The following is a 576,716-nucleotide window of genomic DNA, read 5'->3' as shown; positions in this document are numbered from 1 at the left end:
ATGAAAAGTAACATGGGAACAGTATTTGAGACTCTAATGCTTCTGGTATACAACCTCCTGTGCTTCTAGCTCTCTTGTCCCGTTAGCCCCGTATGCCTAGTTTTTGACCACATCAGATCTTCAGTCTTGACCTTTCTCCCAGCCTATCACTCCCTGCCTTGAATTCTTACAAAATAAATAGGCGTTTGTTACATGTTTAAAAATAAAAGGTGGAAACGTACTGTAATTAGTCATTTCTTTTATGTGTCTGTCTCTGTTTCATTCATCTCTTTATTCCTAGTCCCTAGCAGAGGACCTGATACAGAAAAGTTACTCATTATGTATTGGTTGAATTAATAAGGAAGCAAGGAAAAAAGAGGCAGAGGTGTTTCTATGAAAGTTCTTGACAAAACATAAATGAAATCTTGCCCAAATCAGTTAAGTATTCATAATTGATATTCATATGATAACAATGTATTCATTGAAAAGTAGGCTCTGTTTGTAGTTATAACTCAAGCCATCTAGTCAGGATATCCTCTTCCCATCTTTTAGCAACAAGTCCACAAGCCATTCCAGAGTAAAAGGACTTCTGACTATGGTTGGCATGGGCTCACGCTGGCTTAAGCTTTTGGGATTGGCTCTTGAAACTGTTGAATTTTACCCATTTTAAGGAACATAGGCCAATAGAGTAATCCAAAATAAAAGTAATTTCTGAGAATATGTACATATAGAAGAATGAAATAGTAGAAAATTTGGAAAGAGGCCCAAACAGGATAATAACAAAACAATATAATTCTCTCAGTTATACTGAATAAATAACAAGTCTGTGGAGTATGTTCATTACTAGACATTTGTGAATGAAGTAATGTTAACATAAAAAGGAGACCACAAACTAATTTACACACATTATACCAAGTATATGTACAAATATAAATGTGTTTTGAAGACAGGAAGAGAATTGAGAATGATAGTTTTATTTTCCTTCAAAGATCAGAGATTTTTTTTTTAGAAGGAGGGAAAAAGAAATATAAAACATCAGCAGGTTATCAAGCTGCACCTCATTAAGAAAAAAACATTGTCTTCATGCTTCCCTTCACTAAAGCCTCTGCCTTCTAATATATTTGGTCATGCTGACAGGAAAGGTATTCAGGCAGGAGCTTGGGGAGAAATCTATCTCAGAAGCTTTTCTCAGTGTAAACAGGGAAAGGCAATGACGATTGTGCCCTTGATACTAAAGGGCAAAGCCTTGCGCAGCACACTCACCAAGTTTAAACTACCATATTGATGGCTTTACAGAGCAATTTCCTCATGAAGAGACATATACTACAATCAGACCAGTCCTTAGCTTCTCTATTTGAGCATCTGCTCCAACACATGAACATCTATATGCGACCATTTTTCACTTGCTCTTTGTATCAGATGAGGACAGAGACTGGCCATCACAGCTAGGGCAAACCAAGTACTTACCCCAACATCATCATCGCTCTGTATCAATTGTGAGTGTCCAAACAGGCGTCTCTTCAGTATGGGCTCAACAAGGGTAAGATATACCATGTACAGAAGTAGAAGGCCCAAAATGGAGAGATAAATTATAATGGTAACCTGAAGGAAATTGAAAATAAGTTACATCTCTATTCAAGCCAAGAAATCAGAATTTTGTGTAATAATGACACCACAGTGAAGACTGATTTTTCAGCAAAGCATATAGGATTCTTATACAAACCAGATTCCAACATAAACAAACTCAACTCTTCACCAAAGTATTATTTAAATAGAACGAGGAAAGTAAGCATGTTGTCTTTGAGATCTTTTTGCAAGTTTTCAAAACTCCGTCTTCACCTACTGATAATCATCTGTCAAAGCTGCTAGCACACAGTTTGCTTTTTTCACCTGAAGATGGTATCCTAGATTCAGCAGCACTGTGTTAAGACAACTTAAAGGAACCCTTACAAAAAATGTAATTCAGATGAATTTCAACAGAATACTCTTTTAGATCAATTTAGATATACAAAAATACACTTCAGGTCAGTGATTTCCCTGAGATCTTAATTTGTATGCTGTCAAAAAGTACAGCCTCTGGAATAGCTATAATTAAAGATAGACAGTGCCAAATGTTAGCAAGAATGTGGAAAACATGAACCCTCATACATTGCTGGTGGGAATGTAAAATGGTACAACCACTTTGGAAAACATTCCAGCAGTCTCTTAAAAGTTAAAATAAACTTATCTCTCTAAGGAATCTACCTGAGAGGAAAACATATGTTCACACAAAGACATGTGCACAGATATTTATGACAGCATTATTCATAATAATCAAAATGTGGAAATAACTCAAATGTCTATCAACTAATGAATGGATAATGAAAGTGTGGTATATTCATATACTAAAATGCTATTCAGTAATAAAAAGGAATTAAATACTGATAACGTGCTAGAACATGGATAAACCTTAAAAACATACTAAGTGAAAGAAACCAGCCACAGAAGACCACATATTGTATGACTCTATTCATATGAAATATCCAGATCTGTAGAGACAAAAAGCAGAATAGTGATTGTCAAGGGCTAAGGTGTGGGAATAAGATTAACTGTAAATAGGCATGAGGGATCTTTTTGGGGTGATGGGAATGTTGTAACACTAAATCTAAAAATTTTTTTTAATTGTTTTAAATTTCCCAAAATTTATTCAATTATACACTTACAGTGAGTGACTTTCAGGGTCACTCATGTAATTACACATCAAAAATTTAGTTGAAAAATAAAAATGTACAGTGAGGATTTCTCTACCGGGTAGCATCCTGCTGGAACAGAAACTCTCCCACAGAAATCTTTGTAATTGTTACACTGACCACCCCAGATTCTTCATAAAGTCTTTTCTCAGGGAAAATGAATAGGAAGTTCCATGTAAAAAATTGGGGAGGAGAACTGTTAACCACCATAATAAAGTAATTTAATTCATTAGAGGTCCAAATGGTGAGGAGAGTGATCTATATTCTATTTCCTATAAGAAATAAAGAAAGGAAATCTTAGAATCCAGAAGTGTTATTTCTAGAACAAAGTAGCCTATTTATACAATTTTTTCCCTAAGGGTTGAGAAGGCAGGAAGAAGAGGGCCTAGTCATGCTGTGCTTTTACTAGCTTCTGGCAAACATGGCCCACAAAAAAGCCAGGATATGTTTTGGGATATACATGTAGGGCATTTTTGTGCCATTTCATATCACACCTATGTAACGTGTCCTAATAAACCCACAAAGTATCTCAGTGAGGTAGGCAGAGAACAGGCCCACTGTTCTCTGGGGTTGATATTGAGGGTGAGGAAGGAAAAGTGTTCGCGGGTGGTGAGGAGGGGAGAGAAGAACAGTACTTGAGTGACTAAAATAGAATCCAGATGTCCAAAATTTTCTTACTTGTCTAGATACCATGAAGAACTATTTCAGAAGCAAAAAAGATGAATTTTTTTTTTTTTTTTTTTACCTTGATCGTAACAGAGCTTCTTTCCTCGTACTTGCATTCACAGCGTAGACAGTATGCTTCTACATCAGGCCCACGCACAGGCATGGGATCCACAACATGAAGGCAATCGCTGAAAAAACAAAGATAAAAATACTGCATCAGGCTACCTGGATGTTCTACTTGTACTGATCAAAACTTTCCTGAAATCCAGAATAATCACTGACCTTACCCAATTACAGAATTTAAGGAACAACTAATAAGGGAAGTGAAATCATTTGCTTTCTCAATATTAGCAATTTAGTGAGATTTAACAGTCTAAGAATCATAAAGACATATATCAAGTAGCTATTTTCAAAAGTGCTGCTTGTTGGAGCGCCTGGGTGGCTCAGTTGAGCATCCGACTTTGGCTCAGGTCGTGATCTCGTGGTCTGTGGGTTTGAGCCCCGCATCGGGCTCTGTGCTGACAGCTCGGAGCCTGGAGCCTGCTTCAGATTCTTGTCTCCCTCTCTCTCTGCCCCTCCCCCGCTCATGCTTTGTCTCTCTCTCTCTCTCAAAAATAAATAAACATTAAAAAAAGAAGTTAAAAAAAAAGTGCTGCTGTTAACAGTTAAAAATCCCAAAAGGCATTGAAAATTACTTAGCATATCAAGTTATATTTAGACTTGTACAGTTACCAAGAAAAACTGCTTTAAATGATTTAAAGTATCTTGGGGCATTGTTCAAATATGAGATATCTCTTTTATGAATGAATTTAGTCTTAACTGCCACAGTGTGGTATCTGAATGGCTAATCACACTTAACAGTTGGTAAATTCTGAAACTCTGAACACTCAAAGGCACAGTAAAAAACAATTACTTTTCTTAATGAGCAAAGTTCTATTGAAAAAGCATGGGAAAATAGGCTTAGGACAACAAAAATATTTAAAAGTGCAAACTGATTACCCAGAAGAAGTATATAAAAAATAATAAAAGGCTGAATATTTTTGTTGTTGGATATTCTTTATTTTCCCCCCATTTTCCAGGCCACTTGTGAAAAAAGAAATTCTATCAAAAAAATCTTTTCCCAGAAATCTGTGAATTCTAGGAAATACTTATATTATTACTCTTCCCAGCTATTAAGAGCCTACTACTCTGTTCACCTTCAGCAAAAGTAAGCAAGGGGCACCTGGGTGGCTCAACTGATTAAGTATCCGACTTCCACTCAGGTCATGGTGGCTTGTGAGTTCAAGCCCCACGTCGTGCTCTCTGATGACAGCTCAGAGCCCGGAGCCTGCTTCAGATTCTAGGTCTCCCTCTCTCTCTGCCCCTCCCCCGCTTGTGCTCTGTCTCTCGCTCTCAAAAATAAATAAACATTAAAAAACTTTTTTTTAAAAAGTAGGCAAAAGTTTCCTGTCCTGCCAGCTGCTGGGCAATTTTCTTTTGTCATCTCTTCTTTAGGCACTTCTGACTGCCTAAAGAACTCTACAATAGCATCCTGTCTCACCCCACCCATCTTTCTTGGGGGCACACAATTCTCTAGGCTACAGCTTTTCCTTTGCTGTACTTTTTTATGTGTCCCATTCTCTTAAGCCATGGCATAAGAGAGAAAACCCAAAATGGCATAAATGATAAAAATTCCATCAGTTATCCCTAACAGGTTATTTAATTTTAACAAAGGTACTAATGAAAAAGAAGCCTCAACTGGTAGTATGGTAAGGTACCACAACTCACATCATACAAATTTGTGTTATCTGTTCCAAACATATATAAGAACAGGAATGTATCCAGCTGGGTGCAGGCATAAAATGGGCAGAGGAAGCCAAATCCCATTCAGGGGAATCTATCTCAGAATCCTAGCCCAACACTTTCATAGAACCCAGGACTCCTACCACCTAGGTCAGCTCCCCTGTATTTCTCTAAACCTTAGGAAAATAAGACTTATCTCCTAGTTTCCTATTTCAGCTTCGGAAGCCTTCATAACAATACCCAGGAATTACTTGAGAATCTAAATGTTGAGTATTGAGTGTTTCTTTTTAAGTACTGATGTAGTTTAATAACAAGGAGATATTGAGCATTGTGCAAAAGTTGTGCGGGGTGGGAAAGGAAGCAGGAAGGTTGGTTCTGGGTGGCTGGTCATTATAAACACAGAACCCAGGTAAAGAACGCAACCACTCTGGGAACGAGGCAACACCTCCCCCTAGTGCCAAAAGGAGGACTTACATCATATCCCAAACACAAACCAGAGAACTCAAACTTTTCTTAAGTTAGACAGTGTAAGTCAATAAAGAATTAATGCCAACAATGGATGAAATGGAAGCCACAAGGTAAAACTATACCTAGGACCAAATAGTTATTGGAGGCTTTGTAAAGCCATAACATCTTGGTTAATCATAACCTGCCTACCCTTTTAAAGCCAGTTAATAACTGAGAACATATCCTCAGTAAAAGGCTGAGCTGCAGGAAGGAAGCAAGGGAGAGAGGGAAGAAAAATCAGAAACAAGCTTTGTTCTCAGTTGTTTATTTTCAAAGCCCCCTATTTTGACCAATACCCAAAGATGAATGGCATATGGTTCTGTCTGAACCTGGAATTATGAAGTCAGTGAAAAGATTAGTGCTAAACACTTGAACAGTGAGTTTACTTGCCCCTCCAATAACAGGAATCATATTCTATTAATAATAATAGATTAACCTAAATGTGTTTAATGTATTTGGAAAATTTATAGGAATAACGTAATTTATTTGAGCTTTCTTATATCATAAAAGTAACTTGATGGTATACAAATCTATAAGAATATAGCTAAATCACTTTGTAATATGAGACATTTATTTATTTACTTTTGAGAGATAGCATGTGAAAGGCCATGAGTAGGAGAGGGGCAGAGAGAGAGAGAGAGAGAGAGAGAGAGAGAGAGAGAGAGAGAGAGAGAGAGAGAGGGGTAGGAGAATCCCAAGCAGGATCTGCACTGTCAGCATAGAGCCCAACATGAGGCTCAAACTCACAAACCATGACATCATGACCTACGCCAATACCTAGAGTCAGATGCTTAACCGACTGAGCCACCCAGGCGCCCCCCTAATATGAGACAATTTAAAGTGGAGCATGGAAGTTCACAAGCAATTTTCAAGAACACACTTATCAAATATCAGACTGAACCTAAATGCGTATCATGGGAAGAACAGACAACAGTATCAGAAAAAATACACATGCTCAAAGGCTACCTTTTCTTTTTCAAAATCAATTTGGAATATTGTAACCAAATGAACTTAATTTTTGCTTTCAAAAATTTTGCTGTATATTTAGTTGTGAAATCAGGTATGTGTGAAAAGTTCCTAGCATAAAGAGCTATTTTTCTTGTAAGCCTATCCCAGCAATATCCTACCATGGTTACAAACCATAAAATATCACAATTTCATGAGAAGGAGCCCATCCATCCTGCTACAAAACAACTGCTTCCCAATCATTTTATGCCATATGTGGAAAACTTATCATTTGTCAGGTCCATAAATAGAGGGGGATACTGGTGACCAGTGAGGCAAGATCGCTGTCATCATAGGCCTGCTTGATTACTCCAAGGGCTGAGGGAGTTCTTGACACACCTTAAACCATGGCATACCGACTGGGAAACTATGCTATACACGGCTCCTTCCCATTCCGTCCTGAGCCTTTTGACACTTCTAAACATAGTCTCCTATGTAGTTGGCAATATATCATCAAAACCTACAAGGTGTGAAAATTATAACCCAGATAAATGAGGCTTTCTTACCTTCCACTGAAAACCAAGAGGGAGGACTAAGATAGCCAGAAGGTAGCTATGGGCAGGTAGGTGCCACAAACTCAACTCCATCCCTTATAAAATGCTCCCTACTTGGGGTTTTGTGTTTTGGCCATATTCCTTTAAGTTTACATCAAGCACGCAGAGCCTTACTCTCACTTTTTCAAATGGAAGTGGAATTTGACACTTACAATTAAAAAGAAATACAGGTGACCCTTGAACAACAAGGGTTTGAACTGCATGGGTCCACTGTACACAAATTTCTTTCAGTAGACACAGTAAATGTATTTTCTTTTTCTTATGACTGTCTTAATATTTTCTTTTTATAGCTTACTTTATTGTAAGCGTAAAGCACAAAATACATATAACATACAAAGTACGTGTTAATTAACTATGTTACTGGTGAGCCTTCTGGTCAACAGTAGGCTATCAGTAGTTAAGTTTTGGGGGATATTTTTGACTGTACCAGGGTCGGCACACCTAAGCCCTACATTGTTCAAAGATCAGCAGTACCTAAAAAGGAAACAATACATTGGATAAACAGTCTGGGCTAACAATGACACCCATAGAAAGAAATTTGACAGGTAATTCAGTAATCTAGAATACTTACCAATCTTTTTGGGATATGTTCTTATTATAAATATGCCCAGAATTATCTTTATAGGGAGGACAGATACATTTACATCGGACATCCTCGAAGTTCTGTAACCAAAATGGAAACTTAGTATAGCTTGTTGACATGTTAGCATCGATATTTTTTAAAAAACTGTACCATATACATTTTACTAAGCATCCCCTGTCAAATATTCTAAAACCATTAATTCTGAGAAATAAAACTTTTAAAAAGTCAGGTTCTTTTTGGTAATGCTAATGAATCTTTATATATTACATAAAATTATTTTGAAATAATACCTGTACATGATCTGTGGTTTATTACTTACAATTTACAGGTCATACGACAGTCAAACTGTGCTAATGTTATCACCCTCTGCCTGCTAGTAAAAAGACACAGCAGACAGCTGTGCCTGCAAATAAGAATCCAATTACAAAAGGATGGGGAAGAATCCAACTAAATGTTACTTATAAAACAAGTCACAATTCTTTTATCCACCATTCTTCCACCCTCTGGTAAAATGGCATTGATATGGATAAAAGGGGTTGTACCAGAGCTCTATACAAGGTATGAAGTTTTAGAGGCACTCAGCTACAATTTAGAAAGGAAGTACACAAGGGAAGTAGCTGAGTCTAGCTGAGATCAGTTTGGTCTACCCTTCCCAGGAAACTTTGCTTCCAATTCTGGTAGACAGAGAGTATAACTACTGATAAGCAAGTTGCAAGAGGTGGAGAAAGAGGTGACTAAATATAGGAGTACAGGGAGTAGGAGAAGCTTCATTAGCAAAAGGGAATTTATCTGAGAAGGCAGCGGCTCATTAGTCCCCAGAGGACAAGGCCCAGTGTTGCTATATATGTGATGCTATGTGTGGCAGAACTGTTGACAATGCATTCATTCATTCAGCAACCACTTAGTGAGCATCTGTTCAGTACCAGAACTTGTGCTCAAGGAAGTAGATTCAGATTCCTGCCAGTTATTAGGACACACCCTAGTAATGGAGACTGACAAACAAATACATGATTATAATACTTAAAGTGACACAGGAGATATGCAGAGGATGCCAGCAGTGTTCTGAAAGTCAGGAGAAGCTGCTGTCCCTGTTTCTGGTGGGAGGTAAGGAAGATTTCAAAAAGAACTCCCAGTTAAAAACCCCCTGATATGTCTGCATGTAACCCGTCTTTCCCAGCCCCTATATTTAAAGACATTATAGATTAAAGCTCCTGTTTTTAAAAAATGCAAATGTCATTGTTTCCCCATGACATTAATGTGAACTCCTTCTGTTTTCTCCAAGAAGGAGCTAGCTCATCAAGGAGGAAACACAAGTGTGTATGGGGCCAGAGCACGTCTGCAGGGTGGGGGCAGGAAGGGGATTAAAGAGCAGCATGAGGAGGCTAGAAGGACCAAGAACTGGAGCAGGGGAGAAGGCCACAACTTCACCTCTCCTGCAGTTTGGATCCTCCCTTCTCCCCTAAATTATCAGGGAAAGAGAAGGCAAACAAGGGGCCAAGAGATCCTAGAGAGACTTAGGTTAGGTTACTAGGCTGGTGAGAGAGACTCTGTGTAGGTCCTATTGGGAAGGAAGGCTGCCAGGAAAGGCAAGTTCTTACACTGGGGAGGGAATCGTTCAGGGATGAGTTGAAACGAGTCAGTTCCTAAGAGGGAAGATTTCCGTGACATGGGGGCTTCCTATCACTTTGGCTTAGGGAATGGAGAGGGAGGGCGAGGAAGAGGGTTGCCTGTGAGGCAGGTAGAGGGCGGCGGTAGACTGTCTGGAGCTTAATTAAGGGTGGAAAGTTAAAGGCTCTTAGAGTTGGAAAGGCTGTAAAGTTTCAGGTGGGAGCTGTAGGGGCTGGGAAGGGAAGTGTCTAGGAGCTAGAGGAGTTGCCTCTCCAGGCTGTGCGCACTGTCAGGGCTGGGTGGAGCTGGGGCCGCAGGCGGGGTATCAGGCGGGAAAGAGGAGAGTAGTGTCGGGGCTAGGGGTGGGAGTGGGGGCAGTGACTGTCAGACTGTCAGGACCAGAGGTCGAGAGTGCTATCAGGCAATAGGGTGTTGGGTGGGGGGTTTGCTAGGGCTGTGAAGCCAGGGGTCGGGCTGGCAGGGCTGGGAGAGGAGTGGGGTGGGGAGCAGGTTGACAGACTCAGTTTCCGCAAGGCCAGGGGCAGGGGAGGAGCTCCAGTCTGGAGCGCAGGCTGGGCAGACTCACCTTGGCGGCGTCTGACAGCTGCACCAGCAGCAGCACTGAGAGCGCCAGGCAGGAAAGGCTGAGCAAGGAGCCAAGCCGTAGAAAGCCTCCCCACAGAGTCGCCATCGCTGCCAGGCCCAGCAGTTCCCACAGCCCGGAGCCCGCCCCCCGAGACCTGCTCCCGGCTGGGGCTCAGTCTCGGGCTCCGGCTCCTGCTCCTCCGCCCGCACTTCCGTCTGGGCTTTGGCGTCACGGCCGCGCCGGGTCAGCTACAAAATGCTTCCGCCCCGGAAGCGGTTCCCGGTGCTAAGGGTCCAGAGGCTGCGCCGTGCCGACGCCTGTCCCGCGTACACTCGGACCGCGAAAATGAAAGGGGAGCCTTCGGGGGCGCAGCCTTGGCCTGGCAGAACCTTGAGGCGCGAAGCTGCCTTTCTCGGATGCAGTAGCAGTGGGGGCTGTGGACCGCCAGTGCTCTGTAAAGTCCGCTCGCCCAGGGAGACCCCCAGTAAGCCCAGGAGCTGAGATGGGAACCTCCAGCGACCCCTGCGAGGCCGGAGCCGTTCGTTGTCGGACACTAGGCTGCAGTGAGCCCAAGCCCCAGGGATTGCTTGAGAGGGCGGCCCATCCCGCAGGCGCAGGGGGGCGGGTGGCAGGCGTGGAAACGGAGCTATGGGACTGACTGGCCGAGCCATCCTTTCCCGGGAAGCCTAACCCCCTCAACCAGGGGTTTGGGGTCCTATCTGGCACTTTGGGTACCAACCTGCCGCCCGTGCGCCTCTCGAACGCCGCTCCCCGCAGGGTTTTTAAGTCTCTGCTTTCGTGGGTCTGGCTTCTGCTTAGGTCTCCCCACTTGCCTCCCGCTGGGGCTGACCGTCCTAGGCTCACCCTGATGCCGGAACTGGGCCACAGCGACGCGGCGTGGGCCAGGCCAGGGCAGGCTCCGCAGGGTGTGGAGTTGGAGAAAGAACCACCCTAGTGGCCTCCTCTGCCCAGGACTCCAGAAGGTGGGGGATCCCGGTGCTGCAATCCTATTCAGGGCGACTGGCCCCTAAGTCAGAGTTGGGGGAGCGCTGACCGGTCTTTCCAGTGTAGGTCATCCTCTATAGGTAATTTAGAACCCTGGAGATGGCACAGTGTCTCCAATTAAAATATTTTTCACTTAGTGGAGAGTGGAGCTGGATAATGGAAAGGATACAGGGTTCATCACCACTACTACAGATTTGCTGAATGACTAGGCAAAACACTTACCTTTTCTGAGCCTCTGGTTCTTGGTTCAGTATGAAATTGAACTTTTATCTGTGGATTTCAAATTGTCCCATGGGATACCCATGTTTCTTTCTTTAAACAAAACTTACAGGTTTTTCTGGTTTGCAGAAATGTTTTAATAGAATTTTTTCGGTATTTTTCTCCCATGTGATTATTGTTGATGCTAGAATGTAACACAAGGTGTCTGATGTTGCCCCCCAAATATTTAACCCCTTTCGATCCCAAATGGCACCTAGTCCCAACCAGAATCAGAGGGGTAGGACTAGATGACCTTCCATCAAAGTCCCTCCAGGCTGCCCTGTGAAGATACTGTCACATTAGTGAAATATCAAGTCTTTGTTTTGGGTGGTCTGTTGGCCAGAGAACAACCTGGAGACACCTGAGGTCAGATGTGCCTGTGAAGCATTGTAGATCTGTGATTGCTAAAAGCAAGTTTGGGATCAATTTAGGGTTAATTGTCTAGGTCTGGCATTTAAAGGGAGTACTCTGGCTAAAACCTCATAGGGCTTTTCTTCAAAATTGTTCTCCCTTCACTGGGAGTACAAAGGCTTAAAATAAATATATAGTAATGCCTCTGATAGGCCTCATCTGTTTAATGGAGAAATACCAAGTACACTCATGGAAGCAGAATTTTAAGGTTACACTGTCCAATACATAGTCACTAGTCACATGTGGTAATTGAGCACTTGAAATGTGACTAGTCTGAATTGAGTGTAGAATAGACATTGGATTTCAAAGACTTAATACAAAAAAAAAAAAAAACCCCAAAATATCAATATTTTTATATTAAGGTTGAAATATTTCAGATACATTGGATTAAATAAAATGTTATTAAAATAATTTCATTTGTTTCTTTTTACTTCTTAAATGTAGCTAGTAGAGAATTTAATATTTATGTTAGGTATCACTGTTGTAGAATATGGAATATGGCTACCATGAGTGAAGAGTGACTGTAAGATGGTTGCCTGGCTGGAGGCTGAATGAAGACTCAGGCTTGGGTAAAGAGAAAGGTGACTGGGAGGAATTGGCACAGCTGGAGCCAAGGGTTTAGGGGAGGTAGATCTCCGCCAAAAAAAAAAAAAAAAAAAAGGAAAGAAAGTAATTTTAGGTGATGCAGAAGGAGTAGAGAGGTTAGTTCCTCTTGTTCTGCCCTGCTCACACCTAGATAACACTTTCCCCTTAGGTCAGGGGTCTTCTAAGCTAGAGAGACTTACCTGACTTAAGTGCACTCCCTTCTGTGTTTGTGCAAATACCTCATAACTTACCCCATTATGGTAAAACTATGTTTTCACATCTGCCTCTATATTCCCAGCCTCCACTCAAATATTGTGAGCTCTTTGAGGACAGGGACTTTGCCTATTATCTTTGTACCTGGAGACTGGGATAGTGTAAAAACCAATAAATGTTTGTGGGGATCCAGAAAAGGGAAAGGGTTAACAGGAGACGTTCCTCTGGTCTGTGTCAAACAAGCAGGTACCTACTTGAATCCCTACTTGATTCCTTTCTGACCATTAGAAGGTGATGCTGAGCCCAAAGAACTATGGATGGGATCTGGGGCACCATAGTAGGCAGGAGAGGGGAGATTTCTGACATAGGATCTTCCTAGACCTTCAGGCCACATCAGAGTTCTTTTTATAGGAAAGACTGGCCTTAGTACCCAATCTTTCCCCTTAGTCAGAATCCACTCTTCCCCTCCTTTTTTCTTGCTTCCCTGTGACTAGGTTTCCCAACTTCATTCTTTTTTAAGGAGTGACATAGATCCAGGGGCACTTTCCCACTTGGCCTGGGCCCTCTCACTTCTTTTTGAGGGCTGAAAATTTCCCTGGTGGGGGGATTTAAATGTGGAAGTTAGAAGGTTAGGAAGCACAGAAGCAACAACCCAGGACAAGTGTATCTGGGACCAAGGTTTTGCCACCTCTGTCTGTAGCCTCCTCACCTCCTTTCCCCTCCAGTGATCAAACAGCTCTCTGGATGCCGCTTTCTTATTTCTCCACCCTACCCGATCTACTCAACACTTTCCCAGGCCATGCCAGTCCAGAACAAATGGAGTCATGCACAACATCAGTGATGATGGTTTCCTTGGATTGTGCCTGTAGTGGTTATGGCAGGACAGGACACACACACACACACAAGTTCTTCCAGTTATTTCTGAGCATACCCAGGAATGTCTTATATGAGCCCTCTTCTTTACCACGTGCGTGACCAGGATACTTCCTCCTACTTGACCTCCTTTAATGAGATTTTCTGCCCTCTGCTGCCTGTAAAACTGTGTTAAGTGTGCCATGCCACATCACTTGCTGGTCCCCACCATGATAACAATATATGGGGCCAGAATATTCTCCCTGTTTGTAGAAATGCTGGTGCAACTATTGCTGATAAGTTACTGGAGTCCCTAAAATAACAAAACAATACAAGGTTTAGTACCAAAGCTGGGAGAATTTTAAGAGTTTCTTTCAGAAGACTGCTAAATCTGTATTGTTGGTCTCCCAGTGTTCTAAGGGAACACTTAAGGATAACAGTCCCTCCTCTCTAAACCATTATGATTTTCAAATAAATGAAATCTACATTTGTGTTTATTTTTACCAATATAGTATATTTTAAAAAATCAAATAGGATTTCACAGCAGACTCTGCCCCAGCCCTCTACACTCTCAATTTCAGCTCCTCAGAGACAACCCCCTTTTTTTTTTTTACCTTTTAGCTATCTCTTGGGATTTATGTCCATATATATATATATTTTTTTTTTTAAATGTTTATTTATTATTGAGAGATAGAGCAAGACAGAGCATGAGCATGGGAGGGGCAGAGAGAGGAGGACACACAGAATCTGAAGCAGGCTCCAGGCTCTGAGCTGTCAGCACAGAGCCTGACGCGGGGCTCAAACCCACCAACTGCAAGATCATGACCTGAGCCGAAGTCGGACACTCAACCAACTGAGCCATCCAGGCAGCCCTCTCCATACATATTTTTTAATGTCTATTCATTTATTTTGAGAGACAGAGTGTGTGAGCAGGGGAGAGGCAGAGAGAACAGGAGAGAGAATACCAAGCAGGATCCGCACTATCAGTGCAGAGCCAGCCATGGGACTGATCTCACAAACCAAGAGTTCACGATCTGAGCTGAAACCAAGAGTTGGATGCTTAACCAACTGAGCCACCCAAGTGCCCCTCTCCATATTTCTTAACATGCTTATACTACTAGTTCTTGATTTTTCAGTTTGGTCTATTATTTTACCTCTTGCTATAGGAAATAGACTATGCATTTATACTTTAATGCCCTCTCATAAACACATATTTCTCTATCCTTCAATGTATTTAATAACACCTTAGGTAAATAACCATTCATTATATTATGACTACGTATTATTCATAGTTGACCCCATTAGCATAATACTAAATTTTGGCTTTTTGACTGAAATTAGCCATTGCCTCTTTTTCCATGCTTTCTTAAGCAGCTAGCACTCAAGTATCTATAATTAATTTATCTGAAAGTCTTCTCTCAATACATTCAAATAAATCAGGGAGGCTATCAGTTTGTTTTTTAAACTGGAGACAACCCTCTAAGAATCCATCATCCTCCCTCACTCTGGACCAGTTGTTCTCTAAGCCTATTGCACAGCTTTTGTCCTAGGATAATTTATCATTTCTTCCCTTTTCTACTTTTTTTTTCCTGAAATATTTACATATTCCAAATCTTCTTTTGAATTTTTACATTTCAGTTATCCTGCCTTATATTTACTAGAGTACTTTCTTGTCCACCCTTCCCTCCACCCTTTAAATAGCATTCTCTTCCATCTGGGGGATACAATATCTTATTTATCTGAGAATATTTCTAATGTTTTATTTCTTGAATTGTCTGCATTGAGTTTTTCAGTCTTTGTTTCTATCTTTTGTGTGAGAAGCTTTTCTTAATGTCTAGAAATCCTTGGCTAAGAGTGCAGTCTTAGAAAGCTGATTGGAAGCTCAGTGTACATGGACAGGGCTTGTAATTAGGACACCCTGCAGTATTCAAAATTCTGATTGCAAACCCATTAGTGGTTTGTAAAATAAATGTAATCAGTTGCAACCAATCCCATCCCCTTGCTGCCCCAAATGACAGAAAAGAATGGAAAATATATCAGAGTATATCACATATAAAAAAGTTATTTTATGGAACTTTTATGTACACACCATATGTACATTTCAAGTACTGGGTCAATCCCATAAAATGGGATATCTTACTGTGGATGTTTTTTAAAGAAATTTGAAAAATTAACATTTGGTGTGCTCAAGGAGATCTCCAAATAACAAGATAGGTAAGTCTTTTCTCTTGGAAGGAGAGATAAGTTTCTCTGAAGAAAAATTCTCTAAACTTCTGCTTGCTGGTCTGGGAGTGTGTGTTCATTCATTCAAGTATTTGCTGAATACTTACATGCTAAACACTGTTCCAGTTCTGGGTATACATCAGTGTATAAAACAGAAAAACTCCCTATCTTCTTGAAACTAAGCTTCTAGAGGGGGAGACGGACAATAAACAAAAGTGGTAAATTATATAGTAGTTAGGTGTTGTGCTATGGTAACAGTAACAGAAGAGAAAGCTGAATATATGTATACAGATGCAAGTGAGAGGGTAGTTAGAGGCTACATAAGGTAGGGGTAGTAAGTGTTGCTGATTATTTTATGAATGAAGTAGAAAGCAAGGTCATCATCTGAGAGTGAGAATGGGAAAAGAGGTGTTAGAGACTTGAGAAGAAGAGAAGGTATGAAATAACTTAGGACATAGCCCAGCAAACCACAGCCTATGGCCAAGTCTTGTTTTTGTACAACCTGCAATCTAAGAATAATTTTCATACTTTTAAATGGTTGGGGGAAGAGGGGTGCCTGGGTGGCTTGGTCGGTTAAGCGTCAGGTCAGCTCAGGTCATGATCTCACAGTCCATGAGTTCGAGCCCCGCATCGGGCTCTGTGCTGACAGCTCAGAGCCTGGAGCCTGTTTCGGATTCTGTGTCTCCCTCTCTCTCTGCTCCTCCCCTGTTCATGCTCTGTCTCTCTCGGTCTCAAAAATAAATAAACGTTTAAAAAAATTAAAATAAATGGAGGAAGAAATCTAAAGATGAATACTACATTGTGACACATACAGATTATATAAAATTCAAATTCAACTCATTTACATACTGCCATTCTGCTACAATGGCAGAGTAGATTAGTTATTAAAAAGACTGTATGCCCTGCAAAGCATAAAATACTTATTATCTGGTCCTTTATATAAATAGTTTGCAGATCTCTGATCTAGGAGAATGGGAAGGGGAATGACTAAGGAAATAGGATTGTTGGGCAGAAGTAAGGACCTGAGAGTTATGGACATGAATTTAAAGTGAGGCCAGTCACGGGGCGCCTGGGTGGCTCAGTTGGTTAAGCGTCTGACTTCGGCTCAGGTCATGATCTGATGGTTTGTGGGTTTGAGTCCCGCATCAGGTTCTGTGCTGACAGCTCAGAGCCTGGAGCCTGTTTCCGGTTCTGTGTCTCCCTTTCTCTCTGTCTGTCTGTCTCTCTCTCAAAAATAAATAAACATTAAAAAATTATTTAAAAGAAATAAAGTGAGACCAGTCACAGTCTTCAACAAAGGAGGCAAGAATGTGCAATGGGAAGAAGATAGTCTCTTTAACAAATGGTGCTGGAAAACTAGATAGCTACATGCAAAAGAATGAAACTGGACCACTCTTACACCATACACAAAAATAAACTCAAAATGGATTAAGGACATGAATATCAGACCTGAAACCATAAAAATCATAGAAGAGAGAACAGAAGCAGTAATCGGCTGTAGTTAGATATGTTTCCTGAACAAGGGAAACAAAAGCAAAAACAAACTATTGACTACATCAAGAAGCTTCTTTTTTTTTTCTTTTTAGAGAGAGAAAGGGAGGGATCAAGTGAGGGAGAGGACAGAGGGAGAAAGAATCTCAAGCAGGCTCCACACTCAGCATGGAGCCTGATGTGGGACTCAATCCCATGAGTATCAGATCATGACCTGAGCCAAAACCAAGAGTCAGACACTCAACCAACTGAGCCACCTAGGCACCCTAAAAATAAAAAGCTCCTGTACAGAAAAAGAAACAACAAAACTAAAAGACAACTTACTGAATGGGAGAAGATATTTGCAAATGACATATTCAATAAAGGGCTATTATCCAAAATATACAAAGAACTTCTACAACTCAACAGCAATAAAACAAATAATCCAATTAAAAATTGGGCAGAAGACATGAACAGACATTTCTCCAAAGAAGACATACAGAATAGCCAACAGACACATGAAAAGATGCTCAACATCACTTATCATTAGGGAATGCAAATCAAAACCACAGTGAGGTATCACCCCACACCTGTCAGTATGGCTAAAATAAAAAACTCAAGAAACAACAAGTGTTGGCAAGGATATGGAGAAAAAGGAATCCTTGTACACTATTGGTGGGAATGCAAACTGGTGCAGCCACTGTGGAAAACAGTCCGCAGCTTCCTCAAAAAACTAAAAATGGAACTATCCTATGATCCAGTAATTGTACTATTGGGTATTCATCCAAAGAATACAAAAACATGAATTAGAGTGGATATATGTACCCCTATGTCTATTGCAGTATTATTTACAATACCCAAACTATGAAGCAGCCCAGTGTCCACTGACTGATGATAAAGAAGATGCAGTATACACGCACACACAGGAATATTATTCAGCCATAAAAAGGAATGAAATCTTGCCATTTGCAACAACATGGATGGATCTAGCAAGTATAAATGCTAAGCAAAATAAGCCAGTCAGAGAAAGACAAATACCATATGATTTCACTCATATGTGGAATTTAAGAAACAAAACAAATGAACAAAGGGGCGGGGGGAAGACAAACCAAAAAACAGACTTTTACCAGAGGGGAGACTAGTGGTGGGATGGGTGAAATAGGTGAAGAGGATTAAGAGTACACTTATCTTGATGAGCACTGAGTAAATATATGGAACTGCTGAATCACTACATTGTACACCCAAAACTAATATAACACTGTATGTTAACTACACTGGAATTAAAAACTAAAAGTGAGACCAGTCAGCATGGTTGCTGCACATGTGCAGGCACAGAGTAAGCAAAGAGCTGGTTTTAACTAACATTGTAGTTTTGTGAAGTGAGTGTGAGAAAAAGAGGGTATACAGAGTTAAAAGTATATGCAAGTGAATCATTGTAATGACTGGCCCTAGGACCCAAATTGGTTAATGATGGCAAGAGAGGAACTCAGAGAGAGAGAGTAGGGACAGTGAAAGGTGGTAGCCAAAGGAGTGTTGGAATCAAGTTACTAGGACATGGCTGGAAGATAGAATGTGGTGGTCAAACGATGAGATACATGAGCCTGACATGGAGGAGTTAGTGTTTGGAAATAACATCAAAGGTATGAACATGGGAATGAATGGCAGGGAATAGGAGAGGATAAAATCGATGGAACACTGTTATTCAAGGAACCAATATGTCAGGGTGTTGAAAGGATCATCCATGTATATAATTAAATCACCAAGAATTAAAACAGAGTAGTGTTGGGGGGAGTGAAATAAGCCAAGAGCTAAACTTTTTGAGAAATGATACTGAATGACCCAGGGACTAGTAGATTTTGTAGATGACAGCAATAATGAAATAAGAGATATAATTTGATGGCATGAGACTCAAAGCTGGGGAGTTTTAAAGGAAGACAAAGGGAGAAATATCTGGAAGCAGTGATAAGGAACAAGGAGCACATCTACTCCAACTCTAGATCAATAATAGGAATGTGGGAGGAAAAAACCACCTTGAAAGGGCTGCAGTGAAAGCACTGTCTTAAGAGCAAGGGACAGAAGTGTCTGATGCTTCAGAATGCTCAACTTAAAATCTCCATTTTCAGTGGGATGTCTTCTCCCACCTCCCAGTTGTTCTTGGTGACTCCAACTAATTCAGCTTCTCCAGGGGACAAAGGAATGAACAAACAAATGAATAACAGGTGAGGATCTCAGCTCTAACTTACTTTATAGCCTAAGTAATCATTGTGTTTTTAGCCCTCTACCCCTGCCACTTGATATTCAGATGACTGATGTCTCTAATTCCTCACTCAGTCTTTTCTGTGGTTCTGTGGCACACATGTGCTTGATTATTATTATTATTATTATTATTATTATTATTATTATCCCCCACACCTAGCCCCCACTCCCCACACTAGATTTCTGCTTACTCTAGACTGCTCCAACAATTGTTGCTTGTCTTTTACTTTCCATATTCAAAGATTTTGTTGACATTGTTTGGGTGCTATTATCTTTTCTCCCACGTTCTTTGTCCTCATTGATTTATGTCATTTAATATTTTTTACCATTATTTTTTTAAATGTTTGTTTGAGAAAGAGAACGACCAAGCACAAGCAGGGGAGGGGCAGAGAGAGAAGGAGAGTGAGAATCCCAAACAGACTCCATGTAGTCAGCACAGAGCCTGACAAAGGGCTGATCTTACAAACTGTGAGATCATGACCTGAGCCAAAATCAAAAGTCAGACACTTAACCAACTAAACCACCCAAGCACCCGTACTGTTATTTTAGTGGAGTTTTGGGAGGAAGCTGTATTTTCAGTCCACCATTTTTAATAAGATGTTGCTAACAAGAATTTTGTTAAGGGGTCAGACATGTCTGACTGGTTCACTCTTCCCAGGATGCTCCTCAGTCCCTCAAATACATAGGCTCTGACTGGCCCACCATCCAGGCTTTTGGTATATACAGACAGATCTGAACACCAGTGGTGGAATCAACTTATGCTGGCATTCCCACTTTGGTTTTGCTTCCTTTTAACTGTCACTCTTTTCAATTCCTGCCCTTCCCCTCACCCCCTACCTGCTGATACTGAGCCCTACTATTTCTGAAATTCTACACTCCAATGAGCATCCCCAGCTGGCCTTACTCTCTGGCTACCCTTCCTCAGAGCTTAGAACTGGCCCCTTTCACACACACCTACGGTCTAATTGGTCTTTATGAAACCTGTTAACTTTAATATACTTTCTATTCCCCACTGGTTCATATATGCCACAAACTATTATGAACTCAGTCAGTCATGTAACAGACAGTTTCTGTAGAACTTTCAAAAAAGAGTAATTGCTTCTTCATATGATCAGCCCCAGTACCAATAAAATTCTCATCTCCTTACCCATTTTTAAAATAAGTAAGATGAGAACCACTTTAGCAGCTCCCCCAATTACAAGGTCATCTAGTGTATCCAAGGAATCAAGAATCCTAAGACATTCCACATTAGTTTGCCACATGATGAAAGAAAGGTTATTAAATGCCTGTTATCTAGGCTCACAGTACAGAAGATAATATTTTCCCCTCCCTTTCCCTTCCAAGTTTCTCCCCTGGCAAACACAAGTATCTCCACTTGATCAAACATATTCCCCTTTCCCAACCTATTTCTCCTCTTCTAGACAACAGGCATGGTTTGAGTATGTCAATATCAAAGTATGTGAGTTCCCTGGAGAGTTAAGTTTTCTATATTAATTACAAATTTGGAGGCTACTATGGTTCTAGTAAAAGCAATGCTAAGACTGAATTCCCCTCTCTGATTTTTATGGCTGGGATTTGCTGGTTAGAGGCATAGGTCTAGGAAAGAAGGTGATAAAGGTGCTGGAGAGAAAGAACAAGGCTTGTAGTCATCAGGTTGTTAAAACCTTTGGACCAATCACTTAATAAAATTAGATAAAGGCCCATTGTTCTCTATTCTGGTCAGGCATCTGGCAGCCCCAGTCTTCCAGAATATACCATGACCCATGAATAAAAACATCTTTGAGAAAACAGTTGTCACAATGCCCATATGCTTGACACCATGTGAGAAACAGCTGCCAGTAGTTCATTTGCCAGACAAATGAGCACAAAATAAGTAGCATATTATAGCTCAGGATGCACTAATAATGGAAGGAAGAAGTGGAAGCCAACAGGGGAGTCCAAGCTATAATACACAGTTTCTCTCTGCTTTCTGATTCCATATGATCAGTAACCTGCAGCCCTTCAAATCTGGGTAAAAAGATCATAATTTAAGTCCAAATTAATGAGTCTGTTTGTAGTGATGGCAGTGAGTCGACAAGAGACCATATTTGATTCACAATCCCATTTAATAAAGATATCCTAGAATCAAAGAATTTTGGCATCAGAAATTACGTTGGAGGTCTCTTTATCCAACCTTCTACGCAATACAGAAATCTTTCACAATATTGCTAGAAAATGATCATCCCACCTTTCACTTCCAGTGAAAGAAAATTTAGAGACAGTTCATTTAATTGTGCCAAACAGTTGTATCTTGATACCACTCTGAGCCTTAGCTTTCCCTTCTGCAAAACTGTGAAAAATACTACCTTCTTTGCAGGAGTTAGCATAGTCCCTGGTTTATAGTAGATGCTTCCCTCCAACTGAACCAGGATCTGTATGCCTCCCTGAAACCCCCACCTACTGGAAATGATTGCCTTCTGGTTCCAGAAGGAACACTTTCCACGACAGCTCTGAAGCCGGTAATCATGTTGTCATTGCCCTGTTCTAGATGTTCCACAAATTGTGCACATGTTCCTATCTTACAAATGACATCTCCTACACAGAGTCCTTAATAATTCTACACTCCTTAATTAAAACACCAACATCATCCTCATGTAAACCTGTTAATCCAAGATTTCCCCCACTGTGCAAGAGCAATAGATTTTTTTTTTTTAATGAAAGTCAGGATCTATTTTTTTTAACTCTTTAAAACTTATTTTTCTTTATTTCATTCTATTAAGATAATCTTGAATCTTGAATCTGTCATCCATTGAATAAGAGTAACATTGGGTAAATCTTTTTAATTTTTAAAATTTAGAGTAAATGGACAAAAATAAGAGAAAACCTTTTGAGGTGGTATCATCTGAGTAGTAGTGGAACCATAATTCTAGATTGTGATAACCACTGTCATAGTTAAAAAATGTTTCTTGCTGATTCTTTAATCATACTGTTTAAATATTAAAATATTAATGCTTAAAAGTTTCTATCATCTGTAAAATGCATTTATTTGAAATGTCATTTAGATAATGGCTTTAACTTAACATATATTAAGGCTCATTCAATAATATTTCCCCTTCCCAAACCTGTGCTATTTACTTTAACTAAATAATATTTCCCTTTCTGGAAGAAATTATTCTCTTATACACTGCTGACCCACCATGAAAGATTATTCTCACATGCAGTTAAATCTTTAAGGGACGACTATATGACAACCACTTTACATTTGATACTGTGTAGCAAATACTATTAATAAATATGGTTTAAAAATTACAAAACCAAGCTCATAGAGGGTCACTAATTTTCCCAAGGACATACAGCCAGTAAGAGACTGCCAAAGGACCAGTAGCAATGGAAAAATGAGGACCTCAAAGCCTTGTGTTCAGAAGACCCTATGAGAGAAACACTGATGCAATTAGGCTGTGCCTGGGCTCCCTCACCTTCCAGGGGCCCTGACACAGAGACTCTGTCAGACACACAGAGGGGAAGATTTCACTTTATTGTTACATCAATCTCACAAATAAACCCAACACAGCCATAAACACTGAGCAGGTAAAGTGCCAATGTAGAGGCTTGGCAACAGAAGGAGGGAAGAATCCAGTTCATCTCCTCCATGTCTCCAGCCTGGAAGGATGCTTCTATTACACAAGAGTCAGGGCAGCTGACACAATAAGCATTCCATTCTACAGACACTTTGAGCTAAGGAATAGAAAATCTTACCAGATGGGGTCTGTGCAGGGCAAGGAAATAGAAAAGTCAGAAAACATTTGTTCCTCAAATAACTCAGGCATAGATATACCAAATAACAAAACCAATATTTTTCAAACTTCTTGTACTTGAGATGGAGATCTAATAAGGAATGAGGGGGGTACTAGTTCTGCAGGGTTAATGCTTTCTACTGCCTGTCTTGAGAACTCTGACCTGGGTAGACACTTTCTTCTCACATCCTGAATCAGAGGTGCCAGAGAGAATTTTTTAGGGAATTCTGGGGCGAATAACTTTACCTTTTTACCTTGCCAGCTCCCAAAAAGTAGATCAGGTGCTCCCTCATGAATACCAGAGAGATATGGGCTACCAGAATAATAAACTTGGCAGCATTTAAAGATTAATGAAGTTCAAGACTTCCCATAATTGTCTTTAGACATTTTTAGGTACCTCTATAAAGCTTGAGGTTTAAAGCACAATTATTTGGTTAGTGAATTCAAATGATCTGACTGCATTGAATGAGATTATGATATCCTAAACTCAGATCATCCCAATTGTTTCTATTCCAAAATTGGAAAATCATTAATTTTCAGAGGCTAGAAAGATCACTAAAGGCCATCTGATCATTCCTGTGACACCACATAATCCTCAACTCAATTTGTCAGAATCAGTCACATGTTTCTAACACCTAAGAAATTCTGGCCTCACTTGGTCCACCAGAAATCCAAATAAGGATAAACCAGGTGAAGGAACTTACAATATGCCTGTAGAGTAGCCAAGAGTCAAGGCTTGGAGTGGAATTTTCAACCTGGGAAGGAAGGGGTGAAGTATTTCAACTCAGCCTTAGGGTAAAGAGCAGGCCAAAGTGATGCCATGATAGGTAGGGCAAGAGAGTGGAGAGGCCTCAGTGGAAAGGCACAGGTCTCCCTCACCCCAGGAAAAAATGTGGCAAATTTGGAGGGGGCACTGAAGGCTGGTAAACTGGGATCACCCCTGCTGAAGTTCAGGCATGGCCTCCTCTGCTGTGGCTGTGCTTAGTTTTCCATCTTGCTTCCGCTATAGAGGCTGATAAGAAGGGGAGCCTTGGGGTGACCTAGGCTGTACTATGGCTGCCTAGCTGTTCAAGTGGGAGTCACCAAGTTCCTAGTCTTTAGGGAGCTTCTGTAAGCCTAAAAACATTCACAGTTCCAAAAAGTTGTCTGGTAGAGGCAGTAGCTGAACACTAGATGAGATTATAGGTGGGACCTGGCAAAGTTCAACATGGGATCTGTTAAATGCGCTGGAAACTACTTCCATGAAGCAAGGATAAAGTTGGGAATCTCTTAAAAAGATATAGCTGAGTATTTTTCTGACTTCTCCAAGTACTTTTATGACCAAATTGAAGGGGAGATTCCATTATAGGTATCTGTGTGCCTAAGCTGACACCCCAACAAAAAAGCTTCAAGATACCCCTGTGACCTCCAATGTTTTGAGGAGAGGCAGGGGACATTGGACAGTCAGAAAAACTTGTTCTTAACACTGCCAGCTCCTACCCTGCCTCTTTCCTTAAAATAGAGCAAAGCTGAAGAGCTTCCCAACCCTCAGTTTCCTGCCTGGAAGTTTCATTCCTGACCACCACCCCAGAAAGGTTTCCATAGGTAGGAGTTTCCACCAACTTATTCTACCTAGTATTTCCTTCTATTCTGGACCTCTTCAGGTTTTTTGCATCTCCTTTCCCTATTCATGATACCAGCTACTTGAGTCCATGGCAGACAAATAATAGACTGGGCAGAAATAATGACTGGATCTTGGAGGTATCAATGTCTAATAGTGATCCCCTGATTATTTAACATAGCCTTCAATTCCATCTCAGAAAGTGATTAATGTTCTTCTGTCTGTGGCTCCTTTCCCCCTTCTCCCCTCTAAGAAGTTCACAGTGAGAGATCATCTCATTCATCTTTGTACCCTCAGCTTTTAGGCACCAAAATAAGGCCCTATATGTGACAACTGGGTGCAGAGACTTTTAGTAGACTTAGCACACAGGAGGGAGGGCTACTCAGATCCTCCTGGCATCCATCCCCAAAGCAGATTCTTCCCCTACCCTGCCTTTTTACAACCCCCCACCTCTTCATTCTCCTCTCAAGGCCTGAAGACAAAAGTAGCAGAATGGGAGAATGAACATAGTCTTGGCTTGTCAAATCTGAGTCTCTAGGTTCCTCTGCCACTGACTTAGTATAAGAGCTTAGACAATTCACTTGCCTCTCTGGACCTTTAAATAAAAGGGTTTAACTAGATGATCTCTCTTGGCCCTTTCAGATGAATTTATACTTGAGAAATCAACGAATGAATTAGAAGAAATTCTAATTCTGAGACCTAGGTATCCTGCACCTCATTGAAACAGCTGAAAGGAGATAAAGGTCAGGTTCCTGTTTATTATACATTTTAGCTATAGGAAAAGAAGCAAGTGTATCTATAGAGAAATAGAACCTGACAGCCCCTATACCTGACTAATAAAAGCAAATTCCTGGAAGAAGCAGAGAAGTAGGCCACAAGTGAGACCTGGCAGTGTCAAAAGGTCTATAAATTAAGTGATCAGAGGAGTAAAAAACAATGGCTATAACCAGATAAGATCTCTAAGCACAGACTAAAGTCTAGAGAGGTCTGGGTGGGAAGGAGCCCCTGGAGCTTCTATCAGAGGAAAGGACTTGGTCCACAGCAAGTTGCTACAGCATTTGGTTCAAACCCAGGTTTCTCAATCTGTCAACCTGGTATGTATGCATACGTGCAGACATGCTGCAGTCTGTAGTTATGCTTCTGAAGTGCTGAAATGAGAAAGAAATAGAAGAAATGATACCAAATTCAAAGAAGTTAGGTTGAAGGCAAGTACAATTTTAGTTTAAAAGCTACTTAATTCCCCCACCAGTATCATTACTACTCATTCCAGAATATGGGCTAGAGAGTTTTATGGGATGGTGAACTCTAGGGGTTAGGGGTGAATGTACTTATGGCAAGACTGAAGAACAAACACAACCCAATATCCTATATGAGAACCCTCCACCTAATGACAAGTGGATTTTACTTGACCTGACTCATTTGGGCACTTACTTGTCTTCATTCAAGGAAACTGTCTCCACAAAAGGGATTTCTTCCTTGTCTGTCTTCCCCATGATCAGTCGGTGCTTATCCAAATTTATTATGCACTGAAAACAAAGGAGAATCACTGGGCACTGTCAATAATCCTACTGTCAGTGCAAAAGGATCCCCCCACCCCCCACCCTCCCCACCCAGAGAGTAAGTATCAAAGGGAAAATAAAATCAATCCTACCTTAAGGGATCGGAGAGTCTGGAGACCAAGGGACAAGTTTTTCTCATTGTCCTCTAAAAAAAAAAGTAAGATTCAACTATTGCCATTCTGGTTTAGAAGTCAGCCTTATCACTATTGGGTTCCATCTAATCATCCATCCATCCATCCAATAAACATCTGTTGAGCATTTATTATATTAAATAATTTTCCCAGATCATTACAGTTAAAAGATGATAGAGCCAAGATTCAAACCTAGGTCTTTAAAACTCTAAAAGCCATTTACCCAAGGGATACAGGAGTATCTGTATACTGATGCATAGGGGCACTTGTACCCCAATGTTTATAGCAGCACTCTCAACAATAGCCAAATTATGGAAAGAGCCTAAATGTCCATCAACTGATGAATGGATAAAGAAATTATGGTTTATATACACAATGGAGTACTACATGGCAATGAGAAAGAACAAAATATGGCCCTTTGTAGCAACGTGGATGGAATTGGAGAGTGTGATGCTAAGTGAAATAAGCCCTACAGAGAAAGACAGATACCATATGGTTTCACTCTTATGTGGATCCTGAGAAACTTAACAGAAACCCATGGGGGAGGGGAAGGAAAAAAAAAAAGAGGTTAGAGTGGGAGAGAGCCAAAGCATAAGAGACTGTTAAAAACTGAGAACAAACTGAGGGTTGATGGGAGGTGGGAGGGAGGGGAGGGTGGGTGATGGGTATTGAGGAGGGCACCTTTTGGGATGAGCACTGGGTGTTGTGTGAAAACCAATTTGACAATAAATTTCATATATTGAAAAAAAAAACTCTAAAAGCCAAAGGCCTTTAGACAAAACTCAGGATTTACAGTAGTGTAGAGGAGACTACATAAGGGAAAGTACAAGAGGTAGTAGAAAGTGATTTATGGCAAAGGAGTAAGAGGATCTTGCCTTCTACCTCCAATAGCTCAGGGAAAGCTTTCAGGAACCATCTTCACTGGCACACAAAAATGTCTATTTTCTTACCCTTAAATTTTTTGTATCCTGAATTACACACTCCTTTTTCTTAGTGATTCTCAACATGTCTTGAATGTAGCTCAGAGCCCATCTGGTACTTTGGAGAGTAAAAATTGGGACAAGTCTATAGTACAGAAAAAGTGGAAACCTGGGATTTTGAAGAAGTCAGTTATTTACAGGCATGAGACCTCACAAGCGTTTGGTGGAAGAAGGGAGAGGGTTTACAAAAGGGGTCCATAGGTCCCACTTTCAATTCTACTCACCAACCACAGCTGCTGTACAGTCCAGACGGAGGGAACCCAGTGTGATCACCAGGTGCTCAATCTGGCCCACTACTTTCAGATGCCGGGGTAGAGAAAGTTTCTCTCCTTCATGCTTATGAGATCTGACATGCTCCTTGAGTCTGCATCAGAGAGGGAACTATCAGAATCCCGTTGGCAGAGGTTTTTGATAAAATCTGGCAATTTCTACCTTCTGGCCCCCAGGTGTAATTTTCCAGGCTTTCCTGGGTTTAATTTACCAAAAAAAAAAAAAAAAAGTGCTAGAAAGCCTATACTTCTTGTTTCAGAATTTTGTCCTACCTATGCCAGGGGATACAAAAACTGAAAGATTTAGCTGCTGTTCTCAAAAAGCTATGTCACTATCTGCATTGGTGTAAATGAAAGTTGATACACTCAGAAAATCCGATTCTGCATCCTAAAATCCCCACTTATATGCAAGGCAACTTAGTTAACAGCTAACTGCCCTCAGAGAGGGCAGTTTATCCTCATCAGTCTTAGGATATAAGGTTAGTGGATGCTGGTACTTATTTGGTAATCACATTGATATTGATATCAGCAAGGAATATCATGGAGAAATTCATAATTAATTTAACTTGTCTCTGCAGGGGAGAAAGGAAAGGAACAGCACCCAGGTTTTACACAGTTATATAAGCTGATTGGAACAGCTAGCACCCAAGCTATTATGGGTTGGTGGATAAAAACTTAATTATGGACTTTCTGTGCCAATACTTCTGCATTACTCCATTTCCTCTCTTTTGGTGTTATAGCTCATCCAAAAGAAAAATAACTGCAGTTTTACAGATGGTTATTAATTCTGCTGGAACCATGGCAGACTGGTGCCTAATTATGCATCAGGACATTATTAGCCTTTCTGGAACCATCATGTTGCACTGTATTTCACCTCTTCACCACATAAAAAAGCTCAGGATTCTTCCCACAGGAGCACTTGTGCCCTGGGCTCCTCCCACCAGCCTAAATATCAGTGTACAAATCCCACAGAACCAGCTTCAAAGAGTTACAGTGGTGGTGAGGGTGAGGACAGGGTAGAAACAAGAAGGAACAGATCAGGTGGCAGAGGTCACTAACTATACAAACCAAGCTTTGTTCCAGTCCCACCTAAGAATATGAACATCTTGAAAGCAGCCTAGAATGGACCATTTTATCTACACTAGTGATTGTTTCAATAAAGATATTTGAGCTGGGAATGATTTGCTGTACTGAGGGCTAGAAAAGTAGAAAATGACATTGGATTGATTCTTCCAATTCTGGGCTAGACCTTAGGGCCCCCCTGCTACTTAGGAGGAAAGAGAAGGAAGAAGGAAAGAAATAAAAGTACCCATTGACTGAAAAGGAGGAAAGATACAAAATGACTTTCTCTGACCAGAAGAGGAAGAACCCAATTCTAGCTGTTAAATAACCAAAGACATCAATATATGAAGTATCTGCTTCACACCCAATCCCCAGCTGGAGAAGCAGTAAGATTTGATTTTACATGTTCTTTACAGAGAGGAAAGGCACTAAGAAACAGCTAGCTAATCACACCTACGATGGTTCAGGCCCAGCAGCAATAGCCATCCTATTCTAAGTTCTATCGTCTTGGGACAGGCAGTATGGCTTCCAGAAGTACGCTGAGTAAGCTAAGATAAAGCGCATCCCTGCTTTTACTCATCTGGGATATACCAACAGGACAGCTTCTTCTAATCTGTTGTCCTGGCAGGGCACATATCAGAATCAGGCCATGGCAAACAATGAACCAAGGATCTCACACTCTCTCATTATAGACCCTCAAAGTCTTTGCTCAGAAATTAATAGGTGGGAGTTGATGGAAAACCTGAGGCTTTCCTGGCTCACTGATTTCTCCCACGTGCCTGGGAATCTACCATGCCCCCTCTACTAAGGACTAATTCCAGCTGACTAGTTGAACTCTGCACACTTCTCTTGGAGCCTTGGTAGAGACCCTCACCATCTCTAACCTCAAAATAGATTCAGGAAAAGAGTGCATTAGCATCTGATTCCCACCCAGTACAAGTGGCTACTTACCCCAGTCTATCCACACAGGCTGAAGAGATGAGATTATATTGACAGCCTGTGTCAACCAAGGCTTTCACATCCTTTCCAGCACACTGTGGAGAGGAAACATACTGTTCAGCAGGAGCTAGAGAAGCAAAAGGGAAGGGAGCAAGCAGATGTCATATGAAAGACAGGGCTGGAGAGCATCTCACCATTATGGGCTGGTAATGTCTCATCTTTATCCATGGCAGAATCTCCTTTAGGAGCTTTTTTCCTGCTGAATCTAGAGCTGACAGAGGATCCCAAAGAATTTTGTGTGTTTATAGTTCTATACACCAAGTAGCTCTTAATTTTAAGTGTGTGTGTGGTGGTGTGTGTGTGTGTGTGTGTGTGTGTGTGTGTGTGTGTGTATTACGCATTCTTGCAAATATGATGAAAGCTTTGGTCCTTTTTCCCATAAAGATATACATGCATAAAAATGCAGCATATGCTTCCTGTAAAACTCACTTATGGTGAGTCCATGATAAGACCCATACTCTATAGTTTGGAGGAGAGGGCCCCACTATGGGGATCACAATGGGCCCAAATCCTATTCCAGAAAACCCTGGAAAAACTACTCTCAGAATATTACCTGGCAAGAAACCAAAATCATGTCATCATCATCAGACTTCTTTAGTCCCTCAGACTTAGCCTGATTCAGTTTGTTGGTCTTGGAGGCCCAAGGAACACGGCTGCTTCGAAGTTTAGACAGGTTGGTTTCCATGAGGCGCCTCTGCAGAATGTTATGAGGTTGCTTGAGGAATAGAAAGCAGAGGCATCTTAGTGACAGGTCATTTCCCCCCTTTCCCATTGTCCCCCAGGTCCCACAGAAGTAATGAAGGAACCTCACATAACTGCGCTCTACCTTTGCTTCTTATTTATTCTTCCTTCAAGTAGACTCTTCATTGGTTTTATCAGAGCAGGTACTATGAATCAATTTGCAGTAGGCCACCCTGAATGAATTAAAGAGCAAGGTGGGACATTGGAAAATGTGGATAGGGCCAGTGAATATTCTATGGCTAAAGAGAACTGAGGAACCCTTGTGATTTGGAAGGCCTACTGCCTTCCCTTCCCTTACAAGGGCTAAAGTGACCTTAGTCTATGTGGAAGAAATGTATCCTCCCAGGTAATTTACAGATGAGGCAGCTCATTCTCACAGACCAGAGAAACCTACCCAGTACTGGTTGTCAGAAGCTCTGCTCACTTCTATTTCTTTTAAAAAAATTTTTTTAATGTTTATTTATTTTTGAGAGACAGAGAGCCAGTGGGGGAGGGGCAGAGAGAGGGGGAGACACAGAATTTGAAGCAGGCTCCAGGCTCCGAGCTGTCAGCCCAGAGCCCAAAATGGGGCTCAAACCCACAAATGTGAGATCATGAGCTGAGCTGAAGTCAGACGCTCAACTGACTGAGCCACCCAGATGTCCCTGCCCACTTTTATTTCAAGTCTCACTCCCTTACAGTCTCATCTTTTGGACCCAGTCTTCATATGCCTTCGTGACCTGACTGTCCTGTGGGCTAGGCAACTCATGGGGTGGTTGGGGCAGGAAGAGAGGAATCCATACCTGCTGAGCAACCCTCTCAGGAGACACTTTGGAACCTGGCAGAACACATATGACTAATCTTTACTGACATCCTCTGGATCTCAAGAAACATAAGGCAACTCTTGTCAGATGCTTGTTATCCACTCTCTCTCTCTCCAATGGGCCAAAAAGTGGGAGTGTAAAAGGGGAAGAGACTGACCAAGAAACAGGAGACTTAATAAGACCTTATATCTATGCCAGGATACCTAATATCAGGAGGCAGAATGAGGAATGTGAATTCAAGTCTGCTCTTTGACAGAAATTGTTTGGAGAGTTCATAGGGCAGCCATATCCATGCTCTGCTCTTTCTACACAAAGTGGCCTGTAGAAAATATAGGTTACCTCTTGATAAGAACTCATTTGACCTGAGTAATTTCTATACACAAGAATCTTATCCTCAGTTTACAATAATATTTAAAATCTCTCAGAGGAAAGAGTCTAACTCCAAGTTTCTATATAACACATACCAGGTGCCTCTCCAATTTTAGGGCGAAAAGGATCACTCTTAGAAGCCTAGAGCCTAGAATTTTCCCAAGAAAGGGGTTAAAACTGGATAAGGTCTTAATTATCTACCACCTTACAATTTCTGAGGAAGAATGGAGTCAGAGCCATGACTCACTGTAACCCTGGTGAGGTGAAGAAATGGATTCCCAAAATACACAGACTCTTGGCAAAACAGATTCTAAATTAGTATCCTTGGGAAAAGGAGAGAGAGAGAGAGAGAGAGAGAGAGACAGAGAGAGAGAGAGGCACTTAAAAAGAAAATGAGAGCTTCTTAACTTGATAAGGAGCTAGAGGAAGTGCTAACTCTGTCAGATTTCCTGATGTGACACTGGAAAACGCTTTGCTCCTCAAAAGAAACAGAAATTCTTCATTCTTATCTCTCTCACTAATAAGCCTGGATTCCTAGCTCAAGTCATATTAAAGCAGGGTGTTTGCTTCGATCAAGTCCATGCTCAGCAGAACCAACTCAGATAAACTACCTTTGTAGAACTGAACACTAGAAGGGATTCAAAGGCCATTTAACGAAAGCCCTGCTCACTGAAAGTTTGGGGCTTTCCTTCTACATCAGTCTTGCTGAACATGGCTTTACCTCACTACTCCTAATCTTGCAAAGGAGTCTAATCATTACTGGACAGATGAGGAAAATTCTGAAATTATTTTCCTTGAAGTCATTGCTCTTCTGAATTTTCCTCCTTCCATATAGAATCCTTCCTCCACAGGTTATAAAACATACTCAAAGTGCTCATATATTGGGGAGAAAACTCCACATAACCTCAGACCCTCAATTCAACATCCTCCTCTAATCACACCCTTGTCTTGAATAGTCTATTTTTTTTAAGTTTAATTATTTATTTTAAGAGAGAGAGAGAGAGAGAGAGAGAGAGAGAATCTCAAGCAGATTCTGCACTGTCAGCATGGAGCCCAACACAGGGCTTGATCCCACGAACCATGAGATCATGACTTGAGCTGAAATGAAGATGTGGAAGCTTAACTGACTGAGCCACCCAGGCGCCCCACTGAACAGTCCATTTTTAAAGAATCCCCAAATCACTATGTCTATTTCCTGATATCCTATATTTTCTTCACTGAGATTACTTCTGATCCCTCAACACCAATAATAATCTCCTAATTTCCAAATCTGGTAGATATTTTTCAGCCTTCGTTTTTCCTTGAGTTCTCTGGGGCATTTGACCCTGCTGACAATTTATGTGTTCTTTTCTTTAGTAACCAAAAAAGGTTCAAACACAATACATGCTCAGTGAAAAAATTCAAATATCACTGAAATATATAAAATCAAAAGGGAGTGTCCCTCAACTCAACCATTCCTCAGTCCTACTCTCTACAAATAACCACCATTAAATTTAGAAGTATATCCTTCCAAACATTTTAGTACATATACAAACACATACAAAAATAAGATCATACTATAACACTGTTCTAACATTTTCTACTTTTGTTTAATATTTGAAAGACATTTTTCTATGTCATACATATAATTCTCTTTGTTCAATTTCATAACTAAAAGTATTCATAATATAGTTTAGAAGTTGAAAATTCACAGCCAATAAACCCACATGAACCTCAGAAATAGTTTTCTGTGGTCATTTTATTATGCCTACAGGTTTTAAATGACATGCAACTGCATATTTACCTGTGCTCCCAACCAAAATTGCACTAAAATAATAGTCAAGGAATAAGAAAGGCCTAAACCTATAAGAACAAAAAGAACAATATACAGGAAACAACAATAACAAGAAGAGACAAAAAGAGACAAGATTGTGGAATCTGAGAAGCAAACAGAAAAGTGGTAACTGACCTACACTAAAGAAAGCTTCACACCATTCCACTCCATACAATGCTAGAGTGGCAAAGACTGCCAGTTGTTCATCAAAATCCATGTTCTCTTGTGCAGTACAACTTCCTTGTAGTTAGGCATGGCCATATGACTGACTTCTAGCCAACGGAATGTGAGGAGAAGCGACATGTACCACTTTAGACCTGATCCATAAAAATATCCTGTGCACATTCCTCCATTCTGTTTCTCTTCTGACTGGTTGGAATGGAAATGATCCTTAAGATAACCTTCTTAGAGGTCACATTCAAAAAAAAATTTTTAATGTGTATTTGAGAGAGAGAGAGAGACAGACAGACAGAACATGAGCAGTGGAGGGGCAGAGAGAGAGGGAGACACAGAATCTGAAGCAGGCTCCAGGCTCTGAGCTGTCAGCACAGAGGCCGATGCAGGGCTCAAACCCATGAGCAAGATCATGACCTGAGCTGAGTCAGACACTCAACTGACTGAGCCACCCAGGCAACCTTTAGAGGTGACATGTTAAAGACAGAAGAGCCACTGTCAGTCTAGGTCCCTAAATGACTATATGGAAGAAGACTGTCTTGCTGACCTTTCTACTAGTACTGTTACTTAAGAAAAAATAAACTATTATGTTTGAGCTATTATATTTTTGGGGTCTAGCTGTAAAAGCAGTTTTCCTACTCAAACTAAAACTCTGAAAAGGCTGAGGAGTTAGAGGTATTAGAACCTCTACAGTTAGAGGGTTGGAAATAGATCAGTATAAAGGCTTCATAAAACTCCCACTTGACCCAGACAAATGGGAAGTATGCCAAAAGTTTATTCTTTTTTAAATAGTAAATCAAAAAAACTCTGGTTAATAGTTTATCTAGGCTTAGAAATTATGTACTGTCAGATTTCTAGAACAGCTAAGGGTGAGGATGGAGTACCATACTAAGCCAGAGCTGAAGGACATGGATTTAAAGATTGAAAAAATCCACGTAGAGCCTCATCTAATAAGAGAAGAAAGGCCCACGACAAAATTTCACATCACTATGAATTTTTGGAATATTATGGGTGACACAGACTGCAAAATCTTCCAAAGAGAAAAAGATGATCCAAATACAAAGGATTTGGAACCAAAATGGCATAGGGACAACTAGAGAAGCTAAAAGACAATGGAATAATACTTTTTAAAAATTTGACAGTGCATAGTTTCCTAACCTAGCCAAACTATCAGTCAAAACTCAGGAAAGATATTTCCCATGAATCTTTAAGAAACTACTGAAGGACATGCTCCACCAAAGTGAGGGAAACCAATGAACAAAGAAAAAAATCATATGGTCCAAGAACAAAGGATCCAACAGAGAAGAGAGGCAAAGGATATTCTGAAAATGATGCTGAAGGAAAAGTCTAGGATATAGGATATATAACAGGCCTTGAGAGCAACCAGTCCAAAATGAAATTAGAGGATGGAGGGCTCCAGGAAGGATGTCTCCAAGAAAAAAGTGATGGACCTGGTATATCATCTACAGTTTTAAGGTACTTGGAGATTTAAATTTTACATAAAAAATAAGTTGGCAACTATTAATTTTGAGAAACGCAAATATTTGTATGAGAAAGGAAATACAGTACATTATTTGACCCAGCTGTGAATAATATGAACAGTTCCAGTTTCTTATTTACTAAGCAGTAAATGCTGATTGGACCCAAAACAGTTATTTAACAGAATATTAGTATATTAGGAGAGAGAACATAATAAAGAGGTGTAAGAGAATTAAACCCTTACCTATTATGGTAGAAAATCAATAGATGATGATAAAATCAATTAAGTCAAGAAATAATAATATCACCATTGACCTAGATATATAGAGATCCCTACACAAGGAATAGTCTAAATTTTTAAATGTATCTTTTATAAAAACAAACATTACATGAAACAGTATACCCCATATAGTAGGAAAATGTTCAGCCACAAGAAAAGCCAAATTACAATGTCTTAAATGGAAGTGTATTTTTTCTCATATAACAAGAAGTCTGGAGGTAGACAGATGTTGGCAATAATTCAGCAGTTTAACAATTTTGGGGCTACTGTCTCTGTACTCTTGGATATCCCCTCATGGTCATATAAATATTCCTCAAGGAGTGAGGAAGGATGAAGGGACAATGTGCCATCTATCCCTTTCATTAGGAAAGCAAAAGTTTTCCCAGAAGTTCCCTCAGTATTTTCCCTATATCTTCTTGATCAGAATTCACATGCCCAGTCTTAACTGCAAAGGGAGTTGGGAGAGAATTCAGCTTTTCTAATCTCTATAGAGGAGACATGCAGGTAGAAAAGGTCTGAGAATGGGTGATGATTTAGCTATCCAACAGTATCAGCCCAATCATGCAAAAACCAAAGTGTGTGTGCATGTGTGTATGCACAGGCACCAACAATGTAACTTAGGCAGGTAACCACCTTGGCACCTGTTCTCTTACATCTGCCCTATTTTCTGCATTTTAAAACAGCATATCCTCTGCAGACATTTGAGTTTGTGGTTCAAATATACCTCAATTTAACTATTTAACTACTGATGGACATTTAGATTGTTTCTACATGTCTGCCATTAGAAACAATGCTGCAACAAAACACAGCCACTCCATTTTTCCTGACACACTCCATTAGCTTCTAAAACCACCTTTCTGTCTCTATGTGGCATCTGTCTCTTTTACTGGTTCCCTTACTTCTGCTCGTTTCTTAAATCACTAATCTGTCTTTGGTCCTTTCTTCACTCTACATATTCTTTCAGGGCAACCTTATCTACTTTCATTGCATAAATTACTACCTTTATGATGATGACGCTGTCTCATGCCCAGATCTCACTTCTGAGTTTTAGACTCATAGATCCAACTGCCACTTTGAACTTTCTACTTACACATTCCACAGGCACTTTCAAACTTAACTTGTCACACTGATCTTTCCCACAAAACCTGAACTTTCTCCCTTATTCCCTATCTCGGTGAGTGAAACTCTGCTACCTCTTTAACACCTTATATTTCCCTCTCCATTTCTACTGTTATTGCTAAATCCAAGAAATATCCTAAAAGACTAGTTTCATGGTCTCCTTAACCTACAGAGGTTTTCTGGCCAGGTATATCAAACACAAAATCTTCAATTTAACATTAAAGATCTTCCAGTACCATTCATCCTCCTTCCCAAACTTATCTTTATTCCTCCAGGAAGACTTTCTACTTTCAGCAAAATGATCAGTTGTCATATATTATCTTGGGTCAATCACTAATCTTGGTAGGCATTACTTTTCTCAAGCCTTGCTTTCTTCATCAGTAATAAAATAAGTTTGTTTGAGCTTCCAAGTCCTGTTCAGTTTTAACATTCTGGATCTCTCCCTTTCCACCAACTTGGTAAAATGGCACCACCATACACCCATCTACTTTTGATTCTTTCCTTTCCCTAAACTTCCATCCCAAAGTACCATTGTTGCTTTCTCTAAAACATATCTGGAATTAATCTACTCCTCCCCATCTTTACTACCTCCAATCTAATCCAAGCCATCATCATTTTTTTTGTCTTTTATACTTGCAGAAAACCTTCAAAGCTTGTTAGACCTTAAAAATGCAATGTAACTTTAATTGACCTCATCCTCTAAGTTTTATTTTAAACAATGCAATTTTTAAATATTGAGGTATAATTACATTATACATGCATTGTATTAGTTATAGGTATATGACATGATTTCATATTTGTATATACTGCAAAATGATCACCACAATAAGTCTAGTTAATGCTCATCACCATACATAGTTATAATGTTTTCCCTTTTTTCCTTAAAATGAGGACTTTCAATATCTACCCTGTTAGCAACTTTCAAATATGCAGTACGCTAGTATTAACTATAGTCATCATGCTGGACATGATATCCCCATGACTTATTTTTTTATAGCTGGAAGTCTGTACCATTTGACCACTTTCATCCATTTCGCTCCCCTGCCCTCCAGGAAGCACCAATCTGTTCTCTGTATCTATGACCTTGGTTGTTTTGTTTGTTTGTTGTGTTTTTTAGATTCCACTTATAAGTGAGATCATATGGTATTTGTATTTCTCTGACTTACTTCACTTAGCATGACCCTCACAGTCATCTATGTTGTCACAAATGGTTAAGATTTAATACTTTTTTATGGTTGAATATTATATATATACTATATTTTCTTTGTCCATTCATCCACAGATGGACACCTAGGTTGCTTCTATATGTTGGTTCATCACTTCTTATCTGAACTGCCAAAAAACTCCTAACTTATCTTCTGCCTCTTCTTTCATCCTTTTCCAGTTCATTCTCTACATAGCAACCAGGGTGAGTTTTTAAAAATATAAGTTGGATAATACATTCCCTTACTCCAAACCCTTCAATAGCTTCCTATTGTTCTTTGAATAAAATTCAAACTTCTTACCATGGTCTATGTGGTTCTGCATCATCTGGTTCTTGTCCATTGCTCCAACCTCCATCTACATACCATATACATGCCACACTCCCTTTATTCATCCATACTTCCTTGTTCAAAAACTCTTCCCCATTCCAATGCCTTTGCACCTGTTATTCCCTCTGTCTGCAATGTTCTCCCACTAACACTTCAAATAGTTAACTTGTTCTCATTTTTCAAGTCTCAGCTCAAATGTCATTTCATCAAAGATGCCCCCCCCAACTATACTATTTAAAGTGGGTACCCCACCTCTTCAGTTATTAACATATCCTACTCTTTCTTTCATAGTAATTATAAATCCACAATTATTTTGCTTATTTACTTGTTTACTATTTCACTTCCCCACTAGGTTGTTAATTCCACAAGAGCAGGGACCATAAATGTCTTGATCACAGCTATACCCCTAGTTCTTGATATAGTACTGAATAAACAAATCTCTACTCTTCACTTCTTCAAAAAGCCTTTCTTGATTAACATCATCTAGATCTTTCTTTCAGAATCCCTCAATACTTACACATTACATAGTTCGTAATTTCCTTTCCCACTCCTTGACTATTGCTTAGGAAATTTACTTAGGTGGTTTATTTTTATGTTTATTGAAAAATTGGCTTTCCAAGAACTGTATTCTAGTTTCCTGAAGTCCTTCAAGACACACATTAGTAATTAGTTAGAAAGGTGCTACAGGCACTCTGGTGACCTTTGGACATAATTCTCCAGTCATCCTACTGACATGGATCTTGCTTTATGCTTTACCTCAACAAGGTACTACTAATCTAAGCAGTCCCTGGTTCTCTCCTGTTCCTGAAATGTGGCTGCTAAACCCTAACCAGGGTTTAGGCATCTAAACCTTAGCAGCAAGCTCAAATGTGCTGCCTTCACTATTATCAGGAGCTTCTGAAGGAAATGCACTCTGTGGGCAGTGTTGTATTCTGGGTAGAAATAGCTGAGGTTCCTCAATCTGGCACCCAATCTGCTTAAATATCTCTTCTTCTAATCAGGCTATAGAGTGGGAAGAAAAGTGAGGTGAGAGGAAGTAGATTATACTGCAGAATGCCACAAAATCATGTTTTGAGCAAGAACTTCTAAGGCCACTTTCTTAATCCCTTTACCTATACTGCACTGAAGCCAGACAGAATCAAACTAATGGAATTTTGTGGTCCACAGAATAGACCAGACCAGACAATATGGTTGAAATTACATAAGTCTCTCCCATTTGTAGCTTTTATTCCCAGAAGAGAGACCCAAGGTTTCTAGCTAGCAATAGAACCACAACTAGAACCACTTTGAAAGTGGGGTCAGCAAATACAGTCCATAAGCCAAATCCAGCCTGATACCTATTTTTGTAAATAAAGGTTTATTGAAACACAGCCAACCCCACTCATTTACTGTCTATGGATGCTTTTGCACTACAATAGCATTGTTGAGTAGTTGAGACAGAGACTGGACTAAAAAGCTGAAAACAGTTACTATCTGGTCCTTTATAGAAAAAGTTTGCCAACCCTTGCTTAGAATAGTATTTAAAATATATGCTTTATAGAATTAGACCTATAAATACAGAGAACAAACTGATGGTTGCCAGAGGGAAGGGGGTGGGAGAGGTGAGCAAAATGGGTGAAGGGGAGTGGGAGATACAGGCTTCCAGTTATACAATGAATATGTCATGGGAACAAAAGGCACAGCATAGGCAATATAGTCAATGATACTGTAATAGCATTGTATAGTGATGGATGATAGTTACACTTGTGGTGAGAATAGCATAACCTATAGAGAAGTTGAATCACTATGTTGTACACCTGAAATTAGCATAACGTTGTGTGTCAACTATATTTAAAAAATTAAAATTAGGGGCGCCTGCGTGGCTCAGTCAGTTAAATATCTGACTTCGGCCTAGGTCATGATCTCACGGTTTGTGAGTTCGAGCCCCATGTCAGTCTCTGTGCTGACAGCTTAGAGTCTGGAGCCTGCTTTGGATTCTGTGTCTCCCTCTCTCTCTGCCCCTCCCCCACTCATGCTCTGTCTCTCTGTCTCGCTCTAAAATAAACATTTAAAAAAAATTTTTTTAATAAAATAAAAATAAATTAAATTAATAAAGTGTTGAGAGAAAACTCCCACTAACCTCAAAATCTGTACCTGTCAAATTATCCTTCAAAAGTGAAGAAGTGGGGAGCCTGGGTGGCTCAGTCAGTTAAGTATCCGACTCTTGATTTCGGCTCAGGTCATGGTTTCGCAATTCTTGAGTTGGAGCCCCACATCAGGCTCTGCGCTGACAGTGCACTGCTTGGGATTCTCTCTCTCCCTCTTTCTCTGCCCCTCCCTGCTCTTGCTCACCTGTGCATTCTCTCTCTCTCTCTCTCTCAAAATAAACAAACAAACAAAAGTGAAAAAGAAATAAAGGGTATCTCAGAAAAGCAAAAATTAAGGGAATTTGTTGCCAGTGATGTGACTTGCAAGAAATATTAGAGTTTTTTAGAGAGAAGGAAAATGACATGTCAGAAGCTTGGATCTATATAAAGATAGGAAGAGTACTGTAAAAGCAATAAGTGAAACTAAAATAAGGCCTTTCCTTTTTTTTATTCTTTTTTTTTTTAATTTTTTTTTTAACATTTATTTATTTTTGAGATAGAGAGAGACAGAGCATGAACGGGGGAGGGGCAGAGAGAGAGGGAGACACAGAATCGGAAGCAGGCTCCAGGCTCTGGGCCATCAGCCCAGAGCCCAACGCGGGGCTTGAACCCACGGACCGCAAGATCGTGGCCTGAGCTGAAGTCGGACGCTCAACCGACTGAGCCACCCAGGCGCCCCTCCTTTTTTTTATTCTTAATTAAGGTAACAAATAACAGTTTTTTTCAAAATTATAATAGCAACAATATATTTTATTACATATGATTTTATACAATGCTTTTATATAGTAGATGCTGATATACTCTTATGTATATGAAATTATGAAATGAAATTAATACTGGCAATGACACAAGAGATGGGAAAAGGAATTAGGATTATCTTGTTATTATAAAATGTTGGGGAAGGTCATGGAAAAGATATGATCACTGGGTTGACCCATAAGCTGGCACTGTACCATCCAAGGCTCTTACCCCCACCCCTGTCCTTGGAATGTGAATTCCACTTGCCCTTCCCACTCCCAGAGGCTGCTCCAAGAACATAGACAGTGTTGAGGTAGAGATGTGTTGAGAACACCTTCATGGTATGTGTAAGTGAACCTAATCAAGGCCTCCCAATAAACTTTTAAGATTTGGTGGGCAGGTGCAAGAGTCTTCTTGTCTTACTGATGCCCAAGACAAGCCTCATATGTAAGTTCTTTTTGCTTATTAAACCTGCCACCTACCAAAAAAATAAAAAATAAAAAAAAATAATAAAATACATACCTTGGAGTCAGACAAAGTTGAGTTCAAGTTAGTAAGCACTTTGTAGTGCATTGGTGAGGATTAAATGAGATGATCCATATGAACATTTAACACCACATCAGGTATAGAGTAAGCACTCAAATGTTAGTAAGTATATATATATGTATATACATATTTAAAATCCTCATGCTCAGCTTAAAATTGAAACTGGTTACCATTCTTTTTTTTTCCCTAAAAGGGCATGAAATTATCCTACTCCATTTAGTCCTCATTTAAAATTTGTGGATAAACATGGACTCCTGATTGACTCTCATTTCAAGCTGAATATACAGATCTATCAGGCCTTGGAAATCTAAAAGAGCACTAGTATCTGTGCCTTCTCTTCTTTGTTTACTCATTGCATATATAACATGTGACCCATTCTATCCCCATGGGAACATAAACAAGTTGTCTGTGGGTTTACATTTATTCAACAACTCATGGGGACTGGAGCGCCTGGGTGGCTCAGTTGGTTGAACATTCAACTCTTGATTTTGGCTCAGGTCATGATCCCAGGGTCACGGGTTTGAGCCCCACATCAGGCTCTGCACTGAGCACGGAGCCTGCTTAAGAGTCTCTTTTTCTCCCTCTGCCTCTCTCCCCTGCTCTTGCTCTCTTCTTCTCTAAAATAAACAACAACAACAACAACTATAACAACAACAACAAATGGGGCTCTGTCTAAGGTAGGCCATTATGTTGCTCCAGACCTTCTGTGTAGCTCACGGACATGTTATTTCAAAGAGAAGATCCCTATTCCTGATTGTTATCTGCTTTGTGGATTAGTCTGAGCAGTTTCTCAGGTGCCCATGGCAGGCTGCATTTTTGTTAGGAAGGATTCACACAGGCAGGGACTGGACCAGATAAACTGTAAAGTTCTTGCTCTGAGGTTCTATAGGGCACACTCTGGCAGCCTCCTCTCCATAACATCTTGTAGTCAGTTGACTCACTATGAAATGATGACATTGTAATCAGATGTTGATCTCCATTACTATTGCCACACTGAGCCAAAGTAATCACTTCTTCTACTGAACTCCTCTAGTGCTTATAGACTATAACACCTTGGCAACAAGCATAGGCTTCCTGATGGTGTTATCTGTCTTCTCATGGAGCTGTCTACTCAACAACTACACCTGATTCCTGATTAACTAAGAGATAACCCAAACTTAACTCATTCAAAAATCAAATTCCTGATTCCTAATCCATATCCCTAATCTACTCTTCCTGTAGTCTTAGCCATTTCAGTAAATGGCAACTTTATTCTTCCAACTGCTAGATCAAAAACCTTAAGGTCATTCTTGACTACTTTCTTTCAGATCTCTAATCCAATCTATCAACTAAACTTGTCAGTTCTACCTTCAAGAACCTGATCTTTCCTTGTCCCCTTCACTGCTTTCTCACTGCTCTGAGCCACCTTCATCTTTCGCCTGGATTACTAGATAACAAAACTCCTCATCAGTCACCCTGCTTCTACTCTTGCCCATCATCAGCCTAATCTACACAGTAGTCTGAGAAATCTTTTTATAAAATAAGTCATGTCATGTCACCCCTCTGTACAAAGTCTTCTACTGGTTTCCCATATCGGATTAAAAGCCAAATAAATCTACAATGACCTATAAGGTCCTGAGTAGTTTGGCCTCCCACTGTTTCTCTGATGTTATCTCCTATCACCCTCCCACTTACTCATTTTGCTCTGACCGCAATGACTTTCTTATAGTTTTTCAGTCACATCAAGCATACTGACACTTCAGGCCTCTGTACTTTCTATTCCTTCTGCCTAAAACATTCCTTCCCAAGATATTTTGCTCTCTGATTTCCTTCAATATCTTCTACAATGTAATCTTATCGGAGAGGCCTTACCTGACCACCTTGTATAAAGTACAAGATTCCACTCCACCCTACCCTGGCCATTGTACTCTCTATTCCCCTTACCCTGGTTTATTTTCTCCATAGCATTTATTGCTACTTGATATATTACACATTTATTTGTTTTAAATTAATTTATCCTGTCCTTCCCCTGATTTATAAACTTCTTGTAGAAAGAAACTGCTATCTTCTTTGTGGTCCGAGCACCTAGTACTGTGTCCTGAACACAGCAAGTGTTCAAACAATGTTTGCTATAATTGGATACAATCATAGCTCTGACTCTTCAGTTTGCACCAGATCCTGGTGTTATACTGGTATTTCATGCTTCTCTTCTAAGGCTCCAAAAGTTCTCTGATTCAAAATATATACCAGTAGGGATGTCTTATGGCATTCTGTGATCAGGTAGATCAAATGATCAGAGTGTAGGACTAGTGATTTCATGGTCAGGTGGCTTTGCTGTGTTCTACCATCCTTACTGCAGCCTTCATTCCTAATTCTAGTGAGTTTTTCTAAAGCATTTGGCTATAAGTAGATTCAATCATAGATGGGAAAGAAAAACTCTTTCTATTGCTGGAAAACTAAAGATATAACCTAATGGTCAATAATATTATCATGTAGGAAAGACAGCTATTTGGCAGCATTGTTTTTAAAAATTAAAAAGTCCTGGAGCACCTGGGTGGCTCAGTCGGTTAAGCATCCAACTCTTGATTTTGGCTCAGGTCATGATCTCATCACCATGAGATCGAGCACTGCATTGGGATTTGCAATGTCAGTGCAAAACCTGCTTGGGATTCTCTCTTTCTCTCTGCCCCTCCCCAACACACACTTGCACTCTAGATCTCTCTCTCTCTCCCTCTCTCTCAAAATTAAACAAACACTTTTTAAAAAATAAAAAGTCCTTACCTCAATGAAAAGAACATTTATGAAACTGGTAACTAAGACAAAAGAAATTACAAGAGGCAAAATTCCAAGAGTAAAAATTTTTTTCTCCAACTTCATCAACTTAAAAAAAAAATAAATCAGGGGCGCCTGGGTGGCTCAGTCGGTTAAGCGTCCGACTTCAGCTCAGGTCACGATCTTGCGGTCCACGAGTTCGAGCCCCGTGTCGGGCTCTGGGCTGGCGGCTCAGAGCCTGGAGCCTGCTTCCGATTCTGTGTCTCCCTCTCTCTCGGCCCCTCCCCCGTTCATGCTGTGTCTCTCTCTGTCTCAAAAATATATAAACGTAAAAAAAAAATTTTTTTTAAATATAAATCAAATAAAATATTACTCATTCATATCTTTGATTTTGGTTCTTAATCTAATACAGAAAAAAAATCACAAAATGAAAGGATAAACAAAATAAGGTAACCAGACATAAGAAGTAAGATTATATCACAGCAGACTTTGCCACAGCCAACTACACATAAACAGGAATAGGACAAAGGCACTTCCCTGGGTCCAAGAGAACAAGACCACATTTTATTGCCTACAGGTGCTCTTTGCCAATCCAAAAAAAAAAGTTGGCAGGCTGGTATCAAATAGTGAATACTTCAGAAACAGCATGTTAAAAGGTAGATAATTCATAAAACCCAACAGTATAATTCTAATATGGGTCACTAGGGTGAGGAAAACAAACCACAATCTCCTCACTGGCACAAACCCAAGTCAATTCAAACTAAGTTGTCCTGGGGCACCTGGTTGTTCAGTCAGTTAAGTGTCTGACTTTGACTCAGGTCATGATCTCACTGTCTGTGAGTTCAAGCCCTGCCTCAAGCTCTGTGCTGACAGCTCAGAGCCTGGAGCCTGTTTCAGATTTTGTGTCTCCTTCTCTTTCTGCCCCTCCCCTACTTGCAGACGCTCTCTCTGTCTCTCTCTTAAAAATAAACATTAAGGGGCGTCTGGGTGGCTCAGTCGGTTGGGCGGCCGACTTCAGCTCGGGTCATGATCTTGCGGTCCGTGAGTTCAAGCCCGGCATCAGGCTCTGTGCTGACAGCTCAGAGCCTGGAGCTTGTTTCAGATTCTGTGTCTCCCTCTCTCTGACCCTCCCCCGTTCATGCTCTGTCTCTCTCTGTCTCAAAAATAAATAAATGTTAAAAAAATTAAAAAAAATAAACATTAAAAATTAAAAAAAAAGAAATCTCAAACTAAGTTGTCCTCTCTTTATTTCTGTACCATCAACAACAACAAAAACCTAATTTTTTCTTTCCCCCATCTCCCTCTTTTTCTCGTTCCTCTTCTATTGGGTTTGTACCACAGACCTATCAATTAGTTTTGGCTCAAATTTTCACTTCGGTGAAAGAAAATTCAGTCATTGTCTACACTACCAGACATAGGCATAAAGTGAAGTGATAGGGTACTTCTAAGGTTATTTCTTAGATTGTACTGAGGCAGCAACATCAGTTTCAAGAGAGCTTAATCATGCTACCTCACCCTAGTACTCATAGCTTTTCTTTCCCTACCCCAATCTGCCTTGGTTTCTGTGACCTGTTCTAGCTCTTCTGTGTAATCATTTTCACATTAAGAGTGTGAGAACAGTGAGAGAGGGATATCAAATCCATGGCAATGGATTTCTCTCTTTTTCAGAGAAAAAGTGTGAATCCTAACTCAAGGTCTCACAGTAAACTGCTGTGCATCATATCTGTGGCAATAACTTGCTTCTTGAGGATGCGTCCTCCTTCCAACTGACTGCCTATGTTTTATGCTATCAGCTCCTGTGTGACTCCAGTGACACAGACTGGAGTCAGAAAAGCAGACAGAATTCTTCCTACACAGGATGAAGTAATACAAGGAATGCTAAGCAGAAGGATAGAGTGGTAGTTCCTCAGGGCTAGGGAACTCCGACAGCCCAGGACAACCAAATGTCAATCATTTCTTATATCCAGCATAAGGGGAAGAAAAACATTCCACATTTTACTTCTTTTCTTAAATACTTCCCTCTTTATTGGTTCCTGAAGCTTTTAGGAACTAGGATTAATTTGGGCTAAAGGTAAGATTTAGACCTGGTTTGCTACATGAATCTAGACCACTTTAAAGTGAAAGAAGGGAAGACAGAGAGTTATCTTTTTTCTAGGAATGCATTTCAGTCACTCATGATTCTGAGTGAGTGTGAATTAGGTTGACTATCCTGTAACATACCTTGGAAAAATCAAAGAAAAATAACTGGATAGCCTTTCCCTGCTCAAAAATAACTAAAATTATTCTCTATCATAATGGGGGAGGGCAAATCTGATATTGGAATCTGTGTGTCATTAGTCATGGTTAAAAAAAAAAAAAAAGGAAGTGGATTCAGAAGCTCTACCTTCCATACTATCTAGGGCTTGCAATGGCAATTTCAGTGAACCAGGCTGACACCTTTCTTTCTCTGCCAAATACCATACCAAATTAATGCCAAATTAAATATTCCAAAATCTCAAAAAATACTGAAAAAATTATACAGACCACCTACCTCATTTAAAAGACATTTAATTATTGCCCAGATAATACCGTGATTGTGAAATTCAAGAAAACAAGTAAACTACAAGAAAACTCCAGATAAAACTGCAAACCTAAACATATATTTGGCCCAGTTCCACTACAGTGACTGAAGGATGAGAGTCAAGCACAGTCCTTTAAACTAGCAATCCTGAACCATCCACCCCCCTCCTAGAGAGGACAGCATGGTCTTTGAACCCAGACCTCCTGTCCTGGAGTTTCTCCTCCTTAAGGCAAAGAACGACCCTGCTAGAAAAAACGCCTGCGCCAGCTCCAGCTCCACACGTTAGCTGGCCAGTGAGATGGAGCAGCCTGGCTGCCTGTATCCACTCTTTGGAGGTAGATGCAGATGAGAATGATGAAGAGATGTCTGGGCTTCAAGAAACCTTCACATTCGACCCTTTTTCTCTCTCCCTCCTCAGAAGAAGGTCAAGGTAGATAAGCCCAAAATCAAACGGAGAAGTAGATTTGGCAAAGGGGGAAATGGATGTAACAAAATCATCTGGGTATGGTGACTGCCAAGAAACCCCCTTCCCACTTCTTCCTCTCCTTCCCACACCCATTAAGGAGTCACCTCTGTCTGGGTCACTGGACTGGCCAAGCAGCCCGGCCAAGCGAGGCTCAAGCCCCATGCAATCGAATTCTGAACTACGAATGAGAATAACGGGAAGGAAAGGCGACCAGAGGGCCAGAAGGCAGGGCAGGGTCTCCTACTCTAGAGAGAGGCACGAAGCGGAAGGCAGCGCGAGCTGGAAAAGAAAGCTACGACGGAATCCCGACAGAAAGCGAAGCAGGGAGATGCTGGATGGACAGGAATCCGAGCCAGCGAGAGCGAGACAGCGGACAGCGGCGGGCGGAGGCGGGGGCGGGGGCCGGGCGGGTGACTCAGTGAAAGCGGCCAAGGGCGGGCCCGGGGAGACCGCACGGCGCGACGGTGACCGGTCGCCGCGTGCGGGCATCCCCAGGTGGCGCGGCTGCGGGGGGCTCACCGTGTCCTTGGACGAGCCCAGCTTCTTGAGGCCGTCCAAGGGCAGCAGGTCGGCGGAGTCCTTATGAATGAACTGCACGGCTTGCTTCATCCGGCGCTGCTGCCGCAGCGACGCGGCCTCCCGCATGTCCGTTTCCTTGCGGCCGCCCTCGCTGAGGAGCCCTGAGTAAAACATCGCTGAGGCGCCCGCGGCCCGGCGTCCGCGTCGCTCTCGTCTCCCCAGCAGCCCTCAGCCTCGAGCTCCTCCAGCGCCGCGAGAGGCGCGCGCCGAGAGTTTTATAGCCGAGCGTGACGTCACGGGGAGCAGCCAGTGCGCGCGCGAGGGGCGGGGCCAGCGGAGCGCCCCCTCCCTGCTCACGGTTCCCCAGCGTTCGCTGGCCGCTGCGGGTCTCTAAGGCACCGCGTTGAAGGGAAGGACCGGGGACAAGGGGTGACGCTGGCTGAACTGACTCAGAGCGCCGAGGCTCTACCACGGCCGCTTTATCCCACCGCCCTCTCCTGTTTCGGGTGCCCCGCATCCCCTGGACCGGGATAGGGTGTGGGGGCCCCTTGGTGGAGCAGCCTCTCCCACCCCAACCGCTGTAGCCCCCGACTGCCGCTCACCTGGCCACGCCGTGGCGGACCCCGGGATCACCGCCAGCTGAGCCATGCCCCAAGTCCCTCCGTCCGCGCCGCTGCTCGGCTTTGCAAATTCCCAACTCCGCGCCCCCTCCAGGAACCCCAACGTCCACAGCGCACTTCAGAGTTGGGATGGCTCAGGATTTCTGCAACTTCAGGTCGGTCCCCACCCACCAGGCCACGTGACTGGGGAGGGGGCAGCCCCTGCAGGCTGGCTGGAGCCGGCTTCCGGGGACACCTCCCCCACCCCCCACTCCACCTCCTGGCACCCTCTGTCCATGTACCCGCATCCGCACTTGCGAGCCGGGGGGCGCAGGGCTGGCTGGAAACCTGAGAGCCAGCCTAGGGCTGAGGTGTGGCAATGGCTCCCGCCTCCGCGCTACTGCACAGGAGTGCATGGTGCCCCACACCTGCTCTTCGGAATACCGGGGAGAAAAGCACCCCTAGAGCTCACCGTCGGGAGGGTCTTTCACTCTCCAGCATGCTTCCGAGAGCAATCGGAACTCGGTGTTCTTTGTGAGTCCTTGATACTCTCAAGCCATTCTAAAGAGCCTTTCAGGCATCTGGCTTCTGGCTTCTACCTTGCGACTTAAGACAAACCACACTTCCACCCTGGAAACCACTGCCACTACCTTCTCCCACCTTGTCTGACAGGAGCAGATACGAAGCAGAAAGATCAGCTCTAGGAAGAGAACCAACAAAAGTAACAATAACGACATTAACTGAGCTTTTACTGTGTGTCAGGTGCTGGCATAAATACTTAAAATGCGGTATTTCATGAAATCCTGGTAACAGCTTATGAGATAGTATTACCTATTATTTCCATTTTACAAGCAAATGCCGGAGACCTCCTAACTGCTCTCCTGAATGTTCTTTGATTCTCTTCTAATCCATTGTTCTTTGCTGCCAGAGTAAACCTTTCAAACTACAAGTGTGTTAATCTCACCTCTCTGTTTAAAGCACCACAAAAAACTGTCTATTGCTCTTAAGACCCACATTCTTGCATGGTCTGTCCCCACTTGGGTCTCCAATCTGCATTTCTTCTGCCTCCTGAGCCTTCTTCCCATTCCTTGGAGGAGCCATTCTCCTTGCCACATGGCCTACCCTTGAATATCCTGTTCTCTCTGCATGGAATGTCTCTTCTACCCTGTTCAGCAAACAGACCTCAGCTCCATTATCATTTCTTTAGGAAAGCCTTCTCTCAATTCCCAGAGTGGGTGAATTTTCCCTAATTATATGCTCTACATCTCTCCTGGACTTTTCTTGTGTGTGTATGTGGTAGTAGTGGGCATCTTATTGGTTGTTTGATTAATATTTATCTTCTTTACTAACTAAGCTCTAAGAAAGGCAACTGAGTCTATTTTTTTGCTTACCATTAAATCCCTAGCACAGCACATACAAGGTGCTCAATAAATACTAGTGTAAGTCAATAAATACTAGTGTCAGTATGGCAAGAAGTTAAGGTCTTGCCCAAGGAAGGCAAGTGGCACAGCTGGGAAAGACTGTCTGCCCCCAGAACATGTGCTGGACTTCCCAGACCTGGAAGGACTGGGTTTCAACTCATGAACCTGCTTCTTACCTTCCATTCCTGTCTTCAACACTTGTCCTAGATTCACAGCTCACAGCCTGCTTGTGGGAAAAGAAATCCAGAAGTCCGGAAGGCTACTCACCTGGCTTCAAGAAAGCCCCTGCCCCCTAGCCCCATTCATCAAGGGCAGGATCTCTTGGAGGGAGAGGCAAAAAGGAGGTGGGATTGCAGCTCACCTTCCAGTCCTTTGGTATGCTTCCAGCAGTGAACAACAGTGGCTGCCCTGGCCCCTTCTGTCCTGTTGCCTGGATTCCTGCCTGGTCACTCCTCCAGGCATGAATCACCCAGGGAACAGTGAAAGACAGCCTTGCCTTGTCTCTCTAGGACAGGTACCTCTGATTGGGCAATGCATCAAGGCAGGTCCAACAGTGAGGGCCCCTGGGGCTTAAGCTGGGACAGCTACTTTCCTCTGGGAGGAAGCCAGGCAGGCAGATTCCAGCTACCACTCCTTAGGCAACTAACTCAGTCTTGCAGCCCTTTTGCTGAGGATGGCCCAGTGGAAGTAAGGGGCTCCTTTTATAGCAAGATTCCCTGCTCCCCCTCTGGGAACACCAGGAAGCTGAATGTCTCTGATTGAACTGGAATTTGTCCATATCAAGTGTTGCTGAAAACTAAACAGGACTTTGGCTGGAGCTAGGGATCTTTTTATGAATGCAGAGCTCTTTGCTGTAATGGGATTTGTGTTCTGCAATTGGATCTGGGGCCAAACCACAATTGGTCCCCTTATCTCTTAGAGATCATCCTCAGCCAGACTGATAGCATCACTTCACTTAAGCATGGGTCAGTGTAGTGAGGCTAGCCTGCACATACACTATGAGTTTCTGCAAATTGCAGCCTGGCTGCTCTGTTTGAGGAGTATCATCCCTGGTAAGTTTATCCAGTTTTCCCAAATGACTATGAGAAAGTCACTTCCTGCCTCTAAGCCTCAGTTTCCTTATCTGTAAGATTGCATATAAAATTAACCTTTGTGAACTCTGGAGGGCTTTACCGACAGAAAAGATCATTAATTCTCCATATAGCCAACCTTCCCTGCCCTATTGGCCCGTCTTGGAAGAAGTATAATGTAATTCTTAAAAACAACTAGGCTTGAGGGGCACCTGGGTGGCTCAGTCGGTTGAGCGTCCTACTTTAGCTCAGGTCATGATCGTATACAGTTCGTGGGTTCAAGCCCCGCATTGGGCTTTGTGCTGACAGCTTGGAGCCTGGAGCCTGTTTTGGATTCTGTATCTCCCTCTCTCTCTCTTTGCCCCTCCCCTGCTCATGCTCTATCTTTCTCACTCTCAAAAATAAATAAACATTACAAAAAATTTTAAAAACAACTAGGCTTGAATCCCTGCTCTGCCACTTACCAGCTATATGACTAGTAAGTTACTTCACCACTGTGTTTTAGTTCCTCATCTAGAAAGCAATGCCAGTAACATCTCTGTCTCAGGGCTGCTGTGAGGATTAAATAAAATAATACACATAACACATTTTGGCACAGAGTAAAGGCTCAGCAGAAGGTAGCTACCATAGTTGTCACTTGAGACAGACTCAGGAAAACCCATAGGTTGCTAAGTCTCAGAGTGGGCTCTGACCTATGCCTGCTCCAAGCCTTTCTATAAAGCTCCAGGCAATGCAATTTGGACCTACGCATCTTATACCTTCTCTGGAGCCAAGGCCTCCTGAGGCAGGGGCTGGCCAGCTCTCTTCCTGTCCATGGTGCCTCTGAATTTACCATTCATATGGTTCTGTACTAAAGTTCCCTGCATCTTGCCTTGGCTATTGTAGAGGATTAGTCCTTGAAAAGTGTATTAGACAAATTGATGCTGTTTCAATCAGGATTTTATTTGTGTTGTTCTTATTATAAGTGACAGAAGCTTATGAGTTCAGAAGCTTCTGAAAATTTCTTAAACAAAAGTGTAAACCTTTGGGTCCTCTTATTTAAAAGTGCAGGGACTCAAATAGCCAAAGTAATTTTGAAGAAGAAGACCAAAGCAGGAGGCATCACAATCCCAGACTTTAGCCTCTACTACAAAGCTGTCATCATCAAGACAGCATGGTATTGGTACAAAAACAGACACATAGACCAATGGAATAGAATAGAAACCCCAGAACTAGACCCACAAACGTATGGCCAACTAATCTTTGACAAAGCAGGAAAGAACATCCAATGGAAAAAAGACAGTCTCTTTAACAAATGGTGCTGGGAGAACTGGACAGCAACATGCAGAAGGTTGAAACTAGACCACTTTCTCACACCATTCACAAAAATAAATTCAAAATGGATAAAGGACCTGAATGTGAGACAGGAAACCATCAAAACCCTAGAGGAGAAAGCAGGAAAAGACCTCTCTGACCTCAGCCGTAGCAATCTCTTACTCAACACATCCCCAAAGGCAAGGAATTAAAAGCAAAAATGAATTACTGGGACCTTATGAAGATAAAACACTTCTGCACAGCAAAGGAAACAACCAACAAAACTAAAAGGCAACCAACGGAATGGGAAAAGATATTTGCAAATGACATATCGGACAAAGGGCTAGTATCCAAAATCTATAAAGAGCTCACCAAACTCCACACCCGAAAAACAAATAACGCAGTGAAGAAATGGGCAGAAAACATGAATAGACACTTCTCTAAAGAAGACATCCAGATGGCCAACAGGCACATGAAAAGATGTTCAACGTTGCTCCTTATCAGGGAAATACAAATCAAAACCACACTCAGATATCACCTCACGCCAGTCAGAGTGGCCAAAATGAACAAATCAGGAGACTATAGATGCTGGAGAGGATGTGGAGAAACGGGAACCCTCTTGCACTGTTGGTGGGAATGCAAATTGGTGCAGCCCCTCTGGAAAGCAGTGTGGAGGTTCCTCAGAAAATTAAAAATAGACCTACCCTATGACCCAGCAATAGCACTGCTAGGAATTTACCCAAGGGATACAGGAGTACTGATGCATAGGGGCACCTGTACCCCAATGTTTATAGCAGCACTCTCAACAATAGCCAAATTATGGAAAGAGCCTAAATGTCCATCAACTGATGAATGGATAAAGAAATTGTGGTTTATATACACAATGGAATACTACGTGGCAATGAGAAAGAATGAAATATGGCCTTTTGTAGCAACGTGGATGGAACTGGAGAGTGTGATGCTAAGTGAAATAAGCCATACAGAGAAAGACAAATACCATATGTTTTCACTCTTATGTGGATCCTGAGAAACTTAACAGAAACCCATGGCGGAGGGGAAGGAAAAAAAAAAAGAGGTTAGAGTAGGAGAGAGCCAAAGCATAAGAGACTCTTAAAAACTGAGAACAAACTGAGGGTTGATGGGGGGTGGGAGGGAGGGGAGGGTGGGTGATGGGTATTGAGGAGGGCACCTTTTGGGATGAGCACTGGGTGTTGTATGGAAACCAATTTGACAATAAACTTCATATATTAAAAAAAAAAATAAATAAATAAAAGTGCAGGGACTTCAGGCATGGCTGGATCCAAGGGCTCAAATGACATTACCACTCTAGGCACTGAGGTGATGCCACCATAGGTAGGCTCTCCCTGTCTTGTGACTCTCAGCAGCTCCCAGTTTATAATCTGTTCTCCCAGCACTCCTCCTTTGAGTCTTCAGCTAATAGGAAGACCTTTGAGAATGGGGTATAGAAAGAGTGCTGGGGCCAGGAGACCAGAAAAGTAAATGAGAAGAGTAGAGGAGAAAGTGGAGATTTCTAAAGAGTTTTTATCCCCCTCTTTCCCACCAATGCATATTTTGCTCTGACTTTGCCCTTGGGCACCCCTGGAAGTAATGGCCACTGCCCAGAACCCCCTTTGCTCACCACCCCCATCCTTATAGCTGCAGAGTCTGCTTTCTCCTCTGGCGCCCTCCACCCCACCCCAACTCCCTCTGTCAGGAAGATTCTTCAAACACCTGTCCACTGCAGGTACCATATGTGTGCCAGGATCTCTGGCTACACAGAACCCATGACTTGGCACACAGCCCCAAAGATTATGTCTACTTTGGCAGGTTAAAGCAAAGATGAGATATTTCTGTCTTCTTCCTTCGGAGTGATTCCCAGCATCACCGTAGCCTCATAGAAACAGGGCTGATGGCAGCCCTGCTGGTGTTTTCCAAAGTTGGCTAGGTCTTTTGGATTCATTCCTGTTAGCAATGATTTTGTTTCATTTCCTGGGATAAGGACAGGCTGTGACCTCAAATCAGACAGCAAAGAGGAGAGAAGGAGGGGGAAAAAAATCTCAGTATCTGAAGCAAGAATTTCTGGGGGAAAGAGGGGAATCTAGGCTTGGCTCCAAATCTGGCTCTGCCTCCTGCTCACTGTGGAACCTTGGCCAAATTACTGCAGCTCTCTGAGCCTCAGTTTACCCATCTGGCAGGGCTCTGTGTGGTTTAAATAAAATAACATGTAAAGCACAGGGCCCAGCACAAAGTGAGCCCTCAATAAATATGAGTCCTCTTTCCCTCTCATTCCCCTCTCCAGGACTGCAGAGAACTTGGAGAAAGATCAGCCCTCAAGAGGCCAGTAGAGAGCTCTTCAGTCTGGAAACAGACCTCTGAAGATGGCAAGCCTCTCAGAATGCAGCCTAGGCCTGACCTGCCTGCTCCCAGCCGAGGGCAAGAAAGCTGCAGGGCAGCTCACTCTGGTTACCTCCGCCTGCCTCAGGCACACAGAGGCTCTACTGCTTTCCCCACGGTAGCTAAAAAAATTCCTTGGGTGTGACAGCAAGAGGCCAGTGGCCCTTGCTGAGCAAGTCCAAGGCCAAATGGGGCAAATAGTATAGGAGACACAAAGCGCCCTATGGAACATGTATAGGCACTTGGGTGTGCAGACATCTACACACCACACACACATACTCATACAATATTTACTCTGACCTATTTTCACACAGCTCTGCACGGCCCATAGAGAAAAGTCATTTGTGGTTATTTGTAAATGATTTCAAACTTACAAAAAGTTGCAAAAATAAAAACAGTCTAAAGAACAGCTCTATATCCTTTAACCAGATTATTAACATTTTACTCCATTTGCTGTATCATTTGCTTTTCCCCAACATACATAACACACTTTTTTTCTGAACCATTTGAGTATGAGTTACCTATATTATCACCCTTTACCACTAATATTTCATTGTGTATTTTCTAAGAATAGGGATTTTTCTCTTATGTAACCACAGTATAGATATAAACTTCTTGAATTTACATGGATATAACATTTTTATCTAACCTACTGTTCATATTCCAGTTTTCCATTGATCCAATAATGTTCTTTGTGACATATTCCTCCAATATAGGACCCAGGCTAGGGTCAGGTATTGTATTTGGTTGCTGTGTTTCTTTAGCCTCCTTTTGTCTGGAATAGTTCCAAAGCTTTGTCTTTTATGACATTGACATTTTTGAAGAATTCAGTCTTCCATATTATACAAAAAAAATATTTTATAGAGATATAACCTTTTGAGGAACAGACTTTTCCAAAGTGGCTACACTATTTTACATCCCTACCAGCAGTGTATGAGAATTCCAATGTCTCCACATCCTCAACAACACTTGTTATTATCTGACCCTTTAATTGTAGCTATCTTAGTGGGTGTGAGATGGTGTCTTATTGTGGTTTTGATTTGCATTCCCCTAATGGCTGATGATGGCAAACATCTTTTCATGTGCTTATTGGCCATTTATTTATCTTCTTTAGAAAAATACCTGTTCAGATCCTTTGCTCATTTTTGTTATTTGCCTTTTTATGATTGAGCTGTAAGAGTTCTTTATATATTCTGGCTACAAGACCTTTGTTAGATATATGATTTGTAAACATTTTTCCCCATTCTATGAGTTGCCTTTTCACTTTCTTGATGGTATTTTTTTAAATGCAAAAGTTTTAAATTTCATTGGTGTACAAGTTGTTTTTCAACTCCTCTCCCTTTTTAAAAATAGAGTATTCTTCATTTTGTTTGTATCTGAAATTTCTTTGTATTGACATTGAGGCTTTGCATTCTTGGCCTGAGTACTGTATAGGTGATGGTATGTTCTTTCAGGGGATGTGGAGCCATGTGATGTCCTTATGCCTTTTACTGGAGATGATAATTCTGAACATCTGATCAAGGTATTGCCTGATTTCTCTTCTGTATAATTACTAGATTTTTTTTGTCCCCCACTCATGACTTTTTAAAAGACGAAATTCTCTCTTTTCCAGGTTGTCTATACTCCATCAGCACATTTGAGTTCGGTGCTCTCCCAGGCACGTGCTGCATGGTGGTCACACCCACGTTGGCCAGGCCTGTGTCCTCATGTCTCATCAGGGACTTTGTCCTGCTGATCGTGAGGGCTCATACAGATTCCTCACTCTTTCTTTTTGGGCCCCGAGTTCACATCCTGGCCTAGTGAGTCTCTTTGTAGGCTTGATTTGCCTACAACCCTGATTACTGCCTCTCTGGAGTTAGAAGTTGGACTTTGCCATGTTGGTAACATCAAATTCGAGATAGACATTTCTGGAGAATGTGTTATCCTGGACTCAGCAAGAGGTACTGACGTCCTCACATATCAGGGGCTGAAGACTAGAAGTAAGGAAAGATGAAGGATAGACAGGCCTCTGTGCGGTGTGCTGTTCCTGACGTGAGAGCAGTCTGAGGAGATTGGACAAGTCCATTTCACTTTCCCTGCTCAGGAAGATAAGGGTTTTCAGAGGTCTTGTGTGAGAACCGAAGTCAGGCATTCTGGCCTTTCTTTCCTGCTTCAAGCTCTAATTCTGTTCCTAGAACGCATCCCACTACAAAGCCTGTGACTAAAGGACTTTGTGTTTCAGTGAGATGGGAGAAACCAGCACAGTGTGAACCCATTTAAAAATAGATTTGGGATTTAGGCTGACCCATGGGGTGGTTGGAAGGCCCAGCACACCCTCCAGTAGGTGACCAATGGCGGACACCTCCCGCCATCGCATCTCCTGCGGTGGGCACATCTGCTGGCCAGAGATTTGCTTGTGGACTCACCTGAGTCCTCTTTCCCATGATGCTGACATGGCTGGAGCTCCAGGGCCCTGGCTCCCCTGACTACTCACTGAGCTAAGTTAAGTGTCTCCTGGCTCTGGGAGGTGCTCTGAGCTCTGATTGCTACACCCCATCCTCTTTCCTATTATTGTTTCCTGCCTTGTCTTCTGAATGTTCAAATAAACCCAGCAGATGTTAAAAAAAAAAAAAAAGTATCTTGGATTTAACTTCTCAAGTCTTCAGAAGTGGGAAATAATGGTGATGATAATAGTTAACATTTACTGAGCCCTTCCTACATTCCAGGCAGTATTCCAAGAGTTTTCCATGAGGAACTCATTTAATTCTCACAACAACCCTATCCAGTCAGTGTACATACCATATGAGGAAACTGAGGCACAGAGAAGTAAAGTGACTTGTGCAAGGTCACACAACTATTAAGTGGCAGAGCTGGGATACCAATCCAGGTACTGCAGAGGACATAATAGGAGTCCTGGAGGAAATGAGCATTAGGAAACACTCTTAGAGAAACCTTTCACTAAGATAAACAGAGAGAATGCATTCATAAAGAGAACATTGGGAATTCTGGGAGGGGGGATATTGGATGACTGATGCTGCTTGAGTCACATCAGTTCCTTACTGGAAGTCCTCAGTAAGGGTTTACCAGGCCTCTGATACCTGCATCCACATCACCTAAAATTCCTGCTTGGGTACCTTTGTGTCTGCTGAAAGCTTCCTTCTTCAAGCCAGGTCACCTGGATCTAATATTGGTATTCTGGACACACATTCTTGCTTTGTCACCATTACCATCCTGCTATATCATCCAGTTTTATATGATGGACAGATATCATGCACATGCAGCTGCATTGGCAGTGTGTGAAAATGACCAGTTTGTGGTCACACAGTGAGTTACCCACAAGGCTGCGGAGGGCTGAGCACAGAAGACCTGGCCAGGGTTTACCACAAGCTCACACTCTTGATGAGGGTTTACCACAAGCCACACTGTCTTGATGTTACACATTGCTGGGCTCTGTCCTCCCTGGGGCATTAGTTTCATTTCCTGCTCAGCAGCTATTAATTTTTCTTTAATCACAAAGTGTGTATAATAAGGCAAAGCCAGGGGCACCTGGGTGGCTCAGTTGGTTTAGTATCTGACTTCCGCTCAGGTCATGATCTCCTGGTTCGTGGGTTCAAGCCCCACATTGGGCTCTGTGCTGACAGCTTGGAGCCTGGAGCCTGCTTTGGATTCTGTGTGTCTTTCTCTCTCTGCCCCTCCCCTGCTCATGCTCTGCCTCTCTCTCTCTCTCTCTCTCTCTCTCAAGAATAAACACTTTTTTAATTAAAAAAAAAAAATAAGGCAAAGCCAGCACCAAAGCCCATTTGAGGTAGGTTTGTATTTCTGCTTTTTGCACTGTGTAGGGAAAAGACAGAAAACTCCAAACTGTGCTTCAAAGTTATCCTTCAGTCCTAGTGTAGACTATAGGATCAGAGGACAGTCCAAGGTCAGGGGTATGGTAGCTCCCGGAACTACATGTGCTAAAAGATTTCACAAGATTACAATATGGGGATTCTCCCCCCTCATTCTTTCAACTCCTTTTCCCTCCTGTCTCAGCAGTATATATCCAACCTAGCATGGTGCCTAGACCATAACAATGAATGAATGAATGAATGAATGAATGAGGGGTGTGTGTGTGTGTGTGTGTGTGTGTGTTTGGACGTGATTCAGAGCACTGTTGACAGTTTGAAAAGACCCAACTCAATGATTTCCCACCTGGTCATTAGTCATTAGGCCAGGCAGAGAGAAGGAAAAGATCTAAACAGATACATTCTGAGGGCTGTATTAAACAACATGCAATCAGTCACAGCCCTGGTCCACAACATCTCACTGGTAACATTTTGCCTTGAATTGTGGCCATTTAAACTCCAAAGCAGGGGGGTGAATGAGACACTGATCTATTCCATTTTACAACCACTAGGTGGTGCCTGCTCTAGAAATTACAAAATGGCTTGTTCACAACTTGGAGCTCTGGTCAGCCTGGCATGAGATGAAATGACAAGTGCTTGCTGGGTGTGTAGGGGAACTTGCCAGGGCCAGCACTGCCATGGTAGGCTTCAGGAGCGAGTGCCCTGGGAGAGGCTTGGATTCATGACTCCAACGATGAGCTCACCCTATCTAAAATAGCAACTCCCTCTCACCACCTATTCATCTTCTACCATTTTACCCTTCTTTATTTCCTTTAAAAAGTTACCACACTTGACTTTGCTATTTATATTTATTTATTTTCTGTCTCTCTCCATTAGAATATAAACACAAAAGCAATGACTTTATTTTGCTCACTACAGCACACCAGCTCCTACAGTACTTAGTGCTTAGTAAGTGTGCAAGAAATATGTTGGATAAATGAATAAATGAGTGAACACATAACAAATAATTATTAGTAACTCATATCTGTAGTAGCATTCCCCTAATGAGATACTCTGAAAACCAAATAATGCTAAGTTACTGTCATTATTTGCAGTAGGTGAATTTGTGACCTTTTATTCAGCTTTTAAAGCAGCCTCCCTGAGAATTAGAGTGGTTTCACTTTCTAAATCTATAATTCTATTTTGATCCTACTGTGTTCTCTGGAAAGTGATCCCCGCTGAGTAGTTAGGTCTTTGTGACTGTCTATCACAGGAACAGCCTTGCTGGGCCATCAGGTCCTTGAGGATGGTCTCCTGCAAGCCAATCAGGACTACCTGAAGGGAGAAGGAAGCAGGGAACCACACATACTCAGGAAACCCAAGCTGGGTTCACAGTCCCCTGGAGTAGAAGATGCCACAGAAAGGAAGCCTCACCAAGGCTTCTCACTTCCTATGGATGGGCCCCTAGTGGCCACACGTAGGGCCTGGATTCCGAGGATGGCTTGCCAAGCAAGGAGGCCATAGATAACAAACCTCCCTGAACTTGGTGAGGAAACTGCTTTACTCCTCATCTAATCCATTTGCCTCCCAAATACCGGCTAAGAGTGATATAGGCTTGGGTAAGGCTCTCAGGACTCACCCTGCTGTGTGAAAGGAAGCAGAGATGCTGACAGCCCTAGGAGGAGGCATCCCTTCTGCACTGAAGAGAGGATAGAGGCTGGGCTTGGTGTGGGTGCACTTCCCCAGCACACGGGCCCACCCACTAAAGCAGCCTGCAGCAACAGCCCTGATGCTCTCCCCACAAAGATCTGCCTGAGGGCAAGTGAGTCCTTGCTTTGTGCTGTGCAGCCACAATCCCAGATTACCACATGACAATTTTAAAATCACCTGCAAACCTAAATCCAGTGAATGCCTACAGACAACACATTTAACAGCTCAGAGAATGATTCAGAGGAAGCAATTTTCCACAGTGAAGATAATCATCTGGTAGTGTGAAAAGGCAAACACTCTTTTATTAGCACTGGAAACTCAAGGGAAACGTTGCTAAATCCACAAATGCAGCACTTAAGTAAATGGTTCAAGAACAATATCCACAGCTGGAAGGAAGGTCTTGTACAGATTTCACTTCCACTCAGTGTCCTCCCACAGAAAGAGCTCTCTTGGAGGGCAGGGGAAACAGCTCTGACCTCTTCCTGTTTACTTAACAAGCAGTTCCTCCAAGTCTTGGTCCTGTGCCCACACAGGGAATTCCAGAATTCAGAGCTCCCTGGTCTTTATGTACATACTTTTCCCAGGTGACCACTACCTCATGTCTCATGATGATGTTAAAATTCTGTGATGTTAAAATTCATATTCCAGCACTGACCTCTCCTGGGGCTTCACAGAATCAATTGCCTACCTGAACTCTTGAGTGTGGATTCCTAAACAGGTACCTTATACTTGAAATGGCCCAAACTGAGCTCTCCTTTTCCAGTATTTTATTACTGCATAATAAATCACCCCAAAACCTAGTGACGGAAAAAAACAATAACCATTGATTTTGCTCATGAGTCTGCAATTTTGGTATGGCTTGATGGGAACTGCTCTGTGAAGTACTAGCTAGGGCAGCTGGACATGGGGCTGGAGAATTCACTCCCACATGGCTCACTCACATAGTTTTACTTGCTGTCACCTGGGAGCTCAGCTGGGCTATGGGTGGGGGGCCGTGGTTCCTCTCTGCATGGCTGCTCCACAGGCTGTGGTGACTGAGTTCTCGGTGTGAGCAAAAGAAGTGGAAATTGCCAGTGTCTGAAGTCCTGGGCCCGGGAACTGGTAAAATGTTATTTCTGCCACACTAAACTGGGGAAGCAGTCACAGAGCTCCAAGTTAAGGGGAGGGTCAAAAGACCACCAACTTTCCATGGAAGGAGCATCAAAGAAGTTGTGGACATGTTTTAAAACGGTCACATGTCCCAGACTCTCTCTTCCTGTGGTCTCCTCCAGCTACCAGTTGCTCAGGCAAGTAGGAGGCCTCTTCAGTTGCTGCCTTTCCCTTCCTCTCCATCCAATCCTCATGCGAATTCTTGACTCTGCCCCAAAACATGTCCAGAAACTATTCTCACATCTCCACTTCTACAACCTTAACCCAGACAAACTCATCTCCTACCTGGATGACTGCCTGGCTGGTTGCAATAGTTTGTTAATGGCTCTCTGCTTCCATGCCTTTTTCTGAAATCTATTCATATAGTAACCAGAACGATCTTTTACAAAAATAAATCAGGTCATCCCACTCCTCTGCTTAAACCCCTCTAAAAGCTTCACAACATATTCAGAATTAAACCCGAACCCCTCATTCTGGATTCCAAAGCTTGATGTGCTCTGGCTCCTGTCCAGTCCCCTGGCCTCACTTCATCCCATTTGCTTCCTCACTGGACTGTGACCCCCACACACGCTGGCTTCTGCCTGCCAGCCTTTGCACTTGGTTTCCCTCTCTCTGGAGTACTCTTTGCCCTGACTGTTTCTGTCCCAAGACTGGTTCCTTCTGGCTATTTTCAGTTTGAAATGTCATTTCCCCAGAAAGGACATCCATAATCCATAATTCTAAAGTAGTGACACAGTCATGTGTCACATTAACCTACAACATAACATTTAATGCTAGCTGATACTTTTTTGTGGTGATTTGTTTAGTCATTGACTATCTCCTCCCTCTAAAATGTAAGTCCCATGAGGGCAAGGACCCTGTCTGCCTTGTGACTGGGTATCCCTAGGGCCTAGAACAGTACCTGGCACAGAGCAGAGGTTCAATAAATATTGATTGACTTAGTAGGTAGCAACAGTAGCCCCAGGCAGCCAGCCCACCACAACATCTCTCAGGGTGGTTGACGGGGATAGAGAAGAAGCTTAGGGAGGAACTTAGTTGCTCATGCTTGTACCAGGAGCACAGCTCTCGTGTGGGTTCTCAGCCCACAGTGCATTTCCATCCCTAGTCTTCCTGTGACCTCAGCAATACAGCATCACACAGTCATGAACATAGAGTTACTAACGTGCTTAGGACAGGATGGCACAGTTCAGCTCACCCCTCCTCCACATGGATCGGGTCACTGACTCAGGTTATATTACATTTGAATTTTCATCTTATGATGAGACTCAGAAATGTAGATGAAGTCCTTGTATGACAAACTCCAAGTGCTTATTTTGATGATGATTGTAAAAAAATGAAAATATTCACATTTTTGAAAAGAAATTTGGAAATGGGTATTTAGGACCCATGCAAATAAGGAAGAAAATTTGGATTAGGGTATTTTTTTTAATCAATGTTGTAAGTAGGTTAAAAAAACAACAACTGAGGTGAAAAGAGAGCTTCCCAATAGGCTCTGTTTTCTTTAAAAATATTTGCTAACCATTTTTTAGTACTTTGGTGTACAGAGTTAGTTTGTTACTGAAGTAACAAAACACTATAGGTGTGTGTAGTTCAGCCCATTCATTAGGGAAATGGCAGCTTGTTTGATAGGATTCTTTTTTTCTTCACTGTAATGAGATTTTTGCCTATGGATTTAAATTTTTACAAATTAAGTAATGTTGAAAATTCAAGATTCTGCAGAAGAAAATGATTGTGAGCCGCCACTGTGCCAACCAAATGTGATTCTGCAGTACCTGGAGACGGGGATTTGTGCAGCTGCTCCTGGCGGTGGTGTGGTGACTAAGAGAACGAGCCCACCCTTAGTGGTGTCGCTCACATCCTCAGAGCTGCAGCAGTGCCCGACCTTGAAGAGTGGGCAAGGAAGGCAAACATAACCGTCTGGCTGCACAGTGGCCCACGTGGCCCTCAGACACCTGTGGAGGCAAGCCCACTGAGAAGTAGCACCCTTGGCAGTAGTGACTCAGGATCTGTGAAATCTCCTTTTCATAACAGTGGGTGATTCTCATCCGCCAAGGAGATCACATCCGGCCTGAACTCTCCAGGCCCTGATGCAGGGCCCAGCGGAGCATCTGAAGGCACAGCTGAAGGTGCTAAAACCAGCACTGTGCATTCGCTGCAGAGTGGAAGCTGGCAACTAGGAAGGCCATCGTCCACAGATCCACATTATTACATCTGTGGAAGTGTTTAGCTTTTATCTTTTTATTTCTAATTCTTTCTGCTTAAGTATTCTTAAATGATCACTGCTCAGAACCCAGGGTCCTGGGATCAAACTCTGGTCATACAGGCTGGAGAAGGCTATGGGGAAACAGAATCCTCCTGGGTCTCAGGTGGGTGCATGATGCCTGAAGGGCTCTCCCACCCTCCCTTCCTTCTTTCCTGCTCTGCCTGGTCACAGCATGGGTGCAGAGGGCTCCCTTAGGGAGGACTGGGAAGGAGGAAGCTGAAGTTTCAGGTAAGGCAGCCCCTTCTGTGAACTCCTTTCCACCACGGCCCCCTTGAGGAGGAGTGAGAACCAGGAAGGACAGGTGAGTCTCATCTGAGCTGACTAACGTCCAGCTCAGCCAGCCCTTGATGTCCCCAAGACATCCACCCACCGCAGTGAAAGATGGTAGGACTCACTGCCATTCATAACCCATGTCCACAATGCTGGGAAAGAAAAACCAAGTTCAATTTACCAAAATATCTGTATTATCTATAAAAATTGAACTCTAATGAGTCACTGCTACTGGAGGCAGCGATATCCGACTATGTTGGCTGCATAGGCAGATGGCTGCGTCCCAGCAGCCCACAGGCAGATCGTGGCACTGAGTGGCACGTGGCCCGGCTCATTTGTAAGGCCTCAAGAACCTGGACACTTTGGAACGTAGCAATCGGATGAAAGATCTTGGGAACATCTCTCGGGATTCCTGGGCTGTGTACTTGAAATAGTTCTGGGGGTGGGCCAGGACATCAAACAGAGCTTTGATCAGCTTCTTATCCTAAAAAGAACACAAGTTTTGTTACTGGGCCAAAATACTTAAACATTCCAACATTTTGCCAATGGAACTATAATGTCCCAGTGTTGGACAGTAGGTTGCTGAGCTGAGAAACACTTAGTGAAAATTGTTTCCTCTGATTTTTATCTCTTTTCCAGTATTTATTTTCCCAAAGTATCTACAAAAAACATGGGTTACTTTTGTAAAGGAAAGGGTAATATATAAAAAATGGTTTTCTTTTTCTAAACCAGATGAGATGCAACACTGGAATCTGGGGAATATTTACAGGGTTGGTGAGATGGCAAGTGTCTGATAAGTACTTATAAGCATCTAAAATTTGGTGGACTTTAGGCTTGAAGGATAAACAAGGAGTCAATGATATTCAGTTATTTGGAGAGTGAACATGGAACCATGATTTGCCACTGGCCTGGATTTAGAGTAAGCAAGTTTCCCACTGTTCCTCCACGCATTTCCAAATTAAAAAAAATAATAATAATACAGTTTCACTTGACAACACCGAAGAAAGCCATCTGAATATTTGTTTTAATTAAGTCTGGTGAAGATATAAAACTGACCTCAGCCCAGAGCAGGCTTGGTGTCTGAAAGGTGGCAACATGGAGCAAAAGGAAAACCTTCCTCCAGTGGTGCCTGGGAGCTCCATGGGTGACTGCAGCATCCCCCTTCACTATGTACCTACCTTAAGTATTTCCTGATGGTTCTCAGATGCATAGAGCCTGCCATCTCGAACTATATCTTCAATGAGCTCCTGATAGTCCTCTGTTGGAATAAAGGACATGATTGACATTCATGGGATTTAGTTATTTCCAAACTCACTCTTTCTTTCATTTTTAAATAAGGTTCTGGGAAATGCCTCTTCTGCAGCTGCTATCAGAACAGTGACCGCTGTGATACTGAGAAGGTGATCAGAAGAGAACTTCCACAGACTCCCACATCCTCTCACCTACCAGCCTCTGCACCCACCTCTTCTGTTCCATCTTCCCTTGGATGAACCCTCTGTGCATCCAGTCAACACCCTTCCTCCACTTTTTCCACTGGCTCCATCTTCTCTCACCAAGTCAAGGGCATTGTTCCAGCACTTCTGCCCTTTCTTTCCTACATGATGACATTTTCTCTCTCTATTGGGCCTTCCCCATCAGCATGTAAACATGTTATTATGTCTGCAATCCCAAAAAAGTCCCCGCCTTGACCTCATTTCTCCCTCAGCTTCCATCCTACATTTTTGCCCTCTTTATTGCAAAACTACTCAAAAGAATTGTCAACACTCACTGTCTCTAGTCACCCCTCCTCCTCGATCCACTTCTTCACTCAGCTTCCGGGATACCATGCTTTCAGGTTTTCCTCCTACCTCACTGGTCACTTTGTCTGAAGTTCCTTTGCTGTTCTTCCTCCTCTCCCTGATCTCTTACTATGGGAGGGTTGCAGGGCTCAGAGCTTGGTTCTCATCTCTTCCATCTATACTTGCTCTCTGGTGAGTTCACCAGCCTCAGGGCTTTTCTCTTCTCTACTTTTCTCCCTTCTGTCCTCCCTTTTTTCTCTCTGCCCTTGTATTATGTAAAACAATCAAGCTTCTTAGTACCAAGCAAGACTCTTCTTTCCTTTTTTCGTCTTTTTTTTTTTTTTTTTGGAGGGGATGGGGAGAATTTCATTGGTTAAAGAGGGAAGAAAGCTATGTTCATTTTCTTATTAGTTAATTTTTGGTGTTGATGTACATAGTAAATGCAGTGCACACAACGTAAGCTGTCTCCAAATCTAAATCCCCACCTTTCAAAGTCTAGCCTACTTCCTAGTCATAATTCAAACCAAGCACATGCAAAACACAATCTTTTCCAAATTCCAGGCTGAAAAGAATGCCTCTTTGTATGCATATCATGTACAAACAAAACCAAACAAATCATAAGAACATCACTGGAACTATGTGGAAAGAGTGCTTGAAAAAGTTTCTCCTAGTCAAGTGGTGATTAATGAACATTTATTAACTATTGTATGGTTCTCATGATTACTAATTTAATATAGGTTCAACCTCACTGGTGCTCTATTCATGTGGTATCTTCCTTCTTATTCTTCTACTTTAGTGAATATCAAATATGAGTAAGAGTACATGTTTATCTTGAATTCCTTTGTTGCAGAGTCTCTTCCTCAGAGAACTAGCTCCTCTTGATGATTGGTGTTCACCACTAGGAGGACCAGTTGCTGTGCCATGTCCTAGTGTAAGAGAGAACTGAAGCACTATTTGCCACCACACCAAATGCTCCCAGACTGCTGTCTTTTTTAAATGTTTACTTATTTATTTTGAGAGAGAGCGTACAAGCTGGGGAGGGGCAGAGAGAGAGGGAGACAGAGTATCCGAAGCAGGCTCTGCGCTGTCAGCACAGAACCTGATGCAGGGCCCGAACTCATGAACCATGAGATCGTTACCTGAGCCACCCAGGCACCCCAGACTGCTGTCTTTTAAAAACATTCCCTCCACTATCAAGAACTACCATGTTTTATCCCTTGCTACAACTGTCATGAGAAAAGCAGTCAAGAGTCATAGGTAAGAACTCAGGCCCTGGAGTCCCAAAGATCTCTGCCACTTTGTCCTCCTGACCTCAGGCCAGTTAGTCTAAGTTAATCTCTAAGCCTGAGTGGTCTTGTCCATAGAATCAGGAAAGAATCGTGTCTATGGCAATTATGAGGGCTGTGCGGTGTCAAAGGCACTCAGCACATGCCTGGTACTCAGTACACGTACTCAGCGCAAGTTAGCTGGGACTACAGTTCTCCCCGTCCTCCAGTGGTCAGTAAGCCACTCTGTAGCAGCCTCACTTGCCCCTTCTAAATGTGATTTCTATTCTTCCGGGCTTGGAAACCAGCTATCAAGCTTGTCTGAAATATATGTTCAAAAAAAAAAAAAAAAGATGAAATAAGCTCTGAGTAAAGACCTAAAAGGCTTCTATATTACTAACACAGAAATTTTCAACTAGTATCTGCTGTGACATGTGTAAGACACACTCTCATGGGCCTCAGCAGCTTTATGTGTAATTTCCCTGGTTCAAGCTACAACTCTTTATTTGAGAAAATGAAAAAAAAAAAAAAAAAGGTGTTTTCATGTATCACAAAGGTAGAGTTGAGAACAGCCAAGCAAAAAGATGTGAGCTTTAGTGATATTTATTCTGGAGTCTCCGTGTCTTTTTTGGTTCTTTCACTGATTCCAGATTGGGGGTAGGGGGGCTGTTGGTTGTTTGCTTTCAGGTAGATGAGGTGTTCTGTCTCTCTCAGCAGAGCCACATGGGAGGTATTTGTGTCCACCTAGGGCTCTGATCCTAAGAGCCCTTATCAGGAGGGATTTGGCATGGTTTCAGGCACAGAGTTGATAATCCTGGATTTGGAACATGTTATAAATGTGAAATGCTTTTATAAAATCCATAGAATACTATCTGTCCAAAACATCTACTGTCAACACTTGTGTAAAAACCTTCAATGGCTCATGGCTCCCTGTAAGATTAGGTCCACCCTTCTGAGTTTAGCACTCCAGGCCCTTCACCACCCAACTCCACACGCTTCTAATCTTATCTCTCACTGCTAAGCTCCATGCACCCTACCGACTGACCAAATCAGGCCATTAATCAGTCCCCATACATGCCAGGTACTCTATCCTTTGGCCTAGATCATTCTCTCTAACTAATGTTCTTCCCATTAAAAAAAACACAAAACAAAACAAAACACACACACACACACACACACACACACACACACACACAACTCATATGTTCTTTCAAGGCCCAAATCTCTTGAGATTTTGCTGTATTCTTTCCAGTGCATTTTGTATTTTAAGTAAATGTTTATCAACCAAGTCCCAGACCCAGGTAGGCCCCCAGGGCTCACAGGAGGCACCCCTTCACCTAACAAGAAGCAAATGAAACCAGAGAAGTCATCTGATTTGCCCAAAATTACACAGCAAATTAGTAGCAGAGACAGGACCAGAACTTGGGTCTTTCTCCCCTGCTCCTCAGGATTCCATGTAATGAAAGTCACAGTCATAATTAGCTAGTATTTACTGAGTATTTACTATGTGCCTGGCACTGCACCAAGTCCTTTGTGGATTATCACATTTAACTGCCATGTTAGATCTAATGATTATCCTCATTTACACATTAAGAACATGAGACTTAGAGATGGTAAGTAACATACACAAAGTCACTGAAGAGATTAGGTCGAGGCTGGCCCATATGCTTCCCCACCAAGCCATGCTCACTTTTACTTATTTTCTAAAACATCTTTTCATCCCTGTAGTCAGTGTCCCCAAATGCTTGTTTAAAATTTGACACATGTGAGTCAGCAGTGTCCTTTCTCCTTATTCCACCTGCCTTTCTGAGCACATGTGCTTGTCAGCAATCTACCAGCTGGCCCAGAAGTTGGTTCTCCTGAAAGCAGAGAAGCTCCTTGGGCGTGATGCAGCCCAAGCTTCACAGCGCTTACCGTCGTATGTCACATACGGGACCTGGAACCCTCTGGCGCTGTTCCCTTCATTGGACTTAAACTGAATCCACAGCTTCTTTGACCTGGAGGTGAAGGCGATGGGGCGTTCATAGGTCTGACAGGTTTCATATGTTGTCACAGAATTCGATGAAGCTGCCAAGGGAAGTTAGAGAGGGCAGGGTTCAGGACTCATCCTGAGCAGCAGACAATAAACACTCATCGTTTCAAATGAAAACACCGTAAAACAAGTTATGCTCCAGAGCTCTTTGGGCTCAGCTCATAAGAGCCAAAGTCCCGGGAATTGACTGGACTCCACTGGTGATTGCAAGCCCCCAGAGAAGGCTAACTGAAACGCCCATGGCTAGGCAAACAGCAGCAGCCCAGGCTGCGGTGCTCACTGCAGGGGCTAAGGAGAGGCCGTCTAATTCCAGAGCTACCTGCTGTCATCCAGCAATAACCACCCCCAATCCCCGCATGCTTCCAGAGACTAGGTGGTGCACTATGCACTTCATGGACTTTATCTCACTTAATCCTCTGAAAGTCACAGGAAGTCGGTGCCGTTGTTAACTCATTTACAGAGTTTAAGCATTTGCCCAGGGTCACAGAGCCAGTGTGTGAATAGGTCAGGATTCAAACCCACACCTGACTTCAGACACTGTAACCACTAATAAGAGTGGCAAACACAGTGGCTCCATGTGTCATTATTATTCTAAGTGCTTTATGTACATGAAGTCATTTACTCCTCATGATAACCCTATGAGGTAGCAACTATTATCATCCCCATTTTAGCAGATGAGAAAAAGGAGTTGCAGAAAGAATCAGAATGTATGTCCAAGATCACGGAACTAACAAAAGGTGAAGCTGGGTTCAGGTCTACGCAGTCTGGCTGCTGAGCTCACTCACTACACTGCCTTGAAGTTGTGTTGCTGGCAGTGTCCCTTAATGGGCACTGGGTCATGCATCAGGATAGGAGGAGGGTCCCTCCTGGCTGGACTATGACTTTAGCCTCGGTCAGTCCCAAAGCCACGAGTGGCTTCCCACAGTGAGACAACGGTCTGGGGCCTGGCTTCCATGAGCTTCATTGGCTCTGTGTGATGTTGTGGAAGAGGGTCCCCGGCAAGCCCGGGGAGGGGGAGACTGACCTGCAGAATCACTACCTCTGGGATTCAGCAAGAGGCCTCAAGGTGGGTTTGTCTAAATTTTGTTTCTTGGCAAACACTATAAACTCATGTCCCATCTCTGTTCTAATACAGAGGTGACACTAGCCTTGCTGCTCACATTTAAAGCTGGGGAGCATGCCAGCAGGCTTCCACGCTAGCCTTAGAGGGGAGGGGAGAGAGGGGACGCACAGGTTTTCCGCATCACCAGGTAGTCTCCACAGTCATCTTCTATGGGCAGGAAGATCTCAGGGACCACAATCAAGATTCGGCGCTTGGGCGGCGGGTTGATGGTCCATGTACACTCCGTGTTGGCTGGGTAATTGCCTGGGTAGTTTGGGGATTCAATGTATCCGGTGAAATCTCCCAGCTCCCCTCCACATCTTCTGTCTGGAAGAGGAAATGCCATGAGTTATGAAGGCACAGCATTTTCATCATTCTGTCATGGCCACCAGCAGCTCAACTGAGGAGAACCACTGCATCCTCTTGCCATTGAGGAATGGCACCATCCCAGGAATTAATGTGTCCTGTAATGCCTACGGTCGCCTGTGGGAGCCTAACTACACTAACTCCCCACACAGAGCTCACCCCACTGAGTTCCCCTCTGAGTTACCATTTTCTCTTTAACTTGAAGGTGCTCAAGATCAGAGGAAGGCATTCATGAAACAAAGGATGAATTTGGTTTTCAATATTTTGCTTACAAAGTCTAGGTGCCAGGGGAACCCATGACATAGAATTTCTAGGTCTTTAAAAATAGGGAGAACAGAGCTGACTGCTAACTAGAGGATATGTGACCCTTTCCTAGAGACCTTAATGAATTTATGATAGCCATATTCTTTCTCTTTTCTTTCTGGTCAAGACCACATTTTATTTTTGGTGCAGAAGAAAATTCCAATTAGGTCTCAGTCAATATGGGGCTTGCTGGATACTGACCTCTGGGAGCAAAGATCAGGAGCACTCGCGTGTGCACACACACACACACACACACCCCTCAGCCATTGAATCTCCATTCATCCAATAAATGTTAGCAAAAGCTCTGGGAGTTCAGAAATGAGAAAGACACAGTCCTTGCCCTCAAGGGGCTTATTGTATAAAACTGTCAGGTGAACCTGTGCGGGAGAGGATGTTGAAGGCACTATTTTTTTCCTCTCTAATTGTAACTGGCAATTATTTTTTTTAATGTTTATTTATTTTTGAGAGAGAAAGTGTGAGTGGGGGAGGGGCAGAGAGAGAAGGAGACAGAAGATCCTAAAGCAGGTTCCATGCTGTAGGCAGAGAGACCGATGTGGGACTTGGATCCATGAACCATGAGATCATGACCTGAGCCAAAGTTGGACACTCAACCAACTGAGCCACCCAGGTGCCCTGTAACTGTGAATTATTATTCCCACTAAAAAAATTTCTTCTTGGAAGGGGGTGGAGTGGGGAGAGCCATGGAGTTGAGAAGGACTCAACTTCAAGTCTGAAGGACAGCCTGAAGATCCATGCCATGTGGCTCCTAAGGGCCAATGAAGGGTTGGGGATGGGAGGACAAGGAAACAGATTTCATCTGGGTACAGGGAAGAATTTTCCAACACTGTGAACTTCAATCCCAAACTCCTCCAGTTTGGGAAGGCCTCCTTGCTCCCCTACACCACTGTGTTAATGACAATGAGTCAGCTGAGATTCACTTCTGACCTTTAGTAGAGAATTTTACATAATGGTTAAAAACCAACCAACCAGCTAAATATACAAGTCCTTGAATGATCTGCTCCCCATTCCTACAGGACACAAATAAAATTCCTTTGTGTGGCATTCAAGGCTTCCCTTCCTGCTCTGCCTCAGATTCCACTCAGACATTCCATGATCCAGGTCCAGGGGGTCTCTTAAAAAGCCTTTCATTTTTCCGAGTGTGTGTTTCCTTCCAGCTGTGGTCTTGGGTATAAAGCTCTTTCTCCTGCGTTCCCCCCACCCTCTCCATCAAAACCTTCTCATGCCTTCCAGAAGCCTTCCCTCATCTCTCTAGGCAGAGTTAATTGCTCTTTCCTCTTCAATCCTACAACCTGTGCTGCCTGCAGGGCAAGGGACTTATTCTGCTTGGAGGGTCTCGCATATGACAGGTCCTCAAACAATGTTTGCTGAACTGAAACTCTGTGGGAGGAAATTTCAGCAAGCATAGCCTGTCAATGTGCCCAGAGAAGTAGCCAGGATCAACACAAGTAAGTACCTGAGAGCCAAGCCTGGCTCTCCTTCGGTGCTGACCTGCAGTGCCTGAGCTGGGTTAACCGTGTCCTCATGGTTCTCAAGGCACCTGGGACCGCTGCACCAACCCCCCTAGTCCCAGGTGGACCCAGGCACCTCCCTCTTGGTCAAGACTGTGAAAGCCTTAGAGAGACCTACCTTTACATTGAGTTATGTTTGTGGAGCCATCAAAGTCAGTGGTAGTATTTCCTGGGCAAGAAACACAATTATTTTTTCCAAATTCAGGTTGATATGTTCCTGCTGGGCAACGAATACATCGGTGAGTGGTGGTGTTGTAGAAATGTCCAGGTGAACATTGAACTGTGGGGTCGGGGGAGGGTGGAGAAAATGAAAAAAAAATTGTGTTTTCATCAACAGTCACATAAAAGTTTTCACAGTTGGTGAAATAAATTTGTATGCCCAAATGAAGTACTGCTTTCCTACTAATCTGGGGCTAATCAACACTTAATTCCCTAAATAGCCAGCTTGGGTGGGACCTGTGACTCACAACACTGAGCAAAATACAAAGGGAACAAAGTATGGGTGTATCTTCACAGAGTTTACAGTCCATGCAGAGTCAGGCATAAATGAGCACAGCCTGAGTTCTCATGCAAAGCACGCTTGTGAGCTGTGAGAGTGCTTAACTGATGCCAGGTCCTGGGAGAGGTGGCAGTGGGTCTCTGGGGAAGGGCAGGACCTATATGGGAGGGGGGCCAGGGGAGGGCGCTGAGAGGTAGGAAGGCTGGAAAGAAGGAGCCAAGAACCTGTTGCATAAAACCTGTTCACCTCACCCAGACCAGTCAGCCCTGTCTGAAGGGGGCCAGGTGGCTGGGGGAGACCACATCTAGGGAGTTCCCATGCTCCTTGTATATCCTGCAGGAGTGGATGGTGCTGGGACCTGACCTCTCAGCTACTGGGACACCACACAAGGCACCTCTGGGCTGGGCTTGATAGGAGCTTTACCAGACGCCCACGGTTCTCAAAAGGGAAATTCAGCTCTGGAAAAAAGCAAGCTGCGAAGTCCTCACCTCTGGTTTCACAGTCCTGGAAGGAAGTGGCTCCCAGATGTTTGGTAGGGAGGCCTCCTCCACAGGGGAAGCAGGAAGTACGGCCAGCCTCAGGCTGGAATGTGCCCAGGGCACAGAGCTGACAGGGTGCAAAACCATCTGCAGAATATTCACCGGGTTGGCACAGACCTGGGGAAACCAATGACCCTAAGTGAGCAAGGCCCCCTGGGCAGACCCTTTCCCATCTCTCTGTAGATGAGCTCAGAACTTGGTGAGACCTATTGCCCTATGCTGACCTGAGCTCCCACCTCTGTGAGAGGAGCCCTCTCCTGCCCTGCCACTGACCCTGAGTAGGTGGCATGTGAGTGCTTGATGTTTACACACAGAGCTACAAAGCATGGTGCCAAGATGGAGACCAAGGAGCCAAGTGTTAACTGCTTCCAAAGTTGGGATGAGGCCTGCATTTGCTTAAGGCTTAGGACTACACAGTGCCCAGATAACCCCTGCAGTGCAGGAGCCCCCAGAGAGGGTTCTCTGCTCTGGAATCAATCTGGTAATCTGTCCCAGAAGTACACTCTTACCCAGCTGCTACATCCTAGTGATATAAAGACTCTTCTGGTCATGAAAGAAAGAGTCTCCCTGTTTTATCAATTATATACACTAAGTTACATCTTACACTAGAGTGTGCCCTGGACTTCCCCTACTAAATCCAACCAATCGAATCCACATTGATAGAGGGACCCAGTGGGTCTTTAAGCACCAGAGGGACTTTAAGCACCTTACTTTATTATTTTTTAAGTTTATGGCAAGAAGCACAGCCATAAACCAAAGGATTTCTAAAAGCACATGTTCCTTAGGAATTAGCTTGTCATTGCCAAGGTATTATGAAAATCTGTTGACTCTTGTACTGCTGATCTCTCCCTTATTAATTTTCACAGTCTTCTTTCTACCTACAAGTTCTAGATATAATGACATTTAATGAACACACACCCAGGGGAAGAGTCTGGAATCTGTCAGACCTATGTTCTGATGCCAGATCCTCCACTCTTTGGCTGTGTGACCTTCAGTGAGTTACCTGACCCTCATAAAGTTGTTGTAGTGATACAACAAGCAGAGGACTAATTCATGTAATATACTTTGCCTATGCCTGGCATAGGTAAGTACTCAATACATGTTAGCAATTATTATTATTATAATTACTACTAACATTATTATTATAAATATATCTTAATAAGGTCACATACAAGTATAAATAGATGCTCCAAAGTGCTTCCTTATCAACCCACAGTTGGTCCTAGGATTTCATAACAGGCCAAAGATATGGTAGGAGTCACGCAGTTAGTCTGAGGCTCTGATTTTTAAACCCTTTGAAAGATCCCACAGTTGAGTCGGGAGTCATGTAGGTGGGAACTAAAGCTGGCTCTGGGAGTCACTGGGAGGAGAGGCAGGGGCCACCTGCTCTCCACCACAGACATCACCTACAAACTACCGTGTCAGATCACACCTTCTATGTGAGCCCACAGAGCGTCAATACAGCTGGCCACTTAATCAAAAATCAAATATCAAATTATTTTATTAATAAAATAAATGGGAAATAAGCCCACAAAAATCTAAATCAACCTGGCTCTAGAGTTAACATAAGAGACATGAAAAACTCTTCACAGAGTTTTAACAAAGTCACCAAATGGTTACTCCTTAAAAATCAATACAGTATGAATTTGAGACCAAAACTGGACAAACAGTGAGAACCACTTTCTCCACTGTAACAGTACACACTGAGAGATCATTCAGGTGTCAAGGTATATTTATTTACAGTGAGTAAAGTGTGCATTAGCAACGCTTACACCTTCTTTTCTGACAATGCCTTCTATCAACTTTTCATTTATTTGTCCAAGTGAGCATCACCCCAGCATGTGTTGGGCACCAAGGTAGGCACTCGAGCCAAAGATAAACCCAATGTGGTCCCTGCCCATAGGAAGCCCATGGTGCAGTATGCATTGTCTGCACTGAAACGTTACTTCCATCTAAGCAATATTGGAGACCGGAGGAATAAGAAGGAGCAGATGGAACCCTTACCTCCACATTCAGATATATTCCAAGCTTCTGGAGTCTTCAGGGCTCCTGGATTTTCTGGTCTTGGGCACGGTTCACATGTGATTTGTCCTTCCTCATTTTGGAAGGTTCCATTTGGACATAAAATGCAGCGTTCTTGTGCTCCATCATAATATGTCCCAGCCCTGCAACTGACTAGCCAAAGTGGGAAATGATCTGGTCAGTGAGGGGACAGAGGCCAAGGAAGGAAGAGTGCTAGAGATAACAGTAAACAGATGGCATTGACCCCACACTCCTTCATACAAACCCCTGAATACAGAATGTGTGCCACCTTTGGGTTTTCTGTGCACACCCCTCTGCCATGATCTCTATGGCCCACTGTTAGAGGTGTTTACAGGTTTTTTCTCCATAGACCATGAACTCCTTGGAAGCAGGGATCACAGTGGTCTTAATTACCTTTGAGCACAAGCACTTGATGACTTTTGCTGTTTCACAGAGCTGTCAGAAGGATTATAAAGTGAAAATCATTCACTGAACATAGGCCTAGCGCTAAAGGAATAGAAACGAGGGTGCTATTAATTCTGGCTGATGGCATCCCTGAAGGCTTCCTAGAGGCCACATCTGTGTGCGACATTAAAGGATGAATAGGATCTCCCCAGGAAGAAAAGGGGGCAGGTCATAAAAGGTCATGCTTGACATATAGGAAGAGAGGGAAGAAAGGAAGCTTAGGATAGATTTTAAAAATTCTTGAATGCCAGGCATTTGGATTTTATTATTCAGGTAGAGGAACCATTGAAACATTCACTCTCTGGTGGCTGTGAGGAGGGTGATCTCAAAAGTCTTACCAATAAGCTCTCCAACATAGCACGCTTCATGTTTGTAATCAAATTAATATATTATAAAGAGGAAACCATGGTAAATGTCTCCTGAAAGACTAAACTACAAGGAAATTAATAAACTATGCTTCTGACTTTATTTCTGGTATTAGTAGTTATTAAATATAGATTTATATCTTATTTTAGAATATAAATATAAAATAAACATGCTTAATTGGGTTCTTTAATATCATATTCAAACATCATCACAACCATCAAAATAGCCTTTCTAATGGCTAACATTTACTAAGTACTTAATATCTCCTGTTAACCATGCCCAAATCTTTACGTACATTATCTCGTATCCCCCAAAACAACCCTATAGGGGTGCCTGGCTGGCTCAGTCAGTAAAGCATGTGACTTTTGATCTCAGGGTCATGAGTTTAAGCTCCATTTTGGGCATGGAGCCTACTTAAAAACAAACAAACAAACAAACAAACAAACAAACACAATCCTTAGGATCTAACAACCCTAAGGAGTTAGGTACTATTTTTAACTACATTTTACAGAAATAGAGACTTAAGGACGTGAAATAATTTGGCCAAGCTCCCACAGCTAGTCTGTGAAATACACCTACAGTGAGATTAAGAATCTTGGATTTAAGGGGAAGAAAGTTCTCTAACAAAAGTGCAGAATCATAATTCAAGACTTTCCCAAGGATTCTCTATGTGGCATTAGGGGAGCTTGACTAGAATAAACATATTCTCTCTCTCTTTTTTTTTAATTTATTTATTTATTTTGAGGGATGATGGTGGAAAGAGAGCACAAGGGAGGAGCAGAGAGAGAAGGAAAGAGAGAGAATCCCAAGCAGCCTCTTTGCGGTCAGCACAGAGCCCAATTCAGGGCTCGAAACCACAAACCATGAGATCATGACCTGAGCTGAAACCAAGACTCAGCCATTTAACCAACCGAGCCACCCAGGCCCCCCTCTCTTTTTTAATGTTGACTTATTTTTGTGAGAGACAGAAGGGGAGAGAGAGGGAGAGACAGAGAGTGCACACACAAATGAGCATGAGTGGGAGGAGGTGCAGAGAGAGAGGGAGACAGAGAATCTGAAGCAGACTCCACGCTGTCAGTGCAAAGCCCAGTATGGGGCTTGAACCTATCAACCATGAGATCATGACCTGAGGTGAAGTTGGATGCTCAACCGACTGAGCTACCTAGGCACCTCAACACATTCTCTTTTCTACTGAAGCTGCTAAGAAATAGAAAACAAAATGTCACATGATAAAATTAGCTATCATATCTCTTCAATGTCTGTGAGGAGGAATATCTGTTTTCATGCAATTTTCATTTATACTTTTAGGGTTAAACATGGCAAGGCTCTCTATTACCATTAATAAAAATGTCTTTTCATTATTCACTTCAAAATCTAAAAAAGAAAAAAAAAACCCAAACAAGGTTTTTTCTAAATCATAATAAGCCAAAATACAACATATTTCAAATATTATTTCTACAATGAAATTTCATCAATCAATAAAATATACTCTAAATTCAAATTTTTAATACTTTTTTATATTGTTTGGATTGCCTTTTATAACATTCATAGTATCATTTTATTTAATTTTATCATATTTTTTTAAAAATTGAAAGTGAACCAAGCTCTCTTGCTTTCCTGGTAAATGTTATAATGAGTCTAATGTACAGATATGCGGCCGACAGAGTCTATAATTCCAGACCTAATTCTCGAATAGGAGAACCACTGGATAGTGGCTTCCATAATGACTCTGGTTTCAGTTCATCTCCCATGAAAAGTGGTGCTGGATTATGTACTAGGAATTCCTGACTTCTTATCCTGTGTCCCTCCTGACTGACCTAGGATGGGCCTACAGCAGGCCAGTAAGTGAGAGAGTAATTCCTTCATGGCTCTACCAAGTCAACTGTCATGAAGTCTGGCAGAAAGTAAATAAAACCCTGGCTGTCTGTCCGGATTCCCTCCAACCAAGTCATTTCCATTTCTGTAACATGCATGTGCCTAGAGGGATAGTACCAAACGGCGGCAATGATTTCAAAGCCCCAAGAATCATAACTTTGAGTCAGATCAGCACAGTCTGTTCCATCATAGTTGCCCTGGTGGAAAACGGATCCCTTCCATGGATGAACAGGAATGGCTCTTGTTCTCACTGGAATGAGTAACTGGATGGGCTCCTGCTGCTCTGGGTTTCCACTCTTCCTCAGAACAATTTAAACCCCCCAAAGCCTTTTCAAGATTACATTTTGAGAAGCCTCACAATGTCCCACATCTGTTGCAATTTTCCAACTGAGCAAAGGGCTGAGAAATGGCCCCTTGGGCTGCCCTGCAGAAAAGAGGGCACTGGTTCTTTTTTCTCCCAGTGAAAGGCCTGCTTCACACAAACAAACTCATATTGTCACTCACAGTTTCCATTTTCCTTCCAGAAAGACCTACAGAAATAATTCCTGCCAAGCACCTTCCAAATTAATTTGTTTCTTTCACAAGGGAAAAATGAGCTAAACAGTAAAAAGTGATGCTGAATGTCATGAAGAGATGCCTGAAAACAGCTTTTTGCAAATGTGCTGAAGATCTGGCCTAAAGAGGCCTCAATCACACGTTCCAGTTGGTTCTCTTTTCTCCTCCAGCAGCCAGCTTGTTTTGCTGCCCCAGACAAAGGAGTCAATTGCCCCCAGAACACTTCACGATCACAGCAAAGCTTTTGTGTGTCTTCAGTGACCATTAAAATCCCATTCTCAAATCCCACACAGCTGTTTTCTCCCTCTATTAAAAAAAAAAAAATACAAGAAAGCTTTTCTGATGCAAAAAGGAGAGACCAGCAGGGACCAGGATTAATGGCGACAAAGAGACCTGAAGCTCACCCTCTTTTCAACACTATGGCCTTTGAGTATTTCAGGCTATGGACAAACACTATGGTCTCTCTGTGGTGAAGATGGTGAACCTAATAAAAGAGGTCACTCTCTAGCATCTGACTTGTTTTCTTACGAGGCACGCCTTGACTTCTGAAGGAAAGCCACAAGCTGCCCACGCCGGCCGATTCCCAGGGTGTTCTGGAGCTGCTGCTTTGTCACAGCTCAGAGGCTAAGACAATGCTGTGGCCTTGGGATTCTGGTTTGAAGTTCTTTTAAAGGAGCTGTTCAGAATAACAGGAAAGAGCACCCCTTCGGGCTGAGAGGCTGAGCTGCCACACCCATCCAGGTTTCTGGTGTGTGCTCAGGTTTGCTGTTTGAAAACGTTCTTAGAGTTGGGGCAGAGAGATGAGTGCAGCTGACACCTTCCTGAGGGGGCGGGGGGGGGGGGGTTCCCCAAGGCATGCTGTGTTCTCTTCCTGCCTAGTTAACTGGGGCTGAGATGTCACTTCCTTCAGAGGGCCTCTTTTGCCCTGGATTTAAATATTTCCCCAAAGATTTGCCCTTTGCCCTCTTTTGTTTTAATGTTGGTGGCTATCCTTGGGATTTCATCTGTTGTCCCTGTGAAAATTCATTACTTCAGTTAAATGCTTAGCATTAATGATGTGCTAAGCACTGTTCTAAACAGAACTGGAGATATAGCAGAGAAGACAGATAAGGTCCTGCCCTCAAGGGGCTCTCATTCTAGTGGAGAATAGGGACAATAAGTAAGCAAATAAATAAATATATAGTAGAATGCTACCTAGAGGTAAGCATGAATGGAGGAAAGTGCAACAGGGTAAGAAGGTAGGAGAGTGGTGGAGTGGGGGTTGTATATATGTTGTCTTAAAGAGCATCCAGGCTTTCCTCTCTGAACAGAGACCAGACTGAAATGAGGGAAATGGCCTTGTGATGGGATTGCCTAATGGAAAAAAAAAAAAAATACCCCAGTGTAGCAGGAACACAGTGAAAGGGTCAGGGTGATAGGAGAGGAATTCTAAAAAGCAAGCAAGGGCCAGATTACATAGGTTCTTGAAGGTCACGGTAAGAAAATTAGATCTTACACAAGGTATATTGGAGGCTTCGCATAGGGGAGCCACATGATCTGACTTATTTTTTAACAGATCGTATGGCTGCTATGTGGAGAACACACTGAGTCAGGCAAGGGTAGGAAAACGAGTCAGAGCCTGTCACAATAGACTGGGCCCAGGATGATAGTGACTTGGAATAGAGCGGTAATGATGGAGGAAGACAAAACTATGTAGATCCAGGATATAATCTGAAAGCAGATATGATAGGATTTGCTAATGGATTGGATGAGAAGCATGAAAGAATGAGAGAGGTCAAGAAGACTGTGAGGTTTTCAATTTGAGCAATGAGGTAAATAGAAGTGCTATTTGCTGAGATGAGGGAGAAGCAGGTTTTACTTGGGAGGGAGGGAGGGAGTAGGATAAAATGTTTTGTGGAGTTTAAGATGTCTGTTGGCCATGCAAGTATTGATATTGAGAAGGCATTGGTTTTACTATTGGTCTCCAAGGTAGCATATTACACCTCGGGGTTTACAAAATGATCCACTGGGTGCAGACAAAGCATTTTCCCATCTATGCCTATTAATTTTTACCTAAAAAAAAAAAAATAAGAAATAAAGAAAGGTTCACTGGTTTAGTGTAGGGTATAAGATTGGTCCCACAGTCTGTCCACATCTCCATGAGTCAGAGACACATGGGAAGTAACAAGGTCTCCAAGGAAAGGGAAAAACAGGCATCCACAGCTCTGAAGGTGGGAAGGTACTGACTGCTTTGCTTCTTTTCAAAGTATTGAGAATTACAGTTTGCCTAGTTGAATAGATCTTTTGATTATATTATCCAGTTTCAGCCAAGCTAACTGGCACAAAATAGAGAGCAGCTTCATACAATCATACAGAAACCCTGGACTGAGCAGGTATGGGTAAACAGCAGGGAAGAGCCAGGTGGACATGCCTTTCACTACCGAACTAGTTCTCTGTCAAACATCAAGAGATGGAAACAGTAATGATTTCATCAGACCTGACAAGAGTTGAGCCAAAACACTGGCAACTCACAAAAAGACTATTTGAAAGATGGCTTTATAACCACTACTGTTAGCAATGAACCTTTCCAAATTATAAATATGGTACCTTAAGATGCTGGCCAGTTATTTTTAAATTTTGTTTACTTAATCTGTAACTCATTCTTCTATCTTTTATGATAGGCATAATATGTTAGCCAATAGTATAAGTATGTGACTTTTACACAAACATTCATAAATTCAAAAATATTTCACTGTGTGTGTGTGTGTGGGGGGGGGGTGAAGACCATTGAACACACCTGAGATAAAGAAGTCCATAATTCAAAAGAGAGGTTAGAGCTGGAGAGGGCAGTTTGGCAGTCACCAGCACATGGTGGTATTTAAAGATCTGGCAGCGAATGAGGTCATGTAGGAGAGTGTGAAGATACAAGATGGGGGACAGAGGACTGAGCCTTGGAATATCTGATGTTTAGAGATCAAAAATTAGGGGAGAAGCAACATGTAAAATAAAAAGGGAGCAGCCATTGAGGTGGGAGGAGAGCCAGAAGAGTGTGGTGTCTGAAACTCAGGAGAAGAGAGTGCTTCCAGGAGGAGGGAGTGGAAATAAGTACCTGGATGAGAGTTGGCAACTGGAATTGGTAACATAAAAGTGGTTCAAAAAGCGTCATAGTGCTTTTCTTGGGAAAAGCAGTTTCAGTAGAGGGGTTGGGAACAAAAACCAGACTGACTAGAGTTGAGGAGAAAATGGGAGGGGAGGACGCAAAGACAGCAAGTTTAGATAACTCTTTCAAGGCGTTTGGCTCTCTGGGGGTGGGGGGGGGTGGTCAAAGAAATGAGGTAGTATTTGGAGAGAGGCATGAAGTCAAAGGAGGGTTTGTTTGGTTTTTCCGACAAGAGATAGGTTTGTGTGCTGTTGGAAATGATCTAGCAGAGAGGAAGAATTCTGAGACGAGGGGTCACTGGGGACAATAACAGAAGCAATGTTTTTGAGAAGGTGAAAGCAAATGGGCTCCAGAGCCCAACTGGAGAAGCTGACCTTGGCAGGAGCATGGGCTATTCATCCATTTTTACAGGAAGTGGGTCAGAGTATGTGTGAACAGATGCAGGACAGGAGGGCTGGTCTATACATGATAAGATAAAGTTATTTTCCTAGCCTCCCAGAAGCTCATGGACATCACTGCCTGGAAGTCTTGCTGCAACTCAAATTTAACTTGCTCAAAGGGAATGCTTCTCTTCCCCTCCCTGCCCAGTCCTTCCTACCCCTCTGGCTTTGCTCTTTATAAATGGCATCTCTACTCCCCCAGGCACCAAGACTCCAACCCTTGCAATCCCACACGCAGTTATTATTCCAGACCTATTTCCTCCCTGCCCCATCAGTCAGCTGCAGCATTCTGCGGCTGTGTCCCTTTTGTCCATCTGCTAATCCTCACCTCTGTGGCAGTAGGGTCCTTTGATCCTCACCATCTCCTATCTAGAGATGAATAACCTCCCAACTACTTCCCTTGCCTTCTGTTCCTCCCTGCTTCAGCCCTGTCACAGCATAAAGTCATGCTAAAGTACTTCTCGGACTGCTTCCCTCCCTGACTCCAAAACCTCCTTGACTTGACTCCCAGCACTCCTCTTAGCATCTTTGATTCAGAACTCAGCCTTTAGTCTCCTTTTCTGAGTTTTCTTTCTTTCTCATGCTCTCTCAAGAGCCTATTTTTTTCTGCTTTTCTTATAAATCTTTTCTGATTATTTCTTCCCCAGTGATCACATCCATCCAGCCACTCAACCAACCCACAGGCTTTTTCTTCGTGCCTCCTTGCATATGCAACGGGGCTGGGTGAGATTAAGGACCTATGGGAATGAAATGAAGGATCAAGGCCAAGTCAGAAACCTCTGAGCTCACACTGACTTTTCCTCTTCTCAATCCCTAATCCAATTTATTACCAAATGTTACTCACATTTCCTGCTAAGTATTTCTAGAATCCATCGCTTCTTTTCTACTCCATCTAGTGCCTTCATGTTCTCAACATCTCTCATGCAAAGCATTCAAAGCCTCCCAAGTTGGGTTTTCTGCCTCTGATCCTGACTCTCAATGCAGTAAAAGAAATCTTTCTAAAATACAAGTATGACCTGGACATTCCCTGATTACAAGCACTCTAATGGTACCTTGTCACCTAGATATAAAGTCAAGGCTCCTTAGCAACATATTCAAGGTCTCTCATGACCTGCATGCTTTTCCCACTAGCCTAGCTACCCACCACATCCTACCTTGTGCTCTTGGTTTGGTAATACTGAGGTGTCAACCACCCCCAGGGGCACATCTTGCTCAGTCTCATTCCCCAGCGCTACTCCTCTGCCAGAATACTCCTCCCCATTTACACGTCCTCCGTGCCTCCTTTAAAACTCAGTGAAGGCTTCTCTTTGGGGAAGGCTTCTCTAACTCTTCCCTGGGAGGGCTAAGGGTGACTTGAGGGATTGTGTCTTATTTATCCAGGCCTCCTCAGCACCCACTGCAGAGCTGGCCCATTGTGGGTTCTCTATATGAGTGCTATAAGAGTTAGAGAATCACACGACACAGGCTGTACCCGGAAATGAGAGCATTCACACTGAGAGAGGAACACAGGCTCTTGAGACAGATCTGGATTTGAACCCTGGCTCTGCCACATTGGCAAAACTCCTTACCTCCCTATGTCTTAGTTTCCTTATCTGTAAAAAAGGCATGATGCAAATAGACTTGCAATGAGGACTGAAGGACATAATATATGTAAAGTGCTTAGCACAGTGCCAAACACATTGTAAGTGCTCAATAAATGTCAACATTTTGCCAAATTCTGTTTTTTAAACTCTTTTAATGAAAAGAATTTCCTACTACTTGTTGGGATGAGCACTGGGTGTTTGTATGTAAGCGATGAACCATGGGAATCTACCCCAAAAACAAAGAGCACACTTTACACACTGTACGTTAGCCAATTTGACAACAAATTATATTAAATAAATAAATAAATAAAAAATAAAAGAATTTCCTACCAAGTCTGTGTGATAAGTATTGGTCTAATATTGGTCCATATTGCTAATATAAGCTTTATAATTTCCATGATTTAAAACAGATAAGAAAATTTCTGCGTGTTCAATTCCAAATAATTTCTCAATTCTGAAATAATTAATAAGAAAATGTCTGGCTCATTCCTGCCTCAGGCCATTTGCACTTGGTGATCCCTCCTCAGCCAGAACTTCCATTGCCCCCATCAGAGCTTTACAAGGCCAGCTCCTTCTCATTTAGGTCTTAGATCAAATGTCACCTGCTCTGAAAGCCTTCTTGAACAACTGTGGAGAGTAATCCCTCCTCCCTTCTGTCCTCTGTATTATTATCTTCATAGCATTTTTAACTTCTGAAATTATTTTTTTCTTTACTTTTTTATTGTCCATGTCCTTCTGTTAGAATGTGAACTTCATAACAGCAAGCTCCTCACCCATTATGTTCACTGCTTCATCCTAAGTTCAGAGTGGTATCTCAATAAATATTGCTTGAATTAATTTTTCTCAATTGCTGCAGAGGAAAGTTACTGCTGTTGAAAGTTGAATTAAACCTTCTCAGTTTCTCTCAAGAACTCAGGCACAAAATTATTCCCAGTTTTCCAGTTGCCTGGATTGTGTCTTCTAAAAATTTCAGCAAGTTTTCAGAATAATCAAATATAAAAATATATATTTTGGCAAGTGTATTCCTTAAATAATTCATCCTTTATAAAAGGATAAATGGCTATGAAAGAAAAATAGAAATCCATGTCATCTTTATTTTTTCTTTAGGTATAAAGGGCTTTGTGAATTTTATGGAGCTTAAGGAATTTGTTCCTCAGAGAATGTAATCACTATTTTTTTTTGACATCAAGCTAGAATTGATAACAGATGGTACAAAGGTCACCTGCAACAGACTGTCCCCAAAGTTCTTAAATGCCAAATGAATGAGACCTTTCTATGCAAACATAAGTACAATAAATAAAGTGTGTTATGGGTCAGAAGTGATTATGTTCTTTGATGTAACTTAGGACTTTAACACTTATTTTTTAAGTGATATTGGAAAAGCAACAATTTGGTGGAAAAATAGGCAAAGAATGCAGATATTCCCAGAAGAAGAAATCCAAATGGCCACAGACGTATGATAGCATACTCAGTTTCACTAATAATCTAAGAAAAACAAGTTAAACTTGGTAGAAGTAGACTTCTATGACATTTCAAACCTACAGGCCACGTGCACAAAAAAGGATATTCACTGCAGCATTTTTTGTTGTTAAAAAAATTAGGAACAACTTAATTAAATGTTCACCAATGTGGGTATGGTTAATAAATACTAGTATCTTAGAACAAATACAGACTAGGAAGCTTTAAAAGAAATAAACTTAGCTCCTTTATTAGCATGGAAGGATGTTCATGATCTACTCTTTTTAGAAACAACCCAGCACTATTCAAATTGTATTGATACATTTTTTTAAAAATGTTTTTTTCATACATCAGCCTATAGCTGCCAGTTATCCTTTTAAGACATGAGTCAGAAACCCTGTTACTCCTCTGCTTAAAACTTTTTGCTGACTTTGTTTCTCACTCAGAGTCAGAGTCAGAGCCCTCACCCAGATTTCCATCCCCACCTGGTCTGGCCCTTGGCTACTGCTCTGACATCCTCCCTTTACCCTCCCTCCCCCACCTATCTTCCTGGCCTGCTTTCCCTTACCTTGGGGTTTCAGTACTTGCTGTTTCCTTGATCTGGGACTCTTCCCCCAGATATTCCCATAGGTTGCTTCTTCCATCTCTAACATCTCTGTCCAAATGACACTTTGCAACAACCACAGTCCCTGACCATAGTCTACATTAGGGGAGAGTATGTTCCTCCTCAGCCCTCCCCCTTCCCTGCCACTTTCTATTCCACTTCCCTGCTTACCCTTCATACCCTTATCACCATCCACTACACCACATAATTCCTTCTTTATTGGTTTGTGGTCTGTCTTCCTCTTCCAGAATTGTAAATGCTAGGAAGGCTAAGATTTTTGCCTTTTTGTGTCATTACTGGATTCCCAGCTCCTAGAATAGTACCTGACACACAGTAGGTGCTCAATAAATATTTACTAAATAAATAAAATTTCATTTTTATATGTATATAACAACAGATATAGAAAAATACATAGCAACCTGTTGACAGGAATTCTTTCCCAAGAGTAGGATTAGGAGAGCTTTTACCCTTACTGTATACATTTCTGTACCACTTGAAACGTACACTAATTTGGTAATGGAAAACTAAATAAAAAATATTTTAAAGGAAAAATGTAATGGTTCCATCTGTCCTCCCAGTGACTCAAAATGTTTTTGGGATCTCCTTTCTGCTGACATTGAAAGTAATTTCCAAAAAGAACTATCCTAGGCATGTCTCCACTGTATATACCATCCAGAGTTCAGAAAATACCAGTAAGCTTGGGATTTATGATGTTCAAATAGTCCAGGAATATAAGGAACATACGACAAGCTCCCCCGTCCCCCCTCACTCACTCCCTGCCCCTTTGCCCATGGCATGTGTCTTCTGGGTTTAAAAAAAAAAAAAAAAAAACACCTTTCTAATTAACATATGCAGCCCCTTCTTATACACACTTTCTCCCTTCACCAAGGAAGAAATTTCACTGATAACTCTTTGTGCTGTTTTCTCTACATGGTAAAATCTTCAACACTGCTGTCAGGGTGAACCTGATTTGGTTCCATGTGGGCTACAAAATTCATCCATTGCTAGAGGGAGCTCTTGAGACAAGACACATTGCCTCTCAACAACAAATTCAACCTAACTTAGCATGACAAGCATCTCAGGACACATTAATACACACAACAGCGACATAAACCCCATACCAAGTGTCTTTCACAAGTTGTCATGGTCATGAGGCCTCTGTTTAAGTAACTCTTGATCCTCGTTCTTGAGCCTTTTCCATTGGAGCACAGCCATGGTAGTATTAGTAATACTTTAGTTTTTCCTGATTTCTTCACTGGCCACAAAGCTCCCTGGCAAGCCCGTAAGGCCTCTCTCTACCAGGATAGCAAATGGGGAAAGGGGATGCAATTTAGCTCTCAGAGGTCAGCAGGAAGACTGGTCTGCCTGTCCCTGACAGTTTCTGCAACTCACTCCGTAAAGTAGGGCAGCAACAGCCAACTCTCATCACCATTTTGGTATGGAAACAAACTTCTAGAATTTTAAATGAGAACAAACCAACCAGCTGGGTTGTTTCTTAATTTTTTTTTCTTTTTAAAAGAGTTAGCTAGAATCAAACTCAAGACTATTTGAAAACCAGACCCTGGTGGACAATTATACTTGATTTTATACTTGATTTTTACTTCGTTTTGAGAAAGCAACAGAGTTGGGGTTATTGCCCACAACTCTTCTGAATGAGTGCCCTGGGCTCAGCTTTGCTTCTTGAAAAACACTGGCTTATTACTCCTTAGCACAAGCCTCATTTCTAGGGTTTTGCGATTCTAATGCCACTTGAGAAAGGACAGCAATTTTTCTGGAGGGGTCTGGTTATCAAAATGCACCTTACTTGAGACCAGACCACAGGCTTGGAGTCAGACCATCAGTGTGATCTAGAGCCAAAGAACCTGGCCTTCTGAGCTCCAGATTGTTCCTCTGTTCAATGGAGATAATAAGACCTACCTGGTAAGATGACTGGGTTAAAGGAGATACTACAGATACCGCGCTTAACGTCGTACTTGTGTCAGATGAAAACTCAGTAAATCATTACCATGATTATTATAATGTGAGACTATAAAGTGATTACCTATAAAGCTAGACTCTCACATTATTGCCCAAAACAGCTCCTCTCCACCAACAAATCTCAAGACCGACCACCCTTAAACCTCCTGCCTAGAACTTCATCAGAGGAATAGAATTGGCGTAGTTCAAATGCCGGGACTCAAACTTAATTCTGAAACACTCACACAGACACACCCATATATGGAACTGACACTACTAGGAGCCTTGGGCTGAAGCTCAGGGATCTCATTAGGCTGCCAAGTGCCCCCCCTTCCAGCCTTGCCTCTGCACAAAACTATGGTCAGGAGATTGTTCATTGCCAACACTGTTCACTGCCAACATTAGTCGAGCCAGAGGGAGACAATGGGGAACTGACAGTGGAGCGTGCAGAAGGCTCAAGGGTGCCTTACACCTATAGTCCTGCCTCTTGCCCGGGACCACAAGGCTCTGAAGATCATCATCGCTCAGACCCTTTAAGGTCAGCACTCCCTCTTGTCATCAACCCTACCTCTTCCTTTCCATCCTTCAATCCAGCATTTATTAAGTGCCCACCAACAAGCCAGACACTGTGCCAAGTGCTGGGGAGCTCCTGGTCCAGCAGGTACATCAGACACCAACATATAGATCCCAAGTAAGAGTGGTGTCTAGGGTGTTCTCTGGAGTGAGTCCAGAGAGGGAGAATAGGCCACACTTTGGGTTACCCTGAGTCTTCATGGAGATCCAAACAATTCCTTTAGCGAGAAGGTCCTGGCCAGCAGGTCACTCACCACATTGGTGTCCTGCATGGCCCTGGCCCACTCTGCAGGACTCTACTCGGTGTTCAGATGTTCTGGGAGACTTTTTTGCCACTTCAAGGTCCATGCCCGAGAGCTGGAGGTGAAACTGCTCCCTGTGGGCAGCCTTCCGGAGTGCGCGGATGGCTTTCCGGAGCCGCTTCTCAGTTCGCTTTACGATGCAGCTCAGGTCACAGGAAGCTACGGGAATGAGAGGGACAGCAGTGGGGAAGGAGGTCAGGCTGCAGGATATGAGGATGTCCAGACACCCGCTGCAGGACCCACCAACACCCGCTGTTCCCTGTGGACAGAGTGGGGGGACACCTGGGGCTGGGCACCTAGCAGGCTGGGCAGCATTTGATTCCAACAGAAATTTGTTGACCAAAACCGAAGCTTTGAGTTTTTATGGAGCAGGTTAAATCATGAGGTTCCAAACCAATTCAGTCTAGTTTGGGAGTGAAAAAATCAAAAAACAAAAAACAGGAGATACTTCAGTGGTTGCAGTACTTTTTTCCCCCAAGAATGATGAAAAGTGAAAGGCAAAAGAGTCAGGAGCAAGCTGTGAGCAGCCTGACACCAAAGACTGTGTTCAAACCAACCTGTCACCTCCTTTTGGTTAGTTTCAAGTTCAAACTCAACAGTGATAAACATTTCCTTAGTGGCGCTTGGTCGGCCAGGGGCTCCTGGGACTTGCTTGCCAGAGCTGCATGTAAGGTTTGCGTAGCGGAAGCTCTCTTTTACTGAGCTGTGCTTCTCTGTATGAAGAAACAAAATTATCGGAAGCCAGATCCTGGCAAAGCACTCAGTTGAACATTCGCTAGAGCTCAGTAAACATTTCATTAAAACAACTCTCAAGGGACTAAGTGATTAACTCCAGATGCCAAGACGTTGCAGCTAGGAGCACGATGACATTTTAAATTCAAAGAGCCAATATTGCCTCCTATATAACTTAACAATTTAGCCCTTGAAAATTATCTGCATGGGTGAATGCTAGATGTTTCTGACTGACCAGCCACATTTGTGGAAGACAGGACACCAGGGTCGCCTTGCATTCCTAACTGACAGTCTGCTAAGGTGTGCTCGTGTTCTCACAGTTGGTTTCCTTAGAGCTGGACTGTGATGTACCAAGCAGGGGCTGAGGCTTCAAATAGGGAACGAGCATAAAAGTAGAAAGAAAACCAACTCCTGCTTTCAGGCAAACTGACCTTGGAGTAATTCTAACCTGAAGGGGAAGCTGGAAAGCACATTAACAGTGAGGTCTCATTTTGAAATAACCAGGAGCAATATACGGCACAAAGCATCTAGAGAACCAAACAATATCATGAAGGCATCTAGGGTGGGAGGGAAAGTGTTGTGTAAGGCAAGGCTCTGCACATCCTTATTCCAGACTCTGGCCATCTCTCCTCCTCCCCTCCCATGGCTTCCAGTGTATATTTTAACTAATGGCTGTTAACCCAAACCACATTATCATCCACACAACTGATTTGTCTGATTTTTAAAGTTTTAATGTTTATTTATTTTTGAGAGTGAGAGAGAGAGAGACAGAGCACAAGTGGGGGAGGGGCAGGGAGAGAGGGAGACAGAATCCAAAGCAGGCTCCAGACTCCGAGCCCAACATGGGGCTCGAACTCACCAACCGTGAGTGACCTGAGCTGAAGTCGGAGGCTTAACTGACTGAGCCACCCAGGTGCCCCTGATTTATCTATATTTTAAACTCTTACTTTACTCAACTGATGTATCATCTGTATCATATTTTTCTTCAACACTACAAGGATGTTCAAAGCAATGGGTGATCAGGAGCCAAAGGAAGGAGGAGGCAGATTAATTCTCCCTCACACCTAAATTTCCCCTAAAAATCCATCTTACCTTTTCAAAAGGCTAACTTCAAATCTCAAACTAAACAGTCATTTTGAATATTTTTCTCCTTCAATTTTCCCAAGTCTATATTTTAAACTTTTTATTTTGAAATAAGTTTAGATTTACAGATAAATTGCTCAGATAGAACTGAGAGTTCCCGTATACACTTGGTTGTTTCCCCTAATGCTAACATCTTACATTAACATGTATATTTATCAACACTAAGAAATTAACATAATATAATACCATTAAAGAAACTAAAGACCAAGTCTCTTTTAAAATAATGCTTTTTCCCTCTGATCTAAAAGTATAAATGCTCACTGTGGAGAATTTGGAAAATGCAAAAAAAAAAAATTAAAAATTAAAATCTCCTGCATCCTCCCACCTAGTTATTACTACTACTGATGAAATGGTGAGTTTCCCTTCTTTTCCATCTAGTCACACTTTTTCTTACATAGTTTGGGTTGTTTAGATACACAAAATCTTACTCTCCCCTTCTCCATCTTAGCATTTTATTACAAGAACATTTTCCTATGTCATTAAACATTCTTTGGAAACACATAATTAATAGCTGCATAATATCCCATCAAATGGGGGCACCTAGGTGGCTCAGTCGGTTAATTGACTGATCTCAGTTTCAGCTCAGGTTATGATCTCATGGTTCATGAGATCGAGCCCCGTGCTGTCAGCATAGAGCCTGCTTGGGATTCTCTCTCTCCCTCTCTCTCTGCCCCTCCCCTGCTCGCATGCACGCATGCACACCTGCACTCTCTCTCAAAAGTAAACAAATAAACTTAAAAAAAAAATCCCATCAAATGGAGGTACCAAAATTAATCTCAATTAGTTTCTTAAAAAAAAACTGGCAAAAGTGACTACAGTGAGCTTTGTTCATTTGTATGATTTATTAGAGGTAAACTAAGGAAAGAAGCATCCCTAATCCATGAATCCTGATTTTTTTTTTAATCTCTAAAATTATTCTATGAAATAATACTGGAAATGTGAGCTGCGGAAGGAGTGTTGCGTTCTGTTCTCTAAAAGGTCAGTTCTACTTGGATGGTGTTTGTTCTGCTGAAGTTAATGGAGTCACTGCCTCCAAAGACTGGATCCAGCAGGAAAGCTGGATATTACATCTTAGTTCATCAAAGATTATCCTGAGCCAAACCTCTTTCATTTCTTTGGCTTATATTCCAAGTGACTCTAAGATCTAGAAAATTTAACCCAATATGATCACAAATTGACAATGCATCTTAAAGTCCTTATTGATTCCTGTGAACTCATATGTTACCCCAGAGCTTTACCATCTGTACCTGGCAAAGGAAACCCTGAAGTATAACTCCAGAACTATACAGAGGTGCTAGGTTAGCTCCTCTTCCTCCTGCGAAGAGAGTCCTTGCAGATTCTGGACTGTTCAATCCCATCTGAAGGGCTCGGCTTGTTACAGGCCCTTTTCCCAACATGCAGGCAAGCTCCCTGCACCAGCCATCTGATTCCATACCTGGTAGTGCTGGCCGCAGACCCTCGGGAAACCGCTCAGCCTTTTTCAAACTACACTTGCCTTCATTTAGTTTAAAGGTTACACTTGTCCTGATGGTGGCGACATCTTCAGAAAGAAACAAGTGAGAGATGTTATCTTCAGAGACAAAGGAATGGAAATACCTGGTGGGTAGTGGCAAGCTATCCGTAGGCTATACACTGCACACCCTGAGCTCCTCTCTTACCCTGAGACCACAAAAGATTTGGATCATGGAGTGCCCGTTACCCTGAGGCTGCGGACACCAGGAGCCTCCTAAGAGTTACACTTATCCCTTCATCTGAAGTGAATCCTGTGTTCGAATATAATAAAGAGAGAACCTAAAACAACCTGAACGCTGAGATGAACCATGAAGTCACTTTTATGCCTTCCCAAGAAAGAAGACCAGAATCTCCTAGTTCAAATTTAAACAAGACTGCTGATGGAAATGGTGAAGGGCAGATTCTCCTGGATAAGTCTTTCCTGGGAGGACAAGGTTGAGGGAGCAGACAGGGATGGCACTCACTAAATGTGGCTAGGATGTTCAGGGTCTGGGGAAAGTGACAGTCCCACTTTTAGGGCCTCTTGTGCAAAATTCTGCTCTCCCTCCCACAATCAGTCTTAATCATATGTCAAGTTCTAGAACCAAAGACCAGGATTCATGCTTTAGCTCTTTGACTTATGATGAGAACTTAAGCAAGTTACTAAAGCTCCCTAAGCCTCAGTTTCCTCATTTGTAAAACAGACAAAATTGGGGTACTTACATGAGGATTATGTAATCCTTATGAGGATTAAATGAGATAATAAAAAAATAAAGTTTATCCTACTGTCTGGCACAAAGTAAGAACTGAATGACTATTAACTATTTGCTTGCCCATCCTGGGGGTGGCCTAAATTTCCAAGTGCCCATCACTGAGGGATTTGGTGAAACAGACCATGATATCTGTTCTGACTGGGTCCAAATGTTAGGCAAGAGAGGCAGTGAAGGATGATGCTTACGACTCTAGATCTAGACTTCTGGTTAAAATCCTGGCTCCACTATTTCCTATCTGAGTCACATTGGGTATATCATTTCACCTCTCTGAACCTCAGTTTCTTCATCTGGTTAATGAGGATAATAGCAAAATTGCGCCGAGGGTTGCAGTGTGGATTAGATCAGATAATACATGTAATACAGAGGCTGGTATGTTTTAACTGCTCAATAAATATATTCGAGTATTCTTACCAGCTAGCTCTGCTCATGTATGTAATACAGACATCAGGAACTATTTGCTCATTCAGATATTCTCATGACATAATCATAGAGATATCTAAATCAAGGAGGACAAGGCTACTTAAAAGCTTTAAATTTCATTCTTTGTCTTTTGACAAACGAGAAAGTGTTCAGGCCTTTTTCTCTGGAGAGAATCCTTGCGCCCCATCATGCCCATGCCTATCTCTACCAACTCCATGTGCTCCAGGCACACATTGCTTTCTGGGCCTTTCAGGTGCTCTGGGGTACAGGGAGTTTGGGAGACCCGAATCTCCAGATCTCAGAGTTCTGTGCACCTCTGCCCAAGATGACAACCCACCAGGGCTGAACACAGAGCATCCTAGCACACGGTGGACAGTCAGTAAGTATTTGTTACACAGTGAGTCAGTTTTCAGGCACAAAGGCTGTGGGCAAGAACATCCTGTAACGCACTCACAGCAATGAGGAGATTAAGAGAAAAGAAAATAAAGCCAGCGCCCAGAACTGCACCTCAAGAATGAAGCCCATTTAACACAGCGAACCCCAGAGAGAACACGCAGATTTGGTAATTACCCCCGAAAGCAGAGTCATTGGATTTTTGCTGTTTGCTCCTGAGAGAAGAGGAAGAGCCGCAGGTGACAGAGTAGGCCTCTTGCAGTCCTGACAGACAGAATGTGGGTTGTCAACATGAAAGCAAGGTTACGGTCTCTCCTGGTAGCAGCTAAAATCACCCCCCACCTCCCATTCCACGTGGACCACTAGACAAATGCTCAGCATATGGGTGTCAAGGCATGGGCCTCTGGTGGTCAAGGGGCAGCTGGTCAAACACCTGGAAATCCTTTGAGGGTGTTTAACACCTAAAGGCCAGGAAGGCCTGGTTCTGGCATGAGGACTTGCCCCAGGGACTGAGACCCACTCACCTGAAGAGAGGTGAATGCCAGAGTGACATCTGAGGAAGCATCTGTCTCCTCCACCACTCCTACCGCAATGCAGGGACACATGGGGTGATACACTAGTGGGCAGGACCCCCTTCACTTCTAGACAGGACAAAAAGCAGACACTTATAGAAAGAGAAGGACACTTCCAGGCATGATAAAGGCAGCTGAGTTCCAGACATCCAAGGCCCCAAGAAAAGAAGGTGGAACTGATACCCAGCACAGAACACAAGACACAGGGTGCCATGTCCCTCCAAGGTAAGGAAGCCACTTGTGTGCTATTTTTTTCCATGCAGAAAAACAACCAGAAAAACAGAAGTGCTCCAACCTACACAGAAGCACAGAAGGAAACACCAAAGAGCCTGTAAAGTATCTCCTGTTTTTGAACTATTTAAAGAATGGCTGCTGCCACTGAGGGGAGAAGAATCAGTGAAGGGATGGTCAAGTGCACTCCGGGCCCAGTTGGACATGGGAGAGAGCTGCCAGTGGCAGTGTGAGCCCGCTGACTGTGAGCCTCGGTACCCCTTACCCACACAGTCTTTTTTATTCCAGTGGAGCTTGTATGCAGAGTGGCATCGGCATTCATAGCTGCCCACAGTGTTCACACAGACCTGCTGACAGCCTCCATTGTTGACGCTGCACTCGTTGGTGTCTGTGGAACAAAACACTCTCCTGTCACAGCAGCCCATGGATGACCGGGCTGGTGCTGTCCCTCCCTTGAGGAAGTCACATGGTTGAACTCACTAAGCAAAGGGAAGGTGCTAACTGCCTTCAGGATGTGCACCTGGCACCAGCAGACCCCACTCCCCACTCAGTGGATTTCCTGGCATAGGCCTCGCCAGGATGGTCTCAAGTTCCGTTCTTGACCAAACATTTCCCCCATTCAGGATACTCAGAAGGGCGGCACACTCTACTTTCAGATGTCCAAGCTCAAGCACTGCATAGCCCATCCTCCTGGGCTACATACCAAGGGAGATAGAATTAGGATTCTTCACTTGACAGTTCATATTCAGTAGGTGGAATATAGAAAAGGAAAATGACTTGCACTAATTCCCATCAACCTGAGACTGAGTCTAGGTTGGAAGGTGGTCCATCAAAAACCCAGACACACATCCATATTCAGGGAATATTTTCTTGAATATATTCTTGGTGGACTGGAAAAGTACATTTTTAGCCATGCCAAGGATGTATCGAAAAGAAGAGAGACAATACTATCTATACCAAATCCCACTACGCTCCATTCTTATTATGTATAGAACACAAGGATTGGGCAGGAAGTATTTAGGCCAGTAGTTCCCAAATATTCGGATACTCAGTAATACCTTTAAGAAGCCCAAGTCATTCAGAATTGTGGGGGGAGTCATTTGATGTCAAATCTTATTTATGCCATAATCTACACGAGAATAAGGACAAATGACATCAGAACATGCTGCTACATGGGCACAGCACAGAGAGATCAAGTCGACGGTCCCACTCCCAGCTCAAAGACCTGTCCAAAGACTAGCTCCAAGCTTTAAAAAGGCTTTTCAGCTAGCTCCTGTGCACAGCAAAGCTGTGGAATTGGTTGGTGCCCTCTCTGAGGACTGTGACTTTCCTATCCACTGGGAAGTTCCAACAGACAGGATATCAGCTCCTGAGAGACCCTTCCACTGAATACAACTATGTCAATAAAGTCAACAAAGAATTCACAGTTGATTAGCTCACTTCTTCTCTCTGCTCCATTTCACACTCAACACGTTAAAGGGATCAGTGTGATAGATTTCCCTTAGCAGATGTTTCCCTTGAGTTGATGAAGTCACTACGACTATACAGGGACTAAAACATCCCATTCACTCCCCAATATAGGAAAATTGACCCTGATCTGGAGAAACCTTGGGAGCTAGGCCTCCCCTGCAGGCCCAGGTTCACCTGACTCTAGAGGGACATTCTGCTCACCTCCACAGTGGGTGAAGCCATAGAGGGTGTACCCTCTGTTGCAAGCACATGCGAATGTGCCAGGGTGGTTGATGCAGCTGTGGTCACAGGTCCTATCCAAAGAGCATTCATCCACATCTGTAATTGTCAAAGGGAGAGGGGAGCTGAAACCAACTCTGAGGGATGAGTGGAAAGAGCATTTGTAATTCCACCTATTGACTGACAACAAAAACAACATAAACAGAATTTTAAAAGTATCAGTTCTCTTGCTCACTTGTGTTTAGACAATGTTGGGCAGCCTACAATAAGTATACTCACAACCAGAATCCTTATTTCCAAATTCTGTTGCAAACTGCACTCGTGTTTAGGCTCAGTTGGTCTTTCTCACATGCCTATTTGCAGAGCTGAGTAATTTAAAATATTTAAATGAAGCTAAATGAGACAGCATACCTTAAAAGGGTTTGTAAACTATAAGGTGCAACCCATACATTATTGTTGTTATGTTACTATTGGTAAAACAGCAGTACTAATTATATAAGCTCTAGCAAATTGAAAGGAGAAAACAGCTGGGTTGGAGATAAATCTGGTTCCTGTCTTTCCAGAATTAGTCTTCTGGCCCCAGGAGTCCAATTTATCCTCGGTTTTAATGTCCTCTGCACTAAAAGAATGCATGAACACAAACATCCTCAGTGAGTTTCTATTGCAGACACGAAAATTTGGTGTTTAAGCTCCAAACTGGATCCTCTTGGCCAATCCCTTGGCTTTGTTCTTCTGCCATGGTTCAGCCCCACAAGGCCCCTCCTGTCGTGGTTCAATGTGGAGGCATTGCTGGCTTCAGCTGAGGTCCTGGAAACTAGCCTCAGGAGGCTGCCTTTGTCGATTTAATCATCTCTTCTTCCCTGGTCTGGTCTTCACATCTTTCCTGTAGACTAGAATTTCAGTGCTTCATTTCCTCAACTCTTTGGAGGGTTTTTTTTTAAATAGAGTTACGACTTGTGTCTCCAAATGGATAAACCAGGACCAGTACAGAACTCAGTGGAAGCCAATTAGCCCAGAGCTAGATCTCTTTTTCAACACCAAATGTGCCACAAGAAACTATGTTAATAAAAACCAAACATTTGGAAGGAACTGGAGGAATGAAAAGATGAAATTAGAAAGGGCAAATTCTTACAAAATCTCTTCATCATTTGCTTTTCCCAGAAATCTTGGCAATTTCCTCAGTAAATTTGTTCTGTGAAAATATTTGTTCTGATCAGTGAAAAGTAGGAAAAAAGTCCATTTCTTCCCTAGTAATTGATGTCACTCTCTGAATTCTGTGATTAACATCAACCAGTTGTTGGGAATGTGGACTTGTTCAGTAGCTGGCTTTGGCTGCGCATGATGGGCTGTTGCTTTGCCAAAAATAATGAGATCACTTTTCTAATTCCTTTTTAATGTGTTTACACAGCTTAAACAGTATTTCTTGCCCTATACATTAGGAAACATTATGTGCAACATCAAATTTGCTTTCCAAGTCAAATAGAAGAAAGCCATGCAATACTCATCTAGAATGATCTTGCTGAATTTAAAGGGGGCTATACTTGAACTGCCTGACAAATTATGTATTAGGAGGAAAAAAAAAAAAAACAAGAGAGAAACCTAATTCATACCATAAGGCTAAAAGAAGGTAATGTTCCATTTTTATTACCTAAAGTGAAATCAGATATTATTTTCTGATTTTAGTTTAATTCTGGGATTTCTAACAAAATAAGTTAGGCTGTTCTTATTTCCAGAAATGGAACAAGAATACATGACAGCACATCTTTCCTGAAAGCTGCTTCCTATATATCCATAGGGCATAAAAGGTGCTCATCTGAAACTAGATATGATGTTTCTCACCCAACAAAGCTTACTCCCATCGGTAAGAGTTATTAATATCAACAACTGCTCCCCAAAGATGCTCCCTTACCACACCTCTTGTGTGGGAGGAAAGCATGTAAGAGGGGGTCTGCAATCCTGCCCGAGGACCCACCAGCCTTGCCTCCACTCAATTCCCCTTCCCTCTCCACCGTTCCTCTCCCCAAGCACCAAAGGCTGGTCATTAAAACAAGGGCTATAAGGAAGAGATCAACTGGTACATGACCTTGATTATGGGTTGACCCCAACTTTTCGCTAGGAAAAGGTAAGGTATGTTAACTCAATCTATATACTTTTTCCACCAAGTTTTATTACAAAATCCTCAAAATTAAAGGAAATTTTTAGAAAAGAAAAATTCCTCATAATCTCAACACCCTAATGCAACCCTGTTTACACTCTGTGATCCATTCCATTTCTAGCAGCCAGCTCTGCTGTAATCACACCAGATGGATTCTTTAAGGTGTTCTCTAATCGTTAATACTTGTGAGCTACATTGGTGTTTTTACTCTACCAACAGATGAAATAAGTGAAGCATGGACTGGAGGTTGGATTAATGACTCCATCAAGAAGCCCAATGAGCCAGTCTCTGCCAAAGTGGGGTTTCGTCTTCTCTGCTCCAACCAGCGGGCATTGCACAGCACAGCTATGTTTCAGCACATACCTTGGCAAGACTTCTCATCTGTTAATAACTTAAATCCCTTTCTGCAGCTGCAGTCAAAACTGCCCACGGTGTTTTTGCAGAAATGATCGCAACCTCCATTGCGGGTCTGGCACTCATCAATATCTGTAACAGGTAAGCATCGGCAAATCAGAGAGCGATACTTGCCTGGTTTTCCACAAATCCCTGAAGTGCTATTGTGTGCGTGCTTCATTACTCTCTGAAACAAAAACAGACCCATAAAAGCATTTAAGGATGTTTGCTGATGTTTTTAATCTTACACATGTTTTCTAGTCTGGCTTAACTGATTTGGAAAGACAAGTGTCTTGTCCCCTTGAGAACTCTGACTTGTGCTACCCTGGACTAGCATTAAGGACACATATTATGGGAAAGAATGGTGATGTCCTATTATAGTTTCATTCTTGCCCTGCTCTCTCAAGATAAGATGGCTCCCTTGGGCATACTTTCCATTCCAGTTTAATGCTTCAATTTATAAGGAATTAGAACATTTGCTTTGGCAAATTACACAACAATCAAGTAGTCTCAATGCTTTTAAATGATTCCTGATACTCAAATTAATCTTATCTTCTCTCAGTTTCATCTGGTAACTGGTTGTCTACTTTTTATTATGTTAAAGAACTAAGCCTTTGTACTCTTGCCCATGAAATGCTAGCAGGTCACTGAGGTATCTATTCATTAGTAAAAGCTAATTTTATAGTTATTCATTATGTTCTCTGGATAATAATCTTGGCTGTATTTATAAATAGTCTCTAGATTGTTATTTATAAGATGTTGATATTATCACCTGCAAATGAATGTTTTCTTGAGCTTCTGCCTTTTTCTAATAAGGCCCTACCTGAAATGTGTCATCTGATGCTTGCTGAAGCTGACCTTCTCAATAGTTAGTGTAATTAAGTTGGTTCTAATTAAGCTTACTCAATTATAACCTTCCACTAGTCCAGGGAAGAAAAGCTTCGATCAATATGAATCATAAGCAAATCCGGAATCACTCAGGAGATATGGAGGGGAAGAGCTTCCTTCATCCCCATACATTAGCAGCATGGAGAGGCACAGGCTACCTTTACAAGTCTTCCCATCCAACTGGAGGGTGAATCCAACGGGACAACTGCAATGAACACCTGTTGAAGTATCCTTACAGGTGCGATCACAGCCTCCATTGTTGACAGCACACGTTTCTGACAAGGAGGTAAGAAAAAGACAGTTAGCTTGCTAAAGAAATGCTGATACAGCTGGGAGGAAAGGATATCGCTGCAGTATTAATAACTGGCAAAGTTCATGAAATCCAAGAAGCATGGTGGGGTACTCACAGTTGTATCCCAAGTCTCTACCACCTGCAGGTGAGCTAAAGAGACAGCAGGTGCAGCTCCTCTCTCCCATCTAAATAAGTGACATCTCCCAAAGAAGCTTGATACAAGGCTAACAATGTCTCTCTCGCCAACTTGCTGAGCCTTCCCAATCCCCCACTGGCAGATTTGAAGCCACTAAAATTTCCTATTGATCCACAGCCAGTGACCTGCTAAGCGTGGCTACATCTGGCAAGCTAGATGTGAATGCAGAACAGGGCAAAGGGGGATGTCCCTTCCTCGATCCTGAACCCTCTCCCTTCAATATAAGTAATAGGAGAAGCAAGAGAGGGCAAGCTTCCCCTACCCCAACTATTCCCTTGCTGCAGAAGGGAAGTCATTGGACTTCATCCCTGCAACTGCCAATTAACTCAGATTAGAAGTTTACCTTTCACTGAAAGGAGAAAGACCTGTCAGAAGTACATGAAAAAATCAGCCAAAGTTTTTAAGTCACAACTAAAGAGATGGGGAACAACAAGCAAATGTCCTTCTAGTTTCACTTACTGCTTTTACTTCCATAGCTACCTCACTGTAGAGCCTTGGGGGGAGAAGCTTAGTTCTAATTAAATAGGACAGTAGAATAGGTATATCTGTTTCCTCTCAAAACCTAACATGAGAGTAAATAGATTTTTTTCAAGTATAAATCCTTGGGGCACCAGGCTGGCTCAGCTGGTTAAGCATCCAACTCTCAATATCAGCTTGAGTTGTGATCTTGCGGTGGTGAGATCAAGCCCTGCAAAGAGCCTGGTGTTGGGCTCTGCACTGTCAGTGAGAAGCCTGCTTGGAATTCTCCCTGTCTCTGTCTCTGTCTCTGTCTCTGTCTCTCTCTCTCTCTCACACACACACACACATACACACAACAAACAAAAAATAATAAAGTATAAATCCTTAAAAACTGGTGTAAAAGAGTATGGAGATTCCTCTAAAAGTTAAAAATAGAACTCCCCTACAATCCAGTAACCACACTACTGGATATTTACCCACACTAATTCAATGGGACACATACACCCCATGTTTCTGGCAGCATTATTTACAATAGCCAAATTATGGAAACAGCCCAAGTGTCCATCAGTTGATGAATGAATGAATAAAGAAAACATGATACACACACACACACACACACACACACACACACACACACACTGGAATATTATTCAGCCATAAAAAAGAATTAAATCCTGCCATTTGCAACAACACAGATGGAGTTACAATACTCTATACTCCGAAAACACTTAAATTTTTTTTTTATGCTAAGCTAAATAAGTCAGAGAAAGACAAATACCATATGAGTTCACTCATATGTGGAATTTAAGAAAGAAAACAAATGAGCAAAGGACAAAAAGAGACAAACCAAAAAACAGATTCCTAACTACAGAGAACAATGGATGGTAACCAGAGGAGAGGTAGGTGGGTGGATACGTGAAACAGGTGTTGGGGATTAAGGAGTGCACTTGTGATGGGCACCAGGTGTTGTATGGAAGTGCCGAGTCACTATATTGTACACCTGAAACTAATATTACACTGTATGTTAACTAGACTGAAATTAAAAATTTTTTAAAGTACAAATCCTTAAGGACAAAGAAAATGGAAGCCAAGACAATATAAACATCCTGGAAGTGGCATATCAGTGGAGGAGCAGTAATGGGCACAGCAGAAAGATAAACCCTAGTGGTCTGCAGAGGGGGTGCCAACAGGTGGTAAGCTCATATGAGCCACAGAACCCCAGAAAGGCCTGGGAATTGGAGATACGAAGTTACTCTAGAGGCGGAGGTGAGGAAGGAGCTAAAAATAGGAAGATTGATTATAAGTCTGTGAAAGAAACAGATAAACCCTCAGATCCCCTCCTAAATTTCACAGCCAGGTGACTCCCCCTTCCCTATTCGGGCTATAACAGAGAAATTTATCCTCTGGAGAAGTGGGACCAGAGAAGTACTGGGCTCCAGGGAACCAGGAATAGCAGAGAGGGAGGAAGAGACACTGTTAGGTAAAAATCTATACCCTGAAAAGAGAGATCTCAAAGTCTTACCACCACCACCATCATCCCAGCTCTGGGAACACTGACAGGCAAGACTATGCTTGGCAGGAGATTGAACTGGCCTGCCCAAGTGAAAAGACGTATAGATATTAGCATTTGAAGATCTCCAGATGAAATGGCTAAGTCACTGCCTAGTCATCCAAGTATAAAGCCTACCAACTGATAGAATATCCAATTGGCTTTTTAGTATTTCACTATTAAATATGAAAACTCAACCTAGAATCACCAGACAGTTCAAGAAGGCCTTTAAAATTAAACAAATGCACCAAATCAAACAAACAAGGAAGAGGGAACTTGGAAGAAACAAAGCTAATACAGGGGGAAAAAAATAAAAGTTTTAAAAATCTTGTAATTAATTTCCTCAGAGAGATAAGAAAAGCATTCACGAAACATGAATATGTACCTACAACAAAAGACCAAAGTAAAATTCTTGAAAAATTACAGTATGAAAACAGAAATTTAAAAAGAAATCCTGGAGAGGATTAGAAGAAAAAAATGGAAAATCTCCTAGAAATAGAACAAAAATTTAAGAAAAGAGAAGAAAATTAGAGGAGTTAAACAGCCAACTAACACAAGTTCCAGAGAGAAAGAACAGAGAATATGGAGTGAAGAAAATTATCAAAGAAAAAATATAAGGAACTGTCTCAGAACTAAAGGACTCAAATATCCATATTGAAAAGGCCAACTGAGTGGCCTTCAGCATAACAGGTGGGAAAAGTCCCATAGTGAGGGTCATTATTGTGAAATTTCACATCAACAGGGACAAGGATAAGACCCTGAAAACATCCAGACAGAAGCTTTCATAGATTCCATTCAAAGGATCAAAAATAAAAATGACTTTAGATTTCTTAAAACAACACTGAATGCCTGAAAAAAATAGAGCACTCACTACTCACAACTCGGAATTCTATACTGAGCTAAATTCTCAATAAAAGGAGAGTAGAAAGGCATTCTCAGGCGTGGAAGGCTTTTAAAAACCTATACCTACCCATGTAAACTAACAAAAGAGAAGACATGAGGTCTACTGACACAGGAGCATGGTGAAGGGCATTCCCAGGCTGGTGCTAATGGGAAGGCCCAGAGGAGAAGTGTACAGCCAGCCTGAAGAATCAGGCCCCTCTATGGCAGGGAAGCCTCATAAGACACTTTAAAAACATTTTTTTAATGTTTATTTATTTATTTTGAGCGGGGAAGGGGCAGAGACAGAGGGAGAGAGAGAATCCCAAACAGGCTCCGCTCCATCAGCACAGAGCCCAACGTGGGGCTCAATCTCACAAACCGCGAGATCAGGACCTGAGCTGAAATCAAGAGTCAGAAGCTTAACTGTTTGAGCCACTCAGGCGCCCCCGGAAGATACTTTTTAAGAAGGAAATGGAGGTGTTGTATGGAAACCAATTTGACAATAAATTTCATATACTGAAAAAAATAAAATAAAATAAAAAGAAGAAAATGGAATTGATAAGACAATTGTTGTATTTGAACACATTGAAAGGGTTTTAGAACTCTGCCTGAAATTTGCAAAAGAACTGCTAAGAGGTACTTAGAAAACTAAGCAGAGAAAATAATAATCATAGCACATTACATGGTTCAGGTGAATCATATTTAGATATTCATAATCACAATGATGTAAATACATAATATTGATTTAAATAGTGATAAAACCACATTAAGGGTATGGGAGAGGGAGTGTATGCATTAGGGGAGAGGGCAGAAGAGAGCTAAAACTTGTTGTGTCCTGGAATAGGAAGTCAAAGTAAATATCTAAAACTGACACAACAAGAAATAAGTGTATAATGTCACAATATTCGTGGGAAAAAGAGAAATAACTATATATACTTTTCAGAAATATGGTGGAGGGCAAGTTAGAAGAAGAAACAACTAGAAGAAATGAAAATTGTTGCCTTTGTCAAATGGGATGAGGGAAAGGGAAGTTTTGAGGCAAGGAAATGATGTATTTCATTACATGCCTAATAGCACTGATTAAAGTTTTTAAGGTTTTTTATACTACTCGTATGCAGTATTTTAATTCAACGCAATTAAATATAATTTTAATAGGGTAGAAAAGAGCTCAGAAATGTCACCTGCCTGGTGGCCAATGTCTGCTCAATATATTACCTGTTAAATATAGAAGCTATCAAAAAACTGGTTTTGTTTAGGTCAAGCCAAGCTTTCTCCAGAATAATAATGTGCCAGAGGATCTGATTGCCACCCACACAGCCACTGCCTCTACTTCTGTTCCCGTCTCCAGCTCTGCTGGCAGACCTTCTTATATCCCACAGCCAAGTGCCACTCTTCTCCATTCATCTCTTTTGCCATTACCATGGGCTGAAGTCAGAGAGAAGATGACTCGGCTGACAAAAACCCAGACAAATCACCATGCTAAGCTAGGGGCTGCCTGCCCAAAGTGCCTCCCTGGTCAGTCAGTTACTCAGAAGGACAGGAACTGACATTCACTGACCACCCACTAAGTCCCAGGCATTGGACTATGGCCACTTTTGCATATTATTATCATAACTGAGCTTCCTGATAACCCTAAGAGGTAGGTTTTATTATATCCATTTCAAAGAAAGACCAGGAGACCGAGGCGCAGGGGGATTTGCCCGAGTCTCACAGCCAGTTGGGGGCAGCGCTAGGAGGCTAACTTGCTTGTTCTGATTGCTGGGCCGGTGCCCTTCCCACAATTCTAGAGTCCTTGGATGGTGACTAAGTAACAGCAGTGGGTGAAGAACAGACACAATGTGGCTTGACAGGAGCTGCTGACCCAGGTCCAGCTGGTCTGGGGGTGTAGGGGCCCTGATGTAATAAGTTAGGCCCAGGTTCAGGCCTGATGTAATAAGTTAAGAAGGGAAAGGGACAGGACAGTGGCCAAGGAAGAGGTTGCAGTGCCTACCCATGAGCAGCCGCCGTTTCACCCGTTTATCACTGTCCACCACTGATGTGGCATTGCTCTCTGTCACCTCCAGGGCAGCGTCCTCTTGCTCTATAAGAGACGCAAAACAGCACAGTTCTCAGACTGAATGAATCAGATTATTCATCCCCTGCACAACCCCTTCTGCCGAAACCCCAGACACGAGAACAATGTAAGATGTGCCACTCTGTTCCCTCAATAAAAACGTGTTGTAAAGAGGCTCTGCGGGAAACACAGTATGTTGAATGGCTGCAGAGCCTTAGTAAACATTAAATATGGAAAAGATTTTTGAAGCATATTGCAGTGACCAAAGAGACACTAGGGAATGTAAGCTTCAGATTCACTCCAGTACCCTCAGTCCAGGACAAAAAGAACCTGGGGCCTGGGAACCTCTAAAATGGAGCTAGCAAAGGACGGACCATGAAGTACAGGATAGCATCCCAACAGAAATAGGCAACAGGGGCTTCTGCTGACCATAAGGGCCACTGTGTCATCACAAATGGCTAGCTTTAATTTCATGTCGCCCTGGACCTTTAGGATGTATTGTCCCAGTCTCCAGAGTACCATCTTCAGGAGCCCCCCTAGTCTAGGAGAAGAGAAAGGGCTTTCCATGGTGGCACAGGGAGAGAGGGGACACCCTCCCAGGACTAGACTACTCCCACCACCACATGTAAAGCATCACAGAACCCATCTGGAGGCAAATGCTCTGGAAATACCCTGAATCTGGTGCTAAACACCATTAACAGTTAGGTTCAGTTTTGGGGTTAGGGGTGGGCAGGCTGGGGCAGACCCTCACCAAGTGTAGGGGTCACTCACCGAGGCAGCTCCTTCCATCTGTGTGCATCTTGTACCCTGGGTGGCAGCTGCACTCCGGGCCTTCGGTGGTGTCCTCGCAGGAGTGCTGGCACCCACCATTCCCATGGTTACAGGTCACTAAGAGGAAACCCAAGCAACACACTGAGCACTGACTTTTCCACAACCAGGGATGGGTTTGCTTCAGAAGATCTCTGCTTGTCATTCAGCAAGCTTTGAACACCTAGTGTGTGCTAGGCACTGCACATAAAAGAAGTAACCCTGACTCAGAGCCAGACGCTGTCTACGTAAACAGATAGTCACAGTATGAATTCAAGAAATGCTGGGGCACCTGGGTGGCTCAGTAGGTTAAGCATCTTGACTCTTGATTTCAGCTCAGGTCACAATCTCGCAGTTCGTGAGTTCGAGACCCACATCGGGGTCTCCATTGTCAGTGCAGAGCCCACTGGAGATTCTCTCTCTTTCCCTTTCTCTCTGCCCCTCCCCTGCTCTCTCTTTCTCTCTCTCAAAATAAATAAATAAACTTAAAAAAAAAACATTAAAAAAAAGAAATGCTGAATGACAGATTTGAGCAGTTATACAGGAAAATGGCAACAGGAAGGTAAGAGAGATTATCACTATTCCAGGGGAATTATGCCAAAAGATTCTAGACTACTGCTTTGTTCTATCAGGAGAAGTTTTGCATATTAATACAGCTATACTGGTGCTTTAGAAAATGTTCTAGCACTTTACTCTGGAAGAAACAGATAATACTTATTTGTACAAATACGTTAGAATCTCTCTCATCAGATTCTATCTAGATTAGTTAGAAGGGAGGGAATGTAGAGGAAATGATGACTGCACATATTTAATGCAACATTAACCAACGATTACGAAGACTGTATGAACTCACTGATGATAAGCCAAAAAAAAAGCCAACTCAAAATGATCTATCATCAAACTGAACTGTGGTTACCTCTGGCAAGAGAAATGGGAAAGGGAAGGTTATAGATTTTCTTTACACACTTAGGGCTGTTGAAATTCTTACATAAGCATTTCTAATGTTTCCAATGTGAAAGAAAGAAATACATATTTGTGACGTGAGAAAGAAACTGTTCTGTGGTCACAGTGGTGTAAAAATTGCGTATGTCTGAGAACAACTAAATGGGAATATGGAAAAAGTGAAGGGACATGAGGGAAGAGCAAAAAACAAAACAAAACAAAAAAACGGTGAAACAGCTGGTTATGTGGTGGAATTCTTCTGTTTTTCTTTTTGTTCTTTCCTCAAATGTGATTATAATAATATTTGAGGAAGTGACATCTCAAGAATATTTTAAAATTTAAATTCCAGGTATTCTACTAGCCCCTGAAAAACTGAACTGCCAAAGAGTCGCACTCCACAGGTGAGTCTCCTCTAGAGACGTGGGTCCTCCTTGTGAAGGCACCTAGTGGAGCCACTTGGTTCAGCCCACTAGAAGCTTGCAGGGACAGCCTCACTTTTAGGAGTCCTAAGAGTCTGTCAGAATCTATTTCTGGTGGTGGCACCAGCCCTGGTTTGGCAGGTTTCAGAGCTGCACTCTGCTTTGTGATGGAGACAATGGAGAAAAGTCTCTCACCAGAGAAACTACCTCCTCATCTCTTAACCACTCAGGTCGACTCACTGTAAACAACCATCCCCCGCAAACTGCAGGGGAATTATAGAAAGTCCATGGCTTTGGGAAGAGTTGCTAAAGGAAAACCATCCGTGTCTCCTCTGGCATAGATAGTGGTTTAGGAACACCTTTAATGGCAGGTTGTTTCCTATTACCAGTGGAGTTTCATTATTGTGTTTCATCGTTGTATGGCAGCTGTGTCCAGACTGGGTACACCATTGATCCATCCATTCATAAATAAATATGTAGTGAGCACATCCTGTGGTAGGCACCAGGGGAAGACTAAGAGGCAAAAATAAGACAAGGTCCCTGACTGTGGGGGCTCACAGCTGGGGAGACAGACACATAAATACACAATTCAAGCCTGGTGTCGTGTGCTATAATTGAGGAATCAACAGTGCTGTGGGAGCCAAAATACAAAATGGCTGCCCAGTCTGTCAGGGCTTCTGGGGAAGTCTAGCAAAGTGCTAAAGAGCCTTCGAGCTAGATCGACACCCAAATCCTAATTGGCCATGTGCTCCCTGTGTGACCTTGTTGCTTTACCTTCTCCATAATTTTCTCAACTAAAAATGAGGATAATAATACTTAGCTCATAGGGTGGTGATATTAAGAATTCAATGGAATTGGTACATCTTTGGACAAGACTTTGCACACAGTAAATGTTCCCCAAAAGTAGCTATTATCCTTATCATTATTAGGCGTTAGGCAGAATATTAAAAATTGAGTGAGAATTCACCAAGCCAGGTGAGGAGGAGGGCTTGGAGAAGGCTTGGAGGCATGAAAGAACATGGGCTGTTCTCCAGCAGGCAAATAGGTCGGTGTTTGGGAAAAGGAGGTGGATGTGGCTTGTACAAGAAGCAGGACCAGGTAGCAAAGAGCTGTGATTGCCAGATGACAACATTTGGTTTCATTCTGTGGGAACAGGGAGACTGGCCCCCAACATTCACAGTCCTCACTCCCAAATTTTATTTCCTTCTGATTGGTTCCCTTAAAAAGTATAATTTCCTTTCCCTATCAGAGACTACCCTTGTGCAGCAAACTTAGTCCTCAGTGAAGGTCAGTATCTTAAGATGGCTGCCTTTCCTGATGTGATTGCTCCACCATGAGGTGGCATTTCTGATCCTGGGCTGCTGAAGACAACCTGTGGAGTAGGATGGTTCCCAGCACAGGCGTGTGCCAGTCTGTACTTACGGATGCAGTCTCTCTGATTCTTGGCCAGCTCAAAACCTGGCCTGCACTCACAGGCGACGCTGCCCTTCGGGGCCTCCTTGCAGATGTGACCACAGCCGTGATTCTGATTCATGCAGCTCAGACCCTCTGCAAAACAGCAGCATGCAGCCAGTGAGCAGGCTGTAGGCACAGTCCTGAGCCCCAGGGGCACTGCAAAAGGCTGGGGAGAGGGGGGACCTGCCTGCCTGGGTCTCCATCGGCCCCACATTTTAAACAAACATGTCATCCAAATCCAGTCAGGTCAATTAACAGAGACATAAAAAATTTTTATCTCACCCAAGAGATACAAAGTCTGAAGTCTCCTAGAGGTAGGAGCCTTCCTAGTACACTGAAAAGAAAGCACAAGAGCTCTCTGGGGGGTGTGGAACCACAGCCTGCAGACCCTGGGAACTGCTACCTAGACTCTCACCTCTGCTAGGTTGTTACCCATGCTGACCAAGGATACAAAGAGGGGACAATCTCTCTAAGGAAATCTGCAGAGACGAAGATTCCCAACTTGTTCACATACTCTTGAAGATGATTTTCTGAAAATGTCAACTCCCCTCTCTACCCCAACCAAATCCACACTTTGGAGGGGACTCTGACTACTAGCTTCTGGCATCAGCATGTGAACACCAGCCCAGGGGCCTCTCTTCTGTGACCACTCTCACCTAGTCCCTGGGCCCTCCCTCAGCAGGTTCAGAGCATAGCAACAACACAACAGAGAGAACAGAAAGAGACCTCACACATGTGCTGTAAAATCCTTTCCAGGTATACTATCATTTCCATTAGGTCCAATCTTGTGGTAACAGAGCTGGGAAGAAGATTCTTTTCCTGGCTAGTTTAATATGCATTTAAATGATGGGGTCATAACATAGTGTATATCTTTGTGGTTTGCCAGAATCCTGCCTCTTCTCAAAACCAATTCTTTGAGACCCTGCTACCTGCCAGAACTCTGGAGGAACTCTCATCACACCCAAGAGTATTCTCAAAACCTCTGCTCAGTTTGTACTGCATTATTATATTAAATACATGCCCATGTGATGCTTCTTTGCCTCTGTACAATAAGTGTCTTTGAGAGTAGGTTTTTTTGTTTTCAACCAACAAGACACTCTCTAACACTAGAAGTAGAAATTTAAAAAAAGTTTTTAACGTTTATTTATTATTGAGAGTCAGAGAGAGACCGAACATGAGCATGGGAGGGGAAGAGACAGGGGGAGACACAGAATCTGAAGCAGGCTCCAGGCCATCAGCACAGAGCCTGACACGGGACTTGAACTCACAAACTGCGAGATCATGACCTGAGCCGAAGTCAGATGCTTAACTGACTGAGCCACCCAGGCACCCCAAAGTAGCACTGTTTTAAACATGAGTACAAAAAGTTTTCATTCAACTTCTCTAGGATCCTACACTGTTCTGTATTGTCCCCCTAAAATCTTTTGACTTAATTAGAATCAGTTGGTCCTAATTAAGTCAAAAGTCACTTCTCGCTAATTCTCGCCATAGAGTCGTTGATCTATGCTTAACTGGAATAGCTGATTTAATACAAACAGATGTCATTCCTATTCCAAAAGACAGCGTAACTGTTAATACATCCCATATTCTCTTAAAGCCATTTTGTTTTTTATCTGACAGTTACAAGCTGTTTGAACTCCAGCACTCAGTCTGCTGGAAGTTGCTGAGATTCATTCACCCATGCCAAGGCTGCTGTCAGTTAACACAGAATGGGGCTTGTACTAGATCAGAGCAAAGCTCTCTCTTAGTTCTGGCTGGTGATTTTTGGAAATGTTATTTGCTCCCAATACTGAGACAGCACAGGAGGTGAGAGCTGTCTCCAGAAGCAGCGCCCTGTCCTCCTAGGAAGGCCCAGCAAGAATTACATTTGCTCGTGGATCAACAGAGCATTTGGAATGACAGGCACCAGGAGTACCAGGGCTAAACATAACAGTGCCCAAGAAAAGGAAGCAGGAATACCTGCAAAGTACGCTCCCCAAACAGGTCAGCTGCTGCTTCTCTTCACTCTGTTTTCAAGTCTAAGACATTTGCAAAGTGACCTTTACCACCTCAGAGGAGCAATTCACTTACACAAGAAATATTTCATAAGAATTGACTGTAAAAAGAAAGAAAGAAAGAAAGAAAGAAAGAAAGAAAGAAAGAAAGAAAGAAAGAAAGAAAGGATTGACTGTGTCAGATGCCATGGGGATACACAAAAAGTTGCCCCCCATGTCCTATCATATCAAGCCAGACCTAAACTTACCAGGAGGTAATAGAGGTTAAAATGACTCTGGAAATGCTGGGGACTTTTCAAAAGGTGCCCCCCAAGCTGTTCATAGTATCCTGACACACACAAAAAAATGCCACTGCTAGGGGAAGCAGATGGGTCTGGTCCCAACTGGGAGGCCCAGCCAAGATTCTGGCTCCGCCCAGAAACTGGGCTGGCAGTCATGTTTAGGGTTGTTTAGTTTACCGGGAGTGAAATAGCTCACAAAAACATTAGAAATAGCCTATTGCGGTGGTCCCCAGCTCAGAGTCTCCCTGAAGAATATTTCTGGAAACTGAATTAATATATGCCTTGTGAACAGAGCAAGAAATGTTCTACCAAAGACAGACACAGGCCCTGTTGAGAGCACAGCCCCTTCCTCACTACCCTGACACCTTCCCCCTACTCTGCAAGGGCAGCGATGCAAGCATCGAAAAATATTCTCAGACCAGACAAAACAAAAGAGGAATGCTCATTTTGAGAGCCTGAGCACCCATGAATGGGGACAAAGGCCAGCCGGGTCAGTATGTCTCTCTCCAGCCTACCCCCATTACATGGGTGAAAACACACAGTCTCTTTATCAGAGCTTTGGGGTCTCTAAGAAGAATAATTTTAAAAAATCAATAGCTTAAGCTTTCCCTCAGAATCATCTATTATGATCCCCTAAATTGAAGAACATTTAGTAAATAATTATTAAAAGTAACCACAACACTAGAAAATACTAGCTTGTAATGTCACCTTCTTTTAACCAATTTTGGAGTATCAACAATGGGTTTTAAAGTCCATTTTAGTAACAGGTTCTAAGGGTTTCATGTGCACATCAAGAAGGAAATCCTAAAGGAACACTGTTTACAGACTGATCTATTTGAAGAGTTAAAACCCTAGGATGGACAGGGTCTCAGTTACAGACTGCTATAATCTGTTGGCTTACACTGCCCTGAATTCACCAAGCAATCAGGTTGAAACACCACGGAAAATCACAGAGAGCACACTTAGACCACAACTCAAATTCTTGGATTTTGGCTTTAGCTCCAGACAAATAAGTTCATTTTAAATACTCTTCAGGGAATCCAAGAATGTCTGAATTGTTAAAAATTTAGAAAACACAGATTGCAAAAAGGGACTGCTTTTGTATTTACTTCTGTTATGAAGAGCCTGTGTCTGTAATCAGTCTGGAGGTCTCGCCAGAGGGGAGAAAGGGGCTGAGCTACTGCTTTGGAAGTGCAAGAGTAAGAGATAATCTTAATCACCGTGAACTGCTTTGTGACTGGGTAGGATCCATACTGTGTTCAAGCAATGGCGTGACCTACAGGTCCCCACCCCATTCCCCACCACCTGTAGGGAAAGCCGAGTGACTTCCCAGGAAGCAGCTTTGAGCAACCAAAGAGGAGGTGCCCAGAGATCCAGATCGCTTTTAACTGCTGGAGTCTTAATCCTGCCTATTCCCAGATGTGGGGCTCACAGAAAAGTCCAGAGCACCTACCAGGAGCTTTAAACCCAACTGTTCCTCTATCAAGTGCCATGCCTGCATGAGATAAGAGATCTGCTGGATTAGAACCAGTATTTGTCCATCCCACCCAAACCCTGAGAACTAGCAGGCTCAGGATGATAAGACCCCTCAAACCCACTGGCCCATGACCATTCTTCTTACTACCCAAACAGGCTTCCTAAGTCAGGTACAAGGAAGGAGCCATCATTCTTGGAAAATGAGGCAGAAATCATCCTCCAAAAAGACACCCTTGGAAAGTCACAAGAACCATGATTTAACAATAAATCTACAAATGTGTGATGAAATAGTAGAAGAACTTGAAATCACCTCATTCTTAAGTTATGAGAATGAACAAGCAGCACCACATGCCAAAAGGAGTTAATAGTCTAATGTTTAGAGCATTTCCCTCAAAAACAGACTCAGGCAACCCCAGGAGAAATACAGCCACCAAAATGTGGTTCTTTGGCTTAAGAAAGTGCAGAGAATTAAAAACATGTCATTCAGTTAAAAGTGGCTGACTGGCCACGTGTTCCTAATGCCTCTCCCTCCTAAGAATCCACTGAACTAATAGAGGAATTAAAAAAAAGTATAGGCCCAAAGCAAAGAGAACAAAAGGGAGGCCATCAGAAGAGTTGTCTACAAATTTATGAAGGAATCATAAGCAGCCACACAGGAAAACCACAGCATAGAAAGCCCACTTGTAGGGAGGGGGTCCTAGAACGCCAGAGGCTCAGGGTTCAAAAATGGGAAACACAGGGAAGGCCAGTTCTGGGTCTGCAAGTCCTTATAAAAAGGCTCCAGCCCCTCCCTGCCCACCCAGAGCTCAGAGCAGGCTCGCACTTGGGGCTGTGGTTTGCAGCACCGTTTTGAAAAACTTGGCAGATTGTCCATTACATTCTTCCTGAGACACCTAGTCATGTTTGAAATGTTCTCTATTTAAAGATTAGAATCAGGAATGTGAGAGTTTAAAGAGCTCTCAGAGCTGACCCAGCCCAACCCACTTATTTTGCCAGGTGAGGAAGTGGAAGCTAAAACAGCTTGCCCAGGGTTCACCCAGTAGCAGGGTCTAGATTCATCCACAAGCCTCCAGAATGTCTATACTCTGTACTTCCCCTCTAAACTCACTCGGGGTGAGGGGTTTCCTTGCCCCCTGCACCCTTCCCCCCCAGGCCCACAGCAGAGCAGAGGCACCTTCGGAGCGGTGAATGCATGTATGCTGATTGTCACTCAGGAAAAATCCCTCCTTGCAGCGGCACTCGTAGCTCCCCATGACGTTGACACAGGTGTGCTGGCAGCCGCCATTGTTCTCCAGGCACTCGTCCACATCTGGAGGGAGAGGAGGATTAGCCTTTGCTTTTGTGACTGTTTCAAATGCCCACCCCTCCCAGCATCTCAGGACACCCGCTAAGCAGAGATGAGGTCCCTCTTCCTTCCCTGCATCACAGAAACTCTCAGAATTGACGTTAGCAGGGACCCAAGACCACAAAGTTCTGGGGCTCACTTAAGCAGGCCCTCCACATGAATACAAGATAATATATTCAGTAAATATTTATTGAACACCTTCTCTTTCCAAAGTATGGTGCTAGAGGGGACAGTAAAACACAGATAAGTAGGATCAAATTCTTTTGCTCTAGGAGCATGGCCTTCAGCAAAGGGAAAGAGACAAACGTACAAGTAATTGTGAGATACAGTAAAAGGTGGTACAAGGGAAAAAGAGGCCACCTGGTTGTGGGGTATCAGGTTGGGTTTTATGGAAAAGCTGATGGAAGATGGGCCCTACAGGATGTCTTCAGTTCTAAATCAGGAGAAGGGACTCTGGACAAAAGAAAGAGTATGAGCATAGCACAAATGCTGGGGAGCATGGAGCATGTTCAGATAAGGGTGAGTCATTTGTTTGGCTGGAGCATGGGTACATGCAGGGAAGTTATAGGAGATAAAGCTGGGAATAGATTGGGTCACTCTGTGGAGGACCTTGAATACCTGTCTCTTAATCTAAGAGGCAGTTGGAACCACTGTAGCAAGGGTGGCATGGCCAGACCCTGGAGTTAGGAAGAATAAGGTGATAGCCAAGGGTAGGACACAAGGAAGGAGAAGAATCAAAAGCCTGGCTTCACATGTAAACCTGAAATAGCCTCAGCTGGTGCTAGTCGGGGACAGGGCCTGGGGCCTGGCTGAGGGGATGCCTAGGAAGGAAAAAACAGAAGCACTGTGGGCAAGGTGCCTGCAGGGTGGAAAGCCACATGGGCATCGGGTAGGGTGGCCAAGAAACATGGTGAAGACCAGAGCTGGGTAGGGAAATTGGGATGGGGATGTGGTTGACCCCCACCACGGTAGGGAGGTGCTATATGTGAGATGCTGACATTCAGGCCCTGGTCCAGTAGCAGAGGGAAACCTGAGTCTGGTGTTGTAAAGACACCTCTGAAAGTCATTTACTTGTGGTGGCCTTATAAAGTGGTGGATGTAGATAAGAAAGCCCCAGGCAGGAGTGTGGGAAGGGACAGAAGGGTTGCAGAGAGCACATAGCCAGAGGTAGAATTCGGGAGAATACCAGCAGCAGGAGGTAGGTGAGACAGCAGAAGCCCCAGAAGAGAAGCCATCAGAAAGACAGAAAGGGGGTGAATCTTCCTCTATCTGTCTTTCTGTGCCCCCCAGGATGGAGTTAGGGGACTTTCCTTCCACTGTGTCATAAATTACTCTGTGCATGGCTCTACCAATACACTTACCATAGTGTATTCTCAAAATCTTCTTTTTTTTGATTTGTACCTTTGACCCCTCAAAATATTTTACCTATCCATCTCCACTAGACTGTGAACTCCGTGAGGACAGAGACCTTTGTTTTATTTAGCATAGCCCTGGAACTTCAGGTGCACATTAATTGTTCAATGCATGAACAAAAAAGCAGGAGAGCACAGCATCACTAGAGCCAAATAAGAGGAAACTTCCAGAAAAATCTCAGACATGACAAAGACTCAAGGAGAAGGCTGATATAAAAGCAATTTATTTCTCTAGCCTGATTTCCCATGTGCCTATCATTAGCTTCTGGGCACATCCATAACAAGAAAATTCACATTTAAATATCTGTTATCTGGTTTCAAGCTTCTGATCTTACAGTCATGCATCCTCCCACACTACCAGGCAGATGCCTTTCTAAACTGATGGGACCCGAGCCATCCCCTTAAGCCTAACAAACTTGCCCTTCTCTATGCCAAAGGGTGAAGGGAGCACATTCCAAAGGATGAGCTACTCTGGAACACACCTGGCCAAGGTGTTCCATGGTGAGGACTCATGGTGGGCTGGAGAGATCTGTTTCCCTGAACACCAAATCCTGGATTGGTTTTGAGTAAAGGTGTGCTCCCCTCTGAGCCATCACCCACCGACCGTCCATTTAACCCACTATTCCTTTCTCCAAAGCAATTAGAAATGTGCCATTGAGTGACACACTCTGACTGAATTAATACAAAAGTGTGTGTGTTCACATGCACAAAGAGGTATCACTAGCCTGGCGAGTTTCTCTAGACTGCAAAACAGTGGTTCTCCACCCTGGCTGCATGTTAGCATCCAGATGCTTGGACCCCACCTCCTGAGACACTGACATAACTAGTCTTGGATGAGACTTAGGCAGTGGTGTTGTTTTAAACTTCTCCAGTGATTCTCACGTGCAGCCAGAGTTGAGAACCATGGCCCCCACACTGAATAGCTACAATGCACTCCCAGACACTCAAAAAATGGAAACCGAATTCAGGCAGGTGAGCTATGTGGAAAAGCTACATTTCATTTTTCAAACTCAATGGCATTCAGGATCTTGGAGAAGTCTGGGTTTGGTGCCAGATGTAAGTAGTATTTGTACTGTGTATATTCTGGTATATTGTAGCTAGTATGTGGTAAGGGGCTGAGGAGAGGCAAGGGGTCATCCCAGAGAACACAGGAAAGTGCTGCTCCTGAAAAGTTCTGGCTCTGAGCTTCCTTGTCACAAAATGCTTCAACCCTTTCAAGTCTAAATGGCAGAGAAATCTCTGTATCTGCTGGTCCTGCTCTTCTAACTATATCACTTTATTTCTCATGGCTTCCTTTAAAGAATCGTTTGCCCCTTTGGATACACTCAGTGGATACTCAGGATCTTTCTGTCAGGAAAATCCTTGCTACCAAGTCCACAAAGAGACCCCAAAGAGGGGGAATGGAGAGAGGCTGCTGAAATATCTGTGTTAGCAGACAAGGCAAGGAAAAGACTCCTGGGCTGAGGATTTCTGAACTGGCCTTTCCTCAAAACCACCTGACCCAACGCTGGCCCAGGTGCTTAAACTCTGCATAGTTTGGCCTGTTGCTCTTAAGAATCTTACACATTCCCCCAAGCACAACTTGGGGTTTAGGCAAAACTGTAATGACTAGATCTGCCATTAGATATAAATTCCCAAAATGCCACTTTTGGCAAACCAAAAGGACATGTGAGATTTACCCCAGATAATGGTAAAAAAACAAAGCCAAACCCTCCAAACATACTGCATGCTTCCCAAAATATTACACACTGAAAGTGACTTCATATTTTGTTCAGTTTTTAATTAATCTCAATTGATTATTGTTGTCATGATGGTCTCTCTAGTGTCTTTTTGAGGCCTGGCTGCCCTAGACAGTCTGCAAAGGGGTTAGTGAGCCCCCAGCCCTCAATCAAATCTTCCTGACAGCTACAGGCTTTGAAGGCCAAGTGGTCTGACCCAAAGACTGACCTCTCACACAGAGCACAAATAGGAAGGGACAAAATCTATTTCAGGATGGGGTTCCAGGTGACAGTGAAGCGGGATAAACATCATACAAGGATTGATTCCCAGAATCAAAAGACTTTGGAAAGACTTTCCTTCTCTACCACTCAAAAAACAAGTTCTGTCTGTACTTATCTATGCTGATCTCAAAGCATTTAATCAAGTGGCCATTCCCCCTGTACTATAAGGGAGCATCTCAGTAGCTGTCCACTCTGTGTCAGGACCTGGTTCAAGTTACTCCTTGGTCGGCCAAGCAGATATCAGCAGGTTAACTGCATAAAAGGTCATCAGCATCAAAGGACCCTGATGCCATCTGTGTCCCATGATGTCCTCCTGCACATCTGATAACACCAGCCTTAAAATGCAAACAGACCATGAATACCTTTCTGCCAAGTGTGCTACATCCTCTAAGACTATTCCACACCCAGTCCCATCCAGTTGCTTGCTATTTCTGAATTCTGTTTATTCCTGGCATAAGCAACGAATGTAAACAATGCTCTTTGCAGTCCGTAACTCAGGAACTAAAACTCCGACAGATGTTTCTGTTTTGTGGGATAATAGGATGATGTTAATGGAAGGTTTCTGTTTGAACTCCTTTGCCTTTCAAGAAAAAAGGAGGTGGGGTTACCTGGCTGAAATCCAATCACATATTTAGAATTTTCAGAATAAGTAGTTTTACCTAATTCTAGAATAGAGATACTTACAGCATTAAATCAAAGATCTTACAGGTGACAAGTCAATGCTAGAAGGTCAATACGTAGTAACAATGATGTTGTCCATATCCTTAGACTAATGGAGAATTTACATTATGAATGATTACATATAAACCAAAGCACTTTACCTGGTTTTCTCTCAGGGACTATGATTTTGAGGGGGGCAGAAAACACAAGTCTCTGATCCCCTTTTTGTTTTAATGAGTATGTTTTCATCAAAGGAAAGAAAAGGGTGGGGTGCCGGAGGGTAGGTAGAGTAGAATTGCGATTTCCAACTGTTTTCCTTACCAAGACAATTATGACCATCATGAGCCAACATGAAGCCATCAAAACAAGTACAGCGATAATTGCCTGGAATATTCAAACAGTCATGGACACAGCCTCCGTTGAATTCATTTTCACATTCATCAATGTCTGAGGAATAAAACAGAAGTAAGCCAGACAGGTGGCATCTCTTTAGTATGGAGATATAATGTATTTACCTTCCAACCAGCCATCCCACTTCTAGGACTCTATCCTCAAGATACATCTCCAACAACAGGAAAATAAATATGCACAAGGTAATTCACTGCAGTACTGTTTGTAATCACAAAATACTAGAAACAACCAAAATGCCCATACATAGGAGAGAGTATTTGAAGAACTACGGTACATTTATTCGATCCAATACTGTGCAGCTGTTAAAAATTAATTAATTAAAAAAATAAAGAATGAGAAAGATTTCTATGAACTGATTTAGGGTGATTTCTAGGATATACTACTAAGTTAAAAAATCAAAATGTGGGAGAGTACCCGTAGTTTATTATCAGGGAAAAAAAATAAGGGAATATGAAAAAACATACACATGAAATTCCAGCATGTTTTTTGACAGAACTTGACAAGCTTATCCAATTTATATAGAAATGCAAAAGACTCAGAAGAACCAAAACAATTTTGAAGAAGGAGAACAGATTTGGAGGACTTTCACTTACCAAAAATCTATAGTTATCAAGACAGTGTGATACAGGCATAAAGAAAAACAGATCAATGGAACAGAATAGAGTCCAGAAATAAACCATTATATTTATGGTCACTTGATTTTAGATAAGAGTGCTTTAGCACTCTTGTCTAATTTGTTGGGACAAATGATCGTCTTGTCCAATTTGTTGGGAGAAATGATAGTCTTTTCAACAAATGGTGCTTAGACAATATCCATCAGCAAAAGATGAATTTGGACCCTTACCTCATATCTCCACAAAAATCAACTCAAAATGGATCAGAGACCCAAATATAAGAGCTTAAACTATAAAACTTTAAAGAGAAAACATAAAACTTTTATGAGAAAATCTTGAGACCTTGGATTAGGTAAAGATTTCTTAGATACAACACCAAACACACAATTCATAAATTTTAAAATTAATAAGTTGGACTTTATCAAAATTTACAACTTTCATACTTATGAAAATAAAGACAAGCCACAGTTTGGTGGAAAATATTTGCAAATCACATACGTTATAAAGGACTTACAAAGGACTCTTACAACAAAGAAGACAAACAATCCAATTTTCGAATGGGCAAAGATTTGAATAGACATGTCACCCAAAGATGATATACAAATGGGTAAAAAAGCATATGAAAAGACGGCCGACATCATTAATTATTAGGGGAATTCAAATTAAAACTGCAGTGAGATACCATTTCACACTCACAGGAACAGTTATGATAAAAAAAAGACAGACAATAGGGGAGGCTGGGTGGCTCAGTCAGTTAAACAAGTGACTGACTTCGGCTCAGGTCAGGATCTCACAGTTCATGAGTTTGAGCCCTGCATGGATCGGGCCCTGTGCTGTCAGTGCCAAGCCCACTTCAGATCCTTCTCTGGCCTGCCTCCACTTGGGCTCTCTCTCTCTCTCTCTCTTTCAAAAATAAATAAATAGTTATTTTTTAAAAAGACAGACAATAGGATGTGGAGAAATGGGAACCGTTATATACTGCTGATGTCAATGTAAGATGGCACCACTTTGGACACAGTATAGCCGTTTCTTAAAAGGTTAAACATAAATTTACCATGTGTGATCTAGAAAGTTCACTCCTAGGTATATATTCAAGAGAAATGAAAAATTATGTCCATAACAAAGACTTTGCAGGTAAATGTTCATAGCAACATAGCCCAAAAGTAGAAACAAGCCAAATGTCCATCAACCAGTGAATGGATAAACAAAATATAGTATGTCCATACAACAGAATGCTAGTTAACAATTAAAAAATAAAATAAAATGCCAGTACAGGCTACAACATGGATGAACCTCAAAAACATGCTGGGTGAGGGGCGTCTAGGTAGCTCAGTCGGTTAAGCAGCCAACTTCGGCTCAGGTCGTGATCTTGTGGTTCACAAGTTCGAGCCCCACGTTGGGCTCTGTGCTGACAGCTTGGAGCCTGGAGCCTGCTTCAGATTCCGTGTTTCTGTCTCTCTCTGCCCCTCCCCTACTCACGCTCTGTCTCTCTCTCTCAAAAATAAATTAAAAAATAACATTTAAAAAAAATTTTTTTTTAAGAAACCAAAACCAAAAGACCACATGTTGTATGATTCTATTTATATGAAATATCCAGAAAGGCCAATCTATAGAGACAGAAAGTAGACTAGAGGCTGCCTGGAGCTGGGGCTGGGAATAAGGATTAACTGTACCTGGGCATAAGGGATCTTACTGAGACAAGGGAAATGTTTGAAAAGTGGATTATGTGATGGCTGCACAACTCAGCTAATTTACTCAAAATCATTGATTTTTATACTTATTTAGAATTGGTGTCTTTTATGGTATACAAATTAGAATTCACTAAAGTAGTTAAAAGGAAAATTACACATTTGCTGCAAAAGAAATGTAGGAGGCAGGAGAATAAATCAGAAACTAAAAAAGATTGGTAATCAATCCATGGTATGTGGGAAAAGGATGAAAAGAAGGAATGAGGGGCACCTGGGTGGCTCAGTCGGTTTAAGCATTAGACTCTTGATTTTGGTTCAGGTCACAATCTCACAATTTGTGAGATTGAGCCCCACGTCTGGCTCTGCCCCGACAGTCCCTCCCCTGCTCTCTCTCTGCCCTTCTCCTGCTCACATGCATGGTCTCTTTCTCTGTCTTTCAAAATAAATAAATAAATAAACATTAAAAAAGAGAGAGAGAGGAGGAATGAGGAACAGAGGAACAAGAATAGGGAGAAGGAGTAATACTTCTCTGAGTGTGCCTTTTAATTTAATTTTATTTTATTTTATTCTATTTTATGTTTAAAGTTTATTTAAACTTTAAATAGAGAGAAAGAGAGAGAGAGAGAGAGAGAGAGAGAGAGAGAGAGAGAGAGAGAGAGAGAGAGAGAGAATCTCAAGCAGACTACACACTGTCAGCACAGAGCCCAATGTGGGGCTTAATGACACAAACTGTGAGATCATGACCTGAACCAAGACCAAGAGTCAGACGCTTAACCGACTGAGCCACCCAGGCGCCCCTGAGTATGCTTTTTTATATAGTTTTGACTCTCAGCACCATAGTGATACATGGATGAATACATACATATATACATAAGTAAATACATATCTTCTTATGTACATACATATATAAACTAGTATACAGAGGTGGGGGAAGAACACATAAAAAATAGGATACAAACAGAAACAAATGAACTCAACTGTATTACAAATGAATAACAACCACACTGAAAGAAATGTAGAAAAAAAAAGTACTAACCAAGTGACTTTGAAAACCAATATATTAACTGAATGTTGTAAGGCTAAAAATAAAGATAGCTACAAACAGATACTGTACTCTCGTAAATCTGTTTTACTTGCAAGGCTATAGATTAATAGTGTTGTAAATTATTTATGTGTATACTTGGATTCAACAAACAAGTAACTATCTTGCAGATAATGAGAGCCACCTTTCTCACTGTTGGAAAAAGAAGTTATGAATAACCAAAGAGGGAGATTCAATGAATCTTGTGGCATTGTTTTGGAATCCAAAGCATCATCAGTGTAAGTCATTGTTTTTAATATATATACAAATGGATAAATATAAGCAATAAATATAGATAAATGTGTATATGTGGGTTAGAATACATACATATGTTTCCTAGTTCTGTCCAGTGAGATAGCCTAGGAGCAGTGACATCCCAGTAACAGTAAGAACACCAAGCATTCAGATCTTGGTTGCTATATACCATTTTCCAATAAAAGAAACCAGGGCTCCTTAAAGAAGTGGTTGGTTCCAGGGCTGGGATGGGAAAATACAAGATGAGTCTGTGGTATCTTATGGTACCAGAAAACAAAGAACTGTCCCCAAAAAGGATGGGGGCAGGTCAAAAGGACACAGGAAACAATGTGAAGGAGCTCTCAATGGCTAAAGCTGAAACAATTTGAGCCCAAAATAAATAACTATACATATAATTAAATATCTACCAGTCCATACTGGCATAAATACATAAATCAATGCATAAATAAATGGGGGAGAAGCAACAAGTCTTCCTTACAGAAGAATCTCAGTTAATAGATGTATATGGAATGAGGGAAATACAAAATTACCAATTATTACATCATAGTAATAATTGTTGCAGACAAGATCCACAGTTGGATGCCAAAATCAGTGGGCAAAGACTTGAGAAGAGGGGCTCCTGGGTGGCTCAGTTGGCTAAGCTCAGCTCAGATCATGATCTCATGGTTTGTAGGTTGGGGCCCTGCATCAGGTTCTGCTCTGACAGCTCAGAGCTTGGAGCCTACTTCAGATTCTGTGTCTCCCTCTCACTCTGCCCCTCCCCTGCTTGCTCTCTGTCTCTCTGTCTCTCAAAAATAAACATTTTTTTAAAAAGATTTAAAAAAAAAAGACTTGAGAAGTAACAGAATATTAGCACAGGATGAATGTATCTACCTTAAGATGTGTGTTATTGCAAAAAGAAAAAATAGTAATTTTGCAACAGAGAAACCCAGGATGCACCATCTTTTTTTTTTTTTTAATAATTTATTGCCAAGTTAGCTAATACACAGTGTATACAGTGTGCTCTTGGCTTCAGGAGCAGATTCCCATGCAGATGGGAGCTTCAGGCTTCAGGAGCAGATTCATCACTTACATACGGCACCCAGTGCTCATCCCAACAAGTGCTCTCCTCAATGCCTATCACCCATTTTCCCTGCCCTCCCCACCCATCAACCCTCAGTTTGTTCTCTGTATTTAAGAGTCTCTTATGGTTTGCCTCCATCTCTGTTTGTAACTTTTTTTCCCCTCAGGATGCACCATCTTAACCAGGTGATCAAGGTTAATATCACCAGTAGGGGGACATATTAACATTATGTGTCTCCTCCCCATGTAATACAGTAAAAAGTATATAATAGCACTTCCATAGTAGACTTGACAAAAGCTTCTTTTACTTTTTACTTTTACTTTGTGTATTACTACAAATGCATAACCTTAATTTTATTGTGAGGAAACACAGGACATTCACTTATTGTGTCAATTCCTACCATATCAATTCTTATAATGAAAAAACATAACTTCATATGTATTCAAAAGTATTACAGGCATTTAAAAGATCAAATCCCTCTAGGGGCTCCTGGGTTGCTCAGTTGGTTAAGCATCAGACTCTTGATTTCTGCTCAGGTCGCGATCTCATGGTTTGTGAGACTGAGCCCTGAGAGAGTCCTGAGATCAAGCCCTTCAAACAGTCCCTGGTAGGGTGCAGTGCTGACAGCAGGGAGCTTGCTTGGGATTCTTTCTCCCTCTCTCTCTTTCCCTCCCCGACTCATGGCATGCTCTCTCACTCTCTCTTTCAAAATAAATAAATAAACTTAAAAATAAATAAGTAAAAGATACTATTTCATACATTTTCTGTATTGTTTGACTTTTATACCAATAATATATATTATCATTTTAGAGCCAATTTAAATATATAAAAGCAACAATTCCAGTCAATCATTTTAGTTATTTTAAGCTAAATAGTAGGCTTTTCAGCTATAAACTGTCAGCAATTCAATTCCATGTGTCATACGTCAAGCCCAACAGCTAAGAATAAGGAAATTCCTGCCACTTGTCATTCAACATCACTTACTAAATATGTATTCTAACTCAAAGAAACCATAGCACAGTTTCTGCCCATCTCCACCCCCAGAGAGTATACAGTGACTGGAAAACCAGTGAAAGAGTGAACATTTTTTCCCCCAAGCAGGGTACCAACATGTGTGAATTCCAGTACTGTAAATAGAATATTTAATACAGTGAGAGTGTGGTATGGAGGAACCTGCAGAGAGATGTCTCAGGGAGAGGTAGTCTTTCGGTGAGAGATGGCTGCCTATCTCTGGGAAAACACAAACTTGAAGAAACACAAGGGCTTTAAGGATAGACTACCAACCCCATTTGCTACGAACCTGACCAGGAGCACGTCTCCTCTGATAGGAGAGGCAAGTTTTGCTCCTCATGCACAAAGTATAAATATCAGGATTTATCACCAAAGAAGGACATCAGGAAGCTGAGTGAATACAGGAGATATGGGTCCAGGGACAGAGATAGGGTAAACATCTGACTTTCTTTCACTTTTCTTTTAACTGTGTTATTATGGCCACAAGCCCCCCTCTCAATTCCCCAGGGGCCTCAGGGTCTCACATCTGAGCGATAGGAATGTCAGAGCTCCCCTGAAGAGCCCTGCCAGTTCCAACATGCCATGATTTCCATCCCCAGGAATAGCCTCCTCCTTTCAGTACCCAGTCTCTGGCTAGTTCTGAATTCCAGAATTCATGACACTGGCCCAGAACACAGGATGACAGAGATCAGACTTTAGGCTCAAAGATCTGGAACTCCAAGGGCTCAAGGTATCCCTCTGCCTACATCTTTCCAGGGTGAACATGCAGCTTCAAATAAGGCTGGTGCTTGGTGTACCTCTAAAGTTTGGGAGGTCACAACGCCAGCCTGAAGCCAAGAACAAGATGGAGCCTCCAGAGCCAGCAGTGGAGGGAAAGACTCCTGCACTCAGACTCCTGGGCGAGGGTGTAAACTGCCCCAGGGAGGCGCAGGATCAGCCCTTCCCTGGCAGGCACGGCTCTCCTGATTGGGGCTTTCTGCTCCCAAACTGATAGGCACCAAAAATACTAAAGCACCTCTTTTCTTTTTCACAAGCCAGACAAAAGGACATTTCGGAACCACATAAAACTGTATGATCAGCTCTAGGAAAGACCTGATGTTCCTAGTGCTTTAAGGGTCTGAAATGGATTTTGGGGGTGGGTGGTATGACCTGGGGGGACAGAGGAGCAGCACTTTTACCAACATGAGTGGTCATTACAAGTGCTGAGGAGGTAGGGAGCTTCACCTGCTGGCCCACTCACCACAGGTACCCCAGTCACTTACCCTCACACTGCCTGCCATCCCCTCGGTAGCCAGGCTTGCAGGAGCACTTGTAGGAGGTGAGTGTATTCTGACAGAGGGCATTGGTGTGGCAGTCATCCAGCCCTTGGGCACACTCGTCCACATCTGCAAAAGAGCATAGCAAGCACTTGGTATGGTGTCCCAAGCCCTCTGTGATCTGGCCTTGGTCCTCTGGTAGCTTCACCTCCCACCAGAAACCCCCCTTCACTCCTCATCAGCTAAACTCTTTGGGAACCCTGGGATGAACCATACCACTTCCAGGCTCCTTTCCCAGGCACAGCCTGTTCCCTTTGACTAGACTACACCACCCCCCACACACACACTCTTTCACTCACCTTCTCCAAGAAGCCTACCATGATCCCCCAGTGTAGGTGGGTGTCCTCCACGACCTGCTCCCATATTTATCTCCTTTCATAACACATATCACACAGAATTGTCACTCTCTGTTTTCCTGCCTGTCCTCCCCTCTAAATGGTGTCTTGATTACAGACTGAGTGGGTGTCCCTGATGCCAAGCACAGTGCCTGGCACATGAGTAGGCAATAACAAATGCCTGTTGAAGGAAAGACCAGGTTGGCAACAAAACAAAACAAAACACTGTGAAAACCAGGCAGTGTCAGCTTTCTCAGGGTTTGGGGGATGGGGGAGTAGCTTGCCCTGGGCTCTGACCACACCATCCCCAGCCCTCAGATGGAGGTGCAAAGTGGGAATGGTTCCCACACCCCATCAACCAGCTGCTCACCCTCTCAACCTGGAAACCGGCCTTGGTGGAAGTATTTCCTGGGTTGATACCACTCCAGGATGTTAATTAAAAACAAAAGTTTTGAAAATATTACGAGTCCTGTTAATGCAGAACGTCCAGAGTACTTTTCTCTGGCAGCAGAAAACAAAACAAAACGAAACAAAACAAAAAACCCAGGTTTGTTGCGGCTTACGGGGTATTCCCGGATGGATCCTCAACCGGCAGAAAACTCTCCGGAGCCAACCCTGAAGCCGGCCGAACTTCCCGGCCCCAGAAGAAAAGCAGGAGCAAAGCTGCCGAGACCTCACGGACGTACCCCGCCCGGGGCCCTCCGTTTCCCCATCTACACAATGAGGAGCCGGACCCCGGTGACTCTGGTGCCCTCCGTCTTTCTCAGCGGGTGAGAGACTGACTACCAGGCGCTCTCCAGGGACCCCGGGCGGCGGGACCGGGCTGGGAACTGTCATTAGCCCCGTGTCCGAGGCCGGGCCGCAGCACTCAGGCCCTGGGCCTCTAGCCCAAGCGGTGGTGGTTCCGTGGCCTGGCCCGCGGGTGAGGCCCCAGGGGAGCGGGGGCCACGCGGAGCTTCCGCAGCCGAGCCCGGGGCGGGCCAGCGCGGCGCGACCCCACCAGGGGACCCGGGACCCCTTCCCGCCGCCGGCTCCGCATGCCCCTGCCAGGTGCGTGCCCGAGGCTCCGGAGGTGCGGACACTCACCCTCAGGCGGCCCTGGGGCGCGGCTCCGGCCGGGCGGGACGGCCGCGGTCAGCAGCAGCGGCAGCAGCAGCGGCAGCAGCGCCCCGGCCGTCCCGGGGCAGCCGCGGCCCAAGACCCCCATGGATGGCGCGGCGGCTGCGGGCAGAGGCGGCGAGCGTGGCGGCGGCTCCGGGAGGTGTGTGCGGGCGCCCTGCCCGCCGCGCTCTGACACCCCCGGCCCGGCCCCGCCCGGCCCCCGAGCCCCGGCCTCATTTTCACACGGTCCTCCCCGGGCCGGGGCGGGCGGCGCGGGGGGCAGTGCCTCCCCTCCAGTCCCCCTCCCTTCCCCCTCCGGGCTCGGGGTGGAGGGGGCGCGGCCGTGGTGGCCGGAGGGCGGCTGTCAGCGTCCCCAGTGCAGGCCCCGTTGCCAAACCCGCTGCTCCTGCACCCCCGCTGCTCCGTTCCAGCCCTCAGAGCCTCGTGCTCTGCCTGTTTGCAGTGCCCTACAACTTGACCCAGTCCCTCTTTGTGAGGACAAATAGCACTCTGGCCTGAAATATTCAGACGGGAGGCTCCCAGAAAGTGACCTGTGTAGCTCAGAATCCTATACTCCCTGAACTCCAAGGCCACCTGTAGGGCTTTCCCACCTCTCCACTTGGGGTGAGTAATGTGGTTGGACCCTCAGGAGATTCAGGGGAGACAACCCCAGCTTCCCCGCTCACCTTCACACACACTCTGCACCCTTCTCCATTCTGTCCAGCCCAAGCCTCCTGTGATCCCCAGCCCCAGGCAGTGTCCCACCTGTCCCACTGAGGCACTTGCTTAGACTGTGCCTCTCTGGTGCACTAATGGGCCAGGAATCACAGCAGAAGATGCTCATCTCACTGAACACTAGTTCAACGTGTATGTACAGGGCAGCCAAAACGTGAAGGGAAAGGGGGCTAGAGGTCAAAGGTGAGCACCAAGGACAAGAAACCACCAATTTTGCCTGAGGCACAGATGGTATCTATGACCACCTGAACTCTTAATGTCAGATTGGGCCAGCTGCAGATGCAGGTGGCAAATGTGAGCTGGCCCTCCAAGCAAGACAGTCCTGATAAGGGAACCCATGTATACAGGGACTTCCCATACCCCCCTTGCCATGGATGACAGAGCCCACTACACTCAGCATCACTCCAGGAACAAATGCAGCTACAATTTCGAGATGCAAGAAAATACTGAGTGGTTTTAATCAGAGCTCCTCTTTATCCAATTTTCTCCTGTAAATATACATACGTACATACATACATACATACATACATACATACATACCTATGTGTATGTGTGTATATATTTACAGGAGAAAATTCAATAATGAATATATATGAATAGTGTATATATAGATCTATCTATTCACACACACAAACACACCTTTGGTAATCAGAAAAAAAATAAACATCACAAAAAATACCCACCTAACTCATGCACAAAAACATGTCTTCCTGGGGTCCATGCCCTTCCCAGAGCTCTCCACTCTGTAGCACTACACCCCAACTGCGCCCCCTGTCCTTCCCATGCCCATGGGCCTAGGTGAAGACTGCCTCTTTGGGCCTTCATTGTTAGTGCTGCTGCCTGATGAAGAATCTGAGAAAATAACTTTTCTGTGGTTGTTTTTCTTTTGACCTTTTCATCCCCAGTGAAGGCAGGCAGGTTGCATCCCTCTTTCTGTCTTTGCCCCTCCCTCCTATCCCCTTTTGTTTGGTACCGAGAGACACTCCGCTATTTTTAGTCATAAGGATGGTTTTTACACATTTGTAAATCTTCACTTAGTGAAATGTTCCCTCCGCCTTTGTCTTTGTGTCCTTAATGGTAGCCATAAATTACCGCTTTCTTTTCTCTTCGCTGCATCAGGCTTCATTGCTTTTGAAATGATCAAAGTTATTTTCTTTTAAAATCCAACTAGAAACTGCCCATTGTGTGGCACAGACCTCTTTAGCTCCAGTCAAAGCATAGAAATACATAAAGCTGCCCATTAAACTCTATGGGAGCCTCCTCCAGCCCCTTGTGCCTGGTAAAGAAATAAGACATGTGCTGTTCTTTCCCTTCACCATTTCCCCAAGTTTATGTTTCAGGAAGAATACAAATTAATTATGATAAGACCCAGTGTTTTGCTTAAGAGGGTCAGTTTTGTCATGTTTCCTGGAAAAGTTCACCACTGGCGCAAATCTCAAAAAATGTTCTGAATCCTATTTTGTTTGCCCCGACTTCCACACAAATGTGCTTTCAGCTGGTTGGCTCCCAGACTCCTGGGCAACCTTTCTGACACTTCAGATTAAAGTCAGTATGGTTTACAACTGGAAATTTCCATAGGGGAAAGGCTCCAGGGGAAATTTGTGTTCAAATGTCAATGTTTTCAGTGTTCCAATGTCAGGAGGGACTTGGTGAGCCCTGCACTAGCTGCCATCTGCCCTCTATTGTCCAGCTGAGGTCTCCACAAACTTCTCTGAGAGGCCACAGCCACTGTCCCTAGACTGAGGCTGTATCTCCCTCCTCCTCTCCTTCTCCCTTGCCTCAGGCTGAGAGGCCAGTGAACAAGACCTGAGAGGGAAGATAGCCCCAATCAGCCCATCTCACCCGTGTGGGCTTCTAGCACAGAAAGACTGTGGAGACAGAAGACCCTGGGTGCCTCTGCACCATGTATGGCTAGGTTAAACTCTGTATTCACCGGACCCCTTTCAATGCCCATCTTTTTTTATTTCTCAGCAGCTTTTGGAAACTCTTTTTGGAAACTCCTTTTCCCTGGATTTTCATCACAGCAGGCCAAGCTCCTGATTTTTCTCCTACCTCTCAGGAAATGCCTTCTCAATCAACTTTCTGGGATCCTCTTTCTACATCCCCTTTCTGAAAGTTCACCCATTCCCTTGTTTCCATCACAGAAATCTCCAGCTTGGATCTCTGCCCATAACATCAGTTCCATGTATCCAATTGCTTACTAGATACCTCCACCTTGATCTCACATAGGTCTCTCAGATTCAAGATGTTCAAAAAAGAGCTCATCTTCTGCCTCAAACCTGCTCCTTCCTAAGTGCTCCCTCTCTCAGAGAAGGGTGCTGCCATTCTGCCAACACCAAGTCAGAGACCTGGCGGTCATCCTAGACTCCATTCCCTCCCTACTACATGCAAACAACCGTGTCAAGTCTATCTTCTTATCATCTCTCAGAACCATCCTCTCCCTCCATGCAAGCCTCCAGAACTCAGGGCCTCATCATCCCTCACCTGGTCTATTACTCATAGTCTGTGGTTCCTTACTAGTCTGTCTACAATCTCACCCATCTTCCATAGGGGATGCCAGAGTAAAATGTAAATTTCACCCCACTGTTTCCAGTCATCCTCAGGCTAAAGTCAAAACTCCCTTGATGCAACCACTCTGGAGAACTGTTGGGTGGTAGCTACTAAGACAAAAACGTGCCTACACACTTCTAGGTATATACCCAAGAGAAATGAGTACACATGTTCACCAAAAGACATGTACAAGAATGTTCACAATAGCTATAGTCACACTAGCACAAAACTGGAAATAACCCCAATGGCCGTCAACTAGAAAATGCATTAGCAGATTGCTGGATATTCATTCAATGGAATACTATGGAGCAATAAAATGAACATAGTCTCAGACGTTCAACAACACAGAGATATCTCATGACCATCACACTGAGTAAAAGAAGCCAAACACAAAAGGCTAAAATTGTACAAGTCCACTTCTCTGAAGTTTAAGAACAGACAGAACTAATTAACAGCAACTGAGGCCAGAATAGTAGTTCCCTCTGAGGATGGGGATTGACTGGGAAAGGCATGAAGGAAACTTCTGGAATGCTGGAAATGTTTTAGGTCTTGATCTGGGTGGTGGTTGTATGGATTTATATACATATGTAAAAATTGAGATGTTGGCTTAAGCTTAATGCACTTTACTGTGTTTTACCTAAGTAAGCTGAAACAAGAACTGCCTAGTCCAAGACTTTTATGATCTGATCCCATTCTACTTTCCAGCTTCTCTCCTATCATTCTCTCACAGGCTATGCGCTCCAGAGACATCAAACTACTTATACCAGTAGTTTATCATTTTTCTTCCATACATCTTTTCTTTTGCCCACACTCTTCCCTTGGCCTAAAAAACATGGAAGTGGGTCTCAAATATTTAGGGGTGCCTGAGTGGCTCAGTCAGTTAAGCATCTGACTTCAGCTCAGGTCATGATCTCACAGTTCATGAGTTCAAGCCCTGCATTGGGCTCTCTGCTGTCAGCATGGAGCCCGCTTCAGATCCTCTGTCCCTCCTCTCTCTCTCTCTGCCCCTCCCCTGCTCACATGTGTGCACGCACTCTCTCCCTCTCTCAAACATAAACAAAAATAAAACTTTAAAAACTAAATATTTAGCGAATGAAATGATACATCTTATCCAGTAATATGAATATTACTATACCTCAGAGAAAAAGGTGTTTGCTGAGATGTCCCCCCAAAAGCAATGAGGTATGGATGAAAGTTCCGAAGTCTGCAGGTTAGCAGTTCCTAAGAATTAATGCTAAAAGGAAAACCTATCTGTTCTTGTTCACCTGTTAATTTCTCCTCCATGGATGGCTTTCACATCTCCTGAAAAACTTTTTCAATATGTCTGAGCTGGATGTGAGGTAGCAAATGTTTCTAGTTGCCTACTCATCCCCATCTGCTCCTTTCTCTTTCCTAACAGTTAGTCATCCCTTCCTAAGGCAGGCCACGTTCCTGAGGGAAGCTGCCCCATCCTCAACTTCAGGCTCTGGACTTGGCTGAGACAGTATCTTTCATTCTATCCCCCTTGCAACAGTCATGGGTTCAGGAATAAGCATATGACAGCACTCTAATCAGTCCCTTTGCTTGAAAGGCTGGAATGGAAGTGTTCTCTTTTCTTCCGGGGATGTGGTTGCAGTGAGTGAGAAACTGTAGTAGCCATCTTGGTACCAACCTGAAGAGGGTAAACCAAGGGAAACACTAGAGCCAACCCAGAGGCACTCCCCATCTCAGGGTCTCTAGTTCTATGTGCCAGTGCACATTCTTATTGTTTGAATTGGGCCTGTTTCTTTGTTTTCAAATTGTGGTAAAATATATGCAACATAAAATTTACCATTTTAACCATTTTTAAGTGTACAATTTAGCAGCATTGTGCAACTATCACCACCATCCACATTCAGATCTTTTCTCATCTGCAAAACTGAAACTGTTCCCATTATACAATAACTGCTCATCCCCCTACCCCAACCCACCCCAGCTCCTGGCAACCACAATTCCACTTTCTGTTTCTATGAATTTGACTACTCCAAGTTTCCTTATATGAATGGAATCATGCATTACATGTGGCTGGCTGGTTTCACCAAGCATAAAGTCTTCAAGGTTCATCTATACTGTAGCCTGTGTCAGAATTTCCTTTTTTGTTTTTTAAAGTAAATGCACAATTTTTTAAAGTTTATTTATTTATTTTTGAGAGAGAAAGTGTGTGTGCACGTGTGCGTGCAAGTGGGGGAGGAGCAAAGAGAAAGAGGGAGAGAATCCCAAGCAGGCTCTGCACAGCAGCATGGAGCCTGATGTGGGGCTCAAACTCACGAACTGTGAGAACATGACCTGAGCTGAAATCAAGAGTCAGGATGCTTAACCGACTGAGCCACCCAGGTCTCCCTTTCCTCTCTTTTAAAGTCTGAATAATATGCCACTGTATGTGTATTTCACATTGTGTTTATTCACTCATCAGTGGGTTGCTTCCACCCTTTGGCTATTGTGAATAATATGATTATGAGTATGGGTGTACAAGTATCTTTTTATGTCTCTGCTTTCAATTCTTCTGAGTATATATCCAGAAGTGGAATTGTTGGATCATAATAGCAATTCTATTTTTAATTTTTTTAAGAACTTCAATACTGTTTACCATATCAGCTACACCATTTTTCATTCCCACCAGCAACGCACAAGAATTCCAATTTCTCCATATCCTCGCCAAAACTTACAGTCTGTTTTGTTTTAATTTTTTTTTAATGTTTATTCATTTTTGAGGGAGAGAGAAAGAGTGTGAGCAGGGGAGGGGCACAGAGAGACGGAGACACAGAACTTGAAGCAACTCCAGGCTCTGCATTGTCAGCACAGAGCCAGATGTGGGGCTCGAACCCACAAACCATGAGGTCATGACAGAAGCCAAAGTCAGCTGCTTAACAGACTGAGCCACCCAGGCACCCCTGTTTTGTTTTGTTTTGTTTTGTTTTGTTTTAAATAATAGCCATCCTAATGGATGTGAAGGGGTAGTTCACTGGGGTTTTTTTTTAATTAGGTTTTCTGTTATTTACAGCCCCCAAATATTCCTATTCAGTTCCATATAAGCCTCCACTGGGAAACTTTGGCTGAGTAGCAGGTGATCCTCTCAATGAAGTGGAAGAAAGATAGTTGGGTAGAATTGAATCCTCTTAGGAGCCTAAGAGATAAATGATTATTTTATTTACAAGGTTGATGTTATCTTGGTGTAAATGCCAGGACTCCATTTATTTTTTTCAATGGTTCTAAAAACCACATCAACATTCTCTTTTGCTTACAGAGGGTTACAAATCCTTCCAGTAAATACTTACTTAAAAATGATAATACTTAACATTTGAGTGAATACAAAATTTCAGATGCTATTCTAAGTACTTCATGTGCATTAGCTCATTTTATCCTCATAGAAACTCTGTGAAGTGGATATCACCATTATCTTTATTTTACAGATGTAGAATTTGAAGTGAAGAGAGGTTAAGTAACTTGCTAGAAAGTGGCAGATCAGGACGCAATGCCAAAATGTCTGCCATCAGATCCTTCTTCACCACTGCTCTGTACAGCCCACATGTGCCAGGCATTGTGTTAGGCATTATACAAGACACAAAGATGAATCAGAGGCAAATCCTGCCCTCAAAGACCTAAAAGTCCATTCTCAATACCTCTTCCAAAATATACAGTGACAATTCCTGCTTATGGGGCACCTGGGTGGCTCAGTAGGTTAAGTGTCTGACTTCAGCTCAGGTCATGATCTCACAGTTTGTGAATCTGACGCCCTCATTGGGCTCTGTGCTGAAGCTCAGAGCCTGGAGCCTAATTCAGATTCTTTGTCTTCCTCGCTCTCTGCACCTCTCCCACTTGCACTGTCTCTCTAGCTCTCAAATAAACATTAAAAAAAATTTTTTTTAATCTTCAGTGAAATCAACTAGAAAAAATAAATTAGAGGTATAAAAATTAGAAGAGAGGCATATTGTAGGAAATATAATTGTATATCTAGAAAATCTATGAAAATCAACTGAAAAACTGCTACAAGCAATAAGAAATGCAGTAAACTAGTAAGGAACAACATCAATATACAGAAATCAAGTTTTCTCAATATAAATGATGTGATAGAAAACTACCCTATTTATAATAACAACAACAAAAAATTAAATACCTTGAATGAATACAGAAAGAAATATTCAAGCCTATGTGAAGAAAAAATTTTAAATACTACTAAAACACCATCCAAAAGAAAACTTGAACAAGTAGAAATATAACATGCTATTGGACAGGAATACTTGACATCATAAAAATGTCAGTTTTCTATAACTTAATTAAAACTTTTAGTGTAATCCAAGAGGTTTTTTTTTTTAACTAGATAAATTGATTCTAAAGTTTACACAGAAAAATAAAAGAGCAAGAATAATGAAAAAGTGTGAAAAAGAAGAGCAATGGTGGGAGAGGTAGATCCATACTACCACATATTAAAAGATGTTATGAAACTCAGTAAGCAGACAGTGTAATGTTCGCATAAACAGAGATGGAGTGCTAATGGAGTAGGATATAATATCCAGAAATAGCCACAAAATTATACACAGATACAATATAATAAAGCTGACATCTCATTGGAGAAAATATACACCACTAAATAAGTGGTATTGGGACAAATGAGTAGCTACTTAGACAAAAATGAGGTCGAATCCATTCCTCATGTCTCCCTGAGTTAATTTCAAATGCATAAAAGACTTAACTTTTCTAAAAATTCCAAAAGTACAGAAAGAAAAATGGGAAAATACCTTCATCGGAAAGTCTATCACCCAAAATCCAGAAACCATAAAAGATTAAGAAGTTCAACCATTCAGGGGCACCTTCGTGGCTCAGTTGATTAAGCGTCCAACTCTAGATCTCCACTCACGTCATGATCTCACAGTTCAGGGGATCAAGCCCTGCATTGGGCTCTGCGCTGGCAGCCGAAGCCTGCTTGGGATTCTCTCTCTCCCTCTTTCTCTGCCCCTCCCCAACTTGTGCTCACTTTCTCTCTCTCTCAAAATAAATAAACTTTTAAAAAGGTTCAACCTTCCAAAAATATACTCTGATTTTTTTAATGTTTATTTATTTGAGAGAGAGAGCGGGAACATGAGTGGGGAGGTGCAGGCAGGGCAGGAGAGAGAGAATCCCAAGCAGGTTCCACGCTGCCAGCACAGAGCCCAACACAGGGCTTGATCTCACCAACCATGAGATCACAACCTGAGCCAAGGTTAAGAGCCGGATGCTTGGGTTATGCACCCGACTTCAGCTCAGGTTATGATCTCCCGGTTCTTGAGTTCAAGCCTGCATCGGGCTCTGTGCTGACAGCTCAGAGCCTGGAGCCTGCTTCCGATTCTGTGTCTCCCTTTCTCTCTGCCTGTTCCCTGGTCGCACTCTGTAACTCTCTCTCTCTCCCCAAAATAAATAAAAACTAAAAAAAAAAAAAAAGTCGCTTAAACCGACTGAGCCACTCAGGCACTCCACTCTGATGTTTTAAAAACATTATAATTAAGGTCAAAAAATCAATAATAAACTGGGAGAAATATCTTCATATCAGGTCACAAAGGAGTAATATCCCTCATACATAAAGAGCCATTAGATATCAATAAGACCAGAAGTCCAAAAGGAAATAGGCAAAGGATATGAATTAAAAGAAATAAGTGAATCTTAAACATATGAAACAAGAATCCAAAGTTTGATTATACACTCTCCTTGCAAGACTAGGGAAATGGGTATTTCAAACATTAGTGGTAAGAGTGTATATGGACATAATTTCTACAAAAAGCAATCTTAAAATATTGATTTAAATAAATACATGTATATATAATATGGATTGACTCTCATGTCTAAGAAAATGACATCTGGACAAAGCCATTCATTATAGCCTGTTTGTGGAAGCAAAAGATTAGAAGCAACTCAAATGTCCATCAATAAGTGGCTGGAAATAGAAATTATGTGACATCCATAAAATAGAACATTATGCAGCTGCAGAAAGGAATGAGGAAGCTCTATACATTTTAATAGGGTTTTTTTTAATGTTTGTTTTTTGAGAGAGAGATAGAATGCAAGCGGGGGAGGCACAAAGAGAGAGGGAGACAGAATCGGAAGCAGGCTCCAGGCTCTGAGCTGTCAGTACAGACCCGGATGCAGGGTTTGAACCCACAAGCCGTGAGATCATGACCTGAGCCAAAGTCAGATGCTTAACCAACTGAGCCACCCAGGAACCCCCATTTTAACAGTTTTAATATGGAAAGATCTCCAAAATATACTTTTTTTTTTTTTCAGTAGGTTCCACACCCAGTGTGGAGCCCAACACAGGCTTGAACTCACCACCCTGAGATCAAGACCTGAGCTGAGATCAAGAGTTGGACACTTAACCAACTGAGCCACTCAGGAGCCCCTGCAAGATATACTTTTAAATGAGAAAAACAGGGGCACCTGGGTGGCTCTGTTGGTGGAGCATCAGATTTGGTTCAGGTCATGATCTCACTGCTTGTGAGTTCAAGCTCCACATCAAGCTTGCTACTGTCAGCACAAAGCCCACTTTCAATTTTCTGACTCCCACTTACACTCTCTCTCTCAAAAAACATAATAAATCTTAAAAAAAAAATAAATGAGAAAAACAAAGTGCAGAATAATGTAGATATTCTGCCACCTTCTGTGTAAAGGAAGAAGAAAAACAAGAATCTGTATTTGTATTTGTTTACATATACATAAAGAATCTAGAAAGATATACAAGAAATTAAGGAAATGGCTGGATAGATGGAGGTGGAGGATGGGAGGGAGGTTTCCAGTGATTATCTCTTTATATGTTTAGGTTATTGAGTCATGTGACTATATTGCCATAGAAGAAGAAGGAAGAGAAGAACTAGAGTGGAGGTGGTTTTTATTATCATGACCACCAAAGTAACTGAAAATTGAATGAAGTCTAGATCCCAACAATTTTTGAAAATCATGAAAATTTTAAGTGTGAAGTTTGTTTGTAGTCCATTTTCAGCCATAAAGTATAAGTGAATTTTTCCTGCTGCCCTAGAATTGTTGACACCTGACTATGGTAAGTTATCATCCTGGACCAATTTAGGCGAAAGAGGCAACAGGTAACATTTTTTTTAATTCTTGTGCAACATTGCTAACTATTGCCCAAAGCCTGTGGGAAGAGAATGGGAAATCAAAATACACACACACACACACACACACACACACACACACACAACTGGTCAGTCTTAAAAATTATCATATAAGATTACTGATATTAGAGATACTATTATCCTTTTAAATGAGCTCTTAGAGCCTATTAATAATAAGGTAATATGTCAAAGTGTGACCTAGGATTCCTCGCAATTACCTGCTTATCCATTCTGCAATTTTCTTGCAGAAAACTAACAATGCCCTTTCATTTATTACTAAGTCAACACAAGCAAGTTTGTCAATTATTTCTTTTATTTTTTAAGTTCATTTATTTATTTTGAGAGACAGAGAGAGAGAGATGAAAGGGGCAGAGAGAGAGGGAGAGAGAGAATCCCAAGCAGGCTCCCACTGCCAGTGCAGAGCTCCACACTGGGCTCGAACCCATGAACAGTGAGGTCATGAACTGAGCTGAAATCAAGAGTTGGCCACTTAACCAACTAAGCCACCCAGGCGCTCCAATTATTTCTTATTTCTAAAACAGTATTCATGCCAATATTCAAGAAAAAAAGAAAAGAAAAAAATAGAGTTCATATATCGTATATCAAAAACTGGGGCAGCATATGTAATAGAAGAAACAGGGACTTACAGTTAGGTAAATACATTTGTAGAAAAAGTAGCCCTTATTTCTGTCTTGCTACCATGACACCAAAGGGATGATGATGAAGTTTCTACAATGAACATGTATTACTTTTATAATTAAGAAGACAGCTCAGGTCATGATCTCTTAGTTCGTGAGTTCAAGCCTGCATCAGGCTCTGCGCTGATAACTCAGAGCCTGGAGCCTGCTTCTGATTCTGTCTCTGTCTCTCTCTGCCCCACCCCCACTCGCGCTCTGCCTCTCTCTCTCTCTCAAAAATAAACATTAAAAAATTTTTTTAAAAAAAGAAGAGAGAAGATTTTTTCTAATGTAAATGAGTATAGGTTGAGTGTGCAGACAGCCCTGAATGTTAATTCTGATCCTGTCATTATTATCTGTGAGATCTTGGTCAGAGTCTCAGTTTTCCAATAGATAAACTATAGATACCTGCTTTGCTGGGTCAAAGTTACGGATGACACTGTGTTTGTGAAGCGCTGAGTACAGGTTCTGGCACAGAGTGGGCACACAGTGAAAGAGAGTCTCATCCCCCACACACCCAGTAGAGGTAAGACCCATGGAAGCAAAGGCTGGCTGGTACCATATTCCTAAGTTCTTCTATTTGGGCTATTCTATGACTATGACAAAGCACAGGTACTTGCCCCTGCCTGTTGCAAGAAACCTGATTATGAATCCATACCCGTGGCATGAATGTAATTAGGAAACTTGGAATTTCTGGAGATAAGCTAGCTCTGTTCAGATCCCAGAGGGTGTTTCGCTTTTTCGTGCTAATGAGGTTTCAATGCAGGAAACTGAATGGCTCTAAAATTACCTAATATAGAGAACTGAGAACTCATGAAATGCTTGGAAAAGCAAGAGGGCTAGGCTTCAGGGATGATTCCCAAAGACACCAGAACTCATCTGCAGGGAAGCCACCATTTCTGCACAACCAGGGCAAACCTCAAGAACTCTCCAAGTAGCTGTGAATTCAGATACCTGAGCTTGAACTCTGTCACTTGTTATCTATGTAACTTTGGGCAAGTTACTTAACCTCTCAAGAATCAAAATAAGGAAGTTGCCATCATAGTATCTGCTTCTCAACACCTATGGAATTATTTCTACAACTTTGTTTATGAGCGAAAACAAATAAAGCCAAAAGCTAATGGAAAATACCCTCTGTCTCACCCCTACTTTTCAAATCTCGCATGAGTACATTTCACTAGCAGAATATAGGTCACATCCAGGACCCTAGCTGCAAGGGAGCCTAGAAGAGCTGTTTATGCTGGTTTGTTTTTTGGGGTTTTTTTTTTAGCTTGGCAGACTATGCAGTGCTGGAAGGAATACTAGAGGGACTTGGAAGTCAGTGCTGACGACCAAATAAACAAATCTATCACAGAAAGAGTTATTTAGTTCCTACTAAACTGGGGCAACTTCTGTCAATAGGGGGATCCAAAAGTAGTCAAGGCCAAAGCTCATTGTGCTCACTGGAAAATGTAGCAAGACATTTTTTTGGTTGCCTCTCAAGCCTCCATAACCCATTATCTACTCCTAACAATGCACAGATTTTCATTCATTCATTTCGTTCAGGTATCCATCCACCTCTCCCCTAAGTAACTCATGTGCTTTGGAAAACTGACCCAAATTCCATCTCCAGGAGTTGGCCCTAATTGGTTTATATAAATTAGCACATTCCATCTTCTTGGCCACAGTCATTGGTACAAGGACTAGTCTCTCCCAAAAAAATGATTTAAATTTCACATTCCCTCTCCACATAGGATCCAAGTGGTGAGAGTAAAATTTACAATTCATTGTTTTCAACTATAGATTTCTTTGCTGTTTCTTGTTCATCTTCATCCATTCCTACATCCATTTCTTCTTCTTCATCTTGTTCTGTGTCTTCTGTTGTGTCTTCTGTATATACATAGAAAATGAAATATTATTCAGCCCTAAGAAACAAGAAGATCCTGCAATTTGTGACAACATTGATAAACCTGGAGGACATTATGCTAAGTGAAATAAGCCAGATAAAGAAATAAAAATACTATGTGATCCCACTTGTATATAGAATCTAAAAAGCTTATATAGTATCAAAGTATATATAGTATATATAGTTAAAAAGTATATATAGAAGTAGAGAGTAAAATGGTAGGTTACCGGGGAAGGTGCATGGAAGAATGGAGAGATGGCTAAAGAGTACAGAGTTACAGTTATGTAGGATGAATTAGTCTAAAGATCTAATGTACAGCATGATGGTTATAGTTGACAACACTATTTTATACTGGAAATTTGCTAACAGAGTAGAATTCAGGTGCTGTCACCACACACACAAAACTCAAAATTTTCTGTTTATCAAAATTCACCATTAACAGAATAAAGGTAAATCACAGAAGGGAAGAAGATATTGCAATATCTATTAATAACTAATTGGTCATATCCAGAATATACAAAGAACCATTACAAGTCAATAAGAAAAAGAGAGACAAATCAATTTTTAAAAATGAGCAAGAAACTTGAACAGGCACTTCATCAGAAAGGATAGCCAAGTAGCCAAAACACAAATGAAAATGTACTCAATATCATCAGTCATTTTAGGAATGCAAATTAAAACCACAATAAGATACCACTGTACTCCTATCAGAATGGCTAAAAATAAAAGAAGATTGACAATATTAAGTGTTATCTAGTATGCACAGCAAGGAGAGTACTCCCACCCTGATGGTGGAGTGAAAATTGATACAATCACTTTGGAAGAGTTTGACACATGTAGCCTACCAGCAATTCCCCTTCTGCATGTATATATATAAATCCATATCCAGTAGAAATATATGCACATTTTCACTCAGAGACTTTAAAGGAACTTCCTTAGCACCATTATTCATAGTAACCAAATCCTGGGAACAGCCCAAGTGACCATCAATAGCAGAATGGATAAATAACTTCATACTACATAGTGTACTGTTACTATCAGCAATTAAAATGAATGAACTTCAGCTACATTAAGAAAAAAAAAAGAAGATAACCCTCACAAAGTTAATGCTGAACAAAAGAAACCATACACAAAAGAAGAGGACACATTGTATGATTCCATTTGTCATCAGTTAAAGAATAGGCCAGCAGTTCTCAAAGAGCTGTCCCAGCTCAGCAGCATCAGCATCATCTGGTAACTTGTTAGGAGGGAAAACTCTCCACCTTCAGTACACACTGAATCAGAAATTCTGAGGATGAGCTCCAGAAATCTGTTTTAACAAATCTTCCAGCTGATTCTCACGTACACTGCAGTTTGAAAACCACCGGAAACAATAAAATTGATCTATGGTGTTAGAAGTTAGGATAGTGATTGCTTGAGGGTGTGGAGAGGAGGGAGGGCCATGTGAGGATTGAGAGCAGCAGTAATGTTGCATTCCTTGGCCTGGGTGGGAGTTACACAAGTGTTTTCAGTTTCAGTGGTGGTAATTTGCTGATCCAAATGCACACTTATGATCTGTGCACATTGTCATTTGTGTGTTATATTTCATTTACAAAACCTACTAAGTGTTACATGACAAAACTGAGGAAATCTTCCCCAAAACAAAGACAAAATGATGGGAAAATGAGTGAGTAGGAAGATGAGGTACAGGGCATATAGTATCTCAATAACAGACATTCCAGAAAGAGAAAACAGAAAAAGAAGAGGAGGAAAACATCCAAGGAATAATTTAAGAAAATTCCCTGGAGGGGCACCTGGGTGGCTCAGTCAGTTAAGCGCCCAACTTTTGCTCAGGTCATGATCTTGCAGTTCGTGGGTTCGAGCCCTTTGTTGGGCTCTGTGTTGACAGCTCAGAGCCTGGAGCCTGATTTGGACTCTGTATGTGTGTGTCTCTCTCTCTGCCCCTCCCCTGCTAACACTCTGTCTTTGTCTCTCAAAAATAAGTAAACATTAAAAAAAGAAAAGAGAAAGAAAGAAAAAGAAAAAGAAAATTCCTGGAAATGAAGCCCATTAATCCAAATTAATTGAAAGGGCCTATTAAGTGCCTAATAATGGATGAAAACACACACACACCTAGGCAAATTTCATCATCAGAAATAAAAAAAAAGATGCCACAAGCTCCCAGAAGGAAAACACAGGTCACATACAAAGGGTCAGTCGTCAGAATGGCTTTGGACTTCTGAGTAGTGACCCTGGAAATTAGAAGGCATGAGGGAATGCATCTTAAATTAAGAAAAAGTATTTCCAAGCTAGAAGTCTATATTTTTCCAAACTAGGAATCTGTAAGAACAGAATAACATTTTCATACATGTAAGATCTCAGAAAATGTATAGCTGATTGCTTCCTAGGGATGTTACCGAAAGATATGTTCCACTAAAACAAGGGAATAAACTAAAGAAAAGGAAGGCATGGGACCCAGGAAGACAGAATATTTAATACCGGAGAGTACAATAACCACAGCCTCTATACAGTGAGGCTGAGTGTATACAGTATACAGTGAGATGCCCTGCAGCCAGGATGATGGTGAGAGGAGACCTCAGGATGACAGTGGGCCCCAGGCAGTCACCAGTCCAGCCTGGAGCAGGTCCAAGGATCCAGGAGAGACTTCTTTAAGAAGACAGGAATGCACTGAACATCCTGGTGCAAACTAATGCATTAAGAGGAGATTTTTGACAACTAGCTAAGGGTTCAAGGTTAAATTAGTGGTTAACGCAAGGACGCTAAACAAAGAAACTCTGGAGGAACCACTTGTAAGGACCACTCTAGCCCCAGAGCTCCCATAACACCAGTCAAGGCTGAGCTCATATCTTCTCTCTCTCCCAAATCGCCAATTTATCTTCTTCCTCTCTATACACAGGTGTTGATCCTAAGGGTACTTTCCCTAATAAATATCCTACACACTAAGCTCCGTCTCACAGTTTGCTTTCTGGACACACCAACCTACAATGCAAGACAACTCCAGAGTAAAGAAAATTTGGGGAGGGAAGGACAATCATCATACTTTACTATACTATGCATGTATCAATAAAATTTATATAACTACAATAATGTAAACTTTACCTATTGATCTACCCAAAACTACCATATCATTTTATCAAGAGAATAGGAGAATGGGGAAATGTGCATATGACTTGGAAGTACAGGAGGAAAGAGATAAATCCCCAATTTCTGTAGCAAAAAATCATAGCAACCTATCAAGAAATAAAACCTAAGATAAAAAAATCAATAAGAGCAATTGTAGGCAGTTATTTAGAACCACAGGGGTAAAAACCAAAATAATTGGCTAAAAAGGAGATGCAAGTGGTTACGTTTGCTCCCAGGCAGAGGGAGAGTAGGTAAGGGATTGACTGCTATTTTTCACAGCAAATTTTATAGAATTAGTTGGTTCTTCAAACTTTGAGCATGTCTAACTATCATAAAAACACACCTAAAATTGTGGATAAAAAGGAATCCTTGTGCACTTTGCACTTTTAGTGGGAATGCAAACTGGTGAAGCCACTCTGGAAAACAGTATGGAGGGTCCTCAAAACTTAAAAATAGAATTATCATATGATCCATAATTCCACTACTGAATATTTACCCAATGAAAACAAAAACACTAATTCAAAAGATACATACACCCTTATGTTTATTATAGCATTATTTACAATAACCAATATATGGAAGCAAACCAAGTGTTCATCCATAAATGAATGGATATAGAAGTGGTACATATATACACACATAGTGGAATACTACTCAGCCATGAAAAGAATGAAATCCTGTCATTTGCAACAACATAGACAGATCTAGAGAGTATTATGCTAAGTGAAATAAGCCAGAGAAAGACAAATACCATATGATTTCATTCATATGTGGAATTTAAGAAACAAAACAAAGAAAAAAAAAGAAAAAAACCTTTTTTTTTCTTTTTTTGAGAGAGAATGCTGAGTGTGGAACCTGACCTGGAGCTTGATCCCACAACCATGAGATCATGACTTGAGCTGAAATAAAGAGTCAGACGCTTAACCGACTGAGCCACCCAGGTGCTCCTAGACTCTTAAGCATACAGAACAAACTGGTGGATGCCAGAGGTGGGTGGGGGGATGGGTGAAATAGGTGAAGGGGATTAAGAGTACACTTATTGTGATGAGCACTGAGTTATGTACAGAATTATTGAATCACTATATTGAATACCTGAAACCAATACAGCACCGTATGTTAATTATACTTGAATTTTTAAAATTTTAAATAAAATAAGGGGCACCTGGGTGGCTCAGTCAGTTGAGCAGCTGACTTCAGCTCAGGTCATGATCTCACAGCTCATGATTTCGAGCCCCATGTCGGGCTCTGTACTGACAGCTCAGAGCCTAAAGCCCGCTTCAGATTGTGTCTCCGTCTCTCTGCCTCCCCACTGCCCCTGCTCACACTCTGTCTCTCTCTCTCAAAAATAAAAAAATAAACATTTAAAAAGAAACTTTAAAAAAAATTTTAATAAATAAAATGGATGAAAATAAAACACATGTACCTAAAATCAAATTATCAAGACTTGACTGTGTGATCAGGTATGTCAACTACGGTATCTCCATACAAGATACCTAGAAATGATGCCAAGATGAATATTATTGAAATGGAAGGATGTTAAGTGGTAAAAGCAGACTTCAAGATGACATGCACAGATATCTCCCATCTCTGTATCCCCAAGTTTTCTGGCTTCACAGGATTACCCTTTAACATTTAAATAAAAATGGCTGAGGGGTGCCTGGGTGGCTCAGTTCGTTGGGCAACCGACTCTTGATTTCAGCTCAGGTCATCTCACAGTTCATGGGATCAAGCCCCACATTGGGCTTTGCACTGACAGCACAGAGCCTGCTTGGGATTCTCTCTCCCCCACACTCTCTCTGCCTCTCCCCCACTCACACTCTCACTCTTTCAAAATAAACAAATAAACATTTAACAAATGGCTGAAATCTTCATCCTATATACTGAGGAAAGTATATAGCAAATATACTTAAATGTAAGCAAATATATACAAGCAAATTCTGATGGCTTCCCCCAACACTAGTGCAAATATCCAGGTGCTTAGTTCTTATGTTTACTACGATTTCCTCTTCCTGCCACTCTCAGTTACCATGGCATCCCACTTTCTGCAGCTGTTCCCTTTTCTATGTCCCTAGTAAACAAATATGGAACACTGACCCTTTTCCTTGATTTCCCCAAAGACTGTCTTACATGAGGCACTGCTGAGGGGGCTAAAGTTCTACATGGCACAGAAGACAACTTAAAATCAGCAGGAGGGGGGCACCTGGGTGGCTCAGTTGGTTAAGCATCCAACTGAGGCTCAGGTCATGATCTCACGGCTTGTGGTTTAAGCCCCACATCGAGTTTTGCACTGACAGTGCAGAGCCTGCGTCAGATTCTCTGTCTCCCTCTCTCTCTGCCACTCCCCTGCTCATGCTCTCACTCTCTCTCTAAAATAAACATTAATATCAGCAGGAGGATTCCTGTTCCTACATGTCCTGGCTGACCCTGCTTCTTGGGGATTCTCACTGGACATTCTTCTCCCATCCCTGCCTTTCACCAAGTGGCTGGAACCCTCTCTAGAGGTCCTTACCTGCTACCAAACTACCAAATCTTTCAAGTCCTTTGTTTTCTTATACAGAGTATGAGGCCTCCTTTGGGGAATCTACTTTTCCCAGCAGAAAAATCTTGACCTTTCATATGCACAAGATGATCAAGAACCCTTTTGGGGTGCCTGGGTGGCTCAGTAGGTTAAATGTCTGACACTTGATTTTGGCTCAGGTCATGATTCCAGGGCTGTGGGATCAAGCCCCTAATCAGGCTCCACACTGCTTGAGATTCTCTCCCCCTCTGCCCTTCCCCTGCTTGCACACATGCTCTTTCAAAAATAAAATAAAATCTTTAAAAAAAAAAAAAAAAAAAAGAACTCTTTTAAGAGTCATTTCCTCCAACCTGAAAAAGCGGCCAGAGCCAGCCAGTTCTTCTGTTTGTCTTCCCATTACATGCGTAATGACTGTGCATTTTCTATAATAACTTTATGTATCATTTTGTAATTGTTTTGCAGACTGAGCAAACTTCACAACGAGGTGAGCTACTGTGGTGGGCTGCGCTCACTCAATTCCAGCTCTCACCACAATTGCCTCCAATCCTCAAAACTGAAACAAGAGGCACAAATTATTTTCTATAGGAGAGATACCACAGAAGTCAGGAGTTCAGCCCATGAGTAAGTATAAATGTCAAGTCCCATGACTGCAGCAACCACCCACAACTCCATGCCAGGCTGAGGAGACGCTCATTAGCGCAGTGTGGAATGTGGAGGCCAAGGGAGGTCCAGAGTTCCATAAGGCTGCTGAGCGCAGCGTGAACAGGTCAGCAACAGAACTCCAAGGACACATTTGGCCTGTGCAAACAAGCTGAGACCTTGCCCCAGGGGACCATGATGCCTTCCCCTTTCCTCTCTATTGATATCATCTGCCCAGGCCTGGCTCAGATGCTGTTCCCTCCCCTGGAAGCCTTCCCTGAAAGTCCTCTCTCTCACTAGCTCTGGTACAGCTGTGTTTCAAGTTAGTCCACCTTCCCCACAGTTTCCTCGTCTGTAAAATGGGGGATAATAATATTTGTGAGAATCAAAGGAAAAATACTTATAAAGTAGTTAGAATGGTGCTTGTTTCAGGAATTAGTACTCCATAAGGTTAGTGAGCATCATCATCATCATCATTATTATTGTCACTATGTCCACAGACTTTGTCCTTGACCAAGGCATCTTACAGGCATATGTGGGAAGCTCTCCAGGCCCAGGGCAGGGCCTGGTATGATTTATCTCTATTCATCACATCCAGCCCAGGTGCCAGCACAGAACTTGTGCTCAATGCCGACTTGATTAAAACTTTGCAGAGAAGAAATAGGCCAACTAAGAAACTACACATGGGCATTACCTGCCCTGAAACCCAATTTGAATTAATTTTTGTATGTGATGCAAGGTAGGCATCCAACTTTATTCCTTTGCATGTAGATATCATTGTCTCAGCACCATTTGTTGAGACTATTCTTTTCCCATTGAATTATCTTGGCACTCTTGTCAAAAATCAATTGACTGTGAATGTTAAGGATTTATTTCTGGACTCAATTCTACTTCGCTGATCTACATGTCTGTCCTTCTGCCAATACCACACTGTCTTGATTACTGTGGTTTTGTAGTAAGTTTTAAAATTGGGAAGTGTGAGTTCTTCAACTTTGTTCTTCTTTTTCAAGCTTGTTTTGGCTATTTTGGATCCCTTGAATTTCCATATGAATTTTAGAATCAGTGTATCAATTCCTGCAAAGTCAAATGGAATACTGATAGAAACTGCAGCGAACTATATAGGTCAATTTAGGGAGTACTGCCATCTTACCAATATTGTCTTCCAATCCATGAACGTGGATTTCATTCTATTTACTTAGGTCTTCATTAATTTCCTTCAGTGATGTTTGGTAGTTTTCAGAGTATGTGATTTCTTTCATTAAAGATTCCTAAGTATTTTATTCTTTTTGGTACTATTGAACATAAAATTGTGTTAATTTAATTATCAGTTTGTTTATTGCTCCTTTATAGAAATATAACTTGTTTTTGTATATTGATCCTATATCTTGAAACCTTACTAAGCTCATTTATTAGTTCTAATAGCTTTTAGTAGACTCCTTAGGATTTTCTAAATACAAGATCATGTCATCTGCAGATATAGTTTTACTTCTTCGTTTCCAATTTGGAAGCATTTTGTTTAGTCTTCTTGCCTAATTGCTAGTGACTTGTTTTGGAAAACCATTTACTTGCTAGGTCTTTTAATCTTCAGCACACACCAGTAACAGGAGGTTAATGTGCTCATTTTACATATGAAGAAACTGAGAACAGGAAGGCACTCTACTTGAGTTTGTGGGACCCACAGTATTTTAAGACTGCAACATAGCTGCTTCAGCTTCCTAGATTAAAGTCTGCATTTGGGATTCAGCAACCTTATTCTTTTTTTTTTTTTTTTAATATATGAAATTTATTGTCAAATTGGTTTCCATACAACACCCAGTGCTCATCCCAAAAGGTGCCCCCTCAATACCCATCACCCACCCTCCCATCCCTCCCACCCCCCATCAACCCTCAGTTTGTTCTCAGCTTTTAAGAGTCTCGTATGCTTTGGCTCTCTCCCACTCTAACCTCATTTTTTTTTCCTTCCCTTCCCCCATGGGTTTCTGTTAAGTTTCTCAGGATCCACATAAGAGTGAAAACATATGGTATCTGTCTTTCTCTGTATGGCTTATTTCACTTAGCATCACACTCTCCAATTCCATCCACGTTGCTACAAAGGGCCATATTTCATTCTTTCTCATTGCCACGTAGTACTCCATTGTGTATATAAACCACAATTTCTTTATCCATTCATCAGTTGATGGACATTTAGGCTTTTTTCACAATTTGGCTATTGTTGATAGTGCTGCTATAAACATTGGGGTACAAGTTCCCCTGTTCATCATCAGCAACCTTATTCTAAATAAAGAAATATCTAAGAGAATCACCTTTGTGAATTCAGTAAATTGAAATATGTTGCAAATAAAACCAAGCACCAATGTAATTCAAACTTCTGGTTGCTTTTTGCTACAAAACTGTATAAATCCATGTTGTCTCATCATGCTAGAGGGTTAAGCTTAGCAAACTGCACAATTAGGTGAGCAACTGTGGTGGGCTAAGGTCATGCAACTCCAGTTCTCACCAGTGTTTTCTCCAATTCCCAAAACTGAAATAAAGAGGCACAAACATAAGACCAGGAAGCTTTTACAAAGTCTTACAAGATCTTACTTAAAGGTTTCTTTATTAGGAGGCCTAACCCTGGGGCACCTGGATGGCTCAGTCAGTTGAGCGACCAACTTCAGCTCAGGTCATGATCTCACGGTTTGTGAGTTTGAGCCTTGCATTAGGCTCTATGCTGACAGCTCAGAGCCTGGAGCCTGCTTTGGATTCTGTGCCTCTGTTTCTCTGCCCCTCCCCTGCTTGCACTCTTTCTCTCTCAAAAAAAATAAATAAATAAACTTTAAAATAATAGTAATAATAAATAAACATTTTTTAAAAAAAAGAATAAGACCTATCCCTAATGTGTTCAATGTTTTTGGTTCTCAGTTGTAACATCAATGGGAACAGCAACATTTTGGAAAGTAGAACATTAAGATTCAAAGAGTTGTCTGGCCCAGGACTGCCCACAGAGGAAGGGAAGGTATTGTTTGCCCCCAAAGCCAGAACTTACCAAAGATGGAGCCGGAGATTAGGAACCAAGAGTTGGACCAAGATGAAAAGTAACATACAGTTTGGTCAGTTTGGTCTAGGAATGGCTCTTGGTCAAGCACTGAGGTCAGCAATCAAGCAATTGAAACCAACCTTTCAGCAATTAATCCTGTAGTTCCAAGGTTGCCATGCAGCTCGAGTTAAAGGTCAGACCCTACAATAAGCCTCTTTCGGAAGTTGAGATCACTGCAACCCCAGTCTGAGGACAAAAGCAGAAATGTTCAGGGCCTGCCTTACCCTGGAGGAAACAGTAGCATGAGGGAAAGGCAGGGAGGAACCTCAAATTCCAAGGATTCTCGAGTGCTCAGCCAGCCCCACCTCCCTCAGAATCAATATGAGCAAAAGAAGTTCAAAAGAGCTTCAGGGTGTCCCATGGGTGACTGGGTCAGTAAGCACGGATATACACACCAACCCATACATTTTAATTTGGCTAAAAGCACAAGTCTGCACAGTGAACTGAAGTGTAGACTATGCACGCCTAAGGCCTAGGAGATACCCTTGACAACTCTTCTTTCTCAGCCTGTACCCAATCCATCACCAGGTCCTTTCAGTCTTGCCTCTGAAGCAACTCTAGACTCCCTTCCCTTTAATTCCACCATTCCTAGTCCAAGCTTCCATCATCTCCCCTTTGGCCACTAACTGGGATCCTCACATCCCTTCCTCAAAATGAAAATCTGGACATGTCACCCACCTCCAGGAAACTTTTGCATGACTTCTCAGAGCACAAATAGTAAACATAAAAGTCCTTCAGGTGGTCTCCATAGCCCTGCATAGCTGGGCTCCCGCTCTCTCTCAGCCTCAGCCCCACCACACTCCCCATTATCTTCTGCTCCAGTTGTGCAAGCCAGCCTTTGGAATTGTACGCTCTATGCTCCTTCCCAGCACAGACAGTTGGTATAACGTTGCTTCGTCTACCTAGACAGTCTTCCCTTCCTCCCCACTTGCCCAGTCAATTTCAACCTTCAACCTCAGGGAAGTCCTCCTGACCTCACTGAGTAGGCCAAATCCCCTAGGTTCTCATAGCACTGGGTGTCTTCATAGAATTTATCACAGTTGCAACTTAACATTTGAGTGACTTTTTAAAAATTGATATCTATTGGGGCGCCTGGGTGGCTTGGTCGGTTAAGCGTCCGACTTCGGCTCAGGTCATGATCTCACAGTCCGTGAGTTCGAGCCCCGCGTCAGGCTCTGTGCTGACAGCTCAGAGCCTGGAGCCTGTTTCGGATTCTGTGTCTCCCTCTCTCTCTGACCCTCCCCCGTTCATGCTCTGTCTCTCTCTGTCTCAAAAAATAAATAAACGTTAAAAAAAAAATTAAAAAAAAAAATTGATATCTATCTCTTTGTTAGACTACAAACTCCATAAAGGCAAGAACCGTATTTATTAAAAAAAAAATTTCAATGCAAAATTTAATGATGGGAATGCAAGCTGGTGCAGCCACTCTGGAAAACAGTATGGAGGTTCCTCAAAAAACTAAAAATAGAACTACCCTACAACCGAGCAACTTCACTACTAGGCATTTATCCAAGGGATACAGGTGTGCTGTTTCAAAGGGACAAATGCACCCCCATGCTTATAGCAGCACTATCAACAATAGCCAAAGGATGGAAAGAGTCCAAATGTCCATTGATGGATGAATGGATAAAGAAGATGTGGTGTGTGTGTGTGTGTGTGTGTGTGTGTGTGTGTGTGTGTGTATACACATACACATACATACATACATACAATGGAGTACTCCTTGGCAATCAAAAGGAATGAAATCTTGCCATTTGCAACTATGTGGATGGAACTGGAGGGTATTATGCTAAGTGAAATTAGTCAAAGACAAAAATCATATGACTTCACTCATATGAGGACTTTAAGAGGCAAAACAGATGAACATATGAAAAGGGCAACAAAAATAATATAAAAACAGGGAGGGGGACAAAAGAGAAGAGACTCATAAATATGGAGAACAAACTGAGGGTTACAGGAAGGGTTGTGGGAGGGGGCATGGGCTAAATGGGTAAGGGGCATTAAGGAATCTACTCCTGAAATCATTGTTGCACTATATGCTAACTAATTTGGATGTAAATTTTAAAAAATTAAAAATGAAATTAAAAAAAATATTTAATGAGTGTCTGTGTACTTCATCTAGCTTCAACAATTAGAAAGTATCACAAAGTAGGCCCCTGGGATTCTGGAGCAAAACCATGCCATGTGCAACAGAGAATTATATACCTTTTGTGAAACAGCTCTTGGCACATGACTGGGCCCTGGTTTAGATGAAATGCTTGACCATGAGCATCAAGTGACAATACATCAAGAACTTCCCATTATGAACTGGGTTCTACCAAACCATAAAGTCGGGTAGTTCACTGTAAATGGAATAGTAGTTCACTGAAAAATGGACATGGTAACCAAGCTTGATTAGCTGATGGTCAGCTTCGTATGTGGGTGGAAAATAGAAATGGATAGTGGCTACATGACAATCACATTCAGGGACTGCCTTGAAAGACAGTGGGAAGCAAAGAAAAGCAAGGGGAAATCTTCCCAACGAGCAGAGCTGCAAACGGTACACCTGGTTATGGAAAGAGGGTTATATACAGGAGACTACATGTACATTCCTTAGGAGTGGCCAACGGTCTAGCTGACTAGTCAGGGGACTGGAAGAAAAACATCAAGAAGACTGGAGACAAGAAGGTCTGGGGAATAGGCATGTGGCTGGACATTTAGGAGTAGGCACAAAGTATGAAGATTTTTGTATCACACGTCAGTACACACCAGAGAGCATCTACCACCAAAAAGAACAACTGAGTAGATTAAATGACTCAGCCACTTTGTCATTGGCCATCCTGGAACTGGCACAACAGGCATATGAATGGAGTTGGTTATAGTGGCAGAGATGGAGGTCACACATAGGCGCAACAGCACAGACTCCCATGTTCCAAAACTAATCTAGCTACTGCTGTCTCTGCATGTCCAATCTGCCAGCAAAAGAGACCAATGCTCAGCCCAGATACAGCACTATTCCTTGAGGAAACCAGCCAGCCACTTGTTGGTAAATCAACTACATCAGGCCCCTTCCATTCTGGGAGTGCCAGCAGTTCCTCTTCACAGGGATAGAGATATATTCTGGGAATAGGTTTGCTTTTTCTGTCCATAGAATCTCAGCCAGCACCAATATCCAAAAGCTTAGAGAATACCTAATCCTCAGGTACGGAATTCCATCCAGCATAGCATCCGACCAGCATACTCATTAGACAGTAAAGGAAGTTAGGGAGTGGGCCATAGCATTAAGTCATATATACCATACAGGTCATATAATACACTGCACCATCCAGATTCTGTCAATCTCAAAGAGAGCTGGAAGGGCCTACTGAAGGCACAAGTGAAGCAGTGGCTTCGATCATCTGAGGCAATAATCTGTAAGAATGGGGTGCCATCTTTCAGAATCTAGTATTTGCATTACATCAGAGACTTTTATGTGGGGCTATGTCCCTAAGGAAAAATACTCAAGTCTAGGAACCAAGAGGCAGAAGAAAGAGTGACCACACTTACCATTACTTCCGAGGACTCACTGAAGGACATTGTGCCTTGTATATCTGCAAGTTACATATAAGTTCTGCAAAGATGGAAGTAATGGTCCCCAGAGGAGTCACAATCTTGTCAGGGGACACAGAGCTATTCTGTAGGTCCCAGTGCATTGAACCACAAGTGTCAGCTGCCACCATGGTACTTCGGACTTCTTGCAGCAGAAAACAAGAGACACCATCTTGGCAGAAACCATTGGGCCTGAACAACAGGAGGTGGCAGGGCTGCCTTTATACATTACGGATGGGTAAAATACATGTGAAATCCAGAGAAATTGCTTCATAAATAACTGATTTGAATCCTGGGACAGAAAATGTACAAGATGAGCCTAGGTCATCTTGAAATTTCAGAAAGCAACGGCCAGAGTCATGTCAACCAACTCAGGAGGCAATTTGAAGAGGCTCCCAACAGGCAAGACGGGACAATAAAGATAGTAAGTGCAATGGAATGAAACCCATGAAATACACTTAAGTCTGTGAGTTCACAAAATTATTTCTAAAAAATAGCCACCTTCTGGGGCACCTGGGTTGCTCAGTTAGTTAAGCATCAGACTTTAGCTCAGGTCATGATCTTGCAGTTCATGAGTTCGAGCCCCACGTGGGATTCTCTCTCTCTCCCCTCTCTCTTCCTGCCCCTTCCCACTTGTGCTCTCTCAAAATAAATAAATAAACTTAAAAAGAAAAGTCACCTTCCAGGGTGCCTGGTGGCTCAGTCAGTGAAGCGTCCAACTCTTGATTTTAGCTCAGGTCATGATCTCATGGTTCATGGGATTGAGTCCTGTGTTGGGTGCTGCACTGACAGCATGGAGCCCGCTTGGGATTCTTTGTCTCTCTCCCTCTCTGCCCCTCCCCTGCTTGTTCTCTCTCTATCAAAAGAAATAAACTTTTTTAAAAAACCCTAAAAAATAATAATTAAAAAAATAGCCACCTTCTGATGATAGCAGGGAACCAGTCCACTACATTATCTTAAAAGTTAATAAAAAGAAAGAATTAAGTAAGTAAGCACTTACCCCGCCTTTCCTATACACTCTACTGAGAAATCAAATACATGAAGGGCAGCATCTCCTTATAAAATTATTCCACCTAATAAATGAAACAAAATGATAGATTGGAATATCCCCATGTTGCAACCCCCCAGGGAATTACTTACAGGATGACAGCTGCTAATATCAAAAAAAGGGAACACTGGGGCACCTCGGTGGCTCAGTCAGTTGAGCATCTGATTCTTGATTTCAGCTCAGGTCATGATCCCAAGGTAGTGGGATCGAGTCCAGGGCTCCACAGTGAGCATGGAGCCTGCTTAAGATTCTCTCTCTCCCCTTCTGCCCCTCTCCCTGGCTCATACCCTCATTCTTTCTCTCTAAAATAAGAAAATAAGAAGAAATTTAAAAAGTGAACACCAGATATGACATGCTTTCTGATGAATGAGTATACCACCACCTATAGGGTCTCATCAAAGGGATCAAACCTGAGGCAAATCAGGTCCCTGGATCTAGCCGCTGATTCACAGGAAATGCAGAGAATGAAGGAGCACATTGAACTGCACCACCAGCATGAAATTAGCAAAATTCAAGCTGTGGGACTACATATCAAATAGCCCAGGTTCTTCCAGAGACAAACTGTAAGGAAAATAAAGGGGTAGAGGGGACCCCTTCGATTAAAAGAGACTTTAAAGATGTATCAAGTTAAAAACCAGTATGACTGCTATAGCATGTAGGGGTGTACACTTGAGTTACACAACAATAAACTTCAGGAAGTGGTTATTATAAAGGTCAAGAAGTTGGAAGGAAGGAGTGAGCTGAGACTGGGAACAAGGAGGACTCCAGGAAGGCTGATAAAGCTCTATTCTTGACCTGGGCGGTGGTTACAAGGGTGCTCACTCTGCAATAATTCACTGAGCTCATTTGTGTGCTTGTTTATTTATCAGTCTCTAAAATCTTAGAATCTGAGAAGCAATGAATTAGAGCAGGTGCAAATGCCGAAGCAGGCAGCACTTGAACTGAATGCATTGATCTACCCAGAGCTACTGGAGAGGCAATTGACTCAAGCATCCTTGAAATACTGAGCTACTGAACACGTCTGCTCTCTTCAATCACACATCATTTCAAAAAGGATTTGCAGATTATAAAACAAAATACAGTAGAAAGTGAGACATTCACAGCAGAATCAGCTGTTAGAAGGAATAGAGAGATAGATGGTCCCAGAAGAGTCTTGATTATAAAACATGATTCACACTCACTCTCTCAGCAATGACTGCTGGAAAAGGTGTTGCTCCTGCACTGTTTTGGCTGCCCGAGGCCACTAGCACCCTCCACTAAAGCACATATCCAAGTGCTGGGTGCTGTACACCCACCATACAGAACCATGAATGACTGGATAGTTCTATAAGTTAGACTCATCCCCACATACAGTGTCATCTACCTTTGACTAGCATGAGCACCTAAAAGCTGGAAGACAAAGAAGTACTCCTAGGTTGCCTAAAAGAGACTCCCTCCCCTTATCCCCTAAGATGCAGGGACCTATTGTGGGTGAGTCTGTTGTGTGTTGTAATTTTGCAGGTCACACACTGCACCGGAGATACACAGTTGTCATGCCTCAACCCAGTAGTTGTGCTCTGACCACAGGTGTCCTCACGTCACACAGGAGGGCTGAAAGTGGCAGAAATATTCTTCACAGGTGGAAGTGTGCACTGGGAACGCCACATGCAGGTGACACGGCTCTGGTTTTTGGGTCAGCAGCATGTGGTCTTTCATTCAGCCCACATCTACTGAGCACAAGCAAAGTTCAAGGCTGTGGGATACCGTCAGCCTTTTCCTTGTCTCCTACTTTGTGGGTGTGGAGCCCCCAGATCTGCTCCCCTCCCCATCTCAGACTTGACTCTAGCACTAGACTTCCCCAAACTTCTTAATCTCCATGCCTTTGCTCACACTGTTCTGTCTATATTCAACATCCACTCCTTCTGACAATCCCCTACCCTGAGCACAACTCATCATGGTCAATACCCTCCCTGGTGTCATACTCCCCCACAGCACTTGCCTCTGAGTTCCTTGAGGACAGGGGGTCTGGGTCTCAGGAACGACAACAGGGTTTGATACAATAGGGTAGTAAGAACAACCAATATTCATCTAGCACTTACTACACATTTGACCCTGTTCCAGACATATGTATAGTCAACTAGTAACCACAACTCTAGTAGATGCAGGCACTACTATTATCATCATTCCCATTTTACAGATGGGAGTAAATGGAAGTTCAGGAATTAAGTAACTTGTTCTAGGACACATTAGCAGTGCAGGGATTTAACTGAAGGACTTTTGGCTCCATAGTCTGTCATCTTAACCACTGCCAATGAATGCATTTATTCCACAGATACTTACTGGGTACTTACTATGTGCCAGTTGCTACTTTGTGTCCTTCCCTCATAAAACTAACATTTAGAATTAGCAAATAATTAGTACAATGATTGTAGGTGTTCACAAGGAAAATAAAGCAGAATAAGGGGATAAAAGTGACTGATGGGATCTGTTAGTATTTTAGAGTGGTCGGGATGGGTCTCTCTGAGGACATCTGAGCAGAGACCTGAATCAAGCAAAGTAGTTGTCAGTGGAAAAGCCACAAGCTTGGAGACAGTTCTGATAACTGCAAACTATTTATTGGATGTGTGGCCTTGGGCAAGTAAGTATACTTCTCTGACACTCAATTTCCTCACTTATAAACCAGCAATAATCTATACTTGCCTTACAGAGTTGTGAGGAAAAGGGGTAAGTCTGTGTGTAAAACACCCAGCTTAAGGTCATCTCTGGCCTAGGCCCACAACAGACATACATTCAGTGAGTTCCATGCTGCCCCTCTTGTCCAGCCAGGAATCTCCCTTCCCACTCCAGAAATGCTGCCTACCTCCCCAACTTCCAAAACACTGGACTCCCATGGCCCGTTCACACCACCTGCTGGCAGGATATTGCACTGCAGCTGTCCTCAAAACCAGTCCCTTTCCTCATCTCTTCAAAGGCCTTAGGTAGGCACTCACCACCACCAGCCAGTCACCAGGGATGGAGATGAAGGACAGACTTTCTCTGGCCCCTCCAGGAGCTCACAGCCTAGGGAGGTAGGCCCAACATGAAAGCAGCAATGATAATCCAGATAGGAAGTGCCAGCATCTAAGCAACTACAGGAACACAATGACGGAATGATTAACTGCGCCCAGGGAAGATTAGGGAAGGCTTCATAGTGTGTGACTCCCAAAGTGACCTTGAACAATGAACAGGAAGTAGGCACCAGGGGAGACATTCCAGGCAGAGAGAATAGTACAGGCAAAATCACAGAAGCATAAAAGAGGATATGAACTGGTTTGAGCCCACTACCTACCTGACCATGCTACATTTCTGGAACTTCCTGCAAAAGCAGCTTGGTTGAAGAATAAAACTGAAGGAAGCTGGTTTCCAGGACTCTCATAAAGCTCTACCACCTATCATCCTGGGAAAAACAAATCCTTCTCTCAAGAAAAACCTTCCTCCCCCCCCCACCCCCCCACCCCCCCCCGAGGGCAGATACGGTCTCATGTGCCTTATGTTTCCACCCCTGGTCTTCCTTACCCTTCAAGAAACACCCACCCTTGTCTCAGTCAAGTGACAACCTTTGAAACCTTGGCCAGGTCTTTCCCCCTCTGTGCCTCAGCCTCCTCCTCTGTGGAGTGGGAAAATAACCCTTATTTGCATCCTTCTCAAACAGCCATTTAAGTTGACAACTATGAAAGCTCATGGTGCTGCAGTGGGAAGGACCCAGACCCAGGAGATGCCAGGTCCTGAGGGGCACCCTGGGCAGCTGCGGAGGGAGGAGCTCGCACTGGTCCTCTCACACAGACCAAACCGTAGCCCCCCACCACCCATTGCTCATAAACCCCCATTAAAGTCAGGGATCCATGCAGTTTTGTTTCAGGTGTTTTATTAAGTGGGCCATACTGTAGCTGGTTTCTAGGTTGCAAAACAACATAAATTTAACAATAATAACATAGCCAGTTAGACTGTGACAAGCTTTTTCCTTCTTTAAAAAAAGAAAAAAGAAAAGAAAAAGAAAGACTTAAAACACACAATGGAGGGTTAAATAAATAGGAAAAAAAAGAAAAAGAAACCCTGTTAAGACATGCTTATGTTTACTTCTGTGCAGCTGTGTGCCAAGAGGAAGCATGATCTTCTGCATGATGGTGCATCCCGGCATGTCTCCGTTCCAAATAATACTGACAGAAACAGAAAAGATGTGGGACTGACTCATCAGTGCTTACAGAGGCACTGCTAAAAATCCCTTTGATTGGAGCTTGGGGCTTCCCACCCAGCACACCTGTGTGTGGCCGGTGAAAGCCAAATATCCGTAACAATGTTAATCTAGAAAACATTAGTTTAAAAACAATGTGGAATGGCCTCATGACCAGCGCAGTGAGGAAGCAGAACTGCCCCGCCCGCGACGCAGGCTCAGTCTGGGGAGGCCGCAGGCTCCCAGCAGCGGCCACGGCGAGGGAGGGCACCAGCTTCAAAATAAGCGGCACCAACCTCGTCTCCCTCTCCCTATCACTCTTTCACATGAAAGTGTGTAAAAAGCAAATCAGCAAATAAACTCTAAAATAGATTATTTATTCCAAAAATCCTCTACTTTTCTTTTTACAGTGAGTGTACATCTCCTCTCCGTCTCCTGCTCAACTCGCTTAAATCCCTTTGGGTAGAAGGGTCAGAGCTGCAGGGTGAGTCTCTCTCGGTCCTACTGCTAGCTGGTGCTGGGAGGTCAGATGTCGATGCCCTTGACAAGGGACGTCTCCAGCGTGATGTTGAACTCCTGCAATGTCTGCAGCACGCGGATCAAGGAATTGACAAGTGTGTGGTCTTTGATGAGCGCCACATCTTCATACATGTGTGCGGTGATGGGACAGTCGGCCAGCAGGGCAATCCAGTGGTGTAGGAGGTGATCTCTGGCAGAGAAGGGTCAGTCCAGATGGGTCAGAAGGGAAGTGGAAGGGAGACAGTTAGTACAAGGCCAAGGAGGAAACTTGCTCCATCACTCCTTGAACAAAGTCTAAAGCTGGAGAAGTGGATAGCTTCCCCAACCCCCTTTCCCTCCCCTAATAGCTCTTGGCAAAGAGGCCTTACATCGCTTTAAAAGGCTCCTATTAGGGACTACTCAGTCCCAGGGACAACAACCCAATCTGAGCCAAATCAATCCAGTTACCTGCCACGAGGCCCACACCTCCTCTCCTGTCTCCCCCTGCCTCCCTAGACCAGCCCACCACCAACCAGACTCCAGGACCAATCAACACCACCTCCTCCATCTCAACAGCCCATCTGTCCCAGAGCACTACTCCTCCCCAGAGCTATCACCACCAGGAATAATCCTAAGAGCTCACATCCACATAGCATTTGGCATGTGCCAGACACTGTTTTAAGAGATTTAACCTTCATAACAACCCTGTGATATGAGGTAGGTGCTATTAGTGCTATTACTAGCCCCACTTTATAGATGAAGAAATTGACAAAGGTTAAATAGCTTGTCCAAGTTCATACGGCTAGGAAATGGCTGATCTGAGAATATGAACCTAGTGAATCTGGTTCCAGAGTCCGTTTTTAAGTACAACGCCAACTCCCTCTCTTCCCTGGCCCAAATAAACTACTGCCTTAAATTTATTTGGTTTTCACACCCTCATGTCACCCACTGGAATAGTCCCTAACAATCTTATCCACTCTGATGCATACCACCCATGGTATCAAATTCATATCATTTCAGTCGCCTGTTTAAACAACTCTGTTCTGATATGGAAGGGTTCCCTGTCCCAGCTCCCCAAGGCCCCCATCCTTTCAACTGTTTCCTACAACTGCCCTTCCCAAGTTTACCTGTTATTTCCTAACCCCACACTCTTTGCTTCCTTTAGGGCCTCTCTGCTAGTTCTGTCTGCTTCAAACTCTCTCCCCACCTCTACCCTTCCATTAAGGCTCAACTCAAATACCACCTCCTCCCCTCTCTGATCTTTCTCCTCTACAGTTTCAGCATACCTTATGAATGCTCCTTTTGGGACTCTCACAACCTTCTGCCTTATACTGTACTTAATTAGGACAAGTAAGCTTCTAAATGGTAGGGACCATGTTTTATTCAGCTCATTCCCACTGTCTTCCATCAGGCCTGGAACATTTGAATGGTTGTTGGAAGGAATGACTAGATATACTCTACTTCAAATTTCACCAGTGGGATGGTTTTATTCCTTCCCATCAAAATGGGCCTCCACCCAGTTACACACACCCTCATTTCCACCCCTACACATCCCCACACAGAGGCTTGGTACATGAAGGAAATTAAGGGTTTCCAAGGTCTCACCTGTTGGGCGGCATCTGGTCATTAGCTGCTCCCACCCCCTGCACCACACTAGGCTCCCAGCACCACCTCCAAGGTGGCGCCGTGCACTCTGGGCCATGAGGCTGCAGTACCTGGCTCCCAAGCACACCAGCATCTGAAACTTGCCGTCCTTGCCAATGTTCCGGGGAGTATTATTGATTGCAGTGACAAATCGGCAGAAGTTCCGGGCCCTTGTATGCCAGTTTTCCTCAGGGACAAGTTCGTTCTGCTCCAAAGTCTCATAATAGGTTTGTGCTTTTTCTGTGAAGAGCAGAAAAGTTTGCCAGTGACAAAGGCTCTCAAAACCAACCCATCCATGACTGCCCTGCAGGCCACTAGCCATGGGCCTCTCCATGTTGGTGCTAGGTAACTTAATGTGAGTAACATGAACGTTTTGACATCATTGGTCACATTTCAAAATGTAAAGTCCCTGTTCTTAGGTTTTAAATTTCTTTATGTGGCCCTTGATAGAAAATGGTCCTTTCTTTACTCTGAAGATAAAAAAGAAAAAAAAAAAGAAAAAAGAAACCCTTAAGGGAGAAACTTCTTGTATAAAAATTCTTCAAGTGGGTACAACACAGTGTTTGGGCTCCAAATGCTATCAACTGGCCTTTTGGACCTACAAGGAGAAAGTGTGAGGACTGAGTAACTTCAAGAAAAGTCAAGGCAAACAAACAACAGATCTAATTTGAGAGTCACCTGGTTGGGCTTCTGCCTCTCAGATTCCAGCGTTCAGCACCCACATTATGTTGGTGAGTTCCCATGTCTCTGCATGCTTTCCCACCCTCAGACCCTGGTCCAACTCACCCAAGAAATCCCAAATGAAGACATTTTTGAAGAGCCGGGGGGATTTAAATCCATGTTGGAAAGCCTGTTCCAGGGCCGAGACAAGGCCACATTCTCCACAGAGCAACAGCGTCAGACTGCCTCGCTATGGAAGGAAACAGGAGAGAGTGCCAGGCTTGCCTCAGCCAAACTGCCTTCCCACCACTGCTTCCCCAAACCCATAGCCCACAGCTGGGAGGGCAGCAAAAGATAGGCTGGGATCTTGTCTATTTCCCCCAGTACCCGGCACAGTGAATGACACAGAGCAGCTGTCAGTGAATAGCTAATGAACAGATGATGGATCTGGGTCCTCAGAAGTGGGACAAAGCCAGAGTGACCTCCGTTCAGCGAGGCTCAGACAAATCCAGAAGAAGACAGGAATACACACTGTTCATGAGGGGCCCAGGGACTCTGTTGGGTCATCAGTGTATAGTGAAAACAGGGTAACCTAAGGCAGAGGCCCCTGAGGAAACAATCTGCTCAATGTCAAACTGAGACACACACTCTAGACTCTGCGTTGCCCATAGTACATGGCCCTGGAAAAAGATCATTCTCTCTTATTCAATATAAAGCCCAGGTTTGGAGGGCAGAAAGGCTCACCTCTTTCTCAGGCTTATGGAAGTGCTTCACAATTCCATTGACTGCCTCCCCGATGGACTCCTGGATCTGCCCAGTGTTCAGCTCTGATAAAAACCAAGAAGACATCCCTAACCAATCTCAGAGGCTAATAGTGCTTAGCTGACTGAGCACAAGACTGAGGACATAGGAAGGGCTCATGGGAGAAGCAGGACACTGGGAAGCTGGACCCTGGAAACAGTGGCTCTTGCCTATCCAACTTTGCTAAGCTAGCCCTTCCTAAAATCTTGGGGGGAAAGCAAAAGCTAATACCTTAGAGTTCCGTCTCTAAAAGATACAGGTAAAGTTTATTTCCCATTTTACCCTGGAATCTTTGGCAACCAAAAGAGGTCCACAACTTGGCTGCGAGGCCCAGGAATCATGAAGGACAAGGCCAGAAAGTAGATCCCTCTCCTTTCTAGAATCACAAACAAAATGGTACAGAGGACCAGGGCAGGCTGTATGAACTCTCCCTTCTCCTTCCAGATCTCTAAGGAGTGTGACACCCCCTGAGCCTGACACACACACACTGATTCTTGAGAGGAAGGTGACAAATGCCTAAGGCTACTTTGCTAGAACAGCTGGTTCCTGAGGCAGCTGCATAGGCTGGGATCTGGACACCCATATCAGGGCTTCCAGAGATGTGCCCACATCCCCCACCTGGGTAGCACAAGGGCCCAGCCCTCCTCCCACTTACTGGGCTTGTTGTTGGGTGAGATGGTAACGAGCCTCCGGATGACACTAGGGGACTGCTGCAGGGGCGGGGTCCGGCACGGTCTCTCATCCACCTCAGGCTGGGACGTGAGCAGCTCCCCAACCAGGACCCGCTCCAGGCTCCCGTCGTCTATGCCCTTTCCCAACCACCGGCCACATGGGAACCTAAAGGTCAGGCAATGGCCTGTCAGAGCTGCCAGTTCCTCCAGTGTCCCTTCTCCTTGCTGCTCAGCAAAAGCCATCAAAAAGCCAAACCTTGGAGACAGGCTCTGAAACCAGGCTAGGGATCCCTCAAGACCCTGCCCATTCATCCCACTGTGCATCATCGAGAAGCCACCTGAATGATGGGTGGCCTGGAACCTGTGTACAGCAACATCATATATCTTTGCTTGGAAATCTCTCCTAATTCTTTTCAGGCACGTAAGACAGGGCCAAACAGGAAGTTACCTCAGTCCACCACAACCTAAAGAGTCTTCTTGAGAACTCTACATACCCACAGATCAAACACAGCCCCTGGCACCTGGCAGTACACCTTGCCCCACTATCTTAGATATCTTAGCCGAGGGAACACTTACTTGTAGGTATGTCCTGTGATCTCATTCCTGACCATCACATATTCCACCAACCATTTGGCATACAGTCCAGAGTTGTCATGGCCTATCTGTACCGTAGTGAGCTTCCCCAAGTTCTGGCACTGTGAAAGAACAGTCAGATAAAGAAGGTGCGTAGGTCAAGAAAATAAGAGAAAAGAAAGGCATTGCTCAGAGGCACAGATCTGACTGGTTGCCTGCAATCTGGCCCCTCAGCATCTGCAGAGGAAGAACTCATGGCTCCACCTACCACTAAGGCTGGTAGTACAGCACTGTCTCATGAGGGGGAAATGACTGAGAAAGAAGGTGCTACTACCTAGAGGAAGAATAGGGCCTAAGAGCAGAAGCAGTCTGAGATTCAGAGCTGTCTGTGACACAGGCTCAGCAACTGAAAGAATTCTTGGGGATTTCTCAATACACCATGGGCAGGGAGACACGCAAGTCCAGATGAGTAAGTGCCTTCCAGCCAGAGACCACTTAGACAGGGTGGGCTCCCTCGTCCTTGGGCCAATCCTTGACTCCGGCCTCTGATCATCTCAGGACAGGTCAACTGTGTTGATGCATAATACCATAAGGGCAAGACCATCATAAAACCCTGCAGAAAACTTCTGTAGGCAGCTGTTACAAACTCAGATCCCCACTGAGCCTAGGGTTGTGGTCCCTGGATAACACATACCTCAAAAGTCATCTCTAACACGTTCCTGGGAATCTGCAGGATCTGTGTTTCACCCAGTTCTCCAGAGATGCAGATCCATGGGTTGGCGGTGAACATGGAGCCTCCCAGCTTCTTGCTTGGTACAATCAGGATATGGTACGGGATCACTGTTTTGGGGAAGCCACAAAGGCATTGAGAAGGATCAGGAATCCCTCCCATACCTGAAAGGGCCCTGACCTGTCCAGGTGTGCTGGCATAACTGTGGCCCCTATTGTACTGGCCCCAGCGGAGCTGGGAGCAGCAGGTCCCAGGACCTAATCTCTGGCTGGCTTAGAATATTAGCCAATCCTACCCTCAGTCTCACTCCTCTTAGGGTTACTACCCAAACATCAAAGATCCAAACCCATCTTCAGGCCCAGAGCTAAGTGAACTTGTTCCCTAAATAGTATCACCAACTCCATGTTGTATTGAATTGCTTTGGAGAGCACTTTTCAGTCTATAACCTCATGAACTCTAATAACAATCTCCAGAGAGGCCATACCGGTCTTACAATGCCTTTTCTGAGGTACCGAAAGGGAAATCGTTCCCCTGAATCTCCTAAGCTCCAGTACAGTGTTGTTTCTCCTGTAGCCTATAAACCCTCATCTCTGAGAGGGAGGATGGGTGTCATGTAGAAACAAGATTCCACACTGCTGAAGCTGCTGAGTCACTGGCCACACAATGAGCCATGGGGCAAATTCAGAGACTACCCCCTACTGAACAGGGCATCCTGGCACCAAAGAAAGGTAAGGCTTCAAGGCCCTTCCTTAGACCATACTGAACCCTCTTCCTCACTCTGTAAACAGAGACTTAGGCCCACAGCAGAGATCAACTCTGCTCACAGAAATATAATGAGTTAGGACACAGCAAGGCCTGGACCCAAATCTCCCACCACAACCTAGATTTTTTTCTGCTACTTCAGGAAGAGTTGTCTTTCCCTGTGGGCTGGTCTGAAACCCAGGATGCTGAATGATTCCCTCAGCCCAAAACAAAAGGGAGATTTCTTTACAGGTGTACAAACAGGGCAGTGAACTTCACCAACCGCCCAACTCCACTCCACCTTCATTGCCTTAGGTCCCCAGAGCAGTACTAGGACAACAGTAACAACACGATGGCCAAAAAGACTGAACTTCCCAGTTAAGAACAAGAATAAGAAGCTTTGGAGAAAAAACAACCTCCAAGGAGGGCTAATGCACCTCTCTGCCACAGAAGCAAAAGGCAAGTAGAAAGTGCAAGTGGCAATCTTCTTTCTTTAAAAAGGGGACAGTGAGTTAGCCTCCAGCAAGCTCATGAAGATTGGCATTGAGAAGGCTAGTTGGGGAACACAGGGCTACTCACGGATAGTTGTGAAGACATTGGTGAAGCAAAAGTAATCAACGGCATTGAAAGAGAGGAGGTGATAGAGGAACTGCTCCTTCTCGTCGTCACAGCGCAGGAAGGCATAGCGCTTGTACAACTTTCTGTCGGAGAGGAGGCAATACATCAGTCCCCCAGCCAAAAGGAGGGGAAAGAGACGAGAATTACTCAGTTCTGGAAGGAGACAGCTAAGGGAAGAGTAAGATGTCAAGCTTCAAGTTCCTTAGAGCCACCTAAAAAATGGAACAAAGCCGGCTTCTCCATTGAAATGAGGGCTAGAGGGAAAGTGGCTGAAACTACAGCAGGAACAATAAAAACCAAACTCTACCCGTGTCTAAGGGTTGATGCTACTATAATGCGGTGTCAGAGGTCATGGGACCTCCTTTCCTAAACTGGGGGCTGGAACTATCACCCCTCAGGGATGACACAGGCCTTCTCAGGCTTCTAGCTAAGGCATCACTAGCTAGTGTGTGCTGTGGGAATAGCAATGGCAGAAGGTCTGTGACTGCCATTCATTACCAGAGCCAGCCTCACACCCTCAGCAGACCTAAGACCCCTGAGTCAGAACACTGTTCTGAATGTGAATGTAAGCACAGGACAGTTTCAGAGTTAATAAAGGGAATGACCCAGGTCACAGGCAAGGAAGAGCTGCACACATCATGTCCTTCCCCTCTTTTCAAATTTTCTCCTATCCCCATCCCCATCCTCACTTATTTATCAAAGGCCAACTCCTTTGCCTGACATTGTAGACACTTTGCAACAGTAATGATACCTTCCCCAAATAGAGGGGACATAAATAGCCATGTGCACAGGCCTTCAGCACAGAGAAACACACAGAGAATCCAAGAAGGTAACCATCTTGGCTGCCAAGACTGCAATCACCATGGCCAAAGAGGTAGAGATTTAGTAAACCTGTGAGGTTCTATTTATAAGGCACACCCAAGAGATTAATTCACCAGCCAGGGCCTACTATATGCAGGTGCTGGAGAGAGAAACACCTATCCTCAAATACAGTCCAGGTGAATAAATTAGGTAAAGGCCATGGTATAACACTGCCCATAATGAGGTGCAAGTGAAAGGCTCTCTCTGGGAATTTAAAGAGCAATAAGCTTCAGTGGTCCTAGAAAAGGAGAGGCCTAAAGGACAGCATGAATTTAGACAGGTGTTGCAGAAGAAAGAGGACGGGGTGTGAAAACCAGTTTGGCTGGAGTTGAGGACCCAGGGAGGTGATCAGTTAGCAATGAGGCTGAAAGGTTAGGCCACAGTCAAATGAAGAAAGACTCTAAATATTCAGGCTAAAGAGTTTGCAACTTGCCCTACAAGTAGTCAGTTTTGGCAATTTACCTTAGAAGTAGAAAGCCACAACCAGTTTCAGAAAATTTCATTTTAGTGTAGCTGAGGGGTGAAAGGGCATATGAGTAAAACTAAGACAGCAGCACCAGATAAGAAAACAGGTGGAGGCAGAAGTTAAGGACCTGAAATGTGCATGTGGAAGGTAAAGCAAAGCAAGGAGTCAAACTAGACACCAAATTTCAAAGCAGGTTCAGAGAGAAGAGTGGTGGCATTAACAAAAAAAATTTGAAAGGTGGTTATGGTGAAGACTCTGTGGAACTTGGTTTTGTTCTCTCTGAGCTAAAGGTAAGATATCTGAATGGAAATAAATGCAGGACTGGAGCTCAGAAGAAAAGTCAAAGCTTGAGCTTCAGATGTGGAAGTCACCGGATAGGTAACAGAAGTCATGAGAATAGGTGAGATCACTAAGTGAGAGAAAAAGCGTGAAAAGAATGTGTGTGCATGCAGAGAACTGGGGAATGTGGAAGCCAACACCCTGGAAAGAGTAGGGGGAGAAAAAGAACAGGATGATATAAGGTCACGGCAGTCATGCAAAGTGAGTGTCAAGGTAGAGCAGCTACCACACAGCATCACTGTAGGGAGGTCAAGGAGAAACCACGTGAGCTCACTGTATAGGAGCTAACTTTTCCCCCTAAACTATACAGCTCCCTTATCCTGCCTCAACCTTACCCCCTTCTCCAAGCTGTCAACAGTGTTGGAGGCTACCTGGAAATCGCAGAGTCAGGACCATTGTATCAAGATACACTCTCCAAGGCTACCTCCTCCTGTCTGTGCAGTTATGCACACATTTTATGTGCCCAATTTAATACCTTCTAGGTGCTAGGCAGCATGTTCATTCATGCCCTCAATGAAAGCAAATTGTAATAAGCAGCAAGCAACTAGATAATAATACAGCCCATCAGTGGTGAAGCAGGTTTGAACAAATACTGTGACAAATGCTATGGGTGCCTGGAGGAAGAAGAGACCAAGTCTCTGGAGCATCTAGGCAAACTCTGGCAAAGAAAACTTCCGACCAGGCCCTGAAAGGACTAAAGACATCCTGAGAAGGGTGAGTGGTATGATTATGATGTGGCTAAAACTTTAAGTAGACTGAAGAGAAAGATAAGAGAGAACAGAATAGGGAGAAGGAGTAAGCAGGTTTTGATGAAAGGCCCCTTTTTTCTCCCCATACCCCATCCAAAATATAATCTGTGGCAGCAAAACTCATTTTCCATTCACTGGAGCAGCACTGGGGCCAGGATATCAGATGGAAAGTTTCTAGGACTGAGTAACTTCTGAGCTTATTTCCTCTAATAGGGCTATGGTTTAAAGAAACCAAAATTTAAAAAAGAAAGAAAAAGAAGAGAAGAGAAGAGAAGAGAAGAGAAGAGAAGAGAAGAGAGAAGAGAAGAGAAAAGAGAAAGAGAAAGAGAAAGAAAAATTAGCCTCCTGACCAAAGTCTGTGCCTTATTTGCTATTGCCTAGGCCTTTAAGATCAAACATACCCTAGACCTATACACTGCCCCAGACTTCACAAAGTTCTTATGCTTGACCCCCTCTCAGATGCCTCTCTGTCCTCCTGATGACGATGTCCACACTGGCCAGCAGGAAAGACTTGCTGCCCTGTCCTGCTACACTGATTTTTTTCTTTTTTTTTAACCACGCACAATTGTCCCCAGAAGCTGGAATTCAAACATGTCCATTCCAAATTCCACACTTACATGTTCACTTGTTCTCTTTTAATTGTTCTCCCAATCTCCAAATTTTATTCCTAAACCCTTATGTATCTATAGGCAATCACATTTAAGTGCTTTAATGGGGCGCCTGGGTGGCTCAGTCAGTTAAGCGTCTGATTTCATCTCAGGTCATGATCTCATTGTTCTTGAGTTCAAGCCCCCGCATCAGGCACTATGCTGACAGCTCAGATCCAGGAGCCTGCTTTGGATTCTGTGTCTCCCCTCTCTCTCTGCCCTTCTTCTGCTTGTGTTCTGTCTCCTTCTCTCTCAAAAATAAACATTAAAAAAAAATTTTTTTTAATTTTTAAGTTCTGTAAGAATTGCTGTTTTAAACTCTAACCTATCAAAGTTTTAAACCTAATTCTTGCTTGTTATTTATACACAATAAACAATCTAAAAATTTTTATTTTCACTTTGAATAAAAATAGATTCTGCAGGTTTAATCAACTGGCTACACTAAATTTCACCAAGGTCCACTCCTCTGCTTTATCATCCTTGGAGAAGTCAAATAATAAAGGACACCATGAAAAGATGTCTACGGAAATGTTAAACAAAAGTGCCCAACAGGCTTGCCAATGAAGAAAGAGCCAAACATAGAAAAAGGTAGAGAGGTGGTAGTGCAAGAGGCAGAGAAGGACAGCCCTCCTTCCTGCTCCTCCCCTGGTAACTAGGGTACAGAAAGTATACAAGGAATATCAAATCCAGAGAAGGGAACTGTAGGCTAATGGCCCCTGCGAGTGTGAGTGTGATGGAATCTCTCCCCTTCCTCTTTCTAGGTGGAAAGCGTGGAGGGAGAGGGTCTAGGAAGGTTAACTGAAAGCCCTTTTGAGCTCTAGGGAGACTCAGACAGGGTGGAAAGAGAAAGAGCAAGGACTTGGGCTGGCCCTGAGCTCAGGAGAGAACAAAACAGATAAGGGGAGCTCTTAGAAGTTTTCTTTTCATTCTCTAATCCTTTCCTCCCTAGGACAGGAAAGAGACCAAAAAATGCCCTGTGCCTAAGAGGTATACAAATCACCTGGGTGCAGTAAGGAGAAGGGAGCCCCAAAACTCTCAAGTACCCAATAAGGACCCCATCCTTCTCATTATCTCTTTAAGAAAGCTATTTGAGGACATGCAGATTAAAAAAGGTAGGAAGAACAAACACAGAATTTTCCCTCTATAGATAAAGAGAGAGAAGAGGAAAAGCTACAAAACCTTCATATGCAATTTGAGTTCAGCTGAATACAACAGAAATGATGTAGTGAATAATCTCCCTTCCCACACAAGAGTTTCCAATCTCTCCCCACCATTCCTGGGAGCCTGGTTCTAATCTAGGTGGAATGGCCTTACTTGGTGAGCTCATGGTCTGAGAGAAGCTGCTTCAGGTGTCTGGAAAGTAACTTTTTTTCCATTGACAATCGCACCCACGCTCTAGCCTTTCCCACATCAGTCTTGATTTCCCCGATGTTCTGGATGTGCCTGAAGGGAGAATAGAAAAAAGGAGATGGGGAGTGGGGTAGAAAATGAACTGACTACTGATACCTCCCCTGTAAAGTCAAGGAAGCCTGGTGAGAGCCCATCTCTCTTGTTCTCTAAATCCTCAGCTTCCATGTAGCTTTGCAGATAGGCTCACTACAATTTGGGGGGCTGAGGGGGAATAACACAGTTCTCAAAAAGCCAAGCTAACCCTGGAACCCTAAGGTCTTGTGATAACTCTGGTATAATTCGCCAAAACTGTCAGGAAACCCAACTGCTTGTATAGCTCTACAACAGCATCATGAAGCACAAGACCAATAAGGAGGGCTTCCTGGTTAACAGAGAGGCTATAGAAGCCCAAGTCACTGAGACCCTGCTATTTAAAGTAGATACCTGGGGTGCCCGGGTGGCTCAGTCCGACTCCAGCTCAGGTCATGATCTCATCGTTCATGAGTTTGAGCCCCACATCGGGCTCTGTGCTGACAGTTCAGAGCCTGGAGCCTGTTTTGGATTCTGTGTCTCCCTCTCTCTGTATTCTATCCCCACTCACACTCTGTCTCTCCCTCTCTCAAAAGTAAATAAAGATTTAAAAAAAATTTTTTAATTAAAAAAAAATAAAGTAGACACCTAAGGAGTAACTGAAAACAGGCTTTTAGTGGCTTATTATATATGAACCCAGACTGACCTCATATCCTGAATGAGGGAGACTCGCAGGGGAGACATGACTGAGCTGGCATCAGACTTCCTCCGTTCTGAATCAAGAAGTATTCCTAGAACAAAAAAGTTGTTCATGTCTCAAGAGATAGGATTATCCAAAGAGCTGATTACCCAAATTTGTACAGGAAATGGTTACTTTGGTAACACTTAGCATTTCATGAATATTTATTAAGTACCTACTAGGTATCAGATGTTATACTCTTAACCCGTATTATCTCATTTAACCCTCTAAAGTTAGATAGCCAAGGAAAGTATCACAGAGAAGGGAACTGATTCAGAGAACACTGCTTTGCCTCAGTCACCAAGTGGCAAAATCAGGACTGGAGGGAACACAGATCTTCTGGCTCCTAATCCAGCATGTTCTCATCACTAACCTTTGGAAGCACTATTTCCATTTGGAGCTACTACTCATGTACTTGGTCTTGCCTCAAAATGGGCTACAAAAGAGCCAAGCAAGTGCGTAAAGAACATGTTCCAGAATGCTTAGGATCTCTAGATACAAGCATACCTCATTCTATTATGCTTTGCTTTATTGTGCTTCACAGATACTGTGTTTTTTGCACATTGAAGGTCTGTGGCAACGCTGTGTCAAGCAAGTCTACTGGCACCATTTTTATTATCACTATTGTTATTTAATGTTTTTATTTATTTTTAAAAGAGAAAGGGAGAGAGTGGGGGAGGGGCAGGAAGAGATGGGGACAGAGGATCCTAAGCAAGCTCTGTGCTGACAGCAGAGTACCTGATGTGGGGCTCAAACTTGTGAACCATGAGATCATGACCTGAGCCAAAGTCGGGTGCTTAACCGACTGAGCCACCCAGGCACCACTATTATTATTATTTTAGAGAGAGAGAGAGCACATGAGCGGGAAAGAGGGGCAGAGGGAGAGAGAGAATCCCAAGTAGGCTCCATGCTTAGTGCAGAGCCCGACACAGGGCTCAATCCCACAACCCTGGGATCATGACCTGAGCCAAAATCAAGAGACTCAAGACACTCAACCAACTGAGCCACCCAGTTGCCCTGGCACCATTTTTCTAACAGCATTTGCTCACTTCATGTCTTTGTGTCACACTCTGGTAATTCTCACAATATGTCAAAATTTTTCATTGTCATTATATTTGTCATGGTGATCTGTGATCCATGACTATGACTTGCTGATAGCTCCAACTGATGGTTAGCATTGTTTTTAGCTATATTTTTAAATCAAGGTATATACATTTTTTAGACATGTTATTGCACACTTAACAGACTTCAGGGTAGCATTAATATAACTTTTATATGCAATGGGAAACCAAATAATTCACCTGACTCACTTCCTTATAATATTCAGTTTTTTTGTGGTACTCTAGAACCAAACCCACAATATTTCTGAGGTATGATTGTATATCCATATGTCTGGTCCAATACATAAAACATAGTATCTTCATCATTTAACTGTTGAGAATTTTTGGCTATATAGTCTATCCCTCAGCAGTAACTTCTATAGCCTTCCTGAGAAGAATTTTTGTTCTAATATCCAGAGAATAGATGAAAGAACTCCTTATCAAGCTGCTTAGGAAGCTCTTGTACCTGGTTTCCAGCCAACTATTCTCCCCACTTTCAGTGCTAGCTGAAGTCAATTAGCTCAAGAGGAAAGAAACCACGGAATTCATGCCTATCTCTTTACTTCCATTTGAACTGATCTTTACCATTAGGATAAGAATACCCAAGAAAAGTAAACAAACTTCCTGGCAGAGAGAAGGAAATGAAGGATGATGCAAAGGGGAGATGTTGCCAAGAAGTAAAGGAAGGAGGAGTATTGTCTTGGAAGGGGCACTACAGAATGAACACCAGACCAGGAGACAAGAGGCCTGGCTCCTAATCTGGCCTCTTCCATGAATACCCTATGTGATCCTGAATAAATTCATTTCCTCCTGGATCCCGGTTTCCTCCTCTTGTAAAATAAAGGGGCTGGACTAAATAATCTCTGGGGTCCCTGCCAACTCTAATATTTTTATTAAATTAGAAATGGAAAAAGAAGTGTTAAGGGATCATTCACATCAGGCCTTGACTCTGAGGAACTCCAAGGTAGAACACATTGACAAACAGGCTCTCTTAACTGATAGATCATCTCAATGCCCATTTCAGAGAAATAAAACAAAAAACTATGAAGACAACCTATTCCAAACACAGGACACCAGAACACACAAATTCACTGAAAACCTAAATTCATTTAAACACTGGCCTTGGGCGCCTGGGTGGCTCAGTCGGTTAAGCGGCCGACTTTGGCTCAGGTCATGATCTCGCAGTCCGTGAGTTCTAGCCCCACGTCGGGCTCTGTGCTGACAGCTCAGAGCCTGAAGCCTGCTTCAGATTCTGTGTCTCCTTCTCTCTGACCCTCCCCTGTTCATGCTCTGTCTCTCCCTGTCTCAAAAATAAATAAACGTTAAAAAAAAAAAAAATTTATAAACACTGGCTTTTTGCTGATATAAGTCACCTATCTCACTCATCAAAAGGGTATAGAGACAGGGACGCCTGGCTGGCTCAGTCAGTAGAGCATGCGACTCTCGATCTTAGGGTCACGAGTTTAAGCATCATGTTGGATGTAGATTTTACTCAAAAAAAAAAAAAAAAAAAAAAGTATAGAAACACATCATGAAAGCAAACCCCACTGCTTTGGCACACTCTGTGGTCAGAGAGCCAAGTAGCTTAATATTTAAAAAGGAAAACATTTCAGACAAAGGCTTCATTGACCTGGAATAGTCTACCGCAGATGATCACTCCAGTGGGAGATGGGAAAATGGATGAAGGGGGCTCTCCCCAATGCTACAGAGACCAACTTACCTGAGGTACTGAGGCTTCCTGATGTTAGTTTTCTCTGCCGGTTTTCCTGATAATGTAACAGGTGGGACCACAAGGCTGATTTCCCCTGGAACCAACACAAGGGAGAAGAAACTCCTGTCAGTTAAAAAAAATTTTCTCTAATATTTATTTTTAAGAGAGAGAGAGAGAGAGAGAGAGAACGCATGAGCGGGCGAGGAGCAAAGAGAGGAAGACATAGAATCCAAAGCAGGCTCCAGGCTCTGAGCTCTCAGCACAGAGCCCAATGTGGGGCTCGAACCCATGAACTGTGAGACCATGACCCGAACGAAGTTGGGTGCTGAACCGACTGAGCCACCCAGGTGCCCCGAAACTCCTGTCAGTTTAGATTTCAGAGGCTAAGGCATCCAGTGAACAGAGTCATAGATAAAACATATAGATATGGGCTTTTAGTAAAAAATATCTGTATTATGTCTTATCTTGATGTACACCTAGTGCAACATATACAAATATATCCCCCTACTAAAATGCAGAGGAAATATAAAGAAGAATGGAAGAGAGAAAAGAGAAGTGGCCCACCACTTGAAACAGGAAGGAGGACATGGCCACACAGAATCTGTGAATGGGCCAGTTTATAAGAAAGAAAAAAGCAAATAACCTATCAACTTCTGAGTTGGTTAAAGGCCAGCTTGGGTAGAGCATGATGGCTTTTGTACATAGGAGCTAATACCCAGTCTATAAGATTCCATGACAACTCCTGAGTTTCCTTAAATATTTAAAGGCATTATTGTCTTTAGTGTAGGCTGAGGAGAAGCTGTCACTAAGATGAAGATTTACTCTTGAAGGTAAAGTTGAAGAAGGCTGAAGGTACTTAACTACAGTCAGTGTAACAGAACCTTAGCATTTGGAAATGTAAGAGTTGCAGTTTAAACTAAGACATGTAGCAATTTGTCATTTTACCAAGGCACAGATTTGATTAGCATTTGCAAGCCTGATGTGAGGGAGCAATTTACCTAGGTGGTGAGTGAGCCCAGCTGGCCATCCAGTAACTGTTTTGTCTTTTTCTAGCCCTCCTGCAGTACACAGTGACCCTTGTATGTGACTTAAAAAAAAAACTTTACATCAGATTCATGGTAAATGTTTCTATATAGCTGACATAATATAAATGTAGTATTATGTTTGTTTTAGTAGAATTTATTATAATAATTTTATAAATGACTTTAGTTCTGTATTTTAAAGAATAGTAATAATAGAAGTTACCATGTCTTGAGGCTTGCTATAAACTAAGTACTACATTAAATGTTCAAAATATATTTTATTCAATGCTCTCAACAATACTACAAGATAGGTAGCTCTATCCTCATTTTCTTTAGAAAAGGTCAAATTGGGGATCAAAGATTAAGTAACATGTAAAAGATCACAGAGCTAGTAAGCAGAGTGTTGGGATTCAAGCTTCAATCTATCTAATATCAGAACCACTGCTATCAATAATGATGCTATACAGACTGTCTAAAAGAGATTTAACTTTTGAAGTTATACTTTCTGAAGAAAGTTTTATGCTCTCAAATGAATGCGAGAATTTTAAGGTCTCAAGATTTGTCCCTTGAGAATACTGAGTATTTATTTTGTTTCCATCCACCAACTTGATCTATCTTAGGAGAAAAAAGCAAGCATTTGAATGGAAGAAAAACCCTCATCTATAAATCAGCAACTTGTTGACATAAACTTGCTGTATGTTTGGATATCCTACAAGATTTAACCAGCTTTAAAAAAAAAGAAAAGAAAAAAGATTTAGACAGCTTAAAACAAAACCCAATAATCATCATGGCATTTTTTTTAAAAACACAAGTTAAAACTAGAAACGACTATTTTTTTATTCATCAAAAAAACAAATATTTGGGGAAAAAATAATGTTTAACAACATCAGTGAGACTTACAACCCCTATACACTAACTGGTATATTAATACAATAAATATGAAAGACAATGCAAGAGCTTAAAATACTCACACTCTTTGATTTAATAATTCAACTTCTAGAAATCCATCCACTTATCCACCAAAACCATTAAAGTAGGCTCCTGAAAGGGACTTTGACTTGTCACTCGTATCTCAGAATCTAGGAAGACCAGGAAGGCAGCCTCCCTTAACAGAATTGTGTGAATGTGACACACACTAAATATAGCTGGTCACCAGAGAGGCAATGATACTGAAGAGCCAAAGGCTAGAGCAACACCAGGCTGCCATGCCAGGAGGATGCCCTGGCTCACAGTGATTTTACTCATGAGGAGGGAGAGCAAAGGCAGGAGTGAGAGAGCAGCAGCTGGGCTGACGGGTCTTTCTAGTTCAGGAGACATGGATTATTCTTTTTCCTCTTTTGAAGAGGCTGATTGAGACTGCAAGGTTCAATTTAGCCTAACCACCCATTTGGGGTAGTTATATAGAGATAGCAAGATCTAAGTAGTACCAGATTCTCCAGGGATGTCATATATATGGAAGGTACGAAACAACCCCTTCTCACTTATCCCAAGGGCAGCAGTTACAAAACCAGTATGAAAAACCAAACCTCACCTCTTATTGTCAGAAGAATATACTAGAGAAGGATACACATCTCCTTGAAAAATGTCACTGAAAGCCAAAGAGAGCTGTGAAGATAACAGAGCTTAAGAGGACTTGCTGAAGGCAGCCCTGCATGTAGACAGTCGTATGGCTAATAACAAAATTTAGAAAGCTAGCAGCAAAACCTGCTGTTTGGATTCCCTCTACTTTCTAAGTAGATAAAATAGGTAATTGATCAGTAAGGTGCCCTCAGAAGGGGGCAGTAAAATCACCTTCTGAGAGTAAATTTGGTCACTGCAAGACCATGCATAATCTGCATGATGGAGACCAGGTAACCAGGTTATAGCTTTTGGATTAGGACATAACCAAAGAATGTCTCAACAGGAGAGAAGCGCTCTACACACAAGCTAGCAAAGTAGAGGCCTAAGGAGGACATGCTGTAGAAACCCAACATAGATAGTCTTGGTCAATCCTCAGCTGAACATCCATGTGTCTTTGAGGGTATAAATGACCTGCCAAAAAAGCACATACCCTTGCTTCCCTCTGGTGACACTGTTAGTGCTTTATTTCTAGCACTCCAAATGCAGACTTCAGAACAAAATGGGACCTCAACTGAAAAGTCCCCATTATTTTGAACTAGTTTCTCACTAAGCAAGTAGCCCCTATCCATCCAAACTGAGAAGGGAATCAAATTGGCTCCAAAAGATATTCCTTATACTATGGGAATTTTTGCAGAATATGGCTACAAAGCCTCAGAGGACAGGTTTAGAACATGGTATGGTATTAGTTCTTAAACTGCAGGAGAAGTCTCACTAATGCTCTAGAAATTTTTATGGCAAATGTTAAAAACTTTTGGTGGCATATGTTTTACCAAAAAGCTGAAGAGCTCAACTATAGTGCCAGGCTCGCTCAACTTCAAGGAAATTGATAAAATGATTATTTATATTCTATTCATTTGTTATAAAGAAAAGTAAAGAAACAAATTCTTCATGTAGAACTTAGCATAATAGCTTTCATATGTTATATACCTACCACACGCCAGGTTATTTGTATTATATCTAATTATCATAACCCTCAAAGGTAGACTTGATTAACTCTGTAGTATTGATAAAAAAAATGAAACTCAAAAATCACAAGTTACTGGAAGTCAGCCAGTGGAGCTAAGATTCAAAAATCCCAGGCCTCCTGACTCCAAAGCCCATGGTGTTGCTGTTATACTACAGGAATCTCAAAATTTTAGGAATTTGGTGATGCACAATTTTTAGCATTTAATAAATTTTATAATCACATTATTGTTTATAATATTAAAAAATCAGAAATAATCTAAATGACCAGTAATAAAGGATTGATTCAAATATGGAAAATGTATACAGTGGATACAGTAACTAAAACTGAGATCTGAGAAGAGTAATGACCATAAACATTTACAAAGCATCTCCCACATTCCAGGCTGAGTTCAGTGCTTGACATGAACTATCTTAAATCCTCACAAGAATCCTATGGAGGTGGGTACTTTAAAAATTCCATCATATATAGGAAGAAACAGAAGCCTGGAAAAGCTACATATCTTGATCAGTCTTATAAAGTTATTAACTGGGAATCAAACCCATGTCTATCTGATTCCTAGTTTGAACTCTTAAACATTACAGTATCACCTAAAAATTAGATAAGGACACAGAAAAAATATTCTGAGGTTAAAAAAAGAAAAAGCAAGTTACAAAACATTATGTACAGTAGGATCCCATCTAGATTTTTGTAAAAACAGTTTTACTGAGATATAATTCACGTTACCGTAAAATTCACACGTATAAAGTTATACAATTTTCTGTAAAAAAAAAAAAAAATCCAGCTTTTAGTACATTCACAGAGTTGTGCAACCATCACCACTACCTAACTTTAGAACACTGTCATCACCCAAAAAGAATTATCAGTCACTCCCTATTCCTCCTTCCCTCCTGCCTCTGGCATCTCCTAATCTACTTTCTGACTACGAATTTGTCTATTCTGGACATTTTATATAAACAGGATCATACAATATGTGGTCTTTTGTGACTGGCTTCTTTCACTTAGTATGTTGAACCATCTATCATCCTTCATTCCTTTTACTACTGAATTAAATTCCATTGTACAGACATACCACATTTAGTGTATCTATTCATCAACTGATGGACATTTGAATTGTTCTACTTCTGGTCTATTAGGAATAAGGCTGCTATGAACATTTGAGTACATGTTTTTATATGGACGTCATATTTCCATTTCTCTTGAGTACACAGCTAGAAGTGAACTTGCTGTGTCATATGATAACACCATGTTTAACATTTTGAGGAACTGCCAGACTATGTTCCAAAGTGGCTGCACCATTCTACATTCCCACCAGCAATGTGTGAAGGTTCTAATTTGTCCACATCCTTACTAAACTTGTTTTGTCTGTCTTTTTTTTAGTTATCCTAGCGGATGTGAAAAGGTATCTCACTGTAGTTGGATTTTTAAATATACACTGTATATGGGTATATGTACATAGAAAAATGTCTTGAAGAACAGATGTAGTAAACTGTCTCTATACCCATAACAATGACAACTCCAGAAGGGCAGAGATCTTGGTCTGTTTTGTTCACTTAGGTATCTCAAGTGCCTACAACAGTGCCGGACACCGTTGGCTCTCAAAAAAATAGTGCAACATACTTACATATATTTTCTAATTTATCCATATTAAAACTGCTTTTGAAAAGATTTCAAGTTCTTTTCAAATTTAAAAATGTATAAAAATAAAAGTTGTCCATCTTAACCAAATATTCATTGTAGAGTATTCTGAAATAAGGAAATTCTCTGGTATTCAGCAGTAAAAATCAAACTTACTGTCATTCAGTCCTTTCTCAAATCTTTAGATAGTTAAGCTATCTGCATATAAAAGAAATGTTAATGACAGACCTTTTTCCACTGGGAATGTACAGTGAAGGACCTTTAGAGGACATCTGGTACTTAGGAGTTCCAAGTTCTCTCTTTTGTGTTCCATTTCCAGACTAGGGACAGATGCCAAAAAGGATCTATCAATTTGGCCTTCAGCTCTATTCACAAAAAGGAAGATGCCACTCTAAAAATGTCTTCACAAACACACAGGTTTATGAAGCAAATTAAAAAAAAAAAAAATAGCTTGGATCATATTTATTTACTTATTAGTTTGTTTAGCTATTTCAAGTCTCACTCCACCATGCCATGCACCATTCTTCAAAGCCAGCCAGCTGGAGAAGTATGGGAAAGCTAGTAAGTGAAAACAGAAAGACAGTTTGCTCAGCAGGGAGAGTCTACACATTCCTTACCTGCTTTACTTGTAGTCCATGACTCCAGATCCTCTCTAGGAGGTCACAAAGGCTGGCAATCAAGGTGTTCTCCTCCACCCCTGTGATGTTCACCTCCCCGTGCCCTAGCTCCACAGCCTCTCGGCCCATTTTCTCCACCAGCATCCTCTTGGTCTACAAGGAATCAGTCAGCAGGATTAGATAACCCAGTGAGCAGGATCATATGCAACTAGAGAGGGTTGTGGCCACCTGCACAGCACATCTGCTGGGCTGGGAAGGACAAGATGAACAAGACCAAGAGACACAGTATATTTATTCTCCACCATGTACGTCAGGTTATGGTACATTCTTTAAAAGTTTAGTTATGGGGCACCTGGGTAGCTCAGTTGGTTAAGCATCCAACTCCTGATTTTGACTCAGGTCATGATCTCACAGTTCAGGAGATCGAGCGCCAGGTTGGGCTCTGCACTGACAGCACAGATCCTGCTTGGGATTCTCTCTTCCTCTCACAGTAAATAAATAAATATATATATTTTTAAAGTTTAGTTTCAAAGATAAGAAAACAGCAATCACTGTATGATCCTGGGCCTACTTCTTCTTTCTGTGATGTCCTCACTCTGGATTCAGTTTTTTCATTTATGAACTGAAAAAAGTTAAATAAAATTGGTCATGCTCACTTCTGAGATTCTCTGATTCTCATTGTTTAACTGATCTTACCAAACAAACCTTCAAGTATTTAATGCTAGAAATACATCTGAAGTACCTGTCAAAGGGATCAAAAATTAAGGACAAATGATTTACTTTTAAGTAAAATTTCCAAATGCTTATTATAAAAAAAACAAAAAACACACACTGTGTAATGATCATTGTAACCTTTATTACTGTGTACCAGGCACTGTATTAAGCACTACAACTCTATGAGTAAGTATTATTATTGTTCCCAATTTACTAATAAGGAAACTGAGGTCAGAGAACTTAAGGAACTTGCCAAAATCACACAGCAAAGAAAGAGAAGATCTGGCCTCTGAATCTAACTCCACATGAATACTGAGTTCAAGTCCTTAACTAACACTTATTTAGTTATGTTATAAATTTGTGACATACAAAAATCTAAAGAACAGGAAGAAAATCACCCCTAATTCTGCCTTTCAGAAGCAACAATCCTTAATACTTTGGCATATTTCTTTCCAGTGTTGTTATTTTTAATACTTTTTCTGTAAAATATATCTCATATACCTGTATTATGTGTGTGTGTATATGCATGCATGTGTATGTGTGTTATATATCACACACACTATTACAACCATCACCCAAATTAAGAAATGAAACACTGCCCATCCATATCTTTGAAGCGTTCCATGTGTCCTCTCTCATCACCTCCCCACTCTGGAAGTGCCTACCATCCTGACCTACACAACAGAACTATACAGAAAAGCAAAGAAATGCTTATCACCTATATTTGCATTGCTAAACAATGTAGTTTAGTTTTGCCTATATGTTTTCTTTTGTGATCTGCTTTTTCATTAAACTTTGTTTGTAAAATTCACACGCATTGATGGGCATAGCTGTTGTCCATTTCCATCACTGTATAGCATTCCAACATATGAATATACTCACAATTTATTTATTAATTCTCTTACTGATTAGCATTTGGATTGTTTCCTGTTTGGGGATACTACAAAGAATGTTGTAAACTACTTGTACATACCTCCTGGGTTATACTGTTCTCTAGGGAAAAGATCTAGGAGAAGAATACTAGATAATGTTACACCGTTTTCCAAAGTGGTCACACTAATTTATACATCCAACAGTATGAGAACTGTTGCTCCACATGCTAACCAACATTTGGCACTGCTAGACGAATTATGTACATTTTTCTCTGCATGTTAACATCTCTGAAATTGGGATGTATTTCATAGTCATTGTGGACCAGACAGTGGACATAAGAAAGGTGTCACTGGCTAGGCAGGCACCTCAAAACTTGAGAATAAATGTCCTCAACTTGGAAAACAAAACTCAGAGACAAGAGAAAAGGCTTCTTTCAAGAAAGGCGGCATCACCTATGCTCTTAATAGCAGAGAAGACAACATTGTATGGAAAATAATGGATACCAATGGCTCAGAGTGAGCTGATAGAAGCTGTTTTTTTAAATACCTGAATTCAAAATATCAGTACTGATATATCCATCTAATTTGTGACTGTAATAACGTCTTCTGTAAAAGAAAGTATATTTGATTTCATTCTATAAATGACCACCATTAACAAACTGAAGATGCAGGAAAATCTTTTTTCTACTGATGAATAAACAAGATGTAGTAGAGACCAAGCTAGTTGAATTGTCCTAAAAAGTATGGTACACCGACTTGGTTGAAAGGCTATTTTTATTAGAAACTACATTCATAACTAAAACATTAAAAACTAAGAATGATTATATTTTAATCCAACAATCCTTCTTCTGAGTATATATCCCAAAGAACTGAAATCAGAATCTCAAAGAGGTATCTGTACCTTATGATCATTGCCACATTATTCACAATAGCCAAGATATGGAAACAATTCAAGTGCTCAAGAATGAAATCCTGCCATTTGCAGCAACCTGGATGAACCAGGAGGACATTATGCTAAGTGAAACAGGCCAGTCACAAAAAGACAAATACTACATGATTCTACTTATATGAGGTATCTAAAATAGTCAAACTCACTATTTGACTGTAGGTATAAAATTTCTGTAGGTATAAAATTTCAGTATGTGAGATGAGTAAATTTTAGAGGTCTGCTGCACAACATAGCATCTATTATTTTTTTTGATTCCAGTATAGTTAACAGTATTATATTAATTTCAGGTGTGCAGTATAGTGATTCAACAATTCTACACATTACTCAGTGCTTGCTCATCATGGTAAGTATACTCTTAATTCACTTCACCTGTTTCACCCGTTCCCCCCACCCACCTTCCCTCTGGTAACCACCAGTTTGTTCTCCATAGTTATGAGTCTGTTTTTTGGTTTGTCTTTTTTCTTTGTTCGTTTCTTTCTTAAGTTCAACATATGAGTGAAATCATATGGTATTTGTCTTTCTCTGACTTCTTTCACTTAGCATTATACCCTCTAGATCCATTCATGTTATTGCAAATGGCAAGATTTCATTCTTTTTTATGGCTGAGTAATATTCTAGTGTGTGTGTGTGTGTGTGTGTGTGTGTGTGTGTGTGTGTATACACACACACCATTTCCTTATCCATTCATCTATTAATGAACCTTTGGGCTGCTTCCATAATTTGGCTATTGTAAATAATGCAGCTATGAACATAGAGGTACATAAATCTTTTCGAATGAGTATGTTTTGAGTAAATACCCAGTAGTACAATTGCTGGATTATAGGGTAATTCTATTTTTAATTTTTTGAGGAACTTCCATACTGTTTTCCACAGTGGCTGCACCAGTTTGCATTCCCACCAAGAGGGCATGAGGGTTCCTTTTTTTCCACATCCTTGCCAACACTTGGGTGTTTCTTGAGTTTTTTATTTTAGCCATTCTGACAGGTATGAGGTGATATCTCATTGTGGTTTTGATTTGTATTTCCCTGATGATGAGTGATGTTGAGCATCTTTTCATATGTCTGTTGGCCATCTGTATGTTTTCTTTGGAAAAATGTCTGTTTATGCCTTCTGCCCATTTTTAATTGAATTATTTGTTTTACTGGTGTTGAGTTGTATATGTTCTTTACATATTCTAGCCCTGTATCAGACGTCATTTGCAAATTATCTTCTCCCATTCAGTATGTTGTTACCTTTCAGTTTTGTTAACTGTTTCCTTTATTGTACAGAAGATTTTTATTTTGATGTAGTCCCAATAGTATTTTTGCTTTTGTTTCCCTTGCTTCAAGAAATATATCTAGAAAGATGTTGCTATGGCCAATGCCAGAGAAATTTCTGCCTGTGCCCTCTTTCAGTTTTATGGTTTCAGGTTTCACATTTTGATACTTAATCCATTTTGAGTTCATTTTTGTGTATAGTGTAAGAAAGTAGTCTAGTTTCATTCTTTTGCATATAGCTGTCCAATTTTCCCAGTAGCATTTGTTGAAGAGACTTTTTCCCATTGCATATTCATGCCTCCTTTGTCAAAGATTAGTTGACCATATAGTCATGGGTTTATTTCTGGGCTCTCTATTCTGTTCCATTTACCTATGTGTCTATTTTTTTAACACAGTACCTATTATTAACAATAGATTATTGGGCACTTCACAATATGTTAAGAGACAGATCTCACGTTAAGTATACTTACCCACAGAAACAAACAAAAACCAAAAAAATAACACAAGGAAATTTTTGGAAATGATAGATACGTTTAGCATCTTGACTATGGTTGATATTATCATGGGTGTATATGTATGTCCAAACTTGTCAAAATGTATACATTAAAATATGTGTGTAATTTTTTTGTGTATCAAGTATACCTCAAAAAAAAGCTTTAAAAAATTACTGTCTGTAGAATTGAGAAAAATATGCCAACAACACACTTTGGCCTGGCACACAGTAGGCACTCAGTAAATTCTTGTATCTAAATAATGAGACCACTTCTATCAAATTAAAACAGAGAGGCAAAAACATTTTCGTGTGTGTAAGACTAATCTGTTGAAGACAATTCAACTATAAGGATTTTATATAAATAGTATAAGATGTCTAAAATTGAAAACTATATCTATCTTTCAGTTTTAAAAAATATATGTTAATATCAATCAAAGTGTGCTTGCTCTCTGTTAATGGTATATTTATTTAAAGCAAATACACCTAATTCTAAGTTAACAGAATCTCAACATCAGTAGTATCCCATTATATTAACAATATTTTTAAAGCCAAGAAAGAGTGATCAGGGCCAAGATGTGTCTCCCCGTGGCTCCCAAGGGAAACAACACACACACACACACACACACACACAAAACCATGGCTCACCTTGTTGCGGCACTCCTTCAGCAGGCCCTCTACAAACTTCCAGTTGGTTTGAGCAATCACTGACGGGGAGAGGTTGGACAATTTGGGCTGGCGGATGGTGCTGCCCATATTTCTGGCTTCCTGGATGTACTTCTACAGCAAACGGAAAAATCAAAAGCTCTTTGTGTCTACGCACACAAACCATGGGTGACCAGTACTAATGAGAGCCTGAAGAGGGCACTATTATCACCTGCACTTTCTTATTGTCTCTTTCCTATGCTCAAAGTTGGGAGTGGCAAGTTTAAAACACAACTCTTGCAGCAAAGAGAAAAACAGACAACATGAGTTCTGTTTTCTTTGATGTAAGGCATTCCATGAGTACTGTAATTACCTTTGCTTTAATGATAGAAGAGGTAAAAAAAAAAAACAAAAACACATGGTTAACACAGAGCTAACACATGGCTGCAACATGTATAGTTCAATGTACAAACCCACCCAAATTTCAGAGTACTACTGAGAAAATCATTTTCTCCAACAAGCTGAGAGGAATTTAACTCCTCTGCCCATTTCAAAGGTATCTACCCTTACTATCATAAAGTATAGCCTTGCTAAATTAGAGCCTAGAAAAGAAGACTGCACATTTAATAGAAGACTGCACATTTAAAATAATAACTGCATTTTCCACTTTCCTACAATGTGCTGGTGATTTTCCATATACTATTTTTTTAAGTTTATTTATTTATTTTGAGAGAGAGAGAACAGGGGACGGGCAGAGAGACAGAGGGAGAGAGAGAAAATCCCAAGCAGGCTCTGCGCTGCCAGTGCAGAGACCAACACGGGGCTCAAACTCACAAATGATGAGATCATGACCTGAGCCGAAATCAAGAGTCCAATGCTTAACCAACTGAGCCACCCAGAGGCCCCACTACTGACATCCTCTCAGTATCTCAAGTTCACAACCAATATTTTTACCCCAGACTTTATTCCAGTAGTACAATTGTGTCCATTCTACCTTCTGGTCCCTCAATCTGCTCCTACTACCAACCCCCAAGGTTAGGCTTCAATTCTCTCACCTGGACTACCTGCCTCCTAGTTTGTTACCTACCTCCTGTACCTCCTTACTCCAAAATATTCAGCCTACAGCCTCCATTACAAGACAAATACCAAGTGTTTGATCCTGCATTTATTTCTTCCACTTGACTGCTCTTTGTCTCTCAAAACCCTATCATCCTCCCAGACTTAAAGAGATGATGGCTCCATCAGTCTTGTTTGAATAATACCCCAGGTAGAACTGACCTCTGCTTTCTCTAATCAGTGATCAAACACTGACTTGCCTCTCATAGGATCCTTCCAAAAGACTATTCTACTAAAGTTATTTGTGTATCTGACTTTGTTCCCTAATAAACTGGTATCCCTGAGGACAAGCCTATCTCCTTCTCATCTTTATATTTCAAAGTGCTTATTACAACGATTGGACCAAGTAAACATGCTCAATAAACACTGTTGAAAGAATATGGAGGTGAGATGGAAGACCCAGGGGACACTTCTAAAATAACACCAATACTCAACACTTCATTTCCACCCTCATACAAACAAAAACTCTAAGCACAAGGATGCCTGCGTGGCTCAGTCGGTTGAGCCCCTGACTCTTGATTTTGGCTCAGGTCATGATTTCACAGTTTGTGAGATCCAGCCCTGTGCTGGGCTCTGCACTACCAGTGCAGAGCCTGCCTGGGTTTCTCTCTCTCCCTCCCCATCTTTTTCTGCCCCTCCCCCCACCCAAAAGAAACCAATAAACATTAAAAAAAAAAATGCTAAGCACAATCATATCCTATAAATCAGCAGTTAAAAATTCATAGCCAGGGTTGCCTGGGTGACTTAGTCAGTTAAGCGTCCAACACTTGATTTCGGTTCAAAACATAATCTCACAGTTCGTGAGTTCAAGCCCCACATAGGGCTCTGCACTGAGCACAGAGCCTGCTTGGGATTCTGTCTCCCACTCTCTGCCCTCCCCCAACCCCCTTTCTCTCAAAAATAAATAAACATTTTTTAAAAATTCATTGCCATACCTTGCAATTCTAATTTATTCCTTTAAAAAACAGCAAAGACAAAATAGTATTTATTTTCCAATTCACTGAGGTGTCAGACTAATATGAAAACAATATGCTTTAATAGGTTTTAAATGTATAAAATGCAAATTGCAGGTTCTTTTCTCAAAAAGAAGTTCCTGAAATAGGTTTCTGAAGGTGAAGCCCCATTTTTACAACTTCTCTGCAACTAAGGCAGGGTCTCCATCCTGAGGTTTAGAAGTAGAAACTTCACTGGGAACGAGTTATAGTAGAGCTGAGAAACTCAGCTGGTAAACTCAAGTCAATTCAGGAATCCCGAAACCCCAGGCACCTAATGATAACATTCCTCTCTTTTGCTTCTCTAAGAAAAAAAGTCAAGATTATTGGTTTTAGGGGTGCCTGGATGGCTCAGTCGGTTAAGCGACCAACTTTGGCTCAGGTCGATCTTGGTCCGTGAGTTTGAGCCCCCTGTCGTGCTCTATGCTGACAACTCAGAGCCTGTAGCCTGCTTCAGATTCTGTGCCTCTCTCTCTCTGCCCCCCTCACACGCTCGCTCTCTCTCTCAAAAAATGAATAAACATTTAAAAAAATTTTAAAGAAAAGATTATCTGTTTTAAATTAATACACAAAAAATAGAAGAAAAGTCCCCCATACCCATTTCAGAAATTCACAGTATTAACCCAAGTTCAGCTTTTCTTCCTTCTCACTTTAATAGAATTAACTTTTTTCTACCATATTACACACACACACACACAAAGTCTCACAAATTTTCAAAGAATTTCTTCCAAATCTCAGACTCTTATCTTCTGAGTTTTCCTGTCACACTCCCCAGGGAGCATATGCATGACTGAGTACTGAAAGGACAGTGAAAGCCTGGACATTACTCCTGATAGGGCTGCAAACAGGGCCTGGCTCAGAGAGAGGACCTACTAGCGGTCACTTGCAAAACATCATATATCCTAGATTTGTCATAACCAAGGCCCAGTATCAGGTATCGGGAACTAACCCTAGTATTAACCCATCTTTATGGGAGAGATCACTACTAAGACATTTGAATCAGATCAGAGGTCATGAAAATGGGAAAGAGAAGTAGAGTGTAGAATAGTCAAGAGCCACTGTTTGTCACCCTTAAGATGTCTTACCTCTCTCTGGTCATTATCTAAACGCAGGTGTTCTGTGTGCTGCTTCTGCCTATCTTTCCGCCTCCACTGAGCAGGGGCATTCCTTTTTGTCCACCTGACAGAATCCAAGCAGGCAATTATGAACATTGCACTAAGAAAGTAAGGTCAGGTTACTGATAAGAGAGAACATGAATGTCTAGGGAATAACTCTGGGCATAGGAAAAATACCTAACAGTCAACAGAGATAGCTCAGAGACCTTGAGGAAAAGTAGCTGAGAGCTCAGTGACTGGGCAAGAAAGAGAAAACTCCCCAGGGGAACATAGACATATCTCTCTTAAAACACATGCAAAAACTTCACATGCAGACCCAAAACTATACTCCTTCTCTGTCTGGGCTTTGACACACTCATCTCCAAAAGTAACTAAAAAAGAGCAACCCCACTAAGGTATCTACTTTTGGTTCAGACTCCAATTATTTCAACCACCACTTATTAAAGACACAATGCTAGCTAGCTAGGTGTGGTATGGGATTTAGTTGAGAGATGACTGCAAGCTATCTGTAGTCTGGCTTTTTGTAGCTTCTGGGCATGTGGAGCTATCCCAATTTGCAGAGTAGAGACAGGAATGAATTATACTTTGTCACCTGTATTCTTGTTCAAACAAATGAACAACCTGGATGGTCTGTGTCATCTTCATATTTGCTTTACAAAATTCCAGGGATCTTCCACAAGCTCAGGCCCTGATATGGGAGAACCCTCATCACTGTGGTTAGGGAGCTGGATCAGAGAATCCCTGGGGTTGACTCACTTGTTGCTGGCTGGCCCAGTGGAAAGCACATCAGACTGCAATTTAGGGAAAAAGCCTGGCTCATATTTCCCTTGTCCAATCTTCATATCAAGTAAGTGGGGGTGAATCGCAGTATGGTCAATTTTTGCCAGACGCAGTTCAATTGCTTTCTCTGAATGAGAACAACAAAAAATAAGTCAAACATTTTCTAAAATATACCATATTCTGAACCATAAGTTTCAATACATTTAAGATAATTTGAATCATACAATTATGTCCTCTAACCACAATAATCAAAAATAGCATCTTGAAACTAAATAGCATGCTTCTATATAACTCATGGGTTAAAAAAGAAACCAAAAGAGAAAGTTTGAAACTGAAGAAATACGAAAACACAAAATATCAGAATACGTAATTAAAATATTACTTGAGAGGAGATTTACAGCAATAAATGTCTATTTTAGAAAAGAAAGTTCTCAAAACTACTGACCTCAGCTTCTACCTTAAGAAACCAGAAAAGGACATGGACATTAAATCCAGAGTAAATACAAGAAAGGAAACAATAAAGGCCAGAGTAAAGTCAATGAAAGAGAAGAGAGAGAAAATTAATAAATCCAAACAATGGTTCTTTTAGATCAGTAAAACTAATGTAAAATGTTGGACTAATTAGCATAAAAAGAAAAAGACACAAATTAACAGTGTCAGGAATGAGAGAGGTAACATTGTTACAGATTCTATAGATATTAACAACAGAATATTACAAATAATTTAATGTCAACAAATTTAACAATAGGTTAAATGGAGAAATTCCTAGAAAAACACAAACCACAAAAGCTCACTCAAGAAGAAATAGATAATCTGAATAGCCCTATATATGTTTTAAAAATTGAATTTGCTGCTGCTCGGGATTCTCTCTCTTCCTCTCTCTCTGCCCCTCCTTCTCTATCTCTCTCTCTCAAAATAAATAAATAAACATTTCTTAAAAATCTTGTGGCAACTCGGTGGCTCAATCAGTTGAGCATCCACCTCCTGATTTCAGCTCAGGTCTGATCTCACATTTTGTGAGATCAAGCCCCACACTGGGCTCTGTGCTGACAGTATGGAGCCTGCTTGGGATTCTCTTTCTCCCTCTATCTGCCCCTCCCCTGTTTGTGCTCTCTCTCCCTGAATGAATAAACAATAAATAAATAAATAAATACATACATACATACATACATAAATACATAAATAAATAAATAAATAAATAAATAAATAAACAAACACAAACAAACAAACAAACAAATAGCTTTATAAAGCCTTCCCACAAAAAAACTCCGGGTCCAGATGACTTCAGTGATGAATTCTACCAAATCTCTAAAGAAGAAATAATCCAAGAAACTGAAGAGAAGAAAAATAATAGTTCCCAACTTATTCTTGGAAGCCAGCATTATCCTGATACAAAATCAGACCGAGACATGTACCAATAGCCCTCATGAACACAGATGCAAAAATTCTATAAACAAGTTTTTGGTAAATCTAATCCAATAATATACAAAAAGGATAATATGTCATGACCAAATACAGTTTCTCTCAGGAATGTAAGTTGATTTACATATTCAAAAATCAATGCATATCACTCACCAAATTAAAAAACCAATTCTAATAACCATATAATTACCTCAATAGGTGCACAAAAAGCATCTGACAACATACAACATCCACTTCTGATAAAAACTCTCAGCAAACTAGTAACAGAAGCAAACACCAACCAATAAAAGATATCCCTTGAAAAACTTACAGCTAACATCATACTTAACGGCGAATACTTTCCCTCCAAATCAAGAATAGACAACACTGCCCATTATCACCATATCGGTCTCACACTATAGTAAAGGTTCTAGCCAGTGCAATAAGACAAGATAAACAAATAAAAGGCATCTGGATTGGAAAGGAAAAAGTAAAACTATCATTATTTGCAGGCAATATTATCTATGTATAAAATTAGCTAGATGTACAGAAAGCAATTAGAAAAAAGTATGGTATGGTTGCAAGGCACACATCAACATACAAAACTCTATTGTATTTCTATATATTTGCAATGAACAATGAGAAATTAAAATTTTACAATACCATTTAAAATAACATCTCAAAAAATGACATACTTAAAAGATAAATCTGACAAAAGATATGCAAAACTTGCACACCGAAAACTATATAAGACTCTTGAAAGAAACTAAAGGTCTAAATAAATGGAGAGGTATGCTGTGTTCATGGAACATAAGACTCAGTAATGTTAAGACATCAATTCTCCCTAAACTGGTCTACAGATTCAAGGCAATTTCAATAGAAAGAAAGAAAGAAAGAAAGAAAGAAAGAAAGAAAGAAAGAAAGAAAGAGAGAGGAAGAAAGAAAGAAAGAAAGAAAGAAAGAAAGAAAGAAAGAAAGAAAGAAAGGAAGGAAGGAAGGAAGGAAGGAAGAAAAATGGAAAGAATGAATTTGGATCCTTAGCTTACACTATCTAAAAAAATTAACTTGAAGTAGATTATAGGGGTGGCTTGGGTGGACCAGTTGGTTAAGTGTTCAACTCTTGATTTTGGCTTGGGTCATGAACTCCCAGTTCGTGTGATCAAGCCCCACACTGGGCTCCATGTTGAGAGCTTGGAGCCTGCTTGAGATCATCTCTCTACCTCGGTCTCTGCCCAACCCCTGCTCATGCTCTCTCTCTCAAAATAAATAAACTTAAAACAAAACAAAACAAGAAATGGATCATAGACCTAAATATAAAGCCTGAAAATAGAAAACTTCTAGAAAGAAATACAGAGGGGAAAAAAAATCTGTGGGGCACCTGGGTAGCTCAGTCAGTTAAGCATCCGACTCTTGGTTTCCACTCAGATCATGATCTCACAGTTTGTGAGATGGAGCCCTGCCCTGGGCTCTGCACTGAGGTCATGAAGCCTGCTTGGGATTCTCTCTCCCTCCCTCTTTGACTCTCCCATATGCGCATGCGAACATGCACAATCTCTGTCTCTCTCTCAAAATAAGCACTAAAAAAAAAAAAAAAGATCTGTGACCTTGGATAGGCAAAAATTTCTTACATATAATAGCAAAAGTATAATCCTTTTTTTAAATGTTTGTTTGAGAGTCAGAGTGTGTGAGTAGGGAAGGTCAGAGAGAGAGGAAAGAAAGAATCCCAAGCAGGCAACACATTGTCAGTGCAGAGCCCAATGTGAGCCTCGATCTCATGAATCATGAGATTATGACCTGAGCTAAAATCAACAGTTGGATACTTAACCAACTGAGCTACCCAGGGACCCCATTCTTTTTTTTAAGATTTCTCTTAAAGTTTATTTATTTATTTTGAGAGAGACAAAGAGTCCGAGTCAGGAAGGGGCAGAGAGAGAGGCAGAATCCCAAGCAGGTTCCATGTAGTCAGTGCACAGTGCCCAACTTAGGGCTTGAACTCATGGAACTATGAGATCATGACCTAAGCCAAAATCAAGAGTCAGAGGCTTAACTGAATGAGCCACCAAGGTGCCCCTAAGATTTTATTTTTTTTTCAATGTATGAAATTTATTGTCAAACTGGTTTCCATACAACACCCAGTGCTCATCCCAAAAGGTGCCCTCCTCAATACCCACCACCCACCCTCCCCTCCCTCCCACCCCCCATCAACACTCAGTTTGTTCTCAGTTTTTAAGAGTCTCTTATGCTTTGGCTCTCTCCCACTCTAACCTCTTTTTTTTTTTTTTCCTTCCCCTCCCCCATGGGTTTCTGTTAAGTTTCTCAGGATCCACATAAGAGTGAAAACATATGGTATCTGTCTTTCTCTGTATGGCTTATTTCACTTAGCATCACACTCTCCAGTTCCATCCACGTTGCTACAAAGGGCCACATTTCGTTCTTTCTCATTGCCATGTAGTACTCCATTGTGTATATAAACCACAATTTCTTTATCCATTCATCAGTTGATGGACATTTAGGCTCTTTCCATAATTTGGCTATTGTTGAGAGTGCTGCTATAAACATTGGGGTACACATGCCCCTATGCATCAGTACTCCTGTATCCCTTGGGTAAATTCCTAGCAGTGCTACTGCTGGGTCATAGGGTAGGTCTATTTTTAATTTTCTGAGGAACCTCCACACTGCTTTCCAGAGAGGCTGCACCAATTTGCATTCCCACCAACAGTGCAAGAGGGTTCCCGTTTCTCCACATCCTCTCCAGCATCTATAGTCTCCTGATTTGTTCATTTTGGCCACTCTGACTGGCGTGAGGTGATATCTGAGTGTGGTTTTGATTTGTATTTCCCTGATAAGGAGCAACGTTGAGCATCTTTTCATGTGCCTGTTGGCCATCCGGATGTCTTCTTTAGAGAAGTGTCTATTCATGTTTTCTGCCCATTTCTTCACTGCGTTATTTGTTTTTCGGGTGTGCAGTTTGGTGAGCTCTTTATAGATTTTGGATACTAGCCCTTTGTCCGATATGTCATTTGCAAATATCTTTTCCCATTCCGTTGGTTGCCTTTTAGTTTTGTTGGTTGTTTCCTTTGCTGTGCAGAAGCTTTTTATCTTCATAAGGTCCCAGTAATTCATTTTTGCTTTTAATTCCCTTGCCTTTGGGGATGTGTCGAGTAAGAGATTGCTACGGCTGAGGTCAGAGAAGTCTTTTCCTGCTTTCTCCTCTAGGGTTTTGATGGTTTCCTGTCTCACATTCAGGGCCTTTATCCATTTTGAGTTTATTTTTGTGAATAGGGTGAGAAAGTGGTCTAGTTTCAACCTTCTGCATGTTGCTGTCCAGTTCTCCCAGCACCATTTGTTAAAGAGACTGTCTTTTTTCCATTGGATGTTCTTTCCTGCTTTGTCGAAAATGAGTTGGCCATACGTTTGTGGTTCTAGTTCTGGGGTTTCTATTCTATTCCATTGGTCTATGTGTCTGTTTTTGTGCCAATACCATGCTGTCTTAATGATGACAGCTTTGTAGTAGAGGCTAAAGTCTGGGATTGTGATGCCTCCTGCTTTGGTCTTCTTCTTCAAAATTACCTAAGATTTTATTTTTAAGTATTCTCTACACACAAGGTGGGGCTTGAACTCATAACCCTGAGATCAAGAGTTACATGCTCTATCAACTGAGCCAACCAGGCGTCTCATTTATTTTTTTAAAGATTTGATCCATTTTTTCTTAAAACGATAAATCAGGCCTCATCAACATTTTAAAAGCACTGTTTTTCTTAAACACTGCTCTTCAGAAAACAGTAAAGAGAATGAAAAGACAAGCCACAGAGTAGGGGAAATATTTGCAAATTATGTATCTGATAAGGTACTTATATGAAGAATGTATAAAAAACTTGGAAAATTCAACAATAAGAAAACAACCTCCAAAAAGGGGAGAAATATTTAAATAAGCATTTCACCAGAAAAGATGAATGAATGAATGAATGCCAAATAAGCAGACCAAGAGATGTTCAACATCATTAATCATCAGGAAGACCCAAATCAACACATTCTAATAGGTTTGTAGTGATATCTCATTGTGGTGTCACAATGAGATATCACTACAAACCTATTAGAAGGGTTAAAATTGAAAAGACTGACCATAAAAAAATGTTAGCAACAATGTAGAGGAACTATAATTCTTATGCACTGCTAGCAGGAATATAAAATGTGCTGTGAAAGACAATTTGTCAGTTTCTTTTTTTTTTTTTAATTTTTTTTTAACGTTTATTTTATTTTTGAAACAGAGAGAGACAGAGCATGAACGGGGGAGGGGCAGAGAGAGAGGGAGACACAGAATCGGAAGCAGGCTCCAGGCTCTGAGCCATCAGCCCAGAGCCCGACGCGGAGCTCAAACTCATGGACCGTGAGATCGTGACCTGAGTTGAAGTTGGACGCTTAACCGACTGAGCCACCCAGGCGCCCCAATTTGTCAGTTTCTTTAAAAAAGTCAACATACAGGGGCACCTGGGTGACTCATTTGGTTGAGCGTCCGACTTCAGCTCAGGTCATGATCTCACTGTTCGTGAGTTTGAGCCCCATGCCGGGCTCTGTGCTGACAGCTGCCCCTCCCCCACTGGCACCCTGTCATACATGATCTAGTCACTCCACTCCTAGGTATTTATTCAAGGGAAAAGAAAACATGTAAAACAAAACAAAACAAAAACTGTTCATAGCCCAAACGTCCACCAACAGGAAAAGAAATAAATTGCAGTAATATCCATATAATGGAATACTACTCAGCAATAAACAGAATATAAATGAACTTCAAAGTAATTATGCTGATTACAAGAAGCAAGACAAAAAAGAAAAGAAAGAAAGAAAACAATGTATGATTCCATTTATATAAAATTCCAGGGGCTCCTGGGTGGCTCAGTCAGTTAAGTGTCCGACTCTTGATTTTGGCTCAGGTCATGATCTCAGGGTTGTGTAGTATTTCAGGGTTGTAAGACCAAGCCCTGCATCAGGCTAAGTGATGGGTGTGGAGCCTGCTTAAGATTCTATCTCTCCCTATCTCTCACTGCCCCTCCCCATTTCTCTCTCAAAAAAAAAAAAAAAGAAAAAAAAGAAAGAAAGAAAAAAAGTGCCAGGTGCTACTCTAGGCCCTGCAGATATAGTGGTGAATCAAAGGAATGTCTTTATCTATAAAATTAGTGGGTGAGTAGAATTGATTGCCATCAAGATCCCCCTATTTTAGTTATTTATTTAATTTAAATCTGACCTAGTTAACATATAGTATAATAATGACTTCAGGAATAGAATTTAGTGATTGATCACTTACATGTAACACCCAGTGCTATCCCAACAAGTGTCCACCTTAATGCCCCTTGCCCATTTAGCCCATCCCCCCACACAACACCCCTCCAGCAACCTTCAGTTTGTTCTCCATATGTAAGAGTCTCTTATGGTTTATCTCCCTCTCTGTTTTTGTATTATTTTTACTTCCTTTCCCTTATATTCATCTGTTTTATATCTCATATGTGGAATTTATATTATATGATATATATATATGTCATATGATATTTGTCTTTCTCTAATTTCTCTTAGATTAATACTTTCTAGTTCCATCCACATTGTTGCAAATGGCAAGAGTTCATTCTTTTTGATCACCAAGTAATATTCCACTATATATATATATATATATATATATATATATATATATATATATATATATATATACCACATCTTCTTTATCCATTCATCAGTCAACAGACATGTGGGCTTTTTCCATACTTTGGCTACTGTCAATAGCACTGTTATAAACACTGGGGTGCATGGGCCCCTTCAAAAGAGCACTCTTGTATCCTCTGGATAAATACCTAGTAGTAAAATTGCTAGGTTGTAGGGTAGTTCTATTTTTAATTTTTTGAGGAACCTCCATACTGTTTTCCAGAGTGCTGCTGCACCAGTTTGCATTCCCACCAGCACTGCAGAAGGGTTCCCCTTTCTCCACATCCTTGCCAACATCTGCCATTGCCTGAGTTGTTAATGTTAGCCATTCTGACAAGTATGGTATCCCATTGTGGTTTTGATATGTATTTCCCTGATGATCAGTGATGTTGAGCATTTTTTCATGTGTCTGTTAGCCATCTGGATATCTTCTTTGGAGAAGTGTCTATTCATGTCTTTTGCTCACTTCTTCACTGGGTCATTTGTTTTTTGGGTGCTGAGTTTGATAAGTTCTTTATAGATCTTGGATACTAACCCTTTACCCTATGTCATTTGCAAATATCTTCTCCTATTCCATCGGTTGCCTTTTAGTTTTGCTGATTGTTTCCGTTGCTGTGCAGAAGCTTTTTATCTTGATGAGGTCCCAATAGTTCATTTTTGCTTTTGTTTCCCTTACCTCCAGAGACATGTCAAGTAAGAAGTTGCTGAGGCTAAGGTCAAAGAGGGTGTTTCCTGTCTTCTCCCCTAGGATTTTGATGGCTTCCTGTCTTACATTTAGATCTTTCATCCATTTTGAGTTTATTTTTGTGTATGGTGTAAGAAAGTGGTCCAGGTTCATTCTTCTGCATGTTGCTGTCCAGTTTTCCCAACACAATTTCTTCCATTGGATATTCTTTCCCGCTTTGTCAAAAATTAGCTGACCATGTAGTTATGGGATCATTTCTAGGTTCTCTATTCTGTTCCACTGATTGATGTGTCTGTTTTTGTGCCAGCAGCATACTGTCTTGATGATTACAGCTTTGTAATACAGCTTGAAGTCCAGAATTACGATGCCTCCAGCCTTGGTTTTCTTTTTCAGGACTGCTTTGGTTATTCGGTGTCTTTTCTGGTTCCATACAAATTTAGGATTCTTTGTTCTATCTCTGCGAAGAATGCTAGTATTATTTTGATAGAAATTGCATTGAATATGTAGATTGCTTTGGGTAGATTGACATTTTTACAATATTTGTTCTTCCTATTCAGGAGCATGGAATGTTTCTCCTTTTTTGTGTGTGTCTTCTTCAATTTCTTTCATAAGCTTTCTATAGTTTTCAGTGCATAGATTTTTCACCTTTTTGGTTAAGTTTATTCTATGTATTTTATGGGTTTTGAAGCAATTGTAAATGGGACTGATTCCTTGATTTCTCTTTCTGCTGCTTCATTAATGGTGTATAGAAATGCAACCAATTTCTGTACAGATTTTATTATCCTACAACGTTGCTGAATTCATGGATCAGTTCTAGCAGCTTTTTGGTGGAATCTTTTGGGTTTTCCATATAGAGTATCATGTCATCTGCAAAGAGTGAAAGTTTGACTTCCTCCCTGCCAATTTGGATGCCTTTCATTTCTTTGTGTTTTCTGATTGCTGAGGCTAGGACTTCCAATACTATGTTGAGTAACAGTGGAGAGAGTGGACATCCCTGTCATGTTCCTGACCTTAGGGGGAAAGCTCTCAGTTTTTCTCCAACAAGGATGATATTAATGGTGGGTCTTTTGTATATGGCTTTTATGATCGTGAGTTATGATCCTTCTATCCCTACTTTCTTGAGGGTTTTTATCAAGAAAGGATGCTGTATTTTGTCAAATGCTTTCTCTCCATGTACTAAGAGGATCACGTGGTTCTTATCCTTTCTTTTATTAATGTGATGTATCACATTGATTGATTTGCAAATACTGAACCAGCCCTACATCCCAAGAATAAACCCCACTGATCGCAGTGAACAATTCTTTTAATGCATTGTTGGATCTAATTTGCTAGTATCTGGTTGAGAATTTTTGCATCCATGTTCATCAGGGAAATTGGCTCTGTAGCTCTCCTTTTTAGTGGGGTTTTTGTCTGATCTTAGAATAAAGGTAATGTTGGCCTCGTAGAGTGAGTATGGAAGCTTTCCTTCCATTTCTATTTTTTGGAACAGCTTCAAAAGAATAGGTGTTAACTCTTCTTTAAATGTTTGGTAAAATTCCCCTGGAAAACCCTCCAGCCCTGGACTTTTGTTTGTTTGGAGATTTTTAATTACTGATTCAATTTCTTTACTGGTTATGGGTCTGTTCAAAATTTCTATTTCCTCCTGTTTCAGTTTTGGTAGTTTATGTTTAGTAGTTTATGTTTGGTAGTTATGTTTAGTTTTGTCCATTTCTTTCAGATTGCCCAATTTATTGGCATATAATTCCTCATAATACTCTCTCATTATTGTTTGTATTTCTGTGGTGTTGGCTATATCTCTCCTCTTTCGTTTGTAATTTTACTTATTTGGGTCCTTTCCTTTTTCTTTTTGACCAATCTGGATAGGGGTTTATCAATTCTGTTAATTCTTTCCAAGAATTAACAAGCTGCTGGTTTCATTGATGTGTTCTACCAAGGTTTTGTTTATTTTTTAAATTTCAATATCATTGATTTCTGCTCCAATCTTTATTTCCCTTCTTCTGGTTGTAGGCTTTATTTGCTGTTATTTTTCTACCTCTTTTAGGTTTAAGGTTAGGTTGTGTATTTGAGACCTTTCTTCCCTCTTTAGGAAGGCCTGGATTGCTATATGCTTCCCTCTTATGACTGTCTTTGCTGCATCCCAGAGGTTTTGAGCTGTCATGTTTTCATTTTCATTGGTTTCCATGTACTTTTTAATTTCCTCTTTAATTTCTTGGCTAACCATTCATTTTTTAGAAGTATGTTCTTTAATCTCCAAGTATTCAGGGTCTTTCCAATTTTTTTCCTGTGGTTGATTTTGAGTTTCATAGTGTTGTGGTCTGAAAATATGCAATGTATGATCTCTATTTTTTTTGTACTTGTTGAGGGCTGATTTGTGTCCCAGTACGTGATCTATTCTGGAGAATGTTCCAAGTGCACTCAAAAAGAATGTGTATTCTGTTGCTTTAGGATGAAATGTTCTGAAAGTGTCTTAAGTCCATCCGGTCCAGTATGTCATTCAAACCCATCGTTTCCTTGTTGATTTTCTGCTTAGATTATCTGTCCATTACTTTAAGTTGGGTGTTGAAGTCCTTACTATTATGGTATTATTATCAATGAGTTTCTTTATGTTTGTGATTAACTGACTTACATATTTGGGTGCTTCCACTTTGGGGGCATAAATGTTTACAATTGTTAAGCCTTCTTGATGGACAGACCTCTTAATTATAATATAATGCCCTTCTTCATCCGTTGTCACAGGCTTTATTTTAAAATCTAGCTTGTCTTGGGGCGCCTGAGTGGCTCAGTCGGTTAAGCGTCCAACTTTGGCTCAGGTCATGATCTAACGGTTTGTGAGTTCGAGCCCTGCATCTGGCTCTGGGCTGACAGCTCAGAGCCTGAAGCCCACTTCAGATTCTGTGTCTCCCTCTGTCCGCCCCTCTGCTGTTTGCACTCTCTCGCATTGTCTCAAAAATAAATAAACATTAAAAAACATTTTTTTAATAAAAATAAAAAAATAAAATCTAGCTTGTCTGATATAAGTATGGCTATTCTGCCTTTCTTTTGGTGACCATTAGCATGATAGATGGTTCTACATCCCCTTACCTTTTTAAAAACATTTTTAATGTTTATTTATGTTTAAGAGAGAGAGAGCATGAGTGCACAAGGGGCAGAGAGAGAGAGGAAGACCCCAAATCTGAAGCAGGCTCCAGGCTCCAAGCTGTCAGCACAGAGCCCAATGCGAGGCTTGAACTCAGGAACCATGAGATCATGACCTGAGCTGAAGTCGGACGCTTAACCGACTGAGCCACCCAGGCGCCCCGTATCCCCTTGCTTTCGATCTGCAGGTGCCTTTAAGTCTAAAATGGGTCTCTTGTAAGCAGCATATAGATGGGCTTGGTTTTCTTATCCATTCTGATACCCTGTCTTTTGACTGGAGCATTTAGTACATTGACATTTAGAGTGAGTACTGAAAGATACAAATTTAGTGCCATTGTGTTGCCTGTAGAGTTGAAGTTTCTGGTGATGTTCTCTGGTCCTTCTAGTCTTTGTTGCTTTTTGGTCTTTTTGGGGTTTTTTTGCCTTTTCTCCACTCAGAGAGTCCCCCTTAAAATTCCTTGCAGAACTGATTTAATCATCATGAACTCCTTTAGTTTTTGTTTGTCTGGGAAACTCTTTATCGCTCTATTTTGTTTTGGGGTTTTTTTTAAATTTTTTTTTTAAATGTTTATTTATTTTTTAGAGAGAGAGACAGAGTGCAAGCCAGGGAGGAGCAGTGGGAGGAAGACACACAATCCGAAACAGGTTCCAGGCTCTGAGCTGTCAGCACAGAGCCCAACGCAAGGCTCAAACCCACAGACTGGGAGATCATGACCTGAGCCAAAGTCATACACTCAACTGACTAAGCCACCCGGGCGCCCTTTTATCGCTCTATTTTGAATGATAGCATTGCTGGATAAAGAATTCTTGGCTATATATTTTTCCAATTCAGCACATTGAATATATCTTGCCACTCATTTCTGGCCTGCCAAGTTTCTGTGGATAGGTCTGCTGTGAATCTGATCTGTCTTCCCTTATAGGTTAAGGACTTTTGTTTTCCCTTGCTGCTTTCTTAAATTCTTTCCTTGCCTGTGTATTTTGTGAATTTGACTATATGCCTTGCTGATGGCAGGTTTTTGCTGAATCTAATGGGAGTTATCTGTGCTTCTTGGATTTTGACATCTGTGTCCTTCCCCAGATTAAGAACGTTTTCCACTATAATTTGCTCACATAACCTTCTGACCCTTTTTTTCTCTCTTCATCTTCTGGGACTCCTATGATTCAGATGTTATTCCTTTTTAATGTGTCACTGAGTTCTCTAAGTCTTGTATCATGCTCTTTTCCCTTTGTTTCCCTTTTTGTTTCATTATTCTCCATAATTTTGTCTTCTATATTGTTGATTTGCTACTCTGCTTTATCTATCCTTGGCATCATGGCATCCACTTGAGATTGCATCTCACTTATAGCATTTTTAATTTTGTCCTGATGATTTTATTTCTTTTATCTCTGCAGAAAGGGATTCTATGCTTTTTTTCAACCCCAAGTAGTATTCTTATTATCGTGGTTCTAAATTCTAGTTCAGATATATCTGTGTTGAGTAAGCCCCTGGCTGTTATTTCTTCCTGTTCTTTCTTTAGGGGTGAATTCCTTCATTTTATAATTTTAGAGGAAGAAAAAAAATTAACAAAATTAAAATTAAAAAATTAAAAACAAAACAAAAAAATCAAATAAAGGAAGCTAGATCCTCAGTGTATTTTGGGCTGCTTGTTGAAGGAAGCTTGACAGAATAGAGAAAAAAGGGAAAGAAAGAAAAAAGGTAAGAAAAAATTTCAAAAGTAAAAATATATATATAATGAAATAGATTAAATGAAATAGAATTTAAAAAATTTAATTAAAAATGTAGTAAAATTTTTTTAATTTTCAAAAAAGAAAATAAATTTTTTTCTTTCTGTTTCTAAGAAAAAAAAGAAAAATTTAAACAAAGACAGAAGCAAAGAAAAAACAGCACAAATAAATGAACCAGCAAACAGAATGAAACCCGAATGAAGTTATATCCAGTTTCCTCTAAAACTCAAACTATGAAGCACTCTATAGTCCATACACTAAGCAGGCAGAGAGATTTGTGCTGGTCTTCTAGGGGATGTGCTTAGAGGGTGCAGCTGGGCAGGGCGTGGTGTAACGGCTCCATTCTCCAGTAGATAGCGCTGCTTAGCTTACTGGGATTGATCAGTGTGGCGCACATGCACTTGCATGCACCTGAGAGATGGAAATGGCTTCACCCAGCTCCCTAGTCTCTGGCACAGGAACTCTGCACTCTCACCAACCTGTGATCAAGCACCCTTCCTTTTTCTCAGGCCTCTGTCCACTCCCCACCTTTACCCTGTCCATGTCCAAGCCATCAGCTTGCCAAGCAGCACCTCCCTCCAGAGTTTTACCTCAGATGGGGATGCATTTCAAACCCCTCATTTCAGACACCCCTACAACTTGGGGAGGGTCTCACTGAGCAATGGCTGGGTGCCGGCTTGCCCCAGAGAATGTTTGTGCGATCATACGGCAGCAAGGTTCAGAGATTATGGCAAATCACAACAAACAGCTGGCACCAGGTTTCACCACATGCTGGTGTCTTTGTCCCAATACCAGCAAATGTGACTGCTCTCCGGGGTCCACTGGGACCTTTGCCTGTGTGGAGGCTGTATGGAGTGAAAGCCAAATGCTCTACACATATGGGAACCACTTCTTCCGCTGTGGCAAATGGACCCCTCAGACCCCAGTGCCTGCTCCTGGGGATTCACCTGCTTCCTCACCAGAACACTGCCAGGCACTGACCTCCAGAATTTCAGACTCTGTACTCCACTGTTTATAGAATCCTAATGGTATTGAAACCCTCTCCTTTCTCTCCGTCAATGGTTCTGGGGAACAGATTTCTTGTTCAGTCCCCTGCAAGTGCTTTCACTCTTTCTCTCTCTTTCTCTCCAACTACTTTCAGGGGAGTGCTTTTCTCTCATGATCCCAAATTGTCGCACTCTCCCCATTGCTCTTTCTCTGCCCTCTCTCCGCAAAAACAGCTTCCTACCTTCCACAGCTTTTCTCTCCCCCAGTTCACCTCTCCGCACTGGGAACTTGCTGCGTTCTGTGGCTCAAGTTATGCAGATTGTTGTGTTAATCCTCAGATCAATTTCCTAGGTGTGCAAAATGGTTTGGTGCGATCTAGCTGTGTTTCAGGGACAAGAAAACCTGAGTCTCCATGCTGCTATGCCATCTTCCCGTTTCCTCCCCTTTTAAAAATATTTATTTATTTTTGGGAGAGCACAAGCAGGGGAGGGGCAAATAGAGGGGGACAGATGATTCAAAGCAGGCTCCATGCTGACAGGCTGACAGCAGCAAGTCTGATGCGGGACTTGAACTCACGAACCGTGAGATCATGACCTGAGCCAAAGTCAGACGCTCAACCGAGTCACCCAGGTGCCCCAGGATCCCTTTTAAATGTAGCATTTTAAAGGATCTCCAAAAATATCCCCTTATTTATGTGTTTACCATTTTCCAATAAGCCTGCTTCAAGATGCTAAAGTGTAAGATGGAATGAGGTGACTGAACTAGTCCTCCAGGCTAGAGATCTGAGGCCAGTGGCAAGAACCCTGCTCTAGAATGTTTAGAGTACAGCGGCACCTGGGTGGCTCAGTCAGTTAAGCATCTGACTTCAGCTCAGGTCAGGATCTCATGGTCCATGAGTTCAAGCCCTGTGTTGGGCTCTGTGTTGACAGCTCAGAGCCTGGAACCTGCTTTAGATTCTGTCTCTCCCTCTCTCTGCCTCTCACCTGCTCACGCCTATCTCTCTCTCTCTCTCTCTCTCTCTCACAAATAAACAAACATTAAAAAAAAGTTTAGACTATTTGGAGTACATAGAGTTGCCTAAGGGTCTGTGACACCAATTTTGCTGAAATTAATCATATGAATGAGGGTTAGTTGACTCTCCTTCCATATTCCATGAGAACAGACACAAGTCCTGGTCACAACTGAGACCAGAGTAATTCAAATCAGCATGCTTCAGTGTTTGGTGTTCAACAAATGGATTAGAGATGGGCTGAGAACTGACTGCCTAGACACTTGTGACAGATGGGCAAGGCCTCAAGTGACTAGAGCTGCTAGCTCCATAGCCTCTAGCTATAAGCAAACTTCTCCCTTTATTCCAGTGAGTCATATACAAATATTATCATTTTCAAAGGTAGCAAAATATGAAAAGATCAGGAAGTCCTGATTTAAGCTGATGGCCTGGGAGATGTTTCTCTAAACGTTTCCACATTCTTGTAAAAATCTGTCAAGCTTCCCAGGACCAAAACCTTAAGCAGGGTTCAGGAATATGAAGCCTGATGTGTTCCAGAAAGCAAGAATGATTGTGTTAGAGCAGTCCACTTGCATAGGCAACATGTCCTCATTAGCCAAGAGGACTGTCATCTTAATGAAAGGCTTAGAACAAGAGCTACAAGGTAAAGACAGAAGGCTAGAGAATGTAAGGTTGATGAAGGCAGGACTTTGTCCAAATTGTCACTAGTTTTATCTTCAAAACCTAGAGAAATGCCAGGCACATTCATTCACTCAGTAAATATTTGCTGAGCACTTACCATATGTTGAACGTGCAATAGGTATTATGCAATTTGTTAAGTAAATGAACAAAATACACAAAAAGGCTACAACAAGGACACTCAACAACCCACAAAGAAGTGAACACATGACTTAATCTGATACCTCAGATGAGACTATTTTCTACCTAAACTGATCTAGACAGGGACTCTGAACAAAAAAGTCTTTTCAATCATGCATGTAGCAAACAACTTTTAACATCTATATGTGCTAGCAGATTAGGGGTAAGAAAATGAGTAAATAATCTCTGCTCTCAAACTGTTCCCATAATAGCTCAAATGAATAGAGATTATAGAGAAGAGGCAACAACAAAGCACCACAGGAGCACTGAGGAGGAATTCACTGACTCAGTCTGAGGTCATCAGAGAAGGCTCCACAGAGGAAGAGACATTTCAGCTAAGGCACACCAACTAGTGTCTAATCACAACTCATTCACTGCTTCTTTCTCGCTAATACAGCCCCGATATCATTCAGGGTAATATTACACCCAGTTCAATACTCACTTTCACAGCCTCCCTTGCACTTAAGGATGGTCATAGAACATGGTTGTAGCCTATGAGACAACAGAAGTTGTTGGGAATTTCTGGGAAAGCTTTTGTTTTCTGATACAAGAGGGAAAATACCGCTGGCATCAACCTTCCCCTCTTCTTGCCCTGAATGTAAACATAGAAAGCCTCTTGTAACCATGAGGCAACAAGTATGAATATAAAAGTCAATATGCTATGGATAACTGAGTAAAAAGTAGAATCTCAGTTCTTGATTACATTGTTGAGCAACTGAGCTAACACCAGAAACCACCAATTCTGCACTCCTTGCTAATTTGAGAGAAATAACCCCCATCTGTCTAACCCAAAGTTGATTAGATTCTCTATTACAGCAGGACCCATTCCTAACTGACACAGTGTTAAAGGAGACATTTGCCAGGCAAAACAAAAGGAAAGAGTATTTCAGGCAATGGGAATAATTTATGTAAAGCAGAAAAAGGGAAAGAAGCTGGCATATTTAGAAACAGGGACACTTTAGTGACATAATCCAAGAGGAGAGTACAGCAACAAGAAGGCCTCACCTGCTTCATCCACAGTGGTACACTTCTGGTACATGGATGTACGAAGAGTAGGTGTCCGAACATTCAACAGCCTGATTTTGTCTACTCGAGAATCAAATACACGGAGTACAGGGTCTTTATCATCATCATCATGACACATGATTTTGTTGTCAATGAAAGAAGCAAACATCTGGGTCTCTAGGAATCTTGAGAGGAAGGGCAGATATGGCTCAGGCTGGTCTGACAGAAAAGATGCCTGATTGGACCAAAAGGAAACACACAGTCATTTACAGCCTTGACCAGCAAAGGCAACACACCGAAGGGATCCAGTAGGTTAAATTTTTTCTCAAGTTTCCTAGGTCTTTATGAAAAGCAAACAGCAAAATCTCTTCATTTATTTTAACACTCATATAATTTCAGGTATCCTGAAATTTTGACACACTAGCTCAAACTTACTCAGGTGACCTACTGTGGCAACCAATCTTCCCAGAATCCTGATGTTCAACCTGCACGTGCACCTTAACCTAAGAGAGCTCTGTTTCCAGCATATATGTATAATGAAAGAAAAACTCATCTTCAGTTAAATCTTCAAGAGGGTCTGGCATATTCTCATTTCTCACCACCTCGCCAGCAGGATTACTCACTTTATCAAAGTTTTGCATCTGCTCCCTGTTGGTAAACCAGGACTCCTTATCCTGGCTGGGCTGAATAACAAACACCTCATAATCTGCAAACATCTGAGTGAAACGATTTGCAAAAACTTCCCGGATCTGAATGTTTAGCTGGTAAATCCTCAGTTCTTCCTCATCACATTGAACCTTCAGGTCCTTATTGCTGCTGGGGTCTTCACGTACTTCCAGCTACCAAAAATCAAACAACAGTTGAAAATATAAGCTTTTCCTTTATCCTCCCCAAAATGCAACTCATCCGTTCCACCCCCACCCCCCTTCCAGTGGTCACTTACTTCACAGCAAATGGAGAAAAGAAACAAAAGAGAAAAATATCAGAAGGAAAAAAAGAAAGAGATTCTGACATGCAGAAGAGAAAAATGAGGGTGTTCCACTTGCAGGTACCCAGGAACTTAATGAAAATAGAGATTAAGATTACAGGCAGAGAGAGATTCAGCAATAAAAGAAAAGCTGCTACTTATCTTGAGGGTCAGAGAAAGGAGGGAATCTGGGAAGTCAATGAGAAAATGATAATGCAAAGCAACAGAGTAAGACTCTGGCTCTCCCTTCATCTCTTTGATTTTCTCCCCCACATCACTCTCCTTATCTTTCTCCCTAAGAACTTTTCCTTACTGTGTCCAACCTCTCTAAATATTTCCCTGCTCCTCTTTAGCCACAATTAAAAAAAAAACAAAAAACAAAAAGTCTGCTCTACTACCTAAATAGAACAGGAAAATGAAATGTTTCACACTTCACTAAAAAAAAAAAAAAAAAAAAAGCCAAAGTGATTACATTGTCCCATTTGCTTATACATAATTTATAAAAATAATTTAACAGTGAGAATGGAGGAGGGTGAAGAGATGAGTAAAAAACTACAGAAAGCTGACAGTCTCATCAAAGTCAAGAAATGAAAAACTAACTTCATCCCCAAAAGAGCATAGGACTAACATTCAAGAGTGATGAGGGAGCTAGGGGCAGGCTGAGAGCAAAATGTAGGCTAACAGCATTCCCCACCCCCCAAGTGGGACATGTATATATAATATTTCTTGGACACTCCAAGCTACCCCAAAACAGGAAAGGACAAAAAACCGAAATGGTTAAACTGGTAAGAGTCTCCACCAGTTTACCAGAAAAAGGCAATCCCATCATAGCCTAAAGTCTAAGAACTCCCAACTGTCTTAATGTTAATGCTTTGCTAGAGGGAAAAACAACCTTAGCTTGACAATAGTAGGCCTCCAGGACGTGTTTAGCATGTAAAAGTCTCTTTGGAAACTCCTATCTCCTCCCCTCCCCCCTCCATAAACCGGTCACCCTACACACACACACACACACACACACACACACACACACACACACACACACACACTTATAGTACAGCTCTTTCTGCTCACAGGTCCTGTCCCCGTGCTTTAATAAAATCACTTTTTTGTACCAAAGACATCTTCAAGAATTCTGTCCTGGCTGATAGCTCTGGACCACCCCACCATTACCCCAAAATTTAATCATAAGGCACCCAGTGTGTGGGGCGATGAGTCTTTTCATCTGGACTCTGAGTTTTGGTGTAAATTTGGTGAGCCCTTTCTCTTTTCCTCCTTTACTCTCATGGTCTTTTGGAACACTTTCATGTTGGCTGCAATCCTCTAGCCTGTGGCTACTCTATGGGGTAGCCTGCCTTCTGACTGTTAAGTTAGTACCCTGGCTGGAATGGTAATAAGACCCAGAAACTTGATGCCCTCTCTTTATTCCTGTCCTTATACAAAGTTGTCTCTCTTGGGCACAGGACAGCCACCTAAATCACCAAGATGGCTACCAATCTTAAGACTCCCGTGTGAAGTTCCCTCCTCAAGGTCTCTGGTCCAACAGCTTCTGGCCTTGAGATCTCCACTGGCCAAAACCAGTACCCAAATGAATTAAAACCCTACCGGGGACCATTTCCTAAGGAAGTTGGCTATAAAGACTGTGTGTGTTGGAACCTTACTAAGATCATAATAGATTTCTATCTGTGCTGCTTTCCATCAATGTCCTCTATCAACTACTACTTAAATTACAAAATTGGGGAATTCCTCCTTGTAAAACTTTTCCAGTGTTTTCCATGGGTTACAAAATGGTGGTTTCTTGGCCTTCTCAGCAAGGCAAACTTGGTCCAAACGCCAGGCACCCATCTGTAGCCTAGGATGCAAAGTGCAAGCAGGGGGACGCTAGCATCCCTCCTTCAGGAGCCCTTAATCGACTGATTGGTGGTCATAGTGATTTCGTTCGAGGGACACTTGGGGTTGCTTTGACACCAGGAACCTCTGACATATCCTGCGCATGGGATACCACCCAGGAATCAGGGGGATTCTCAGGGGTAATGGACCTTCTTTCTACTTTCTCTCTACTTTTCTGTCTAGGAACAGGGGAGCTTCTCCTCAGTCCCCAAGGACTCTCTCTTGGGATGCCTTTTAACCCAGTGGAAATAATTTGGTTTGCAAAATGTAGAAAAGAACTGATCTCCTATAACACTGCATGGCCTTAGTAAACAGGGCAAATGGATGGAGGTACCCTAGGTCCAGGCCTTCATGGCTCTACCCGGACCCAAGAGCCTCTTGCACAATGTGTTTGGTCAGTAACCAGGCCAGTAAACTCCCTCCTGATATACTGGATGATAACTGTCTAAACGGGCCTCCTCCTGATAGTACCCAGGTTGCTGGAGGAAACACAGGCCATCCCTGACAAAGGGGATGCTCTTTCTCTTTTTATTTTTAATTTTTTTAATGTTTATTTATTTTTGAGAGAGAGACAGAGACAGAGTACAAGCAGGGAGGGACAGAGAGAGAGTGAAACACAGAATCCAAGGCAGGTTCCAGGCTCCAAGCTGTCAGTACACAGCCCAACGCAAGGCTTGAACCCACGAACCATGAGATCATGACCTGAGCCAAAGTCAGACGCTTAACTGACTAACCCACCCAGGCGCCCTGGGATGCTCTTTCTCTTAAGTGGACACATATGAAACAACTCAGCGTTTATTTAAACTAATTTAAGTGTGCTGGTTTAATTAAAATAGACATGTCTTCAGAGTTATCAGCATTAAATATGAAACTTGTATTCTACCAAGGTTTACTAAAGGTCAAATAAGCTCATGTTATCTCTGTTGCAATTTGTTAGCAAAAAGATGACTTAAAATGATGGTTAATTTTGTCTGTTTCAAAGTTTTCATGGGTAATTGTTAAGAGCTTTCAAAGTCTTTGGTAACCTGAAACTTTGAAGTTTTGCTTGCACAATAAACGAGATTAAATTCATTGGACATCTAGGTCTTTTCCAAATAGGATAGAGTGCTAAAACTTTGATTACTGAACATAGGTTTGTGCTTTTAACTCCTTATTGCAGAGAAACTAAGGCTATTTGGGTCTATTGGAAAACATGCTTTGTGCTTAACTGGTTCATGAATTTGCCCTCTAAAGAACTCTGGTGTAATGGTTTATGATTGGTTACTAAGTTTTCATTGGAGACTAAGGTTTCCAAGAGTTAAAATTCTGCTAAATGTACTTAAGACTGATGGAAATAAGAAAAGCCAACTCCATATGTAGGTAAGTAGGAGATAATATAAAAAATATATAAGGAATGGAAATATATTTTTTGTTGAAGGTAAAAGAAAATAATTTTGTCCTAAATGAGATTGGTTGGAGAGAAATGGCTTGGGACAAAATTTGAAGGCAAAGGAAAGCTGTAGAAGGTTCATGAAGGAAAATCTTGAAAAGGAATTTATGTGTAGTCAGGATGGACTAAGGTTGAGATTAATATACTTTAAAAGTACACTGGGGGGCACCCTAGTGGCTCAATCAGTTGAGCATCCAACTTCAGCTCAGGTCATAGTCTCACAGTTCATGGGTTCGAGCCCCGAGTTGGGCTCAGTGTTGACAGCTCAGAGCCTGGAGCCTGCTTCGGATTCTGTCTGTCTCTCTCTCTCTCTCTCTCTCTCTCTCTCTCTCTCTCTGTCCCTTCCCCTACTCATGCTCTGTCTCTCTCTCAAAAATAAACATTAAAAAAAAATAAAAATTTTTTAAAAACTTAAAAAGTACACTGGTATAAGGTTGAAATTCTGTTTTTCTCTCTTTTCAAAAGACAAAGTTTTCTTAGATTGTTGATCTGCTCTCATTAAGAAAATGTAAACAAAGGTTACATTAGGTGATATTACGTTTCATCTTTATCAGGTCTTTGATTACTTAAAATTGCTCATATTAAAGGAGCTAGGTTTTGCTAACAACTGTATAATACTACCTATTTGCCTTTAGGATTTCTTATTGCCAGCTTGGGTAAAGAAATAAGATTTGTAATGATCTGTAATCCTATTTAGGATGTGCTTTATAACTTTCTAAATTTTAACAAACTTCCCAGGATTTAAAGGGTAAATGAAGTCTTTTTGACCAATTAGGCCTTTTTATTTTATATGCTAAGTTACTTGGAAAAGCATTGTCAAATAATGGTTAACCTTAGGTTGTATTGCATGTGTAAATGCTATAACTGCTCAAATATATATGAAATTCCTAAAGTTTTAATGCTTTATCACTTGATATTCCGATTATTGAAATGTGTTACAGAAATAACCGAATTTCCTTGTCAACTGCATCATAATGAACTCTCATCAGATCTTTAACAATGTCCATTTCTGATATTTTGTCACTTATAATTGTTCTTATTCTCTCACAAAACTGCTTCATCTTCAAGGAGATTCATAAAAGGGACTTTTAGAACAAATATTTGACATCTTTAAGATTAATACTAACATGGGTAAGAACTTCCAGAACTAAAAACTGCATTCAAACTGAACAAGAATTAGGAACATGGGACTAAATAAACCAAAGAAGATTATAGTTTTTGTGATTCGTTCGAAATATTGCTGGTTCTCTAATGTTTGCTCTTCCAGATTAAGTAAACTTCCTTTTGAGATATGTATAACATACAGAGATGTCATAAAGTATTCATTTGTAAACTGAAGCATTTATCTTTTCTCTCTACCTAAACCCTCTGAAATTAAAAACCTCTCAGTATTCTTTCTTTCATGGCAATTACAATTGTTTGCATAAGTTCAATAGGAATCTGTTCATCTTGTAACAGGACACCACTGGAAATACTGGTTATTTTACCAAGGCTTTAACTAGAATGTCCTATTTGAATGACATGCATAGACTCAGATATGACCCTAAAGCTTTAAGGAACCAAGGTTGAACTTATGAAACAGAACGATAACGCCCCTTGGAAATGTTGGCCTGACACCTTGTTTACAGAGTTCCCAACAGCCTTACCACGTGAGTAAAGAATGTCACTTCCTGACAGGTGCAGGAACCTCAGGATATCTTGGGGACCTTGTGAAGAGGAATTCTCCCAAATCTACAGGTATTGCAGGCATGTCTGATGGCAAGTACTTCACTTGGCTTCTGGCCTAGAGAGGCAACTAAAAGTTCAATCTGGAGATTTCTTATAAAAAGGCTCCAGCAAAACAAACTGTAAAAGATCCTTATGATCAATTGCTATTCTTGCTGAGTTTATGTAAATAATTAGGCCAAGTTTGTTAAAACTGAACTTGTACTACAAACAAAGTCTTGATTTGGCTGTTTCTGGAAATGAAGGTTTTTTGAGAGAAAAACGATGTTTCAATAACGCACCGTTATGGATGTTAAATTCTAGTTCTGATGGTCTTTAAATGTTTGTTGTTTGCCTAAACTAGACAACTTGAGGTAAAATTCAGAAAAACTGTCACAATAGCACAGGTATGGACAATCTCCTTGCTTGTCATTCTGTGAGAAAAAAGACCCCATGGACATATTATTTAAACAACTGGAAAATGGGATGGATTCCCTCAACAACTACATATAAAAAGACTTTTCTCACTGTAAACCTATCAATAGATAAAGACTATAGTATTTTACTAAATTATTCACTTGAGGCCAGGTTAATTCATAAACCTCTAAATATTGCAAAACATATCCTTTCCAAACCCAATCTGACAGTTACTAGAAACCCACCCCATATAAATCCAAAAGACCTGGTTTAGTTAAAGGATTAAAAGTCTAATACAGCAGGGGGCTTAACTCCAAAATGAAAAGGCCCCTATTGGGTCATATTATATACTCCCAATGCAGTAAAATTAGAGAGGCATTCTTCATAGGTTCCCATATCTAAATAAAATCTATACCCCCTTTACAGGGAATCAATAAGGAAACTAATGTGCCTTCTTATTCCTGTGAACCTGTGGAAAAGCTCAAATTTCTCTTATGATGGTTGTACCTTCCTTTTACATTCTCCTTTCCCCAATTTCTACTAACAATTCCTTCTTACAATGAGCCGTTCAAAAGGATCACCACAGACATGTGAGTTACAAACCAGAAAGACCAATTGGATTCCTGCTGCCTGTTCCCACTCCCATCTGAGGATGGTTCAAGTCTCACATCTAAAAATCTCACTGGCAGCACTGGCAGACACAGGGTTTGTAATGTGCTCTAACCATTAACCTGTATTTTTCTTGTTTCTATAAAAGTACATCTTATTAATTACCTAATTGCTTATTACACAAGAGTCTATAGGATGGCTGTTTACCACCTACTACACAGTTAAAGCCTTAAATGACTCTCAAAATAACATTATATTAAATACTAAAATAACTCAAATGCCTAAAACAGTTCTACAAAACAGGATGGCATTTAGATGTTTTAATTGCTGCACAAGGTAGAACTTATACTTTCATAAAAACAAAATGCTGGGGTGCCTGGGTGGCTCAGTCAGTTAAGCATCCGACTTCGGTTCAGGTCATGATCTCACAGTTCGTGAGTTCAAGCCCCACATCGGGCTCTGTGCTGACAGCTCAGAGCCTTAAGCTTGCTTCTGATTCTGTGTCTCCCTCTCTCTCTGCCCCTCCCCTACTCGCATTCTGTCTCTCTCAAAAATGAATAAACATTAAAAAAATTAAAAACAAAACAAAATGCTGTGTATACATTCCAAATTACCACAAAAATATTTCTGGATTTCTAACTGACATGAATACTCAAATTGGTGCTTTAAACATCCCTCTCTTTCCTTTAATGATTGGTTAAACTCTTGGACTGGATGATTTCTGTCAGCTACCAAAGGACTTTCATTTGGGCCAATCTTTCTAGTTATTCTAATTATGTTTTGCTATTTTCTCCCATGCCTCTCTGCCTGGTGCCAAGACTCCATCACTGCAATAACTTCAAGCTAACAGATGATCCTTTCTACTCAAGGAGGTTCATACATGTTGCCCACGTTGGATTCAGCTGCCTCTATGTTTTTGTAACCCTCCCTACATGTTCCCCAAGTGACCAATATTGACCCATACAGGTAGGGACAACTCTACGCCCCTACTCAACAGGAAGAAGCTACAGAAGATGAGGCCTTCCACCTTCAGCAACCTTAAAGATGTAATGGTCAAAATTGTTCAGGGGGGATATGATGAGGGAGTGTCAGGCAAGCTGAGGGCAAAATACAGGCTGGTACCACCACCACCGCCCCCCACCACCCAAGGTGGAATATGTGTGATATTCCTCAGACACTCCTGGCTACCCAAGAACAAAGGAAAGGGTTTTAAGTGCTTGCCATGGTAATGTGGGAAATTAAGGCAAATGAAAAATTAAATTCCTTTACTGCCTACAGCCCATTGACAAGTCCTTGAGACTGGCATAGTGACCTCCCTCTAAGAACTCAGCTGCCTCAAGGATGAAACTCTGCTGGGGTGTAAAAGACAACCTTGGCTTAACATTATCCCAATCTCAAGGATCCTGTAAATCTACTTACTTTATCTCAACTGCCCCAAGATATATGCCAGCAATCATACTCCAAGCTTCTGACCCCTCAATATACATCTGAAGGGTCTCATGACTGAGGTTTTATTAAATGGTAACAAATGGTATTTCCCTCACAACAGCTAGGCCCTCAAGTTCCTGGAAACCTTGCTTCCAAAATTCCTTGGAGACTTACTCTATCCCTGACCCCCTTCCAACCTGATGATACCTAATGAGTTACCCATCATGACCCCAGTGCAGCTCTTCCTGCCCACAAGTCCTGTCCCTGTGTTTTAATAAAATCACCATTTTGCACCAATGATGCCTTCAAGAATTCTTTCTTGGTTGTCAGCTCCAGACCCCATGAACCCCCCATCACCCTCAAAACTTCATCAAGAGGACCAGGATCTAGCCTCAGCTAAGCCACTTACCAGGCATTTAATCTTGGGCCACTCAGGCTCTCTAAGCCTTGGTTTCTTGAGCTATAAAGGAGTTAACAATATCTGCCCTGTATGCTATAGGTTGCCATGAAATTCACAGGGCAATGGATTTTAAAGAGGTCTGAACACAAAGATTACCACTGTCATCCCTCCAAGTCACTCTGCTGTCGTGTTCACAAAGAATGACAGTAGGCTCTCCTTGATGTCCAGGTGAGAAGCTACCCAAATTTAGATCTATATAGCATTTACTAAGATAATATATGCAAGAGCTAAATCCAGTCTCCCACACAAGAGCATTCTTTCACTGCTTGAAAATAAGCCTTGCCCTGAACTAGGTGCTTTCTCATCTCACACTTTATTTCAGCAGGACAGCCCCCTAGCACAGACCAAGCCTGTCACAAACTCATATACAGCATCTTACCTTTTCCAGACTCACACCAGTCCTCTTAACCAAGGCTTGCAGCCGGGCAATAGTTTCATTCTCCTTGAGGAGCTCGTAGGAATGCAAAGGGGAGCCTGCGATGTTCCCATTCCTCTTGTCAGAGACAAGCTCAGAGGCCCGAAGCCTCTTCAGCTTGGAGGCACTCTCGCTGCAATGAAGGTTTCCTTCAGGGGGAATGCCAAATGCCATGAGAATCTCAGAGACTTCCTGGACAAATTCCAATTTGTTGGGAAACTGAGGCAGGTCCTCTGGCAGCTCAATGAAGTGGTTGTCAATGTCCACAAAGCAGAGGTTAGCCTGGCAGTCAAAACAGGATGAGTATGAACAACTCCAGAGCATTAAGAAGAAGCTTCAGAAAGGATAATGAACAGGAGAGGGAAGAGGAAATATTTGAAATAGGCATATATGAGATATGATATAAAGAAGGTGGGGCTCAGGAAGGAAATAGACCTAGGTTCCAATCTTCCCCTGCCACTTTCTAGGGAAAGTTACTTAATCTTCTGATTCTGTCTCCTCAGTTACGAATGTTATAAAGAGATAAAAACACTTATCTTAGAGAGGGGTAGGGATTCTGTGATGACACAGATGTTGAGCATCTAGTGCAAAATCCACACATACAGTAAATGCTCATAAAATGTTTGATGAATTCATGAATTCTTATAATAGTAAAAAGAACACCAGGAGTGAGTCAAAAAGTCTAGGTTCCATATCTCACTCCATCACTATCTCCTTTTATGACCCTGAGCATACCATCATCCTTTTCTGAGCCTTAGTCCTGATTTGTAAGATTTGGTGGCTGCTCTTACTGATTTCTGTGATTCCTTCTGGTTTTAAGGTTGCTTTTGAGAGGACCTACAGAGACAGCACTCATACACTGCTAGTGAGGTAGGTAATCTAGATTAACATAGAACAGTTTGGTAATAGCCATCTATCCTCATTTTATAGACAAAACTGACATAAAGAGGTTAAGTAACTTGTTCAAAGTCACACAGCTAGTAAGTAGTAGAACTGAGATCTAAACTCCTCTAGCCTGACTTCAGACATACACTCAAGCTCTTAACCATCCACCCTTCTCCTTAGAGGTCTTACGCATTTCTTATTCAATTTAACTTAAATATATTATAGTTCCTATTCCCGTTGGAATTTCTTTGTAGCAATACATTAGAAAAGGCTTTTTAAAAAATATTTATCTCGGGATGCCTGGTGGTTCAGTTGGCTGAGCGTCTGACTTCGGCTTAGGTCATGATCTTGCGGTTCCTGAGTTTGAGCCCCCCATCAGGCTCTCTGCTGTTAGCACGGAGCCCATTTTGAATCCTTTGTCCCCCTCTCCCTGCCCTTCACCTGCTGGTGCTCTCACACACTCTCTCTCTCAGAAATAAACATTAAATATATATATATATATATATATATATATATATATATATATATATATTTATCTTATAACCATGAACCTGTCTAGCTAGCCAAGACAACTATTATTTCCTCCACTGCAGTGTTTAAATGCTTAAGAGTATTTCTGTTTTGTTCATAACAGAAATGATAATATTACCTATACCATAAATTTGAGGATTATGAGACAATAAATGTTGAGATTTATAGCTAGGCTCAAAGTACATAACAAATGCCAATTAACATTGTTATCACTGTGGAATAACTTCAATCAATGGATATCATAACAATATTACTAGGTAGAAAAATTCCATATTGAAAAGATGCTAATAATGCCCCTACTTATTTGTAAGTTTAATGTAATTTTTTTCAAAATCCCAGATTTTTGTTTTAAAAGGAGTGTCTGATGAACTGATTCTGAATTTTGCCTGAAAAAATAAAACAGCCAAGAAAATTTTAAGAAAACACTTGCCTTACTGAATTCTAATATAAACATAAAACAGTAATCTGTTGGAAAAAGAGAATCTTGGGGTACCTGGGTGGCTCAGTCAGTTAAGCGTCTGACTTCGGCTCAGGTCATGATCTCACAGTTCGTGAGTTCGAGCCCCGCGTCGGGTCCTGTGCTGACAGCTCAGAGCCTGGAGCCTGCTTCAGACTCTGTGTTTCCCTCTCTCTTTCTGCCCCTTCCCCACTCACGTTCTCTCTCCAAAATAAATAAACATTAAAAAAAAAAAAAATGAGAATCTTGAACAGACCCATTTATTGTGGATGGATTGTTGAATAAATGTTTCGGGGACAATGGCTGTACATTTAGAAATGTTAAAATAGAATACCATACTCAAAAATAAATTTAAGATTGAAGCTTTAAATATAAAAAACAGGGGTGCCTATGTGGCTCAGTTGGTTAAGTGTCCAACTTTGACCCAGGTCTTGCTCTCACAGTTTGTGAGTTTGAACCCTGTGTCAGGCTCTGTGCTGAGAGCTCAGAGCCTGGAGCCTGCTTCAGATTCTGTGTCTCCCTCTCTCTCTGCCCCTTTCCCACTCACGTTCTGTCTCTCTCTTTCAAAAATAAATAAACACTTAAAAATAATAAAAAAAAAAAAAGCTACCTTATTTTCTCAAAAAGAGTATCTTTTAGAGATACAAACTGAATATATTTCAATAACATAATAATGCTGTGTGAGATCTGTTTCAAAATAATCAAGTAAGGTGAGTGGGGAGGAGGAGGGTAGAGAAAGAAAAGTGGCCATGAGTTGATGATTGTCATAAAACAATGGATGCTAGTCCCTTTACTCTTACACGTGTTCAACATTTTCCATTAAAAAAGTTAAAAAAAGTTAAATAAACCCACAAGGCGCGCCTGGGTGGCTCAGTCGGTTGGGTGTCCGACTTCAGCTCAGGTCATGATCCCGCAGTCCGTGAGTTTGGGCCCCGCGTCAGGCTCTGTGCTGACAGCTCAGAGCCTGGAGCCTGCTTTAAATTCTGGGTCTCCCTCTCTCTCTGCCCCTCCCCTACTCATGCTCTGTCTGTCTGTCTGTCTCTCTCTCTCTCTCTGTCAAAAATAAATAAACAAACATTAAAAAAAATTAAATAAACCCACAAAAGCATTAAAAGAAACTATAAAAAGTTACTATTCTATCTTAAGGTGGAATGGGCTTCCTAAACTTTATATAGAGCTAAAAACAAAGGTAAATACTGCCATAAAAAAATTAAAAGATAAGCAATCTAGGAAACAGTAATTGTTATGTATAACATGTAAAAGGTTAATAACCAAAGAAATCATTAAGATAAAAATAAATTCACCCAACTGAAAAGTAGAAATTGGTTATGGAAGGCAAACACAGAAGAACTTTCTTTCACCTGATTAACATCAAATATATGAAAAGATGTTCAATTTTGCTAATAATCTAAGAAATAAAAACAAAATACTTTTCATCTACTGTGCTGACAAAAGATTTACAAGATTTATAATGTCCAATGCCAGCCAAATAACAGGAAAACAAACATCTCAAACACTGTTATTACGAATGTAAACTGGCAGCACCTGGGTGGCTCAATGAGTGAAGCATCCAACTTCGGCTCAGGCCATGATCTCGCAGTTCTTGAGTTCGAGCCCCACATCAGGCTCTGTGCTGACAGCTCAAGAGCCTGGAGCCTGCTTTGGATTCTGTGTCTCCCTCTCTCTCTCTGCCCCTGCCCTGCTCTCATTCTGTCTCTCTCTCAAAAATAAACATTAAAAAAAACTTAAAAAACAAACCAAAAAAAAGGAATGTAAATGGAAAACTTTCTGAGGACAATCTTAAAGACATTCTTTTCCTGCCCAATCCAAGAACTAGAAAATTACCAGATACTTTATCTATCTAATCCTCCCCAATACCATCCCCAACCTATACATTCCCATTCCCCAGGTAACCACTATCCAGAATTCTCTATTACCTTTTTGGCTTTTGTTTTATAATTTATATATGCCTTTAAGTTTTTGCTTGTTTTTTAAATATATGAAAAGATTACCACTCCTTAAGGAATGTTATGGCACTACTTTTCTTCACTCAACAGGAGGTTACTAAAATTCAGCCATTTTGTTGTATGTAGCTATGTTATTCATTTTCACTCTTATATAATATTCCACACTATGTGGATATAACACAATTTATTTATCAATTTTCCCAATGAAGGGCATTTAAGTTCTTTCCTGTTTACTGCTTTGGCATTTTTACACGTTTTCTTGGACACGGATGCAAGATCTTCTCTTGGGTATACCCTAGGAATGGAACTGCTGTGTGGTAAGCTATGCAAATGTTCAACTTTATAAAATAAGGCCTAGCTGTGTCCAAAGTGGTTATAACAGTTTATATTTTTACCAGCAATCTAAAGTGATCCTATTGATCCAAATCCTTCCAAAACTTGGTATCATCATATTTCCTAATTTTGCCACTGATTTGGGTGCATTTAATTTACACTTCTCTGGTTGCTAGTGAAAAAATGTGTATTTTTTGTGCAATACCTGTTCATGTCTTTAACCCATTTTTCTACTGGGTTGCTTATCATTTTACTGGTTTGTACAAGTTCTTTACAATCTCCTAATGCTGACTTTTGTAGGTTATATATGTTACATGTATCTTCTAGTTTTTATCATATCTTTTTATTTTAAGATGTCTTTCTCTTAATTTAAAAAATCAAATTTATCAATCTTTTTTTTAATTTTTTATTTTTTATTTTTTGAGAAAGAGAGTGGGAGAGAGGGGCAGAAGCGGGGGGTGGAGAGAGAATCTCAAGCAGGGTCCACACTCAATGCAGAACCCAGTGACGGGCACAATCTCACCACCCTTGGATCATGACCTGAGTTGAAATCAAGAGTCAGACACTCAACCAACTGAGCCACCTAGGCTCCCTTCAATCTTTTATTTTATGGATAGTGCTTTCTGTATCTTGTTTATAAAGTCCCTACTCAGAGGTTAGAAATACATTTATTAATATTATCTTTAGAAGATTTTAAACTTTTGCTTGTGACATTTATCACTTCTTAATCCATCTCAAGTTGATTTTTGTTACAGTAGAATGTGGGGATCCTTTTTTATTTTTTCTCCTTATGGACAAGCAATTTTTCCAGCTCCATTATTAAAATGGATGGCACCTCTATGTTATATCAAAGTGCCGATCCATTGATCCTTCTATTTTTCCCCATACCAATAAGTCTTGCATCCTAAAAGAAGAGGCAGGAGGGTAACATAAGTCTAGCTAAATACAACTATTCCACAAGCTCTCAATCTATTAAAACTGCATGTTTTAACATGTCCATGCATAAACATCTGCTGGGTGCATGACTATTCAATTTACCAATCTATAATCAAAAAGGAGAACTTTTGGGGTCCCTGAGTGGCTCAGTCAGTAAACGTCCAGACTCTTGGTTTCGACTCAGGTCATATCTCACAGTTAATGGATTCAAGCCTCATGTCTTGGCTCCACACTAAAGCAGAGCCTGCTTGTGATTTTCCCTCCCTCTCTCAGCCCCTCCCCGGCTTGCTCTTTCTCTCTTTCAAAATAAATAAAGTTAAAAAAGAGAGAGAGAGAACTTTCTCTTATCTAAGATACAAAGATTAAAAGAAGAATCACTTTAAAATTCACTTTTTGTAATTCCTCCACTGAATAACAAGTTTGAGCCCTGCCTAGAAAAAGGGCCAGTGAGTGTTTAACACCTAAAAATTGGCTTTTTGTTTTTCCTGGTAAGATTTTAAAATTATAAGGGTGACTGGGTGACTCAGCAGACTACGCGTCTACTTCGGCTCAGGTCAGGATCTTGTGGTTTACCAATTTGAGTCCCGTGTTGGGCTCTGTGCTGACAGCTCAGAGCCTGGAGCCTGCTTCAGATTCCTTGTCTCCCTCTCTATCTGCCCCTCCCCGACACATGCTCTGTCTCTCTCTCAAAAAAATAATAAAACATTTTTTTAAAAAAGATTTATTTAAAATTATAAATGCTTTCACATCAAGCCATTAAAAAAGATAGTAAAACAATTAAATCTAGTCATGAAGATCACCTGCCTCATAAGCCCCGTCAGAATAAAGCTCTGTAACCCACCACAGGCAAACAATGCAATCATTTACCCCACTGGTTCTCCTCTTTTTATAGAAAAAAAGCATTTTGTTCAATTGGAAACACAGAAGCATCTAAAAATAACTGCATCCACTCAACAATGCTTGGTTGGCTTTTCTCCCACTGATGTGAGCCAAATACAGAATGTCTGTAAAGAATTTTATGAACTCCACATGCTATGTCCCTATATTATAGATACACTCCTCGTAGGAGGTAGCTAGAGGAGAGAATACAACTCAGGCACACTTTAGAGATGGGCTAGATTAGACAGGCACCTCTGAGTAGACACCAGTATAGCCATTCTTTGCAGTGTTGGGCTGAAGAAGGTAGGAATGAAAAGGTAAAGTGAAATAGGACGTCATTCAAATACTAAACTCATACATAGCCTCACACTGTTTCCTCACAGCACACTGAGGGCTCTGGCAAACGGAAGTAATTTGCAAACCTACCTCAAACTCCTCATGCACCCCTTTCCTCAGCTAAGAGGGCAAGTCCTACAAAACAGCTTGAGGGACAAGAAGCCTAAAAGAGGCACTGAACCCACATGATCAGTTTTCCTCAGTTAATTAACCTCCTGTGTTGTTTGGAAGAAGCCATGAGAAGACTTAGCTGCTCTGGGTAATAACCACATGGATCCCCCAAATCCCAGAAAGTCTCCCAAATCTTTTCCTGCAGGAGGTCACAATGCCCCTTCCCACCCTGAGTTCCCAACACCAAATCACAGCCAGCCTCACCTCTAGTCTATCTCCATGTTATTCACTGAGAGGGAGGAGCTCAACACACACACATTATTGGGAAAAAAGCTATTGAAGGAGTGTCCTGAGAAAGGAGAAAAACCATCAGGAAAGACAGAAAGACCCAAGACATAAAGAAGTAACACACACACACCCTTTATTCTAATATCCTCTGCCTGCTTCCCCTGACATATGGATGACATGACTCCTTCCTGGACTCACACAACAGCACCCAAAAGAGAAGCACAGGACAAAGAATGCCTCACAAAGGCAGCTCAGCACTTTCCCTTGCTCAGGGACAACTGAACTCATGTGTTGGTATAAAAAGAAACAAAGGGTTTTTTCACAGACTTCTGATGCCCCAAGATGAGGCAGCGACTCATGAATTCTGATTTAGGGATCCAGGAAATGTACAGTCTCCATCCCTCTGGAGAAAGTCCCTTTTATAAATCAAGCTTGCTCCACTACCCTGATGATGCGCCCTTGCACAGGCCCCTTAGTTCGGCCTCAAAGTCCCTCCAGCAGTGTAAAGATACCTCAGGATGTCCACCAAAATGTTAAAAGTAGTTATCTCTGGGTGAAAAAATTCGAAGTAATTTTTACTTTATTCTTTTTTTAAAAGGAAGGTTTTTTCAGTGTTTATTTAGAGAGAGGGAGGGAGGGAGGAAGGGAGGGAGGGAGAGTAAGCTCACAAGTGTGAGCGGGGGAGGGGCAGAGAAACAAGAGGAGAGAGAAATAATTCAAAGCAGGCTCCACGATCAGCAGGGATCTCATGACCACCAAGATCACAACCTAAGCCAATATCAAGAGTTGGATGCCTAACCGACTGAGCCACCCAATAAAGCCACCCTTTATTCTTCATAGGGGCACTGTTAGAATTTTTTACTATAAACATATCATTCGGGGTGCCTGGGTGGCTAAGTCGATTAAGCATCTAACTTCGGCTCAGGTCATGATCTCACAGTTCGTGAGTCTGAGCCCCACATCAGGCTCTGTGCTGACAGCTCAGAGCCTGGAGCCTGCTTCCGGTTCTGTGTCTCCCTCTCTCTGCCTCTCCCCTGTTCACACTCTCTCTCAAAAATAAACACTAAAAACAAATTTTTTTTAATATATCATTTATGGGGCACCTGGCTGGCTCAGTCCATAGAGCATGTGACTCTTAATCTCCAACTTTATAAGTTTGAGTCCCATGTTGGGTGTATGGACTACCTAAAAATAAAATCTTAAAAAAAAACAAAAACAAAAACAAAAAACCACCATATATCATTTGTGAGACATCCCCAAGTTGTCTTACTATAACCGTGTATCATTTGTGAGACATCCCAAAGTTGTCTTTCAGAGATATTATTTATTAGTCTTCATTCATAATGTATACCTTTCATGGTGCTTTACTCCATGAGAAAGTCAGTTCTCCCCAACTTAAAGTTCCCCATGGGGAACTATCCAGGCTCAGATATTCTACAGGTTATCTGCTAAAAATCAAGGTAAATATCCAGCTACCAAATACCCCACACAAATATGTCACCCTCAGAGGGCCAGTCTGGATGAAGTGGGACTCTGAAATCCTAGAACTACTTATTAAGTATGCACAGGTATTCCACATGCCTCCCCTTCCCAAGCAGACCACAAGGAAAGGCAAAGGATGTAGCAATGATGGGGAATACTGCAAAAGTGGAAGCAGCAGCAACATCAGAACAGAGTGAACTTTTGGGTTTCTCAAACAACACTTGGTTTCTCAGTCTCACCAAATCCCCCAGTTAAGAAAATTGCTGCGCTCCTAGCAGCCTCTTCATATACCCATATACATGAGGCACCCAAAAAATGATGCTGAGGGATCCCACAGGGAACAGAACTTGCCCCAAACATATGTCAAGTTGGTGCCAAAGATAAAAATAAAACTGAGAAAAGTGGCTTCTTGCCTAGAGTCCTACTCATTAGACTGGTAGGTAGCACACCTCTTTAGGTTTCCCACCTTCTACCATTTTTTGTTCTTATTCTTATTTTGACTTTACAAAATTATAATTAGGTTTACTATGAAGAGGTGTCAATTTAAATTATGCCTTTGTTTAAACCATCAGAAAGGAGCACCTGGGTGGCTCAGTTAAGCATCCTAACCAACTCTCAATTTCAGCTCAGGTCATGATCTCATGGTTCAGGGGTTCGAGCCCCACATTGGGCTCTCTGTTAACAGTGCAGAGCCTGCTCAGGTTTCTCTTTCTCTCTCTCTGTCTCTGTCTCTCTCTCTCTCTGCCTCTCCCCTACTGGAGAGCATGCTCTCTCTCTCAAAATAAATAAATAAACTTAAAAAAATAAAACAAAGCAAACAGAAACTCCCCAATCTCCAATCTTCGATAACTACTCTTCATGTGTATTTACCAGTAAAACAGACAAACATACATAAAAACCTAATACCCCAACTCAATGATTTTCTCTATCATTTAGATCTTTTCTTCCTTAATCAATCTTATCCTACTCCAAACAACACAAAGCTCTATAAAACCAAAGAAGCAAAGGGGGTGGAAACAGAAGAAGCTACGAGGAAGACATTTTGATTGTAAAACCAAAGGAGAGAGAAAAAAAAGAGATGCATTTGACTATAATTTAAATATTACAGGTGTGATCTAATTATCAGGGTTTCATCAGGGATGCTGCCCAGACATGCCCAACGACATGAATGAAGCTCAGAAACAAGCCCGTGAGACTGTTCTCTTCTTTGGAGGTCTCCTTACTAATACTAATATTACTCAATTATGCAAAAATCTCCCTCCAAAAACATTTTGATGAAGTGAGGAAATAAAGCCATGTTAACACCAGTGTATGTATCCTCCAAAGTCTTGTTCCCAGGCCTTTCTAATGACTGAGAAATTCAGTGTACGAAAGCCCTTTCCCCAAGTAGTTTCATACCAGCCACAAAAGGACATAAAAAGGTAGACCAGTTCTATGGATAATTCCAGAAAAATAAGGGGCGCCTGGGTGGCTCAGTCAGTTGAGCATCCGACTTCAGCTCAGGTCATGATCTCACAGTTTGTGAGTTCGAGCCCCACGTCGGGCTCTGTGCTTGACAGCTCAAAGCCTGCTTCAGATTCTGTGGCTCTCTCTCTCTCTCGCTCTCTCTGCCCCTCCTCTGCTCACATACACACACTCTCTCTCTCTCAAAAATAAATAAACATTAAAAAAAGAAAAAAAAAGAAAACAATCTTATTTTAATCATGCTTTAAGTATATTTTAGAATAAAGTAGAAAATAAACAAGTAAATACATATTTTTAATTAATTCTTTGGTATTTGAAACAATAGGAAAGAGGAGGAGACCATCCTCACAGCAAGAGAGGAAAAGCATCCTCTCAAGGTCTTCCTTATCTTGAAAGGAAAGTTTTCTTTTTTTTTTTTTTTTTTTAATTTTTTTTTTCAACGTTTTTTATTTATTTTTGGGACAGAGAGAGACAGAGCATGAACGGGGGAGGGGCACAGAGAGAGGGAGACACAGAATCGGAAACAGGCTCCAGGCTCCGAGCCATCAGCCTGGCTGTTCGAGCGGGGCTCGAACTCACGGTCCGCGAGATCGTGACCTGGCTGAAGTCGGACGCTTAACCGACTGCGCCACCCAGGCGCCCCGAAAGGAAAGTTTTCAAAGCTGGTTCAGCACCACAAGAATCACTATGATCAGGTCAACTATTACATATAAACTTGGCCTATAAAAGAAACTCACTGATTTATTAATACTTGGTGTAATGAAGTAATTATGAAATTATATTATGTGGGATTTCCTTAAAATAATAAGGGAATGAGAGGTATAGAATTAAAATGCAATTTAGGGGCACCTGGGTGGCTCAGTCAGTTGAGTGGCTGACTCATGATTTGGGCTCAGGTCACGATCCTGGCATCATGGGATCAAGCCACACTCAGCATGGAGCCTGCTTAAGATTCATTCTTTCTTTCTTTCTTTCTTTCTTTCTTTCTTTCTTTCTTTCTTTCTTTGTTTCTCTCCCTGCCCTTCTCCCCACTCAAGCTCTGTCTCTCTCTAAAATAAAAAATTTCTTAAATATAATTTAATATGTATAACTGCTGAAGCTAGGTGGTAAGAACACAAGAATTCATTATGCATTGTGTATATTTAAAAGTTTTACATAATAAAATGATTTTCTAATAAATGTCTTGAAAAGTATGTAAAATACTGGCTTGAAAAACTACATATGGAGTGCCTGGGTGGCCTGGTCGGTTAAACATCCGACTCTTGATTTTGGCTCAGGTCATGATCTCACAGTTTGTGAGATGGAGCCCTATGTCGGGCTCTGTGCCAACAGCATGGAGCCTGCTTAGGATTCTCTTTCTCCCTCTCGCTCTGCCCCTCCCCCACTGGCGCACATGTGCACTCTCTCTCAAAATAAAAATAAACTTAAAAAAAAAAAGAAAAACTGCAAATGAAAAAGGCAATTCATGATAGTATAAACACAGGGATTACAATGTATGTATGCCATATAATAAAGATGACAAGTGTTTCTGGAACAACATAAACTAAGCTAAATGTTCATCATTTTTACTTATTTCCTGGAAAGTAATTTATGTTCCTCAAAATAAAATAAAATAAACTTGGTGACACCACCCTGGGCTCATCCCAAAGCCATCCTCCCTCCAATCCTGGATTGGGACCAAAGGCACCAGCACTCAAGCTCCGCATTCCTCTTACCTCTTGAGGCAGCTCCAGCTTTGACCGGTCATCCAAGCCATTGGAATGCAAGCCCATCAGGTATGGAACAGGAGCATCTAAAAAATGTAGGAGAGAAGCCGGGAGAATAGGGACATAGACATGCTGCCACTGGAAAGGAAACATGAGAGCTGTAATTGTCTCCGCCACAGTCATCAGTCTCTGGTAATCTAGGTAAAAACAAAAAACAAAAAACAAACCAGTCAAAAACAAAGCACCTGCTTGCCAAATAACAAGTTAAAAACTTCAATACAATTTCACATTTAGAAACAGTCAGGATAAACTTCAGCAAGGGTATGCTCAGAGTGTGATTCCCTTGTGGGTACCAGAAAGACAACCCAGAGACCTCAGTGGACCACAAGCTGAAATTTAACCCTCACATACAGGTTCTCGCAAGTGATAAAATTTAGTGTGGAAATACAGTAGAAATCCTAAATACCACCTTGCTCCAAATACTAAACCAGAATGTTAAGTAGATTCTCTTAAGTAGAAAGGGGTTGGGGAACTGGAACAACAAAAAAAAAGGGTCTTCATTCAGCATGGAAGCCAAAACAGGCTCTTTTACCACTCAGATATGTCTGCAGCCTATAAGGAACTAATGTGAGCTCTGCCTTCAAGATCAAGACCAAAGAACCACACAGCATGCAGCAGCTGGTTTTCTACACTAGCCAAGTCTGTCTTTCACCTGGAACTTTTCCTCAATGGGAACAGCACAAATATGTCATTTTAACAGATCAATGAAAAGCTTCCCGAGGATATGAAAGACTCAAAACATTGACTTTCAGGCCTCAAAACTCTTAACTCTAGGTCAGGGATCTTAGTTTGGGAGGAAAGGCTTGTGTTCAAAGTTTTGCTTTCCTTTAGAACACAATTTCTGGGCATGTTTTACAAAACAATAAGTAATAAATACACTGGCAAAGCCAATAAAATGGACAGTTACAAGTAAAATTTTAAAAATTATTCTTCACAGGGGCACCTGGGAGGCTCAGTCAGTTGGGCAGCCGACTTCGGCCCAGGTCATGATCCCACGCTTCATTGGTTAGAGCCCCGCACTGGGCTCTGTGCTGACGGCTCGGAGTCTGCTTTGGATTCTGTGTCTCCCTCTCTCTCTGCCCTTCCCCCACTCGCACTCTGTCCCTATTTCTCTCAAAAATAAATAAACATTAAAAAAACTTTTTTTTAAATTACTCTTCACAAATGGTAAAATGGTTTCAGGCATTTAAGGACAAAGCAGGAACATAAATTTTAAAATCATGAGTAATATCCTTTGGAATGGTTGATTTCAAATGAGCTTTCATTAGGGTTAAAGTGGTTTCATATACTAAAAACCCACCCCATCATTTAAACAAATCACAGCTTGGTTCATAAAAGAGTTACAAAAAGCTTTCCAGAAAATGAGGAAGGTTGAGTAAAAATGAACAAAAGCTGATATGTACCAACTATGTAGAAGTTCAGTAAAGTACCCTACATTTGCTCACTAATAAAGCTTTGAAAGCTGCCTATCACCTTACTCTCAGCTAAGCAAAAAAGAGCATGACCTACAAATAGTCTTTTAACTAGTAATGCAAATAAATAGAGATTAATGACTAAAATTTCATTATGTTGAACATTTTAAAGGTACTACAGGAAAATGCCTCATATGCTTCTTTGGGGAAACTAAGGCACTTGACAAATGAGTGATATAACCAATCAGTGCATAAAAGTAAACTCAGAGATTTGATCATCAATTAAAAAAAAAATGGTTTAGCAGAAGGACAAAAGAACATGAGCTTCTCATATTCACTAAAGATCAGGGCAAACTAATAAGAGTTCAAGGAGAGAGTCTGTCTCATTTTTCATTGTGCCCACACAAAGCATGGTCATTCCTGTATTAAAAACTATTTAGTAAAAGGGTGCCTAAGTGGTTTAGTCGGTTAAGCACCCGACTTTGGCTCAGGTCATGATCTCACAGTTTGTGAGTTCAAGCCCCAGGCCAGGCTCTGTGCTAACAGCTCAGAGCCTGGAGACTGCGTCAAATTCTGTCTGCCTCTCTCTCTGCCCCTCCCCCACTTATGTTCTGTATCTCAAAAATAAATATTGAAAAAAAATTTTTTTTAATATTTAGTAAATAAACTTTTTTTAAAAAAACTTTGTGAAGATTCTCCACCTCATTCAAGCAACAACAAAAACATTTCCCAAATTAAAAAAAATAAAAAGCAATCTTTGAAGAATTAAATTAGGTTTTATATAAATAATATAAATAATTTCAGAAAAAGTATTTAGTCCCACATGAAAGTAAACAAAAACTGAGTAACAAAATTTACACCATTGCAAGCTCTATCTTCAGTCTCTTCTTCACCTGATACCCCAATTCCATGGGACACCATACAACTTACTATTTTATCTTTCTGCTGAGATTCTTCTGCTCAATGACTACTCCAACAATCATTATTTTTTTAATGTTTATTTATTTTTGAGAGAAAGAACGTGAGCAGGAGAGGTGAAGTGAGAGAGGGGGATAGAGGATCCAAAGCAGGCTCCACCCTGTCAGCACATAGCCCAGTGTGGGGCTAGAACCCAGGAACCACGAGACTGCAACCTGAGCCAAAGTCAGACGCTCAACCAACTGAGCCACCCAGGCACCCCAATAATCATTATTAAGACAAATTCTCATGATTCTCCAGATGAGACTTCAATTCTTATATTCTTCTACATGTGAATGTCTGTAAATAATCTACTCAAGAGCAACAATCTTGAGAATCTCAGACATCCTAAGAATTTATTTTAAAATTCAAAATTAAGATGAATCAAAAGAATGTAAAAGCGTGGGAGAAAACCTTCAAGTGGTATTTAAAGCTGGTTTAGTCTTACTACTATGTCTGAACACTGGCTCTCAAACACGTATTCTGAATAAATATTCATTGAAATATCCCACCCCCATTTTCAGTGTGTGTACACACACACACACACACACACACACACTTCTGAATCTTAGGGGGTGGGGGGCAGAGGTACCAGAGGTCTTTTTAATCATGAGAAAACCAAACAACTTCCTCCTTCCTTTACCCAAAGTCAGTAAAGCAGGTGTTTTATGTGGCTGGCATTTCTGGCATGTCTGCTCAGGGACAGTAACATCTCACAGAAGGCCAACAGACAGTCTAAGTAAAGGAGTCCCAAAAATGCCTCTGTCATGAGACTTCCTGGCACTGGACTACTATGTATGGTTCCTAGCTGCAGTGTCTGGGAACATCTGCTCTATAACCGTAACACAGAGCATGCTAGAGTCTGAAGAAAGAGGCCTTCTCTGCTCCATCAAAGCAAGTTTTTCAGTATCACAGAAATCTAGTTCTGGTTTTTCCCTACTCTTCAGGATAAATGTAATGTAGCATCTAAAAGTCAGACCACTTATTTTTGTAAGAGTGGATAACTTTATTTGCTTCAGATTGAAATCTCTGAAGAATTCCTTGTGATGCACTTGAAATTATGGGATTCTTAGAAACAAAACACTTTTTGAGGTCAGACATAATCTCCTCTCAAGACTAAGCTGCTTTCCATTTATGTGGCTTAACTTTATTGATACTAGAAACGTGGAATTGTATGGCCTTTCTGGTCTATGTGAGTTCTGAGTTTCTTTTTCTCTATATATTTATATTTTAAAAAGCAACATTCCACCTGAAGGATGGCCTAGCAAACAATACCTCAGGGTTCCAGTAATCTGTGGTACCCACACTAGGATGCTGACCTCCAAGAGCTGTATGCAATAGCAAAAACCCGTTTGTGTACACAGCACAAATGATCAAATCAGCACTTCCTTTGCCATTGCCTGTGTCTGTGCTCATCATTCCAAGAAGGCAAAACCAATAAATAGGATGCAGCTGAAGGTCATGTGCATCCAAACCATTTCAAACAATCAAATCAACTGGAAACACTTCAGCTCTAGACAACTGTGTTCTCTTATGGCTCCCCTAACATTAACTGAGCAATTAATTTTAACAAAAAGAGGTAATAATGCAAAGCATAGTGGGATTACAATGACCACTGCTTCGTGGTGAGGAAGGAGGGAGGAATCTGCTTGTCTTTATGACTTGTCTCTGTGCAGAGAAAGATAATAGCCTTGGGAACACTCTACAGATAAGTCCACTCCTAAACAATCTACAGGGCAAGTCCTGCACATTAGAAACCGAATCATAAACTGCCCTTGCATACTCACACTTCTGTGAAAACTATATGAACAAGGATGTTTCTTGTGTATTCTTTCTTCTTAGGAAATAAACTAATCTCTAAGTCCAATATCTCCAAGATCCATTATTAAAGAAAGTGCAAAACAATGATTAGCATGCTCCCATTTGTGTTGTTTCTAAAAAGCATATATGCATGATTATGTCTGGAAGGAAACAGGAGACAGTGGTAATCTCTCTAAAGGATAACCAGGGGTACACTTCATTATATAACCTTTAGCAATGTGTTAAAATTCCTATCACATAACTGAAAAGCTTTTTTCTAAGTTTTAATATACCATATTTAAAACATATACATATGTATATTAAATTTTAGCATCAATTTTTAATATACCATACATGTATCATAATGTATATGTATACTTTAAAGAACATTACAATTAATACATATGTACTCAACACTTAACATAAAAATAGTTAATTGCTTAAAAAAATCTAGGGGGGTGGAAGGCACTAAGAAATTAAGAAGTCACTTCATAGAAATAGAATTCTAGGTGAAAAAGGGAAATTTTCAACGTTCTTTGCCTTGTTTGCCCATACATTATTTATTTGTTTTTTAAAAACTACTTATTTATGGGGCACCTGGGTGGCTCGGTTGGTTAAACATATGATTCTTAATCTTGGCTCAGGTCATGATCTCAGTTTGTGAGATCGAACCCCGTGTCAGGCTCTGCGCTGGTGGCACGGAGCCTGCTTGGGATTCTCTCTCTCTCTCTCTCTCTCTCTCTCTCTGCCCCTCCACCGCTCTTTCTCACACACACACACGCACTCTCTCTGTCGCTCAAAATAAATAAATAAATAAATAAATAAATAAATAAATAAATAAATAGACATTTTTAAAAAACTATTATTTTCACTAGGGATATACAAGAAACTTGATCTCTTGCTAGCACCGGTGGGAGAGAGGAAAGGAGAGTTCATTGTATTCCCTTTGGAATTGTTTTGATTGTATGCCTTAAGCAGCATGCATTACTTTTGCAATAAAAACTAATGTATGCTTATCAAAAATCAGTTACATTTGTTACAAGACTTATCTGCGCTAGTTCAACTAGCGCACATAACGTATCTGTGTACACAGATAAATTATATAATTTAACCAAATATTATGTAAATAAATGGTGAAATGAGGACAAAAAAAAGAATTTTCTCTGAAAACAAAATTAAATGCTTTAAAAAGACTGAATAATGCAAAGTGGCTAAAAAATACTATAATTGAATTAGGCATATCATGAGGCAATTAAGCACAAAAAACTAGGGAAAACTACAAAAATCTACAGGTAGTCTCCATTCCAGTTCTTTTGTAGAGTTCATTAAGTTCTCACTCCCCTTTAAAAAAAAATGTATCTGGAAAACCTAGTTAATGAATTATAGGTGTGGTTTATGCAAGAAAAACAGTGCAGACATTTGATTAGTGGACCCATAATCCAAGGAAATAGCTAGACCCTTCATCAAAAGACTAGTGACTATACAATCATGTTTTACACTAAAATACAATGTTTAATGGATATATGTATCATTTTTAGGATTCTCAGACTGGAATGACTTTTCCAATTATCCAATCTACTACCCTACTAACTCAGATAAAAAACTTCTGCTCTATGTACAATTTTGCCCCAACCAGTGAATAATATGCTATTAAAGGGGCACCTGGGTAGCTCAGTCAGTTAAGTGCCCAACTCTTGATTTTGGCTCAGGTCATGATCTCGCAGTTCGTGACATCAAGCTCCACGTCAGGCTTGGCGATGACAGCATGGATTCTGCTTGGGATTCGCTCTCCCCCGTGTCTTCCCCTCCCCAGCTTGTGCTGTCTGTCTCCCTCTCTCTCAAAATAAATAAATAAACATTTAAATATTTTTTAAAAATAAGTTATTTTAAAAAGCTATATATGGACCAAAGAACAAATATCCAGGAGTAGGTAAAATGATCTGTACAAGTTAAAAATTCCTAAAAATGTCACTTCAGTCACCCAGTGGATTATATTTTGAGATTCTTACAATTTTGCCTGCATTCTTTTTCCTTAAGTAATGCTTATTTTCTATTCAGAAGGCAGGACAAGCAGTAGTCAAAACTAACTGAGTGGTGATGACATGTTTTTGGAAGTCCAGAGTGATTTTCATCTACCTAAGGCCTTTGAATCATAAATAAAAACTATTTCAAGAAATCCAACCTGAATTGTTTAAAGTACTCTATTAATACAGAACATAACCTACAGCCAATAGAAGGCCACTGCATTTTATGGTCAGCCATGCTCAACAATGTCCAGGAATTTTTTGGAAAAAGCTTTTTCTTGACCTTACTGTAAACATGACTTTGGATCCTGAATTCCATTTGATTCTATACACAAATCTTCTAAACTGCCTTCAAACCTCTTTAAAATTCTTATTATGGATACAATAACCCATATTCTTGGAAAATAAGAAGAAACTCTGATGGAAAAATGTCACCTTTCATATTTCTGGTTTTAATCCTCCTTTTTCCACCTCTATAACATTCGCACTTCATTACAGGTATCTACGCTACTGAATAAAATAAAAATCTAGGGCGCCTGGGTGGTTCACTCAGTCAGTTAAGCATCCGACTTCAGCTCAGGTCATGATCTCGAGCTTTGTGCATTCAAGCCTCACATCTGGCTCTGTGCTGACAGTTCTGAGCCTGGAGCCTGCTTCAAATTCTCCCTCTTTCTCTCTGCCCCTCCCCTGCTTGTACTCTGTCTCTCTCAAAAATAAGTAAATAAACATTAAATATATATATATATATATATATATATACACACACACACATATATATATGTAAAATAAGATAAAATAAAATAAAAATCTATGAGCCCATATAATAATAAACAAAGGAGAATGAATGTTATTCCCTGTAGTAAAATGCCAACCAATAAATATAGATGTAGCTAGAAAAATCACCATTTTGTAACCATCATGGTAATAACTAATTCAGATTAGAATCATTAATGGATGTTAAATCTACTGGGCAAACTTCAAAGTGGAGTAGTATGCTTACATTGCTTCAAATTAACTCCCCACAAAGTACTTATTAATTACAAAGGGAAAAAGGATAACTTTCCAGTTAAGAAACTTGGCAGGGGCGCCCGGGCAGCTCAGTCAGTGAAGCATCCGACTTCAGCTCAGGTCATGATCTCATGGTTCGTGGGTTCTAGCCCTGTGTCGGGCTCTGTGCTGACAGCCCGGAGCCTGCTTTGGATTCTGTCGCCCTCTCTCTCTGCCCCTCCTCTCCACTTGTGCTATGTCTCTGTCTCTCAAAAATAAATAAATGTTAAAAGAAAAAAAAGAAAGAAAGAAACTTGGCAGACATAACCTTAACCAAGTGATCAAATGAACATTACCAAAGATGGGCAAACTGACATCAAGTGCCTCCTGATATAACGCACTGAGAAAATCACAACATCACTTTTGTGTATTACAGCCAAAAGTTATATAACCTGAGTCTAATCATGAAGAAACATCAGACAAACCCAAATTGAGGGACATTCTACAGAATGCCTTGCTACTCTTCAAAAATGTCCACGTCATGAAAGACATGAAGAAGTAACAAGTAAATGTAATGCATGTTACTCAACTAGATCCTGGATCAGGAATTTAAAAAAAAAAAAAAAAAATTATCAAAGCAGACATTATTGGACAATGGTAGAACCTGAATAACAATATTGTAACAATGTTATGTTTCCTAAATGTGATAATCAGACTATGGTTATGTAAGAAAATGTTCCTGTTCTTATGAAATGAAAGCTGAAGCATTTAGGAGTCAAGGGCCATGGTGTCTGCAATGATTCTCAATGGTTCAGTTATGTGCACACATATACAGAGAGAGAATGATAAAACAAATGTGGCCAAATGTTAACAATTGGTGAATTGTGGGAGAGCATACAAGAGTTCTTTGAACACTTCTTGCAACTCTTCCATAGCTGGAAACTACTTCAAAATAAAAAGTCAAAAAACTTAAAACCTACAATGACTATGCACTCAGAGTAACAAAGTCCTTATGAGACTATAAAATCTAGGGGCACCTGGGTGGCTCAGTCGGTTGGGTGTCCGACTTCAGCTCAGCTCATGATCTTACAGCTCGTGAGTTTGAGCCCCATGTCGGGCTCTGTGCTGACAGCTCAGAGCCTGGATGGAGCCTGCTTCGGTTTCTGTGTCTCCCTCTCTCTCTCTACCCTCCTCTGCTCATGCTCTGTCTCTCTCTGTCTCAAAAATAAACAAACATGAAAAAAATTAAAAAAAAAAAATCTAGGCTGCTGTTAAGTCTCTAATATCTGCTTCTATATCCCTGCTCTCTCACTCCATTCCATCCACACAATTTTCTCACTGTTCTTGAACATAACAAGCACATTCTTGTCTCAAAACCTTTATATGTCCTGTGCCCTTTGCTTAGAATATTTTTCTTACAGATATGACATGGGTCACTCGGAAAAGGCTTGAACTAATCACTCTGTTAAAATTGGAACTTCCCTTCTCCAAATACCATCCTCTTTCCTGTTTTACTTTTCTCCACAGACCTTATTAACACCTTACACACTATAAACTTTATTTATTTATATAATCACCTCTTCTTCCCCACTAAAATATCAGTTCCATTATAGGAAGGGTTTTTATCTGTTTTGTCCATCACTGTGTCTCTAGACCCTGAAACAATGCCTGGCACACACTAGGCTCTCAATAAATAAGTACTGAATGAATACATTTTATGTTACTCTTCTGGTTCATTTAATAAACATCTGTTTCCTTCTGATCTACTTTACTGTTTTGTCCAAATCTGCTGCTCACATTCAGTTCACTTCTCATTTATAAAAAACAATTCAGTTATAACAAACAACAGAAAGAAGCAGCAACACATTCTCCTTTTAGCAAATATATTTTTTTTCAAATATATGAAGGATCATTGTTTGTGAATCCTCAGTTTTACTGTCAGGCTGTGGAAGGGGCAGAAATAACTCTGCAGAATGTTGGAAAGTCAGCTTCCCAGAACCATCACCTCCTACCCCTCTTTTCAGCATCAACTAGAAGGGATGTCAGAAAGCAGGAATCCCCTCCTAGACTGAAGTGTCCAGCAAAAGGCCATGGTGATGATAGCCAAGTAAAAACTGTGACCCTCTTGTGTTCTATCGGTTTTCCATCTACCACCTACCTGCAAAAGATCTGAGTTTCGCTCAAATTTTAACAGCCCTGGACCTTTACCATCAGTGCCACTGCATTTGATACGGAAAGAAGGGAGGCCCTATGCAGGGAGAGAACTCTAGTAAGCACTGACTTACGCTGTGAGTAGAGCAGGATTTGAAACTCCAGAAGAGCACAAGTAAAAAGCTGAAACACATTTTCCACCCCAAGCAGTTCAAAGACCTCTCTGACAGGAAAGTCAAATAAGGGAAGCTCATTAGTACTTGGTCTCTGGCAGATTATTGGCCCATAAACTCCAGAAAATTTCAAGGACCGGCCAGGAGGTGGAAGTGGCACCTCATAGAGTACATTGTATATGTAGCTCTCAAGGGGCAGTGGAGGGGGCTGAGGTGAAGTGACTGCCTGGTGAAGTTGTTCCAGCACACTCCGGCATGCTTTCATAAAGGACATGGGTGTTATGAGGCAAATGCACTTAGAGACGTAGAGCGTGTCCCGGCTAATGTCATAGGAGTTGAAGCGCTGAAGCTTAGTCCCAGGAGTGCCTTCACCATCGTCCATGCCACTGTCATCTTGGCCATCAGCAGACGGAGAATGTAGGATATCATACTCAGCATTATGCATGTGGTAGAGGGTCTGCATTGCACTGCAGATCTGTTTGCTAGTCACCTCCTCATAAAATGTGAGGGCAAACCCAAATGTCCGAGAGCCATCCTCCCTTGTGATAATAAAGGCATGGAACTGGGGCTCCCTGGGATCAGCCTGGGTCTTGAATGCCAGCCCTTTGGGCATGCATAGCTGCAAAAGACAACAAGGAAACAAGTGGTGAGAACTCACTGTTGGTCCTCTTCAGAATACCATCGCTATTGATTTACTCACAGAGTACCTATTATGCTAGGTGTTTGAGAGATCAAGATTAATACAGGAAAAGATCTGTCCTCAAGATCGTCAATTCTAAGACGTGCAAGTAAATAAAATTACAATGCGGTTATCAGGGCTATCCAGAAACAAAGTGCTAGGGTAACACAGAATGGACAACTCAACCCAAAAACATCAGAAAAGGCTTGTTGATGAGGTTATGTTAGAATTCATGAGGTAGACAAGGGAGAGAAGGGTATTTCAGGGACAGGGAGAAAATGCCCAAAGATAAGGAGGTAAGAGAAAGCTTGGAGAATTTAAGTAGGTGGTTAAGCATGACAGCATTTATTGGGAAAGGATGCTAGAAATATACCTAAAAACTAGACAGATAAAATTTTGCACCTAAAAATAAACATAAAGTTTTAGATTCTTATCAGCTCACAAAATTCTGCCATCAAGAGAACCTTCTCTTTTCACAGAAAAAAGGGAGCATTGCACATAAAGGAGATGACATAATCAGGATAAAGATGCAGTTTTTTTCACTTTAACTCAGATGGGTTATATAAAGAAACTTGGATAGCTAATCAAACTGACCTACATCAATTGGTCCCCATTTTCCAGGCTTACAAAAACCAGGCTATACAAATGATCTACCAGCAGCCTGGGTTAACAAATAAAAGGATATAACATATAACCTTATGGTATATCCATTACCTTTGGACTTGACTTCCCAAAACCTAGATGTTTCTAGAATACAGCATGTCAAAAATAAAATAAGCACTGAACCAGGAGTCAAAAAACTTGAGGTTAATACTCAGTTTCTTCATCTGTTAAATGAAGATAATACAGTCTACTCTGCCTACTTCACAGGGTTATTATGTGCATCAAACAAGATCATCCTCTAAAAAAGTACAGAAAGCTATTAAGAATTAATATAGGCAGTACAAAGATGTGATGAAAAGCATAGCACTGGAACCAGACTATGGCATAGTGATCAAATTGTAGCTCAACTGCTTCTTAGTCATGTGACTTTAAACACATCACTCTTTGGATCTTAGTTTCTTCATGTATAAATGTGTGTGTGTGTGTGTGTGTGTGTGTGTGTGTGTGTCTGTGTGTGTGTGTGTGGTGTGTGTGTGTGTGTATTTAATATCATCTACGTAAGGGGTATTATGAAGATTACGTGAGTTAATTCATGTAAAATGCTTATCACACTGCCTAGCACAAGGTGAATACTCAATAAAAGTTAGATTATTCACAGTAGTATTCTTCTACATGAGATTTAAAATGTTGTCCTATCTAAAATTATGATGAAACAAAATACCCATTTCTGCAGTATCACTCAGACATATATACAACCCAGATTGAGAGAAAACTGCTTTAAATCGGACTCACTGTGCAATCTCAATGCTATAAGCAACCAGGAGCTCAGTACCACAAAGTTCAATGACCCAGTACTATGTATTTGTCTGACAAAACAGAAACACACTGTGACTTTTCAGTGTATTTCATACATCCTGAATATCTGATTTGTTGATCAAAATGTAGAATCATAAATAATAATCATATAACCCCTTCTTCAAAAGTTCCTGGTAGTTAGTGGAATCACTGCTACCACAGCCTGGACTCACAATTCCACTATAAATTACTTTGTAAATTACTTCATACTTGTAGCTAACAAATACTAACCATTCCCACTGCATCTTGGTCAAAGGGATTCCATTCTACATTCTCAGGGTATCGGGCAAGGACCTTGGACTTGAATGTTCGTCTCAGTGGTGTCTGCTCAAAATTTTCTCCTGCAAGAAAAAGAATGAAGCAAATCATCTCTACAAAGTCCCTTGAAATCACAATGTTATGAATGTCTGAGCTTGGTAGTCCAGCAAGGTACAGAAGTAAAGGCAAAGGGGTTAGGTTAGTATGCCAACCATCTAAGAACAGGAAAGGTATTAAAGTCATTAGGTAAGCAAGAAGCTGAAAAGGTTTAGCATGGTTAATACTGGACACAACTAACTATCTTTTCTTTTCTTGAAAATGAATTATTACTACAAACCCAACGGTTAACCTTCCTGGGAGAGTGGAGAAAGTGCAAGGAATGAGAAAAGGATTATATCCATCCTTTTTTCCCCCCAAAAAAAACACAATTTAGTTTGCTTTAAGTCAACTGATAACATAGAAGCATAAATGATTTTAAATTCAGAATCAAGTATGCATTTCTATGATCTCAGAAAAAAAACACAAAGGGACTAAAAGATTCAAGAACATTAAGAAAGCAGATTTCAGGGTAAATCTAATGAGCCATTTTGTCAATTCAGAATCATTTGAGATTCTGAAATTCTCCTTTGTTCCTCCTTTCCCCCTAAAAACAGAGTATACTGAAATAAAGAACATTAAAGTGAAAAAAGGAAGAACCAAAGAACCCACCACCTAGAGGGACACAAATATGAAAAACCTACTGGTCAAAAAAGGCACAAGAAAGTTAGAAGGTCAAAGGGTACAAAAATGCCACTGTAGAGACATATGTAAGAGCCACCAGAAAGCTTTGGGTGTTCTCAATTTTGTTTTGTTTTTACCTTCAGTCGTACTGGAAATGAAAGGGCTGGCACCATCCCTGGCTTTAGAAGCCTGTATGTACTGGCATAATGCTATATGATAAATGAAATAACAGAGTATTACAATAAAGCAATGTTATTCAAACTTTTTTGACCATGACTCCAGTATGAAACAAGCTTCACATCATGGAGCAATAAATACATACATGATGCGTGCATATAAATTTGCCTAAAACAAATTTCGCAAAATAATACTTACCTTACTTTGTGGGATGCCCTCTCATAATTTCTACTCTATATCATTAAAACCAAATATACTAATTGCAGACCTACTAACACAATGCATAGTTTGAAAAAACGTTACAATACAGCATAATAAGATGAAGCGCTCAACAGATATAAAATTACTATAAAGTCACTGGTACTTTATCCAAAAGTATCCTGTCCCAAATACTGCTTTTCCAAAGGAGTTAAGGAGTAGGGGGCAAATTAAATGCACCTAAATATTTCAAATAAATAAATTTAGTAGGACTCATGGAAAAATATGTGGAAAACATGATCAAAAACAATTCAATTGAATTCTATACCTGTTTATTGAGTAATTATGTCATACAAGGGCCCGAGGTACTGTGGGAGATAGCAATGAACCAAATCAAGTACCCATCCTCAGGACCTTATACTCTTAACTGTATAGGAAAAAGAACATACACAAATAACCACTTCACAGAGAGGTTACTATCTGGCAGGCTCCAGATTTTTAGTCTATGTGGTCCAACCATTCAGAGCACGCTTGTACAGGACCCTGTTTACATGTTCTAGTTGATAATATAAATTCTATTCCAACTACAGTTTTTCTAAGTTCGTTTGGAACCCAAAGGACCTGGTGATTAAGGAAGACATATTGTCCACAAACAAAGGGCTGGGATAAATGTAAAGTCAGATAGTCCTTCACTCTAAATCATCCCAGAGGCATCTCAAGTTTCTAAAGAATTTATAACAATTCTGAGGTGCCTGTTCCAGAAATTAATAATGATTCCAGTCAGAAAGTTATCACTTTTATAACTAAAACCTTCACTTCCACTTTCTCTCAGGTTTTGTCCATCATCAGAAGTCCACTTATTCATAACTTTCAACTTCTGACAAGACTCAACCTTCCTTCTATTAATAAAGCCAGTAGCGCAATTTCAATACTTCCCATTTCCTGATCCTTCTTCCAAACTTAGTTTTCTGAAGCTCTTCTCCAGCAAATTTCATCTCTCAAAATACATCTGGTAATCTTCACTAAAGAAGAGTGGCAAAATCAGCAGGCAGCTGGTAACAGTGGTAGTAACAAAGCCTTATAGCTATATACAGCTAATCTCAAGCTTTCAGTAATACCTGCGAAGAGCCCACCATGGCAAGCCTGCACTTACTGTACAAAAAAATTAAACAGCAAGCAGCTGACATAATGATCTTGTCTATAGTCTGAGAGTCTCAGAATGTTTATTTAAACTATATTCAGTTCTAAGAAGATAACTATGTCTTTCTTCTAAGCTTCATTACTTTTAGTTGTCAGTTTGCTCATTTCTTCCTTACTAGGCCAGAAAATCCCCTCACTAAAAACCACAAAATATTTGAACATAAACAGGAATTAGGGCAGTTACCACTGTCCCTAATGAAAGCCTTTAGAGAAAGATATTTTTCTAAGATGGCTGTGTCCCTTAAGACATGATGAACATTCAAAGGATGGAACAGGGGACTATTTTAAACAGCAGAGAAATGAAGCCAGAGGTAAAAATGATGAGCTGACCTGGAGTACAAAGAGGAGGAAGAAGCTAAGAATCACAAGGAGAAATGGTCTTCAGATCCTCTGTCCCCACCACCTCTCTACCTCCTGCCCCTGCTTCAAACAAGCTAAGTAAAAATTTCTTGTTAAAGAGTCAGGTTCTGAGTAAAGGCACCAAAGAGAGTGCCAATCTTAGACATAAGTCTTTCTGCATATTAGACTGGACCAGTATCAGGAGCCTAGTGTTTTCACTGCAGGGGGAAAGGGGATGTATAAAGAGGTATGAGAGCCCTGAGATCAAATTATGTTTATTACAGAACCCTATGAAGAGCATCAGAAAAGTTGCAGGGTAAGAGGATTCACAAACCTAAGATATTTTTATTAAAACAATTCAGTCTTTCATAATATACTGAGGGATGAGTTTTGAGAATAAGCGGCAAGGAGTTAATGCCACAGAAACACCTACATACCCCACCTCCTGAAACCTGTACATATGTCACAGGTCCCTTAAATCCTCAATTATTCAGACCTTTGGAAATTCAAACAATATTAGGAATAAGATATCACAACCACAACCGTCCTATTGTCCTGAAACCTAACTACTTATTTGCCCAACACATACAGAGTCCACAAATGTCAGCAATTCTGGATACCAAGAACTAAGGCCCATTTCTAACAGCAACTTAAAAATTAGTCAACTAGGTATAGATCTATCTTTGTGAATCTGTCCCTGGGGAAGTACAATTCAAATAAATCATAACAGGTTTTTTTTTTTAAGACTGCACGCCTTACAAGGACTTCTATTAGGTTCTTTGTTTACTTGTTCTGCTTTGACCAAGTCAGAAACAAACTGACATTTGTATTGCTATTAGCCTGTTGGTACTAGGTTGATTTGAATAACCCTAAATGTAGGATGCTTACAAATGAGAAGCTTCAAAGGAGCCCCTAAACTCTGAAATTATTTACAAAATTTTGTATGAAAATATGTGCATTCTTCTCAAGAGAAAACACAATTTTCATCAGATTCTCAAAGGGTTCCATGACCCAAAAAAATCAGAAACCACAGCTCCAAGTGTTTCTATTTGGGGCAGGAAACATTTGACCACTTACAGATTAACCTAAATGGGTAGGTTTACATACAGTCTAAAATAAAATATATTCACTACTAAATAACTGCTTTCTGGGTTGATGTTGACTCAAAATAGGACATTATTTTCTCCTTTTTTATCATAAGAAGACTATGGATGCAAATTTCTCTCTCTTTAAATATACACATATATGTGAACAAGTTAAAAAAATATTATCTTCAAAACTTCTGTCTGAAGTCATCTGAAAGATCATCAGAAAATGTCCACCAAGTTTCAATCTGTGGGGAAAGCAACAGTTTTGAAATGGTAGAGCAGATATGAAAAGGCATGTCCCAAACAACAACGTGAGAAAGACCCAATACAGTCAAATCTCCATCTGGTTTATGTTAAATTACACAAAACTTCTCCAGAACACAGTGTTAGCTTAAATTCAAGCAAAATAAAAGTAACCATCAGTTCCTAGGAGAGTGTCTACAGGACACATTTGTTATACCTACATCCTGGATTATATATACCAAATAAAAGGAGTATTTCAATTTCTAAACCTAACAGTAATCAGAGTTGACATACACTTAAGAAACTTTCCATAAAATTTGAAGTTTGAAAAAAAAAGAGAAAACAGAGCAAGAGCTAAGGGCATTTTTGTATCTCATCCCTTAAAAGAGATGGGAAAGATAATACAAATATCTGTGAAACTACAACTGAAAAAAGATGACTCTGTCAACAGAATAATTAATATCTAGCATGATGGAGGTTCTGCTTCCAGTCATAGAAGAGTAGCTCCTATGAGACCAAATCTCTTGCAGATAACTATGAACACTAGACAGAAAATTAAAAAAACAACTACTTGAAGATACTAGGGAACAAAAGGCAGGCAGATCATGAGGGAAAGAGAGGGTCAAAATTTGGAAGAAGGTAATGACACCAAGTGTCCCTTCTTATAGCTTTTGGCTGGGCAGGTCCCAGTCTGTGTCATGAAAGATGGCTAAAATTCAGATAAAACTTCACAGTCTTACTAGCTTCACAAACCAGAAGACAAACTGTAAAGCAACCAACATAGAGAAGTGAGGGAGGGAAATTCCAAAGAGAACCCGAAGAAGGTGCCTCAAACTGTGTATAAATTCTGCTGAAATCTCTGGCTAATCCCTGAACTATGCATGCATGGAACAGACCTCAGGCAACCAAGTTAGGGCTAAAAGAACTGAACTGAGATTTAAACTGCCATTCACTGCAGGGGACAAAACAAACAAAATTCAGTGTTCTTTGGAGGAAGGTAATGGAATCCAGACTGTCTACAACATGTCATACTCAATAACAAGGACACAACCCAACGAAACTATTCAGCATATAAAGAAATAGAAAAAAAAAAAAAAAAGAGAGAGAGAGAGAAAGAAAGAAAGAAAGAAAGAAAGAAAGAAAGAAAGAAAGAAAGAAGAAAAATTGACCCATTCTCAAAAGAAGAGTCAGTCAACAGGAACTGATCCTGACTTGATCCAAATACTGGGATTAACAGACAAGGATTTGAAAACAGCTATGATCATAATAAATGAACAAATAGTAGATCTCAACAGCAAAAATAGACTATAATTCAGAAGATGGGCTTAACAATCTGCCGATTGGAGATGCAGAAGAGTTAGTGAACTTAAAAAGAGCAAAAAAAAGTATCCAATCTGAAAAACAAAGAGAAAAAAAGATTAAGGAGAAAAGGAGAGTGGAGGAGAGGACCCCAGAGATCTCTGGGGCAACAAGCCTGATATACATATAATTGAAGCCCCGGAAAAAAAGGAGAGCAAATGAGGTTTTAAAAGAAGTTTTTTTAATTGAAGAAATAATAATCAAAAATTTCCCAAATTGGGTAAAAGACATAGATTTACAGATTCAAAAAGCTCAGTGGATTCCAAGCAGGATACATACCAAGAAAATAAAAACTGTACATCACAAACTTTAAAAAAAGAAAGAAAGAAAGAAAGAAAGAGAGAAAGAAAGAAAGAAAGAAAGAAAGAAAGAAAGAAAGAAAGAAAGAAAGAAGAAAAATATTAAGGAGAAAATCTTGAAAGGAGACAGAGAAAAATGATACATTAAGGAAAAGAAATGATTGAAATTACCATGGCTTTCTTACCAGAAACAATAGAGATCAGAAGACCTGGAACACCATCATACAAGTACTGAAACAAACAAATAAAAACCTGTCAACCCAGAATTCTATTAGCAGAAAAAAATCTTTCAAAAATGAAGGAAAAATCAAAACATTTTCAAGTAAAACAAAACTAAGAGAATTCACTGCTACCATGCAGTGTACTGCTACAAGAAAAGCCCATCCCAGTAAGTTATATATGATTCCACATACATAACATTTTGAAATTACATTTTAGAAATGAAGAACACATTGGTGATTGCCAAAGGTCAGAAATGGGGAGTAGGGGGTTTCTATAAAAGGGCAACCCACAAGAATCCTTGTGGTGATGGAATTATTCTGTGTCTTGAGTATAGTAATGTCAATATCCTGGTTGTGAGAGCATCCAATAGCATTGCAAGATGTTACTACTTGGTAGAGGGTAGAGAGTTGTCTCTGTATTATTTCTTACAACTGCATATGAATCTAAAATTACCTCAAATAAAAAGTTTAATGTCTTTAAAAACTACATTCTTTAATTTAAAAAAAAATTTTTAGGGGTGCCTGGGTGGCTTAGTCAGTTAAGCGTCTGACTTCGGCTCAGGTCATGATCTCCTGATTCGTGGGTTCGAGCCCCATGTTGGTCTCTGTGCTGACAGCTCTGAGCCTAGAGCCTGCTTCAGATTCTGTCTCCCTCTCTTTCTGCCCCTCCCCTGATCGCACTCTGTCTCTGTCTTTCAACAAGAAATAAATGTTAAAAATTTTTCAAAAAAAAAATTTTTTTTAGGGACGCTTGAGTGGCTGAGTTGGTTAAACACCCGACTTCAGCTCAGGTCATGATCTCATGGTTTGTGGGTTCAAGCCCCACGTCAGGCTCTGTGCTGACAGTTGGGAGTCTTGAGCCTACTTCGGTCTGTCTGTCTCTGTCTCTGCCTCTGTCTCTCTCTCTGCCCTCCCCCGCTTGGGCTCCCTCTCTCTCTCTCTCATAAAATAAAAAAACTTTTAATGATTTTAACAACCTGTCAAGGTTTTAAAGCAGAGGCTTCAAGCAATACAATTCAAGCATTCAAAGCTATACCTTGGACTGAACTCTTCAAAGACAGCTGAACTCTATCTTTCCCTCCAGGCCCAAAACAGAAGTGTCACATGGGCTGCCTCATCTCACCACATCCACACCAATCCTATAAGGTCTAATTCACATTATCTACAGCAAGAGTAGTAGAATTTTTTTCCTCTGGGAATGGATACAACCAGGTTATTATGCCTTCATTTGCATACTGGCATTCTAGGATGTCCTAAAACTGATCCTTTTGGTGACAATGGTGACCAATTCAGGGCCACTCGTGCTATAAAGTTTACTCTCCGCACTAAAAGATGTCACTATATTTTTCCTGTTAGAAACATTTCTAAAACAGACCGCCCATGAAAATTGTATTACTACCAACCTACACTTGGTTTCTCGTGCATGTTGAAAAACCAGCTTGTGTTTCACCTTTAATTCACTTGCTGCCTCAGCATTCTCCTTGTCTTCCAGATAATTTTCTGAACCCCTGTAAATCAGAAATCGTTTCCTGCCATCTTTGACTAATGGGACACAGTGCAGTAAGAGAAGGGAATGCAAATTTCTACCTAAACAAAAATTAACATTGCTATTCCTTTTAGACGGCCATTTCATTACTATCAGCACTTTTTAAATGGAGATAGCTTAAAAAACACAGTAAGGGGGCGCCTGGGTGGCTCAGTCTGTTAAGCATCTGACTTTTGATTTTGGCTCAGGTCATGATCTCACAATTTGAGAGATTGAGCCCTGTGCTGAGCCCTGCATTGAGCTCTGTGCTGAGCATGGAGCCTGCCTGGGATTATCTCTCTCCCCTTCTCTCTTTGCCCCTCCTCCGCTCACCTGCATGCACTCTTTTTCTCTCTCAAAATAAATAAACATTTAAAAAAAAACACAGTAAGACTAGGTATGTTTTGGTAGCTACAGAAAACCATTTAACACTATACTCATCGCTCTCCCTCACGTCTTCTACATATGAAATTGAGGCAAATTTACAGCTTCTGCAGCAGAAAGAGGGTAACTGCTCCTTGAAGAGACAGGCTGTACCCTGGCCCACATGACCAGGTGACTTGTGCTCAAGAGTCAGACATTTACAAATACCCAAAATGCAGGGAGTGAGCTGCCCCCCACTTTGGACACACCACAAGGACACTTCTAAGGCAATAACCCAGAAAAGCTGCTCACCAGGCTTTTCAATAAAAGCAACAGAAACCATCTGTTACCCCTTTGTGTTCCCCTTGAGGTACATTTGTTCACTTTCTTTCTCAACATATTTTCTTTGTCAGATAACTTTCGATTTAGGTATACAGCCATTACTTTTTTTGATGCTTTGCCTCCTGCTTGACATCTTCCAGGCACCATACTTAGTCCAACTCCTGCATCTAATATTTCTAAAATGGCTGAACTTCTCAGGTACCCAGTTTTGTTTTTTTTTTAAGTTTATTTTTTTATTTTGAGAGAAAATGAGAGAGAGAGAGAGAGAGAGAGAGAGAGAGAGAGAGAGAACAGGGGAGGGGCAGAGAGAGAGGGAGACACAGAATCCCAAGCAGGATCCCAAGCAGGCTCCATGCTCAGCACAGAGCCCAAAGCAGGGCTTGAACTGTGAGATTATGACGAGCCAAAATCAAGAGTCAGTTACCCAACCAACTGAGCCACCTAGGAGCCCCTGATGTACCCAGTTTTAACAAGAGTCTGAGGTTTAAAAAAAAAAAAAAAAAAAAAAAACAAGAGTCAGAGGTTTGAGAACTGAATCAGACAGGACTGCTCCAAACAACAGGTAGGACAAAACTTTGGTAACAAGGTGTCAAGTATAGGCATTGCCTCCCTTTTAGCCCAGCCAAAAACCCTACAGGGCACACATCCATTGGGCTAACATCTGTAACTTAGATAATCTGTTCTGTTTTGTATGGGAAGCAACAAGCTATCAAATTTATGGTCTTTCAGAGCAGTCTAACCAACCACTCTTGTGAGCTGGATATACATATACTGTACTGAATTACATACAGTACATACTATACTGAATTGCTAAAATAGAGTAAGAACTCCCAGAGGCTATACATATGCTATAGGCACTTTTCTCTAAAAGCTAGCCCCTCCAGTAAAACAGGCTTAGGCAAACCCAGTGAACTGGGATCTCTAAGTAAGAAATGGCAGAGGACAAATATGAGCAATCTTCATGCTCTCCTTAACACCAAATTTTAAACTAATCAGCCTAAATTAACTGTAAGCAACTAACCCAGAACGCAGGAGACAGAGTTAAGATCCCACCTTGGCTACTCACTAGTTGTGTGACCTAAACAATTTACTGAGTCTTGTGGGTCTCACTTTCCTCACCTAAAAGATAAAGAAGTAGAGGACGAGTTGTTGATCTATAAAGGTTTTTCTAGCTTCATCATTTCATGACTTAATGACTGTTGGGCCTCAAGTCTGACCCAGCATGGAAATTGTCCCCTTTGAATTATGAGAAGGCATGCTTTAGTTCTCCCTCTGCTGCCTCTCTCCCCAAAACCCCATGAGAACAACATAAGGGTAGGGGTCAGGGTGGCATAGCCACAGAATGAAAATGAAGGTGAGAGCAGCAAAATTTTAGAAGCTGAAAAGGAGATGGATGAGTGGTTCCTGACAACAGACTAGAGAAAGCTAAGATATAATACAACCTCCAAAAAGCTCAGGAACTTGTAGCATCAGGCACTTATGGAAGTAGGGATAAAAATGGAACTAAAAACAGAAGGACTGGTTGAAAGTCTATTGAAGATGGCATCAGCTCATGAAGATATAAATTGTTTTAGAACTGTAAAATGGAACATTATTCAGCCATTAAAAAGAATGAAGTACTGTTAGATGCTACAATACAAATGAACCTTGAAAACATTATGCTAAGTGAAAGAAGCCAGACACAAAATGCTACATATTGTATTACTCTATTTATATGAAATATTCAGAATAGCCATACATAGAAACAGAAAGTGGCTGCCAGGGGACTAATTGCTAATAGGTGTGCAGTTTGTTTGGGATGACAGAAATGTTCTGGAACTAGATAGTGGTGATGGCTGCAAAACACAGTGAGTAAACTAAAAACCACTGAAGTGTACATTTTAAGATGGTTTATTTATGTTACATGAATTATACCTCAATTTTTTTAAATAAAAGAACTAGACCCCACCCTACTCCCATACTACTCCCACAAGGGATAAATGAAATGAGTGAGGTCTCAGTCAAAACGGGTGATGGTGGTCACAGGTACAGACTTCTAGTCATGAAATAAATAAGTCCTGGGGCTGTAGTGCACAGCATGGTCACTATAGTTAACAATACGATATTGTATATTTGAAAGTTGCTAAGAGAGTAGACCTTACAAGTTCTTATCACAAGAAAAAAAAAATGTAACTATGTGGTGACAGATGTTAACCAAACTTACTGTGATAATCATTTGCCATATATATACATATATCAAAAATCGTTATGTTGTACACCTAAAACTAATACAATATTATATGTCAATTATATATCAATTGAAAAATAAAAACAAATTTTAAAGAATGGGTATCTATACTTGGGATTATATTCGAGGCATCAAGCATCAACATCTGGGAAACCACGAGCACAGCTGAGAGCAAGGGTATCATTCTAAAAACAGAAAAATAAGAAAAATCTTACATACTGAATGTTGAGACTTCCCAGTGCTCTTCCACTATTTGGCTCTCACAAAGTTGACGGCTAGAATTACTTCCTTGAGGCAGAGATTTAGAGGAACGTTTTATGTGAATCTAACGAGCCCAAGAAAAAAGACCAAGAGATACTCATACTACAGGGAAGAAACTATGCAGCCAGATCATTCTATAGTGAACCTCAGTAACCAATGCCCCACTATTATAAACATCAAGCTTCCAATCAGCTTCTTGGTGCATTATTCTTAAGTGTAAATGGATAGCCAGAGAATCATGAGATATATGGGGAAAGGCTCTAAGATTAAAGAAAGACACCTCTTGCCAATCAATCAATGCAACTTTGAGAAAATAGAAAATTATGCAGAAAAAAAAAAGCTTCAAAAATTACTATCTGGGGCACGTGGGTGGCTCAATCTGTTATGCGTCCAACTTCAGCTCAGGTCATGATCTAAAGGCTCATGGATTCAAGCTCTGCATTGGGCTCTGTGCCGACAGCTCAGAGCCTGGAGCCTGCACAGAATCTATTCTGTGTCTCCCTCTATCTCTGCCCCTCCACTGCTCTAGCGCTCTATCTCTCTCAAAAAACAAAATAAACATTTAAAAAAAAAAAAAAAAAGGACTATCTTCGGGCCTAGAAGCAACAACTCCCGAGTGACAAGCACAGCTAGCACCCAGATCTTGGTTTCTAATACTATTCACCAATAAAAAGAACCAGGATTGCTTAAAGAAATGGTTCCTTCTTTAACTGGAGCAGGAAATACATGGGAGGAGCCTGGAGTATTTTGGAGTGTCAAAAAGCAAGGAAGTACTCAAAAAAACCCATGGTGATGAGGACACATCAAAGAGCCAACTAAAAGATTCCCAATGGCCAAGTCTAGGATAATCTGACCAAAACAAACACACTGAATTATAACCCAAAGTATAAAATAAATATCCATGAGTCCATACTAATAGCAATAAATGATTAAATAAGTAAATAGGGGGACAATAGACAAATTTCCTATACAGAAGAACACCAAACAATTTACATAGATACTCTGATCTCAAAGAGGTGTTATTTTCCTCCCTTAAGTATGGGCTGCTCATAGGAAAAAAAGAGTAACTTTATATTGGAGAAACCTGACAAACACTACCAGATGATCAAGATTAAAATCAACAGTGATGTTGGGGGCACCTGGGTGGCTCAGTCAGTTAAGCATCCAACTTCGGCTCAGGTCATGATCTCACGATTGGTGAGTTTGAGTCCAGCATCAGGCTCTGTGCTGACAGCTAGGAGCCTGGAACCTGCTTCAGATTCTGTGTTTCCCACTCTCTCTGCCCCTCCCCGGCTCATGCACTCGCTCTCTCTCTCTCTCTCTCTCTCTCTCAAAAATACATAAACATTAAAAAAAAAAATTAAACATTAACAGTGATGTCATGTTGCTAATATGCATGTATTCTTGATGTAATATGATGAGAATGGCACTTTACCTCTGTAATCTTCATCTCAAAAAACCATAGCCTCAATCTAATCATGAGAAAAACATCACACATATCCTGATCGACATTCTACAAATCTGCTAACCAATATTCTTCAAAATTGCCACTCATCAAAAAGAAGGAAAGTCTAAGAAAGTGTACTACTAAAGGAGTGTAAGGAGGCATAACAACTCATCGCAATACGGTATCTTGAATGGAATCCTGGAACAGAAAGAAAGAGTATTATGCAAAAAACTAAGAAAATCTGAATAAAGTATGGAGTCAGTCCAAGAAGTCTACTATCCAAATAGGACTACTCCATAAAGAGAAAAGAGAGAAAATAAAAGGGAAGATATTATCAATAATTCAACAAAACTTCTCCAGAAATAAAGGGCATGAATTCCCAAAATGAAAGTGGTCTCCAAAGATCTAACACAGTAAATGAAAACAGACTCACACTTCAGTAAGTAATAACAATAATAATAATAATGTATCAAAAGTGGTTCATTATTTGTGACAAAGGTACCATCGACTGTAAGATGTGACTACTAGGGGAAACTGGGTGTGGGAGTGTATGGGAACTCCCTGTACTATTTTCACAACTTTTCTGTAAAACTGAAACCATTCTAAAATTAAAATGTTACTGAAAAGGTTTTAAAAATTATATCCCATATAAATAAAATGTCCAGAATAAGCAAATCCATAGAGACAGAAGGTAGAGTTGTAGTTGCCTGCAATGGGGGGCTATGGAGTAACTTTATGGTATGTAAACTATATCTCAATAAAATTGTGTAAAATAAAAAGACAACAATAAGTTTATGGAAATTAAAGAGGTGCTCTGCCAAAACTAGAATCAACCAGGGAAGATGTACATACAGGATGCAGGAAGCTGGATCCATCACAAGAGAGTGGCAAAGGATAACTCCAAGATAAAGTAAAGGAACATCCCAAGCTGTTCGCTGTGCAACAGGCCTAGAGAGCCAATATATCAAACAACCCAGGTTGATGGAGCTAGGGCAAGAATCCATAGCTTGTATCAGATTCTCAAAGAGATTTTTGAACCAAAACTTCCATAAACCACTGCTTTAAAGATATCCATAATAAGTCCCACCCAAAGGACAAACTACAAGACTCTTATTTTCTTTCTTTTTTAAAAAAAAATGTTTATTTGAGGGGGGGGGGCGGGGGAGGGAGAGGCAGAGAGAGAGAGGAAGGACAGAGGATCCAAAGCAAGCAGAGAGCCGGATGCAGGGCTCAAACTCCCGAACCACAAGATCATGACCTGAGCCAAGGTCAGATGCTTAACCGACTGAGCCACCCAGGCACCCCAAGACTCCTATTAAAAAAACAACAAACAAAGAAAAAAAACAAGAATCTTTCAGATACTGCAAATCTCAAAGAGAAGAAATGTAGAGAGTAATGAAGCAGATCAACACAGTTTTCCTGATTGCATATCATCAGGTAGAAATTTTAAAAAAGAAAGGAAATAGAGGCACAGTTAAAGCCTAGTGAATATGACTCCAGATGAAACGTGATACCTTATTCTACAGAGCTTATAAAATCCTGAAGTGAGAGGTGGTTTTTTTATAATTTATGTCCTACCTACCTCAAAAAATAAGACATATAAGAAAAACTATACAAAAAATTTTAAATCACAACATTTTTAAAGCAAAGAAACATGTTCGTAAGCACCTATGGCATAACTTAAAAATTGCAAATGACAGCTTTCTTGAAATATATATATTTTTAAGAAATTCAACACAGAAAAAATTATAGAAATGAATACACAAAATATTAAATGTTGTTACATGACTTCTGAAAAGTAAAAATATGTGTGACTGCTATTTTTTCCTTATACTTTTCTGTATTTTCTGAACTTCCTACTATGAACATGTATAATCTCTATGACAAAGAGATGACACTAAAAAATATAAATAATTTTTTTTTTATGAGAGACAGAGTGAGCAGGGGAAGGGCAGAAAGAGAATCCTAAGCAGGATCCATGCCCAGCACAGAGCCTGATCTCACAACTATGAGATCATGACATGACCTGAGCCGAAATTAGAGTCAGACGCATATATATATATATATATATAGATAGATAGATAGATAGATACACATATATAGATACATATATACATATATATACGTATATGTATATACATATACATATATATACACGTATATGTATATACCTGTATATATATGTATATACATAATATACATATATATATATATATAGAAACCACTTTCACAAATATTATTTCATTAAGATTCATTACAACCCTAAAAGAGATTTTACAGATAAGTAAACTGGCTCAGAGATAATAAATCACCCAACAAGTAGGACACAAAATGGGATTAGAAACCTCTCCGGACACCCTTGTCTAATACTCTTTTCACCTACTACTCTAATATTCTTTTCACCTACTACACCAGAGTGGATATCTCTTAGAACTTTAGAATTTAAAGGAGTTAAGAAGTACAGTTTTGGTGTAAGGAACACTCTAAGAGTATAGATGAAGTAATCTTCATCAAGAAGTCTAAAAACCATAAAATCACAAATTCTCTACTGTAATACAGAGTAGTATACTCAACCCACAGGTCATGAGAGGGTTCCTCCCTAACTAAAATCAACCCAAAATCTCCTGGATCCTTTCACTGCACCAAGCAATATCAATCTCTAAGCTGCCCTACTCTCTGGCAGTTAGGACCCTCTAGCAGATGGCCCCTCAGAGCCTTTCCTTGCTCCTGGAATGGCAGAGATCCAGGAAGAGTGACAAATGAGGCTAAAATGGTAGGAGGTGGAGAGTGGAGAATGGGGGAGGAGACAACCTGCCAGTAAGAGAGCTTACTGAAACAACAACAAAAAAAAAAAAAGAGAGAGAGAGAGATAGCGCGTGCTTACTGAGAGGAAAACACAGACATGAGGCTAGAGCCTTCTATCAGTCCTTGGAAGAAAACTAAAACTAAAAGCCACCACTGTTGTCAAACCTTTAGGTGAAAAGCCACCACAGCTTCTTAGAAAGAGTCTAAAGAGCAAACTATGTCAATTCTTTCTCTCCACCTTCTCAATGTCCAGCATCTTCTTTCTCTCTCACGCTCTCTTGTCTGCACAAACTCTGAAAATGAGTTAGATCAACACTTAGATCAACAACTGTACAAACACAGAACCCCCTTTTTCTGGAAAATCAGTAGGTCTACTAAATGCTAAGCTGAGGATCCTAGCAGAATGACTAACAGAGTAGCAATTTTCCTGCAACTGAGTTATTGATTAGGCAACAGAGACAGCGAATAGTCTTCAAGCTATTACAGTCAAATACCATCATCTCTCCATTTCCCCCCACTATTCTTTTTTCATACTATCTATCTGATACATCCTTGTTGCTTTAGTTGTTCACTCTAGCCTCCATTACTGTCCTCTGAATGGCATATTTCTAGCCAAACAGGATGACTCCATAGTGCCTAAACATGCCCAGCAGTTCCTTGTTCATCTACCTTTTACCCATCTCCATTCAAATCCTACCCATATCCTCTAGGTCTAAGTCCTTCCTATCCTTCAAAACTGTATTCAAATGTCACCTTTATTATGCAGCTTTCCCTGATCACTGCCAACATACGCAACTGTTCTCCCTATTTAAATGGCAGTATTGTACCAAACTATGAATTCACTAAAGGCAAGATTACAGTTAATTCATTTCCATCCTTCAACTGGTTTCCAATGAAAGCTCAATTCTTGTGAACAGAACAAATTATTCTTTTTTTCCAGCCTGTTAATATGCCTTAAAACTTTGGTATGGGAGTCAGAGAATCAAACATTGAAAAAGGTTCAAACCAACAAAACGACACCTTTGACAGAAGCTCAACCAAACTAGCATGACACCATAAAAGCTTAAAAAAAAAAAAAATCCATGCCCTTTAATCTGCTGCTATATCCCACCAAAAAGAAACCAGAAAAAAAACTAGCACCCACTAACGTAGCACCCCAATAACACTTTTTTAAAAAAGCAATTTCTCAGGGCACCTGGGTGGCTCAGTTGGTTAAGAGTCAGACTCTTGGTTTCTGCTCAGATCATGAACTCACGGTTCCATGAGTTCAAGCCCTGCATCGGGCTCTGTGCTGACAGCTAGGAGCCTGCTTGAGATTTCTCTCTCTCTCTCTCTCTCTCTCTCTCTCTCTCGGCTCCTCCCCCCCTCGTGCTGTCTCTGTCTCTCTCAAAATAAATAAGTAAACTTTTAAAAAAACTTTTGAAAAAGCAATTTCTCATAGTAGAGCTATTTACAAGAAAAAGAAGAGCAAATGTATAACAAGAGCAAAGTGCAATACATCAACACAATGGAATACAATCCAACCATTAAAACAACACACAGAGTAAAAGAAAGAAAATGAAAAACATTTATTAATTACAGCTGAGTTAAGAAATCTGGCTACAGGGGCACCTGGGTGGTTCAGTCAGTTAAGCGTCTGACTCTTGATTTCAGCTTGGGTCATGATCCCAGGGTCATGGTATCGAGCCCACTTCGGGCTCCGTGCTGAGTGTAAAGCCTACCTGGCATTCTCTCTCTCTTCCCCTGCCCCTCCCCCTCTTGCACTCTTTCTCTCTCTCTAAAAGGAAGAAAAAAAAATCTAAATATAAACAAGGTTGATCAAAAATTTTAAAGCCAATGGCTCCCACCTAGAGGTCCAAAAAGGAAATAGTAAGTATGGGGGGTATCATTTTTAATATTTCAAAAAGCTGTATTGGAATATATGTGAAAATATTACATAAACTAACTAAAAGGTCAAATTTCTTTGCCTTTGGCTAGAAGTATATTAATCCCAAGTTGTACTTCTAAATAGCACAAGGCAATCAGAAATTGTAACTGCCAGAGTGCCTGGGTGGCTCAGTTGGTTAAGCGTCCCATTTCAGCTCAGGTCATGATCTCAAGTTCATGAGTTCAAGCCCCACATGGGGCTCTCTGCCGTCAGCACAGAGCTCTCTTTGGATCCTCTGTCCCCCAGCTCTCTCTCTGCCCCTCCCCTGCTCACGCTAGCACGCATGCACGCGCTCTCTCTCTCAAAAATAAAAATAAACATGAAAAAAAAAGTTATAACTACCAATAATATATCTGATTGAGAATTTTTAAAAATCTAATTGTAATTTTATAAACACAGAGGGGTTTTTAGAGGACAAAACCTTCCTCTAACTTTTTATTATGAAAAGTACGATGAATTACCATGTATCCATCACTTGGTTTCAACAATGATCAATGCATGTCCAAATTTATTTTACATCTATACTCCCTCATACCAAATTATTTTAAAGCAAATCTAGACATATCATTTTATCTATATTTAAGCATGTGTCTCTAAAAGACCTTTTTTCCTTTTAAGATAACCATAATATGATGATGAATACATTAATGCCAAATCTCTAGTCAGTGTTGAAATTTCCTTGGTTATCTCATACATGTTTGAAACTAGCTTTTAAAAAAAAATCACTGAATAAGGGTGCCTGGGTGGCTCAGTCAGCTCAGCGTCTGACTCTCAATTTTGGCTCAGGTCATCATCTCACAGTTCGTAAGTTCGAGCCCCACATCAGGCTCTGTGCTGACAGTGTGACGCCTGCTTGGATGAAGCCTGCTTGGGATTCTGTCTCCCGCTCTGTCTCTCCCCCACTTGCTCTCTATCTCTCTCTCAAAATAAAAATAAACTTTTAAAAAAATCACTGAATGGATATAAAGAAAAATACTGTATCATGGTCTTTAATAGAAAAAAAATTGTTTACAGGAATTTTTTTTTATAAAGTTAAGAGCATGAGGAGAAAAAGTCAATTTCCCTATATAAACAAACCACAAACAAAGAAACTTTAGATCTGGGATAAAATAAGAGAATAGGGATGGTTAGAAGTAGACATGATTTTCAAAATATTTAACTATCAGTACAGTGTGGGCACCAACCAATGAGAACAAACGCTAGCCATACACATATGGTATATAGTCTAGATATCAACCCTAGATAGAGCCCTGACTAAAGAACGAGAAGAGAAGCCTGAAGAACGTGTTTCCCATACTGAAATTCAACCCTACCTGCAGTGGAACAATAAGCTACAACCACATCAGTCACAACCTAAATTATCCCAAGGTCTTGATAAATACATCTTCTTGGCACAGCTATTAACTCCTGGATCACTATAGATGCAACTATTTATCCTTGAATCTATCATTTAAACTAGGCAAAGAAAGAATTCTCTTAAGCAAATAGCATGGTAAAGTGGAAAAAGGTCTTGATTCTAGCATAACCTAGACCATCGGCTGCCTGTCTCTAAAAGTTAAAACCATAATATCTGGCAATGATAACTGGGAATGTTAATACATTTCAATCTACTGCTTGTAGGTCATAGCTTTTCTGATAAGTTCTGTTAGCTTGCTAAAGAATGTAAAAGATAGTCCTGTGTGCTTATTTAGAATCCTTTTATAAACACGGGGTCATCCCGTGACCATTTTAAAGTAAACCTAAAACAACATACTTGAAGGAAGGAAATGAGAGAGCTACTGAAGTAAGAAAGCCTGGAATTCATCCTGGTTCAATACCATCAATTGAGCCTTATGCAAATCTTCTCTTCCTAGGCTCCAATTTCTCCACCTTCCATAAGGCACCTCCTGCCAACTTTCCAGTCTTACCTCCTACCTACCCCCTCTTTCCCTCTATAGATATTATCCACACCAACTCACTTGTAGTTCCTAAAATTTGGCACGCTTTATCATGTCTTCATTCTTTTGTAATGCTGTTCTCTGCCTAGAATGACCTTCAAACCCTTCTTCGCCTGACTGGCCAATCTACATTTATTCAAGTGACTGCTATCAAAATCTAAGGTATTCCAAAAATGTTGCCAATTCTGCAGCTCCAAGTTCTTCTGAAACTTCTCTGTGGGAGCTATTGTCAGAGCCATTTTACTGGTCATAAACAAATCTCCTTTGAATGTAACATGGTTTTCAGTTCCCTCACTACCCTAGCTCCTAGAACTAGAATCTAGGTGTGTGGTCTAACGGATGTCATTTAAAATAGGACTATCCATTTTCTCTTTTTTGACAATCTCTCTCCATTAACACAAGCTAAAATCACAACTTTTGCCATAAATCAAAGTTGCAGCCAACCAAAAGCCTTACATTTTAGTGTTGCTATTTAAGGGTTAAATTGTAGTGTAGGGCTAACCTGTAGCCTTAAGAAATAACAACTTTGTTTTAACACTGTAGATTAAGCGATAACAGCCTTGCCCTATCAATCAAGGGAACACAAGTTCAAGGAAAATCATCTGGATTAGTATTTGATTGGATTGGGGCAAGGGCATGTCTGAACTGTTTCCACCCCCATCTGGGAACTATTTCTTTGTTCTGTTCCCAGGTGATGATAAGACGCTGTGGTCGGCTATAAAAACTCTGTACCCCGGCTGTTCGAGACCACACTCTGGTCAAGAGTGTAGGTCCCAATCGGTTGGCCTTGCCTCTCATTGTAATAAATTTTGTTGTGACTGTCATTGGTGCCCGTATCATTCTGTTTCAGGAGTCATGTGGATGTAACAGCTATTAAGTCACATTTTTTTTTTTTTTTTAGAAAATCTTCTTTTTATACTGCTACTTTTGTATCACCTGCTTCATCATACAGCTCAAATCTCTCTCCTACTCCATGTATATCCTAATCATTCCCATCAAAACATCCCTGAATCCAGGTCATGATCTCACAGCTCGTGGGATTGAGCCCCACATCAGGCTCTGTGCTGACAGCATGGAGCCTGCTTGGGATTCTTTCTCTCCCTCTCTCTCTCAAAATAAAAATCTCTCACAGCCCCTCCCCTGTGCGCGTGCGCTCTCTCTCAAAATAAAAATAAACATTAAAAAAAATTTTTTATAAATCCCTGAATCCAAAAATGGTGGTGAAATATTCCCCACTTCTACCAGTCTACTCCCTTAAAGAAAATGTGATTGATCTGACCTAACATGTTCCTAGGGGCCCCTTAAGGGCTCTTAATAATGAGTTTCCTAGGGCAGCTGGGTGGTTCAACTGGTTAATCGACCAACTCCTGATTTCGGCTCAGATCATGATTTCATGGTTCGTTGAGTTCAAGCCCCACTGTCAGTGCAGAGCCTGCTTGGGATTCTCTCTCTCTCTCTCTCTCTCTCTCCCCCTCCCTCCCTCCCTCCATACCCAACCCACCCCCCACCCCCCCTCCTGTGCTCTCTCTCCTGCTCCCTCTTAAAATAAAATAAACTTAAAAAAAATAATAATCATCAGTTTCCTTTTCTAAATTCACATACTACATCCTTAATAAGCCATTCTAGATTTTGACTAGAAATGTCAAGCTCTTACCTCCTGAGTCTTGAAAATATGTCCTTTTGTGGTAATTCCATATTCCTTAGATGTTACTGACAGCAACTAAATGATCTCATCCCAAAACTCTTTCTGAACTCTGGGGTATAATTTGTTTGGGTCTAGAGACTTGAATTCATTCACAGGAATTAAATGCTCCAATATAAACGCTTAATGATCTCAGGTTTCAGTCTCCTCTCAGTAACTCAGTTCTATCCTTTCCAATCTATAGATAATTTACCATGACAATGCAGGGAGGAGCTTCTGGGACCATTTCATTTCAGTCCTGGGATTTTTGGTTTTTTCAAATGTGGTTATCTGGGATTTCACATTTAGAGTACTACCTAGCATAAAATACCCTTCTTGAAGAAATACTTAGCACAATGAACATTTCTTTTTGTTTGTTTCTTTTTAGGTTCTTCAAAACAAATCCATAAAACTGTGAGAGGAAGCAGAGATGCTAATTATAACAGTTCTTTTTACCACAGCAGCAAAAACTGAACTAGCCAATCTATTACAAAATAAGGCTAAAGAAGAATTTTAAAAATGAATACACCTCTGCTACCACAGAGACAAGAAAATGTGTAGCCAAAAATTTAAATTCTTCCTCAAGGTGGAAAATATCTCCATAACTCATCAATATTATCAACCTACAAATATTTACTGAATGTGCAAGACATTTAAAACAATTCACCCAAAACCTCACATCTTACACCCTCCCACCAAATTCAAGCTATAAATATAAGCACAGAGTAATGTTTTCTCCATTCAGCCACCATGGGATAGAGAATTTGTCTACCCCACACTCAGCCGTTCTACTACGTTACTACATTATTCCATGCTCGAACAATTTATTAATCTTGACTGAGTTCCTACTATGTACACAGCTCTAAGCTAAATGCTATAGAGACATAAAAATTTATCATTAAAAACCAACACCTCCTGGAATTCATGAAGACATGTGAACAAATCTGTATCTCCTTCTCTGGGTAGACAGGACTTACAAATCTACAGAAGCCTCTCTTCCAGATGAAGCTAGGAAGGTACTACAGTATATCCTGTGATATAAACACTATGATTGGTAAAGGAAACAAGACTTTAAACACAGGCAAATCTAGATTCAAATACTAGTTGCATACCCTGATGAATTTTAAGTAACCTGCCCAAGCTCTTTCTTCAATAAATCTGTTTCCTCATCTTTAGCACAGGGATAATAATACCTTGATAGGCCCATTAAGGGACTAAGTGAGTTAACATATGTAAAGGGACATACTTGTAAAGAGCACAAGAGCTACCCAACAAATATTAGCTCCTTTCCTCCCAAAAGGACAGCCATACATGCAAGAGTCGCCTCTAAATCTTTAACCATGAAAATGACACAAAATGCCTTGGAAATTCCCAAATTCTTCCCAAGAAGGAAGCCTCTTCTGCATAAAAGTGACAACATATATCGTGTATCTGCCCAAAGCAGAGTTCAGAGCAGCAAACATGGCTGTACCAAGAACACTAACATATCCCTAAGTCCAAATTCCAACCCACAGTTTATAATAAAGGACCACCTCCTCACTTCCTCTAGAGTGTACAAGGAGATTTAAGAATCTCCTGTCAGGTTACCCTCAATAACAAAAGTGAGTTCTCTTTACCCTTCAGACCTCTACCTCTTATAGTAATATTCATTTTTCTTTTTTTTTTTTTTTTCAGTTTCCTAAGCACTAAAATTTTACCAGCTGGTACTAAATCAAAGCACAAAGACACGCATTTGTTTTACTAAACTGCTATTAAAAGCACTGTATTGGTCATATCAAAGCCTTGTTGTACCACAGGCCCAGCTGTGAGAGCAATGGAAATGTTTCTCTTCCATTGTGCAGAATATTGAAAAGTGGTGCATATGCGCATGCGCGCATGAGCAGGGTTAAGAGCGTTTTTTCAGGCAGTACAGAGTAGTGTCACAGCATAGTGATTAAGAGGGTTAGCTCTGAGACTGCAAATCTAAATGTGAAAGACAGAACAATAAAGCTTTTAGTAGGAAACACAGAACATCTTTGTGACTTTGCAACAGCAAAAATATCTTAAACAGAAAATGCAATAAACATAAAGAGAGAAAACTGATAAATTGGATTATATTATAACTAAAAACTTTTGTTCCTCAAAAGCCACCATTAAGAGAATGAAAATGAAACACAGAGATTAGAAGGAGATATTTTCAGAGGCGCCTGGGTGGCTCAGTTGGTTGAGTGTCAGACTCTTGATTTTGGTTCAGGTCATATCTCAGGGTCATGGAATCAAGCAAAGCGTGGAGCCTGCTGGAGATTCTCTCCCCCACCCCAACCCCTACCCCTTCCCCTGCTCTAGCTCTCTCTCGCTCTAAAAAAGTAAAAATATTTTTAAAAGGAAATATTTTCAGTACATGTAACTGTGACATGGGACACAAAAGACTCTTATCTAAAACATATAGGGGCCCCTGGGTGGCTCTCTCAGTTGAGCATCTGACTTCGGCCAGAGTCATGTTCTTGCAGTTTGTGAGTTCAAGCCTGACATCAGCTCTCTGCTGTCAGTGCACAGCCTGCTTCAGATCCTCTGTCTCCCTCTCTTTCTGTCTCTCCCCTACTTGTGCATGCACTCTCTCTCAAAAATAAATAAACATTTAAAAAAATAATAAAACATATAAAGAATTGATCCATTAGATCAATAAGAAAAAAAAAAAAAAGACCGCCTGAAAGAAAAATGGCCAAAGACGGATACTTCTAAAAAGAGGGAATACAAATAAATGTCTGATAGGGCACCTGCCTGGTTCAGTCAGTAGAACATAAGACTCTTGATCTCAGGATTGTGAGTTCAAGCCCCACAATGGGCATGAAGCCTACTTTAAAAAAACAAAAAACAAATGTCTGATAAACTTTTGAGAGGTGCTCAGCTTTAATAGTCATCCAGGAAATGCAAATTTAAGTAATGCAATACCACTACACAACCACCAGAATGGCTAAAATAAAAAGGAAGGAAAATACCAAGTATTGATGAGAACAGGGAGCAACTTACTGCACTGCAGGAGAGATTGTAAAGTGGTACAACCACTGTGGAAAACAGTATGGCAGTACATGTACTTACTAAAGCTGAACATATACCTATGACCCAACAATTTCACTCCTAGGTAAACATGCAAAAGAACAAAGGGAATGTTCACAAAAAAGCCACATACAGCAATATTCATAATATAACACTATTGTAATACTCAAAATCTAGAAACTACCCACAGTGTCATCAACAGTAGAACTGAGAGATAAAGTGTGATACAGGTACATAATGGAAAACTATACAGCAGTAAGAATCTAAAACTACTTACAACAATATGAATGAATCTCTCAAACATAATGTGCAAAAGAATCCAAACACAAAATAGCACAGCTTTGGATTACATTTATATAAATTACAGACAGGCAAAACTAATCAATCCTGTTAGAAGTCACGTTACCCTTGGTAGGTGAAAGAGCAAATACTGACTGACAAGGGCACAGGAAGGATTTTGGGGTACTGGAAACACAGGTATGATCTGTTTGCGAAAATACACCACAGTGTGCACTTTGATATGTGCACTTTACTGCATTATATATTGATTTCAATAACATTCTGACAGATTTGAGTTTGAATCCTAGTCTTTCCATCTGTTAGCTGAATAGTCTTACGTAAGTTATTTAACCATATTGTGCATCAGTGTCCTCACATATAAAATGGGAATAACAGGGGCGCCTGGGTGGCTCAGTCGGTTAAGCGTCCAACTTCGGCTCAGGTCATGATCTCACAGTAGGTTCGAGCCCTGCATTGGGCTCTGCACTGACAGCTCAGAGCCTGGAGCCTACTTCCGATTCTGTGTCTCCCTCTCTCTCTGCCCCTCCCCCACTCGCACTCTGTCTCTGTCTCTTGAAAATAAATAAATGTTTAAAAAAAATTTTTAATGGGAATAACAGAACTTACCACATGTGGTTGCTAATAGGCCCAAATGAGATAATGTATGTAGTACTATTACCCTATCTCCACTTTGCATCCATGTCAAAATTATATAGAAAGTTAATAGGGCACCTGGGTGGCTCAGTCGGTTAAGCCTCCGACTTCAGCTCAGGTCACGATCTCACGGTCCGTGAGTTCGAGACCCGCATCGGGCTCTGGGCTGATGGCTCAGAGCCTGGAGCCTGCTTCCGATTCTGTGTCTCCCTCTCTCTCTGCCCCTCCCCTGTTCATGCTCTGTCTCTCTCTGTCTCAAAAATAAATAAATGTTAAAAAAAAAAAAAATTAAAAAAAAAAAAAAAAGAAAGTTAAGTGATGCAAGGGTGCCTGGGTGACTCAGTTAAGTGTCCAACTCTTTCTCAATTTCAGCTCAGGTCATGATCTCACAAGTTCATGGGATCTCACAGTTTATGGGATTGAGCATACTGGGCTCAGTGCTGACAGCACAGAACCTGCTTGGGATTCTCTCTCTGTTCCTCTCTCATTCACGCTCTCTCCCCCTCTCTCTCTCTCAAAATAAATACATAAACTTTTTTTTTTTAAAAAGAGCAATAAGATACTCAAGATCTGTATAAAGTAATACAGTGTAAAATTATTTATAAAAAGTATAAATCACCCAAGTGCCAAATAATCATTAAAAATTCTAGTTTATAGAGTGTATTACGCTAAGCAAAATAAGTCAGTCAGAGAAAGACAAATACATGATTTCACTCATATGTGGAATTTAAGAAACAAAACTGATGAACTGAGGGGGAAAGGTAAGCAAAAATAAGATAAAAAAAGAGGGAGACAAGCCACAAGAGACTCTTAAATACAGAGAACAAACTGAGTGTTGCTGGTCGGGTGTTGGGTGGGGGTAAGGGCTAAATGGGAGATGGCACTAAGGAGGGCACTTGTTGGAATGAGCACTGGGTGTTATGTGTAAATGACAAATTACTAAATTATATTCCCGAAATCATTATTATACTATTTTAACTAACTTGGATTTAAATTAAAAACAAATTCTACAGTTCACCCGTACTTTGGAATTAAATAACATTTAAAATCGTATATATGAAGAATATTTAATGGCATGAGAATATTTTTATTTTTTTATTTTTATTTAAAAAGAAAAATTTTTTTTAACATTTATTTATTTTTGAGACAGAGAGAGACAGAGTGTGAACAGGGGAGGGGCAGAGAGAGAGGGAGACACAGAATCTGAAACAGGCTCCAGGCTCTGAGCTGTCAGCACAGAGCCTGACGCAGAGCTCGAACTCACAGACCGTGAGATCATGACCTGAGCCGAAGTTGGACGCTTAACCGACTGAGCCACCCAGGCACCCCGAGAACATTTTTAATTAAGACATTTTTAATCACCATGGGAAAATTATGGACATATAATTCAAAAGGCAGTATATACACAATTGCACTTCTCTTACGACCCCAATTTATAAATACATACTAGTGTACATATATATTTTTCACTGCAAGCATTTTTCAAGTTTTGATTTATTTCCTGACAAAATATTCCTAATACACAGTTTCCACAAATGAATGAAAAAAAGATAATCAACACAATGGAAATATGAACAAAAGACCTGAACAGGTAATTCCTAGAATATACAAAGGTACATGAAATATATGAAAAGATGCTCAGCCTCACAAATAATTACATTCAGATTAAAACAAGATATTTTCCTCCTAGCAGAATGGAAACATTTTAGAAAAACCAGAACATTTTATTACAGATGTAGAGAAACTGGAATCTTAAAAAGTGGCGGTGAGAGATCTCGAGTGGGGAAGGGCAGAGAGAGGAGACAGAGAATCCCAAGCAGGCTCCACTCACTGTAAGCACAGAGCCCGATGTGGGGCTGGATCTAACTGTGAGATCATGATCTGAGCCGAAACCAAGTGTCAGATCCTTAACTGACTCCTGGTGAGCCCTGCTTCTCTCTCTCTCTCCCTCCCTCCCTCTCTCTCTCTCTCTCTCTCTCTCTCTCTCCCTCTGCCCCTCGTAGGGTTCTCTTTCTCTCTGCCCCTTGCTCACTTGTGCCCTCTCTCTCAAAAATAATTAATTAATTAAATTTGAAATATTCCATAGATTTATATATTGATGTAGGAAATTCCCCAACGCAGGGCTTGAACTCACAACCCAGAGATCAAGGTCTGAGCTGAGATCAAGAGTCAGAGGCTTAACCAACTGAACCACCCAGATGTTCCTGACGTGGGATATTTTAAGATGTTATTTATAAATACATTACATGTTATAATTTGAAATAAATACCCTTTTTACTTCAGTTTGTCTGAATGAGTTTCTGCTCTTTAGAATTAACTCTTCACTGGGATCAATAAAATTTCAAGAGAATACTTCATATTGAGAAATAACTCATGACAACATTAATTAAAAAAAATCAAAAAAAAAAAATCAAAACACAAAATTTTACATTTCACTTTATCACAATATGTAAAAGTATATATACATACACCCACACATAGTAAAAACTAGAAAGAATTGATCTGGGTGATGGTTATACACATGCATACACATATAAAAATATATCAAGCTATATACTTAGGATCTGTGTTTAAGTTATACTGCAATAAAAATGTTTAAAACTAGAAGGAACTACATAAAGACATCAAAATACTAACAGCTTAAATCTGAATAGAAGAATTATGAGTCACTTATTTCTATACCTTTCTAAAATTTTTAAATTCCCTATAAGAAATATGTATTTTAAACTCAGTTTTATTTTTAGATAGACAAAAATACCATGATCTTCAAACATGTTTTTTCTAACCCTCAGATTCTATAATTTATGTACAGGTCCACAAGTGTTTTTGCACAAATGAATAAATCAGAGACCATGTTTTTTTTCGGGGTCACACCAGAGCTAAGCCCTCGGTAGTAAATTTTGCAAGATATAAACGACAAAGCTAGAGAACAGAACTTGTTCACTCTCCAGAGCCCCAAGGACACACCACAATCTGCTTCTCTCTTAAGGAACTGACCTTTTCTGCAGTTAAGTGGTTTACATTCCTGACTCCTCAGAAGACTATTAGCTCAAAGACAGCAATTGTATCTCACAGCTATGCAAACAAGTGTCCCATCACTAAGTTGGTCTTTCAGTAAGAGAAAGGTTTGGAGACAGGGAAAAAACAGGCTTCCAATTCTTGCTATATAATTCTTGCACATTATTTAAATTCTCTGCACTTTACGTCCCAAATCTATAAAATGGGGATAATGCCCTCTCACACCTGGCATTGAAGTGTACTCAATAAACAATAGATACTTATTAATTTAATTATCATCTATTATAACAAGGATGAAATGCTACTCTAACCTCACTTTCTTCCTGTGTTCCCTATGACCTACAGTGTCCTTGTCAGTGGGATGGCAGGCTAAGACTAGCACAAACGTAGATAGAACAAAGCTAACTGGTCCTTATGGAAACTGACTCAATGACCTTGGCCTCATTAAATGCACCACACTCATAACCAACTGAGCTAAGCAGCCCACAGAACTGGATCAGCAGACCAACAATCCTTCACAAAACACTAAATACCTTCCTAAAAGATAAAACCGTAAGTGCTTAAATACTACTTTCCACACAATAGAAATGCTGGGGAAAGAATGTGTTTCATATAGATGTTGTGAAAAAATTGGGCTAGGAGGGGCACCTGGGTGGCTGTTATTTAAGTGTCTGATTTCGGCTCAGGTCACGATCTTATGATTCCTGGGTTCGAGCCCCACACGGGGCTCTGTACTGACGGTTTGGAGCCTGCTTGGGGTTCTCTCTCTCTCCCTCTCTCTCTCTCTCTCTCTGCCCCTCTCCCACTCATGCTTTTTTCTCTCTCTCAAAATAAATAAGTAAACTTTAAAAAAATGGCCTAGGAGAAGAATATTAAACAACTCTAACAATGAAGGGATTAAATACTATTTGGACATATAGAACTTCAGAGTTAGCAAATTTAATGGATGTCAGTTTAGCAGTTGATATTTCTAGATATTTGTTTTGGTTTTCCCCAACAAGAGATTGTGATCCTAAGTCAAAAGAACTGGTTAAACAAATTAAAACCAGATTCATTAAAAAAAAAAAAAAAATCAGGTTCATCTTAACTATTATAAAATTTAGCTTAAAAAAATTTTTTTAATGTTTATTTATTTTTTGAGAGAGAGACAGTGCAAGCAGAGGAAGGGCAGAGAGAGAGGAAGACACAGAACCAAAAGCAAGTTCCAGGCTCTAAGCTGTCAACGAAGACTCACATGGGGCTCGAACCACGAACCATGAGATCATGACCTAAGCTGAAGTCAGACACTTAACCAACTGAGCCACCCAAGTGCCCCTAAAATTCAGCTTTATAAATTAAAATTTATAAAACAATGGGAATGCAGTACAAAATGTCTCTTCCATCACCATCTTACTGCTACACCTGACTTTGGCCCTGGACTTTTTGAGTATGGGAAAACAATCAATACTATTCCTCTCTTCTACTGACCTCCACATTTCTTCACTTACTCAGCACTTAGAAAAGTTGTGGAAGCTTGGCTTGAATGCTAAAAGTTAAGTCCTATGCTTTATGTCAGGAAAAAAATGGAGAGGCGGCACCTGGTGGTTCAGTCAGCTAAGCATCTGACTTCTACTCAGGTCACAATCTCACGGTTTGTGGGTTCGAGCCCAGCATCAGGCTCTGTGCTGACAGCTCAGAGCCTGAAGCCTGCTTCAGATTCTGTGTCTCCCTCTCTCTCTGCCCCTTCCCTGCTCATGATCACTCTCTCGCTCTCAAAAATCAATAAACATTAAAAAAAAATCTGAATAGGCAGCCTCTATCATTTCATAATTAATAGAGCAAATCTTTTATCAAGCAACTATTATGTATAAGCACTGTCTTCTAAGAAATTTGTCTAGCTGACTCTCAGACAAAAGGAATTTGTAACATAGCTCTGTAATATTTTGTTTTGTTTGTTTATTTGTTTTGTTTATTTTGTTTATTTTTTTAAATTTCTATTTATTTATTTTGAGAGACAGAACACAAGCAGGGGAAGGACAGAGAGAGAGGAAGAATCCCAAGCAGGATCCACACCATCAGTGCAGAGTCTGACATGGGGCTTGAACTCACAAACTATAAGATCATGACCTGAGCCAAAAGCAAAAGTCTGACACTTAACCAATTGAGCCACCCCAGTGCCCCAATATAACATTGCTCTGTAATGTTTTTTTATAATGACCTATAGTTTTTAGAATCAGCAAAAAAAAATAAGAAGAAATTTTTTTAATGGTCATTGCCAAATAAAGACTTTGGGAAAAACAAGAAGAGACACCTAACTCACCTAAAATAAAATCTCTAGTTTCCTTCAACAATCTAACAATAATATCTATCTTCACAACTAGGCTAAAACAGGGTTGGGGGGCCATTATTTTAAAAGTACAAAAGCAAAAAGAGGAAAAGGGCATCAGAGACAACACAATGGGGAAAAGAACCAAATCCTTTGACATTCCTGGAAAGTAATTCTAAAGTATGATAATAAAAATGCATGTAATTTGTTATAAATTGGTTTTATTCACTTATGTTATAAATCATGGCTTATGATTATTATTTCTAAATCATCTCCTCATCTCTTCCTGCCTTTAAGAATTCTGAAACTTTCTTTGTTGTATCCCATCATACTCTTTCATTATACAGAATATGATAAACCGGGGCATGTAGGTGGCTCAGTTGGTTAAGTGTCCAACTCTTGGTTTTAGCTCAGGTCATGATCTCACGGTTCATGGGTTTGAGCCCCGCATCGGGCTATGCCCTGGCAGCACGGAGCCTGCTTGGGATTCTCTCTCTCCCTCTCTCTCTGCCCCTCCTCCACCCATGCTGTGTCTGTTTCTCTCAAAATAAATAAACTTAAAAAAAAAGCAGGGTGGGGGGCACTTGGGTGGCTCAGTCAGTTAAACATCAGACTTTGGCTTAGGTCATGATCTCACAGTTCATGGGTTCGAGCCCGGCATCAGGCTCTGTGCTGACAGCTCAGAGCCTGGAGCCTGCTTCAGATTCTGTGTCTCCCTCTCTCTGCCTTTCCCATGCTCTCACTCTCTCTCTCAAAAACAAAATAAACAATATAAATAAATAAAGAATGAATGAATGAATGAATGAATGTGGTAAACCAAAAGTCACAGCCAGCACACAAACTACAACCACAAAATATACAAACTGCAGCCTCTACTGAGGGATTTCTGTGGCTAACAGATGCAAACCTTTTTTTTTTTTTTTTTTCAAAGAAAAGAAACCTCAGACAAAGAAGCATTAAACATCCTGAAATAGCCACACGAAAAAAGGGAGCTTCTTAGAAATAAAGCCTTGGTAACTACTTGATCTATGAAAAACATTTTCAGAACTGATTAAGAGTGGGGTAGACTTGAAAAAATATATATATAACAACCAGCCTTAACTACAATTCAGAAAATGAGTGACCTGATTCTTCTTCTGACAGAGCTCCTCTACTGCAGTGTGGGCTGGGGACTGAATTAAAGAGGCCAAATCATATAAAACTCTTGCTATTCAATGATTAAGCCATTGCTTCAGTTTTCCCAAATCTATGACTCAAAACAATAATCTCATCAATGGTGTGACAGGAGACAGAAGACCTGGATTCTAATAGTTCTTTCCAACTTGTTGGGTAACAATGGACCAAAATTTTTTTTTCGAGTAGCGCTGAAAAAATTAAAAAACTACTTAAAAGTACACTGCAAAACTATGAAGTCACTTGCAAATATTAATCATTACCATCTGCCACAAGTGGTGGCTAGACTATCTCTGATTTCTAGCTCTGACTTTTTAAATTCTATGACCAATATTAATGAATGCATGCTCATTTTTTAGTGTGTTGTGCCAACTAGAAATAGTTTAGAAGTCAAGGAATCCCACACTCACAGAGGAATGAAGCTTAACAAGAGGAACCTCCAAAGACCTTCTCCCTATTGAGGCCTCTCAGCACTCCATGAAACTCTATTTTAGACTAACTCAGCTAGCGGTCCCTGGTGGCTCAGTTGGTTAAGCATCCAACTCTTGGTTTTGGCTCAGGTCAAAATGTCAGTTCATGAACTCAAGCCCTATATCAGGCTCTGCACTGGTGGTGTGGAACCTGCTTGGGATTCTCTCCCTCTCCTTCTCCCTCTCCCCCTCCCCTGCTTGCTCTATCTCTCTCAAAATAAATAAATAAACTTAAAAAAAAAAAATAGACTAACCCAGTTAGTTCAGCCCATACAGTAGATAACAAACAGATGGCCTAGCAAAAGTCTGACCCGACTTACCCATCACACTAATGAACAAAAAAATATTACTAACCTGGCTCTCTTTAATAGGAAACTATGACAGATTCCATGGATCACCATCAAGCAAATATCTTAAGTATAATATCTGAGAAACCTGATAATCTAAACTATACCTATACCTGTTTCCATCTTACTTCATGGAGTCATATCTGAACCTCTGGGAGCATACTGAAAATGGCTTGAGTGCTGGCATATGCTCTCATTTTCTACCATAATAAGACTCTGTCACTCCTAAATTTACAGTTCAGGACTCCATATACTCCAAACTAAAATCAGTCATCACAGAACATCTGGAACACAGACATATGTCCAATATCTGCCTCACTTAGTAACTTTTGAGAACTAGGGGCACCTGGGTGGCTCAGTCAGTTGAGCATCCAACTTCAGCTGAGGTCATGATCTCACAGTTCGTGGGTTTGAGCCCAAGTCAGTCTCTGTGCTGACAACTGGGAGCCTGGAACCTGCTGCACATTCTGTGTCTCCCTCTCTCTCTGTCCCTTCCCCACTCATGCTGTCTCTCTCTCAAAAATAAACAAACATTAAAAAAATTTTTTTAGTTAACTTTTGAGAACTCAGCTTAAAATCTAACAATAAAAGCCTATGTGTAAGCACTAAATTCCCTAAGAAGTTACCAGCTTCTAAAAAGTAAGTCTTTCACTCTTTTGCTGGATCCTATGCCATATCCAGCAGGTTCCCTCATGTGTACCTAGGTTTCTGAGAGACTTGTAAGACCTCTTGACAGTAATTCATATCCAGGGATAGCAACAGGGAATTAAGGAGCCAAGTCCAAGAATTCCGTCTGCCAGAGTCAGCCAGAAAACAAGCTTACAAAAGACATAAAACTGGAAATGGGTGTTGCCAAAGGACGCCTTAGGCAAAGAAAACTATTTCTAATCTAGGAAGGAAGAAAGGACCAAGCAGAGTCTAAGAGAATTTGGTTTAAGCACCAAACACTGTGACTCAGGATTTCCTTCTAAGAAGAGAAGAGTAAGGCTCTAATGCCATTCAAGCAAAATCCACTTACTTTCAGTGTGATCCTCCACACCTGAGGGAGTGCAAAGTGAGGTTCTGTTTAAAAATATACAGTCTTGGGGCACCTGGGTGGCTCAGTCGGTTGAGCCTCCGACTTTGGCTCAGGTCATGATCTCGCGGTTTGCTGAGTTCGAGCCCCGCGTCGGGCTCTGTGCTGACAGCTCGGAGCCTGGAGCCTGTTTCAGATTCTGTGTCTCCCTCTCTCTCTGACCCTCCCTGCTCATGCTCTGTCTCTCTCTCTCTGTCAAAGATAAATAAACATTTAAAAAAATTAAAAGAAAAATATACAGTCTCTACAACTAAATTTAGCATGTAATTTTAAACTGCCTTGGACTGCTCTGCTTTCTGTGTGTTGGTCTCTTCTCTTCACCTCTCCTTTATTCTACTTTAAAAAAGGAAATACATGACTAACTTAGGAAATCTCTTGTTATAGCAACCTTGACCTCTGTAAGTTATCAAAGATGCCTAAGGTAAGCTATCAGGATTTGAGTTTTGCTTCAGTTAGGAGTCTGGGATTCAGAGCAGAGAACCCTTTATACAATGACCATAAGAGAATCTGCACAGAATTGACAGACTGGTAGAGGAAAATAAAAATAAAATAAAAATTAGTTTGAGGCACCTGGGTGGCTCAATCGGTTAGGCTTCTGACTTCGGCTCAGGTCATGATCTCATGGTTCATGAGTCCCACAATGGGCTCTGTGCTGACAGCTCAGAGCCTAGAACCTGCTTTGGATTCTATGTCTCCCTCTCTTTCTGCCTCTCCCCTGCTCACGCTCTGTCTCTCTTACCTTCAAAAATAAATAAACCTTAAAAAAAAAAACTCGGGGCTGCCTGGGTGGCTCAGTCGGTTGAGCATCTGACTTCGGCTCAGGTCATGATCTCACAGCTCGAGAGTTCAAGCCCGTGTCGGGCTCTGTGCTGTCAGCTCAGAGCCTGGAGCCTGCTTCAGATTCTGTGTCTCCCTCTCTGTCTGCTCCTGACCCACTCATATTCTGTCTCTGTCTCTCTCAAAAATAAACATTAAAAATAAATAAATAAATAAATAAATAAATAAATAAATACCTCTGGATGGTTTTTAAATAAATAAATAAATAAATAAATAAATAAGTAAGTAAAAATTAAAAAAATAAAAAATAAATAACTCGTATTGGCTCTCTGTTTGAACCTGGCTCATCAAACTTTTTACAGCCACTTCATCTCTGGAAAGAAATAGCCTTTTTTTTTTTTTTTTTTTAATATAAGATATCCTTCTTAGCCAGCATGCATATGTAAATCAAAACTACAATGAGGTATCTTCACACCCACCAGGATGCCCATAATCAACAATGAGGTATCTTCACACCCACCAGGATGCCCATAATCAAAAATAAAGATAATAAGTGTTGGTGAAGACATGGAGAAAGTAGAATCTTCATACACTGCTAGTGGGAATGTAAACTGGTATAGTTGGTCTGGAAAACAGTCTGGCAATTTCTCAAAAGGTTAAACAGATGCCGTATGACCCAACAATTCCACTCACAGGTATATACCCAAGAGAAATGCAAATATATGTCCACACAAAAACAAGTACACAAATGTGGGGCACTTGGATGGCTTAGTTGGTAGAGCATATAACTCTTGATCTCAGAGTTGTGAGTTCAAGCCCCACACTGGGTGTGGGCCCTACTGAAATTAATTAATTAAAAAAAAATTTATACAAATGTTCACAGCATTATTCATAGTGATCAAAAACTATAAACAACTCAAATGCCCATCAACTGATGGATAAATAAAACATGGTATATTCATACAGCAGGATATTATTCAGCCATAAAAAGAAATAACATACCAATACATGCTACAACATGGATTAACCTTAAAAATGTACTAAATGAAAAAAGCCAGTCACAGAAGACCATATATGACTTCATTTATATGAAATGCCCAGAATAGGCAAATCTATAGATACCAAAAGTAGATTAGTGGTTGGCTAGGACTGAGAGAGAGTTGGAAGGAAATGGGGAGTGACTGTTAATGGGTATGGGCCTTGGGTGGGGAGGAGCACCAGTGATAAATAACTGACTACATTCATGATTGAGCAACTCTGTGAATATACTAAAAAATTACTCAATTATATATATATATATGTTTTTTAAGTTTAAGTAATCTCTACATCCAACATGAAGCTCAAACTCCCGACCCAGAGATGAAGAGCTGCATGCACTTCCAACTGAGCCAGCCAGGGATCCCTCAGTTGTACACTTTAAATAAGTGAATTATGTGGTAGATGAATTATATCTCAATGAAGTTGTTTATATATATGTTAAGGAGAGAGAACATACGCATACAAGTGATAAAACAAAACAAATGGAGCAAAATATTAATCAGTGAATCTGGAAAAAGGATATGTTGAGATCTTTCTACTATTCATGTGAATGTTCAGTGTGAAATTATATGAAAAGAAAAAGCTAAAAAAAATAAGATATCTCTCATGAGAATCACACACAGTATTCTTTCTTAACATAAAACAGAAACCAGGGCACCTGGGTGGCTCAGTCGGTTGAGTGTCTGACTTCAGCTCAGGTCATGATCTCGTGGTCTGTGAGTTCGAGCCCTACATCGGGCTCTGTGCTGACAGCTCAGAGCCTGGAGCCTGCTTCGGATTCTGTGTCTCCCTCTCTCTCTGCCCCTACCCCACTCATGCTCTGTCTCTCTCTCTCTCTCTGTCAAAAATAAATAAACATTAAAAAAAAAAAAAATGAAACAGAAACCTGTACTAGAAAAACTGACATAATGTCTGCTCCTGCCCCTGCCAAACAAATATTTTACTTGTCTTTTTATTTGTCCCCTCTACTCAATGGATTGCTTCAAAGCATCACTCAAGTAGCAGAAAAGAAGAATGAAATGTGGCAAGGGAGAAAAATATTCTTTCTCAGGTCCTCAGTTTCTTCATCTGTAAAATCATAAGGTTATATAATCTCTTGAAGAGTGCTTCCATGTTTGACATGCCATGATTCTTAATGTTCTAAATTCATTGCTCAATATGGTTAAGGAGGAGTATGATCTCACCAGGCCTCTGACCTTCCTAGTCAGTAAACATTTTTTCCTCTCTTCAAACGGTGACATTAAGAGATGATTTCAGTGTATTCTCAGTGTTCTAAATAGGCTCATACAGGATACTGGCCAGTCTCATTTCTATATTCCCAAGCCCTTCTCCTCAATTCTTGGCAGGATACTGGCCAGTCTCATTTCTATATTCCCAAGCCCTTCTCAATTCTTGGCAAAGTCCTTTGCTCAGAGCCTGGGACAACTGGAGTAGTGGATGCAAGAACCAAGAAAACTTACATCTCAACGCTGGGCACAGGTAGTTCAGAGGAACTTAAAAAAGGTAAAAAACAGGTCGCAAGTATTCTGGAATCTTAATTCTCACTCAGAAACAGGGAAAGTAAACTCAGGAATCCTATCTCATGGTAAGCCTTCTCCTGCAGTCAGTGGTGGTGACCATAAGAAGAAAAGGGAGAAACAAAGATGCCCAGGACACCCATCCATCAAAGGATAAGAGTGGGAATGGACTCTACTGCCATCTGCCTCCCCACTTAGGCTGGGCCAACAGTAATGAAAACGTAGATTGAAAGCAATTCTTACAGATTTGCTTATCTATCCGACAAGCTCAAAAAGCCAACAAGCAGATACTATTTCCTAAAGTTGGCTAGACTTAGGATTCATTCATTGATTACCTTCCTCTCTTCACAACCCAAAATACTTCCTCAACTAACCAGAAAGAAAACAATTTTCTTACCTTCCTCAGTTCCCTGCACAACAAGTAACTAAATGACTTGCCTAAATACTTAAATCTGCAAAAAAGGGGAAGAGGTGACAGGGAGAGACTCCTATAAAATCCAATGATTTGAGTTTATATTCAACACAGCAAGCTCTATGGTTATTGTTGCAACCAGAGATTGAATCTAAGCTCTCTGCTTATTGTTGCAACCAGAGAATGAATCTTAATCCTTCTCCACAAAACTAAGGAACACTGAATGTCTTTGATTTGCTTGTTCAGGATTCACTTTTTTAAAAGCATAGAAGCTATGTGAGGTATAGAACTTAATTTGCCTGGAGAGAATATAGACTCCTCATACCTCCCTAAAGAACCTGGGTACAGTTCACAATTTACTATAGTTTCACTTACTATGACATCATCAGTTTGGGAGCTATAAGGCTCGCTAAGGAGAGAAAATACACCCCGGAGAGTCTCAATACTGACCTGCATAGAGCTATTTGTCTTCTGTTTTATTTTATTCAGATTCCCTCTGGGTAGTCCAGATTCCCCTACCAACTCACCAGAAATGAAATGAAGGAAAAAAGAAATCCTTCAATCAGTGCCTATTCGAACAAAGGCCACCTACTGAATAAATGGTCTTGGCATTCCACTACTGCAACCACATTTAAAAAGACAAATACCCTTCCTTCACACATTTTATACAATTGATCGCCTTTTCTTTATTCTCCCAAGCTTTCACAGGGACATAATTTTAGCTTGCTGAAAAAACAGATAATTAACAGATATTCGCTAAAAGAAAAGTAACGTTTTTGAGGGTCTACTTGATGAGATGCTTTTTATTTACTTTACCTGTTTTATACATGAAGATCCCAGCAGTTACCTAAATTGCCGCTAGTCACCAAGATAGCCAATGTATTGCAGAGGGGGAATGATTAACCGCAAAATCCATGCTCTAACAAATCACTTCCCGGCTTCATTCTTATGCTTTATCATTTGCAAACCATTCTCTTTATTTTCTAAAATCAAGTTTCTATATAATTTAATAGACACTGAAAAGCACAGTATAAAAATAACACTTGTTTATTCCACCACTTTAAAGTTTCTTTCACTAGAGACAACTTTGTTATTTTTATTCTTTCTCAACATGTTTGCGTTTTCTAAAGACCCAGCCAGGCAGAGATGCAGCTTAGTGTAAGGAGCACTGAACCAAAAGTCAGCCAATTAAGTAACAGGATGTAGGCTCTACTGTCCTTCCTGGGGCTCATTTTCCTCTCTGAGGTCCCTCCCCACTCCAACATCATGAACTGAATTCCAACAACTACATCATAAAGTCAAAAATTTAATAAATACGAAACAGAGATGAAAAATTAGCATCTTTATTATAAGAATTTAAAGACCTAAAAGAGTGAACTTGAAACACTAAAGCAACCCCAACAAAAGGCCTAGTATTAACGGCATTACTGCTTCATGATATTCTTTTCCATCTGCTATAAATTTGAGAAAATAATATTTGTTTTGACCTTGATAAAAGTCATCAATTTATCACGTTTTTTAAAAGATGATCTATTTTTGTCACTTGAAGTATGCACCTAATTTTTTTTTTTTTTTCATAAGAAACATAGAAATTTTTCTGGTGACAAAAATAAACAAACGGGTGCCTGGGTGGCTCAGTCAGTTGAGCCTCCAACGTTGGCTCAGGTCATGATCTCACTGTTGGTGAGTTCGAGCCCCTCATCAGGCTCTGTGCTCACAGCTCAGAACCTGGAGCCTGCTTCAGATTCTGTGTCTTCCTCTCTCTCTGCCCCTCCCCCGCTCGTGTTCTGTCTCTCTCAAAAATAAATAACATAAAAAAAATTTTTTAATTAAAAAAAATTAAAAAATAAACCAACAACCCTGTCCCATTATCTCTGAAACAAAGTAAAATTAGTCAACAGCATAATCTCAGGAAACTTAAGTGAATACATCATGACAGAGCACTGGAAAGGGGGTATCCCCTCTCAAGTCAGGATGACAACAACAAACCTCCACTCACATGACACCTACAAACTGGACACTCCAGACAAAAACTTTTTCAAAACTGTTGCAATTCAAAGGCTCCAATGACAGTGCAGTGGAATTCATGGGGATTTTACAATTATGACATTCTTCTGCAATTCTTACCAAATCTGATCTGGGCCCCATCTTCGCTCCCCTACCACTTCCTCTTTGAAAGATGACTTGAGAAGCCTAACGACCCAACCCAGACTCTCCCACTAGGTTGCTGCGCTTTTATTCACAAATGACACTGATCTCATAAAAGGCCACCAATTACTTTTCATAAAAAGAGGCACAGCCTCGGGGTAGAGGACCTTCTAGAACTAAGAGAGTTCTTACCCTTCTTCGTGTGGCTCAACTTCACTTCATGGCTCAACTTTACTTCATGTCCTATCAAACAGGGGGCCCATCCCAGGGCTGGTTTTGAGGAACTGGCTTCTTGGGAAGGGGCCAGAAAAACTCACCAAGTTTCTGTTTTGCTCTCCTTGGTTTTTTTAAAAGTCTGGGTAGAACTTACTTGCACTAATCGTGAAATACCTTCTTCTCTCACCTAACGGGTGTTCGAGAACAAGCTTACCTTTATCTTGTACTAAGTCACTCTACCTTCACCAGACAGATCACACAACGCTTCCCTCTCCTCCTCGTCCCCTACTACAGGACAACGCGCAGAGAAGCAGAGGGGCCGTTCGGACACCTCGCGGCTCAAAGCCTCTAACCTCGCTTCCCCACCTCCAGCCCGATGCCCCCTTCCTCCGCGCCAGCCGTGGGTCCTGCGGACCGGCCCTCGCCCAGATCCCGGGACAAAGCGGGGAGGTTTCCTCGAGGGTCCCGGGCCGCAGTGGGCGCAGGGAGGCAGCACGGGGCTCCGCGCGCACTCACCCGACAGCTCGTCCGGCTCCAGCCCGGTCTCGGTGTCCAGCCCGCAGATGACAAAGTAGTCGGCGAAACGACTGGGCGCCGAGCCCCCTCCGCCGCCGCCGCCGCCGCTCATGGCGCCGGGGCCGAGCCGGGCCGGGCCGTGCGGAGTGCGGAGCCCCCGCACCAGGGCGCCCGCCCGTCCGCCCTCAGGCTGCCCCTCCCGCCGCCGCCGCTACCGCGGCTCGGGCCGCCGCCCCCGGCCCTGGCCCGGTCCCCGCGGCCGCCGCGGCTGCCGTGACGGGTCAGGGGGGCACCGGGCCGCCCCGCGCCGCATCCTGGACGCCTTCCTCTCTGCGCCGCCGCCGCTGCCGCCCGCCGAGAGCTCCGCGACCCGAGCGAGCTTGGAGAAGGGCGGAAAGCGCTGAGGAGAGAGCCCCCACCGCGACCCCCTCCCGCCGCGCCTGCGCAGGCGCCGTCGGGGAGGGGGGCGGGAGCCTGGCGGAAAGGATGACGTGATGCTCTTCGGGCCCGGAGGGCGGCAGCTTCCCAGGCGGCAGCCGCAGCGCCGCCGGCCACTGCCGGGTCGCCGGCAACCGCTACCTTCTACAGGCTGCGACTCCTTTTGAGAGGATAAGGAGGTGAGGGATGAGTGGGCGCATCCTGCAGAGCCGAGAGCCTGGCCCACGTTCTGTCCCCCCACCTCTTCCTCCTACTTGGCGGTCCAGACGTCTCCTCCTTAACCGGCCCTGTCACAGGAATGGGGTCGCAAGACTGAGCTCAACACCCCACCTGGTCCCATCTCCAGACTAGACCTAGACCCCAGATAGCGTCTTCTCCCTGCCCCTGCTCCCTGGCTTCCGTGCCCTGCCCTTTCCTCGGGCAGGAGAGCTGAAGATGCCCCCTCTTGGTGGAGATGGATCAGCCAGTCCAGTATTTACCCTTGTTTTACAAATGGGGAAAACTAAGGCTCAGAAAGAAGCAAAGACTTCCCCCCAACTTTATATAGAGTCTAAGAGACAAAACCCGGACTAGAATCCTGGGCTCGCTGCCAGCTCCCAACTCCCTCACCCACCACCTCATCCAGGCCTTTTCCCATGCACCAGGCTGTTCTCATCTCTCTCCTAGGGCCTCCAGAGGCCCCAGCCACTTAGGAGCTCCCTTTCTACTTATGAGAAATCTCAGATCCATCTCTGAGCTGGTCCTCCTGAGAAAAAGTGGGGGATGAGGAGGAGAGAAACTTGCTTCTTGCTCCTTGTCTTGGGACCCTCTGATTTGGTTCCCGTAGAAGGTAGGCAGGAAACTGGAGATCAGAAGCCAGGAAGGTAATATAGTATCTTGGTTACCACCATGGGCTCTAGAAACAGAATGCTCAGATTTGAATCCTGACTTTGTCATTTACTATGTGACCTTGGGCACTCTCCAGGTGCCAGCCATCATGTTTTTGTGAAGATTACATAAGATAAATGTGCAAACAGGTAAAATGGTCATAATAGTGCCTGGAACATGAAAAGCACTCCATAATTATTATAAATTATTATTATTCCAGCAAAAGGTTTGATCTGGCAGGCTGCTACTAAGAACTCTGGAAGGCAGCTGGTTTCCCCAAGGACTAACCCTGGGCTCTCTCCTGGGTTCTCTCCTGGGTACTTCTCTCAAGCATTGGTTGCCTTGGGGAGGGTGGCCTGGAGGTCACAACCAACATCACTGGGAACCATAGCACCTGCCCCTCCCTGTATGTAACCTGGCTGAACTGAGGGGACAAAAAGTGGGGAGGAGAAAGTAGCTTCACAAAGTTTATTCAGGATGATATGAATAATCCTCCCCCATCCTGTATGTTGGAGACACAGACAGTAGAGGGGGATTAGGGAGCTAAATAATTACAAGGCATCTGGGCATCTCCCCAGGTTGGGAGATGGTCAGGGAAGGTTTCCAGAAGGAGGTATAATGTGACCTGAGTTCCAGAGGATCAAAAGGAACTTCTCAGGTAAAAAGGGAGAGAAAGAAGATGTTTCAGGAAGCATGGGCAACAACAGGGAGTGACAGATTAAAATGGTACATTCAGGCAACAGCAAGTAATTCATTTTAATGGGAAATGGAGAATTAAAGGGGGATGAAACCAGGGAAAGAGAAGAGGGACAGAGCAGGAAAGTCTTCAAATGCCAGGCTAGAGAATTTACTCTGTGAAGTGTGTGTGAGGAATGGTAACTTAGAGGAATTTAAGCTGAAGAATGACAAGATCTGACTGACATCTTAAAATGATTACTGAGGGCGATATGGAAAAAGACTTGAAAAAAAGCTTAAATGTCCTCAGTTTAAAAGTCCAGAGACTTTTGGGGCTCCTGGATGGTTCAGTTGGTTAGGAGTTGGTGAGTTGGTCAGTTTGAGCCCCGCGTCAAGCTCTGTGCTGACAGTTCAGAGCCTGGAGCCTGCTTCGGATTCTGTGTCTCCCTCTCTCTCTGCCCCTTCCCAGCTTGCGTGCTCTCTCTAGTCCAGAGACTTTTTATCCAATGCATCCAAGACAATCAGGTGCTGGGAGATCTCTCACACCAAGTCAACTCATAAAACACAAATTCGAAACAAAACCCCAACTGTATTAATTTGCCTTGGGAAATGTAACTGCTCAGAGGCCCAGAATACTCAATTGTAAAGTGATCTCCTTCCCAATAGGAAATATGTTTGGCAGAGTGATTGCTTCTATTGAGAGTCAGAGAGAAAACAAAGCTGGATGTTCTTTAGATTTAGTGTTTAAATCCCCACTCCTGCTTTTACTAGCTGTGTGAACTGAGGCACATCAATTAACCTCTCTGGAGTAAGAATAATCATTCTTAACCTTTTTCACAAGATTGATTTGAAGATTATTAAATTAATTTTTAAAAATCAATGAAAAAAGGAATTTCAGATATCTGGGACATAATACATTCTTAATAAGTAGCATTCCAGGGCACCCATTTCATAATGAAGGACATTAGAGAGAGCAAGTGAACATGTAAGGGAAGGTAATTCCAGGAAAGGGCAGGAGGCAGAAGTGTGCCTGGAGTGTTCAAGGAGCTATAAGAAGCCTAAGGTGGCTGGGAAGGGTTGGGGTGGGAAGAGCGGTAGAAGATGGTAAAAGTTGTGGAGTTACCTTGTAGCTCAAAAAATCATGTTTCCCCTTAACACAGTGTGTGGCATTGTCCCTAGGAAACAACTGTCTGCTCATGGCAACATTTCCCAGTCCCACTTGCATCTAGATGTGGCCATGTGACTAGTTCTTACCAATGGAATATGTGCAGGAATTTATGTGTGTCACTGCTGGGTCAGTGTATTTAAGAAGTAAATGAGGCTTCAGTCTCTCTTGTAGGCTTTTCACCAGCTAGAAGAATTCTGAGGTTCTAAGGAAAGGTGAAACAGAAGACAGAAGGAGCCTAGATCTCTGAATCAAGCATGTAGAGGAAAGGCTCCAGAACAAAAATCAACTTGAGATGTATTAAGAAGTTATAAATGTCATGAACAAAAGTTTAAATCTTCTAAAGATAATATTAACAAATACATTTCTAACCTCTGGGTAGGGACTTTGTAAACAAGTTACAGAAAGCACTATCCATAATATAAAAGATTGAGGGGCACCTGGGTGGCTCAGTCAGTTGAGTATCTGACTCCTGATTTCTACTCAGGTCATGATCCCAGGGTTGTGGGATCGAGCCCCTTGTTGGGCTCTGCACTGAGCATGGAGACTGCTTGTGATTCTCCCTCTCCCTCTGCCCCTCTCCCCCACTCACGTTCTCTCCAAATAAATAAACTTTATATATATCTCCAAGGCACTGTTTTAAGCACTTTATGTATATTAACTCTGCCTAGAACTTGTCCCTGAACTCAAGATTTGTATATCTAACTGACTTCTAAACATCTCAGTTTGGAGGTCTAAAAGGCATTTCATATTCCAAATTGTATTTCTGATTTGTCTCCATGATGCTGCCCCTTCCACACTCTTTCCCCATATAAGCAAATGGAAACCCCATTCTTTCAGCTCATGCAAAAACCTTACACTCATTCTTGATTTCTCTCTCTCTCTCTCTCTCTCTCTCTCTCCACACACACATTAGAAAGTTCTCTTAGTTACAGAAAATAATGATTAAAGCATAGCACAATGCTTTCTAACTTATAATCCCTTTAAAATTGTCTGGCTCAGAAAATTATAAAAGGAAACTGAAAAAAGAACAAGCTACTGAAAGTGTGAAACATTCTGGTTATATGAAATCCAAAAAATTACTAAGCATATTTCAAAAATACTTTGGAACTTTATAAGTTACCTCTACTTTTAATGACTGTTGCTAGATAATGATATCAATAGTGGAAAAACTGGGAAATAAAAACAAATTCACATTGAATAAAACACAATGATATATACAATGAATGTAATAAATCCCTCATTTTAATATAAAAAATATACCATTTTTATTAATAAATCAGTTCTTTTTGCTTGATATATATCTATTTAATAATTTATTTTTTTAGGTAAGTTCTGTGCCCAATATGGGGCTTGAACTCATGACCCCAAAATCAGAGTCACATGCTCTACTGACTGAACTAGCCAGGCACACCTCAACAAGTATTTTAAACTAGTTTGAAGGGTGGGAATGCAAGCTGGTGCAGCCACTCTGGAGAACAGTATGGAGGTTCCTCAAAAAACTAAAAACAGAACTACCCTACGACCCAGCAATTGCACTACTAGGCATTTATCCAAGGGATACAGGTGTGCTGTTTCGAAGGGACACATGTACCCGCATGTTTATAGCAGCACTATCAACAATAGCCAAAGTATGGAAAGATAGATGGATATTGGTTAAAGAAGATGTGATATATATATATATGTGTGTGTGTATATATATATATATGTGTGTGTGTATATATATATATATATATACACACACACATATATATATATATACACACACACATATATATATATATACACACACATATATATATATATATACACACACATATATATATATACACACATATATATATATATATATACACACACATATATATACACACACATATATATATATACACACACATATATATACACACACATATATATACACACACATATATATATATATACATATATACTACTCGGCAATCAAAAAGAAGGAAATCTTGCCATTTGCAACTACGTGGATGGAACTGGAGGGTATTATGCTAAGTGAAATTAGTCAGAGAAAGACAAAAATCATATGATTTCACTCATATGAGGACTTTAAGAGACAAAACAGATGAACATAGGGAAGGGAAATAAAAATAATATAAAAACAGGGAGGGGGACAAAACAGAAGAGACTCATAAATATGGAGAACAAACTGAGGGTTACTGGAGGGGTTGTGGGAGGGGGGACGGGCTAAATGGGTAAGGAGAATTAAGGAATCTACTCCTGAAATCATTGTTTCACTATATGCTAACTAATTTGGATGTAATTAAAAAATAAAAAAATACTTTAAAAAATTTTCTAAAAGTAAAAAATTTTTAAAAAGAATTCCTGCAAAAAAAAAAAAAACAGTTTGAAGGGACACCAAATTATTTGCCTTTTTATTACTCCCTTGAATGTTGGCTCTGCCCTGAAGGAATGTAGGAACAGCAGGGCTGTACCTTGTGAGCCTGTAGCCTGAAAAAGCAATAGCAAAGTAAAGGGGAAGGAGGATATGATCACAACAGATCAGCCCAACAGCAGAGCCAAACCCTGCTTTGAAAGATGGAATGAGGTCATTGGTGTATCTTGGATCATATATATGATGGATCATATTTAGATAGATAGAGAGATAAGTAAATATATATATCATAGTATGTAGCAACAAAAACAAAACCAATGTGTAACAATCCAAATATCCAGCTATAGGGGACAAGTCAAAGAAACTACAGTTTGTGCAAAAAATTGAAGTATTTTCTAAAACAAAAAAATAAAAAGAAGGAAAGATAAAAAAAGGAGACACATTGTGTACTGATGTGGAAAAATATTCAAGATACACTGTTAATGTAAAAAGCAAGTGCAAAACAGTGTGTATAATAGCTAAAATGTGAAAGCAACCCAAATGTCCATCCATGAATGAATGGCTAGCTGAAATGTAGTATATATACACAATGGAATATTTTTCAGCCTTAAAAAGAAGGAAAAGAAGACACATGCTACAACATGGATGAACTTTGAGGACATTACACTAGATGAAATAAGCCTGTCACAAAAAGACAAATACTATATGATTCCACTTACTTGAGTTACCTAGACTAGTCAAAATCCTAGGGACTTGAAAGTAGAATGGTGGTTGCCAGGGGAGAGAAGAATGAGTGAGAAGTCATTATTGAATGGGTATAGAGTTCCCATTTTGCAAGATGAAAAGAGTTTTAGAGATGGACGGTGGTGATGGTTACACATTATAAATGTACTTAATACCACTGAACTGTACACTTAAACATTATTAATATGGTAAATTTTATGTTACGTACATTTATTTTGCCACAAATTTTTAAATTGAGAAAAATCCCACATTTGGAAAAATAATGGAATTTCAAGGTAACTCATCTTTATTTAGTTAGTTGTTCTGAACTTACTTCCTGGACACTAGTTTTTAAAAATGAAAAAGTAAGTGTGCCTGGGTGGCTCAGTCATTTGAGCATCTGACTTCAGCTCAGGTCATGATCTCGCAGCTCATGGGTTTGAGCCCTGTGTCGGGCTCTGTGCTGACAGCTCGGAGCCTGGGGCCTGCTTCAGATTCTGTGTCTCCCCTCTCTCTCTGACCCTTACACACTCGCGTTTATTTTTGAGAGAGAAAGAGAGACAGAGTATGAGCAGGGTAAGGGCAGGGAGAGTGGGAGACATAGAATCCAAAGCAGGCTCCAGGCCCTAAGCTGTCAGCACAGAGCCCAATGGGGGGGCTCAAACCCCCGAACCACCAAGATCATGACCTGAGCCGAAGTTGGATGCTTAACCGACTGAGCCACCCAGGCGCCCCATCAGAGAATTTTTTTTTAAATGTAGAGAAAATAAACTCATGTATTGAAAGACAGCTTTTTATTTCTTTTTGACAGTTGAGAAATACATATTTATTCTGATACTTCTGACCAGTTGTGCAACTAATCTAGGACAAATTACCAAATAAATTTTACATTATTTCTTCAGGACTGGAGTTTTTCAATGGCTTCAGATTTGGGATCTTCAAATGTGAAGTTAGGGAACGTATTCATGTCTGCTTTACCATACATTTGGTTAAGTTTTGAAAAACTCCCTCTCCGGCTCTTGCTGGTACTCTGGGCCAATATCAACACGTCCTCCAGATGCCTGTGCTTAGTTCTGTATTCTCTAATCCTATCGATGAAAAGTTTCTGTACAGGATCAAGTTCCTTAGTAAATGCTGCTGCTATAATACCAATGTTCCTCCTCAAATGGACTGAGACTGTGAACCTAATGACCGAGGAAAACCTAAAGAGCCTCTGCTATGGACAGGAAACTTCTCGGAGGAGGTCTGCGACCAGAAGGCTCTAGGTGAGACAGACGAAAGACAGCTCTTACTAGAACTGAAAATTCTGTCAATAATTGAAAATTACCTTACAGACACTTATGCTAAGATAGCACTTCTTAGTTGATGTGAAAGGGATCAGTTTCCTGATTTATAAATTTTACCACTAGGATTTTTGGTGCAATAAATATTGATATTATAATATATTCCTATAATAATATGGGTCTCTGAAATCAGACTCTCCACGTTCAAATCTCAACTTTACCATTTATAAAATCTGTAATTTTAGGTAAATTTTTAACCCCTCTATGCCTCGATTGCCTCATCTGTAAAATAGAGATATTACTGGCTTACATGTTTGCTGCATTAATTAAATGAGATGAAACATGTAAGAAAAAGAAGGGTGTATAATATGTTAGTGTCTGTGTAAAAAAGAGAAAATAAAAGAACTATGTACTTTCTTTCTTGTATACACATAATACTATTTTTGGAAAAATAAGACATTATTAAAGTTGGTTACTCCTAGGGAAGGAAACTGAATGGCTGGGATAAGAAATAGAAGGGAAACGTTTCATCTTATATTGTTTTGTACTTTTTGAGTTTTAAACCATTTTAATGTATCATCTCTTCAAAAATAAATAATATTAAAACTTTTTAAATGCCATCCCCTTTCTCCGGTCTCTCCTACTCACACAAGATTAATGTGCCATCCATGTAACTCTGGTCATGCTAAATTGCTAGTAGGATACTAACTCTTTCTAGTGTGACCGTTAAGGCTCTCTTTGATCCAGGCTCAACCCACCCATCCTATTATTCTTCCAAGAATCTCCCTTCACACCATCTATATCTCTAGTCAAGCCTTACTGTTCACTATTTTCCAAGCGGCCACCCTCCTTGGGACCAAAGTGTCCATTACCCATCCCCCCTCAGAATTTGGAAAGTCCAAAGTGAACCACATGTTTATAGCTCCTGCCCTGCACCTCCTTTCCCACCTCATTTTCTCTGATTTGTGTCAGCAAACATGTATAAAACCTTCTCCCTGACCCTCCCTGATAACACCCCTAGCAGTTCAGGCTTTAGAACAGGGCCCTGCTGCTCCAACTCAGACTTGTAATTCCAAAAGGAAAAGCTATGTGGGTCCAAAAATCACTGGGTCAATGGTCTTTGTCCACAAAAAACTCAGGGAACAGGGGCATCCCCACCTTCTCCTTCTAAGCTAGGCCTGTCCTGGGCCCAAAGGGAAAAGCAAGTTGTGGGACACTGTGCCAGGCAAATATGAGGACCCTCTGCTGGCCTGACATACTAGATAGGCAAGAAGGTTGGGACAACCTCCCTAACCTTTTCATCTATACATTCTTGCTTTGGTTCTATGTAGAACCTCTGAAAAGGAGGTAGGGCCAATGTTGGATTCTAAGCTAATACCAGATTAATTGTCCTCCTTCACTTATTGACCCCATTCAGGGCTGAGCTCATGCCCTGCCTCTTCTAAGGGTCTTCCACTGAGAACTCCCAGAGCCCTCCCCATCTCACCAAACAGGGCCTTGATACCAGCTACTCAGTTTCCTTCCCCCAAAGCAATCAATGTTCACAATGCTTTGTTTATCCTTCCAGAAATAGTCTATGGCCTATACTAGCAGGGGCACTTCCTCTAGCAAGACCGGAATTAACTTGACTCCACCCAAGTAGAACCTGCCCATTCCCCAGCTCACAGCTGAGGAGTATTCAAGAAAGATCAGCAGATGAACCCACAGGTGCTCAAAATGCTCTCCAATGCTCAGAGAAGAGTTCACCATGTGCAAAATTCACCATGTGCACCATCCTATTGATGATCCAGAGAAATGTAAGCTTTACAATATGGGCTTTCTTAAGACTAGAGACACAAATTCAGCTAGATATAGACTGATACCCTCACAGCCATCTCTGGCAGCCAGCTGCTTCTGCACAGTGATCCACGTCTACAAAAGAAGTCACACAGGCTTTACTTTCCCATGCCCTATTGTCCCACCAGCCCCCAATATCTCATTCATAATGAGCATCAGGCTCGTTCTGTCTCTCAATGACACAAACTCCCTGAATTGGTTGAAAATTAGAAATCACCCTTTAGCTACCATAACCTATAGCAAGAGAGAAGCCCCAAGGAAGAGTCAGAATCAAGCAGCATCTGATGTCTTCTGGCATGGGGAAGTATGAAGTTGAGCAACAGGAAGAGCAAATTGCAGATAATGTCCACACATGTTGCAACTTTCCCAGAAGTCGTTCATCAGCACATGCATGTGCATGTCTATGTACATGTCTGAGTTTATATGTCAGTGAACATTTGTGCATAGGGTTGATCATGTATATGTATGTATTTATGTATATTAGAGATATTTTTGTGTATGTGCACATGTAAATAACTGTGTGTTGTGTGTACCTGAGGAGGTTAAGGCAGGGCAGAGTGGCAAAAACAGGTAAGTATAGGGTACCTTTGCCTCTTGACAAACCCAGGAGTGACTCACTGGTGGTCTACTCCTCCCCTCAATCCTCCTAGGTTGAGGACTCTTTTGAGAGTCTGGGTACATGGCCTTATACGTGCTGTTGCCAGCCCTCTCCCTTGGACTGTGAACACAGTGGCCTCGCTATTCCCATCAACTTGAGGGCTAAGAACTTCCTGGGAAAGGCCAGATGGTCTAGTGAGGGAAGTGAAAGGCCCTTGGACAAGATCCCAAAAGGAAGATATATTTAACTGTGGCTGAACTCTCAAAAATTTCTTTGGGGGTGATGGAATTGTAATACAACTTGATTGTGATGGAGGTTACATAATTGTTTCTATTTGTCATATCTCATGAAAACATACACTAAAAAGGGTTAATTTAACTATATGTAAATGATACCTTAATAAAAAATGGGAAAACACATATAGAATTGATAATTGAATATTTTAGAACTTTTTTCCCAGCTGACTGTAAACAAAAACATACAGTTATACTATCAGTTTTCCAAGTTATATCAATCTGCTTTTAGTGTGACAGAAAAATGATACCAGAATTACTATAGAGAAAACTAATGGTATTTAATTATTGATATGATTAAATTTACAGTAATAATATTGACAGAATTAAAACAGCACATCAAGGGGCGTCTGGGTGGCTCAGTCAGTTAAGCATCCAACTTGGGCTCAGGTCACGATCTCATAGTTCGGTTCATGAGTTTGACCCTGTGTCAGGCTCTGCGCTGCCAGTGTGGAACCTGATTGGGATTCTCTCTCTTGTCCTCTCTCTGTGCCCCGCCCCAAATAAACTTAAAAAAAAAATTAACTGTAATCACAAAAGGAACTGTATTTCCAAAGTTCAGAACAATATGTCCTAGACCGTATTTGGAGAACACTTTGTCTTTACCCATGCATAAGGAGATGCTCCACTTTTAAGAGTACAGTTTAATGTATTCTGTGGACAAAGAAGAGATATCATTGGTTCACTAGTAAGTATGGAGCTTACAAAAGAATTCTTAGCCACTGTTATTAAATGCAATGCAGTCACAATATCCAGTAATCTTTTGGCAAATGTTAATGAAATGGTTTGGGTTCTTTCTGAGTCTGAATAAAGGTTCATGAAATTTCAGGACGAAGAAGAAGAGAAGGAGGAGGAAGAAAGAAGCAGATGCCCACTCTTCCACTCTTGGGGATTGAAAAGGTGCCAGGCTCAGGAGCCACTTGATTCTGATGCCCAAGTCAGAATCCTAACTCTGCAGTTTACTCAGATGTTGTGACCTCAGGCAGACCCATTGCTCCCTCAAGTCTTTGGCTTACCCACATCTCTGAAGAAGGGCCTATGCATGAGCAGGGTTTCCAACAACTGCATCTTTGGGAGTCCTTTTATTGCTTTCCCACCCCAAGGGCCCTATAATTAGAAAGATCTCTGAACAAATTGCATTTATAGTCAGTTTTCCTATTTTTTATAAACAAAGGTACATTTATCTGATGTTAAGATTTTTTCATTAGCACAAGATATGTGGATCACAAAGAGTTAATGTAATTCCAGCCAAAAGCCAAAAAAAAAAAAGGAAATTTTTTTACATTTTATTTTCGCCTGTATAGTCTTGCTCTAGATAAAAAATACTATTTCCATCCACTAGGCTTTGTCAGATGTTGGAACTGGACAAAAGCCCCCACCGTGACAATCTTCATGGGCTGCCAAGGGGCGGGACAATGTAAAAAGAGGAACAACTGGTCTTGATTCTCAACCGAATGCTTCTGAGGCTGGAATTCAGAGGTATGCCTGGGCCACCTGTAGGTCTGCCACCTCAACCCCTGCCCGCTGCCCACTGAAGTTGCCAAGCTCAGGTCGTGAGTTGTCAGCGTGTATGCCTCTGGTGCCCAGGGACCCTGAAGGTAACAGGCAGGGCTGCCACTCACATTTTTACAGATCGAGCATTGCCCAAGAGACACCATTCATTGTAGTCACCATTAATTTATAAAGTTATGACAGTTTTCCAACAGATGGCAGTAAAGTATCTTAAGAAAGGGCACCTTTTTCTAGTTCACTCAAAATCAGTAAGGTCTAACAGAGGGACTGCTTTTTTTCTACATTGCCCAAAGAGGTGCCAGTAAACAGCAGGACACAGTAAGCATAACCGGGCTTCACAAAAGTAGAAAGTGGTTCACAGTCAACATCCATTCCTACCTCCTTTTGTTATGCCTAGGGCCAGCTTCATGGGTATTTCACCTATGCACAGGGCTCTGTATTCAGAAGGCCCATGAACTTGGTTTAATGCTTTGCTGTTGCTGTTTTAAAATTCTTAATAACTTTATCTCTGAACATGTATTTTGTAAGTGAAGTCTGATGGGACAAAGTGGCATGCACATGAGCAGATGCTATATGGGCAATGTGCACACCTGCTCTTCCTTGCTGCTTCATTCCCATACAGCATTTGCAATATTCCATGAGCAGACAATTCCAGTGTGCCTGTGATACCTGAGGGCTCAGCAAAACTAGCATGTTATGGGGTGCCTGGGTGGCTCAGTCGGTTAAGCTCTGACTTTGGCTCAGGTCATGATCTCGCGGTTCGTGGGTTTGAGCCCCACTTTGGGCTCTGTGCTGACAGCTCGGATCCTGGAGCTTGCTTCGGATTCTGTGTCTCCTTCTCTTTCTGTCCCTCCCCTGCTCATGCTCTGTCTCTGTCTCTGTCCCTCTCAAAAAGAAATAAACATTAAAGAACCCCCAAAAACTAGCATGTTATATCCACAACTGCATAAGCAGGGGTGCTGACTGTCCTGACAGGACATGCTTTCCATTTAAACCAGAACTTGCTTCTTTAAAAAAAATTTTTAACTGTATTTATTTATTTTGAAAGAGAGACAGAGAGAGGGAGCAGGGGAGGGGCAGAGAGAGAGAGAGAGAGAGAATCCCAAGCAGGCTCTGCACTGTCAACATAGAGCCTAATGCAGGACTCGAACTCATGAACTGTGAGATCGTGACCTGAGTAGAAACCAAGAGTCAGATGTTTAACCAACTGAGCCACCCAGTTTCTAACACAGAAAGAAGGCAATGGCATTCTAAGACACGAACGACAGAGGAATGCTATCACATTTTTATGTATGTGTCTTCCTTGCAACAATCACTTGCTAAAAATGATAACATAGAAGGAAAGGGAAAAATAGGGCAACCCATAGTTCCTTCTCCTTTGAATCCTTCTTTACTCATCACTAAGTTGAAAGTAGAAGCTGTTGGTAGAATGTGCTCACATCAGAAATGAAATAAAAACAGTTGAGTTACCTTCTGCAGCATTTCTACTATTCATGCTAGAATTAAATACATATGCATGTATGAGCTTTAAAGTAGAACCGTATAATTTCAGAGATTCCACATGCAGTTAAATACTCTTAATATTTGCATTTAAGGCTGGCATGGCACAAAATAAAAATAAATGTAAATTTCAAGCTAACAAATTACAATTTTAATCTTTCTTTACTTAGAACAGCATTAAATAGAAAATAAAAACACTAGGGGCACCTGGGTGGCTCAGTCAGTTAAGCGGCTGGCTCTTGATCTCAGCTTGGGTCTTGATCTCAGGGTTATGAGTTCAGGTCCCGCATTGGGCTCCGTGCATGGCATAAAGACTACTTAAAAAAAAAAAAAAAAGTAAGAAAGAAAAGACAAACACCATATCCAAGTCAAGAGGAGACCCTGGAAGAAAAGAAAAATCTTTATATTTTACTACCTTTAATGGTAACTTTTTTTTTCCTGCTTTTTAAATAAAGGGCTCTGCATTTTCATTTTTGCACTGAGCCCTGCAAATTATGTAGGTGGCCCTGATTATTTCTATATTGCAGAGGCTGGAAAGCTACAAACTCTAAAAACTAGAATTCTGCATGCAAAATAGTTTTCACAAATTAGATGCCCTTGCAAGAAATTTGAATGGAAAAGAAAAACAAAGGCTATTTTCCTGCTGCTTTTGGCAGTGTTCCACTGGCAGGAAGGATTGTAGAGATGCCAATGGTCCATCTCCAGCTTTGTGGATGATGTGACAAAATTTCGGCGACAAAAGTAGCAGCCTCTTTCTTCCAGGATCTAAGAAGCAGCAATGGTTGATACAGTAGCTTAGATCCTGTCCTCCTAAATTCTGAATCATAGCTATTTGGTGAATTCCTGAACACAATTACTGCCAGTTCTGGAGTTTTCTAGGAATCATTCTTTGATCTTCAGTCTAACACCTGCTCCTCCAAACGTTTCAATAATTTCATAAAACCTACAATTCCCTTCATTAGGTTCTCTTTTCCGTTTAAAATTTCTAGAATTTGCTCAAAATCAACTTGCTTGAAATCAACTCCCAAACATCACACGTTCTACTGGAATACACCCCTACCATACCACCATTAATAATGATGAAACTAAGCTAAAACATCTGGTCAATTAAAAAAAATACAATGCACAACTTGTAAGTATGCATTTATTCATTAAACCCTTTCTTCAAACAAACAAACCTGGAGTAGTTTGATGACACTGATCCCTTGCTGTGATGGTCCCAACTCCCAGACTTCATGTTCAGAGCTTTTTCAACAGCACTTCTCTTTTTTCAAAGTATGAGTTGAAAAGTCCATTCTGCTCAAGATCTTCTTATGAAGCCTCAGATCTGGGCTTTGACCGTAAATAGAAAAGCTCCAGGCCCAGCTTCCACTCCCTGAAGCTGCACAATGCTGGCCCCACATCTTGTCCCTCCAACTACACTTTGTCCACACTCATACTACTTGCTCTCCCGCCTCCTGAGGGTTTGTAGTTCCTTTACCCCTTCATTTCTTCAAGCAATACCAGTTGGTTGAGACCTCATCAACCTTCCCTCCCACCAGCAAAGGTCCTGTGCCCAAGGATCTCCCATGTTAAGAGAAGCAGAAGAGTAAATAAATCTAATGAGGAGGATGAGCTTTTCGAAGAGATCCTCGCCCAGCCCAGTCTGGAACAAGACTGCAGAGATTAGTCAGGTGATGGCCAGCTTCTTGCTGAGTTTCATCTCCTCATCCAGGAGCTGGCTCTGCAGGAAGTCACAGTGGTGGGGGTCTGTACAGGCAGAACCAAGGACATGTGGAACCAAAAGGGCTCACAACAGGTTACCTATAAACTCTTGGTCAGAAACCCCAGTGTAGGAGGTAGTCTCCTTAGTTTATGATTGCCCAGTCCTTGATGGAGGAGCAGGGAGAGAGAAGTGATATTTACCAATTCTTCACCCCAACAGGGCTTTTGCACCATCCTGTTATTCTGGTGACATGGCAAGTCTGAGCTATCATTTAATGCAGGAAGGGAAAAACAGAACTTTAAAACTCCATTGTCTCATTGCCCTCTAGTCTTCCACCATGGCTATAGCTGCTAATATTAGTGAACACGCACATGCACACAGACACAGAGCTAACTAAAGCTTTCATTCTCCCCCCAGGGCTTTCTCATGGTTTGTTGTTCACTTCTCAGAATTGTGCTTCTCTCTTGCTTCCATCGTTTCTCTAGGGTTGATTTTGGAGAGGAAGCCAGCAGGCTATTCTAGTTCACCATTTTGATAGGTAACTTGAGTTTTGAAGAGATTGTGCTGGCTGCTGTGTAAAAACTGGAGTTTAGGAAGCAAGCTTGGGACAAGACAGACAAATTAGGAGGTTATTGAGGTACTTCCGAACAAAGGTAATGATGGACTTGGACTAACTAGGATGCTAGCAGTAAAAATGGAAGAAGTTAGATTCAAGAGTTTTGGAGGTACAATTAATAAGTCTTGCTGATGAACTAACTGTATTTGGATGAAGAGAGAATAAAGAATGGCTACTATTTGGCATAAAAAACTGGATGTGTGCATGGAGCCATTTTAGGATAAAGACTGACAGAGAGGCAAAACTGGGGGACTTTTACTTTTAGAGTTCTGTATTGCATATTCTTATTGCATAAACAGCAAAACCTCCAAATTGGGTGAGTTCCCAGGCAGGGTCTTCTGCCTGCCACTCTCCTCACCCTCAGAACCAGGTCTCTCTTTTGTCTCTGTCCCTTGCCAAGAAAGCATATCATAGATGGACTTCCTGATGGTTTTAGGGTTTCATTTCAGAGTCTCTGTCACTGTTAGGGGAAAGGACATGGCATGGTATGTATGACCTCCACATTTTCTACTCATAAGTTTCAGTCACTGCAGCTCTTTTCAAATTTCCCATTTGCTGCTTTTTAGTTACCTTGAATCCATTTTTCCTCCCTGTCTGCATTCCAACTTCTTTTTGCATTAGTCTGGTGAACTATAATCAGGTGCCCTGGCTGAATGGTGGGCATGTGACTCCTGGAATGTGAATGCAGAGCAACTGACAACATGGTTAAGACAGTAATTTATTCATTCCATCAGCAGTATCCTTTCATCCTGCTATGAGGTTATTCCAGTGTTTCTGGGTTCCAGCCTCCAGAGATGCTGATAAAAATCCTTTTGCTCAAGCCAGAGTCAAGTTTTGTTGCTTGCAATCAATGAAACCTAATAATAATCAGTTTATAAACTACCAGGACATGAATGCAACCTGCCCCCCAAATGTCCAGCTTCACCACAACAGTAACAAATGGGTTAGTGTTGATCCCAACCCCTGCTCTCCCACCCCCAAGCAGCCCTTTGTTTTCTCAGAACCTTCCCTGTGTATTCTAAGGCCTCCTAGGCTTCTGTTTTGTTCATAACCATGCCTTTCCACACATTCATAGCCAAAGTAAATTGATGTCCAGGGTAGCATTCAGGCAGCATTTTGACCAAACAGGAATGTGGTTATTTCCACTGCCCAGAACCTTACCCCGTGGGCCTCTGAACTCAATTCCAGCTCAAGTCTGAACTGAGGCCTCCCTTCCCAACAAGACTGGTTAGAATTACTATCTGATGACCAGTCTCTCATCCTGCTTTCTCCTCCACCCAGATTACAGCCCTAAGAAAGATGATTTGACTGCTTCTCAGGTTTTTGGTGGTCTTAGTTCCTACACTTAACCCCTCACTCCTGTAAGGTTTGAGTCCAGTTAGGATTGATGTTCTACGATGCATCCCCATAGCACCCTTATCACATGACTTGATGTAAAATCTCCCAAGCCTTACATAGATTCTTCTTCCCTTCTACTTTTGTGTAGCCAGAAGCTGTATGTATAAATTCTAATGATTATCCACGTTACCAAATACATTATATGAGAAGTCATGTATACCAGTACAGTGACATGAGCATTTATACCTTTAAGACCACATATAATTCTTGATGATAAATTCTAATGTTTTGTATCAATCACTACTCCTTCATCACTTCCAAAGCCTCTACTTATATAACATTTTGGCATGTTCTAGCCAGAAGTTCCAAGTTTCCTCTGCAATATGTATTGCTACTTCACGTCTCTAGTTAACAGTAGCTTAGAACCTTGAATTAGGGCTCTCCAGACAAACAGAACCAAGAGGAGATACATAGATATAGATACAGATATAGATATATAGATATGTAAAGAGATTTGTTAGAAGATATTGGTTAGTGTGATTATGGAGGCTGAGAGGGCCCACCATCTGCTGTCTGCAAGCTGGAGACCCAGGAAGGCCTGTGGCATAGTTGGAAGGCTTGAGAGTCAACGATGGCAGTTTCTAGTCCAGGTCTGAAGGCCTGAGATACAGGAATGGCAGGGGCAGATGATCAATGTCTCAACAGTCAGACAGAGTGAATTCAACCATTTTGTTCTATTCTGGCCCTCAATGACTTGGGGAAGGCTATCTGCTTTACTCTGACCAATTCAAGTGCTAATCTCTTCTGAAAACACCCTTACAGACACACCTAAAAAGGTTTAACCAGCTATTTGGGTATCCCTTGGCCAGACAAGTTGACACATAAAATTAACTATCACAAACCTTGACTGGTATTCTAACAATTTAAAAGCAAGGCCAATTGCTGACCTAGTCACCAGGAAATCCTGTCTCAAAGGTCAAAGTAAAGTAGGTGTTTTGAACCCACACTCATGTCTGCCTTGGGCCTGTTAGTTTTCCAGGAAAGAACCTGTTTTCTCAAAGAAGTATCAGTTAATGCTGGACAAAATATCATCTTCCAGACTATAATTGCATGATGAAGATTCTTAGAGACTCACTCTAGAAAGTTGAGACAATGCTAAAATATGACTAGTTTGCCATCTAAAATGTACAAACTTGAACAGTATATTCCCTCCCTCCCTTGACTTCCATGTTATTATGTTGATCTGAGTAGTTTTTTTTTTTAATTAAAAAAAAAATTTTTTTTTAACGTTTTTATTTATTTTTGAGACAGAGAGAGACAGAGCATGAACAAGGGTCAGAGAGAGGGAGACACAGAATCTGAAACAGGCTCCAGGCTCTGAGCTGTCAGCACAGAGCGACGCGGGGCTCGAACTCACGGACCACGAGATCGTGACCTGAGCCAAAGTCGGACGCTTAACCGACTGAGCCACCCAGGCGCCCCAGATCTGAGTAGTTTTTAAAACTCCCCTCAGATTTTGAGGTGGTGCTCCAGAACTCTCATGGTTAATATACTGAGTCAATTCTACTCCCCAGCCCTCTTTACCTAGCAGTTCAGTCATCATGACAAGAGTACCCATTTGGCACAGCTCCAGATGCTGGATGATACTGAACCTTGGATTTAGGAATTCAGGGAGTCTCCCCACCTTCTACTCTCAAAATACAGTCCCTGCTAATACATAGTGGTCATCGTAAGACTTGATATTATGGTTTCTGCTTTTCATACCAAATATTTCCAGGACAAGAAAACTTTTCTATTAGAAGAGTCCTTTTAGCCCCCTATACAATTTCCATCTTACCCTACTTTGTATTACTAGCAAAGTAAGCAAATGGAAATAGCCCTTTTGTTTTCTGAAATATTTCATTACAAATAAAATGGTTAATTTGTCTAAATGAGATAATGTACGTGAAAGCACACTATAAGCTATAAAACAAGCTATAGAAGGCAAGATATGCTTAAATATTTTTATTTAGAAGGGCTTATTGGGGTGCCACCGATTAGGTTAAGCATCCAACTCTTGATTCGGGCACAGGTCATGAACCCAGGGTCAATGGGGATAGAGGCCGCATCGGTCTCTGCACTGACAGAGCCTGCTTGGGATTCTCTCTCCCCTTCGCTTTCTGTCCCTCCCCCATTCATGCGTGCGGTCTCTCTCTCAAAACAAATGAACATTTAAAAAAGGGGCTTATTAATATTTTTCATTAATTTCAGAATTCTATCATGTCTGAGCTGTAAGGAACCTGGACCTTAGAACTCACTTGTTCCAGATGAGAAAAATGAGGTCTAGAGTTTAAACAATCCCTCCTAATGTCACCCAGCCTAGCAAGTTTTTCCCAGGTAAGGAAGAAAATATGTAAAATATTTTTGTACTAAGATCCACTTTCTAAACATCTAAACTACAAGCAGTGAATGATCATTTAAACATGAGGAAAGCTTCAGTGCTTTTGATTTATTCTAACCATTTTCAAAAGAACAAAGAATTTTTATAAAGAAATCATTATATAAACTAGAAACTTAGATGTTTACCTGGATTTACTTACCTCTACAATTTTAATTTATTTATTTTGAGAAAGAGAGAGCGAGCAGCATAAGTGGGGGAAGGGCAAGATAGAGGGAGAAAGAATTCCAAGCAGGCTCCACTCTGTCAGCACACGGATGTATGTTTAATCAACTGAGCCATCCAGGCGCCCCACCTCTACAATTTGAAGTTGATTTAAGACTCTCAAAAGCCAACTATAAAAATAAAAGGTCCTCAAAATTTTCTTTGTTCTTAGAGGTGAAAATGTGCATCAGAAATGTAGGAGAATGTTACTTTTTATTCAATGCAAGTTTGTTTTAACATAAATACTTCCATGAAATAAATCCCAAGTACTACATTTAAATTTTTCAGTACAATTTATTCTTATTCTTATTACATTTTAATTTGCATTTATTAAGTATCTTGGAAATATTATATTCAAATAGAACTCCAGAGAAAGGCCATTAACTAATTATTTAGCAGTCTCAGTGGGTCAGCTACCTAGTTAGCCTATTTGCCTCTCCCAGTGTACACATACTTGCTCTCTGGTGGTTATTATTATGTAATTGTCTTCAAGATGTGGCTGAAGCTTGAATCTGGTATCAGACCAAGTCTACATATCCATGAATATAGACCACTGACTACATTTAGGGTGCAGCCAATTACGATGAATCTAAAAAAGACTGGCTATTCTCTTGGGAGAAGAATATATACCCCACCCAAGTGGCAGCTCAGTTTTCTAAGAAACTCAGAAAAAAATAATCCACGAAGGGATAGAATCAATGATAAGGATAGGGATAATACTCTGAGAATAAACATAATATATACACACTGGAGTAAATAGGCTTCTCCTGAGTCCAAGCTCTTACTTTTATTTTTAAAGTCTGATAAAAATGTACTCAATTACATTTTATACAGTAATATTTAGTGAACTTTGTCCAAAAAGACTTCTGTTTTTAAGTTCATTTGTAAAAATAACAAAAGCTTTATCACTCAATCTCTGGCCAATAAGGAAGGAAGAAAAACCTTGCTAGAAATGAATACAAATAATTTCACACAAAAGGCCAGGTGACGTAAGAATAGTATATTAATTAATATATTTTCTTTGTATTTACAATAAATCCATTTGTTAATACTGTGATAGAAAAAATAATCAGTCCACATTATGTAGTAGAAACAGGCTTTGAGGATGACCATTCCTCTCACAATAAAAACATACAAGGATTTCTCCCACAGCTAAAGTACTTTTCAACATGACAGTCTTGGGTGAAGGTAAAACTGACAAAGTACCTTAGATATCAGCTATGTCCTAGAATCAGGAAATCAAGGGTATTACCATTAAGCAAGCAGCAGAAAGCTGTTTAAGCTTTTCCAGGACCATTTAAATAGAGTAGTTACCATGTAAGGATTTAATTTTACTTGGAGTTATAAAAAGTAAACACACTAAATTGGGTAACTGCATTAATCAAAAGCAGCCCCAAACAAAAAAGCTATCAAAAAACCCCAAAACAAGGCATTCTTATATCATGCATAAAAAGGATAATTACATAATACATACTTTAATGACCAGACCAATAAATAAATGAGGTAAATTTTACAGTTATTGAAACAAATAAACTATATTTAACCACTTAAGTGTTGCGCTGCCACTGCTTCCGTTTCAAAATATAAAGTAATATAATTAATCTATCATCTAAAAACTGCATACTTTGAATGTTTGTTTTTGATCCCCTTTTGAGATAGCAAAGGGGAACTGTGTAACAAAATATTATCTGAATATAAATCATTAACACCAATATAATACAATTATCATGTAATTGCCATTTTTATATGCACAGTAGAAATACTGTGAAAGCTAGAAAAAGATGGAAATAGACTGGCCAGAATTTTAAATTTCAGACTAACCCATGATAATCTAGAACAGGAATAAACAAAAATAAAATTTACACAACAGATACAGCTTGATATCCTTTCCAAATTCAGTAGTCCACCTGATGTACCTTCTAAACAAATCCATTACCTCAAAGTTAAAAAAGGAAGAAAACGTAAATCTCCTTTTTGAGCTTTAGTTTTCAAGTTTACGCTCTTGAAGAAGGCTAACATTAGCAAGAACTGCAATACTATTTTTACAAACCTAGAATCTTTCCTTTTGTATTTTGTATTTGCTTTCCCTATTTCAGTTATTAGTAAGGGAAAAGAGAGGAAAATATTAAATTATCAAGTCAAGAATAAATATGATAGCCAGTTCATGAAACTATTAAATTGAATCAGTTGGATCAAGAATTTCCCACTACACAGCTACTGATTATCTACAGCTACCGTTGGAGTAGTAATTTAGAAGATGTCTATCGTAACTACTGACAGTACTTTTCGTAATATATCAATTTCCACTTTTACTTTCTTCTCTCCCTTACCTCTTACATGAATTATTTTAACTGTGTGACAGGAAATTTTATTCTACAAACTCATTTCAATTACTGAAGAGGTGATTTTAACACCTAAGCCTGCCAATCCTGAGATGATGATGATGATGATGATGATGATGATGATAGGAAAACTGAAACCCAGATGATTTCTCACTCAAATTTCTGCTTTAGTTTTTTTTGGAAGATGGCTGGCAGAATAGAAAGAAGAGCCAAAATCATTAGAACAAATACTGAGTTCCAGGAAACAGCTTCCCCTGCTGTTGTAAGCTGGTACAGTGTTGTTCCTGCCTTAATCGCTACAAAAGAGGGAGGTGCAACACCTAAAAGAAAAAAGAAAAACATAACCATTTTTAAAAAATAAAATTTTATAATATAATATATTTTATATTCACAAAATTATTCAGAACTCAAAACAGCACTGACATTATTCTAACACTTTGTAATGTACTATTTTAAACTGATTCAAATAAACCCATGTTTAAATTTTAAAAAATTAAAATTTTCTGTGTGTATAAAATTTCTTACAAGAATATAGTAATCTCTGTTTTAGTACATTGTTATTTAATTTAAAGCCCCACGGGGTGCCTGGGTGGCTGAGTCTGTTAAGCATCTGACTTTGGCTCACGTCATGATCTCAGACTGTGGTTTCAAGCCCTGTGTCAGGCTCTGTGTGCTGACAGCTCAGAGCCTGGAGCCTACTTCTGATTCTGTGTCTCCCTCTCTCTCTGCTCCTCCCCAGCTTGTGTTCTATCTCTCTCTCAAAAATAAATAAACATTAAAAATAAATAAGGCCCCTCGAGTTTATTTCCATATAAAGAATTCAATCTTTCAACTTACCTCTGGAGGATAAGGAATTTAAAAATTCAAGAAAATTTTCTTTTTTTAAAATTTTTTTTTTAACGTTTATTTTATTTTTGAGACAGAGAGAGACAGAGCATGAACAGGGGAGGGTCAGAGAGAGGGAGACACAGAATCCGAAACAGGCTCCAGGCTCTCAGCTGTCAGCACAGACCCCGACGCGGGGCTCGAACTCACAGACCGGGAGATCATGACCTGAGCTGAAGCTGGCCGCTTAACCAACTGAGCCACCCAGGCGCCCCAAGAAAATTTTCTAAAAAATAATTTAGAACATTTCTTAACAGCTTTTAAAAAAAGAATGTGCTTTGATCCAGCAATTTGCACTTTAGGAAATACTACTAATGTACCTGAGCAAAGACCTAGGCTCAAGGATGTTCATCAAAGCATTATAAACAACAAAAAATCTGGAAACAATCTAAATGTTCAACAATAAGATTGAGTAAACTGTCATTCATCCTTGACAGAATATACTTAAAATAAAAATGAAGTGGTAGGAGATACTCAGATATGGAAAGATACTCAAAATATGAGTAAGAACAGTTTATACCACAGCATGGATGGAACAACTACATTTTATTAAAAACCAGAACAAATTGGAAAAGTCACTTTAGCCAAAGTTGAAGTTAACTAAATCTGCGGGTATTCCATCTGTAAAATTAAAGAGATGGGGACAAAATTCTCTCTTCTGATTCTGTAACATTATTTTACAAAATCCAAAATATCCCTAAGATTTTTAAGTTTGTCAATGAATTCTTTAAAAGCAGCAACAAAAAACTGATTTTGATTATTCTTTTCAAGATCTGTAAGTATTAACTTAAACTTTAACCAATACTTAATACAAGAGGTCTGTTCACTTCGTTGGTATCTAAACAACTCAAATTAAATTTGAAAGAAAAGCAGAATACTCTTACTAAAGAACCATCAGAATTCACAAAATACATAAATGCATCTTTATGTTCACTAATTAATTTCAGAATTAAGTGCCAGCTCCTTGAAAGCAAGAATCCTTGTTTCCCCCATATTTTTCGTAATGCCCATAATACTAATGTCAATAAAAAGAAAATAGAATCAACTCTATTGAAAATTAAAGTTCAGTATTTCAAAATGTGATGAGAAGACAAGGGAACAAATTATTCAAAACGGGCACTTTTATTAGGATTAAAAAAATATCCAATAAAGTAGTCTTCTTTAAAAGAAGTAACACAGGGGCGGCTGGCTGGCTCAGTCAGTTAAGTGTCCGACTTCGGCTCAGGACATGATCTCGCAGTTCCCACACTGGGCTCTGTGCAGACAGCTCAGAGTCTGGAGCTTGCTTCGGATCCTGTGTCTCCCTCTCTCTCTGCTCCTCCCCCACTCATGCTCTGTCTCTGTCTCTCTCTCTCTCAAAAATAAACAAACATTAAAAAAAAATTTAAAAGAAGGAACACTTAAGTCAACACAATCCAGCAAACATTTCAGGATAGCTATTTATGTATGCCAGGCTCTGTGCTGAAATATGTGCAAAGAACATGAAATCTAGCCCAGCTGGACACTGTTAGGTATGTACACGAGTTCTAACACAGCGTGAACCAGAGGCCTTACCTAGAAAAGTGCCAATAAAAAAAACTTTCAATGGCACATTTATCACAGGGGATGTGATATTAATAAACCAATTTGGCAGAAATGGTGTTATTCTCAAAAATATAATGTAGTTAATGAGATGTTCTCTATGACGCTCAACCTGTCATAAGAAAGAAACCAGTTAGGATCAAGATAAGGCCAATAACGAAAAAAAGTTCCTTAATATACTTATTTCAAATTCTCATTCCCTGACAGTTCAGAATCTATCCAGCAGAAATGATCAACATAGGAACCTGAAAATGACAATGATCTCATTACCAAAGCTAAGTAACATGAGATGAGGTTTTTTTTTTTAATTGTACATATAGCTTAATGTTGCACTATTAGATGGCTCAACAATGACCCTTTACACCTGAAAGAGCAAAATTAAATTTATAACTATACATAAGATACATATCATGTGATTAATTTTTAACTTCCTATAATGTAAAAGGCTAGTATAGCACATCAGTAAACCTAGCCTCTAATTTAATCTTTATTTTTGTGTTATGATATATATTACGTAAGTGATTCATTCATTAGATAAGTGAGATTGAACAAGTATAGGGAGATATTTAGTCAATTAAATAAAAGCAGTTTATACTTCTAGATCTTGCTTTACAAATAATGATTGTGATTTGCAGCAAAATGCTTAATTTCTCATTTCCTAGTTTGTAAAACAAAAGGGTAAGGCAGAATGATTTCTGGAATTCCTTTGAGATTTAACAGGTTGTTTCTTCCAATTCTTTCTAAAAATAAGATTTTCTTAGCAACATCATATTAAACCTTTCCGTGTAGTGGTGCCTATATTTGTCATTGCATGTCTTTGTAGAAATCCTGACTAAAGAGAACAGTCATTTCTACTGATGAAATACATTCAAGGAGTTGGTTGATAAAAGTTTTTCAGTGACCCACTGACAGTGGACTGCATCAACACAAAACAGGTGAGGTGTCCAAATATATGAATGTCTTCACCAGAATGATGACTTCTCTGCTCTGACTGACCTTACTAGGAATGAAGAATTACAATTACTGTTACAGTACAGAAACTGCATATTTGAAATGATTAACATTATTTGCCTACTACTACTATAATTTACTTTGGTCAAAAATCATTTTTATTAAAGCCCTGAGTCTGGGTTAATTTATGTAGGGACTATACACTGACCTCCCAATTAGGCACAGAATGACACTAAATAACTTAAAAAAAAATACATGTTTACCTGTTGTGACCATTTTACTGCTTTCTCTGTTAGGTATTTGTATACAACTGGCCTCCCAACTAAATAGGAGAGCATATAGCAGAATGAGGCACCGAGTCCAGAACACTAGGAAATAACAAAAAGCCATAAGCATTGTGTACTTTTCCATCTTAGTCACATGGATATAGTCACTTAAAGCAAAGCTCAAATAGTATATATTTTGGGGGGTTAAGGAAGGGTACTCTACATGACATCTCTCGTGCACAGAACAAGAACCCATCTGATCCAGTCCCTTCTCAGACCAAATTATAACTGAGAATAACTATAACAAACTGGCACTTATGATTAAACTTAGTGATTACATCCAAATAGTTAATAATAGCATCTAACTAGCCTAAGAATAAAATTTAAAAGCGAATTTTTTTTCAACTGCTATGCTTGAAAATACCACCTCCAGCTCTGGACTTAAGTCTGTGATGCCCCTGTTCTAAGAAAAAAGCAAACTATAACATCTGCTTATGGGGGGAGTTAAAAGATATTACTTAAACATTAATCACCTCTTAAAACTAATGAGTTTATGTTTACACAAACTAGTGGGACCAGATGCCATCCTTCTCCCTCATCATTCTATCAAAAGCTACTTTTTTTCTAGTCTCCCAAATTCATTTTATATACTTACCAAACAAACAAGAAATAAGGCTAGCGGAAAGGGATAAAGAAACCCTGAGAGTATACTGAGAAATATAGAGCCTGGAATAGCAAATGTTTGCAAGCTGTTAACTTCTAAGTTAAGGATTAAAACATAATACAATGGAATTTTTAAAAGACAAATCAAACATTTCAGAAAACAAGTATCAATACAGAAGTTATCATGTTAATAAGATTGTATCTGTATCTCAGTATTAAGAAAGCAAAATTGTATCTAAAAGTTTAAAAAACCATCAGTTATGATGCCTTTAACTCTAAATTGACCATTTTCTAGCATTATTATAAATACAATGCTATTAAGAGTGTGTTACTGAAAGAAAAACCAAGACAAATATCCAATGTGTTCCAGATAAAGAGCTGGGCACTTTGGCAAAAGAAACAAAAGGGAGGGGAAAAAAAAAGAGATAGAGAAAGAGAGAGAACAAAGGTCTTCAGTAATCTTATATGCTTCTCTAATGCACTGCATTTACTCCTAAATGTGTTCAAGAAACATGGTTTCTGTGGAAATCTAGGGTATGATAATTACTTGTTTCTAATTTAACTTATAAACATTTACCTCAATGCACTAATCATTAAAAAAAAGGATAGAGGTTACAGAATAAAGATCACAAACCTTACTTTTAAGAATTATGCTTTTTACTACTTCCTGTTTGCTCCCAGTTTTAGTCTGGAATCCCCCTACCCCCTTTTAAAAACCCCTAACATGATTTACTTACAAGTCAGAGTGAATTCCTTCAACATCTATGCTTCTTTTAAAATTTCTATCTTCACCCATTCTCCTACTCTATTCATGTTTTCATCTCAATCTCCTTTCTTTTTTCTGGCTTCTTTCATCTTCAGTTTCTTGCTCTTCCACAGGATCCCTGCTGTATAAACCCACTCTGATGCCTATGAATTCAAGAAAACCTAGGCTTTCCTTGACCAACGTATTCTATCCAGCTAGTGTGCCTCACCTTCACTTCCTCAGAGGAGATTCTCTCCCTGTCTCCTTGCAACCTGACTTACTTATCCACCCGTCTCATGGCCAAAAGTAATGATTTTTTTCCTGTTTATTTTTTCACCCTGATTTAACTCATTTTATAATTATGTAAAATATTTACTTGGTTCTAAAGTCAAATCTATGCAATAAAGTACATCTAGAGAATGACTTCCATCCCTCTGTCATCTCTCTCCCCACAGGTAAACATTGTATTGGCTTTTAAAAATACCCTTTCTTGGGACGCCTGGGTGGCTTAGTCGGTTAGGCATCCAACTTCAGCTCAGGTCATGATCAGGCTTGTGAGTTTGAGCCCCACGACTGGCTCTGCACTGACAGCTTTAAGCCTGGAGCTTCCTTCAGATTCTCTCTCTTTTTGCCCCTCCCCTGCTTGTGCTCTCTCAAAAATGAATAAACATTAAAAAAAATAATTTTTCTTTTCAAAAACAGATAAATTATCTCCTTGTGTATGTGTGTACTCATATCATCCTCCCCTGCTTAGATAAAACATTGCATACTGACTTACTATTCTGCACCTTGCTCTTTTCATTTAACATTATATCCTGGAGGTAAGAATGCCTTAACCACATAGACATTTCTCATTTTTTTTTAAATTTTATTTTATTTTATTTTATTTTATTAACGTTTATTTATTTTTGAGACAGAGAGAGACAGAGCATGAACGAGGGAGGGTCAGAGCGAGGGAGACACAGAATCTGAAACAGGCTCCAGGCTCTGAGCTGTCAGCACAGAGCCCAACACGGGGCTCGAACTCGCGGACTGCGAGATCATGACCTGAGCCGAAGTCGGCCGCTTAACCGACTGATCCACCCAGGCGCCCCGAGACATTTCTCATTTTTAAGTACACTCCAGTGTTTAGACTTGCCATGGCTTATGCAACCAGTTCCCTACTGACATTTGGGTACAGATACTTCTATTTGAATATTTAAAATTCTGCATGTCCTAAATCAAAGTAAATGTTATCTTCCTTTCCCAACCCTAAACAGAGTCCTCTACCTATTCCCTTTTTTCTCTAAACAGCCCAAAATACAAAGCCAAAGAAAGGTAACCACCAAGAACAAAACTGGTATAATATGGATAACTACTGAAGCTAGATGATGGGTACACAGGAGTCCACTGTATGATTTTCTCTACTTTAGTGTAGGTTTAAAATTTTCCATAATAAAAGAAATTTTTAAATTACCCTAAGATTTTAGCCTTAGGGAAATAAAAAAAGAGATGATGGTGACACATTTAATGTCATCCATAGCTCGAAAGTCTTCAGTGACTACCCAATACCACTGAATATTCTAAATTCCTCAGCCTGGTACTCAAAGTCCTCTACAGTCTGAGTGCAGTGTCTGTCCTATCTCCCTACACTTGTGTCTCTATCCTCCCCTTTTCATACCCTATAGTCCAACTAAACTGGATGACTGATCACTTGTTAACCACACCCTGTGCTTGTAAGCTCTGCTCTAGATCTGCTCAGAATGAGACTGTGCCATCTCTACCCGTAATTCCCTAGTGCCCCAGATGGAAATAGTTGTTCTACCTTTGAATGCTCAAAACACTAGATTTGTACTTAGAATATAATTAGTAAATTAAAAAACTGATTATGAATAAAATAATTATAATGTAAAAAGCCATTTATATTCAAGTTTGACATTACATAATACCAGTGAAGGTACTAATACTACACTGCTGAAGACGGTGGCCACTAGCCATATGTAACTATGGAGACACTGAAATGTACGTAGTCTGAACTCAAGTGCTATAAGTGCAAAACACACAAATTTCAAAGACTTAGTGTGAAAAAAGAATGTAAAAATACCTCAATTTTTATGCTGATTGCGTGTTAAAATGATAATATTTTGACATATTGGTTCAAGTAAAATGTATTACTTAAATTGATTTCAAGTGTTTTTTTACTTTTTCTAATGTCAACTAGAAAATTTAAAAATTACATGTTGTTCAATTATATTTCTTTCTATTAATTAACACTGTATCAGTTATATGCCCTAAGATAAAGTCTTTTCTCTTTTTTGTTCACTGAATTTTAAAAAGTATCTTTTTAATAAAGAGCTTAAGATTCAAAAGTGAAAATAGAAAATTATAAGACAACATGAACTTAACAAGTTATGTTATAAAAATCTAAAATGAGATGTAAAATCATTACAATCACTTACATATCAAGGCAACAATAACAATATGCAATAAAACCTCCTGTATTGACAATATTAACCAATATATGTATTTTTACTATTAACCAATATTTAAAATGTAAAACTTAGGGGCTCCTGGGGTGGCTCAGTCGGTAAAGCATCTGACTTTGGCTCAGGTCATGATCTCGCGGTCCTTGAGTTCAAGTCTGGCTCTGAGCTGTCAGCATAGAGCCTGGAGCCTGCTTCGGATTCTGTCTCCCTGTCTCTCTCTCTGCACCTCCCCTGCTCATACTGTCTTTCTCTCTCTCAAAAATAAATAAACATTAAAAAAAATTTAAAAATTGATAAAATTTAAAACTTCAAACCAAATATATTTTTTTTTCAAAAATTTTTTTAACATTTATTTATTTTTGAGACAAAGAGAGACAAAGCATGAATGGGGGAGGGTCAGAGAGAGGGAGACACAGAATCTGAAACAGGCTCCAGGCTCTGAGCTGTCAGCACAGAGCCTGACGCGGAGCTCGAACTCACGGACTGCGAGATCATGACCCGAGCCGAAGTCGGCCGCTTAACCGACTGAGCCACCCAGGTGCCCCTGTATTTTGTAATAATAAAGCCCTTCTTACACTTTCAATTCACTTTCTATAGGACAGTTTATCCTTTTCTACTAATTTGCATATGGATATTAAGACAACTAGGCTATAACATTTATAACCCCAGAGATTGTGAAGATCCATTTATGCTAACTGGTTGACTGACCTTATGAGTGGGTATCTCCTTTATCCCTCAGACATGTTATCCCTCCCAAAGCTGAGAGGCAAAGTAGGGTTAAAAAAAAAAAAAAAAAAAAAAAGATGACTTTCCAAAGTAAACAAAAACTGTATGCCTTGTTCACAAAAACCTTATAAATGCCAAATTAAAAAAAGGAATCAAGTTTTTATCTTACTTGAGGAAAATATTTTAATTTATGGTTAAAGTGTATAGAGGCAAAATAACCTTTAAGTCTAACACTAACACTATGGTTTTCCCAGATAGGTTCTAAAATGGAATTAGTAGGAAAGGGGAGCAGTTATGGATTTCTTAAAACAGTTTATGTATTATTAAATCACTTTACAAATAGCTGCCAAATAACCTGCTGAAAGACAGATGCATAATAATTATTCTCTAAATTTTTCCCAAATTTGGATTTTTCTCATAATAAATAAGATGACAAAGTGCCTAAATAAAAATGTATTCTCACCAGGTAGATAAAGGAATGTTTGTATTATCAGCAAAAGTTTTTGTTAACATACTTAATAACAAACTGTTTATGCTAGGAATAACTGCTTCAGGGTATTTAAGAATATACTGACAACATTTATATAAGGAGGCAAGTATAGAAAAACATATATATATGTTAAATACATAATATCTAGTCTACTATAAATCCAAGAAAAGAAAATGCTAATGAATTTTACAAGAAAAAGTTTTAATTGCGAAGTCCCATAAGCCAAAAGAAATTCAGGAAATAAAACAGGAAGCAAGAATATAAAGAGTTTGAGAGAATTAATAAAGTAACTAGTTTAACTTTTAAAAATAAATGTTGGTTTCAAAAGGAGAATGATTACCTTTACAGAATCGAGATAATGTGTTTCATTAAATGAGAAGATTTGAAAATAGGTTGGATTAAAATAAAAGATACAAAAATCAGATTGAAGTTAAAGCCTGTAACTGGAAGACTAATCACCAGTAGCATAAGCAGTTTGAAAATACGCAGGAAGAATAAAGCTATTTTCCTGACTAATTAATACAACATATATTTCTATAAAATAAAGAAATATATACCAAGAGTTATTTTAAAAATTTATATCCTTTGAATGACTAATTTTCCACTTAAGATCTTTTTACAAAGAAACCATTAAATGGAAGAAAAAAATCACAAACAGAAAGATTTATAACACAACATGTATAAAAGCAAAAAATTAATTACAAATTATATCTTCAAACCTAAGGGAGTATTTTTAAAAATTATGCTGTGGTGACTATTCAAAACAAATAAACTAAATTAAAATAATCAATTAACTAATACAATCATAAATTAAATAGATAATTATCTTGAATAATGCAGAGGAGAGGAAAATGTTTATGATAAGTGCAATAAGAATACAAAAAAACTGGTAGTAAATATTCAAAAATAATAACTGAGTTGAGGAGATAAAGTGATAATTTTTTCCATTTAATTTTTCAATATTTTATTTAATGTTACATGAAATTAATAACTTTTAAAAGAAAAAAATAGTTATGCATAACTAAACAGACCCTTTAAGACTTCTTTCTTGAACAAAACTAGATTAACAGTTTTTTCAGTTAAAAGGATACAAAATATATGTAGCAAAATAAGCTACAAGTACTTGTACATAAAAGGTGTCCTTATATTTGGATAAAACTTTTCCTAGAGCCTTGGCATCATCCATATCTCTGGGAACCTTCATATTCACTCTTTCTTCTCTAAAGAAATAAAATTAAAGTGAAAAATTTTAAAGCAGAAATTTGCCAAGATAATTAATATCAAAATCAAGTTCAAAACATGAAGTTTTATCCAAAATGATTTAGCGCTTTGATCTGTATTATATTAACCATAAATTCATAAGTTTTAAGTTCAAAAGTCTATAACTATTTGTTTTTAATGATTTAATATAATTTCTTGAGACATGTTATCTATGTATGAAAGTTCAGAATGACCCAAACTAAATTAGATTAAAAGCATTTGCTCCAACACTGGTATAAATTTTGAGTTAAAAAGTGAACTACTGATGTTAGCATATTCAAAACATATTTAACATCATTTTGGGTAATCCTCATGAGAAGCTAAAATCAATAATTAATTACAACTAAAATTAAGTAAAATTTTTGATGAATTTACAGTTCACATATCTTCTGGAATATTTCAACTCAAAGTTCAGATAAAAACTTACACATTTTTCCTTTTCTATTAATCTTACTTTATATTTGGTGCCTTATTTGGAACTGAATTTCTTACTTATAAAAGGCTCAAATAATTACGTTTGTGTTTAATGTATATTGTGCCCATTTGTTTACACGATAAAATTTAACCAATCTTGCAGAACAATGACAGACTGCTGCCTAATTTCTATAAAAATATTAGGTAAACTGTGATTTCTCATTTATAAATTTAAAAACCAAAAAACTCTTCATAGGGGTGTGTACACACACACACACACACACACACACACACACACACAAAGAAATAAGCGGAACATAACAGTGTATAACAGCACACTTGTACACAAGTGATGTTATCATTCTTAGAGCAGATTGGGAGCAAAGACAACCTTAATCTATATATTCTTGCTCTCTTTCAGTCAGCTCTTAACTGCCTCCTCCTTGATCAAAACCAGAAAGGATCTAAAATTCAATAACACTAATAGTAACCTAACAATATAACATGCTAGCCTCCCAAAAGCATTTACACTGACATAAGAAATCAAAGTATGAAAATAAAAATAAGTTTAATTACAAAAATTTCAAGCATGAGGAATTGTTATTGAAAGGAATTTAGAGGAAACGGGAACTTCCAAACACCCTGAAATCATATTTCACAGTTCTCCATTACCACACTAGTCTGGCTCTGGTTGAAAGTCTAACTACATTTTAGTAAGTCTTTTATGTAATCTATGATTAACATAGGTTGGTATTACTGTGGTTAAACAGCCCTGGGATATTTTGCCTTCTTAAAGTATGTTTCAGCTCCATAATCTCTTCCCTAAAATTCAAAAAATTCTGAAAACCAAAAGTTCTTCATATTTTTGTCAGCAAAAATTGACCCACACTTAAATATCATAGTCTTTTATCATGCCCATTCCTCTGCAAAAAATATTAATGAATTTGATAATGGGATCCTTCCCCAGATCCTGTTGGAGGTACTACATAACAGAATTTGTTCCATGTTACCTGTCCAAAAATGGAAAAATTCTAAATTCTGAAACACATTTCACCCCAAGGTTTTGGCTAAGGAGTTTTGGATGTATTTAAGATAATACAAGTTATTTTTTTTATAAAGTCCATTTCACTGCGAAAACTACCTATTCAGGTCATATCATTTCCATAAAACAGGGAAAAGAAAAAGAGCTAGGAGAGAGAGATGTGGTGGGGATAGAAATGAATGAATAGAAGCAGACAAACTGATCACAAGAAGGAAGGGAGAAAACATAGATGGAAAGGTAGGGAAAGCAAAGAGCATCAATGGTTTTCAAACCACAGGTGTCTTTTATGGATTTTAAAATAAGCTTGCTTGGTCACTACTAGCATGAAAAATTAAATAAATAGAACAATTTAGAAAATATCAGAGACCACCACCTGTTTCAGGAAACTTTAATTTTGTATGTATACATGTATGCAAGTGAGCGGGGTACAAGGGACAGGCACATGCCTACAGGATCATGACATAAAAATCTATTTCTTAATATAGTTATATATATTTTTTTAATTTGAAAGCCATTAGAAAGATGAGGCTTTAATTACAGGAGCAGTGCTAGGAAAACCCTGCACAGAAAATCAGGAGGCATATTTGGGAAAGAGTATTTAAATAAGTGTCACTAGAGACTTGCTACAAATCATGATAGCTAATATACACTCACCATGACAGTTCTGTTGCTTCAAATTAGTTTAACTTTTAATCTACTTTATCTATAAATGTCTAGGCATTTTTCAGTTTCTTTCTGTATACTTACTCACTAAGCTGAGGAAAATTTTTATATACCAAAAACATAACAAAAGCTGCAGATAAGAAAATGGACACCAATATAAGAAGTGACATTCTTGCTGACCCAGCTTCTGCACAGGCTTTTTCTGAAAGGGAAAAAAAAAAAAAGCTATAATTAAGATAAATATTTTTAAAAGACAGTATTCCAAGTCAGCAAATAATTTCCTTAACGACTTTCCTCCCCAATAAACTGTTCATACTTTTGCTCAGTTTTAACATAGAAATTTAACTACTAATGTATTTGCCATTTATTAACCAGGCATATTGCTTCGGGGGGAAATACCCATTTCAGAAGCATGAAAAAACAGAACACCAGAATTTGCAGCATTGATTTGCTGATAAGCCAAAGGACAAAAGAGGGCATTGCTCTAGTTACTGTCACTGACTTTCAAATTTATTTATATTGGGAGCTGACAACATAGACAGAATGCCCTCCTAGGAAAAATGAGGTAAAGCGGCAATTACTTCAACTGTCACAAGAACCCAGAAATTGACTAATACAACTGGTGAATGTTAATACAGTACTTTTTACACCAAACGCTTCAGAATATAGTTGAGCCTCAAATGTTTTGGGTGGCTCTCTGGGACTCCAAGAATGGCAGAATTTGTTCACATTCCCTTACAAGGTACTCTTCGTGTTATCTAAAAAATTATATGCAACATAAAAGTACAGGGTACACGAGTGGCTCAGTCAGTTGAGCGTCTGACTCTTGATTTTGGCTCAGGTCATGATCCCAGCATCATGGGATCGAGCCCAGTGTCAGGCTCCTTGCTGAGTGTGGAGCTTGTTTAAGATTCTCTCTCTCTCTCCCTCTGCCCCTATCCCCTGCTCACATGCTCTCTCTCTCTAAAAATAAAAATAAAAATAAAAATAAAAAATAAAAATAAATAAATAAATAAAAAGATAAAAGTATGGAATGAGATCCAGGAAAGAGCAAGTAGAAGAATGAGCAAGAATGAGCTGTTTTTATCAGGAAGTAGTCATTAGTGGGGAGGCAAGGCCAAGATACCTTAGTAGTGCTCTCTGTGGAAACAGAAGTGGTGGCATAATTTTTATTGTGCACATTTACCATTATTCCATGTACATACTTTTAATGCTCAGGGGATTAAAAAATATATGTATACCATAAGAATTACTTTTAGTTCTCTGAGAATGAATCTACCACTATGCCCCTCCCTAACTACTGCCTGTGTAACTTTTATACATACTTTTTATGAAGTATCCTAAAACAAATGCCTGTACTCTATTCGTTCATTTGGCAAATTCTTCTTCTCAAACATTTATATAAACGTATTAGATAGGTGTCACTGCACAGTTGAGTAACACCCTCCTCCTCAGGGAAACTTTCTCATATTCCCCTTCCTCTCAAAGGGACTAATCTCGTTGGCCCTTTGATTCCAACACTACCTTCCCAAACAACAGAAGGCTAACTTGCCCAAGGTTGGACACCTGACTCAAGTAGAAACTCATTATTGGCTGACCAAATTGTCTCTTGAAAATTTGAACTAAAAGAGATACTGTTGTCAAGAGGTGGTATGTCTTGAGGCTAAAAGATCAAGCAGTGAAGGCCACAGATAATGACAAGGCAGGCCAAAGACATGTACCAGAAAATGTAAGAGTGGAGGTTAAAACAAAAACGCAGAGAGCCCAAGTGGGAGCTATAGCTAACCTACTTGTTAACTTCTAACTTTCCACTTCCCTTAAAGCCTAGCTATATTTCATTTCTTGCTCACGGATGCCAGTGAGATTGCCTCTTTAAAAAAAAAAAAAGTTTTAAACGTTTATTTTTGAGAGACAGTGAGCATGGCAGGGGCAGAGAGAGAGGGAGACACAGAATCCAAAGCAGGCTCCAGGCTCTGAGATGTCAGCACAGAGCCAATGCAAGGCTTGAACTCACAAACTGCGATATCATGACATGAGCTGAAGTTGGACACTTAACCAACTGAGCCACCCAGGAGCCCCGAGATTGTCTCATATATTTGGAAGAATCTCCTTTTTTATTGGTGCTAGTTAAAACTTATTTCTGCTCCTTTCAACCAAAAAGCCTTAACTAAAAGACAAACTTCATTTTTATACCTTGTCTCATTTTATTGTAGTTTTATATATTTTACAACTGAATTGGTAAGATTTTGCCCAATTCTATGTTAAACATGGAGCAATACAAACCACCTAGCTCCACGCAAGGTGTACTGTGTGAACTACATGAATTGGTATCACCAGGAGCTTGTTAGAAATGCAGATTCAGAGGGCGCCTGGGTGGCTCAGTCAGTTAAGCATCCGACTCTTAGTTTCAGCTCAGGTCATGATCTCCTGGTTCTTGAGATCAAGCCCCGCATTGGACTCTATGCTGACAGAGCAGAGCCTGCTTAAGATCCTCTCTCTGCCCCTCCCCTGCTAGCTCACTCTCTCTGTTTCTCAGAATAAACATTAAAAAATGCACATTCTCAGGCAAACATGCCAAAACTACTAAATCAGAATCTGTGTTTTAATAAGATACCCAGGTGATCTGCATGTACATTAAAACTTAAGAGAAAACAATATGGCCCACTTTGCCTATTTTATAGGTAAGTAAATAGAGGCCCTAAGGAGGTTGCACTATTAAAAAAATTCCTAAGGAACTGAATGGCATAAAGTATATCCCCAAAGCCCTTTAATATCCATGTATAATCAACTCATAATTTCTGCTATAACACAAATTGCTTAGGTTTGGTGCTTTGATATACCAGATACAAATTGTTCTTATCTGTTCATTAAAGCTGACTTTCTGAAAGACAATATTAGGTTTATCAAGCTCTAGTATGTGAACACTAAAGTTAAAAAAAAGACTTTACTTCAACTATTAAAAAAAAAATGACTGTACTTAAAAAACCAAGTTACAAATAGAAATTTACTTGCTCATATCATACTTTTTTTTAAATATTCTTTTTTTTTTTAAGTTTATTTATTTTGAGAGAGAGAGAGCATGAGCTGCAGAGGGGCAGAGAGAGGGACAGACAGAATCACAAGCAGACTTAGTACAGAGCCCCACGTAGGGTTTGAACTCATGAACAATGAGATCATGACCTGAGCTGAAATCAAGAGTTGGACGCTTAACTGATGGAGCCACCCAGGCACTCCACTCATATCATATTTCTAAAATTTACTGCAGGAAGCAATGGGATCATAAAATACTACAAAAGATGGCTTCAATGGAGTAATAAACCAGGATGCCTGCCACTGAACACTATAGTTCATTAATCCACTAATGTATTTGTATGTTTTGCAGCACAGAAAATTGAACAGAGACCTTAAACATCTGAGGTAGGCATAATATGAAAAGATCTCTGCAGAATCTTATGATAACAAATGCCTAATTGTCCATATCTTTGCCTTGGTTATGATATCTAATTCAATGCTTATCTTGAGAATTTAAGAAATCATATTTACTCACTCTAAAAAGAAAAGAATAATCAGCCAAAAGTGACAAAAAAAATCAGTGTGCAATAAAACCAATTCAACCAAAAATGTATTTTTTTAAATTTTTTATTTATTTTTTTAAAGTTTCTTTATTTTGAGAGACAGAGAGAGCAGAGGAGGGGCAGAGAGAGAGGGAGCCTCAGGGAGCTCAGCACAGAGCCTGATGTGGGGCTTGAACTCATGAACCGTGAGATCATGACCTGAGCCAAAACCAAGAGTCAGACGCTTAACTGACTGAGCCACTCAGGCGCCCCCAAAAATGTGATTTTAAATAGAAAATCTACTGAAACACAAACTTCTCACTAGGCTAAAATTTTATTTTCCTACTTTGTTAAATAAAGAGGTAATCCACAGGAAAAGAAATAAAAGTAATATATAAACATTGAGGTTTATGGCATAGTTTTCTATGGGCTGACATCAAAGCAAAGTGTATGTACACACACATACTCTGTACAATTATTCGAAAGGCCTGCTACTTCTTAAAGGCATGCTACTTTTAAATCTACCTAGAATTAACTTGCTCAGCCTTCACTTTTCACTTACTTCCCTGCTTGAATCAAGTCCAGAGTACAAAAAGGACTGATACAAATAATTTAATATTGCTGGCATCTTTTAAACTCTTCAAAACCACTGTTTTTTTTTTTTTTGTTTGTTTTTCATATGGGAGACATTTGTGCACACAAGAATTGTAAGAATAAATGGCTGATATCCCCCCAACCCCCACCTCTTTCTCGGTACTTTCCTTTAGGACTTCTGCTCTGCAAGGTATGCAGTCAAATGTAGAGTTGCTTAGGACGATCTGCTGAGCATCTATTATGTACAAAATGTTTTCCTCAATCTCTGCTTCTAAGAAACTGATAGCACCATTAGCTAGATTACCAAGGAATGAATGGCACAAAGGGGTTTTGAGTATATAGGAAAGCAAGATTACTGGGCTGGAGTAATGGAGGCAAGATTCACAGAGCAGGTAGAAACTTGGTTGAAGACTAAAAGATAAGAAGAATTTACAGCTTTCTAATCCATACTGTAGTTAAATATAATAAGATTTCAACAGGTTATACAGTTCTCTTAAATTAACAATTAGGGGTGGCTGGTTGGCCCAGTCGGTAGAACAAGAGACTCTTGATCTTGGGTTGTGAGTGAGCCCCACATTGGGTATAGACATTACTTAAAAATAAAATCTTTAAAAAAAAATTAAGTAGGACATTAAGCAAGCTAGCTTTAAAGTTAAACTATAGTATTTTCTTCCCATTATTAATTTGCCAGTCCTAAGTAAGGAGTCAGAGGGAAGAAAGGTGCCGGGCAACATTTAACTGGACTACAGAACACTACCCTGAATGCTCCCAGAGTACACATTTCTGACTGCTACCTGTTGTCTTACAGTTGGATGATGAAACACATAGACATTTGAATAAAATTAACCTCCATGTTTAACTTGATACCTATTTTCTGCACTCTTTAAAATTAGGCAAATTTTGTCAAGCATTGTGTTCAACAGTAACACAGAAAACAAACTGATGAGAATGCAGAAAATAAATGACCTTCAATATCGAAGCTCTCCTTTCTTTTAAAAAAAATTTTTTTTTTAACGTTTTATTTATTTTTGAGACAGGGAGAGACAGAGCATGAACAGGGGAGAGTCAGAGAGAGGGAGACACAGAATCTGAAACAGGCTCCAGGCTCTCAGCTGTCAGCACAGACCCCGACGCGGGACGTGAACTCACGGACCGCGAGATCATGACCTGAGCCGAAGTAGGCTGCTTAACCGACTGACCCACCCAGGCGCCCCTGAAGCTCTCCTTTCTTTCACACTAACTGGTAACTAGGGGTTGTTAGATATTATGATTCAACAATTATTCTTGAGTGTAATTCTATTAAGTCCAGAGACTAGCATGTAATTGATTTAGAGTTCTACACAAATAAAAGTTGAAAATCTTGTTTTAATAATAATTATACATCTACATGTATAGCATACATTTTTATAATGTACCATGTCATTTAGCATTTAGAGCTATCCACAACAGTACTTTACACATTCATTAACCTTCACATCTTCCATCATACTAATTCCCAATCTGAATTATCCCCATATTCTGCTTTCCAACCTCCTCCCAGGCGAAAATTACTATTAGACTACTAGAGAAAGTCAAGATTATGTTCTCTTAGCCTACAAATTCACAATTTTTTCTATCTTCAAATAAGGTTATCACTAGCAAATAATCCTTTCACAGCACACTCCAAAAGGGCTATTTCAAGTCTCTTCAAGCCTTTAATTCTATCTTCATCAATTCTCAAACAATGACACTCCCTCCACACTTCAGTGAGCTTCCCAATCTCTACCTTAAGATCTGTTCCTCAAATTATCCTCCCTTGCTCCTTTCCCCTTATCTTTGCATTAAATGCCAACACACTTCCTTCCAGATTTTGCTCAAAGAATTGTCTCTTCTCTATGCACCCAGTATCTTCAATTCTTCCTCTTAAGATCACCTTTTCTCTAACTCCTAATATGCATATATCTATTCTGAAAAGTCATAACCTTAATGGCCCTATAGTAGCTCCCTATTTTCATTACTATTTTCATATCAAAATCTTTTGAGGGGCATAGGGGGGCTTAGTCAGTTGAGCATCCAACTCTTAATTTCGCCTCAGGTCATGATCCCAGGGTCATGGGATCAAGACCCGAGTCAGGTTCCACACTGATCATGGAGCCTGCTTTAGATTCTCTTTCTCTCTCTCTCTCTCTCCCTCCCTCTCCCGTGCTCACTCTCTCTTAAATACAGACATACAAACATACATACAAAAAAAACCTTTGAAAAGCAAAATCTTCCTAAATCTGCAAGATTTTAGGAATGACTCTACTGGTCATCAGGTCCATCAGGTCATCAGGTTCTCAACATTCAATGTTTTCTAAACTTACTTGATTCTACCATGAAGAAGCAAAAGACCCATCTCTTTACAGAAACTCTAACAAGTGTTCAAGGTCACAAGAATCTACTGCAGTATTTTTGTAAGTAAATTTTATTTCAAGGGCTTTAGAATTTTTTTTAATTTTTAAAAATAAAAAAATGGTAGCAGTATCATCAAGTATAAATGTAAACAGCTAAGATAACTATAAAATACAAATAATCGACTATTACACACACAAAACATGTTAGTAGGTACCAGACAAAATGGCACTACCAATTTTGTACGAAAGCTCATTCTCTAAGGATTATGCCCTGCAATTGTGGTACCATTCAATCCACATACCTTCAGACTCAGTTAACCACTTTCAGATGCTTCCCACCTCCATTCACCAAAGACTGAGATCAAGCTTATAATAAATTTCTTCGTAATCCTAAAAGATTCATCATCCATTTAGATGATCCACCCAGGCTCAAAAGTCTTTAAGGTTCATTTCTATTCAACTTTAGCCACCCACTTTCAGCGACACACTAAGTTCTCACATCCCGACACTGCTCTACCTTGGACATTTTAAATTCCAACATGCTATTCCTTGATCACCTTTATTCTTTCGTGAGCTTATTCCATTTTCTCCCTTCTCTTGGGCTCCTCACTTTTCTTCCTTCCATGCCCAACCTCGATTTCATGATATATCATCTGAAGCAACACCATTGATTAGAATCCTTACCCTTTTCTTATATCTAATCTAACCCAATACCAGTAATATAAATTCACCTTCTTCACGAAGATGGTTGAGCACAAATAGAGAAAAATCATGAGTGACCCATCACAGAGATCCATCTTTGGGAAAACTGAGTTAGCCTCATTCCTACTCCCATTTTTTTTAGGTGTCAAACATGAATCAGGTTGAGCCAATCTGATAACAGTGATAGGTTCAGGGACAAGCATTTGATCTGAGACAGTCTAATCAGTGTGAATATTTAGATTTTTTATTGGCAATGCTAGGAAAAACATTATCAAAGTTATCAAGGACGTATTTAGCTTACCTGGACCTTCACAAGAAATCAACCTTAAGGTAAAGCTGACATCAAAGATATGAAAGAAATCTGATCCTGATCACTGGGCTCATTGGGCCACTGGTTCCAGGCTGAAGCCAGGGAATCCCACTTAATCTATCAATTTTTTAGTTATATATATCAATCAACCTTCTTTCAGCAAGGGTTTCAATTGTATTTTCTATTGATAAGCACAAAAATCCTGATACATAATATTTTGGTTGAGACTGTCTCAACAAATTATACTAACACCTTGGTTGACATCCAGTTGCCAATTTTAGTCTTAACTCCCGGTTATCAGTAATCAGAGCTTCTTTCTTCCTCTAGGCCAGTACCTTGCTCACAGCAGATGCTCAAAGAATATTTACTGAACCAAATAAACAAGGCAGGATCTAGAACAGGCATCTGAGAGGGGTGTATTATCCAAAGTTGAACAATATTGTCTTCTAAAAGTAGTAAAATCAACTTTGAGACAATGTTTCTCAAACATTTTTGGCTGCAATCATAATAAACGGCTTTATATCATGATTAGTACACACAAAAATCTATAAAACGAAAAATAAAATTCAAAGAACACTTATGCCCTACTACATATGAAGCACTCTATTTTCTCTTCCATTTTTTAAAATGACTCATCATTACCCATCAAACTGATCTCACAGGGCTCTCGCTGCTCACAAGGATGATGATCTATATATATTTAAAAAACACAGTCCTAGCAGTTCTCTTGAATCGAAGTGGGAAACTTCTATGACTTGCTAGTAAACAAATCAGCCAGAACAAATAACACAGAAGAAAATAAAATACCCTCATTCAGGCACTCTTGCATGTAGATTAGATCAAGAGCCTCATAAGTGCTTCTTACTTACTCTTCCTCATCATGCAAGAATTAGACTCTCAGTGTTATTATCTTGGTCAAGTCTTCACAGTGGTCCTCAGTCTGTAAGGCTCAGATGTTAGACTAGAGATCAGAGTCATGGCAAGGAATCCACTAAAACATACCAAACACTGCATGTAGAATGTAAAGTAGTTCAAGCATACACACAATGACAACTATTTGTCAAAGTTACATAGATGAATTTCTCAATCAAGAGTTAACTAAAATTTGGGGCGCCTGGGTGGCTCAGTCAGTTAAGCGTCCGACTCTTGATTTTGGCTCAGGTCATGACCTCACAGTTCACAACACTCAGCCAGCCCCACATCAAGCTCTTCTCCTTCTCTCTCTGCCCCTCCCCCACTTGCTCTCTCTCTCTCTCTCTCAAAAATAAACATTAAAAAAAGTTATTAAAATTTTTATCTCTTCTCCAAAACCTTTAATTTTTTGAGATGTTAAACCATCTGCAATTAACAAAAATTGCTTTTCATAATCTGGAAAATTGGTTGCTAAATAGTTACTAATGACACCACATCACCAGCTCATTACCATTACCATAAGCAACCAAACCCTATCATGTAAGGGATCTACAAAATCTTTTGCCCAGAGAAAGAATTCCTAACACTAATTAAAGAGAGAGACACAGAGACAGAAACTGAGAGGCAGAGAAGAAAAAGAAAACACTGGAAATCACTAATTAACAGGATGGATCAAAAAACTAACTTTGCAATGAGGCGCCAGGGTGGTTTGGTCACCTGGGTGGTTTGGTCGGTTAAGCAACCACTCTTGGTTTCAGTTCAGGTCGTGATCCCTCACGGTTTGTGAGTTTGAGCCCTACATCTGGTTCTGCGCTAGCAGTGAGGAGCCTGCTTGGGATTCTCTCTCTCCCTCTCTCTCTGCCCCTCCCCTGCTGTCTCTCTCTCAAAATAAATAAATAAACATTAAAAAAAAAAAAACCACAACACTAACTTTGCACTTAAATCCCTCTGTACCAACATTACTTTGATCATGGCCAAACTTATCTCCTACTATACCCAACAGAAATCCTCCATTCCTGACAAATTAATGTTAATAAGTTTACTGACATAAAGATTCACACTAACTTTCCAGCTTAATGTTTCCTCCGCCCAGAATCCCTTACCTTCTAACAATGCAAACCCTACTTCTTCCTGAAGGCATGCCTTCACATCTCCCTCTATCCTTCTATAGATGTGTAGTGCACAGAAGTCGTTTGATAGTATCATAAAAATAATTGTGTTGAATGGGTTATTCTAATGATAAAAGATAAACAATTATAAAAGCATTTTGGAGGTTTCAAGGTTTTATTTTCCAAATAGCTTTAGGTTAAAACAACAAAAATCAGTAATAAAAAAAATTGACTGCTACTGCAAACCAAATGACAATCTTTAGAAATGATCTATCTGGAAAGACTTCCTGAAGAAGTCTTCAGGACACACTTGGATTATTGTCACTCTCCATAACAGCATCTTCAAAACAATGTTCCTTTAATTTAGAGTGGATTTATACTTAAACAACAATTCATTTTTGGGGTTTTGAAGTTATTTGGCTCTACTGTCTATAAGATGGAGAAATACCCAAATACATAAAGCCTAAAAAGTCAAATTAGACTAAAGACATTTTAAACTAAAGTGTGCAATACATTATTGTTGTCTATACTTATGATGTTGCTAGACAGTCTTCAAAGACCCTCTCCCTACCCATCACCGGTGGTGTTCCACAATGGCCATTTGTTACGATCCCTTCAAGTTTATGGGCTTTTTAAAAAATATTTAAAGAATTTAATCATTTTAACTTTTGAAAAGCAGTGAAAATCTCTATGCCAAGATGGAATCAAAGTATTTAGCTTCGAGGTATGCTTTCTTCTTAAAATAATATTTAAAGTTCAGAGAAATGCCAGAATGGTGTAATGGAAAAAAGCTTGAGAATGGGAGATCTCAGCTATGATAATAATTAACATTTATTTAGTCTCCACTTCACACAAGCCACTACACTAAATGCTTTACATCCATTATTTTTGCGTAATCCACACGGCAAGCTATTATTACTATCACCTTTGTCATCCCCACTGTACAGTTTAGACACTGAGTTTTTAAAGATAACAAGTCCAAAGTCATAAGTGGTTGAGCAGGCCACTTGGAAGTGGCACCTGGACATAGTTAAATCCTTGCTCTTAACTACTACTTGACTAATCTTGTGACTTTATGCAAGTTCCATATCCACTCTGGGCCTCAGTTTCCTCATCAGTGAAAATAAAGCAAGAGTCTTGAAGTTCCTTCCAGCTCTGTCTAGCTTCAATATTATGAAGCTTACAACCTCCCTGAGCTTCAAACAAGCCAGTGTCATCACTTCTTTTAATTGAATTCAACTACAACAGCATTTACGAGCCACCTCCTAAGTGTCTGGCCTTGAGGTGGGCAGCGGCCCAAGCAAGCCCAGGTCCCTAACCCTCTCTGCTCCCGCGCCCCTGGGTGCCAAGCAGGCCCCCTCGAAAATCCCTGGGACAGACCGGGGTCCTTTCTACTCCGAAGCCCCTCCGGCACACTACCCCCTTTGGGCCAACCCCAGCTCTGATTCCGGTTCTACTCACCCTTCAAGTAGTCTCCGCTGCCTGGCGTCATGAGACCGCGCGTCCCCGCTGCCCTGTCCCCCACAGGGGTCGTGTGGAGTGCCCCCGTCTGCGATCTTTCGGCGACTCTGCCTTTCGCCATGGCTGCTGCAGGGAAGGTGAAGGAAGAGAAGTAATGCCGCCCCCGCTTAACAACACCTCCGCCTCAGGCTTCTTACACCAGGGGCCACAGCCGCAGCCACTTCCGGCGCGACCACCTCACCTGAGACGACCTCAACCCGGAGAGCACAGCGACGCTCTGCTGAAACCTACAGCGCCCACTCGGAGTAGGCTCCGCCCCGCGCCACCCCCGTGCCTCGCGCGCTCACGCTCGCCCAGTAACCGCGAGACAAGTCAGGGCCCTGGCCCACCCCGTTCACTGCCCCGCCCCTGCTCACGACTGTATGGAGCATGCGCAGTCGCAGTCCCGGAATCGGTTGTAGCTCGAGGACAAGAGGCATCTAATGCGCAGCTTTAATTATCCGGAAGTGCGGTCCTTGAAACTTCAAACCCTTTGTCCCGGCCGCCGGAAGTGCCCGCGAGTGATTAGTTGGCGTTTCGCAGCGAATGGTGATTCAGCGTACTGACTTCACCAATTCTCCAAGCGGCTGTCTTCACTCTGTCGGGTCTAGATGTTTCGTCTGAAAATGTTGAAAAATACAAAGCCTGATCCGAACCGATCGAGTTTAAGGAAAGTTAAGGATCAGAGAGGAGCTATAACCTGTGAAGGTCACAGGATGGCAGAAAAGGGTTTAGAAGCTTTCCCATTGCCTCACCCTGTCGCCCCTCACTAGCAAACCCAGGTCACCTCATTTAGCTTTTTCTTTCACTGAGCCCAAACGTGCCGTTGTTGACTGTTAACTTTTTCCACACTTAAATCTCAGAACAGTGTTCAGCTTATTGGTGAGTGTATTGGAATTTCCTCTTGAGAGCAACTTGGCAGTCTGTATAAAATACTCTTCCTATCCAGTAATTATATTTCTAAGAAACTATTTCATGGAAGTAAGGATACACAGGGAGTTATTCCTAACAGCATTATTTATTAGTATAATGGTAAATGTGGAAGCAACCTAAAAACCCAACGCTAAACAATAGTTGACTAAATTATGGGAGCTTATCGAAGGGAACTTTTATGTACACAACCTCTGCCTACTTGCATTAACACCTTCAGAGGCACCTGGGTGGCTCAGTCGGTTGAACGTCAGACTTGGGCTCAGGTCATGATCTCACAGCTCGTGAGTTTGAGCTCTGCGTGGGACTCTGCTGACAGCTCAGAGCCTGGAGCCTGCTTCTGGTTCTGTGTCTCCCTCTCTCTCTGCCCCTAACCCACTCGCATTCTGTCTCTCAAAAATAAATACACGTTTAAAAAAAAAATGTTTTTAAAGACCTTCAATGACCACTCTAGGAGGTAGCTCCCCATTTTATTTCCTTCATGATCGTCATTAAAAGCAATTATTATTTGGATTATTTGTTTACTTGTTCATTGTCTGCCACCTCTACAATGTAAGGGCCTTGTCTTTTTGTTCACCATTGTATCCCCCAGCAGCTGACAGAGTGCCAGCATCTAAGTGGGCATTCAATAAATTCGCTGAATAAATGTTCAACCATAGAAAATTATATTTATGAAGAGGTTAATAATGTGGAAAATGCTTATTCAAAAATTCAAAAAAGTGGGGCACATGGGTTAAGCGACTGACTCTTGATTTCAGCTCAAGTCATGATCTCATGGTTGGTGGGATCAAGCCCCCAGTGCAGAGCCTGCTTGGGCTTCTCTCTTCTTCTCTCTGGCCCTGTCCTACTTGTGTGCCCACACTAGCGCACTCTTTCAAAATAAAAAACTTTAAAAAAAAGAAAAGACAAAAATTCAAAGAAGTATAAAAAACAAAAATATAAAATACTTAAGAAAGTAAATTTATATTTTTAGGATAAAGTATTTTTGTTTTGTTTCTGTATTTTTATTTATTTTTGTGATGTAATCTTTATGCCCAACTTGGGGGTCACACATGCTTCACCCACTGAGCCAGCCAGGCATCCCAGGATAGAGAGTCTTCAGTAAGATACAACGATTTTTTAGCATTTGATATATTTTATTGCATAAAAAAGTTAAAAGTATAACAAAAGCACCAAAAGAAAAAAAAAAAACCCAAAACCCAGGAATAGACTGAGAAAAAATATTGCCACGTAAAAAAGAATTACTACAAATTGGGGGGGGGGGGTGCCTCTCTGGCTCAATCCATGGAGCATATGACTCAATCTTGGGGTCGTGAGTTCAAGTCCCATATTAGGTGCAGAGATTAATTTAAAAATTAAATAATTACTACAAATTAATAACAAAAGCACAACTCAACAGAAAAGCAAAGGATATGAATAGTCAATTCTCAGAAGAAAAAGTTAAATAGCCAACAAATTAGGAAAAGATGAACAACCTCATTAATGCCGTGTGATAACACTGACTGAGAGGTACATAGAATGCACTAGCAGAAGAGGGGTAGCTAAATTAGAGTGGGTTGCAGTGAAGGTCTCCTAGGTAGAATGAATATTAAGCTGATTTAAAGGACGAATAGGAAGGGTGCCTAGGCGGCTCAGTCAGTTGAGTGTTCAACTCTTGATTTCAGCTCAAGTCATGACCTCAGGGTGCCAGATAAAACCCCTGCATGGAGTCTACTTAAGATTCTCTCTCGGGGTGCCTGGGTGGCTCAGTCGGTTAAGTGGCCGACTTCAGCTCAGGTCATGATCTTACGGTCCGTGAGTTCAAGCCCCGCATCGGGCTCTGTGCTGACAGCTCGGAGCCTGGATCCTGTTTCCGATTCTGTGTCTCCCTCTCTCTGACCCTCCCCCGTTCATGCTCTGTCTCTATCTGTCTCAAAAATAAATAAACGTTAAAAAAAAAATTTAAAAAAAAAAAAAAAGATTCTCTCTCTCCTTCTTCCCCTCTTCTCCTGCTCACAAGCTTGTTCTCTCTCTAAATATAAATAAAGGACGGGTAGGAATTAGCAAAAGAAAGCAGAAGGAAACTTGCAAAAGCTGGAAGCTACTACTAATCTCTGACAAATAAGTGCAAGCAAAGAGTGGGAGAATGGAAAGAAATGAGATGAGAGAGAGAAGACAAAGGACTTGTCACAAAGTGCTGGAAGTATGAACTTAATGCTCAAAGATACCTGAAGTCATTGAAGAACTTTTAACTGGAAAGGGACATATTAAGATTAGTATTTACAAAGCTTATTCTGACTTCTCGGTGATAGAATTGAGGAGTGTCCCAATAGCAGCAGAAAGACAAGGTAAGAAATTATTTTTTTTAATTATTTATTTTTTAATTTACATCCAAGTTAGTTAGCATATAGTGTAACAATGATTTCAGGAGTAGATTCCTTAATGCCCCTTTCCCATTTAGCCTATCCCCCCCCCCCCAACAACCCCTCCAGTAACCCTCTGTTTGTTCTCCATATTTAAGAGTCTCTTATGTTTTGTCCCCCTCCCTGTTTTTATATTATTTTTGCTTACTTTCCCTTATGTTCGTCCGTTTTGTACTTTAAAGTCCTCATATGAGTGAACTCATATGATATTTGTCTTTATCTGGCTAATTTCACTTACTGTAATACCCTCTAGTTCCATCCATGTAGTTGCAAATGGCAAGATTTCACTCTTTTTGTTTGCCCAGTAATACTCCATTGTATATAATACCACATCTTTTTTATCCATTCATCCATCGATGGAAATTTGCACTCTTTCCATACTTTGGCTATTGTCGATGGTGCATGTGCCCCTTCAAAACAGAATACCTGTATCCTTTGGATAAATATCTAGTGGTGCAATTGCTGGGTCATAGGGTATTTCTGTTTTTAGTTTTTTGAGGAATCTCCATACTGTTTTCCAGAGTGGCTGCACCAGTTTACATTCCCACCAGCAGTGCAAAAGAGATCCTCTTTCTCCGCATCCTCACCAACACCTGTTGTTGCCTGACTTGTTAATATTAGCCATTCTGACAGGTGTGAGGTGGTTTCTCTTTTTGATTTTGATTTGTATTTTCCTGAGTGATGTTGAGCATTTTTTCACGTGTTTGTTAGCCATCCGGATGTCTTCTTTGGAAAAGTGTCTATTCATGTCTTCTGCCCATTTTTTCAGTGGATTATTTGTTTTCTGGGTATTGAGTTTGATACGTTTTTATAGATTTTGGGTACTAACCCTTTATCTGATATGTCATTTACAAATATCTTCTCCCATCTGCCAGTTGCCTTTTAGTTTTGCTGATTGTTTCCTTCGCTGTGCAGAAGCTTTTTATTTTGGTGAGGTTCCAATAGTTCATTTTTGCTTTTGTTTCCTTTGCTTCTGGAGACACGTTGAGTAAGAAGTTGCTGCGGCCAAGGTCAAAGAGGTTTTTGCCTGCTTTCTTCTCGAGGATTTTGATGGCTTCTTGTCTTACGTTTCAGTCTTTCAACCATTTTGAGTTTATTTTTGTATATGGTGTAAGAAAGTGGTCCAGGTTCAGTTTTCTGCATGTCGCTGTCCAGTTTTCCCAGTACCACTTGCTGAAGAGACTGTCTTTATTCCATTGGATATTCTTTCCTGCTTTGTCAAAGATTAGTTGACCATACCTTTTGGGGTCCATTTCTGGGTTCTCTATTCTGTTCCATTGATCTGAGTGTCTGTTCTTGTGTCAGTTCCATACTGTCTTGATGATTACAGCTTTGTAATACAGCTTGAAGTCCAGAATTGTTATGCCTTCTTCAGCTTTGGTTTTCTTTTTCAGGATTGCGTTGGCTCTTTGGGGTCATTTTTCTGGTTCCATACAAACTTTAGGATTGTTTGTTCTAGCTCTGTGAAGAATGCTGGTGTTATTTTGATAGGGATTGCATTGAATGTGTAGATTGCTTTGGGCAATATCAACATTTTAACAATATTTGTTCTTCCTATCCAGGAGTATGTAATCTTTTTCCTTTTGTGTGTGTGTGTGTGTGTCTTCTTCAATTTCTTTCATAAGCTTTCTATAGTTTTCAGTGTATAGATTTGTCACCTCTTTGGTTAGATTTATATCTAGGTATTTTATGGGTTTTGGTACAATTGTAAATGGGATCAATTCCTTGATTTCTCTTTCTGTTGCTTCATTGTTAGTGTATAGGAATGCAACCGATTTCTGTGCATTGATTTTATATCCTGCAACTTTGCTGAATTCATGAATCAGTTCTAGCAGTTTTTTGGTGGGATCTTTTGGGTTCTCCATATAGAGTATCTTGTCATCTGCGAAGAGTGAAAGTTTGACCTCCTCCTGGCCGATTTGGATGCCTTTTATTTCTTTGTGCTGTCTGATTGCAGAGGTCATTAAGAAATGTAACCCATAAAACAGAACCAAATAAAAATTCTGGAATTAAAAAATACAATATCTGATATTAAAAATTCACTAGATGAATTTAACATCAGACCAGACACAGTGAACAAAAGACCAGTCAGTGACCCTGAAGACAGGGCAAAAGAATCTGTCAAAAAGTAGCACAGAAAGAAAAAGGCTGAGTCTAACATAGAACTAATTAGAACTTCAGAAAGAGAGAGGAAAGAATTAAAGTATCTGAAGTACTTTAAGAAATAATGGCCAATGTTTTTACAGATTTGTTGAAAAAAAAAATAATAAGGCCAAAGATCAAAAAATTCATTGAACCCCAAGCAGGATAAACATAAAGAAAAACATAGTTAGGTATATCATATTGATACTGACAGTCAAAGATAAAAAGAAAATCTTTGGAACAGCCAGAGGGGACTTGGGGGAAAAGACACATTTCATTCAGGGGAACAGCAATAAAAACAAATGTGGACTTCTTATAAAACATAACGCAAATAAGAAGAAAATGGAATGACTTCTTTAAAGTGCTTACAGAAAACAAAACTGTGAACTGAGAATTTTAAATGCAGCAGAAATATCTTAAAATATAAAGGTAAAATAAGGATATTTCAGTTTAACAAAAGATGAAAGATTTGTCATCAGCAGACTTGGAACATAAGAAATGTTGTGGGAGGGGCACCTGACCTAGCTGACCTAGCTCAGTCAGTTGAGCATCTGACTCTCGATTTTGGCTCAGGTCATGATCCCAGGGTTGTGGGATTAAGCCCTATGTCAGTCTCCCTGCTGAGCATGAAGCCTGCTTAAGATTCTCTCGCTCCCTCTGCCACTCCTCTGCTCACTCTCTCTCTCAAAAATAATTATATATATATAAATATATATGTATGTATATATTTATATACATGTATGTATATATTTATATTTATATATATATATAATTTTCCTTCTATATAGAAGGAAATGCAGATCTACAGAGGAATGAAGAGTGCCCCAAATGCTAAAACACAGGTAACTATAAAAGAACTTTTCCTCATGTAATTTTTATAAGATAATTGGTAATCATACATTATTGGTGGGAGTTTTAAATGGTACAGCCCCACTTTGGAACAAGGTTTGGCAACTTCTTATAAAACTAAATAAACACCTACCTTATGACCCCTCAATGCCACTCTTAAGTATTCACCCATCAAGACTGAAAATAAGTGTCCACAAAAAGAGTTATACACAAATATTCGTAGCAGCTATAATCACAATAGCTAAAATCACTGGAAACAAATGGTGTGAGGACAGTGTCCCTGAAGTGGGGTGGGCTGGCATAGGGTGTCAGAGCCCAGACAGAATGAGGAGGCTGGTTTGGCATAGAAGCTTAAAACCCAGGCAAGTGAAGAGAGGCAGCCCATTCCAAGTTTTCAGAACCCAAGCCAGGTTTGACAGAGGTCCCCAAGACTACCCCCAGGTTCAATGATTAACTAGGACCCAGCACATAGTCATACTCATTGCTAGGATTTATTACAGCAAAATGATACAAACCAAAATCAGCAAAAGGAAAGGTACATGAGGTAAAGTCCAGAGGATATCTTGTATCCACTAGATACAAGTTTCTGAGGGTTCTCTCTCCCAGTGGAGTCATACAGAACATGCTTAATTCCTCCAGCAACAAATTGTGACAACATGTATGAAATGTTGTCTACCAGGGAAGCCTATTAGAGACTCAGGGCCCAAAGTTTTTGTTGGAAGTTGGTCATATAGGCACTCTATGCCTAGCCAGAATCCCAGATACCCACAAGGAAAGCAGTTTGTTCAGTATAAAGCATGTTATTTATACAAACAGTTGGGACACAGTGAGCCACCCTTCTCACGGGAATGCTGAAACCCTCCTGAAATCCAAGTTACCAGATGCTAGCCACAGGCCAACCTTTCAAGCAGGCTCTTCTATGGAGAGCAGTCTCAGGTCTGCTATATTAACTCTTCTCTGCTCACCAGGTGACAAGGGTATCCCTCAGAAGGAGCAGCTCAAACCAGGTTTTCAATGCCAAAGGAGGATGAGGAGAGTGTCCCCACAGGAGGCAATGATGGCACAAGAAGTCAGAGGCAAAACTGGGTGAAAGTGCCTCCATGTAGGGCAACCTGGTGCAAGGTGTCTGTTGGAGTTCAAGTGGGATAAGGTGGGCATCTACACAGGAGAGAGAGGGGTACAGGAATAAGAGATTGGTTACAGACTAGTAGATCGATAAAAAATAAGTAATAGTATTAGGAATAATAGAAGCCTGGATTTTCTTACCAGTATTAGAGTTAGAAACATGGAAAGGTAGAAAAGTGGAATGAAACCCGTGATGTGTATTGAAATTGGAGGTATTGGTGCAAAATCATAGTTTTCAGTACATGGATAGATGATAGGTAGATCAATAGATGATGGATCGATGTAGGAATGAATATAAATATAAATAAGTGTGTCTACTAAAAGGGCCTGGGGGTAGGAGTGCGTGGCTCACTCAGATGGTAGAGCATGTGATTTTTTTTAAATTTTTAAAAAATATTTATTTATTTTTGAGAGAGACAGAGACAGAGCTTGAGCAGGGGAGAGGCAGAGAGAGAGGGAGACACAGAATCCAAAGTAGGTTCCAGGCTCCGAGCTGTCAGCACAGAACCTGATGCAGGGCTCGAACCCACGGACGGTGAGATCATGACCTCTAAAGTCGGACGCCCAACCGACTGAGCCACCCAGGCACCCCTAGAGCATGTGATTTTTGATCTCAGGGTCATGAGTTTGACTCCCACACTGGGCATAGAGTTTACTTAAAAAAAAATAAAAATAAAAAATGAAAGAGCTTGGGGACAATGACACCCAAAAACAATCAATATACTTAGTGTCAAGAACTTGGTTTTAAATAACATTCTCCATTTCTTGGAGAAATGGCTGATTGCAAGTTTGGGGCATGGAAAAATACAAGTGAGACTGGAACATCTTGTGCAAGAAACAAGGAAGTGCTCAAAGAATGACAGGGACATATCAAAGGGACTCGAGCAAGCTTGAAGAAGCTCTAGTGATGAAATCGCATGTAATGTGAGCTGCAAAATAAATAATGATATTTTTAACAGACTATAGCCCATCGGATAAAATATGAAATTATGAGTTTATATTAATAAAAAATCAGGGGCATGTAGGTGGCTCCATCGGTTGAGTGTCTTACTCTTGATTTCAGCTCATAATTCCAGGTCATAATTCCAGGGTCATAGAATTAAGCCTGACCCTGCTCTGAGCTTGGGGCCTGCTTAAGATTTCTCTCCCCCCACCCCCTCTCTCCCTGTGCTCCTCTCCCCCACTCATGTGCTTTTTCTCTCTAAAATGAAATAAAAAATAAATAAAAATTTAAAATCAATGAATAAATTAAAATTTTGATGAAAATATAATATTTACATAGTTTCAATACACCATAAAATATGATTAATTACAAAAGGAGAAAGTAACTTTATATATCATATCAACAACTGCTGGTAACAATTATGAAAGAAATAAATGCACAAATCACAATTATAGTTGAAGATTTTGCAATTCATTTCTCAGTAACTAACAAAATAAGTAGATCTTCTGTATCCTGATTGTGACATTAGTTATGTAAATCTGTTTATTTGCTAAAATTCATAAAACAGCATTGCAAAAACTCAATTATACTGTAGAATAATTAAAATAAAATAAAAATAATACATACACATGTATATTAGAAAGAGTGGCAAAGTCAATTAACAACCTGATTTTACACCTTAAGGAACTAGAAAAAGAAGAGCAAACTGAGTCCACAGCCAGCAGTAGAAAGAGAACAATGGCGTGGAGGCAAAAACAAGAGAATAGAAAAACAACATGAAGAAAATCAACAACACCAAAAGCTGGTTCTTTAAAAAAGATCAACAAAATCGACAAATCTTTACCTAGGTTGACTGAAATATAAAGTGAGAAAAACCACATTACCAAAATCAGGAAAGAAAGTAGAACATCACTACAGATTTTACAGAAATAAAAAGGATTATAAAAGAATATTATGAACAATTCTCTTCAGGAGAAGAACCGGATGGCAGGGGAACAGTGATGTTTTACTACTTGAATTTTATCCTGTGTGCACGAATAATATATTTAACCAATAACAACAAATTTCTGAGCACAAGAACAGATCAAGAAGAAAATAATAATTAAAATATAAATTATTCTTACTGTATTCTCTGAAGTTTTTGCAATACGCTTGTGTCACTTTCATGATTAAAATAAAAATAATTTTTAAATGTTTGTAATGTCCATATGCATACAATTTTGGCTGTCTTTCTTTAACTTACTATCATATCAAGTCTTACCTCTTCTCAGACTAGAGAAATTGAGTGAAAACAGCATCTTCTCCTTGGCTGGTAAGCGGGAACTGGAAACCCTAACCTTTGCATTCCCAGGTGAGGAGACCTCAGTCTGAGCTGGGAATGGAAGTAGTTTAAGAAACAGAAAAAGAAGAGTGGTTTCTCAGGGAGCCAAAGAAGGAGGATTGGTCCTAAAAATAGATTGGAATGTAGTGGCTGGACTCAGGCATTTAGAACTAATTTTTAAGTCCAGCTGTCAGACAGGGCAGGCCAAAAGCCAGCAGGATCAGGTCCCTGGAAACCAGCTGGTGAAGTTGGAAAGAAGAAGCAGGCAATGAATGTGGGGTAGGCAGGGTCAGTACCTTCAAATACTGGCACAGCAGTGAGTTCTGTCCCCAGACTGGGTGGGGAAAGGCCTGGGCTCCAATCAAGAGCAACTAGCCAGGTCAGACTCTCTGGACTGACATCACTCTTATGCCCAAAGAATGTAGGCAGCTCAGACTGCCTTTTCATTTATGCTGGCTGGAAAGAGTGCAGAATGAGTCCAAATGGTTCAAGGCTTTGAGGGTTGGCCTTCTGGCCCACTTCCGTCAATGCTATTTGCCCAGGCCAGTGAAGAATCCTGGTCTCCAAAGAGTCAAGAGTATCTGAACAAATCAGATTAACTCTTTTATTTTTAAAAAGTATTTATTTTTTCCATAGGACATGTCATTGATCATCATTATATGGCATACTTGTATGGACTATTTTGTTTTGTTTTGTGGTGCTTTTCCAGTTGGAATGGAAGTTCTGTGAGGGCAGGGCACTTTTTCTGTTTCATTCATTGCTGTGTTCTCAAAGCTCAGAAGAGTGACACAAACAGTTGCTCAGAAGACTTTTTAAAATATGTTTATTTATTTTTGAGAGAGAGAGAGAGAGGAGGAGGAGGAGGGACAGAGAGAGAGGGAAACAGAGGATCTGAAGCACTGACAGTACAAAGCCCAATATGGGGCTTGAACTCACGAACTGTGAGATCATGACCTGAGCCGAAGTCCAACACTTAACCAACTAAGCCATCCAGGCACCCAGGGAAGATTTTTGTCGAGATACACAAAAGTATCATGGCCAACAGCTTGTCACAAAAAGTTCAAATAGTAAAGTTCAAAATGAAAAATTAAGTGTCCTTCACCATGTCTCCATCTAATTCTACCCCCTTAAGATAACCATTATAACATTTTGGTGTGTACAATACTAATCCTAGAAAAATCTGTCTTGCTCATTTCTGCACATCTTAGGCAGACCACAGTCCCTGGCCCATAAGAAGTACTTGATAATAACTACTTGAAAATTCATTGAATGGGTTATAAGCAGTCTTAGGGTTGGGAAGGGGCAGCCAAAAAAGGGTTGGCCACTACAGGCTACTTCCCCAAACAAGTTAGGGTGAGTTCTTTGAATTAGGTATTCAGCTATACATCACTAGTATTGAGGAGAATGCCTGAACACTCTACCAATTATTTATTAAGCACTTAGTCAATGACCCACCCACATACTGGGTAGACAAATTTGATTCTTCAAATACTTCTGGCTTCTTTGAATAAGACTCTTTGCCCTATTAAACTGGTCCAGTGCCTTCTTACCAGAGCATGTTGGCCCCAGGACAGAACTCCCATCCCAAGGGGCTCTCTATATCTCTTGGATGTTGGCAAAACAAAATGAGAAGACCCTCCCATAGGCCAACAGACACAGATAACCCAGGCTCATGCCCAGCATGTCTGGATGGAACACTGCCCAGTTAGAACCTCTGGGAGACAGAGATCTGTCAGCATCTCTTTGTGAGGGTGTCTCAGGGGATTTGTCTGAGTGCCAGCTTCTCTGTGGAAAATGCAATCAAAGCCAGAAAAAACCAGCAACTCAGCCACACTGAAAATACAATATTGAAGCATTAAGCTGGAATGTGGCAATTTACAGCTGTCACACCACACTCACTAAGTGAAATCACATTTTGTGCCAGATTTCCAAAGGCATAATCATATGAAAACTATTTTTATTGCCTTGATGCACGGTTAAAAGTAGTTTACCACAAATATAAGAAAGTCTACTATGGGATCTCTGTTGAGGAGCATAAATACGGAGAGCAAAGCAGTTGTTTTCTACTTTATTTCAGGAAACATTTAGTTATAAATAAAGTGATGCAATGAGCACAGAAGAGTGATTTAGGGTGGATTCTTTGCTAGTCAATAACATCATTGAATCAATAAAATGGAATCAAATTGTAGAATTTACCTTCATTATAGGAAAGCTTCTTAGTAGGCCTGGACTACAATTTGGGCTTCAGTTCACCTTTATTTTCTTCTTGACTTCTGCATATTCCCTACAGGCCTTTTAACTTCCAGAAGTTAAACACAATCTTTCAATCTTACACTGTACTTGCCGTCAGGTTCTGTCAGTGAGGGTTGGGGGGAATGAAGAGAGGACTCATACTCTCAGTATCCAAAACATTAAAATTGCCAAATAATTCCCAGGCCCTTGTGCCTGCTAGTTCCTTGGCTGGAGAGGCTCTTTTCCCAAATCTTTGAGGTGCTGCCTCCTCGTCATTCAGGTTTCAGTCAAATGTCGGTCCTTCCTGACTATCATACTTGCTATTACCCTCTTCTCATCACTCTGCTTCATGACACTTAGTCTTGTTGTCCTCATGTCACGTCATCTGAAATTTTATTATTGATCTGATTATTGTCCGTTTCCCTAGGTAAGACCTAAGCACCATGAAAGCAAGCACCTTGTCTCCCTTGGTGACCACAGTATTCCAGCACTGCTTGGTACACAGCAGGATTTTTATAAATATTTATTTATAATTGAATTGGTGGTGGTTCACAGATGGCAAGCAAGTGACTAAGAGAAAGAGCTTTGGAAGGGTGATTTATTTAAAGATTTAAAAAGAAAAATTTTTAATTTTCAGTGAATTATCTTCTTGCCAAAAAGTAAAAGAAATGAATTGGGATTATTGTGTCCATTGCCAACTTCTAACTGTGCTCTTGGCCCCAGTTTCTTTACATGGTATGAGTGTATAAAACACAGAATGCTAGTTTCACCACTTGGATCTGAGATCAGAGGAAATCAAAAACCATTAGCAAATCTTAGAAACCATTATACATGTTTTCCTCATTAGCTCTTGCAAGAGTCTCCCTAAAACATACTGTTATTCAATGGAACATGCAAATTAATAATGAAAAAGTTTGCTCAACTAAGATGAAGAGATTACACATGTATGGAGAAGACACATTGTAAAACTTTTTAAAATTTACATCTGAGTTTGTTAGCATACAGTGCAATAATGATTTCAGGAGTAGAATCCAGTGATTCATTCCCTACATATAACACCCAGTGTTCATCCTCCTTAATGCCCCTTGCCCATTTAGCTCATCCCCCAACCCACAATCCCTCCAGCAACCCTCAGTTTGTTCTCTATGTTTATGTTATATTATTTTTTATGTTTTGCCCCCTCCCTGTTTTTATATTATTTTTGCTTCCCTTCCTTTATGTTCATCTGTTTTGTATCTTAAATTCCACATGAGTGAATTCATATATTTCTCTTTCTCTGACTGACTAATTTCACTTAGCATAATACACTCTAATTCCATTCATGTTGTTGTAAGTGGCAAGATTTCATTCTTGTTGATCGCCGACTAATATTCCATTATACTTTGGCTATTGTCAATAGCACTGCTATAAACATTGGGGTGCATGTGCTTCAAAACAGCACACCTGTATTCTTTGGATAAATACTTAGTGGTGCAGTTGCTGGGTCATGGGGTAATTTGATTTTTAATTTTTTGAGGAAACTCTATACTGTTTATCAGAGTGGCTGCACCAGTTTGCATTCCCACCAGCAATGCAAAAGGGTTCCTCTTTTTTCCCATCCTTGCCAACATCTGTTGTTGCCTGACTTGTTAATTTTAGCCATTCTGACAGGTGTGAGGTGCTATCTCATTGTGGTTTTGATTTGTATTTCCCTGATAATAAGTGATGTTGAGCATTTTTTCACGTGTTTGTTAGCTATCCGGATGTCTTCTTTGGAAAAGTGTCTATTCATGTCTTCTGCCCATTTTTTCAGTGGATTATTTGTTTTCTGGGTATTGAGTTTGATACGTTTTTATAGATTTTGGGTACTAACCCTTTATCTGATATGTCATTTACAGATATCTTCTCCCATCTGCCAGTTGCCTTTTAGTTTTGCTGATTGTTTCCTTCGCTGTGCAGAAGCTTTTTATTTTGGTGAGGTCCCAATGTTCATTTTTGCTTTTGTTTCCCTTGCCTCTGGAGACACGTTGAGTAAGAAGAAGTTGCTGCGGCCAAGGTCAAAGAGGTTTTTGCCTGCTTTCTTCTCGAGGATTTTGATGGCTTCTTGTCTTTACGTTTCAGTCTTTCAACCATTTTGAGTTTATTTTTGTGTATGGTGTAAGAAAGTGGTCCAGGTTCAGTTTTCTGCGTGTCGCTGTCCAGTTTTCCCAGTACCACTTGCTGAAGAGACTGTCTTTATTCCATTGGATATTCTTTCCTGCTTTGTCAAAGATTAGTTGACCATACCTTTTGGGGTCCATTTCTGGGTTCTCTATTCTGTTCCATTGATCTGAGTGTCTGTTCTTGTGTCAGTACCATACTGTCTTGATGATTACAGCTTTGTAATACAGCTTGAAGTCCAGAATTGTTATGCCTTCTTCAGCTTTGGTTTTCTTTTTCAGGATTGCGTTGGCTCTTTGGGGTCATTTTTCTGGTTCCATACAAACTTTAGGATTGTTTGTTCTAGCTCTGTGAAGAATGCTGGTGTTATTTTGATAGGGATTGCATTGAATATGTAGATTGCTTTGGGCAATATCAACATTTTAACAATATTTGTTCTTCCAATCCATGAGCATGGAATGTTTTTCCATTTTTTGTGTCTTCTTCAATTTCTTTCATAAGCTTTCTATAGTTTTCAGTAAAACTTTTTTTAAAGTTTATTTATTTTGGGGCACCTGGGTGGCTCAGTCGGTTAAGCCGCCGACTTCAGCTCAGGTCATGATCTCACGGTCCGTGAGTTCAAGCCCCGCGTCAGGCTCTGTGCTGACAGCTCAGAGCCTGGAGCCTGTTTCAGATTCTGTGTCTTCCTCTCTCTCTGTCCCTCCCCTGCTCATGCTGTGTCTCTCTCTGTTTCAAAAATAAATAAACGTTAAAAAAAAAAAAAATTAAAAAAAAAATAAATCTTAAAAATAAAGTTTATTTATTTTGAGAGAGAGAGAGAGAGAGAGCAGAGAGAGAGAGGGAGAGAGAATCCCAAGCAGGCCCTGAGCTGTTAGCACAGAGCCTAATGCAGGGCTCAAATCCACAAACCATGAGATCACGATTTGAGCCAAAGTTGGACGTTTAACCAACTGAGCCACCCAGGCGCCCTGAGAAGACACATTTTAAAAGGATAGAAAGGGGCGCCTGGGTGGCTCAGTTGGTTGGGCGGCCGACTTCCACTCAGGTCATGATCTCGCGGTCCGTGAGTTCGAGCCCCGCGTCGGGCTCTGTGCTGACAGCTCAGAGCCTGGAGCCTGTTTCAGATTCTGTGTCTCTGACCCTCCCTGTTCATGCTCTGTCTCTGCCTGTCTCAAAAATAAATTAAAAAATGTTAAAAAAAATTAAAAAAAAAATAGTATAGAAAAAGTGCCCACCAGAAAAGAAAAAAAGCGGGGGGGCAATTGAACTAGTATCAATAAGATCATCCTTTTCTTTAGTTCTCTGTGGTGAAAAGACTATAAAGATGGATATGAACCAACAAGTGTTGGTGAGAGTGTGAAGAAAAAAGAACCCTTGTGCACTATTGGTGGGAATGCAAACTGGTGCAGCCACTGTGGAAAACAATATGAAGGTTCCTCAAAAAATTAAATGGAATTACCATATGATCCAGTCATTCCACTTACTGGGTAGTTACCCAGAGAATACAAAAACATAAATATGGAGAACAAACTGAGGGTTACTGGAGGGGTTGTGCAAGGGCGGGGAATGGGCTAAATGGGTAAGGGGCACTAAGGCATCTACTCCTGAAATCATTGTTGCACTATATGCTAACTAATTTGGATGTAAATTAAAAAAAAAAAAGACATATGTACCCCTTTTGTTTATAGCAGCATTATACAATAGCCAAGATATGGAAGCATCCCAAATGTCCATCTTTAGATGAATAAAGAAGTAATATATATATATATATATACATATATATATTAGAAGTAAAATATATATATATATATTAGAAGTAATACTTCTAATATATATATATATATTTTACTTCTAATATATATATATATGTATATATATATATTAGAATATTACTTAGCATAAAAAAGGAATGAAATCTTGCCATTTTCAATGATGTAAATGTGATGAGGGACCATAAATCAAGCTGACACCCCGCAAAACCCTCCTCCCTCAGGTGGGGTATGTGTGATATTCCTGTCTCCATCAGTTTATAAATGTCCTTGTAAATCACCAGAAAAAAAGGCAATCTTATCAATAGCCTAGTCTCTAGAAACCCATAGACTCCGCTTCCTGGAGCCCTATCATCACCATCCCTTCCATAGTGATGTGAGGAACAAAGACAAGACGGAAATGGTAGATACAATTAAATTCCTTTATAACCTGCAGCCCATTGGCTAATACTTGAGGCAGGAGGAATATACCATTTCTCCAGAAACTCCCAACTATCTTAATGTTAATGATTGGCTAGAGGGAAAAACAACCTTAGCTTGACAATAGCTAGGCCTCCAGTATCTTATGAGTCATCTTTAGCATATCAAAGTCCTTGTGGAAATCTCCCTTTGGCCTTTACCTCTTCCAACTCCAAGGTATATATATAACCAGTCCCTCTTCACAATCCCAGTGTAGCTCTTCCTGCCCACGGGTCCTGTCCCCATGCTTTAATAAAATCACCTTTTGCTCCAAAGATGTCTCAAGAATTTTTTCTTGGCCATAGGCTCCAGACTCCACCACCACTCCAAAACTGCATCGGATGGAGCTAGAGAGTATAATGTTAAGTGAAATGAGTCGGTCAGAGAAAGACAAATACCATAGGGTTTTACTCATATGTGGAATTTAAGAAACAAACAAATGCGCAAAGGGGAAAAAAAGAGAGAGAGAGAGACGAGCCAAGAAACAGACTCTGAACTATAGAGAACAAACTAATGGTTACCAGAGGAGAGGTGGGGATAGGCAATATAGGGGGATGTGCAATATAGGTGAAGGGGACTAAGAGCATACCTTTTGTGATGAGGACTGAGTAATGTATAGAATTGTTGAATCACTATATTGTACACCTGAAACTAATATAACACTGTATGTTTATTATACTGGAGTTTTAAATATAAATAAATAAATAAATAAATAAATAAATAAATACTGGGGGAAAATACTATAAGAATGGTAAAAATTAAGATATTTTATGGCCTTTATACTTGTGATGAATTAATACCAAGTAAATATGTATATTTGCATCATTAAAAAAATTAACATTAGCAATCACAGCTTTATCCTAAGTGTCCAAAATATGACTTTGGTAATATTGCCTCTCTGAAATCTTTTTTTTTTTTTTTTTTTTTTTTTTTAGAGATAGAGAGACTGAGTCTGTGAGTGGAGAGGGGCAGAGGGAGAGGGAGAGAGAATCCCAAGCAGGCTCCACAGCAAGCGCAGACCCCAACTCAGGGCTCCATCTCACAAACCCTCTCATGAACAAGTGAGATCAAGAACTGAGCTGAAATCAAGAGTCAGAGGCTTAACTGACTGAGCCACTCAAACACCTCTCCTCTCTGAAATCTTTTTGGATCAGTGTGGAAATTTTTATGTAAGGAGCAAGGCCCTCAAAAATAATGGCAATTGATTTCATTCCTCTTACCTTCACTTTCATCATCTATAAAATAGAACTAGTAATCCTTATCATATACAATAGATAATGTATACCTAGCTTTAGGCATAAGTACCTAGCTTTAGTAGATATTCAATAAATGTTATTTTTGGGTTATCACTCTCTTTAAAGTAATTGATCCATGGGGCAACTGGATGGCTCAGTCAGTTGAGCATCCAACTTCAGCTCAGGTCATTGTCTACTGGTTCATGAATTTGAGCCCAGGATCAGGCTTTGGATCCTCTGTCCCCCTCTCTCTCTCTGCCCCTCCCCCTTTCACTCTCTCTCTCTTTCTCTCTCTCTCTTTCTGTGTCAAATAAACATTTAAAAAAGCTTTAAAATAAAAATATAAAGGTACTTGAGATCCAGAAACCCTTTGAGTAGCATCTGGGCTTCTGGTCTGTGATCTGCTTTAGCCACACTGAGCTTTATTATACATCCTCCCTGGAGGCTTATTCAGCAGGCATCGTGGGAAATAAGAGTGTTCTAATTGTAAGCTGTCCCTCTTGTCAGAACAATAAAACAACAAAATCAAGCACCGTTTCCAGTCTTCTCTCCAGCATCAACTGTGCTTCAGTAATCTAACGCTAAAGAGGTACCTAGGGTAAAACTAAACAGTGTGCACCCATCCAGTGGAGGCTACCATTTCATCAGAGGCCACAGCAGGAGCAGAACAAAACAGAACCACAGCAGTGAGTTTCAGGGATGCATTCCTAACAAGAGGAAGCTAGCTATATAAGGAGAGCTCTGACTGTCTCATCTCTCTTCCTGACCCAGTCCCAAGAACTGGGAAGGGGACCCAGTGCCCCAGAACATGATCCAATGCCACCCACCCTCCAGGCACCCTCTAGGTCACTACAACAGGAGGATGATTGAAAAAGTCAAACAGTGTCCTCCTGCCAGTAAGTCTAGCTTGTATTGGGTGAGGCAGAGAACTTGGAACCAATCATGAGACTGATGTTTGAAACCAGATTGAACTGAATTGTAGTAGTCAAGTCATAGAATCTTCCAGGGGTGTCATTAAGGTACAGGAGACAGGGATTTGCCATCCCAGTTTAAAGTGGTAATTGAAAATAATAATAACACAGAATAATTACTGAATGCTTACCATGTGCCTAGCCTGTTCAAGAACTTTGCATACATCAGCCCATCTAATCTTCATAATAACCTTGTGAAGTAGGTCCATTACAATCTCCACTGGATGCAAGAGGGAACTGAGGCACAGAGAAGTTAATTTTCCTAATTCAGGCTCTGGCAGTCCTGCTCCAGAGCCAAGCTTTCACTTAATATGTTCTACTGCTTCTTCTGTCCTGATAGGTTTAGATTTCATCATAAGCCAATTACTAATATATGTGGAGCCCACCACATATCAAAACCATATAATGTGATAATGTGTGAGTTCAGAGTTCTCTCTTCTGTTTAAACAATAAAATCTCTCAAGATATGAATTTTAAGAAATCTCAGCTTATTCAAACAAAAAAGGGAAGGCCCACTTGGGTTGCAGGGTAAAGGCCAAATGAAAATCACCTGCTAAGAAGAGTTAAGAAGGCATCTGCCCTGTGTGCTACTGCCTGTCTCTCACTCTACTGTTATTTGTTAAGGAAGCTCTACAACCAATATGGGACTTAAACTCACGACCGTAAGATCAAGAGTCACATGCTCTACCGATTGACACAGCCAGGTGCCCCTGTCACTCAATTTTTTTAACACTAAAGACTTTATATAAGAGAATAGTCCTCCAAAGTATTAATGTCTTTCTTAAACAACATTGCCTCTTATTAAAGATATCTTCATTTTTTTCAATTATTTTCTTCTCTGATTCAATTTGACAAATGTTATTGAGCATCTGAATTGTGCAGTGCACTGTTATGATGCTTCCTTCCCTCAAGAAAAATCACACTCTACCAGGAGAGAAAAGAAAATACATAACTCACAATAACTCCAAAAGGATTATAGTACTTGTTCTGGTGGTTCTGTGGGAGCCCAAAGAGGTGAATGCTTGGTTTTGACAAGGTGTGTCAGGAGGCACACATGCTAATAGAAGAATTAGAATTAGCATTTGAGTTGGATTTTGAAAGATGAGTAGGATTTAGATAGGTAACAGTGGGGAAACAGCGTTCCAAGGAGAATGAAACCATAAGCAACTCATGGAAGCATAAAAATGTATGGCATGTTCTTGGAAAGCAGTAGTCAACAAAGCAAAAGGAGGAAAATGAATATTGGACAAGGCAGGATTTAGACAAGAAAGTGAGAATGGAATGGGGTAGAGGAGAAGTGGTGTTGGTGAAGGAAGCCTATAAAACTGAGCTAGAGCCTGGAAGAGAGTGTGGATTGCCAGTATTAGAGGTACTGGTAACTAAAAAAGTGTTTTGAGACTAGATTAGGGTAAGGAGAAGTTCAGTTTGGGACATATTTATAGTCTTTGCATCTTATGCAGGTGGAGGTATTCACCAGGACAGTAAAAATCAGGACCTAAAGCTCAGCAAACTTCAAGGCTATGAATAATAAATGAGGAAATGATACGTAGGAACAGCCTATGAGTGAGACAGAAAATTGTGGGAGTAAATAAAATTATTCAGCAAAGTGGGTAGAGCAAGAGGATAGGATGTCCAAGAACAAATCTCAGAGATCTCCTGTATAGGGCAAGTGGAGAAAAGAAAAGACTGAAGGATACAGAGAAAGAGCTGTCAGAAAAGTAAAAGGAGAATCCATGGATGGGGGCAGTCACAGAGGCCAAAGTAGAAGAGATTCAAGAAGGCAAGGACAGATGGGGCACCTGGGTGACTCAGTTAAGCAACTGACTCTTGATTTTGGCTCGGGTCATGATCTTGTGGTCAGTGAAATTGAGCCCTGAGTTGGGCTCAGCACTGACAGCGTGGAGCTCGCTTGGGATTCTCTCTCTCCCTCTCTCTGCCCCTCCCCTGCTTGTGCTCCCTCTATCTCAAAATAAATAAATAAACAAACTTAAAAAAACAAAAAGAAGGCAAGGACAGTCAACATGGCAAAGAAGAATGGAAATTGAAATTGAATGAGAATCATTGGGTTTGGCAACTAGAAATTGATGAACTTTGAGAGGTTTCCCTCTCAAAGCATAGATGTTTTCTCTACATCTTTTAGAGAGTATACAACAAAGGCTATTACTAATTTTCTCTAGTAGTTTTCTTAGTCATTGTCCTAGTCAGCTCACGTTACCATAACAAAATACCTAGACTAGGTGGCTTAAACAACAGATGTTTATCTCTCACGGTTTTGGAAGCTGGGAAGTCCAAGAGCAAGGTGCCCGCTGATTTGGCTCCTGGTGAGGATTTTCTTCCTGACTTGCAGACAGCTGCCTTCTTGTTTCCTTCTTCATCTGGCAGAGAAGGAGAGTTCTAGTATCTCTTCCAATGCTTAGAAGGGCATTAACCCATCATGGGGGCTCCACCCAATCACCTCATTTAAATCTAATCATCTCTCAAAGGCCTTCCCCCTCCAAATACCATCATATTGGGGATTAAAGTCTTCAACATATGAAATTTGAGGGGACACAAATATTCAATCCATAGCAGTCATGATTCTTTGGGTTGCAACTAAGAGAAATTCACATCAAACTAGTGCAAAGAAAAGGTATTTCAGCAAAGCATCATCCCCTTACCATCTTTCTATTTCTTTCTGCACAGCTGTTTTGGCATCCTCTGCCATCAAAGACTAGCTCTCAATGTTTTGACCATGCATATGGCCAAACATGACCATTCCACAACTTCTAAGAATGTGCCTCCTCCACTCAAGCATCATGCAGGTACTGAAGTAGAATTTCTCGAATCTAATTATAATTCCCAAAGAAGTTTGAATACCTGAAACCAACTCTACCTTTGTCAAGTGTTAGAGGAATGAAACAGTAACCTTCCTTTTTTCACAGAAGATTGTCTGAATTAAGTTTCTGTTATAGCAATCGAAAGAGTTCAGAATTTTTTTCTTTCTTTCTTCCTTCCTTCCTTTCTTTCTTTCTATTTTTATTTTCTTTATTTAATTAATTAATTACTTTATTTCTTTTTACTTATTTATTTATTTTAGAGAGAGAGAGCACACATGAGTTAGGGAGAGGAGACAGAGGGAAACACAGAGAGAATCTTAAGGCTCCATGCTCAGCACAGAGCCCAACTGAGGGCTCGATCCCATGACCCTCAGATCATGTCCTGAACCAAAATCAAGAGTTGGAGGTTCAACTAACTGAGCCAGCCAGGTGCCCTGAAAAAGTTCAGGATTCCTGATGGTAAAAATTGTTAAACCTCAGGATGGGTTCCAAGAAAGGCTTTCTTTCTAAAGAAATTCTCCAAGAATTGTCTAGAATGGACAATTCTTTTCTTAAAAAGGCCTCAAATCTAGATTTTTCCCCTGTCATTTCAAAAGCAAGTGACCAAGAAGAAATCACCCAATTGGTTCATTACCTGTCTAGGGAGTCAGGAGGTGTTAATATCCCAATCTGACAAGTACACATGGGCACAAAGATCCTGAATTATTTTCCCTTTTTTAAAAATATAATTTATTGTCAGGTTGGCTAACATATTGCGTGTACAGTGTACTCTTGGTTTTGGAGGTAGATTCCTGTGATCTTAATTATTTTCTATTGTTATCTACCAGGTCAACACACCTGCTAGGAATAGAAAACCCTTTTTAGCCTCAGGAATACACTTTTTCTTTCCAAAAGTAAATTGCAACATATCAACAGTTAACAAGAATGAAGGTAAACTTTTACAGCTTATTTATTCCACTGAAGTGAACACTAGCCACCCACTTAGCCAAGTACCCTAGATAGCTTCAGGCAAGTGAACCCTTGAGCAGGAGATATAATTGGGAATTACCTCCTTTAGCATTTAATCTTTTTCACCCAGTTATTTCTGTATAGCGTTCCTTCTCTGAATACTCTTTCATCATTTACTCTTTGGGGAATCTGAGCATTGCATTGCCTTTTGAGATCTGGTTGTAAGGCATTTCAAGTCCTTTGGTAAGAGCAGGATTTCCCATTGTGAGAAAGGTATTTTACTAGCAACAGCTGTTACCTCGGGGTGAGGGGTAAGGGGTAGATTGTGCAGGACTTTTACTTCCTAAATGAAATATTTCTGAAATGTTTGAAATGTTTACAATGAGTATCAATTGTTTTTGTAATCAGAATATAATGTGAACTCATATTTCTTTAGCATGTTCAATGCCAAATAAGAAGGCAACACACATAGAAGATATTTCAGCTGTGGAACTCTCCAAGGGGATGGTATTCTCTCTAGCATCTTGCACAGTTTGTCCTTTTTCTCTTCTAATGATGAAATCCTGTTTTTTCTACAAATTTTAATGTCTTAACGGAATTATGATAACCTCAGGTCTCTGCCTCCAGTCTTGCCGTTTTCAAGTAATTACCCACACTTTTACCAGAGTGATCTTTTTAAAACACAAATCTGAGCATGTCACATCCCTGCTTCAAATTGTCTGAGACTCCTCCGCCCCTGCAAGCCCCAGGGACTCCATGAACCAGTCCTACCTACCTGCTTCTGTAGCCCCATTGCCCTTTACCTCTAGCTCTGTTCTTTAAGTTTCCATAATACCAGACTGTTATAAGACACAGCATCTCAAGGTTTAAACTGAGCCATCTCCTTCTCTGTGTAGGTGAGGAAGTACAAAGGCTGCTCCAAAAACTTGACTTTGATGGCACTGGACTCAGTTGTGCTCCTGTGATTAAGACTGAAGTCATAGGGATGGAGGCAGAAGTGTTGGCACTGAAGTGGGTGGAGTGTCATCACCCTACTGATCATCTGCAAACATCTCCTCATTCCTACCTTAACAACAGTAGAATCACCAGTACATCTCTCTATCCCCCTTGAAACTAGTTTTCTCTGTGGTTTTCGGGCCTTGACATAACTCTCTGGTGGCTGTCGTGATGTCTGCTAAATGGATCATCTGGTATTTCTAACCCAGAAACAACCTCAGAATGAATGTCATGTAGATCACAGGCTGCTGTGGCTTAGCCCTACTGGGCCTCTTGAGTTCCTGTTGTTGCTAAGGGATCAGGAAGTGAGGGTGGGGATGGGGGGAAGGGGACTTAAGAAGAAAGAGAGGCTACAGCAGAGTAGTCCTGTGCCCCAAAAGACTGTATTATCAAAGGCCAGCTTGTTCCTTGCCTACTCTTATTGTGCAATAATTGGAAGCACTCTAAGCTTTTTCCTCTTGGTCATGCACAGTTTATTATCGAACTGGTGTGCTATAAGAACACAAAAAGTGTGTGGTAGTGATTGCACCCAGAGAAAATACATGTGTAAGTGGTCAAGATCTGGAAAGGAAAGTACCAAAATATAATTAGTTATATGTCAGATTGGTGGTATTATGGGTGACTTTTTCCTATGAAGTTTTTAAGTTAGTTCATCTTTTAAATACTTGTTAAGAGAAAAGGGGGGTAGGGAAGGGGATAATGCTGTACCCTTGAGACCCGAATTTCTAGCATCTAGTGTAATAGAATGTATATATACTATAATAATCTGCTCTAGTCCAGGAGTCACCATAGAGTTCAGCCGAATACACCCATGGAATTAGAAAGTCATGGAAGGTAACTCGAGGACAGTCCAGTCCAGGGGTGCTTACTGGGTTGAGTGTCCTACTCTTGATTTTGGTTCAGGTCATGATCCCAGGGTCATGGGATCGAGCCCTGCATCAGGCTCCACGCTGAGCATGGAGCCTGCTTGAGATTCTCTCTCCCTCTGCCCCTCTCCCCACTCACTTTCTCTCTCTAAAAATTAAAAAAAAATTTTTTTAATTAAAAAAAAAGACACTCTAATCCAATTTTTCTTTTTATAGAAAAGAAAGCTGAGACCCAGAAAGATCAAGGGGTTTTCCACACTCGCCCAGCTAATTTGTGGCACAGCTAAAAAGAAAACTCAGTCTTCCCTTTTATACAAAGGAAAGAACAATTTTATTCTTTCTTAATTTATTCTTTCTTACTACTGCCTTTCAAACTCACTCTGTCAACTCTCCCTTCCAATCCCTTTAACTTACAGTCTTTGGTCCTCCAGCCTCTGACCTAGCCCTCAGGACTGAGATAAAACATCAGTCCCTCTACCTCACAACTCTGGACACTCAGGTCAGATTGTCCCAAAAACTCTATCTCCATACACTCTGCTCTACCTCCCAGCTACCTCGGGGGCATTTCTTCCACTCAGCACACATGGCCATGAGATGTCAGTCAGTCTCCTTTCCTGGCAGATCCCCACTCTTTCCCTTCCCTTGACTAGAAAGTGAGACAAACACAGCACTCTGAAAGTTGTCTTCAAAGAAATCCTTGCTTTTTAAGCCTCTTCTCCTAGGGTGCAAGAGTGGCTCAGTCATTTAAGCGTCCAACTCTTGGTTTTGTCTCAGGTCATGATCTCACGGTTTGTGAGTTAAAGCCCCACCTCAGGCTCTGCGTTGACAGCTCTGAGCCTGCTTAGAATTCTCTCTCTCTCCCTCCCTCTCTCTCTGCCCCTCTCCTGCCTGCACACTCTCATTCTCAAAATAAATAAATAAACTTAAAAAAAACCCTCTTCTCCTTAATTTTCTTTTCTCAGGACAAAAGTGGGTGACAGTCTACAGGTTTTAGAACCAATTAGGGGGCTACCCCCTGAGCAAGTCACGCTTAAATGATCTGACACATCTCCTTGCAACACGGGGGCACTTGTAACCTATTATTCTAAGCTCTGAACTAAGGAAATAGGGATATCTCGTTTAACATCCAATTAGAAGTGCATCTATTTCTTTCCCAGTTCTTTGTTTCTTAATACATTCCAGCTGAAATTTTTCAATTTAATTTTTTACTAAGTTATGCATTCCAATGAGAGAACACATGCCTTTTATATTTTGTAATTTGTTAGACCTTGTGGTGGGGCCATCTTCTGTCTCCCTCCTTCCCCTTAGCTGAGGCCATCAATAGCACCTGTAGGCTCAGGCTTGATCTGGTCATTAGATCCCACACAGAAGGAGGAATTTATGGCACTTTAGTCCCTCACTCTAGCTAGGGTTGCTAGTCTGAACTTATACCCAAGTTCTATCAGATAGATGACCTTCAGTTTCATTAAGACTCAGCCCTGCCTTGGACTCCAGACCCAGTCCTAGTGCCTTACATCCAATCCTGATAACCCTGCAACTGGGGCATGCCTGACTGTTCCTTTCAATTACCCACTCCTTGGGACTGGAATGTCCCCGAACTTTAGTCCAGTGACTGGGGTCCTACTACCAGCTGACCAGACTTATCTATTTGTCTGAAATCCTGAGTATCTACTATCTCAGAATTCTTCTCAGTAAGACAACACATCATTTTCTGTTCGGCTTCAGATACCAACTGCTGGCCTATGTTACAGCTTGCTATCTGTCAGTATGCCCTCCCAATGGCGAATTTGGCTTGCTCAGTGCTTCTGCAGCTGACACTGTGTCCCCTTGTGGTATTAGATACCTGTCTCTTTCACTCAGCTGGCCCAGGCCACCACAGAACTCAAGCCAGGCATGAGCCATTTCCCTTGAACAGAATGCTTTGTTATATAACTGGTCTGCAGAACAGTGCAACCCTTGAGACCAAACTAGGAAAAGCACAGCCCTGTGTAGTGAGCCCTTTGAGGATAGATCAGAGAATCACCCATAGTGTCTATTCAGGCATAGGCAACCTGTATCAGAGACTGTTGAGTCCCACTAGTTCAATGGATGTGTGTGTGATGGACATCCATTTTACCTGCCCATCATCCCTTCTGGTCTGATATCATGACTTTTCCATCCCCATTCTCAATCCATAAAATTCTGGTTGGGCTGACCCAAACTCCAGCATTAGTCCTGGCCAACCAGAGCAACACAACACACCTCAGACACAATGAGTGTTTCAGAAATGTCCACGTGACCCAAGCTGGACCAATGACAGTCTTACCTGAGAATGATAGAGATGCTTTCTGCTAGGGTTACTAAATTGGTAGAATGTAACCTGGAGCTGCTGGTGGCCATCTTTTTTCCCACATAGGGAAAGCCTGCCTGAGAATGAAGTCAACTCAAAGGAAAGCAAACCTGAAAGAGAGAAGCAAATTGGTTACAACATTGATCCAATTCTAAAGCCAGCAATCCATCAATGGACTCCTTGGTTTATCAGACAACATATTTACTTTTAGTGTGTAAGTCAGTAGGACTTGGATTTCTATTACTTTAAAATTAATACAGTTGGGGCTGTCTGGCTCAGTCAGGATAGTGTGCAACTCTTGATCTCAGTGTTGCAAGTTCAAGTCCCACACTGGGTGTGGAGCCTACTTAAAATAAAATAAAATAAAATAAAATAAAATAAAATAAAATAAAATAAAATAAATACAGCTGACAAGACTGACTGGTATTTCCTTCTGTTTGACCAGCTGATTAAACCTTTAGGCTGAAAATATAGTGAAGAAAAATGCTGCAAGTTGAAATGCAAGTTGAAAAAAAATGCTCAAAAATGTATTCTTTTTTAAATTAAAAAAAAATTTTATTTATTTTTATTTATTTATTTTTAGCATTTATTTATTTTTGAGAGACAGAGAGAGACAGAACATGAGTGGAGGAGGGGCAGAGAGAGAGAAGGAGACACAGACTCTGAAGCAGGCTGCAGGCTCTGAGCAAGCTGTCAGCACAGAGCCTGATTCAGGGCTTGAACCCACAAACTATGAGATCATGACCTGAGCTGAAGTCGGATGCTCAACCGACTGAGCCACCCAGGTCCCCCTTCTTTTTTTTAAATGTTTATTTATTTCTTTTGAGAGAGTGAGAGAGAAAGAGTGGGGGAGGGGCATAGAGAGAAGGAGAGAGAGAATCTCAAGCAGGCTCCATGCTGTCAGCACAGGGTCTGATGCAGGGTTCAATCTCATAACCATGAGATCATTACCTGAGCTGAAATCAAGGGTCAGACACTTAACCAACTGAGTCACCCTGGTGCCCCAAAAATGTATTCTTTCATTCATTCAACTATTACATAAGAATAGCAGCATAATACAATGAAAACAACACAAGGTTCAGACCCTATCAGATCCCTGTTCAATCTTAAATCTTCTATTTTCTAGCTGCCTATATGGGGCATGTTAATTAATATCTCTGAGCCTCTGTTTCTCCTTTTGTAAAATGAGAATAATATTACCTACATCCTAGGGTTATTATGAGAAACAGATATAATGTATATGGTGCCTGGCACTAAAAGGTTTTCAATAAATGGTGCTTATTTTAATTACAAAACATCTTGGGGCGCCTGGGTAGCTCAGTCAGTTAAGTGACCACTCTTGGTTTTACCTCAGGTCATGATCTTACAGTTCATGGGTATGAGCCCTACACTAGGCTCTGTGCTGCTGGTGTGGAGCCTGCTTGGGATTCTTTCTCTCCCTCTACCTCTGTGCCTCCTCCACTTATGCTCTCTCTCTCAAAATAAATAAATAAATAAATAAAACCTAAAAAAAAAAATTAAAAAAAAAAAACATAACATCTTGAGCTGCAAGGACTTTGGGCTAAGGGATTTAAAAAATAAAAACAAGGGGCACCTGGCTGGCTCAGTCCATAGATCATCTCTTGAGCTCAGGCTCATGAGTTCAAGGCCCAAATTGGGTGTTGAACCCACTTAAAAAAACAAAAAAATTAGAGGAAAAAAAAAAGCAAAAAAACTTGATCACTACCACCAGAGATTCAAATTTTAACTAAAGAAAGAAACACAATGTTAAAGACAGAGAGGCAGTGTAAGCTGTCTTGTGATTGGCAGAAGCCTCCATAACTCAAAGGAAGGAGATAATTCCTTTCTGGGGTGATCAAAAAAAAGGCTTCATGGAAGAAGTTGAATCTGGGCCCTTGAAAGAACAAAAGTTTTGGTAAGCAGAGATTGGGAGAAAGAGCATTCCAGTTAAAAACGAAACAAAACAAAAGGCGGGGGAACCTGGATGGATGAGTCAGTTAAGCATCTGACTCTTGATTTTGGCTCAGGTCATGGCCTCACAGTTCATGGATTTGAGCCCCACATCAGGCTCTGTGCTGACAGCTCAGAGTCTGCTTTGGATTCTCTCTCTCCCTCTCTCTCTGCCCCTCTCTTGCTCACTAACTCTCAAAATAAATAAACTTTAAAAAAATGTTTTTTTTAAGAGGCAGGAGTGAGAAAATGGCTCTATCTGCAGGATTACAAGGCATAGCAACATGGCTGAAGTATAGAATCCACATAGAACAGGAAGCTAAAGCTGGAGGAGTTAACTGCTGCCAATTCAGGGGTGGGGTGTGCTGAGGGGTGCAGCTTCTATCCTGTCCTCAGGGACTTAGAATCTTTCAATAGACCCAGGCGATGGGAACCTTTGAACATTTTTGGACAGCGTTTATACAGGATGAAAGTTCTGATTGATCAGCAAATCACTTGAATCCTCTTCCAAACTGCACATTTCTACCAGCTGTCCCTAGAAACCCTGCCTCAATGAACCGCTGTAACTAAGGAGAGCATGTTATAACTCTCAACTGCATGTGGGGACATGAAAAATGGTTGGGAAACATCCGCCCAGAGGCAGACATGCTTTTTCAGAGAATATTGTGTGTGGTCAAAAGGGCACCAGGATCAGTAAAGCTGTGAAAAAAAGGGGGAAGGAGAAGAGACGGCCTGCATTCATCTCTCCCTTGGATTTGTACAATCATTTCCTCCTAGCTGCTCTTTCTGCCTCTGGTTCTTCTCTATTTCTTTTCTTTTTTTTTTTTTTTTTAATGTTTATTTATTTTTGAGAGAGACAGAGACAGAATACAAGTGGGTTAGGGGCAGAGAGAGAGGAAGACACAGAATCCGAAGCAGGCTCCAGGCTCCAAGCTGTCAGCACAGAGCCCGATGCGGGGCTCCAACTCACAAGCTGTGAGATCATGACCTGAGCCGAAGTCGGACACTCAACCGACTGAGCTACCCAGGCGCCCCTGGTCCTTCTCTATTTCTAACTATTTTATATTTCACTATCAGATTAATCTTCCTGCTCTGATCCTGTCATGCCAACTTCAAAACCCTTAATGATAAGTCACAAGCCACTCCCTACAGAATAGACTGAAATTCTTTGGTTTCCCATAGAAGGGTCCTTTTGGATGAGGCTGAAACCACCTTTTAGACCTCACTTCCTGCTACATGTTTCCAGGTATCTTCTGGTCTAGCCAATCTGACTACTCAAGAGTCCCTTGCTTTCCTGTCTCCATGCCTCTTTTGTGCCACTCCTCCTGGCTGGAATACCACTCCACGGTCCCCTACTCATCTATTTCCAACTTCTCCATCCTTGAAGGCTCAGTTCACATGTTCTGATCTCCTCTTTCTCCTATTCTGCCTTTGATAATGTCTTTTTTGAGCTCCCACAGAACTTTACCTGTATCTCTGTTTATGTATGCATCATTTACTTTAAAACAAACAAAAAAACTTGTAGTCGTTTATTTTTTTTAAATAAAAATTTTTTAATTTGGGGCACCTGGGTGGCTCAGCCAGTTAAGCATTGACTTTGGCTCAGGTCATGACTTCACAGCTTGCAGTTTGAGCCCTGTGTTGGGTTCTCTGCTGTCAGCACAGAGCCTGCTTCAGATTCTCTGTCCCCTCCTCTCTCTGTCCCTCCCCTCTCTGCCCCTCCCCTGCACTTTCTCTCAAAAATAAACATTTTTTTTTAATTTAAAATTTGGTAATACATTTTACAAGTACAAGACAGTGTAATAAAAGTTGTTATAACCTCACCACCGAGAATTGCCAATTTTTTAAACATATTTATTATCCGTTTATTTATTTAACATGTTAAAAATGTACATACCCTTAGGGTTTCAGTTTTGCAGGATGAAAAATGCTGGAGATTTGTTGCACAACAGTGTGAATGCATTTAATACTACTGAACTAACACTTGCGCATGTGCGTGAGTGGTGGAGGGATAGAGAGAGAGGGAGAGAGAGAACTCCAAGCAGGCTCCGCACCTCTAGCGTGAAGCCTGTCTCGGTGCTTGAACCCATCAACTGCAAGATCATGACCTGAGCTGCAATCAAGAGTCAGACCCTCAACCGATTGAGCCACCAAGGCGCCCCTATAATCACTAGTTTTTAAGCTTCATATTTGCTTCCATATTTCTAATAGAAGTGAAATATTATAGATAAAATTGTTTCTTTTAACCACACACTCTCCCACTTAGTCCCATTTCTCCCCTCAATGTCCAGTAGCAATTGCTAACATGAGTTTTGTGTGAATCCTTCCATTCTAGTCTCTATAATTTTATCTGCATGCATATATGTATCCATCACCAATGGATTATGATGTTGTGTCCTCAAATTTACATTAATGGTATCATGATGAATGTGTCATTTTGCATCTTGTTTTTATCACCCAAAGTTTTTTTGAGACTATTTCAGGTTGATTTATGAATATACATTTATTTACCTATTACTCTTTGTTTTTTTAAGTTTATTTATTTTGAGAGAGACCGAGATAGTGCAAGTGGAGGAGGGGCAGACAAAGGGAGAAAGAGAGAATCCCAAGAAGGCTCCGAACTGTCAGCAAAGAGCCCAATGAAGGGCCCAAACTCACGAACCATCTGAACCATGAGATCATGACCTGAGCTGAAACTTAGAGTTGGACACTTAACTGACTGAGTCATCCAGGCACTACTACCCATTACTCTTTGATAAAAATTTAGGCTACTTCCATCTTTCTGCTTTTATAAACAATGGAGCAGAGAACATCCTCATACTTGTTTCTTTGTACACATGGGTGAGAGTTTCTTTGGAATACATACCTCGAAGTATTATTACTAAGTCATAGGGTATGTACATTTAAAATTTTTTTTAGGGGGCACTTGGGTGGCTCAGTCAGTTGAGCGTCCAACTTTGCTTCAGGTCATCTGATCTCGCGATTCATGAGTTTGAGCCTCACATCGGGCTCACTGCTGTCAGCGCAGAGCCTGCTTTGGATCCTCTATCCCCCTCTCTCTCCCCCTCCCCCGCTTGCTCTCTCCTTCTCTCTCTCTCAAAAATAAAAATAAAATAAAATATTTTAAAAATAATTTTAAATATATTTGACATAAAACTTACCATCTTAACCATTTTTAAGTATAAAGTTCAGTAGTGTTAAGTGCCTTCACATGGTTGTGCAACTGATCTCCAGAACTCTTCATCTTGCAGAACTGCAACTCCAAGGGTATGTACATTTTTAACATATTAAGGGCATGACTTATTTCATCTACTAAACTATAAGCTTTGTAAGTGCATGATCAACATCTCATTAATTTTTACATTGAGCAAAGTGCCTAGTATAGTAGTTTAACAGGTAGAGACTTAACAAATATTTGTTGAATAAATGAAAGAACTAATCAATCAAGAGGAATAATAATATTTTCACAATTTTGGTGAGATAAGATTTTCTTATCACGCAGATGAGATACTAGAACTCAGCTCTGGCAACCTTACCTACTTGGAACATAGCCTGCAAACCAGAAAGGGATAGTAATGACCTCTGACCAAAAAAAAAAAAAAAAAAAAAAGAATCATCAATGTTTTAAAAACACATGTATTTTACCTAAGGAGATCCCTTTTGAATATTTATTTATTTGGAGTCTATTTACAATTTTCAAATTTGCATTATAAAAACATGGCATATTTGGGGCCAAAATTAGGAGATCATAGAAAAATGTCTAAAAATAGGTTTAAAAAAAAATCACCCTTCATTGCAGTTAGAGAGATGCACTGGTCAGATTTCCCCTCAAGAAAGGACTTACTGGAGCACCTGGTAGCTCAGTAGGTTAAGTGTCTAACTCTTGATCTCAGCTCAGGTCACAATCTCATGGTTCATGGGGTCGAGACCCACATTAGGCTCTGTGTTGATGGCAATAGCATGGAGCCTGCTTGGAATTCTGTCTCTCCTTTTCTCTGCTCCTCCCCTGCTTGTGTGTGCACTCTCTCTCTCTCTCAAAATAAATAAATAAACTTAAAAAAAGAAAAGGTAATGTCCAGCTGCAGGCAGTGACAAAATTCAGCTGTTAACTTTTTGGTCATCCTCAGCTATCCAGCCAAGGTCAGTCTGTTCTCAGAGTGGCCCCAACCAATGACTGTGGAAGGTGGTGGTACAAAGGCCTGTTTATTTCTGCCCATCATAGGACACCTCCAGTTGGCAGTCTTTGCTCCAAATTTCCCTGCTGGGCTGGGAAAGATTTTATATTACATCTGCCCAATTCTACTTCCTCCCCTTTCTTTTCATTGGTGTAGCTCCCCAACAAACTTTTTCACTAACTCCAGCTCAGCATTTGCTTCGTAAAGAACCCAACTGACACAACCTTAATTCTATAATCCTAATTCCCAGAGATACACACCATAGCATTCTTTTTGTTTAGGTTTTTATTTATTTATTTTGAGAGAGAGAGAAAGAGAGAGAGAGAGCAGAGGAAGGGCAGAGAGAGAGGGAGAGAGAGAATCCCAAACAGGCTCTGCACTGTCAGCACAAACCCCACGCAGGGGCTTGGACTCATGAACTGTGAGATCATGACCTGAGCCTAATTTAACGCTTAACCAACAGAGCCACCCAGACACCCAACACACACCATAGCATTCTAAATTTTTTTATATAGAGAGAGAGTGTGTGTGTGTGAGAGAGCAGGGGAAAAGGGCAGGGAGGGAGGGAAGGAGAGAGAGAGAGAGACAGACAGACAGAGACAGAATCCCAAGCAGGCCCCATGCTCAGTGCAGAGCCCCCATGTCAGGCTTGATCCTATGACCCTGGGATTATGACCTGAACCAAAATCAAGAGTCCAATGCTTAATGTACTGAGCCACGCAGGTGCCCCTGCGATGTTCATTTTTCAACCCAAATTTTATTTCCTATAGTACTTCTAGACTTGAAAAAAATCAAGAAAAGGGGCTCAGTGTTGCAAGCATTCCACAACAGTAACAGTCCAGAGCACAATACAACCTCCAGGCTGTGTACCAACCAAGGTACTGCTGGATACACTATCAGAGTGCTGGTACACTGCTCATCTGTCAAGCCAACCCCACTCCCACCCCCTTCCTCAGTGAAACCTTTCCTCTTTCCCCTCTGTAGTTGCTCCCTGTCCTGCTCATACTTAGATGGGAGCACTTATTACCCAGTATTATAAGTATGTGCTTATGTGTTTATCTTCCCTGCCCCCAGCTTCTGCAGGACAAGAATCTATGTACCACAATTTAGGATGAAGACTAAGCATAAAATATTTATGGGAGGCATGGGGGTTGTGAATGAGCCAGGCTTTATGCTTTAAATACTAAGGAAAGGACAATAGGAAAAGTGTTACATTTTCTTAAGCGGGTCTTGAAGACTATAGTGTGCTGTGTAACAATGTACCAGGTCATTGTGTGAGTTGGATGGGAATGTGGCAAAACCAGTTAGGAAGTCCCTGCAGTGACCCAGCACTGAGATGTAAGAAATGCAAGATGGCTGCGGTGGCATGGAGAGGAAGAACTACATCTACAAGGTATTTCAAAAGAAAAATAACAAAAACTGGGATTCGCTGAGTTCCCCAGATTTGCTAGAAGTGCCAACACCGCTAAGGTGGGTATGGACTCACCCCCATTTCGCCCACGTACGAAGTGAGACTTGGCTAGATGAAGTGACTCTCTGGGGGTCACACGCCATGCAAGTGGCAGTGCTGAACTTCCAATATAGGTCGTCAGGCTCTGAAGACCTAGACCTCAATTGCCCGGGTCAAGATTACCCACTCTCTGCACTGCAGGCTGAGGAACATTCCTGAGCTGAGGCCTCAACTCCTCTACTTACGGAGAAGGACCTTGCAGGGCCCAAGCACCGCACAGGGACGCTTAAACGAGCGGTCAGGACCTTGAAGGCCCGCACCTAAGGACGGAAGAAGGCGCGTCGCGGGGGCGGGGGCGGGGGCGGCGGCGGCGGCTCAGCGCGCGGCCCGGGGCGGAAGCGGCTGAGTCACCGCAGGGCAGAAACGCAGCGCGCGAAGACAGGGCCCGGCGGCCGGCGGCTCCCGCACTGGTGAGCCGTGACGCCCGGCGTCGGCACACGCAGGGAAGCGGACGGCGGCTGGCGGAGGCCGGAAGAGCTGAGTCAGAGCGGGCACGCCCGCGGGGGCCGCGCGCCGCAGCTCCAGGGCGCCGGGGCTGCGCTCGGATCCCGGCCAACCATCCGCACGGCCCCGCGGAGACGCGGTTGGGCGCAGGGCTTCGGCGATCGCGCCCACATGCTGGAAGCCGAGACTGAAATTTGAAGTCTTGAGATGGCCCCAAGCAGCGGATCCTGTACGCACGTTTCGGTGGAAGCTACTGACCTTGTGAAAAGAGACAAGCTTTGGGTCTAAGACGGGGCAGATTTTGAAGATCAAAAGGGACTTTCCCGGGACCAAAAATGATTTGTCTGCCTCAGTTCCAAAATGCAATAAATAATAATTAAAACAACACAGACACACACACACACACACACACACACACAATTATTTTTTAATGCAAAAGCGAAAAATCCGGAATCCCAAGAGAGGATAAACCTTGCAATAAAGGTTTACAGAAAATAAAGTTCTCCCAGGATGGGAACATTGCACAGGGACTTTCTAGAGGTCCCTGATAAACTTGATTCATAGATCTTTCTCCAGTTTCTCCCCACTACTACGCTACTGAGGCCAGAAGCCCATTTTTTATATTTTGCTGTTTTTATTCAAGTTTTCTTTTTTTAGTCAAAAAAGATACTATAAAAATCCCGGGGGGGGGGAAGGGGGGAGGGAATTATACCCAATTACATAGTCCCTGAAACTAGAAACCACAATTACTTTTGCTTCTCCCCTTACATTTTTGTTCACATTAAGTTTTTTATATAGCTGCATCAGAGGTATCATCTTCTATTTTACTGTCTTAAGGTAATGTTATATAAACATTTGCCCATGTCTCACAGATCTTCGGGATCATTATTTTAAATAACTGCATTATGCATAAACTACTAAGTAATCCTCCTGTGGTGTGCTTGTAGATTATTGACTGGAATTGCTCTTTTCTTGTTTCCGATTGTCCATGTTTGTCCTCCATCAGGAAACCTCACTGGGCAAAATGGTGGAATCTAATGTGGAAAAGTGGCTGTGGACCATTGCACTATAGGAAAGCTTATTTTCTTTTTAAGAGCTGCCATAATTTCCCCAAATATTCTTTTAATATTTTATCCCACTTGGATAATCACAGCCTTTCTTTAAGGCTTTAAGGTATACATTTGAAAAGGCTAGACCTTTGCAGGAGTGTGACAGAAGTGGAATTCAGAGTTGTGTCTGAGACATTTTCAGATTTTCATCAAGCCCTTTATGTTGAAGTGCCACTGTTAACAGTCTTCTGTGTGACTTGGAACAAATTATTTCACCTATCTCAGTCTCCATTTTCTCATTTGAAAAATGGGGATAATAATAACACATCATATACTGTTGTGAGACCTAGATGAGATAACATTTGTACAGTGCTAAGAATGATGCCTGCACATAGTAGTTCAGAAGTGTTATAAATATTGTCTGCTATTAAAGATAACAATAGCTGTGTATTGAGCAGTGACAGGCACATCTACCATGGCTACCAAGGCTGAAATAATAGAAGTATTTTCTCACAAACTCTCCCCCTCCCCGATTTAAAAATCACTCAAATGTGTAAACCTTTTCTATCAACTCAGTGATTTAGTTGTTAGAGATAATGGATAAAATTGAAAAGAGATAATATCACAAGATCTTTGGAACAAAGTTTATATTTAGAAACTGGGACCTATTGGAGACAGTGGGAGTGAAGGTGGGGGGGGGGCAGGGAGAAGGAGATCAAGAAGCTGCTACTTTTCATCTTAAACTCTCCAGTACTACATTGTAAGTATGCAAATATACTACTTATTTCTTGTTTTGTTTTGAATGTGTGGCCTGAGTCAGTAAGCTGAACAGTTCTTCAAAACTAATCTGAGGCCTAGATCTGGTTCTGGTGTGATACACACTAGAATTTGCCTTTTTCATTTCTCCTTCTTAGGCACTTTTTCAACTGTTGTTATTCATCTATTCAACACATATTTGTTAAGTGGCTATTATGAGCCAGACACTATGCTATGTACTGAAGATTTTTTTTTAATTTTTTTTTAATGTTTTTATTTATTTTTGAGACAGAGAGAGACAGAACATGAACGGGGGAGGGTCAGAGCGAGAGAGGGAGACACAGAATCTGAAACAGGCTCCAGGCTCTGAGCTGTCAGCACAGAGCCCGATGTGGGGCTTGAACTCACGAACCGCAAGATCATGACCTGAGCCAAAGTCGGATGCTTAACCGACTGAGCCACCCAGGCGCCCCTGAAGATTTTTTTTTTAAATAATCAACCAAAATTTGGAACACATGTGCCAGCTACATATAATGGATTTTTGTTAAAGACTTCTGTTATTGTGGGTCCTTGGGTTTGTTGCTAGTGAATCTTTTTTTTTTTTTTTTTTTTTTAATTTTTTTTTCAACGTTTTTTATTTATTTTTTGGGACAGAGAGAGACAGAGCATGAACGGGGGAGGGGCAGAGAGAGAGGGAGACACAGAATTGGAAACAGGCTCCAGGCTCCGAGCCATCAGCCCAGAGCCTGACGCGGGGCTCGAACTCACGGACCGCGAGATCGTGACCTGGCTGAAGTCGGACGCTTAACCGACTGTGCCACCCAGGCGCCCCCTGTTGCTAGTGAATCTTAAGATGACCTAATAGAATATAGTTTTTTGTTTTGTTTTGTTTGTTTTGTTTTCAATAGACCTGGACCTAGAAATTCTGCTTCAGACTCCAGGGTCCTGCACATGGGAAATAGCTGTGGTGAGGGAGTCACTTCCACTAATATGGTCTTTCTGGAGCTCTGCCCTAAGATAATGTGATGCCAAAGGGCCCTGTGGGTACTTTGCTAGAGAAATTATTTGATTCAAATCAATTCAATTCAAAATCACATATTGAGTGAGTACTACTTATACGCACCGGGGTAGGAGTAGGAGTTGAACCAAAGATGAAAACAGCCCAGAGCTTGGAGCTTATAGTCTTTTAGGAGTCTTAAATTTTCCTGAAGCTTGTTCTGAATCAGACACTTGTCTTTTTAAAATCTTTAATGTGCATCTTCTGCTTTCAGATTTTTTATCATCTCAAAAAACACAAATTTAACTGGACCCTGTGCTAGGGGTTGATGATACTGTTTTAAAAAGCTGCATTGCTGATTGCAGTGTTGTTGATGGCATCTGAGTCACCAACACAACCAGCTTATATCAGTTCAAATTGCAACTGTAACATTTATAGTTTTGCTATGTATAGTTGTAAGCATCTGACTACTGCTTTATGACTTCTGGTATAGCCATGCACGAGCAATTACATTTTGAAGTACATATTATTTTATTATAAATAACTTTCCTTTTTGTTTTGTTTTTGTTTCTTTGGAAGGGGCTGGTAAAACAGAACATTGTTGATTTTCTTAAAAATGTGTGTATGTGTAGTTAGACTATAGTATGTATGTACCCCATTTAGGAATAGTAGAGAGAGCATTACAAAAAGGGATCTGAGAGGGTTGGGAACTAATGGCCTAGTCAAATAAATCTAAGTGACTTATCCTGGCACTTATGGCCATCATTATCTTGTCCCAGGTTTATTCCTCTTTGTTATATCTAAGATCAGGCCAAGCTGCTTTACTTAATATGCCTAGTTTTTGAGCGGTGACTTCTACTCCCACAGCTGTGAGGTCACCTTGTTCTATACCACAGGACCCTGTCACCTTTGACACATCTAATTGACCATTCTGTTCATAGCCTGTCCAATTGCCCAAGGGAGTTGCTCAATACGACTGATAATAATTAACTAGATCAATAAAATTTTCTCTTGCAAAGATTGAATTTGAGACCCAGACAGTAAAGTGGTTAATAGCAGGGTCAGAAGATGAAAGGCATACAGAGAAACAGGTGTAACTAGAAGTTAGGACACAGCAGAATAAAGAATAGACTGTCTTGAGTATGTAGAAACAAAATGAGAAGTTAAATGGTAGTAGATACAGTGAGAAAATCCCCATATAGTGACAGACCATAGACAGGAATCCAGATAAAATACCTGATCCCTTGAGCTGCCTTGGATCTGGTATAACCTCTAGTTTCCAGATGGAATTCAATCGTTCGTGAGGCCTCAGTCCTGCATGAGTGACATTCCTGTCTTCTTTATTTTCCCACATAGTGTTGGAAGAAATCTTTATCACTTAAAGTAATGTGATCTTTGCAATCAAAGATCCTAACTACCACATTGTCGTAAAGCATGCTCTCCTATTTCTGTGTCTTTGTCGTCTCCTCTGCTTGCATTGTTCTGCCCTCAGTCTTGTTATTGCAGCTTTCAGCGCTCTGTATCCAGAGTCCAGCTCAGATGCCACCTCCTCCAGCCACCTATCCCTAATATCTCAGCTGCAAGTAAAGACCCCCTCTCTCCTCAGAGCCCCCATTTCTGCCGCTTTTAAGAATATTTTTCACTCCCGGGGCATCTGGCTGGCTCAGAGGAGCATGCAACTCTTGATCTTGGGGTTGTGAGTTTGAGCCCCATGTTGGGTGTAGAGATTACTTAAATAAGTAAATAAGTAAGTCTTTTTTTTTAAACATCACGCCCAACTCTGTATTATATAAGAACATCATCTCTATTAGATTATGAGCACCTTGAAGTAAATACAAAGACTATTATATGTTTCCTTCGCAGCAGAGCTAAACATGCGCAGAGTAGATGCTTCATTATTTACTGCTCCTTCTACTGATATATTGCTTATCTTCTCCCTGTTTCATGGTGTCAACTATCCTCAAGAACATGGCATTGAACCAAAACTGGTTTGCACATAGCGGATTTTTAATATATGTCAGCTGAAAGGAAGATCTATCTTTTACTTGATACCCGGTAAGCATCACATCCTGTGCCCTGGGCATCAAAAAGATATACCCAATATTTCAAATTAATGTTTTCAGTAACAAACGTGTTCTTCCTACTGCAATGCTGAGCACCCTCTAAGTCACTCAGGCTTAAAAACTTTAAGTTGTCTTGGGGTTCCTGGGTGGCTCAGTTGGTTAAGTGTCAGACTCGACTTCAGCTCAGGTCATGATCTCACAGTTTGTGGGTTTGAGCCCTGAGTCGGGATTGGTGCTGACAGTGGGGAGCCTGCTTGGGATTCTCTCTCTCTCTCTCTCTCTCTCTCTCTCTCTCTCACTCTGCCCCTCTCCAGCTCGCACACACACACTCTCTCTCTCTCAAAATAAATAAACTTAAAAAAAAAAAAAACCACAAACCTTTAAGTTGTCTTGCTACTACATCTGAAGTTCCATTGTGATAGTCTGAGTTTCCCCCAAAGTAGAACCTGAGACATAATGCCGGTAATTTATTTGGAAGTACAATTCCAGAGAGCAGGAGTGAGGACTAAAACTAGGAAGGGGAAAGAGCCAATACAAAGAAAGGCTTTTGGTTGTCTCCTACTATGGAAGACTGGCTTGTGGGACTGTGAGGTTTATGAAATGCATCTCAGGACCATCTGACCAAGAGAAAAAAGAGAAGAATCAACTCTCCTTCCTCATTGGTCAAGGATTGCCTCACAGACTGTTAACTTCCCTGTGCTTCCAGGTTGCACATGCATAAGAGCCAAGCATGTTTCTGTGGGCATACTGTAAGATGGCATTACAGAAGCCCTAGGGTAGGAAGTGAGAGGCCTGGGTTCAGGCATGAGGTGAGGCCCAGCCACACAGACAGGTTGTATAGGTATATGTCAAGAGCTCTATTTACAAGCCACAGTTATAGGGATTCTGACAGAAGATCTGAGACTCCTAGGCCAGAGGCAAAGGAATTTATTACTTACTACACAGTAGGCAGCATCAGGTTGTTTTGTTTTGTTTTGTTTTCTTTTTTAAAGTCGGCTTCACACCCAGTGCAGAGTCCAATGTGGGGCTTGAACTCACAAACCTGAGATCAAGAGTCAGACCCTTAACTGATTGAGCCATTCAGGCGCCCTCGGCAGCATCAGTTTTATGTTCATATCAGTACTCCATTTCTGGACTAGTTGTCAATCTCAGTAAGAACTAATTGCTGCCCCTCCAGGGTGGAAGGGATCTTATGGAATCAATCTGCTACCAAGTGTCTGGCTGGTTTCCTCAAGGGATGGAGTGATATTGAGTGCTCCGCATTAGTCTCTTCTGCTGTATAGTCTCCATCCCTGCTATTTTGGCCACTCCCTTAAGAGGCCTGTTGTTTAAGCCCTGGCATGGCCAAGGAGAGTCTGGCTGGCATCCATAGGACAAGACATCCTGCCTACCTGGTTTCTGAGCGCATTTTTGTAATGTTTAGTCTCTGGTGGGCATCATAATGAGGCACAAAGATCTACACACTTTGTGCATATTTCTTTAATTCCACCCATTTACCTTTCCCCAGTTCTCTTTGTCCCATCGCCCAATTTTTCTTCTTCCAGGACCCTTATTAACCAGATAAAACATTCACCACTAGAATCCATATATATCCATATCTCAGGCCACTTATCCCTCCATATACAGTGATGAACAAGTATACTGTTCTCAACTCTACCTGCTCGGAGACTTTTCCTTCACCACCAAGGGGTTCTTTAGGACTGCACCTGAGTAGAGTTGTGGTTTAGCATAGTCCATTTTTTATTAGGACCAACATAGTAGCTGATCTTTCTGTGAACCAGGCCTAAGTTTCCTGCCCCCATCATTGAAGTGAATTGAAAGAGAGGCTTTATAGTACTACAGAGGTAAGTGACACAGGAATTTAGGTCACTTGTTAATTATAATTTACTCATGCCTTCTCATCCTGCTTAGACCCAATCCCAAATCTAGCATTTCTATTGTACAATGGAATACTTGAGCTTATTTTTTAAAATATTTTATTTTATAGAATTATCCTATGACCCAGCAATTGCACTACTAGGTATTTATCCAAGGGATACAGGTATGCGGTTTCGAAGGGGCACATGCACCCCCATGTTTATAGCAGCACTATCAACAATAGCCAAAGTGTGGAAAGATGTCCATCAGTGGATGAATGGAAAAAGAAGGTGTGGGACATATATATATATATATATATATATATATATATATACACACATACACACACACACACACAATGGAGTATTACTCAGCAATCAAAAAGAATGAAGTCTTGCCATTTGCAACTACATGGATGGAACTAGAGGGTATTATGTTAAGCAAAATTAGTCAGAGAAAGATAAATATCATATGATTTCACTCATATGAGGACTTTAAGGTACAAAACAGACGAACATAAGGGAAGGGAAGCAAAAATAATAAAAAACAGGGAGGGGGACAAAACATAAGAGACTCTTTAATACGGAAAACAAACAAGGGTTACTAGAGGAGTTGTGGGAGGGGGGTGGGCAAAATGGGTAAGGGGCATTAAGGAATCTACTCCTGAAATTATTGTTGTACTATATGCTAACTAACTTGGATGCAAATTAAAAAAAGAAATTAAATAAAAATTTAAAAAATAAAAATAAATATTTTATTTTTTTAATATGAAATTTATTGTTAAATTGGTTTCCATACAACACCCAGTTCTCATCCCAACAGGTGCCCTCCTCAATGCCCATCACCCACCCTCCCTTCCCTCCCACCCCCATCAACCCTCAGTTTATTCTTAGTTTTTAAGAGTCTCTTATGGTTTGCCTCCCTCCCTCTCTACCTTTTTTTTTCCTTCCCCTCCCCCACGGTCTTCTGTTAAGTTTCTCAGGATCCACATAAAAGTGAAAACGTATGGTATCTGTCTTTCTCTGTATGACTTATTTCACTTAGCATAACAGTCTCCAGTTCCATCCACGTTCTTACAAAAGGCCATATTTCATTCTTTCTCATTGCCAAGTAGTAATCTGTTGTGTATATAAACCATAATTTCTTTATCCATTCATCAGTTGATCGACATTTAGGCTCTTTCCATAATTTGGCTATTGTTAAAAGTGCTGCTATAAACATTGGGGTACAAGTGCCCCTCTGCATCAGCACTCCTGTATCCCTTGGGTAAATTCCTAGCAGTGCTATTGCTGGGTCATAGGGTAGATCTATTTTTAATTTTTTGAGGAACCTCCACACTGTTTTCCAGAGTGGCTGCACCAGTTTGCATTCCCACCAACAGTGCAAGAGGGTTCCCATTTCTCCACATCCTCTCCAGCATCTATAGTCTCCTGATTTGTTCACATCCAACGTGGGGCTCAAACTCACAACCCTGAGATCAAGAATCGCAGGCTCTACCAAGTAAGCTAACCAGATGCCCCAGAATGCTTGACCTTATGACATAGCAGATCTTGTAACATGCAGCATGTGATTGGGAACTCTGATTGCATTGTCACTCATGTCCCATGGAAAAGCAGTTGGGCTCTACTGGGTCCCAGTTACACATTGGAAACTGTTTCTCAAACAACTACTTAAAGGGTCAGGTAGTAAATATTTTACACTTTGTAGACAACATACAATTTCTGTTGCATATTCTTTTGTATAATCTCTTTAAAAATGTAAAAACCATTTTTAGCTTCTGAACTATAAAAAACTAAACTCTAGTTTAGTATGAGCCTGGAGCAGTGAAGGGGGACAGACTTAGATCTTAAGAAGGAAGGGGTCATCTTATGAGACATCTGCCTCAGCTTAGATCTTAGCAGGATCCTCAGGTGAAGGGAGGGACCTCTCCTAGCTAGGCTTCTTCCTTCCTGCTTCTACTAGCTTGGAGGATTTAAGAGAATCCAGGGGCTCAAAATTCTCATGCTTACCCATCTAATTATCTTTATCCTAAATCTCAGAGTTCCACTTTCTATCAGGGACTGACTTTGATGTAATAGATCTGTTGAGGCTTTGAAGCAATAGTACTCTGATGATCATAATACAGGCCTGATTTTCAGCACAGGCTACAGTTTTTTACAGGCATTGAGGGTCTCCTGAAATGCTGTCATAGAAGCCTTCACTTTCATAGCATAGAGTGGTTGATTGGCTTAGAGGAGTTTGTCCTTTTCCCTTTTTTATTTTGATTTTTTAAACGTTTATTTGTTTTTGAGAGAGAGAGAGAGACAGAGTATGAGGAGGGAAGGACAGAGAGAGAGAGAGGGAGAATCCGAAGTGGGCTCCAGGCTCCAGAATGCTGTTAGCGCAAAGCCTGATGCATGGCTAAAACTCACGAACCATGAGATCATGACCTGAGCCAAAGCTGGACACTTAACCAACTGAGCCACCCAGGCGTCCCTGTCCTTTTCCTTTTTAATTCCACTTTTCCAGTGCTAATAAAAGTGAACTCCAACCATAATCTCAGAGCTATCATTGTCCTATGCTCTTCAAGTGCCACAGCCATTGTATACATAACCAATACTTCCCTTTCACCAGCACCACATCCCAATCAACCACAGGTGAGGTTCTTAGTAAATGTGATTCCTGGGCAGGTCAGAGGTCATCTAAGCCCTCTAACTAAACTTGTTATCAACAGCAATGAAGTCCTCATTAGGTGATACAATTCTTTCCTGAGGGTCTGCTCTCTCTCTCTCTCTTTTTTTTTTTTAAGTTTATTTTGAGAGAGAGAGTGTGTGTGTGTACACGCACGAGCAGGGAAAGGGCAGAGAGAGAATCCCAAGCAGGCTCCATGCTGTTAGTGCAGAGCCCAGCTCAGGACTCTAGCTCTTGAACATGAGGTTATGACCAGAGCCGAAATCAGACAGTGAACCCACTGAGCCACCCAGGAACCCCCTTAGGGTCTGCTTTTTAAGACTATTTTATATAGCAATGCTCTTAGCCTGGGTTGCCAGGATAGCAGACCCTGAGACAAAGGCTTATGTGTTTATTTTATAGTGTGATTCTAGAGGGCAGAAGTAAAAGACAACCTTTATATATATAAATATATAACAATAGGTAAATATATGAAAATATAACAAGAAAAGAGGTAAAAGTCAAGACAAAGATGGGCTATGGAGTTAGCCACTGTTCTGGATAACTGGGTGCTAGATCCCATGAGGACATCCAAGGAATTATTTGAAATGTATCTCAGGACCGTCCACCTTAGGGAAGAGAGAGGAAACATTTGCCCATTCCTGTTTTCTTTGGGTAAGGGTTGCCCCACAAGGCTTAAACCCGCCTGGGCACTTGAGTTTTACACATGTACAAATACCCAAGCAGGTGCCCCGAGGAGCCAGAGATGGGAAATAGAGAAGTCCTAGGGCAGAAAGTGAGAGGTAAATTGCAGGCTTAAAATGAAGTGTTGTCAAGTTGCACCCTGATGTGAAGATAGATGAAAACTGCACGGAATTGGTCAGTACAGCGGTAACTATAAGGATTTGAAGTGGTGCATAAGAGGTATATAAAATACCCATGAACTTTACTTCCTGAAATATTGCTCTCTGGCAACACTTAGATCCTTACTATCGACTGCAGCTCACTTTTATCTGGTTAACCTGCTTTTGGTCTCACTCCTTCCAAGTCAGCTCTCATAGTACTACCAGAATGCCCTTTCTAAAATATAGGTAATTCTCTGGTTTAAATAATAATCATGATGATGACAATGATGGTGATGACAAAATAATAGCAATAATAATAACTATCATGTCATTTACTATATGCCAGGTGCAGTATTTAGAGCTTCATGAGCTTCATGTGCATTTACTCATTTTTCACAACTCACTGAGATAAATATCATTATTATTTAAATGTTCATGATGAGAAACTGAGTCTCCTTGAGATTAAATAACTTGCCCCCCATCATATCCCTGCCATATGGGACAGTTCAAATTAAATTCCAAGTCTTTTTTATTTAAGTCTGAGCTTTTAAACCACTCCACAGTACTGTCTTTTTTTTTTTTTTTTTTTAAGTAGGCTCCACACCCAGCATGGAGACCAATGAGGGACCTGAACCCTGAGATCAAGATCTGAGCTGAGATCAAGAGTCATTTGCTCAACTGATTGAGCCACCCAGGCACCTCCACAGTAGTGTCTTAACAAGTATTTTTATCTATAGCACAAAGTTTGATATAATACTTTAACGTTTTCACACTAACTGACCTTTCTGAACTCAACTCTCATTATTGTCCTCCCCTTTCCTCTCCAGCGTGTTCTGTGCTCTCATTACTCTATGTCCTGAAACATTCTTTGTCTTAACTCCATTTGCAGAAGCATCTCTTTCTCATCCTCTAAGTTCAGAAACCATGACATACAGTCATCTGAAAAGTCCTCCTGAACACCTTAAAAATTAATAATCTTGGGGGGGCGTTGAGTGGTTCATTTGGTTAAGCATCTGACTCTTGATTCTGGCTCAGGTAGTGATCTCACAGTCATGGGATGGAGCCCCGCATCGGGCTCTACATTGACAGCATGGAGCCTACTTGGGATTCTCTCTCTCCCTCCCTCTTTCTGCCTCTCCCCTGCTTGCACATGTCCTCTGTCTCTCAAAATAAATAAATAAACTTAAAAAAAATTAGCAATTTTGAGCTATAGTTTGTTCTTCCATCTTTCTAGGCTTAATATTTTTTCCTTCTACCTTCCCTACCTCGCTTTCTTTCTCTGTTTCATTCTTTAATTTTTGGGTCTCAGATGTGAAAAGTTGACTTAATTATATATAATCTCAGTTCTTAGTGCATATCATCATCAGCCCATGTGAGACTCTTCTACTTTTCCTCCTTTCATCTCTCACATTAGCATCTCATTCCCTTCCACAGGCAAACACTTTAATATGTTTGATATGCATCCCTAAATAATTATAATCCTTAAAAAAATTTATTATTTATTTTTGAGAGAGAGGGAGAGACAGAGTGTGAGTGAGGGAGGGTCAGAGAGAGAGGGAGACACAGAATCTGAAGCAGGCTGTCAGCACAGAGCCTGACACAGAGCTTGAATTCACGAACCATGAGATCATGACCTGAGCCAAAGTTGGACATTCAACCAATTAAGCCACCCAGGCACCCCAATATTTGTAATCCTTGTAGAATATATAATATTATTTTGTGTGAGGATAAATTTTTAAATGTCAAGTAAAATATACTTTAATGAGAAAAGTTACTGAGATAAAGAGAATTATTTCATAATAATAAAAGTTTCAGTTCAGGGTGCCTGGCTGGCTCAGAGCATGCAACTTTTTTTTCTAAGTTTACTTATTTATTTTGAGAGAGACAGAGAGAGGGCGCAAGTGGGGGAGGGGAAAAGACAGAGGGGGACAGAGGATCCGAAGCGGGATCTGTGCTGACAGCAGAGACCCTGATGTGGGGCTTGAACTCACAAACCGAGAGATCTTGCCCTGAGCCAAAATCTGATGCTTAACTCACTGAGCCACCCATGCAACTCTTGATCTCAGGATTGTGAGTTCAAGTCCTACGTGGGGTGTAGTGATTACTTAAATAAATAAAACTTAAAGAGTTTCAGTTCACCAGGAAATAACATAGTCCCAAATATGTAATGTAAAAAACTTATTGACAGAATTATAAGGACAAATTTAGAAATCCACAATCAGGGTAGCTGGGTGGCTCAGTTGGTTGAGCATCTGACTTCAGCTCAGGTCATGATCTCTGAGTTCGTGAGTTTGAGCTCCACATCAGCCTTGCTGCTGTCAGCCTGTCAGTGCAGATCCTGCTTCGGATCATCTGTCCCCTCTCTCTACCCCACCCCTCCCCCACTTGCACTCTTCCCTACCCCCCTGCCACCAAAAAAAAAAAAAAAAAAAAAAAGAAAGAAATCCATAATCATAGTTGATTTTTATTTTGAAAAAAGTTTCAAAAAACATGGGCTCCATGCACAGCATGGAGCCTACTTAAAAAAATAAAAAATAAATAAAATTTTAAAAAACAAAGAGGATTTAGAAAAAATAAGATGATTAGAGATGTTATGTTGCGTCCCCCCACCGAGTTCATGTTGACGCTCTATCAGTACCTCAGAATGTGCCTATATTTGGAGATTGGGCCTTAAAAGAGGCAAAATTGAAATGAAGTCATTAGGGTGGGCCCTCATCCAATCTGACTGGTGGTTGTTCTTATAAGAAAAGGAGATTAGGACATACAAAAAGAGATGCCAGGGAAGCAGATATGCAGAGGAAATACTATGTGGGGACATGGTGAGAAGGCAACCATCTCCAAGCCAAGGAGAGAAGCCTTGGGAAAAACTAGCCCTGTTGACTTTTTTTTCTTTAAGTAATCTCTACACCCAACCAGGGATAAAGAGTTGCATGCTCCTCCTGATCGAGCCGGCCAAGCACACCGCCCTGCTAATATCTTGATCTTGGACTTCTCGCCTCCAGAACTGTGAGAGAATAAATTTCTGTTATTTAAAAAAAAAATTTTTAAGTGACAATGTGATATATTTTTTCATTATGTTTTACTTTTGTAACTCTTTACATTGAAAGAATTTCAGACTTTACAGAAAGACTCCAATAATTCCCGTATATCCTTTACCCTGATTCTCCAAATGTTAACATTTTACCTCATTTGCTTTATCATTCTCTTTCCACATATTTTTCAAAAAGGTTGAGATTGAGTTGCAGACATGATACCCCTTTACTACTAATTTTTCCATGTGTATTTCCTAAAAGCACATTAGACATTTTTAAGGGCCTGTTTCTAGATTTTGTTAAGGTGAATCCAGTGTAGATTTTTCTTTAAGACATGGTCTTTACACCTAAGGCACTTCCTTTCTAGTGTTTCAGCTGAAGTCCAGGGGTGTTGACGAGATTTCTCCATTTTCTCAGGGCTAAAACTCCAAGGACACCCAGACTGCCTGATCTCTAGCATCTCTGTTCCATTCTTAAGCTCCTAGGAGCTTCTCTCTGGCAAGACTTCAATGGTCTCACTGTGTGTGTGTGCAGTACAACCAGCAACTGTGTTCTCATGGGAGACCACTACACAGACTTCCAGGGATCATCTCGATAAAGCTCTCTCCTCCATGAAATTTCATCCCAAAGATTCTAATAATTTCACCTGTCTTGAACTCTGATCTCTGCCTTTTCAGGTTGGCAGGATCCCTGTGTTCTATCAGAACTTAGTTCTGTGAACTATAGGTAAGAATTATTCTTAGGTAAATGGACAATCATGGGACTCACTTTGTAAGTTTCCTTACTCTCAGGGATCACAGTCCTACACTCTCTTTTTCTTTATCTTTGCCGAAAAATCAATACCTCACATACTTGGTACAGTTTTATAGTTGTTCACAGTGAGAGGGATATTCCTATGGTTATTCCATTGTGATCAGAATTGGCATGTGTATGGGTTTGTAATTTACATCAATGTCGTTATGCTATAAATTTCATTGAGTTGCTTCCTTTCCAACACAACAGTGTGTTTTCAAAGATCTGTTCCTATGGCTATAGATAGGAACATAGATACTGTTGCTTTTACTTGCAGCATGGCGTTCCATGGTGTGAATTTATTACTTTTATCTTTTCCGGTGCTCTAGTGATAGATATCTGGGTTGCCTCCTACTTCCCCCTATAACAACAAAAAGCCATGAAGACTAAGTTCTGAAATATAAACCTTAGGACTGGGAGTACAGCCTTATAATATGTAAGCACTATTTGATTTTGCAAAGCACTAACAGATTATTTTCCAAAATAGTTGAACCAGTTTATATTCTCATGAGCAGTGCACAAGAGTGCCAATTTCCTCATATACTTGTAAATACTTGGTATCATACAACTTTATCTTTATTCTAACAGAATAAAAATGGTATTTCATTGTTTTATGATTCACTAATTACTAGTGACCTTGATCATTTCTGTATGTCCCATTTTGTAACTCAAGCCTCCCTTTCCATGAATTGCCTTTTAATAACATTTTCTTATTTTTCTTTCGGGTTTTATTTCTACTGATTTTCAAAAACTCCACACGTATGTGACAACCCATAGTAATAGTCCTCTGTGGGTTTTAGATGTGGTAAATATCTTTACAGAGTCTGGTGTCTGTCTATTGACCTTGTCTATGTCATCTTTTATTAGACAGAAGTCCTTACTTTCATGTAGACACATTTTTGGTTTTGGGTTTCAAAAACCTTTCCCTTTTTCTAAGTAAAAAAAAAAAATCTGTTACACTTTTTCTATTAGTTAGAATTGTGCTTTTCAAAATGACGTCTTTGATCTATCTGGGATCCACTTATGTATATAGTGTGAGGGAGCCAGTTTTATTTCTTTACTTATAAAGAACCAATTTTTTCCAAAACTACCCACTCTACAACCTGTACCTCCCTATTACTTTGGGGTGTCAACTTTGTCATTTATGAAATCCCCATTTATATAAGGATCCAGTCTATAGCTTTGGTTCTGTCCCATTTTCCTATTTATCTGTTTCTGAGCCAGTGATGTTGATGCATGTTTTTAATTACTATGGTTTTACAGAAATCAATATGGTGTTATAGTGAATCATATCTTATTTTCTGTTATCTTTTCTAATTGGTTATGGTTGACATAGGCAAATGCTATTGATTGTTTCTTTTAAAAATTTTATTGAGATATAACATACATAATGGAGTATACAAATTGAGATTCACTTAAGAATGAAGGGTTAGGTAATTTTTGCATGTGTGTATATAACAGTTATAACCACTATCTACACAAATAGAAAACATTCCAGAAGTTTTCTTGTGCCCTCTCTCTGTTAGTATCTCTTCCAGGGGTAGCTTCTATTCTGACTTCTACAACCACTGATTAGTTTTGCAGGTCTTTGAATTTAATATAAGTGGAATCATACAATATGTACTGTCTTTTGTGTGACTTTTTTCATTCAACATTGTCACGGAGATTCATCCATGTTGTGTGTATATCAGTAGTTTGTCCTTTTTCATTGCGGTGTAGCATTCTATTGTATTAATTTATTTATCCATTCTATTAATGGATATTTGGATCATTTCCAGTTTTGAGCAATTACAAAGAAAACTGCCATCAGTATTCTCATGCTGGTCTTTTGATGGACACAAACATTAATTTCTTTATGATGTATATCCGGGGTCATATGTACGCTTAATTTTATTTATTTATTTAAAGGTTTTATTTTTAAGTATTCTTTCATACCCAACATGGCATTCAAACTCACAACCCCAAGATCAAGAGTCACATGCTGTACTGACTGAGCCAGCCAGGCATACCCTTGTATGCTTAGTTTTAGTAGTCACTGGCAAACATTTTTCCAGTGATTGTACCAAATTATACTCCACCTGAAAAGCATGAGAGTTCTAGTTGTTCCACATCTTAATCAACCCTTTGAATTGTCAGTCCTTAAATTTTAGAGGTTCTTTGGTGAGTAATGCTACCTAATGGTTGTAATTTGCATTTCTTAGATGACTAATAACGTTGAACATCTTTTTACGTTTCTTGTCAATTTTGTTTTTCTCTTTATTGAGATGTCTATTTAATTTTTTGTGCATTTTTAAATTGAGTTGTCTGTCTTTTTTAAAAAAAACTGATTTGTAGGAATTCTTTATTACTCTGGATATAAGTCCTACTTAGATTTAGATTTATGTATCTTATTAGCTTGCCACTATTTATTTGTTATTTTTAAATAACAATTTTATTTTAGAAGAACTTTAGATTTGCAGAATCATTGCAAAGATAGTATAGAAAGCTCCCCTATACCCCAGACCCAGTTTCCCCTATTATTAACATTTATATTAGTATAGTACATTTGTTACAATTAATGAACCACTACTGGTATATTATTACTAACTAAAGGCCATATTTTATTCAGATGTCTTATTTTTTCCTAGAGTCCATTTTTCCTTCTAGGACCCCACTTAGGATACTAAGTGGCATTTAACATTTATATCTACTTAGATTTCTCTTGGTTATGCTATCTATTTTTAAAAACTTTTTTTATTAGGGGCGCCTGGGTGGCTCAGTCGGTTGGGCGTCCTACTTCAGCTCAGGTCATGATCTCCCGGTCCATGAGTTGGAGCCCTGTGTCGGGCTCTGTGCTGTCAGTTCAAAGCCTGGAGCTTGCTTGGGATTCTGTGTCTCCCTCTCTCTCTGCCCCTCCCCCACTCCCGCTCTGTCTCTATCAAAAAATGAATAAATGTTTTAAAAAATTTTTTAAAAACTTTTTTATTGTGCAATTACAGATTCACAAGAGATTGCAAAGATAGTCCAGAGAAACTGTGGAAAATAATATTGAGATTCTTCAAAAAATTAAAGATAGAATTACCAGGGCATCTGGGTGGCTCAGTTGGTTAAACATCCAATTCTTGATTTTGGCCCAGGTCATGATCTCACAGTCTGTGAGATAGCCCCGAGTTGGACTCCACGCTAACAGCATGTAACATGGTTACGATTTTCTCTCTTTCTTTCTCTCTCTCTCTCTGTCCCTCCCCTGCTGCCATGTGTGTGTGCACATGCATGCTCCCTCTGTCTCGTTCAAAATAAATAAAAATAAACTTAAAAAAATAGAATTATCATAAGATCCAGTAATTCTACTACTATTTACTCAAAGAATATGAAATCACTAATTCTAAAAAATATATGCACCTCTGTGCAATAAACCTCTGTGTTTATTGCAGCATTATTTACAATAGCCAAGATACGGAAGCAACCCAAATGTCCATATAGATGAATGGTTAAAGAAGATGGATAAAGAAGATGGATATCTATATCCATATCTACATCATCTGTATATGTATCTATATAATTCAATGGAATAGTACTCAGCCATGAAGAAGAGTTGAAATCTTGCCATTTGCAACTACATGGATGGATCTAGAAGGTATGATGCTAAGAAAAATAAGTCAAAGAAAGAGAAATACCATAAAATTTCACTCATATGTGGAATTTAAGAAACAAAACAAATGAACCAAGAAGAAAAGAGAAAAACAAAAAAACAGACTCTTAAATTTAGGGAACAAACTGGTGGTTACCAGAGGGGAAGTGGGTGGGGGAATGGATGAAATAGGTGAAGTGGATTAAGAGTACACTTATCATGATGTGCACTGAGTAATGTGTAGAATTGTTGAATCACTATATTGTACACCTGCAACTAATATAATATTGTTAATTTAAAAAAAAAGAGTACAGAGAAATCCTGTGTACTCTTCGCCCAGTTTCCCCATTACATCTTTTTTTTAAATTTTTATTTATTTTTGAGAGAGAGAGAGAAAGAGACGGAGCATGAGTGGGGGAGGGGCAGAGAAAGAGGGAGACAGAATCAGAAGTAGGCTCCAGGCTCTGAGCTGTCAGCACAGAGCCCGATTTGTGGCTCAAACCCATGAAACATGAGATCTGATGTGAAGCTGGATGCTTAACTGACTGAGCCACCCAGGCGCCCTGCCATTACATCTTAAGTAGCACAATAGTAAAATCAGGAAATTGACATTGGTGTAATGTATGTGTGTAGTTCTGTGTTATATTATCACATGCATAGATTTGTGTAACTACCACTGCAATAAAGATATAGAACTATTTTATCACCACATCTCCATTGTGCTACCCCCTTTACAGTCACACAACTTCTTTTCCCCCTTCTCCATTACCATCTCTAACCCTTGATAACCACCAATTTGTTCTCTACTTATATAATTTTATCATTTTACCACTGTTTACTTTTGAATTGACTTTATTTTTCTCAGGGTAGTTTTAGGTTTATAGAAACAGTGAACAGAAAGTACAAAGGGTTCCATTTGTCCCTTCACTGCTCCCTACGTAGTTTCTCCTTTCATTAGTATCTCTCATTAGTGTGGTACATCTGTTATAATTAATGAGCATGTATTGACATATTATTACCTAAAGTCTATGGTCTACATTAGGATTCACTCTTTGTGTTGTACATTCTATGGGTTTTGACAAATATATAAGAACATGGACCCACTATTACAGTTTCATGTGAAATAGTTTTACTACCGAAAAGATCCCTTGTAATCCATCTGTTCTTCTCTCTTTCCACCCCTTGAGCCTCTGCCAACCATTAATCTTTTCATTTATCCCATGGTTTTGCCTTTTCCAGAATGTCATATAGTTAGGATCATACAGTGTGTAGTCTTTTCATGTTGGCTTCTTTCACTTAGCAGCATACACTTAAAGTTCCTCTTTTTGTGGTTTAATAGCTTATTACTTTTCATTGCTGAGTAATATACCATTGCATGGATGTACATGGTTTATTTATCCATTTACCTATTGAACAATAGTTCAATAGTTGCTTCCAAGCTTCCAAGCTTGGCAATTATGAATAAATCTACAGTAAACATTCATTTACAGATTTTTGTATGGTAATATGTTTTCAGCTCATTTGGGTAAATACTAAGGAATGCAGTTGCTGGATTGTGTGGTAGGAATATGTTTAGTTTTGTAAGAAACTGCCAAACTGTCTTCCAATGTGGCTGTACTATTTTGCATTCCCACTAGCAATGAAAGATAGTTTCTGTTGCTTTACATTCTCACCAGCACTTGATGTTGTCAGTGTTTTTTATTTTAGCCATTCTGATAGGTGTATAGTGGTATATCTCATTGTTTTTTTCTTTTTTAAGTTTATTTATTTTATTTTCAGAGAGAGAGAGAGTGTGCGCAAACTGGGGAGGGGCAGAGAGAGGGAGAGAGAATCCCAAACAGGTTCCATGCTGTCAGCACAGAGCCTGACACAGGGCTCGATCTCACAAAACATGAAATCATGACCTGAGCTGAGATCAAGAATTGGATGCTTAACAGACTGAGCCACCCAGGTGCCCTGGTATCTCATTGTTTTAATTTGCAATTCTTTAATGACATATGATGTTGAGCATCTTTTCATGTACTTATTTCCCATCTGTTTATCTTCTTTGGTGAGGTGTCTGTTCAAATGATCACTTGTTGAGTTTCCTGTACCTGTGCATGGCTTGTTTGGTATACATGATCTTACAATAATCTAATGATAGAACTACTATTGTTCCTATTTTACAGAATAAAACATTGAAGCATTAAGTGATGTCAAAGCTAGGAAATTAAAAAAAAAATTTAACATTTATTTTTTTTTGAGAGAGACAGAGAGAGAGAGAGAGAGAAAGAGAAAGAGAGAAAGAGACAGATCATGGGTGGGGAGGGGTAGAGAGAGAGGGAGACAAAAAATTCCGAGTAGGTTCCATGCTGTCAGTGCAGAGCCTGACTGACGCAGGGCTCAAACTCACAGACCACAAGATCATGACCTGAGCTGAAGGATGCTCAACTGACTGAGCCACCCAGGGACTCCAAAGCTAGGAAATTTTAGATCTCCTCCTCTCTCTGTCAATATAAATAATGGAATATTACTCAGCCATTAAAAAAATGAAATCTTGCCATTTGTGATAACATAGATTGAGAAAGGGGTATTAGGTTAAGTAAAATAAGTCAGAAAGAGAAAGAAAAATACCATGTGATTTCACTTATATGTGGAATCTAAAAACAAAGCAAACAAATGTAACAGAAACAGTCTCATAAATACTGAGAACAAGCTAGTGGTTACTAAAGGGGTGGAAGTGGGCAAATGAGTTAAATAGGTGAAGAGGATTAAGAGATACAAACTTCCAGGGGCACCTGGTTGACTCAGTCAGTTAAGCATCCGAATTTGGCTCAGGTCATGAACTCACGGTTCATGAGTTTGAGCCATACATCTGGCTCTGTCCTGACAACTGGAGCCTGGAGCTGCTTTGGACTCTGGCTCCCTCACTCTCTGCCTCTCCCCCACTCTCACACTCTGTCTCTCTCTCAAAAAAATAACTAAACATTAAAAAAATTTTTAAAAAAGAGATACAAACTTCCATTTATAAAATAAAGAAGTCATGGGGAATATAGTCAATAATACTGTAATAACCCTGTAGGGTGACAGATGGTAACTACACTTTATCATGGTGAGCATTTAGGAATGTATATAATTATTAAATCACTATGTTGTACAACTAAAATTAACACAATATTATATGTAAATTATACTTCAATTTTGATAATTTTAATTTTTTAAATGCTTATTTATTTTTGAGAGAGAGAGAGAGAGTGTGTGTTGCAGGAGGGGCAGAGTGAGAGGAAGACAGAGGAACTGAAGCAGGCTCTGCACTGACAGCAGAGAGCCCAATGCAGGGCTTGAACTCATGACCCGTGAGATCGTGACCTGAACTGAAGTCTGATGCTTAACCAGCCAAGCCACCCAGGTGCCCCATGCTTCAATTTTTATTTTTTTATTTATTATTATTTATTTATTTTAATTTTAAAAATTTTATTTTAAGCAAAGTTAGTTAACATGTAGTGTAATAATGATTTCAGGAGTAGAATTTAGTGATTCATCACTTACATGTAATACCCAGTGTTCATCCCAACAAATGCCCTCCTTAATACCCATCACCCATTTAGCCCATCCCCCCAGTCAACACTCCTCCAGCAACCCTCAGTTTCTTCTATATATTTAAGGGTCTCTTATGGTTTGCCTCCCTCTCTTTTCATCTTACTTTCCCTTTCCTTCCCCTATGTTCACCTGTTTTGTTTCTTAGATTCCACATGAGTGAAATCATGATATTTATCTTTCTCTGACTTATTTCACTTAGCATAATACACTCTAGTTCCATCCACATTGTTGCAAATGGCAAGATTTCTTTTTTTGATTGCTGAGTAATATTCCATTGTATGTATATACCACATCTTTATCCATTCATTAGTCGATGAACATTTGGGCTCTTTCCACAATTTGACTGTTGTCCATAGTGCTGTTATAAACATTGGGGCGCAGGTGCCCCTTCAAATCAGCATTTTTGTATCCTTTGGGTAAGTACCTAGTAGTGTAGTTGCTGGGTTGTAAGATAGTTCTATTTTTAAGATTTTGAGGAACCTCCATACTGTTTTTCAGTGTCTGTACTGTATAAGATGTGACTTAATCTCTTACAATCTCTGCCAACAAGAAAAATAACCAGAGAGTTAACTGAAAATAAATGAAAATTATCTATAAATTACTCATCCCAAGAATTCCTCTAACAGATTCAGTTTGCATTCCCACCAGCAGTGCAAAAGGGTTTCTCTTTCTCCGCATCCTCACCAACATCTGTTGTTTCCTGAGTTGTTAATTTTAGCCATTCTGACAGGTGTGAGACTCTGTCTCATTGTGGTTTTGATTTGTATTTCCCTGATGATGAGTGACGTTGAGCATCTTTTCATGTCTGTTTGCCAACTGAATGTCTTCTTTGGAAAAGTGTCTGTTCATGTCTTTTGCTCATTTCTTCACTGGATTATTTGTTTTCTAGGTGTGGAGTTTGATAAGTTCTTCATAGATTTTGGATGCTAACTCCTTATCTGATATGTCATTTGCAAATACCTTCTCCAATTCTGTTGGTTGCCTTTTAGTTTTGTTGATTATTTCCTTTGCTGTGCAGAAGCTTTTTATATTGATGAGGCCCCAATAGTTCATACTTCAATTTTTAAAAGTTCATCCAAAAAAGAGTGTTAAAGAAATAACTAAAAAAATAATAACAACAGAATAAACATTTAGTGTGTTTTCCCCAAAATCTAAATAGTCTTATATCTATTAAAACTTACATTACATAATTTAAAATCTTTCCAAAAAGCAAACTCCAGGGCTCAGATAGTATCACTGCTGATTTCTACCAAATATTTAAGGAAAAAATAATGTCAGTTCTACACATATTCTTTCAGAAAACAAAAGAGGAAGGAGTACATACTCCTGATACTAAAACTAGGTAAAGACATTTAGGAAAAAAAACCCAAAAAAACAAAAAAACAAAAAATCTACTGACTAATATCCCTCATGCAGATAGATGCAAACGTCTTCAAAAAAAGTAGCTAATGGAATCCAGCAATATATAAAGTTTTTTCCAATGTTAACACATTATGACCAAGTGAGGTTTAACCCAGGAATGTAGCATGTGAAAATCAATCAGTATAATTCACCACATTAAAAGAATAAAGAAAATCCATATGATGGTATCAATAGCTCTAGAAAAATATTTGACAGAATTCAACATCCTGTTCATATTAAAGACTCTAAGAAAACTGGAAATTAAAGGGAATCTTTTCAATGTGACAGAATCTGTGGAAACCTTATGGTTAAAGAATGGGAAGAAAGTAAAACCATTTTTATTTTTATTTTTTTTAATTTTTTAAAATGTTTTATTTATTTTTGAGACAGAGAGACAGAGCATGAGCAGGGGAGGGGCAGAGAGAGAGGGAGACACAGAATCTGAAGCAGGCTCCAGGCTCCAAGCTGTCAGCACAGAGCCTGACGGGGGGCTTGAACTCACGAACCCTGAGATCATGACCTGAGCTGAAGTTGGACACTTAACCGACTGAGCCACCCAGGTGCCCCTAAAACCATTTTTATATGCAGGATACCTTATTATATGCACAATTCTAAGGAATTTAGAAAAGAAACTATTAAAATCAATAAGTTAGCTTAGCAGGGCTATAGGATACAATGTCAAATATGAAAATCAATTGTATTTCTAGATATAAGCAAAAACAGTTGGAAAGATATTTTAAAATATCATTGACTATAACATGAAATATTTAGGGATACGGTTAAGAAAATATGTGTGAAATCTGTGTACTGAAAACTAAAAATACAGCTGAGAAAAAATTTTTAAATATTCAAATAAGTGGAGATATATACTGTGTTCAAGGATCAAAACATTCAATATTGTTAAGATGTTAATTTTACCCAAGTTGATGTGTAGTGTTTTGTTGTTTTTTTTTTAAGTAGGTCTATGCCCAACGTGGGGCATGAACTCATGACCTTGGGATTGAGAGTTGCATGCTCCACTGACCGAGCCAACAAGACACCCCTGTATATTTTGTTTTAAGATTTAAAAAAAAAAAATTTTTTTTAACGTTTATTTATTTTTGAGACAGAGAGAGAGCATGAACGGGGGAGGAGCAGAGAGAGAGGGAGACACAGAATTGGAAGCAGGCTCCAGGCTCTGGGCCATCAGCCCAGAGCCCGACGCGGGGCTCGAACTCACGGACCGTGAGATCGTGACCTGAGCTAAAGTCAGACACTCAACCAACTGAGCCACCCAGGCGCCCCTGTTTTAATATTTTTTAAAAATAATCTACACACTTAACATGGGGCTCTAACCCACAGTCCCAAGATCAAGAGTCACGTGCTCCACTGACTGAGCCAGCCAGGCACCCCTGATGTGGAGATTAAATGCAGTATCTATCAAAATCTCAACAGACTTTTTAAAATTGAAAATTAGCAAGCTGAATTTTCCAAATGTATTTCGAAATGCAAATAACCCAGAATAGTCTAACCGATTCTGAAAAAGAGTAACAAAGTTAGAAGATTTACACTGCTTGACTTTAAGACTTTTAGAAAGCTACATTAATGAAGACATTGTGATACGGGCATAAAGATAGATAAATAGATTGATGGAACAGAGCAGAGAATTCAAACATAGATCTACACATATTTGGTCAATTGATTTTCAAAAAAGGGCCAAGGTAATTCAGTGGTCAAGTACAAACTTTTTAACAAATTAAGCTATACTAACTAACTGGATATCCACGTGCAGAAACAAATAACTTCAACCCTTGCTTTACACTGCACACACAGACACACACAGACACCTCAAACTGAACTACAGTTCAAAACATTAATGCTAAAACTGCAAGATTTCTAGAAGAAAACATAGGAGAAAATCTTAACAATCTTGAGGTGGGAAAGATTTCTTATATAGAATACAAAAGGCATAATTATAGAAGAATCAATATATAAATTGGACTTTATCAAAACAGGAAACTGCTTTTTGAAAGATAAGTTAAAAAAATGAAAAGACACAGACTAAAAGAAAATATTCACAATATAGAAATCTGACGAAATTGTACCCAGAGTATCTTAGAACTCAATAGCAGTAAGACAACAACCCAATTTAAAAAATGGGCAAAACAGACACTTCAAAAGATGATCCAAATGGTTAATAGCACATGAAGAGATACTCAATGTTATTAGTCATCAGAGAAATGCATATAGTGCATTGTGACATACAAAATGACATAACCACTACACATTGACTCTGCTATATACACTTAAAAAGACTGAGAATTCAGGGGCGCCTGGGTGGCTCAGTTGGTTAAGCCATCCAACTCTTGATTTTGGCTCAGGTCATGATCTCACAGTTCATGGGCTCGAGCCCCACATCGGGCTCTGCGCTGACAGTGCGGAGCCTGCTTGGGATTCTTTCTCTCCCTCTCTCTCACTGCCCCTCCCCCACTTGTGTTCCCTCTCTCAAAATAAATAAACACTAATATATATATATATATATATATATATATATATATATAAAGACTGAGAATTCAAACTGTTGGTAGAGATATGGAACAATGGAATGTTCATAAATTGCTTGTGGAAATGTAAAATTGTACAACCAATTTGAGAAATGATTTGGCAGTTTCTTATAAAGTTACATATACACTTAGAATACAAATCATCCATTCCAGGGATGCCTAGCTGTCAGGTGGTAAAGCGTGTGACTCTTGATCTCAGGGTTGTAAGTTCGAGCCCTATGTTGGGTATAGAGATTACTTAAAAAAAAAAAAAAATCTTTAAAACAAATCAGCCATTCCACTCTTTCCTATTTACCAGAAGAATGAAAATGTATATCCACACTCAGACTTGTACACAAATGTACGTATCAGCTTAATTCACAACAGCAAAAAACTATAAATGACCCAAATGTCCACCAATAGATATATGGATAATTGTTGTATATGCAGGCAACAGACTGCCATTTAGCAACATGGAGGGAACTACTGATAACCTCAACATTATGTAAATAATCTTAGAAACACTATAGTGGGTGAAAAAAGCCAGACACAAAAACTACTTACTGAATGATTCCATGTATATAAAATTGTAGGAAAGGCAAATCTAATTGATAGTGATAGAAAGCACATCAGTGGGTGTATATGGCACAGAGCTGAACATTTAAGGATTAACTGGGAAGCACTGATGGAGATAATCTATATGTAGACTGTGGTACTGTAAAATAAGTGTATAACTGTATGAAAACTCATTGAATTTTATGTAAATTATACCTTGATGAAGTTGATCTTTAAAAATTTTTTTATGGTTTAGGGCACAAACTTCAATTTCGTGTAGGTCAGTGTACTTAAAAGAAATACAATAAAGAAATGGTCTTCATGTGACAATTTCAGTACAACATGGTCTTTACCTTGTCTTGCACATACTAACCTTTAGACACATACATACCAAGTTGCTGAACATTCAGCATTATAGCTGCTGTGAAGGATGCTCTGCAGAAAGTCCTCATTTCTTCGCTTTCTTTAACTCTCCTTCCTTACCCTCTTACTTGACTTTCTCCTCAGCCCTTTCCTTAATGCCAATAACAATTTACTTTTGTTCTGAGCTTTATAATTACAAAGTACTTCCCAGACTCATTTGATTCTCAGAATAATTTTGGGAGCCCAGGCAAGATTATTTATTCATTTCCCAGGTGGAAACAAAAAATGAGGACCAGTGAGATAAACGTTTTACCCAAGGCAGCACAGTGCCTCAGAACATAATCACTCTTTTTTTAGCTTCTAGGTCTTTTTTTAGCCCCCTACATTTTTTTTCCCATTGTGGTCCCAGGAGTGAGAAGACACCTGGGAAAGGATAAGTCACAGAAAAGCTTATTTTACTTACTTATTTTTAAAGTGAACTCCACCCCCAATATGGGGCTTGAACTCACAACTCCAAGATCAAGAGTTACATGCTCGACCACTGAGCCAGCCAACCACCCTAAACGCCTACATTTTGAATTGTTTAGAACAAAAATCTTACCAAGGTGTAAAAATGAATTCCACTCAGTTATAAGTATAATGATTACTATTAGTGAAAAAACAAAATTTCATGAAAAATTTTGTCTAAAATATTTTTGATATCTGAAATGGGGCTAACATAGGATGTATAGGATGTGAAGTTTCAGTAATTATGGGATGTCTTGACAAAATCCAGTCACCTCAGACAGATCAGTCTAGGCCTTAAGATAACTTTGGGTGCTCGGTATTTATCATCAAAACCTTATCACAAGTGTTCGTCCATGAAAGCCTCTAATGGAGGCTTGTACAGGGAAAATTCATTCTTTTATTTTCTTATGTTACAGCTGAATGGTCATTTCCTGAACCCTCTTTTTCTTTCATACCTGCAGGAAGACATGGGTTGTTTTGTTTTGTTTTTCTGTGTGAACAACAGAACCATCGTTTATAAGCTCAGATAACCAAATCACCTCTTATATTGTTCCTTACCTCTATTTTTGTCCAATTCCATTCCAGTTCAAAACCAGCTCAGAACTTTGCATTTTCTACTTTTCTGATTTCCTTAGACTAATCTTGCCCAAGAAGTCACACATATCTATATTCGCTATAGTGGCTCTGGGAATTGGGATTGAGCAGTGAGGTAAGGTTATCTATTTATGCTTATACTGGCCTAACATAGCACTTTTTCTTTAATCTTCACACATTTATTTATTGAGCACATGCTCACTTCTGCATTTGTCATGGAGAGATAGACATGGTCCCTGCCCTTGGAGGACCTCACATCTAAATTTCCAGTCTTATTGAGTCACATTCTTTGTGTCAACAGCTGGACAAAAACAAACAAACAAACAAACAAGCAAACAAACCTACAATAAGTTGGGTGTGCTAATCACACTGCCAGCTAGGCTTCTGAAGTGTCCTGGAACAAAGCTCCTTGTGTGAATAAAGGAACTCTGGTTCCCCAGATGGTATCTAGTACCCTATGAGCTCTATTCTCTCTGAAGCATGAGACACTGCCTAGTGCTCACTTGGGCAGCACATACACTGTGAATTGGAATGAGACACAGGCCCCACTCCAGCTTTGGATCTGCAAACCTTGCTGGCTCCCAATTCCCAGTACTATAGCTTAGAAACCATATTTTTCATCACCACTTCTCCCTTTCAGTTTCGGGGAAAGGAATTGATATTTTTGGATCACTTTTTATGTGTCAGGTCTTTTACATGCATTGTGCTATGCTGTAGTTGTCACAATTTCATGATGGATAAGTCAATTCTGGAATCTAAAATAGATATGTAGTAGTGCAAAAAAGACTGGCTTTGGAATCATGAAAATTGAGGTTTAGATTCTGGCTGAGCCACCACAAGTCATTACTAGTTCATTTATTCTTTTTCATTTATTAACTAAAACATTTATTGAACTCTTAATAGACATTCAAGCTTCATGGTAGGAGGTAAAGATACAAAAGTGAATAAAATATAATCCTTATCTTCAAGGCCCTCACTATCGAGGGATGGGTAGGGAGAGGAAACCTTTTCTTTTTTTCTTTTTCGGTTTATTTTTATTTTTAAGTAGTGTTAAGATGTAGACCCAATGTGGGGCTTGAACACACGACCCCAAGATCAAGAGTCACATGCTCTTCCAACTGAGCCATCCAGATGCCCCAGGGAGAAGAAATTCTCAAACAGGTTGTATCAGTACACTGATGGAGCTGACAACAGGTTATATTATGGAAATTTTATGACCTTTCACAATTTAAGTAGCTTATGTGAGCCTTGATTCTTCATTTGTAAATTAGGGATAATTATGTAAACCACACTTCCAGGCACAGTGGTTGGCATATAAGGGATATTAATATTGCAAAGTCCACTATTCCAGGGAAAGACTTTTGTGCCCCCTTTTCTCCTTTTTTGCAAACTGAAAACAATAAGTGATTTTTTAACAAGTTGCATTTAAAGTTTATGATTCATTTTAAGGATATATGTTTACATAACTTTATTATAATCGAGACAGTTATGAAAGGAAATTACTCAAAATATCACCATCCTAGAAAATAAATTAACTTCATTTGCCAGCTTTATTTCCCAAGTCTTTGTCCATGTTACAAAGCCATATCCTCACATAACTGTTTCTGTGTTGTTACAAGGTATATTATGTATGTATGTATATATATATATATATATATATATATATATACATATATTTTTTTAATTTTTGTTTTCAACGTTTATTTATTTTTGAGAAAGAGAGAGACAGACTGTGAGCAGGAGAGGGACAGAGAGAGAGTCGGAGACACAGAACCCCAAGCAGGCTCCAGACTCTGAGCTGTCAGCACAGACCCTGATGCAGGAATCCACCAACTGTAAGCCAAAGTGGACCGCTTAACCAACTGAGCCACCCAGGCGCCCCAAAGTATATGATATTTGTAATTTTTAATGCCTGTGAAATATTTAACTGACTGAATTCTTTTACTTTGCTTAACAATTCCTATATCACTCGACATTTCTCTTGAAAGGCAGAGTGATTCAGTAAAGAGAATGAAATCTTTTAAAACAGAAACATCCTAGGTTTGAAATCCTGGGTGAACTTCTTACTACCTAAGTGACCTTGGGCATGTTATTTAACTTTTCTGAAACTGTTGCTTTAACTGTTTTAAAGAAGGTAGTGTTCCAATAGGGATTATGCTCTTATTCTGCATTTACAGTTGATTTATAGAAAGTTCCTACCAAAATTTGGATGCTCAATAAAAACCATATTTTTAATATTTGGTAATCATAAATATGTAATGTTATAATATCTTTTACACATAAATCAGATTTAATCTTTTGTGTTATTTCCTTAAGATAAAGTCTCATTAATGGGAATAGTTGGGGCAAAGATGATGAATACTTTAATGGCATCTAGAAACACATCTCAAACTGCTTTTCAAAAGATTACCTTCAATTAAAGCTACTAGCAATAGATTGCATCATACATTGCGTTAGATTCACCTCACAATCACCAGAGGTATATTATTATGGGAAATCCTTGGGTTTGTTTTAATTTTTTTTACTGTGGAGTTTGAACATTTTCCCTTTTTGAAAAGCAAGAGTTGCCTGTAGGAGCAACAGTTCAGGGCCACGTGGGATGTGGAAAGCTCACGCGGACTACGTCTCCCAAGGTGCCCCGCGGGCGCGCCGACAGGAAGTGGCTGGAGCATCTCCCGCCTCCACGCCGAGGCGAAGAGGTTCTATCCGGGGCCTTGGCGCTTCTCTTTCCTTTCGCGCCGGTTGCCGCTGCGGAGCGCGGCAGGTCCATGTGCGCAGTGAGCGGCGCTATTCCTGGCCCAGTAGCACCCGAGCTCCGGGTTTGACCGAGTCCGCGCTGCGATGGACCCCAACACCATTATCGAGGCCCTGCGGGGCACCATGGACCCAGCCCTGCGTGAGGCCGCGGAGCGCCAGCTCAATGAAGTAAGGACGCCGGGCGGGCGGTGGACTGTGGCAGGCCGAGCCCTCCGGGCCTGGCCAGAAGCGCGGACGGCGTCGCCGAGGGGCCCAACTGGAGGGGTGGGGCGGGAACCTAACTGCGAGTGCCGCGCCGGGGCGCCTCAGACTGCTGCGGTGGTGGCGGCGGCTAAGGCAGCCTTTGCGTCGGATCCTGAGCTGGGCCTCTGGCTGCGGTCAAGGCATGAGGAGCCGGCTGAGGCGAGGCGGGCGTGACGGGCTGGACACATGGCTGGCTCGGGTGGCCGGCCGCCCTCTGGCTCATACCCAGCTCGTTCCTCGCGCCCAGGAGGGGGCGAAACTCGCTGAAAGGTTTTTCAGACGTTTCCGGGAGCAGTCTCGCTGGCGTCGGGTTTGGAGGGGCTCCTGGGAATGCAGAAGCTGGTCCTTTGGGGGCTGCGCCTGTCATCCTGTCACTTAAGTGGGCTGATCGGTGATCGGCACAACTTTCTTCTCTGCGACTGAGCTGTTAGGGAAAGCTTTCAGAGGCAAGCCCCCGCCTCTTTGGCAGGGCGAGGGTAGTGCTGGATACCAGTCTGATTCACTGCTCTTTTACTCTAATAATGCCTCAGTCGGGGAGGCAGGACAATGTAGTAGAAAGTCAGGTGAAGTGCACCCTTCTAGGTAGAGCTGAACCACTAATTTTCTTGACTGACCTTGGGCAAGTCGCTTAACCTTTTAATGCTGAGTATCTCCCATTCATAACATCAGGCCACAGGGTTGCTGTGACGGTCAAGTGAGACAATGTAAGGCCGAGTGCCTTGAAATGTGCCAAGCTCCATATCAACTCGCTCATGACTGGTTCCTTTTTTCCTCCGTATTTTCGAGGGACCACCCTTTGGAAAACAGCTTTAATATGTGGGCATACTATTGTACTACCTTAAGTTTCATTATTTCTAAATCAATGCAAGTTTTTATATTTTAGTGAGTATTTTAAAGGCTTCTTAAAAGGACCCCTGTAATTCCTATGCCAGTTAATAATTGGCTTTTGGTATACTACTGAGTGCAAGCTTTAGTGAAGTTCAGTGTACATTTATTTTTAAACGGAAAAAGAAGTCCCTTTTTAAAGTAGAAATTCAGTTATTTTATGCTTCTCTTAACTGGTAAGTAACTCATTTAAAAACATTACTTATTATTGACTTTGCAGAAGCCACAGGAGCATTCCTAACAGGACAGCATCAGTGTACAATGCTATGTCAGAGATCTCTGCCCTCAAGGAACTTGTGTTTTAAGAAGACCACCCACAGAGTTTAGACAAATTAAGTGTAAAATTATTTCAAAAAAGTTAAATCTTTTTTTTTTTTAATGTTTATTTATTTTGAGAGAGAGAGAGAGAGAGAGCATGTGAGCAGGGAAAGGGCAGAGAAAGAGGGAGCCAGCACAGAGGGAGCCACACATATGGTGAGATCATGACCTGAGCGGAAATCAATAGTTGGTTGCTTAACTGACTGAGCCACCCAGGCACCCCTAAAAAAGTTAACTCTTATGTATATAAATGAGACCATCATTAGATCATACCAAGAGTGATGCTCAAGTTTTTGTTTTTTTTTTAAAGATGTTTTTAAGTATTCTCTCCACTCAAGGTGGTCCTTCAACCCACAACCCTGAGATCAAGAGTCCCGTACTTCACCCACTGAGCCAGTCATGCCCCAGTGCTCAAATTTTTAGGCTCAAAGTCACCTTGGGAGGAGCTTAGATTTCTTTTGGATATAAAATAATGCACTGAAACAAATTCCCATATTGAACCATTATGAAACTATGGAGGTAGTTATGGATCACTTTTTATTTTGATTTATTTTTGTGATAGACACAGGTTAAGATTAACATTTTGTTTATGAAGTATTAATACATGTGTAAGTTTAGGCACTCTAAAAGTTCAGTCACAGTGATTTCTACTATGACTTTATTATCCTGCCAAAATATGCTGTGTGTAATTATTAATTTTAAAAATTACTATTTGAAAAAAAAAGTTGATTCCCTAATAGAAAAATTTGAAATTCATTCATTCTTCAAGCAGTTATTAAATGTCTGGTTATATATGATGACATTTTGTAATTGAGACCTAGGATAAATATTTCACAATCTGATTTTTGGAAGATGAATAATCAAAATAGTATTCATAGCATTTTTTACTTAACTGTTAAGCTTCTGTTAGAGTTTTGGAATACTTTGGAGTAGTGAACACTGCTTTTCTGTGAAAGAAAATTTGGTGTCTAGCCTGTATTTCTGTAATTGTTAGCTGTTCACATTTTGCAAATTTCTTTCAATTATCACACCTCAATTTTAGTAAGTTTCCTAAGGTAACTTTTCTTTTAATTAGAATATGCTCATCTCTAGTCTTCATTCCACTTTAATGAAGTGTTCCCATTTTAATACTTTCTTGCTTTGACTTTTTTTGTGGCAGAACCTTAATTTAGGAAATAGATTCCAGATAAGTCTTGAAGAAGCTTGACTGTAGCAAGAATGAGGAAGTAACATTTTATTTCCATCAGGCTCTTCTTGATTTTGGATAAGACAGGATGAAGCAATCATTCCATACTGGTTTTTGTTTTTTTTCAGCAAGTTATATTTTGGTTCATTTTCGTTAAAAGAAAAAGATTGACATTTGAGTGAATCTTTTCAGCTAAGCGAAGTAATCACGAACTGTAAAAATTGTAAATGTTATCAAAGTATTAATAGTGCAGATAAAACAAAAACAAAGTGCTCTTGCCTCGCAGTGATTACACTTAACTGTTTCATCTGTGTGGAACCTCTTTTACTCAGTTATCTCTTATGCTTGTTTCCTTACTTCCCTCTATCATTGTTCAACTGTCTCCATATCACTAAGGAGTTCCCCTGGCTATGACACCCCAGACACACTATACCTCCCTTAGTTTATTTTTCTCTGTAACACTGGTTTGTCATACATATTTTACTTATTCTCGTCAGTATAATTTTCAAGTTTAATGAGGTGAGGAATTTTTGTCTTTTGTCACTGCAATTCTTTGATTTGTTAGTGTTAGGCTTTACTGACTTTATTATGACAGATAACAAACAGTAAGACTTTAGCTGTTATACCATCTCTCATTAGAGAATTTTTAGAGTATTTATATGTTTTTTATATTTCATATAGATAAAATTAAGAAATTTCCATGAGACTGCTGGAGACCACAGTAAGGAGACTGTTTTTTTGGCAGATATTTTCAAGACACATTTTAGTATTCACCACTGATTTACACTATAGCATGGCATGAATTTTGATCCTTTTTTTTTTTTTTTATTGCTGTTATAATTTTGGACTACATTATCATGTCTCAATTTGAAATTTCTTCATGTAACAAACTTTGCCTCAAAGACTGGAGGAAACCATTAAAAAGTACAAGCATTCTTGGAAATATAATTGAAAACCTCCTTAGTTATTTGATTTTTTTTTTTTTTTTAACGATGAAGCATTCTGCACTAATTGGAGGATCTTAGGAAAGTAATTTAACTTCTAAGCATCATTTTCCTTATGTACAAAATAAAAGTAGTAATAGTGTGTATATCACTGTGTCATGTGAGTTGATGCATGTAAAAAATTCAGCAAAGTGCTTGGAACCTGCTAAGTTCTCTCCAGGTTATTTGAACCACTGCATCAGTGCCAATTGATTAACCACTCTACCACACTATACATTTTATTTCTTGTCTCAGTCTAACTATAGTAGTTTCATATTTTAGTGGAAAATGGAGAAAGAATACAAGTACTTATTTGGACACTGAGATTGTTAGTAGATAGCATTATTGTATCATGAAAACTGGCACAATTATAAGCACAGTGCCTGACACTCAGTGGGCTCTCAGTAAATATTTTGTTGTATGCATGGAGAAATAAGAACTTGAATAATAGCCAGAAATGTCTTTTAATCTTTAAAGTAGATTTGTGTACAGGAAACTCATTTGACATGTAAATTATATACTTTGAGATTAATTGACTTCTATAGATCTAGAAGTACAGTTCTAAAAAATTTTAGGAAATTAAAATATGTGACATTTGGTATTTGTTCATTCAACATTAATTATTTGTTATGTTTCCAGAGACTCCTACTTCCTACTCTTGCTCTCACTCAGAAAAACTTGTTTCTTCCTTTATAAGATAAAGTTAAGACATCTGTGAAGGTTTTTGGCAGATTATTATAATAGACAACAGTCTCTGCAGTTCTTCCTGCTTTAGCTGCCAGTGTTGTTCAGTGGAAACCTTTCCATACAAACCTTTGCTCATGCTACTCATTCCTCCTATTAAGCTCTTATAACCTAAAAATGAAAGTTTTCCTGTTCACAAATCTCATCAATACCATCTTAAATGCCATCTTTTCCTACTCTGACCTTCTGTGGTACTTTGTAAACTCAAAACTCACCTTTTTAATACCTAGTTGTATATATTCTTAAATTTTAACTATTTTAATTTTATTTGAACTAGATGGTTGCTGTCTTTTCTACTCTAAAAGTGCATTGACTTTGAACTTAATCTCCAATGAGAATAAAATCTGTAGATGAAGATTTTTTTTTTTTTAAATCTTCAGAGTATTAGCTGAGCATAGACGTTCAACAAATAATTGCTTCTGTTATTTTTAAAATATTTGGAAGAGGGCCACCTGAGTGGCTTAGTCGGTTAAGCATCCGATTTTTCGTTTCAGGTCAGGTCATGATCGCATGGTTGTGGGATCCAGCCTTCCTTGGGCTCTGCACTGACAGGGTGGAGCCTGCTCAGGAATCTCTCTCTCTACACCTCTCCTGCTGTCTGTCCGTCTGTCACTTGCGCGCGTGCTCTCTCTCTCTCTCTCTGTCAAAATACATAAACTGTAAAAATATTTGAGGGGCACCTGGGTGGCTCAGTTGGTTGTGTTAGACTTTGGCTCAGGTTATGAGTTCCAGCCCCACATTGGGGCTCTGTGTTGCCAGTGCTGAGCCTGTTTGGGATTCTCTTTCTCCTGCTCTCTGGCCTCCCCCTCATGCTTTCTCTCAAAATAAATAAACTTAAAAAAAATTTGAGTGACTCTCATGTGGCAAATCCTATCTTTAATGCTGGAGGTCTGATACCATACATAAGACAAAGTCCTCACTCTCATGAAGTTTACATTTGAACTTAAGTTTTAAATGTAATGTCAGGAAAATTTTTTTGAAACGTTTATTTAGGATGACAGCTTCCAGTCTGGTGTATTTAATAGCAAATGTCTTTTGGTAGGTACTGAGTTAAGTAGATGGAAAGATTCTTGATTCCTACCTTTCTGGAGTTTCATAGTCAACACGGCCCTCATAACACATGTGGTTGGACTTACAGTAGAGCTATGTGTAAGTTTTGGATAAAGATACTTTTAAATCTGACTTTGGTTAAGGCAGATAGAATCTAAGTATCAGTATCCCTTCCCCTCTTACACTTGCAGCAAGAAAAACTGCCATAAGTAGAATTAGAAAGCTTACCTAGGAGCATTTTAAACCTTCAATTCCTAAGCTTAATGTGCTATAAGATGGTCATGTGATAGACATGCTGTTTCTCACATTCGTTATGTGAAAAAGTAAGTGGACTTAGCTTTGATATGTTTCTTGATATTTTGTGTTTATCTTTTAAATACATAAACTACCTGAGTCACTTCTAGGGTTTTCACAGATGATTACAATTACTAGTGTAAGTGATAAATTTTTATTTATAAATGGTGAATTTGATTGTTTAATTAAAGGACTTTTGAAATGTTCAATTAATGAAAATCTTAGATCTGGAAAAGTGCAAAATGATGGCATGTTTATAGGACAATTTGGCATGTCTAGAAATTCAGCAAAATACTTATGAGAATAAAATATGTGTTTTTGGAAGACAGAATTGTCTGTACCCTGAGCAGGTAAAATTCCTTAATTAGGAATATCTCTAAGTAGATACTCTCTGAATTTGGGAGAGGGAAAGTCTGGATACTTTGGCTGTTAGATAGGAAGTTATTCAGTGACACAGCATGTTAACGATCTGAAAGAAAGATATTGCCATATTAATGTTTATAAGAAAAATTTCTTTTTCAGATAGAGTAGATGCATATATTATTTTACTTATTGTTTGCTTCTATCAGTGGCACATTAATGATATTTGATTTAAAGTGGGTTTTTTTTTCTTTTGGTTACTAAGTCCTTTATAATTAAGTTTTTTAAAACTCCTTAGTGGGAAAGCATTTATGTAGTACCGCTATTTAATGAAAGGCTGGAAGACTTAGTGAAGAGCCTCAGGCTGGTCCTGATTCTATCACTATGATGATGTAACCTCACTATGTCTAATATTTCAGGTAGATAAAATCGGGATATTTGTCAAATTCTCTAGTAAAACAGAAAAGTTAGAAATCCCTTTGCTCTTGAAATTATCTGGCTGTGTTCATTTATGTATTCTGATGTCACAGTGCCCTTATGCGCATCTTTTTCCTTATAAATAGTGTTAAGTACAGTAGCTAATTGAAGGTCTTTCAGATTGCATTCCACTGGAGAGAAATAATAAAAAGTTACCTCTTAAAGAGTTAGCTTTAAAAGATATTGACATTAGGTAATTACATTGGAAAATGTAGGTCTAGAGGGGAAACTGATATTGGAGAAAACATGGCTTAAATTTTAAGTTGGGTTTGAGGAGCTGGTAAATATCAGAGGGAAAATGTGTAGCAGGCAATAGGGAATGTGGAATTGAAGGTTAGGAGAGAAAGCAACAATGGAAAGGAGACTTTTCTTGGTGAATTGAGAGGGAGGGAGTGTCATCTGGAGGTGTAGGGTGGACTGGAGGGCTTCACTTTTGGCCATTCCTATTTTTGGAACTTTGAGAAACAGAAAAAAGGAGACTGGAGAATTGTATATAAAAGGAGGAAGCCAAGAAAACGAGTTTTAAGTAAGAAGGTTGGTTGTGGGTAATTTCGTTTCCTTTTTACTTCAATGATTAGTTTTTCTACGAGTCAACACGAATTACTTATGTATTAAGTAAAAAGCTATTAGAAAAAGAAAGGGTTGTTATTTTTAAATGAGGGAGGTTAAAGCAAAATTTAGACTTTTTTGATGGAAAAAGCTTTTAAAATATTGGTAACCTTACAGAAAACAATTTTCTGAATACAGAGTTAGTGAGTAGAAAGCTAGTAAGGGGGTGGGGATAAGATTGTAGGTTAAAGGGTCTGGCGAAATTTGTTTATGTGGGTATGTGTAATCATTTTTTCCTTTTGTAAAGTTAGACTTACTTAGGGAGGTGGGGGAAGCTGCCCCTAGAGTAGAAGTTTTTCAGGCCTATTATTACCTGTTATAATAATAGCTTTCCACCTGTGATGTTTTATATTCATTTATCCTAGAATTAAATCCTTGATACTGCTTCAAGACCTTATTATCTTCCTTATCTGGTTGTATAAAAATTTCAAAAAAAGTTCACACTTAACTAGATCTTGATGTCACAATTTATTCATTTTCGTCTTTCATTATTGTCTTTCATTCTCCTAATAATCTCTTGAATATAACCCATACTTCTTTTCTTTTTAAAAATCCCACCCCAATCTCATCTATATGGTAAGTCCTTTTGGACCTAACTCAAAATTTTACGTCGAAATAGAATTAATACCCCAACCTACCTTATAGTGATCTTTTATCTCTGTAGTGTCTGACACATTGTAAGTACCAATAGGTGGAGTGGAGTTAAAGGAAATGGAATTCAGGTTGTGGCTTTTGAAAAATTTTGATGAAATGGGTTTAAGGGTGAATGTTGAATTGTCTGGGTTGATGACAATGAGAAGGTAAGAAGTTGTCTTGAAAGGTAATTTTGTGTTGTGGTTAGCAGCTTTTAAACTTTAGTATTAGCCGTTGTAGCTCTACCTAATGATGTATGATGACCCATTTGTTGCTTCAGTTCTTCTGGTTCTCTGATTGCTGGAAACGAGAAGCTTGAAGAAGGGCCTATAATTAGTGTCAGCATCTCTAACTCATACTCTAAAAGATTTATTGTAGCATCTTGAGGCCCATATCAATGTTTGCCAAACTGTTGAGAGTGATAACATAATTACTCAGATTTTATTATTTTTTTTAAGTTTATTTTGAGAGAGAGAGAGAGAGAGAGAGAGAGAGAGAGAGAGAGAGAGCGCGCGCGCACACGCATACCCAAGAGGGGGGAGGGAGAATTCCAGGCTGGCTCAATATCAGCTCAGTGCGCAATTTGGGGCTCAAACTCAACAAACTGTGAGATTGTGATCTGAGCTGAAGTCAAATGCTTAACCAATTGAACCACCCATGTACCCCAATTACTCAGATTTTAAAAGGTTTTTGTGATGAAGAATGAGGCTAGTGATTAAAAGGAGGTTTTCCTGTTTGAACAGTTAAAATGTATCTTTATTTGATCTCTGTTTTACAGTTGTACCAATCCATGGTCTTTTTTTCCTTCATTTTTAAACTTTATTGAGGTATAATTTACATGCCATAAAATACAACTGTTTTAGGTGAAACTCAGTGATTTTTATTTTTAGTAGATTTAGCAAGTTGTACAACTGTCACCACAATCTAGTTTTGGAATATTTTTGTTTTCTCAGTAAACTCCCTCCTTCCAGTTTAATCTTGTATCCCAGGTCTAGGTAATTGCTAATCTACTTTTGCTCTGGATTTTCTTGAGAATGTCATGTCTGATATTTAGTATTACTTTATGTCTATTTGTTACCTTCTTTGGGAGGATACAAGGCATTAGGGATTTCAGCTGGATGGAAATTTGTGCGGGGCAGGTATATAAATATAAATGTCCCAGGTTGAGTTTGATTGTGCTGTTTCTGCTGTCAGAAACATCCTTTTTTTTCTTACCACGTGGTCTAGCTCAGTTGTCTGAAAGGAACACTTTTTTTCCTCACTTGCACTTTTGAGATATGTGCTTGTGTTTCTGAAGGCAAAGTAACTTAAAGAGTAATAAAATAAGCACTTATTTTCATAGTTCAGTTTTTTTTATAACTTGAATTCAACCACTTAAAGTATCCAATTCAGTTGTTTTTAGTATATTCAGAATTATGCAACCATCACCACAAACTTTAGAACATGTTCATCACCCCAAAAAGAAACTCTGTGCCTGTTAGCAGTCACTCTCCATCTCCCTCTCTGCCCCCTGCCAACTCCCAGTCCTGGAGTATTGGCATCTTTCACACAATATATTTTTAAGGTTCACATATGTTGTAGCATGTATCAGTACTTCATTTTTTTTACTACCAAATATTTAATCATTATGTATGGATAAGCCACATTTTGCTTGTCTATTCATCAGTTGGTAGACATGGGTTGTTTCCACTTGAGGGCATTATAAATAATGCTGCTGTTAATGTTCAGGTAAAGGTAGTCTTGCCTTTTTTGTTGTTTTGGCTTTTTTGAGAGAGAGAGAGAGAGAAAGGGAGAGTGGGTGCGTGGGTGAAGGGCAGAGGGAAAGAGAAAATCTTAAGCAGGCTCCATGCAAGGCATGGAGCCAGATCCCACGACACTAGGATCATGACCTGAGCTGCAATCAAGAATCGGACACTTAAACGACTGAGCCGTCCAGGTTCCCCCAGTTCTTTTTTAGAAAACCAGAAACAAATATGACAACTTTAGGAGTCTTTAACTTTTTAGTACTGTTAATGAAAGTGACCAGGGTCCATAGTATAAACTGGAAAATAGAAAATGTGTGAAGAATAGCTTCTTTATAATCCTACCACCCAAGATACAACTATAGTAGCATTTTGGATATATTTCATTATTTTCTGTGTATGTTGCACTGGAATTTCATATAAGTGTATTAAATAATCCTATGGTTTGTATACTACTTTTATCATATGTTCAAAGCTATTGATTTTTAACTTTGTATTTAAATGTAACATGCATACAGAATAGTCATAAAGGTACAGTTGATTAATTTTCACAAACTGAACACACTATGTAAAATAGCCATATTCAGAAATAAAACATTATTAGCCCCTTGTAAACCACTTTCCAGGCTGTTAATTTTTACTGACTTCGTTTGTGTGTAGCCACTTAGTAGAACATCTCTACTGAGAAATTATTACTGAATTGGGGAAATAGACATTACCGAGGATATGGTTTTTGAGCTGTTGGTGCCAGTGTAGGTTAAGAATGCTAGTTGGGATAAACGGGAAGGCAAATACAAACATCCAAAATATTTTAGGAGTTAGGTTATTAAATTTTTCTTTTAGTTCATAGTTGGTGAGTGATGGGAAATAAGGCTGGGACCAACTTCCAGGTGGGTAGCCTTTTGTGCCAAACAGTGGAATAAAGTACTGAGAATATTTATTTGGAGAAATTTAAAACCTGTTTTTTTGTTTGTAGGCACACAAGTCTCTGAATTTTGTTTCAACACTGCTTCAGATTACTATGTCGGAACAACTGGATTTACCTGTGAGACAGGCAGGCAAGTTACTAAATTATTTTCTTGGGTTTATGTAAGTCATTTATTTAAAAGGTTCATAGTTGAATAGCAGAGGTATGTTGGGATGGCCCTTCATTGATTTTCTTCCCTGAAACTTGGTTTGCCCTCTTGTGTTTACTACAAACAGCTAGTGCCTTGATATTTGGTGGCAGAAAAAAATGTGGTATTTCCTTGAATTAAAAGAGAAGCTAAAAAGAGAAATTGATAAGGTTTATTAAAAGATTGTTCATTCCCTGTTTATTTGCCCAGTGGATGCTTCTAAGATACAAACCTCTTTGTTTATCAGTTGTTCCTTTAATTTTTGCCTTTATTGTTTAAATCATTAAAAAAAATACTACAGTAGCCCTCACTTATCCATGCTGGATACATTTTAAGACTCTCAGTAATTGCCTAAAACTGTGTATAGTACCAAATGCTATATATACTACATTTATTTTTATACATACATGCTTATTGATAAAGTTTAATTTGTACATTAGGCGAGTAAGAGATTAGTTACAGTAACTAATAAAAATTAGAGCAATTATAACAATATACTGTAATAAGAGGTATGTGAATGTGGTCTCTCTCAAAATACCTTCTTTTCCTGTACTTACCCTTGTGATGGTGTGAGAAGATAAAGTGCCTGTGCAATGAGATGTGGTGTGGTAGATGATGTAGGCATTTTGACATGATGCTAGGCTACTGTTGGCCTTCTGGTAATACGTCAGAAAAGATCATCTCATCTGCTTCCTGACTGTGGGTGACCGCGGATAACTGAAACCACAGAAAGTGAAACTGCAGAAGTGGGGGGGACTACTGTATTTATTTCTTAGTTCCAGTTTCAACAAGATATTGAGCAATTCTCTCAGTACCAAATAGTGTGTGAAAATGTGGTACACTACTTCTGATATTAGCTGTTAGTATGCAAAATAATGGAATTCCCATCTTTAGGGTCCTGTTACTAAATTTATTTGCAGATGTATTAATTTTGTTATAGGAAATATAAAATACTAATAATTGCACCATTCTAGGAAAACCAGTTATATTCTGGTATTATTTCTTGCTGTTCTTTTTCCCTACATCAATTTCGTTAAATTTTTTTTTGCTTCATTTAATGTATAGTAATCATTTCCCTTTTCTTCACATAGTGTTAGTTTTAAAACTTGTATTTCAGTGGCTACATAATTTACCATAATGTGCCATAGGCAGTGAACCATTTCTCAATTGTTAGCATTTAATCTTAGATTTGTTTCATTAACAATTGTATTCCCAGTACCTAAAATACTGCCTGATACACCAAAAGTAATTAAAAAATAAATGAATGCCTATAAGTTTATTATTTTTTACAATATTGGTATACAAGTAGCACAATAATAGAATATTTTTTATGTTTATAAAATATAGTGATTTCACTGGACCCTGGTCAGATATAAATCTTTATTTTAACTGTCCTTTCTCTTTTACCAGTGAAGTTGGCATTTTCCCATTTGGTTATTCTTTTAAATAAGAATCTTTGACTTTAAAATATGAAATTTTTACTTAAGATGTTGTAAGTGGCATTTAGGGACCTTAATATTTTGAGACATGATTATGTGCATTAACAAAATTAAATTGTGCTAGAAAGTTGTTTAGTATGTACAAAACCAGAAGCAGCCAAACTGTGGAATTAGTAAAAATTTTAAAATACAATAACTACTTTAAAAGTTGCATTCTTATAATAATTGAATGATCCTGGGGCACCTGGGTGGTTCAGTCACTTAAGCATCCGACTCTTGATTTTGGCTCAGGTCATGATGTCATGGTCCTTGAGTTTGAGTCCCATGTTGGGCTACACACTGACTGTACAGAGCCTGCTTGGAATTCTCTCTCTCTCTGCCCCTTCTCCATGTGCACGTTCTCCTTCTCTCTCAAAATAAATAAACTTAAAAAAAAAAATTGAATGCTACTCTTTAGTATAGGGCATATGGTGATAGCAGCTGCTAGATGATAGAAATAAATACTCAGAGGCTCTATGCAGAGGACATAGGAGTGTATCAAGTCTTAATTTTAATCTTTGTTCTGTTTTGGAAGAATAAAAATTCTGGAAATAGTAGTAATCTTAAATATGTTACATATACTGAGTCCATGTTTTTTTTTTAAATTATTTATTATTTTTATGTTTTTGAGTGGGGGAGAGGCTGAGAGAGAGGGAGAGAGGATCCCAAGCAGGCTCCACACTCAGCATGGAGCCCTAACTGGGGCTCAGTCTCATGATCTTGAGATCACAACCAAAATCCAGAGTCAGATGCATAACTGACTGAATCACCCAGGCTCCCTGAGTCAGTGTTCTTTACTGTAGATGTAGTTTGTCTTAAAACTTTTGTTGAAGGGTATTTTAATGTGTAGTCTTAATCTCTTTTGCAATACTAAGGGTATTTTAATGTGTAGTCTTAATCTCTTTTGCAATACTTTTAAGGTGGGATATTATTTAATTCCCAAGATAAACAAAGTAGAATGTAAAAATCATAGATGTATTAGTTATCCTTATTCAAATAGGTGTAAAACTCCAGGTAAGTGTTAATTACTAATCAGAGAAGAGCTGGTATTTTTTAGAATTTAGTAATTGATTAATTTTGAATAATTTCCCTTTCCTGTACATCTTATGCATTTGTGATTGAAGGTTCTCTCATGGGAAGGGGAGGACTGGATTAAAAGCACTGTTAGCAATCTAGTTCATGTTAACTAGCAATGTTCAAGATAGCAGTGTGATAGGTAACGCAAAATAGGTAATCTGTAATTTTTGAACATAGCAAATTCTCCCATAAAATAAAATGAATTTGAAGTAGTACAATTGCATATTAATGAAATGCTTAAATTTGTAGACTAGAGATTTTTATACTATAATTTTTCTATGATAAAAATAACAGCCTTTGTACGTCTTAGTCAGTTTGGGCTGCTGTAACAGAATACCATAGACTGCATGACAGAAGTTTATTCCTCACAATTCTAGAAGCTGAATAGTCTTAAGATCAAGAAGCCAGCAGATTTGGTGTCTGATGAGAACCCACTTTCTGGTTCTTAGAACCTCACATGGTGGAAGGGGAAGAACCTCTAGGGTTTCTCTTTTAAAGGCATTAATCACCTACAAAAGGCCTCACCCCTAATGCTGTCACATACCTACAAAAGGCCTCACCCCTAATGCTGTCATTTAGGGGGTTAGGATTTTGACATAAACTTGAGGGGGGCCACAAACGTTCAGTCTATAGTAGTGTTACTAATTGTAGAAGCTATATTGGTTTGTGTATGTGGTTTTATCTTTAGAGGCTTCGTTTAGAAAATTGATAAGGTGAAATTAAATAGCTTTCCGACAGAAAACAGGATAAAAAATATTAGGAATAAATGTGATGTAAAAAGTCTTTAGCAGTTTTGTTTGTACAGTGTGTTTATTTGCAGAGTTCTCTAAGGCTATATGCTTAATAATAACTTTATGGATCATAACAGTAGCTAAGAATTAAACTTGTATTTTGATTATCAACTTTTAAAATAATAGAAGGCAGTATTTTGTTTTTAAAAAAGGATAGCTTTACTGATAGTGGTTGGTCCGAAAGAAATAAATTGAGGTGTGGACACTTATAGGGGTATTCACAATGCTTTCACAGTAAATACTGTTGTCAAATTTATCTACATTTTAGGTGTTATCTATTTGAAAAATATGATAACACAGTATTGGCCTGATCGGGAAACAGCACCAGGAGATATATCTCCGTATACTATTCCAGAAGAAGATCGACATTGTATTCGAGAAAATATTGTAGAAGCTATTATCCACTCTCCTGAGCTCATCAGGTATATGTATATTTTTAAAACTTACCCATTGTTGCAGGTATATAATTTGTGGAGTTTGGGAGGGGGTCTTTCCAGAACATAAAAACCTGTCTTTTTTTAAATTTTTTTAATTTTTTATTTTAGAGAGAGAGAGAGAGAGAGAGAGAAAGAGCACAAGCAGGGAAGAGGGGCAGAGGGGGAGATAGAGAATCTCAAGCCCCTGCTTCGGGCTTGATCTCACATAACTATAAGATCATGACCTAAGCTGAAATCAAGAGTTAGGTGCTTAACTGACTGAGCCACCCAGGCGCCCCTAAAAACCTGTCATTTTTATAGCAGTAAACTTAACAAATGCTGTTACAGGCAAATTTCTTTTTATTTAATTTTCTTACTGTGATTTTTACACTTATAAAACCTAAAGGTTTTAAACTTCCTGTAAAACTTGTGAAACATAGTGTGATCAGGTGGACACAGGTAAAAGAAAACTTTAGAATGCTGTCATATATGTTATATTTTATAGTCTTGGTTGTTGGTTTTTTTTTTTAATTTTTTAAGTTTATTTTGAGAGAGACAGAGACATGTAAGTGAGGGAGGGGCAGAGAGATGGGGAGAGAAAAATACCAAGGCGGCTCCATGCTGCCAGCATAGAGCCCAATGTGGAGCTCAAACTCACGAAACCGCCAGATCATGACCCAAGCTGAAACGAAGAGTCGAATGCTTAACTGACTGAGCAACCCAGGTGCCCCATATTTTATAGTCTTGATATTTAAAAGCTCTTATTTTTATATGATTCTGCAGAATTTTTAATGAGAATAACTATGTTCTAAATGAAACTCTTCAGTTGATGATAGGGGTGAAAAATAAAAAAATAAAATCACCTGTATTAAAAAATTTTTTTTGAGGGGGCTCCTGGGTGGCTTGGTCGGTTGGGCAGCCGGCTTTTGGCTCAGGTCATGATCTTGCAGCTCGTGAGTTTGAGCCCTGCGTCTGGCTCTGTACTGACAGCTCGGAGCCTGGAGCCTGCTTTGGATTCTGTGTCTCCCTCTGTCTCTGTGTCTCCCTCTGTCTCTACCCCTTCCCTGCTTGCACTCTGTCTCTCTCTGTGTCAAAGGTAAATAGACATTAAAAAAATTTTTTTTTAGTTAAAAAAAAATTTTTTTTATTTTTGAGACAGAGGCGGGGGAGTAAACAAGGGAGGGGGCAGAGAGAGGGGGAGCCACAGAATCCAAAGCAGGCTTCAGGCTCTGAGCTATTAGCACAGAGCCTGATGTGGAGCTTAAACCCACAAACCACAAGATCATGACCTGGACTGAAGTCAGACGCTTAACCGACTGAACCACCCAGGGGCCCCCAAATCACCTTGTAACATTTGTTGGGTTTCTTTTAAATCAGTAGGAACAGGTAGATTTTGCTCAGTGGCTTACTTTTGTCTAAACAGCAATTTTCTTGGAGCAGAATTTTATCTAGGTAGCATTTCTTCCTCTTTATTGTTTATTTTTGACTTTCAGGGTACAGCTTACTACATGCATTCACCATATCATCAAACACGATTATCCAAGCCGCTGGACTGCCATTGTGGACAAAATTGGCTTTTATCTTCAGTCTGATAACAGTGCTTGTTGGCTAGGAATTCTTCTTTGCCTTTATCAGCTTGTGAAAAATTATGAGTAAGTGTCTCTCAATTCCTTCAGAGATTTGAGAAGTAGGAAAAGCATGGAAATTTTAAGGTAGTCTGTTTGAACATCTAAAATTACATTTGGTATATAAATATTAGTGAATTATATGTTGATTTTAATTCAGTATTTTCTTTTTGAAATAGCATTCTTATTTTAATTCTACAATTGCTTCTGTTGATTCAACTAAGAAACTCCTTGTGCCCTTTTTTCTTGCTATGTTTCCCTATTCAAAAACTGAGTTATCTTTAATTCCTCAATATGGGCTCATCAATTTGTGCTGATTAAAGGCCTAAACTAAACATGAGCTTTTTTAAAATGTGAAGGGTAGCAGAGTACTTTGAGCATTAGAGCTCTTTATTTAACTTCTGGCTTTCTGTGAATTTTTTATCTTAATTTGGGGTCTTGATAAGATCCTTTAAGAAAGATATGTTGAAATTTCATATGATCATTTTTAATCATTGTGTTTTGAGGGATCCTGTTTCAGTGTTTGCATATTTGAACAAATTATAGTTCATATAAGTAAGTAGTATCAGTAAGACACATTTTAGGTTAAGGGATCATTTTAGATTTGGATTTAGGGATGAGAAAAAATACATAACCTTGGAAGTTGAGGCATAGCACTAAAGGTGGTAAGCCAAATGTTGAAGGGATTATCTCCAAGTGTATAGTGAAAGTAATGAAATTTGTAGGCACTTAAAAGTTTTGATACTAGAAAATTATGAGGAAGGCATGAGGAACACTTAACACCATGATGGTGGCTTTATTTCCAGTCCTAACAGCTACACAGATGCCATTGTGAGCCCTCTAATTCTGGGGCTTGTAGTTAGCCTCCAATATAAATACCCTTTTTGGGTCCCAGCTCAAAGTAGCTGATGAACTGCTGCTTTTCTTCTGAGCAGGAGAGAAATATACCATTTACAGCATTGGTACTGGTGTTTTCTTGTGTTCCCACCAGCTACCCATCTTCCTGCTAAGGAATGTTCCAGCTGTTGCTCCAACCTCTGTCAGAGTGCCAGTTGTTGTAGTTCTGGTAAGTGAGTGATTAAAATGAGAGAGAATAACAATAATCTGCTATTGTCATTGAGGAGGTTCAAGTCTCTCCTGTCCTATAATCTTAGCAGGAGAGAGTGTGACAGGGATTTTTTTTTAATGGGAGACATAGGAGGCTGCTACAGTATTGGAATTCCAGTTCATTTTCCGCCAGTGTTGATTGTGGAGCACAAGGTGTTCACAAGGGATCTGTGTGGACTGAAGCAGTTGTAAGAAAATTCATGGAGAAATTGGAAGTTGTGGTGGTCTTCAGGAGCATAGATCCTCAGGAAATGCTTGTCAGTTGAAGGAGCACAGAAGGAGCATTTGAAGAGGAAAGCATGTCACACCATACGGAGTAGTATGAACAAAGAAAGGTACAGAGGTGGAAATGAGATACTGTCTTTAGTGGGTAGTGAGGAGACCACTAAATGGTATGGATAATTTCTGTTGAGAGGTGGGGGATAATTTTGGTCTGGTAATTGGGACCATGTTAAAGAGAGTTTTGAATGCCATGATGGAGAATTTGGATGTGATTCTTTTAGATGCTGATATACCATTGAAGATTTTTTTTGTTTCTTTTTTAAGAGAAAAGTGATGGACTAGTACTTAGGATTTCTGGTGAGCCTGGCTCACCAGATTGTCACATTGTAGCCTTGTGGTAGTCCGCTTTTATTAGTGTCATATTTTCATGCTTTCAGGAACTTTTCAGGTCTTACGGGGTAGTGATTTGTTTCCTATCATAATTATTTTCACATACCAGTTAGTTTAGATTAGCAACTAATACCATCTAACTTCTAGTCCTCTCCTTGATATAGAGAGGGAGGTAGGAAAGAAGAATGTGTAATATGAAATGGGTAGTCAAACCCTTTTAATGTGAGTGATCATCTGGGTTGGATAAGTGGAGAGAAGCACCTAATATAGTTCTACCTTTATTGTTAAAAGGAAATTTTTTTTTAAAGGAAATATTTTCTATAATTACTGTAGTTTATATAATCAGATTGGAGAGTGCAAATGGCTTCCTTTCATAAACTTGTGGTTTTTTTGACTCAACTGTGCAGATAATGTTTTAAAATGTATGCTACATGTAATTTCTTAGCACATTAAAATAGTACTTAAAATAATGTCAGTTTATTGTTTAATAGTCTCTGTTGTTATTAGTGAGAACATTTGTCTTGGTGTTTTTTTATTGTGAGCAATTTACTTTGGTTCTAATTTCATCCAGTAGGGAAAAAGAATCTGGCTTTTTTACCTTTACCTTTTAAAAATGTGCTCAAATATTCAATTCTTAAATACATTTTCTTCCTTCAGGAAGGCTACCAGTAGATAAAACTGGAGTCTGGTAGGGAACACCAATTTAAAGTGGGTTAGATTAATCTGAAAAGATAAATTGTGTCTTTTAGAATAATGACTTAACAACTAGTCTGTATTTTGCAGAGCTTTTCTTCCTATTCCTTAATGAAGCTGGGGTGTCTTTCCTATATTTCTAATCCATTAAGTTATTTAAAATTTTTTTCATTGAAGCATATTTGACAATTTTTTTAAGTTGAAGTATAGTTTAATTTTTTAAAAAACCAACAGACCTTTTTATTTTTTTAATTTTTTTTTTTTTTAACGTTTATTTATTTTTGAGACAGAGAGAGACAGAGTGTGAACAGGGGAGGGGCAGAGAGAGAGGGAGACACAGAATCTGAAACAGGCTCCAGGCTCTGAGCTGTCAGCACAGAGCCCGACGTGGGGCTCGAACTCACAGACCGTGAGATCATGACCTGAGCCGAAGTCAGATGCTTAACCGACTGAGCCACCCAGGCGCCCCACAAACAGACCTTTTTAAATAATACTATTAAAATGCCGAGAAATCTCTATGCGGAAATTTCTCACTTAGGTCAGCAATTCTTTACCCACATCCTTGAACAAATGTGATTCCAAATTCAAGATTTTTTGGATTTTAGAAAGGTAGCAAGGTTCACATAATACATGTTAAACACTCCTTTTGAAATTGAACCATCACTCAGTAGTCAAACACATTCTTGTTTTTTTCAAACACATTATTATATCTGCTATGAAATGTGTGAATATCCACTCTAGATGGGATAAGTGAAGGTCATAAATAGCCTGTTGAGGTCAGGTTTTGTTGCCAGATAGGTTACAAAAGACCTTCCTGTTTATAGTACTTTTAGAAGTAGAATATTTTCTGCTTTATAGATGCCATTTCTGCCTTAATGGTCTTGGTATGTAAATAACAAGGATGGTAATATACAATTGATTTTATGTCAGCTGCTAATATTTAAAAGTCAAGTCATTGTAGCTCCTCATTTGTATCAGTATTCACAAATAGAGATTGCATAGTGACATGGTTAAGAGGACAGACCTTTGATCTTGACTGATGAGGTTTATACCTCGATGAGTATACAGGGAAGGATACTTCTTTGTGCCCCAGTTTCCTCAAACCATGGAAGTAAGGATGCTAATGGAGCTTTGAAGATTATCGGCTTCATAATGAATGTTCAGAAAATTTTAAATATTTTATTATTATTTCAGGGTTTTCTTAAGTTGCTTTTGCTTGTGATTTGGTTCCGTAGTTGGTTTTTCTTTTTCTTTCTAGGAATCTAAAGTTGCTTAGGAAGTATTTGTTTATATATTTATGTGAACAAACAAGCAGTTTAATTTTGTAACTCATACATATAAATAAAATTGTTAAATAAATTCTTACAGAATTAGTTTGTATTCCTACCCAAAGGTACAAGAAACCAGAGGAACGGAGTCCACTGGTAGCAGCAATGCAGCATTTTCTGCCAGTTCTGAAGGACCGTTTTATCCAGCTTCTTTCTGATCAGTCTGATCAGTCTGTCCTTATCCAGAAACAAATTTTCAAGATCTTCTATGCTCTTGTTCAGGTAATTTTTATAAAACCGTTTTTATATGTAATAAGTCTGTCTTTGCTACATTAAAAGATAAAGAATTTCCATGTCTTAATTTCATGTGAAAATCTGGATCAAGTAGATCTTTTGCTAGTCAAATATAAATCGCCAAAATTGTAAGTACATTAAAAGTCTTACCAAGCACACTTCCCTAAATACACAAACAACTCCAGTAGATCTTAAATTATAACTGGTCAATCTTAAGCTCCCTTAAACCATCTAACACTATTTACAAAATCAGTAAAAATTTTTTATGCCTTTCACCTTAAGCATTCACAAAGTTTGAAAATCAATTACTGAAATTACAGTTTATATCTAGCATGAACCTGATATGCCAAATGTACCTAGATTGTCCAAGTAATTACAAAACCTATTCCTAAGCTTAACACAAAAATGCTAGTACTTTTGATTTACTTGACTGGCACACAATAATGGGCTTCATCATTTTTACATATTCTAAGTCTGCAATAAAAGATATCCACTAAGAAAGTGATTGTATGTATATTCTCAGTGGGATGTAATTATTTATATGAAACCATTTTTGATCAGTATTAAAAGTCTGGTTCTTTTTGTGCCATGTAGCCAAAGAAGGATTCATCTCATCTACTAGGACCTTTGGTTCAATCCATGCCCTTGCTTAACTTTTAAAATATAATTTAAATAGAACTGTACTTCCCCAAAGATTGTAACCGACTCTATTGTTTGGTTGGATTTTGCATTTCTTTGCTAAATCTGTAGATTTAATAGATTTAGACAATCTCTTATCTCCCAGTCTTAAGCAAAGGGCACTTGAAGTGATTCGGATATATACTATCTATACTGTTTTCGTTTGTTTTCTAGTTGGTAAGATTATAACTTTTTTAGATTGTTGTTTTTATAAATTGTTCTAGGGCATAGGACAAAATAGTTACCTCCCCAACTAATTTTTTTGACACCAGCATACCCTGGTATCAAAATATAGCCCTGTCTCACTTGTGAAAATAGATAGATATCCTAAAATTCTAAATAGGATATTGATTTTATGAGCCCATTAAGAGGATTTATCCAAGGAACAGAGTGGATCAACAGATCAGTTTTTGTGATTAACTCATATTACATGAAAAAAAAAAAGGACCTGTAATCATGTTTAAGAATATCAGATAAAGCATTTGATCAAACTTAATAAGCATTCCTACTTAAAACAACTCTTAAGAGTCCTGGAATAGAGATTTTCTTCACTTGATAAAAGACATTCACTAGAAGTCCATAATGTCACTCCTGTGGTGAAAATAAAACATACTCCCAGTAATTTGGATGACAAGGATGTCTACTGTCATTGCCACAACTCTCCACTGTAGATAACTGACCGGATCAGCCAAATGAGAAATTTGGTTGGGTACTAAAAACAGGAATTATGGATTAAATGAAATACTTTTTGTAGGTTTTGTGAAGAATTAAAGGAAGTGAGATTTTCTTTTGTAAGGATTTTTAAATAATTGATTCTTGATTTTCATTCAGTATACACTACCACTGGAACTGATAAACCAACAGAACCTGACAGAATGGATAGAAATTTTAAAGACTGTAGTGAACAGAGATGTACCTAATGTAAGTAAGTCTCCTTGTGTTCTTAACATTACTAAAATACTTAAGTATCTTTTGAAAATTTTAACTGATCTTTCCTGTAAATTTTTTAAGAGTTTATATAATTCAAAATACAAATTATTCTAGATGGAGAGACCACTTTGTTTACATATGTGCATATACTAAGTAAAAAATTATAAAGGGTTATTTCATATATTATTATTTAGGTACGTATATATATCTCTTTATCTTTATTCTTCTGTTTCTTTTCAGTTTTTATTTATTAATATTAAAAATCTTATTTAGGTTTTATTTTATTTAACTAAATTCTACACCCAGAGGTGGGGGTCAGACTCACGACTTTAAGATCAAGAGTTGCACGCTCTTCATCACCTCACATAGTTACAAAATTCTTTTCTTATAAGAATTTTAAAGATCTACTCTCTTAGCAACCTTCAAGTATACAGTACAGTATTGTTAACTATAGTCAGTATGCTGAACATTACATATCTAGGACTTCTTTATCTTATAATTGACAGTTTATATTTTTTGACTACCTTCTTAAATTTACGATGGTAATCATTTCACAATATATGCATATATCAAATCATTGTGTTACACATGTTAAGTTAATACAATGTTATATGTTAACTATGTATAATTTTAAAAGACACTCATTGTTAGATTTTAACCTACTAATTTATCAGACACTTATGAACCAGGGGAAGAATTTGGCAAATTAGTAAAACTTTGTAGTTAGTTACATTACTTGTTTTTTTAAATAACAACTTTATAAAGCCCACATGCCGTAAAATTCACCTTTTCAAAGTATACGATTCAGTGATTTGTAGTACAGAAAGAATTGTCCAGCTGTGTTTTTAATTTAATCACAATTTTAAAAATAACAGCTATATTTCTTTATAATCTAGTTCTCTAGAGAGGTAGGGGAATTCATAGGTCCCAAATACATAAAATGTTTTAAGTGTTCTTACATACCTTATTTAATCCTCAAAAACTCCCTCTGAATTTATTTAAAAAAAATTTTTTTAATGTTTATTTTTGAGAGAGAGAGAGAGAGAGCGTGCACGCATGAATGGAAGAGGGGCAGAGAGAGAGGGAGACACAGAATCCGAAGCAGACTCTAGGCTCTGAGCTGTCAGCACTGAGCCCGATGCGGGGCTCGAACTCAACTGTGAGATCGTGACCTGAGCTGAAGTAGCACACTTAACCGACTGAGCCACCCAGGCGCCCCTCTGGATTTATTTTAAGTAGAGACCTAGAAGGGTTATGTAATTTATCTAAAATAATTTTATTAGTGGCATAAGTGAGACCAACCTCGTGTTCTGTGGTTTATCGCTTAAATTTTTATCTTAAAGAAAAAAAAAACGTGTAGAAGAAATAAATAGGACATTTCTCCCACTCTGCAGGAAACTGTACACATTTAATAGGTACAACATATAATTTTGTTTATTTATTTTGAGAGAGCATGGGCAGAGAGATTGAGGGAGAGAGAGAGAATCCCAAGCAGGCTTCACGCTATCAGTGCAGAGCCTGAAGCAGGGCTCAGTCTCACAAACCATGAGATCATAATCTGAGCCTAAATGAGTTAGATGCTTAACCCCTTGAGCCACCCAGGCACCCCTATAATTTTTATTTTTTTATTTAATTTTTCATTTTGATTTTAGAAAGCATGAGAGGGGGAGAGAGAAAGAGAATGAATCTTAAGCAGGCTCCACACTGAGCGTGGAGTCCGACATGGTGCTTGATCCCACAACCCTGGGATCAAGACCTAAGCTGAAATCCAAGAGTCAGTTGCTCAACCCACTGAGCCACCCAGGAGCCCCACAAAATATAATTTTAAAATTTTCATTTATATACTCTGTACTTTTTGGGTATAATTTATAAATATGCACATACTATAAATAAATATCCCAGTGAGTTAGCAGTTATATGTATCCATGTAATTGCCTAAAATATTTGCTGGTAGTTAGCTTTAGTCATTCCTACCATTACCATTCTTATTTATGGCACCATAGATTAGTTTTGCCTGTTCTAGAACTTAATAAAAGTAATTATTTGTATTTACCTTCTTTTGCATAATGTATTTATGGTATGTATTCATGTTGTGTGGTAATAGTTTGTTTCTTATATATTCATGTTGTATTGTAGTAGTTTGTTCTTTTTTATTACCAAGTAATATTTTGTTTTGTGGTTATACTACAATTATGTATCCATTCACAAGTTGATGGACATCTGGTGGTTTCAGGATTTTAGTAGTACAAATGAAGCTGCTATGAATGTTCTTACAGAAATCGTATAATCACAAATTTTCATTTTTCTTGAGTAAATACAGTCTCTAAGACTACCTCCAATCTCTAGACTATTTACAACTGAATAACCATGAGTAACACTGTTCTTACTATAGAAACATTTCATGTTACCTTTTAGAGAACTTTACCCAAATTTGACTTAAGAAAACTGAAAATTGAGGGGCACATGGGTGGCTCAGTCAGTTAAGTGTCCGACTCTTGATTTCAGTTCAAGTCATGATATTATGGTTTGTGAGTTAGAGCCCCACCCCAGGCCCGTTCTGACATCATGCAACCTGCTTGCGATTCTCCCTTTCTCCATTTCTCTCTCTGCCGCTCTCTCATTCTCTCAAAATAAATAAATAAACCAGAAAAAAAAAAAAGACTCATTTAAAAAAAAAAACTATCTCGTTATTTATTTATTTTTAAATAAATATCTCTTTAAAGGAAACACTTCAAGTTGAAGAAGATGATAGACCTGAGTTACCATGGTGGAAATGTAAGAAGTGGGCTTTACATATCTTAGCAAGGCTTTTTGAAAGGTAAGTTTCTCTCAGTATATGATGATTTAAGTTTATTTTTTCAAGCACTTGGTTTTATAAGTGTTGATATATAAAGCAATATAGAGAAACAGTGTGGGGGCACCTGGGTGGCTCAGTCAGTTTAGCATCTGATTCTTGATTTCAGCTCAGTTGGCGGGATCAAGCCCTGCTCACAGTTGATGTGATCTCTATCTCACCGCTCACAGTTGGTGGGATCAAGCCCTGCTTTGGGCTCCATGCTGACAGCAGGGAACCTGCTTGGGATTCTCTCTCCCTTTTTCCGCCTACCCCTGCATGCGCACATGCTCTCTCTCCCTCCCTCTCAAACATTCAAAAAAAAAAAAAGAAAGAAACAGTGGGTGTTTTAATAATGTTTTTTTAGATATGGAAGCCCTGGCAATGTTTCCAAGGAGTATAATGAATTTGCTGAAGTATTTCTGAAGGCATTTGCAGTTGGTGTCCAGCAGGTAAGTCTAAGAATTTTTCTAAGTTGAAACATGGCATTATTAGGTTAATTTCTGTCTTGCTTTTCATAGTTCATTGGTATCCAAAGCTGCATGAACTCTGTAGCAGTTGTCATTTTTGGTCTTAGGTGTTTATTATTCTCTTTAACTTTTTGAGAACCTCAACAAACGTCTATTTATGTGAGTTATACCTAGTGGTATTTATCATATTAGAAATTAAAATTTAAGAGTTAATTCATTTAAAAATAATAAACTTCTTATATATTAACACACAATACATGTTTTTTTTTTTTAATAACTGTTCCCCAAATGAAAAGTTTTTAGCAAAAAGAAATGGCATTGTTAAACATTTTTACTAATATTTTTAATGTCTGGCTTAAGAAAAGACAGCTATATACTCATCTACCTATGTAATCAGTCTTTTGTTTTGGTGGACATAAATAACTGTGCATGGACTCAGAGATAAGTTGGAAAAGGAAAGGCTTTTTTTTTTTTTTTTTTTAAAGTTTATGTATTTATTTTTGAGAGAGAGTATGAGCAGGGGAGAGAGAGAGAGAATGAATCCTAAACAGGCTCAGCACTGTCAGTGCAGGGCTTGAACTTAAAAACCGTGAGATCACGACCTGAGCTGAAGTCAGAGTCAGACGTTTAACCAACTGAGCCACCCAGGCACCCTGGAAAGAATGTTTTAATAGACTTTCACATAGTTGTGGAAATTCTTTGATAACCACATCAAAATTTGATAGTGGTAGTTTCTCTCTTTCTCTCTCTCTCTCTCTCTCTCTCTCTCTTTCTAAGTAAACTCTACACCCAACCTGGGGCTTGAACTCACGAGTCCAAGATCAAGAGTTACATGTTCTATAGACTGAGCCAGCCAGGTGTCCCAAGTGGTAGTTTCTTAAAGGTTAATTGCAGTATAGAATTTGTAAGAACAAATATTTTATATTCTGTTACATTAACACCTGTTGATCTATATTGCATTTTATTTTTTAATATATGAAATTGTCAAATTGGTTTCCATACAACACCCAGTGCTCATCCCAAAAGATGCCCTCTTCAATACCCATCACCCACCCTCCTCTCTCTCCCACCCCTATATTGCACTCTAAATGGATCTTTTATCCATACATGATTTTGTAACATACGGTCATTTGGAAAATTGAGTTAATGAATATTTTCCAAATGTTAATACATTGCATTATTCATATTAAAAAGCAATTACAGGGACTCCTGGATGGCCCAGTTGCTTAGGCGTCTGACTCTTGATTTTCGCTCAGGTCACGATCTCACGGTTCCTGAGATTGAGCCCCTTGTCCGGCTCTGCACTGACAGCTCAGAGCCTGCTTGGGCTCTCTCTCCCCCTCATTCTGCCCCTCCCCCACTGACACGGTTTCTCTAAATAAATAAATAAACATTAAAGAAAAATAAAAAATCACATTAACTAATGTCACCACTGATGTTATTAGAAATATCTTTAAATATTGGAAAGCTGACTAAGTAGATCTAAGTGTTTAGGTGTAAGATTTTGAGAATTCTAATTTTTGTTTGAAAATTTAGATTTTAGCACCAGGAATGTATTTTTGGTTATTTTCCTTGAAGGGAAAAGGCACTTTTTGTTCATTTTTGAGGAAAGATACACAAGTCTAAATAACCACAATTTGTCAGGTTTTCTTTCAAGTATATGGTGGTGTTTGATGGGAAAAGCTATTACTTATTTCATGTTTTCTTCCAACCCCTGTACTTTGGTATGTAGCAAAAGTGCTACACATATACTCCTCATTTAATAATATTTATATTTCTGATTCATTAAGAGTGTTCTTAAGGAGAGGTTGTTCTGCGTTTAATATGGCCATAAAGAGTATGACAGCTGCTTGTACACTTTGGTGCCTGCCACTGCTTTATTCATGTTAGGCACCAGAAGTTTTGCCACCATTGCTTTTATACCATCGATGTAGATGTCACACAGTAAAAAGGGCAAATAAAGTCTTAGCATTGTTATGAAAATAGTTTTGACCTCATAGACCTGTGAGAGGTCTGTGGGCCAAATCTTGACAATATCAATTAGAATTAGAACTCATGACAGACATGGTTTGGGCAAGGTTTTTCAGGGAGGTAACTAATAATATTGGGCTGTCACAAAAGATTGTGATATGTTCAGTAAGTAACCTATGATTTTCTCTTACTATACTTAATTAGAAACTAGCCCTTTGAAATAGTACTATTTCAGTTTGTTTATAGGAATACCTTGGGATTAAATATGGTTCTCTAATATATAATTTTAAAAATTCTTTTTAAAATATGGTTATTTTATATTGATGATTTGGGTATTAAGATATGTGTGTCAGGTGTTTTGGCTGGCTTAGAAGTGGTTAAAATTTCTATTTAACTTTTGGTTTTTGCTCAAAAATTTTTTTCAAAGGTTTTATTAAAGGTATTATATCAGTACAAGGAGAAGCAATATATGGCTCCTCGAGTTTTACAGCAGACATTAAATTATATTAATCAAGGAGTTTCACATGCCCTCACCTGGAAGAATCTGAAGCCTCATATACAAGTAATAATTTTCTATCTGAAATGTTTTTCTGGAAAATATAATGGAAATAACAATTATCATAAATGTTGAAAAATGCATATTTTGTTGACTTATGTTAGTCTAGTTCTTTTAATTGTTTTGAGAGTATAGTAGGAATGAGACCATACCTTGACATAAACTTTTAAAAGGTACTTTTTTAATATTCAGAATTTTTTTAAATTTTAATTTAAAACTATTATTTTAAAGCTTGCCCTTAAATTCTTTTTTTTTTTTTTTAACTTGCCTTTAAATTCTTTTGGTTGGCTTAAGATTATAACATTTTAATTATATAATTTGGAGTAAGCAAAGGACTGCTTCACCAGATTAGTTTTGGGGATAATTAGCTTATATACTATTTCTATGAGTAATGTATTTGCTTTATTACAACGATAGGATTTGATGGACTAAAATTTCATATTGTATTTTTCTCAGAATATTAATTGCTACCTATATACACATAAGTCTTATTTTATAATTACTTGTTTCACAAAGGGTAATAGTTGATCTGAGAATCATTACTAAAGTTTGATATTAAGCTTAAAATACATATTATAGGGTTGGTTTTGCTTTAGCACTTAAAATTCCAGGTTTAAATTTGAAGACTGACTTAAGGTTACTTTTCTTAACTTTTAAATCGCAGGGCATTATCCAAGATGTTATTTTTCCCTTGATGTGCTATACAGATGCTGATGAGGAACTTTGGCAAGAAGATCCTTATGAATATATACGCATGAAGTTTGGTAAATTTTCACTTTCTTAGAAATAAAATGTCAGTAACTAAGTTTGTATAATAAACCTAGGGGAGTTTTAAGGCCTCATCTTTGGTATGGTACTGAAAAATCTTTATAGACCCCCACTTTTTGGGGTCTATTCATTAGTTATGGCATGATTGTCTTTATTTATTTATTTATTTATTTTAACCTTTATTTATTTTATGAGAGACAGAGCGTGAGCTGGGAAGGGGACAGAGAGAGAGGGGAAGTCACAGATTCTGAAACAGGCTCCAGGCTCCGAGCTGTCAGCACAGAGCCCGACGCAGGGCTTGAACCCATGAACCATGAGATCATGACCTGAGCCGAAGTTGGCCACCCAACTGACTGAGCCACCCAAGCGCCCCCCCCCCTTTTTTTTCATATTTGTTTATTTTTGAGAGAGAGGAAAGAGACAGCATGATCAGGGAAGGGACAGAGAGAGAGGGAGACAGAATCCAAAGCAGGCTCCAGGCTCTGCGCTGTCAGCACAGAGCCCGACGCCGGGCTCAAATTCACAAACTGTGAGAACTGAGATCATGACCTGAAGCAAAGTCAGACAACTAACCACTTGAGCCACCCAGGCACCCCTATGATCTGCATTTTTAACAGACACAAATATAGTAGTGTTACTGAGTTACAGTTTGTGGATGTGTTTCTGGCATATGCCAGAATTGATGCAAATTCAAGATTACACCTTAATACTAAGTGTCTAAACTATACTTTTGGATCTCATGTCAGTCATCATATGTGTGGGAATTGAGAAGATGCATATTGGAAGCTATATCACATGGAGTCTCTGCATGGAACTAAGGAATTGTAATTTGGCTCATGTTGAGTATTAGTTCTTCCTACCAAAATCTTTTGTATTTGCAGATTATTCTTTTGTGACCATATTGTGGAAATTCTCACATTTGTAGTGTTTTGTATTAAAGAAAATAATCACTAGGAGAAATTGATGGATTAACATTTTAATTTGTACAGAAAAGACATGAAATTAAGCTGTTGCAAAATTATGTAGGAATCTGGGTTCATTTTCATACCTTGCATGTAGATTTAGACAACTTTTTTATTTACTTATATCACAAAATCTTAATTTTTATTGATTTTCAACCATTTAAGAGTATGAAAAACAATTCTTATCTTATGGGCAGTAGAAAGACAGTTGATGGCCTGGATTTGGTCCAGGGCCATAGTTCGCCACCCTCATCTTGGAGATAAAGGAGATACAAAATGAGAGCGATTTGAAAGGCAGTGCTTATTTCTGCAAAGGTACTGTTGTAGCAAACTTCAAGGGACTTAAAAGTTAGCATTTAGAATAAACTTATCAGAATACCCATCTGACAACTTTTAAGGTCTTTTTTACAGAGCATCATTTGTAAATTTTGTGAAAATGTTTGTTGAAGAAATTGAAATTACTGGGTTTCGTATTAATTTTAAATTTATTCTTTAGATGTGTTTGAAGACTTCATTTCTCCTACTACCGCTGCCCAAACACTTTTGTTCACAGCTTGTAGCAAGAGGAAAGAGGTAGGTTGTTTAGGTAACTTTTGCTTTAATATTTAAAATTTGTTCAGGTGTGTGCTCAGCTTTTAATGTTAGCCATGTAAGTCATTTTGTCTTTTTGTTTTTGTTAAGGATTGTTTGGAAATCACTTAAGTATTACTTTTCTTTTTTAATCTAGGTACTGCAAAAGACAATGGGATTTTGCTATCAGATTCTTACAGAACCGAATGCTGATCCTCGAAAAAAAGATGGAGCCCTGCATATGATTGGATCTTTAGCTGAAATACTTCTCAAGGTATTTCTTTTGTGTGCAAGTGATTTATTAACAGTTTTATTGAGATACAATTCACATACCATAATGCTCACCCATTAGAGTGTATAATTCAGTGGGTTTTATTCACAGAGTTGTATAACCATCATCCCCAAAAGTGTTAGCAGTCACATTCCATTTTTTTCCAGAGCTTTCAGCCCTAGGCTACCCCTAATCTACTTTTTGTCTTCTGTACAGGTTTACCTGTTTTGGACATTTCATGTAAAGGGAATGTGCTCCATTAGGAGTAGGGCTTTTTCAGTTAGCACAATATTTTCAAAGTTCATATTGTGGCCCGTGTCAGTACTTCATTCCTTTTTGTTGCCAAATAATGTTCTATTGTATTGATATACCACATTGTATTTATCCATTCATCGATGTATGGACATTTGTATTGTTTCCATTTGAAGCTGTGATCATTTATATACACGTTTTTGTGTGCATGTAATATTTTTACTTCTCTTGGGTAATACATACCTAGGATTCAAATTGCTGTCATGTTTTGAGAAAGTGCCAGACTGTTTTCTGAAGTGGTGTATCATTTTATATTTTTATCAGCCATGTATGAGAGTTCCAGTTTCTATGTCCTCACTGATTCTTAGCAATCCTTTTTATTATAGCCATCCTAGTTGGTGTCAAATGATATTTCATTGTGGTTTTGATTTCCATTTCCCTGATGACTAACAACATTGAGAATCATTTTTGATGTACTTATTGGCTATTGTTTATCTTCTTTGGAGATATTTTCAAATTCTTTACCTACTTTTAACTGGATTGTCTTTTCATTGTTGAATTATTAAGAGTTCTTTGTATATTCTAAATACTAGATGGTTTTTATAATGATTTGCAGGTATTTCTGCCATTTTGTGGGTTATCATTTTACTTGATGCCCTTTGAAGTACAAGTTTTAATATGATTTTGAAATTATGTCCAGTTAATATTTTCTTTTGCTGCTTATGCTGAAGATACTTCTTTTTGTAGGAGTTATTTTCATATTGCAAGGTAATTGTAAAATAGTGGGGTTTTCTCTTTGAAAAACTTATCTTTTAAGGAAATTTATAAACATGAATGTATCCATTTGCAACTTAGGAACATCATGCTTTTTGTGACATAAATTTTCTAGTAAATAATGACCCTGGGTTAGATTTATGTTTAAGAACCTCAGCTTAATTGTACACATTGTGTCTGGCTTCATAAATTTGAAATTTGTTTTTGCTTAAAAGCTAATAAATGATAACAAATTTCAAGTAAATATTTAGTCACAGAATCATCCAACTCCCAGGAACCTTGTTCCATGTCACCATTTGTAGGTATATTTTGTGTATTTTTCAGCTTTTCTATATCTGTCTATCCATCCTTCTGTTAGTTTATAAATTAAAGACAATGGTTATTTGTTGTATGGAAGGCTGGGAATCTTGAGTGAGTGATCTTGGCAAGTTCAGATTTTTCTGTCTTTTTATTTTTAGGTAATTTTAGACTCACAGAAAAATTGCAAAAATAGTTCTCATTATTCTTCCCCTAATGTTACCTACCATCTTAGCCATCCACAATTCTCACAACCAGGAAATTAATGTTGCTGGGATACTATTCACTAATCTTACAGACCCCTTTCATGTTTTGCAAGAATTCCCTCTAATGTCCTTTTTTCTGGTCCATGACCAGTCCAGGATCCCACATTGCATTTAGTTCCCATGTCTTAGTCTTCAGTTCTTGAAGTGTTTATTAGTTTTTAATGTGATGTAATATGCAATTCCAGGAACTCTTAAAAGCTTGTTACCACTTAGAAAAGACCCTACTTTGAGACTAATGAGAGCCTTTTTAGATATCCAGATTACCTTGAAAGCAAGGTCTTTTCTCAGTGTATGTTATATTCCTTTAGAACTTTTCCAGAGAGGTTTTTTTCATTGTGATAGTTATTATAAGGTAAGGAATAAAATTAACCACACTTCCATCCTTCAAACATAATTACTGTTAAGATTTGGTGTAATTGTTTTCTAAGCAAATGAGGTAAAAGGATGAAAGAAAAGGTATTCTGTGTTTTTTGATGGTTACGTTTGAGAATGAGAAAATTAGATATTGATACTGAGGTACAAAGAATCAGAATAAATGTATGGTTTGACATCAGTAGTGATTTTTAACATTAGTGTATTTATTTGGTATTTAAGATGATTACATTTGGAATTCTTTCAAAAATAATTGTTGTTTATATTGACAGAAAAAGATCTACAAAGATCAGATGGAATACATGTTGCAGAATCACGTATTCCCTCTCTTCAGCAGTGAACTAGGCTATATGAGAGCGAGGGTATGTGTTAAAGCTGTATTAATTTATACATTTTTGTCTTGTAATGAATAACTGCTTATGTGGACTTTTATGTGGAAACTTTTTAATGCTCACCTTAAAAGCCATATTTCATGTTAGACTCCTGTTTCATGTAAGTATTTAAATGGCTGATAAAATGTGTGCATAGTTTTCATCTGTGTCTGATAGCAGTGTCTGCCTGTGTTTTGCATTCAGATCTTGCTATCCACACAAACATCATGCAGCCAAAGAGTAAGTTGGGATCATAGTACTGGTCTAGTGTTGTCTCTTTGGACATCTCTACCACTGGCCAGCCTCCAGATTCCCACACACAAAACTTTGGGAATAGAGGTACTGTAGCTTGTGGCAATTTAATATAGGATATCTATAGTAACTCATTGCATTTTTTTTAAAAAGGCTTGCTGGGTTCTTCACTACTTTTGTGAAGTGAAGTTCAAAAGTGACCAGAATCTGCAAACGGCCTTAGAGCTGACTCGAAGATGTCTGATAGATGATAGGGAAATGCCTGTGAAAGTGGAAGCTGCCATTGCACTTCAAGTGTTGATCAGCAATCAAGAAAAGGGTAAAGGATTTTATCTCAAAAATAATACAGTGTTTTTATACATAATTGTACAAGGCATCTTAGGAACTTGATACCTTGTGAAGGTGCCTGTGTTTATTCTTTGATATATATAAGGTTTTAAGGAGTTTTGTTTCCAATTTTTTTTTCTCACAGCTAAAGAATACATCACGCCATTCATCAGACCTGTAATGCAGGCTCTTCTTCATATTATAAGAGAAACAGAAAATGATGATCTTACCAACGTAATTCAGAAAATGATCTGCGAGTATAGTGAAGAAGTTACTCCTATTGCAGTAGAAATGACACAGCATTTGGTATGTTTTTTTGAACCAATCACTTATTCATTACTTACAACAAATATTTTCAGAGTGTACTGTGTATCAGGTAGTGTTCTAAGCCTCTGACGTATATTTAGGCTCATTTAGTACTTTCACAGTCCTATGTGAAGAATATTCCTTTTTTTTTTTTTTTTTTTTTTTTTTTAAGTTTATTGTGAGAGAGAAAGAGACTGCAAGCAGGGTAGGGACAGAGAGAGAAGGAGAGAGAATCCCAAGCAGGCTCTGCGGTGTCAGTGCAGAACCTGACGTGGGGCTCGAACCCATGAACCATGAGATCATGACCTGAGCTGAGATCAAGAATCTGTTCTTAACCAACTGATCCACCCAGGCGCCCCAGGAATATTCCTAACTGAGAGAAAGTGTGAACTATGAAAAGGTTAAGTAACTTGCCAAAGCTAGAACGGTGGATCTGGGATTCACCCTTCAAGTGTACACCTCCAAAACACACTGGGGTGGGGGGCGGGGGGGGGGTGTTTTTCTTTCTTTCTTTTTTTTTTTTTTTTTAACGTTTATTTATTTTTGAGACAGAAAGAGACAGAGCTTGAACGGGGGTGGGGCAGAGAGAGAGGGAGACACAGAATCGGAAGCAGGCTCCAGGCTCTGAGCCATCAGCCCAGAGCCCGACGCGGGGCTCGAACTCACGGACCGTGAGATCGTGACCTGAGCTGAAGTCGGACGCTTAACCGACTGAGCCACCCAGGTGCCCCCTTTCTTTTTTTTTTTTTTTTTTTTTTCAAGTGCATGTATTTTGAGAGAGAGATAGCATGAGTTAGAGAGAGGGAGAGAGAGAATCTCCAGCAGGCTCTGCACTGGCAGTGCAGTACTTGAATACCATGGAGCTTGAACCCACAGAGCTGTGAGATGACCTGAGCCAAAACCAAGAGTTGGACACTCAACTAACTGAACTACCCAGGCACACCCCTCCCCCCTTTTAAAAATATTTTGGAGATTGAGAGTGTGAGTGGGGGAGAGGGGCAGAGGGAGAGAGACAATGCCAAGCAGGCTACACGTTGAGCGTGGACTCAATCCCACTACCCTGGACTCATGACACAGCCGAAAAGAAATCAAGAGTCAGACACTCGGGGTGCCTGGGTGGCTCAGTTGATTAGGTGTCCAACTCTTGATTTCAGCTCAGGTCATAATCTCATGGTTCGTGGGTTCAAGCCCTGGGTCAGGCTCTGTGCTGACAACATGGAGCCTGCTTGGGATTCTGTCTCCCTCTCTCTCTGCCCCTCCCATGCACATGTGCGTGGTGCGCGCGTGCTCTCTCTCTCTCTCTCTCTCTCTTTCAAAAGTAAATAAACATTAATAAAAAGAAAAGTCAGACATTCAACAGACTGTGTCCCCTAGGCACCCTGTGCATTATTAGCTATGACTCCACCCTTTACTTCTCAGAGGTTTCTTTGAAAATGATTGAATTTTATAACAAAAAACTTTGATTAATATACCTATATCTGGGCATTGTTGAATGTTAGCCAGTAAAATTAATAAAAATACTCATAATATTAAGCACTTTCTATGCCTTGCCTCTTTTAATCCTCACAGTTCTCTATCATAAATTTCTCAAATGAGATGTTAGGACTAACGGGTCAAGTAACTTTAAGGTCACCTACTAAATCGCAGAGCCATATTGTTTGATTGTAGAGCCAGGCTCTTAATTATTATTAACCAGTTTGGTGATATTGATTGGTTTTTCTGTCCCAGTGAGAACATTTTAAAAATGAAGTTTTAGACCAAAATGTGTTTATACTGCTTTAATGGTAAGCCTAAGTTATTTTCTTTTGAACCTAGGCAATGACATTTAATCAGGTAATTCAGACTGGGCCAGATGAAGAAGGAAGTGATGACAAAGCAGTTACTGCAATGGGAATCCTGAATACCATTGACACACTTCTTAGTGTAGTTGAAGATCATAAAGAGGTAAGAAAATGATCCAGTGTTACAAGGTTTTGATTCAGGTTTTAGGGAATTTAGAGCCATTCTTCAACTGTACTACTGCTTTTGTTTCTTAATTATGATATACTACACATAACATAAAATTTACCATCTTAGCCATTTTTAAGTATATAGTTCAGTGGTTTTAAGCACACATTGTTGTGCTACCATTACCATCATCTTTCTAGTTTTCTTCTTTTATAGTTGTCTTTTAGAAAGAGAATTGTAATCATGAATTTTTTTCTAATGAAATAATTTGGGGCACCTGAGTGGCTCAGTCAGTTAAGCATCCCAGCTCCTGACTCTTGACTCTTTGTCCCTGCCCAGCTCACATGCATACTTTCTCAAATAAACTTCATATATTTTTAAAGTTTATTTATTTATTTTTGAGAGAGCAAGTGGGGGAGGTAGAGAGAAGATCCCAAAAAGGCTCCGCACTGTCAGTGCAGAGCCCAATGTGGGCATCAAACCCATGAACTGTGAGATCATGACCTGAACCGAAATCAAGAGTCGAATATTTAACTGTCTGAGCCACCCAGGCATGCCCCTCAAATTAAATAACCATTAAAAAAAAAATAAAAATGAAATAATTTAAAACATAAAGGATAAAGAAAGAGAAAAACAAAACCAATAATACCCTTTAACCACCACCTAAGTATATTAGATTTTAAAATTTCGTAGGATATCCTTTAAACCTTATTTCTAATAAGAAAAGCAGTTTCAGATAGATGTAATTGAGGCCCTTGGGGTACCACTTCCCAATCTTATTTCCCTACTTCTTTCCCTTAGAAATAACCAGTGTCCTGAATTTAGTGTTTAGAATTCCAGTGCAGATATTTATATGCATAAATCATGTTTTCAGGTTATCTGTGAATTGCCTTTTGCAATATGAAATTTTTTGTAAGCTATTTATATTCTATATTGTAATTGGAAATAGGTAGAAGCCATGAGGAATTCTGTAGCTGCCTTATGGTTAACAAATCAGTTTTCACTATATATTTGAAGAGTTGAAAATGTTGTAAGTATATGTATTTGAAATGGATGTCCTGGTTCTATACCCAATTAGTAAATTTTATTGTCTCGTCTCCCCACTTTTTAAACATTCTGATGTCTTCCAGGGATTTGGGATCTGATTGAGGACCATAATGACAATTAAAGAGCAATTTGTATTTTCAGTCTTTCTTAAATGGCTTGGGGCATGGTTCACTATATCTACTGTAATTACATAAATAGAGGTGACTTAAGCATTGGAGTGGTAGAAATAATGCCTTCTTTCAAATAATTTTGCTGTAAGCCACTGACAGTGATGTCTGGACTGCGATAATCTATATATAAACACAAAAAGGTCTGTAATCTATTTGCAAAATGATGTGGCTCCTTTATTTTCATAATTATTTACATTTTCCTAGGATATTATGTTTTCCTTTTTAGGTAAACTACACATTATTGCTTTTGTTTGTTTCATCATAATGGTATTTCATTAAATTTAAATTCCTTATTGACCCACAATTTTATGAGTCACTTCAAAACAAAGATTTAAAATGATTTCTTAAAATACTATATATTTCAATAAGCAGTGAATTATATTTATGTTATTTAATAATTTATTCAGTGGTGTGGGACAGTTACATACAATTTGTTTTCTCCTCTTTCAGATAACCCAGCAGCTTGAGGGCATCTGCTTACAGGTCATTGGAACTGTTTTACAACAGCATGTCTTAGGTATATACCTCTGTGTTTAAAATTTGCTGCTTTTTTACATCAGCAAGCATTGTCCTAATGACTCCATACTCTCTTTTAGAATTCTATGAGGAGATCTTCTCTTTAGCACATAGTTTGACTTGTCAACAAGTATCTCCACAAATGTGGCAGCTACTACCTTTGGTGTTTGAGGTTTTTCAGCAAGATGGGTTTGATTACTTTACAGGTAAGTCAAGTCAGTAACTCAGTAGAAATACTGAGGATTTCCCCCAATTTGATTCATTTTTAGTATATAACTTAAACATATGCTTTTGAATATTATAAGTGCTCCATTGTTTAGATGTTATCAATAGCAGTTAATGCTCAAGGACAATAACATTGATACCCATTTTATATTTGATTTAGTTATCCTTTTAGGTTTGTTTTCTTTAACACATATTCTCACCTTCCTGCCCCCTATTAGTCTTTTTTGTATAATAATCATCTTTGTATAATACAGACCAACTATAAGGGACCAGACAGTCTCATATTTGCTTTCTTTTTCTAAGGAGATTTTTTCAGAAACAAAGCATTTATATTAGTAAAGATATTTAAATTTTATTAATTTTTTGGTTTAATTCATTTTTAATGTTTTTATGCTTTTTATTAATACAGATATGATGCCTCTGCTTCATAATTACGTAACAGTTGATACAGACACACTTCTGTCGGATACCAAGTATCTTGAAATGATATATAGTATGTGTAAAAAGGTAGGTCATTTTTAGTAAATGTAAGGATATATTTCATCAGGCTGGTACTACAAAAAGTATGAAATTGTGAAGAATGAAGGTACATGATACATTATGGCAAATATATGAGTCTGACAGAATAAGGGCTTTAAAAGCTATAAATTAAAAAAGACTGGGTTCTAGATGCCACAGTAATGGCTTTGACAAGTGTTTGTCTTCTGTCTGCCCTGACATTTAATTGGAGTTACAAATTTTTTTGAATTTTAGAGTGCCTGGAACTTACTTACCTTAGCCTAGTTCTTTGCTAGGCTTTGATTCAAAAGAAGGAAAGAATCCACTGATTTGAGAGATACTTGAAACGATCAGGAATAGTTAGAAGTGTTTATTATAAAGAAAATTCTTGGAGGTTACAGGTTTATGGAGACTATACGGAAGTTATTTAGTAAATAGCAAGATTGTAAAAGCCAAGGATTTTTTTTTTATAATGTTTGTTTATTTTTGAGTGAGAGAGAGAGAGAGAGAGACAGTGTGGGCATGGGAAGGGCAGAGAGAGAGGGAGACACAGAATCCAAAGCAAAAGTCAAGGATTTATTTAAAATGAAAGTCAAATAGTACTGTGCCATTTCTTGGAAAATCACAAGTAAGTGTATGGTGAATGTAACTTTTTTTTTATGTTTATTAATTTTTGAGAGAGAGAGAGCATGAGTTGGGGAGGAGCAGAGAGAGAGAGAGAGAGAGAGAGAATCCCAAGCACAGAACCCGATTCAGGGCTTGAACCCACAAACGGTGAGATCACGGCCTGAGCCAAAATCAGAAGTTGGACATTTAATGGACTGAGCCACCCAGGCACCCCAGTTAGTTAGTTAGTTTTATATAATGTTTTTCTTAAACAGAAGGTAGGGAATAAAATCTTTGAATTGGGGTCCTTCAGTATCAGTCAATATAATTGAGTAGCATTTGCAGTTCTATCAGTGTTGAGAGGCAGCAGGGTGTTTAATACCAAGCATTTAAAAAAATGATTTTGTTCTATGGCATTTTTTAGATGGGCTTGTCTCGTTGATCCTTTTCTTTTTGAACATTTCATCACAAAATCATTATCTGGTATACTATTATTTATTGCCAGTTACACAGTTTATGTTACTACTCTGGGAATATTGATATCCATACCATTTATTTGCCTTTTCCAGAAGTTATCCTTAACACTTCGAGTCCTCTAACGCTAACTAGCACAAGTCCAAAAATTTCTTGTCTGGGCACAGCATTTGCCATCAACAGGCTGCCTTTTCTTCTCTCTCACTTCAGTGACACTATTTTTTATTTTGTGAGAGGCTTTCCTAGCAATGTTAGCTTCTTAAAATTTATTATTTCTTTCTTTCTTTTTTTATTTTCACTTTACATAAGAGCCAGATATCCTTAAGAAAGGTATGGTGCTTTAGCTACCAGGGTTGTATGAGAAGATAGTAGTTTTCAACATGCAATAATCCAGAATGACACTATAGGGGAAGTGATTTGATTAGACCAGGAGGTAAGAGTGCTAAAATAAGACCAACCAGTAATTCCCAAATCCTCACTGTTGTTTTAGATTATAGTCTGTGTAATAAATATTGCAATCATATATATGAATTAGAATATCTTAAGAAAAACTCCAGAGACTAGACAGGGGACAGAGAAATTCCTTGATTTAAAGGTTTCATGATGACTCATTGCAGTTTTATATTCTGTATTGATCAGGTTCTTACAGGAGTTGCAGGAGAAGATGCAGAGTGTCATGCAGCAAAATTGTTAGAGGTCATCATTCTACAGTGCAAAGGGCGTGGCATTGACCAGGTCAGTGAGGCAATGATTAATGTTTCCTATTTGAGGCTTCAGAGAGAGAATCTTTCCCTCCAGTTTTTTTCTTTTGGGGTATTTTTTGTATATTTTGTATGTTATTTATTATGACACTGTAGATAACATTTTTTTAATTGTTGGCTTAAAGTTAATATATAATGATCATATGTTTAGTATGTCTGAAAATATGACAAGTTTTATGGCTACTTGTTATCATGCAGAGTGAGATTTTTTTTTTTATAGTATGCTGTGGGAGTATTGTTTGCCACATTATTACTTCGCAGTAAGAAAGATTTAGTTGTTAAATTTCCATGGTCAGTTTCAGTAGGAGTTTTTTTTCCAGCTCTATTGATATAATTCAAATATAATGTCATATAAGTTTAAGGTGTGTAATATGATGAATTGATACATATATATTGTGGAGTGATTACTACAATAAGGTTATTAGTAAGAATATTGTGAATCCACCTGGCTATTGTGGTGAGGCTCAGTGAAGATTTGTCTTCTCTAAAGTTAGATTTCTCAGTGAATCCCTCAACAATACAAACTATTGGGTCATCCAATGGGGATAAAAAGAAGTTGGTTGAGGCAACAAGTTAATATGGGTAGGATGGTTAGATTACTATTAACAGTTTTGGAATATTTTGCTCTTTATAGTGCATTCCCTTATTTGTGGAAGCAGCTTTAGAGAGACTGACAAGAGAGGTGAAGACAAGTGAACTTCGGACAATGTGCCTGCAAGTTGCCATTGCAGCTTTGTATTATAATCCACATCTCCTTCTGAACACCTTAGAAAATCTTCGTTTCCCTAATAATGTTGAACCAGTTACAAATCATTTTATTACACAGTGGCTTAATGATGTTGATTGTTTCTTGGGGTAAGTGACATACATTGGATCTTTGTTTATTTAACTTGGTGAGAAACTCTGCTTATTAAAAAAAAAGAAAATATTTTATTCATTTTTTAGGCTTCACGACAGAAAGATGTGTGTTCTGGGCCTGTGTGCTCTTATTGATATGGAACAAATACCACAAGTTTTAAATCAGGTTTCTGGACAGATTTTGCCAGCTTTTATCCTTTTATTTAATGGATTAAAAAGAGCATATGCTTGCCATGCAGAACACGAAAATGACAGTGATGATGATGATGAAGCTGAAGATGATGATGAAACCGGTAAGGAATTTGTGGTGGAGGAAGCCAGACTTACCAACTTCAAAATATCATTGGACTTGTTTTTTAGCCCGTCTCCTAAAGAAATATGGATCATAGCCTAATGCTTTCATGTTCATTCATTCATAGAAAGACTGCCTTATCTTCCAAATAGAGTAAGGTGTATGAAGGCAGGAACTTTGGATAGATCTCCAACATGTAAAGCAGTTCTAGGCATTTATGGTTTTTAGTGTGGGCAAACATCTATCGTCTGTTAGCGCTAACACCTAAGTATACCTACACTATAAAATTAAGTCAATTAGATGTTGGCTAATACATTTCATCTGTAGAACACTAGACTATAAGAGTATAAATTGATAGAAAGTTGGGTAATGGTTTAAAAAACAAAAACAAACTCCCAAAAGCTACTCTATGGATATAACATAAACTGTAATTTTTTTTTTTTTTTTAATTTTTTTTTTAACGTTTTATTTATTTTTGAGACAGAGCATGAACGGGGGAGGGTCAGAGAGAGAGGGAGACACAGAATCTGAAACAGGCTCCAGGCTCTGAGCAGTCAGCACAGAGCCCGACGCGGGGCTCGAACCCACAAGCTGTGAGATCATGACCTGAGCCGAAGTCGGACACTCAACCGACTGAGCCACCCAGGCGCCCCTGTAATTTTTTTATTGGCATTTGGTTTGGTATATACCATAAGTTCCAGAGAACAATAAGTGCTGAATCTCATATTATGTAATCCTTTTTCAGACCTCTAGTATTAAGAATTGTGGTTGGGTTTCTTGGGATTTCTATGAGAAATTTTTTATTCTAGGGGCGCCTGGGTGGCTCAGTCGGTTAAGCGTCCGACTTCGGCTCAGGTCATGATCTCACGGTCCGTGAGTTTGAGCCCCACGTCGGGCTCTGTGCTGACAGCTCAGAGCCTGGAGCCTGCTTCGGATTCTGTGTCTCCCTCTCTCTCTGTCCCTCTCCCATTCATGCTCTGTCTCAAAAATAAATAAACATTAAAAATACATAAATAAAATTTAAAAGAAATTTTTTATTCTATTGCTGATTTTATATATATACATATATATATAATTTGTTTCATTATTTTGAGAGAGCGTGCATGTGAGCAGGGAAAGGGCAGAGAGAGAATCTCAAGCAGGTTCTGCACTGTCAGCACAGAGCCTGACACAGGGCTTGGTCTCACAAACCATGAGATCATGAGCCAAAATCAAGAGTTGGACACCTAACCAAGTGCCCCTGTTGCTGAGTATTTAAACGCTACTTCCTGAAACTTGAATTTATTCAATTGTGATTTGTAATTTATTGACTGTGGTCACTGTCACTTTGTTGAGTAACAGAATACTGTTAACAAACGCACCTATTTATGACTCTGTGGTAGAGGAACTGGGGAGTGATGAAGATGATATTGATGAAGATGGGCAAGAATATTTGGAGATTTTGGCTAAGCAAGCAGGGGAAGATGGAGATGATGAAGACTGGGAAGAGGATGATGCTGAGGAGACTGCTCTGGAAGGCTATTCCACAATCATTGATGATGAAGATAACCCTGTTGATGAGTATCAGATATTTAAAGCTATATTTCAAAGTAAGTCAACTTGTTATATGTAACTCAGCTAGGTCTATATGATCCATTTTCCTGAATCCATCTGTTCTTGTTTGTGTCTGTCACTTAAAGAAGGGATTTAGGTATATCAAACCCAAACTAGAATATGATTTAGGGATTGGTAGCTAAAGTATACAAAGTCACTTCTCCTGTTACCATAGAGTTTCAGAGTATTGCCTCATTTTATTATTTTACTTTTATTTAGATTGTCACGCTGAAACATGCACATTATAAGAAAATGGTGTAGTTCAAAGTTTATACAATGACAGTTCCTCTTTCCCACTTCTGATTCCTAGCCTTTCAGCATTTTCCAGAGGTATCCACTCTTACATCTGTTTGTTGTGTGTTTGTGTATTTGTGTATCTTTTTTTTCCTGGCCAAAACCATAATGAACTTTGGAGAATTTGACCATTTTTAACATTAGTGGTCTTAGAATCCCTTTTCTTTTTTCCTGTAGCACATTGTATGTGGCTTTACCATCTTTTACTTGGACTTCAACAAAATATAACATCAGTGTTCCATCCAGCTTAAGAAATTCAAATTGGCACTATATTTGAAACACCCTTTTCTCCACAGTTAACGACTATGTTGACTGTCAGTTCTATATGAGAACTTTGATGTAGAATAAATTTTCTGATAACCAAGGCATTACTCTTCCAATCCCATGACAAATCATTTTTGATACAAGGTTACAGAAACACAATAGCTTTTCAAGTTGATCATTTTCAAGTTGCTTTTAACTCTGAATCTTTTATTTTATTATTATTATTTTTTAATGTTCATTTATTTTTGAGAGAGACAGAGCATGAGTAGGGGAAGAGCAGAGAGAGAAGTAGACACAGAATCTGAAGCAGGCTCCAAGCTCTGAGCTGATAGCACAGAGCCCAATGTAGTGCTCAAACCCACAAACTGTGAGATCATGACCTGAGCTGAAGTCAGACACTCAGCTGACTGAGCCCCCAGGCACCCCTAACTCTGAATCTTTTAAATGGTTGAGGTACTTGTAAAGTTTCCCTACTCTATTACTTAATTATATAAGACCTGGTTTCAGTTCTGATTCTTTATTTGCTTAGAGATATAAATTATGAGAATGATTAGATTTTTTTGAGGCATAAGCCAAACCAGAATTTTTCCTCCCTATCACAAATAAAGTAACTTCACTTATTATTGGGAAAATATAAAGTAGATCAGAATGTCAGTATTGGAGGTGAAGTAGAAGGAACAGAATAGAAAGGAACTACCAGGTCTCTCATAATATCCCTTTTTCCCCTTGTTTTCTTTTTGATAGCTATACAAAATCGTAATCCTGTGTGGTATCAGGCTTTGACTCATGGTCTTAATGAAGAGCAAAGAAAACAGTTACAGGATATAGCAACTCTGGCTGATCAAAGAAGAGCAGCCCATGGTATGTCAATTGACCACAACCCCTCTTTAATGCAATTAATGACTTGATAGAGCTTTAAAATCTTTATATTAAATGATTTAAAATTATATAAAAGCTACAATTGTTGCAGGTGATAGGAATTCTGAAGGAAGGAAATGTGAAGGAATAAAGAAATGAATTGTTTTTACCCATAGTGCACTGATTTTAAGTGTAATCGGAGACTACTTTCAGTATACAATAGCTTTGATAAAGTTGCTTAAGCTTACGGTGATGGCTTGATAGTAGAAAGTTCTATTAAAAGTGTAAACAAGTTTTTAGGTTATGACAACTATGCATTTTCTTAGAAATATATTAAAGGAAATCCCAGACATCATCACATCTTGGCATCTTTAAACATTTCAGTATGCATTTTAGAAAAGGACATTTTAGATAATATATAGCCTAACAATTTTCTGTAGGTTTTAATACCATTAGTCAAACTAGTTTAATATAAAAAGAAGTATCCTCCTTATAGAGAAAGCATAGCTTCTTATTAAGGTATTTTATATTTGGATTTGCCAACACTAGATTCATTGGCTGTTACTCCCTTTGAAGACTAAATCCTGATTTAGTATTTGACTCAAAAAGGTTTATTAAAAAAATTTTTTTAACATCAGAAAGTGAAAGTTGGCTAATGTCTATAGCATACAACAGTAGAGTTTATCTTCTCCATATAATGTACCCCTCTTTTATTTCTATGTAAGAGAAGGGGGAAGAGGACAACTTTGGAACTTCCTAGCTAATACTAGTGGGTTAATAAGCTTTTGTTAATGTCTGTCAATTTCTTCTCTTCTTCAAAGTAGTAAGAAGATCAAATACTCTATTAAACTTCCACGTACTTGTTTTTTTAGAATCCAAAATGATTGAGAAGCATGGAGGATACAAATTCAGTGCTCCAGTTGTGCCAAGTTCTTTCAATTTTGGAGGCCCGGCACCAGGGATGAATTGAATTATCACTTTGTTTCCTGCTGTGTGATTGTAGTGAAGAGCTTGTGTTCCTCCTAGTAGCGGTTCCAGAACTGGTTCATGTTATCTACTCTAAACTAATTGATCAATAGATGGACAAAAAAACCCAGGAGGTGGGACCTGATCATGCAACTTGGCACTGAAAAAGAAACCAGAGGGATTTCAGCAGGGGGGAGGGGGAGGGAGGTAATTTGGGGGCTGTATTTTCTTTATTTTTTGAAGAAAGTAAGATTCTGACTGAAAGTTCAAGTGACACTGTGGAAATCTGAAACGAGGGGATGTCATGAAGGCAGCTTTTCTTTTTCTGAGGAAAAAATAGGCATGGGCTACAGGACTATTTAAAATGTCTCATTTACAGTATAAGCTCAAAGGTAGATGTAATTTTTATACCTATGAGTATTTGTCCGATTTCTGTCTCTTCCTCACCATTGGGTATCTATTCTTTATATGTAAATAAGATAAGGTAATCGATAGCCTTATTCAATCTTCATCATTTTCATTCATCAAAGATTGTTCCTATGTAGATTATTGAACATTTATTGTAGCACTACATAACTGATTAAAACAAATCTGTAAATGAATTAGCACTTTCATATTGAAACAAGCCTGCTAGCCTATGTATAAAATAGCAAAATGTTTGCTGTTTATAAAAAGAAGGGATGTAATGGGGTGGGGGGCAGGGGTAATTTCAAGTTATTAATTTAAAAATGAACTAGCAATTTTGTACCTGGTGACTTTGTGGTGCACTCACCTCTGATAGTGACTTGAATTCGGTATGTTAAAAGGGGTTAGTGATATTTCATTGCTGCTAAAAAATGGCAACTCCCTCTGTGTCCTGTTTTTTCTTAAAGCTCTCAGTGTACAAGTGGATACTTGGATACAAGACCTTACTGTATCAAATAAGAAAGGTGATATTTGAAGCATGTAAATTGGATATAAAGTTCTACTCTTAAAGAGTTGATAAAAGAGTATGGTTAAACATCTATATATGCAATCTATTAAAAGAACTTAATTCGGCTATTATGTCTTGATTTGATGGCAGTTTTTTCCTAATTATAAAACTTTTTCCTTATTGGCCTGTTTTTATCCTGTATCTGGAAACAGTGCAAAATGCACACTTCTAAAATTTAACATTTAATACCTGCCCATATCCTCCTCTCCTTATCTCTCCTACCCCTCTTGTTGATTGTGGTATCTGATCTTAGATAGATAGGCTGAAGGCACACGGTTCCCTCCAAAAACCACTATTGATACCACTGCAAAAACAAGCCAGCAACAAAGACAATGGAGAGGTTGGCTTGCTTCCCTCTCTCCTAACTGCATGTTCAAAAATAAGCCTTTATTGATCTTGAACATCTGTCAGATGAATCATACATTGGGTTATTTTTTTATATACATGTATACACACAATATTTCAAATTGAAAGCAACATCTCAATGGATTCAAAACTATTAAATGCTGTTGTCTATAACAGACTAGGAAATTTATAATTGTAAAAATGAAACAAATGCACATATTGATATTTAAAATGCGTAATGAAGAAAACCCATTGGTGTTGTGCTTTTCTTGTATGCCAATAATTAAGCCACTACTGTTGGCACTGTGTGGTTTTCTATTTTAACACTGAAGGAGTGAAAGTATTTCCTATATTTATGAATTTACTATGAAAATCTTGGCAAAAAAAGAAAAAAAATCTGTCTGTCTAAAATGTGTGGGTGAAAACTGTTAATCAAGTGTGTTTCTACTTTTTTCCCCCAAGTTGGACACCATCTGTATACCCTAGGTTGCTTAAGGGGATTTCACTATTATATAAAAATCAATAAAATTAAAATGGAGTAGTTGTATATATGCAACATTGTGTACAGAGGGGATATATTGAATAGTATTAAACATTTTCGTCTTCCTTTACCTTTTATCCCTTAATATCTAGTCTACTTTTTTAAATTTCAGACTTCAATGCTCTTTGAATTGATAATTCCAATTTTCACATTGTTATTGGAAAACCATATCTAATAAAGGTTTTAGTTATTCCCATGCACAGTATGAAAATTCTCATTTGCTGAGCTTTTATTCCAAGAAAACGTATTGTTATGTCTTTGAGAATTTTTATTGTCTCCTCTGTCATACAATCTAATCTCCATTTACAGATTTTAATTGAAAGTAAAGACCTTAAAATTAAATTACGTGAATATTAACTAGTACTCCAGCGTTAGTTTCTAATGTATCAAATATATATATCTCAGTTATTCACAGTATTTCCTTAAATTTAACATCAAATTATAGGTGGTTTGTTTTTTTTTTTTTTACAGATTATGCACCTGGGTATTTGTCAGTGCTTCTGGACAAGGTTGTAGAACTTTGGATAACTTCAAGAGTATTTACAGACTTGTAATTGGTTGCATGTAGATACTATTTATTCAACATACAGCCTTTTCCACAGTTTCGCTAACCTATAACTTAAACTTTTTAATTTCTAGAAGTTAATTATGATTTGGTTTAGGTTTCAATTTTTGTTTTGTTTAACGGCTTTCAACGAAAGCATAGAAACTTCACTTTTGGGTAAACTTAAACCATCTATTTTTTAAAAATGTATTCATTTATCATTGTTTAAAAAAGTTAATCTGTTTCTCTCCAGGTATAAATGGTGATTACTAAGCTACACACTTTATCAAGATAGTGATTGCTGTGCTCACCTCTGGAAAAGACCACAGAGTGTAGAGCAGGGGTGGCCAAACCACAACCCTATGACTATATGCCTTTATTCAGCCCCAGATGTAGGCCCTGAAGCAAGCATGAAGAAAAGGTCATTAAGAACTGTATTAATAGGACTAAACCACATCTTTGGGAAGATCTAACACAATGCCTTAAGCATAGTAGGCATTCCATAAATGTTTGTAAAATGAATGACCTAAAATTACATTAAAACCTATCCATTATAAAAATGTCAGTTTTGTTCTGTATACTTTTAAGTTCTGGTGAAGATTATCTGTGAATCTTTATTAGCATGCCTAAATCTAGATTTTACCCTTGATGAGGTTGGCCACTCTTGGAATTGCACTTTGGTGCATGTGGTTCTTACAAAGGGAAACTAGATACCCAGCTAGAAATCCGGGATTTTATCAGTATGTAAGGGGAAAGTATCTTTTAAGTAACTTCTTTGTGAAGTAATCCTCCCATTCTCGGTTTTTTTAAAGCATAGGTGATCATATATACGTCTAGATTTTGCTTTTGTGTATAGATTGAAATTTGTCAGTTACACTCAATATTTGAATCCTATATTTAAATGCTTCCTATCTGAGTCTTAAAAGATTTTTTTTTTCTTTTTGAGAGGGAGTGCATGTGCGCACGCAAGCAGGGCAGAGGGAGAGGGAGAGAGAATCTTAAGTAGTCTCCACCACAGTGCAGAGTCCAACATGGGGCTCAGTCTCTTAATTGTAAGATCATGACCTGAGTCAAAATCAAGAATCAGACAATCAAGTGAGCCACTATCCAGGTGCTCTTTAAGAGTTTTTTGGGGCACCTGGGTGGCTCAATTGGTTAAGTATCCAACTTCTGCTCAGGTCATAATCTCATGTTTCATGGTTGTTCAAGCCCTGCATTGGGCTCTGAGTTTGAGTTGACAGTTCAGAGCCTGGAGCCTGCTTCAGATTCTGTGCCTCTCTCTCTGTCCTTCCCCTACTTATGCTTGCTCTCTCAAAAATAAATAAACATTAAAAAATAAAAGATTAAAAAAATCGTTTAATGAACTAAAGCTAGAAATACAAGGGAACTCCTCAACCTGAAAAAAGGGCATTACCAAAACTCTTTTTTTATTTTATTTTTCTTTATTTATTATTTTTTTTTTTTAGAGAGAGGGTGCAAGCAGGGGAGGAGCAGAGAGAGGGAGACACAGAATCCAAAGCAGGCTTCAGTCTCTGAGCGGTCAGCACAGAGCCCAATGTGGGGCTTGAATTCATGAACCATGAGATGGTGACTGAGCCGAAGTCAGATGCTTAAGCTACTGAGCCACCTAGGTGCCCCTCAAAAACCTTTTTTAAAAAGCTAATTAAAGGACCTAATGATGAAAGGATAAAAACTACAATCGAGAACCAGACAAGCAAGTAACCTGTTGCCAATTCTGTTCAACATTTTACCTGAGATTGTGTAGCCAGGGCAATTCGGCAAGAAGAAGAAATAAAAGCCTTTCAGATTGGAATGGAAGAAGTGAAACTTTGCAGATGACATGATCTTATAGAAAGCTTATAGGAATCCACATACAGAAAAGAGCTAAGGGCTTAATCACAGTTGCAAGACACAAGATTAATATTCAAAAAAACCCCTTATATTCCTATACAATAGCAATGAAAATAAAATTGCATTTATAATAGCATCAAAAATTTAGCAAAGCTGAACATAAAGTCTATAAACGCTGTTGGAAAAAGACCTAAGTGGAAAGACATCCCATATTCATGAGTTGAAAGTATCATGATGGCAACACTCCCAAGATCTACAGATTCTGTGTAATCCCTAAAAAATCCCAGCTACTTTTTTTTTTTTACAGGAATTGACAAAATAATTGTAAAATTGTATGGAAATGCAAGGGACTCAACCATGACAGTGGTACTGGTGTAAGAATAGACATTTTATGCTGACTGATGGAATAAAGTTGAGAATACAGAAATAAAACTAAGTTTATGGTCAACTGATTTTTGACAAGGGTGCCAAGACCATTCAATATGAAAATAATCTTTTCAAGTGATTCTGAGACAGCTGGGTATGTACCCTCACACCGTACATAAATGTGGTTAAAAGATTTACATATAAGACCTCACTCAAACTTTGAAACTCTTAGGAAAAAATGCATTAATCTTTGTGACTTTGAATTAGGCAACGGTTTCTTGGATCTAACACCAAAGCACAAGCAACAAAAGGTTAAAATAGGTGACTTGAACTTCATCAAAATTTTAAACTGCTTCAAAGTGAAAAGACAACCCAGAAGATCTTTACAACTCAACAACAAAAAAACCCCAATTGAAAAAATGGGAATCCTGGGTTGCCTGGCTGACTCAGTTGGTAGAAGATGCGATTCTTGATCTTGGGCTCAGGAGTTCAAGCCCCATGTTAGGCACAGAGCTTATTTAAAAAAAAAAAAAAAAATTCTTCAAAGAAATGACCTGTATCAGGAAAAGATGCTGAATGTCACTGGCCACTAGGGAAATCACAAGGAGATATTTCACACCGATTAGCATGTCTATCATCGAGAAGGTGAACAATTACAAGTTTGAAGAGGATGTAGAGAAACTGGCACACTCAAATTGCTGAGAATGCTTACCTGTTGTAGAAAAGTTTGGCAGTTCCTCAGAAGACTGAAAATAGTGGAACACAGAAATGCTCCTAGATGTACATACCCACAAGAAATGAAACACGTTTGCACAAAAACATGGACATGATTGTTCATAGCATTATAGCCAAAAGGTGAAAACCCAAATAACCATTAATTGATGGATAAACAAAATGTATAGTCACACCAGTCGGATATTAACAGTAAAAAGTAAGTACTGTTAACATGCTACAATGTGGATGAGCCTTGAAACAGTGAAAGAAGTCAAGTCAAAATGTTCCATTTATATGAAATGTCTAGAACTGTCAAATCCAGAGACAAATTAGTGGTTGTGGGAGTGGGAAAGGTAATGAAGACTGCTAATGGATGATGAAGGTTTTCTTCTGGTGAAGATGACAATGTTTTATTTTTTCTTTAGGTTTTATTTATTTAAGTAACTCTATACCCATGTGGGGCTCACACTCACGACCCTGAGATCAAGAGTCCAACCGAGCCAGCCAGATACCCTGATGAAAATATTTTAGGTTGCATGTCTTGTGAATATGCTAAAAACTACTCAAGTATAGTTCAAAATGGTGAGTTTTATATGAATACCCCTATTTCCATTTTTTTTTTTCAAAATATATTATTTTTTAAGTTTATTTACTTTTAGAGTGATCAGGGCAGAGGTGGGGGGGTGGCGGGAGCAGGGAGAAAGAATCCCAAGCTGGCTCCATGTTGTCAGTGCGGGACTGGATTCACCAACTGTGCGATCCTGACCTGAACTGAAATCGAATCTGATGCTTAACTGACTTAGCCACCCAGGCGCCCCTCAATTTTCAGTTTTCTTAAGTCAAATTTGGGTAAAGTTCTCTAAAAAGCATGAAATGTTCCTAAAGTAAAAACAGTTTTACTCACGGTTATTCAGTTGTAAATAGTCTAGAGATTGGAGTCAATCTTAGGGATTGTACTCTCATACTTTGTTACTAGTTCATTCTTTATTTTTTAATTTTTATTAAGTAACTGTAGGCCTAAGATAGAGCTCAAATCCAGGATTCCAAGATCAAGAGTCACACATTCCACCAACTGAGCCAGCCAAATGCCCCGTTCATATTTTAAATCTCATCACCCTAACAGCAGCCCTACTACCTGTAGTTTTCCATAAATGGTGTAGCTCTGTTTTATCTTCTGATGTAATATATAGTATTAAGAATTTAAGACTGAGCCAAACTTTTTTTCTCAAAAAAGTTACAGCACTTAGTGTTTTTCTGTAAAATGGTGTATCAATCATACTGCTTATTTGGAGACATGAACTTCACTTAAAAAAAATCCCACCTTGTCTCAAGAGAATGTTTTCCCAGAAAAATAAAATCATGTTAAAACCACTGGTTGCATTCTTCGACTGCTCACTATCTACTATGTATATTAATTGGTTTTCTTTTTTTCTGTAATGTTGTACTTCAGATTTAGGTAAATATAATTAGAAGCCAAAATGATAGAATGTCATGGAGATAGTTTCAGAAGGACACTTGGAATCTTAAGGGGCTTCAGAAGATTTATATTTTGTAAACTGAGGGTGTTATTTTCCCTTTAGTTTGTCACTAAAGTAAACAACACACATTAACAATTGGTAAACCCTGAAGCTCATTAATTGGGTGATCTTTTCAAAAAAGGTTGACAAATTGATCCAACAATAGAGTTGGTAAAAAGAAAAAAAAATGCATTCATATTGGCATTAGAGATGAGCTTAAAATAAGGGAAATTGTGCAATTAGCCACTAACAAAACATTACCAGTTGTATCATATCTATACTTCTATATATATCCTCCTAATTACACTGTGAAATAAGTGGTTTTACCTTACCAATGAGTTAACAAATTCTGAGACTAGGACACATCTACAGCCACAACTCCCAGAGGAGAGCAAGAAACTAGTTTGGTTTTAAATTTGTTAGTGTTGAAAATAAAATCTACAAATTCATGATAAAAAAATTCAAATTTATTACAGAATTTAGTAAAGTGAGCTATAACAATTTCTCCCAGAAATCATTTCTTTGTTCTTTTTAATTTTTTAAAAAAAATGTTTATTTTTGAGAAAGACACAGAGCCAGAGGAGGGGAGGGGCATAGAGAGAGGGAGACAAAGAACCCGAAGCAGGCTCTAGGCTCCCAGCTGTCTGCATAGGGTCTGACCTGGGGCTCGATCCCAGGAACCGCAAGGCCATGACCTGGGCCGAAGTCGACTCTTGACTGACTTGAGTCCCCAGGCGCCCGTTTTCTTTCTTTTTTTAAGCATGCTTCACACCCAGGGTGCAGTCCAACATGGGGCTTGATATGAGAAAATCAACCAGTTCTCCAGAAAGTTTTGAGTACTGAAAGGAATGTTTTAAAAAACATGATGGGAAGTTTTTAAAGGAGGCTGGAAACGTCAAGCCTATTTAGGAAATTGGGGAAATGGTCCAGCTTTATCTAAGAGCTTGAAATAGCACTGAGTGGAAGTGAAATATTTTTAAGCCATTAATTTGAGATGTAGTAAGATGGAAGACAGGTGATTGGGGAAAATCTGAACATTATGAATGGCGTTGAATACCACGTGTACTTCAACTCTGTTCTACAGTCACTGGTAAATACTATTAACACAAAGTATCATTACCTGTGACAAAATCAGAATTAAGGTTTTTTCTCTCAATCAGGTTAGAATTATAGCACCCTATCCACCACCACCAATTTTTCAACCACTCAGAAGGTTCTGGGGATATAAAGATATCCTATAATTGCAATCTACAACTAACTACAGGGTGATTTTTAAATTATTTTTGAGATTCTGTATTATACTGTGTTTTAATGAGTAGACTGAAGGCAAGGGACTCAGTAGTATAACTGGCTAAACTGCATAAAAGTACAGATTCTTTTAATGACACTTCTGTTTATACAAGTATAACATCCGGAAGGTACTGAAAGATTAATTAAAACATCTTGTTTTTCATCCAAACTCTCCATCTCTGTGACAAAGGGAATGTATCCATTGGGCACAAATTTGTTTTGTAAGCCTATTCCTCCAGCTTCAAGTAACCTAATCTAGTTTTGTGTCACATTTTTCATCTTTACAAGGGCGTAAAAAATAGTAACTACTTTAAATTCCTAAGCAATACGTATTCAAAATAAATTCAAAGTCCTATTTACCTTCTAATGGAGTTTGGGCACCGATTATGCAACTGTGCCTTGGTTAGGTAACCCGGCGGGCCGGTGAGTCGGCCTCCACACCCCGCCAAAAAAAATGTAACGTTAATGTCTCAAACTAGACTCCACAGGCTAGCTACCTCTAACACTCTAACATCCTTTTGCTTTAATCCTTTAGCCATAATCACCATTTGAAATCCAAGACACTAAATGAAACACCATACAGCTCTCTCCAGTTTTTCTAAGCAGGTTACAAAAGTGTTAAATCCATCAGCCACCTTATTCTCTTAGTAACCCCCTCATTCTACACCTATAATGCTCGGTTTAACACATCTTGAGTCTTCACACCATCTCATCTTTACACAGCTTTGTCAAAGCAAATAAACACTGAATACTCCCGAAAACACTAGTATTTCCAATAGTTTAGAAAAAGTCTGGGTTGAGAGCTACAAAAAACTATGACCTAAACTTCACAACTAATTTGTATTCATTCTTAACGGTTTGGGGGAGCCCAAGTCAATGTTTTTCCCACCCTTTCAACTTTCCTTTAATTAGCAACACATACAAAAGGGAAAGTAAAAAACGAGGGTAGCGACACCAATACAGACTTAAGATTTTTAACGTAAACAACATGAAAGCGCAAAAGCATCCGAAGGGTCTCCCAGCAGAGTCTAGGACTACCGCCCCGTTCGTTGCCGAGCTCCCTCGCAGTTTCGGCAAGGGCAGGAGGCCCACTCTCCCACCGAATGATGATGCCCCGGCGACTTGAGAAGCGCAGGCAGGCCTAGCAGCCAGGGACCGGCACACAGCAGCTCTTGGAAAACAAAGCCGTCGCCCGAAACCAAAGGCCTCAACTGGCACCGAGAGCCCCCAGGGAGCGGTCAGGCGTCTTATTCTGTACTAGCCCTCCCCACAACCTCCCTCCCAACGGGGCGACACTCGGCAGTCGCTAGGCAAAGCCCAACCAGTCTCCAGAACGCACTCCAGCAAGCCCACCGGGAGAGCCAAGGCCACCTCCTAGCCCCTGTGGGGAAAATGGCGCCTGTCACCCCTTCTCCCTCCCGGCTAGTCACAAGGACCATCCTCCCTCCCTCGCTACAAAATGGCGCCTCCCGCTGAGGCCCCAGAATCGGCATAAATCACTTGTCAACGAGGCGGTGTCGGTCTAGGATGAGCGGTTCTGCCAACCAGTCAGACACAGGAACTTTGATTCCGCACTTTGCACAAGCCACTCAGGCGCTAGCTGCAAGGCCAGACGAAACTGACGTCAAGAAAAGGAGGCGTGAATAAGGCGGTCTCCTTTCGCGTCGCCTTAATTTGAGCCAATGGCAAGCAGGAAGCGTCTTGTGAACGACGTAATGCCAGCCCAATGGAGGCTGGGGGCGGGCCTCAGACTGGCTATGCGGGTTACGGGGCCTGGGGGCCGGGCGGCTGTTTCCTGTCCTGGTGCATGGTGGTCGGACGAAGGAATTGTTGGAAAATTTTCTCGGAGGTTCGTATATAAATGTGTTTTTACCCAGTGTGCATTATTCTCCGCCCGGCCGCCGCCCTCAGCGCGGCGGCGCGGGCCCGCTCGGGCCCGGGCTCTGACTCCGGCTGCTCAGCCTTCGCCGCAGGCCCTGCCGATCCTACGGCCGGCCTCGGTAGCGGCGCCTGGGCAGAAGCGGAGTTTATTAATAACCCGCGGCCGCCACTCTAGGGCGGCGGAGCTTTTCTCGCTGAGAACGCAACCTCCCCCCCCACCCCAACCTAGTGTCTGCGCGGTGCGCCCCGCCTGTTCCCCTCAGGGGACCGCCGAGGGGGAGGGAGTGAAGGAGGGGAGGGTGGAGCCCTCGGGAGCCTGGAGGCGCTTCTCGGCTTGACCTCCGCGCGGGGCGAGTCCCCAGACGCCGCCTAGGCGAAGCTCCTCCGGCTGGGACGCCGAGGCACGGTCAGCTCCAGGCCCCAGCCCAGCCTGGCGCCGGCGGCAGGACTGGCCAAGGGCCCTCTCGGGATCCTGCCTGCGGATCGCACCCAGAATTTCGTCCCGCCCAGATCGTGCACAGATTTCTTGTTTTCTCACTTTTTTTTTTTCTTCCACTTTTAGATTACTGAGGCCTAACATGGAATATTGGAAATTGTCAGTTTTCCTTGCCCTTTTTTCTCGGTTTTGGCCAGAGTTAACGAATCTTTCAGTTGCTTTGTACTATGTTACCGTGGAACGGGAACCAATTTTTATTTCCTCCGCTTTTGCTATTTTGAACATTTTAAGTGTTTTAACCGCATTAACGAAGTTAAGCAAAAAATAGGAAAGAATACCATTGCTAACCCCATTATATTTGTTTAAAATCAACTTCAGCCGTTGCTTTTAGAAGTGTCTAATCAGCTGGTATAATAATGAAGTGGGGATGTGGTGAAAAATTGTAGGTTCAAAGTTGTCCTTTGGGTGATACGTGTTTGCTGAACTAAGAAAAATCTGCAGTTAACAGAAATCTGTAGTATTTAATACTTGCTCTTAGTGCCTAGTTTAAGTTCATTGTTAAAGTGTCTAGTAAGAATAGATGATCAGATCACTAAATACGATGCATAACTAATTTCTCCAGGCGTATTTTGACTACTTAGGAAATTAATTATTTGGCCATCTACAAATACTTGGTCGGCTGTTTTTTCTATAGCCCCCTTTTATTTTTTTAAAATAATATCTTTATTGATATAACTTACATATCTTACACTTCACCCATTTGAAGTATGTAATTAGGTAGGTTTAATAAATTCACAGTTGTGCTACCATCACCACAATCCATTTTAAAACACGTTCATCACTTCAAAATGAAACTGTACCGGTTAAGTTACTCCTCATTTACCCATAAACCTTCCCCAACAATCTGTAGCAAATCTACAGATTTGCTTACTCTGAACATTTTATATAAATGGAATCACATAGTATGTGGGCTGTTGTGACTTTTTTTCACAGCATAATGTTTGCAAAGTTCATTAATGTTTTAACTTGTGTCAGTACTTCATTTCTCTTTATTGCCAAGTATTATTTCATTGCATGGACATAAGTTTTATTCATCCATTCATCTGTTGGTGGACATTTGGGTTTTCACTTTTTGTGATGTATAATGCTGCTGTGAACATTTGTGTACAAGTGTTTGCGTGAACATGTGTTTTCTATTCTCTGGTATAAGTACCAAGGAGTAGAATTTCTTAGTTGTATGGTAACTCTGCTCAACCTTTTGAGGAACTGTCAAACTCTTCCAAATTGTCTGCACCATTTTATATTCCTCTCAGCAGTGTTTGAGTGTTCCCATTATTCCATATCTTGCCAACCCTTGCTATTCTCAGTCTTTCTGATGGTAGCCTGGGTATGAAGTGGTATCTCTTATTGACTTGCATTTCCCAGTGGCTAATGGTGTTAAGCATTTTTTCATGTGTTGATTGGCCATTGTGTATTTTCTTTGGAAAAATGTCTATTTGGATCTTTTGTCCATTTTTAAATTGGATTGTTTATTATTGAGTTGTAAGACTTCTTTACATAAAAGTCTTTATCAAATAGATGGTTTGCAAATTGTCCATAGCCCTTTGCTATAAGTTGGGATATTGTTGTGAAGTGAACATTCATCACATTCTTCATGGAAAGATGACCTAGCTGGATTGCAGAATTATGCCTCCAGTATTACTTTAGCTTATATTTATAAAACGTATGCAGTTTATGATCATGTAAGGAGAACTTTCTGAGGCCTGAGGTCTTCATTACTTAATTTTGAAATTTTTATATAGGTTTTTTTATGTTTATTTTTGTTTTTTAAAGTTTTTATTTGTTTTGAGAGAGCAAACAAGAGTGGAGGAAGGGCAGAGAGAGAGGTTGAGAGAGAGAATTCCTAGCAGGCTCTGCACTGTCAGCATAGAGCCTGATGTGGTGCTCAAACTCACCATGAGATCACGACCTGAGCCGAAATCAAGAGTCAGATGCTTGACTGACTGAGCCACCCAGGTGCCCCAAGTTTTTGTTTTTGTTTTTTTTAAATCTGAGGTTTTACTTAGTTCTGAGTCTTTTTGCTCCTGCTTGGTTTCAGGACATAATGATTTCTTAAAGACTTGGGTTGTGTTCTGTCCTTGCTCCTTCCTATGCTTAATTTGCATTTATTTTATTTTATTATTTTTAAAAATTTATTTACTTTGAGAGAGAGAGAGTGCAAGCAGGGTAGGGGCAGAGAGACAGTGAGAGAGAGAATCCGAAGCAGGCTCTGCACTGCAAGCACAGAGCCCACCACAGAATTGGATCTCAGAAATGTGAGATCATGACCTGAGCTGAAATCAAGAGTCAGACGCTGAACCAACTGAGCCACCCAGGTGCCCCTAGGATAGTGTTTTAAACTTTATTGTACTACCAAAATGATTTTGCTTTTAAGATGGATTTAGACTGAGAAAGCTCCCTCTCCCTCATAAAAAAAAAAAAAAAACAAACCAGAAAACAATAAAACACTTTTATCCACAGTTTTCCATAAATCTAATCCCAATTTAAAACTATGCTGCAGTGGGAACTCTGCAGCCTGTGGGAATAACTTGTCCATTAATGTGTAGACACAGGCATTTAACTCCAAACTACTTTTGTCTGGGTGTGTACCTAAAATTCCACTTTACTTAGCACTTAATTTCAGCTGGGCACTGAGTTAAATGGTTTGTTGAGTGGCTTACATATATACATAAAACTATTCATTATGAACCTAAGGCAAATACTAGAGTTCTCCCTGTTTTGCAGGTGAGTCAACTGAAGTTTGGAGTAACTTGTCCAATTATTACACAACAAAGTTAGGACTTGAATCAATGATTGGCTCAAGCCTAGTCTCTCAGCTGAGTTATTCAGTAACATACCAAGTACCTACCTCTTTAACTTCTTTACATTTTAAAATATAAGATGTCTGGGGGAAAAAATAAGGTGTCTGTAGCTCTAGAATGATAAAATATTTTGAGTGCTGTACATAACCTGGCATAGCAGGGATATTATTGTGTTATTTATGCACATCTTTATTTTTTAAAAATTGTTTAATGTTTATTTTTAAGAGAGGGAGTGTGAATGGGTGAGAGGCAGAGAGAGAGGGAGACACAGAATCTGAAGCAGACTCTAGGCTCTGAGCTGTCAGCACAGAGCCTGATGGAGGACTCCCAACTCATGAACTGTGAGATCATGACCTGAGCCGAAGTCAGACACTCAACCGACTGAGCCACCCAGGTGTCCCGATTTTTGCACAACTTTAACGATGGATGCCTTTGGTCATGTATTGAAAAATAGAGATCTTATATATAGTGTGGATGTAATGGTCACAAGAAGTTGGAATTATTAAAATTAATTGCAGTTTACATATGCTATATACACACCCAATACAGTAGCATATGATAAAAAGTGTGGCACCATGAAAAGAGCATTGGAATAAAAGACGATGTAGTCTTTAGTCCTGTCTCAGTTAACTAGCCATGTCCTTATACAAATTGTATTCATTTGGTCAACAAATATTTAGTAAGTGTATACTATGCGCCAGGCATTCTTATAGGCACTGAGAGTTCAGAGGTGAACAACATAGATGGAGGCCCAGCCATGATGGAACTTAGAGTTCACTTAGAAATTCTGTTAAGTACTATTGAAGGAGCTAGAGTTCTGTGGTAAAGAATAAGGGGATGGTGGTAGAATGGATATTTTAGATAGGTGACACAGTATGTGCTAAAGCAGGAAGGTCAGCATGGCTGGATGTATACAATGGAGGACGTTTGTAAAGCACTGTGCAACATGAATTATGTTAAACTCATTAGATATGTATTGAATATATAACTTTTTTTTTAAGTAGGCTTCATGCTCAGCCCAGAACCCAGTGCAGATCCTGAACTCACCACCCTGAGATCAAGACCTGACCTAAGATTGAGTTCAATTCTTAACAGACTGAGCCACCCAGGTGCCCTGAACATATAATCTTAGGTGTCAAGATTTTAAAGACCCATAGGACACAGTACCTACCTTAGAAGGCTTGTAGTCTAATTGGGCAGACTGGATGTGGAGATTAAAGTTTTGGACTTTAAAAACTTTAAAGTTTTTAAACTTTAAAGGGGGGGTGACTCTGCGGCTCAGTCGGTTTAAGCATCCAATTCTTGGTTTCGGCTCTGGTCATGATCTCAGGGTTTGTGAGTTTGAGCCCCTCTGAGCTGACAGTGCAGAGCCTGCTTCGGATTCTCTTTCTCACTCTCTTTCTGCCCCTCCCTTGCTCACTGTCTCTGTCTCTCTCAAAAAAAAAAAAAAAAAAAGAAGGAAAATAAAGACTGTAAGAGGAGAGAGGAGCAGTAGATAACGAAACAAGCCTTACAGTCACAAACGAGGTTCATAGACCTCACTTTCCTCACCTGTAGAAAGAAAACTGGCATGTTTTGGGGTGCCTGGGTGGCTCAGTTGGTTAAGCATCCAGCTTCAGCTCAGGTCATGACCTTGTGGCTTGTGAGTTGAAGTCCTGCATCAGGCTCTGTGTCGACAGTCAGAACCTGGAGCCTGCTTCGGATTCTGTGTCTCCTCTGCCCCGCCCCTGCTTGTGCTCTGTCTCTCTCAAAAATAAAACGTTAAAGGGGCGCCTGGGTGGCTCAGTCGGTTAAGCGGCCGACTTGGGCTCAGGTCATGATCTCGCGGTCCGTGAGTTCCAGCCCCGCGTCGGGCTCTTGCTGACAGCTCAGAGCCTGGAGCCTGTTTCAGATTCTGTGTCTCCCTCTCTCTGACCCTCCCCAGTTCATGCTCTGTCTCTCCCTGTCTCAAAAATAAATAAACGTTAAAAAAATAAAAATAAAAATAAAAATAAAAAATAAATAAAAAATAAAACGTTAAATAAAAAAAAAAAACCACACACACACACACACACACACAAACTGGCATATTTTGAGTACATCTGAAGTGCTAAGGGCTTTATATACATTGTTTCACTTTTTTTTTTAACATTATTTTACTTCTGACAACAGTCCTATCAGACGGGTATTCTCCCATTTTTTCAAAAGAGAAAATGGGAATTCAGCAGCAGGTTAACTGCCTAGGAGTTGAGCAAGGAGTCAGATGTTAGAATACCAGCAAATTATTAAGCCATATACAGTTGGAATCTATGATAATAAAAATGTGACTAGTATCCATAGTGACCTGGGCTCCAAGCCAAATAACAGCAAATACTATAGGATTCAAATGATGACTGAGATCTGGCTAGTTGGGTACAGAGGCACCATGGAAGAGCTGGTGACAATTAAAAGCTCTTCCCTGTGCCTAGACTGCTCTTTCTACTCTTCCTATTCCTAGGAAATGTTTACTTATCTTTTTATGCCCAAATTTCCATGTCATCATCTTTGCATCCCTGAGGAAAAGTTAGGTGCTCCTTACTCTGTTAATGCCTCTGTTTATAATAACTTTTTTAAAAGTAGTTTTATTTTTTAAAGCCATGAGAGTCATACATGGTAAATATTTTTTTTAACTTATAGAATGTGTACAGTAAAAATTAAAAGTCCCTTACCCACTCCACCATATCTCCTAATCCCATTTCTGGGAGGTAACCACTTGAATTTTCAAATGTATATACAAGCATATGCAGATGTTTATATACATTTAAAAAAATTTTTTTTAACATTTATTCATTTTTGAGAGAGAGGGAGAGCATGAGCAGAGGAGGGGCAGAGAGAGAGGGAGACACAGAATCCGAAGCAGGCTCCAGGCTCCGAGCTGTCAGCACAGAGCCCGACACAGGGCTCGAACTCACAATCTGTGAGATCATGACCTGAGCTGAAGCCGGACGCTCAACTGACTGAGCCAGCCAGGCGCCCCTACATACATTCTTAAAAACCTGAACGCAGTCATACCATACATAAATACCTTCTGCAATTTGCTTCCCCCCCACACCACTTACAATATATCTTGGACATATTTCTTATCATTTCATATCCCATTCTTTTTCATGTCTGCATGTTTCATTTATGAATGTCCTATAGTTTATTTAATTTGTCCTTTGGGTGCACTTTTAGATTGTTGACTAATTTTTGCTATTATAAATAATACTACAATGAACTTTGCACACTTAAGAGAGTGTCTATCTAATAAGTCCCAAGAAGAATTACTTTGTTGAAAATTGCATTTAAAATATTGATAAGTAGGGATGCCTGGCTGGCTCAGTCAGGAGCTCGTGACTTTTGATCTCGAGGTCATGAGTTGAACACCACATTGGGTATAGAGATTACTTAAATAAACTTAAAAAATAAAAAATAAAATATTGGTAAGTGGTACCAAGTTGTTCTAATTATTGTGGTCCCTCCCCTAACATTGTGTTTAATTACCTGTTTTCACTTGTCTCCCACCATGGAATGAGTTTCTTAAAGACAAGAACTTCTTTTTTACTTCTCTGTGTCTCTAAAGGGTTGTGTGCACACACACACGTATACACATATACATGTGCATACACACACACACATGTACATGTATACATATACTACTCAAAATATCAGTCCTGGGTATTTATCCAACAAATGTATATATATTTTTAGTAGTTGATCATGGTAAAGGTAAAGACCTATAGGAGAATAATAGGAGATGAAATTTGAAAAATGGATAGAACCCAGACTGGAGAGTAGCCTGAATGTCAGACTAAGGAACTGGAGTTTAGTTCTATAAGTAGTACAACTATAAAAGATCATGGGGGAGGGGCGCCAGGGTGGTTTAGCCTCCAACTGGTGATTTCACAGTTCATGGGATGGAGCCCCACATCGGGCTCTGTGCTGACAGCATGGAGCCTGCTTGAGATTCTCTCTCTCCCTCTCTGCCCCTACCCCACTTGCACTTGCTCTTTTTCTCAAAATAAGAAATAAACATTAAAAAAAATTTATTTAATTAAAAAAATAAAGTAACCCAAATTGGAATTCATCATGCTAGTGATTTTTGTAAAAAAGTTGATGCTGAATAGAGAAATCCATACACGCAATTTTCAGAGAAAAAGGCCTTGCTTGGCCTTCTATCAAGACTTGGTGAATAAATATATGTTTATATATTTAAAAAGTACATATAAAGCCTTGGGCTTTTCTGAGAGTGTCAAATAATCCAGTAGCTCATGTAAGAGTTGCTGGGCCAAATGGTTAGAAGATTGACTTTGCTACTTATGTTGTGAAGTTAAGGATACTGTTTATTTTTATTTTTTTAAGTTTATTTATTTTTGAGAGAGAGTGAGCAGCGGAGGGGCAGAGAGAGCAGAGGAGAGAAGAGAGAATTGGAGCCGGATGCAGGGCTTGGATTCATGAACTATGAGATCATGACCTGAGCTTTGGCTCTGGGGTCAGATGCTTAACCAACTGAGCCACCCAGGCACCTCTAAGGAAACCATTTAACTTTTCTTGAGTTTCATTTTCTTCATCTGCAAAACTGGGATAAAATGGTTCTTTATTCATAGGATTGCTAGAAGAATTAAATGAATTAGTAATGTCTGGCATATAGTAAGTTTTATGGAAGGGTTATTATCTTTATCATTTGATATTTAATATATTAGTATTATTAATACTTATTAATCTATTATTAAATAATATTAGTATCATTAAATACTAGAATTTTCGTCAGTATTGGTGGGACATAAGGGTGCCTGGATGCCTCAGTCTGGTTAAGTGGCCAACTTCGGCTCAGATAATGATCTCAAGGTTTGTGGGTTCGAGCCCTGCATTGGGCTCTGTGCTGAAAACTCAGAGCCTGGAGCCTGCTTTGGATTCTGTCTCTCTCTCGTGCTCTGTCTTTCAAAAATAAGTAAACATTAAAAAATTAAAAAAAATATATTGGTGGGATATAGAATGTGAGGAGGTTATGGCTAGAACAAGACCAGAGGATAGAAAGACCAACTTGTCTTGATTTGCTCAAGACTATTCCAGTTTTAAAACCAAGTCCCCCACTTAAAGCGGAAAGTCCCATATTCGGGGAAACTCCTCAGTCTCGGGCCAGTTGGAATGGCTGTCCAACCTGCTGGAGAAGTTACTAGAGTCTAGATTGTGATGTTTGCACTCTGTGGCAATGGGAGAGTACTAAAGGTTTTGAGACAGAGAACTGCTATGATTGGATTTAAAAGCACTTGGACTGCTATGGAGATTACACTGAAGGAAGGTAGGAGTGGACTTTAGGAGGCTGATGTAATAATCCAAGTGGGTAATGGTAGCCTCAATTAAGACAGCCTAATAGAAGTGAATGAATTTGACAGGTATTTAGGAAATAGAGTGATAGTTCTTAGTGATTGGCTGGAGAATAAGGGAGATTTCAGCTACTGGGTTGGTGACTGCATTTGTTAGAGGTAGAAATGCAACAGGAAAATTTCATGGGAAAACCTGTTGGGATGGAGGTGACTATGGACCACGGAGGTCATTGAGGCCAGTAAGCAATGAGACATATAGATAGATCAACAGCTCTTTAAGAGAAAGGACTAGATAGATTTTAGAGAGCTTGCAAGTTTCAGAGATCTTTGAAGCCATGCGAATGGATGCGATTGTTCAAGAGGAAAAGTGCATAAAATGAAAAAACAAACTAGGACAGAAACTTGAGGATCCTACATATTTAGGACCCCATAGGAGAATCTGGAAAGGGTTAGCTTAGGAAGTTGGAGAAAACCAGAAGCATGTGGATGCCACAGAAGCCAAAGCAAGAGAATGTTCCAAGGAGATAAAGGTCAGTGGTATTGAATCAAGTATGATACAACTGAAAAATAGCCATTACATTTTTTAAATGTTTAACTGTTGTCATATTAGGTCCTTTTTTAAACTTCTTAAAAATCTGAGGTATAATCTTCAGTATGCATTTGATGAGTTTTAGCAGTTGTATTCGCCCAGATGGTCATCTCACTCAAAAGAAAATCCCCCAATCTTCCAACCACAGTTTGGTTTCTATCACTGTAGATTAATTTTGTCTGTTCTTGGATATTATATTAATAGAATAATACAATATGTATTGTATCTGGCTTTTTTCCCTCAACACAATACTTTTGAGATTTATCACTGTTATTGTATGTATAGTAATTTGTTCCTCTTTATTGCTAGGTAATATTCCACTGTATAAATTTATCACAACTTCTTTATCCATTCTTTAGTTGATGGACACTTAGGTTCTTTTCAGTTTGGAACTGTTATGAATAAAACTGCCACAGACAATTCTTGTACAAGTTTTTCTGCAAGATACACATACATTTTCATTGGGTGAAAGCCTAGGAAATGGCCAGTGAACTTTATGTTAAATTGGAGATTCATGACAGCCAGGGCAATTTCCTTAGAGTTAGGGACAGAAACCAGATAGATGATAATGAGAAATCAGGAGGTATTCTTAGTAACGACTGTTAAGGAAATCTAGCTAAAGTAATCTAGTCTAGATAAAAAGGAAAGAGACTGGTAGCTAAGTCAGATGTGAGATTGTTTATTTGATTTTATTTTTGTGCTTTTTAAGTTCTTGATGGGAAGGAATTAGAAGAGAGAGGGATTGTTTTCAGAAGAGGTCCCTGTGATCCCTAAGGAGGAAAGACAAATGAAATGTAGGTTGGAGGGATTAGTTTTACCTTGTAGGAAGGTAATCTGGCAGGAGAGAAGGAGGAAGCATGTGGAAATGCAGTGAAGTGATAGATTTGTTGGCAAAGAATTCCTCTATGATGATGTCTATATTTTCTGTGAAGTTGGGGACTGATTAATTTGTTGAAAATGAGGTGTCAGGGATAAGGAATGGGGGATAACAGGAAAGGGAGTGAGGGATAGAGAGGTTTGAGGCAAATGGAAAATATTTTAGAGGGACCTGGTTGGCTCAGTCAGTAGAACATGTGACTCTTGATCTCAGGGTTGTGAGTTCGAGCCCCATCTTGAGTATAGAGATGACTTAAAAAATCTTTGGGGCACATGGGTGGCCTAGTCTGCTAAGTATTCGACTTCAGCTCAGGTCATGATCTTGTGGTTTGTGAGTGTGAGCCCCATGTCGGGGATGACAGCTCAGAGCCTGGAGCCTGCTTCGGATTCTGTGTCTCCCTCACTCTCTGCACCTCTGCCCTCCCTCTCTTTCTCTCTCAAAAATATATAAAAACTTAAAACATTTTTTTAAACCTTAAAACGTATTTTAAATAGTTACCATGAAGAAACAAACAGTTTGCTGGACAACTTTGGAAGTTCAGAGAAGGTTGGAAGAGCTCAAGAACTCTTATGGCGCTGAAGGACTGTTTCATTTATTTTTATTTTTATTTTTTTTAAGATTTTATTAATCTCTACACCCAGTGTGGAGCTCAAACCTACAACCCTGAGATCAAGAGTCGTATGCTCCCCCGACTGAACCAGCCAGGCGCCCCAGGACTGTTCCATTTAACTATCAATAAGTTATTAGATCTGAAAAGTGCTTTGTAAATGTGATGCCTACAGAAATAGTTATTTTTAGTTATTTCTGTCTAGAGGTGTGTGTTTAAACTATCCACATTTAGTGTCCTATTCAACGCCTTTTTGGACAGAGGATCTATTTTGTTTAGGAGTTGTGTGTCAGGAATGCCCTTTGTAATTTTCATAATTGTCTAACAATTATGCTTTGCTTCCCTTACCCATGTAAAAATAGCAATTTGAATAATAAAATATTAACATATACAATGTTTATCTTAGAGAAGTAAAGTGCAATTTAGCATAGTAGTTTTCAAATGACTTTCTTATGCCTTTTTTTAATGGAGCAGTGCCAGAAGTGGCTTCTGAATATGCCAGAATCTTTCTCCTGCTGCTTCTATTCCTCAAACTCCCTAGTCTCAGTAAAAGCAAACCGGGGCATGCTTAGCAACCTGCTGCCTGCAGGTGTGCCCTTACCAACCCATGTTGTCGGTGCTACTCTATTGAGGTTTAAGAGACATATTTTTTAAAGCTCTTTTTTATATCAATGGTTCAGTTAAGATCAAACCATCACCAAAATTGGCATTCCTGATGATTAGACCTAGCTGTTCATTTCTAAATTCTTATCTCTGCTCTCACCTCTTTTTCTCATAAGTATTTTTAGCTTTAGGCCTGGTAGACCTTATCTCAGCTACCTGCCAGTCAGTATCAAACACTCAGTTTCTGAATGGTCCTGGACTTTGGCACAGCCTTCAAGTTTCAGCATTTCACCCATCCACTAGAATATTCTTCCCAGTTAAAATTGGTAGTATAAGGAGGGAGGGGAGGGTGGGTGATGGGTATTGAGGAGGGCACCTTTTGGGATGAGCATTGGGTGTTGTATGGAAACCAGTTTGACAATAAACTTCATATATTGAAAAAAATTAAAAAAAATAAAATTGGTAGTATAAATTCTATCACTATATTTTACCCTCCTATGGAGCCTGTGAAAACTCGACCTCATTTGCCAGCACATTCTAACTGCCCTGTATTTAACTGAATTACATTTCATCAGTGGAACGTACTTAGTCCCTGTGTATATTTAAATAAAACTGAAGAGACTTGAAAGACAGTTTTCTACAAATGCTAACCAAAGCAGTATAACTAATTCTGTAAACATCAAATGTACAGGATAGCCCACTATTTTCATGTTGCTGTATACTAAGGAACTTCCTCATTCCAGGTTAGGAGATGTCCTACAATGTAGCACAAATGACCAGCGTTAAATGAAATAGCACTTCCTTTTTTTAAAGTTTATTTATTTTGAGAGAAAGAGAGATAGTGTGAATAGAGGAGGGACAGAGAGAGAGAGAGAGAGAGAGAGAGAGAGAGGGAATCCCAAGCAGGCTCCTAGCTGTCAGCTCAGAGCCCCATGAGAGGCTCTGTCCCACGAACCATGAGATCACCATCTGAGGTGAAATCAAGAGTCAGATGTTTAACCAACTGGGCCACCCAAGTGGCCCGCAGAGCACTTTTTATAGTAGGAAATTTTGGAATTGAGAGCAGGTAATAGAAAGACCTAGCTTCTCTGTTATGGTTAGGTGAAATTGACCTGAAGTTAGGGCCTGAGTTTGACAATTTCTGAAGGCCTGGTTTGTGTGGCTCCATGCAAAGAAACATCTAAGATTTGTTAATCTAGATTTCTTTTTGTATCATTTTTTATTGTGATAAGATTACTTTCAGTTAGAGTTCTTGCTTTTATACCTGGACCATTAGATTTATGTCTTCATAATAATTTGTGGTAATAATGGTCTCTAACAAATTAAGCTAACCTTGAAATATATAAGGGCTTCACATTTTATTTTATTTTTTAAGATTTTATTTTATTTTAACTTTATTTTGAGAGAGAGAGAGCAGGGGAGGGGCAGAGAGAGAGAATCCCAAGCAGGTTCTGCGGTGTCAGCACAGAACCTGATGTGGGGCTCAAACCCACGAACCTTGGGATCATGACCTGAGCTGAAGTCAGACCGTTAACTGCTTGAGCCACCCAGCTGCCCCTAAAATTTCTTTATATATTCTGTATATAACATTTGCTACATTTCTATAGTATGTTTGTTTTTCTTAGGCTGACATGCATCATCATCATCTTCCAGAAAGGCAGAAAGTTTATATATTACACACTGTCTTCATGGAGATTCCTGTAGTGCTTCAGGACAGCCTCCTCTGTGTCTGATTTTGGCCCATGATTCATGACTAAAGCACATGAAATTGACTACCTTTCATAAGGTGGCCCTTTCTAAAGGTATCGTGTCTGTCTTACATGTTCATTTCCACACAACCTGAAAATGTCAATGACAGAAATGATCAAGACATGATGATGGATATGTGAGCAACTATGGGGTGTTTGATCTCTGGCTTGTTTACTTCTTTTCTTCACTATCATTTTTCCCCCCATGTGATCTTTTTCTAACAAAGGGCTTTGTATCCCAGAGTCTTTCTGAGAACTTTAAAAATAAGAGGGACCTGCCATCACTTATTATCTCTGGTAATTGTAGTGCCATTTGAACTCCCCTGAATGTTTTTTCCCATCACTACTTCATGTATTTGCCAGCAGTTCATGTCCAGGGAATAGTTGTCTATTCATCTTTCTATTAATGTCGTTTTTTTCTTTTTTTTCCATCAGGAATGAAACTGTAGGTGTTGAAATCTTCCTAAAGAAATTTAACAGTTGAGGCGCCTGGGTGGCTCAGTCGGTTAAGCGTCCGACTTCGGCTCGGGTCATGATCTCATAGTTCTTGAGTTCGAGCCCCGCATCGGGCTCTGTGCTGACAGCTCGGAGCCTGGAGCCTGCTTCACATTCTGTGTCTCCCTCTCTCTCTGCCCCTTCCCTGCTCATGCTCTGTCTCTCTCTGTCTCAAAAATAAGTAAACATTAAAAAAAAAAAAAGAAATTTAACCGTTGACCAGCTTTCAGACAAGAAATAACTTTTTTTTATTACAGATATTGTCAGTTACCTTTTGATGTTATATATGGTAGTTATTTGGAGATTATATATAATTGAGTGAAAATGACAACTTTAGACATTTCTTAACATCACGACCCAAAGTACCTTGTAATCTGCCTTTTAAAAATTCATTTCCTAGGTGAATACTATAAAAATCACAATGCTTACTACATCTTTATAGGTGTTTTTCTTTCCATTTCCTTATCTAAATTTGTTTCTGTTATATAGTGACAGAAGTTTTTTTAAAAATTTATCTGTCCCAGTCCTATTCTCATCAGGGGTCTTTTTTTTTTTTTTTTTTTTTTAATATCTATTTATTTTTGAGACAGAAAGCACGCACAAGCAGGGGAGGGGCAGAGAACAAGGGAGAGAAAGAATTCCAAGCAGGCTTCTCGCTGTCAGCACATAACCTGACTCGGGGCTCAATCCCACAACCCTGGGATTGTGACCTGAGCCGAAATCAGGAGTTGGAAGCTTAACCGACTCATCACCCAGGTGCCCCCTCATCAGGGGTCTTAACAGCAGTATACCAACGTATACTTTGAGGCTTCTCTGATAGTTCTTAGAGGTAGCAAGGAAGTGTTGAAGTTTCAGCCTGCTCTATGAACAGTTATAGATAGGACTCTTTCAGGACTCCCTAAAAAGTCAGCCTTTGATTGACTTTCACCATAGCTGTGATGCATTTCTTTGAGCCTAAACCACAGTTCCCGGCTCTAATTCAAAGAAGATACAGTTGGGGCACCTGGGTGGCTCAGTCAGTTTAGCGTCTGACTTTGGCTCAGGTCACAATCTCGTGGTTTGTGAGTTCGAGCTCCATATCAGGCTGTGTGCTGACAACTCAGAGCCTGGAGCCTGCTTCCGATTCTGTGTCTCCCTCTCTCTCTGTCCCTCCCCCACTCATGCTCTGTCTCTCTCTCAAAAATAAATAAACATTAAAAAAAATTATTTTTAATAAAAGGATACAGTTTATAGGGTTTTTTTTTTTTTTGTTTTGGTTTATTTTGAGAGAGATTTAGAGTGCAAGCTGGAGGAGGGGCAGAGAGAGAAGGAGAGAGAATTTTAAGCAGGTTCTGTACTGTCAGCACAGAGCCAAATGCAGGGCTCAACCTCATGAACTGTGAGATCATGACCTGAGCCAAAAGAGTTGGACACTTAACTGACTGAGCCACCCAGCTGCCCCAGTTCATAGTGTTTCTAAAACAAAAATGCTTTAAGTAGTCATAAACATAAATATAATTGCAAATTATTACAATCTGCACATTTTTCTTTTAAATATTGACACTGAAATAAAATCTTTAGACTTGGAAAGTCCTCGAGAGATCCTCTGGTCCAGTTCCTTGGCTCAATGCAGCTAAGTTATCCCAGCTCCTATTTGAGACAACCCAAGGCACACAGAGATGATGGGACCAGGAAGTGAGAGAAGGGAGGAAGGGGGTTGTGGTGGTAATTGGTAAAAGAGCTATCATTCATCCATTTATTCAGCACCAATTGTGTGTCTCCTGTGTGTCAAGTACTTTTTAGACCTGTGAGTCAGCAGTGAGCAAGCAGATAAAAATCCTGGTGTATTGTAGGTGGGTGGGTGGGGTGGGGAGGATAGATAAGAAACAAACAAAATAAGTAAATACATGTAATATGTTATAGTGCTATGCAGAAATATGAAAGAGGGAAGAGGGTTAGGGTATATCATGGTTTGGAGGTGGGAGGTGCAGTTTGAGATGAGGTGAACAAGGAAGCTCTCATTGGGGTGACATTAAGCAAAGACTTGAAGAAGATCAGGGAATACCAATGAAGATACGGAGAAGTATGTTTCAGGCAGAAGGACCATCAAATGTAAAGGCCCTGAGGCAACAGAACACCCACTATGGGGCAAAGCAAGGACACCAATGTGGCTGAAATGCAATGAATGAGGTAGAGAGTAGTAGGAAATGAGGGACAAGATTATTGGCCTCATAGGGCAGCATAAGGACTTTTGGTTTTACTCTAAGTTACCAGAAGGTTTTGACCAGAAAAGGGCACTCTGACTGTTGTGTTGAGAGGAGACTGGAGAGGTCACAATGGAGGCAGGAAGACCAGTTAGGATGCTGTTGCAGTAACGTGGGCAAGAGGTGGTAGTGGCTGGAATCAGGGAAGTAATGGCAAACTGAGAAGTGGCCAGATTCAGGATAGATTTCTGAAGACTGACTCAACAGGACTGTGGGAATAAGTGGGGATCTTCAACTATGTTAAACCCAAAGAACTCTGATTATGGAAACTTTAGATATGTTACAAAACTGATAGGCAAGACTTGTCAGTGTGCTCAGTAGTTTACTGATGAATATGAAAGGCGTGCTCTGGACTTTGGGTCAATACTCTTAACCCTGCATATTAAGTGAAATTTCATTGTGCTCGTTTTGGCAGCACATATACTAAAATTAAGTGAAATTTCAGCCTATTTTGAATTCTGTTTACTTCTGTAGCAAATTTTTGTGGTTGATAAATATTCTTTGTAGCTTTTATTTCATATGCATTGTTCTTTGTTCTCAAGTGCCTATATTTTTCTTCAAGGTAGAAAATGTTGTTAGCCCAAATAAATCGAGATTCTCAGGGAATGACAGAGTTTCCTGGAGGAGGAATGGAGGCTCAACATGTTACCCTGTGCTTGACAGAGGCAGTAACGGTGGCAGGTGAGCAGTTTTGTGTGAAGGGATCACGTGGGTTTGGAAATATCATTTATCTTAAGGGAGAATGAAAACTCACAACACTGTGTTTACTTCCCTCTTCCTTGTTTAGCAAACGTGACCAAAACTAAGCCTTTCTTTTCTTGCTGTGGATACTGGGTGCAATAGGGCAGGGAAATCTTTTTTATAAATGCTAGAATAAATCCCATTTGAGTCTTAAGCAATCTGCCTTATGCCTAATTTTCATTAAAAGTTTTTTAACTTAAACAGCACATACATGTGATAGTTATCTAAAGAAAATAACTATTTTTTTATAATAGATGGTGACAATTTAGAAAATATGGAAGGTGTAAGCTTGCAAGCAGTAACACTTGCAGATGGTTCTACCGCTTATATACAACACAATTCTAAAGGTATGTGCCTCATATACAGCCCATGGGTTAATACCAGCAATTCATAACCTCAGAGTTCGAACACCTGGCAGCTTACCCCCCTTCCCAGTCCATCCTAAAGATGCCTCGTTGCATATTACCATTGCATATGGTAATTTTTAAATAGTTTCAGGTTAACTTAAATTTGTTTTGATAATTTGGGGACTCCCTTTGAGATTTTTGGAATACACTCTGGGGTGTGAAAATTAAAGGGAGAGTGGGGGAGTGTCCCCAACCTATTTCTAGTAAGACCTTTCTTGCTTTTTTACTTGAGGTTATTATTTATTTAATGTTTTTACAAAACATGCATAGAAGTATAGACGTTTGGTTTTGTTTATTTAGCATCAACTGTAAATCAGTGTCTCCTTCGCTCCAAGAAATAACCCAATTCTCAAACTCCTTGTTTTTATGGACACCTACTGAGCACATGCATACATAGTCAAGGGACTTACGGCACCCAGGAATGAGAATGACAACTGGCCTCACATACACTGACATATCTGCCAGTATTCCCAGGTTCAGCTTCTCTGTAGTCAGGGTCACTGTTCCTAAGTGGCTCCAAAAGGTAAATAGAGATTCAGCTCACGTAGCTTGCTGTGATGAGCCACTCTTCCTCTTGAACTTATTTAACTGAAAGTTGGAGGGGAGGAAGAATGGCTGAGGGAGGATTTTCTGCTTTCTATAGGATCACTGGATGTGTTTTTGAATTGCTTCAGAACATTGAGGGAAGAATCAAGATGAACATGATCTTAAGTAGTGTATGTTTTTATAGTTGATATCATTTTGAAATTGTATAAAGTTTAAAGTTTTTGCTTGTGCTAATTTATTGGCTTAAATCTTTTGTTCCAGATGGAAAACTCATAGATGGCCAGGTCATTCAGTTGGAGGATGGTTCTGCTGCCTATGTTCAACATGTACCCATACCTAAAAGTAGTAAGTATTTGATACTTACTTACCGTCTTGATTCTCATGCTTCACGATTTGTTACCTCCAGCTGCCTCTTACTGCCTAAACTTGGTTCAGGTCTCTAGTCTTCCTTTTGAAAGGGGAGATCCGCATGTGTCAAAGAGAGGATCTAAAGACCATTTTGACTTCATTGAGACATTCTCTCAAAAATGATACGAAAGACTGGGACCCCTGGGTGGCTCAGTCGGTTGAGCGGCCAACTTCAGCTCAGGTCATGATCTCACAGCTTGTGGGTTCGAGCCCCGCGTCGGGCTCTGTGCTGACAGCTCAGAGCCTGGAGCCTGGTTTGGATTCTGTGTCTCCTTCTCTGTCTGCCCCTAACCCACTCATATTCTGTCTCTGTCTCTCTCAGAAATAAATAAACGTTAAAAAAAAAAATGATACGAAAGAAGTTACTGGACTACGCTCCAGAGATAAATGGACAACAGTCCTAAGTGAATCTTTCTGTCACTTGAACTAATTCCTACATGTCTCTCATTTTCTTCTTTTTTTCCCTTCTTTCAACTCTCCTAATTCTCTAGTATATTTTCCAAAACAAGTGTTCTAATATCTTTTTACTAAGCACTTACTTAGAGCAGCTTTACTGAAAATACTAAACGTTCAAGGACTCATAAAGCACGTATAGGTCTTTATAATGTGTTTAATGGTTTATTGACTCTTGCTGCTGAGTTATCAGAATGTACTTAGAAGACATGAGATCTAAATGTAAGCATTGTTCTTGAGCAGGGGACAGTTTGCGTTTAGAGGATGGTCAAGCAGTGCAGCTAGAAGATGGAACTACAGCATTTATTCACCACACCTCCAAAGGTAAAATAACTTTGGAAATAGGAAGAGAGAAATGGGAGTGTGGGAAAAATAAGACCTGCCTTTACATGCTGAAGTGCTTTCATGTAAAATAAGATTTGTGTTTGTTCTCTGAAATATGGCAGATTTTGGCACAGTCCAAGGAAAAACTTTCTAGCAATTTGAACTGTCAAGTAACAGGTTGGAATAGAAAACTTTAAATAGAGGCTGCTTTTCGAATATGAAATTAAGCATTTGAAAGTTATTGATTTTTTTCCTCTTAAATGTTTTTTTTTTTTTTTAAAGCAAAGTCCTTTGCCTGTCGTGTTGGTCTTTAAAACTAAAGAGCACCATTTGTGTGCACCTGGGTGGCTCAGTCGGTTGAGCATTCCAACTCTTGATTTTGGTGCAGGAGGTCATGATCCCAGCGTCATGGGATTGAGCCCTCGTTGGGCTCTGTGCTGAGCATGGAGCCTCCTTAAGGTTCTCTTTTTCCCTCTCTGCCCCTCTCCCATGCTTGCATGCTCTTTCTCTAAAAATAAATAAATAAATAAATAAATAAATAAATAAATAAATAAATCTAAATAAAATCTTAAACTTTATTTGAAGCAAATAGGACAGAAGTGTTCATGCTTTATATTAATTTCGTGTAGGGAGGACCAGGGTTTTGAGGTGGAATGCATAGGAGTAATGAACACCGCTCTGCAACCAGACTATCCGGGTTCAAATCTGGGTCAGCCGTCTTTTAGCTATGTGACCTTGTTCAGATTATTTAACCTCCCTGTGCTTTAATTTCATCATCTGTAGAATGAGTATTATTATAAGTATCCACATCATAGGGTAGTTGTGAGGACAAAATGTGTGCAAGCATTTGTAAAGCACATAGAACAATATTTGTCACATAGTAAATGCTCAATAAATGTTAGCTGTTATTACCTTATAAAATATTTTATAGAATGATATAACATGTTTTCGAAAGACTGTAGTTGTGAAACCAAAGGGAGAAATTTTTTAAAATTTAGGATACTTAAACTTATAAGTAAATTTGTTTAATTAAAGTTGAGAACAAGTAAACCCTGAATTTTTTTCTTTAGCAGTGGGACTTAATCACAGGTTCATTGTAATTGTCTAGATTCATTATTTCACAATGCTGTATATATCTTGGTGTGACTATTTAGAAGGAAAAAAAGCTCATGGATCTTGGAGTCATACTGACATGAGTTTAAATCCTGGTTCCTCTACATACTGATTTTGACTGTTAATTGTTAGTTTTTGAAATTTTCTGGTTCCTAAGAAAAGTGGCTTTACTTCCCCAAACCTCCAGTTTCCCTTTTATGGAATGAGAGTGGTGAATATACCCACCTCTCACAGAACTGTTGTGAGGATTAAACGAAGTCACACACGTTAGGCACGTGGACCGGTGCTCATAGAACTACTCAGTGAAAGTTCATTCCCTTCTTCCTTTAAACATATAACTCTGTCAGACTTCCTTTAATTTAATGCCATTCTCTTCCACTCCCCCAGATAGTTATGACCAGAGCGCATTACAGGCAGTTCAGCTGGAAGACGGCACCACAGCATACATCCACCACGCAGTGCAAGTCCCGCAGTCTGATACCATCTTGGCAATTCAGGCTGACGGCACAGTAGCAGGTCTGCACACCGGGGATGCCACCATTGACCCCGACACCATCAGTGCTTTGGAACAGTATGCAGCAAAGGTACAGCATTTTACAATGTCAAGAACATCCCAGATATGGCTTCTTTATTTTTCATTAAAATAAAATTAAAAAGCATACTTGATCAAATAAGAAACTAGCAATTCAAAGTCAAAATCAGATAAGCCTCTAGGAGAAGATCAGCATTTATCTTAAAAGAAGTGAAGTGTAGAAAAAACTATTTGAATAAAGATAAAAGGAATGAAATAAGAATTTCTAGAAAAGAAATGGTGAGAGATAACTCACAAAAAGATGTATATTCAAGGATGAGTGCCGCGAAAGAAAAAATAAGGTATAGATGGAACAGCTTATGAATTAAGAAACAGAAATTAGAGATTGGAAAACATGAAGGAAAGTCTCAATTACATTTTACATCAGAAGGGCTGGGTTTTTTTCCCTATATTGAACATATATCTTTCATATGACTAAAAGGGTTTCCCCCCCACTTTTTATAGTAGAAAATTTCAAGCATACACAAAAATAAATGATAATGAATCCCTGTGTACTTGTCACCCAACCTAAAGAAATACCAAAATGTAAAACTTTGTTAAGCTTTATTTTATTCCTACAGGTGTCCATTGATGGAAGTGAAAGTGTAGCAGGTACTGGAATAATTGGAGAGAATGAGCAAGAGAAGAAAATGCAGGTGTGGAAAGCTACTTTTTTATATAAGAATCTCTTTCCCTTAGCATTTCCAGGCCCTTCTGTGGATGAAAGCAATAGCTAAATCATTGCCTCTCTAGGAAAATCTTTCCGGAGAAAGAGTGTATGTATTAGGCAGTAGCTTTCTTGAACTACCCCAGGTTTCAGGATTCATTATGTGTGGTTGCAGAGTGGCACTAAAGCAATAGAAATATCACAGAAATCCAAATGAAGTTTATGCTCTGGAATCCAAGGCAGTTTTGGAGACCAGATGGTCTTCTGACTGCCCCCACCCATGGTTGTTTGTGGATTCTTTTTCTAGGGCTCCACCTTTTTGGGGACTCACTCACCCTCACTACTTTCTTCTTTGTGTCTTTTTGTTTCTTCCACTCCCATCTGATTCCCTGCATACCCTATTTTTCAACTTCTGAAGAGAAGGTCCAGCCTAGCTAGTCATCATTGTTCCTACTGAGTAAAACTGTTTATGGTTTTTGTACCAGACTGCTTCCTGGGCCACGGGTTGGCTGACTTTGCTTTAGATGCTCACCCTGGGTCCAGTTGTTGGTCATCTCTTATCCACACAACAGTCCAGAGCAGCAGTGTCTCTAAAAGTTTTGTGGAAAGCTTTTTGTAGGAAGTACAAAGCAGTCACAGATGCTTCCTGGGACATCTACAAGTCAAAAATCCAAAACTTAGATTAATTAAAGCTTCTGTTTTGAATTTTGTGTTTGTGGGGGACATGTTTGGGTGGGTGTCTTGGAGCTTGTATATAATTAGTGTAGCACATTCTTGCTTTAATTCTGCTCCTTGAGAAAATATCAGCAGTTATCTCTAATATTTTGCTGATTCCTCCCCTATGGTAGTTGTTTGCATTCTTTGAGAGTTTTATCATACTTAACTCCTATTCTAAAATTATTGCTTCAGGGCCACGATTTTAACTTGAGCATTAGCATCACACTTAATAACATGGAGTGATACTTTTAGGGGTTATCAAGAAGATTTTACATTTATAATAATAATAAATGGTAAAATAACTGAAATCACTGGTAGAAATTTCATGCTTCTAAACATTGCTGAATAGCTAGTATTTCTGTTTATTCTCTGAGATGGTATCATGAAGCGGCAGTAGTATAAATACAGTTTGCAATTCACCAAGCCCATCAGCTTTGCAACTGTGTGATTCTTGGCAAATTTTTCAAGTGTTTGAATTCATAAAATGAGAACTATTTTTTGAACTGCAGGATGTCAAATCCACCTAAGACATACTCTACTAAAATGCAAGCGTAGTGTAAATACATTCAAGAGATGTAGGTCAGTGCCTTAGAGTCTATCTCCTATTAGTGACTAACAATTAAGTTTTTAAATAATGGAACATTTTTTTTTTTCAACGTTTTTTATTTATTTTTGGGACAGAGAGAGACAGAGCATGAACGGGGGAGGGGCAGAGAGAGAGGGAGACACAGAATCGGAAACAGGCTCCAGGCTCCGAGCCATCAGCCCAGAGCCTGACGCGGGGCTCGAACTCATGGACCGCAAGATCGTGACCTGGCTGAAGTCGGACACTTAACCGACTGCGCCACCCAGGCACCCCAAATAATGGAACATTTTTAAGGAGAGACAGAGTTACACTTGTAGTAAACTAATACAGAATGGGTCTTGTAAAAAATGAGTGAATTTACCACTGGGTTGTGTAACATTATAATATACTATTATCATTAAAGTCTATCTGTTGCCAGCAGTAATTAATTTCTGGATCCAAAAACATAACTAGGAATTCAGTATTGCTAAAGCAAAATGTCATAAAAAGCCCTGTTACCGCAGACATATAACCGTTTGGTGTTGGTGGTAATAGACAAAGAAACAGAAGGAAGTTGACTAGGATTTTTTGCAACTGTAGCCTTTTCTCCTTTGCTCTTTGTACCCCTCCTTTACAGACTAGATGTAGGCTGTCCAATATGGTAACCACATGTGGCTGTTGAGCACTTGAAATATGGCCACTCAGAATTAAGATGTGCTGTGAGTGTAAAATACATATACAGCACTTGAAAACTTATTATGAAAAAAAGAATATAAAATATCTCAATAATTTCTCATATTGATTACACGTTGAAATGATAATATTTTAGACATACTGGGTTAAATAAAAGAATTGCTAAAATTAATTTCCCCTGTTTCTTGTTACTTTTTAAAAAATGTTTGTTTATTTATTTTGAGAGAGCAAGAGAGAGTGAGCAAGGGAGGTGCAGAGAGGGAGAGAAAGAAAGTATCCCATGCAGGCTCTGCACTGCCAGCACAGAGCCTGATGCGGGGCTCAAACTCATGTATTGTGAGGTCGTGACCTGAGCCAAAATCAGGGGTCAGACACTTAGCCGGCTGAGCCACCCAGGTGCCCCTCTTTTTGTTTTTTAAATGTGGCTGCTAGAAAAAAAAATTAAAAAAAAAAAAGTGTTTAATTTTGAGAAAGAGAGACAGAGCGTAGTGGGGAAGGGGCAGAGAGAGTGGGAGACACAGAATCCAAAGCAGGCTCTAGGTCCCGAGCTGGCAGTACAGAGCCTGACGTGGGGCTTGAACCCACAAACTATGAGATCATGACCCGAGCCAAAGCCAGAAGCTCAACTGGCTGGGCCACCCAGATGCCCCAAGAACATTTTTAATTATATATGTGGTTTGCACTTGTGATTCATAATTTCTTTTCATCATTTTAGTGCTGGACCAGAAATTCACGAATCCTTCATCCTTTATTTTTTTTAACGTTTATTTATTTTTGAGAGAGTGTGCACAAGCAAGAGGAGAGGCAGAGAAAGGGGGGTAGAGGATCTGAAGTGGGCTCCATGCTGACAGCAGTGAGTCCAGTGTGGGGCTTGAACTCATGAACCTTGAGATCATGACTTGAGCTGAAGTCAGACACTCAACGGACTGAGCCACCCAAGTGCCCCAAACCTCCCTCCTTTGATATAGTTTAGTATCATATTTGAGGTTGAGAGCCCAGTACATAGTATTAAAGGGTCAAAATATCCCAAAAGAACCCCTGCAAATAAACAGCATCTGTAACTTCTTGGCTTATCTCTTGGTACTCCTACTTGTGCTAGAATGCTTAAGAACTGTAACTCTGTGCCTGGCTGAACTTTAAAATAAATAATGAACAATAAAAAGTCTGTAGCTAAAGCAGATTTTTTGTAAATAGTCTTGTTTCAAAGCTCTAGACTTTTTTCATTTTGATGCTTATAGTTGAGAACTTTTTCTTCCATCTGTAATATAAACATACTAGTTGTGCTGCTGAGCTGATCTCTTACATGAAACCAAATTTCTTGTCATAAGACAAGAAAGACCTAGAGTTTGAGGTGCTGGGTGGCTCAGTCAGTTATACTTCTGACTCTTGATTTCAGCTCAGGTCATGATCTCATGGTTCACGGGATTGAGCCCCAGGTTGGGGCTGTCAGCAGAGAGCTCACTCGAGATTCTCTGTCTCTGCCCCTTTCCTGATCAGGCTCTCTCTCAACATAAATAAACTTTAAAAAAAAAAAAAAAAAAAAATACCTAGAGTATGTAAAGCAGCTGTGCTCATATGGAGGTAGTTTTGCCGCCCCCACCAGGAGACATTTGGCAATGTCTGGAGACAATTTGGGTTGTCACAATTGGGGGAGTATTTTTTTTTTTTTAATTTTTTTTTAACGTTTATTTATTTTTGAGACAGAGACAGAGCATGAACAGGGGAGGAGCAGAGAGAGAGGGAGACACAGAATCTGAAACAGGCTCCAGGCTCTGAGCTGTCAGCACAGAGCCCGATGCGGGGCTCGAACTCATGGACCATGAGATCATGACCTGAGCCGAAGTTGGACGCTTAACCAACCAAGCCACCCAGGCGCCCCCACAATTGGGGGAGTATTACTGGCATCTAGTGGGTATATGTCCTGCAAGACATAAAGACAGCCCCCCCAGAAAGAATTACCCTGTTCAAAATATCAGTGGTGCCCAATTTGAAAACGTTGATCCAAAGTACTCTACTTAAGAATGCCAATGTGTTCATTTGTGAGAACTGTAAGGCTGATGGGGTTCAAGTAGCACACATGTATAATAAAAAATCCAAGTAGAGTTTCTATTTTGCCATGTAGTAGGTGTGTGACTGAGCAAATTACATGACTTCTCTAGATCTGAGGTTTTTGGGGTTTTTTTGGATCTGAGATTTCTTATCCACTAAATGAAAATAACAATAATCTTGCCTTACCCATCTTATGAGATTATGAAAACCAAATAAGATTTTCATTTAAGATTCTAGCTAATATATGAGAACATAATTTGTCAGCGTTATATAGCATTGTTGATGCTTTATGTATTAGAATACTAAGACTTTTTTCATGAGTGCCATTAGTTTTGACTTCATTTGAAACTAATTTTATTTATATTGGAGATCAAAGTTCTTTGGCTTGGTACTTTTAATCAGAGCTCTAATAGTTGGAAAACACAGAAAGCCAGTCAAGCCAGTTTAGGAAAAAAGAGATATATTATGAGGATACAGCAGAGCTTGTAAGAAGCAGAGAACAGGAACTGCTGAACAACTGTGGGGCTTCACAGGAACCAGAATTGCAAAGAAGTCAGGACCGGAGGTTAATCCCACTCCTTTCTCTTCCTCCTCGCCTCCTCCGTGGCATCTCTGCTCCCTTCTTGTCTCTGCAGACAGGCTTCCTTTTTGTATCATTGAGTTTACATGTAGCTCATCACAGCCTTGTTGTCTCAGGCTTCCCACCCAAAGCCAACTCAAGATTTTCCTTTATTTCCTAGGTCATGTTCCAGGGAGGGAAAATTTGTGGGTTTGACTTATCAAAATTAGCTTGACTTTATAAGCTAGGCCACATAGGGCATAGACCACTGGCCAGCCTTATATACACCATCTTTTCTGGTTATCAGGGTCTATGGGTGGGGTGGCAGATTCTCCCAGAAAGTAGGCTGGAGAATTACCCCCAAACCTGCCTGTGGATATAGGCAGTTTGAATGTGGATCATATTTCATATGTATTTTCTATGCTTTTATCTAACTATGTGATCTTGAGGAAATGAACCTTGCTTTTCTGAGCCTCTTCATCTCTAAAAGAAAGGTATTTAATCAGTAGTTATTAATCAGGGACAAAAATGAGATTGAGCTACAGAACTTTTAAAAAATAACTCATTACTGGGGCGCCTGGGTGGCTTAGTCCGTTGAGCGTCCAGCTTCAGCTCAGGTCATGGTCTCGTGGTCCGTGGGTTCAAGCCCCACATTAGGCTCTGTGCTAATGGCTCAGAGCCTGGAGCCTGCTTCGGATTCTGTGTCTCCCTCTCTCTCTGCCCCTCCTGAACTCACGCTCTGTCTCTGTCTCTCTCTCAAAAATAAATAAACATTAAAAAAAATTTTTTTTTTCTTAAATTTTTTTTACGTTTATTTATTTTTGAGACAGAGAGAGACAGAGCATGAATGGGGGTAGGGTCAGAGAGAGGGAGACACAGAATCTGACACAGGCTCCAGGCTCTGAGCTGTCAGCACAGAGCCCGACGTGGGGCTCGAACTCACAGACCGCGAGATCATGACCTGAGCCGAAGTCGGCCGCTTAACCGACTGAGCCACCCAGGTGCCCCCCAAAAAATTTTTTTAATAATAAAATAATAACTCATGGCTGAGATCAGTTTCCAGAGATTTGATCAGTAGGTCTGAGATAGAACCTAGGAATTTTTTTTTTTAATAATATTTTTAGAGGTTGTTTTTTTTTTTTTTTTAATTCAGAAAAATACAAAGAAAAACCCCAAAATGACCAATGAACTTACTATATAGATAGCTGCTATATACTTGGTTTTTTAAAAAAAGGTAATCATGTTTGCTTTTAGAAAATCCATTTGTGTATTGTCTTCAGTTTATTTCATCAGCGTTCTATAGTTTTCAGAGTATCGGTCTTTTACCTCCTTGGTTAGGTTTATTCCAGTATTTTATTCTTTTTGGTGCAATTCTAAATGTACCTGTTTTCTTAATTTCTCTTTGTGCTTCTTTGTTATTAATGTATATAGAAACACAACCAATCTGCATATTCATTTTGTATCCTGCTACTTTACTGAATTCACTTATTCTAATAGTTTATTGTGGAATCTTTAGGGTTTTCTGTGTATGGTATCATGTCATCTGCAAAAAGTGAAAGTTTAACTTCTTTCTAATATGGATGCCTTTTATTTCTTTGCTTGTCTGTTACCATACACAAAAGTAAACTCAAAGTGGATTAAAGACTTAAATGTGAGGCCTAAAACCATAAAATTCCTAGAAGAGAACATAGGCAGTGATTTCCTTGACTTTGGCCACAGCAACATTTTTTGTAGACGTGTCTCCTAAGGCCAGGGAAACAAAATAAAAAATAAACTGTTGGGACTACATTAAAATGAAAAGCTTGTGCACAGCAAAGGAAGCCATCAATAAAACAAAAAAGCAACTTACTGAATGGGAGAAGAATATGCAAATGATATATCCAATCAAGGGTTAATATCCAAAATATATAAAAAACTTACACAACTCAACACCAGAAAAACAAATAATCTGATTAAAAATGGTCAGAGGGAGGCGCCTGGGTGGCTCAGTCGGTTAAGCGTCCGGCTTCGGCTCAGGTCATGATCTCGCGGTCTGTGGGTTCGAGCCCCGCGTCAGGCTCTGTGCTGACAGCTCAGAGCCTGGAGCCTGTTTCAGATTCTATGTGTCCCTCTTCCTCTGACCCTCCCCTGTTCATGCTCTCTCTCTCTCTCTCTTCTCAAAAATAAATAAATGTTAAAAAAAAAAAATTAAAAAAAAAATGGTCAGAGGACTTGAAAACACTAATTTGAAAACATATATGCACCCCTGCGTTTATTACAGCATTATTTACAGTAGCCAAGATATGGAAGCAGCCCAAGTGTCCATTGATAGATGAATAAGGAAATTGTGAGATACATAAAATGGAATATTTTGCAGCCATAAAATAATGATTTCTTGCCACTTGTGACCACATGGATGGACCTAGAGGGGATTATGCCAAGTGGAATAAGTCAGAGAAAGACAAATACCATATGGTTTCACTTATATGTGGAATCTAAAAAACAAAACAAATAAATTAACAAACCAAAAGGAGAATCAGACTTATAAATGCAGAGAACAAACAGATGGTTGCCAGAGGAGAAAGGTGTGTGGAGGGATAGGCAAAATGGGTGGAAGAGAGGGGAGATACAGGCTTCTAGTTATGGAAATGAATACATTGAGGGAATAAAAGGCATAGCACGGGGAATATAGTCAGTGGTATTATCATAGTGTTACATGGTGACAGATGGTAGCTACGCTGTGGTAAGCATGGCATAACATATAGAGATGTTCAGTCACTGTGATGTACACCTAAAACTAATGTAACATTGTGTGTCAACTATACTCAAGTAAAAAAAATATTACATTAAAAAAACGAGTCAAATTGTATGTATACTTGAAAAAAAAATCCAAATGGTGTAGAGGTAAAAATAAAAAGTGAAGGGACCACTACCCAATAGTAACCATTGGTAGAAATCTCTGGAGGTTTTTTGTTTGTGTTTTAAATCTTCCTGGCAATTCTGAGGTGTCTCATGGTTCCCTAAAGATCCCTCTGTTGCCATACTTTTTTGATTAATTCCTTTCTTGAAAGAGAACATACTTTAAAAAATTCTTCAAGTTGCTTTCATTTTATCCTTCCTCAAGAGTATAAATTATTTACATCCTAAGAGAGAAATTTACCCACATCAAATAACAAAAGTTCTGTCTGCTGTGTGCATCAGGACTTTATAATAAATGGAATTTTAAGTCCTGAACTAGGCAGTAAAATGACCAGTTATTCTCAAACCTGCCAGGTCTCTCCCTCTCTGACTACAGAGCTCTGCCAGTTCGTTACTGCTGGGTTACTGCATCCTGAACACTGGGGGATTAGTAGAGTGAACTCTAGAGCTAATCTGCTTCAAGTCCTATTTCCCAGCCTTGGACCTTGGGCAAGTTACATTACTTAACTACCCTGAGCCTCATTTTTCTTATTTGTAAATCACAGGAAATATTTAATTCATTGGATAGTCTTGGAGGACCAGTAAGACAGCTCATGCAAAACACCCACCACAGCGCATCACATAAAGCACCTCCTCAACAAATGGTAGTTAACCTCTTGTATTATCGAAGTCACTTTGGAATTCAGTCTCAGATCCAGCCCTTTATTTACCAGTGGGATTTGCACCTTCTCAGAACTCTAAGATGCTAAAGCTAGAAGGGACTTAGCACTGTCTTCTTGTACAGCAGTTTTCAAGCTCTGATTTTTGCGGGGGTGGGATCCTAGGGTTTCTTTGAGGTCCCTCAGGGACTAGCAGAGCTACCCATGCCTGCCTGGGCCAGCAGAAGCAGGAATGTCTTTATCTTTTTGCACAGTAGACTGCTGTGTAAGATTTCATCTGGTAAAGGAATTTTTAAAATGTTTAAAAAAAAAAAATCACTGATTTAGTACAATGTGTTCTCTATACAGACAGGCAAACAAGCCATACATGACTTGCTCCAGGTCACGCAGTGAATTTATGGCAGAGCTAAGGTTATCTCTTAATTCTCAGAACATACATTAAGCAAGATAGTAATAAAGTCATTTTCTGTAGATGGTTTTAGAAGATGGTTAGTATTTCACTGGTGTTAGCTTCTCTGTTGCCTTTGAGACATTTCCCTCATGGTAATATATCAGGTTTTTTTTTTTTCACAAAGACTATATACATCCTTTACTGAAATAACCAATAGAGCCCTGAAATACCTGTTATAGCATTAGCCTATTAATTTAGCTTTTGAAATTTGGATTCTGTCCGTCTTCACCGTTAAAATAGCTGCAGAATCATCTATTGCTTTGAATTCCATGGTCATTGTCCTAGGCTGGTTTTCATCACTTTTTCCTTCCATATTCATGATCATACAAGCTTCTTTTACTCTCCTTGCCTCTTTTGTCTTTCACTGTTTCACACCATTACCAGAGTTCTCTTTCTAAAACACAGAGCTGATCTTGGTCAATCCTTTACTTTAAAAATGTTAATGCCTGGGGCAACTGGCTGGCTCAGTCAGAGAAATGCGTTGCTCCTGATCTCTGGGTCATGGGTTTTGGGTTCAGGCCCTGCACTGGGTGTGAGAGTACTTAAATAAGTAAACTTAAAGAAAACTTTTTGTTTTTCTTTTTTTTTTAACTTGTTTTATTTTTTATTTTTTTAAATTTATATCCAAATTCGTTAGCATATAGTGCAACAATGATTTCAGGAGTAGATTCCTTAATGCTCCTTACCCATTTAACCCATCCCCCCTCCCACAACCCCTCCTGTAACCCTCAGTTTGTTCTCCATATTTATGAGTCTCTTCTGTTTTTCCCCTCCCTGTTTTTATATTATTTTTGTTTCCCTTCCCTTATGTTCATCTGTTTTGTCTCTTAAAGTCCTCATATGAGTGAAGTCATATGATTTTGTCTTTCTCTGACTGCCTAATTTCACTTAGCATAATACCCTCCAGTTCCATGCACGTAGTTGCAAATGGCAAGGTTTCATTCTTTTTGATTGCCAAGGAGTACTCCATTGTATATATATACCACATCTTCTTTATCCATTCATCCATCGATGGACATTTGGGCTCTTTCCATACTTTGGCTATTGTTGATAGTTCTGCTATAAACATGGGGGTGCATGTATCCCTTCGAAACAGCACACCTGTATCCCTTGGATAAATGCCTAGTAGTGCAATTGCTGGGTTGTATGGTAGTTCTATTTTTAGTTTTTTGAGGAACCTCCATACTGTTTTCCAGAATGGCTGCACCAGCTTGCATTCCCATTAAAGAAAACTCTTAATGCCTGCCTTTGCTTTCATTATCGAGGTTTACTCTTCAGAATGGCATCTAAAGCTCTTCCCAAATGTGGTCCTAATCTTCCCTTTTTCCTGTTATTCATTCTGTCATATAGACATGACAGTCTCATAGTAAGTTTCCGCTTTCTCCAGGCACCCTTCCATACTTTTGGTCATACTCTCCCTTCTGTCTGGACTGCTCACCTCCACCCCTTGTTTTCACTTCGAGACAGCTCGCCCTAACCTACAGCTCTGTCACCCCAGGGCCTGCAGAGTAGAAAGTCAGTCTTCCATTTTTATGGTATCTTAATTTCTAAAATAGGTGGCTGTCTTTAAAAAGCTTCTAAAATCAGTACAATTGTTTGAAGTCTTGTGGTGTTGAGTCCCAGAAAAATGATCTTCTACTGAATAAAGGTTACGGAGTAGGATCATATGGATTGTAATGTCTCCCGCAGGGGACCCCAATGTCATAAGCCTCTCTTTTCCATTGCTTTGAAATGCTTTTGAAATTGAAAGTGCTCTTTACATTGTTTTTAGGGCACATGTCCTAAATAATATATAATATATCTATCTAGATAGATAGATAGATCCCTTGAGCACATCATGGAATACCTGCATACAATGGAGATGCTACTTGGGTTGATTTTTCTAGAATGGGAATAGATCTGTGAGCTCTAGCTATGCCCCCTTGTGGATCTCCTTTTGATTTCTTCCACAGCCGCTGACTTCAGTCACAGAACAGAATTAACCTAGCTGGCTCAACATGATAGAATCTTTGTAAAATGATGATCTGAATCTGGAAACGCACATTGCAGTTTTATCTTTTTTATTCTGAAAATAATAATTTCATCTATTTTATTTCCGTGTAAATAATTTCAGTCGTACTTTTTGTTTCATCTAGATTGTCTTACAAGGACATGCAACAAGAGTAACTGCTAAGTCTCAGCAGAGTGGAGAGAAGGCATTTCGATGTGAATATGATGGATGTGGGAAATTATATACAACGGCTCATCATCTTAAGGTATATATAAAGGAAATGCTGTATTTAGTTATGACAGTACCTAGGACATTAAATGCCAACATGATATAGTTGTAGTATTCAAATGCCATTGTTTTCCCTCACTTACCAAGATATAGACACACGCTCATGCTCTTACACAGATCACGTGAAGCCATACGCAGATTTCAGAAACTCTCAACTCTGAGCGCTTGGATTATGTGTTCTTCATCTCTGTCTCCCTAATGTCCAAAATACCACCAGGCACATGGTAGATACTCTATATATTTGAATATATTTTTGTCAAATGGGAAATTTATATAATTTTATGAGAGATGTATGTGTAATCATTCTGTTAACAGTGATTTGCTGAAATCTAGCAGAAGTTGGTGTTAATGTGTTTCATGTTTCAAATATATAGGCCAGGTATTTTGCTTGCAGCTAAACACAACATACCACAACTCCATAGCTAACATTTATTGAATAACTTAGTGTGTCAGGAAGCAGAAGTCTTGCTTTTAGCAAGGCTAAAAACATTTAGCATATTTGGAGTCGCAGCCCTAGAGCCCATCTCCATTACTTATTGCTGTGTCACCATGACATGTTACTTAGCATCTGAGTACCTTTTTCCTTATGGTAAAAGTACCTTCCTCACACAGTGCTTGTGAGAAATAAATAAGTAGATACTGTATACGTACCAGTACTGAAAAGAATGACCTGGTGCATGGTAAAGATTCAGTAGATGTTGGCCATTGTCATGATCATTCGTCACAGCAGCCCTCTACACTAGATATAGTTATGTCTTGGCTTTACAGAAAGGACTTTGAGGCTTAGAGAAGGCAAACACCTCATGGTGAAGCCTTGCCTCCTGGCAAGGCCCCTGTAGCAGCAGCCGCCACACTCTTAACCTTACATTGCGTGGCCTCTGTCTATGCTCTGATCCTAGCTCTCGCTATGTATATGTTCCATACAGACACCTTTGACCACTGTAGGAAAACTCAGACCTCTAATGCTCCTGTTCCTTATTTAAAATGAGTACTTCTTGGGGTGCCTGAGTGGCTCAGTCGGTTATGTGTCCGACTTCAGCTCAGGTCATGATCTCATGGTTCGTGGGTTTGGGTCCCACGTTGGACTTTGTGCTGACAGCTCAGAGCCTGGAGCCTGCTTTGGATTCTGTGTCTCCCTCTGTCTCTGCTCCTCCCCGGCTCATGCTCGCTTGCTCGCTCTCTCTCTCTCTCTCAAAAATAAACATTAAAAAAAAATTACAATGCATCCTTCATAACATATAGCATTTAGCATATTGAGAACTGTTGGGCTACAGTTTTTGAGAAAGGTTGTCTTTTGTTTTTCCAAAAAAACCCATACAAACAACAAAATACAGTTCACCCTTGAACAACACAGTTTTGAACTGTGCATATCCACTTATACGTGAATTTTTTTAATAAATACAGTACAGCACTGTAAATGTATTTTCTTTTATTATCTTAACGTTTTCTGTAGTTTACTATATTGTAAGAATATAACATACGAAATAATGTGTTAATCGACTTTCTGTTATCAGCTTCTGCTCAATAGTAGGCTGTTGGTAGTTAAGTTTTTTTTGGGGGGGTCAGGAGTTCTATGCTGGTTTTTCACTGCACAGGAGGTCAGCGGTGGGGGGTGGTCAGCATCCCTAACCCCTGCATGTTCAAAGGTCAGCTGTAATTCAACAGAGGGAAAAAAAAACCAGGTCTATGTTGAGACCATCTACCTGAGGAATTGCCTAAAGGAAGTAGAATCATGCCTGTATTTTCATGACAGGTCCATGAGAGGTCACACACAGGAGACCGGCCTTATCAGTGTGAGCACCTAGGCTGTGGGAAAGCATTTGCAACAGGTAAAAACATGAATTTTCTTTGTTTCCTGGTCTTTCTTAGGGGGCAAACAGAGACAGGCCAGCTGTAGGAACTGATCCCTTGCCTTTGTCTGAATCTGTGGATGCACAGTGACCAGTTTTTCAGTCTCTCCCTTAACTTCCTCTTCTCCTGCTTGTTCTATTCTCTCTCTCTGTTCTCACTTTTCTCCTCAGGCCTATTTCTGCCTACTGCATTTGGTGTTTCACTCCACACTCAGCTTTCTTTTAGCAAAAAAGTAAAAGCTGAGCATTAGAAGCTGACACAGACTTTAACGTTAGGATAGACCTGAGGGAACCATGGGCAACTAGGACTTAGCAGGGGTTGGGGCCTGGCCTCCTGACTTCTACCTTAGTCCTCATTTAATGTCTTGATTCCATTTCAAGCTTTTGGGGTATGAGTTGTGAACGTCTAATAAGATTGGAGCCGTTTAAAAAAAGAAACATATAGAACCTCTTCTAGACAGAGATGAAAGTATTGCATTTCCAGCAGGACAGTCCTTAGCTGTTACACTCTTACACGTTGTTAATGGTTGTTCTGTTGTGTTTGCCTAGTATTATATCCTTGGTGTTTACTATATTTTTCAATAGTTTAATCTCAGTGGGCATGCTTAGAGGGGTCTCATATAATTAAATTTCTTTACGTTTTTCTTAAAGGTTATGGATTAAAAAGTCATGTCAGAACTCATACAGGAGAAAAGCCATATCGGTGTTCAGAAGATAATTGTACTAAGTCTTTCAAAACTTCAGGAGATCTACAGAAACATATAAGAACTCATACAGGTACTGGTATAAACAAATAACTGTATGTAGGCCAGGACTTTTTTTTTTTTTTTTTTTTTTTTTTTTTTTTTCAGGTCAGGAATTAATCTGCAGGGAGGGGACTTGGGGAAGGAGTCTCTGGACATTTCAGAGTTAGCTTCAAGGACTTCTCTTAAACTCCAGAAATTCTTTCCAGGAAGAGGGCTCATATTTTTTTTTAGAATCTCAAAGGGGTCCATATCCCAAAAAAAGGTGAACAATGGTCATAGACAACCAGCCCATTCAGTTTGCAGGTATTATCTGAGCAGCAGGCTTATTTACCTAGGATTGCATGTCTGTGTACTAGCCCAACTGAGACCAGAACCTAAGGCACCCAGTTCCTTTTCAATTCAGCGTTGTTTCTCCTATATTAAGCTATTGCTTAAGAAAATGAACTCCTAACAGCCTCACAGAAAGAAAGGCTTGTTACTTCCTTGTGATCATATCTCGTTCCCTTTAAACTTCCTTCTCTCCTTTTCCTAAAGGGTACTTTGTTTATATTTCCCCTTCCCTCCCTTTCTTGTACTTGATTATTTGTAGAATTGGAAAACCAATTATAAAGGTAATTATTTGCTTTGGATGAGAGCTGGAAAGATTCCAGAAACTGTTGATAAGAGGTACTGTTACAAGCTATTGATTAAGCATATTATATATAGCTTAATAATTTAGTTTGAAATTTTACTACAGATGGTTTAAACATAGTGTGATAACTTTGTCCCCAGGTGCTACTAAGTATTTTGAAATAGTTTAGCAAATTTCCATGGAGGATTTGTCCATTCATTAAAGTTTAACTTTTAGCTCAAATTTGATCCCAGATACGCTTTGCTTTTTAATGTTCAGGGGGCACCCGGATGGCTCAGTCACTTAAGCATCCAACTCTTGATTTCAGCTCAAGTCATGATCTCACAGTTTGTGAGTTCGAACCCCACATCAGGCTCTGTGCTGACAGTGTGGAGCCTGCTTGGGATTCATATTCTCTCTCTCTCTCTCTCTCTCTGCTCTTTCCCTGCTCACAGGCTTGCTTGTGCTCTCTCTCAAAATAAATAAATAAACTTAAAAAAAAATACATGACTATACAGTGTTTACAAACAAAGCTGTAGGTCTCTGCTTCTATTTCATTCATGTACTTATTTTTATCCATTGTATCAGAAGCATGTTTTTCCAAATTCCTGCAAATTCTATTTGGATTTACCGTATAATGCCAACTTGTTATGTAAAAGTTATATAAAACCATAATCTAGTTCTATTAATATTTGGTCAAAACATTGAAATTGTGATTCCTTTGATAGTATGCATTTAGCAAACTACATATTTGTGTATCAGTTTTTAAATCGTATTTTCATTGGTAAAAAGTTGGGTTGTGTAAGGGGGCTTTAGGGATGACTTTTACAAACAAGTGATTTCAGTGCAAAAATAAAGCAAGGTCCTATAGAGTCAGAGGAGTAGTGTAGTAGTGTATATATCACCATGGGAATTGTTAGAACTCTTGCTTCCTTATCATCCCAACACGGCAGAGCCGGGAAAAGGTTAAGGTTGTCTAGATCCAGACAGGAGAAGGGACTTACCCAAGACAAAGTACTTACTTTAAGTTAACATATTGAAAGAAAACTTTCTCTAAAGAAAGGATCAGAGATTCCTGCTCCTTTTTAAATGATTTCATATTTGAGGGCAGAAATCTTTTGGAGTGTTTTTTTTACCAGCAGGAAAATCTTAATTTTACTTGACCAAAAGAAAAATAACACACTTTTATATGTGCGGGTAAATATCTATATCTATTTATCTATCTATACACAGAGATTTTTATATATCACAAGAGTTGTTGCTTAATTCGAACTCATTCTAAAAAAGCATCAAAAGCAAGGCTATTATTTCATGCTTGACAGTTTAGAGGCCCTTTGGGTTCTGAGGTTGTATAAAGCAGGTATGAAGAAAAGAAATATAATTGGCAGGATAGACTTTTTCATAAGCTTAGTTTATGAGAATAGTAATAGTAATATATTCAGCAAGTATATGTGATGCATATTATGTGCTAGACACTGGATTTTTAAAAAACATACATTTTTCTTTGAAGTATTACATAATAAATAAAATAGGAGATAAGCTTTTGGGTATTCTGGTGTTTTTCTAACATAATTCTTATTCCTAACTTTTTTTTTTCTTTAAATTTTTTTTATGTTTATTTGTTTTTGACACGGAGAGAAACAGAGCATGAATGGGGGGAGGGGAAAAGAGAGAGGGAGACACAGAATCTGAAGGAGGATCCAGGCTCTGAGCTGTCAGCACAGAGCCCGAGACAGGGCTCGAACCCACAAACCGTGAGATCATGACCTGAGCCGAGTCGGACACTTAACCAACTGAGCCACCCAGGCACCCCTAACTCTGTTTTTCTTTTGTATTTCTTTATGATATTTCTTTCTCTGCCTTTCTAAGCTCATTTTTAATATGCCCATCTGGATGATTCCTTCTTGGAAAGTTGTGCAATGATAAGTTTTGAATAATATTCAGATTCTCCTATATAAATTTAAGCTGGGAGTAGAAGACGCTATTCATAGGGGAAAAAAACCTGAAAGGGAAGTGCAGAAGGACTCTATGAGTATGATCCTAGGCAGAATTGAAGGATAAGACATTTCAATTTTCTATGTATTTTTGCACTATTCAATTTATTCCTTTTTGTATTTTCAGGAGAAAGGCCCTTTAAATGTCCCTTTGAAGGCTGCGGTCGGTCTTTTACAACATCAAATATCAGAAAAGTGCATATTAGGACACACACAGGAGAAAGACCTTATTATTGCACAGAACCAGGATGTGGGAGGGCATTTGCCAGTGCAACCAATTATAAAAATCATGTGAGGATACACACAGGTAACAGTTTTTGATTTCTTTGCCTTCCATCTTTCTTCCATAAACCCATTTCCAAGTAATTCCTTCCTTCTCTCCTTCCTACCACTTGGCATGGTGGGGAGGGATTAAGCAACTTAAAAAAACTTCACATTAGCATGTATACATTCATTTAGTCAGCAGACTGAGCATCTGTTGTGTGTTCCCCTGCCAGGCATCAGAGGTACAGAGACAGATAAGACATAGTCCAGAGCAGTAGAACTGGGGAGAGATGGCAGATAGTTAATTGCTACAGAGTGCAGTTTCTCCCATTGCGTGGACAAGATGTTACGGGAGTAGAGAGGGGGAGCAGCCGTCTCTGTGGGAATGGAGAAGTATTCAAGGAAGGCTTTCCCAGGGGAAATGGACTTTTAGACTGAGTCCATCACCATGTTTCCTACATTATTAAAGTGTTCTCTAAGAAAACGGAAAAGACTGTGAAAACCCAGAGGCCTGGAAAAGAAAACCATAGATTAGAAGAAAAATGATATTTTGCTACTATAATTTGTATTCCTTTTATGTCTTTAAGAGATTTGATTTTTACATGTTTGTGGTGTAGAAGGAAAACAGAATTCCTGTCTGATACTTACTGTATCATTGTGTGTTACACACAGACATATACCCACTACTGAGTTCATTGACTGTTAAATAATTAGATAATTGGGGTTTTTTTAAGTTTATTTTTTTATTTTAGAGAGAGAGCGAGAGAGAGAGAGCACGAGTGAGGGAGAGCCAGAGAGAGACAGAGAGAATCCCAAACAAGCTACGCACTGTCAGCAAAGAGCCTGACAAAGGGCCCGAACCCACAAACCGTGAGATCATGACCTGAGCCAAAATCAAATCACTTAACCAACTGAGCCACCCAGGCACCCCTAGATAATTCGTATTTTATCTATATTATCTTAATATTATGTAAACATTCCTAGTGGATTATAACACAGGTGCTTAAGGGCCTTTTTATGATATTTGGGGAAATTGGCTGGGATTTTTAGATGGGCTGAGAAAACATTATTTTACCCATTTAAAGCAAATGGAATATAGACTCATTACCTGAAAGTTTGCTGTTCACCTGTTTAATGGGCAAATTAGATTCCAATAAGAGGGATGCTCACATTAAGTTTAGCTATACTGATCTTTGGGACATTTAAGAAGAGCAGTGCTTTTATTTTTAATTAATTTTTTTTTAATGTTTATTTTTGAGAGAGAGAGAGAGCATGCATACAAGAGCAGAGGAAGGGCAGAGAGTGAGGGGGACAGAGAATCTGAAACAGGCTCCATACTGACAGCAGAGAGCCCAGTGTGGGGCTTGAACTCATGAACTGTGCCAAAGTCTAATGCTTAACTGACTGGCTCCCCGAGCAGTGTTCTTAAATGTGGCTGCCTGTTGAATTCGCTTTCTAAAAATAGAATTCTCCATATTCTATCTGCACAGTTCTGACATAATTTTACTGGGATGAGGCCCAGGCATCAGTTTATATTTTTAAAAACCCAGGTCTTTCATATGTGTACATGATTGAGAATTGTTGAAGTAGAGAGGTGCAGTAGGCAGTTAGAAATGTTGGTCTGACCCAAGAGGTAGAAAAGATTGACTAGTGATCATCAGGTAGATGATAATAGTAAATGCCCGCATTATGCAGTAAGTGGAGTACAAAGATTCAGCCATGTACAATTCAATCCACTCTTGCAAGGTTGGTTAGATGACCCAGTTGAGGCTATGCAGATAACCAGTAGGGAGCTCCAAAGTGCAATTCAAATCATTTACATCTTGACTGTGGTTTGGTGCCACCTAGTGGCGGTTTCTGCTCCAGCCTAAATATCAATGGGACTGGTTTTCTGTTGGAATTGCCTGCCCTTTCCGTGCCTGGGCTTGCCCTCAACACATGTCTCCCATGATCATCTACCAAGATAAGAACTTAACCTTGCCCTAGTTTGAGACTATAGACTGGGCAGAGGACAGGAAGCAATTTCCCATTACTTTATATTCAAGATTTATGTTACAGATTATATTAGTGTGAGATTTTTTTACTATTTATGGGTGGTTTTACTGTGTTTAGAACCATACAAGAAAATGCAGTTATCCAAGGAAGGTATAAAATGAGAATAAAGTAAGACATGCACTTGTATGCACACGTGTATGCACATTTTAGAAATTATATGAATATGTCCTTTTAGATTTACTGAAGTGTTCAGACTATGTCTAGTAGACTTTCTAGACCTTTTTTATTATCCTTATAAAACCCTTAGGGAAAGCTGCATTTGTTATAGTAATCATTGCATTTATTATTGTCATTTTTAATACAGCATTAATGTTACTGACTTGTCTAGTTATAGGTAACAATAAATTAGTTTTATCAAAGCTTAGAGTTACCCTGGGCAACATCTCTATCCTTACTTTTCTCATCCCTTGAAATGAAGGGAAGAGTGGTATTCGGGCATGAGATAAGACTTAGAATGTAGACAGCCTTTTGAACAAAGACAAAATCATAGGGAGTCTTTTTTTGTGTTCTGCCTCGTAGCAGTATAGAAAGAGATTGGACAGTTCATTGGGGCACCTGGGTGCTCATTTGGTTAAGTGTCTGACTCTTGGTTTAGACTCCAGTCATGATCTCACAGTTCGTGGATTCGATCCCCAGGTATGGCTCCATGCTGCTGGTGCAGAACCTGCTTGGGTTCGTTCTCTCTCTCTCTCTCTCTCTCTCTCTCTCTCTCTCTCTCTCTCCTCCACTTGGACTCTCCCAAAATAAATAAATAATAAAACTTAAAAGGGGGGGCGCCTGGGTGGCTCAGTCAGTTGAGCGTCCGACTTTGGCTCAGGTTCATGATCTCGTGGTTTGTGAGTTTGAGCCCTGCGTCAGGCTCTGTGCTGGCAGCTCAGAGCCTGGAGCCTGCTTCGGATTCTGTGTCTCCCTCTCTCTCTGCCCCTACCCCACTTGTGCTCTGTCTCTCTCTATCAAAAATAAATTGTAAAAAAAAAAAAGAGAGATTTGATAGACCTCTATTTTTGCCATTAGAGGCTTTTTTTCCCCATGGGAGGAATGGATTGATTATGCCTTCATATATGTAAAAGTTGATTTTTGTGTGTATGTGTGTATGTTCTTAGGTGAAAAGCCATATGTTTGTACAGTCCCTGGATGTGACAAAAGGTTTACAGAATATTCCAGTTTGTACAAACATCATGTTGTTCACACTCATTCCAAACCATACAACTGTAATCACTGTGGGAAGACCTACAAGCAGATCTCCACACTGGCCATGCACAAACGGACGGCCCACAATGACACTGAGCCCATCGAGGAGGAGCAGGAAGCCTTCTTTGAGCCTCCCCCAGGTAAGTGTTCTTTCCAATAAATCTCTCTCTCTGGGAATCAACAGCTACCATAATTTATGATGCATAGCATTTTCTCAGATCATAAAGTTTCATTCAAATAATCACACAAATATATAATTTACAACTGTAATAAGTGGTAGCAAAAAATGGTACTTGGTGCTGTGGGATGTATAAGAAGGGAAGTTAATCTAGCCTGGGAGGTTCTTTTTCTTTTTACCCCTGTTTAGTTCTCCTCTTGTTAAAGAAACAGAAAGATGGGAATAAAATGGATTTAGGATACCCAGCTTGAATTGCTATTTTTCTTCTGAGAAATGGCCAGGCTGTGGTGCCAGACCTCGGTCATGCTTACATACGTGATGAAGGGTTTTTTGCCTCTTGAATGTGGCTTCCGTTTGGCAAGAAAAGCTGTAATTATCCCTAAAGAAGCCCTGGAACCTTCCAACTTTGAGATCACATGTGTTTCAAGTGACAGTGGCCTGAGCTGCAGGAGCAGAGGACCCTGGCACACCTGGAGGCAGAGCAGGGCACGTGTTACCCACTGCCCCCCTGTTGTCTAGAGCAGTCTAGGCTTTGGTTTGAGTTGAAGTTGAGTGATGTGAGTTATTTTGCTGCTTAATAAAGTGACCCCTACATATAATTGGATGTGAATGCAAATAGTTGCAATACATCCCCTGCAAAAGCAGTGTGAGCCTTCTGGTATTTTTAAATTCAGTACAGGTTAGCTAGACACACTTCTTACATAGGTTAAAGTAACAGCTACTACGAGAGATCTAGAGAGTGGATAGGGGTTAATTAGGTGGAGACGCAGGGATTTCGCAGGGAGGGGAAATAAGGAGCAAAGGTAAGAGAACATTCTGAATAGAGGGAATGGCAAATACAAAAAGCCCTGAGGTTGGGGAGAGCAAAGTAAATTGGAGAGACTAAAAGAAGCCTGGCCAGTGTGGCACTTCTGCCTGGGAAGGCAGTATGAAATGAGGCTGGAGAGCAAGGTAGGGGCAGCTAGGCTATTCGGGTGCCCTAAGGATGTTGATCTTAAGCATGAGAATGGCAGAGCACTCCCAAATAACTTTTAGTTGATTCATGTGCTATTCAGTATTGTTGTAAGGAGACAAAAACATTCATTTCATAAGAATAAACTCTTGGGGAAAAAATATTTTAGAGGATCACATTCTATGATATCACGTAAGTAACTTAGCATAGGTAAATAGGTAAACTAAGTGAGTAGGTTTTCTTAAAACAACACACACACCCAATAAAACAAAGCCTGGGCCATCCTCCTATTTCACTGAGTACCTCCTAAACAAAGTAGACTTAAAAATTAAAATAAATCATATTTTCTCCTTCTTATATTGAAGTGTTGGAGAGTAAGGGAAAGAACAGATCATTCACTCCCTGCTGAAATGATTCCCTGTAGTTCTAATTTGTTTTTTCAGATATCTGTCATGTGATGGTGAGAAAATAACAATTCCTTCAGTCCTGAATGCTATAGTACTTTCTAGCCAAAACACTGTAAGTGGGCATGGTTAGAAAACCCAACAACTGCTGAATCCTTGCAGTTAGAAAGTAGGCTTTTTTTTTTTTTTTTTAATAGGCTGGACAAGCTTAGGTTTTGAAATTCTTCCTTTCTAAAGCTTCTTCAGTCTTTTCCTTTAGTGCTGATTTTTCAGATTGTCTGAATTTCTTGTATTTTAGAAAGTAGTCTGTAATATAATGATACAGATTTTATTTCAAAAATAATAAACAAAGATTATTTTTCCAAGAATAGGGATGGATTTGTACTCCTTTTCTCTCATACAATTCTCTAGGTATGGTAGCCCATTGGAATAATGGTATATAAATAGCTGTGAAACAGAACAAAAAGACATGAAATAATGACTGGAGATTTTACCATGATGACCATAGCCATAGGAGTGCATGCATCAGCCACTAACTTTTGAGAAGTAGTGTTAAATTAGCATAAGTCCTTCTTTGAAGGAAGAAAAAAACATATTTACCCTCCTTCTGGCTTCCTGGGAGGTGAAAAGTGATGAAAAAATAGATCAGCAGACTTCCTGGTTGCCAAGTATAGCACTAATGGACTGTTGAAATTGCTGTCTACTTGCTGGTTCTTCATGACCTAAGGAAGTGGATGGGTGCTCCTGTTCTGTCCCTTATTAAATGATTAACCTCTCCCCAGATAATGTGCCATTACATTGTCTTTACACAATGTGGTCATTGTGTACTGATGACTTGTGGTCAATCACTTGTGTTAAAGAGTAAGTAATTTAGTATTAGTAGGTTCTGTTTACACACCGTTCTGGTTTTGCGGCTAATGTTTATGAAGATTGTGTTATCATATTTAAAAGCTTCTTAAGTGACTGCAAGAACTTAGCATACTTGCCATGTTGGAAGGGTATTTGCCAGGCAGTCTTCCTGTTCAGTACTCCCCCTGCCCCCCAGCACACATGCACAGTATCACATAATTACTCCAATTAAGAATAAGAGTGGTCTCCCAAAATTAGAATATTTAAATTTGATGTGGAAAGGTTTGGTTTGGTCTGCTTTGATTTGGCTTGGCTTTACAAAAGTAAAGGTAGAGGAATTAAAAGGAGGTGCTAGAAGCCATATGATTTGGACTATAACATGTATACACTTTAATTTGTATAAATGTCTGTCATATTTACAGTATTCTCTGTTTTTGAAATGCAAATCAAAACTATGATGTGATATCACCTCACACCTGTCAGAATGGCTAAAATCAACAACACAAGAAACAACAGGTGTTGGTGAAGATATGGAGGAAAAGGAATCCTTGTGCACTGTTGGTGGGAATGCAAACTGGTGCAGCCACTCTGAAAACAATATGGAGGTTCCTCAAAAAGTTAAAAATAGAGCTATTTTTAATCCAGCAATGACACTACTGGCTATTTACCTGAAGAATACAAAAACACTAATTCAGAGTGTTATACCAGCACACTGAAATATTATTCAGCCATAAAAAAGAATGAAATCTTGCCATGTGCAATGACATGGATGGAGCTAGAGAGTATTATGCTAAGTGAAATAAGTCAGAGAAAGAGAAATACCATACGATTTTACTCATATGTGAAATTTAAGAAACAAAACAAGCAAAGAGAAAGAGAGACAAATCAAGAAACAGGATCTTAACTCTGGAGACCAAACTGATGGTTACCAGAGGACAGGTGGATGGGGGATTACATAGGTGATAGAGATTAAGGAGAGCATTTGTCATGATGAGCACCAGATGATGTATGGAATTGTTGAGTCACTGTATTGTACACCTGAAACAAATACAACACTGTGTGTTAACTGTAATTAAAGTAAAAACTTGGGGAAAAAGTAAATATTCAAAGTGATAAAAAAAAAGAAAGAAAGAAAGAAAATATCCTCTGTTTTCTAAACAGCTTGCTTGGTTGGTCAAATAAATGATTCATTTGTTTTAAATAGGTCAAAATGAAGATGTTCTTAAAGGGTCCCAGATCACATATGTTACAGGTGTAGAAGGGGATGATGTTGTGTCTACACAAGTAGCCACAGTAACCCAGTCTGGGTTGAGTCAACAAGTTACACTCATATCCCAGGATGGGACTCAGCATGTAAGTATCCACCAAAAGCCAAACAAGTTAAATATTGTTTCTCTGAACATGGGCATGAAAGGCAGGTTGGGCCTTAATCGAGGAAAGCCTTGAATATCAGCTTGCAAGCAATGCTAGATCTCCCGAAGGCTTTCTAGTAGTCTGCTGAAAGAGGCTACATACAGGAACATTAGGAGAGACAGCATGGTTGTGAGTCCAGCATTCCCATGGTGTTATTGGCATAGCTCAAAGGTGAGGTGGTAGAGGTCAGAACCACAGTGAAATGGAGGGCTTGAAAAGTAAAGGATCTGTGTGAAAATATAATTCAGAGAAAGGATAGGATTTAGTAGCTGATTAGATCCAGGAGGTGAGATTGAGAAACCAACAGAGCCTTGGCTGAGGGGTTGATCATTAAAAGATCCTGGGAAGTCAGTGATGGGCAAAACTTATAAAATTTCCAAAGTGTGTCTGTCTCCCTCCCTGGAGTCATGGAAGTTCACTTAACTTATCTCCCAGAATTCATAGAAAGGTATCTTGATTTCCCCAGGAAAAGCAGTATAATGGTTATTCTCTGAACGTTTCTAGATGCCACTAGCCTAAAATAATCCAGACTTGATTTTATTTTTATTTATTTTTTTTTTTTTAATTTTTTTTTCAACGTTTTTTTATTTATTTTTGGGACAGAGAGAGACAGAGCATGAACGGGGGAGGGGCAGAGAGAGAGGGAGACACAGAAGTGGAAACAGGCTCCAGGCTCCGAGCCATCAGCCCAGAGCCTGACGCGGGGCTCGAACTCACGGACCGCGAGATCGTGACCTGGCTGAAGTCGGACGCTTAACCGACTGCGCCACCCAGGCGCCCCTTGATTTTATTTTTAGGCTCCAACTAAGGTTGTCTTAGTACCTGGTAGAAATGAGCATATGGGGTTCTTTATCCTCCTATAACTGTCTTTTCCATGGAGAACTCTCTCCTTACTTGTCTCTCTCAGAGCTTACCTCCCATGATGAATCTGCCCTTTGTGTTGATAACTGTTACCATGCTGATGCTAACTAGGAAGCAGCACATATTCAGGATTGGAAAATTAAAAGTGCTTGTACCATCCCATTCATTCCCTTCCCCCTCACTTTTGATGGCACTAATTCCTCACCCTCACAGTATTCTTTGTCCACTGATTGCTGTGCAAGATTAAACATATTTACTAACCCAGTTTTAATTTAGCATCAATCCTAAGACTTTTTCTTGAATTAGATCATCACAGACAGAGGCCCTCTGGAAGTAATGTGATGTAACCTCCTTCCCTCCCTCCCTCCCAAGAGAATTCCCCTCTCCAGGAGCCCCCAAACAGATAAGGCAGTTTCAAAAGAAGCAGCCTGTTCCATTGTTGGGTAATTCTAATGTTTATCAGACTGGAACCTCCTGCTATGTCAGCCACTCCTGGTTTCTCTCTGACCACATAAAGTGAGCCTCATCCCCCTTCATGTGTTCCAGAGCAGCTATTTTCCTTATCCCGATGTATTTTCTCCAGATGTAACCTTCCCATTTCCTTCAGGGATTAGATTTCTCTTCCATTCCTTTAGTCAGTTAAATAGCAAATATTTATGGAATGTCTACCCAATGCCAGATACTTTGGTAGGCTGAATGTGGGGAATATAGGAAGGGGGGGTATCATAGTCGAGGAGAGAGATATTTCTAAATGAACAATAACCTCTTATGATGGGTATGTAATTGAGGAATGTGTAAAGTGCAGTGGCAGCCTGGAGGAAGGAGTAAATGATTATTCCTGAAGGAACCTTGGAGACCCTTTTAGAGAATGGCCATTTAGTTGGATCTTTTTTTTTTTTTTTTAACATTTATTCATTTTTTCGAGACAGAGAGAGACTGAGCACGAGTGGGGGAGGGGCAGAGAGAGAGGGAGTCACAGAATCTGAAGCAGGCTCCAGGCTCCAAGCTGTGAGCACAGAGCCCAATGCAGGGCTTGAACTCACGGACAGCGAGATCATGACCTGAGCTGTAGTTGGATGCTTAACTGACTGAGCCACCCGGGTGCCCCCCATTTAGTTGGATCTTGAGGAGTTTTCATGTGTTTGGCAGGCAGAGTGAAGGGAAGGGAAAAGCCAGGAAAATAGAAGAGAATATGACACTCTGGGACTGCAAATGATTAGTTGTGGCTGGAATGCCAGATGCTGGTTTAGAAGTAGTGGAAGATGAGTCTACAGATGCTGTTAAAGGCCAGATTGCAAAAGGTCATGAATACCATGTAAAAAGTCTAAACTCTAGTGATGGGGGGCCCTGGGGATTTGAACAGGGAGCATAATGAAATTTGTTCTTTTAAAAAGGTGTCAAGGTAGAGGATGGCTTAAGAAAGGGTTAGACTGGATACCTAAAAAGAAGTTGTATTATTGTGGAAAGTCAGACAAGGAAAAAGTAAGGGTGTAAATTGGCAGTAGAGATGGAGAGGAGGAAGTGCATTTAAGAAATAGCTTGGGGCGCCTGGGTGACTCAATCGGTTAAGCGTCCAACTCTTTTTTTTTTTTTTTTTAAGTTTATTTATTTATTTTGAGAGAGATAGCATGAGCAGGGGAAGAGCAGAGAGAGAAGGAGACAGAGAATCCCAAGCAGGCTCCATGCAAGTAGCACAAAGAGCCCCACACGGGGTTCGAATCCACGAAACCATGAGATCACGACCTGAGCCAAAATCAAGAGTCAGATGCTTAACCAACTGAACCATCCAGGTGCCCCAGGCATCCAACTCTTGATCTCAGCTAGGTCTTGATCTCAGGGCCATGAGTTCAAGCCCTGTGTTAGGCTCTGAACTGGGCGTGAAGTCTACTTTAAATAAAGAAAGAAAGAATCAGTTTGGGGATACCTAACTGGCTCAGTCAGTAGGACATGCAACCCCTGATCTCTTGATCTTGGGGTTATTAGTTGGAACCCCATGTTGGACATAAAGATGACTTAAAAATAAAATCTTTAAAAAATAAAAAGTTTTTCTAACGATCTCTTTCTAAAGAGTTTATTCCATTATAGAATTCTTATTTGCTCCACAGAGTAGACTTATTTAAGGACTAGGCCTAGTCCTTACTAAAAATTGCCAAATAGAACAAGAAACAGACTGATATGTAAAATGCATTGTGTTGCAGGTCAACATATCTCAAGCTGACATGCAAGCCATTGGCAATACCATCACGATGGTAACGCAGGATGGCACACCTATCACGGTCCCAGCTCACGACGCAGTCATCTCCTCGGCAGGAACGCACTCTGTTGCTATGGTTACTGCTGAGGGCACAGAAGGGCAGCAGGTGATTGCTATTTTTTTATATTAATCAATACATATATCATTATCAAAACTATTTCATAGATATACAGGGTGGTGTGGTGGTTAATCTCACACACTTTGGATTGAATTCCAGTTTTACGGCTTATTAGCCACATGACCTTCTGAGTCTGAGGTTTTCCTGCTCTGTAAAACAGGAGTGATTGTAGCATCTACACCATGAGGTTGATATAAGGATTGAATGAGATAATACGTACATAGTACTTAATATAAAGCCTAGGTATATATTAAGGGTTCATTAATGGTTCATAAAGTGTTCACCAGATACTTAGGAAAAATTCATCAGCAAAGTTTATTTAATATTTTGAATAATATAGTCACATAGTTCAAAAATCAAAAAGTATATACAGGTATGCAGTGAAAAGTCTCCCTCCTACCCCTGCCTCCATCAACCTCGTTCTTGCCTCCATAGAGATAATCCACTGTTATTAGTTTCTTGTGTAGTCTTCCAGCCATTCATTAGGCATATACAAATAAATAGAAATAGTCCTCTTCTCCACTTTTGTTTTTCTTATGGTAGTAAACTATACTGTTCTTCACCTTGGGTTTTTTTTTTTTAACTTAATGATACATCTAGAAAATGTTTCTATTTCATTATGTAGAGAGCTTCCTCATTCTTTTTTAAAGCTGTCTCATATTTTACTCTATGAACACCCTAATCGAAGTCTTGTGCTGTTTCAAACATGTAACTTTGTGTGCTCATGTGATTTTGCATATGGGTGAGTATGTCTGCCAGGTAAATCCTAGAGAGGAGTTGCTGGGTGAAAAGATACATGCATTTGTAATTGGGGTAAGTAGTGCCAAGCTTCCCTTCTAGTGTTGTACAGTCCACAGTACCACCAGCAGCATTCGAGAGCGCCTCTTCCCTTCTGTATAGTCAATACAGAGGTACCAAACTTTTGGATTTTTGCCAATCTCATGTATCTCTCTGTAGTTTTAGTTTTTCATTTCCCTTAAAATCCATGATATTAATACATTTTACATCTTCTTGTACTATGCTGACAGCATTGTTGAGATTCACTGCAGGTACCTTACCATGTTCAATGAAAGAGTCTGTCAAAATTAGTAGCTCTCATTCATTTATAAATTCAATACCATCACAATCAAAATTCCAGAGGCTTTTTTGAAGATATTAAATAATCTCACTTTAAAATATACATGAAAATGGAAAGGACCTATGATAAACAAAACAAGAAAAAAGAACAAGGTTGAAAGAAAGTCTTCTATACCTTGAAATACAAAACTCAGAATCATAAAGATTCTAGAAGAGAAGTGAATACTTTTGCAAACTTGGCTAAAGATTTCCTAAAAATGCACTACCAAGGAAAGAAAAAAACATAAATTGAACTTCGTCAAAATTAACTCTGCTCACCAAAAGACACCATTAAGAAAAGCCTCAAACTGGGAAAAAGGTAAGATAAGCCTCTTAAGAAGAAGATAAGCCTCAAACTGAGAAAAACATTCACGCTATATATATCTAACAGTGGAATTGAGAATAGGTAACAAACTTCTACAAATCAACAATAAAAAGATGAATAATAGGCCATAAAAAATGAGCAAAATTAATTAAAAATGTATGTTTTGAGGCGGGTGGGTGCACAAGTGAGCAAGGGGCAGAGAGAGAATCCCAGGAGGTGCAGAGAGGGAGAGAGAGAGTGTGAGAGAGAGTGAAGTGGGGCTCACCCGAAGCGGGGCATGGGCTCCTGAGCTGTGAGATCATGACCTAAGCTAAAGTCAGATGCTTAATGACTGAGCCACCCAGGCACCCTAAATAAAAAATTTTTTAATGAGCAGATCATTTGACCACTCACTTGAACAGACCTCTCATAAAAGAAGACTCAAGAACGGCCAATGACACAAAAAAGTGCTCAAAATGACTAAAATAAAAAAGACTTGACTAACATTTGGTAAAGATACGAAGCAGCTAAAATATTTGTACATGCTAGTGGGAGTGTAAAATGATACAACCACTTTGGAGAACTGTTTGGTGGTTTCTTATACTCCACGACCCAGCAATTCCACTAGAATACATATTATACGATTTCACTTACATGAAATCCAAGAACAGACCAAACAAATCCATGGTGATAGAAATCAGAAAATGCTGCTTGACTGGGGGAAGGAAATTGATGGAATGGAATATGAAGGAACTGTTCTCTATTTTGTTTTAGGTGGTGGTTCCACAGATGTATCTAACTGTCAAAACTCAACAGAACACCTAAAGATTCATGCATTTTTATTGTTTGCTAATTATACCCGATGCAAAAACAGAAACTAACTTGAAACCCAGCCACTAGCTTTCAGGCTGTCTTACGGAATGGTCCCAGTCATTTCCATGGCTCTAGGATTCCTGGATTGGGTGTATGACACAGCCTGGGTAAATACACCTTGTACCAGTTATAGTTGCAGGTCTGTAAGAATAGTGGCCCTAAACCAAGCATTCTTTTGTAGCTTATCTGTAGCCTGGGGACTAGGAAAATTTTAGGAGAGGCGGTTTTGAGGGCTGGAATGAAGGCAGGCAGCTTTCAGCAAGCAGGGATATCACAACAGGAGCGGGGGTTTCCCTTGAGGACCAGCTGCTGCCACATCTCCTTCTGCTGCAACTGTAGGCCATTGGGCAGCTGATGACTATCCACTTGGGGTGTCCAGACACCACCTTTGAATTATCTGTAACCCTTAAATTACCTATTTCTTTACATGCACAGGAAGAAAGCAGGTGGTCTTTCCCTGCCTTTTTTTTTTTTTTTTTTTTAAATTAAGGTCATTGGATTTCTTAGCCTCAGTTTTCCAGGTGCCTTGAAAACCTAGTTCGCAGGTACAGACAGTATCTATTTTTTTGTTAATTTTTTTTGTTAATTTCAGATTATAAAAGTAATATATATTCTTAATGTAATAGAATAAAGAGTCTAGAAGTAAACCATCAAATATATAGTCCATTAAATCTCAACAATTAAAATTTGACTAGTGGGAAAGGATGGTCTTTTAAACAAATGGTGCTGGTAAAAAAAATATCCACGTGAGAAGGAATGATGTTGGACCCTTACCTTATATCATATATAAAGATTAACTTTTTGGAAGAAAACATAGATGAAAATCTTCATGATACTGGATTGGGAAATTATTTCTTATGTATGACAGTTATTTCTTATGTATCACAGCAGAGGCAATGAAAGAAGAATAGATAAATTAAACTTGTTAAAAATGAAAAACTTTGTGCATTAAAGGCTACTACCAGGAGAGTGAAAAGACATTCTACATAATGAGAGAAAATATTTGCAAATTATGTATCTGATAAGGATTAATATTTAGAATAAAGACTTCCTATAACTCAGCAACAAAAAAACAAGCAATCCAATTTAAACATGAGCAAAGGACTTGAATAGACATTTCTCCAAGGAGTTTTACAGATGGCCAATTAGCATATGAAAAGATGCTCAACATCATTAGTTATTAGGGAAACACAAATCAAAACCACAGTGAGATACCACTTCACCCCCATTAGTTTAGGCTGTTATCCAGAAAACAGTACCAAGTGTTGACGAAGATGCAGAGACATCTTGTGGATTGCTCACAGGAATGTAAAACGGTGCCAGTACTGTGGAAAACAGTATAGCAGTTCCTCAAAGAGTTGAACATAGTGAGCATCTGGCTGGCTCAGTTGGTACAGTATGCAACTCTTGATCTTGGGGTCATGAGTTCAAGCCCCACATCGGTCTTAGAGCCAACATAAAAAAAAAAAAAAAAAAAGTTGACATAGAACTACATATGATCCACTAATACCACTTGCAGATATATTTCCAGAAGAATTAAAAATAGAGATGCAAACTAAAAATCAGCTATAATCTTTTGTTGTAAAATAACTAGTCTCAACATTTAGGACTACTTACTTCGTGTGTGTGTGTGTGTGTGTGTGTGTGTGTGTGTGTGTGTGTATGTATACAGAATTAGGATTATAATTTTGTATGCCTGTCATCCATCTAACACTACATTCTGAGCACTTTCTCATACCAATTAAATGTTCTTGTAAAAGGATTCTTATCATTTGTAAAATAATCTATCAAATGGAACTCATTAACTCATTCCACAAACATAAATTGTTGTATAAGCCTTTGATTATCTTCATAGGAACAAACTCTAGCATGGAATTACTGGATTAATGATATAAAGTATTTTAAGCTGTTTGCTACATACTGCCAATTTTTCTTCCAAAAAGTTTTAACAATTGCACCATGGATCTAAAAGCTTTCTTGGTTCACTGTACTCTTCTTGCTAGCATTGAAGATTTTTAACATACTTGTGTAATTTACAAGCAGAAGTTGAATTCTGTTTTTATTTTCATTTGTCTGATCATTAACGAGGTTGAACATGTTTTTCAGATCGACTCACGATCTATTTTTTCTTAATTGAGGTAAAATTTACAGTGAAATAACAAATTTTAAATTTACAATTCAGTGAGTTGTTACACATACACACGCATATAACACCATCCCCAACATTTTCATCACCCCCAGAAAGTTCCCTTGTCATCCCTTCCAGTCAATCCCTAGTCTTTTCAGTTTTCCTAGTTAAATGGAAATCTAATTTTAAGTCCCAACAGGTAGGGGTGCCTGGGTGGCTGAGTTGGTTAAGCGTCTGACTCCTGATTTCATCTCAGGTCACGATCCCAGGGTTGTGGGATTGACCCCCACCTTAGGCTCTGTGCTGAGCATGGAGCCTGTTTAAGATTCTCTCTCTCCCTCTACCCCTCTCTCCTGCTCATTCTCTCTATATATAAAATTTTTAAAAAGTTTTTTTTAATAAAAAAAAATGCATCAGGTAAACAAGAGAAAATAGTATATATTATGTTTCACTGATCCCAACTCAGGAATAAATAGACATTTGAGATATGAATTACTCTACATGTGTAACATACCAAGCAGCCACTTAGGGTAGGAGATCCTAAGCATGGTCACGTCTGTCCTGGTTAATGAAGCCTGGTGTAGCAGACCTACCTGCCAAGTGTCCTCTACCCTGTTATGTCATTGGTTCACATAAGCTTAGATAAATGCCTTCTTTTTGAGCCTCAACTTCTTCAAACAAAAAAGAGTCTAAGATAGACAATATAGAAGTTCTCTTCCAACTTTAGGCTTCTACAAGTCTGTGGTCAGAAGGGAGTTTTTCCTTTCAAATTTCAAGACAGTCCCTTGCATTAAATGGAGTTTAATGTATTTAATCATAGCTTTATTTTGTGTATTTTTTGTTTAAGGTTGCAATTGTGGCTCAGGACTTGGCAGCATTCCATACTGCCTCATCAGAAATGGGGCATCAACAGCACAGCCATCATTTAGTAACCACAGAAACCAGACCTCTGACCTTAGTGGCAACATCCAATGGCACCCAGATTGCAGTTCAGGTGAGTTCTGTAGCAGCTGTCCTCAGTCAACAGGAAGGAGAGCTACTTCCTAGCTCTCAACCTTGCACATTGTGCTTTATTCAGAACCTTTAGGGGAGGCTGGGGACAGACTAATCTGTGTCACTTAGCCACTAGAAGGAAATTGCTGTGTTTGAGGTGGTTTCAAAGAGACTGGCACTTTGTTCGCTATTATCTTTACATTTTTTAGGGGGATTTATAGTAAGAAAAACAAAGCTTCTGGTATACATCCCAGTATGTACCCAGCCAGCTATCTTTACTTTCAAAATAAGTCTAATTAGGCAGGATTCTGTAAAGCACTTGGAAATGAACCTAGTATAAACGTAGACCCAAGTTAGTCCTCTGAGAATCACTGCACAGCCCTATTTTATGTTGGGGGAACATCAGAAGACAGAAGAAACTATTCTTGGGGAAGTCACTGGATTCAGGCAGACAGTCTAGAATACAGATTACCTTTCCTTGGGAAGAGTTGTTTTTCATGTATTTACTTGGAAAAGAGTTAGAACACACTCAGGAAAATGCCAACCATTGTTTTTAATTTAGTTTATGGTATAGAAGCTAAAGACTCAGGAAGCTCTCTGAATACCTCCATTGGAAAAGATGAGCATCTTTTGTCCATTGCATGAGTGAAGGTGTATCAGAGTCCTAAAGGAAGAGGTGCCTGGTGGCTCAGTTGGTTAAGCATCTGACTCGATTTCGGCTCAGGTCATGGTCTCACAGTTTGTGAGTTCGAGCCCACGTCGGGACTCTGGGCCGATGGTACGGAGCTTGTTTGGGATTCTCTCTCTCCCCTCTTCTCTGCCCCTCCCTTGCTGTCTCTCTCTCTCTCTCTCTCTCAAAATAAATATATAAGCCTAAAAGATATAAGCTTAAATAACATAAGCTTAAAAGAAAATCCTAAAGAAAGATGGAGCGCCTGGCTGACTCAGTAGGTAAAGCATGCAATTCTCAGTCTCAGGGTCATGAGGTTCAAGCTGCAGGTTGGGCACGGAGCCTACTTAAACAAAACAAAACTGCAAAATCCTAAAGTAAGAAACTACATTATTCTCCCGCAAGAATTTTTTGTGTGCTCTTAATGATTGGATCAGCAGTCGTATCTTAACGAGTCCAGGTGTCAGAATTACAGAGATTTTACTTCGGGCATATACTGTTTCTTCGGTATTATCTTGACTGTGGCTTTGTGTCTGTTCCTGTTTCAGCTTGGAGAACAGCCATCTCTGGAAGAAGCCATCAGAATAGCATCTAGGATCCAACAAGGAGAAACACCAGGGTTGGATGATTAATCCTCAGAACAGTGGAGCATCGCAGCAGGAGGAGCCTTTCGTCTTTGGGCAGCAGACACCCAGGAACCCGGGCCCAGGAAAATTAGAATTTTTCCATTCCTGAAATACTGTACACGTTTTTATGCAAGAGTGGAGAACATTTTATTCTTGACACTTTTGTGTATATAACCCTTGGAATAGATTCCCAAACTGATTCATTGTGTACAAGGATGTATGAAATTAGGGCAATACAGTAAATTTTCATGTTACTCTTTTATCAGTTCACAAACTCCTAGAGTCCACATGCAAGATCAGCAAAGTCTTATGGAGTCTTATGATGGATTTTTAACTTACTGTGACAAATAAAATAAAGGCTGTATCTAAAATGTTAAAGGTTCTATACTTCAAACAATCAATTCCAGAAGCCATCATGGATAATAAAGGATGTAAAGCCTTCAAATATTTCCCCAAGTTAATAGAGTGTCTGCAGTTTTTGTTCTACTGTATACGTGTCTGGTTTTTTTTTTGTACCTCACGGTTTGAAAACTATTCATTATAGTTTTCCATCCCTGTTAAAATACCAACTCTTCAAGCTGAAATGCTAATTATATTGAATTGGATCCATTACATTGGATTATGTATAAAATGAGAAAGTTTGGTTATTTAAAATTAAAAAGTTAAATCCAGTGCTTTGGTTTTGTTAAAGATTTTACTTAGCGTTCAGTTTTTTTTGTTACTGTTTTTTAAAAATAATGAACTATCAAAGTTTGACCATAGGCTGGAGCCCGGGATAGTAGTGCTGTAATTGGACATGGCTTTCCTCTGAAAATTAGGTTAGTGGGTCCGTGTAAATTATTTATTTTTGCTTATGTACTTTTGTTTTAAAGCTTATTTACCCTAAAGTTTATTATTAATTTTGAATACAGCAATTTTTAAAATGTTACCTTTATATTTGTTTTATTAACGTGGTATGGGTGTGGGAGAGAGTGTGGTAGAAAAGAGCACAAATGCCATCAGTTATAACCCAACACACATATATTGAGAGTATATTGAGAGTATATTGTTTATCAAGCACAGAATAAGTATTTTTTCATACATTGTTATGCTCTTCTAACAATTTTGTGAGATATACGGGATTTATTATCCCCATTATCCCCATTTATACAAGGAGAAACAGAGGGTCCAAAGAAGTTGTGTCTCCACCCAGGCCCTCTGTGAAGAGGCAAGGCAAAGACTTGAGAACCCAGGCTTTTTTTTTTTTTTTTTTTTTTTTTGCTTATTTTGAGAGAGAAAGAGTGCCCACAGGCATGAGTGGGGGAGGAGCAGAGAGGGACAAAGAACCCCAAGCAGGCTCCCCACTGTCAGCATGGAGCCCAATGCAGGGCTCCAACTCATGACACTGGGAGATCACGACCTGAGCCGAAAGCAAGAGTCAAGAGTCGGATGTTCAACCAACTGAGCCACCCAGTTACCCCAGAGAACCCAGACAGTCTGACCCCCATGTCCAGTGTGCTTTCACCACACCACAACTGCCTTCTCAGATGATGCTTGCGGCAAAGATTATCAAGATGAGCTCTGGTATTTTCTGATTGCCCAATGACCAGAGCACTCGAAAAACCATGTCTAATGTCAGAAATTTAGCTTAGGGTCCACCAAGTTCCAAAAAAGAAAGGAGGGGGAGGCTTACCCTGCAGTAATCCCTCCTTCACCGTGTTCACTGTGCTTTGTTTGCCAGAGAGCTGAAATGCCGCTCTCATGTTTCATTTCAAGCTTTATGGTAAAAAGGGAAAAAATGTACTGTTGTATTTAATACAAATGTTATCTTTGATGAGGTTCTTTGAAGTCTTGCTAAAAAAGGGTCATGACTTACTTATCTGAAATGGGAACCCTTCAGGGTTGGGCAGGCGACTGGTTGCTTTCCCTTCAAAGCGCTTCACAGATATTTAACATTAGAAAGGGTCTTAGTCACACACAGATCCGGTCTTCTCTCTTGCCTGAGACCTTAAAGCACACAAAGAACTCACAGCTAAGGCCTGCTAAGGCTCAGAAAGGGGCTGATATGGGGAGGCAGAGAAAGAAGAGGATCTGCAAAGTCAAAGGGTGGTGCTCTGGCCTCCCAGCCCCAGTCCTGGCTGCTGACGGGGCTCCTCTGCCGGGCCCAGCTAGGCCTGCTGTGCTTCCCAGGACCAAGCCCACGCTATCAGCCTCCCTGGGCCCCTTACTGCCTGTGCTCAGATTCCAGGCTTTCTCCCTCACCCCAGCTCCTTTGCCAGCTAGACTGGACAGGGCTGAGCTGGACTCTGCTGGCAGGCCTGTTTATCCCTCAGCTCCAAAGAAAATGCCTTCCTACCGGCACCAGAGAAAAGGGCAGAGGGACGCTGCTGGTTTGTCCCCTACCTGCCTTCCTGGGGATGGGTGGTGGCACATTTCCCCCAAGGGAAGACTCCAGCTGATGTGCAGTTGCTAGTTAAGCTGGTGCAGGGTTTCTTCAGAGTGTAGGATGCATAAAGGAGCCCTCCAAAGTTGGAAAGTCCCCAAAGACCCTTGATGAAACACAAGTACTTTACAAATGGAGCCTGTTGGAGCGTAACTGCAATGGGATCCAGGCAGTTGCTCAAGGCAAAACTGAGTCCAAGAAAACCCCTCACTCTCCCAGATACAACTTGAGGCCACTACAGAGAAAAAGAACATTGCCTACAGTCTGCAGTCATTAAGAATTTAGGAAATAGAGTAAGAGAAGAACTTGGCTTCCTCAACTCTCCAAAGGTGGCAGCTGCCCCAAAGGCCGGACAGCTCTCTGTGCCCCTCCACCTCGGGGTGGTCATTTGGGTGATATCCCATGCTGCCTTTCCTGCACGGCAGCTCCAGGACTAGGTAAGTAATGTCGGGAAACCATGCATTCAGCACTAAAATGGACTGGACTCCGAGGAATTTGTGTTCCAGTGTTTCCTAGCTCACATAAGACTGTAGACCAGTTGGGGTACGTGCGTGGCTCAGTCGGTTACGCATCCAACTTCGGCTCAGGTCATGATCTCACAGTTCATGAGTTCGGGCCCCACATCAGGCTCTGTGCTGACAGCTCGGAACCTGGAGCCTGCTTCGGATTCTGTGTCTCCTTCTCTCTCTGCTCTTCCCCCAGTCACGCTCTCTCTCTCAAAAATAAATAAATATAAAAAGATATATATATATATATATATATATATATATATATATATATATAAAAGACTATAGACCAGTCAACTATCAGTAGATCCCAACAGTAAGAAAGCAGAGGGCAAAAAGGAAAGGGGCACAGCTGGAGTCTGTTGCCAAGGAGGGAAAGGGAGCATGTGGGAAGTGCAAAAAGGCTGCCTCAGCCCCTTCCACTTAAGCACTCTCTATACTTAGGTTTCCTCAGAGATCTTACGAAGAATACTCCAGCCAAATACCCTCTTCTCTTTTGACTGAGGAACAAGGCTGCCTCATGGACTTGTGACCAGTACAGTTGACCAGACTCTGCACTTGGGATTTAATGCACTGTGGTTGCAGTCTTGGAATTCTTTTTTTTTTTTTTATTTTGTTTTTACCGTTTACTTATTTTTGAGACAGAGAGAGCGTGAATGGGGGAGGGGCAGAGAGAGAGGGAGACACAGGATCTGAAGCAGGCTCCAGGCTCTGAGCTGTTAGCACAAAGCCTGACATGGGGCTTGAACCCACACACCATGAGATCATGACCCGAGCCAAAGTCAGACGCTTAATCGACTGAGCCATCCAGGCGCCCCTGCAATCTTGGAATTCTTAATAGTTTTATCTTTGTGCGTTCTTTCTTTTTTAGGTTTATTTATTTTTGAGAGAGAGAGAGAGAGAGAGAGAGAGAATGCAAGCAGGGGAGGGGCAGAGAGGGAGACAGAGGAACGGAACGAAAGAGGGCTCTGGGCTGACAGCAGTGAGCCCATTATGGGGCTTGAACTCACAAACCTCAAGACCATAACCCGAGCTGAAGTCAGTTGCCTAACCTAACCGACTGAGCCACACAGGTGCCCCTGAATGTGTGTTCTGCAGGTGAAGTCTCATGGAGCAATGGGACACAGTCTCACCTGCAGCCTCTGTGGATGGGTTCTCTGTCACTCCCTTACCTGACCTGGTCTCTCCCTCAACTTGCAATTGCCCTCTGCTTTCAACAGGTCAGTGTCAGGCACATGCCCCTGTGGAGTCAGGCGTGGTGGCGGCCATCCTCACTCCAGGCAGGCAGCAGCACAGAGCTGAGGTGGGCAGCTGACGTTAGCCAAGTCCTGACAGGGATGAGGCCTCGTGCACACCCTGTACTGAGTGTGTCCCAGTTCTGAATTTTGAAGATCCCTGGGAGTAGCCTGTTTCTCATGGGCTGGAGGAGTAGGCCTGTGGGAAGGGGGACCTGATAGCTGTCAGGCCCAGACCGGCACCACCTCAGGCACCTGTGAAGTCCCATGACCCAGAGGACTCTTTCTATAGGCTCTGCACCTGGGGGTCCTCACTTCCTCCTTCCACCTTTCCTGAGCCTGGCTGGTGTTTGATCCTTCTAGCCAGCTTGAGGTGCCCTCTAGGAAGAGCCACAAAATTTGAATCATGTAATTTCAGTGATTTCAAATTCAAGTTCAACACTATGATATTTTTATTTAAAACTGGCATTACAGGGGCATCTGGGTGGTTCAGCCGTTAAGGGTCTGACTTTGGCTCAGGTCATGATCTCATGGTTCGTGAGTTCGAGCCCCACATGGGGCTCTCTGCTATCAGCACAGACTATCTTCCTCTCTCTCTGCCCCTGCCCCCCTCTCTCTCCCTCTCAAAAACAAACAAAATAAAGCAAAACAAAACAAAACAAAACCCTGGCATTGCATAATATAAAGATGAAAGGTAAAATTCATGCTAAAAATTTAAGATTAATTTTTCTTTACCTAGAATGATGCTAGATAGCAAATAAAAAACACCATCACAAGTCAAGAGAGAGAGACCTCAAAATAAGGAAAAAGCTCATGCATTCCTTCAGGGGGGCGGTGGTTGTAAAATACATATAACATAAAATTTACCATTTCAACCATTTTTGAGTGTGCAGTTCAGTGTTATTACGCACATCCACATCATTGTGCAAACATCCCCACCATCCATCACCAGAACTTTCTCATCTTCCCAAACTGAAACAAGAACTCCCACCTCCCCCCCACCCCCAGCCCCCGGCAACCACCCTTCTACTTTCACTTTCTATGAATTTGACTATTCTCAGTATGTCATATAAGTGGCATCACTATTTGTCTTTTTGTGTCTGGCTTTATACATACCTTTAACAGAACTTTTTTCCTGTTTTTTGACCAAGAGGCTCATATTTTCTTTTTGCACTGAGTCCCACAGATTATGTAGCCTGCCCTACTGGGGAAAGCTCTTCCATCAATCCTTCTCTTTTCACTGTCACACAAGAGGTATGACTTGTGTTTTGGAAATATATTATCTGTTTCTCCTTTTAGAGTATGGGCTCCATTAGTATAACCTGGAACTTCGGCTCCCCCATAACTCCTGGAGGCCTTGCAGAGCAGTGGGTGACCTGTAGCTGCTCCCTCCAGCTCTAAACTCACCTGGCTTGAGAGGCACAGAGAACCCTCCAGTCCCCAAGCAGGGGTTTCATTTTGCTTCATTAGGTACAACCCTGCCTAACAAAGCGTTGTGAAAAACAGCTCTAACCTGGGTTACAGACTCAGTCCCCGTGGCAGCCAGACAATTCTATGGAGAAAGCAGGGGTAAAATCTCTGCTGTGGCAAGGAGGTTGTCTTATCTTTTTAAATAGGAAAGTTTTGCTCCAAGCCAGTGGCAGGCTTTAAGCGATAAGCGTCCTGAGAGCAGCTCTTAACATTCACCAGATCTTTTACCCAGATAAACTGATCAAGCAAGCAGCCTCTCAGCTGTTTTAGGGCTTTCCTAACATCCAGAAATTGCTTAATGTTCTTTTCAACAGAAAATCAGGAACAGTAGAAAAGTGGACCATTTTTTTTTTTTATGCAAAAATGATCTTCGCTATTGTGAAGCTGGCTTTGCTATTGTGAAGCTGGCTTTGCTATTGTGGGTATTTCAGAGTCAAAAAGAAAGCAACTAGTTAATGAATTAAAGGCACTATGATAAGCCTTGAAGTCAGTCTCCAGCAGGAGGTGCTATGTAGGTCCAGGGAGCAATCCACAACTATACACTACTTGCTTCACCACCTCCTTCTGACTCAACCAGCTGTGCCTGGGCTGGAGGTAGAGGGCGAGGTGCTCTTTTCTCTACCTGGAAGGAAATTATTTCATGCTGGGAGAAAACAGGGTGAGTGATGGGAAGAGAACGACCCTGACTGCCTCCCTCAGATCGCTGGGATGATACTGAGAAGGACATGCCCACATCAGACCTGGGAGACGAGTTTTATCTCCTTGCCCAATCTGACAGCCACTTTTGGCTTTATAATCATATTGACCAAATAAATTTTTTTTCATTTTTTTAATGTTTATTTTTGAGAGAGAGAGAGACACAGACAGAGACAGAGACAGAGCATGAGTTGGGGAGGAGCAGAGAAAGAGGGAGACACAGAACCCAAAGCAGGCTCCAGGCTCTGAACTATCAGCACAGAGCCCGACAAGAGGCTCAAACTCACGAACGGCGAAATCATGACCTGAGCTAAGTCATACACTTAACCGACTGAGACATTAAGGTACCCCATATATTAAAAAGTTGATTTATTATTGGTAAGGATATAGGGAAATAGGTTTAAAGTGCACATGTCCTTTGACCCAACAATTCTACTCCTAATAATGTACCCTAAGGATATATTCACGTGTGGAGAAGTGATGTCAAGTGATGTCAAGAATACTTGAAGCAACATTGCTCATAATAGCAAAAGTTTCAAAACAGCTTAATGGAGGACCACTTAGATAAATTATGGGAGAGTCTTGTATCAGGCTCCTCCAAGCCTCAGCACTGAGCGGGAGGCTTCTGAGTGGGGTGCTCTGGGAGTTCCTGGGGTGGACTGGTCGTAAGATTTGGTAGGCTAAATAATGCCCCCCCATGTCCTAATCCCCAGAATCTGTGAGTGTTATTGTTTATGGCTAAAGGGACTTTGCATATGTGATTAGGGATCTTGTGATGGGGAGGCAATCTTGGATTATCTGAGTGAACCCGATGTGGTCCTTATAAGAGGAATATGGGAAGAGACAGAGGAGAAAGTCCTGTGGTGACAGAAGCAGAGATTGGAGTGATGTGACTCAAAGATGGAGAAAGAGGCCATAAGCCATGGAATACAGGTGGCTACTAGAAGCTGAAAAAGGCAAGGAAAATGGATTTTTCCCTCAGAACTTCCAAAAGGAACCAGCCCTGATGTACCCTGACTTTAACCCTGGCAGCTAATTTCTGACTTCTGACCTCCAGAAACATGATAGAATAAATTTGTGTCTTTGTGAGTGTGTGTGTGTGTGTGTGTGTGTGTGTGTGTGTGTGTGTGTGATTTTAAACCAGAAGTTTGTGGCAATTTGTTACAGCAGCAACAGGAAACTAATTACACAGGGTATTTTAGCCTTGAGAGTTCAAAGCCACTGGTCCAGCCAAACCCGGCCCAGGGACCAGGAGGGTTTCTAAGAGAAGTGCCCACTAGAGGTGAAACTCCATCCCTGTTCTGGTTCTCCATGTCCCATTCATTCTCATCTATTCATTGGCATTGGCGTTGGAGCTCCTTCAGGAGCAAGGGAGTCAACAGAGAAGTCATACCACAGATGTCCAGGCTGTGAGGAAACAGCAACCAGGATCTTCTACTCAGGATTAGTTCATAAAAAGGCATGGAAAGGCCCCCACCCACACTGGCAGCTCTCACAAGTGCAACACTATCAAATGGCCCACTGGCATTTGTACCTTCTACAGAGATTTCCTTGGACTCCTGTTGTTTCTGGTCACTGAGTTTAGAGTTCTAAAGCACATAGGTGCTCTGGCTTGATGGTCTTCCTCTCTTTGCAAGTTGAGGCACGAGAGTCCTTCCCAGCAAGAGGGAGGCCACCCTCCCAGCTGGGGGACTCTGAGGATGGTCAGGTAGTGACTTCCTCCTGCAGATGTACTTTCTCCCTTGACGGTCCGGGAGTGCTGATGCCCTGGTAGGAGCCAGCACAGTGGAAAAGGCACAAAAGACCTTCCTCTGTCCTCCACTAGTGCTCTATTTTGATCATGTCATATATCTGCTCTTCTCTCTTCCCTGTCAGAGATGAAGAGAACAGGATCTATCTACCCTGTTCTCTATTTTTCGACTGGAAAACTATTGATTTTGAAAATAAAATATAAATGAGACTGTATATTAACAGTAACAGAAAGGTACATAACTCTTAATTTAAAAAAAATGCTTTATTTATTTTTGAGAGACAGAGAGAGCGCAGGGGAATGATGAGAGAGGGAGACACAGGATCCGAAGAGGCTCTGTGCCAACAGCAGACAAGCCAGAGTGGTGCTTAATCTCATGACCTGTGAGATCATGACCTGAGCCGAAGTCACACACTCGACCAACTGAGCCACCCAGGCGCCCCGGATTTTTTTTAAGTTTGTTTATTTTGAGAGAGAGAGCATGTACAAGTGGGGGAGGAGTAGAGAGAGAATTTGAAGCAGGCTCTGCATCAGTGCAGAGCCCAGTGTGGGGCTCGAACCCACAAACCCATGAGATCATAATCTGAGCCAAAATCAAGAGTTGGACACAACCAACTGAACCACCCAGGAGCACCATAACTCTAATTTTAAAACCAAGGAGGAAAAAAAGGCCAGAGAAAAACAAAAAAATGCTCTAATTTTGGAAGAACAGGATCATAAAATAGAAGTTTTATTTGCACCGTGTAGTTCAGTGTGATATTTCCCATTCTGGAGCACTAGCTATGGACAGCCTTATGTCTGAGGCAAGAGAGTAGTGAGTAGAACTGAGGATAGATGCAGAACTACAGCCACAGACCATCTGATGACATTCTCATTTTCTGAACCATGTGATTAACACTGCTACCACTTGTTCTCTTGCAGGTATGTATCCTCCTGCTTCCATCTTTGTATATCTGCTGCCATCTTCCACTGAAGGTATGTATGTTTACCCTGGGTTAGGAGTAGAACAAGACACACACACTCTCTGGTCCGCCCTGGTGACAATCCGCTAAATGAAGGGTGCCTGTCCAGAACAGAGTGTTAGTAAATATGGGGAGGCCATCTGCCTTGAACTGTGCACTTCTCTTGGGGCATTCTGTAGCCATTGTAACTTAGCCGCTGTTTATCACGACCAGCCATCTTCTGTTGGGAGTGAGTAGATGCTTGCCCGTTGCCTCCCACCTATCTATTGTTCTAAGACTACCCATTTTGGGGGCACCTGGGTGGCTCAGTTGGTTAAGCATTCGACTTTGGCTCAGGTCATGTCTCGCAGTTCATGGGTTCGAGCCCCGTGTTGGGTTCTGTGCTGACAGCTCAGAGCTTGGAGCCTGCTTGGTATTCTGTGTCTCCCTCTTTCTCTGACCCTCCCCCATTTATACTCTGTCTCTCTCTCTCAAAAATAAATAAACATTAAAAATTAATGTTTAATTAATAAAAACTTTTTTAAAGAAAGAAAAATAAAAAGACTACCCATTTTGGGGACACCTGGCTGGCTCAGCTGGAAGAGCTTATGACTCTTGATCTTGGGGTTGTGAGTTCGAACCTCATGCTGGGTGTAAAAATTACTTAAAAATAAATAATCTTTAAAAAAAGGCGGGGAGGGGTGCCTGGGTGGCTCAGTCAGTTAAGCGGCTGACTTCGGCTCAGGTCATGATCTCGTGGTCCATGAGTTCAAACCCCGCGTCGGGCTCTGTGCTGACAGCTCGGAGCCTGGAGCCTGTTTCGGATTCTGCGTCTCCTTCTCTCTGACCCTCCCCCCGTTCATGCTTTGTCTCTCTCTGTCTCAAAAATAAATAAACGTTAAAAAAAAATTTTTTTTAAATAAAAATAAAAAATAAAAAAATAAAAAAAGGGGGGGAAAAACTACTCATTTTGTTGAAGAGAAGAGTGAAAGCAAGCAGCCCACTGGCAAAATGTTCAGGATCTCCTACATCTCACTCTCCAAATTCATGGCAGCCTTGAACGAAAAGGAGAATGGCTACTCTTTAAAAGAGAGAGAGGACCAATACCACATAAGGTTTGAAATGCTCTCCTAACACACCTTCACCATTCCAAATCCTCTCCAGTGTTGTAAAAGATCATGACGCCAGTAAATGTTAAAATGAATTCAGCTAACTTCTTCTTTCTTTCTCACTGTGTATCAGAAGAACATGAGGAGGGAATAAAGCTCACTGTTTCTTATTCATACTATACATTCTATGAGTAAGGAAGGACCCACTCATTCAGAGGAAAAGAGCCTAAAACTAGGAAGTTGGTCCATGGCCTAGTGTGCTCAGAGTAGAAAAGTTTTCAAGTTGTCTTAAACAATTCTTCAGTCAGTGAGAAACCAAAACTGAATTACAAAACTGAATTACATAGTTGTAACCATACACCAATGAGAATGTATAAACTTCAACTACATGTGAAAGTACGGATGATCCTCACAAACATAATACTAGGCAATAGGAGTTAGACACAGAAGACTACAGGCAGAGCTATTCTTGCTATCTGAAGTCAGGCGGGTGGGTACCTTCGGTGGGGAGGTGAGTTAGGGATAGGAACAGAGCCCAGAGGCATGCTGGCAGGGCCAGCTTCATGAGTGTGTACACAGGGCCCTGCACTTAAAAAGATCCCACGGTGGTTGCCTCCTGGGTGGCTCAGTCGGCTAAGCGTCTGACTTCAGCTCAGGTGATGATCTCATGGTTCGTGGATTTGAGCCCCGCATTGGGCTCTGTGCTGACAGCTGAGAGCCTGGAACCTGCTTCAGATTCTGTTGTCTCCCTCTCTCTCTGCCCCTCCCCTGCTCACACTCTGTCTCTCTTTCTCTCCCTCTCAAAAATGAATAAACGTTAAAAAAGTTTTCAAAAACAAAGCAAAATTAATTATTTCAAAATCAGGAAAACAACATAATTGATGAATAAATCTAAGATCTATTCTTTGGGATGGGAGGAAGCAAACAAAACTGATAAGCCACTAGCTAACATAATAAAAAAGAAAGGCAAAACATAAATATAAATATACAAATTAGGAATGAGAAAGGGTTTACAGATGGGTACAGAAGAAATGATGAGAAATACAAAGGAGGGGATTCAATCAACATTTGCCCAATCCTATGCTAATACTATTTAAAATCTGAATGAAATGGACAATACTGAAGGAAATATAAATGGCCAATAGAGACTCAAAGTAAGTAGAAAATCTAAACAGATAAATAATCTTGGACAAAAGTGGTCAAAAGCTATATACCAAAAAAGAAAGAAAGAAAGAAGAAAAAAAAGCAGAACTTAGATATGTTTATGAGCAACTTCTTTCAGATTTTCAGGAAATCAATCATTTTCTTACTATTAAAGCTATCCTAAAGCACAGAGAAAGAAGTAAAACATCCCAGTGTTTCACGAAGCCAAAATCTTATAAAGATTGTACAGCAATCTTCATGGACCAGTCCGATTTAAAACTACAGATGCAAAATGTCTAAATGAAATATACTAACATTATTTTGCAGGATTTGAAAACAACTTGACTAAGCACATTTATGTCAGGAAGGATAGAGTGGCATAAGGAAATCCATTAATCTAATTTGCCATATAGATAAATCAAAAGAGGAAAAAGAATAAATAAGAGAAACATTAAAAATATGATATCATTTAATATTCATTCCTCATAAATATTCTGATAAAAGGAAAAGACCTTTTTAACATAACACAGGTGTAAATCCTGTGCGTGTGCACTCACACACACATATACATTCATCAACCAGTATTACTCTTGTCTTTACTTTTTTTAATTTTAATTTTAATTATTTTCAGAGCACGAAAGCGGGGGAGAAGGGCAGAGAGAGAGACAGAAAGAGAAAGAATCTCAAGCAGACTCCACACTTGGTGCAGAGCCTGACACAGGGCTCTATTCCAAAACTGGAGCCAAAATCAAGAGTCTGATGCTCAACTGACTGAGTCACCCAGGTACCCCATGTTTATTTATTTATTTATTTTTGAGTAAGCTCTACACTTAGCATGGGACTTGAACTCACATCCTAAGATCAAGAGTTGCAAGCTCTATCTACTGAGCCAGCCTGACACCTAACCTACTCCAGTATTACTCTTAATATTCGCATTAGAGTCAGGAGCAAGACAAGGCTGCTCACCACCTCTCCTATTACTAGCACCATGCTCTAACCAGCTGAGCTAACTGGCCATTGAACACCTCTCTTATTATTTAATATTGTTCTGAAAGTGCTAGTTAATGCAATTGGACAATAAAAAATAAGTCTAAATACTGGAAGAAAATTATTATAAATTACATGATTATCTACCTAGAAATCCAAGATAATTAACTGAAAAAATATCAGAAACTATGTAAGACCACAGAACACATGCACGTGAGAGTGCACGTGAGAGCAAGGGGCAGAGACAGAGAAAGAGAATCCTGAGCAGGCTTCATACTGCCAGTGCGGAGCCTGAATTAGGACTCGAACCCAGGAACTGATCATGAGTTCATGACCTGAGCTGAGATCATGACCTGAGCTGAAGTTGGACATTTAACTGAGCCACCCAGGCACCCTGACTTCTTGAGTATTTATTTTTTACTGGGCATTTCTCTGTGCTCTTGTGTTGTTTCTAACAACTGATTGACAAGCATACAGATACACAGGGCCCTGAAGTCAGCAGAGTTTGGTAGTGGTGGATGGGAGTAGGGGTGGGCATCAAACACTTACAGCTTAGCTGCTTCAAAAACCTTGATGGTAAGGCAGATGGTTCGGTCAACACTGGTGGGAGTGTGTGTGAGCAATCCTATCCCCCGACCTGAGCCCCTGGCACAGTTAATATTCTGAAGCTGGTAACCAAGGATGAAGCCTTTTTATTCTGCACTTAGAAGTGAGCCTATAATAAATCAGAGGGGTTCTGGAAGCCCTCTTCCTTATCAGCACCTCATCAGACTGCAGCCAGAGCATAAAGTTGCTTGTCTGGAAGGGGCAGGAAAACCAGTCCAGATGGAGTACCAGGCTAAGAAAACAGAATCGCAGGCTCCTTTCTCAAAAGCAAAACTAGAGGAGGGGGATAGGGATGTGGGGAAGCAAGGAAAAAGGAGGGTTCAGACATCAGGGACCTGAGAGGAGAGCTCCAAGTACATCAGAAAAAGCAAAGGTATGGGACTTCAGGACTTGTGTCATAATTCTGTCCACCCTATCCTGTTTCAGAGGCTTTCCTCCTGACTCTCTCTTCAGTTGGCACCTAGGCACTTTGATTTGTTCTCTCACTCAATCCATGCAATCACTCGTAACAGGTTTTAAAAAAAAATTTTTTTTTTAATTTTTTTGTTTAATGTTTATTTGTCATTGAGAGAGACAGTGAGACAGAGCGTGAGAGGGGGAGGGCCAGAGAGAGGGAGACACAGAATCTGAAACAGGCTCCAGGGTCTGAGCTGTCAGCACAGAGCCCGACGCGGGGCTCGAACAAAGAACTGTGAGAACATGACCTGAGCCAAAGTCGGATGCCCAACCGACTGAGCCACCCAGGCGCCCCTAAAAATTTTTTTTAATGTTTATTTATTTTTGACAGAGAGAGAGAGAGAGAGAGAGAGAGAGCGAGCGAGCAGGGGAGGGGAAGACAGAGAGGGAGACAGAATCTGAAGCTGGCTCCAGGCTCTGAGCTGTCAGCACAGAGCCTGATGTGGGGATCGAACCGTGAGATCATGACCTGAGCTGAAGTCAGACACTTAACCCACTGAGCCACCCAGGTGTCCCTCAGCAAATTATCATCATCCATCCCCTTCCTTCTCCAGATCCATCTCAGTGTCTGTAAAACAGGGCTAAGCAGGCTCTTTGTTTTGCTCACTCTATATTCCCCCAACTTTTGCAGAGACAACCCTACGTGTCTCGCTCCCAAGGTAATGATGACTGAGATGGACAGGTGCTCTGACCTCACTGTGCTTATTGTTTTATGAGTTTTCCGGAAGAAGGTTGCTAAGGAGCTAATAAGGATGCTTGCTGTCTGGTCTGATGGTTGTCCTGCATAGGTTGTGACCCTGTGACTCCTTGGGGACAAGAGGGAGGTCACAGAAATGGGATGGCATTCCAAAGACAGTGTGGAGTGTGGTTGTGCAGTGTTCCCCCTCCAGTGGTGTGACTCCAGCACCATCTAATCCCACTGGTTCCCTCAGGCCCAAGGCCCGAGGTCCCAGGTTGCCATACCCCCCAGTACACCTCTGCTGGCATCAGCCTGGGAAGATGCATTACACACACACACACACACACACACACACACACACACACACACACACCTTCTAGTAGCTTCTAAATCACCTTTTTTTTAAGTTTATTTATTTTCAGAGAGAAAGATCACATGCAAGCTTGGGGGCAGGGGGTGGGACAGAGAAAGAGAGAGAAAGAATCCCAAGCAGGCTCCCCACTGTCAGCACAGAGCCCAATACAGGGCTTGAACTCATGAGGCGAGCCATGAGATCATGACCTGAGCTGAAGTCGGAAGCTTAACTGACTGAGCCATCCAGGCACCCCTCGTAACAGGTTTTTTGGCATTTTGTGTGTTTCTCTAGATGTCTTCCCTCTGATAGATATATTTGCTTAGGCTACTTTCTTAAAAATGGAATTATTATGCAGTTTTTGTGACATTTTTTTCATTATATCTTAAATATCTTTTCATTCTGTACATATAGCTCTCTTATTATTTTTCAGACTGTGATTACTTAGTATTTAACAGACATTTGGATGGCCTCCAATTTTTGTTATTATAAACAATGCTTAGAATACACTTCCTCCAGATCTCCATTTGGCTGATTCCTTCACTTCATTCAGGTTCCTGCTCAAATGTTGCCTCCTCAGAAAGGTCTTCCCAGATGACACTACTTAAAATAGCACTTCCCTCCAACCCTCTACCACTTCATAATCCCTTACCCTCTCCCCTTTTAACAGCACTTATCACTACTTGATATTTTTTTGTACATTTGTTTATTTATATGCCTTGTCTGTCTCCACCAGAGGCCTCAAAAGTTTTCTGAAAGGACTTTGTTTTGTTTCACTGTTTTGTTTCACACAGTGCCCAGAGGAGTGCCAAGCCCATAGAGGACTCTCCCTAAGTATTCACTGAATGAACTGATACAGTGATAAATATTCTTTTACATATTTTTTGCAGATCTATATAAACATTTCAGTAGAACTGCTAGGTCAAAGAGTATAAATACTTAAATTATAACAGAAAACATCAAACTAATCTTTTAAAAATGGTACCAATTTACACCCACCCCCATAGTAGACAAGAATGCATTTCCCCATATCCTCTACAACATACAACAGTATCAATTTTTGTAATATTTCTTCTTGATTTTAGAATTTAAAATACATGTGGGTTTTCTATGTTAAAACAAAAAAGTAAAGGCACAAGTCTAACTCTCTTTGGATCCCACTTCCCTCGTTCCCACCAGACAAGATAATGTGCCCTGCTGTCCAGACTCTAGCATCACACTACATAACTGTCTGGCCCATCAGCTGGGTCCAGCAACCTTGCTTCAACAAGTCTTCCAATTAGTTATCACTCTCACCTTACCCCATTCTTGCTGGGGTAGAAAGAGCTAATCTTTAAGCCAGTAGTAATACAGTCTCAGGAATATTAGCCCTATGGCTGTATGTGCAGACATTGAACCTATCTGGGTTTCATTTTGTTCTATAAAATGTGAGTAAAAACACCTCTCTCAAAGGGTTCCTTTAAAGATTAAATAAGTTAGAGGCACCTGGGTGACTCAGTTGGTTAAGCACCCAACTTTGGCTGAGATCTTGGGTGGGTGACTGTGGGTGACTCACAGATCTTGCAGTCTGTGAGTTTGAACTCTGCATCAGGCTCTCTGCTGTCAGCACAGAGCCAGCTTTGGATCCTGTCTCCCCCTCTCTCTGCCCTTCCCCTGCTCACACTTTCTCAAAAATAAATATTTTTTAAAAAGAGTACATAAGATAAATATGTAAAGCATCTGGCTCAGTGCCTACCATATAGCTGGCAGTATCCCTTTCCCAGCTCCTTCAAGTACCCCAGATCTTTGTAGCACTGAAGACATTTATCATATTCTGACCTTTATAAAGGTAATGGGGAGTGGGTGCTTGAACCATGGATGGTGCTTGAACACAGCAGGCATTGAAAAGATGACTGCCAAGTACAGTTGATTTCTGCATTTAGGAACTAGTTCATCTTTGCTGGTATGATTTTTCCACATTCATATTTACACCACCAATCACCTGATGGTATCACACACTACTGGGTACTCTTTACCCAATGAGCTCATCTTAATCCTGTCTGAGCTGAACATGGCCTTTTACAGAACTTTAAAAGTGACTCACTACTGAGTCATCAAAACAGCAATACCCAAACACTTCTGTTGCTACACAAAAGAGCAGCATGGGATGTCTGCCTTATCTCCTCCTTTCCCTCTCCTAATGAGACAGAACCCCTTGACTCACTGAAGAAGAGTCATCACATCTTTTGTGATGCAGTAATAAGAAGAAAGCTGGTTTAAATAATCACAGTGTGGTCAGCAAACAACTGGCAGTCCTTGTGGTCATCCAGGTCATTTCCTGAGTATGTCACTAACCCAAGAGGCAATTAATCAATTGCTCAAATGTGTATTGAGCACCAGCATTCTGTTGGGCACTCATGATTTCTCCTTTTTATAACATTTCTGTGAAGTGACCTTTTCAGTTATTGAAACTCACTAAGAGCATAGAGAAAAGCAGTGCTTTGTGCCTCTGTAAAGGAAAAACAAAGCATTATTGGAGAAAATGCTGCTACTCAGTTCCATCCCAGTAGAAAGGAGTTTTAAAAATATCAAAGAGGAAGCATGATGTTTTGGCTAACTGCTTTACAGAACTATAGTTTTAAATATGTTAACTGAGAACTCCTTTCTTATCTAGGGATGATACTGTCAGTGGTCAGTATTTTCTCTGGGGAAAAGTCTTGAAGTTAGTATCATTGCCACAGGCCTGATTGCAGTGGACTATCAATTCTTTCAAGATTAGGAAGCCTGTGTAAGGTCTAAAATAACTGGGAGTAGGCCTGAGGGCTGCTTTCACTAAGAAGGCTGGTTATAGGCAAGGTATTGTATACATGCAGATACAGCTTTTGAGTGCCCCAGCGTGGTCTCTCACAGCTGAAGACCCTAAGCAAAAACTGAATGAAAATCTTAGGTCCTCAAACTTTTTGTACGCAGCCGATATAATTAATATAATCCACACCTAAAGGATATAATGAAATTTGCACTTGATCTACCTTATATAAATGTTAAAAGCATAAACAGAAATAGTATGTTAGTAGTCATTAAGGATTAATTAGGCAGGACAAGAAATAATGTTTATTTCATTAAAATATAAGCTTTCAACTGGCCACTGTTCCGAGCCATACTTCTCAAGTTCTTATTATATCAATACAGTTGACCCTTGAACCACATGGATTTGAACTCTGCAGGTCTACTAATATATGGATTTTTTCTATTGATACAATATAGTACTGAAAATGTATTCTCCCTTACAATCTTTTTTTTTTTTTTAAGTTTATTTACTTATTTATTTTGAGAGAGGGAGAGAGAGCACAGGAGGGGCAGAGAGAGAGGGAGAAAGAATCCCAAGCAGGCTCTGCACTTCAGCACATAGCCTGAGGTGGGGCTCAAACCCACAAACTGTGAGAGCATGACCTGAGCCAAAATCAAGTGTTGGATACTTAACCAACTGAGCCACCTAGGCGCCCCTTCCCTTACAATTTTCTTAACATTTTCTTTACTCTAGCTTACTTATTGTAAGATTGTAATATATAATACATATAGCATACAAAATATGTGTTAATCAACTGTTTATGTTATCAGTAAGGCTTGTGGTCAACAGTAGGCTATTAGTTACGTTTTGGAGGAGTCAAAAGTTATATACTGATTTTTGACTGCAAGGGGTCAGCACCCCTAGCCTCCATGTTCTTCAAGGATCAACTGTACTATATCTGTCCTGACTTGATTTGTATACAATCTCAACTGTCTATCCATATTAAGCAAACTTATTTTGGGGACATCAGGAGTTACATGTTCCATTTACTGACCATTTATAAAGCCATTAACAAGTATGGATTAGTCTCAAACAACATTGCTATAATTAAAAGCAACACATAACATTTATTGAACACTCTTTGTATGAACATTCTTTGTAAGGGACAGCACTAATCTCACACTTAACCCATTGAACTAAAGAGAAATTAAATTAGATTATACTGTATTCTCAGGGTGAGCTAATGAACACGTGGTAAAACGTTCAAACAATGTTATCCATCAGAGGGTAGGAAGGCAAGTGACAAGAGTACAGAAAGCTAACCTAGACCTGAGAAGTCAAATAGGAGCAGGGATAGGAGTACCACATTCTAGCCTGAGATCTGGACTGCCAGGGCCAACAGGCAGTTAGAGCTGGGTGGAAGTAAGGTGAAGTTTGCTGAGAGAAGCAGTGGAAGGGAAAAAGCAAAGATAACAAGGAAGATGAAGAAAAGACAGTTGGACTTTACTAGCATAGTATTTGTTCTTGTTTTGTTTTTTAAAGATTTGGTCTGGGGAGCGCCTGGTTGACTTTTTCTTTTTTTTTTTAGTTGACTCCACACCCAATGTGGGGCTCAAACTCATGACCCCAAGATCAAGAGTCACATGCTCTACCAAATGAGTCAGCCAGACACGTCCCTAATATGTATTTTTAAAATTTTATTTATTTACTTTGAGAGATAGATGTAGGGGGAGGGGGGAAGGGGCAGAGAGAAAGGGAGGGAGAATCCCAGAGCCCCCAGTGCAGGGCTCAAACTCACAAACCTAGAGATTGCAACCTGAGCTGAAATCAAGTGTCAGATACTTAACTGACTGAGCCACCCAGGCACCTCTCGCAACCCCCCTCCCCCTCCACTGCCCCTGCTAGTATTTGTTAAGTGAAAAACACATTTGACCAACATGGCTTCTTTTTCAAAAAAATTAGAAATTTATCAGAATAGGCTCCTATTTAGAGAGAGTTATTATTTCTCCAGAATCAAAAGCATAAACTAGAAAAGATTCAGCTTTGGGTAAAGCCTAGCTATTCTCATGAAACACGTCTGCAGACTGTGAAAAATTAGTCTCTAAGAACTAAAAGATATTTCATTCAAAGTGCAAGACTTATGTTAATAAGAATATGAACATATATTTATGTACTTGCATATATTAAAGGAATTTGAGGGGCAACTGGGTGGCTCAGTAGGTTAAGCATCCGACTTCGGCTCAGGTCATGATCTCATGGTTGGTGGATTCGAGCCCCAAACTGTGCTGACAGTGCAGAGCCTTCTTGGCTCTCTCTCTGCCCTCCAGGATTTGAGCTTTCTCTCTCAAAATAAATAAATAAACTTAAAAAAAAAAAAAGTATTTGAGAGGGTGATTTAGAATCTCAATTATAAATCTTCAAGGCAGGAATCTTGCTTATCTTGGTGCTAAGGGAGGTGAATGGGCTGACAATAGTGGCATTAAAGCCTTATACTTGCTAAGTCATCTGTCTAAAGGGGATAAACAGGTTGTTTGTTCTCCCAACACCTAGAGGCAAGATTTTTACTCAGTTATTACAACATTACCACAAACTTGTGGATTCTGCAAAGGTTGCCTAGCAACATTACAGTTAGGAACATTGGGTGGTGAAAGAACAGGAAATTTGAATTAGATATGCCCCGGGCAGGTGGGCATAACTCCATCCCTCCAGTACAGTGAGTGCTGTACTCAGAGAAGCATGAAATTTAAAAAATCAGGACAATCATTTAGAATTTCAGTTAGGGCATTGCTGCAGTTAAACCGTAACACTGTGCCATGTTCTCAGCTAGAGGAGGTAGGGCCTTGGTTTCATACTCATTTTGGCACTTTTGTTTTAAAGAACACCAGCTTTTTTTCAATTATTCCAGAAACATTTATTAAGTACCTTCTCAGGGGCCAAGGCACATTGCTGGTCGCTGGTGCTCTAAAGACAAATAAAACTTGATCTCAGCCCTGGGTGGAAGGAAGGGAAGCCAGACCAGTAAACAAAGACTGTTACAGAGTCCATGCCAAGTGTGGTTAGAAAACCTGGTTCCCGGAGTGTCTCTTTTACCTAGAAGTGGAGAAACTTAAGAAAAGGCTTTATAGAAGAAATGGTTCTCCCACTGAATCTTGTTTCCAACTTTTAAAGAAATTCTTTCTTTCCTTCAGTCATTCTATGGAAATTTACCTCTCCCATTCTGTGGGCAGAACTTGGTGCCAAGAATTCAAAGTACTGGCTCTGTGGACCAAGAACTCTTCCCTCCCCGTTTGGAAGCCAGGCCCTTTTGCTCTAATCTACTTCAAGGACCTCCCAGTTTAAGGAAGCAGACAGGTGGCATGGTTAAGAGTCGAAAAAAAAAATGTTAAAAGAGTATTTACCTCCAAGAAGAGGTAGCTGGGGTACTTCTGTACCATTTGAATTTATATTGGGATAGAAAAGTAAGCCAATCAACAAATATTTAAATAAGGGCTCTATTATCACTCAGAAGATATTGAGCATGTAAGCCATGTTAGAATACTGCAATAAACAAAATAGAAAAGGTTCCTATATTCAGGGAACTCATTTTCTAGAAGGGGATAGTAATAAATAAACAACCAACACACTTTGAGATAGATATAAGCCTGTTAAGGAAATAACAGGGTGTTGTGAAAGAGTGAGGGGGGAGGGGAAGTGAGCTTGCATGGATAGCCTCAGAGGATACAGAATTCCTACATAGAACAGGCTTAGAAGCAACATTCTAGTTGGGGAGAAGTTATCTACTGGGCTTTAAAGTTTGTTTTTTTTTTTTTTAAGTTTTTTTAAAATATTTATTTATTTTTGAGACAGAGAGAGACAGAGCATGAATGGGGGAGGGTCAGAGAGAGAGGGAGACACAGAATCTGAAACAGACTCCGGGCTCTGAGCGGTCAGCACAGAGCCTGACGTGGGGCTCGAACTCATGGACCGAGAGATCATGACCTGAGCCGAAGTCGGACCCTTAACCGACCGAGCCACCCAGGTGCCCCTTAAAGTTCTTAGGAAACACACTAGTTTTACATACAACTCATGCTAATGATCAATAAAGAGTAGTTTTCTGAAGTTACTTTTTTAATTTTTTAAAATGTTTTATTTTTGAGAAAGTACAAGCATGGGAGGTGCAGAGAGAGGGGAACAGAAGATCTGAAGCAGGCTCTGTGCTGACAGTAGAGAACCCGCTGTGGGGCTTGAACTCATGAACTGTGAGATCATGACCTGAGCCAAAGTCAGACGTTCAACCAACTGAGCCACCCAGGTGCCCCTAAAGTTATTTTTATTTACACTTACATGAAATTAAGAAAAGCAATTCAATATGGTCAACTATCCACATCAAAGGCTTATATTGCCATCAGGAGTGAAGAAGAGGAGGTATTGTAGGAAGAGTGCTAAAAATCATTCCTTGGGTTTGGCCACCAGGGATCAGAGAATGCCTCCCCTTGAAACATAACAAAAGGGTAGAGTTCCAGTCTTTCAAGAGCTTAACACTAAATTTGGATTAACCTACAAAAAAGACACAAAAGCAAATGTCTGGAGAAGACAGCTGTTTTCCCCTCACTGCATCTTCCAGTATGTGATATCAGGGAATTTCCCATGTGGTATTTTTTTTAAATACAATTTATTGTCAAATTGGCTAACATACAATGTATATACACTGTGCTCTTGGTCCATGTGGTAAGTACTAAAATGTGTTTCCATTATTAAAAATTCAGCTTGAGTTCAGTCTTTGAAAAGTGTTAGAACAACATATATGGTCAAGTGTTAATATTCATAAAGTGCTACAATAAGAAAACAGACAATAGAAATAAACATAAGTGGCCACTGGCACATGAAAACTGTCCAACCATATGAGTCAAAGCAACAAAATTAGGGGGCTTGGATGGCTGAGTCAGTTAAACCATGGACTTCGCTTAGGTCATGATATTACGTTTGTGAGCTCCAGTCCAGAGTCAGGCTCTCTGCCGTCAGCACAAAGCCCACTTCAGATCCTGTCTCCCCCTTTTCTCCCCCTCCCCTGCTCTCTCTCTCTCAAAAAACAAACAACAACACATTTAAAAAAATTACATTAACAAACATTAAATATCCACTTATGTCCAGAATTCAGGAGCAGCGTACACTAATCCACTGCTAGTGAGAAAGTAAATTGTTTTCTTTTGGAGGTCAGTCTGGCAGCTTATATCCTTTGACCTAGTAATTCTCACTTCTATGAATCTATCTTTAAAAAAAAACAAAAAACCTCAAACAACACAGAAAAAAAAACCACGCGAGGAGTCAGAATATTCATCACGGGGTTATTTACATCTGAAAAATTCCAGAAACTTTCCTGTGCGACTCTAAAGGGCAGATGAGATCACAGTTTGACCGGGCACTAGAGTGATTTCTTCTCAAGGTGCATTTAAGTTTGCTGTGAGGTGGGCCAATCCGTTTTGCCAACACTTGCCCACGTGCTGGCAAACAAATATAAACACCGTGGCCGCGTGGTGAGCACTTGGTTTCGTGCTGGGGCCGACTGTTGGTGCCGCTGGTATTTACTCTGGACAAGTCTCGGGTGGACTGCCACAGTTTGGGGGAACTCACCTCGCTGGGGACACACCCGACCCTAACAGCCACCCTGGGGGGAAACTGAGGCTCCACAGGCCTTCCCCACAGCCGTTCCCCCGCCTCCGACTCTCGTCTGTGGGCCTTCCTGCTGATTTCTGGGTCCCGCCTAAGCAACGCGCTCAGTTCGCAAAGCTCCAGAGGCCCGAGTCACCATTTCCGGCTCAAACCTCTACCGGGGAACGTGACTGCCTACAGCCACGCCTACAACGCCCCCAGCGGCTCGCACCGAAAGGATACGGGACTGGCAGGAGAGGCACGGTGGTTTCCTGCTCGCCCCGACCCGGAGGAACCCAGAAGTGTTCCCTGGCCCCCACCTCAGACCCGAGAGCGCTGAGGTACCACGAGCAAGCCGCCTCCAGGGTGGCGTTCGGCTGGGCCTAGTCGAGCCTAGCACCCTTCGCTCCTCCCAGAGGGCCGCCTCGGCTGCCCCGTCCGGCCCCGACCGGGCGGTGCCCGGCTGGGTTCCCGGAGGTCGGACTCCCTCATAGGCCCGTGGCGCCCCGCCCGCCCAGGCCGGGCCGCCGAGGGCGGGCGGAGCCAGCGGGTTCGCGCCAAAATCGCGTAGCTGATCCCTCCCCCGCGGGCTACGTCGCGCCCTCCTTTTTTTTCAAACCCCGGGCTGGGCGGGGATTGGTGGGCTGGGCACTCACGTGGTTAACGGTCGCGGGAAGCCGCGGAGCCCGAACCTGCGGCTGGACCTGCGGGGACACCAGCCTCGGCGCCCGGGCCGCCCCGCCTCCGCTGGACAGTCCGCGCCGCCGCTGCCGACCCCCGCCACCGCCGCCCGCAGTCCCGAGCGCTCCGGAGCCGCAGCCCGCCGCCGCGCAAGTCCGCCACCGCGGCGACCAGGCGCGCCCAGTCGCACGTGGCGGACCCGCCCCCTAGGCCGTCCCGAGTCCTCGACTCCGCGGGCTTCGGCTCTCCGGTCCTCGGCCCCGGCCCCAGGGCGAGATGAGCTTCCTAAGCCGGCAGCAGCCGCCGCCGCCCCGCCGTCCCGGGGCTTCTTGCACTCTGCGGCAGAAGCTGATCTTCTCGCCCTGTAGCGACTGTGAGGAGGAGGAGGAGGAGGAAGAGGAGGAGGGCAGCGGCCACAGCACGGGGGAGGACTCGGCCTTTCAAGAGCCTGACTCTCCACTGCCGCCCGCGCGGAGCCCCACAGAGCCCGGGCCCGAGCGCCGCCGCTCGCCCGGCCCGGCCCCCGGCAGCCCCGGGGAGCTGGAGGAGGACATGTTGCTGCGAGGCGCCTGTCCGGGCGCGGACGCGGCGGGCGGCGGGGCCGAGGGCGACTCATGGGAGGAGGAGGGCTTCGGCTCCTCATCGCCGGTCAAGTCGCCGGCAGCCGCCTACTTCCTGGGCAGCTCGTTCTCGCCGGTGCGCTGCGGCGGCTCGGGGGACGCGTCCCCGCGCGGTTGCGGGGCGCGCCGGGCTAGCGAGGGCCCTTGCTCGCCGCCGCCGGACCACCCCGGCACCCCGCCGCACAAGACCTTCCGCAAGCTGCGGCTCTTCGACACGCCGCACACGCCCAAGGTGAGAGGACGCGGGGCCCGGGCGCCCCGAGCCCGCGCCCGCCCAGCCTTTTAAAAAGGCCGCGGCGCCAGGAGCCGAGCGCGGCGCTCCCCGGATTCGGTTACATAACCGCCCGGCCGCACCCCCACTCGCTCCCCTGAGCCGCAACAAAAAGTTGGCAGCCCCTCTTTTTGGCCCTGCCCAGAAGTTGTCCGTTAAGATTATGTAACTGAACAATGGGCCTCTTCTGGAACTTCTTCATCTTTCAAGATCGGCGCCGTCCAGGTGGCTGACGATTTCACGCCGGTCGAGTCGGGGCCGTGCCGAGCGTGTCAGCCCGGAGTGTGGCACTGATATAACGTGGTTTGGAAAGATGTTGGAGTGGTGCTGGCGCGGCCACCTGACACTCCCGAGGGCGGCAGCCATATGGTGCCTTTTAAACGCAGTGAGGTGCCCTGTAATTTGGGCGGCACACGCAGGAGTTCGGTTAAAAAATTTTTTCATGCGCTTACCGTTTCGTGTCATGTGGCCTTAAGGGGTTAAGTTGGAGGTATGCAGGGTGACTGCGCTTCGACTTGGGAGGAAAGGCTGGCCTTCCAAGCATTTCCAGTCGTAAAGATTCCTTAATTCAGGGTAGCTTTTAAGAATCTATCCGTGCATATTTATCGGGTAAGCGTTTGTTTACACCCTTGGGTTTGCAGTGCCTATGTGTGGTCAGCCTGACTAATGATTGGGGACAACCCAACTGTTAAAGCCAGCAGTGGTGGTGTTGTTTGGACCCTTGTGCTTTCAAACTGCTGATAACGTATCACAATGAAGGAGGTGTTCAGCACCTGTTTTTGAGTGGCAAGTGAGTATGCAGATTGCCACTTGTGGAACTTGAGAAGTAACAGATTTTGAAATGAACCATACCTGAACTGAAGACAAGTATCATGTTTATAAGAGTAATATGGAAAATGGACCTTGTAAGTGAGTCGGGTTCAGTGCGGTTAATCATAGACCTTGGGAAGAAGTGTGGGTTTTTTTGGTTTTTTGTTTTTTGAGTGTTCTTGTGTATTAAGGACATGCCCAAGGCAAGATCCCTTTGGAAGCGTGGGGAGGAGTCCAGCGAAGTTGGTTTTGAAAGCCCTATTTGGATGGGGGGGGGCGGGAGGGAGCTTTTATGGGGCTCCCTGACTGCTTTGTATTTTTAGATGGATTGAAAGAGTTTAACTTTTAGACTCTAGAATAAACTTAATTTTAGTCTGCATTTCTATTCTTTTTAGTGTTAGAGACCTATTTTATGTGGCTGTCTTTTTCAGAAAAGGTGATTGGTATCCACCTTTCACTGTTCAAGTTAAGCACTGTTTATTTTGCTTGAGATGCGGTGGATTGTGTGTTGCTTTGACCTGCACTATCAGCCATGAGAAAAGCTTGTTGAAGGTTGGGTTGAGAAAGCGGTCTATAGAATTTAGATACTAAAATTTTACTTTTCCTGCCCTAGAGTTTGCTCTCCAAAGCTCGAGGAATTGATTCCAGCTCTGTTAAACTCCGAGGTGGTTCTTTGTTCATGGATACAGAAAAATCAGGAAAAAGGGAATTTGACATGCGACAGACTCCTCAAGTGAATATTAATCCTTTTACCCCAGATTCTGTGTTACTTCATTCCTCAGGACAGTGTCGTAGAAGAAAGCGAACACATTGGAATGAGTAAGTTATTTAGTTTGGTTCCCTAACCATCCAAGGTTGATTTGTGGTACTTATCAAAATTTAATTTCATCTGAATGACATGGAAATTTATACTCTGAAATTTTTCTGTTACTAGCACTTGCTTCCCAGGAGAGGCAGGTGGGAAGTAATCAGCTGTGGAGAAGAAGTGGTGTAAGAAAGGAAGGAATAAAAAGCCTAGATGGCTTGTAGGAAATCTGGTGTCAAAATGAAGCAGGCAGAGAGAGTTATTTATTATTTAGAAAGACTTAAATTTTGATATGTGCAGTGGTATTGGCTTGTAGTTAATCTGCATTTTTTTTCAGTAGGGACAGCATTTTAATCAGCTGAGGTATATCTTATGATTACAAAATTAAGTGCTTTCTTGTCTGTTTTTATTCATTAAAATGCATTTTCACTGTACATCTATCAGATAAAGTTTTGGATCTCTAGTTGATGTGTCTGTCAGATCTGATAGAAACATACATAATGTTTTCCAGTTCTTGTGGTGAAGATATGGAAGCCAGTGATTATGAGTTTGAAGATGAAACAAGACCTGCTAAAGTAAATAGCTTTTTATTTTTTTATTGTTTCTGAAATTTCATTTTCGACTTCTTACTTAACAAGTAACCATATATACATGTTAAATACGCATTCAAACATAAAACGTAATGATTTTTAAATTTCACACATAGGGCTATTATAGCAAAAAATCATTTTCGTGTCTTTGTGAATATACCCCTTATTGCAGAGAATCACAATTACTGAAAGCAATATGAAGTCACGGTATACAACAGAATTTCATGAGCTAGAGAAAATTGGCTCTGGAGAATTTGGTTCTGTGTTTAAGTGTGTGAAGAGGCTGGATGGATGCGTTTATGCCATTAAGCGATCAAAAAAGCCATTGGCTGGCTCCGTCGATGAGTACGTATTAAAATTTTTGTCTTTTACTCTTATTCCCTATGGTGTTGCAAATGTTAAGATTTTACATAACCAAGTAGTGAAATTAATTCTCTCACTTTTGAGAAGCCATAATAATTTAATCAGATCCTTTTCATTTTGTGCCATTAATTCTTACTGAACTTGGTAAAATAATATGAGTAGTCTGATTTTGAAGGCTAACTTAAATTTCTTTTTTCTGGGAGCATCCATGAATTCACAGTAAAATGGAGTTTTGTTTTTCCCGAGTCCTAGGGCCAGCAAGGTTCCTTCTTTGTAACTAGCATTTTTCTTTAATGGAAGCCTTTAGAAAAATCTGGTACAGAGTCTTAACACCCTCCCTCTCAAGGAAGTTATTTCTTCAGCATAATGATAGATAACAAGTCAAGTTTCTTTTATGAAGTTTCAGATAAATTAATTCAGTTTAGGCTTGAATAAAAATGATGTACCATTCTATCAATCTCAAATTTCTCCTAGGCAGAACGCTTTGAGGGAAGTATATGCCCATGCAGTGCTTGGACAACATTCTCATGTAGTTCGATATTTCTCTGCATGGGCAGAAGATGATCATATGCTTATACAGAATGAGTATTGTAATGGTGAGTAATACATTGTTCTGTTTGAAACTTGTGAGCTCAGAAAAATGAACACCGAGGAAATACTTATTTTTATCTGAAATCCTACTTTAATTCTGTGTTTCTTTTATTTCTTTTTTTATAAATTTTTTTAAATTAAATTTTATTTAAAAATTTTTTTAACGTTTATTTTTGAGAGAGAGAGAGAGAGTGCAAGCAGGGGAGAGACAGAGAGAGAGAGAGAGAGACAGAGAGAGAGAGAGAGAGAGAGAGAGAGAGAGAGAGAAAGAGAATCCGAAGCAGGCTCTAGGCTCTGAGCTGTCAGTACAGAGCCCGATGCGGGGCTTGAACCCACAAACCGTGAGATCATGACCTGAGCTGAAGTCGGCCACCCAACCAACTGAGCCACCCAGGCGCTCCCCCCTTTTATTTCTTAAAATACAAAGATCAAGGAGCCTAACATGAATTTCAAGTTCATTGCCTACCTTGATGTTAAGTAAAAATTGTAAACGTCCCTTTTACCTCAGTAGTAGAATTGTGCATATTGTGTGCATGTTAGTCACACTGATTTGGAGAGGACAGTGGACTTGCCATATGTATTTTAGCATCCATAGCATGTAGCATAGTGTATGTGGGATATAGTAGTTAATAACGCAGGTTCAATGCATCTAGTCTTCCTTTTCCATTTCATTTTATGTGCTATTAAAACTGATACTGGTTTAAACCAGTGACAGTGACTCTCCATTGTTCTAACTTCAGCCATTTGTCCAAAGTATTCTATAATCTTGCCCCCATTCCCGTTTATCCAGCCTAGTGTACCACTAGAATCCACTCAGACTTTTATTATGTTACACTCTTTTAGTTCTCTAGCTTTGCCTCTCTCCGTCATTTCCCCTCCAAACCAACAAAACAAGCATCTATAGAAGTTCAGTTTTGGACTTCTGGAGAGCTTTCGATTTCAGCAAGTCTTTTAAGGACCAACTTGGTTCCCCCCTTTTTTCATTAAACCTTAGTCAAAACCCTGGTCTCAATTCTGGTTCTTATAAATACCTGTTATTAAATAGGTAAATCATTATATACACTGGATTTCCATTTCTGTATATTTGAATAGTAGAGAATTTAGAATTTAGTGAATAATTGAGAGGTGATAACAATGATTTATGTTTCTGTTACTTATTTTTGTTGACTTTCATTATTTTTTCCTTAAATAAGACCAGCCATCTCATAGCTTGTGAATAAATAAGTGGTGTAGGTAGTGGATTCAGATTTTCAGTATTTAAAAACATTGAACAAAACAGAAGTAAAAGAGCCTTTTCTCATGCCTAATTTCTTACTGAACTGTCATTTTATTCTCTACACTTGAAAGAATTAAGTGCTCAGTATACAGCATTGCTGCTAATTTGTTTCACACATCTCTTGAAATGTTTCTATTCATATCAAAATATGTGTGTAGCTGTCTCTCATGGCCTTGTGGACTCTTCCCGTTTTTAACCTTCATTTTTCAGTTACTGTGCTTAATATAGGGCCGTCTGACCATGTCTTCTCTACTCCGTGTTTGCTAGATGCCATCTTCTAGTTTCTTTCTCTCTCTCACTTTGATGTGGCTGGTCCTCTTAACAAGGATTTCCGTAGCAGTCCGGGATCACAAATTTGTAACAATCTACCAAATAAATATGTGGTGGTGTAATTCAAATAATTTTGAGAAAACTCTTGGTCCTGGGGGGATAGGGAGAGGTGAGTTGTCTTGCTAACCTCTCATTATGAAGACTTTGTCCTAACAAAAACAAAACCTTGTCCTGGTATAAAGTTAAATTATAAAATAATCTTCTGAAGCAGTTTATTATTTTGGAACAGTATAAAACAAAGAATATACAGATCTTTAAAAAATAAATAGACCTGTGTGAAACAGGATTGCCTCAGTATAGTTCATTCTATGTAAATGAAAGCAAATAAGGCGATCTAGATACATTTGTGAACTCTTTTTTTGTGTCCTTTTGCCACCATTCTTCTCTCCACATAAAACTTTGAATGTCCTAACAATAGACCTGATCTTCAAATCCTTTTCCATAGTTTCACAGGGAAATGATTCTGTTATTTCATTTGTACATGGTGAGTAATTGATATCCTTTACCATGACTAAGTTTCTTTATTATCTCAAACACTCATTTGCATTTTAAGTCTTTTGTCTTGATTTGGTGAGAGACTGAAATTTTTACCCATGGTAAACAAGTGTGGAAAAATATTGATGGATAGGGGAAGAGAACCTGAAATATCAGTTGAGTGTCTTGCTCTTCTCTCACCTCTCTCTTTCTTTCAGCAATGAGATAGAAGGAACTGGCCTAGCTATAGGTGCTGGACCCACTAAAAAGCAGCTGTATTCTATCTTATTAAACTTGGTCTAGGACTTCAAGCCCACTTGTCTGACAAGCTTATTGACCTCTCTTCTAAGCCCTCTTTTTCCTGAAGTTCAAAATTTGTACAAGTATGGAGAATATACTTAAGCCTAAAATATCGAGGTGTGTGATTTATTTTTATTTTTAAAACACATTGGACATTTTGCTATTTAGCCTTTCCTGACTAACAACATGTATCAGTATACCTCCCTGATTTTATTACCCTGGCTCTGATTTTATTATTCCTAACTAAGCTTTAAACAGATGTGGTTTGTTTTGGTTTTTGTTTTGTTTTGCTTTGTATAACTCCTCTTTTCCTTTAAGATAAGTTATAAACTTACAATGTTTTTAATAAAACTTGTATAAACTTACAAAGTTTTTTAAAAGTATAAACAAATTAGCTGGTTGGTTTGATTCTATAAAAGCAAGTTAAAACTATATTAAGACACTGGTTTTTACCTATAAAATTTATAGACTACTGTCAAGGGTGTGGGAAAACAAGTATTCTCATATATTAATGATGGGAGTATACATTAGTACAGACTTCTCTATGGGGGATTGTGTGTGTGTAAGTAAAATTGCCCCAGATTTGTCTTCCAAAACCCTCTTAGCTATAAAAGTTTATCCTGTATATAAGATTAGTGTCACACACACACACACACACACTTGAGCCACATACTAGTATTGTTTTATGATTATACATACTCTAAAAGCCAGTAGTTTTTTTTCTATGAGATATATTAAATGTATGTTGTATGACCAATGTACAAGGTTATTTCTTAGACCGTAGTATATAGTAGCAAAGGAAATTATTTTAAAATGTTCCTCAGGAGATTCGTTAGTTCCTTACCATTCAGTTATACAGTGGAATTCTATAGAGACTTAGGAGAGAACAAGGTAGTCTTTGTGTATTAGTAAAGAATGATCTTCAAGATCATGAAAATGTTACCATTTGTATAAAAAGGAATTGAAAAAGATATATAAGAAACAAATAACATTGGTTTATTCTGGGAAAAAGAACCAGGTATGATGCTGGGGTATCTGGATGACACAGAGACTTTATATTTTGTACCTATGTGAGTATATTACTTATTGAAAGAGTAAGATTTTGATATCACAAACAAGGAGGAGGGAATAGGTCTTATAAAATGTCACTTTCTTTGTTGAGTTTGTGAACATTCAGTAAAGATGGAGAAAAATATTTCAGAAAGAAGAAATTGCTAATTTTTTCCATGTTCGTTAGGTGGAAGTTTAGCTGATGCCATAAGTGAAAACTATAGAAGCATGAGTTACTTTACAGAAGCAGAGTTGAAGGATCTCCTTTTGCAAGTTGGCCGGGGCTTGAGGTATATTCATTCAATGTCTTTGGTTCACATGGATATAAAGCCTAGTAAGTATTACAAATTCTCTGACCTGTGTTCTTTAGTGTTATAGAGAATAAATGATTTCATTAAAACAACATGAAAACATACACGTCCATGGGGCACCTGAGTGGCTCAGTTGGTTAAGTATCTGACTCTTGATTCTGGCTCAGGTCATGATCTCATGGTTTGTCAGTTTGAGCCCCACAGTCAGACTCTGCGCTGTCATCACAGAGCTTGCTTGGGATTCTCTCCCCCTCTGTGTCTTTCCCAGCTCGCGCTCTCTCTCTCTCGCTCAAAATAAATAAACTTTATATGTATGTATGTGTATATATACATACATCTTACTGTGTTTTTTCATTGTTAGTTTTAAAAGAACTTTGAGCCACATGTAAGTATTGTTTTATGATTTCCAGACACCTTTTCCCTTGTTTTCCCAAAATATTTGAGACAATAAACTAATTTTTATTAAAAGTTGGAAAAATTTGCCACGTCTTATGGGAACTGTATAGTCATGAACTAGGTAGTACTCTGATGGGGAGACTGAGAATCTGTTGTTTAAAGCCCTGCTCTTCTAGGGTGCCTGGGTGGCTCAGTCGGTTGAGCGTCCGACTTCGGCTCAGGTCATGATCTCGCGGTCTGTGAGTTCGAGCCCTGTGTTGGCCTCTGTGCTGACAGCTCAGAGCCTGGAGCCTGTTTCGGATTCTGTGTCTTCCTCTCTCTCTGCCCCTCTCCTGCTCATGCTCTGTCTCTCTCTGTCAAAAATAAATAAACATTAAAAAAAAAAAAATTAAAGACCTTCTCTTCTGCTAGGCTATGAACCATAATCCTAAAGTAATGCCGGTACTGGTAATGGGGTTGTTAGAATCAAATGAGATATGTGAACATGTTTTTGGAAACTTAAGTCCTATACAAACGTGGTATTTCTAGCCTATATACCATGAAAGTGTTACTGTATTATGCAGAAAACAAATGGCACATGCAGTATGATTATCTTATATTAAAAAGATGCAAGTGCATGCTACAATGGCATTTTAGTGCAAATCCCTCTCATTTTGTTAAAATAACCTCATAATGTACATACTGTTTTAAAACTTGTCATCTGTCACCTCTACCTTTTTGTTTCAGTAAATTTTCATCTCCTTTAATACCCAGATCATGCTTAAATTTTCCCCAGGTGTCCCAGGTTCTTGATGGCTGATTTGTCCATACTAGTATCCATTTCAGGACTATGTTTTGCATCTGCTTCTATCCTTTTTTTTTTTTTTTTTTTAATGTTTATTTTTGAGAGAGAGAGAGCATGTGGATGGGGGAGGGCAGAGAGAGAGGGAGACACAGAATCAGAAGCCGACTCCAGGCTCTGACCTGTCAGCACAGAGCCAGATGCAGGGCCCGAACCCACAAACTGAAATCATGACCTGCGCTGAAGTCAGATGCCCAACCAGCTGAGCCACCCAGGCGCCGTAATTTTTTATAATTTTTTAAAGCTTATTTATTTTTGAGAGAGAGCGACAGCATGAGCGGAGGAGGGGCAGAGAGAGAGAGAGAGAATATCCCACGAAGACTCCACACTGTCAGCACAGAGCCAGTGCAGGGTTTGAACTCCCAAAACCATGAGATCATGACCTGAGCCAAAACCAAAAGCCAGACGCTTAACCGACTGAGCCACCCAGGTGCCCCTCCCTTGCATCATTTAGCTTATTCCTCTTTCCTCTGTATTTCCTACAAAGTGGAAGTTAAAGCTAAAAGGTTGATGAATTCAAGTATGAATTTTAGGCTAGGTGTGTGTGTGTGTGTGTGTGTGTGTGGTTTTTTTTTTAATGTTTGTTTATTTAAAGTTTTTTTAATGTTTTTATTTTTGAGAGAGTGAGACAGCAGGGGAGGGGCAGAGAGAGAGGGAGACACAGAATCCAAAGCAGGCTCTAGGCTCTGAGCTGTTAGCACAGAGCCCAATGCAGGGCTTGAACTCACAGACTGTGAGATCGTGTCCTTAGCCAAAGTCGGACACTTAGCCGACTGAGCCACCTGGGCACCCCCAGTGTTTATTTATTTTTGAGAGACAGAGCACAAGTGGGAGAGAGGCAGAGAGAGAGGGAGACACAGAATCCAAGGAAGGCTCCAAGCTGTCAGCACAGAACTCATAAGCCCATGACCTGAGCTAAAGTCTGATGCTTCACCGACTGAGCCACCCAGGCACCCCATAGCTAGGTGTTTTTAAGTTGACTTTAATGAAGTTTTTGGTTTTTGTTTTTTTGTCTGTGGAAATGTGTGATTTATGAGAAATTAAATCATTTTACACAACCTACTTTAATTCTGTAAGTTACATGAAGAATTTCTTACCTATGTGTAAACAACTCAGATTTTTATTTTCAAAAGGGAAAATATAATATTTGGACTGAAGGCAGTAAATATGAATTAGTAAGATTTAAATCACTCACACCTTGTATTAAGTGTCAGACGAACACAGTGGACCCTTATAAGTACCAAAAGTTGAAAATAGTAAGGCTTGTGAATTTTAAAATTTCAAATTCACAAATACCATCGTAAAGTAAGTTGTCCTATAAATAAAGTGAAGTTGGAAAGATGACTTCAGTAAATATAACATTTATGAACTCAGTATTACATTGGTAGAACTGTTAAAGTGAAAACTGTCACTGAAACTTATGTCAATCATAAACTTACTAGAATTTAAAGAAAAAAAGTATGTGTACAGCAGAAATGAACCACAGAGCTACATTGGGATGTAGATGCTGTATGATTAGCCAAATTCAAGTTCTATTATTTGTATGTTTTGCACCAGCCTGTAGCATTAGGTTAAAATTTATAATTTTGTAGCATCACAAATTACTACATTATTACTTTTTGTATTGTTTCTAAGTAGTTAAAGCCGAAGATCAATGTGTAGATGACAAGGGTCTAATGCAGTAGTTTCCAAGTGTTCAAAGATCAGTACTAGGCAAGAAAATATGTTCCTAGAAAATATAACCCCAGTTCCTATCCCCTGAGATTCTTACTCTCATTGGCTTTTGGGGTAGAACATATGAGAATCTGTATTTGAAAGCTTTTGTGATGATTCTGTTGCATGGCCTTGTTTTTTGAGCTTTGGTTATAGTATTAATTGTTAGTGCAGCTTACATAATTAATTGTTTGACAGGCAATATTTTCATATCTCGAACCTCAATCCCAAATGCTGCCTCTGAAGAAGGAGATGAAGATGACTGGGCATCAAACAAAGTAATGTTTAAAATAGGTAAGAAAAAAAGATGACCAGATTATTACCTTAAAATAAAGTAAGAGGTTGTTTAACTCTTGACTCTATTTTTTTTAATACTTATAGGTGATCTTGGTCATGTAACAAGGATCTCTAGTCCACAAGTTGAAGAGGGTGATAGCCGTTTTCTTGCTAATGAAGTTTTGCAGGAGGTAGTTTTTTTTCTTTAATAATCCTGTTTGCTTTATAACAATGCAGACATTAAATTTTTAAGCTAATAATAGGTAAAATGGTCAAAAAAAAAAAAAAAAAGCCTAAACCATTAGCTGGGGTATTTAATTTAGCAAAATTCAGTAGAGGCAGAGATTTACAGTATTCAACAATGGTGGAGTTGTGGTAAAAGACAATTTCTCATACATTACTATTGGAACTATAAAATGCCATAGCCTTTTTGGAGATCAAAGAGTTTGTGTCTATCAATGTTTTAAAATCCTGTACCCTTTGATCCAGAATTCCCATTTGAGAACAATGTAAGTAAGTGTTTAGCAGTAAGGGAACAAAAATAAGTAATGACATATAGTTAATAGTACTGTTTCAAAAAGAGTGTGACCAAAAAAAAAAAAAAAGTGACAAAATATTTCGTGGTAAGAGTTTTGAATGCAAGTGGAACATGTAGAACAAATAAATTGTATGATCCCATTGTTCTTTTTATACGTGTATGTATATTTGTAACCTGTCCATATATATGTGTTTTGTGTTTTCATATGAATGCCCCCAGAAGGATAGGAGTTTCTAAGAGTTGAATCAAACCACTGAAAAAGAGAAGGCATTTACTTTTAGAAATGTATTTACCACTCCCCTCCCAAAGTATGTATTACTTTGTAATTTAAAAAAAACTCCTCAAATTTAGCTTTTTCTCTGAATAGGTCTTAAAAGTTAAATGTGGCATTGGATATTTCAATTTAGTTCTATTTCTCACTTAAGCCATCACTGTAATTTTACCTTATTTTGGGTGTTTTTATATTCCCTTAAAAAAATTTTTTTTTTTTTTAATTTTACAGAACTATACCCATCTACCAAAAGCGGATATTTTTGCCCTTGCCCTCACAGTGGTATGTGCTGCTGGTGCTGAACCTCTTCCTAGAAATGGAGATCAATGGCATGAAATCAGACAGGGTAGATTACCTCGGATTCCACAAGTGCTTTCCCAAGAGTTTACAGAGTTGCTAAAAGTGAGCATTTTTTTTTGTATATAAAGCACTTTTTATTGAAATGGTTTAATGTTTTATTAAATTGCCTGTCTTTACCTTAATTTTACTTATCTTTTTAAGGTTATGATTCATCCAGACCCAGAGAAAAGACCTTCAGCAATGGCACTGGTAAAACATTCAGTATTGCTATCTGCTTCTAGAAAAAGTGCAGAACAATTACGAATAGAATTGAATGCTGAAAAATTCAAAAATTCACTTTTGCAGAAGTAAGTGAGGGTTTTTGGAATGTTTTAACTTTCATTTTCAAATTTTAATGAGATGACTTAGGCTTTTTGTCAGTGAAGGCTCTGGTGGTCTGGTATGCTATACAGTTAAAATTTGGGGATTTCTGCCTTAAATTAGTGTTTGTGATCTATTAATTTGTATTGTTCCTCAACTTTGAAATTATGGACTTAAGAAATGTTTTAAATTTTAATTATTTTATTTTATTTTATTTTTTGAGAGAGAGAGACAGAGTGTGAGTGGGGGAGAGGCAGAGAGAGAGGGAGACCGAATCCGAAGCAGGCTCCAGGCTCTGAGCCCGACATGGGGCTCAAACTCACGAACTGTGAGATCATGACCTGAGCTGAAGTCAGATGCTTAACTGAGCCACCCAGGCACCCCTAGACTTAAAAAAAATTTTAAGACTAGCAAGTATTTGCAAGTGGTAATAATCCCCAATCCCTTTGGCAAAAGCTAAGTGAGCCTGTACAGGTTTTTTCCCCCCTAAACGCTCACCATAAATTAACATTTTCCTTCATTTTTTGTTTATTTTTATGAAAGGATTAAATTCATGTCAATTAGGTTAGTAAATGAGTCTCATATTTGATCTGAATGACCTTTGATATTTTCACTAAAATGATTGGAATGTTAATTCTAATTCATTTGCTTTATTGCTGATTTTAATCTAATAAAACTGTCTTGAAATATTAAAAGGTTTATTTGCCACTAGTTTGATAGCCATCATAGTTCATACAAATAGGAAGTAGAATTTTCCTTTTATCTCTATTATATAGAGATAGTTTCACAATATAAATTAGTAGTGTTGTTTGAAATTATGTAAGATTTATTGTCCTCTTTATTAGCATCTTTATTACTTGTGTTCAAGTGTATATGATATTTTAATTTTGAGAGCACAAAATAAAATCATAAATTTAAGTTGTTTGAGCAAAAGCAAAGTTAATATTGTAGTTTTTTCCTCAGTTATATCTTTAGAATAATGATGACATGCTAAGATCTCCCAACTGACAATATAGTTATATGTTTGGCCTCCTATGATCCCTTCCTGGGATTAAAACAATAGGTGAAAAGTCTTGTTTCCTATTTTTATGTTCTTAGAGAACTCAAGAAAGCCCAGATGGCAAAAGCTGCAGCTGAGGAAAGAGCACTCTTCACTGATCGGATGACCACTAGGTCCACCACCCAGAGTAATAGAACATCTCGACTTATTGGAAAGAAAATGAACCGCTCTGTCAGCCTTACCATATACTGAACTACTCATTTCCCACCTCCCCCAAAAAACTGTGACAAGAGGAAGCTAGGTTGAAATCACTGCTAGAATCCAGTTTGCAAATTACTTTCTCAATCGGTGTCAGTAGTTTTACTGAAATACCTTTAGGACTTTTACTTGTGAATTACAGTTGAAAGCTGTATTTTGACCAGTGCTATATCAGGCTTTCGTCTAGTCTTACTAGTCTGTCTTCTGTAGGATGTCAGTCACTGTTGGATGTTACACCAGCCTTTCCAGGGTTAACCACTGTGGTGGTGTGCTGCTTATGGTTTGCTGTTGCATTGTAATAAAAGGTGACTTTCCCTGTAGTGACCTGTAAAAAGGACTCAAGGGCTTTATTACAAACATATTCTCCCTTTGAAAAGGGAAATGCTAAGAGACTCAGTACTACTCAGCCTTCAGTGTACCTGTGTGTCAATCTTCTATTTCTTTTTTTTTTTTTAATTGTGAATTATACTTGTATATCCAACTGGGAGCACTTTGTAGGCACTGCATGAACCATGGAATGATAATTCTGTGGAAGTATTGCCTTGTGAATTTGCTGCTATTTTAGTTTTGTCCTTGCTGTAAAATTGTAGCATTAAACAATCATTGTTGTTAATAGGCTTTTTTGGAAAACAATTATGTGAAATATGTAGCTGCTCTTGATGACAAGCAGCTATTTGCCTTTTTTTCCTTTGAACTTTGAAGCTAGTGCATTGGAGTAATGCACCTTTTTTTTCCCCTTTTGGATTGCTGTATTAATGTAGTATAATTATTACTGGTTTTGTAATTTTTCCTGATAATGCCCTTCCCTGACCCTTTTTAAAAATGTTCTCTCCCTCCACCCAAGTTTTGTACTTGATTGTATTGTTAGTCTGTTTTTAAATGTTTTCCCCGGTTTCTCTTCAATATTTGTGTATATAAACTAATCTTGGCGATAGTGTACATAGCTGTTTGTAATGCCAGAATGACTTCTGACTATTCCAAGCTTTTCACAAAATATATTTTATCAATGATTAGCCATTTGACTAATAATACTGGCTAACCAGACATTGCAGAAGCAAAAACAATATAGAATTTGTCTGTCGTATGTTTGCCTATTAATTTTGGTTTGAAACATGTTTGCACATGTCTGCTTGACTTGTGTTTTACTAACATTGATTGGCATATTAAAAGTCACTCTGAGCTTACCATAATTGTCTAAATCTTGTGATGCCTGTTTTCTACTATTTTATGTCTACTATCACATTTTAACATTTAGAGTATAATGTATATAAAGTACTAAAAGCAGCGGACACATTTTTGATAGAATATGAAACATTTATTGTTTAATGATGAGCTTTAGTCTACATCAGTTACATTTTGTGATTGAAGAAAAATTTGTCCATCAATCATAAATGTTTTTCATTTGTCATATTTAATATTTGTTCATCACATTGTATATTATACATTTGATCTGCTAGAAATGTAATATAATGTAGGTTAAAATAGCTTTAGATTATTAAGTGGATGTAATGACTCATAATTTTCTAATTTGAGCTGAGTCACAGAAGAGAGCTTTAAAATGAGGTTGTAACTCAGTTGAACTAGGCTGGATTTTTTAAGAATTAAGAGTGCAGATTCAAGTGATAAACAGTGCTAATTCTACGTGACATCTTTTTCTGATGTAGATTAGAACCAGAGTAAGGTCACACACACACAAAAAAAGATGTTACAAGATCCTTGTGCTTTCTGATCATGGGTAAACGATTTGTTTGATTAGGGTCTATTTCTCCCACTATAAACATTTCTAATAACTTTATTCAGCTTTTAAGCCTATGGCATGCTAAAATGCACATTTTAGAGGTGTGAAAGGAATTAGTGTAGGCAGGAACAGTAGAGAAGAAAGCTGATCAGTGTGGGTGACAGCCTAAAAAGCTGCAAAGACTGGAGTAGGTAACACATTTCAGTAGTCACTGATGACAAAGCTATAAAAAGTAAATTGGTGTATATTGGGATCAAAGTCAAGGTGCATTTTTCAAGTGCACTAGCTTCAAAGAAAAAAAATCAGGTGTTTTTCATCAAGTTGATATTTGCAGTAAAATTTTCACATATTGTTTAAAAATATTAGATTAAGTAGGAAAAAATTGGTTTTCTAAGAAGGAATTCTTAAACCATTTGAAAGCTGAGGAGAGTTGGGCTTATATTCATTCACTACCGGATACTTACATTGAGTGCCTTCTATGTGCTAATTAGTAGCCCAAAGACCAGTAAAAAATAGTCTTTGCCCCTTGGTACTCAGGATAAAATAGGGGAGACCCAGGTAAACATAAAATGACAGTAAAATGTAGTAAGTGCTATGTTGGAGGGATTCTACAGTTAGAGTGGTAGCTCAAAGGACAATTACATAGTTTGGGAAGATGCTGGTGGTAGAGCAGTGAGTAGATGCAGGGGATTACATGTAGACTGGTTTCACAGCTATTGTTCTGACTCAGGCTAAGAGTAAAGAGGGCCTGAACTAGGACACATGGGATGGACATGTGGATGGACACATGGGAATAGGGTTTTCATTAGGTGGGAACACTGCACACTGAACAGGTTTTGTTTGTTTTTATAACAGAACGAGAACTTGTTAGCATAACACCAGGAGGAAGCTACAACTGCTACTATTGAAGCATTGAAGAATTTTCCAGAAAAAACTGGAATGCAAAGTTAAATGCCTGTTATTTTTTGAGACATATGTAACAGATAAAACTGTTTTGGAAAGCTTATTTTAGTAAGGAAGAAGCATTTTAAATATTGACTATGCAGTTGGGTAGGAGGAATCCTACATTGCAGTTGAGTGCAAATGGAATTGTTGCCTTACGTTAACTTGTCACGAATCCAAGGCAGTCCCCTTTAATTAGTGAGCTAATGTCTTGAAGGGCCAATTCTGAAGCTTTGGTTTTCATTTTCACTCTGTTCCAGAGGTCAAGAAATAATGGCATTTAAAATATTGCTAACAGCTTAATGCTTTAAGCTGTCTTCTAATTCTTAAAGCAGAAGCAGCATCCTGACATTAGAGTAGTTTTCCTTCCCAGTTCATCTCCACAAAGCATCTCCCTGACTTTAGCCAACAGATCAAATAAGTCATTGCATCCTTAAGGTATATTTATTTGTGAAATTTTTAAAGGCCAATGAAAGCGGTCGACAAGGAGGATGGATCAAAAAAGAATTTTGAAAGTGTTTTGGATATTGTGAAAATCCTAAGTGAAGCCTGAAACTAGGAATTTGGAGGAACCTGCCTCATTCAGTATTTTGAAGGCATTTGTAGAACCGTAAAAAGCATCAATGAACTGATTTGACATTGCAGAGTGAGTGGATCTAGAAGTTTCTCCTGCAAACCTGGTTGTATTGTTAGAAATCTCTCAGAAGTTCAGCAAGGTAGATTTTTGTAAAACTGGAGGAGTAAGACATCATTGAAACTTACCCTTTCCCAACATTAAGCTTTTAAAAACTTTGAGAAGCATTCATCTGAACATCATTGAACTTTTTTTTTCTTTGTGGCAGATGACCCTAATTTTCAATGCAGTTCAAAGGTCTGTGGAGTAAGGAAAAATATCTATGTATGCTCTAGGAAGATTTACCAGGAAAAGATGACATGTTCTGTCCAAACTTCATTAAACTAAGAGTCTAAGAATCCTCGGCCAGTCCAGCCTATGAAGAAAAATACCTCAAGGAACATTTATATCATAGTTCATATTGTTTAGTTTTATATGGTTAATAAATATTTTGAAGAGCATTATATTTGTTTTGAGTTTTGACATTCTTATGAAACGGGTTTCCAGGTCTGGAATTCCAATTTATGCCTACCAATCCATTGTGCCAATGGGAAATTCAGTGTACAATGCCTCCATTAGGATGATTATCCAGAGAGGGGTCACCTTTTTGCAGATGAAGAGGCTGAGGTAAGTTAAATAACTTAGGAACTCAGTTTGGTAAGTAGAAAAGACGGAATTCTGACTCAGATGTTATAGCAAAGAAGCCTGCTTTTTCAAGACACGTGGAAGTTGATAAATACTATTTAAAAGAAAGAATGCAGGCAACAAAGAGAAAAGAAGGGGCAGTCTGAATATTGGGAAAATTGGGAAGTCTGGTGTCATGGAAACTAAAAGAGAAGTTTGAAGGAGAAATTAAGTGTGACTATATACAGAAAAGATTAAGAAGTGACTCAAAGCTCCCTGAAGGCATCTAGAGTGGAGATCTTTGGTGAGCAGTTTCACTAGAGGGGTAAACAAAAGCCAGATTACAGTGAATTGGGATATAAATGGGAGATGAGCAAATAGAGACAACAAGTATAAATCATTTTCAAGGAACATGGCTTGAGAGAGAAGGGCAAGGGAGGAGAGGACTATAGTTAGAGGAGAACTGGGTTTTGCTGTTTTTACTACCATTTGTTGATCATCTATTATGTGCTAAGTGTTTTACAAACATATAATTTAATCCTCATAAAAACTATGACAAAATCCCCATTTTGCATATGAGATTTAGATAGGTAAAAGGAATTTCCCAGATGATATTGCTACAAAGTTTCAGGATTCAAATTTAAAGTGTTTGCCTTGGGGGGCACCTGGGTGGCTCAGTTGGTTGAGCCTCTGACTCTTGATTTCAGCTCAGGTCATGATTTCATGGTTCGTGGGATCAATCCCCACATTGGGCTCTGTGCTAACAGCTCAGAGCCTGCTTGGGATTCTCTCTCCCTCTCTCTGCCCTCCCCTGCTCACACTCTTTTCCTCAAAATAAATAAACATTAAAAAAATATAAAGCATCATAAAAAAATTAAGGGGCGCCTAGGTGGCCCAGTCAGTTAAGCATCTGACTGTCTCAGGTCACAATCTCATGATCTGTGAATTTGAGCTCTGGGTCGAGCTCTGTGCTGACAGTGCAGAGCCTGCTTTGGATTCTGTCTCCCTCTCTCTCTCTCTCTCAAAAATAAATAAACATTAAAAAAAATTAAAAAGTGTTTGTCTAGGGGCACCTGGTGGCTCAGTTGGTTAAGCGTCTGACTTGATTTCAGCTCATGTCATAATCTCACAGTTCCTGAGATGGAGCCTTGTGTCAGGCCGTGTGCTGACAGCTCAGAGCCTGCATGGGATTCTCTATCTCTGTCCCTCCCCCACTCTCGCACACGCACACTCTCTTTCTCAAAATAAACATTAAAGAAAAAGAAAGTAAATAAAGTGTTTGAACCACTAACCAAGTTCATAGGAAATCCTTTAAGCCTAGAGCAGATGGATGTGGATGAGACAAGTTTGAAAGTGTTTAGAGGAATGCAGGAAATGGGGGAGGGGAATTCCAGTATGATGGCTCCTTTTCTGAAAGGACTGAATCCTATGAACTGAAGTGCCTGAGGACAGAGCTCATGTATGGGAGGAATGCTGACTCACTCCGCTGCCTTCTTTCCTTCTGAATGAGGTGGTTAAAAAGTTTTCAGAGTATAGGATATGGCTCTTTAAAGCAATGTTTCAAGGAATTTTTATGATTTGGGGAAATGCATGTTAAAGTGAAAAATCAGGAAGCAAAATTATATATAAGCGATATTTTTTAAAGCATTAAACCAAAGAACAGAAGGCTAACATTGGCTGTCATTTAAGTGGTGGAATTATGGGATATTTCCCACCCCTTTTTCCTTTCTGAACTTTTGTATTAAAAAATTTTTTTTAATATTTATTTTTGAGAGAGAGAGAGAGAGAGACAGAGTGTGAGTGGTGGAGAGGCAGAGAGAGAGAGAGAAACACAGAATCAGAAGCAGGCTCCTGGCTCAGAGATGTCAGGACAGAACCTGACGCGGGGCTTGAACTCACAAACTGCGAGATCATGATCCGAACTGAAATCGGAAGCTTAACCATCTGAGCCACCCAGGTGCCCCAGAACTTTACGGATTTTAAACACTGAGCCTTTATTTTATAATCAGAAAAAAAAAAAACCTAAAAATATCTGATAATAGGCAGTCAACACAAATTGAAAAGTCACCTACCTGGCAAAGATTCATCCAGTGATCATCCCTGTACATTTCTGGTAATGAAGACCTCTCCCTTGAATACAGGGGCATTTATATGATCTGGGCTAGGCCAAATGCAGTTTTCCCTGGAACCTTGCAGATGCTCCAATTGCTATGTTGGTCAAGCTTTCCACTGCTTAGAAAAGGCCTATCTATAGGAGAAGAGAGTGAATCAACATGGAAATAGAACTGAGAAAGGAGGACAGTATGATCTGACAGTGTATCAATCCCTGAAGCCAATCCTGGTTCGGTTCCAAGGTATTCTGAAGTGAGTTTGCAATTTTACAAAATAGTAAGTTATTTTGAGGTGAGTTTGAGGTATTGGTTGCAATTAAGTGTTTAACTGGTGCAACGTTTTTCTCTAAACTGGCAGCCATAAATATTCTAGGTGTTGTGTGATTGGAAAATGTATGCCAAAGAGCCTAGGGTCCCTGGATTAATCCCTTTGTGAGGTTCCTGGTGTGTCAAGACTGACATATGACAGCAGCAGCAGACTCCCAGCATTTCCTCCTGACCTGCTTCATTTTCCTGGTTCCTTATGGTGAGAACATCAACTTTCTAATAACTACTTAGTGCAAAGTAACACCACAGCAGTTCCAGAAAGAATTCTACTGATAGAACTTGACCTCTACTGAACAGGATTACATCACATGGTTCCATTAAGAGCTAAAGGGGCGTATGCAGCCAGGTGATTTGGGCAATAATTATAATGTACAGCTTGTTTGCCTGTCTGCCACACAATACTGCTCTGTCAAAGATGCTATTCTCTCTCTCTTTTTTAAGTTTATTTATTTATTTGAGAGAGAGAGCAAGCAGGGGAGGGGCAGAGAGAGAGGGAGAAAGAATCCCAAGCAGGCTCTGCCAGGCAGAATCCTTCCTCAGAGCAAAGGGAGAATAGTCTAGTCCCTGTCTGCTGGGGACAGGTGGGATGTGAGAGAGGCCTGGGAGCTATTGGCAGTCAGTCACACCAAGGAATCCAATCTGTAGTGAGGAAAGTTGAACCTAGGGTGTGAAGAAAACCAGATGTTGAATCTTCAGTGCCAGTTGTATCTGACCAAGGTCAAACTCCCATTCCTCTAGTTTAGTTGATGCTTGAAACACTCAATGATCTTGTCCTTTCTTTCTTAAAGCAGTTGGTTAGATTTTAGTTTCTTGCATCATGCACCAAGAGTTCTCACACAGATGACAAATTAAATAGGTTAAATTAATGTTGTCCAAAACTTTGTTCATCCTCAGACCTCAGATTACACTGCATCTGTCAGAGGAACCGCGTCAATAGGGATTGTTTTGCCCTCCAGCCATTTTTGGGAGCTCCATTACCAGAGCTGGCATCCACCTTTCTAGGAAACTTCACTTATGTAAAAGCTGGTCCCTTACTCTGAGAATCCACAGTTCAGGAGAGGCTATGAAACCCAGAAACCTAGGCACCTTCCTGGAGTGTCCATCTATTTTTAGCTTTATGTGTGACCCAGTCTCTTCTCATAGAAAGCTTAATATTTGCTATAAAGCAAAACTCATTTGTGAACATGCAAACAATTGCACTGGACCTGCTCACCTAGGTCCTCTTCCACAGTTCATGACTTGGGTCAACTGCCGACCCAAGATGGGTAGCTGGCCACGGCAGAACATTTCCTCCTGAAATCATTCGTGGGAGAAGAATTCACAGTTGAGCAACTCAGGATTATGCATGTTTTATATTTACCGACCTCCTGACTAAAAAGAATGTTTGGGACATTTTAATGCATCTTAAATTCATAATAATGAATATGGTTCAAGTTTCCTTTTCTGTCCAGGAGAGAGGCAGCACCTGCTGGTCTTAATGTAGACTCTGCTATTTCACACAGGGTCTGATGTTTTAGTGAAGAGAATGGAGAATTGAGGTTACAGAATAGAAAGTTCAGTTTTGGACATGTGGAGTTTAAGGTTCTTTGAGGGGCACACTGGTAGCAATATCCAAAGGACAATCAGCTGTGGAGCAAGGCCAAAGTTGTAGACTTGGGCATCATTGGTATTTGAGTGAGTGGTTATTGAAACCTTTGTGAGATAAGCTGACAAAGATTTGTAAAATGAGAGAAGTAAACCCAGGGCAACACCCTGGAACAGCGATATTTATGGGATTGATGGAGGAAAAGGAATTAGTGAGGAAGATGGAGAAAGAGCCTCTAAGAAGATAAAAGAAAATGAGGAGTGACTGGTGTCTCAGTAGTGCAGGAGAGGAGAATTTCAAGAATGAGGAGGAACTGGTCAACGTAGAGAAGAAGACTAATATGACAAGGCTTGAAGTGTCCCTTTATCTTAACAATATGAAGTTTCTGGTGACATTGGAAAGAGCAGCTTCATGGATATAGTAAAGAGAGAATCCAAATGTGAGTGGGCTGAAACTGGAGACCCTGGCCCCAGTCCAGAGGTGGATGAAATTTTCCCCACTATTGCTCAGTGTTGTGTGATGACAAGAAGTTGGAAGGAAAGGAGACAAATGATGCAGTGAAGTAAGGAAAGAAGAGCTGCAAGAGCAACTATGTTTGGAGAATGGGATTTTGGCAGAGAGCGTAGCACTTCTAAATGATGACAAGGCTCAGAGTGTGGCCAAGGGGATAAGTGCCCCAAGTGGAAAGAAGGGCAAAGGTCGTTGAAGACAAGGGAGTCAGAGACTTTAAAATTAAGATGTAGAATGTGTTATCCTCAGAGACACTAAGTCATCTAAGATGGTGGCAACATTTCCCCCGAGAACTCTGAGAGCCAGGGGCTCAAGTCCTCGGTGAATATCTGGAGGTAGGTAGATGGCGGTGCCAAGGAAGAGATGGCAGTCTCAAAGAAGAGTGGTGATCCAGGAGAGGCAGTGAGGGGTGGAAGGATGCTGATCACTGTCCTCCTTGTACCATGGAAAGTGGGCTATTGGAATGAGTTGGGATGTCTCAAGAGGTCAGCAAGGGAAGCCATATCTTCAGCCAGATTTCAGTTAAGGCAGAAAGTAGAAGGAGCTCCTTTCTGTAGGTGAACAAAGGTTCCAGGTGATAGGCTCAGGAGGCTGGGGGTAGTGGCAGGCAGGGCAGGGAGCGGCATCAGCCCAAGAGTGCAGGAGAAGCTAGGTTACTGAACTCACTTGCATTTGGAGAGTTAGCCTGGGATGATAGGGAGGGAAGGGGCACAGTGCGGCTGATTGACCAGGAACCAAAGGAGACCATGATTGAAATGACCTCCATATTGTGCTATTTAGGGATTTGTACCAGGTTCCCAAAAGAAATTTAGTGACGTTATTTGGGAGCCTTTGCAGGGCTTGGCCCTGGTGAAGGGATGGGTAATTAGACCCCAGTAAGAATAGAAATAGACAGTGGCATCCAGCACCTCCAGCCCTGAATGGATATGCCTTTGTTGTGGATCTTGTGGCAGGTCCCTCATCCATGCCACCTTCTCCCCTCTATAGAAGAGCCATGCTTTTTAGGTAGGATTGACTTCACTTCCAGCCCCAACAGTATGTCCTTAACCAGTTAGAGAGACCTCATTCTCCTCACCCAGTTGACTGGTGCAGGGAAGGACCTACGCCAGCTCTGCCCTCCTCTGCCTGTTGGCTTTTCTCTGGCCACAGCAGTTGCTTTGGGATGGGCACATGACAGACATTGGCCCAAATAGATTGAAGCCCAGTAATCTGTATGGATGGTGTGGTATAAGGATGTACCACCTGAAAGAACTGCAGCCATTTCTGTACCCATAGGAAAAATAGAGTAAAACAAGGCCACCACGCAGCAGAGGGCAGAACTGAGGGAGTCTCAAGAGAGTCCAAGCTCCTGAAGATGTTGGGAATTTCTGGATCAAACCATTAGTCAAGTACTCATTGCTTCTGAGACAATAAAGGCCTTTTAGGATTTAAACTAATTTGAGTTGAATTTTCTGTTACAAATCTTGGGCATCCCTTTGTCCCATCAGCTCTGCCACATGACCTTTCAGGGCCAATGTGTGTCTGTGGGGCAGGGCATGGTGTAGATTCTGGGTGTTCTTACCCCTCAGAAGACCGTGATTCTGACGATGGAGCTGGATGTAAATAAACTAGGAGCCAGGGAGGGAGCCAATCTTTGTCAGAGAATATATGGCTCATAGCTTTTACCTTGGTGACCCAGGCATTCATTTATATTTTGCAGAATCTTTTGCACTATCAACCTGTATTCTTAAGCAGTATCCCTAAGTTACTTTTCTGTTAATGTTTCTCCTTGTCTCTTATCTTTACCACACTGTTATCTTCTTTCCCTTCCCCCTCTCATTTATTCAGTGAATATTTATCAAGCACCTATCATGTGGCAGGCACTGTTCTGGGCACTGGGGATATGTCAGTGAAAAAACAGATATAGATATAGATATAGATATAGATATAGATATAGATAGATATATAGATATAGATAGATAGATTTTTAGATTCTGATAAACTGGAAGATCCAAAGCAGGGTGTTTTTTGTATGTTTGCCTCACTGAGAAAGTTGCTTTGACTTCTGAGTAAAGATCTGAAGGAAGTGAGGCACTGATCACACAAGAGTCTGGAGGGGAAAAGCATTCCTGGTAGAGGGAACAAGTCCAAAGGGCTTGAGGTAGGCATGCGCCTGGTGTGTTTGAGGAGCAGCAAGGAGGCTGGTCTGACAGATGGGAGTGATGGAAAGGCTAGTGAGTATAAGGTGAAAAGGTCAGAAAGGTGACTGGGCCTTTAGGGCATGGTGAGCACTTCAGCTTTTACATCTGATGGAGACAAGAACAGGTTTAAATAGAGGACTGACATGGCCTGACTTGATTTTAAAGGAAAGAAGAGTCAAGGATGACTCCATGTTTTTGGTCTGAGCAAATGAATGAATTAACTTACTATTAACTGAGATGAAGACTTGAAGACTGTTAGAGTCTTCTTTGTGGTGTGTGTGGGGGAAGTATGTGTGATGGGGGGATGGAGAACAGGTGGTCAGTTTTGGACATTTCAGTGTGGCATCCATTTGGAGAGGTCAAGTGGACAGACAGATGTTTGAGTATGGAATTCAGGGCAGAGGATAAACCCATTAAAAAAAAAAAACCAACACTTGTTTTGTTTTTACTTTGAAGAGCTTTTCCATGAACTGTGGCAATACTCATATCTTTGGATACTTCATTTAGAAAAGTGCTGAGTGTACTGAAAATGAAGGAGTAGTATCTTATGGAAGAGGATGGGGGTGAGGCAATCTTTTTGTAATGTCAGCTTCCATGGAGGCTAAGGTTTTGTTGGTTACTATATATATCATTTCAGTGTAATGAATTCATCATTGCCGTAATATGCATATAAAGTAAACCAATTTTTAAAATATTTCAAGTATTTCTGCATGATTGAAAAGGAATCAAATGGTGTTCTACCAGTCATATGCTCTTGCCTCAGGGGCTTTGTACTTTCTGTTCCCTCTAACCTGGAGCACTCTTCCCACAAATATGAACGAGATTTGTTCTTTTGCTTTGTTCACGTCTCTGTTCAAATGCTATCTTATCAGAGAAGTCTACCCTCACCAGAGTCAAACAGCACGTCCCATCACTAGCAGTTTTTCTTCTTAAAGTGATCACCACCTCATGCAGTGTATGTTTTTTGTCTGTTCTCCATTACTCCTCAATAGCTATTTGCTGGATGAATGAAGATCATCATATTGCTGTTCAAAAGAACTGTATGAAGCTATCATGACTTTGTTTAATTTTACCACTTTGCTAATATTATGCATTATAGTCTTAAACATCTTTGCTACTTTAGTAAATGTAAGGTACTATGTCAAGGTTGTTTTAAGTTTAAAATTTAAACTTAAAATTTAAAAAAAATTTAATGTTTATTTATTTTTGAGAGAGAGAGAGAGAGAGACAGAGAGAGAGAGAGTGTGAGTGGGGGAGGCGCAGAGAGAGAGGGTGAAACAGAACCTGAACTAGGCTCCAGGCTCTGAGCTGTCAGCACAGAGCCCAACGTGGGGCTGGCTTGAACCCATGAACTGGGGGATCATGACCTGAGCAGAAGTCGGGTGCTTAACCGAGTGAGCCACCCAGGGACCCCTTAAATATACAATTTTTGATTGTCAAGAACCACAAACATTTTCCCATGTTCTTGGGTACTAATTCTATTTCTCCTTATGAATTGCATTATTTTCCTTCTTTGTCTATTTATTGTTAATTGTTTCTACATTCAAACAAGCTTTTATACATTTTTGGCATTTTCTGATTATTATTTGGCGCAAACATTTTTTTCTCAAGCTTTTGTCTTTTTAAAATCCAGTTTTAAGTTTGTAAACGTTAGTCTTCTTTTGAAGTTTCTTCTATTGTTACAAAGCCTCGAGAACGCTGACGTTTAGCCACAAACTTAACTGTTTTATCCCACTTAATGTACTGTTTTCTATGTTCTTTAAAATATTTCGCATTTTAATCCTCTTGGAGTTTATTTTGATGCATAATGTGGAGCTTAGGCCCTCCCCCCCTCCAATTTTCATTCCTTACTAAGTAATCCTTCCTTACTGCCGTGTTTGGTGGTACTGCTTTATTCTTTGTCCCATCAGGATTATGTATATACACGTTTTGTTGGCTCAGTCTCATTCTTTTCCGTTGAGCTCAGCTTCTAACTTAGATCTCAACCCCTGCGCGGAAGAAAGGAAGGAACATTTCGCCCCCTGGAGGCGGACGTTGTCCTCCAGGACCAGGGAAGCCGGAGACGGGGCAGCAAGGGCGCTCACCACTGTGGTATCTGCCTTTCCAGCCAAGTGGAAGTGTCGCTCTGCACCCCGCGGGAAGATTTGGGGCTTCCTTCTGTCCAGGACTCCTGGCCTTGAGCTTCTCCGATCCCACGTCTTTAGTACCCAGTAGAGCCGGACCTGTACCCTGCTGTCGAGTGAGGAGTGTCACCCCTGGGCCTCTCTTCTGTGCATCTTTCCACCCCCCTGACCCCAGGACAGGCGGCCTGCTGTTCTGACCTTCCGCGCGGAAATCTGCCGCACCGAGGCGCAACGCCCGGACAGGTTGTGGAAGCTGATTTTCGGGCGCGCTGAGAAGCTGCTCTCTGGGCCCGCACATTTCCCTCCACGTCCCCAGCTGTTTCCTCACCCTTCTTCGCACATCACTGACTATACCCACTCCTAACAGGGGGCTCGCTGTTGGAAGTGCTGTTGAAGCAGACACGGTTCACACGTGAAAAATAAAATAATTGATTTATTCAACAGATGCACACACTTAACTGTGTGCCAGATACTGTTAGATGAGCCCCGTATGAGCCAGCCCCAGGCGCCTAGAACCAGCCCTGTTTGGTTGCCAGTGTCGAAATCACTGAACAGGGTCTTTGAACGTCTCCGGAAATGAGTGCAGAGCCGGGAGGGGTGATGGTCCTGGAGCTGGCAGCAATGGGGAATGGGCTGCGCTATGCACCCTTCTCCTGCCTCTTCCCATTAATCCGCCAGCCGCGGAGATCGAGGTTGTTCAGGGAGTGCATAGCCTCGGGCCCCGCGCGGTCCAGCGCAAGGTCACGGCGAGTCTGGAGCCAGAGCTCCCAGCGCCATTGCTGCCCCGCATTGCGTGCCCCTCCGGCAAGAAGCCGGTGAACTCCCCGGGTCAGGGCCCGGCGCCCCGGTGCGCCCAGGGGAGGGAGCTCGCGGGCAGGACATGCCGCCCACGCCAGGGCCCCTAGCGGCTCACCCCGGGGTGCTCGCCCGCAGCGACCTCAGTGGCTGCACCTCGAGCTCAGGCCCACGCCCGTAACTCTTTGGATTCGGGCTGACAGTCCACGTCCGGAAAACCCGGTCGTAATTGGAGAATAAAACTTAAACACATGTGAACCAACCAGCAGCTGCAGCATTTCGGTGGGACAAAAACAAAAAAATCCCGAAAAGTCAGGGTCTGCTTTAGCAGATCCTCCAAGGTTGAGATCCGGAGTCCCACGCCCTCCAATGCCTGGGTCCTGGGGCAGGGGACCCGCTAGCAAGAGACAGTCTTTCTGCAGGATGAGGGACACCTGGGATAGGAGAACACTTTCAACATGCTCCAGGACTTACCCACTTACTGTCTCTCTGGAAAACATAACAACAACAACAACTCTCTGAATCCAGTATTTCTTTTAAATGAATTTGTATTTATTCATTACAGTCCTATTAACAGGCTTGAAAAATAGCGCTCATGTTAGATACTTGTGAGACATTGTATTTACTTGGGCCCAGTAGGAGTTCTTAATCTGGGGGATAAGTAGGATTGTTTAGGATTTGGGAGAGTGGGATCAATGAAAATCCTGAAATTGTTTCAAATTTTTGGGCTGATGTACACTTTTCTGGAAGAAGTTCTGTAGCTTTTATGATTACCAAAGTTCACAAACTTAGCTTGGTTAAGCAGGGCTGGTCTAAAGTGAAGGCTCAGTGGGTTTATGAACTCAGAACCGTTTGCACTAACTTAGGAATCTAGACCCCCCCCCCCCCCCCCGAAAGAGTTTGGTTCTCTGGTGAAGGTCGCTGGAGCCTGAACTTGACTCTCTCTCCTTACAAAAGGTCTTCCCACCCCCCACCTAGCAAAAACTTCAGGGGCAGGTTTGGTTTCCTTTTAAAGTCAAGTTAGGTTCAAGGAGATTTACTTCTGCATTTTTCTGTGCTTAAATAGAAATAACTCTCTGGTGGGTTTTTTCCCTGGGTTAGTCATGCAAATACCACATGTCTCATTTACACTTGGTTTCGGCCTCTGGGGCAGCCCTCTGCACATGCTTAGCCCAGGACCTCTCCCTTCAGGCATCGGAGTCTCTGGGGGAACTTAGGTGCTGACTTCACTGGGCTGGGATTTTCCTCAGCTGATGTGCCCAGGAAGTTAAAACGTGTTCCTTTTAAGGAAAAAAAGAATGCAAATTGTGTGTGTGTGTGTGTGTGTGTGTGTGTGTGTGTGTGAAGAAAAAAACCTGCAAAACCACTCATAATCCCACTAATAGGCCTAACAACAATAACTAATTTTGTTTTTAATATCAGCTCTCTTATGTGTACACATAGGATTATGTGATTGTAGCAGTATAGTAATTACAGTAATTGTATATTAAGAACTGTTCTTACGATTTACTACTTCTCCTTAGCATACCATAAACATTTTACTGCCTTCATAATCGGCGTTTTTTATTTTTTTAAATTTTTTGTTGTTGTTGTTATTTTTGAGAAAGACAGAGTGCGAGGTGGGGAGGGGCAGAGATAGAGGGAGACACAGAATCTGAAGCAGGCTCCATGTTCTGAGCTGTCAGCAAATGGCCGACATGGGATTCGAACTCATGAACTGGGAGATCATGACCTGAGCCAAAGCTGGCTGCTTAACCGACTGAGCCACCCAGGCGCTTCCACAATCTGTGTTTTTAATGGCTGCACGTTTTTCCACTCTATAGGCACACTTTATCATCTGCCTTTGTTGTATGAACTGCCAAACATCTCAGAAGTGAGAAAAGTGAAAAAAGAGTGAAGTGAATGGCTGGTGCTCCCCTGGCCAATACAGCTTGCTCTCTTCCTGCCCAGGAGGGCAGCAGATGTGGGCTCCGAGCTTCAAAGCTTCCCAAACAGCTCTGTAGTGCAGCTGTGTAGACTGAGAGCCTACTCATCCTTCCCTTCCCTCCCTCACCTCCTGTGAACTGAGGTCTGTCAAGTTCTGAGACAGGACTTGCTGGTCCCTGGAGGGGGTGCTGGGAAGACCTACTAATTAGACCATTTAGAGATTCAACTGGGTTAACCAGCAGGGTTTTCAAACATGCAAGTTTCAGAAAGGGGTGAGATGAATTGGAACTAGGGTTAGCACTGCCCCAGGAAGAAAATCTGCCTGCAGGGGTTATGCACAAAGCTCACTGGGCCCCGGAATCCAGAAGCAAAGGATACACAAAGGATATAGCAGTTTCATCCTTAACCTACACTGAGCATGTGCCTGTGTGCATAACTTACTCCACATCCTTTCCTACTTGGGGTGTGGTATCATAAAAATCATCCCGTTATGTAACTGTGGTTGCAGAAGAAGGATGGTGTGGGACAAAGATGACCTTTCACTTTTTATATTTGGTGTTATTTGAATTCTTAAAATGAGCAGGACTTATTTTTGTTTGTTTGTTTTTTTTTTTTTAATTTTTTTTTTTTCAACGTTTTTTATTTATTTTTGGGACAGAGAGAGACAGAGCATGAAGGGGGGGAGGGGCAGAGAGAGAGGGGGAGACACAGAATCGGAAACAGGCTCCGGGCTCCGAGCCATCAGCCCAGAGCCTGATGTGGGGCTCGAACTCACGGACCGCGAGATCGTGACCTGGCTGAAGTCGGACGCTTAACCGACTGCGCCACCCAGGCGCCCCCTTGTTTTTGTTTTTAAAAAATTGGTGGTTGGGGCACCTGGGTGGCTAAGTTGGACTCTTGATTTCAGCTCAGGTCACGATCTAAGAGCTCCACATCAGGCTCTGTGCTGACAGCTGGGAAGCTGCTGTGGTTCTCTCTCTCTCTCTCTCTCTCTCTCTCTCTCTCTTTCTTTCTCTCTGCACTGCTTGCATGCATTCTCTCTCTCTCTCTTTCAAAAATAAATAAACTTAAGAAAAAGGAAAATATGGGTAAAAACACAGACATTGACACCTGTCTGCTGAACTCCACCCTCGATATTCCTGCCATGTTTAGCCCTCATTCTCTTTCTCCAGGCCTGTGAACTCCTGAAGGCAAGGCCATGGTTATTATTTGATGTCAGGAGCATAGTACAGCTCCCAGCACAGACTGGCCAGTCAGGCCATCAATTAATATTCAGAGTGAATGGACTATGGTAACAATTTCCTATTGGTCTCCTGCCTCTAGTCTTACCTTTGCTGATAATTAAATTCAGCAAAGATACATTGATGCACCTATAGGCCAGATATTTCCTGCTATTGTCTTCAGCCAGCAGTCTTTGAACTTTCGAGTTTCTGTGTTCTCCAAAATCAGTTTTAGAATTTGTATCATAAGCTTGAATAATTTCAAAGGATATAATAATTTCTGTCTTATTTCATATACTGACATTTAAAATTGCTATTACAGGGGTGCCTGGGTGTCTCAGTTTGTTGGACATCCTACTTTGACTCAGGTCATGATCTCACGGCTCTTGAGTTTGAGCCCTGCATCAGGCTCTGTGCTGACAGTTCAGACCCTGGAGTCTGCTTCAGATTCTGTGTCTACCTCTCTCTCTGCCCCTCCCCCACTTGCATTCTGTGACTCTCTCAAAAATAAACATTAAAAAAAAAATTTAAATAAAATAAAATTGGTATAAAACCTTTAAAAAATGTATCTAACAGAGGAGCACCTGGGTGGCTCAGTTGGTTAAGTGTCCAATTTTGGCTCAGGTCATGATCTCACAGTTCATGGGTTCAAGCCCCATGTCGGGCTCTGTGCTGAGAGCTCAGAGCCTGGAGCCTGCTTCTGATTCTGTGTCTCCTTCTCTCTCTCTGCCCCTCCCCTGCTCATGCTCTGTCTCTCAAAAATAAATAAATATATAAAAAAAATTTTTTTAATAAAAAATGTATCTAATAGAAACTAAATACCATCGTAGGGGTGCCTGGTTGGCTCAGTTGGTAGAGCATGTGGCTCTTGATCTCAGGGTCCTGAGTTGGAGCCTTATGTTGAGCATGGAGCCTACTTAAAATAAAAAAAAAAAAAAAAAAAAGACTCTAAATACCATGGCAGCTCAGTGCCTACCATTATCCATTTTTAAAAAATTTTTTTCCATTATCCATTTTTTTAAAATAATTTTTTTAATGTTTATTTTGGGAGACAGACAGAGTGGGGGGGCAGAGAGAGGGAGACACAGAATCTGAAGCAGGATCCAGGCTCTGAGCTGTCAGCACAGAGCCCAACACATGGCTCAAACCCACGAAGGGTGGGATCATGACCTGGGCCAAAGTCGGATGCTCAACCGACTGAGCCGCCCAGTCACCCCTACCATTATCCATTTTTTAAAAAAACGGACAAACAAGTTCTTCTTTAAAGTTGGAATTTTATCTTGTGCCATTTTTTTCTTGAGTTTGTAAAATCCATTGCCCTTCTCCCCACAATATTTTATCTTGATGTAACATATTCTTATCCTTGAAAGTCTTTTACTGATTACCTTATTATTCTTGTTTGTAATAACAAAATATATAAGATTTGAAATAAAAAAATTTCCTATGATCATTAGGTTACAGGTGCTAAATTTCTTTTGGACTGAATAGCATTACAATTATTATTAGTACAAAATTGATCAAAGCAATATATTATAAATTATAAATAATTATTAACAAGAAAAAAAATTTTAGTGAAAATGTCTCTCTTGGGCCTGTGTTTTTATTAGCCCATGTATTGGTGGTTAAATATTACCTCGTTTACATAAATAAGTAAATGAGTGGTCCCTGGGTGGCTCAGTTGGTTGAGAGCATCCTACTTCAGCTCAGGTCATGATCTTGTGGTTAGTGAGTTCAAGCCCCACATCAGGCTCTGTACTGACAGCTCAGAGCCTGGAGCCTGCTTCAGATTCATTGTCTCCCTCTCTCCCTGCCCCTCCCCTGCTTGCCCTGTCTCTCTCTCTCAAAATAAATAAAATAATAAGTAAATGAGAATGGAAAGGGTTTTATTATTGCAGTCTTTCTCGATTATTTGTGCCCCTTCTGAGTTATGTGCCAAAAATCACATGGCAACCTATTATCAAAAATTAATTTTAATAACCTATCAGCTGATAACTCAATTTTCAGTTTTGTTGAAAGCTAAGGAATTGGAAACCACCTGACTTTCAAAAGGATTTGTTACCCAGTTAAACTCATTCACTTTTCAATTTCTGGGAAACATACCAAGAAAGCTTTACCAAGACTTAACAAATTAATGTTACTTGTATCTTTTTCTTTCATAGAGGCATCTTATTTAACCCAATATACTCAGAATTTGGAACATAAAAATATTAATTTTAATATGCCTTGCCAATATAACTTGTTTTAAGTTTATTTTTATTTTGATACAGAGAGAGAGAGAGCACAGTGGGGAAGAGGCAGAGAGAGAGAGGGAGAGAGAGAATTCCAAGCAGGCTATGTTAGTACAGAGCCCGACGTGGGGCTCGATCTCATAACCCACGAGATCATGACCTAAAGTTGGCCACTTAACCCACTGAGCCACCCAGGTGCCCTGCCAATATAATTAAAAAAAAATAAAATGCTCTGGGGCCCCTGGGTCGGTTAAGCATCCAACTTTGGCTCAGGTCATGATCTCCCAATTCAGGAGTTTGAGCCCCATGTCAGGCTCAGTGCTGACAGCTCAGAGCCCGGAGCCTGCTTTGGATTCTGTGTCTCCCTCTCTCTCTGTCCCTCCCCTTGCTGGCGCTCTGTCTCTTTGTCTCTCAGAAATAAACATTAAAAAAATAAAAAATAAACTGTATCTTTTTTTTTTTTTTTTTTTTGAGAAAGAGAGAGTTTGTGCAAGCAGGGCAAAGGGGCAGAGGGAGAGAGGGAGAGAGGGAGAGAGGGGGAGAATTCCAAGCAGGCTCCACACGAAGCAAAGAGCCCAACTCGGGGCTTGATCTCATAACTCTGGGATCATGACTTGAGCCAAAATCAAGAGTCCAACGCTCAACCGAATGAGCCACTCAGGCACCCCAATGTTTATTTATTTTTGAGAGAGAGAGAGACAGAGTACAAGTTGGGGAGGTGCAGAGAGAAAAGGATACCCAGAATCCAAAGCAGGCTCTGGGCTCTACACTTCCAGCACAGAGCTCAATGTGGGGCTGGAACCCATGAACTGTGAGACCATGACCTGAGCTGAAGTTGGATGCTTACCTGATTGAGTCACCCAAGTGTCCCCAGGATTTATTTTTTTGATTTCAATAAACATGTGTTTCCATCAAACACATGTCACCTGAATTCTAGATCTAAATTGACTGGCTAGGTAAGGCAAGAGAGCCTTGCCCTGAGTTTGTACCCCGATGATAGAAGATGCTTCCACTCTTAGTATTTCCTACCAAACTTCTCTTTGCTTTGCTCTCACAGGATTCTGCCTCTGAAGCAGCCCATTCTTTAACAGCAGTCTGGAACGGAAAGAAGTAATAAAGTTTGTGATTATTCCTTGGACCCATTCTACATATATCTAAATTGGAACACCTCAACATGTGCCAAGTTATCCCATTTCCAATGTGGTGCTTCAAACCTAACAGAAATATGTATAGAGCAGGGGGAGACACAAAGTCTTACTATAGGTTTCCTGTTTAAAGAGATGATTTTTAAAAAATGTTTATTTTTATTTATTTTTGAGAGAGAGAGACAGAGCACTAGCAGGGGAGGGGCAGAGAGAGAGGGAGACACAGAATCAGAAGCAGGTTCCAGGCTCTGAGCTCTCAGCACAGAACCTGATACGGGGCTTAAACCCATGAACTGTGAGATCATGACCTGAGCCAAAATCAAGAGTCAAATGTTTAACCAACTGAGCCACCCAGGTGTCCCACCATGGCTGTTGTTTTGAGCCACTTAATTTGTGGTAATTTGCTATGGCAGCAATAGAACATAAATCCACCATATTATAATTATTTATCTTATTATATTTTAAGACATTGATGTCACCACTTTATCATTATTGATCAGCCCCCTCATGGCTTATTTTCTTTTACAATTTAGACTCTATAGCCTGCCATTATAATTATTCCCTTATAAGAATCCTTAGCTCTCTCATTCTTCTTTCCTTTTATTGCAGTGCTGATCAGCCTTGACTGGGCATAGCATTAGAATCATCTGAAAGGCTTCTAAAAGCACAGATTGCTGAGCCCTATTGCAGAGTTTCTGAATCAGGAGGTCTGTGGTGAGGTCTGGGAATATGCATTTCTTACCAGCTTTTAATGATTCTGACACTGCTGGTCTGGGGACCATGCACTGAGAATCACTGCTTTGCTGCAGTCACCCTGACTGAACCTAACTCTGTCTTCTCTGTACCTGCAACCAAGTAGCTGGATGCAGCTTAAGAAAAATTACAAATGGGGTGACTGCTTTTGTTGAAATTCATTATTATTGACCCCAGATGAGCCCTCGATGACTGCCTGGCTGTCCCTTCACATTTCCCTAGGAAGGTCTGTGTCTCCACACTCTTCTGCCTTCTCTTCTCAAATCTCCAATCTCCCACCCACCTCTTAATTTCACCCCCCACATGTCAGTTCAAGGGAAGGAAAGATCTCTGCCCATTAGGAGCCAACCTCTCCTCCTAGGCTCTGCATCCTGTTGCTTACCTCTTCAAGAACTGTTTCCCTAATCCTCTTCGTTTTCCTATGCTAATAATGTATGTGTCAATCTGGATTATTCCTTTTATCCCCATTTGTAACCCTCCCTTGACCCTATATCCTTTTCCAGTCACCATTCCATTTCTCCACTTCCATTCACAGCAAAATTCTTGAAAAAGTTGTTGACTTCGGATGCCTGGATGGCTCAGTTGGTTGAGCGACTGACTTTTGATTTTGGCTCAGGTCATGGTCTCACGGTTTGTGAGGTTGAGCCCTACATAGGACTCTGTACTGACAGTGTGGAGCCTGCTTTGGGGTTCTTTCTCTGTCTCTCTCTCTGCACCTGCCCCTGTCTCTCCCCCACATGCTCTGTCTCTCAAAATAAATAAATAAATTTTAAAAAAAGTAAAAAAAAAAAGTTGTTAACTTACTATGTTTCTACCTCCTTACTTCCCATTCACTCTTTTTTTTTTAATTTTTTTTTTTAACGTTTATTTATTTTTGAGACAGAGAGAGACAGAGCATGAATGGGGGAGGGTCAGAGAGAGAGGGAGACACAGAATCTGAAACAGGCTCCAGGCTCTGAGCTGTCAGCACAGAGCCCGACGCAGGGCTCGAACGCACGGATCTCGAGATCATGACCTGAGCCGAAGTGAGACTCTTAACCGACTGAGCCACCCAGGCACCCCTCCCATTCACTCTTTTAAAAGATGTGTGGGATGGGGTTCCTGGGTAGCTTTGTCAGTTAAGTGTCAGACTCTTCATTTTGGCTCAGGTCACAATCTCACAGTTCCTGGGATTAAGCCCTGCGTCGGGCTCCATGCTGGCAGCGCAGAAGCCTGCTTGGGATTCTTTCTCCTTCCCTTTCTGCCCCTCCCCTGGAGCCTGCTTTGGGGTTCTCTCTCTCTCTCAAAATAAATAAACTTTAAAAAAAAGTTGTAAAGAAAAGTTGTGTGGGATGTGTATTTATTTATGGAATAAATACTACATTGGACACTTGATATTTGTTGAGCACTGCTTTGCATTTCCCACTTTTCATGGAGTTCATGGACAGACCACGACATATGGCATTTGCAGCTGGTGACAAGTGCTATGCAGAAAACAGAGGGATGTGATTGTTTTTATGACTCATAAGGACATGCAAGAAATACACATGGAGTACCCACAATGCACCAGGAACAGCTCTAGTCACTGAGAATACGTCAGTGAAGAAAGCAAAGATTCCTGTCTACACATTTACATTTTAGTGGGAGAATATAGAAAATAAGCAATGCAACAAAAAGTAAAAGGTACATATTCAACAGTGACCTGATATAGAGAAAAATAAAGCAGAGAGAGTTAGGGATTCAGGGGGATAGTAATTTTCAATAAGGTGGTCAGATAAGGCCTCACTGAGAAGGTGCACTCAAATAAAGACCTGAGGGAAGAGGAGTTGGACAGCTAACTGGGGGAAGAACATTCCAGACAGAGAAAAAGGCAGAACAAAGACCTCAGGACAAGGGCGTGCCTTGCTGTTTGGAGTAACTGCGAGAAACTGCAAGGAATGACCAGGTGGCCAGTCTGCCTGGAGCTAGGTGAGTGCCAGGGATGGGCGAGCAAGGGGAGGAGATGAACCCAGAGTCATCAAGGGGCCAGACTGTGCTGGGCAGAGGTTGGCAAACGTTTTCTGTAACATATTTTAGGCATTGCAGGTCACACATGGTCTCTGTCGTGTATTCTTCCTCTCATTTTTTGTTTTTTAACAGTCTGTTAAAAATGTAAAAGTCTGGGGGTGCCCAGGTGGCCAGGTGGCTCATCTGACTTCAGCTCAGGTCATGATCTGAGCCAAAATCAAGAGTGGGGCGCTTATCAGACTGAGCCACCCAGGCGCCCCCACATTCTCTTATTTAATGCAGGGTTCAGGGCCAGCCCAGATTTGAGGGGAGGGGCCCCTTAAGAACATGAATACAGCAGCTGTAATTTACTGGGGGCAACAACAGTGACAGTCTAATACCACTGAATTGAAAACTAATAATTGAGGCAAGATGCAATGCTGGTTTGGACCAGGTGTTGGCAATGGAGATGGTGAGAATTCACTGGTTTCTGGGTATGTTTTGAAGGTAGAATTGAGAGGATTTGCCGATAGCACTGAATGCGGGTGTGCCACAACAGAGAGTTGAGGGTAACTCTGAGGTTTTCAGATTCAGCATGTGGAAAAATGACATTTATTGAGAAGCGAAGGCTGAGGGAGAGGCAGGTTTAGAAGGAATATTAGGAGTTCAGATTTGAAATGATAAGTTTGAGGTTTCTATTGGACATACCCAGGAAGATGTCAAGGAGCAGCTAACTATGCAGGTTTGGAGAGGTCTGGTGTGGATATAGAACTTGCTAGTTGTCATTATAGATGGTATTTAAAGCCCCGAGACAGGACCATATCAACAAGGCAGCTTGGGAGCAAGAAAGGGAAATCCCCAGGTGCCAGAAATCAATGAATAAAAATTGGTACTCCATGGAGAAATTCTAGAACAGTGTGGGCAAGGAGATGTTTCCAAAACCTTTTTAGACAGAAAGAACAGTTTTCCACAAAGGCTCATGGCTCAGGATGCCTCTGAATTGTCAGTTTTCTCATGGAAAACTATGAGGCAATGGGAAAATGCCTTCAAAATGCTGAGGAAAAAATAATTTCCAACTTAGATTTCTAACCCTACCAAGCTATCAAGTGAGGGTAGGAAAAAAATATTTTCAGATGTGCAAAGTCTCAAAAAATGTTATTTCCAGTGCACTGTTGGGACATAATAGGAGAATTAGCTACACCAAAACAAGGAGATAAACCAAGAGGGAGGAATAATGGGAACCAGAAGAACTGGTCTTCATCACAAGAGAGAAGAGAAGGAAACCTCAAAAATGATGTTGAGTGGAAAATCTAAGGTGATGATGATGACACAGGCTTTGAGAACAGCCGGTACGTTCTGGAGCAAGTCAGAAGCCTCCAGGGGAGACTTCTTCAAGTAGATGGAACAGATAGAGGAGGGGAATAAATTCCCTAAGGGGAATAAATACCCTGGAGAGGAGATTTGCACAGCTGATCGAATGTCCAATGGCACATTAGGATAAGTACATTGAAAACTAAGCAAATAAAAATGTAGACATTTTAAAGAGAAAACAAAACTAAGAATAAAAGTTGCCGGTTGATTGTAATACACATTATGATTTTGGAGATGCTAACATATGAACAGATGTATGTGTTAGAATAAAAATCTAGTAGTTCATCTAGTAAAGGCCCTGTGAGTAGCAAACATTTCTTGTTTTATTTTTTTAATTTTTTAAAATGTTTTATGTATTTTTGACAAAGAGAGAGACAGAGCATGAGCAGGGGAGGGGCAGAGAGAGAGGGAGACACAGAATCTGAAGCAGGCTCCAGCCTCCGAGCTGTCAGCACAGAGCCCGACGCAGGGCTCGAACTCACAGACCACAAGATCATGACCTGAGCCGAAGTCGGATGCTCAACCGACTGAGCCACCCAGGTGCCCCAACATTTCTTAGTTTTTATATGATAAGATTCCCCCTCCCTCAACACGTGTGAATAATAATTTGGCTGAGTGTAAATTTCTTTCATTCCTAGGGCTTTTTCTTCAATTCTGGAAAAAAAAAACTCAGTAATTTTCTCTTCAAATATTGTTTTTTTTCTGTCATTCCTCTCAATTCTCTTTCTCTGGAATTCCTATTATATACATATTTAAACCTTTAAACCATATTTAATCTATTCTCCATATTTTGAGAGAGAGAGAGAGAGAGAGAGAGAGAGAGAGAGAGATAGAAGGAGAGAGACAATCTCAAGCAGGCTACACACCCAGTGCAGAGCCTGATGCAGAAGCTCGGTCTTATGACCCTGAGATCATGACCTGAGCAGAAATTGAGAGTCAGATGCTTAATCCAGGTGCCCCTATACTCCATTAAAGAAAAAAAAAAAAGGTTTATTTATTTATTTTGCGGGGTGGGGGGACAGAGAGAGAGGGATAGAGAGAATCCCAAGAAGGCTCCGTGCTGTCAGCACAGAGCCCAACTCAGGGCCTGATCCTGTGAACCATGAGATATGACCTGAGTCAAAATCAAGAGTCAGACTCTTAACTGACTGAGGCACCCAGGCACTCCCTTCATATTTTTAACTGTTGTTTCTTTTTGTTTATCTCAAGCTACATTCTGAGTGAGTCCCTCAGTTCTCTCTTCCAATTTTCTAATATACTCTTTGAGAGTAGATGACTCTACAATTTCTTCCATTTATGGCCTCTTAGATTTCAATTAGGGTATTTTTCTCTTCTTATTTTATTTTTTAAGCAATCTCTACCCCCAGCGTGGGGCTCTAACTCACGACCCCAAGATCAAGAGTCACACGCTCCACTGACTGAGACAGCCAGGCACTCCTAGGGTATTTTTCATTTCAAGGATTTCTAATTGGTTATCATTTATATTTGTTTCATTTCTGCTTATTTTTGCTTCACACTTTCCTTTTTGAAATGGTGTACATTCATCTCTGAACATTTTCAACATACTATTTTAAAGTCTTTTTATACTCTTTTCCAAATTTCCAGAGAAAATTTGAGAAAATGTGTGATTGGATTGTTAATTTCAAAGTCTAGCTTCCTCACCATTAGTTCTTTCATATGTTTTGGAACTACGATTTGTAAGCTTTTGTGTGAGAAAGTATTTGTTTTTGTTTGATTTTTCTGTTTCTCTTACTTTCTCTCCTCCCTTCCCAGGATGCCTCCATCTGACTGTCTGGTCATCAGTCCAGAGCCAGGGCCCCTAATCATGATTTTCCACCCCTGGATATTAGGGATATGGCAGATCTAGTTATGGAGCCAGTAGACAAGACGACTTGACAATTTCTCTTTGTTTCTTACCTCCTTGGGCTCAAATAAAGTCAGCACCCACAAATTGACAGCTATTTTCTTCAGCTTTTTTTTTTTTTTTTTTTTTTTTTTTTTTTTTTAAATAAGCTGTGGAGCCTACATCAGCCTCTGGTCTCAAGCTGTGAGCATCAGTCTCCTACACTGAGGGGAGCACTTTATCCCCACAGAAGCTGAACTCTTGCCCAGCTGCCACTGTCCAATTTCTAGACTTAGAATCCCTAAGCCTGAGACTTCACCCCACTCGTTGTACTGTGTTTCTATTCCATTTTTGGTTCATGGAGATATGTAAGAGTTAGCTATGTCTTTTTAAAAAATAATTTTTATTTTTAATTTTTAAATTTTTTTTTACATTTTAAATGTCATTGCTATGTGAAGCAAAGGGGTTTGAAGCAAAGGGGTTTTGGAGATATAAATATACTTCCTTGTATTGACGTCAACCTCCTCACACCTGCTTTCTGTCCTCTAACCCTCTATTGAAACCATTAAGTCAGATTCACTCATGATCTCTATGTTGCCAACCCTAATGGACATTTCTCTGTCCTAATGTTCTTGACTATTTGGCTGGTTTTGACATAAGTTACTGCCTTTTTTTTTAATAGTGATATAATTGGTGTATAACATCATGTAAGTTTTAGGTGTGCAACATAATGATTTGACATATGTATATATTGCAAATGATTACCACAATAGTTTTGGTTAACATCCATTTCCACATACATTTACAATATTTTCCTTGTAATTAGAACCTATAAAATCTATTATGTTAGCAACTTTCAAATATATGATGCAGTATTGTTAATTAGTTATCATGCTCTATGTTGTATCGGCATGGCTTATTTATCTTCTAACTGGAAGTTTGTACCTTTCTAAAAAATTTTTTTTTAAACATTCATTTATTTTTGAGAGACAGAGAGAAACAGAGCACAAGCCAGGGAGGGGCAGACAAAGAGGGAGACACAGAATCCAAAGCAGGCTCCAGACTCTGGGCTGTCAGCACTGAGCCCAACACAGGGCTCTAACTCATGGACTGTGAGGTCATGACTTTAGCTGAAGTCAGATGCTCAACCAGCTGAGCCACCCAGATGCTCCTGGAAGTTTGTACCTTTTGACTACTTTCACCTGCTTTGCCCACTCCTCTAACCCTCACCTTTGGTAGCCACTCTGTTCTCTGTATCTATGAGTTTTTTATTTATTTATCTTTTAGACTCTACATATAAGTGAAATTACACAGTATTTGTCTTTCTCTGCCTTATTTCACTTAGCACAATGTCCTTAAGGTCTATCCATGTTGTCACAAATGACAGATTTCCTTTTATGTGGCTGAATAATATTCCATTGTATATATATGCATGTGTGTCTGTGAATCACATTTTCTTTATCTATTTATTCACTGATGGTTATGGTAAATAATGCTGCCTTACTGCCTGGTTCTTAAAACATCACTCTGCTTGATTACCTGGCACTCTTCTGATTCTCATTCTTGTCCTTTGTAGCTCAATAGATTAGCAGTTTTAAGATCCCTCTTTGTCTTCTGGCAATAACTGTCGCTGATAAGTAGCTTACTACATTCAGTTTGCTAGTCTTTTGTAGGTACTCTTGTCTTTTTTCATAGATGATAGATTTTTGTTTCTTGTAATTGATGTTCTCCAATTTTATTATACTATCTAGGTATGAATTTGTTTGTATATTGCTCAACATCTTGTGACCTGCACCTGATGGATAATGCACAGGACCTGATATACCTGTGAGTTCAGGTCCCATGCTAGTGCAGAAACAGCCCTGGGGTTCCAATTTATCACAGATGATTGTTTTTCTCCCTGTGACCCAGGCCAATGGCAAGTTTTCTTGCTCCTTCCCCTGGCTGGTAAACAGGTTTTTTCTATCTTCCTATGGAGAGCATGTAGGACCTTTGTTACAAGTCTAGGACTTGCCAGGGCACAAGGCCCCATCTTCTGTTGCCACACCAATGTTAAAATCTCATCCTTAATCTGTAAGGCCTATTCTGTTCCAGCTTCACATTCTGCTCACCATGCTAGCTTTGACTCTGATTTCTGCTTCCTGAGAATTTCCCTTTCTTGCTTTCAGTCTCAGAGAGATCTTGTCCTGGTTTCAAGCTACCATTTTGGAACTCAAAGCAAAGAGTTTGATGCTCTCTCCTCACTGGGTTCTTTTGAGTCTTCTTTCCTGGGCCAATAAGCCTCATCCTCAAGATCTTGTACAACTAAGCTAGCCAAAATTGAGTTCTGGTCACTTGAAGTCAATCTTTTTTTTTTTTTTTTTTTTTTTTTTTTTTTTTTTTAATTTTTTTTTTTTTTCAACGTTTTTTATTTATTTTTGGGACAGAGAGAGACAGAGCATGAACGGGGGAGGGGCAGAGAGAGAGGGAGACACAGAATCGGAAACAGGCTCCAGGCTCCGAGCCATCAGCCCAGAGCCTGACGCGGGGCTCGAACTCACGGACCGCGAGATCGTGACCTGGCTGAAGTCGGACGCTTAACCGACTGCGCCACCCAGGCGCCCCTAAGTCAATCTTTAATACAGTGGAATTTGGAGGGGTGCCTGGGTGGCTCAATCAGTTAAGCGTACAACTTCAGCTCAGGTCATGATCTCCAAGTTCATGAGTTGGAGCTCCACGTCAGGCTCTGTGCTGAAAGTTCGGAGCCTGGAACCTGCTTCCGATTCTGTGTTTCCCTTTCTCTCTGCCCCTTCCCCACTCATTCTCTCTCTCTCTCTCTGGTCATTTGGAAATTATTGAGCTTCAGAATAAATTACAAGTTCCCCAAACATTCTATTCATAAATATATGTTCTGTTATCTTTTCTTATACACCCCATGCATTTGAGAAATCGAAGTACTTGCTATTGTCCAGCTACCCCTGAGTTTCTCATATCCACAATCTTGCATGTAAGGCTCCTTTTACCCATAGTACCTTTGCCATCAGCTCTGGTGAAATCCAACCTTTCTTTCTTTCTTTCTTCCTTTCTTTCTTTCTTTCTTTCTTTCTTTCTTTCTTTCTTTCTTTCTCTCTTTCTGTTTTATTTATTTTTGAGAAAGAGAACATGAGCAAGTTAGGGAGCAGAGAGAGAGGGTGACAGAGGATCTGAAGCAGGTTCTAGGCTCTGAGCTGTTAGCACAGAGCCCGATGTGGGGCTGGAACTCACTGACTGCGAGATCATGACCTGAACCGAAGTCAGATGTTTAACAGATCGAGCCACCCAGGAGCCCCCACCCTGTCTTTCAAAGTCCTGCAAATTGATATCAGGACTTGTGGGCTGCAGACAAGGCTCTGCTACTTCTTAGCTGTCCCTTTTTTACATATGTGACCTTCGGCTTTTCTTTTATAACATGGAGATGGAAATATTTATCTCACAGAGTTAGAACCTTTTTTATGACTCTTTGTTTGGAGTGACAGAAAACCCAAACCAAATTGCTTCTAACAAAAGTGCACTTATTGGTTTACATAGGTCTAGGGACAGAGATGGCTTCAGGCATGGGTGAATTCAAAGCTCAAATGATATCATCAGGACATTTACATTCTTGTTCTGTCAGCTCTGCCTTTTACTGCCTCCTTCAGGCTCAAGTTCAAAGAGTGACAAAACGGGTGGCAGTAGTCCCAGAATCCAGAGTCTTTTTCTTCAACTGCAGGGGACAAGCCTGAGAACTTCTTTTGCAGAAGTTCCAACTAAATTCTCGTTGCTTTCCTTAGGTCATGTTCCTGTCTCTGAGGTGGTCACTACAGCCAGGAGAATTGGATGCTCAGATTGGCTGTGACCCAGGAGATTTGTCCTACCTCAGATACTGGGGGTTGTCCTGGCAGCAGCACACGGGATGACAGTGGGTAGATGGAGATTCTCCAGTGAGAAGTCGGGTTACATTTATCAGGACAGTGAGAGGATGCTGAAGAAGAATCACTGTAGATGTCCTCCACGGGTGTGCTGAGGAACAAATGAGTTGATAGAAGGAAACGGACTTCAGAAAGTCCCATTCAAATATAAATAATGATTATTATGTGGTTCTCGCTCTCTTGAGGCACTTAGCGTTTTCTCCCTTCTATCTACACTCATCTAAGTCGTGCTTTGTCTTCCCCCACACTCTGAGCAGCTAGAGAGCAGGGTCTGTGCTGTAGTCATCTCTGGAGTACTCACCTCTCCTAACTCAGCACCTAGAAAATAGGTGCTACCCAATAAATGATTGTGTGATAACTGAATGAACCTAAATCCAAAGCATTCCCCAGAATTCTGTTAATCCATAGGTCAAACTCTGAGAAGTCTTTGGAGAGCTTTAGCCTTCCACTGGAGTCATAGATAAGACGGCTCTGGTTTTCTCCATAGTGAGTGGAGAGTGGGGTGAGAGAAATAATTTCAGGCAGATGTGTCCTTGCATTGATTTATTGACCTGGCCAAGCTAAGACCAGTCAGAAAAAAGAAAAGTTTGTTTGTTTGTTTGTTTGTTTTCTTCTTTATTTTTCTCTCCCTGACCTTATTACAGAGGAATGTGCTTCAGGAAAGCACAGACTGAATGAAGAAACTTCCCAAAGGCACTGACCAAAGGGTAGGTTTGAGCCTGCCTCCTGATCCTGGAGGCCTGAGTTTCCAGGAAGTTTTGAGTTTGATGAAAGGAAGTGGCTATGAGTTCTAGTCGAACAGCTGGAAGCTCAGCCCAGTGAGTCTGTTCTCCTGTGTCTCTGTGGTTAAGCTCATTTCCTTAGATTTCCTATTTGAGCACAGAGTCTGGAGCTGCTAAGGCCAACTGGAGTTTGGGAAAACAAGCTCTTAAGAGGTACAAACTTCCAGGGGCGCCTGGGTGGCTCAGTCAGTTGAGCATCTGACTTCAGCTCAGGTAATGGTCTCCCAGTTTGTGAGTTCCAGCCCTGCCTCGGGCTCTGGGCTGACAGCTCAGAGCCTGCAGCCTGCTTCGAATTCTGTGTCTCCCTCTCTCTCTGCCCCTTCCACCACTCGTGCTCTGTCTCTCTCTTTCTCAAAAATAAATAAACATTAAAAAAAAAAAAAAAGAGGTACAAACTTCCAGTTATAAAATAAATAAGTCACGGAGATGAAAAGTACAGCATGGGAAACACAGTCAAGAAGATTGTAATAACATTGTATGGTGACAGATGGTAGCCACACTGGTGATGAGCACCGAGGAATGTACAGAATTGTCAAATCACTATGTTGTACATCTGAAACTAATGTAACACTGTATGTTCATTATACTTCAATAGAACAAAAAAGGGACCCAGATTATCTCTTGAAAACTCTCCAGAGTTTTCTTGGAGCTGCTCTTTGGCTGATTCTACGATGGAGAAACTCTTTTCAGCCACAAGTGTTAAGTAGGAAAGGCAGTGTGGCTTAACGTGTCATATATCGGGGTTGTAGGGGCCCACTAATTTTCAGCCTGCCCTCTCTTATGTTGTAGCAATGATGCTATTCAGGGAACCCGGGCCCTAGCAGGGCAGAAACAAAAGGGACAATGTTTTAGAGAAGGGAAGTTTCACCGTTACAGGTATTCTGAACCTGAACATAAACACCTGACTACCTTGCAGAGTCGTTGTTGGAAACAGTGTTTCAGCTCCTGTACATCAAAGACAATTGCTGGTGGGTGGGACGGTGGGAATGGGAATTGTCTAAGGGCATTGTTAGCAAGTCAGGAGTCACCAAAGGAAAATTTGAGCTGGGCGGGTCAGCAGCACCCAGCCTGGTGCTTGACAGGCTTGGCAACACAAGCTGGGTGTTGCTTAAAAGGAACTCCCTGTTCACTAATTCACTTCCTGGACTGTCCAAGTCAGTGCAAACTCATTTCTAGAAGGATATCCCTTGACTTCCAGGATCTGACCTTGCCTCCCCTTTGTGTCTCTGTCTCCTCCTTGGTTGGCATCTTATCTTTATTCCTGACACTGGCTTCTTCTTTGGACCTCAGCAGTGCTCTCATAACTGTTTTGGATAATATTTTCTTTGCCTGAACCTGCCTTTGGTCTCTTTTCCCCTCAGGTAGTCATAGGTGCTCTGCCAAAGGACCTGCAGCAACATGGCCTTACAGAAAGGGCCTGGGCTTGGAAGTCATGCAACAGAATTAGGTTCTAATTCTAGCCCTGCCAGGGTGAACTTCAGCAAGTTATTTCATCTCTCGAGGTTCAGCTTCCTTATCTGTAAAATGGGGATGATTTATCTTACTGGATTTCCTTGAGGACTTAGGAAGATAAGGGACTTACAACAGTGAGCATGTTGACCCTTTATAAATGGCAGCTCTTATTAAGAGTGAAGAGCAGGGGGGCGCCTGGGTGGCTCAGTCGGTTAAGCATCTGACTTCAGCTCAGGTCATGATCTCATGGTTGATGGGTTTGAGCCCTGCATTGGGCTTTCTGCTGATAGCTCAGAGCCTGGAGCTTGCTTCAGAGTCTGTGTCTCCCTCTCTCTCTGCCCCTCCCCTGCTGGCTCTCTCTCTCTCTCAAAAATAAGTAAACATTAAAAAAAAAAAAAAAAAAAAAAAAAGAGTTAAGAGCCGGGCGTGCCTCAGTCAGTAGAACATGTGAGTCTTGATCTCAGGGTTGTGAGTTTGAACCCCAAGTTGGGTATAGAGATTACTTAAAAATAAAATCTTTACCAAAAAAAAGAGTGAAGAGCAGACTAGAGGAGACATATCACACAAACACCACTGACTTCAGTGATAACATCTGACCAACAGAATTAGGCGTTTACCCTAGCGGAAATGTCCAGCAGAGATGGAGCCTCTACTTCCTCATTCGTAACCTGCTCTAATGTTTCAGAACCTGTTAGTCAGGAAATTGTTCTTAATATCTAACCTAAGTTCCTCCTGCTATAATGTGTCATATCGCACGTATTTTAAAATAATACACAAATAGACCCATGAAAATGAGCACACTTTTCTGTGAGTCAGAGGCATTCACAGGCCTTGGGTTTATTCTAATCTTCAAGAAACCAGAGAATATTTGTTGTGTGATCCCTGCAGACCACCGACTGTGCCGGATGATGCTGGGAATCTCCAGAGCCCTGTGATGAGACTCCAGCTCTCCTAAGACTCCTATCTCACTGGGGCTAGCAGTCTCAGTCTCTCTCAGTTTTTCATTTGCAAGTGAATGGTTGCTCCTAGTTTCGAAAGTCTAGGAACACAGCAAAGGAGTTCAGCAGGACTGATCACATTGGTGGCTAATCCCTGTTACCCAACTTGGCTCTGGCAAGGATTGAAATGCAAATTGTGTGTCCTGTCGGTCTTCAAAATTTAAGCAGAGGACAACATTTAAACAGCCCCAAGTAAACAGATCACTCCGTAGGTGCCTTGTGTTTTGCAGGTAATCCTTCTTGCTGGGCTGTTGGTAGGAATCACATCTTTCCAGCTATGCGGCCCTGAATGTAAATGTCTAAAAAGCACCTGTGGGAGGGAAATGTTTGCTCTCCCTGGCAACACAGGGCAGATGTCTCAACTTTTTCACTTGTCTACTCTATGGACATGCTGCAAACGTATGGGGTGAGTTTGCAAACTGGCAGCCCATGGATAGCCTATAGATGTGTTCTGTTTGGCCACACAATGTCTTGTTTTTGTTTTTGAACTTGAATTGGTTACCCTGGTCTAAAAATTCACATGATCCAGGTTTCTGGCTTTTCTTGGAAAAGGGAAGATCTGGCAACACTGAAGCTGTAGGTTTTTCTCATATTAGCATCATCAGTCTGAGTGGGGAGGTGCTCCCTGCAGATGGGACCACCATTTCCTTCTGCCTCACTTCCACTCAATTTCAGTCACGGAAATTGCCTGAACCCTAAAGGCATTTGAGTTGGGGACTCTTGGCCTGTGAAATCCTCTTTGGTCATTGATGGAGAGCATGGCTACTAGTGTTTTGTTCCTTTGGGTTTCCTATAACCTCTCTTCCTCCACCAGAAATGATACCAGAAGAAGTCAGTATCTGTGACTCCTGCTGATTATGTCTTTTCTGAGTTTATACTTAATGCTACAGTTGAATACATGTGTCATGTTACCAGCAGGTCTTCATATGAGGATCAAGGGGATGAATCCCTCTCTTAAAAAAATGGTTTTAAATGTTTATTTTACTTATTTTGGGAGAGAAAAAGCACAAGCAGGGGAGGAGCAGAGAGAGAGGGAGAGAGAGAATCCCAAGCAGGTTCTGTGCTCAGCATGGAGCTCCACAGAGGGCTCAATTCCACAACTGTGAGATCATGACCTGAGCCGAAATCAAGAGTAAGACGCTTAACCAACTGAGCCACCCAGGTGCCCCCAGGGGATGAATCCATATTTGAAATTTATCTCTTGGCACTATTTCTAGGTTCTTTAAAGTCCAAGGGCTTCTGTGTGTGCAGAGGAACACTGCAACTTCCAGTATCAAGATGACAGATGCACAATTTATCAAATTTACAAGCTTAATAAAACATAGAAAATAAAAATTTCTTAAATTATGTTTTTACATTTAAATCCTGATTATAACATTTATTTATTTATTTATTTATTTATTTATCAAGGAACTTTCTTTGTTGTTTACATCTAGGAGTTTTATGCTTTCAGGTGTTTTATTTAAGTCATTTTTTTTTTTTTTTTAATTTATTGTCAAGTTAGCTAACATATAGTGTATATAGTGTGCTCTTGGTTTGGGGGGTAGATTCCCATGATTCATCATTTATATACAACAGCCAGTGCTCATCCCAACAAGTGCCCTCCTCAATGCCTATCACTCATTTCCCCCTTCCCCGCCCCCCATCAATCCTCAGTTTATTCTCCACATTCAAGAGTCTCTTATGGTTTGCCTTCCTCTCTGTTTGAAACTATTTTTCCCCTTCCCTCCCCCCCACGGTCCTCTGCTAAGTTTCTCAGGTTCCACATGCCAGTGAAAACATATGATATCTGTCTTCCTCTGACTGACTTATTTCACTCAGTCTAATACCCTCCAGTTACATCCCCATGTTGTTGCAAATGGCAGGATTTCATTCTTTCTCATTGCCAAGTAGTATTCCATTGTATATATAAACCACATCTTCTTTATCCATTCATCAGTTGATGGACATTTGGGCTCTTTCCATAATTTGGCTATTGTTAAAAGTGCTGCGGGTTGCCTGGGTGGCTCAGTCGGTTAAGCATCTGACTTCAGCTCAGGTCATGATCTCACAGTTTGTGGGTTTGAGCCCGCATTGGGTCCTGTGCTGACAGCTCAGAGCCTGTAGCCAGCTTCAGATTCTGTGTCTCCCTCTTCTCTGCCCCTACCCCACTCGTGCTCTGTCTCTCTCTGTCTCTCAAAAATAAATAAACATTGAAAAAAAATTTAAAAAAAAGAAAAAAGAAAGTGCTGCTATAAACATTGGGGTACATGTGCCCCTATGAATCAGCACTCCTGTATCCTTTGGATAAATTCCTAGTAGCACTATCTCTGGGTTGCAACTTATATTTATGTGGGGTGACAATAACAGAAAACCCTAGCTCAAAGTGGCTTAAATAACAAGGAAATGTATTATCTCATACAACGTGAAGCTCTGAGGTGGGGTGGGCTGTGGATGTGGTACAGCTGGGCTCCAGCTCCATTTTGTTGTGGCTCTCTTGGGTTCTGCCCTTCTCCGTGTATTGGCAGCACCCTCAGGCTTGTCACAATGTGGCTGCTGCCATGACATTATCATATCCAGACACAACAATTCAGAGAAGGAGGTGAGACTCTTTTATTTCCTCTTAGGGAGATGTGGGGGGGCAGGGCACAAAACTGTGGAAACCTCTCCCAGAAATTCCTAGGTGAACTTTGACTTACAACTCATTGATCAAAGCTGTGCCACATGCCTATTCCTAGACCAATCGCTGGCAAGGAGAATGGGACTGCCATTTGGCTTTTACTAATTATCCCAGAGTGAATGAGTGCTGGGGAGTTTATCTTCATGATCACTGCAAAAACGTAATTAAATTCCCTTAAACAACTCAAATTACATTCATAAATCCAATATGATCACCTCTCTGAACATTTCAAACATCCTAACACACCAAAGGACCAACAGAAACACAAAAGTCAAATAATCACAAAGGCTAGAGCTACATTTAAATCGAATTTGAAAATTTTAAAACCATAGTTTTATTTTTTCATTATTTCTATATTTATAAGTAATATTTATTTTGATACTTTTCTAGGGTTACAGATTTTACTAGATCCCAAATTAGAATAATACCACTAGATCCCAAAGTAAAATAATACCACCTCATACTGGCCAAGGTTATAGGTTATTTGTGTTTGGCTATTTTAATAGGTTGGAGTTATTTATAGTTGATTCTTGACCATAGCAGGGGGCTAGTGGCACCTTCTAAATCTGAACTGGCAAACATCAGGCTGCTCCCACCTTCATGACAGCTTTATTGAGATAAAATTCACATACCATACAATTCACCATTTAAAGTGTACAATTCAATGGTTTTCAATATCTTCAGAGCTGTGCCACCATTACCACAATCAATGTTAGAACGTTTTCATCACTCCCATAAGAAATCCATCAGCAGTCATTCTCCATTTCCCCCTCTTCCAAGCTCTACTCAACCACCAATCAACTTTCTGTCTGTATGATTTGGCCTATTCTGGACATTTCATACAAATGGAACACTATGTAGAAGCTTGACTCCTTTAAATCATTAACCTTTGGGACACCTGGGTGACTCAGTCAGTTAAGTATCTGACTCGTGATTTTGGCTCAGATCATGATCTCCTGCTTGTGAGACAGAGCCCAGCGTTGGGCTTCATGCTGAGCACGAAGCCTGGTTAAGATTCTCTCTCTATCTCTCTGTTTCCCCCCCTCTGACCCTCTTCTCCATTCTGTCTCTCTCTCTCTAAAATAAAATAAAATTAAAAGTTAAAACTTAAAAACTTTACTTGCTCTATCAGTGTTACTTGTCATGCCTACACCTTTCACAGAGAATTTCCTGAAATTATGTATTTTTAAAGTTTTACTTAGTATTACATAATTGGTTGTATTGCTTTTTGTTATGTATTGGCCCAATTGTTTGGAATGATTGGAAATATAAACATGCCATATATATTAGTCACTCCCTCCCTTCCTTCCTTTCTCCATGTCTTCCTTCTTATTTTAAAATTTATTTTCATTTTTTTCATAGTGATTTTTGAGAGAGAGACAGAGTACAAGTGGAGGAGGGGCAGAGGGAGAGGGAGACATAGAATAAGAGGTAGGCTCAAGGCTCTGAGCTATTAGCACAGAGCCCGACGCCAGGCTCAAACTCACGAACCATGAGATGGTGACATGAGCCGAAGGTGGACGCTTAACTGACTGAGCCACCCAGACGCCCCTCCCCGTCCCTTCCTTCTTTCCCTCCTTCCACAAGTATGTGTTGAATATTTTCTCTGTATCAGATACTGTGCCAGGCACAGGGGACCTAACAATGAGCATGCAGGTAGGCCTTTCCCTCCTGGACTTCTAGTTGGGAGGAGGCCCTGGCCCTTCTGCGGATGACTTGAAGGGCACTATGTTGGTATTGCTGAGTTACCATTCCAGAATTCTTCAGTGGGCCCTCAGAGTAACTTGCTCCTTCCCGTATTTCTAATTTTTCTCCATCTCTTCTACCATCTGAACCTTAACATACCATCTTCATGTGTAATTATCATCATTTATATAAACTTTTCCATACATGCTGGATTATCTTATTAGCACAATAACAAATCATGAAATATGTGTCAGTTGCTTTGTTATCAAGTTTTACTTGATTACAATACTAAACTATTCATTTATTTTATATTTATATCAAGATTCTTGCAAAAAAGGTTATTTGTTATTGTTATCATTATTATGTTTAGAGCGAGAAAGAGAGAGAGGGAGCACAAGCAGGGGAGACGGGCAGAGGGAGAGACAGAGAATCTTAGGCTCCATGCTCAGCACAGAGCCTGAGGCAGGGCTCAATCCCAAACCCCTGGAATTATGACTTGAGCTGAAATCAAGAGTCAGATGCTCAACTGCTTGAGCCATCCAGGTGCTTCCAAAAAGGATTAGAATTGAGGCAGAACATAGGTCATTTATAAGTAACCAGGGTATAGATAATAACAGTTAACTGGAAAACCTTTCTTACTAAATTTACTCTGGACCAAAAAAAGAATGCAAACAAATTTGCACTAATCAAGAGACTTCTGAATAGTGATAGGTGATTCAAATAAAAATTTTAAAGAAGAAGAGGTTATAATTATAGATTTGGCTAGAGGTTAAAAAAGGAAGTATATGGTAAATTAAGGAAGTATATTTTTATGTTAGAACAAAAGTAATTTCCAGCTGGATAAAAATGGAAAGTTTTATTTGATTTTATTTTTTAAATGTTTTATCTTTGAGAGAGACAGAGGGAGAGAGAGAGACAGAGACAGAGACAGAGTCAGAGACAGAGAGACAGCGGGGAAGGAGCAGAGAGAGAGGGTGACAGAGTTTCCAAAGTAGGTTTTGCACTGACAGCAGAGAGCCCAATGCGGGGCTAGAACTCATAACCTGTGAGATTGTGACCTGAACCGAAGTCAGATGCTTAACCAACTGAGCCACCCCGGTGCCCCAAAAATGGAAAGTTTTAATGCAAACTGATGGATTTAAAAAGAAAAATCTTTGGGTCTGTCACCTGGAAACAACTTTACTCACTACCAAATTGATTTACACACCCAATATCCAGATTTTGGATTCTGTTCTGCTCCTAAGAAGAAACCAAGGTTTTTTGAAGCATTGTCAATTCCATGTCTTGGAGCAGGGGAAAATCAAGAGGGGCTTATAACATCCAAGAAAAGGATGCTTCCAAAATTTTTTGAAATCATGCTGATTGGGCATTAAAGCCAATATAAGAGGGTTCCCACTGGCCACGTTGTGATTCTTTTGAGCATCAAAAAGAATAGTTAGTTAATGATACATTTGTAAAAGTTCGTGAGTCAAAGTGAAAAGTTTAAAATAACTATTTAAAAAGTAACTATAATACAAAAGGATACATATAATAAAATGCATCAAAATTTGTATTAATTTTGAAAGTAGATGTTAATATTTTTGGCCATTTTGTTTCTTCTGTTGTGTATATTTTGCATATAAAGTATAAATATGTATTTCTCTGTGTGTAACGAGGGAGGAGTGTATGCAGCGGACTGTGAGTAAGCCAAAATTTATGTAAAAAGCAGGGATTGTACTAAGAACAGGAAAAAAAATGATTAACCTCATGGTCATATAATTACCAGGTTAAAAAAAAAAAAAAAGAGTCTTTGGGTGCCTGGGTAGCTCAGTTGGTTAAACGTCCGATTCTTGATTTTGGCTCAGGTCATGATCTCACGGTTGTGAGCATGGAGACTGTTTGGGATTCTTTCTCTCTGCCTCTCCCCTGCTTGTGCTCTCACTCACTCTCGCTCTCACTCTCTCTCTCTCTCTCTCTCAAAAAAAAAAAAAAATGTGTCTGATAATGTGTTACAAGATGGCATATTAATTAAACGTCATAAGAAAGAAAGTTGACTCTGCAAAATCAATCCTTTCCTTCCTGGGAGGTAAACTTTTGGATAACTCTACTAATATATTGAAAGTTAGGTGATGGAGATATGGGGAAAGATTGGAAATATGGGAAGGAGCAGGAGTGCCTACAGAGCAGTTCTGGAATGGTAACTAAGTGGCAGTGGCACCCACATAGGGCCCTTCAAGTCACCAGCCAAAGGGACAGAACTTCCTCCCAACTGTGAGTCTATGAGGGGAGAGGCTATATGCATGCTCACTGTTGGATTCCCAGTGCCTGGCACAATACCTGATACAGAGAAAATGCTCAATACTTATTTGTGGAAGGAAGAAAGAAAGAAGGAAAGGAACGCAGGCATGGAGGAAGAAAGGAAAGGAGTGAAGAATGGAAGAAAAGATGATTTGTTTGTTTTCTTTGTTCTTTTGGATATTGCTGGTTTTCTCCATATCTTTATTGAGGTATAATTGACAAATAAAATTTGTATATATATAATGTCTATGATTTCTTGTCAGGGCTGCCTGGCTGGCTCAGTCAGAAAAGTATGTAACTCTTGATCTTGGGGTCAAGGGTTCAAGCCCCACATTGAGGGCAGAGATTACTTAAATAAATAAAAATGCACTTAAAAATAATTGCCACATGGGGCGCCTGGGTGGCTCAGTCGGTTGAGCGTCTGACTTTGGCTCAGGTCATGATCTTGCGGTTTGTGAGTTCAAGCCCCACGTTGGGCTCTGTGCTGACAGCTCAGAGCCTGGAGCCTGCTTCTGATTCTGTGTCTCCCTCTCTCTCTCTGCCCCTCCCTGACTCATGCTCTCTCTCTGTCTCAGAAATAAATAAGCATTAAAAAAAATTAAAAAAAAATAATTGCCACAAAGCTAATTAACATATACATCATCTCACCTTGCCACCTTTGTGTGTGTGTGTGTGTGTGTGTGTGTGTGTTGAGAGCATTTAAGATCTATTCTTTTATCAAATTTCAAGTTTACAATACAGTATTGTAAACTATATTCACAATGCTATACATTTGATCTCCAGAATTCTTTCATCTTGTAAAACTTTGTACCCCTTGACCAGCATCTCCCTATTTTTCTCTCCCCCTTTCCGTCTTTCTCTCTCCCTAACCACCATTCTACTCTCTGCTTTTATGAGTTTGACTATATTAAATTCACATATAAGTGAGATCATGCAGTATTTATCTTTCTGTGTCTGGCTTATTTTACTTCATAAAATGTCTTCCAGGTTCACCCATATCGTCACAAATGTCAAGATTTCCTTCTTTGCAAAGGCTGAATAATTCATTATATATGTATTACATTTCCTTTATCCATTCACCTGTCAATGGACTTTTAGGTTGTTTCTGTATTGTGGCTGCTGTCACCAATGCTGTAGTGAACATGGATATGCAGATATCTCTCCAAGATACTGATTTCATTTCCTTTGGATATATACCCAGAGTGAGATTTATGGATCATGAGATTTCATTCTATTTTTAATTTTTTGAGGAAACTCCCAACTGTTTTTCATAATGGCTATATCAGAAGAAAAGATGTTCGATGGTATTCCCAGAGGGAGAAGATGGGCAGAGAGAGATATCCTCTTCTCTACTACTCTCTCCATCAGTTTCCTGTGTGGCGTCTGAGGGCCTAAGTTGTTTTGTCCTTGCTGAGAGGCAATAAAAGGGAAGAAGCAAGAAGGATATTCAATCTGAAACTGAACCACACCTAGGGCACCTGTGTTTGGCTTGTCTGAGTTCCCAGAATTTCTAGGTATGCCTGACTGTCAGTTAGAGGTTTCCACCAGATTCAAAACATGGATGCTCCCCATTATGAATGGGGCATGACCATATGAGTGTCACTAAATTAAGACTTCAGAGGGGCTTCATAGCTGCTTTCAACTCTCTCCTCTGCTTCTCTCCCCCAAGCTGAAGTAAATAGCCAGCATGGCCTCAGCCAAAGTTTTCTTTGCCATTTCCAAGTAGGCTGAAAGTTTACCTATTGGAGATTAATTTACATTTAGAGGTTAACACTCAAGGACTGGCTGAAGGTAAGGAATAAATGGTCATTGGAACCCAAATGTGGATTGCTTTAATTTAGATTGCTTTCCTATACTCAGAAGAAGAGGAGTTTTGATGGAGAGGGTGGAAGGGAAAGATCAAGAATTAACTCAAGAACAAGGAGCACTATGAAGGGAGAGTGGAGCTGAGAGAAGTCGTAGAGGCTAGGGAGGCTTTGGACCTCTCTGGCTGAACTTTCTTAGGCCTTTTCATTAACTCCTCTTCAAACCACTCCTTAAAATTTGGTGTTCCCTGGGCCCTAGATCCTTATCTCATCTTCTGCTTTCTCTAGCTGTTCTTGCCCACTCATCTACTTGTATGTCACACCTAGGCTGGACATTACCCATAAGCCCTCAGGTCACACTCTTGTCTTTGAGCACTGAAACCATGTACAAATCAAGCACTTCTTCAGGCTCTGCCTCCCACCCTTGGGTTTGGAGTTTTGGTTTGGCTGCTCTCCCTGATTTCTGCACCACTCCTTTATCTTTTTTAATTTTATTTTTTAAAATTTCCATCCAAATTAGTTAGCATACAGTGCAACAGTGATTTCAGGAGTAGATTCCTTAGTGCCCTTTACCCATTTAGCCCATCCCCCCTCCCACAACCCCTCCAGTAACCCTCTGTTTGTTCTCCATATTTATGAGTCTCTTATGTTTTGTCCCCCTCCCTGTTTTTATATCATTTTTGTTTCCCTTCCCTTAGGTTCATCTGTTTTGTCTCTTAAAGTCCTCATATGAGTGAAGTCATATGATATTTGTCTTTCTCTGACTAATTTCACTTAGCATAATACCCTCCAGTTCCATCCACATAGTTGCAAATGGCAAGATTTCATTCTTTTTGATTGCTGAGTAAGACTCCATTGTATGTATATACCACATCTTCTTTACCCATTCATCCATCGATGGACATTTGGGCTCTTTCCATACTTTGGCTATTGTTGACAGTGCTGCTATAAACATTGGGGTGCATATGTCCCTTTGAAACAGCACACCTGTATCCTTTGGATAAATACCTAGTAGTCTGCACCACTGCTTTTGCACCAAATTCTCCTCCTCTCTGTCTAGTCTTTACCAGTAGTGAAATCTAGTAGATTTCAGCCAGGCTCTGCCTGGCTTTTGGATTTAGTGCTACCTAAACAAAACCCGTGTCTTGGTCATCCTTCTGACTGCAAAGACCAAGGTGTCTTAGCCTATGATTCTGATACCAGTTCTGATGCATGGGTTTTTTTCCCTACACCAAGCAATTCTCCAACACCAGCCGGTATCAATTCTGACATGATATACCTGGAGATAGAATCAGATGCCATAGGCTAAGGGCTAAGTCCCACAAATCAGATGCCAATCACCAGTGCAAGCATGGGTTATTACCAGTGTTTCTGACAGACTAGTTAGAAATCAGAGGTTCCTATACCCCTCCTCCTTTGGTCAAATTGATTTGCTAGAGTGGCTCACAGAACTCAAGAAACCAGTTTACTTACTAGATTACTAGTATATTACAAAAGATTAAAAAAAAATTTTTTTTAACGTTTTATTTATTTTTAAGACAGAGACAGAGCATGAACAGGGGAGGGGCAGAGAGAGAGGGAGACACAGAATCGGAAGCAGGCTCTAGGCTCTGAGCCATCAGCCCAGAGCCCGACGCGGGGCTCGAACTCAGGGACTGCGAGATCGTGACCCGAGCCAAAGTCGGACGTTTAACCGACTGAGCCACCCAGGCGCCCCATTACAAAAGATTTTAAAGAATGTCAATGAATAGCCAGATGAAGAGATACATAGGGTGAGGTCTTGCACACTGAAGCTTCTGTTTCTGTGGAGTTTGGGGCCTGGCACATGGGTGTGTTCTGGTTTACAAACCCAGAAGCTCTCTAAACCTTGTTTTTTGGGGCTTGTATGGAGGTTTCACTACATACACATGAATGATTAAATGACTGGTCATTGGTGATTGGTTATACCTCCAACCCCTCTCCCCTCCTCAGTCAAGGAGTGGGACTGAAAGTTGCAACTTTCTAATAATATGGATGGCTCCAATGGAAACCAGCCCTCATCCTTAGGTGTTTTCCAAAAGTTGTTCATTAATGACAACAAAAGACAATTTAATCACTCTTATCACTTAGGATATTCATGGGTTTTAGGAGTTCTGTGCCAGATATTGGATAGAGGCCAAATGCAGCTTACCTTTAAACAACACAGGCCATAGTGAGTACTTATGATTTTATTAATAACATTTTCTTTTCTCTAGCTTACTTTATTGTAAGAAAACAGTATCTAATACATATACACAATGTAGGTTGACTGCTTATGTTATCCAGTCAACAGTAGGCTGTTAGCAGTTAAGTTTTGAGGAAATCAAAAGTTATATGCAGATTTTCAGCTGTGAGGTGGTTGGTGCCCCTAATCTTTACATTGTTTAAGGGTCAACTGTATATATTTCTTATTGTGAATCACAATATCATGTAGTCAAAATACCATTTTTTTTTTTAAAGTTTAGTTATTTATTTTGAGAGATAGAAATCACATGTGCAAGAACAGGGGAGGGGCAGAAAGAGAAGGAGAGAGAAAATCCCGTGGGGCCAGATCTCATGAACTGTGAGATCATGACCTGAGACGAAAGAAATCAAGAGTTGGACGCTTAACTGACTGAGCCACCCAGGCGCCCCAAGCCAAAATACCATTCTACATTCCTCTTTCTCCCTCATCCCTTCATCTCCCGTGTGCTTTTTTTCTTTTTTTGGGGGGGAGGATTTTATATTTCTGCACATTCAGCTACCTCTTTCTAGAATACCCTTCCTTCTCCTCTACAGCTGTTTGTAAACTTTTACTAATTTTTGTACTTTTTTTATATTTGAAAAAAATATTTATTTTGGGAGAGAGAGAGAGAGAGAGAGAACATGCACACGTGCATGTGAGCAGGGGAGGAAGAGAGAGAGGAGGAGGGAGAGAATCCTGAGTAGGCTCTGCACTGTCAGCACAGAACCCAATGTGGGTCTTGATCCCATGAATCATGAGATCATGACCTGAGCCGAAACCGAGAGTCGGATGCTTAACTGACTGAGCCACCCAGGTGCCCCAACTAATTTTCAAGACTCAGTCTTCACCTTAGAGAAGCCTACCCTCATCCCTATCCTCAGTGGGTAAAATTGACATTGATTTTCATGCATTCTGTGAGTCAGTAGATCTGGCCTTTTTCTCAGTGGGAGATCATTAAATCAGGATATTCCATGGACTACTGGGCTCTGCTAAAACTCCAGCTAATATTGTCTGGGAAGGCTTTCAGAATTAGCCCTGTCACACAGTTATCATTAAAAGGTCACATTTTGCTGCTTTTGCGTCTTGAGCAAACCACCCAGCCCTAAAGCCTCAAGAGGCTTTTGTCCTTCTTGGCATCAGAGCTCTATTATTATTCTCTTCCTTCTTGTTCGTCACTATTGCCCCTCCCATTTGGATAGGCTTTAGTGATTATGTCTGCTTTCACAGATGGTATCTTATTTGTTCCTCACAATAACACCCTCATGAGGCAGAGAGGGCTGTTGTTTTTACCAGGTGAGGGGACTGCAATTTCACCTGGGTCTGAGGGTGTGGGGCAGGCCTGACTCCCTGAGGTGCTACTGAAATTCTGGGACTGGTTTATGAAATTTCCCATGGAACCAGAAGTTTCCCCGCATCCTCAGGAAAGCTGTGGGGTAATGGCAGTAATGAAGATGCTATCAGCAGCTG

General features: G+C 40.2%; 8 protein-coding genes, 4 long non-coding RNA genes, 1 other non-coding gene and 1 pseudogene across 29 annotated transcripts in view; 5 read left to right on the top strand and 9 right to left on the bottom strand.

Annotated features, from left to right (window-relative positions):
• The window catches only part of TMEM9B (TMEM9 domain family member B), a 14,277-nt gene extending 4,049 nt beyond the window's left edge, over positions 1 to 10,228 (bottom strand). The window contains exons 1-4 of the mRNA XM_019456243.2: positions 10,000 to 10,228; positions 7,794 to 7,885; positions 3,454 to 3,562; positions 1,447 to 1,581 (exon numbers count right to left, since the gene is read on the bottom strand). Of these exons, the coding sequence (XP_019311788.1) occupies positions 1,447 to 1,581; positions 3,454 to 3,562; positions 7,794 to 7,885; positions 10,000 to 10,104 (441 nt within the window). The 5' untranslated portion in view covers positions 10,105 to 10,228. The remainder of the gene's footprint in view (positions 1 to 1,446; positions 1,582 to 3,453; positions 3,563 to 7,793; positions 7,886 to 9,999) is intronic.
• A 12,537-nt stretch (positions 10,229 to 22,765) lies between these two features.
• Positions 22,766 to 47,927, bottom strand: NRIP3 (nuclear receptor interacting protein 3). The gene is made up of 7 exons (XM_019456244.2): positions 47,662 to 47,927; positions 30,199 to 30,360; positions 29,598 to 29,680; positions 27,540 to 27,679; positions 26,297 to 26,349; positions 26,077 to 26,171; positions 22,766 to 25,793 (listed from the first exon to the last, which is right to left on the bottom strand). The coding sequence occupies exons 1-7, from the start codon at positions 47,833 to 47,835 to the stop codon at positions 25,778 to 25,780; spliced, it is 723 nt and encodes a 240-aa protein (XP_019311789.1). The 5' UTR covers positions 47,836 to 47,927; the 3' UTR covers positions 22,766 to 25,777.
• A 130-nt stretch (positions 47,928 to 48,057) lies between these two features.
• On the top strand, positions 48,058 to 57,052 carry LOC109271112 (uncharacterized). The gene is made up of 3 exons (XR_002081825.2): positions 48,058 to 48,436; positions 54,344 to 55,960; positions 56,051 to 57,052. It is a non-coding gene; the product is annotated as an uncharacterized LOC109271112 (long non-coding RNA).
• Positions 57,053 to 63,804: 6,752 nt separating this feature from the next.
• Positions 63,805 to 126,606, bottom strand: SCUBE2 (signal peptide, CUB domain and EGF like domain containing 2). Of its 6 annotated transcripts, none has more exons than XM_019456246.2 (23): positions 126,347 to 126,606; positions 124,872 to 124,994; positions 117,808 to 117,933; positions 113,244 to 113,378; positions 108,286 to 108,411; positions 105,467 to 105,583; positions 104,633 to 104,722; positions 99,423 to 99,539; positions 98,347 to 98,469; positions 95,811 to 95,927; positions 94,405 to 94,527; positions 93,861 to 93,977; positions 93,514 to 93,600; positions 91,695 to 91,799; positions 88,942 to 89,097; positions 88,337 to 88,543; positions 75,051 to 75,221; positions 72,996 to 73,163; positions 72,127 to 72,288; positions 69,940 to 70,137; positions 68,591 to 68,743; positions 64,812 to 64,891; positions 63,805 to 64,117 (listed from the first exon to the last, which is right to left on the bottom strand). In XM_019456246.2, the coding sequence occupies exons 1-23, from the start codon at positions 126,465 to 126,467 to the stop codon at positions 63,965 to 63,967; spliced, it is 3,075 nt and encodes a 1,024-aa protein (XP_019311791.1). In that variant the 5' UTR covers positions 126,468 to 126,606; the 3' UTR covers positions 63,805 to 63,964. The 6 variants fall into 6 exon arrangements, with proteins under 6 accessions (XP_019311791.1, XP_019311790.1, XP_019311795.1 ...); XM_019456245.2 differs by lacking the exon at positions 126,347 to 126,606 and adding an exon at positions 125,824 to 126,112; XM_019456250.2 differs by lacking the exon at positions 126,347 to 126,606 and adding an exon at positions 125,225 to 125,753.
• Positions 126,607 to 157,157: 30,551 nt separating this feature from the next.
• On the bottom strand, positions 157,158 to 275,848 carry DENND5A (DENN domain containing 5A). 5 transcript variants are annotated; one of them, XM_019456253.2, is made up of 24 exons: positions 275,724 to 275,848; positions 237,241 to 237,312; positions 236,357 to 236,466; positions 233,950 to 234,607; positions 224,434 to 224,621; positions 213,014 to 213,331; positions 204,357 to 204,572; positions 203,734 to 203,968; positions 203,171 to 203,320; positions 187,214 to 187,364; positions 186,428 to 186,521; positions 183,238 to 183,369; positions 178,309 to 178,461; positions 172,457 to 172,541; positions 169,604 to 169,688; positions 168,793 to 168,921; positions 164,378 to 164,499; positions 163,022 to 163,167; positions 162,331 to 162,449; positions 161,739 to 161,920; positions 161,027 to 161,109; positions 160,409 to 160,532; positions 159,694 to 159,862; positions 157,158 to 158,189 (listed from the first exon to the last, which is right to left on the bottom strand). In XM_019456253.2, the coding sequence occupies exons 1-24, from the start codon at positions 275,833 to 275,835 to the stop codon at positions 158,006 to 158,008; spliced, it is 4,017 nt and encodes a 1,338-aa protein (XP_019311798.1). In that variant the 5' UTR covers positions 275,836 to 275,848; the 3' UTR covers positions 157,158 to 158,005. The 5 variants fall into 5 exon arrangements, with proteins under 5 accessions (XP_019311798.1, XP_019311799.1, XP_019311801.1 ...); XM_019456254.2 differs by having other exon boundaries at positions 203,171 to 203,269; XM_019456256.2 differs by lacking the exon at positions 203,171 to 203,320.
• Positions 275,849 to 282,740: 6,892 nt separating this feature from the next.
• Positions 282,741 to 285,113, bottom strand: LOC109271040 (ATP synthase-coupling factor 6, mitochondrial-like; annotated as a pseudogene).
• Positions 285,114 to 296,046: 10,933 nt separating this feature from the next.
• TMEM41B (transmembrane protein 41B) lies at positions 296,047 to 321,158 on the bottom strand. Of its 2 annotated transcripts, none has more exons than XM_019456260.2 (8): positions 321,027 to 321,158; positions 320,786 to 320,911; positions 309,856 to 309,973; positions 307,484 to 307,612; positions 301,959 to 302,052; positions 301,301 to 301,405; positions 300,060 to 300,198; positions 296,047 to 297,940 (listed from the first exon to the last, which is right to left on the bottom strand). In XM_019456260.2, exons 2-8 carry the CDS (start codon positions 320,904 to 320,906, stop codon positions 297,771 to 297,773), a joined length of 876 nt encoding a protein of 291 aa, XP_019311805.1. In that variant the 5' UTR covers positions 320,907 to 320,911; positions 321,027 to 321,158; the 3' UTR covers positions 296,047 to 297,770. The 2 variants fall into 2 exon arrangements, with proteins under 2 accessions (XP_019311805.1, XP_019311806.1); XM_019456261.2 differs by having other exon boundaries at positions 320,786 to 320,908; positions 321,027 to 321,128.
• Positions 321,159 to 327,619: 6,461 nt separating this feature from the next.
• LOC109271116 (uncharacterized) lies at positions 327,620 to 331,626 on the bottom strand. Its single transcript, XR_002081826.2, has 2 exons — positions 330,477 to 331,626; positions 327,620 to 328,305 (listed from the first exon to the last, which is right to left on the bottom strand). It is a non-coding gene; the product is annotated as an uncharacterized LOC109271116 (long non-coding RNA).
• Positions 331,627 to 341,575: 9,949 nt separating this feature from the next.
• LOC109271117 (uncharacterized) lies at positions 341,576 to 355,544 on the bottom strand. Its single transcript, XR_002081827.2, has 3 exons — positions 354,908 to 355,544; positions 347,273 to 347,406; positions 341,576 to 341,716 (listed from the first exon to the last, which is right to left on the bottom strand). It is a non-coding gene; the product is annotated as an uncharacterized LOC109271117 (long non-coding RNA).
• A 29,722-nt stretch (positions 355,545 to 385,266) lies between these two features.
• IPO7 (importin 7) lies at positions 385,267 to 431,957 on the top strand. Its single transcript, XM_019456262.2, has 25 exons — positions 385,267 to 385,471; positions 395,804 to 395,885; positions 399,557 to 399,710; positions 401,198 to 401,356; positions 405,135 to 405,291; positions 406,813 to 406,902; positions 409,635 to 409,729; positions 410,112 to 410,196; positions 412,613 to 412,747; positions 413,406 to 413,505; positions 414,968 to 415,044; positions 415,199 to 415,315; positions 417,546 to 417,635; positions 418,050 to 418,215; positions 418,369 to 418,529; positions 420,345 to 420,473; positions 422,144 to 422,210; positions 422,290 to 422,415; positions 422,844 to 422,941; positions 424,652 to 424,747; positions 425,408 to 425,628; positions 425,719 to 425,924; positions 427,306 to 427,512; positions 428,819 to 428,935; positions 429,805 to 431,957. The coding sequence occupies exons 1-25, from the start codon at positions 385,388 to 385,390 to the stop codon at positions 429,900 to 429,902; spliced, it is 3,117 nt and encodes a 1,038-aa protein (XP_019311807.1). The 5' UTR covers positions 385,267 to 385,387; the 3' UTR covers positions 429,903 to 431,957.
• Positions 417,784 to 417,967, top strand: LOC128776325 (small nucleolar RNA SNORA23). The gene has a single exon (XR_008421401.1). It is a non-coding gene; the product is annotated as a small nucleolar RNA SNORA23 (small nucleolar RNA).
• A 5,237-nt stretch (positions 431,958 to 437,194) lies between the features above and the next one.
• Positions 437,195 to 439,519, bottom strand: LOC109271119 (uncharacterized). Its single transcript, XR_002081828.2, has 2 exons — positions 438,400 to 439,519; positions 437,195 to 437,588 (listed from the first exon to the last, which is right to left on the bottom strand). It is a non-coding gene; the product is annotated as an uncharacterized LOC109271119 (long non-coding RNA).
• A 272-nt stretch (positions 439,520 to 439,791) lies between these two features.
• On the top strand, positions 439,792 to 495,179 carry ZNF143 (zinc finger protein 143). Of its 6 annotated transcripts, none has more exons than XM_053900000.1 (17): positions 439,805 to 439,888; positions 452,843 to 453,019; positions 456,266 to 456,384; positions 456,699 to 456,791; positions 457,659 to 457,742; positions 458,499 to 458,582; positions 460,083 to 460,279; positions 460,848 to 460,922; positions 471,660 to 471,779; positions 473,556 to 473,631; positions 474,304 to 474,429; positions 477,130 to 477,309; positions 480,425 to 480,652; positions 484,100 to 484,248; positions 487,368 to 487,529; positions 492,810 to 492,956; positions 494,174 to 495,179. In XM_053900000.1, the coding sequence occupies exons 3-17, from the start codon at positions 456,273 to 456,275 to the stop codon at positions 494,255 to 494,257; spliced, it is 1,917 nt and encodes a 638-aa protein (XP_053755975.1). In that variant the 5' UTR covers positions 439,805 to 439,888; positions 452,843 to 453,019; positions 456,266 to 456,272; the 3' UTR covers positions 494,258 to 495,179. The 6 variants fall into 6 exon arrangements, with proteins under 6 accessions (XP_019311812.1, XP_053755975.1, XP_019311815.2 ...); XM_053900001.1 differs by lacking the exon at positions 439,805 to 439,888 and adding an exon at positions 447,846 to 447,864 and having other exon boundaries at positions 456,270 to 456,384; XM_053899999.1 differs by lacking the exon at positions 439,805 to 439,888 and adding an exon at positions 447,846 to 447,864.
• A 21,732-nt stretch (positions 495,180 to 516,911) lies between these two features.
• On the top strand, positions 516,912 to 532,607 carry WEE1 (WEE1 G2 checkpoint kinase). 2 transcript variants are annotated; one of them, XM_019456271.2, is made up of 11 exons: positions 516,914 to 518,531; positions 519,994 to 520,199; positions 520,697 to 520,760; positions 520,948 to 521,120; positions 521,613 to 521,734; positions 525,347 to 525,493; positions 528,619 to 528,714; positions 528,802 to 528,887; positions 529,737 to 529,907; positions 530,007 to 530,152; positions 531,264 to 532,607. In XM_019456271.2, the coding sequence occupies exons 1-11, from the start codon at positions 517,956 to 517,958 to the stop codon at positions 531,415 to 531,417; spliced, it is 1,941 nt and encodes a 646-aa protein (XP_019311816.1). In that variant the 5' UTR covers positions 516,914 to 517,955; the 3' UTR covers positions 531,418 to 532,607. The 2 variants fall into 2 exon arrangements, with proteins under 2 accessions (XP_019311817.1, XP_019311816.1); XM_019456272.2 differs by lacking the exon at positions 525,347 to 525,493 and having other exon boundaries at positions 516,912 to 518,531.
• The last annotated feature ends 44,109 nt before the right edge of the window (positions 532,608 to 576,716 follow it).

Source organism: Panthera pardus, unplaced genomic scaffold (assembly GCF_024362965.1).
Source record: "Panthera pardus isolate Hobbes unplaced genomic scaffold, ASM2436296v1 HiC_scaffold_12, whole genome shotgun sequence".
In the NCBI taxonomy this organism is placed as follows: domain Eukaryota; kingdom Metazoa; phylum Chordata; class Mammalia; order Carnivora; family Felidae; genus Panthera; species Panthera pardus.
Note: the sequence above shows the minus strand (reverse complement) of the source record. Positions and strands in the feature narration are given on the sequence as shown.

Bases quoted from the DNA above. Each gene is read 5' to 3' on its own strand.
- NRIP3 (XM_019456244.2), bottom strand. From the start codon at position 47,835: ATGTTTTACTCAGGGCTCCTCAGCGAGGGCGGCCGCAAGGAAACGGAC. The intron at 29,681-30,198 runs GTAATATTCTGA...TCCTCTCCACAG, and splicing joins TGATTTTGGTTTCTTGCCAG to TGTGCTGGAAAGGATGTGAA. The intron at 26,350-27,539 runs GTGAGTAGAATT...TTTTTTTTTTAG, and splicing joins CTGTACAGCAGCTGTGGTTG to AGGACAATGAGAAAAACTTG.
- SCUBE2 (XM_019456245.2), bottom strand. From the start codon at position 126,097: ATGACAGTTCCCAGCCCGGTCCCGCCGCCCGGGGTCCCTGGAGAGCGC. The intron at 89,098-91,694 runs GTATGGAATCAG...TTCTTCATACAG, and splicing joins TCTGCGGCCAGCACTACCAG to AGAAGCACAGCTCAGTAAAA. The intron at 70,138-72,126 runs GTAGGTCTCTCT...TTCCTCTTCCAG, and splicing joins AAACATAACTCAATGTAAAG to ACAGAAGATGTGGAGGGGAG.
- DENND5A (XM_019456253.2), bottom strand. From the start codon at position 275,835: ATGAGCGGCGGCGGCGGCGGCGGAGGGGGCTCGGCGCCCAGTCGTTTC. The intron at 236,467-237,240 runs GTAAAAACAAAA...TTTTTCTTGCAG, and splicing joins CATTTCCAGTACGACTGAAG to GAGAAAATTTTGAGCAGACA. The intron at 168,922-169,603 runs GTCAGTCTGGGT...TTCTCCCTTCAG, and splicing joins TCCCTCATTCAGGATATGAG to GCACATCCAGAACATCGGGG.
- TMEM41B (XM_019456260.2), bottom strand. From the start codon at position 320,906: ATGGCGAAAGGCAGAGTCGCCGAAAGATCGCAGACGGGGGCACTCCAC. The intron at 307,613-309,855 runs GTAAGTATACAG...TTATTTCTTTAG, and splicing joins AATTTTCCTCAGCTTAGTGA to AGAAGAAAGAGTGAATATGA. The intron at 297,941-300,059 runs GTAAGGCCTCTG...TTTTTCTTTTAG, and splicing joins TTTTATTGGCACTTTTCTAG to GTGTTGCACCTCCCTCTTTT.
- IPO7 (XM_019456262.2), top strand. From the start codon at position 385,388: ATGGACCCCAACACCATTATCGAGGCCCTGCGGGGCACCATGGACCCA. The intron at 413,506-414,967 runs GTAAATTTTCAC...TTTATTCTTTAG, and splicing joins ATATATACGCATGAAGTTTG to ATGTGTTTGAAGACTTCATT. The intron at 415,045-415,198 runs GTAGGTTGTTTA...TTTTTAATCTAG, and splicing joins CTTGTAGCAAGAGGAAAGAG to GTACTGCAAAAGACAATGGG.
- ZNF143 (XM_053899998.1), top strand. From the start codon at position 439,847: ATGGTGGTCGGACGAAGGAATTGTTGGAAAATTTTCTCGGAG. The intron at 471,780-473,555 runs GTATATATAAAG...TTTTCATGACAG, and splicing joins CAACGGCTCATCATCTTAAG to GTCCATGAGAGGTCACACAC. The intron at 473,632-474,303 runs GTAAAAACATGA...TTTTTCTTAAAG, and splicing joins TGGGAAAGCATTTGCAACAG to GTTATGGATTAAAAAGTCAT.
- WEE1 (XM_019456271.2), top strand. From the start codon at position 517,956: ATGAGCTTCCTAAGCCGGCAGCAGCCGCCGCCGCCCCGCCGTCCCGGG. The intron at 528,715-528,801 runs GTAAGAAAAAAA...TAATACTTATAG, and splicing joins CAAAGTAATGTTTAAAATAG to GTGATCTTGGTCATGTAACA. The intron at 528,888-529,736 runs GTAGTTTTTTTT...TTAATTTTACAG, and splicing joins CTAATGAAGTTTTGCAGGAG to AACTATACCCATCTACCAAA.